The sequence below is a fragment of the Lipophrys pholis genome, assembly GCF_963383615.2.
Source record: "Lipophrys pholis genome assembly, chromosome: 15".
Taxonomy (NCBI): Eukaryota; Metazoa; Chordata; class Actinopteri; order Blenniiformes; family Blenniidae; genus Lipophrys; species Lipophrys pholis.
The window spans coordinates 21,064,103-21,541,991 of record NC_137642.1 but is presented as its reverse complement, the minus strand read 5'-3'; the positions used below and the strand labels follow the sequence as shown (position 1 = coordinate 21,541,991).

The 477,889-nt window shown below is 41.0% G+C and overlaps 3 protein-coding genes across 3 annotated transcripts; all 3 read right to left on the bottom strand.

Annotated features, from left to right (window-relative positions):
• Positions 1 to 6,991: 6,991 nt before the first annotated feature.
• Positions 6,992 to 66,950, bottom strand: kndc1 (kinase non-catalytic C-lobe domain containing 1). Its single transcript, XM_080482442.1, has 31 exons — positions 66,503 to 66,950; positions 58,960 to 59,158; positions 54,739 to 54,797; positions 50,490 to 50,636; positions 48,037 to 48,154; positions 47,807 to 47,943; positions 45,938 to 46,516; positions 43,443 to 43,557; positions 43,161 to 43,232; positions 43,018 to 43,079; positions 42,488 to 42,646; positions 41,114 to 41,191; positions 40,873 to 40,954; positions 40,404 to 40,596; positions 38,463 to 39,181; positions 37,136 to 37,274; positions 30,302 to 30,561; positions 27,827 to 28,170; positions 25,378 to 25,471; positions 24,007 to 24,107; positions 23,725 to 23,909; positions 22,047 to 22,157; positions 21,801 to 21,948; positions 20,720 to 20,839; positions 19,332 to 19,538; positions 19,130 to 19,212; positions 16,869 to 17,025; positions 14,571 to 14,693; positions 14,137 to 14,196; positions 13,435 to 13,592; positions 6,992 to 9,240 (listed from the first exon to the last, which is right to left on the bottom strand). The coding sequence occupies exons 1-31, from the start codon at positions 66,605 to 66,607 to the stop codon at positions 9,012 to 9,014; spliced, it is 5,343 nt and encodes a 1,780-aa protein (XP_080338568.1). The 5' UTR covers positions 66,608 to 66,950; the 3' UTR covers positions 6,992 to 9,011.
• Positions 66,951 to 91,463: 24,513 nt separating this feature from the next.
• adgra1b (adhesion G protein-coupled receptor A1b) lies at positions 91,464 to 320,704 on the bottom strand. The gene is made up of 19 exons (XM_080481140.1): positions 320,023 to 320,704; positions 294,701 to 294,772; positions 276,830 to 276,901; positions 274,472 to 274,543; positions 274,276 to 274,347; positions 272,341 to 272,504; positions 262,381 to 262,594; positions 248,353 to 248,517; positions 241,852 to 242,074; positions 241,256 to 241,405; positions 236,179 to 236,340; positions 234,507 to 234,725; positions 172,484 to 172,694; positions 171,669 to 171,877; positions 133,676 to 133,803; positions 121,850 to 121,973; positions 106,262 to 106,407; positions 94,742 to 94,837; positions 91,464 to 92,993 (listed from the first exon to the last, which is right to left on the bottom strand). The coding sequence occupies exons 1-19, from the start codon at positions 320,238 to 320,240 to the stop codon at positions 91,562 to 91,564; spliced, it is 4,149 nt and encodes a 1,382-aa protein (XP_080337266.1). The 5' UTR covers positions 320,241 to 320,704; the 3' UTR covers positions 91,464 to 91,561.
• Positions 320,705 to 371,642: 50,938 nt separating this feature from the next.
• LOC308121238 (gamma-aminobutyric acid receptor subunit pi) lies at positions 371,643 to 427,923 on the bottom strand (the record flags this gene model as incomplete). Its single annotated transcript, XM_080482381.1, has 9 exons — positions 371,643 to 377,526; positions 378,292 to 378,482; positions 380,422 to 380,574; positions 380,754 to 380,891; positions 386,460 to 386,542; positions 390,696 to 390,913; positions 391,675 to 391,742; positions 395,323 to 395,435; positions 427,871 to 427,923. The coding sequence occupies 9 exons, from the start codon at positions 427,921 to 427,923 to the stop codon at positions 377,164 to 377,166; spliced, it is 1,380 nt and encodes a 459-aa protein (XP_080338507.1). The 3' UTR covers positions 371,643 to 377,163.
• Between the last annotated feature and the right edge of the window lie 49,966 nt (positions 427,924 to 477,889).

Below are 477,889 nucleotides of genomic sequence, written 5' to 3'. Positions count from 1 at the left end.
CCTCTTACCTGAGTTTCTTTTAGACCGAGCTTCTTGGCAGTTTTAACTCTCCTCACGAGGTCCACGTATTTGTACTTGCAGAAGATCTTCTCCAGTTTGGCGACCTGCTCGTCGGTGAACTTTGTGCGTCCGCGGCGCACGTGGACCCCGACTTTCTCCCTGCATGAGTCACTCAGAGGGGACCCCGGTTTGTTCTCGTCTCCTGATGAATAATCGCTTGTCTTTGAATCTGTAAAAAAGAAGTTAGGATTAGAATAAATAAAATAAAAAATAATAAAAATAATAAAAAAAATCCCGCTCAGATTTGATCTGAACCGACCGGTGCGTGAGGAGATCTTACTTGGTGACGAGCAGTTTGAAGATGACGAACATGATCCCGGGTCCTTTCTGGCCTCCCGGTGTTGCTCGTTGGGTTTGGATAGTTTGCTCTGCAGGTGACTCTTCCCCAGTGTCGGCGGTGCTGGCTGCACCATGCAGGGGATGTGAGGCCTGCGTGAAGTCTCGGAGTCTGAGCCAGCTCCGTGCGTCTCGGTGGCACAAGCGCTGCTGCTGTAGCAGCTCTTAGCCAGCCAGTCCACTGACGAATAGTTCACCATGTTCGCTAATGTTGCTCGATGAACCGTAAATCCACCAAATGTCAGGAGGAGAAAGTGTCGGCAGTGCACCTCCGCCGGGAGCTTTTTATAGCGCGCTGCGGCCCGACGCTGATTTGCATATGTAGAGACCCTTGTTAACGCCCGATCGATCCGGATGATTAGGGGATAATGGCCCCTTTACTCAGGTTTTTTTTACGTGTGAGTGTTTGAAGACCCTGGCGCCGGCGAGTCTGTGAGAAAGAGCTCATACATTTGCCTGCCCCAGCTGAAACAGTTGTATCCCCTGCTGAAAAGGGGAGGGGGTACCTTTATATTGATGCATGCATGACTACAGAGACTCAACAGGACCGAACTTATAGCTCATCTTAAACTTCATATTTCAGAGAAAGACTTTATTCAAAACCTTAAAGATCCATATTTACTGTCAGTACCACAGTGGATTCCCTGTGAATACTGTCTGTCTGTATCTTCATCCATCTATATCTTCATCCAGTGGTTCGGCAACTTTAAACTGGACCAACAAGCTCCTGCAACTCACAGAGGAAACACCTTGAAAGAGTTTCTATTCTTTATGCATGTGCATATATGCAGAACTTTAGACTCAAGAGTTTCTGGTTAAAGAACAAGTCAATTCACTCAAATTTTTGATTGCATCTAACTGCAGACTCTGTGAGAGGACTCCAAAAAAATATTTGTGAGGCTTTATACTTAATAAGATGAAGATTTTCATCATTTCAAGAGTTGATTTTGATCACTAGCAGATGATCATGGTTTAAACTCATTACATTTCAAAGTTTAAAGAGTTTATGTTCATAGATTTTAAACAAATAGTATTGATGCAGTTGTCAATATCAGCATTCCTTTGTGTGATTAAATGTTCACTGCCAGTACAATTTATTTTATTTTATTTTTTTAAATATATTCAACAAAACATCTATTTCTCTACACTCAAAGACTTGCAGACAAATTCAATGACATCACAGTCAAATAATGTGTGCTGCTACTCTCGTTTTTAGCACTACATTGCTGCTGGAAATTCTATTTCTTTAAGGTTTTTGTTTCAGAGGGGATCGATGAAGTGTTATCTAATCCAATCTGATTTCATCTGAGCAGCGACCAAGCAGCCACATGCACACAGTGCTTGCAAAGTGAGAGTAAGACTGTTTACGTATAAAAGTCACTTTTTGAAAACTATTTTTCACGTGTCTGGTTGCATGTGATTCAGTGAATTAAAACATTTCTGGATTTTTTTTGTTGTTGTTAATTAGGTGTTAGCGTTTCACAGCACATGAGACATTTAAGGGACATCTGTAAATTACAGCTTCTACCAGGTCTGTAATCCTGTATAGACATAACTTGTAAAACCCATGGACATTATCATTATTAGAAATCATGAATGAAGTTATTTATTTTACTTTCATCAGCTCTCCACAAAATTTCTAACGTCCTCTTATAAAATACAACATGAGCTGAACTTGTTATAGTAAAGATTATGACTTGGGCCATTTCATCAAGAATGAGAATTAATTACAAAACAGGAAGATTTTTTTTAATAATATTCTATATTTGCATAGTTTTATTTGAACTTGAAAAACAGACTCGGGCCAATAGTTTAAGGCTTTGTTTACATGACAATGTTTCAAGTAAAAACGCATTGTTTTGGGGTTTTTGTTTGGGAAGTTTCACTTTTACATGGAAATGACAGAAACACGTGTTAATGCGCGTGGTTTCATTTTTTATTGTAATGAAACCACCAGCACAGAGAACAGCACCCTATGAACATTTACAATCACGAGTACTGAGACATTCGTATGGACAGACGACCAGGTTAGATTGTTACTCGGGGTTGACTCTCAACTATAAGTCCCAGGAGAACATGGAAAGGGAGTCATGGTACTCGAGAGGACGTCATTCTTGCGATTGTTCATCTACATGCGCATACGCATAAGAACTACGACGTGGTGCGTAAGCACAGAGCCTGAGTATTCTCACAAAAATGCATTTTCAGTGGCTCCAAGCACCGCTGTTGTTTAAATGGACACCCAAAAGGCAATCAAAGTTTATATTTTCACCTGTAAACAAGGCCTAAAAGGCTGAAGTTAACTAATAATAAACAATTACTTCCAAATATGACTACAATCTCAACATAAAGTCAATTTTCTGGTGTAAAACAAAGTGAAATATCCAGAAAACTTGTCCTATTGCTGTAACAGAATGCATGTTTTTACAAACTCACCCTGACAGCATGGTTTTGAAGCATTTGAAGCAATGAGGTCGCGAAGCATTCAGTATCACCGATATCTCAGCTCGGGTCTCAGTGTTGAGTTGTGTTCGCTACTCTGAAGAAATGTGTTAAAAAAATCAATGTTTTCTTTGAATATTTTACAATTTGCTTGGTGGTTTTGTGGGCCAGATTGGAGCCTGATTTGGCCCATGGGCCTTATATTTGACAACCCTGTGCTAAATAAGGAGTTTTTCATATTGAATTCAGCAAAACAGTTTCAGATCAGTTTCAGTCAATTCATGCTTAATGATACTCAAATGGCATGAAATATATAACCCGTCCAAGTCAACAACACTGAGCAAAATTTATAGTTTTTGTTCATTGTGCTTTTTGTTTTTAAGAGTTCACTTTACTGCTTAAAAAAAAAACAACACAAAAATGTGACTGTGTTTAGTTGAAAATCTGACAGCTTCTCTCACCCCTTAAGATCTGTTGCTGAAGCCCACAAGGAAAACAAATATTCTAGGAATAGACTGATGTCTAATAAACTAAGCCAGTGTCATTAGTACATTGATTGACGACAGTTTAGACTTTCTGTTTTGTGTGTTTTTTTCCTTTTCTTCCACATGAATATGATTGTGTGGAATTGTCTGTTTCACTGTGTTTGCCCTGTGATGGACTGGAGACCCATATATTGGGCCACATGTTGGTTCAAAAATGGCCCGGGGCTTTTCTTTGTGGAGTTTGCATGTTCTCCCCATGTGTGAGTTGGTTTCCTCCCACTTTAAAAGAAACATGGTCCATGAGCAAGACCGTTTGCCCCACGAGCGCTGCTCTGTGGCTGCTACCGACGGGTTCATTCGGGAAGGAGAATCCCCTCGACTTAACTGTTTATACGGTACTCAGTGTTTTCAGCTAAAGTGTTGAAGACATTTTTTTTAAGAAGTATTTTTATTTATTTATTTTTAAATAACTTTTTTTTTTTATAAAAATACGTCTCTAAATGGGACATTTTAATTTCAAGGACACATTTTTTTTTACCTAAAGTGCTGCTTTACACGACAAAGTTATATATATTTACACTAAAATAAAAGAGAATAGTGTAAAACCATTGCAAATTGTCCATATTTAATTATATATAGCATACAATGTGTATAAACGCACTCTCTATGAGAGATTATTAACACTCATTCAGTCGATTTCGGCACTGGGATTATTAATCAAGTGATCAGGAGACTTTTTAAGGCGAAGAGGAAGACTTCATGTCGAAATATGTGAAGTTAATATCACCATTTACAAAAAACTAAGCAACTCATATAAAAGCAGCTCCACTTTCATTATTCAATTCTGTCATCGTCATTCACTGATAAGAAAGGAAGAGACGGCCAGGCTTCACAAAACTACAAAGTACACCGTAGTCAACAATCCTTGAGTACATCCACAATTACAATGAATATGTCATTGATTTGCGGTTTTATAGCCAATATGTTGTTTTATCTGAGGGAAGAGCTGCAGGGGGTAGGCTATACGGTGTTGCATCGATAAATTGAGCCAAATACAACTCAACGCCTAAAGTAACTGAAAAGTAGCTTACTTTGCACTTTTATTTGTAATTGAGTACATTTGCAATGTAACGGCAGTTGTACTAAAATACAGCGTTTCATTGTTCTTTGACGGAGTTATGCACAATAAGACTGTAAATAGGCCTAATATAATGGAATCCGAAAAGACGACGCTCGAAACGCAACATCACAGCCTTTTAAAATGCAATCATTTTACTATTTGCGCTGTCACCCTGACTATCCGCAATCACCCCTTTACATTTGCGTAACTGGAAGGGGAACACAAACAATCCTGCGGTGGTTCCGTATTGACAGGATTGTGCGCCCCGGTGCGTCCTGGCGCCGGCTCACCCCGGAGCAGCGTTTGGCGAGGGCGCTTCAAACGTCACAGATCAAAGGTGGTACAGTAGCGACACAATCACCGCTGATTGTCGCTCTGTTCACATGCAAATGCACCAAAAACAAGCCGCGGTCGAGGTGGGAAAGGAAACAATCTGTGCGCGCAAACGGCGCTTATTAGCGCGCGTTCCGCACACATTAGAAGACCGCAGGTAGTCCGCATTTAGAACAAAACGAGGAAGCTCGTCTAGAAACGCCTATCCACTGCCTGGAAGACAGACTCACATCGCTCCACGGAGGTGCCAAAATAAACCCAAGAGACAGCGCGTCACGGGAGGCGCGGACGGTCTCCACAGGCAGCAGTTCACAGACAATAGCGCATAAGTGACCGTTTAGTTATGTTACAAATCAGATGAGAGGGCGCGGCTCCGTCTGCTTGGCAGGCTGGAGTCCATTCAACTCCTTTGGCAGCCCTTTATCTAGGAAACTTTGAAGATTTGCCCTGATCCAAGCTAGATAATGATGATTATAATAATTCAGGAGTAAGAGAGACAGTGGAGCTGCCTTCACGCTGAGCAAATTTCCTCAGCCCTGTCTCTGGATCGTGATTGTATTCAAATGAGGACTCATTGGTGGTTGTACCTACAGACAACGCCTTTCTATTGTTTATATAGCCCGATTCCATAACCATTGGCCAGAAAACCTATTCATCAACAATTCAACTAAAAGAAAAGACTCATTTATTTCCAAGTTGAGAAAAATAATCAGCATATAGAATTAAAACAAAATTCTTAGCATTAGGATGATCTTTGTACCATCCACCCATCCATTAATGCTTTTCAGGGTCTCAGATTCAAACCTACAGGCAATTAATGGTTAAGAAAATAAACACACTTCCATGTGTGGAAAGAGGAGAACATGCAAACTCCACACAGGCAGTAACTTCCAAAGGTATCAATATTCATGATTGGTTTTATTTGGATATCCAAGACTAATTGAAAGGAAGTATTTTGAAGTAAAAATAAAAACAAACAAATATCTCTTTGCTTTAAATTCATCTGTCCCATGAAGGGGACAAATGATCTCACTCAATTATAAGATTACAACAGTGAGATAGTTTCTGCTCATGCCCCTCAGACATGTCTGTTTAAATAGAAAACATTAAAAAAGAAATCTCAAAATGAAGCTAATACCTCATGCCCCCAACAAAGCTGTGATTTCAAAAAGAAAATGTCTGCACATTTTTATTCACACCTGTTAAAGTTGTGACTGCAGAAGCCCAGGATGTCCTGTTGACAGTCCAGTGGGATTCAAGTCTGATTTCTTGCTGAGATCTGATTCTCTGCATGTTCGCTTACACAACATTTTAAATGCAACCTCTATGAGGCTGCAGTGTGAACGTTATCCGACCCCAAAGTGACCTGCTTGCGCAGCAGAACATGTGACGTCTCGCAGAGTATACGCTGTTTACGAAGTAAATATGAGTGGAGAATTACTGACATAAAACCTTTTTTCAAAGATCAACCCCGTTGCCTGTGCCGACCTTGTCTGTTTCTTGCGCTTTTTTCTCACACATTTTGGCAGTGCTGCTTCCTCCAGTGCAGATTTGTGACTCAGTCTCACATCAATGACATAGAAGTGCGTACATGCGACTTGATCATTCAGACGGCAGTCGAATTGAAGGATATCAGATACATATTCAATTTGATACTACATCGAGGCCTGGGCCTGGTGTGCAAAAATCTGAATTGTAAAGTTCGCACCCTCGCAAAACAGATTGGATATTTGTCAATTGTGAGCAGAAAATCTGAATTTGTTCGCATTTGCCTGCAGTGTGAACGTAGCCTTAGAGAGCTCAGACTCAAGTCCTCCACAGTGGACACAAATGAATGGCCGCGTCTCAGGAGGACAAGTAATTCTGCGTTTTTCAGCAATTTACTCTCACGATTCAAAATCATGCAGTTGAGGCCAATTGGTGACAGTAAATTTCGTCAAAATGCATGAGAGAAATCTGAGGAACAAGCACATTTATCCACCACAATGCAAACAGCTCTTGGATTTCTTACTCTGTGCCAAGATAATGCAGATAAAGGTCAATGTGCTTCATTATAAGCCCCAGTAGTGCAGGTAGAGGTCAGGCCGAGCTTTCAGCTGCACCCTCCATCCCTCATCCTCCCCCAGCTGCTTAGTGAGGCAGGACTCTAACCCGCCATGCAGCCACGCTATCACGGACATTGTCGCACAATAATACGCTTTGGCACGAGGCAGCTAACAAAATCTCATTTATTTGGCGAAATTAAGCAGATTTTCATAGCAAGTCGCTTTACATCTCCACACTGAGTCTCAAGGCAGAGGAGCAGAGCGAGAGAGAGAGAGAGAAAGAGGGTAGTAAAATAGAAAAATAGACTGAACACTGCTCTCCACACCGACACCTCATTATGCCCTATCATTTGCTCTGTAATGGCAATGTTTCGTCTTGACAGTAAGCTTGTTTTTTGCCCTTCACCAAACACAATTGAAAATAAAACGCAATTATCCCACGCTGGATTGTTGTAATGGAATTATTATTGGATCTTAATTTGTCAGACTGGTCGCACGGTTCTCTGGATCGCTAAAACTGTGTGTTGTCGATTAGAGGGAAATATGCAATCGATGGAACACGGAATAGAAAACAATCTGGTGAGTCAGAGCCACATGGTGGTTAGTGGCGAGGACTCCCACAGTGACACCAGTTTGATTCTGGGCTTGAGGGTCTTTCTGTGTGGAGTGTGAATGTTCATTTGTAGGTTATCTGGCAACAACCCAAAATTAGATAAAGACGAAAGGATGCAGTCAAACTCATCTCAACAATATCAAATTGTTCTGAGTCTAAAAGAGTTGAGGTTTTAACCTGCTGCATAGGAGCACAACTGGTACAGAAAGGTCTGACGGTGAAATTAATTCTCAATAGAACTTTATTTCTAAATTCCTAACTTTAGCCACATTTTGATCACAGGAGCGAGTATAGGAACTTTGTGCTTTTGGACCATTCAAACCCAGGTGTTAATTATTCTAATCCCCTAAAAAGTCTCTACTCATGAGGGCATAATTAAAAGTCCAGAAACTTTTGTGTGTGGAGTTTGCAGGGATGAACATATCTGATTGGATGACTACTTGCCATATACACTTCACCCACCATATTTGAAAAACTTCCACAGCTGTGTGCTGACTGTTTTCTTTTTTCTGCTTCAATGACACGGAGGACTCAAGGAACGAACCAGTAAAATCATGCAATAATAACCTTTAAATCAAAAATTTTCTTTCTTGTGAAATGAAGTTTTGTGCAAACTCTACTATGAAATGTTCCTATGCTTAGTGCCAATAGTGGCATTTCAACAGTGACAGCGCAAAAAACAGTGAGGTGATCTCATTGAATTCATTGCAGAGTATTGTGTTTGCATCCTAAAACTGAACCGACAGCACCAACGAATAGTCAAAGATAGTGTTGTATATAAAATATATTGTTTGACCTCATGGTGGCACTATGGAGAAAAAAAACAAACAAAAAAAGATCATTAAGCGGGACTTTTTTGATTGTTTGGAAGTTGCATTGAAAGCAGAATTCAGAAAATGTAAAACATTCAGACATGTATTCATTTGTACATATTCAGTTAATAATTTTTTTAATTTTTGAGGTATTTTAGTAAAAATGAAATGAACCGCAGTAAGATTGCCCATTAAAGTCTTTAAAGTTGGCATTGCATTTTAGTGATGGTCATCCCAAACAAAAGCTATCATGACTTCATTCCTAGGTTGTATTTTCAACTCATGGTTCCTGGTCCCTAAAACGAATGCTGCCTTAATAATGATTACATATGACACTGCCCTGCCATGTTCAGTCCACATATATAGATTCATGTAGCCCTCAGCAGCTAAATATACAAGCCACTTTCATAAATCGTGTCAAGGAAAGTCAGTACAAGCTGAGAGACAATCATCCCAGTCTTAACATCCACTTGTCATTATGTAAGAAAAATTGGCATTATAAAAATTCAAAAGCTGTAGAATCAGCAGGAAAACCCTTTTATAATAACATAATAATACAAGGAAAAACAATATTACTGGTGTATTATTATTATAATTTTTTTTACAAATGGTGAACTTATAAACAGGTAGAGAGTTTTCCAGTCCAGCATGCCTCCTGCCAGCGGTGGTTAGTGCACAGAGCCGCAGCCTGAGCTGTGACACGGGGTGTTGACCTGGTGGTGGTGGTGGTGAACTCTGGGCTAAGAGGTGTGACCGAGGCAGGTCTCACTGGAAGGTGGCCTTGACCCTCCTCAGCGTGTCCTGGATCCTCTTTGCCTGGCGCTCGCTCGACTGCAGGAAGTTGGCGTCGTTGCCAGCGGCCAAGAGGTGGATGTCAGAGGCTGCAAGCCGAGCAATGCGGCAGCGGAGGTAGGCCTGCAGCCCCTGGTCAGTGATGTAGGGGTACGCGGCCTCTTGGAAGGCGTGGACTTGACTCACAACCTTTGCTATGCTCCTAGAGGCAATGCCCGATGAATGATGATGGACAGAAATGGAAAAAAAGAAAAAAAAAGAAAAGGACACAGAACATAGAGGTAATGAGTAGATAATCCATATTTTGGTGCATTTAATAGCTTTTTTTCTCTTCAGTTTTATCTGTGACCTAATTTGGAGAGAGCTGGGAGAACCCAGGGTCCACGATAACCAGCTGTGTCTCTGCCTTTCTCTGTTAGATCTCCCGAACCCAGCATCTGGCTACAGCCAGTCACCTCTCAGCATCTGGCCTGAAACCTCTCTTCCAATCAAGCCCCGTCCCACAGGCGCCATCTGGAGCAACGCTGGCACCCCTGTCGCCGACTCAAATTCAACAGCTGTGCCATTACCGTCCAACCGCCACTTGTTGTGACCTCAGCATCTGGTCAGCCATATTGGAGTGAAGGAGAAGGACACAGAAAAAGGTGTCCTCTCTGGGAGTTGGCCGACTTTGTCACAGACGAATGCACAAGATGAAGGCAGCGAGCTCATTTTCGCTTAATGACACTAACTGCTTGTATTTCATGCTATGCATCGGGATAATTTCACTGCCTGCACGCATGTTTAGCCACCGTTACTCCTTTAACAGTCTGAAATCCCAGCATGCAGCAAAATCATGGCTGTAATCATGAAGGAAATGAGATTCAACGCTTTTTACCCCCCCAAAGTTTTTTAAATCATGAAGCGTGGGGTAATGTATGCTTTCCGGCTCAGCAGAGACACCGCTATCAGAGGTGGGATCATAATAAGTGAAGCACGAGTAAAGACTTGCAGCTCGTCGACTCAAGTTACTTCTTGATATTTTACGCTAAGGCAATGCTTCAAGTAAAAACACCTAATCATTTTTGTGTTGTCATGAAACCACACACATGCAAGCATTACACATTAACAATGGGAGTACGCAGACATTTGTATGGACAGACGACAAAGTTGGATTGCTATTCTGGACGACTCAACTATAAAAGTACCAAGTCCCAGAAGAATGTGGCCTGGGAGTCATGACACTCAGGTGCTAATGTCCATCTACTCACGCACGAGCAAAATAACTATTTACTATGGCTGCAGTGTGCGCGTGCAGTAGCACCCTTTCGGAAAAGTTGTTTTCCCCGTTGACACGGAGACAGAGTCAGAGCATTTTCGAAAATTTCCACCTTGGAAGCAGTGAAAAGTTGCCCGTCAATGGCGCCGAGCATTGTTGTCGCAATGAAAGATGTGCATTTTCCCTTCAAATCGTGTAAACAGGCCTGAAGTTACACTGAAGCAGACTATTCTTACCGATTCCCATGTTGTCCTCCTATTAATCCAAACGTCCACGGAAAAGTGATTGCGGCCGAGTCCTGTTACTTTGCTGTAACGGACTTTAACATCACAGTTCATCCCATGTTAATCACTTTAACTGCAAACAGCTACAAAGCGTAAGCCAAATCGCTTAAAATCATTATCAGGGTGGCAACATTACAAGGCATTATAACTAGAAAACCCAGCAGCAGAGTTGCAATAAATTGTTTTTGATAAAAAACATTGAAGGTGCAGTATGTGAGAATGCTGTTACCCAACCTTTGTCCACTAGGTGTCAGCAGTGAGCCTGGCTTTCTATTGTAGCGTATTGTTCGCAGCAAACAAGAAAATTACATGGATTTAATTGTTTCTGCGATAAACAGACATCACTGTCAGAAGGTTGCCACTTTAAACACAACCATTTACTGAAATAAAAACACAAAAACGATGCGTTTTAGCTTGAAATGTTGTTGTGTAAACTGGGCCTAAATCACTACATCTTGAGGTAGAAGTGGGATCATGGACCTTGTTTGATAAACTTAGAAACAAATTTATGCATGAAATTATACATCTTTGAGATGAATCATTTATCGAATACTTCATGTGAATAACTGCACTCTTGATAACAGTTGTGAGTGATCAAAGTTCCGTCAATAACCAGCAAAACTTAACCCACCATTTTAAGTATACAATGATGTGATGATATCTATACCATGACTTTGTAAACTGCTGAACTCCGACAGCCTCCATCAATGTGATGGGTATGACCTTCTTGAACCAATTCACATACTTTCAGAGTGAAAATTCTGAAATGTTTGAGACAGACACTGTCCAGAACTTGAACCTAAATAAATAAAATAGTTTCTATTATTTATAGTTTTTGTTTTTACAAGGGCAAACAAGCCAAGCAGCTAAAGGTGTACTGCTCTTGGATGTATGGATGGATGGATGGATGGATGGATGGATGGATGGACGGACGGACGGACGGACGGACGGGTGGATGGATGGATGGATGGATGGATGGATGGATGGATGGATGGATGGATGGATGGATGGACGGATGGACGGATGGATGGATGGATGGATGGATGATACCAAGGAATGACTTTCATAGATCTTTACTTTTGAGAACTTCTGAGGTTATTTTATTGCTCGGTAGATTGACAGAGAAATAACAAGGAACGGTGAACTTACATTGCTCTCGTCAAAGCCATGAGACTGCACTCAAAAAGCCTCAGTGTACCTTGATAGAAACTATCAGCTGCTGGATTTCTTTTCATGTCAAAGGCATCTGGCGTTTTTAAAGAGAAAAGGAAGCTATGCAACTGCCTTAGTTCTCTTTTTAACCACCAACATATTCCAAATGCAGCACTTGCTTTTCACTTTAATAGCATGCTGAAATTATCTTAGGGTGGGGGAGGTGTCACTAGATTGGTTGGTAGAGTGGCTGTCCTTCTAACAGTAGGTCGTAGGCTTGATTCCCAGTCTTCACCGTTCAAGTGTCCTTGAGCAAAACACTGCACCTCAAACACATCCCAGTGGATGGATAGAGCACCGTAATATGGTTTGTGATCAGTGGTGTGTGTGTTGCTGGAAAGTTTTTGCGTTTACACAGCAACGTTTTGAAAACAATGTTAAAGTTCAGTGACTCCGAGTAGCGATGTAAACGGACACCAAAACACAGTAAAAGTTTGGCATTTCTATTTGAAAATATTGTGTAAATGGTCCTTCAGTATTATGATACGAGGTAGAACAGAAGAGACACATTGTTCCTGTGGCTTGGCTGACACTCTGGACTTCACATACATAGTGCTTTTTAAGTTGCCAGGCAAAGAATTTAACCTCTACAGGGAGCAATTTATGGTTGCTCAAAGACACTTTGACATATGGACAGCGGAGCTGGGGGATCAAATCTGAAACCGTGTAAATGAAAGACAACCTGACTTACACAGGACACGCTGGATATTCTTTGGTTTCCTTCCACTGTCCTAAAACGTATGGAGGAGTTGGTGTCTCTCAATTGAATGTTGGCGTCAATGTGAGTGAGGTGATATGTACTGTGTTTAAACTATGACGGGCCAACTACCTGTCCATGTGTGTGTATATGCTCCCTTTGTAAGCTGGGATGAAATTCAAAATACCAAAATGGACAAATCTGTTTAGAAGACGGATAGATTGATTTTTCTACTGTACCAACACTGATCATGGGTGTCACGCTTTTAGTACACGAGGACAATATGGAACCTTGTCAGTCCTCATAACTCTGCTGGTGTGACCTTTAAAGTTCCAACTCCAGGTTATTGCTTCACTCTACTTTCGGTCAGTGAGAAAAAAAATGAGCAAATGTGATGCTGTCAAGTTCAGAGATTTGGAGAAAAATGTGAAAGGAGTATTTGAAACGGCAATATTGTTGAAATAATTGACAGCCTCAATTTGCACGATTTATGTTCTTTCCATAAAACGTACAAATTCAGGCTTCGTTGACACTTTATGACAGAGATGTCCAAAGTTTTTAATCAAGTGCCTGAATTTATTAATTTAAGAAATATAAAGTTGTATTTCAATATCTGATGATCACTTCTGTGTAGCATATTGTTAGCCATTGGTAAAAAAAAGTCAGACTTTTCTCAAAACATGAACTTTTTTTTCCCCTCATAGTGTCTCTTTCCGTTATATTCCTTAATAAAGGCAACAGCTTAATGAGAACATCGGCACAAATGATTTGGCGCTTGAAAGAAACCAGATGAGTTATTAGTTTTAGTGGAGCATTTGTAACTCCCTTATATAGTCTGATGATAATACAAACATTACGTTATGTTGATTCTTTCTAATCACTTGAATAAAATCTATGGTAATGCAAAAAGAGATGAGGACGCTGGTACTGGTGACTGAGGCGTACCTGAGTTTGGTCCACTTGTACGCCCCGGTGGTGAGCGTGAACGCCCCGATCTCCAGCTGCTGGACATGCATGGCCAGTATGTGCGCCGCAGGCAGGGTGGGCCTTTTCTTAGCGTTTTCTGCCCCCACCAGACACAAGTCGTCGCTCTTCAGAAAAACCTGCCAAGGGAGCGTGCACAAACGGGATTTTTACAGGCATGAAAGATTAAAAACAACTTCCAATTAATCCGAAGACGCACGACACAGTTCTGAGCACGTCTGGTGTGAAGAAAAGCCGCCTCTTTACATTTCAAAGTGAGCGGAGCAAGCTACGTGTCTGACGGCTCTTCCAGCTCAAAGGGAAAGTTGGTTAAGCGATGCGTGCTGTTCGACGCGTCAGGTTCTTTTAAGGCTGACATTCAAGAGGAGAGCCAGCTGTAAGCTCGCAGCAACTCGCCCATGTTGCTCCGAGCTGTTTTTCTATTGATTTGTTTGCCCTGCAGCTGAGTTTCACAATATGTGGCCATCCATGCCTTCAGATACAAACACCATTCGTGTGCAGCTTTCCAAACACACACACACACACACACACACACACACACACACACACACACACACACACACACACACACACACACACACACACACACACACACACACACACACACACACACACACACACACACACACACACACACACACACACACACACACACACACACACCTGCACGGCTCGTAGCTCCTCGAGGATCTCACACACCTTGGAAGGCAGATGTTTCCAAGCCTGTTGGCAAAAGAGCGGGGTGGTTTTTACTCGGCGTCGCTGAAATGAAGGCAGATTATCTAGACACTAACCACTAGAAACCTGCCTTCGGATGAAAAAAATGGAAATCTCAATTTCTCGAAACACTGGTGTCTTTTAATTGTTTCGTTTTTTTTTTTTTAATTAGTCTTTTTGGTGGGCTACATCCTCCCTCGCCGTGTTCACACTCGCCACATCTCATTTGAATGCATTATTTTCTCATTTGAGAAACTAATTAAATGCCATCGGAGCTCCGTCACACTCCCAGGAAACATTCGGCTCGAAAGGGGGCAGGAGACTTATTACGCAAACTTCCAAATCTACATCAGGAGGAATTTATTAGACGTGGGCCTCACTGGTAATTGCCTGACAATCACGTTCTCCAGCCCTCCGAGGACCTGCATGGCTGTGGCGAAGTTCCTCAGCTCGTAGCAATGCTTTCCGATCCAGAGATACTTGGTCAGCAAAGCAACTTGTGTCTGCAAGAAAAGTCGAGGGGGGGGGGGGGGGGGGGGGCAAAAAATGCTTAACACAGCAAAATGCTAAAGTCAACCACAGTGCTACACTCTGGCTGACTGCATAATGAAGCTTGTACAGTAGAAAAACAAATACGACTTGAAGCCAAAGTCTACTGTGGACATTGTGTTTTACATTCTCGCTACTCATCCACTTTTTCACCCGAAATCATATGGAGCTAGTGGAGCGGGTATGACTTTAATGCAGCAGCAACATGACTTGTGGAGAGTTGTGTGTCCTTCTACATTTGAGAGAGATAACGTGTGTGTCTGCATGGACGTGTAAATGTCTCAGTATGCTGTTTTTACATATGGATTTTACGGCTCTTCTGCTATAGCATGGATCTACAACCCGTGGCTCCGGGGCCACGTGTGGCCCTTCTGTCGCGGCTCTCTGAAGCTTTCACTAAATTTCACGTCAATAAACATTTGATCTTATTTCCATTCAATTTAGACAACAAAGTCATTTTTAAAAGGATTCTTAACTCTTGGCTGAAAAGAGCTCTAACCAAAGGCGCAATAACTAAAAGAAAATAGCTGAAATCACAAGAAATGACAAAAACTGCTAAAACAGCTTACATTTTGTTTTAAAGTTTATGCAATTTCTAAAGGAAAAAAAACCTTAGGAACAACAAAAAACATGCAAAACTGCTTTAAAAGGGACAAAATGGTTAAAACAGCTAAAATGTATTGAAATGTTTACCATCCTCCATCGTGACTGAAAGTTCACAGATGCAACATAACAACCAGTTTCCCTAATTTTAAAGGTTCAACATGTTTTATGGCTCCAGTTAAATTCAATTTGGTGGAAAGTCACAAAAGCATCTCTTTTGGTCATAAAGGTGCAGACCTCTATGATGATGGCTTTGTTTGCCCTCAGTATCGACTTGCAGGCTCACTTTTCCTATTGATATGCGTATTAAGGCTCCGTTTTTTTTTGTACATAGTATTGAGGGACCTGTATGAAACTTGGCTTGACAAAAGTGAGCCTGTGAGTCCTAAATGAGGGCAGAAACATTAAAGTGGATGATAAATCTGTAGGTGCAAGTGAAGATGAAAATATTCATTAAATCTCAGCACACACACACACACACACACAGATGTACTTCTACATGCACACATTTTGTAATGCACACAGTTCAATATGCACATAGAAATCTAAGTACACAGTAACAAATCTCATTACTCATATCATTATGCATACATAAATATGAATCTGGAGAACCGAGAACAAATTTATCAATGGCTAATAAAACAACATGGTGAAACTTGCTATGACATTTTAATTTATAATGAGAACTTGCCAGCTCATGTACAGCTTTCCTGGAGGGATCTATGCTGTTCTATGACTTGCAAAGTTTTGATAAACTGGACACCCACAATAAGGATTTATCAAAAACCAAGGTAAATAGAAAGAAGCATGAGAGGCTGTCATGTGTCAACATTGGTGTCAAACATAATTTAGTTCAGCCCAATGTCAACTCGAGTGGGCCGGACTGATAAATAAATGTCTTAAATGGTCTAAACCACATAAAAACCTAATAAATACTCCTTTTTGCACATGACGCTATTTAGTAGATCACCTGTAAAAGTGTTATGTTTGCATGAGTGTTCATTTCAGCACACTTTTTGAAAACGCTGCATAGAGACCAACAAAACCAGACTTTCTAGTAATTCTGTGGCTTTATCTCCTTGTTGACGGGTGGAAACGCTGCTAATGTACAAGCGCACCACCAAAGTAGTAAACAGTCCTCTGCACATGTGCGAGTGGATGGACAATAACAACAGATTGCCGCTCGGGCAGCAAAACACCAGCGGGACTTCTTGGCCTGGAGTGACCACTAGAGGCCCAACATGAAAACTTTTCACTGCCATTACCATGTAAATGTGAACATTTTCTAAAATAAAAAGTAAAAAAAAAAGATGCGTTTTCCCTTGAAATGTGTAAACGGGACCTCAATGTTAAAAAGTTAAATCCAGAGTTAAAATCCAGTTTTTGCAGCTTTTAGTTGGACATGGTTCCATTCCACTTTAATACCGGAGAAGAAACGCAGCGCACATATGGACAGACCCTGTGACTGACTGCACTGACTGCTCACGCTGCGACTGCCGTCTTTCATGAGCGATGTCTCTTCTCACCTTGACCGAGTCACAGATGACGATTTCAGCAGAGATCCAGTGTGCCACGTTGTCAGCATAAGTGAGCAGCCTGTGAAGGGACCCCTCCTCCGATGATGTCCCCTCGGTCACCAGCACACTGCTGCCATCTGCTGGCGGGATCTGTTGTGACACGTTCCTGCAAGCACAGAGGGAAATCGGGAGATGTAGAACAGAAACTTCCTCTGAAATGATGGACTGATCGGGTGCTGGTGTCAAGGCTTAATATGTGAGTGAGTTTCATCATTAAGAGTTTAGAGAATTGTCAAACTAATAAAAAATACAGTCAGCAAAAATAAATGAATGCAGGTTTTTGTTCTATTCTGGCGTATTTTTCCTTATTAGCTTTATCACGGTCATATGTAAATATAATGTTTATCATTATTATTTTCTATAATCGTAACTAGTTATTCACCACGCAACAACAATAACAAACAATAATAACAATGCAGACTATCTTATCTTGAGTCTACTTTTGACATTTTGGATAGTGATTTTATTGGTAATTGTTTTTGTTTTATTAAATATTATCTTTTACTTTCCCAAACTTTGACATCTCTCCACATGTCTTCCGAAAGTGTCAGGAGAAGAATACTTACTTTTCCCGCCACTTCAAATAGAAATGACTCCAAACGTGAATAAAACAAAACCAAAAACAATAATTTTCAAGTTTCAAAGAGTTAACGTTAAGAGGAAATCTTAGGGTATCGAGTTTACGTCTGTGTGAATTAATTAATTCAAAAATATGAACCTTTTTTAAACTTACAAGTCATAGAAAATACAAATTTCTAGACTATAATTTACAAAAAAAATAAAAAATCCTCACTTTGAGCCATACTTATAGTTTGAACATTTTTGAAATGCTTGAAACATTTGAAATAAAAGTCAATGTATGATAAAGAAATTTATTTTTAAATGATATTGTGATTTTTTTTTTTAACTGCACCTGTACTTCTGTATATCTTCTCTTTTTCTGCTTTATGAGGCATCGTTACCTATACAAATGACGCCAAAACTCTGTGTTTCAGCAGAATCTGTTGCTATAGCTCTGATACTTTAGGAGAGAAAAACCACTCAGATGTATTGAACCTTTTGAAGAATTAATGAGGTTTTCCAGTTGTTTCTATTGTTACACTCTAATAAAAATCCATAGTTTTGACCTGTTTTCCTGTATTTTCCCAGAAACCACTGTTTCAAATAAGAGTGTGGGAGAAAAAGGAAAACCGTTTTGCAACAGGTGCTGCCCCCTCGAGGAAACTTTGCGCTGCACAGACGTTTAACTGTTCCTCCGGGGCGATGTCCAATCTGATTCTGGTTAAAAAGTACATTACAGTACAAGTCCCACATGTTTTAAGGGCCCAGCGGGAGGCTGTTTGGGCCTACCAGACTTACAATACACTGGGGGAAACCCTGAATATAAATGAGGTGTGAGCATGTTTTTATTTAATGAAACCATTGCAAATGAGGGCACCCCCCCCCCCCCCCCCCCATCCTTTTCTGTGTGGAGTTTGCATGTTCCCCCTGGGCTTACATAGAAGATGTATTTAAGAGTAACTGTTGACTCTAAATGTAAATGGCTCAAAACTTTATTAATTATTCAAAAGCATGATTAAACTTTAATTTCACTGGCCTGTCAGAAGAAACATGGACAGTGATTTTATTTATTTATTTTACATTTCAACGCGCTCATTTATATTGATCTCATTCTCTCACAGTTTAACCTACCTACAGAACCTGCTTATCATGTAACAGTAGTTTCTATGGGCACTTTTAATGTTTTCAGTTTGTGAGGATGTTTTCATGGAGATCCACATGTGACAAGGACATGTTCATAGATAAAGTTGTAGAACCCAGTGAACTGCTGAGGCAACTTTCAACGCTCGAGCCTGCTGCTGATGCTTTTCAATGTTCTCAACATGAATCAGAACATATCAAATCATAATCCATGTTGGTTTTTCTGTAAAAAATTATTCAAAAATGAATAAATTGGCATGGAAGCCTGAAAAAGGTGTTAGCTGTAGAAGAACTCCACAGGGGTCACTGAGGGTAATGATACACATTAATGCAGTAAATCCAGCATAAATAAAAAAAAATAATTCAGCATCTCCTGCTTAGACACAAGCAGAAAAAGATCAAGTGGAGGATTTTGAATTGGGATGATGGGGAATTTGAGTTTTCTCAGGTGTGTTTGCACCCATCCCCTGCACCCTGAGAAGAAATTAAGACTGTAACATTATACTCACCTGTTTGCCGTCAGGACTTTGTCTCGGACTCCCTGAATCCTGGAGTTCAGGAAATGAACCGGATGGCATCCTTGGAAAATCTCCTGAATGAAAAGAGTCTGAAGTTGATAAACCGGTGTGTTGCTCTGCATTTATAAAGACCTGTCGCCCTCTGGTGGTTGAAACCGACAACAACAATCAGTGGATGGCGAGACGGAGGTACCTGCTGCAGGAGGGTGAGCTGCTGGGCTATGCGCTGTGTGCTGTGCTCGTTCTGGCTGAAAGGGACTCGCTCTTCATTTTGCAGGCTGTTGCCGGACAAGTCATTCATGAGGGAGCCATAGCAGGGCTTAGGCAGCGCCGCAGCGATGGAGAAGGCTTTTTCTTTGGGCATGGACGCAGAGGACTCCACCACGTGAGAGATTCTCCACTGAAATAGACGACAACATTGAGTGTTTTTTAAATAGATTTCTTGAGCGTATTGGACACAATACAGCACTGAGACCCGAGCTGCGATATCGGTGATGAATGTCATGAAAGATAGCTACCTGAGTTTGTAAAAACATGCATAATGCCACAGCTATAAGAGGTTTTTTTACATTTCACTATATCAGTACCGTACCAAAGGGTTTCATTAAAATTGGCTTTATGTTGAGATTGTAGTAATTGTTTGGATGTAATTGCTTGTTTTTTGTGGAAATATAGCCCATTTCATAACCTACAGTCACAACAAAGAAACACTTAAAAGTATAATTTTAAAGGTTATTATGGCACTATTTTCCAATCCAGCCTACTCAAGATGGAATCAGGCTAAATGTGGTCTTTGAAGTGAGCAGTTTTTGACACTCCTTATTTTGGTGGTATAATATTTTTCCATGTCTCAAAAAAAGCAGTCTGTGTCGAATCCATTTATGTTACAAGTTTACTAGGTTTGAGAATTCACATTAACAGTGAAAGCAGTGGGAGGAAGAAATGGCAGCAAGCCAGGATAAAGAGAAAGACGAGTCTGTCAAAAAGAAAAAAAAAAAAAAAGAAGAGAGTATGGCTTCCTCGTAGTAACGCTCAAAATTACAGCTGAATGCATCTTTTGTGGCGAAAATCTGGCGAATGACAGTTTGAAACTCGAACTGAAGTGGCGCCAGTCCACCAAACAGCCCGAGACGGTGTGTAAACCAAAATAGTTTATCCTCAGAGAAAAGAAACTCATCACATAATATAACAAGGAAAATGTATTTCATATATAGTGTGATATGAGGTTCTTTTTTTTTATAACTTTTTGTTATAATTATACAGGGAGTGCTGGGGGTCTCCATAGTTTACAGGGATAAAAATGTGTGTCCCTCAAGGAAAAGGTTGGGAATCACTGATTCAAAAGCTACCTGGCTTTGATATGGAGGTTCAGGTCACACTATGTTTTTGTAAGCTCCGCTTTGTTTGGGACGCCGTGATTCAAACATAAATGTGGATTTCTTTTACAAGGACTTTGAAATGATAGGTTTGAACATTGGAATCTCCCCCCAGGAGCAAATTATGTGGTTATTCATAAAAAGCAAGTCATCAAAAAGAGAGGCCTCGTCTTAAAAGAGCCTCAGTAGATGAACGCAAACTCACTGTGTCGTCCTCTTCATCGAAGCTGAGAAGGCTTCCTCTGACCGGCCGTGCAGGAGTCCCACTGGGAGAGCTGTGGAGATCAGCCAGAAGAGCCTCGCCTTGGCTGTCCACAGGAATCACCTGAGAGGAGATGCAGTCATTGTTCATTCAGTGAAGACAAAAAAAAAACTTTTGGAACATAATCTTGAACATTTGAAGCTGTTAACCCCTTATTGGGCACTTGAACCTCAGACAGTGAGGATTTAAACTATTGGCTTATATGGAGCATACTTTAAATCTGTGGTGTCAAACACATTTTAGTTCAGGGGCCACAAACAGCCCAACTTCATCTTGAGTGATAAAATAGGGCCATAACAATCTTTCAATTTAAACTTTCAAGTTTGTCTTTGATTTTTTCGGAGAGTCAACATGATGAAAATTTCGATAATTTGACAAAAATCAAACAATTACTATAGAAATCTCAACATAAAGTCAGCGAAACAGCGTTCAAGAAACTCCTTATAGTTTATGTTGTCGTGTAAACGGGGCCTAAAATACACACTATTCTAACAAACTGCACATTCTTGCGTGCTGCAAACACTTTCATAAAATAATTACCTACAACTTATAGTCAAAGCAAGTGAATAAACAGGTCATTCTAGGAGGCTGAGGTAGATTGTTCAATAACAATTATCTCCTGATAAAAAGCCACGTTTTCTTTTAAATAATTTTTTATGAGGTATTGTTGCTCTGTGTCACTTTTTCCTTTCCAGTCTTTGTCTGTAAATCCTAATTACATTTTTTGAAACGTCAAGTTCAGTAAACAAGTAAACCAATAATGTAATAATGGCCAATAACGTGAAAATGTGACAGTTTTAGATGCAATAAAGCTGATAATGACAGTAATTTTCATTTGACTGAGAATTCCCCAGTGACTCCCTGAAGGCTGGTCAAGCGGAGCTAAAGGGCCACATATGGCACATGTCCAGGATTTGGAGAGACTAACATTTTCTCAGATGGTGACAAGTTTGAGAGGCAACGACATACTGTAGGTGTAATGTCTTATGTCTGCACATTGTCATGAACTTCATGAACTGCCTACCTCGGCGTTCAGAAAGTTTTCCAATGTATCCGCCAAACTGGACTTTGGTGTGAAATCCACGAGTTTACTATCTGTTATCCAGAAGTACAGCAGGTCCAAACTCCGATGGAATATCCTTTCACTGTCTCCAGACATGTCCGGACCTTCCCTGAAGTGGAGGACAATCAGAATCAGGACCAGGATTTTTGTTTTGGATGCAGTAAAATGCAGTAAATGTTGTGAGGCGAGCTCTGAAACTGACATTACCTCCCAGCAATGATGAATTTCTCCATTATGAACTGCAGTAACTGCTCGGGAGTGCAGAAGAAACGATATGTATAGAGAAACTGCTGGATGTAGCCCTCCAAAACAGCATTTCTGCCAGGGAAACAATCAGAACACTTGAGAGAAGTTTACAAACCAAACAGACCTTGAACCGAAGAGAAAGAACAAGAACAAGGGACGCATTGAAACCGATACCAGTATCGACTCGGAGTAGTCGTACTCGTTACATATCCCCAAAACAGCCCGCAGGTATGCAAGAGAGCACGTTCAACATCCGCAGTTTAGAGATACCGAGTCGTGCTTGTGCCCGTACTTTAAAAAAGTGGTACCAGCACATCCCTTGTTAGAACATTATAGGAAAACACATGATTGATCTTTTTTTTTTCTGAAAAGCTCTTTCTCCTGGTTAATAATAGTGAAACTGTGAACAGCAACCCTTCAAGCACCACAGTGAGAAGTGGTTTCTTTACAAGTCCTACATCCGGGTCTTTAGCCTACTTGGTTGAGAACAGAACTTCTTCAGAGGATTTCTTTTCTTGGGGCATTGTGTCAGTGTGCCCTGAATTTCTCTTACATAATGTTTAATGTCATATTGAAGTCCTAAAAAGAAAAGAAAAGATAAACCATATCTAAACAGATATGCACGTCAAAATAAACTTTAACAGGATGCTTTTTGAAAATGTCCATTTGTCTTTTGCATTGCCGCGTAAACACGTATCTTTCTTGAAATGAAAATGTAAAAACGATGCCTTGTCACTTGAAACGGGGCCTGACTTTGGTTTTTTATCCTGAGTCTGCATGTTGGGTCCTTTCGAAAGTCATTTGTTTACATTTGCATGTGTTTGTCCTAAACTGTTTGTTTAACTGTAATGTTGTTTCTTTCAAATTAGCGATAACCAGTGTTTTAAGTGATTCACAGCAGGAAAGACAAGCTCCCCTCGACACCTGGTACAGAGCAAACAAGTCCAGGTTAACGGTGTTTGCTTTCCACTAAGCTAAACCCTGATCCACTGTCCACACTGTTTAAATACCTAATGTGTTTTGCCATACTGACCACCTTGTAATTGGATATGAAACAAACCTAAGGTCACATAAAGCAGTTGTGTTTTAAGCATATGTTCTGTTCAGTAAAGGAGGCATCCATTGAGAAAAAGCTGCATTTGTGCCTTTTAAATTGAATGTGACACACTGTGGTCTGAATATATGAGACGCCTGTGGCATCAAACAGCAGGATTCTATACGTTAAGTCTCTTGTGCATTTATACACAAGGCACCGTAGTTGCAATTTCTTTATTTACTTGTAAATAGCCCCTTACAGGGAAACACATAATACACGTTGTGGAAATCACTGTTGTAATGCCAAGTGTAAAGAAAGTCCTCCTTTTGTGAAACAATAACATGAACTGTGCCCAGAAAGTAAAGAAATGTGTGTTTGGTAGAGTATTTCTTCACTGTAATGATGCTTCTTGACAATAAATATTAGTCCATTTGAGAGCCTGAATATTTCCCTTTAACTATGTTGGGAACATGCATTTGTGGGATGAGCAGCAGAGCTGAGTATGTGAACGATCTTCTCTGCCAATGCTAAACAGGTGAAAAAAACTCCTCTCGCACTAGAGCGAGCTCATACAGTATGGGATCAATCGTCATCAATAATTACCTGGCGTAAAGGTAAGCCATGAGACCCGAAGGAGACCCCGTCTGCAGAGTGGTCTTCCCTTTGCTCGTGCCAAAGCTTAACACTGCGGGGTCTTCAGAGGATGGAAGATCCAACGAGTCGGGTCCACAGACAGTCAAAGAGGGCAGCAATGAAACATCTAGGCCCCACTGGTCCACACTCAGAGTCTGCAGGGAAAGAAAAACTGTCTGCCAGGACTGGAAGAGGTTTGATATGCGAAAAAGCAAACAAACAAACAAAAAAAAAAAGAACATCTGTCAGTACCTCCAAGTATCTCTTTACACAGCCCAGGAAGGCAACCTTGGATCTGAGTTCTTCAAGCTGCGACTTGAGTTTCGACAGCATCGGTTTGTTGCTCTCACCACCTTCGGGTAACACAAAATGTGCAAGACTTTATAGATCAGGAGGATGAACCACCACCCAGGCCAGTAAGTCCTGCCAAGTAGGTTCATCACTACATCCTTTATCCCAGCGGTTACCAACCTTTGCTTGAGGGACACAATATTCTACCATTGTAAACCTAAGAAAGCCCGACGCTACACCCTGTACAAGTACCCAAAATAGGTTGAAGGAACCTCATAAACACACTATATGTGAAATAGTTTCCATTAGGGATGGCTGATACATCAGCATTCATATTGGAATCGGCCAATGTCATTTAAAAAAAAAGAAAATTGGTATTGGTCCGATGGAAAAAAGTGAACCGATAGGAATATCGGTGTGGCGCATGCACGTGTGCCTGTACACTTTCTAAGTGATGTTTGTTTAGACACGTGTTGTTACGTGCTAGAGAATGAATAAACTGAACGATTGTTCAATCAACGCTTATGTTGATTTTTCAGTATCTATAAAAGATGATTATGAGATATGCGTTACCTTTTTTGAAACTTAAAATATATCGATATCAGTAAATATTGGTCATTGGCCATACCAGCAATGTGAATATTGGTTATCAGTATTGGCAAAATTTCTCATATCGCTGCATTCCTAGTTTCTATTTTACATTCTGTAACAATGAGTTAATTTTCTCTGAGGATAAACTCTTTGCATTTACACTCCATCTCGGGGCTTAAAGTGCAATGGAGCAAAAAATTCTGTCTTGGTACACTCATTTTATTTTTTCTTTCTTTTTGACAAAGTCATCTTTCTACTTGACGCGCCACCATTTCATCTCCCGCTGCTTCCTTTGCAAGGTTACCATTGTGTATATTGCAGACACTCTTAAATGAAACACTTAAAAGACTGACATTTATTAGATTTGTGACAACAATAAACTTAATGCTGACTCATCTCTTTTTTAAACCTAAAAAAATGTTGGACCTCTTAAAATAAGGAGTGATTTGTGAATCCCTTATGTATTTTTGGCGCCCCCTTGAGGAGGGTTGGCCCCCCCAGTTGGAAATCAATGCTTTATCCCATGTGAAACAAGTGTTAAATGAGCACTAAAGGACACAATTTTGGGATTTTTCTGCTTTTGCACCCAACCCCGAACCTCTTTCAGCTGCCCCCCCCACACACACACACACACACACACACACAAACACACACACACTCTGACAACCACTGTTATAGATCACACAACAAACCAAACATCACTTTTTTTTATCCTTGCAGCGCTTTGAACAGGCGCCTCACCTTTGTTTTTCCTCTCCTGTTGAATCAGCTTCTGGTAGAAATTTCTTGTTTTCTTTAGATTCCTTGTTTCAATCATCAGCTGCTGCAGCAGTTCCTGTTCAAAGGAAATCACGCAGAATCAAACAAAAGGGCTGAAATTGCACGACATGGCTTTCAGTGAGAGGTTTCTAGTGGGTATTGGGGGGTGGGGGGGGGGGGGGATTTCTTCTCCTCCTTTCACAGCAGTAACAGGACGCAGCAGCTCTTTTGAAGTAAAAAGAGGGAGAAGTTGCAGCAGCACAGCTCTTAAGGTGTGTTATTAGCTCCTCTGAAGAAGCAGTGGTGCCATCAAAGTGTGCAAACACAAAGACGGATCATTATTATTCTTTTGCGAATGATAATAGCTTCCTCCAGCCGAAGGCCAAGTTCAACACATTCATATTCAGATCCAGTTTGGAGAGAATAATATGCCAATTATCTTAAAGTCCCTAACACGCTCTCTTCTTATTTACCCCAAAGCCTCACCGTGTCCCACTTCATTACAAAAAAGAAAAATAATTCCTGCACTTAATTAGAAAATACGAGCAGGTGAAGAGTTGAGTGAAACTACATCAAATAGCAACAAGGAATAAACACAGGCGGGTACATTCTCAGTTTAAGAAAAGAGGAAACATTATGTAATATCTAACAAGACACATTTTCATAATGGGCAAATTATTTGAACCCTATATTGAATGTAAAAGTACAAAGACAACAAAAGGCACATTGGTCTTTTTGGGAGTCTGTTGCCAGCAACGCATTTTAAAAAGTTGAGACAAAGATGGCAGAAGCTGGAGAAGTTGTGTGATAGTTCCAAAACAGTAAAACATCCATCCATTTACAGGTAATTGTGAGAATTATAATATATAATACGACATGCATAAGAAGGGCGTCTTGTAACTAATTCAGCTAACTAGCAACACAAGTTTTTTTTTAATATATATATATATATGGATATGCTTTGACATGTCTGGAGTTAATTAGTTAGAGTAATAAGAATCACACTTTTCTCCTACATTTAAGCTGTTGTCATTGTGAATTGGTAGAACATGAATCTACTGTACATGTAGACATCATTTATTGCAGCTCAGGCGGTTTGATGTTGTCCACCCACTTATTACTCATGGAGTTCTGGCTGCGATGTGGCTGGCGAAGAAACCCAACCATCTCCGTCAATCCCAAATTCCTCCAGGAGAAGAACACCAAGAAAGTCAACCAAAATACCAAAGAGCATCTTATTCAGATTGCCTGAACCACTTTACAAAGATGGAAACAGGCCATCCTGTGTGGCAAAGTCATTTTGGCCATTTGTATCCCTGCACAAACAATGGAATAATGCTAGAAGTTGTGCAACACATCATTTGCGGAGAGTACTGTCATAGAGAAAATATAACCTGAATCTAAAGAAGTATGCAAGGAAGTGAAAAGCAGCACTGGACGGTACCGGTTAAAAGACTGCTGCATATAATGTGTGAGCAAAAGTTCATACATGGATACACAAATGCAGGTCAAAAGTGAATCATACACAAGCTTATTTAAGGTGGACTGAAAGTGTTCTGGAGTCTATAGAGTTAAGGTTTTAAACTCCAACTTCAAAAATCATGGACGTAATGTCCTCCAGGATAAAGAAAGCCCAGAGGATCCAAGGTCATGCAGTGATGTGTCAAATATACAACATTTACACATTACTTATAACAGAAAGATGATGTCAAACCATGATTCTGAGACTGGGTGCTAAACTTCTATCTGATATTATATAAACTGTTATATTAAAGTAAGGGTGGGGAAAACTGTTCTTTGCTGCAGTTCCATCAAAATGCTATTAAAACTTAAAAAAAGGAGCACAATTCTTTGACTTCTGAATAATATAATCCAATTATTCTCATAATCTCAGGAGTCTCTGATTTTAGTTGTGTACGGTGTGTGTGGGTTGGGCAGTGTTTGGAGAATGTAAAAGTGCCCTATATTTATACATATATCGCTGGAGCTTATGTTCCTCCCCTTTTTTGGCGGTCCCTCATTTTTAAGAGTAAAAAGAGAACAGATGAATTTGTTCCAGTTTGTTTGAAATGTGTGACTGACATTACATTTTAAAGTTTTTTTCCAAAGTCAATCCAATTTCTCCCTTTTAACATTAATAATGCTGTCTTTTTTCTCTTTAAAATGTGTCACACAACGTCCTATATTACCTGGAATTATGGCTGCAGTAGAAACAAAAATGCATTATTTTGATAGAGATCTACCAAAAGTTTAAATTAAACTCTTTCTTTCAAAGAATATAGTGCTCGGAGATCAGCATGGTATACAATTGCACACACCTCTCAATAAATGACAACTTCTTTGCAGCCTGATGAATAAATAAAGCTGTTCAAACACATGAGCTTAAGGTCAGAGATGACTCATTGCCTGCGGCCTTCACAGGTTAACCTACTTGTGTTTTCGCTTCCAGACATGGAGATCCTGCGTGCTGACCCAGATTCGCGGCGTACTGGACCACCTCTTCACTGAAACAGTCCTCTCCGTACAGGGCCAGATCCCAGGCGGGGCCCAAGCTGAGGCCCGTGCCCTCCGCCCGGGATCCCGGGGAGAGGAGGCGCTCCGACGCCAGAGAGTCGCTGTCCTCCATGTCCTCCGAGCAGTCCGGGCTCGTCTGATCGGCCGCACCTTCCTCCCTCTCCGGCAGAAACTCGGCTTCAGAGGGGCTTTCATCGCTGCCCCCCGCTGAATGATCTCCTCCCTCCATGACCCCCGAGTCCAAACTGTCGCCACTCACGCCTCCGATGGCGAAGTGAAACAGCAGAGAGAGAGAGAGAGAATTGGCAGTGTTGGATGAGGTAGAAACAACTAAGAGGGAGAGGAAGTGAACTGGATAACAGCAGAGAGAGTGGGAGGTGTTACAGAAGACTATGAAAGAAGGATTGAATCACATGAAGAGCAAAGGACAAACTGGATTTGTGAAGAGAACACATCGAGAGACACCCGAGGGTGATGCCGGGGTGGGGGATTTGTTGCTAACCCTGCACACGGCTGCACAATGCGCATACTGTTTACCCGAGCAGCTTAAAGATCAAGATCTACTACTATCTGATTATCTGCATCGTGTTGGAACAGCAGACCATGTCTAAAACATGTTAATGCAACAACAAATGCTGATGCAAGTCTGTGGTGTGTGTGTTTGTGTGTGTGTGTGTGTGTGTGTGTGTGTGACTGGCTTGGAAAGAGTTTCAGAAAAGAAGAAAAACTCTTTCAGAGTTTGGCTAGCGTGCCTTGGACTCTTATGAAAGTGCTGCAAACTTAAGAACAGCGTCCAACAGCCAGTGGTGGCCCTCGTGACTTCCGCCAGCAGCAAAATGAGAAGAAATGTATGCAAACAACAAAACAGGCTGTAAATAGGACAGAATGCAAATGGCCTAAATTCAAATAGTGACTCCATCCAGGTAGGTCGCTCAAGAATAAATATTGCCTTGATCGTACTGCACAGTTGTGTATTTGTGAAGTACGACACAGTTAAAAATCTGTATTTGGCTTGAATTATTCAATTTCATATTTCGGAGTGGAAATATTGGACATGTCTAGGTCCAATGTACAATATGTTCAGATTGGCAAGAAATAACGTTGTGAGATGATCTCAGATCTTCTTATGATTTCTTTTTATTACCAGGGAATCATAATTTCCTTGCCAAACCTTCATAGTGACTAAAGCTAATTCCCCAGTGAAAACCCAAGTTGAAGAACTGTATTTTAAATTCCACATGAAGCTGAACAGGCCACAGTTTAGAACAGGTGTGTCAAACATATTTTATTTCAGGGGCCACATACAGTTCAATTTCATCTTGAGTGGGCTGGACCGGTAAAATACTGCCATAACAACCTTTAAATTAAATTTTTTTTGAGGCAAAATCAATATAAAAAAGAGGAAAAATCTGTTAAAAAAAAAAAAAAAGTAACAAAAGCTTAAAATATCATAAAGCACATCTAAATTGCAGCTCTGATACTTCAGGAAGTCTATCTCAGTTTTTGCAGATTGGATATTCTTTATTTTTGTTCTTTATTTGGTAGAAAATCCTGAAAACGTTCCTTTTGGTCATAAAGGTTGCAAACCCCTGCTCTCTCTCTCTCTCTCTCTCTCTCTCTCTCTCTCTCTCTCTCTCTCTCTCTCTCGAGAGAGAGAGAGAGAGAGAGAGAGAGGAGTCACATGCATGGAGATATATCAGAGCACTGCCATCTAGTGGTTAGAAGGTAAATAATACAGTATATCAATAATACGTTTTCAATGATTATTATCAAATCATCTAAAACATTATATTAAAATGGTATACAATATCAATATATTTTTTCTAACTAATACAACACAAACATGCCTGCTTGTGTACAATCAGTTCACTGACTTAGGTTTGACTTAGGTTTGATATTATAAAAATGATTATGTATTAATGGATATTAGGAAGAAGATTGGGAAATGAAATGTGTTATGCAAAAACAAAAATCATATTGTACTTTGCAAAATATAAAGAAAATAAAATGTATTCAAAGTGACCATATAATATGTAGCATCAGATAAATACTGTTCATAAATAAAAACACTTAACTTTAATAACAATTTTGACATTGTTAGATATGCTATGTGTTGCTTTTAAACCAATTCAACAGTTTTAACTATTTGAGTATTCTGTTGAAGAACTTTAAACCACATTTGGGCAAGTTTTTTCAACGTTTATTTAAGATAGGATACAAATGAAAGTGATATTTGAGTCTTGTTTTAAACTGTGTATTAGTGGCTCTCTCCAGCTGCCACAGTGTTGTTTTGCTTAGTTTCTGTATCTACAGTGTCTCTAAAACCCAACCCTTCACAGCTATTTCCTCATGACATTGCAACCAGAAGTGTCCACGCAAGTCAGCCTCCTACCTTGAGTGCTGCCGAGCTGAATTTGCTGCGATCTTAACTCCTCATCTTCAGCCGTAGTTTCTGGAACTCCACAGCGGGACGTGACTCTGGTCCTTTCCCAGGGATCCACAGTGACAGGACTGGGCGTGTGAACGTTTCCATTCAGATCGAGGCGGCTGTGCACGCAAACTTCCCTCTTCCCTCTGCAGACAGCGTCTGTGGAGGGTGGGGAATGGGCTGCCCTTTGCACAGCCTTTGATGGAGGCTGCTCATTAGAGCCGCTGGAGGAGACAGAGGACACACAGCGTGTTCAAAGGTGGGAACAATCAGCGTTTTCCAAAAGGTAAATTGTCACTGATATGCATTTACGCAAATCAGAGAACTCGCACATGGTAATGGAATATATTAAAAATGTCAAGTGACTAAATCCCAAACTTTCCACACATACCCCAGCTAATCATTCACATTATGCACTCCGTTTCAGCTGGAGAGTGGACAGTGCCAATGCCGGGAATAAATCTCCTTTCTGGAGAGGTTTGTCTATCACCGGGCAAAGCTGTGATATCTCCCTTCCACAGCAGATTAAAGGCTCCTTTTAATAACTCGCAGAGGGCGGGAGAGCGTGGCAACGCCTGCACAAAAAGATGTCTGAGAGAAGTCGCGTGCTGGCCTCTCCGCCCATCCACAGCTTTCATATAAATGTGTGCATGTGTTCATTCACAGAATTTGAAAAGCACCCCTTTGCCACCCCTCCCTGCTTCTCCCTTCTCAACACCCTCCAGTCCCCCCCGGGCTAATTGTCAGCATATCTGGAACAATGCAGAGGGGCCTGTACATGTGTCTCCAGTGTTGCCAGACATTCTCCTCTGCACGCACACACTTCAAAGCCGTTTCCATAGGGACTGTTTAAGCCGCCAGCTGATGTTTTCACGTATGAAGTGCATATTGTACCAATGCTCATTTGAATGCCGGGTAAAGGGCGTGCACACGCATATTTAAGTGCGCAGGGGAAGAAAGGTCACGCTCAGTGAGATCTAGGTCGCTCGTTCTTCAGAGCACTCGTAAGAATGAATTAAAAAGATCCGGATACGAGCAGTCGGATCAGATCCGATCACCTCACTGTTTTACACAGACACGCTTTAGCTCGTCAAATTATGCTAATGTGATTAATTGGAATGACAAAGAGGATAAAAAACTTAAGCAGAAAAAGAAATAAATGATTATACAATGTGAAAGGCGGATCTGATTATTCCGATGTTGAAGCTGAAAGTGTGCAACGTGCCAGATGTTGTAGTACAGCGAGCGATAACAGGAGTTGTAAGGCAGCCAATCTGGAATGTGTTACTCTACCACACTGCCAGCAGACGCTCTGAAATGAAGCATCGAAGTGTCATTTCTGATGCCCCATCTCGATGAAATATCTAACATAAGGAGGGACATGGCTCACTTGGGAGAGCAGGTCATTGCAGGTTGTAGGTTCAATCCCCCTTCTGTCCACACAAGCTTGAGCAAGAAACTGAACCCCAAAGTGCTCCCAGTGAATGGACTGAACGCTTTACAGAGCGGCCAAATACATTGGTGTGTGTGTGTGTGTGTGTGTGTGTGTGTGTGTGTGTGTGTGTGTGTGTGTGTGTGTGTGTGTGTGTGTGTGTGTGTGTGTGTGTGTGTGTGTGTGTGTGTGTGTGAATGGGCGACTTAGGCCAACAATGTCAAATGCTTTGGGTACTGTTGAATCAGGTACATGTTAATTTCTATTCTAAATTCTATTATATATAAGAAGAAAATTTCAAATCTGATAAAAAATACTCCACAACTATCAAAATGCGAAACAAGAAAAATCACAAGTACTGTATTTTGAAGCAAATGTAAAAAAAAAATACCCTAGACAGGACAAGACAAGACAAGAATATCAAATATTCATATATTACGAATACTGTATGTAAGATTTGCCTTTATTTGTGTTGCTGCATTTCCTATCATGTTTTGGCTTTAGCATATGTGTGATGTTCTGTGTTTCCTGTGTGGCGCACCTCTCCTCTCTCTCTCCCCTTCTCTTAGTGCTGCACACACACCTGAGGCTGATCATGATCAACGTGGTACTTAAGCCGGCAGTTGATAGAAGGGCGCTGCCGGATTATTGTCGATCGTCCTGAGTGGTCCTGGTGTCGCCTCTCGTCTCGTCTCCGACGCTTGCTGCTTGCTCTCCTGTTTTTGGTTTTTCAGCCGTTCTCTGGCTCGCTTTGTGTTTTGCGGAGAGAATAAAACTGTTCCCTTTTACCTCCGATTACCCGTCTCTGCTTTTGGGTGCTTCGCCATCACAGAATAATCCGGCCAAAGAAAGGAATGGATCCTGCGGAGGTTGAGCAGATGCGATCTGCGCTACAGATCCAGGACGCACGGGTTGGGCAACACGAGCAAGCGCTACAGATGTGGTTCGTGAGTGGGCGTCCTCAGTCGACCGGCTCACGACGCGGGTGGAACAAGTCTGTCCCCAGCGCCTGGACACCTACGCCATTGGCTCTGATGATGTCACCGCTGCACCTCTCGCTGCTGCCGACAGCGCCGCCACCTGCTGCGCAGTCCCGTCAGTCATTCATCCCTACTCCCGCCAGGTACTCAGGTGATCTAGGGGCATGCAGCCAGTTTATTCACCAGTGTTGCTTAGTTTTTCAGCAGCAGCCGCTCACTTATTTTTCTGATAGCCTTTTAGATGAGCTTATTGGAGGGGAAATCTTCGGCTTGGGCAGCAGCCCTGGTTAACTCCGGTTCCACTGTGTGTAATACACTGGACTCTTTTGTTTCTGAGATGAGGAGAGTTTTTGATCATCCCGTTCGTGGTAGAGAGGCTGGTAAGCGACTCCTCTCTCTGCAGCAGGGCGCCTCCTCAGTCGCTGAATTTGCTATAGAGTTTCGCATTCTTGCAGCAGAGTGCAGTTGGGGTTCTCAAGCCCTACAAACAGTTTTTATGCAGGGGCTAAATGAGGACCTTAAGGATGAGCTAGCAGCCCGTGATGAAACGGCTAGTCTGGAGGAGTTAATTTCCCTCACCATCAGGTTAGACAATAGGCTTAGGGAGAGACGCAGGGAGAGGTTAGCCAGGAGAGCTCCCCCTCACGCAGCACCTTGGTCCCGACCTTCTCCTCCGCCTCCAGTCCCGTCTCAGCAGACGTTTCCCTCGGTGGGTTCTACTGACCCTCCACGTGGACCCGTTTCTTCGCTTCCTCCTGAGGAACCCATGCAACTGGGAAGAGCACGGCTTGACCCAGCTGAACGTCGTCGCCAAATGGACCAACGTCTGTGTTTATTGTGGCCAGGCTGGCCACTTCATTGCCAAGTGTTCTGAGGTGCCAAAAGAGCGGGCTCATCAGCCCACAGGGGGGCGCTGATGAGCCAGACATCCGTATCGGACCCCCCCCTGTGAGCGTCTCACCCTAAAAGGTACTATGAACCACTCCGGAGCCTGTCACCCTGTCCTGGCGTTAGTAGACTCTGGTGCTGATGAAAGTTTTATTGACTCTGATTTTGTGAACCGTAACAAGATTCCCGTTGAGCCTCTCCCTGTTCCCAAGAGGATTTCTACTCTGGATGGCAGATTACTAGCCCAGGTAATCCATCGCACTACCCCCATGTCCTTAATACTTTCGGGCAACCATTGTAAACTCCTTTCTCTCTATGTTATCCCCTCCCCCTCGTTGCCGTTAGTTTTGGGCCTCCCTTGGTTAAAATTACATAATCCTCAAATTGACTGGTCCACCTTTTCCATCACGAACTGGAGTCTTTTCTGTCACACTCACTGTCTTCACTCTGCGAACCCCTGTGCCACTTCGAGTCCTCCTACCCCTGAACCTGTTCTCTCTGCCGTCCCTCCTGAGTATCATGGGTTGGCGGAGGTCTTTAGTAAGGACCGAGCCCTTTCCCTCCCGCCTCACAGACCTTATGACTGTGCCATTGATTTGCTTCCCGAGGCCAAGTTACCCACCAGCAAGCTGTACAAGTTATCCAAGCCTGAGAGGGAGGCCATGGAATCCTACCTCTCCGAGTCCCTGGCAGCAGGTGTTATACGCCCGTCATCCTCCCCGGTGGGGGCTGGGTTTTTCTTCGTGGACAAGGACAAGTCCCTGCGGCTGTGCATAGACTATCGGGGTCTGAATGAGATAACTGTTCGTAATAGTTACCCCCTGCCTCTCATTGACTCTGCTTTTGGCCCTCTCCACAAGGCAACTATCTTCTCCAAGCTGGACCTACGCAATGCATATCACCTGGTGCGTATCAAGGAGAATGATGAGTGGAAGACTGCGTTCAACACCCCCACAGGACACTTCGAGTATTTGGTGATGCCGTTCGGACTCATGAATGCCCCAGCGGTTTTTCAAGCGCTAATGAACGATGTACTCAGACATGTTAAATCAATTTGTTTTTGTTTATCTGGACGATATTCTAATTTTTTCTCAGACTCTCCAGGAACATGTGAAGCTTGTTCTCCAGAGGCTATTAGAGAACCGGTTATTCGTGAAAGCAGAGAAGTGCCAGTTCCATACCACCTCAGTGCCGTTTCTGGGCTTTGTGATTGAGAGGGGGCAACTGCGTGCTGACCCGGCCAAGATTCAGGCTGTGGCGGAGTGGCCTGTCCCCTCTACAAGAAGGCAGTTACAACAGTTTTGGGGGTTTGCGAACTTTTACAGGAGGTTTATTAGGGACTACAGCAAGGTAGCCAGCCCTTTACTAAGGCTGACATCTGTGAAAGTACCCTTTTCCTGGACTGTGGATGCACAAGGTGCCTTTGACCGGTTAAAGACTCTTTTGCACTGCCCCGGTACTGTCGGATCCTGACCCAGACCGTCCGTTCGTCCTGGAGGTGGACGCTTCAGACACTGGGGTGGGGGCGGTTCTCTCCCAACGCACTGCTCCAGATGAAAAACTCCACCCATGTGCCTTTTTCTCCCGGCGACTATCACCGGCAGAGAGGAACTATGATGTGGGCAACCGAGAGCTGTTGGCGGTGGTTTTGGCACTCCAGGAGTGGAGGCACTGGTCGGAGGGCTCCACACACCCATTTGTAGTATGGACAGACCATAAGAACCTTGCTTACCTTCACTCTGCCCGCAGACTCAACTCCTGTCAGGCCCGCTGGGCGCTCTTCCTGGGAAGATTTCGGTTCACCATCACCTATCGCACTGGCTCCAGGAATATTAAGGCGGATGCACTATCTCGACAGTTTGCCCCTTCGGAGGAGTTGTCCGTCCCCCAGGCCATTCTTCCCCCCCCCCCCCCCCCTCCTGTGTTGTGGCCGTTGCCCAGTTGGAGATTGAGAAGCAGGTCCAGGAGGCTCAACCCACCACAGGTACCCCTGAAGGTTGTCCTCTGGAATGCCTATTTGTTTCCCCGGCTCTTAGGACACAAGTTCTACAGTGGGGGCATGATTCCAAGCTGGCCTGCCACCCTGGGTTCCACCGGACCCTGGCCCTCCTGCGTCAGCGATTCTGGTAGCCCTCCATCTCCGCTGATACCAGAGCCTACGTCGCTGCCTCCTCCCCCCCGTGTTGTGGGTGGCCACCCCGCATTCACAGTCAGTCGCCTCTTGGATGTTCGCCGTCGTGGACGTGGTTTCCAGTTCTTGGTGGACTGGGAGGGATATGGACCTGAGGACCGGTCATGGATCTCACGATCCCTGATCTTGGACGACACATTGCTCACAGACTTTTACACAAAGTACCCGGACAAGCCTGGTAGAACGCCAGGTGGCGTTCATTGAGGGGGGGGGGGGGGGGGGGGGTACTGTGATGTTCTGTGTTTCCTGTGTGGTGCACCTCTCCTCTCTCTCTCCCCTTCTCTTAGTGCTGCACACACACCTGAGGCTGATCATGATCAACGTGGTACTTAAGCCGGCAGCTGATCAAAGGGCGCTGCCGGGTTATTGTCGATCGTCCTGAGTGGTCCTGGTGTCGCCTCTCGTCTCCGACGCTTGCTGCTTGCGCTCCTGTTTTTGGTTTTTCAGCCGTTCTCTGGCTCACTTTGTGTTTTGTGGAGAGAATAAAACTGTTCCCTTTTACCTCCGATTACCCGTCTCTGCTTTTGGGTGCTTCGCCATCACAATATGAGCTGTGACTTTTGAAATCATGTGACAGCTTCTGATCCATTCTAAGTTTGTGACCCACCGAACTCTCTTTGTCAAATGTACTGCTGGCATGCATCTGTTTGCACATGAGTGTGTGTGTGTTACAACATGTGGGACATCGCTATCTTCAGTCCACAGACTGGTTTAAAACTAGCAGGCCACATTATTAATGGTTGGGTGAACAAATATCACTTTCCTCTCAGCTGCTGCTCACTAGGGAATCGTTCATGTGTTGGTTTTCTCTGTAAATGAATTGCTTTGACCCCGAGTACTTCATTGTGCAAAGTGCGCCAAAATTTTGCATCACTGTATATAAATGTAATTAAGTTGCATGATTATCCAATAATTAAATTCCGCATTTACTTGTTTTGTGGTCTTGAAATTACAAAGTTTTAATATTAAGCAACACAGATTCATTACTCTAAGCGCAATAATGCATGCAGCAAATCACCAACTTATTAGTTTTGCAATCTTCCAGCATGTTCATCCTGATAGAAAAACGGTTGGTGATTTATGTCTGACTTCGTGAGGATGCATATCTGTTGGCACACTGAACACAAGCTGCTCTCTTTCCTCAGTAAACAGAAGCCGACAGAACGGCGAAACCAATGCTCTGCCACCAGCTACACTGACTGTTTTTTTCCACTCTGAATAATCCAAATTTCACAAAAATTTATTTTCCGGGGTTTTCTGACTTTGATTATATAAAGGATAAAAAAAAAAAGCAAAAAAATACTCACAGTTTGGATGGGCTGTAGTTTACCAGCCAATGCAATATTCCCAGCAAGTCGTCTTCCCAGTACAGGTCACTGAAGCGCTCCTTCACAACGCTGGCAAACGCCTGGTACTGGAGGTCCTTCAGAGAGAAGATGTACTCCCCTCGGAAGACAGAACCAGTTGATTTTGAAATGAGGCTGTCGGAGAAGCTCAGGACTACTTTACCAACTGTTTTGAAATGAGCAATCTGTCTCACATACACATTTTTTTGTTTCTGTGAGTGAGTTACATTTTGAACAGGGTGTTGGGAACACTGGCAAGGAGAAAAGTGATGCAGTTCAGTGGATTTCAGGGAAGTAAACTGTTTTTTGCTGAGTAAAAGTTGGGGCAACTGTGGCTCAGGTGGTCATCTCTCGATCAGAAGGCTGCAGGTTTGATTCCTAGGATAGGATAGGATAGGATTTACTTTATTAAGCCCCAGAGGGAAATTAAAATATCCTCATCTCCCCCTGTTGACGTGTCCTTGAGCAAGACAAATTGCACCCAAAGGATGGATTCAGTGCCTTGCATGGCAGCAGCCTCCATTGGTGTGTGAGAATATTGTTGTTTGGTGTGTGTGTGAGAGAGACGTCACATGTTTTCATCCTGAAGTACCATTAGTAATGGAAACGTTTTATTAAAGGAGCAGTTACTCTCCAGGTGTGAGTGTTGCCAGGTGGATTAGGTGCAGCTGAGAAAACAGCACTTTACAACCGCATTGTTGTTTTCATGTTACGTAGATGGACATCTTTTACAGAACGTTGCCATGTAAACACAAACCTTTACTGATAGAAAAAATGCAAAAACAGGTTGAAATGTTGTGTAAATGGGGCCCAAATCCCCCCCGCCTCACACTTTTTAATTGACTTTTACATTCACATAATAGATGCTATTTAAATGAAAATATATCAGATTTTTGAATAAGACAAATCTGAAATTTTACAAGTATTTATGCAATTGTTATGATTAGAGTGAAACATGTCAGCTTTAGCTTGGGTGCGACATTAAAAGTATAATTAATTGCTCAATATAATTAACTTGACTTGCAAAGAACCACTCATGTCATATTTAGGTTTGTGCTGACAGATATTTAAACACATTACATTACTTTCAAGTATATTTTCAAGCGGAGTTAATATTTGGACTTTTTTTAAATAAATAATCTACATTTTCAAATGAAGTCAAGCTTCAAAACCGCCAGTCTCGCTGCAATTAAAGGGGAAGTAATTAATAATTAAAACTTTTTTTTTTTTTTTATCTGTCCATTTGAGTGTGACATAAGACAATAAAATATGATGTAAAGATACATACCCATGGCAACATCCTCATGTCCATTAACCAAAAAGCCATGGAGTGAAAACTCTCCCTTGAGTAGGTTGATCACCTCCTGCAGGGTGGGGTGGACTTTGGGGGAGGTGGGCTCTGGAAAGGACCGCCCCTCATCTTCTCCCTTCCAGCTTGTATCTCCATTGTAAGCTTTGGGCACTACGTGCTCGTGGATGCTGCCAGAGATGATTGAGTTTCCTCCATAAAAAGATGTTGAGAGGTCATATTCTAATGGTGCGGGCCTTGCTGGTGCATTTTGACAGTCAATAAATGGCTCCTCAGCGCTCTCATTAGCCACCATCAGCTCCTGCAACGGCGGTGGGACGAGTGAGAGATTAATATCCAACCCGAGGAGAGACTCTGGAGCTCTGACCTGCACTGGCACTAAAGAAAGATGTCCTGTTGTGGGATCTTGTCGAAAGAGGTAATTGTTGAAAACTCCACAGCCGTTGAGGTTGGTGGATAACGGCAGAGGAAGACTAACTTCGAGATGAGAAATATCGGGGAGAGTGGAAGGAGAGTCCGCTGGCATGCTGTTGCAGGAAGACGTGGACGATAAAGCTTTGACCGCCTGGCTTGTAGTCAGCTGTGTATGTAAACTCTGCTCAGCATGGGAAGGACATGGATACTTTGAGGGCGTAGTAGGGACATCAAAATCATCTTCGATGTTCTGCTCATTTGTTTTGGAAAATCCATCCAACGTCCTGTCAAAGCAATAGAATCACTTCTGAGCGGGATGCAGATTCACGGATTTCTCCTCTATTTTCTATAATAAAATTCAAAATTGATATTAAGACTTTCAATGAAAGCGATCTAAAAATCCAATGTAAAGGTAGGAAGCTGTGGAAACACCAAAAATGTAAACTGGGGTAATCGTCTCATTGCTGTATGTCTCTATTAAGCTGCAGCACACACTTCTGTATGCCCAGGTAATAATATATATGAGCAACACTATTCAGAAATGTGCTAAAGTGCGTTCGGCGTGGGCTTTCATGGTATTTGGCTATCAAAACTGGTCATTCTTGAATGAGACTGAATGGGTGGACCAAATATTTACCAAACATTAGAAATAATTAGCAAACTGGTCTTCATTTCAAATAAAAGTAATAATTCGTCACACAGACAGTATATTTGTTTTACAGTGGCAGCCCTCAGTCATGAGCTCCAGCTGTCACTTTCACTACTGGTTGGCAGATCCTCAGTCAGAACGTGCAACAAGGTCTATTAAAAGCAATCTGATACACCTATTACCCTACCTGTTACCTACCTGTTTATGAACCATGGGCGTAAATTTGCACAGACTTTCACTCACTAAAACATTTAAAGGAAACTGTTTTCAGAGTATGAACTTTACTCAGCCAGGGGTGCCAAACCTACAGCCCAATTTCATCCGGAATGCAGATTCACGGATTGTAATCTGTAAAATGGTGTTGTAATATCCTTTAAATGTAAACTTTAAAGTTTGTATTTGTTGTGGTTCAGAGTGTATGTGATGAAAATGTCACAGATTTTGAGGGAAAAGCCAAACGGTTATTCTGGAAAATTACTACAATCTCAACATAATTGTAATGAAATCGTCTGGTGTAGAATAAAGTGAAATGTACAAAAAGGTGGTTTCATGGCTGCATCACCGATATCTCAGTTCGGGTCTCATTGTTGTGTTCGCTACTCTTAAGAAATGTGTTTTCAAAAAGTATTATCATTGAAATTTTATTTAGATTTTATTTTTTACAATTTCCTATGTGGTTGGGTGGGCTAGATTAGAACCTCTTGTGGGCCCATTTTGGCCCACGGGCCTTATGTTCACACTCCTGATCTAAGCACTAAAGCAAAGAAATGTGACCTACTGGAAAGTGTCATTTCTTTAAATGCTTTGAACGTTCTGTAACATTTGACACCACATATTTTAAAACCCTGTCAACGTACCTTTCATTGTCTGCTCCAAGACGGGATCCCTCCTCCTCGAACTCCCCCTCATTTGTCAGGATGATGGGGGTGAAGTGAGTGGCACTGGAAGTGAAGGCCTCTGGGAAATGGAGTTCCTTACTAACTGGATAGCTGTGGGGAACAGGGCCAGGCACAGGAGCCAGACGGCTCTCAGTGGCCATGGGCACAAAGCCTACACACAGTCACGACAATGCCAGATACAATATCAGTGATATTGTCTCATGCAATGAACATGGTTGAAAGACAGAAAACATGTATAAAGTCACTGTGGAGCAATCCATGTTAACAGCAAACACACGTGACAGTTAAATCCATCATTTACATGTAAATTGACTTACACTTTTACAACAAATCTTTATGAAAGTGTCCACATATTACTGACATTTGCACATTTCAAATGGAACTCTATTGCATGAGGGTCATCCATACTTAAGTAAAGTTGTCCTACCACTGTTGTTCTCTGCAGATTCCTCACAGGAGTGCTGACGAGTTGGACTCAGTTCCGGTGGCTCTCGGGAGTTCTGGGTTGGCTAAAAGAATGTACAACTGGTTCAGGACAATAGAGAAAACTCCCGTTTCTCAATAAGACAGAACAGAACAGAACAGGCAAAAAGTAGAAGATGTTGAAGCAAACTGCCTTTCATATAAATACGATAAATGCGTCTGGGATGGAAAAACAGAAAGTGTACCGGGTGAACCCTGCTGATGAGGCTGCTCCAGACGGCCTCAGCGCTCGTCCCCTGATGCAACAAGTAGTCACGACAGCTCTGCAACACACACATGAACACAAGTGTAATAACAGAGACACTCCATCCGCTGAGACTCTCAGATCATTACTGCCCTGAAATAACTGAAGTGTTTGATTAGCAATAAAACTGTGCTTTAAAAAAAAAGAAAGAAACAAAAACTCCCATTTCAGGAAATAACAGGATAATAATCATTGTGAAAGAGTTCTTTGTTGACAGGATGACAACGGGGTTTGACAAATTGGATTCTTTATATTTAAATGACAAGAGTGTCTCTTTAAAAGAATATGCATATTTTGAAAGGAGCTCTTCTCTGACGTAGTGATGTCTGCGCATTGAGATGTAAAATCAAAGAGAGGCTTAATTTATATAAAGCTTTTCATCCAAGTGTGAGCCAAAGTGCACTGGACAAAAGACTGTAGAACAAATAAATAGAAAAGCTGTATTGTAGAGTAAAATTGCTCTCTACGGTTAAAAAGAATATATATATATCTATTAAAAACTACAAATGAAAAGAATAGATATCAGGAGTGGCCGACGAAGATCATCTCAGGATAGTTTGGGTGCATTAAAATAAGGTCAACCAGACATTTAAACCTATAGCAGCTTAACTAAGAAAACGGTATAGGCAGGAGTGTGTAATCCTGGTGCTGAAGATTAAACTGTCCTGCATGTTTTAACTCTCTCAAACTGCTGCGACACTCCTGTGATGGTCTACTTATTGGGCTCTATTCGGTGGATGGCAATAAAATAATTGGTGGATTCAGGTGCAACTACAACATGTACGAAATCATGCCTGAAAACCTTATAGGCAGAAATATAAAAAGGTAGAAAGGCAAATGCATTCTCATTTTCATCAGTAGTTCCATCACTAGAGAAAAACAACTGGAACTTTTAGTTTGAGGTATCGTTCATTTGGTTTTCCTGAAAAAAAAAAATAAAAAAAAAAATCACCATCTGCTATGAAAAAACCCCACACAAACATTAATAACTGTCATCAAGCTGTCAAAATGTTTGCTTTGAGAATTCAAATCTTTCCAATGGCGCAAGTAAGGCAGAAAACTAGATTCAGAAAGGTGAGGTTGAAACCACTGTGACGGTGAAACTCAGAGAAATGTGGTGGAAAATTGCAGCGTCTGTGACAGGCAGTCAGCGGTGAAGCACGACTTTTCTTGTCTGTCAGCGTCAGGCAGAAAACTGAAGATTATTTGGATGACACGCAAATAAAGGTTGGTGTTCAAAAACCCTGAAACTGTTAAGATTAAAGTAACTGCCTTTGTTTTTCAAGATGTTAAAAAAACAAAACTATAATCATACTCTCTGAGCCATAACAATGGAAGGCCTCTCGATGGGCGTCCTTTTCGCCATCTCCAGCAGCAGTCTCTTCAGCTTGCGAGGCATCGCCAGCTTTTGATTGGGCGATAAACTGAACTTGGCTGTGGCCCAGAGAATAGCGGCAACTCCGTAGACACAGACCTGGATGAAGACAGAATGGAACAGATTGGAGTAGATCCTGCAGCAAAAACACAAGACAAAGGCCCATTTATGCTCTACGTACCACTTTAAATAGATACCAAGAAGAAAGGTGCTGTCATTTGTTAGAGGAACAAGCGACGTGTGATGTCACAGATTTTCTTTTCGATCCAATCTAATACTGATTCGTTTTCAAAACGTTGCCACGTAAATATGAGCATTTTCTCAAAAAAATGTAATAAAAAATAACCCCTGTGTTTTAGCTTTTGGGGTAAACGGAGTCTAGCTTGTGGCTATCTATATGATTACATAACACAAAGCATAAATGAGCCTTCAGGTGACGTTAAAGGTGAATGGAAGTGGCACAGACAAACCTTCTCTGTAACAATTCCATGTTCTTGATATTCGGGCGCGAGATAAAAATCGTCCAATGTTCCTACAAAGAAGACATAAAGAAGGCAATGAGGATTTCAAATGACTAAAACAAAACTGCAGAAGAGAAAAAAAATGCACCAACCAATGTTTTTTGGTTTCAAGAAAAGCACCTCTCCTTCACAACCCACGTACACTGTGTCCAGGCATAAATAAGCTGATGGAAAAAAAAAAAAAAAAAAAAAAAAACAACACAGAAAAAAACAAAACATAAACAAAGCAGAATTCGTATGTTTTCAATCCCTTTTTGTTTTCTTTTATGAGTCAGTCACTCCTGTGAGAGCTGGAGTTTGAACAAACACGAAGCTGCAGAAGCTTTGCGGGGACTGGACTTTTCTTATTTGCTGAATGAAATGTGGGAAATCACCTGGAAAGTCAATGTAGGTCTGCAGTGAGGACAGGCAAGCGAAGCACAGGGCCCACAACTCGTTGACCGTCAGCCTCTGCTCACAGCGCGTCAGCAACTCTCTGAGCGAGATCCACTGAACAGAAAACAAGAAGTTAGAAAAGAAACCCAGCAACCGATTACACAGATTAGTCATTTTCAAATGTTAGGGTTAGGGTTAACAAGATCTCCATTGATATTCGCAAACCAAATGAAATAATGACACAGATTATTTTGTAATCCAAGTGTAATTTTTTGGCTTGTTTGCCACTTTGGACCTGAACATATTTGATCGTTTGGTTGATTAACTTGGGAAATAAATAGCTTTCACAGTCAGTTGACATCATATTCCTTCCAGGAAGTTGGCTTAAAAAATTGGAAATGCACCCATTTTCTTCGATTTTTACGAAATGAACCATTTCCATCACTGTGCAGTCTTGACCAGAGCCTTGTAATCTCTAACTTCAAGGCCTTTAAACCCCCCCCCAAAAAAAAAAACACAATGCCACACTCTGTTTTCTTTACTGCATAACCAGCGTACAAGTAGGGGAACAAAATATGAAGCCTAAAAGTGTATAAACTCCACAAAAATCATCTCTCTAGCCATCATGAATCCAATGACTGAATGTTTTATAACTGAGGTTTTATGGATTTCCTGAAATCCTTTTCAAAGAATTCATACATAACCATTCATTTCGGTTTCCGAGCCATTTCTTCACAACACCGAGTGTGCTGAACAACATTGTAGGGCATTTCGGAGAATTCAAACTGAACCAAATTTGGTTTTATTTAAAACTGCAAGGCGGAAAAAAAGAAAAACTGTTCAAATATATCCAAAATGCCATCACTTTAATGGAATACGTTACTGAAGGGTATATCGTAAAATTCCTTTTATGAGATTATAGAATATGTTCCTGTTAGTTCAAAGTGTTAGCAGTCTTTTGCTTTTATTCTCATTCGGTCATGGGAATGACAATAAAAGCTGATCATTTGCTTGTAACAAATTAAAACCCTTAAGAATAAGATCTTAATATCTATAATGTTGTTAATGTCTATTTGTTCTTCCAGAAAACTGCTTTTCCCCTTTCTTCATATTCACAACAGCTACAGTTCTCACCAAGGCAGGCGTTTGCAGACTTTCTTGTTTTGAACTTTATCCACAGGCTATGAAATAATTAGGTTTATCAATCAAGTTTTGTTTTAATTGGTTAATTGTAAGATTTTTGTGAAATTGAGATTAATCACTTATAATCCATATTTACATTTCAATCATTTGGCAGAATGTGAATGTATAGTGCATGGAAACTTAATCTACCACAGTTTAATCTTTTGAAATATATGTTCTGCACGTGTTGTGCAGCCATCTTCATCATCATCTCATAGTGCAAAATTATTTTATTATTACAATATTAAACAAAGTGTAGTCAAGGTCCATCAACAAATATATTATCAGACGGATCGCAACCTAATAATTCTGATAATCCCAGATTACACAACGTTTCAAATGAAAATGCATTTACCCAGCAATGTTCTGAAAACAAAGCTGGATTGCTATTACAAGTCTAAAACTACCAAGTCCCAGGAGAAGGACGCCGATGTTGTTATTGTCAATCTACTCGTGCATGTGCAGAACCACTATTTATCATGGCTGGGGTGCGCAAGCGCAGCAGCAGCGCTTCCGCAGTCACGGCAACGGAGCCCGAACATTTTGCTCTTTTGAGAGCCATTTTCAAAAAGTTGCATTACACTGGCTCCGAGCACCGTTGTCATGTAAACAGACACCTAAAACGTAATGGAAGTTGTGCATTTTTCACTTGAAATTGTTGAGGTGCCCCAAGTTACAGTAGTGATTCAAATACCATGTGACAAATTGATAACGTGACATAATTAGTAGGCCACACACATCGTGATCAACTAATATGGTTCATCAAACATTGTGCAAGCTGCTTAAAAAGTTACATCATTGATCAATTGAAAACCGTCTGACTGACCCAATCAATGGTGTAATCACTGGCTGCAGGCCATGTGATTGATTGGCTGAAGGTTGCATGCCTCATTGTTCCCGAGTTGACTGAATGCTTGACTTTCTGTGTATTTACTGTATGAAATTAAAGCCTCTTGTTTCAAATGGGGAACTCCAACCTTTCTGCAAGTTGATGTGGTTTCATTTCCCAGAGCAGTTAAGTGGTCTCCTCACCATCCAACTGAGCAAACATCATTTCCTGCTGAAGAGTGCTGAATACATTTAAAAGCTCTGAAAGAGAAGCACCCCTTGAGATAAGACTTTCAAACTATTACGCCGCTCCACAATTCTTATTCCTCCTAACCTACATTATATAGCAGTTTTATAGGAGATCCATGCTTTCTGATTATTTCTGTTCTCTGAACAAGCCAGCACGCTTAGTCTTTTACCGGTTTATAAATTAAGATAACGATGCAGGAGTAAAGGCAAGGCAGTATTCTGCAGTTTTTCTAACCTCATCTTGAGATTCTTCGTTCAGGCACAGCATGCTTTTGGTCATGTGGTTATTAGGAGTGTAGAGGATGTGGTCCCCCTGGTCCATTTCCAGCTCCAGTGAGACCTTGTTGTGGTCCTCATGCTGACTTTCCAAACACTCTTGGGTCTCACTCTCTTCGATGCATAAAGCCTCTGCTGCATCCTCATTTCTCTGTAACACTTTCCCACAATCCTCTCTGGTGGAGAGGGGGTAAGACTCGCATGACTTTCCCCGGTTGAGTCTCTGAATTTTGTTAGTCCACGAGGTCTTGCAGCAGCTCGAATGCTCATCGGTGCCAATTTCAGTGAGATCTGAAACGGGTACGCTGATATCACCATGAGGAGGAGGAGGGGAAAGACTCGGGGGGTTGTTGGAGTCCGGGACAGAGCAGGAGCGATTCAGGGCCCCTCTCACCCTGTTCAACCTCTGCAGAGCTCTCCTCCGCACCGGGGAGCTGTTGTGGGAGCGGCAGTCCATCTCATCGGTCAAGATCATGCGATCCCCTTCACAGCTCTCCATGTCCTCAGCCCAAAGGGAGGAATCCCAGCCTCCACACAGCTGCAGAGAGAGCACATTATCATTTGTTTCAGATGTTCTCAAGGCAGAAATTATCTTAATTACCTCTTTGGAAAAACAGTAATCACAGTCTAGATAACTGAGCCAACTGAAGTGGAAAGAAAGGTATTCCAAGTAGCATAAGAAAGCACAAATTATCCCCTTATTCCCACTATAGATATAGTTTAGATCTCTCGCCAATGTCATTGAGGTATGCGGTAGGATTTTAGCTGAAGTAATGACTGCCTTTCTTCCAGCAATAGAGCGTCATTAGATATTGTTTGGTCTGGTCTAAAACTAGATTGTGTTTATTATGAGAATGCAGATTCCTTCACTCATTGCAAATATGCTTCCTGGATCATGAATGTAAATTTGCTCGTCTGACAGACATCATCTTTTGCACATCAGTTTTCACATGTATCACAAGTTTGCACACAATTTTACATCCGCAAACCTTCAGTGTCGTGGGCCCGACTTGTTTTGTAGCTCCAACGGTTTAAAACACTCGAGAAAATCTCATGATTAACAGAGTTTCGGGACAGTCAGTAACTGACTGTAATGACTGTTATGTAACAGCTCTATATGTGCTGGTCTGTAAGAAACTGAGTTCAGGGAACTTTTTTTTTCTATTGAACATCAAAGAATTTGCAGTAAAAGGCAAAAATACATTTAAAAATTAGTTTTGTTTATGCAGCAGCAAGCAAAATAGAAGTAACTAAACTACTTGAATCTCAGTTGCTTTTTGCATACACAGTCCTTAGACTCTAGTTTTTCAAGTTGGTACAGCAATGTCCGTTTCTTTGTGTCATAATTGCTTACAGTCCATTATTCAAATAAGAAAATTATGTCCCATGGACTACTGCTCCCATTCCAAAAATATGATCAACTAAGAAATAGGAACAGGTAATCGACTCATTACCCAATTCAAACCTTTCCAACAATCCTTATGTTGAGAGGCAGATCACATTTACTTTCAACAAATACCTAATTTCAAGGAATATGAACTACCGCTTCAGGATTCATGATGTATGTTTAGTGTGCGTGTACAGAGAGATAGCAGGTGTCTATTACACTGATATGACTAATTGCTTTAATGTTAAGTTTACCCTTAATTTCTTTTCTTACTTACAACACAAACAGCCTGTAAAAGCTTCTAATTTGAGAAATTTATGACATCTTTGCTATATTTTGAAGTTATCTTTGAGTCTTAAAGTCATTGTTGACTCTATGAGGGGAAACTTTCTGTCTGTAATATGTGCTTGTTAGGAGTGTTTGAATGAGTCGGTCCTGTACCTGCTGCCTTGACAGACCGTTTGTTTTGACAGAGCCATCAGGCAGGTCTTTGGTGTTATCATCAGAGCTCAGTCTTTTAAGAAGACATCTGGGTTTGGCGTGCTGCCACCTCGCCTCCCAGGAGCCTTCCTGTCCATCTGCGGATGCACAAAGAGAGCAATTAATGGCAGGAGAAAGGACGGCGGAGTGCAACAGTGGTCTGTTGAAACGGGCGCGATAAACTTGATAACCTTGAAAGTTTGAAACCGATTCGATGGAGAGCACCCGTCGGCCAACCGAGGACAGTTTCCGGCACACAGCTGCAGAGGAGGAGCAAGACAGCCGTGCTTCAGCCTTAGACAGGATGTCCTGTTGAAGCAGTGAACCTACAAGTTTGTATACATTTCCAGGCAAGAAATATACGACACGGGTTCCACTTTTTTTTTGTACAAACAAATCTGTCAACAAAAGAGGTGCCTTTCTGTGACACTGAATTTCAACTTGAAATGAGTGAATTTACTCTGTCTGATGTCATTAAACATTGTTATGTACGACTCTGCACTGTGGATGTTTACTGAACTCTTCACATATATAAACAGTAGTGTTTAATTGCTCATTTCTCAATTTCGCCTTCCAATCAACTGTGGGACCATTTAAGGTGAAGCGGGACAACTTTATTTATCCAGCAGCATTCAGATACAAGACAATTCACAGTCCTTTACTAGGAAATAAAGAAAACAATCTTAGGGCCTGTTTACATGGCAACGATTTCAAGTGAAAACAAAATGGTGCTTGGAGCCGCTGAAAACGCAACTTTTTGGAAACGGCTTCCAAAGTGGAGCTTTTCGAAAATGCTCGGGGCCTGTCTCCTTGTTGACACTGCTACCATGGCCTTGGTAAACAGTTTTTCAGCACATGTAAGAGTAGATGGACAAAAAACAATGTTTCCCTCCATCGTGTCATGACTCCCATTCCATATTCTCCTGGTACTAAGAAGTTTCATAGTTGACGGTCAACTGCAATAACAATCCAACTTGGTCTAATGTCCATATGAAAGTCTTGTGTACTTGCCATTGTTGTTGTTCATAGCGGAGTGTTCTCTGCTCACATACATGTGTGGTTTTAATACAAACAACAAACAACAGCACTCATTGTGGCCCAACATGCTAACTACATCTTTTTCAGCGTTTCTGCCGTTGACGTATAGACGGGCATCGCTTTCAGAACGTTGCCATGTAAATGTAAACCTTTTCTGAAATAAAAAGGCAAAAATTATGCGTTTTTACTTTTACGTAGCCTTAATCTTAAGTGATCCTGATTATGAAAAACATTCAAATAAAGCAATTAAGAAAGAAATAAAATTGACACGAAATAAAGTAAAAGCTTTATTAAGATAGAGTTAATAAAATAAGTCCAATATATTGTTAAATGATAAGCCAGGGCAAGTAATAGTGTTTTAAGTACTGACTTAAAAGAACCGTACGTCTTAGCAGTCCTCAAGTGTTCAAGGAGTTTGCTCCAAAGTTAAGGAGTGTAAAAACTAAAAGTTGCTTCACCTCATTTCTTCTGACTTTGGGAACACTTAATAAAGTTCTTCCTGAGGATCTCAGTAATCGGATATATGTTTAAAATGAAATTAACATGTTCTCCAACTGTATTATACAATACGGCTCCTCTTAGGAAACATTAAACACCCTATGTCATATAGCTTTTTTACTCACAAATGTCATTGCAAAAATAGAAAGGGATTTCACTTAAACTGCGCATTGTAATGCTTTAGCAATCTCAATGTATTTAACATGATTAGTCACATACATCTTCACACGCACAGGTATTCATATGCTCATGCCAATGGCAACAGCTGCTAAGCAAGTCGTTTGCGAACCCTTGGGAGCAGTTTACAGTTTTGTGTCTTGCAGAATGACACTTCAACACACAGGTCAAGATGAGGAATCGAACCACTAACCTGGGAACTAAACACATTGTTTGTGTTGCAAGCAGATTTTATTGTGTTTTATGTTGTTGCAGCAATTGTAAAAAGAGACTTTTGACTGTACATGAATTGACAGAATACTTTGTCCTCTTTGATTTGCAGTAACGTAACTATTCCACTTGAGGCTGCTCAAGAGCACCGAGTGACTTCACTGAAAGCTCTGCCAATTAATTCATCCAACAGAGAAGAAAATAGGCACCAGTCATGGCTGTATCCATAATTACTGTAAACACAATTACTGCACCTTAAGTATCTGGGATTCCACTCATTACTGTACAGTAATGATGATGTAGTGGAATATTAGGACTATTTTATCGTTTATTGTTTAAGGAGCTTATCAGTAATGAAGTCACGCTGTGGCTGTTGGCCAATCATCATCCATCTCCTCTGAGTCATAATGATTCTGAAATGATCTTTCTCCATGTGTTTGTCTAAATATGTGTTAACATCTATGTTGTCAATCTCCAAACAAGTCATCATTCTGCTAATTATCCAACTCTGGCTCATTTTTATTAATACATGCAAACACCGCAAACGCAAACACCCATTGTTATTAACTGTGCACTTGCACTGAAGTGAAGTGAATGAAATTACTTTTGAGGGATGGCATGGTATTCCACACCTGTCCTACAATGGGGGGGGGGGGGGCTCTATAAATCACTGCAGCAGCATTGACGAGTCAGCAGGGTGTGTGTGCGTGTGTGTGCGTACCTGCAGGAGCGGCCTGTCCTCAGGGTTCTCCTCCTGCATCTGCTCCAGCAGCCTCTGGATTTCCTCCCCAAGGGTTGCCTCCAGCTCCGGCTCGATGACAAAGTTCAGCGCAGCAGAAAGTGTAGAGCCCAGAGAGTAAACGTGGCCCTGCAGCCCAGGATGGAGAAAGAGAGAAAGCAACTGTGATGAAGAGTGCAGCTTCAGGAAAAAATATTAAAATGCAGGATTCCCTCAGTGTTTGGCCCAGTAAGTGCTGTGTGTTGTGCATATTTATGACAAAGATACTGTTTTTCTTTGCTCCACTCACAGTGGACATTATGGTCAGCTCTGAGGCGGGAGCAAAGTGAAACCAGGCGCTTGAGAGCTCGGATCTCATTCATAACGATCACTTCTGACCACTGGACCCATACTTATGTGGTAATCACATGTGCAGTGGCAGCTCCCAGCTTGGGTCACCGAAATAGAAGAGTAAACACTCCACTAAAGGCCATTTCTCCATGACAAAAACACAAGAGGAGTGAAAAAGAACAGCAGGATATTTACACAGACAGCAACATCAGAAATGTTGTTTAGTTTCATATTCAGCTACACAACTCTGTTGTAAAAGTATTCATGTATTTGGAGTGACAGTGGCAGCGTGCCATGGCAGCGTGTGGGTTTGATTTTCAGTTTTCCACAGTGGAGACAGTCACATAAAAGGCACTTTTTGTTTCAAAACTGTCCCCAAAGCACCGCAGACCCACATCCACAGAGTATATAAATATGAACAAAACGGCTAAAACTCTCCACTCAATATGCTAAACAACAGCATAAATAATGCATTTAGGTATTTGTTAAAACCCATAAACAGTAGGCAGCTCTTAAAAGCTTCACTCAGAGGAACGACTACACCAAGTCTGCACAGGATTCAAAGCAGTTTGAGAATCACCTGGTATGCCATCCTGAGCTGCTGCCATGGCTCCTTCTGGCTATGATGACACTGTTTACTGACCGTGTGAACTATGAAAGTGCTTCAAAGACGTCACTCGAGAAAAACAGGAGCTGTCATAATTACTATGGCCAACACTAGTCATAGTAATTATGACAGCAGTAAAGACGCTGAACTTCTTTTCCATCCTCTAAACACAACCCTGTGGAAGAAAATATGGATGGAAGGATGGATGTTGGGAGGTGGTATTTGAAGTAAAATGCATGATGGATTGGGGTGGAGGATGGACTGAAGCCTAGACCAAGTTTGTCAACCATAAGGCCCGTGGGCCAAAACCGGCCCACGAGAGGCTCCAATCTGGTTCGTCACATCAGGCAAATAGTAAAAATTTCAACAAAAACAATGGGGTTTTTTTTCTTAACAATTTTCACACGGAAACCCAAGCTGAAATATCGGTGATGCTGCCATTAAATCTAGCTACCTCGTTGCTGTCAAACTAGTCTTGAAGCCGTGCTGTCAGGGTGTAAAAACATGCATAATGCAACAGCTATAGGAAAGGTTTTTTGGACATCACACTGTGTTTTGCACCAAAACGTTTCATTAAAATTGGTTTTGTGTTGAATTGTTTGGTTATGCCAAAATACATTTACGTACGGTATACTCTGTGCCAGAACAAAGAAAACTGTAAAGTAGGGTTGTTGAAATTGACGGAATAAAGCTGATTAATCCATGATTATGATTAATCCGCTTGAAAATTTTAACACATTTAATCCATCTGCTGTGCAGAATGACTCAAAACCCATTAAACGTCTCTGGTAATGCATTTCAGGTAGCTTGTCCAAGTCAACTTACGATCGGTCTGTTGCTCTTGCAAAATGAAACTCGATTAACATACTGTTGATTAAAAATTAATGAGACTTAAATGTGATTAATCGATATTAATCCATTTTCCAATCCATGATTAATGTGATTAAAAAGTTTAATCATTTGACAGCCCCATTTTAACATTTAAATTCTAAGGTCATTATGCTGCATTTTGGCCAGTCCGGCCCTCTCAAGATGAATTTGGGATGCTTGTGGCCCCTGAACTAAAACGAGTGTGACACCCCTGATCTCGACCTTTATCTAGGAGTTTACTGGTCTGGTACTTTGGAAAATGCTAGTTTTATCAGTGTATCAGAAACGGTGAAATGTTTCTCAGGTATATTGACACTTTAATCCAAAACATACAGCAAATAGATGATGATAACATCAACATATTTAAGATTGTCACTATGGCAACAGGCAGGTAACAGACATATTTTAATGCAACTATTTATCTATAACTACCTGGAGAACCATCTTAATAAGATGACATGGGTCTAATATGTTGATATGCTGATCTTCCCCAACACGTACAACCTACGTGTAGGAGATGCGGATCAAATCAACTATATTTGAGAACCGTACCAGTTGTTACCCTTTTGGTACACATATTTTCAGGAGGGAATATAAACTTGTTCAGTTCTCAAAATGTTTTTCCCTGCCAAGAAGTACACACAGTACTTGTCTTTTTCTGGTTAAACAGAAAGGCAAACTGTGGAAGTGAAGCAAATAAGTACACAGTGTGACTTGCTAAAAAAACACAGTGAAGACTTTTTTTTTGACTAATTCAGTTTTTGCCTGTCAGCATGTATTCTATACATTCATACAGCAAAAAAAATTGCATATTTTCTTTCATATGGTTCTGTATTTCTACATAAAGCATATGAATATGCAACAGCCAGAACCAGACAATCTGAAAATCACATGACTACAACATAAACTGGCAACAGATAAACACTATGTGGGTATGTAAGTGGACAGCGTGACTTTTAAGTTAGTAAAAGAAACATAAAAGCAGAGGGTCGATGAGGCGATATACCCTGACTGTGATCTATTTGTCCCCAGAGGGGCATCAAATCAATTCCCAGCTCATAGTGATTAAAGCTAGATCACCAGCAGACCGAATAAATCCCATCAAATAAATGCATTTTAAAATCTAACTGAAGCAGGACTGCCAACTCTCACACAATGACAGTAAAACTCATACAATTAACTCACAATCTCACGCAGCACATGATCGGCCAAGTTTCCTTTTGCTCATATTAAGAGATATTCTTGTCAATAGCTTGCAAAATAAGCAAACATTGTTTTGATGAAATAACTATTTATTTAGATTTTATTGTGAGATCTTCTTAAATTACACAAGGCTAGGAAAGGCACCACCTCTCGCCACCATGATGTCCATTTACAAGGAAATGGCAGAAACGCAAAAAACGATGTAGTTAGCATGTTGGGCCACTGGTGGTGCTGTTGTTTGTTTTTGTAATGAAACCACACACATGCAGTAGAGAACACCACTCTATAAACATCAACAATGGTGAGCACATGGACATTTGTATGAACAGACGACAAAGTTCAATTGTTATTCCGGGTGACAGTCAACAACAAAACAACTACAAAAAGTCCCAGGAGAATATGGACTTTGGAGTCATGACTCCTTGGAGGCCGCCATCATTGTTATTGTTCATCTACTCACACATGAACAGAATAACTTCAGCTGCATTTCTGGTGTCTCCATGAAGACAGGGCCCAAGCATTTTCAGAAGCGTTTTTGAAAAGTTGCATTTTCAGTGACATGTATGATTGTAACTACGTATGTTTGTGTTTGGTGGTATGGTTTTACCCCATGGGACTACAGATAGAAATGACCTCTGAGCTAAATCTGGCATATACGTATACAGCACTGAATGTCTGTTCATTAATATACACTGTCCCATTCAAATAAATTCATAAATGAAAATTAAATGAAATGAGCCCCGTTGTCGTGTAAACATGTAAAAGTTTTGCATTGTCACGTTATGAAAAAAACGTTATCCGGTAAATGGGGCCTTAAAGAGAGTCTTTGGCTTCAGGATAAACCTTCAGGGCTTCTATTAGAAAGTTCTCAAAACTTGAATGCAATGAGAATAAAAATCACCAACGACAGTTATTTGAAGTTGACAGAGGTAAAAAGCAATTCGATCAAAAGTATGGTTGCATTGGTAGATTTGTCAATTACTGTACGAGAAACCAAACGGTGAAAATATAATCCACTTTCTAGTGAAGATCTGTCATCAGACCTCTGGGTGTATATGCTGGCTTCATTGTGCAAGAGAACAGAACAAGCAGAAACCCTCCTTTCCCTCAGCAAACATCAGCAAAGTGCCCCTGACAGTCATAGTGTTTGTGTGTGGTGAAAATCCCAAGGGGGTGTGTGTGTGTGGCCAGCTGCTTTAGAAAGGAAGCAGCGTCTCTCACCTCGAACGTGCTTCCCGTGCTGTCGAACTCTGGAGGCACGAAGGAGCCCTCTGGATCGTCTGCAGGTCAAAGACACGCCAATTAGCTGCGCCATTAAGCACGTTTGACAAGCATCATCATTCCATCAAAAGGGGAACAAATGGCCCGTTCATGACTTGATTTGAGCACTCTGATGTGCAGCCATGTCATTTCTGTACTGTAATGGCCTCGCTAAGCCTCCATCGCAATGAGATGCAAATCAGAAGCGGGGACGTACACGGCATGCCAACGTCGCAAACGGTCCGCGAGCGGCCGCAGCCGCTTCCCTTCATTTGCATAATTCATGTGTCAGAGATAATCCCTGACAAACAAGACGGGAGATATTACGAGATCAGAAGAGGAACAGCACTGAGTGCTTCTCTTTCTCCTCAAGTAGGCCAGCGATTGTTGGGCCGGGCCGCCCACAGGACACAGAGACATGAAAACATCACTACCAACGTTGTGAGCACTCCATCTGCTGCATGGACCCGGGACAGGAGCCGGCCAGACGTGAGCGAGGAGGCGACTTAAGTGGGTCATGATAGTTCTGGGTTTGTCTGCAACTGTTATGAAGTCACATTGCATGTGGAAACGCCCAGATCCTTTCTTCTACCCATTTCTTTCATTTTTCTTTATTTCCGTCACCTTTTTCTATTGTTTTCTTTTAATTTCCCCCATCCTTCCTTCATCTTACGACCTCTTTGCTCTCTGAATAGAATTGAGACAAAGCTGAAAAGAACAATTTCTCACATTGTTTTACAGTTCTTTTTTCCTTCCTTCCTTTTATCTACTTCCTTATTTTTCCCTCCCACCTCATCTTTTCTTTTTTGTCTCATCCACACAACTTTCATTTATTTGAATCTCCCCTCAAGTACTCTTTTATTACTCCTCTATTACTTTCCTCCCTGTTTCCCTTCCTTTTGTTTTGTACAATTTGCACCATCCTATTTTTCTTACTTCCCCCGTAAGGTCTTCTATTTTCTCATCCAATTTGACATCTCTTCATTTCTTCTCTTTTGAACACACTCTAATCCCAGCCTTAATCCGTTTTCCAATCTTTTTTCTATTCTTTCTTCCAGCTCAAACTAAACCATTTTCTTTCTTCTCAGCCTTGTGTTTTTTGTTATCATTTTGTCTCCACTGTTTTTACATGTCATCGCATCATTCACCCTTGTTTTAAAACTCTTCACCACATGAAGGAGGGATGGAGAGAGACGAATAAAGAGAGGGGTGCTGAGTGACGCAGTTCCCTGCGGGATGACGGCGAGAACTTGGTGAGTCATGTGTGCCTACAGCACTTTAGCACAACAGGTAGAATGAGATGAGCAATATCACAGATTCAGCTCCAAAACGGGCCACATCACATATCCCACGGAGAGCAGCCGGTGCCGCTTCATCTGCAACCCAACAGCTTGCAATGCCCAACCACATGGCAAATTTCTCTTTTTTTTTTTTCTCACTCATCGCTGTATAAATAAAAAAGAGAAAGAAACTATCAGGACATTTTGTCACTCTGACGACTGCCGGGGCGCCGACACGATGCCCACGGTCACACACAAACACACAACCTTCGTGCCTTCACTGCAGCGATTAATCAGCTGAAATGAACGGTATTGATGAGTCGCTGTGGCAACCGCTATCCACACTGAGATCCATCATTGTGGCCCTCAAGGTCACTCTGCCACGCAGCACCGTGAAGGAGGGGGAGAGTCGCTTCGTGAGCGAGCACGAGTGGGACTGACCATGAAAGAGTGTATCAACCGGGCTGTGGTAGTAACACAATGATTTGCACAAACGTATGTGAATCGCCATCTACATGTCTGTAATTGGACATAAGGGTAATACAATCTGCATATGTGACGTGTTTTACGTGCATACTAACATTTGTGTGCTGCTAAGGGTCATGTGCATGCCATCTGCATGTGTATGATCATATTTTTGTACCTGTGCCGAGGTTTATGCATAGAATTTAGGCTTCTTTTTTTTTTTGTATTGCATAATCAGTAGTGTCTTACAACAATTTTTAACAACAATTTTTATTGTAACCTGATTGATCATGATCAATAGTATTGTTTCATAATAAAAAGATTTAACTGGACAATAAGAACAATGTTTATAGCGTATTATTCTCTGTGTACGCGTGTGTGGTGTCATTGCAAAACAAACAACAGTGCCAACTTTTGGCCTAGCAGGCTAAGTACATCGTTTTCATTAGATTGCCACGTAAACGTGAACATTTTCTTAAACAGAAACGCAAAAACTCAGCATTTTTATTTGACATGTTGTGGTGTAAACGGGGCCAAAGAAATGCTGCTACTCTATTACTTGCACAAACTTCAGCTGCAGATTTCGCCCTCATCAGAGAAACGGGTAAATTAAAAGTAATCAATAGAAAACTGCTAAAGCCGAGTGTGGAGTGGCGTGATTAATCGTACGGACGCACTAATGTTCTGCAAGCGCAGCCAACAGAAGAGGGGCAATAAGGGCCACAGGATGAAACACGGCAGATCTCAAGCCGATAAAGCCTGACGGAGTAATCAAAACATCGCTTCAGATTGTCTCAATTACTGAGTGAAGATCTGACAGGGAGAAATACAAAGAAGAGGATGCAACAACTTAACGGAAGCCACGTCGGATGTGTGCGTACGAGTGCGTGTGTGCGTCTGTGTGTAGCTCAGGATTGACTGCTTATTGGCTCGCCAAGCCGTTACCACAACAACGATCCCCCTGGCAACTCCAGCTCTGTCCGTCTAATCAATGCTTATCAATTTCCAAGGTTCGGGAGTGGGGCACATCACAAGGCGTGCGCTCTAAGCATAGCCAACCACCAGTGACGAGACATAAAAAAGAAAAACGAGAAGAAAAGAATAAGAGCGGATGAGTTGAGGGATGGCGAGCGTGGACGGGATGTTTGTTGTTTGGGCTTCACCGAGCCGCAAGGGGGGGAAATGATGTAGCCTACGTAAATCAAGGCAGACCCGGAGACATCGGCACCAGCGACTGAGTGGAGGAGTGTATTTTCTAGGCAGGTTTTTAGCTAATCGAAACCGATACGGATCAGGGGAAAGACTGTTGTCATCTCTGAAAGTCGAAGAGGAAAAAAAGCTGCAGTTCAGAAACCTGCTCACCTTTGGACTCTGCACTGCAGTTCTGGTCTAATCTGAGTGCAACTGCTGTTTTATCTGTGACTGGGTAATACTCAGCCCCTGACCTGATCCTGTATCCTGGTACAAAATCAGTGCTGGAAACCAGTATGTTGTTGAATCAATTTAGAAATAGAAGTAAAACACACCATGGGAAGGTATTTTATGTGCAGGATGACAACATTTTGCTTGATCACCTAAATTGAACAATTTGAAGCACTATTTGAAGATTCATATGGTTTCTAAAATTTGAGACATATCACCACAATCTGACCTTCTCAACATTTTTCCATTTCGCCACTTTATGTATAAAATAATTGCATGTTTTCAGCTCAAAATCAAGTGTACAATCACCCTTAAAGGAGTACACTTATTGCACAAACCTGCAGAGATGTCACGAACATGTGAATATCCTCAACATCTGTCAGTTATTCTTATACTCAAAACATATGAACTAAAATAGTCCAAGCATGCTTTAAAATATCTTAACTGTGAAAGCTATGGTTAAAATAAAGGGGGGGGGGGTTTATATATTTGAAATACTTTTGATTTTCTTGATTTACTTTTCCATTGTATTCCGAATTTTGGAGAAAAGCTAGAAATCATAATGCTTCTTTAAAAAAGAAAAAAGGACTGAATTAGCTTATTCAATGTGTACCATTCATATTTACTTTGACTTTTGTCCGGGCCAATAACTTCTGAGTTGGTTTACCTCCTAAATAACGTGATAAGGGATGAATGAAATGCTGTTTTAAATGTGCTCCCTCAGAACCAATTCTGCCATATTGCTCCTTATTTACAATCATTCAAATGACACTCATTTGCTGTGACCAGATTCCCTTGTTTGGTTAGTTTGCGCTCGTTGATTCCTAATCATTGCTTTTGATTAAAACAGTACTGTCAGCTGAGTTACTGTAAAGTCCACTGAACTGAAATTCAGTCCAGATAACTGGAATACAGGCAATCTTTTCAAGCTCATCCTAAAACTAAAGAGTAAAATCTAAATGCACAAGGGAATTACAAACGTTGCAAAGCCCTGTAGCAACTAAGTAAGACTCACCACTCAGCTGCTCCATGAAGCAAACGTTCCCGTGGGCATTGAAGGCCAGAGTGTCTGGTGTGATGCACAGGGTGTGGAAAAGGTGGGAGGGTCTGATGCTCTGCAGGGCCAGGACGCACTCCGCGCACACCGCCCACACCTCCTCCTCGGACAGACAGCTGTCCCGCAGGGACAGGATGTCGGCCAGAGACACATTCTCCTGCAATAAAAAGCACTTTATAAGCATACTGATGCAAATATTCAACAGAAAAGGGTTGTTTTGTTGTGTTGTGCAAAGTAAACTCCTGTGTGTGTTAATGTTCTCTTAGTTCTGTGCTAATTACTCCCCCCAAAGCACAATGCTGACCACTCCATTTAAAAAAATTTTTTATAATTCAGCAAGTTTAGGCTTCCTTTCATTAGCAGACCAAACTCCCCAAAATATATGGAATTCAATATAGGGACTCAGATTTTCCAATTCTCCAACAAGTCCCTAAATGCACCGTCAAACAGCCGCATTTCAGTCAGCCTGCTCATGCAGAACGGATTTATTAAAATGTAAATATGGCGTGTGCCGGCACTCCAACCTCATTACTGCCTGCTGCTCAGAGGGAGAATGACGACAACGGCAGCCGGGACCCCCTAAGGGGCAGGATGGTCCAGGTGGATGGTGGAATGGAGGCGGGGCTGATGTGTGTGTCACTCCACAGTAGCAATGCAGCTGCAGCAGAGGCTCAATCTCTCAGTGTGACTTGGATTGCTGCAGTCAAAATCCTTGGCATTCACGTTTTTCAAATATTGTCATGTAACGACCAGGCTCTTTTTATGCTGAATATGTAGTTTTCCACCAAAACTGCTCAACATCCGCCTCATTAAACCCGAATCAGTTCCATATGACCGATGTTTCACCAGTCTTCTTTAGGGGCACCTCCTCCTCCCGTGGAAGCTCTGTGCTCGCAGCCACAACCATGCTTTCAACCATGCTTTCAACCAAAACAACTTTGATGACATCATCAACATGCGCTATCCCCGTAGGGTGATATAGTCAACATCTCTACTGTCGGCCAAATTCATATAGTTTTTACCTTATATCTTTTATACCACCCACACGTAACTGTACACACAAAACTTTTCTGAAAAAAAAAACACAAAAATGAAGCATTTTCACTTGAAAATTTTGTCATATAAATGGGACTAAGGTCAGGAATTGGTCATTTTTAAGTTTGTAAGAGAAACAACGGATTCCGTTTCGCTAGCTGAGGGCAAAAGTCTGACGCAGGACATAAACCACAGGGATTTAGAGGAATTATGGCTACCTATTAAAGCAAACAACTAAGCATTTGTCTCCAAGTTAACATAATTAAATCGAACTGCTACTTCTTCTGTTGAAATGACTCCATCCTTCTCCTGTGAAACCAAGACTTTATAGTTGTTTGGATTTAGTGCACGGTCCCCAAAGAAGGAGAGAGTGAGCTGCAAGTTGTACGTGTCTGCTTTAATCTGTTCATTTTAACAAATAGCCAAACAAAGAAGTCACGCCGTTTAGCTGTTTGCACTCAGCGACAAGTCTTTCTGAGATAAATGAATCGTTCTTGATGCAATTAGGAACAGCAGATGTTGCATTTGTCCCTGAAAGTCCTTGAAAAAAAAAAAGATTATTAACTACCCATCTGTACCAAAGGCATCCCTCATCTTCTGAATGAATGTGAGCTAGAAAGGAAAGATTTGGGCATTTTAAAAACATAAAACAACAAAAAAAAGTTTAAAAGATTTTTAGGGCTGAAACAACTAATCGAATAAAATGGATTGTTAAAATAGCTGTCAACTATTTTAGTCATTGATTAGTTGGTTAATATATATATTTAAAAAAAAATTTTTTTATGTAAGTGGCCTGTGAGAAAACCAGTCATACTGACCAATAAAGTAAAACTTGCACATTTCAGAGTGGCCTTTTATTGTGGCCACCCTAAGACACACCTGTGCAATATTCATGCTGTCTAATCAGCATCTTGGTATGCCACACCTGTGAGGTGGGATGGATTATCTCGGCAAAGGAGAAGTGCTCACTAACACAGATTTAGACAAATCTGTCAACAATATTTGAGAGAAATAGGCCTTTTGCTTACACAGAAAAAGTCTTCGATCTTTGAGTTCAGCTCATGAAAAATGGGAGCAAGTGTTGCGTTTATATTTTTGTTCAGTATATTAGGGCATGACATTTCTCACAACATATTTGCAAAAATGTGTTGCATGATCTCGTAGGTCTGCATGCTCTCAATTACCCTTGCAGAAGAAGTGTGTGGGTTGTTATTACATTCCCACAAAATTTGATCTCATCACAGTTTCTTGGTGTTGTTTGTGAGAACATGTTGTGTGTGCCAGATTAAAAAGTACATATGCATCTCATTTCTTTGTTTTCAAAAGGCAAGGTACATTTTACTTATAATCAGTGTTGGTATATAGCAGCGAGTCACGTGTGCATGGCTAAATGGAAGAGCGGCTGATTCCTTGCAGGTGTTTAAACATATTTAAAACGAGTGACAGAAAGTAGGCGTAGTTAAAATTCAAATATACAGTCCTGCTGCTTTTGGATCTTAATCTCTTCCATGTGTGGGGGTTGGGATTTGGCATACCAAACGAGATGATGGAATATGTTTGAGATCTCATCCATTTCTTTAGAGGTGTAAAAAGTATTTATATTTAAAGACATAGAGAGAAAAGTCACAGTTGAATGCTTTTAGACTCTTCTCTGCCTGTCGTACCTTTTTTACTGTAGTGCGAGGCGAGCTTTGTTGGTACTGCAATCCAGCTGCATGTGGTTTGTATTATACCGAGTATTGTTCTTCTTAAATAGATGTTTTATTTATGTGTTTGTCCGGGTTATCGTGCAATGTGTGGGTTTCTTTTGACAGAAAAAAGCCCAAACTAAAACCAGACCCTTAGTGTAATGGGAGGCTGGTGGAGTTATCTCAGAGTTTCAGTGTTTATCTACTGGTCAATATTCTTCACCAACTTGTGGTCAAAGAACATAAGATCCAATCAAAGCTGACTATGGGAGAAGTAAGTGCACACACAGGACTGGTCACCATCCCAGGGAAGAGTCAGCAAGACAGAATTTACAACAATTTAGGCCATATACACGACAATGTTTCAAGTGAAAACGCATCGTTTACAGAAAAGTTGCGTTTTCAGTGTAAACGGACACCCAAAACGGAACAAAGGGTTTGCATTTTCACTTGAAAATGGGGCCTGAGTCACTAATTAATCCCAAACACTAGTTTTAGGACTAGTAGGACTTTCTGCAGCTCCTCTGAGGGGATGTTGATCCGCATCCCAACCACTTCACACTTGGCAGCCAACTGTTCCAGTGAACGCTGGAGGCCCTCATGCAACGCTGCCAAGAAGACAACATCATCCACAAAAAGATGCCACCCCCCCCCCACATGATGTCCTCCTGGCCTCAGCTGCTTATCGACACACTATTCTTGAAAATCACCAACACGGCAGGTGGGAAGGTAAAATCTTGGCGGAGTCCAACGCCCACCTTCAACAAGTTTGTTTTGAGTTTTTCAGTATACGGACACAGCTCTCACACTGGAAGTACAAATCCACAAATAGCCCGCAGTAGCGGTTCCAGTAAGCTATTCTCCCTAAGCACCTCCCACAAGAAATGATTTATTCAAGATTTCCAGAAACATTACAGTGAAGCCAAACAAACATAGACATCCTTAATCTCACTTCCATAGAAAAGCAGGAGTATTAAAATAAACACAAAGGCAATTTCTCAGGTCTACTTCAGAGAATTAAGCCTGCAAAGGCCTATGGGGGACTGAGAGTTGTCCTAACCTAAACATATTAAAGTTAAAGATGGGCAGTCCATTACAAGAGAGATGATAAACAGCTTCACATTCATTCGATGAACTGTTAGTCACGGTGGAAAGAACAAGAACAAGAAGCCCACTCTCAAAATTAGTCTAATGCTGAAATTGAGCTGGAACTTATGGATCTCAAAGTCATGATGTTTTGTAAGTGACTGTGGAAATGGGTGGTGCACTTGACAGCTTCAGTATCACAAGTGCGATTTGTTGAGTCAATTTTGATTGTACAGGAAACGTCACTGCAGGATAGAAATGACTTTCGCCTTGTGGTTCCTTTGTTCTTGTGCCACATTTTAAATAAAGTTCCTGATGTCTAAAACACAAACCACAAGGAAAAGAATCTGCTTTCCTGTCCCATTTTATTTGAAGGTATAAAATCCAAGGGCATTTGTTCACTAATGTCTAAATGAAACTACTATTTGGAACATTCAATCATGAAGCAGAAAACAGGCCAGCCTACTTTTAGAACCTCACTGTTTTTATAGTTGTGCTGGTGTACATTATTCAAAGTGAGCCTTTCCAAAATATGGTTTTATTTTATTTTTTAAGTCAATCCAAGAGAAAAACTATGAAATATAAAATGTTTAGCACTTAGATATTTTCAAATTCTGTGATAATGGTGGAGTAGATAAAGTCTGTCTTTAGGTTTTCTATCAAGCCATTGTATTTAGACCTCATGATCAATAAATGCGGCACAACAATTGGAAAATCCAGATTGGAAAACCCCACTGGAGTTTTGTTGATTTAACCAGGGTTACACTAATGTCTGGTATGGCCTACAAAAGAAACCCCGCAATCTGTGTCCTCATATCAGAATATCTAAAGTACTTGTGATGTGTCAGAGAAAAGCATCAATAGTTTGCACATGTGCAACACAGTCAGTCCCATACGACACAAGTCAAGTACAGATTGGACAACACACTATAAGAGAGTTTCACAGACTAGTTTTCATGAAGGAACCTGTTGTGTAAATACATTTTTTTCTAAAAAGTCGTAAATTGGAAATTTACATCTCTTGTGTTTTGGACTCAACAGCCGTTACTGTCAAAAACAAAGTTTAAAATACACTGCACTAAAATAAAATGGCAAATGGATTTCACTCACATTTTTCCACAGTTTGAGCGGTCCCTAAAACGCTTTACATTCACCTGTTCACACACTAATGGAGGCGGCTGCCATGCAAGGAGCTAAAATCCATCCAATGGGAGCAGTTCGGGGTTCAGAGTCTTGTTCAAGGACACTTCGACGTGTGGACAGATAGGGAATTGAACCTGCACCCTTTCAATCAAAAGACGACTGGCTTCAAACTGGTTTTTATTACAAATTTAGAACTTTATGTCTGAAAAGTCACAAGTTTTGAAAAAACTATTCTTTAACAACACAAAAGTATTTAAATTCTACATTTCAAAATATTTAAATTAGTGCCTTAAAAAAAGATTTGAACACTTCGTATGACTATTGAAAAAGTGTCACATAGCAAAGATAATAAAAAAAAAAAAACAGCCTGCAATTCAAAACAATTATCCAAAGGCTTTCATCAAACATGGTGTCTTGACTAAAATTGTATAAAATCTAGATTTTTTTTCTTCCCCGCAGTTGCAAGGACATTTGGTTCAATGAGTGCAAGACATGGGCCAGACACATGCAGCATACATGCATGTCTTTATGCCACACTACATCATCTGTGAATCATTATTACCAAATGGCCCTTCTTCTTCCGTCAGGCACAGTGATCTCAGAGATTCCACGCAGCATCAGGCATAATGCTCCAGTCTGATTATTACAGGATCTCCTTTCTGCCTCGCAACTCAACACAAAAGCTGGCCTCAGCTCAGACAGAAGGATGGGAGTAGGGAGTGTGTAAGGGGTATCACAAAGCAGTGATTGTCGGGCACTATAACCAGTACTTTAACTACTACAGGCTTCACAGTGTTTTTGTTTTTTTTTCTTTCATGGCATTATTTATATCACACTAAAGTGTCTTGTCTTTTCTTTCTTTTTAATCAACAGTGGAAGTGTGAATGTCTGATACCCTCACTGACAATCACTGCATTGTGTCCAATTCTACCCCAAGTGTCTTTCCCTTTAGATTGAGGACTTTTTCCCCAAGAGATGCGGCAAATTCTGAACAAAGCATACCGATGTGATCAAGTGACGTAAAGCACAATTACAGGGCAGAAAGTGCCACTTCAAGCAGCAGCAACAGCAGTAGCCCCATAAATAGGCAGTTTCCCCTGAGAACAGTGCAGGAGAAAGCCAGTCCCCCCCCCCCCCCCACTCGAGTTGAATAGGCTGTCCTATATAAGTTTGCCTCTGAGCTCCAAGGGTCTGTTAAAAGTAGTGGGGTGTTGCACGCCTTTGCAGTGGTGCCTGAAGTTTTGAATTTATCCTGAGGAGGCTTACACGGGCAATAACGTTTGTGGATATTTTGGAATGTTTCTCTAAATGGTCACTGAGTGCCCACATAAACAATACAAACTGGTTTTACGTCCAGTGATCTTTAATCCTGTTTGATATTGGTGATTTAACATCGCAGCAGTGATCCCTGCAAACTGCTTTCACCTTATCTGACACAGAAGTCAGACTCTCATTTCTCTAAGCAAGGCAGTTATGGAAAAACAGTCTAAAGCGTATGAGGATGTTTCATCAATAAAGGTCCTAGATGACCTATATTATTCCCTTTATTGTAGAATTCTGAGAAAACTGCGCAACCTGCATTGTGGGTGCTTCTTTCTACCCACTTTATCCCAGGCAAAGTGCCAGGAAGATTCAGCTCATCTCAGGTGAAGGGTGAGCACAACCATCTTGGCAGTTCTTGGGAATTTAAAATGGAAAATGTTTTAATTTCAATGTATATTTTGGATCACTGTCCCTCAAACAATCACAAGCTTCAACTTTTTTTTTCTGACATTCAATAGATTCAACTGCACACCAACGAATACCTTATTAAACCACATGACCAAAACAGTAAAGCCCTCTATCTGTAATTCCTCTATTCCTGCACAACAACACACAGGCATAATCACAACAAATAACAATAAACAACAAACTTGGCTCCTGCAGTAAATATCTTCCAGGATTCCCAACTTTTTGGCAAAGCATTCTCCAATTGCATCAACTCCATAAACAAGATTATATTGATCTCTTTCTGAAAGAAAAAGGCACTGTAGTGGTCAGTACTGTTGCCTCACAGTGAGAAGGTTGTGGGTTAAATCCAGTCCCCGCTTTTTCTGTGTGGAGTTTGCAAGTTGTGTTTGAGTGTGTGTGAGCAGGCTTTCTACCACAGTACAAAAACATTAAAGGGGGAATCATTGGTGACTTCAGAATGTCCATAAGCATAGATGGGAGAGTGTGGTCTTCTGTCTCTTTGTGATAGCTCTGTGATGTCCAAAGTGTATCCTGCCCTGTGACATTGCTGGGATTTGCTCCTGCACTTGAGATGATGGATGAATGGATGGATTGCAAAAAAACAGTACATAGGAATGTATAACTGCAGTTTGAGAAATGATTTTAAAACATGACAATGGGGCTTGGCATACCTCACTTGTGTGGATACTACTGCCTTTCTTTGAAAAGTTCAACTTTTTTCATGTGTCAGCTCATGTCAATCAAAGCTAATTACCAACGCATCCTAAAACATCCTAATGTTCATTTTCAAGTTGTTCCAGTGAAACCGACTGACTCACCTCATCCTCCAGCAGAGGAGGTAGATGTTCCAGGTCGGAATATCCGTCTCTTTCCTCAGCTCTCCCCAAGTAAGTGAAACCAGCGTCTCTCACTGAAGTCTCCATTGCGCCAACTTTGGTTCCCTCAAGTAGTGAAGCGGCTTCGGGCCCTGACAACTGCGGATAAACTCGAGACAGATGGCATGCCTGGGCTCTGTGGGTCTTCTCTGCCTCACGGTTTTGGTGGTGGAGGTTTTTCGAGTGCTCGCTGCTGCAGTCAGTCAGTCAGTCAGTCAGTCGACGATGCGGGACGCGGCGGTCCGAAAGCGCACGACGCGCGCGTCCGCGGCGCACTGCCGTCCGCGGAGCTGCTGGCCGCTGTTTGGCGCTGTCATGGCTACAACAACACCTCCACAGAAACGAGCGAACTGAAGGCGATCGTGAGCTGCAGCTCCTCTTCCTCCTCCTCTTCTTCCCCCTCCTCCTGGCGCAGCTCTGCTGCCTGCATGCCACAGTTGGCTCCACGCCTCTGTTCACGGTGCAGTTTGAGTGACTCACTCTCATCGCTGAGTCCAGATTATCTCCGTTTATTCCTCAGGTCTGACTCTGCTTAAGCTCTCATGTCATTAACGCGTGGAGAGGGATTCATTATCCCATTGGTCATGAACTGTCATTCCCACAAGATCTTCGTTTTACCTTCCTCATGAGTCTTAAGTAATCCTGAGGCATTTGTCATTACTGCGCACTAGGAGTGTCAAATATAAGGCCCGTGGGCCAATATCGGCCCATAAGAGGATCCATACCGGTCAAACTACCAAGCAAATGGTAAAAATGTCAAAGAAAAAGGAATAAAAAAATGAAAAATTATCTTAAGAGTAGGAAACAACACAACACTGAGAGCCGAGCTGAGGTAGCGATAATGCTGTTCAGATGAGTTTGTAAAATCTTGCATAATGCAAGCTACAGGAGATTGTTTTGCGACATTCCATCATTGTATTTTGGTTCAGAAGGTATCATTACAACCAACTTTATGTTGAGAATGTAGTAACGTTTGGTAGTAATTGCTTCTTTTTGTGAAAATATAGACATTTTCGTCTTGTATAGTCTGCACCACAACAAAGACAAAGTTCAAAGATTAATGTAATGGTTATTTTGGCACTATTTTACCGGTCCAGCCCACTCAGGATAAAATGTGTTTGGGCCCATTTAGACCTGGCGTTAACATGCTTTTCGGGTGATACGATCACATGTGGCGAGCCCTGATGTAGACTGTTTACACTTGGCATTTCGGGGTAACCACTTTGAGATTGGATTCCGTTTCTATCTCTACGTCACTTTCACTAAGTGGCCTGGCGCGCAGTTATGACTCGTCCAGCCTTCGCTGGACGATATCCTCTGCCAGGGCTGCTATAAGGTCTCTGCAGACCCCATGGCACGGACGTCCATGTTCTTTTCCATATTTCCTTTGGAAAGTTAGAAAGGCTCTTTAACTCAGACCGGTGCATACTCTTACATTAAAACATGGTGTGCACTGATGACCTTTACGTATGACATATGTTCTTGTTCACACTTGTTTTTAGGGCTTGCCACTTGTGATCGGATCACCCAAAATGCATGTTAAAGTTAGTCTACAAAAAAACTATTGGCTGCTTTATCTATTTAGCTGTTTATTATGTGTTTCCTAAATGTTTGAGCAGTTTTAGCTATCCCAAAGATTTTTTCTTTTTTTTGCTCATTTAATTCTTCTTTACCCTTTTTCTTGTATTCTTTTTTCTTCTATTTCCTTTTTTCAAATTTTTTCTTTATTTTTGTTTTTCCCTCTTTTCAATTTTCCCTTTTTCCTATTTTCTTCTCCTGAAAAAAAGCTGAACGAGCAAGTTTAAACATTTCAGTTTAAAATTCTTTAGTAGGTTTTAGCTATTTTATCCTTTTTACCCCTGGGCTATGCACTTGATCTGAAGCATCTGCGGCAGTTTGTAGCAACAAAGACTGATTCAAAATGTGTAAAGAAACACATACAATAAAGTAATATGATTTGGTGTCACAGAAGCACAGCCGCCCGTGGCCAAATTCTGGCCTGAGGCAAACATTCTATGAGCATCTCCATCTCCACTGCCACTTACACACTGTGCAAAATCATCATCCACAGTTCACTTTTTCACGTCCTTAATCCAAAGACAACTTGCTTTTTAACCCGTTGTGAGCAACAACGACTGTAATAGAATTACAGATCACACAATATTTTTAAGATGAGCTTTTGAGGACATCCAGCACAATTTCTGGGTCATTTAGACATTTCTTTTTTTTATTACAAATAACAAACAAAAATATTATTGCAATGTGTTTTATACATTTTTTTTTGCCTGTCTGTAACATTTCTCAGATTATCAGATTTGTTGATTTTAATTTTATGTATTATTAATATTTTAGTTTTTGCTATGTAAAGTTTAATGCATTATTATTATTATTATTATTATTATTATTATTATTATTATTATTATTATTATTATTATTATTATTGTGTTCTTTTAAAACTGGGCTTTGAAGTTATGAAATATTCTTTAATAATACCTAAATGTTGAGTTTATCCATTTACATTTTTTTCAGCTATGCCCTATCAAGGGTTAACAATGAAACCGACTTATATTCTGTTCCCTCTGTTAATTTGTCAGTTATACAGTTTGATGTATGCATGACGTCCCGTAGTACTCACCGGTTGCATCACGGATATCCTTTCGGAGTACAGTATCGGACCAGATACCCGATACTGGTATTGGTATCGGTGCATCCCGAGAGTAATATATAGTTGTGCCACAGCTGCACAAAACCAAAGGTGAAATGTGACACCCTTCCTCTATGCAGGTCCTCATCAGATACATCTTGCCCTATTTTCAAACTCCTCAACTACAGTATGTTCCTTGTCCCGTGTTCACATTGCAAATGGTTTCATCCTCTTCCACACTTTGATCTGTCTTAATTGCTCACTCCGTTCGAATATCATCTCCTGCTGTGTCTTCCTCGTCATGATGGAAATCTTGTTCAGGTGCCAGCTGAGTTCCAGGGCGGTGGTGGATGAGATTGCTGTTATGCCGGCTGTGCCCCGTGGCTGCCGAGCTGTGATCGAGAGGCCCTTTCTGGCCCGGCGGAGAGGGAGCACTTATCAGATTTGTTGACTGTTTGGCGCTCTCGCATGTTGAGATAATAAAGGGAAATACTTTAACTTTAGCAGTCAGGCAATTACGGCAATCATACATATTCTGGCATACGCCACCAATGACTTATTACCGGGGAATCGTCTATTTGATCCTTGTTGGCACTGTGAGAGAAGGTATTTCATCTTTAGAAGGATCCGTTCCTGATGTGGAAATACTGCTGCATGCTTCAGGAAACAGCTGAATCATTTACACTGCGGCACAACTCAGCAGAGACAATCTTGACAGTGTAATCTGAAGTCATCAGAAAGTATTACTTTTCAGTTTTTTATACATTTTTCAGTTTTGCATTCTTCAGGATAGGAACATCGCTGCCTGTTTTGGAGATTTGTTTTGTAAGCATGTAACTGAACCTGGGCGGAATACAGAGACTATAAACATTAGTGTCTCACTCCATTTAAATATAAAAGACTTTTGCATGATTTGATCCTGATGATTGGAAGCATTTTTTTAATGAGCGTAGTCCCAGCTGACAATAAATGCGACATGATCGCCTCGGTGCTGGTGGTGGTGGTTAAGTACTAATGGCAAGCAGATGGTTGATGAAAACTTTGCTGACGTGGCAAAGTGGGAGCAGTGCAGGAGCCTGAAAGGCAGATTGAAAGAATCAATAGTTCAAACAAAGAAATCAAGCACTGATTACTTTGAACAGAAGGATCAGTGGGTAATGGGTAACATCAAACTTGTAAATGAAAGCCGTGTGACAGTGTGGGAAAGCGGCCCAGTTTCCAGCGAACAACTGCTGGAAATTTTGGTTTCAGGAAAATATGGACTATTAGTGTTAATGGATGCTGCCTAGTTATTTATGTCATTAATAGAGCTGTCAAAATGAATGCGTTAGCATGGATTAATCCATCATCATGACTAATCTGATGAAAAATCTTAACGCCATTAACCCATCTGCAGTGCAAAATGAAGGTACGTGTCCACAGGATCCGTTAATTTCTCGTTCCCATTCATTGTCTATGTGGAAAAACACGCCGCAGTGCATGCTGTTTTCGGACAGATTCAGCAGCTGCATATCTTATTTCTCACCTCAAATGTTTTCAGAAATACTTCTCGCTGAACTCTTTTTGTAAGAAAAGAGAACGTTTGTGACCGAGTCGCCATGTTGGTCCGGTTCTTAGCTCCAAGAGCAGACAGACGCTTCCGAGACGACGCGTAGCTGGCTGAATGAGGAGTAACAGGGCCACATTAATGCAGAAGAATGTTTTTTTGTAAACATGAGCTGTTTAATAAACACGTTACGTAGATGAATATTACCGTCTTTCTTGAGTCTGTTTGATCACGCTAAATGAAACCCAAGTATTATAAATTAAAAATGAATGATATTCAATCGTGATTCATCAAAACTAATCCAGAAGAAGTGAGTTATCTGATCAAATATTTTAATTGTCTGACCGCACGAATCATCAGGCCGAGCGGAAGTCTTTTGGAGTCCATTTTTGATTCGAATCACAAACGGTTCAGGATAATCGATTGAAATGTCAACGAGCTCAGCTGTCAGTTTAATGTAAGTGGAGAAAAGCTATTGAACATCCTCTGTAATATAACAGTATCAGCATGATAACTATTGCAACAACACATCATGAAAACTAACTGGTCTCACGCTGGTCTGACTTTGAGAGTTTGTTCATTTGGAGCTTCGTCAAGTCAGTCAAAGACTTAACGCCACGTCGGTCCATGTAATTGGCACCGATCTGTGCAACGTGAGGACAAACATTGTTGTGCATCAAAAGCAAGTCCACTGGCTTTCCCATGCCGGGTAATTCCCCGGTGTTTGGTCACGTGAGCCAACATTTTGAACAAACGAAGTGTTGACATTTCATAGTTCCAAGTAAACATGCTCAATGAGAAATGCTCAATAACAGAGATTTGTGGAGCCATTTTCCCCGAGAAGATTGGATTAGGGAGAAACAGAATTGATGGTGAAAGAGGAAGAGAGAAGAACAGCAGAAAAGTGTGGCACTTTCTAAGCCACCGAGCAATGAAGACAGAATTTGAGGGAACAAATCTGCTTTGCGGAACTTAACTTAAGCTTTATGACAAAAAAAATAAAGATATTTGCCCTTTAAAGGTACTTTGAGGAGCTTATCTACACAGAGAATGAATATATTATGTGATGAATGAATAGAAACCTCAATGAGGATTACGTCTCTCAAAAAGACGTCACGGCTAAAAACGGTTAGTAACAAAAGCTGTGTGCCAATTTGTACACTGTTAGACACCAAAGTGTGGCTGTGTGAAAGTTGGCATGTTTCTAATTATCATCCATCATCCATCTTCTTTATCCACTTTGTCCAAGTCATGACAGAACACCTTGGGTGTTTTGAAACCAATATTGAGGAGGAGGCACATTTCCATTTTTGATCACCGCTCCATCAGAAATATTGAGATAAACCCTGAGTAAACGCCTGCGTGGTTTCACTTATTGAGGGAAACAGCGATCTTCAATCAGAGTACATACCAGTAAGTAAGATATAATGAGAGGCGGCAGTCAAAGAGAGGTATGATTCCTCCAGCGGTGCTGCAGCCACATCTTCGATTTTCTTTTGATTTGATATCGGGCTCAAAGCCAGCACAGACGAACACACACACACACACACACACACACACACACACACACACACACACACACACACACACACACACACACACACACACACACACACACACACACACACACACACACACACACACACACACACACACACACACGCGCATGTCAACCCTGCCCGCCTCTGCAATCTCGAAGAACCTATTTCAAAGAAAAGATAACCACTATCTTGTTGTGCAAACACAAACGCACTTTTATACAAGATGATAATGATTTATTTTTCATACGATTGGGAACTCTGCACGACATAGATTCAAGTGGGCATGTTTACTGAAGCTATAAGCTTAGTATTCTATCTTTGAAATACTCATACATAAATAAATGACAGCGACTGATATATTCACAGACCCACAAAAAAAAAAAGAGGTAGCTCTGTCCTTTATCGGGGATCCAGGAGGTGTGCACCCTTGGCTGGCTGACCTGTGCAGTCTAGACAGTATTGTTGCAGAACGGGAGCTTGACGGGGCAGGAGGGTCAAGCCTACGGACAGTAGTCAGGCCTCTAGGGATTGTTGAACGCTGGCAGATGTGCCACAGAGGTGTCAAAGGTTCCTGGAGTCGTCAGTTCCACTGTGAAGCTTTGAGAGTGTAGCTTGGGGGGGACGTTGCATCTCAGTGGGAAAGCTCCTGCAAAAATATCTGACTTTGCAAAGCAGCTCCAGATACTTTGAGGTATTGAGTACATGTGGGGGGACAGCTGGAGCGATGTGTTTAAATGAGCGAGAGCAACATGTGGATTTAGACGAAACCCCACTTAGTGGGGGTGTAACATGGATTTTTAGCAATATGAAAAAGTTGAATCCCCAAAGTCTCTTATTTGTGTCACATCAGATACAAGGGGCCGATATTGGCCCACGGGCCTTATGCTTAACACCCCTGCTCCAAACTGCAGATCAGGTTTTGACAGTTATTTGACATATAAACCTTGTCACACAAATTAATCCCAGTACCACCATGTGAGATAAATAATCTTTTTTTTTTTTTTTTTTTTTTTAACTGTAATGAAGTACAACTCCGGTCATACATTTTTTTTCTTTTCGTACTTACTAGGCTTAAGCAGCTGCACACAGCGGGAGTAATCCTGTTTCATTATCCTGCTTCATGGATCATCAGCTGAGGAGAGCACATACTTTCTGGTGGAGCAAGTGCTTTGGCCTCAGCGTTTCAGCATGGCATAATTAATGCGGCCATCAGCGCACATTTAGGGCCCCATTTTGCAAGAGGGTCATTTTAAAATGAGTCGGACAGAAATGTTGGAAAGTCAGTGTTTTCTTGGAGTTAGCATTCGCTTAATTAGCTATTAAAGTCCACTGGCGAAAATTTCTTTTTTTTCTTAGTCGGCAAAGACAGAGCCATTTTGAGACCTGTTTCTAAATAGAGAAGACTTTGTCGTCAATTCCAAGACTCGGTGGTTGGTATATGTTCACAAGCCATTGAACAGACATGAGGTTCGTCACAGGATACATGACATTTGCATTGAGTACAATGGAAGCTGTGGCTCACTGAACCCCGAATTGTTACCAATGGATGAATTGGGTGCTTTGCATGGCAGCCGTCACCATTTGGGGGTCAGTGTGAGTATAAACAGGGAAATGAGATGAACAATGTAAAGCGGTGAAGCAGCGGGGAAGTGCTATAAGTGTAATCCATTTACAATCATTTCGTCTGGAATATTGTGATTCTCTAAGATGTTCCTAAAGACAAATATGCACATTACCGTGATAAGGCCAAAGAATCCATTCCAGAGAAGAAAATTACAAATACAGACATTATTTTTCAAATAACAATAACTGTTGTTTCTAATAGATTCATTCAGAACAATACTGTTTTAGAAACGTTGATGAAAAGAAGGAAATAAGAAGGGAAGATGTGCTGGTTTGGTGGACAATTCTGACAACAAGTACTTTGCTGTATTCAAAAAATAGACAAGCAACCGAATTGACCTATCAACTCATACTGGCTCACATGGGGCTATTTGTGCATTTTTCCAAATTGTATTCAAATGTTTAAATTATCATTATGAAATGACTAAATGGATCAAACAACAGAGAACATGACAAGTTGTTTGCTGCCAGGCCTCTGCAAGGTTCACAACGAGCCAGGCCTTGCAGGGAGCTCGTATTGACTGTCGATCAAGAGGATTAATTGGAGTAATCAAAGCAAGTGTTCCTATCTAGTTGATCGCCCCAAGTGGGAAATCTAAATGAGGATTGTAATTGTTGAAAGCCCCAAAACACTGAATGCATTAAGACCGATAGATCCAGGTATAATGCAAGTATACAGGACAACGCCATCGTAGATCTTTGGCTCAACTTTGTGTGATACAGCAGCCCATCATCCAAGTAAATCTCCTACAGAATGACTGCAAAGAGAAAAATCCACTTCTTGGAGCAGCTTAGTGAGAGCTCAGACCTAATCTAATAGATATACTGTGGAATGACCTCGAGAGAGCCAGCAACCTGAAAATACAGCTGAGCCGAAGCAGGTTTTTTTTGCCCCTTTTAAAGAAAGACATGTCCAAAGTTTGTTCCGAACATTGTGCAGATTTCATCAAGAACATTTGCTGTTAAAGGAGGTTCAGTCTGTGAATATTTCCTGTGCATTCAAAGTACACCCATACTACTTTTGATGTATTAGGAGATCATGTACATTGAATATATGATCTAATCTGTTTTTATCATTTGAATTGACAATAAGGCAATTAGTGACTTGCGCACCGCGTCAATGTTTCATACCCCTGTTCAATGTACTTTCATATAAAAGTAGTGGTTAATGAGAAAAGGCTTACATAAATATATTTGTTCTGTATATAGAAGATACAGCAGTAAATAGATGTGCTAATAAAATGTCCCTGAGCAGATCTGCAGCAGACACATACAGTATTTGAAACAGGCTGTACATCGGAGGATTTAGATGTAGCAAGCTGTGTCTTGAAGTGAGTTCCCTCAAGGTTTGCTCTGCTCTCACCACCTTTGCTTTTATCTCCTTTCCTTTAGAGTGTGTGTTCGGGGTTCATACAGAGACGAATCTGACAAGAACGAACAGCAACGTTGGTTTTCCCAGGACCTAGTTAAAGAGTTCGGGAGGCAAAAAAGCAAACTGTATGGTCCCTTCAGCCAGTCACCAGCACACATAAATACATGCTACAATACATTTCCACTCAACTCTTCCGAATTCAGTGAGCTCTTTGAACTATCTGGGGGGTTACATAATGAAGATATATAAATAGATGGGACCTGTCTTGGTAGCTATCATTACTACTAAGTAGAGATGCACGATAATGGATATGTGCCGATATTTTTTTCAAATGACACCTTGCCGATACCAATGTAATTCAGAGTCGACACACGTGTTGGCACATGAAAATAACTATAAATGAGAGATTTAAGATGACATAACAGGAAGATGCAGCCTCGCTGAGTCTCCCATTCAACTTGTGTTGAAAGTGCGTAAGTAAGTAAAACCAGTGTTGATACATAATACATGCCATGCTTTTTCCCGAGTTTTGTCGCATTAGGGGCACATTTGGTGTGAGATAAGAACAATTGATTCTGTAGAGAGAGTCAAAGTGCTTGCAAGACAAACTCACACTTGACACTCATTTCCTATTGGTCCAAAGTGTGCCACATCGGCCAATCAAGAAATTGTATGGTTTTTTTTGTGTTTATCGGCAGATGCCTATGTTATGCCGATATCTTCATTCATCCCTACTACTAACAATTACAGTCATTCCCTCACAAGGGTTTATTCGTGCTTAAAATGCTGGAGTTGTTAACCACAAAAATACAAAAACGTCTTTCAACATACAATGGCCTTTAAAAAAAAACAAACATATATACATATATATACACTAAATCCTCTCTGGCTGCTCAGAGACTTCCACTTTCTGAATGCAAATGAAGCCGGCGCTGCAGCAGCAAATCACAGCTGCTCTTGTCACTTTTATTCTGCTTCTCAACGATCTCACTGATCACTTGGCTTAAAACTGCGATCGACATAATCTGCCACTCGAAGGGGCATCTTAATTGTAACTGTGAATGGAATGTCCTGTTTTTCTTTTTGTTTTGTTTTTTAAAGAGCTTGTCGTGCTGTGTACGAGACAAAACAGGTGAAGCACAGCGAAGCGCTGTGAACTTTTAGGAGCTAAACATTAGATGAACAGATTAGAATAACTCTAAGCGAGAAGTGAGATAATGTTGGATATCGAGGTCTGAACCTGCAATTAGACTCATCTTTTGTCGTAATACAATAACCACAAGCAATTTAGAGTCATAAATTCACCTAATGTGAGCATGGAAACCCACAGAAAGGAGCCAAGCTGGCGCAGTGCTAACCGTTAAAATATTAAATCTTTCTCATCCCGTTTATGTTGCACCTAAATGCATCATGCAGATTTTCCATCTGTCCAAATCCGGCAACACTGAATTAGAACCAACAAAGACTTTTGGATGATAAAGGAAAAGTTGTTAAAACTTCATAAATGTCCATTTGCCTTTGTGATGCCAGTAGATATTTACCCTTTATAGGGGGCTCACTGAAATACTTTGAAATTTACATTTTCAATCCCAAAACTCTTTGAAATGTGCTTCAGAACATTTGCTGTACAAATATGGAAAACACTCCTTAGAAATGTCTTAAAAATAAAAAGTAAAAGTCTTAATTTTATGGTTTGCAGGTTTGTTAAAATGGGATCAAATTGTCAACAAATTTCTGAAAGTTGTTGTGCACTTTTGCATCATTCGCATCTTTGAATACTACCGTCATATAATATAATGGGGTGTAACAAAACAACATTACGGACTACATGAATGGGACCGAAGTTTCCTAACTCTATTGTCATGTTCATTTGGATTACAGATTACATTTACAGTGTTTACAGTGATCAGGCATGTTTATGTTGAATAACTTGTAGTAAGTAAACTAAGGGTTAAAACATCAATGTTTATTCATCACATTTTCAGAAGTGTAAAGTCAAACCATTGTGCTATAACATGGTTTTCTAAAATGTGAACTATCTTTCCTGTGACGGTCATCAATTTCCCAGAAAGAAATGGAAAAAGTTACCAAATATGGTAACTTGCTTATTAAAAGCTTGAATATATCACATTTTGAGATTTAGGAAGTGTTATGAGATTTGAACATTGAGTCAATTAAAAGCGGGAAAACCGCTACCATTAATGTTGTCAAAATTTCGACTTTCACAAATTTTCTCATGTCATATTAATAAAGTCTTATCTAATCTAATCTAATCTTAAAGAACAATTTAGTAAAAATTTGATTTGCGAGCTGCATGAGCTGAAACCACAAAACTAAAAGAGATATCTAATAACCTCAAATGCATGTTACTGTGGGACAAAACCCAGAGAAAACCCACACACACAGGGAGAACATGCAAAGATCACACAGAAATGACCCCAAAACCAAAGATTTGGAGGACCTTTTTTTTTTTTTCTCTCTATAAAAGTGATTTGATGGCTGTGTTGATTTCAGCGCTACACAGACAAAATTAAATTGAATGATGCGATGCTGCTCACTACCTCTCGTCCATCCAGCATTATTATTTTATTATTTCGGTCAAAGTAATGCTGACATCTTTTTAGGAGTTTTGTTGCAGATTATTCAGCTACAATGAACACAAATCGCTGCAAATAAAAACAGAGTTACGCATTTTCAATGCAGGCTAACTCGTGCACTCTGGCCATTTTTTTGGGGGGCATGTAAAAATTCACATTTCCATGTTTATTCACTGTTTTTGTAGTGTTGAGCATGCAAAAGATAAAAATGCTGCAGTGACTCCCTACTCAAAAACAGTGACCTCTACTGGATGTAGTAATGATGACTGAAGCAAGGTCGTCTGAAAAGGAGAGTTTCAACTGAATCCGACTGCAATTTACGTTCTTTTTTTTATAAATCATAAACTTAAAAGTAGACAAGAAATTTGTCCACTCGTTCATCCATCTCTTATAACCGCAGGGTATCTCATAGGGCTAACTAAAAGAGACTGACACTCACACTACCATACACGTTCAAATCAAGGGTTGACTTAAGAGTCAGTGACCAACCCAAAAAGTCTCTGAAGCATGAGAGGAAATAGGAACATTCTATATATGTAAAACACATGTAAAAGAATCAATTTCATGGCATTTAATAATACCATCATAGTATCCAGTGATATAATGTACTATCTCAAAACCGTCTTGATTCGAACATTTTGATTGTGTCTAAAGAAAGCAAGAATCTGTTTATCTACTGTGGTGGCATTTAAATTGATATTTAGTCCCTATAGCCCCGATCACCAAGGCCCAGTCATTGATTTGACACATTCAAAGCAAGGGTATAATAATTAATAGATCAGCCACAATATTTCTGTGATATATAGCAGTAGATGACGGAGGGAATTGAAATTGTATCTCAAGTAAAGTGGATTATTCTGTGCATTACAACAAGGAGCTACAATAACTACTCTGCACACTTATCTGTATGTAAGCAGCGTTGTGTGCATGTGGATTTGCATTTTGTTGAAGCGCTGTGTGTGTGTGTGTGTGTGTGTGTGTGTGTGTGTGTGTGTGTGTGTGTGTGTGAGGAAGCACTCAGGCATAAAAGTTGAGGAGGGAGGGGAAAAAAAGAATGCATATTCATTAGGCCTTGCAGACAAAACAGCGCGCTGGCACAATCTCGGCGACGAGCTCAGGTCAAACTGCGGCAGCAGCAGTGAGACTCGCCGCGGTGCGGGAGGACAAACATTTATGAACTTCGCCCGTGGACTCGCATGGCGACAGCATGCGTCACAAGTGGAGAGATATTCCTGCAACCATTTGCATTCAGTTTGGAGGCAGCTGCTCAGCCAGACCTTTCCATTTCTTACCCCCATCCGAACATTTAATTACTTCTGCCGGCTCATCTCTCACTTCATAAAAATCTGTTAAACAGCCTGCCTGAGTGGAAGCAGGGCAGGATTGAGAAAGCTTTGGATCAATGCCTCTCTGCCTCTGCTACAATACTGTGTGCCTTGCAGGAAGATGTTGCAATTAAGCTTTTTATACACGTGGAAGCCTCAAATTAACCCTGAATCTCTACATATCTCTCACAGTTAGTTTATAATAAGCATCTCTGCTTGCATATTACCAAACACAAAGAAGAATCCAGCTCATGCATTAACCCGGCTCTTGACCTTGGTCTTGAACCCTCTCAGTACTGTGAATATAAACTCATGGAAGTACATCCATTTGCGACTCATCAAGTTACCACTGTTCACCACTAGATGGCATTCCTGCATAGAGAGCAGACCGCAGCAGGGACGAGGAGGCAGTGTCAGCACTTGGCAGTCAGATGTCTGTTTGTGTTGTTGACACTTGAAGACTCTCGCAACTTACATCACACATTAACATCACTGCTTGTCTTCGTCCCGTAGGTTGAACGGAAGTGGCTGTTTTCGGCGCGCTCAACACTCATCTTCTCTGGGATTTTTGATTTCCGTCACACTCACAGCAACAAACCCCCTCGAGGAGCTTTTCCGAACACTTCCCCGTCTCTGAACAACTCATTTGCACATTTGAACATATGCATAAAGTCTTTCAAAGTCAAGTGTGCATTTGCAGGCTGACATTCCCAGAACTCAGAGACAATACAAAAGTGATGATAGATAGATTTGCCAGAGAATACAGTCTTCGTTCTGGGTTCTCAGTGTAATTAAAGGGACTTGAGCAACATTTTATACAAGCTGCATACATGGGGCTTCCTGCAGTGAACATTTACAACTTCAATCATTGAGAATGATTTATAATTAGATGTATTTGTCAGACTCTAAAGGGGAGATCAGGTCATGCAGTCAGAGGAGGGAGACAAGGGAATATAGCAGACAAGCAAAGTCCCTGAGTGGAGCCCTGAAACTAATAAATTGAATTAAAGACAATATACTTGAGCTGCTTTTTAGGCCACAGCAAAACATAAGGTCAATTGACCTCAGCTGATCTGTCTGGGGTACATCTACACAACAATGACAAAGGTGTCTGTGAGAAGAAGAATGGAGGCCAGATAGTGTTACAGTCAAGACCACATAGCCGGAGACCAAGGTGATAGATGATATGATAGAAGATAGGACCTGGCACAGCAGTCGTGGGTCATCTACGTAAACAGCAGCAGACTCAGGACGCAGCCGTGGAAGGAACCGGCGCTCAGGGAGAATACCAGAGCATCCAAGACCAAGACAAGACCAAGACTTTAAGAGGTCGAGACCAAGTCAAGGCGATCACCAGAGAATCCCAGGATCAGTGGGATCAAGTGGAAATGTTGAGAAAATATGACATGTTGAACTGAAAATGTCAAAATTGATAATAAAGTTGATATTAGTGTTGGAAAAAAAAACCTCAAATGTTTGGGGAAAAGGTTAAAAAAAAAAGTGAAAGCATTTGAAAGAAGCATCATGGGGTGACAACATTTTTTTAAATTGTGTGAGTAAAGTGAAAAGGTCAAAACGTGTTCAGAGTGGGAAAAAGTCAATTTGTCAAAAAGAAGAAGACACGGTGTGAAAGGAGATGAAACAATGAGAACAAATTTGAATAAATGTTAACTATCACTGAAATGAACCAAAATAATCAGGGGTTATGACACTTTTTTTTTTAAGGAAAGTCAGAATGTTAGAAATAAGATGAAATTACATTCCCCCTTGAACTTTATTCTTGATGTGCAACATAAATTCCATCTTCCATAGTGCAACTGATTATCATTGGTAGCCGCCACTCTCCCTCCTTTTCTTTTCCTTAAAATAGTCCTTAAATGCCATTGAACATTTTTAGATGTGTTGGCATGCTGAGTCTCATGCATCCACAATGTACTTTTCAATACACGCGAGCATGTATCTAAGCAGTGGGCTCCTTTGAGTAAACCTTTCCATTGTGGAGCTGCTATACATCACACAACTCCAGAAGCAATCCTGTCATCCTGCTGGGTGGGGTGTAGCGGAGTCAGCAGCTCCGGTTATGTATTACTGTTATGTTGGTGATGGTGTCGAGAGCCATACATAACTATTCTATTGCACTGACTTGTAGGCGACCCTGAGGGGAGCAGAAGCTGCAGGCGAGCGATGGAGGAGTGGGTGGAGACGGAAAATAATGAATCACCAAGTGACTGGAGGCAAGGTAAGAGGAACTCCAGCTTATTCACGAAAGACAGCATAAAAATCACACATAGTATTATTACTATGAATGACAAATAGATCATTGTTGGCCTGGTGCTAGTCAGTTTTTTTTTAATTATCTAAAAATAATGAAAATATTACTTTTGAAGATTTTAATTATTATATAAATTTGTCACATCAAGTTTATTGATCTTCCAAAATCCCAGTGATTACAAAAAGGAAAAATGAGTTCCACAATGCAATGTGTAACTTTTTTTTTGTATCATGTTATGTGTGTTTCAATATGATTTTTAAATCAACTGGTCAAGGTAAATAAAATCCTATTTCATTAGCGTGTATGGCCAATTTTTCAAACATAATGGGTCAAACCGGCCCCACAAGAGCCTCCAAACTTGGACAAACCAACAAGCAAATTGTAAAAATTTTCTTTTAAATTTTCTGTGTAAATCTGATTAACCCGACCAATTATTACATTGGCTGTATAGTAGTTTATTTATGACAGTGGGGAACTTGTCCTACCCTCTCTGGTTTAATACAATTCATTTGTAACTCATCTCATGAGTTTGCACACCAGCTGCCCCTACCGCGACGTTTCTTTCTCTCTCTCTGGGTACCAGATGAATATAATTGCATTTCCCCGCCACAAACTTTGTGAAATTATTTTGCTGCTGAGAGGATCAGCCGTCATTTCCAGGATATGGAGGAGGTGAACACCGGTTATTGGCAGCTGTGGACGGATTTAACCCGCCCATAACAAACTGCTACTGTAGCGTAATCTAGCAGCTTCTCTCCTCCCTCTCCATCCGCTCAGCTCTCTTCGCTGCTCCCTGGTCCTTTGCCCACCATGCCATCCCCAGCTGGCCTGTTTCCTCTCTCTGCTGAAGGAAAAGAGGAAGAGTTTGAGGAGGGACGAGTGAGGGAGGGAGGGTTGGGTGGGTGGGTGGGGCGGAGGTGGAGGGGAGAGTGGCAGGGGAGCTGGCTGCTTCCAGCCCCGCCTGGCTCGCTGGCTGGCTGGCTGGCTGGCTGTCGTGTTCCAGCTGTAATGTTACATACTGCAGTGGCAGCCTCTTAGGCCCTTATAATCCATTGGATTGTTGCATTAAAACCATCGCATGATTTCTTTGCTCCCTTGCAGTTGTGCCGTGTTGCGTCACCATTGGAGGAAGCTATAAATAACAGGGGAGAAGGGGAGGAGGACTGTCAAACAGACAGAACAATGCAGATTGGCAGCTAATGGCTGCCTCTGAACGGCAGCACGCGGCTTTGAGTTAGAGCGCACTGTAATATTCACATTTACCTGACTTAGTCAGAATCACAATCCGCACAAAGGATTTGATGCATAAAGAAATTCTGCAGCGCGGAAGGGACCAGTGGTTGTGACGAGAGGGAAAAAAAAAACAAGCAAAAGGGAATATTCAGACGTGTCACTCATCGAGATGTCAAAGTATTTTTTTTCTTCGTATTTGTGTTTTTTTCCCCCCAGAATGAGAAACAACTCTCGGATTGTCACATCTTAGAATGATGTTCAGGTGTGGATGTGTTGTCAGTAAGCCACTGTGAAATAGCAGAATGGGGTTGAGCTCGGTAAAATAGGTTGTTCAATTACTTTCATGCGCTTAGAGGGGCGGTGGGTGTGAGTCTTTGGAGGACTTCTTGGGGGAAGCTAAAAGACAGAGATTGGCTGGAAGGCACAGGGAGACATATGCTAAGGCGAAACGGAGGCCTGACACCACAAGACTAAACCAACAGAGCAGTTTTTGTTTTCCCATGTTTGGAGCCCCCGCGCTCTGCATTAGCATACATCCCATCTTTTACCCGCCGGGTAAACATCTACAGTACAAGTGTTTGAAAGGAGAAGCAGGCTGGTTCCTCTGACTGAATGATGTATGATGACTGAGCAGCATGCAACACAAGCAGACACGTCATCAAAGATTACCGCATCACTGCTTTACCAAGCTTTTCTATATTCAGCTGAGGATGTAGTCATACCTAATCAATGTCTCTTGTGTCAGTAATAACTTAAACAGCCACTGAAGACGCAACTTTTTGAAAATGCTCAGGCTCCATCTCCACGTAGATTGCAGGAATGCTGTCACTGCATACGAGCAGTATCAATCAGTTCAGGTAGGGAGATAAAATCAAACAATCTGTCATGAGAAAGAACTAACGGCTTCTGACTTCAAGGACGTATAGGTGAGAACAACCTGCTCTACAGGTGATGTGATGCATCATTAATAACAGGCTGAATAAAACACAGCGAGTGATAATCAGTCCATTAGTCTGTTTACAAATTCCCCTCTGTACTTTTGTGTGAGTCAGCAACAATTAATCTTGTTGCAGAAGCAAAAATCTTTGATTATTTGTGTGCTGTTGTTTATCCCACTGGCATATTACATATAGGTCCTAATCTAATAAGTGGATTTTTTTCAAGGCAGGCCCCAACCTGCAGTTCATATCTACTATAAAATGGTTCTGAAAAGAACTACTTCTGACTATTGTGAATCGATTCATGATGGACGCCCTCATCCCATCCTAAGCTATGACAGAAAGTTGCTGAGCCAGCATGTACAACACAGGAACCTTATAGTAAAGGAGTTCTATGGAAATCATCTATTTTCTGATTAACATGAGTTTTTTTCCTCTGGGAGAAAGGTTCTGTACAAAACGATACAGAATGATGTATTAAGGGAAAAGGTATCATTAGTTGAATGGCAGTTGAACTGTATATCCACGAATTGATGAGAACTCACAACAATGGCGGCTTCCAGAGTGTCTTGACTCCCAGTCCACATTGTCCTGGGATTTGGTAGTTTTAGATTTGAGAGTCACCGTAATAGCAATCCAACTTTGTCGTCCGTCCATACGAGTGTCTGTGTACTCGCCATTGTTAATGTTTATAGCATAGTGTTCCCTGCACGCATGCGTTTGTGGTTTCAGTACAAAAACTGATAACAGCACCCACTAGTGGCACAAAATGAAAAAAATAAAATTTTCAGCATATCCGCCATTTCCGTGTAACTGACATGTAATTTATATTTACATGTAAATGCAAATCTTTTTTGAAACAAAAATGTTAAGACCATGTGTTTTTACTTGGAACTTATAAACACAGCGTGAGAGCAAAGATTGGTTCTATGTCATATGAGAATTATTCAATCAGTTTCACTGTTCTGATTTATTCATTCAAGAAGCAGCAGCAATCTAATCATATTAAACTTATTCAGCAAAACATGCTAAAAAAAAAAACCGCTTTGAAAGCAGCTGTGACTGTGACATACGTACATAAACATAAAACTCGTTCAATCTAGTGTCATTTCACAGAGGCTGCCACTTACATTTCCCAAGAAGCACCATTTAACTTCATGATGCATTATTTTACAACTGCTGCCAACATTTCCTCGTCCTGTCGTGCACGATTGAGATTCACAATGACGTCACTGTGACATCAATGTGTCACTCAACTCTTTTCCACAGCCGAGTTGTACTCCCGATGATGAATGGACTGATCTTAATGTGTACAAGCAGTAGTCAGTGACTCAAGCACTCGGGTGAAATACTTACCTTCGATTGCAGCAGCCTGGTATGCCCCGTCACACCGTGTACACACACACACTCATTAGAAATGTAGCTTCCAAGAAATCAAATGATGATATCTAATAAGAAGTTTTGCCCACCTTTTTCTGTCTTCTCGTCCTCTTTGATCTCTCCACCTCCCTCTCACTGTGTCTCTGTTCCCGTAAGCTTCAAACTACCCCTCCACACCCCCCCCCCCCCCCCCGCCACTCTGTACTCCCCCTGCTGCTCTGCCTGGCTCTTCCGCCTTGCAAGTCTTGAGCATGTTATTTAAGTCAAGGACGGCATTAGCATGACGATCACAGCCTGCCATCTCAAGTCTTGTCTGCCAAGATTTGGAGCTCAAAGAGCAGGCTTTGTTATTAGGGTGATGTGGGGGGTGTTGGGGGTGGGGGTGGGGGTGTGTATTATTAAATATATGGGGAGTAAAAAGAGAGTGAGAAAGCTGATGGTGTATGGAGGCAGAATAACATGGTCGGCGAGAAATCAAAGATGATCTGTTTCTACCTAAGACAAAGCAATACATATGTCTTTATACAAAGAAAAACACAATATATTTGCGTGCCCAATGTTACTGGATTGATCTGCATGCTGTCAAGAGAAGATGACAGCAATTCTCGCAAGAGATCAGCCTACAAGCGGAATCAAAAATCATGTCTCTGATCGTAAGCGCAGCTCCTACATTGTTATATGAATCCTCCAAAGAGATCAGATCAGACTGTATGCACAAATTTCTTACTATACACGCAACACGATCTCTTGTCACGACCATTTTAGCAGGCATGCTCACTTCCCCTCCCTCCGCCCTCGGCTCATGCTCCTATTTACAAACCTATTTATTAGAACAGGAAATTAAAACACAGTTAATTGTACCATAAACACACATCTGTGCTACTAAGATCAAATCAATTTTTAATGAAACAGATGCCTTACTGGGCCAATTTCTATCTACGCCAAACTGCTGCGGTCTCATGTACCATGGCTTCAATGTTACTATTACATTTTAAAGTGTCTCACTTCTATGTATTTTGGCAATTACATGTTTATTGGTTCACTTACAAGTTCAAGGAAAAAAAAAACCAACCGAACAACCCTCTACCGTACCGGTAACAGCATGACTGAAAGAGTCGCCACCCACAACAAAATACATGAGCACCTTCTAATGGACCATAATGCCTTGAACACAAAAACAAATGGATAATTCGACAGTTGGAGAGTACCAGCAACCTTTATCACCATGGTAACAACTTGGCTTTACTACCCTGCTGTTGCACGTCTGCGCCAACAACGTGCAAAGTTACAGTTGACATTAATCTGTTAACACCATGAATAACATGAATGCAAATCTCCATCTGGAACCAGATTTGACATGAACACTTTTTTTCCAAGATGTCATGTGTTCTAAAGAGCTATGACTAATGAAATGTATTGTGACGTTTCTAAAGGTACGATAGGAAATGTGAAATGGAGAGGAAACTGAAAAGGAAAATCAAAAAGGAATGTGTGCAGATCTTACCCCAGGTTGTACTGGATTAATGTCTGTTCAGAATAAGACTGTACAGTGTGGAGTGTTGAGGAGTGAAGTATAAGGTATTCGTGTTATTTAATTGAAAACAAAAGGTAGATACTGGATCCTCCTTTCGCAATAAAAAAACATGTGCCATGTTTGAAAAAGAAACACGAAGATACGTCACGGCAACGTTGACATATGAAGCGTGTACATTGCATGCTCTGTGGTAAATATCAGGGAAATGTACTTTTAAGGACCTACTGCTTTGATGAAATTGGGTTGGGCATAAACACAGATACAACGTCTGGATGACCCATGAATGTAATGCAGTGCAAGATTAGATAAAACAACAAACATGGAGTTGTGAAAAATCGGTTTGGTTAGATTTGTTTCGTAAAATCACTAAATTGATCACATACTGGTTTTTGATGAATATTTGTACCTTCCTATGGTGTTAGTTGGACACTGCCTGTTCTGTGTGATACAGCTTAAGTCATTGTAAATACAATCTGTGAGAGTTTGTGTTACAATGTACATGTGTTGTACAATAAATGCATGACATAAGGGAGAATAATTGAGCGTTGCCCTTATTCACTTGTTCCTGTCAGAACCAGTGTGACCACTAGAGGTCATAATGAAAATACAGATTTTTTTTTTTTTTTAAATTGGCATCACAATGCTCAAAATGATTTGCTTTTCTTGCAAATTCACTGATCTCAGACATCAATGACTCACCTTTCATAAATGCAGTGTTTGTGTTCAGTCCAGGTTTTCACAGCAGAGGGACGAGATGGAGAGCACTGACGGTGGATATTTCACATGGCTTTCAGTCAGACGAATAATCTTATGGTTGTGGAGGGAGAGCACAGAGAGAGAGAGAGAGAGACAGAGAGAGAGAGAGAGCTGTGTGGCCTTGGAGAGAAGGAAAAAAAAAAATCCTGCCGCATATTAAATGTGCTCAGGCGCTTCATGGCCTGTCAAATCTGGGTGTGAATCGTGATGCACCGTCTAATTTCCTGGGTGATGCGTCAATGCCGCCTGTGCATGTATGTGGATAAGGCCTCAGGTGTTATCTACATACATGCAGGACACACACACACACACACACAGTTTTCAGACCTTGCAAGGACACTGAATTGACCTACGCTAATTTTCTGAAGATCCTACAATAAACTCAGCTCTAAGTACTATTTGCCTAACCTTGGCTATTACCATAAGCTAAACTTAACTCTTGCCATAAAGGCCGCTACACACTGTGTGATCTCCGGCTGTCCCAGATGAAAGATAACAATTGTGGCGATATCTTTGGTCTCGGCTGTAAACCGGTGGGCCTACGTCACACTGTGAGACAGGTTTAAAGACGGCCGTTGTCATGGTCTAGCAACCAAAGACAACCCGTGATAAAATTCTGACGGAGTCATATATTTGTAGTGATTGTTACTGCTGCTTTGATCTACATCAGCCAACTAACTAATAGAAACGCAGTGTGAAATGACTGATTGATCAGCGCGACACTGGCGCTAAACAAAAAGAGATGCTTTGTTGCGACAATGGCAAAATGATGTGGGATGTAAACAAAGTTGATAGTCTAGTAGAGTTTTGGCAGCAGTAGACTTTTTTTGTTGGCACAAGGGCCAGGGCTCTGTTCATGTTTCACTAATTTCTTTTTGTAAATGGATGGCGCACACTCATGCTTTGTTCTTGCGCATTCACGTAGACTAGCTGTGAACCTATACGATTGTTAAAATCGCACAAATTGAAGCCAGCCTATATTTTCATTTTGAGGACTTTTGTCCTAATATGTCATTATGTCAATCAGACATCCCCACCATCGTGGACAAACAAGACCAGACATGTACCAAGTCCGGTTTTTGTGACATTACTTTGACTTCCTGGAGACTATTTAAACAGTCCAACTCTTTTCCAACTCATAAAGCTTACCCTAACAATTATCTGTCATCTCAAATCACTTTTGTTTGTTGTGTCCTCATGGGGAAGAAACACGTATATGTCCTCACAATGTGAGTCAAACATGAACAACAGTCACACACGGCAGCAGCACCAGTGAAGCCTGCTATCATTTGAATTTCTCTCCTGTGGTGAGACCATAAGACATCTCAATTTCGTTCACGCTGTCAGAAAACAAACATAAGACAGAGAAAGCTGAGGAGGGGGGAGGGGGGAAGATTTTGCCATCACTTGCACCCAGTGTTGTGTACAATAAACGCACATTCATGCACACAGGTGGCAGGCAGACAGACACAAGCCAAAGATTCCCCGCATCCATTGCATGGTGAAAAAATACATTTATTGGAATCTGTGTCAATGTAGAAAAAAGTGAAAACTGGCTTTAGGTTTTGTCACAGTACCACAGTTGAGTTTTCCAGCAGCCGAAACTGAACCAACAAGCTGGTTTGGGGCAGTACATCTGATGACGACAGAACCGGTGGCCTGTGAAGCGAGACGCATTGTCTCACAGACACCGAAAAGCTCCGGGCTGCTCCTATCACACACCACCAGCAAATACGCGCATCATACAGCAATTAACCTTGTCTAATGTTTTCTTAAATTTATTATGTGTTTTGCCAGAGAGGCTCAATTTTGTTGTGATACTGTTACAAATCCCTTTCCAATAACTATAAAGCCAGGGCCACTGACTGCCTGCATCCAAGGTGGCTCACAGGAGCTTGTATTGTGTGATCAATTGTGGGCCAGTGTTTTATAACTCTTAAGCTGGGCCCATAATATCCCATCCCAGACCCTGGAAGTGACTCCAATGGCCCTGTGCAAAGCTATGAGGTGCATGCATCATTTTTGATGTCCACCAGGGCTTTTTTTTCATTATTCAGAGCCTGCCAGTCAAATAAAGGGAGTATCACATAAATAGTTCTCATTTCGTCTGAGTAGAAGTCACTTTTTTTTTTTTTTTTTTAAATGCCAGGTAATTTCTCTCTAAACAAACATTTTTTTTTTTTACTATAAACATAGTGGAAGTGACAAATTCTATCCTGGCAGGCCAAAAGTATTTTTAATGGGTAGTGCATTTCTATTTCTGATATGACAGGATAAGTCTCACAACACACGGCGAGTCTGCATACTTTATGAAGTCAACAGAAAATAAAAGCCATTTAAAAACAAAAAGGACATTTCTCTAAACTCAGATACTGAGTATTAACATTGAGAGGTCAGTGTTCTTTTTTTTCATACAACTTTCTTTACATATAGACTTATTTAATTCTTAAATATCTTAAATCTCATATAAAATAATTCATCAGAAACCAATTTTATCTACACGGACAAGAGTGCACAAGATGGATAAAGAGGTGGTGTGCATGCGATGGTGGTTTCGCTAGAGTGCGGTTTGCCATGAGATTATATGCGCAACTTGGGTGTATGTTTTTTTTTTGTTTTTTTTCCACTTTCTCATGAAATGTATGACTGGTTTTGTCTGGAGTGTCACACTCTTATATTAGCACTCACAAAACAACAGAGTCTCACTTTGCCTTCTCTTTTGAATGGCAATTTTTTTTTCCAAGTGAATGTGACCTTCATGGTAACAAAACAGCCATCCACACTTTAACATCACCAACTCCTGACAGCAAACAATGAATTGTTTTGGACTGGATCCCAATATAGTCAGCTTAAATTGAGCATTGAGTGTTCTGAAATAGAAACAGGAAAGAATGCAATCTTTGTTAAGAAGTTAAGGAGGAGCATAGTCGGGAGCAAATAATATGACTGTTACACTGGTAGCTACAGATAGCTACAGCTTTATACAGGCAACCATGCAGTCGGGTTTATTATAAGGCGAACTGAGGATGATAAACTGGTTTTGGGTTACGGGCAATACTTAGCGACGTGTCTTTAGTGGGTTTTGGCAAATGACGTTAAAGCAGTTTGCGGTATTTTTTTTGTTATATTGGAACATTTAGGGTTTTTTGTCTTTAAAATGTTTGACTTTACAAATTGATTCCAGATTTTGCTGAAGCGTGTTAAAAAATGTAAGCAACGCACTCGTGAGGACCTGACTCTATGCAGCGCAATGTTCGCGGTAATAATAAAAAACAAAACAAAACAACAACAAACCAAACTGCTGAATCAAATGAGTCACTGACACCAACTTTCTATTCACAATGACCCGGCTGCTGTTGTTGTTGTTGTGCCGTTAATTACTTCTGTCCAGGAACACAAAAGGTAACACAACAGTGAAGACATCATATAGACAGCACAATCAATAACCGACCTGGTTAAGAAGATGCGTAGCTTCACTTTTTCTTTTTCCTGCTTCTTTTTGCTTTGTGCAACTTAATCGACATCCTTGAATCACCTGGTAAACAACAGTATCTTTGTATATTATTTAGAAAATCTCGAGTTGATATTCACAGTTGCTTGACTGAATGGCAGAAAAGGTACCCATGAAGTCTAAAATTGCTGGTTTAGTCATTTAAAACGTGGATCCCAAGAGTTCTTTAAAGTATTGGAGGTTAACTGTGGTCTTGGACTATTTGATGGATTCAGAGTGTAAAAACATTTTGCAGCGGGTTGCCTTTGAGCACTAACACACATATTCATACATACAACCATTCATTTTCTTGTATATTTATATATGTATTTATATATATATAATTATATATATAGACACAGAGAGAGAGAGAGAGAGAGATAGATCTGCAGTAATATGAAACAGTGGAAATACCTTCAGTTACATCGGATGGTATGACGTGACACACGTTTTCACAAAATTCTTTGTGATGGAAGCGATTCGGTTCTGTCAGTGGACGTCCCCGCGGGGAGAATTTGCATGATATCAGATTTCTGTACAGTAAAACAGCACACATAAAAACATAAAGACTTTAAAATAAAAATATTCCACACTTGATTGTGATGCTTAAAATGTTTCTCGATTCTTTTTTTTTTTTTCTCTTCCTTTTTCTTACATTTCTAGAAAGGGATTTGTAAGTTTATTCTAGGCAGGACGAGGCAAGGGTGGTGCCGCCTTCTTGTTTTTTTTTTTCCCCTTTTACCTGCCCACACTACACAGTAGTTTCGTTCTTCCAGGGCCCAGTGCGTATATTCCCTGTGCTGTCCGAGGTGAACAGGAGACCTTCATGCAGCCCCCCCTTTAAAATCCCATTCTGATTGGGAGGGTTCTGGGGGTAGGATTGTCTGCGCTGTGCATGCATCTCCAGGTGGTGATGTGTGGCCATGGGGTCCTCCTCGGCCACTTTGCTGCAGCCGCACAAGAAGACGCCCGTGTCTCCAGCCTCTGCTGGGCACAGGGAAGGGAAAATGTCTGCCTTGGCACAGCAAATGTGCCGGTGGCAGGGGTTATGGCATGCCAGGGACTCGTGCGTGGTGGCATGACACGCGTGATGCCCCTCGTGGCAAGCATGATGTCCGTCATGTTGACAATCGTGGGCCAGGTGTGGGCAGATGTGGGCGTGGCGCTCGTGTGTACTGTGGGGGCTGTCAGTGTGTGAGCTATGCACGCTGCCTCCGTCCGCGCTGGAGGGGATGTGATAGGCATATTCTCTTTCGTTCCCCGTTCCGCAACTACCCGCCCCAGTCCTGCGGCTCAACTGACGACCTTTAGTCCTGGTGCTGCTCTTGAGGCAAGGATGCAGCTGAATCCCCGGTCGGTATCCCTCAGGGTCGGCATGTAGCAACACGTGTGTCGCTGTGGGCTCCTCCTCCATCAGCTGCTGGCTATGCAATGCGGCGCAGCACGGTGTCACCGGTGCCAGACAGGTAATGTGGTTTTGTGAGGATGGGAGGGCAGCATGTTTACAGTGCCCTAAACTGCCGTGACTGCAGCTGATTAGTGTCTTACCCTGACAGGGTGAGTCGTGATGACAGTGGCTGTGACCATGACCGTGTCCAGGTGTGTCTCCATTCACATTGACCTTGGGCCGAGCCTGTGCTTGCCCATGAGCACCGGAGCAAGCATTGGCGCTTCGTCCCGGGCAACAGGAACACCAGCAATGCCAGACATCATCCCGTTTGGCGCAGTGATGAATGAGGATGAAGAGGCCGAGCGTAACGGAGAAGGCACCATAAAGGCAGCTGAAAATCATGTCAAGAAAGTGGCCTTGTGACACAGCCAATGCCCCAAAAGTCCAGGTGGCCAGGAACAGGAAAAGGGTGAAGGCCGCTGTTCGCAACTGAGCTCTGAAGGAGTGCTCATTGGCCAACAGCGCTGGGTTGATGGGGACGCCTGGGCAGCCAGCAGGGCACTGGCTCCCACTTGGGGGGGCTCCGGGCTCGGCACCTTGGTGGCAATGGGTCGGCACATCCACAGCGGCCAGTCTCTGCTGCTCCTCTGTCAGCTGTTTGAGCTCGTACTTTTTTTCGGGGTGTCGTCGCAGCTGGATGAAAGTGCAGAGGAAGTAGATGCACGTCACAAGGAAGATAAAGGCCACAGGGCCAAAGAAGGCTCCCAGGCTGGGCTCCCATGCCATCCAGCAGCTGCAACACACAGAGATACAGGTGAGAATTCAATTGATTTGATTTGAAATAATCACCATATAAGTCGCATCGATCACAGAAGGTGTCATGAAGACGAAAAAACAATATAAAACTTTTTGTTTTTTCCTAGTCCAGATGGAACTGCACCTTTAATTAGCCTCATTCCAGAACCATCTGTCAATGTGTTGCTCAAACATTGGTAGTCATGCTTTCAGATCACAATTAACCACCTTAATTTCTTAATCACGGTAACAGTTTGCTTCTCTTACTGTAGCCATTGTGTTGTCATAAAGTTCCATCCAGTGGTCCCACTTGGTACGTAAGTTATATCATATTTGGATAAAGGAGTTACTCCTTAATATAAGCTGCAAGACCAACCAAGCAACTAAACAAAGTGCCACGTCTAGAAAATATGGTAGATTTAATATCAAGAAAAGCTCGGGTGATGGGCAAAGAAAGGGGGCTCCAAAGATGGACCACTCATTTACAAGCTATACTGAATTGAAAGCAATACAAAAAAAGGTACCAAAACTAAATTTGAAAAATGTAATCAAAAAGTGTAAAAAGGTGTAATGACTCAATAATCTAAAGCACATATTTGAATCTACTTGTACCTATATTTTTATTTTATTGAACACTGTGTATTGCATTGTGTTTGTATAAATATTGCTATACAAATACATTTTGAATGAGTGAATTATTATAGCACTAACAGTTTCAGGGTCAATTTACTTACTTGGGAATACGTTTAGTTCTATGTACACAGTCGGAACAACCATGGAATTATTTTAATAGTAAACCATGGAAGAAGTGAAACCACATATTGAGTAACTCTAAAAAGAAAAGTGGCCATTTTCTCTGGACCCAGGCTTATTTACGATGAATTTTGTGAAGTAGATATGCACCATGTAGTCATACAAATCAGAAATGGGCAAATCTTTTTTCCGAAAGAAACGCAGATGTGCAAATCCAATCAAAAAATGGACCATGCGACTTGTTTTCAGTGCATGTTAATGTGTGCACAGATAGTTTCCTTGGCAGCTTGTGAAAGCACAATAATTTAAAATACTATTTAGAGGCTTAGGGATACAGACATGCTGCAATTTAGACCATGTCTTTTTCATAGTAAGTTGATTTTGAATGCGGACGCAAAATGAAAATGGCACAGCTCCATTGTTAAAGAGAAGGGGTTCTGAACTGCCCAGCCCATTCTCTGGACCTGTCAACTGTCATTTCAATCAGGGGAAAGAAAAAATGTTTACTTTCTATACTGACCAATAACTGAAGAAATATTACATTTTCAAGACTGAACCCAACACTTTCAGAATGTAGAAAGAGAAACTTGGATGTTCCTGAGCTGTGAAAAACCATATAAATACAGTAAAATTGCTATTTTTCACCATTGCATGTGATGTTTTAGTATTTACTCAATGAAACTTCAGGGTTTCAATTAAATTCCCATCAATGTCTTCTGTTCAATCCAAATTTTACCACCCGTCTTTTCAGCCAAAAAGCAACCATGCTTTGACGATGCAAATTCATTATAATTCGCTGCTATAGAAATCTTTGTCTACAAATTCCACAAACAATGTAAACACACTCTGTTTATTCAGGACAGAGAATAATTTGAATATACAGTAAACAAGTTAAAATTAAAGTGAAATGTGTACATGTTGCTTTGGTTTGAATCTTTTTTTTTTTAAATGAGTACATAGAAATGTTTGAAACCTTGAGAGAAGAAGACTTACTATGGCGCTTGCTCCCCACTGCCATAGTTGTCTATATTGACGGCTGCCGTGACCCCGCAGATGATGAGGGGCACTCCGCCACTGACTAAATAAAATCTGAGGTCAAGAGAGGGGACAAAGCAGAAGCAGAGAAAAAAAAACGTGAGCATAACATGAATGGAACAAAAGGCATTCCACATCTGTTTTAGAAAAGCAACACTGGAGAATACTATAAGACACACACAGGGAGGATAAGGACCTAAAACACCCCAGACAAGCTAAGTGACAGATACAATTATGATGTCGTGCAGTGAGTGAAGCTTTTGGCTGACCCCAAATAACTCTGTATTTACTCAGCTTAACTGTGTTTTCACCACTTGAATAACAAACCGTGACGCCAAGGAACAGTCAAGAGCACATATTTATCAGCGATACGACCGTCTCGAAGCACATACCGGCTCGCTCCCGTGTGTTTGTGCCGGCAGCCTATGGGAGTGATCACACCTACAGTTTGTTTTCCTTCGCTGCCCACAAAACTGTAAATTTCACAACATAAACAAATCTGTTTCTTGTCGATGGAGGCATGATGAGCTTGTCAGCGGTTGCTCCTGCAATTGATGGCATCTGCTGTTTATAATGGCTCAGGAGGTGCAAAAAGAAACCTGGATTTGAAGAGAAGATGGCAGCGCGCAAGAGTATGACAAACCTCACAGTTTGGGGCCGCATCCTCAAGTCAGTTTACGAGACAATGGAGACTGCGGGTCACCTAAAAGACGAAAAACTAACAATTTCAAGTACAATGTTTTTGTGGTTATGACTCGCAATTCGCCCAACAATACACACTAATAAGCTGAAATGGCTGTGTTGGCAGCGAGCATCGATTCAATGGCCTGTGATATAATAAAACAGTCTCGGTTGAAAACAAGTTGTACATCAGTGGATCTGACTGAGGTGCCAAAACACTATCTGAATAGCTGTTCTAAACTTTAGAAGACACCATTTTTATATGTTGGAAAGTAATCATAGTAGCAATCAGTTTATATATCAAGAAGATATTTGCCTCACAGGAAAATACTGTCAAGGTCCAGTTTTTGGACTCATTTGTTAATATTACAATGCTGTTCTCACTGAACTACTTCATTGATTAGTGATGTAAGAGACAACCGATCTTCATTGACCAGAATAATCATGGCAGGGACATTAAGAAAACAGCTTATACAAAATTTGACTGAGAGTGAAATACATGGCAAATTACATAATCTTTACTGGTCTCATTAAGTGGTGCTTTATGGTAATAAATCAATGTTTTACCCAATGGTTTGGACCAAGCTCTAAATCGTATCCCAACTAAATTTAAAGTAGTTTTGTACATCAAAGTAACCAAGAAAATTCGCTTCTTCAACATAACTTAACTAAGGCCCCGTTTATATGACAATGCTTCAAGTGAAAATGCATAGTTTATGCATTATTTCGTTTCATATTTACCCAGCAACATTTTGAAAAGTATGTCAGTTACAGGGAAATTACAGAAATGCTGAAAAATATGTTATTTTTATATTGTGCCACTAGTGGGTGCTGTTGTCTGTTTTTGCAATGAAATGACACACATAGGTGCAGGGAACAATATGCTATAAACATTAACAATGGCGAGTACACAGACATTCGTATAGACAGACGATCAAGTTGGATGGTTATTACGGGTGCCACTCAACTATAAAGCTACCAAGTCCCAAGAGAGTATGGACTGGGAATCATGACACTCTAGAGAGGCTGCCATGTTTGTTATTGTCCATCTACTCGTGTATGTGCAGAAGAACTATTTACTGCGGCCATGGTGCGCATTCACAACAGCAGTGTCTCTACCCTCTGCATAGAAAAAGAGCCCAAGTCTTTTCAAAAGGTTGTGTTCCAACCACTGGTGTCTTGTAAATGGGCACCCAAAACAGATTGAAAGTTTTTTCTTTTCCACTTGACGACATTGTGTCATGTAAATGGGGCCTGAGAGTTAATCTGGTGCACAAACATGGCACAAACAAGTGCACAGTTAGTTAAAACTGTCACTCCCACCCTATCATCCAGTTATCACCCTCTTGGTTTCATACATCTATGAATCCACTGGATTTATTCAGATCTGTCATTATGCATCTTCTTCTGGCACAATGCATTATTGTGCTTCATCCTCTCAAAATGTTTAAGTAGACTGAGTTCTTCAGCGAACCCAGCTGGACTGTACCAACTACTGACAATATTTCATTTACACAGTCGTTTTAGTACCAAAATCTAAAGGAACAGCATTGGTGACACACCAGCCATTGGTAGCAAAACTGTAGCCATGACTTTTTGAGGACCAACTTTATCACTATTCAGCGAGGACAAGGCTTTTTCTCATTTTCTTTAGTGACTTACCAAGAAACACTGTGTAATGCTGGTTGCACTGACAAAAGGCATTTTATCGGCAGTCTATTTGTTGCCATGCATTTGTATGGCTTTCCCTAAATATGATGATTTGCTTTTGCTTTCTGTGAAAATTCAGACAGGAAGGTTCATAGCATGCAATCAGCTGATACACGGCAGTATATCTGCTTGTGAAACGACACTTCTCTTGAAAGAGAACTTGGCTACAATAGAATAACATGATTGAATGAAGATCACATTTGGCAAGCAGGAGAATAAATGATGACAATGGAAGAAAGTTGTGAGGAGGAACTCATAAACTGTAACCTTAACAACACTATACTACTCCCACCGGGATCATCATGTTTGGCTCTGTTTACATTGTGTCGGATTAAAACTCTCAAATATGCTTTACCCAAGTCATATGGGAGTTATTTTGTATTTTTTCAATGCTCGTTTTATCCCTTCAGATACAATTAAAGTATGCCGGCAGGTATGTGACCATTAAACTTGTGTCAGAGGAACTTTATTAGGAGCTGAAACAAAGATAACCCCCAGAAAGCAGCTCCCTCTCTACACTGTCCTGTCCTTGCCCTCTCTCTCCATGGCTGCACTGTCATCCACTTTCCTATATAATGCTATGCTTTCCTCCTATTTCCCCTTCCTTCCTTTTCAATCTTAGCCACTGTCACCGCTCTAACCTTTCCACTTCTCCATCTTCTTCCATCTTGATCCTCGGTTTCCTCCCTTTCATCCAATCTATGTGTGTAAGTGTGTGTCTCTTTCTCTCTCCCAATCTTGCTGCCGTCACACAGCGGCTGTCCTTAAAAATTCAATTACAATCAAGATGTTTGTCCTGTGTGGACTGTGAGGGGTGGCTCGGTGGTTGGAGGGGAGGCGAGGTATAGCGAGGGTAGGGTGGGGGTGGTAGCATTACTGGCCTGTCACCATCTTTGAGTGGAACGGTTCCCGGGGGAGGGACCTTCCCCCAACAAAAAGCCATTTACACACCTGTCAGGCAGATGAGCATAAACGAGAGGAACTAGTGGATGCTAAAGCTCATTGTACTTTACGGCCCACATTCCACTTTATCCCTTCCAGAAATGTTCACTTCTGCATCCCAGAGACAATTTTTTCCCCCCCTGGGAAACATGCATATACATGTACAATCAATTACAGTGGCCTTTTTAAACAAAGAACGGTTGCTTCAACACATCAGAATTCATGCCGTACTTACTCTGGCATGAACTTGCACACAAACTCTTGTACCCTTTGACACAAGCATACCCTTTTAGTTGGCCAATCTATTGAAGAAAGGCATCAAACTTGAACAAAATGGGTCTATATGCAGAGTTGGGCTTTTGAGTGAGTTTAGTAACAGCAATCACCGGATATAAATAGACCCTGAAGTGCCTTTCAGCCAGCAGCTACGCAGCAACCCCCCCTCCCATCCTTGTTCTTCTGCTTATGAACATCATCTGTTTTGTGACGAGGTTCTCTCTTTCTATCTCTCTCACTCTGGACATGGTCCAGTATATACAGTTCATAGCAGAACTGATGGTCACATCCAGTTTTAGCACATGGGTTCCAACAATAAAGCCTGTACTCACTTGAACCTCAAGTCCAATTTGATATGAAGGTGTAGAAATTCATAGGAGGGAAATCCTTTTGATGACATTCAAAACTGTATTTTCACTTGGTGTGTTCAGCTTGAATACAAGGAACTATATTGTGCTTGCTCTATTTGTACAATCCATTACTGAGAATGCTAAACCTTAGTTAACACCCAAAAAGGAGGCTCACAAACAAACTCTGCAAGACTTTAACAGAGGGTTCCATGTATGTTTGCTCTGTACATTTTGGCAAACCATTGAGCCACTGAATGTTAACATTTGGAGGCTTGTATTTTGTTGATCCTACAGGTGAGGCAGAAGGCCTGCTATACTACTGAAACTGCAGGAACAAAAGGAAGGTGGAGGAAAACCTGGTAAAGGTAGGTGGAAGTGATGCTATGAAGAAAACAAGATGGTGGAATATGGAAAGTTACAGAGGAATCATCATAAGGGCTGGTTGGATAAATATACCAATTGGCATAAGTGACTGGATCTAACTGAAATTGCATGTACGTATATTAATGATATTGAATCTTAACTTTCATTTAAACCATTGTCTTCTTTTGATTCATACTTTTTCTCACCCGATGATAGACCATATCTTCCAGCTCTTTCATTACAGTCCTTCACCAAGTGGCTTTTGGCCTCTTTTCCTCCTTCCAGTTGGAGTTCATTCAACTGGAAAGACCAATGACAGTCCATCTCATGGCATATCAAAGTTGCCATGAGATGGACTGTCATTGGTCATCTTTAGGACATGAGCGAGCCATCGCAGCCTGCAGTTCATAAGGTCCATCTTCTATTAGTTCACCATTTGTTGTGACAGTAGATACTGATCTTAATTAGGCAGCTGTTATAAAAGACAGCAAATGCTAAATGGATTTCACTTAAATAGCATTGCTTGAGCAGCCCAAAAAGCGCTATACACCGTTCACATGTACACCAACGAAGGCAGGTGCAATGCAAAGGGCTCAATCCATTCATTGAGACCATTTTGGGGGTTCAGCGTCTTGCTCAAGGACACTTTGACATGTGGGCGATGGAACCAGCAACTTTCCAATTGAGAAATGATCACTCTGCCAACCAAGCCACAGCCAAACTTCCTCAAATCTCGCATTGTTTGAAACAAAGGGAAAATATGAGTTGCAATTGGAGGAATTCGTTTTTGGAGATTCCACTGGATTTTACACACAATTGGAGTTGTTGAGTTAGACCTCATGTGGCCCCTTTAAATGAGTATGACTCCCTTGTTGTAGCCCTTACCCCCCCCCGAAATAGTGTCCATCATTTTTGATTTCACCGTAATGTAATGGGCGGTTGAGGGCTGGTGCTTTAGAGGAAGGCTCTGCCCCGATCCCTGCAGATGACTGTCAGTTGGTAGTATGAAGAGAGAGGTTTAGGCTGTGTGTTCCGACATAGTGCAGCAGATTTCTGACAAAGGTCGGTTGGATCTGCCAGGAGTGAAAAGGATGGATAAAGTAGGTATATGACGAGGAATGGGGCTGCCATTGGGAGAGGTGGAGAAGGGAAAGGAGGGGCAGAAATTGATTTGTCTCCTGCTGCTGATTCTCATTGCATGAGCCCGTCTGACGGGGAGCATTACAGTCAATCACCGTGGATCAACTCGAGTGCGCCCCTCGCTCCACCCCCCCACCCCAACCCCAGACGAATTATCTCATTCACAAGCGGTGCATGATGGGAGAGCCTCAAGATCATTCCATGGTAAACATGCAGGTGTCTGAGGATTTGCTCTGCGAGAAAAGTGCCTCCTTCTATTTTGAGGGGATCCTTATCTGGGAAGGTCCTTATCCACGGGGACTTTCAGCATCTCCTCAGCAATACGTTACGGAGCAGATTCCAGTTGTGATGAAGTTCGACACGTGACGCTGACCTTCTGAAGATTCTTACAGGCATTAAGTCAGGTGGGTGATAAACACTCATATTAAGAAATGTGTCACAATATTCCTCTAAACTAGAATTTTTTTAAAGTTTGAAATGTTGGGGTTCGCCAGGGAGCTTTAGGAGGAATGCAACTGCAGGAATAAAAAATCTAAGACTCTTCATTAAAGAGGTAAAACTATCATTTTCCCCCCTATTTTTAGACATCTACATTATAGTGAGTGTAATGGAGTAGAATCATAATTATAAACTCTAAAGTGTGACAGCTGTGGATATATTTAAATCAAACTGGCACAAGAAGAGTGATGCTCATAACACTGCAATATGTACAGATATAGCATTCTATATATAATAACTCAATATTTTCACTTCATAATACAATAAATAGCCTGATTGTAATCATTTTATCAATAGTGTAATGTTCATCAATGGTGTTGTTGATCATTACATGTTCCTGTCTGAACATACAATACAAAATTGAATGAAATAAAAAGCAATTTAAAAGAAATTACTGTTGTGTATTTGTCTTTTGTTATGTTATTGTATAGAATTTGTCCCTTTCGTGGGACGCAATATCCTAATTGTATCCTTTTAGATATTGACGCTAGAATGCACAGAGTCAATATTACTATAATGCACATTAAGGCTCTGTTTACGCAACAGTGTTGTCAAGTGAAAACGCATCACTTTCATTGCGCTTTGGGGGTCCGTTTATCTAACAATGGTGCTTGGAGCCACGGAAAACGCAACTTTTAGAGACTGGCTCCCAAAGTGGAACTTTTCAAAAACTCTCCCGCTCCATCTCCATGGAAATGGGAGAAAACACTGCTTTTCTGAACACTGCTACTGCAAACGTGTGCCACAGCTACTGAATAGTTCATTTGCACAGGTGAGTAGATGGACAATAATAACAATGTTTCCCTTCAGAGTGTCATGACTCCCAGTCCATATTCTCCTGGGACTTCTGTCCATACAAATGTCAGTGTGCTCCCATTGTTACTGTTTATAGTGTATTGATCTCTCTGCATATGTGCATGTGGCTTCATTTGAAAAACAAACAACAGCACCCACTTGTGGCCCGTCATGAAAACTACTCAGTTGCTGCTGTTGTCGTGTAAATGGACATCATTTTCAAAATATCACTGCATAATCACAAAACACAGAAAAACAGCATGTTGTTGTGTAAAAGGGACCTAACTTTTTGGTTGGTTACTTCATAAGCAGCATATCAAAGGAATTGTCACAATTTGTAACAACCACTGTAAATATGTATTTCAAACTGCATTCAAACTATTTAGTACAACTATTTTTAAGTTTGGTAAGCGTGTGGTTCAGCTTTGTGTGTTTCCTCACACACTTCCTGCTCTAAAAACACCCACAGAAAACAAGTCTAAAAGCACGGGAAGTGCTCCAGCAGGGTTCATCTCCAGGGCAGCTCCACATGTTTAAATCATTTTCTACTGTTGGGGTCATCCAACATATCTTCTTCAAAAAAATTGGCCCACAAAGTTCAAAAAATTCAGTCAAGTGAAAAAGCACTGAGGAAAATGGCACTTTCTAATATGAGATTAAATGACAAACACACATTTGTTCCGCCGTGGCCTGTTTGCCTCTCTGCTCCCAAACCTTTACCCTCCTAACAGGATTTCTCACTGAAGCTTCAGCAGCTCTGCAGCAAAGTCGTGATGTGATGCAGAAGGGCTCACACAGCACCTTCACACCGCAGAGGAACAGCACCCTATGTGTCCAAAAGCTGATCCTCTTAAACACGCCAAATGTTGGTCGTAAGCAGAAAAGAAACGTACCAGAAAAAAAAAATAGAAATCCAACCCGATGTGTGTGCCAAAGAGAAGAGGAATTTAATGAGTTAAAAGGCTAAATACATTTAGATTTGTGATAAAGCTTCTGGCATGGCAACCTCCCGAGTGATTGAGGTAATTAGTTAGCGCATCGGGGTGATGCCATGGTAACAGGTTGTTTAAGCCATTTGTTTCTTCGTCCTTCCTCCTCCTCCTGACATTCAGCCGCCCTCCTTCCTGCTTACAAAACCTCGCTGGGCAGTGGGAAGCCTCAAACAGGATACCTGAGCTAAAACATTTACTCCACACCCGGCTCTACCCAAACACACACTTGTTCCAATAAACACCAGCAATAATGTGTGTGTGTGTGTGTGTGTGTACTCCTACAGGAAAAAATTAGAATGTCAATATTTCACGACAACAAATTCTAGGAACTTTATAAAACAAGCTCAAGTTTTAGTTACAGTATATTTAAATTTTTTTTTACAAATGCAATTATTTGAGATACTCCAGAGAACATGTGTCGATTGTTGTCGAGTCCAGTGGCGGTGTGCTTTACACCACTGCATCTGACGCTTTGCATTGTGCTTGGAGATGCATGGTCGTTTTGCTGCTGCTCATCCACTTAAACTGTTCACAAATACATTTGAAGAACCTCTGATGTTGATGTAATAGAGCATCTTCCTTTAGTTAACTGAAGGTTTCTCAGATTTATTTGCCCGCCCTACCAAAACATCCCAGCTTTTAACAAGATTTTTGTGAGATACATAATTCTAGAGGCTTTTAATTTTGCAGTATACAGTTAGGCGATCAGGGTTGTTTGATCAATATGAATTCACTACTCTTCATACAAATTGAGACATGACATTGTGTGTGCTTTTAAACTAGTTGATACTTTTTCCCTTAAAGAAAGAATACCTTTATCACTGGCACTGGCCATCACCAAAAAGACTATATTGTTAAATTGGAACGATAAGAGGTGGGATATTCACAACCTAATGGTTCAATGCTTACCGATCATTCAAAACTTTTTCTCAAATAACAACTCAGAATCCTTCGAAAAAACCTGGTCATCATTTATACACTCTCTACAACACTGAACACTCTTGACATCTGCATAACTCTTGCAAGCCACCAAACCATACTGTTGGCCTCAGACTATTGTAGTTTATATCACCTCCCACTGTCCTGTTTGTAGTTCTTTTCGCTGTGCCACACAAAAAAAGACACCAATGATGATCACTGCTTCTCTGAGATCTTGGAAATATGAAACTGAGGTGTCAAAAGAAAAAAACACTGGTACTCTCAATCGTTATCATTAATTTGGAAAACACCACCAGGAGAAAAAGAATCATGCTGGGAAATGGTTTCTTAATGTACATTAGATTTGTCCTGCTGCTACGCCCCTTCTGAAATTCTCTTCAGGAGTAAAATAAATTTGAGATAATCCAGGAGCAACTTTCTAAAGTCAGAACCTTCTTCCTTTTGCCAAACCTTGAAACAACTAATACCTATAATAAATTACTATTTTTATATGTTGAGAAATAATAATAATAATAAGTGATAATAATGACTAATGACTAATGACTGTTGCTTCAATATCCCAAAAAGAAGCATGTCTATCTTACACAAATAAGCATTGATAAACCACAGTATTCTCCTTGAAAGTCACCCTGCATAAAACAGCTAAACAGCTCCCACATCAAGAATGTGACTGATTAAAATAGCTTCACTGGACTCCTCTAATCTCCCACATTAATCACTCAAATTTTCTAATCGAGCGCTTCATTACCATTCAAAACCTGAGCGCTGAGATGCAGGAGAAATCCACAAGGAGAGCCAAATGGCATAAATAGGATGAACTGACAGTTATGTCACCATAGAGTGAACAAAGCCAGAGGGTTTGGAAGAATGCAAACTAGCTGTGGATGTCTCTGCAGATAAACGATGCAATAACTCTTCCGTTTAAAGCTGCTGCTGCCCTCCATAGAACAATCGCGCCAGGGATCCAGAAAGACACAAACAAAAAAAGGTGAGTGGATAAAAAAACGAGGGAAGCTGATGGGTTTTTGACATATTTGGACAGAAATACCAACAACTGATATAAGGAACTGAGATTTTGATTTAAATGATTCCCAAAATAGTTCATTCACAAGAAAAATTTTAATATACAATAGCATTTGACATACCTTTAAAAACACCTGAGAATTAGGTATTGTTGTAATTCAAGCCTCGCTCGGCAATGACAGGTGCATCATGACTTTTGACATTTAGATGGTGCTTTACTATTTCCTATTGAAGTTTGTGCTGTTAGGATCTGAAACACTCCCAAGGACTTTGTGAATATCTGTAAGTCTGTCAAAAGTTTTCCAAATCAGTTCGAGTAAATTGTGCCAAAGTGAAACAAACACAAAAATCACAAGAAACCTTTCTGGTTTGCCATTTGTCAGTAAATACTTCTCAAATATCTGGTGTCAAAGTCACTTTATTCTACTAATTTCACTTGTATTGAAGCTGCAGGGAACAGTGGTACTGCTGCATTGGGGGAAAATGGTTAATGGTTTGAACCTAAAGGCCAATTGATCCTTCGATGTGGATGAAGTATGCATGTTTCCATTGGCACTCTGGTTTCTACCAAGATACACTTTCAAGATAATTGGTGAATCTAAATTAACAAAAGGTGCAAATGTCTAGGTGGGCAACTGCGTGGCTCTGTTTTGGGTTTTGAAGGACTGGTAGTCTGTTGTGGATCCTGCCTGGATGGATGGATGGATGGATGGATGAGTGAATGAAGCAAAAATACCCTTTTGCAAGAAGGTTAAAATAATGTGATGATCCCGAGCACATACTTAATTCTATCAGGAAACAATGTCAATATAAGGAACGATGGCAAAAGCAAAGTCACATGTGGACAAGTATGCAAAACCCCTATAGCAATGTGTTTTTAGCTGAAAGGGCCAACATCAGCCTAAATAATTCAATCTCTTGACATTATGTTACAAAAAGGCTATTCAACAAAGTGATGGTCTGCCAGAAAACTTCACCTTGACTTTATCAATGAGGACCAATGGTACTGCTTTTTAGAAGACATATTTAAAATTTATTATTAGATGGTGCTCATTTTGTAGTTTGGGACATCTTCCTGTTCGGAGGTTTCCTGTTTGATACGCTTGCTTGCCCTGTCTACAGGTTGATGTTTCCTTGGGTAAGACACTGAACCCCTTATTTGATCCCAATGGAGGTTTGACAGCTATCAATATTGATGTATAAAAAGCTTTCAGACTACTTAAATGGTGAACATGCGCTTTACGAGTCAAGTCTATTTACCATTTAGATACTAACAAACTACACGTCCACATTTAACATTGAACTGGCATGTTTTCTGAAGATGTGTACTACTGTAACTAGCTTATTTACACTCTATATATTTGTTCCCGGACCAATTTCTATTCAAACATGTGAATGCAAAACCATATCATATGAAAGTACATTTAGATTGGGGCATTGGTATTTGAACTGATCTGAAAGATTCTTTCACCCGTGGCTCCCAACTGGAAATGAAAACAGCCTGTGAATGTAAAAGACCGCTATACACATCTTGCAGCTCCAGTCAGGTCATGTACACACAAGAGAACGGAAATAAGCAAAATAACAGCGCAGTGAACCCAGCCTTGACCTCGAAGCAAACATGAGCTGGAGTGCAAAGGGAGAGTTAAAAAAAAAATAAAATAAAAAATACCACACACACAAAAACACACACCTGCAATATGTTTATGCCCTCTCACGTCGAGAGGCAGTCAGGGTTGAGGAGGGGCTGCGAAGAACTTTGTGCTTACCTCAACAGGGGCTGCTTCGGGGGTGGAGGTGGGTCACCGTCTTGACTCTGCGGAGGTTTCTTGGTCACCTGCTTGTAAATGTTCCTGGCCGTCACCCCGAGCCACAGCATGGTCGATAGCGACGAGTAGTGCAGCACAAGTCCGACCTGCGGATGGGGGTGGGGGGTGGGGGGGCGGGGGTGTAGAGGAGGGTGCGTCAAGTTATTGCTTTGACTTTCTTGAACTTTTGCTTATGCACATACTGAGTAGCCTGTCTCAGCGCGAAATGTCAGACATGATTATATTCCTGTAACTCAAAGAAGGAGATGATCAGGGTGAGCAGCCAGTTCTCTCTCTCTCTCTCTCTGTCTCTCCACGAAAATTTTTTTAAAATAAAACACACCATCAATGTCACTCCAAGGGTGTCTCCATAGACACTTTCCTTCAAGACCTGACTGCTTTGTGTTATCCTTCCCTGAGAAAGAAACAATAGAGCAGGAATGGAAAGATAGGTTCAAAAAGTGCTATTGAATCATCAAGGTTGTCTGGGATAAGAGCATTATAGTGAAGTTATACTGGTGGACGCTGAGCAGCTCCTTATCAGTTGAGTTAGAGGACATGAAGTGTGCACAGTGAATAACAAATCTGAATAGAAATGATCGTCACGTTGACAACTATCTGAGCGTGATTGTTTTCCGAAAATGCGCCCAACACATATCTCCGCTCAAGCCTTGTTTTAATATTCATGAATAATGTTTGAATGGGGGAACTGATCTAACTTTGTTTAAAGGCTCTGTCAGCTCGTAGGAAGAGAGCGCCGAGACAAGACTTGCAGGGGAGAGAGAACAGGGAGGAAAATTAAAATGCACCGAGCCTTTTCTCCAACCTAGTCAAACCTGTTCTTGGTGTACCGCAATCCAGTGAGATACCCAATCAACTGGCTCCGCTCCAGATAAGATAGGCCTGGGGACCAGAGCTAGTGTAGCATGGTCCAGACGCTAATTGGAAGTGTCCTTGAGCGGGTTACGGAGAGCAGAGAGCGGGTGGTAAGTCGATCACTGCTTCCGAGGCCGCACACTTCAGAGCTTCATTAGCGCCAAGAGCAGACAGAAAGGAAGTGCGTCTTAATGCGGTTATGAGCGAGGAGGAGGGGTTCGCAAATTAACAGCGTGTGCGTTGACTGTAATTGGCTGATTAATGTCCTGAACGCATTGTGTTGCAGTTTCAAATGCCTGATCAAACAAACTTCAGCTATCCTCCAATGCAGAATGCCAAATTACATCAGTCAGCATTGAAGAGGCAATACAGCCTCTGTGGCATGTACATCTGGCAAAGCACAAATCAACCAGTGGCTGTCTGCTCGTCACTCATTAAGCATCAGTGGTGATACAAGCATGTTCACTCAAGCACTCTTCTTTAGTGCAACTTCAGAGTGAATATTAGTTTCGACTTCACTACACACGTCTGACAATCTGAATTACTTGAAAGATGAAAACTATACGCAGCTGTTATTCTGACAGTCTTATGTCATTTATTTTTTCAAATGTCAATAAATCCTTCAGCGTCAAAAGAATGTAATGAGACAACAGACATGAAATCACACAATGTCTTGGGCTCCGTTTACAGATCGTTTTCAAGTGAAAATGCCTGACTTTTGTTATGTTTTGGGTGTCCGTTTACACGAAGATGGTGCTCGGAGCCTCTGAAAATGCAACTTTTTGAAAGGTGGAACTTTCTGAGAATGCTCCAACTTCGTCGGAAACAGAATATTATTATTAATTTTTTTCCTGCGTTCCTCCTCCATTAATCATATGACAGCCCCACAGATTTATCTTCTGTCCCCTGGATACCAAACTGTATTTAACACTCCAGCTCCACTATTATTCACCTGAGTGACTGATAACACAGTCGAAGAGACTAAAGTAGTACTTGAAATCTTTCACCTAATCTTGCTCAGAATACATGAATGCAATATTTTAAAGCAGGAATTGCATTTGTAATGGAGTACTTTTATATTGCTGTATATGTGCTGTCAGGTAAAAGATTTATTTTCCTCTTTGTAAGATTATCATATATTTTTACCTACATATAGTTTCTTTTTGCATTTTTTAAGCCGTGTTCCCATATATTAGATCAAGACTAAACATTTCTTCAATATATTTTTGGGAATTAATAACTTTACATGGTGGGTGCATAACTAGGACTTCTTCCAGATGATGTCGGTTTTGAACATTAAGCACTGAACCCAGCTCAAGACAGTTACATTCCAACATGTGACATTTTCAGTTTAAAGACTGATAGAAAAACAAAAGTCAACGCTCATGTCTTGCTCTACTAGGCCTACCTCTTCTCTTACTTTTTTTAAGCGATCTGAATATTTCTCTCGCCAAGTAGAGTTCTTGTTTGTGAAACTTGTGAAAGAGATTCATGTTCCAAGTAAGTTATTCCCCTGGTGCATTCTAAAATAATGTTATTGTTCAAAATCCACAACTGAAGGCAGATGGCACGCTACTGTTTGCCTGTAAGAAAGTATTTCAATAGATGCAAACCCTTCTAGAATTGATGTGTTGTTCTGAACTTTAAAACTGTAGCTCAAGTTGACATTTTTATCCAAATTTTGTTTGGCTGGCAAGGTTTTCGACACCTCCAATCAAGATGAGCCCTCAAAGGTGATACGCTATAATGGTATCATCATCGGAGTGGAAACCACATCATATGAACTCATTGCAACACGGATGGACCAGAAAACGATTCACAAATTACAGTTTCATTAACTCCAAGACCAAACCTTAGGGTACATGTGACAACAAAGTAACATGAAGCCTCTGACAGCCGGTGCATCGCTGACAGAATATACAAGAATGATGACAATAATTCACCTCGAAGAACATCCACACGTTGAATGTGAATGACTGGCTGCTCAAGACAGACACAGCTATCATTTGCTTATGGATGAAAGCAGTCTATGTTAGCATTTTTGCACAGAAAGCAATATATCTGATCCACGTGTAGAGATCTCATCAAAGAGGCTTGTATAACCTGAAACACACATAATGACTGATAACAATCAGCATTAATACCCGCTTCCAAAACACTGGAAATATCCTTTAACAGTCCTGCAAAAGAAGCACATCTGTAATATATGCTGGCACGTGGCAGGGTGACCTGACTGCCGAACACAATCCTGTTTTGACATTTGATATTTCATTATCCGGCATGGCTCTGTGTGCATTCACCTGGTGAGCCTTTGTTAGCCGAGTATCTGGGTAAATACGAAAATTCAGTCAATGACCGGATGAGCGGGCAGCACAGTGATCGCACGGCTAACAAAAGCAGGAGCTGGAAACGAGTCCAGAAAGTCTGATCAGTGTGTCCCCTTTTTTAAACAGTCACAACATCTGTCACCTCCGAGTCCCTCTTTCATCTCGTATGTAGATGTCAATGAGGCATGAATAAATGAAATGGTACGTCGTGAAAAAAAGTGACTCCATTTAGATGAAGCAGACAGCTGCACAATGATTTCATTCATTTTTTCTCACCAAAACAAGATGCCAACACTCCAGTATGTCGTACTGCAGTATAAGTAGACAGATTTGGCAGTTTAGATGGGCCTACATTATAATTTTTTGTTGAACTAACTCTGCAGTGCTTTTCAGCTAAGTGCCCTTCCGCTCTTGTGAAATCACGACAAATGTGACAAGACAAAGATGAATACAAGACAAAGATGTCATGTTTGATACTCGTCACAGGAGGATTCAGAAGGTATGAAGACACAATGGGGAGTTTTGTGTGAAATTGGTGAGGGAGCAGGACAAAAGGCTTCTTGTGAACTTAAAGGAACACAAACTCACAGTGCCTGCTGTGAAATGCTGCGAAGCTGTCACTGACATTTCCTAACAGATCCAAACAATGTGTCCGACAACATTTCATTCTTGTCCTCCTTAAATAGCATCCTCTTGCTGTCCAACTGTGATTCAAGCAGATATAAATGTAAATAGTCTCAGCCAGTCAGCTTCAATCACTGTTTCATGGATGAAGACTTTCCCGTCAGGCCATATACAAGTTGCTCTGCCATTTTCATGGATTTTGTTGGAGTTCATTTTGCAGGAATTTGCCATTTTTTGAGATTAAAGACAGGAACGTCAAATTTCCTATTACAGACATGTAATTTATTTAAAGCGCTTGTTATGCTTGAATCCATGGTAACCAATGGTGTCTCAATGATGTCTCTAAGCGAGCTTTGGCCGGTCTGGTTTCACAAAATCCCTTTGTACCAATAAATGGAAATGACCAGTGTTTTATCTGTACATGGTCCAATAAACAGGGTGAAAGAAGAACACATGCTAAAAAGTCTTGCTCCATGGCCAATAAAAGAGAAAACACATCATGAAGTGCTTTACAAACCACTATAACGACCAAGCAGTCAACTCTTGTTGACATTTCAGAACAAATCTAAACTATGTTGGACTATACAGTCCATCCATCCATCCATCCATCCATCCATCCATCCATCCATCCATCCATCCATGCCAGCTGTGGCTGAATTAGCAAAGATAATTTTCCAATTTGATTGGTAGTTCAATCCCTATCTTTGTCCAAGTCCACGTGTCCTTGGGCAAACACTGAAATCCAAAACACTCCCAATGGGTTTTTTTGCCATTCGTTTGAGTATGCATGTGTATGAGTGTGGATGACCTGGTGGAATAGGGGTAAACAATTGATGTTCACGTGACATTTTCTAAATACTTCTTTAATGTGGACGTTTTGGCTATTGAGACCAGTGTGACCCTGGCTATGTCTATCCACTAACAGCAATAGCAGCAAAAATGAAGAATACGCAGATTCGTTACTACCACCTGAAGTTTATTGTGGCATCACAAAAAGGGAAATCTATTTCAAGTGGTGTCATACAAAAGTAAATGCTGTCATTGAGTTCTCTCAATGTAGTTTCTTTCTGTAGTTTCTGTAATTTCTTTCAAAGCCAGTATACTGTAGGCCTGAATCTACTGTTTACATTGTAGTAACACATAATACAGCATAAGGCAAGGCATGTTCGCTTTCATCAGAACAATACACAGAGAGCTGGGAGACAGTGCCAAGCACCACAAAACAATGTTAACACTCTACAAAGAAAATGTAAAATGGTGCCCCACAGCATTGAACAATAAGACAATGTACACTTGTAGAAAACAATTAACTTCAGTGTCAAAAGTCACAAACACAGCAAAGCGGAAACAAGGCTGTTCAAAAATAGAACAAGGCGAGTTGCAAGGATAAGCTGTGGGTGAGAGCATGTGTGGAGCTTCAGTGCTGGGGCACTGACTTCTTGTAATCTGATTACCGACCCAACTGTCACCGCTTTTGTAGAAAGTAGAATTGAGACGTCAGTGGCAAACATCATTTTCATCACTTTCAGATGGGCTCCCATGTTTAACTCCTGCAACCGCCTTCGTCCACCTTAAAATTTTCTGGATCTGCCCAAACATAAGAGTTACAGTTGATTGTAAAGGGAAGGTATAGGAGACTACTTCCACATTCAAACAGCGCCCCAGACTAGCCTAGTATCACTAGCCTGCAACGTCCCAAAGTGCAGCGTCATTTCCACCCCAAGGCTCATGTGAATTCTGAACAGCACCTTTGCACTCGAGTGTTCTGCAACATTTTCTGCTAAAATAACATGGTTTGATGAATTGTGTTAGCAATTTTACCATATGCCAACAGTGCTATCTTCAAAAGTTCCTCTAAGCTGTCTTCTATGGCATATTCATTATATTGGTTTCCCACTGTGTTTGATGCATAAGTAACCAGTCTACCGGAAGCCTTTACATGTGGAGAAATGAGCTCAGGAGCTCTCAAATTGGACCCAATGGAAGTACAAAGCAAATCAGAGCACGGACTGTAAAGTCTTTCTCTTTTCTTTTTTTTTTTTTTTTCAAGCAGCTTTTGCCGTCACAACTAATTTCACAGCAGCACACTAATGAGGAAATCCTCTGTATGGCATCTTTAAGCTGACAGTCGAATGTAACCTCAGATCTAGGTCACATCCTCAGCGAAGTTTGTCAGTAAATTAATAGGTAATCTAACAACGGCTGTTCTCGACGAACGATGAACTGAGCTGTGTGATCCAGATTGTGATGGTCTGAGGTAAGATGAGGTGAGGCCAGTGAAAACGAAGATATGCACTCTGTGTATATATATATGTGTGTGTGTGTGTGTGTGTGTGTGTGCTGCATGCCGGGCTGCTTAACATGGGGCAAACACAAAATGTAGCGTGACAGCTGGGGTGTTGCTTGAATCAATGATAAAACAGGCCTTGTTTGAAGAAAAGATAGAAATGGAGATTAGAGATGACTTTGACTTTGAGGCCGTAAAAAATGTCGACTGCTGCATAGCAATAGTGCCACAGTGGGCGCGTGGGGGTGGGAGAGGCATGACTGATGGATGGCAGGGAAGGGAGGATGAGCGGAGGATGCAGGTGGCGAGGGAGTGGGGGAGAGTGGGGTGTGCACGCTTGAAGTGCAGCAATCGCAGCCAAAGTTAGTTTCTGAGCTCATTGAAGTTCCCTCTGTTGGAAGGAATAGCGTGTACTTATTATTTGTCCCCATGGAAGAAGAGGAGGAGGACGTGTACACATGTGTGCAACAACATTGCTTGCATCTGCCACAGCGTGTGCACATATGTCGTGCAGTCGTGCGTCTCCTCCACCGGTGCTGTAATCAGAGCTAAAACGGTGTCTGCTGGGACTCTGCCTGGCTCCCAGTGGAAGTGCAGACAATCTGGGCTCCTGCCCAAGTCTGCCGAGGGTTATCCTGTTAGCAGTGATTGTGTAAAGGAGGGGCATCAAAAACAATTCAAAGGCCCCCAGGCAAAAGTTGGAAAAATGAATAACTGAATGAATGTTAAAAAAGCTAAAGACCCACGGCGGGGCCCTCACTGAGGTGCACGGGCTTGTTAAAAACACCTGCACTGACACAGCTGGGCCGGAGGTGTGATACACGAGTAGATTTCAGATTTGAAGCACTCTTCATCATAATTCTGTTCTTATTTTAGATGGTGTCTGACCTCCTTGTAATTCATCACATATTTAGTATGCAATTTAGTGCATTTATTACAGAAAAAAAAAATCCTAATTAGAAGGCTTTTGGTAGAGCTAGAGTTGATAGATGACGGTTGTCGAGAATTATGTGTCACTGCAGGTACTTGATCGCTTGTAATAAAGTAGAAAAACTTGCGGTCCATGACTGAAGACCAGTTTACCGTTATACTGTAATTAAATTTGTCTTCATCGCTGTAATGTAATGTGTTACAGCGGTGCAATTGAATAATCACATTAAAGTCACTAATCAAACATGTCATTGCATAAGTTTCTTTATTAACTGAAAAATCGACAAATCAAACTTGCCCTTCGCCCATGTTCAGAGTGTAAGCATGCCACATCATTGATAGACTTCCAGCTGCATAACTTGTCTCAGTGCAAAAAGAGCTAAGGGTGAAATTTGTGCATTTCCTAAAATTTCAGCAAAATAACAAAAATCTGACGATAAAATCGAACTGTTCCCCCTTTATTCTGTTTCTTTCCACTTTGATTGGGTCTTGATTGAATCTGAAATCACACGGCTCACATATGTGGACACAAAAAAATCTTATCGCACTATCAACCATCATGTCTGTGCTTGACTTTAGAGATTTCCTTTATTCCCATGCTGCTCGCTGTACCTTAAAATAGCCTGATCCAGTTTATCACTGTGCTTTGCGCTTCATTACAGCAGATAAACATCGTTCTCCTCATTGTGTAGAATTTGAAAAAGCAGGTCGGTCCTCACGAGCATCAAGAAAGAAACCACATTCGATCATTTTTCTTTATAAATGTCTCCAGCAAATGCTGCACCGATATATCACGTCTCCACTCAAAGTTAAAACTTACTGTGCCGCCGAGCAGATCCCCAGACCGTTTAACTCTGTTATCGCCCTCAGGTTAACTCTGAACTTGGTCTACCTCACAAATTACACATGGAATGAAGTACAGAGCAACCACAAGAGTACCTTTCTCAAATTTTAATATTTGAATTTGGAGTCCATTTACACATGTCTAAAGGTGAGATCCTAAACTCGGTGAGATTAATTTAAGTTGTATTTATTATCCAAATTCTTTCTGATATTGCAATAATGTTTGTGGGAAGATGTTCTGTGCTGGAAGCTGCTTACATCCCTCCAATCTAACGCGATCTGACAACTAATTCTGCTCGTAACAGCCCTTAAAGGAGACATATCATGCTTTTAAATCCTTCCTTTTTACATATAAATCATACAGTTGTGGTCTATACAACGCGAAACTGCAATGCTTGGGTCTAAATTCCTCATTATTAGAGCTCCACAGGCCCCTTTTCTACCCCTTTTCTGATGTGCTTCTGAGAGCAACTCGTTTTGGGGCGGTCTCTTCAAATGCAAATGAAACACTTCATACCCCGCCTCCTCTCCAGGTTGCAGAGGTGACACTCGGTTCAACGTCACCCTGTTCGGCCATCTTTGTAGTTTGATAGAACAGATACAATTATCTAGCGGCGCAGAAACTTTATATTCACACATTATTTACAAAATGTCAACAACGGAAGATTTGTCCATCCAGCCATACATGTTGGAGCCAGAGTCGGACCCGGCGGAGCGAGATGAAAATGACGATGATGCACCTACAGAACAACGTCTTCATATGGATGTAACGCAATGGTGTGTTACTATATTTACACTAACTTCTCCATCCATGCCCACTACTACAATACTGCCTGTATTACAACGACTATTTAACACAGAAGTTACATTATAATCTAAAACGAGCACACAGCGCTAACATATGAAGACGGTGCAACTGCTAATGCTAACAAAACAATGACAGGGACGTCTTATCATCACACTTTTTAGCGTTATATACAGCTTACCGAAGTGCTCTGTTCGTCGTCTCCATAGATAGAAGGAACTGAAAGCTCAATCAGACCAAGTCTTTCGGCAAATCCTTCTTTATACTGGCGGAGGTTGTTGAAGCAGTCGTCCTTAAAGTGATTCGCGCACACAAAAATGACCTTACCCACAGATGTGGGTACATTTCTGTGAAAAATAAAACTCAACCAGGCACTTCGAAAAGGTTCTGATGCTGGGAGACGGTGTAACGAAGCTTGTGGGTTACTACATCCAACAACCGAACATTTCGACTTATCCTCTCGTAACTTCGGTTGGACTACAAAATCGCAGCGAGAAACAAAAATGGCGGATTGCTCGAAATGTCGATGTCCTAATTTGGCAGTTCCGCTGAGAATACTGTGACGTCATTGTTCAAAAAACGTAATAGAGAATAGAAAAATCGAAACCGATCGCAAAATATGACCAAAACAGAATATAAAGATATCAACGGAGCACCTGAAGAGACTACTTTGAACTTTTCTGTACTTCTAAACACTCTAAATATACAACAAAATGCATTTAAGGGCTAAAAAAGTGGATTTAGCATGATATGTCCCCTTTAAGCTGGCCGAGATGTAATTCATTCACCTCAACCTTGTCCTCCATCTACCAAGAGAAACAAAGACAAATAATAACATGTTGCTGGAAAGGCATGCAAAGGTGAAGAAATTTGACATTTGTATTGTGATTTTAAAACTTAGATAACAAGAAGTTATCACATTTGAAAATGTATTGTAAAAAGTGCAGTTTCATTGATTTTACTATCTCATCTTTCCCAGGCACACAGCCAGTGCTAGTCAAATTTGTGTAATTTCTTTTTAATTGAAGACACTCTTACAACTACCTGCAGGTCATATCATTACAATATGAGGTAATTGAAGAGCTATTTTTGCTCTAAATGGCTTTATTTTAAGGTTGCCACCGGATTGACGCTTCTGCCTCATAGCAAGAAGGGGTTGATATCTGGGCTTCAATATTTCTGTGTGGGGTTTGCATGTACTCCTTGTGCCTGCAGTGGATTACTCTAGGTACGCCGGCCTCTTTGCACATAAAGGCATTACTGAGAGGATAATTGGTGGCTCTAAATTGTCTGTGGGTGTGAGTGTGTGGGTGTGCTGCCGATCACTTGATGTTGCTCCAGCTCCAGAAATGGTGTTCTGGTGAGGTAAATGAATTGGCCCTCAACATACCGACAATACTTTAGATTCCACTGTGAGGATTCTGTGTTAGTTCTGGTCTTTTGGGTGGATTATGTATGGCGTTAGATATGGTTCCGTCCCTTTCCCTGCAGCTGTGCTTCAGAAATATAACAAAACCTTGTAGATTTAAACTTCTTATAAGGTTGAAAACATCTGGTCTTGTCTAGCGGTAGCATGTCAGTTTTAGTAAAGGTGACAGCTTGGGTTTTTCAACAATTTTAACTCCTCGGTATCTCTTCATCAACTTTTCACTACTGCATGTTATGGATGCTCATATGGTTACCAAGTCTGTTTCGTTTTTTTTTTTTTCCCCTCACATGTTCTGCAAACCAAAAATTTGGATAAAAGGGTATACATGGTATGGAGTGTGGTGTGTTAATCTCATTTCTCATAACTGTCATTATTTACACATCAGGTTATGCTGTGTACATGATTGCTTGAATAATTCAATAAGTGAAAAAAAATTGTGTTATCTTTCTTTGGCAATAAAACTCTTTTTTTAATGTACCACGAATGTCTGCTTGTGTTCTGGGGTGCAGCCATAAACCAAAAACATAAATTCTACAAGACTTGCAGGCAATTGTCCTTATGATGGGACAATTTAAAAAAAAAAAAAAAACATATTTGGTAATGTTTACCAATAAAGGGAACGGTGGAGAGTAACATTCAGAGGTTTAAATAAAGAATTCCTCACCAGTCGTCATACCACCGAGTCACCAATTAGCCTCAGATGTCTTTAGACCGGGAGAGAAAACCAAAGTCCACAGAAAAACTCACGTCCACACAGATAAAACATGCAAACGTTCATACTATGAGGTGAGGGTACGTCACCGTGTCGCATTAACCTGATCTTATGGTTTGTGATAAGTTGTGATGACTTTTATCACATGAGTTCTCATCCTTTCTATTGTAAATCCCCTATCTCGCTGGATTGCAAAATCCCACGACTAATTGCGATTATTTTTTTTTCTTTCTAAAATTGCAGAATATCAAAGAAACTCCTGGGTAAAATTAGCTCTAAACCAGGAGTTAAAACACATGTTGCATGGTTGATTTTACATTTGCTTGAGATTCACACAACATTCTTGAGACAGAAAAATAAGTCATTTTCAATTGCGACTGTCTCACAACAAACACTCTAGATGATTCAAATTTCTTGCCCCGACAGTATAAATACTCTCCCTATCAGACATAAAGCAAAATGGATATAAGTAATGCAGAAGCTGCTGGTGAGAATGAGGACCCCAACTTGAATAAAGACCCAAGGGACGGGCTCATTTCTCTCCCTTTCTCATTCATTCAAGGTTTCGAGATGAGTTTCAGATCCTCAGCAACGAGGATTATTCCGCATGAATAGACTTGTGCAAATTTTATGAACAAATCAAAATTCAGGCAGCACATTTTCAAGGTTTTGCGTCTCACGTGAGAAAATTCAGAAGCAAATATTTTGAGATATTTTGGAAACTCCTTCTGTTCTCAATCTGCCACAGTCTCGTGAGGCAGGGCCTTGAGTTATGTGAAGATAAAACACTGTGGAAATCACAGTGGTGCAATGGTTAGCATCCTCAACTCACTACAGAACTCGAGTTTTTTTCTCCACCTTATCGAGTTTGTGCATCCCGTACACTAAAGACATGCGAGTTAGTTTAATATATGGCACCAAATTGTCTCTTATATAGGTCTTGTGTTTCACTGCATCACTGTGGGATGAACCCGCTGAGAGTGTATCCAGCCTTGATCGTCTCCTGTCTCTGAGATCCTAACGTGGACAGAATAAGTAGAGAATGGAATGAAAAGTCAACCAATAAAAGACACCTGCATAAATGTTAATCAACTGTTTAATGGTGCAAGCACGTGAATGAAATTTGGTGATGTGGTACCTTTCTCTATGAAGACATGTGATTTTAATGGGAAGCCACTGCCAGTCAGCTTATGTCCGTAACCTACGTAAGCGAAAGACTTGATGGTTCTGACACAGGTGTTTTTCTTGTTAATTTCCGTGTCACTGACAGGACTGACTGTCTTTTCGAGTCTTTGCGCCATGGAAAAAGGGGCCACCTGAAGTGCTTGTGACAGCACAAGAAGCTGCAAAGTCCCAAATGCGCTTCCACCTCGCAACAAGGGAGAGTGACCGAAGGCGACAGAAACTCTGATTGAACACTAGAAAAGAAGTGCACATCAATCTCTTTCGTGACTACATACAGTAACTGCAATGCTCCCTTTCCATTCTGAGTTGAGCCAGCGGCGGAAGATGTTTCATGGACTCCCAACAGCCTGAACGGGTACAGCTATCAATCAAACAGAGAGGAAATCCGTCTGGACCATATGACCTTGTAATCACTTGAAAGGGTTAAAGACGAACCATATTGCTTTTATATCGTCACCTTCACTTTTTCAGACACCGGCTCCAAGACTGAAGTCAGCTACACTGAACAGATGCACCGTGTTGCTGTCTCTATGAAGCGGATTTAGCCAAATGCAACACAATCCAATTAAAAGTTATTTTAATATTACAACATTATCAGCTATTTTCTCTCACACTAATGACATTCACCTTGTATTTACTACAAAGACTACAATTCAAGTTACTCTTCTGCCTCCATTCTTTTTGTACAAGAAGCTAAAAACAGCAAAGTGCTGGGAGCATCTCTCTGACCCGTTTCCAAAGCAGACCTGACTGATCAAACCTCTACCTTCCGCCTCCAGTCTCACTAACTGATTTGTGTGACACAGAAGCAGAGACAGGGACAGCACACATGTGAATTCGTACTGACTGCAAAGTCCTCCATCAGAAATGGCAACACATCGGGAGTTGTCGTATTTTGCAAAGGTGGGCACATTTTTTTGCCCCACCTTGGAGAGTTTCGAAGGGATTTAAAATAATCTATTCATATCAAAATATGTAACATGTGATCACCATATCCAATTAAAAATCTTATAACCTGTCTTACATCGTGATATCTAACCCTATGTCACTATATGTATTTAGCGTATGCAGTGGAACATTATGTTTTCTATCTTCACATCACAGTATCCAGTCTCTTCTAATTTGAAATCACAATATTTACATTCGTATCGCAAAGTCTAGTTTCCTGTCATATCGAGCCTCATAACATCAGAATAAATCCACTATCGATGCAATATCTGGAGTCATTACATGACATTTAGTCTGAAAAATAACGTTGCGATATCTCGTCTGAAATAACAATATTTACATCACAATAGCCAGCCAAAGATAAAAGTTTAATATTTTCCCTGAACTACTTGATAACCACTCTTTCCTTTATCATCTGATATTTTGAGAACATTGAACAAATCTCACTCGGTGGGTGGAGAAAGTCAGACTGGGACTGATTTATGCGGATTGACTGAATTCTGTGCAATGACTACATAGAGGTTTTCCATGGAATGAGAAGCTTATGGAAGTGAAATGAAAACTAATCTGCACTGGAATAAAAGATGACAGAAAGACCCAATGATGCAACTGCATGGTGAGGCTGTACTTGAAATTCATGTTTACGATCTTATTCTATTATGCTAATACTGCAAAATTGTGCCAATCAGCAAATAATACAACTTTTAACTGAGCCTCCCAGCATTATATCTAGTGATGTGCACAATACAAGATATTCACATCAAGTTATATTCTTAAGACCTCTCAGGCTTTTATTCCCCTTGTCACTTAATATTTATATCAGTGTTATATATTCATATTTCTATGAAACATTTCGCACTATGTGAATGATTATAGTCAGAATGATGGTATTTTATAGACCATGACTGAAAGGAAATCTTTATACCCAGAGAGGCAGTGTATATGAAAGGACAACTTATCTCCACCAAACTGAAATACCACATAATGAACCTTTGCAAAACTGCATTTTCAGCCTGTAAGTAAAAAGGCAGTGCTCATAATATCAACCCTAATGGGCTTGTACATAAACACAACCTCAGTTAATCGTGCGATCACCATGAGATGTTGCTAAAATAACAATTGAACATCATTTATGTGACGCACAATGCAGCCGGCAATTTGGAAAGTAATCAGTTGGGAAAATCCCACTTTATACAGCAGGTGACAACAAGAACAATCTAACAAATCAGTGCCCCAAAAATGTAAAGCCAAATAAACAACACTGTTGTCATGATATAAGCTATATAACACTAATAAACTAATCATACTTCAATAATCCTCTTGGGGAAATTCCTTTTTTTTCCCCGGATCCAAGTTCGCTTCTCTAACCTCGAGGCCACCAAACCATTGGATGTGGCCGCCATGCAAGATGCTCTATCCGTCCAATGGGGGAAGTTTTGGGGTTCAAAGCTCAAGGAGGCTTTGACGTCTGGACAGGGAGAGATGAGGGCCATGAAAAGGAAGACTGGGTCTTTTCAGGCTGCATGACTCAGAAATACTATTTTCATGTAGATCCAAAAAAGTTGTCATCTTGAGCTACTTCAAATAAAATTCTTAAAGATTTTAGAAACTTTCTATCTTCCAAGTGGGAATTTCCTCAGGTTGACAATATTGAGATCCATTTTTCCTACTAGGACGTTGTATCATCACCAGCCATACTTACCATTATGTATCACATTTAATTCACTTGTGATGCTACCAGAAATCTTTTAGGTACATCATCTGACAATTCTGAATATTTGTATCAAACCCTTCCAACTCCATGTTTGCCAAAGAAACACGTTAAGGACATCATCTGTTTCATCATCTGAGGACCATGTACATCATGCCAGTTAAGTAGGATAAAGCAAGTAGAGCTTTAAATAAGTTGCACATTCACTGTTAGAGTATGATATCCAAGTATGATAAAACACTGCATCCACCATTTAAAGATTTTTTGCTGTATTTTTGACGTTAAAATTCATTTGTACAAACACACTATTCATCACCAGCACGTCAGAAATTGTTGAAAATGGAAAACACCATCTATTAGAGCTTGAGCACATACACTGTGAGGCCTGATATACAACATACAAGGTCAAAATACTCAGTATTAAAACATACTTGAATAAAGTTCTATTGACCACAAAACCTTTCACATGCTGCCGCGTTTGTAAAATGCAAACAAAATTTGGGCTGTAACACCCACCGCCAACCCTGGGCAACAAATGAGGACACAGGAGGACAATAGCGAGACGAGGACTGAGTGCCATTCGTGATGGGAAAGCCTGAATCATCAGCGCTCATTGTGCCGCCGCTTTAGAAAAACAGTGACAAGCCTGTACATGCAGCTGAAACACACACACACACACGCACACACGCACACACGCACATGCACACACACACACACATGCACACACACACACGTGGCCTGGCGCCGGTGCGACCACGGCCTGCACTCAGTGGTGCTGTTGCTGACACCTGAATAGACATTCACAATCAATTTTTTTTTATTTTTGCTGAAGAGCTTGGAGAGCGGGACGAATGAAAAGCGAATGCACTTACTGCTTGACAGATGATGGGGTATTTGATTCGATTGATGCCACCAGCAAACACAGCGAAGGTCAGCGCCGTGTGGAAGCAGAAGTTGAGGAGCATATGCCATCCCTTCCGACTGATGCGGATTGCGCTATCAAAAAAGAACACAGGACAAGATTCAATTAGCATGTACATGGCATATGACGGAGTGTTTTTTGCATTTCATTGTGAACTAAAATCTCATTGAGATTCCGTTTTCAAGGTGTATTGCCCACAGGACTTCAAGTGTGATTTAAAGCAGTCTCTCACAAGGTCTGCATAAATTACCTTGCTACTGCCATATAGATTAAGAACCACAGGAGAACTGAGCAACACTGCTCATGGAGACTGAGTAGTGCAAACACGCCGTTCTATATGCTGCTGCCAATATGTGTAGTGAGCACAGAATATTTTAACAAGCCTCTGCAAAGACGTGACTTAATGTCAAGTGAAGTCAAGTGAAGATTTCGTAAAAGCCATAAAATCTGGGAAATTTTCTGTTCTACTGAGATGAAACATGACAAATCTGTGTTTTTGCATGCTGGTATAATCCAAAATATGAGAGATTTTCTGGTTCGTAGATCATTCCTTTATTGTAACAATATATCTGAGTTATAAATTGTGTAACGTTAGAAAACCTGTCATTTCCACTTCAAGTGGTCCCAACTTGTCAAGGAATACGCGTTTGTGGATTGAGCAGCAATGCCATAAGGCCACACTATAAATAGTTACATCAAGATCAATTTCTCAAGATCAACATCTGGAAAAACAACTGCAAAATAAATATATCGCAATTGATCAATTGAACTGGAATGCATCATATGTTTCCAGGAGTTCTTGCTCGGGCAGGGGTCAGGAGAAATAAGCACAAAAATCAAGGACCTGTTGTTCAAAAATGGGAAAATTGGATGAAATTTGTTTAAAAAAGAACCCCAAACCAAACCCATAACAAACCACATCATATACTTGCATGTTTGTTTATTTATTGTGTCACATCACTATAAAATATTTAAAGACAGTATAGCAAATCTTATGGTGAAAGGATCTTGAGTAGCTCTAGATGCCACCATTTAAATAAAATTGCTAAACATTTTTGCCAGTGCCAAACAATGGACAAATATTAATACAATAACAGACATAGACAATTTCATTACCAAATATTCAAACAAGCAACCCTCTAGTCTAGACAGTGGCTGTTAAGCCCTTTCCATTGTCTTGAAGGCCAACTTGAAGAGAAGCCTGTTGATGAAGGTGCAGGGTTCACCAATGCACCTCACCTGGGCCAAAGTGAAACCTGTCTTCCTGAATCGCCTGGCATTGAGGCCCCGTTCACGCGACAACATCCCAAGTGAAACAGCATTGTTTTTTGCAGTTTGGTTTCAGAAAGGTTTTGTGTTTACACTGCAACTTTTTGGCAACAATGTTGGTTTACACGGAAATGGCAGAAATGCCATGAAAATGATGTAGTGAGCATGTTGGGCCACTAGTGGGTGCTGCTGGTGATTTTTGTATTGAAACCACACACATACATAGAACAATAACCTATAAACATTAACAATGGTGAGTTCACAGACATCTGTATGGGCAGACGAAGAAATTGGATTGCAATTACAGGTAACTCTCAACTATAAAACTACCAAATCCTCGAGAATATGGACTGCTTAGGCAGTGGAAAAGTGCTTTACAAGAGAAATTCCTTTACGGCCATGGAGTGCATGCATAGTAGCAGGGTTTCAGAAAGTTGCGTACTTCATCTGTTTCCACGGATACAAAGTTGGTGCAAAACGTTTCACCTTGGGAGCCTTTTTCATAAACTCAGAGCATCGTTATGTAAACGGACACCCAAAATACAACACATGTTTTTTGAATTTCCACTTTAAAACATTGTGTAAACAGGGCCTTAGGCTCTGCTGTCATCGTTGCTATTTAAATTCACTCTGTCTTGATACCAAGGTCTGAGAAGTTTTCCAAAACTTTGAGAATTAAAGTTCGGTCTGCCTTTGACCATGGTGGTTGATCTAGAAAATGCCAGAATATCACTGCAAAAGAAAATCATCTGCTGGTGGGGAAAGTTTCGAACAATTGACAACTTTACCAGACGTGCTATAACTGCCCAAACAGATTCAGCTCCAATAACAGTGTTGAAAGGTCTTCAAGGGCTTCTTATTACAAGATATGAAAGGAACTAATTGTTACTGCCTGCTCTGTGTTCAGTGCAGACACCTCACCTTTTTTTTTCTTTTTTCGCTTTGTGTAGTCACTGAGATAATCAAAAGTATGGAGAATAAAAGCTTAGTGAGGACATGGGAGTTGGTCATTATCCATGAGGAAACACTGGTTTGTGCATGCTTGGTTGGTTGGTAAGCAATTTCAATATTCATGATATAATGATAATACAACTATTCTGATTCTGATTGATTGGTTGGTTTATTAGTTGGTTGGTTTATTGGTTGGTTAGTTCATAAGTTTAATGGTTGATTGGTTGGTTCTTGTGTAACTTCTGCTTTGTCCATGTGAACTAAAGTTAATGGTTTAGTTAATCATGATTTTCTTTTTACAGTGATTATTCATTTAGACTTTTTGCCATTTATTTCCCCCTTTCAATATATAACCACTCACACCAAATCCTAAATCTGTTCAGAATGTTCTACAGTCTCAGAGACTGTACAACTTTGACCTGTATGGGAAGAGTGATGGGAAAAATCCACTGTCGTGCCCAAAATCCAGTTTGCACATAAACATACCCTCAACAGTCAAATTGTAGCTAGAAACTGACATGATTGAGTACAATTTTGCCCAAAAAATTCAGCTTTTACAAAAGTATTAACATTTATCTTTTCTTAAGACCATTAGTTTTTATTGACAAAAATATATTTATATTTGCCAGGAAATATCCTAAGCCTAAAACAACTGATCATAGCATTTGTCATACTGCAGCTTGACTCTAATATTCTTATTTACTTACAAGAAGTGTGTATTTTCAACTGGTACAGCTGGTATATTGTTAATATTCAATATTAATAAGGGTCTATCGAACTGAATTGTACCCTTTTCACCCTATATCTATTATTGAGAACCTGAAACTGCCATTTAAAACAGCTGAGCCATGATATTTGCCATCCAGAGGGAGCTCAAACCACAGAGAATCACTGCAATCAATCATCAGCTATGCATACCAAATGACCCTGGGAGGGAATGCGTTTACTTGGGATGAGTTACCGTTTTACAGCGACGTAAATGTGACACAGTGAAAATGCAGAAGAGAAACAGATGCGTCCGCATATACACAGCAGTTTCCAACTCGAAATAAGAAACTTTTAATTAAATGTCTTCCAAATTAAAAAAAAAGATGAAGTTTTCAGGCCATTTCATTTTACTTTTCACCTTTTTTAATTTATTTTTCAGTGAACTGGCTTATTTCAGAAATGACAAATAGATCCTGCAAAGATTACTTTAAATCATAAAACTGCATCGAGATTTTGTCACAATAACCAATGTTAACCCTTTGTGTGCACACACAAATTCATATGTTTCATGAATATGTTTCAACATATTCTCATTCCTACTGTCAAGCAGTGTGAGCTTGACAGTAGTTATTTACAAAAATCAGGCTACTGAACAGGCCCAAAACATTTTGATTGTCACTGTGATTTAATGCTGTGTCACATTTTTTGATATTATTCAAATCAAAGCATCAATCAGGTGCACTAAGGGAGAAACAGTTGAGTTTTCAAAGTAAATGGGTACAAAAACTTCACAGTTTCTTAGAATATATGAAAAATATAAAGCAGAAGTGACATGTTTTGCCATTATTTACACAAATTCTACAAATCCCCAATAAGAAACACTGATTTAAGCTTCAATGGACTTGTTATTCATGTCTTATCAGTGTTAGTTTGGAAGAATGGGAAAAAACGAAAACTAAAGGGATGAAAGGTTGAGTGATCTCCTTCAAGGGTTGCTTGTGTGGGCTGTGTTGGATTTTCTTCTTCACCTTTTGGCTGCTTCCTTCAGGGGTCGCCACAGTGGATCATCTGCCTCCATTTCACCGGATGTCATGCATTCTCTCGTGACTCATTACTTCCATGGATCTTCTTCAACATCCTTTGTGCAAAATATCTCTACTCAGTACATGAACAACTATCTGGACCTCCAAATGTATTTAAAAAGTACTGAAACTATCTCGTAATACAAAATAGTTGGAGTTTGAGACATGCCACTACAGACCTGGCCATAATGAGGTCTGATGGGCCTTATGTGGCCATTTAGCTCCATTTGACCAGTCCTCTGAGGGTCACTGGCAAATAGTGCATCAAAAGAAAATTACTGTAGCAGCGATGAGCTTCCTTGGGCTAGCCACCTAGCTTACCTGATGAAGACTAGCGTTACCCGCTGGTATCATCGTCGCTAATCAAGTAAGCTTGGCGGCTAAGTGCTAAGCTGTCTAGCGCCTGTTGTGGTGTGGTTTTTACACTGACAGCTGCCACGAACACATGCAGTCAGCTGCGACGGCTTGTCCGAGTTAGCAACAGTAACTAAGGGAGGCGGGGTTAGCCAAAGGTCAATTGTTCACTCATAAAACTGGTGTTCCACAGTGGGGGTAAAGAAAAACAGTTTAAGAAAAAAATATAGTTTTATTTGCCTATATACCGAACTTTAGTAAGAATTGTAGAAATATAGAAAAAATGTATAATGATTCCCAGACACAGACAATACAGTAACAGTAACTCCCAAACATTTTATTTATTAAAAAAAAATAAAAAATTATCAAGGGAAAATTCTTATTGAACAAAACTGAAGCCAGTTACTGCCTCGGATATTTTTACATGTTGCTGTTTGGGAGAATGAGTTGCCAACCCCTGTGATACTATGAAAACAATCCAAGTCATACACAGTGAACGCTACATTATAGAAAGAAACGATCACGTTAAGGATTAACATTAAAATTAGATGAATTCCATGCGAAGAACCACATAATGCATTTTTTTCCAAGTCCGCATCCCCCTTTTTTTCCCCTCACATATGTGCACACAAATAGGAGTCCCTCCTCTGGTTTGGTGATGAAATAAAAAGAGATTGCTTCCAGTTGGCTGGGTCAATTGAAGTTTTCACAATGTAAATCTGAGCACTCGTATTCACTTTGTGAAATATGTCATCAGCCTGAGGAGGGGGTCTGTGCAGCCCTGAGCGGAGGGCACTTAACCCACATTATTGCCTTTCAAACCAGCTGTTGGGGAACGGACTAAATAGGCCAGGCGACACCAACATATCTGTCGGACCACGTGAACCAGCAGACCATCTATTCTTTTAATTAAATCCCCTTGTCAGCACCTCCGCCTTCTCGTCCGTACAGTCGCTGTCACCATTTGAAATTATATAACCCTGCGCTGGAAATCTCAACTCCCCAAAATGGAGGAGCGAAGCCCCGGTTGCACGTGAGCCTACTGTAGATGAAGCAGCGGCTCAGCAGTGAGCCATGAGGCGTTTTCTGGGGCCGAGCTTCGCTGCTCTGCGCGAAGGAGGAGGAGGAAGAGGGAGGGAGAGCTGTTGTCGATGCCTCTGCTGCAGTCCAGGTACTGAACTCCACCCAGCAATGAGGCCGTAAATCAGGCCGGCTGCTGGCCTGCCTGGAAGGGAGGGGGGGGGTTTCATAGGCTCTGCTCCGGGCTTTCATTGGGTCAAGTACATTAACCTGGCAGCCCTCCACATCCCCCTGTACCAGAGGGTAGATGGGAGGGAATAAAACTGTCCTCACTCTGCATCTGCTCCCTCGCCCGGCGCGCGCCCCTCGCTCACTTGGCCGAACGTAAAGCTCGATAAAGCTATACGCAGTGTAATATGACACATTATACAATGAGCTGCTCCGGCCAAGCCGTTTCATTGGAGGCAGACATGGTCCAAAACAAGTCTCATAAACCACAAGCTACAGGGCTGTAATATGGTGAGATGGAAGTAGTTGCACCTCAATGCATGCTAATCATGTTGGTGGGGGAAAAAGGGGGAGGGATCTGCTTCATGATGAAATATATCATGAAATGTCTTGCATTCGCAAAGCTGAAGTTCATTCTTTGTTAAGGGATGTGGTTTAAGGTAACAGGTGTCGGCGTTCCATGAGACACTGGATTCACAAAAATAGGACACATGTAAAGTCTCAGTGACCGTGAAAATTGACCCGTTGGCATCATAACAGAATGAGGCCATCCTCGTGAATGTGTGCCAAATTGAAAGTGATTTCCTCTGGGCATTCCTGAGCTATGGTGTTAATGAGAATATAATGTACAGACTAACACAGTGGTCAAATCCCCAAACCAAGGCTCTAACCCCATCTCTAATCTCTGATTCCACTAAAACATCGCAGTGAAGCTAATCAGAGATGGACACATCCATCCAAGGACTTCCAATGGGCAGCTTCCAGCTGGCTTTTTGAAACACTATCCAAATTCCAAAAAGTTGGGATGATGAGTAAAAAATCAAAAAACAAGATGCCAATTTTCAAACTTAATGAATACATATTTTAGTCACAGAAACACAAAGACATTATCACAAAGACGTCTGCATGATGTCATCATCTCATAATAAAGTTGTTATATCTTTAAAACCTCAGAATATCTTCATTAATCCATGGGGAAATTATTTAGCAGCACAGCACAAACGATTTTGGGACCATTTTCCCAGAGTTTTACATGGAGTCTGGCACAGCTTCACGGAGGTGTGAATCGCATGCTACAGCGTGGAGGAGCTGCTTTTCATTGTTTTGATGCCGCTGTCAGTGCTGTTCTCCTCGGCAAGCTGGCGTTTTAAAACTGTGACGTCTGCCGGCAGAGTGGCTGCCTCGCTGTACAACGGCTTTGCAAACATTGCACGTTGCTTTGCTGTGTTTTCAGCGTAAAATACGTCCAAACAGCGGACATGCTGTCAGAAAGTTGGATAGCACAGTGCTGCTACGTTAGCTGGCTGCAAACTGTGGAATGGATTTCCTGACTCATTACTCCGCAACTCATTGAGATCCACTTCCCTTCAGGAAATCCATTCCACAGTTTGCAGCCAGCGAGCAGAGCAGCCGGCAGGGAAACACTTATGGAGTCATTTCAGCAACAGTAAAGCACCGACGAGGCTTCATAGATCGGAACTCTCCATAGGTTGGATCGGACATTTCCGATCCGTGAATTACGTTGGTATCAGAACCCGATACTGATACTGGATTGGATTGGCCCCATCCCTATTCACAAACATCGAATCCATGAACCAAATTTGGACCTGAACCACAAGCGAATGACGAATATGTGTCATGTAAGGCGACACTAACAATGCTAATTCAGTCAATTCAACAATAAGTTGGGTTCAAAGACATGCTCTCCACCGCTGTGTGCCTGTTTCTTTGCCTCATACATCATACATCATCCTTCTTAGCCCAACATCACCGTCTCTGTTTAGGATTAACTCGGTGGCAGTGAAAGAGCCAACAGCACATGCTGTATGCATATATTAATACATGTGCGCATGTGACAGAGTGCCAGAGTGTGAAAGCCACAAATTTCAACGTGTGACACTGCGACGTCTCCGGTCACCCTCGCTCTCATCTTGCCCATTCAACACGTGGTCCCTGTGCTTCACGGCTTAGATACTGTCAGTCCACTGGAGTGATACTACACCACTAAAGTGTTACTAAACAGAGATGTGTTTTAGTGCAAGGGAGAGCCTCGGGGGAGGTGTGGAGGAGGAGGGGGAGGTGTAAGAGTTTGTTAATTTGAGCGCAGTTGAAAGAAACAACCCTCTAACCCATCCCTGCATGTGACAGACACCACAAAAGCTCTGGCTTCATTTCTTAAATATGGGCTTGTTCCCACTCAACTTTGGACAGGATATAATGTCTTCTTGCTCCAAAAGGCACTGTGATGAATATGAATGAGTGTCTTCACTTGCTTCCAATCAGATCCCAGTCAGGCATTACCCATGTAAATCTCAGATTTTGCATATGCAAGCCGGACATACAAATGTCAGCATAACATAACATAACTCTACATTATTCAAGCTGCTCATCGCCACGCTCAAGGGTGAAGTATTGAGTCCCTTAAACAAAAGGTCAATGAGTAGGTAAAACAGTTCATAAATTGTACCGTTGCTCATAATTTTCATTACTGGATATGAAATGTAGAAGCTAAACTCAGCTTGGCAGCGAGTGTGGTAAGAAGGACGGCCAAAAACTATTATGCTACTCAGACGACATCGGTGAGGGACATCAGGAATCGAGATGCAGCTGCAGGTAATGATGTTAATGTACTATATACTGCTAAGATTGAAATGTATCCATTTTTTTAATCCATAAAACCTGACATACGATAAATCACTGTATCATATCAAAAACACAAAATGTTGTTGATTTCATCCAGCTTTTGACCCAACTCAGTTGGTAGAACAAGGGATGAACCGATACCACTTTTTTAAAGGACAAGGTCAGGTATGAGTACTAAGCTTTAGTTACTCGATACCGAGCACCGATACGAGTACTTATTAAATGCCATAAAGCCTATATTCATACTCCATACACAAATGATATGCGAAGGCTATGGGTCGCCACAAACAACTCGTAATCATCCTCGTACTCATGAAAGCTGCCTGATACAATCAAGAGTACTACGTGACATCATGCATCATCAGTGTCTCTCATAAGTACACAAGAGAGGCCATGGCAATAGCTGTTTTGTGAAAATAACCATTTTGTCTTTTGCAGTCAAAAGAGGTTATTTCTGTCAATGTGAACCAACTCAGAACAGCTTTACATCTTTTTGCTGACGCTTCTTAGTTAAAATACACAAATTAAACAGGCTTTTTGTGTCGCCACACAACGATGGCCTGAAGATTTCTTGCTATGCAGCTTAAAAAAAAAATAATCTGATTGTTCTCCATGATCATTTATGATATAAACTGTGCAGATATGTGACATTAATTTGTCATTGTGACCTCTCAAGGTTAAGAAAGTCTCAGCGGCTCATTTCCAAACACCATCTTTGAACACTATGTTGTGTGAATACGGCTGCGGAGTGCGGACTGTATACTAAAAGCTTCACAGGATTTATGAAGCATCTTTATATAATTACTATCAAAAATTAAGTATAAATATTGTTTTCTACAGTGAGGGCTCTTATTGACCTTACCCTACATCACTTGTTGCACAGTTGTGCAAAGAGCCTATCAAACTCTATTATCACAAACTATCAAGTGTAATAAGCAGGTATCGTGAGCAAAAAAGCAATTGCACCCCATCAACTTAAAAAAAAAAAAAAAGATCATAAGGAAAAGATTGCCCATTAGGTATGTTACACTTATCTCTGTTTAAGAGTTGGAACAACAGTGTTTTACCTCTTTGTTTATAGGTCTGTGTATTAATATTGTTGTTGTTTTTTTCATTCGATTACACAAAAGCATCTTGCGGTCTCCTGCAACTATTTTTCCTTCAGACGCCGATACTGCAGTGCTAAAGGACAGAAAGTGATTCTGCTGTTTGCAGCCCCAGATGCTGTCGTCGCTGTCTGACTGCAGAAGGACGCACCCTGTCTCCGTCCCAGGTGTCACAGATGGATGTAAAATGAAAACGCTGCTGTACGATTCCAGAAATTCTGCACTCTGATCCCAGAACAAGAAAATAGAAAGATTGCCATCTTAGACTACATTACGGAATTGTCTTTGTTTATAGCTAAAGCTATCAAAAAACAATTGGAATCCAAAACAATGACACTGCATTAATACCAACAACAGGACAAAACGACTGATGCGCCACCTGAAAAACAGGCGAGGGAAGTGGCGTACCGTAACAATATGCCAGTCAGACACCCCCCTGCTTTAATAACAGCATCCAGAGCAGATCAGCCTGAGAGGAGCAGACAGATGCCAGCGTGCAACGCCACATGAGCCACACAGCAATCCTCTGCCCTCATCTCTCTATGGGATAAAAGGAACAAAGGTGGCCTAAGTACCCCTCAGAAATCCTTTAGAATCATGTCTCTCTGCCGTGACTGCTTATGAACACACACATGCGCACATGAGTGCATGTCTCCGTCGTCAGACATGACGGTGGCGCTGAATTACGTCGGCCTGAAGCGTCTGACTCACACCGCAGTCGGCCTGGGATCTGTGACCAAAACAACCGTGAAGGTAAAAAGGCGAGAAATGAAGCATCTGCCTGCTCGTCTGCGAGCAGAGGTGAAGTTAATGGCTGGAGAAATCAAGGCGCGGCAGCCAGGAGAGGATTAAAAGCTAAACCATTGTTCTGCAAAATCCTGAAGACTGCTACTCAATTACAGTTGGTGGTAACAGTTAAACAACTCCCCGTTTCGTTTACTCAATTTTGCTAGAGGGAGAGTTGTGCAATGGCATGAAAGTAGTTCTGTAGAATTATGTCTGCAAAGAGGAGGAGTTACTAAGAAAAATATTCTTGGGTTGCTTTTGTGCAAATGCTTGTGCAGTCTTATTGTCAGTCTGATCAGTGATTCTTTCGCTAATATCAGCTGAAGTTACTTCAGTGACTTGGAGCAAGATGCCGTAAAAAACGTGAATATGTAAATACGCATGATGGGAAAATAAGATCTATTTATTACGGCCGTGGTGCGAATGTACAGTTGCAGCATTTCCTCCATCTACTTGTAGGCAGAATCAGAGGCTTTTCAGAAAGTTACGTTTTCACCCCCTTTCCACTAGTTAGATCAACAATGACTCCATTGTCGTGGAAACAGACATCCAAAATGTAATGAAGGTTTTGCGTTTTCATTTGAAAATGTGGTAAATGGGGCCTATGACAGCTCAAGTTCACAATGCCTCAGAATTAGATCTGAAATGGTGTCCTTTTTATGCATCCGTCCACACAGCTTGCAGGGTGCTGCAGGCTGTTCCCACCGAAGGATGGGTGAAGGTAAAGTACACCATGGACATCACAGCTCCATGACAAAGCATCACCAAGCTCAAACTCAATTCTACCACCTTCTCGCTATGATAACCACTACACCACTGTATTAAGCTGTAATATGTGTGGAAATACTGACTTATAGGCAGAATTACAGAGGACTTAGTGTGTGTTGCTTGAACAAGATCTACAGAAAACACTACAAAGGTTTGAGTGTGGTTACCAATAAAAGAAGGGGGACAGGACTGGAGGTGGTAAAAAGGATCAGCAGATATGTTGGGGTCCAACTCATAGAAGTTGTTCCTTTTGAGTAAGACAAGGCAAGGCAAAACAAGGCAATGCCCAAGGATGGCGCCTTGACAAACCTCACAAGTGAGTTTTATCCACTCAGTTTCAGAATTACCAACTGACACAGAACAGTCCATTCAAGTAATTCAATGCAGTGCATTTGTAAGAAAAGTGGCCGACTTACAAACAATGAGACAGACAAAAGGAGACAGCAGCTCTCTGAATGTTCTCATGCGTGTCAAAAACAACAACTGGACCTCAGCTAGACACCTCAGTTATTGCGACTGTTTTTAATCAGTTACTAATGCGTTACCGAGAAAAAAAAAAGAAAAGTGGTGACATTACATAAGATAAGATAAGATAAGATATCCCTTTATTTATCTCGCATGTGGAGAAATTTGCAGTGGTACAGCAGGATAGTACAGAGAAAGAAGCACACATAGCAGGAACTAAAAAAAAGCAGATAAAAATACAATATAATAGAAAAAATATGCACACGGTGCCTAGAAGTGTGGACATGTACAGAATATGGGGTGGATGTATTGCACAAAAAAGCAGGTAAAAACACACTACATTAATAGGCAACATCCAAACATCCATCTCCCCAACATGAGCAAATCCTGTCTTACCTGTGGTGCACGATGTAAGTGATGATGGAGGCGAAGAGGCAGAGCAACATGACCGCCGTGCAGGCATACACGACCGGGTGCAAGAACTCCCCAGGGTACGGGGGGAAAGACAGCACCTTCTTCAGATCCTGTTGCAGAAACAATAAGTGGAGGAAGAGAGGGGGGAAAAAACTGATCAGACTGAAACCATAACAAATACAGTATATTTTATCTATCTATCTATCTATCTATCTATCTATCTATATAAAACAAAAGAAAAACAATTGGTGACAGCTTTCTGAGAATACAACCAGAAAAGCAGGATGATGAGTGCTACATATGCACAGGCACTGCATACTGCAGCAGCAAGATATGTGAGCAACATACCAAACGGACGTGTAAGGAAACATTTGTCAGTTGGAACGCCGTTCAAATCAGCAGGAAAGAGTTAGAGCCCGGACGAGAGAATATTCTTCCCCTCATTGCATTTACATTTTTACATTTTGGGTGTTTAGCTGACACTCTCTGTCGGAGTGACTCAATGTAACAATAGTATAAGCTTCCTCGCCTGCCAACATTAAAAAAAAAAAAAAAAAAAAAGAAGCAAAACAAAGATGGCTCAGAGCCAGGCAGACGAGACAAAAATGAAAAGAAAGTTAAGTCGCTTTTTGTGTCTCTGAAAGACATATTGCTAACAGCCGCTCATTAAGCTCCTATCAACATCGCAGTCGATTTGCTCTCCACAGGACAGACGTCTGCACGTCTCCAGCACACAGCTTAAAACCCTAACACAACTTTTTTAACATCTCTGTTTATGTTTGTATGTGTGCACTTTGGATCGGCTGTATGAGGAAACGGAGAGAGAGCTGCCGGGGGAAAAAAGCACATTTGTTTCTCGCGCAGTTGACCGCACCTCGATGTACGCCATGGGCCAGGTGGTGGTGCCGAGGGTGACGTCACCCACCCGGGCTGCGCTGTAGCGCTGCTAAATAAAGCAAGCCTTATCTTCCTAACACCCGCCAGCTCAGCGCGAGTTTGCGTCTGCGAGAGTGATCCACGCACACGCTGTCTGACTTCATCAGCGTCTGGGCGAGTCGTGTGTGGAAGATATTCTCTCACCCTGTTTATCTAAAGGCTGATGAACATGTCGGGGGGGCCTGCGAGCGGGGTCGTGACCTGCAACTGATCACTTGAACACACAGTTGTTAAAAGAAAATGGTGGTGGGAGAAAAGGTTCAGGAGTTTATGTGAGATATGTTTGTAGAAATGGTCAGTCCAACCGTCATCAGTGGAGCTTGAAAATTCTTTCAAGTTCAAGTTGTCTCTTCAAGTTAAAAAACAAATTACACGCAATGTAACCTTCAAAAGTGCAAAGCAATGTCTGGCTTTTATGCAAGTTTTAGCAGCCATTGCTCTAAAGTTTCCCACACATCTTTTTTTTTTTTTTCATTTTAATTTGCTCACAGCCATACCACCCTATAACCGCCCGATCGAGTCTGATTAAAGACTCTTTTTAGAAGTGGTCTTAAATTTGCTCCACGTTTCTCTGCAAACTCCCCACATATTTTATTTATCCCCATCCCCAAACTTAAAAAAAATGAATCACTTTTGATGCATTAAACATGCATCCTATCCATCCATTATACATGGCTGATTACCAATCCTGATTGAGTCCCAGTTAAGTCCAGTCAGCCATACAGCGAGGAAGCAAAACATTACGACCGCCAACTGTGGGTTCTCTGAAGTGACTCGAAGAAACCACAAAAGTCACTTGCTTTCTTCAAATCAAGGGTTTGCAATGCACTGTGTACATTATTCTGTTCTTCAAATGTCACCGTGGGCACCATAAAAGTAAAGAAATTGGCTAGTTTACAGCCTTTTCTGTGCCTTTTCTGCTGCCACCACATTATTCATTGAATTTATTATGCAGATGTTTGAAATAACGTATGACTAAATCTGTGGATGCAGCCCCGGTTAGAAATATATAGTATTATAGTACTATTGTAAGTACAATGCAATACATATTCGCGCTGGGAATGCTCACAAAAACGCACCACTGTGATTTGGGTAGACCGATGAGCATTGGCGAAAGAGGCCTTGATCATGTTGGAGCCGTACAGCACCGCAGTCAGAGCCAATGAAACTCACAAGTGCAACGTTGGGAATATTCCCTGCAGCATCTGGCACAATGCATTCGCACAAAATTCTTGGAGACGTTCAAATCGCGCTGCTGTAACACATTGTGCAATGCTGTGTTTGCGGATTTAAGTTCTGTCACTCTTCACAAGTGCTGAGTAGAACAAATGTATTTTCTCTTTAGCATTTCATCATGCCAAAATCATTAAGATCTGATCTGCGTAAAGATGCCAAGAGTTCTACACAGTCCAGTTTATCAAGCACGCCACATTCAGACTGGGCTTGGGTATTGGTGGAGATTTCTATTGAGCAGGATACACTGCAGGAAAGCCTGTGGTGTAGACTACCCGCTCCTTTCCTGGGTGCCTCATCCAATTTTAATGAGCTACACACATACATCTGCACTGAGAAGGGCAAACCAGGACAGGCTTACAGAGGCCTTGGGTTTGGGGGCTTGCTTGAGTGCTTGGTTGGTGCCCGTTTCTTCCCCTTCTGGGCGGTTGGTGGCTGGATTATGGAACCTATTGTGCTGCTGCAGCCCAGGTGGAAGCTGGACTGCCTGCCGCTGCTATCCAGTTTAACATGCATATCAGGTGGGTGCTTATATGCATGCTTCACCTAGCTGAGCTGCTTCGACTGAGTCACTATACTGGAGCTGATAGATCCACCCGGGAAATATGCGCTACCCTTCTGCGGTTGGGCTTTACAATATATTGCAAATTAACCGTTATGGTGAAATCAGCACTGACAATTTGCATATTGTAAAATAGTGACTGAGATGCGATAAATAATTTTCAACCACAGTAAAGTGCAACGAGTCACAATTTATTCACAAAGGCTGAGCAAATAATTAAACAAAATTCAAAAGTCAGTGAGCTGCTCTGCTTCTGAAATGTTGCTGGTCGTGACTGAAGGTGCACATGTGAAGATTAAAACTAAAAAAAACAATCACAGTTCAGTCACAACTGGTGAAAATTAACAAGAGAAATGGGACTGCAATTCAGGAGAAAACATCTCAAATGACATTGGTTGCATAACTGTAGATCAAGCATCACATCATCATGTCAATGCTCAAGATTATTGCATGTTCACCTGAACATTCTGCACCTTTTGGGTTGCAAAAGCCTGTAGTTTCTCCAGACACCATTCTCCTTTTGGATCACTTTCTTTTGGTGGGACCACTCGCAAACTGTGTGACTATTCTCATTTAGCCATGTCCCGTCTCTCCACTGCCTCGCCTCTTCATGTTTGTCGGTGGATATTAGCAGATGTGTGTTTACAGGACTCCAGTCACACCTTGTCGTGTTTCATTGAATTTAATTGTCTCTGTTGTATGGAAACATGGTTCTCCCTACACACAAGGCCTCATTCCTCCATCCTTCTGTCCTTGCACTATTCAACATTTTTTTCAAATTTATGTATTAAAAAGGCTCTGATCATAATCACTGCTCTGAGATGTAATTTCAAGAAAATCTGAAACTGAGTTATCAAAAAAAGAAAAAAAAACGATATTGGTGAGATTGTGATCTGTGAGAAATAATGACTATAAAGAGGCTTGTTCTCATTACTTTACCATTGTGTTAAAGTCTGAAAAATGTGTTTAGTTCCAATTTAGTCTTGGGCCTCATTAACACAACAACGTTGGTAGTTTTATAGTTGACAGTCATCATTAATAGCATTTTAACTTCACAGTCTGTCCATTCGATTATCTGTGTATTCCACATTGTGAATGTTTATAGCATATTGTTCTCTGCGCATGCGTGTGTGGTTTCATTACAAAAACAACTAAAATGGCCCAACATGAAAATTACATAATCTTTCTGCCATTTCATTGTAAATGGACTTTGTTTTCAAAACGTTGTCATGCAAACACAAACCTAGAAAGCAAAACGCAGAAACGATGTGTTTTCTTGCATTTTCGATGCAGACTTATAATGAGCTTGCAGACTACAGCTGATAAAATCTGCAGGTTACAGCTGCCATTTCAATCATCAACATGGACAATATCCAGGTAGAAGTGAAGCCAGTATTCCTCGGCATCGGTCTGAAACCCATCCAGAAAGACAATTTATGCAAAAAAAAATTGAATAAAAAAACGAAACAAAATAATGACAAAGAATTAGAAGGACGGGGTGCCAGGATTGTGATTAAAAAACATGCATATGCTATGTGAGCTGGACAAATGATGAAATACTAACTGTGAGAGCACCTAAAGGCACAACTTAGAGTAGTCCTAAACAGGCTTTAAGTTTACAATGAGTAGTTAAAAGCTTTATTTTTAGATTGTTCTGAGAGGAAAATATCTTCAGGTGCTAAATGTTTCATTATGTTCTTTTGCTGGGAGCTAAACAGCTTTTCCAAATTGCCAGAGTGTTTATCAGACCTGTTTTACATGAGATATGTATGGTGGCAGCGTAACAAAAATGAATAAATCACAGCACAAAAAAAAAAAAAAAACACAGCGGCAATTTTAAGCAATAACAACATTGATACTAAAGCAACAGAAATACAAGCAGCACAACCAAAATGCTGAAACAAAACTAACACAAGAACCACATCACAATATTTTAAAAAAACTACAATACAAAGAAATCCCTACACAAACAAATAAACCACCAGACACCAGAAAACAACCGAAATAAAAGAAACACAACACAAATAATAAAGAAACCTTAACACAAGCACCACAGCACAATTACTTATTAGGGATGCACTGAAACCACTTTTTTAAAGGACAAAGCATGAGTACTAACAATTAGCTAATTGGCGATACTGAGTACTGGTACGAGTACTTTATTAAATGTCATATAGCCTAATTCATTCATATCGAGACATTTTAAGATGGACAGCGTCGCAACAAACTAAAAATCTGCTTATGATATTGTTTAAATGGGCGATCAGAGTGGCTTCAAAAATGGATTCCGTATGGATCTGGACAAGTTTAGTTAGTTGCCGCAGCAGCAGTCATGATCGCCTCCAATATCTGACACTGACTGAATTTTATTGCAGGTTGTCTTTGATTGCAAGACCATGCCAACGGCCGTCCTTGAATTGGTCTCACAGTAGGACGTAGGACCGCTGATTTAGAGGCAGGACCAATGATTTCACCACGATTCTTCTACGATTGTTATCTTTCATCTTATGCTTTTGAAAATTGGTAGAAAATAACACAAGAGCTGAACACACAAATAAACAGGTGGACTTTGACACAAGCCGCCGATCACGAGCAGAGGAATGAAGGAGGAGGAAAGAAAATGAGACCGAAGGAGAGAATAAAAGAAAAAGTGGCCCTTCTGGGGGAGGAAGAGGAAAGGCAAACACATTGCGACTGTAAACAGCTTCACATCATTTTAGTAGTTATAGATTTGCAGGGAATCATTAAGTTTGGATTTGTCCTCGGAGCGATGTCGCGGAAGGACAAAGAAAGCTGGTGTTAATTACAGCTCCATGAACTGATGTTACTAAAAAAAAAAAAACAAAAAAAAAAAAAACATGGCCTCCAGCATCAGCAAGAAATCCTGCTGAATTGAAGCTTTAAAGTCAGTAAGCTGATTTATAGACTCAAAGAGCAAATAGCACTTCATAGGAGTTTAGATCATGAAAAATTACTGTACAAGCATCAACTTAACTGAAGGTCAAAGGAAAATCGTTTCCTTTGGGATTCGGGCGCAGTAGCCGTAAAAACTATAACAGGTTCAAACATTCGGAGGGAGAGTTTAACGCCATTGCTCAGCATCACATGATGAGTGACGGCAGCTCTGAGTTAAACAGCTTTAGGTGTTAGGGAGGGAGTCAAACGGTCTCATTGGGCACATTATCATCATCTCTTGGCTTATAACGTTGGCTGTGAACTTCACTCTCTCGCCTCCTGAGTCTCTAACCAGTCCTGAACTCCACAAATAAAACACAGCTGCCCTCAGCTCTGTGCTGAGCGGCTTTTCCTGAAATCCACAACCCATCACGCCTCTGCCTTACGAGTACAAAAGTTGATATTTGATATTTAGTACATGAGGAATGAGTCGACTTTCTACTGGCAATGCAATGACCAACATTGGGGAACTCTGAGAACCTGGTTTGGATTTTAATGCTGTAGAATGATCAAAATACGTCTTCTGAGTGAGTGCTCCTGCCCCTTCATCAAAGATAGATTCAGCTTTCAACAATTGGCAATTTTCCAATATCAATAAGTCTTTTTGAAGATACAAAGACGCTCATGTCACAAATGTGCAACTTTCTGGTAAATGGTGCCTGTGACTGGATGATTGTACTTTGGGAGTCTTGAAAGCGACCATAATGACTCATATAGGACTATGAAGTTCAAATGATCTGCTATTTGAAACTCAATAGATATCATAAGTCAGAGGTGTCAAACACATTTCAGTTCAGGCGCTAGATACAGTCTAATTTCAACATGAGTGGGTCGGGCCGGTAAAACAGTGTTGCAATGAAACTTAAATTTGAGTACACGTGATGAAAATGTGCATATTTGTGCAAAAAACTGTGAAGTGTCCCAAAAACTTCACCTATAGCTGTTGCATTAAGGGTGTTTTTGCAAACTCTCGCTGATAACATGGCTTTGAGGCTTGTTTGATAGCAACGCGGTAGATAGACTTCATGGCAGCATCACCAATATCTCAGCTTGAGTCTCAGTGTTTCTGTTTTCTTTGACATTTTTACTATTTGCTCGGCAGTTTGAAGGGTCAGAATGGAGCCCTTTGGGGGCCAGTTTTGGCCCACAGGCCTACATGTTTGACACCCTGTCATAAATGATGGAGGCGTTATGGTTATAGGAAGTATGTAAGGCAAGTCCTGCCTGTAGCGAAAGGACAAGCAACTACTAAAATTACTAACATTTTTTAAACTATTCGTCCCTTTCATCTACGTATATGTTCATACTGCTTCAAGCATGTCAGTGGCCAGCTGGGCAGTGAGGCGGGTATCAAATGAAAGAACTACACTGAATGAAGAGCATACTGTTGAGGATGCCTTAAAGAGGCAGTAGCTGCAGATTGAGGTTTAAGTGAGGATCGTTATAAGATAAAACACGTTTTTCACAGGTTTTGACAGATATAACTGTGACTTGCAAAAAGTTACTGTGTTCGAGTTCCAGCACATGAAAAAAAATCTGGAAATCAACATAATTGGTTCACTTTAAATCACAGTATGTTAATATTCAAAGCACTATCTACCCTCTTTTCATCGATTTTTACGATTGTCTTTCTTTCTATGCCTGACAATGATGGCACTTTGTCAGAGCGCTGTCCATTAGCATTACGGCTGAAAATGAGGAGACGTCGCCAAACGGGGAGGCTTTTTTTCCCCCAGCACTTTTAATTTGTACAACTATTCCACAGTACGTACGCTCGATACTTGAAACACATTTTGAATTAGTGCTATGTAAATTGGATGCTGATTAAAAGCCTGAAAGCCCTGCTAACAGCCGAATGCACCGTTTCCCAGCATCCATCTGAACTACGACAGAATACCGTCATCCTTCCACCTGAGCTGTTGACAGAAAGGCTTGAAATCAAGCGGCAGCGAAGCTGCACGATGAGGCAAAGTGTTCATATCTGAGCTGTGAGGCAGATTTACAGCTGTAGGAATTATCTGATTCAAGTGATGAGCCAGGGGATTAGTTAGTTTTTAAATAAATGAATGAAACAAAGCAATCATTTTTGTTCGTAGTGTTACATCAGAAAGTTACTTCAACAAACGCTTGTATTTTTTTTTTTCCAATTATACTGATTAGATATACCATTTAAAAAGGATAGAGACCAAACAATTTGTTGATGGCTAAATCAAAATAAATTTGATACAACAAAGAGTTTCATTATTTCTCAGTCAAAACACATAATCTGATTGCATCAGCTTGGACATGGGAACATGGGGATATTTTAAAACATCATTATAAAAAGGTTACAAACAACGCTAATTGAAAATGTTTGGGTACAAGGACTGAACTAGAACAGCTTTTCATTATTTTGAGCTCCCCAAAATTAATATATTGTCCAAGCTCCTGCCAGAAATAATCCAGGAAATCTCACTTACAACAGAGCTATAGTCACTGCCACTGAACACTTGTAATTTAACACCTGTCTCAACTGCTGCTGAGCCAGAACTGCTCCACTCATGCACTTTATATTTTTTGACCAACACTTCAATTAATCCACAACAACACAACAAGCTGATAATTTACTTCATGTTGTGGAAGTTTGAGTCAGTTTTGACTCGCACAGGATTATTTAGACTTTGCAGAGAAAACAAACACGCCAATTTACTGAGAGAAGGACAACAGCTCTTAGGGGGAGGGAGGAGTGTATGGGTAATATTTGGAATGTGTGATACGGCATCTAACCATAGCACTTTAGAGATAGACGTAGTAATATTTTTAAAATGTTGTACTGTCTGTTTGGTAATGTGGCATGCTTCCTCGTGTGTTATGTTGTTTATGTATTGTAATGTGGTGTGTTTTCTAGCATGTGGTATGTTTTACATGTATTATAGTACTTATGTACGTATGTTTGTGTTTGGTGGTATGGTTTTACCCCATGGGACTGCAGATGGAAATTTAGCTCTGAGCTAAATCTGGCATATTTACAGAACTGGTTGTCTGTTCATTAATATGCATTGTCCCATTCAAATAAATTAATAAGTGAAATCAAATGAGCAGAACTGTATCTAAGTCTGCCATTTTCTGGTCTTCCTCGGGGCTCGTTCACACAGTAACGATTTCAAGAGGAGAAGTAAAACTTGCATTACGTTTTGGGTGTACAGTTACATGACAAAGGTGCTTGGATCCACTGGAAATGCAACTTGTTGAAAATGGCTCCCAAAGTGTAGTTTTTACAATTTGCTCGAGCTCCATTGCCATGTAAACAGGCAAAAGTGACACTTTCGGGAAATGCTTGGGCTCCGTCCGAGCGTTCCGAAAGCGGGAACCTTGCTACCGTGCATGCAAACCGCAGTGGTAAATAGTTTTTCTGCTTATGTGTGAGTAGAAGGACAATAACAACAATAGCGGCCTCCAGAGTGTCATGACTCCCAGTCCATATTCTCCTGGTAGTTTTAAGTTTCCTGTAATAGCGAATGGCCATGCGCTCCATGGTTAATGTTAATTGTCTTCTGCGTGCATGTGCGTGTGGTTTCATCACAGAGACAAACTAATGGCTCAATGTGAAAACTACAAATTTTCAGGGTTTCTGGCGCCGTTGCCGTGTAAGCGCGAAACCTTTCAGAAACAAATACACAAACATGATGCGTTTTTCACTTGAAACACAGTCTAAATAGAGTTTTGAAATGTGATTGTTCTATTTAAAGATTTTAGTGAATAATTATCTAGACTATTATATCAATTATTAATAATATTCTCAGCAAATGTGCTGATCAAAAGGATAACAAATAGCTTTCAGGTTTAAGACAAACAGGAACGTTGGCAGAGCAACAGAAAACAGCTGAAAGTGATTAAGTAACAACACTTCTCAGACACAGGTACCCTTGAGTGAAGCGGCCGAGCAGCTGCTAGGTCGGCCAGCAGTGGAGGAACTGCCATTTTATGGGGCAGCGTCCCGGTATACAGAAGCGTGGTGTGAAAAGCGGAGAAGGGCAAAGTGGAACATGCGTGCTCAGCATAACCCTCCGCTGGATAAATAAAGGTTAAAAAAGACCTTCCAGCAGGCAGTGCTCGGGGAGAGGGGAAACAGAGGGGGTAGAAAAGAAAGAAAGATGAAGGGAGACTGTCCCTTTCAGCAGAAGGATCGGGCCGGAGAAAAATGGCGAGGCGGACTGAAGGGTGCACTGAACAAATTGTTCATATGGCTCCTAGAAGCAGTGTTTATGCTCCTGGGGTGATGTGGGGCAAACTGTGGGAGCAATTCAGAAGCGAAGGGTTTGAGTGGGATGAATGCACATTATATATACTTAACACAGACTTGAGCGCTGTAGTTTTCTCCACTTCTGCAGTTATTTTCCACCTGTTAATACCTTCCCATAATGCGGACGTCTCTGTTTTGATGCCTCTTGGAATCTGCCTCTCCGGAGTTTCACATGAACTATATTTAAGTTATGTATAGATTTTTTTGTGCAGCACAACACATACAGACTCCGAAGTTGCAGTTCCCTTGTTGACCCGACTGTCACGGTGATTGATAGGCTATCGACGTAGCTCGCGGCGTGCTCCGAACAACTCCTCCCCTGTTGTACTTTTCCTCGCAAGAAGCCACAAGCAGAATGTCAGCTGGGGACAGCGGCAGCCGGCTTCAGATGCGATTCCTCCACTCCAGTTATTATCATTATTGCTATCATATTACATCACAGCGGCCACTCTATTACTGTGTCTGTGAGCCAGAGGCCAATGTGACCAGGCCTCTGACAGTTCAATTCATTACCGTCAGGCAACTTTATTACCATACAGGGCGGCTTAGTTTAGCCTATCTTGGATTAACGCTGGCATGCTACGTCTAAACATGCTGACCATTGTTCTCTAATATCAGCGGCTAAACGGGCCCGCCTGATCTCTCTGTTTGTGTTGTCGTAACAACTTGAATCCAGGATCTCCCTTCCGCCAAAATGAGATTATCAGAGTCAATTAAACTTGATACATAATCTCACACAAGCAGAGTGGTTGCAAGGTTATCAGGCCTGCAAAATAAAGTGGGTCACTGCCCATCAGTGAGGATTTACAACCCAGAGATGGGTTATGATGGTGAGCAGTGTGGATAGGAAGCCTGTCGGATTCCAGCATATCTGGATCATGTTGTTTTTTTAATTGACGCGGCGTCGAAAGTGCAGCCAATCTGTGATATATGTCTTTGCAAATGTTGTGCTTCCGTCTCCCTCCCTACTGTAATCACACTGGTGCACGCAAGAATGCACAAACAATGTGGGAGAAAGGGAAGAGGAAAGGAGTGAGAAAAAGAACTAAACAAAATTAAAATCCTCCAGTGAACAGCCCACGGGCTCCCGACTCCCAGCCCCCCATCCGTAACTGTATTTTATCATCCTTGAGTGCCCAGCGCCAGCGCTCGGCGCAGAACTGGACTGCGGGTGTAAATCAAAGCCACTCTGGATGGGACGTACATACCGGGACAGAGCGACTTGCAGATTTGACGACAGTCGTGGAAAAAAGACGTCACGTGTCACTCACAAAGTGTCGTCCATGCTCCCCTCGGAGCATGTGGTTGTCACTCTGCTCATATAGCTCGGCGATACGGCCGCACTCGTAATCAGTACAAACGTTGAGTGGCGGACACAAACAGCGCCCCCACTGCGTGTAATCAGATCACGTGGAATCAAGTACACATCTATCAAATCAACCGACATTATGAGTCAACAAGGACTCAGAGATGGAGCTCATCTCGACAAGAAGCACATACATATGGGTTGTGGTGTGTTTATCTCCTCGAACATCAAGGGGGCATTGTTTCAGTAGCATCCATTTCTCTAGAGCCTTGATTAGAAGATGTTGTATTCAGCTTTAGGCTATTCAAATTCCTATACAGAAGTTAGCGTAATCGCTGTTGTGTCGAGATATTTTAAGCGTGACTATCAAATAAATGAGCTTCATGCATGGCTCAACCTTGCAAACAGGGTACAAACTCATATATCACGACAAACAACCCTCCCCTTGACAACCGGAACAAAGTGATGTGAACACTCAAATCTGCTACAAACAGTCAATATGAACAAACATGAAAGCATAAGGAAGGACCGCTTTTTAATAAAGGAAAGAGACACAACAGTGAAGAAACATTTCTCAAAGGCTTCTATTACCTGGGTGGGTGGTTAAGTTTTCAACAGATGCCTCATAACACAGTATGACATCAGTTTAAGGCTGAGGTCACGTTTTCACGGCAATGTTTTAAAGTGAAAACACCAAATTTGACGACTGAAAACCCTACTTTTTGGAAAACACTTAAACGCCATCTCAAAAGGAGAAAACACATTGTGCACCACAACCTTAGTAAATTGTTCTTCTTCACATGCGCAAGTAGATAGACAATAACAAGAGTTCCTCCAGAGTGTAACGACTCCCAGTCCATATTCTCCTGGGACTTGGTGGTTTTATAGTTTGAGAGTCACCATGATAACAATCGACCTTTATCACTTGCCCATATGTGCACTCCCCATGGTTAGTGTTTATAGCTTATTGTTCTCTGTGCACATGTGTTTGGTTTCATTAGAAAAACAAACATGACTCACTAGGGGTCATTGCATGCAAACTTTTTTTTTAAGAGCGTTTCTGCCTTTTCTATGTAAATGAAAATCATTTTCAAAACGTGGACGTGCAAACGCAAAACTTTTCTTTTCTTCAAAAAAAGAAGCCAAAAGCGATACCTTTTCAGAAGATATATTGTCATGTAAACGGGGCCGTCAGCTGAAGGATCCATATTAGGTACACCTCCAATCAAGTTAAGAATTGCAATAATAACACGATTTGCAATTTATGTAAATGTTAACGTCCTTGAGATTTTTCTTTTAGATTTGGGGGTGGTTATTGTTAGGTTTGTACGTAAGCACTGTAAAAATCTAAATAAAATAAAATAAAATAGCCCCTTTTGAAATGAACACAGCAGATTTGTGTCAGGCATGCTAATTTCCATTTCACAAGGCCAAGAGTATCCAGAAGGACTTTAGTCGACCACAAATATAATGCCCAAGTCTCTTCTGTGTAATTTTGCAAGATCAGTGTACACTTTTAAAGGTTTTGTGCTCCAATATCTTTTTTTCTGTACAGTTGTCTTGGCAATCAGCAGACTAAGAGCTAATGTTGCGGGACAATGACATTAATGTCACCATCAACAAGCTTCATTCTTGTTCTGTTTTCAATCATGTTAAAGGTACAGAGTCAATGAGATCAATTAAAAACTGATATTAATGTGATGAACCCTCTACAATCTCAATAATCTAGTTGTTTGCAACCACATTTTTAATGGCACGGCGAAGTTTCGAAACTTCCAAGTGGGGTTGAAAAAAGGTAAATATCTAGTGAAAATGTGAAAACCTCATATTTTATATCAGGTATATGATCAAAAAGCCTTTGACTTCTATGCAAGTGAACAGGAAGCACAAACAGTTCATTCTACATGTCAAGTCCATGCAAACTGGTGACCAACCAAAAAAGCAAGAGGATATGCTAAACTACATCCAAGTTTTAGGTATAAACAGCAACTATGTGCAATGTAAAATGAACTTGAATATATCTACTTCATAAGAAAACGAGGACAGAAAAAGTACTTGGACTGAAGAGTTCCAGATGTCTCACTACACTTGCTCTCAAGTTCTTGGTCTTTGTCGGGAAGGTTGTTCCAAGCATTCTGGAGAAGTTGTCACAGTTCTTCTGAGGATTTATTTTGCCTCAGTGTCTTTTGTCTCCTCTTCTAATCCAAGACTGTATGATGTTAAGATCAGGGCTCTGTGGGGGCTGCACCATCTGTTGCGTGCTGAATGCAGCGCTTTATGGCTCCGACTGTATGCTCGAGATCGTTGATCATCGAGATCAAGCTGCGGCATGAATTTGGGACCAATCAGCCGCCTTTCTCAGTGGTGCCACATGATGGATACGAATCTAAACGTCTGAAGTGCCAAAAGCTGCCGAGTTCTGTGAGGCCGTCAAGCAAGGCGAAGGAGAAGACAAAGCAGCTGCTCACTTTACACAGCACACAGACCAGAAAAGAAACACACACACACACACACACACACACACACACACACACACACACACACACACACACACACACACACACACACACAGTGGCTGAGTTGCCATTCATGGCACTGACCCGAGTATCAGGAGCAAGTGTTCGACTCAAGGACACTTTGACAGACCGAAAGAAGAAAACAGGGATTAAACTGCCCACCCTGTGATTAATCAACGACCTGCTGTACCCCTCATGCCAGCGGCCACTGCAGACTCCCATGTTCCACATCCATCAAATCTACGTAAAAAAATTAAATAAAAGAGTGGCCTGCTGGTGCGAGCGTGGTGTGATCCGCAGAAAAACAACTCAGTGTGGCAATTACAGTATCTTGACTTTGACCATGAGACAGCAAGAGTGTATTTCATAATGAAGAGGAGTCAAACTAAACTTGAAAACAAATTAAAAAATAAGGAAAGTGACAAAATAATGTGAAATTTCACTGTATTTTCTTTCCATATGATGGAAACTATCTGCAAAGATGTTAGTACTTAATGATTTGACAGATTGTGAGGAAACATCTTCCGAAAACCATCATGTGCTTACTGACGCCAGCATGCAATCTGCCTTGTATTACCAGCTTGTACCACAAGATGGCGTATTGAGTCACTTTCGAAAGTGTCTTGGCAAGGTCTCGTCCCCATCAGCATTATTGACCACTGTTTAATGAAACCACTCCAGTGTTGTAGCCCTGAGCAAGATACAATTATTACCATCTTGTACAGCTTTTAAAGGCTGTTTTGTTGATCTGAAACCTTATTAAATGATGCTCAGAAGTATTATAGTAAAGCTTTATCATGACTGTTGGTCCTCTGTATGAGATAAATGCTACACTCACTTTAGCTGGTATTCAAAGCAGTTGAGCTTAGTTACGAAAGGTGCCTAGTTCAGTTAGCTTGTACCCGATCTTTCAACCAAACCTTGGGAAAGAATTTTATTTTATTTTTTGCCATTTTAGGAGGTCAAAGTGCAGCTAATGGAAACACAAAACCCACCGAAATATGACTGACATGTTCTGCAGCTTGCCACCATGATGATGCTAATATTCAAGCCAAGTAAGCTATAACAAAATGACAGTTGAAAATAAAGTGAGAAAATCTGCAAACTCTGAATACATAATACATAACTGCAAAGAAATGCATTGTTTGCTCTTCCTTTAATAAACTCACTGTTTGGTTAAAACAAAGTCACATCGCAACCAGCTATAAACACAGAAAACATGTTAATAACACTCAGCAGTGGTCAAGTTTTCCCTGGGGGGGCGCTACATAGCTTCACGATCATGTGGCAGGAATCTGGGAGTCATAAGGTTTCTATTTTGTAGTAGAATTTTCATTTTTGAATTAGATGGATAAACTAATTTTAGGGCGAAACCAGAGGTGGAACAGCAGTTGCAGTCTATATATAAAGACTGAGTAGGTATTACGTGCTTACAATAGCACAACATTGCCACATGTAAAAGTGTCTTTAGTTATTTTGCACACTGTATCTTTAGAGATTTATGTAATACTATACTATACTATACTATACTATACTATACTATACTATACCATCTGAGTATACATCCTGACATTTTGCTGGCATGGATCAGAATCCAGAAAAACCCAATCAATGGCTTTCTCACCCCCGACATCAGATTCAAGGAGCAGCTCCTGTTCCTCCACACTTGCCAGAAACACCCTTTCTCTCTGAGAACATGAATCAATAAAAATAAATCAGAGAGAAAATAGCTCTAAAATGTAGAGCAAAGTGGGCTGGAATGAGACCAACCTTCTTCTGTTTCAAAACCAACGTAGAAGCAAGCCAGAAACTCTGTGTCTCTCTGTATCTCTCTTTTTTGTTGGTGTGTGCTTCAAGGACAGAATACGACGGTTGGTAGGTGTTGTCTGAGAGTGGTGACTCAGCTTTTCCAATTGCTCCACACTCCTGAATGCTCAATCGATGAGGGTCTCGATGGCCTGCTTACATGTATGTACATATGCACACAGTCATAGAGGTGGGGGGGGCATGACGCTGTGCATGCTCCAAACACCTTCTTATACACACCGCTCACGCTCGGGCTCTGCCTGAGACGGCACGCTGTTCAGCACACAGAGTGGGAGAGCATACATTTCACCGGTCCACACATCGCTGTGCTCACAGGTCGGCACGTCCAACCGAAACACGCCTCGTTTCTCCTTTTTCATCTTTTTCTCAGCAACAACAGATGAGAACGGGGCAGGGCTCGGCAGGTTCTGCTCGGTTAGCGCTCAAAAGAGCGGGCGCACTGTAAACCCCGGCCTGTGCCGGCGACACAATGCAAACAAGGTGCCTCTAACAGAATGCACGGCTCTCCAGCAATGGAGATCTCAGTGGGTAAATAAGCTTAGGTTTGCCTGCGTGGTTCTTAGCAGAGAAGAGCACACACACACACACACACACACACACACACACACACACACACACACACACACACACACACACACACACACACACACACACACACACACACACACACACACACACACACACACACACACACACACACACACACACACACACACACACACACACACCCGCGCTCTCCTCTTTCAACGTCACACACATCTCTAACAGCCCTTTTCAGCCCTGTCCGACGACATAAAAAGCCGAGTAACGTTCGGGATTTGATGACTCCATTTCCATCTCCGTAAAAACCACAATGTCACCCGAGCTTTTAGATATGAAATGCATATTCGCAGGAGAAGGGTCTTGCCATGTTGGTCCCAACCGAAAAATAAACATGACTTTGTCAGGATGCCCCCCCCCCCCCCCCCCCCCACACACACACACACACACAGAGGTCAGGCCATGATGTTGAATGAAAGCAGTCAGCTGTGCAAAGATTGAGTGCATGAAGAATATGCGATGTGATGCATCTAACAGAACAGGGCTTGTAGCTGGGGCAGCACTGAAAGATAGTCATGGGGGAGATAAGAAGATGAGAAATGATTTTCTTATACGGACAAAAAAAAAATGAGACGGCTGGACAGACAAGGAGAGATAGGTAAATCATTGTTCCTTCAAGGGAAGGTACTGTATGTCTGCCTCCATCTCTGCCTTGGTCTATTTTTTCCTTTATTCCCCCAACTGCAAAGTAATTTCCCTCCATTTCTGATTACAGATCCATTGTAAGCCTCTGATAGTTGCACTGTCTGTACAGATTTGAGTGGACGCCCCATCTCCTCTGCTGGCAATTTACATGTCTGCATCTTTTTAAGGCTATTTGTAACGCAGAGCCAGGAGTGTCAGGGCTCTAAATGACGAGGGGAAATTCAGCACTTGGATTAGTTTTCACCTTTGATACCAGGGTGTATTGCTCACCCGCCCGAATGGGGATTTTGGAAAGAAAAAAAAAAAAAGGGAAGGGATTTTAGAGGAAGCTTTGAGGTTGGAGCCGAGCCACACAAAAGAAAAAGCCTGACTGTAGATTTACAATTTGCTCAGAATTGGATCCTCTCACACATATGTCTTCACCCACTCTCACATGGCAACAGAGAGCACTTGAGCTCATACTGGGATGGATGCAAAGCACTTGAGGATACAAATCCCACTCAACAACATGGATAAACCCACAGGAGAGGTTTGCCTTTTCTTTTTTTTTTCTTTTAAAAAACTCTCCATAGCCATACATCAAGCAAATGCCGGGCTTCTCGCAGCAGCATCTTCAAATTACTCGTAAATTTTCCGTGTAGGAGAAAAAATAAATAAAAAAAGAGCTCCAAATGCCCCAGATGTTCTTCATCAACCAACTCTGCTGTTAGCCTGCTGTGCTGGGTGATAAATCCCTCTTCATCGTAAACTGGAAGCATGGGTCATTAGCATATATAAACGTCTGAAATACTTTATAACGGCGGGAGTGGCGTCGTGCACAAACACCCAAGCAGCAAACCTCAGCAGCAGTGAAAGCTATGCTCATCTAACTCAATAAGAACAACATTTCATCAAAAGCGGACTGTGTTGTGGATGTACAACAGGATTTGCAGTAAACACAAGCAGGAGAAAGCAAAACATGTCACATCCAGCTCGAAGATACAATATTAGTTGCAAGTGCTTTCCTTGCTTTCGAGGATGTCACTCGATTCTGCACACTTCTGCCGCCAAACCTGCCTCAATCAGTCGGAGGAGACAACTCAAATCAATCAGGTTTTTATGGTTTTTGCTACCCCAAAATAGCTCATTAAAGCTCAGTTTCTCCAAACAATGAGGAAGAGATACCAGGTGTACTTCAAGATATTTCAACCATGAGAAGGAAATCAAGACATTTTTACTTTGCTTTTGAGGAGATGCCAAGACCATCCATTCACTGATCGATCTTCTATAGCAGACATGGGCAACTGGCTGCTTGCGGGACAATTACAGCCCCTGTATTACTTTTTTGTAACCCTCCATATAATTTACAAAGCTGATGATGGAGGGAAGAAGGCCAATTAATTACATTTAAACCCACCCTTTAAAAAAACAAATGGCTTTTTAGTGGGGAATTGTCAAATTGCTCAATTTAAAAAAAAAAAAAAAAAGCTTAACAAAAAGTCTTTCAGTTCACTCTCAACAACAAATCAGTGGATCAAACTCTCATAGATCAAATTACCAATCCAATATAATAGAAGATAGTATAAAAAGATATCCCTGTGATAAAAGTTGACCTCCTCTGTTACAACTTTTCCAAAGATGGTGCGGAACAGGAGTCGATACCGGTTTGCAATGAGGATTCATCCGTCACAGGGCAAACACAGAGAGACAAACACACACTCTCGTTCACACTTCCAGTCAATATGAAGATACCTATTTACATAACACAAATGCGTTTGGAACCGCCGTACGTAGAGAAAACCCACGCACACAGAAAGACATAAACTCAAGACATATAGACAGAAGTTATAGGATGATTACGCACAAGCATTTGCAAGACATTTGTGAGGTTCTGTTCGCAGATGGCCACACAGCGAAAAATGTGGTTCAATCTTAAGAAATATGACTGAAGACGCCGAACTCGCGCAAAACCACTCAAGAGTATTTACAGTAATCTGTAAAACAACAGTATTCCATTGGGCCACAAATGTAATAAATAAATGATTTTGATTGCTCAGAAACATCTACGAACTAACAACAACGAACTGTGATTATTTTTCTATTTTTGTTAAATGGATTATGATAGTTGTGTGATATGTTCATGTTTTCCTGGTGAAGGTGCTCTCAAAATCTACTTTTTTTTCCTTTTGAATAAATCAATTCAAACAGGAAAAAGAGAGAGGCTGGTCACAAATAAATGAATGGGCATCGTGTTAAATAAAAATAAATCATCAATAGGGACTTTTTTATATTTGCACATTGCCTCTTGTTTGAGTCTCATTGCTGGACCAAATGAACCAGTTGTAGAATTTGAGAGTTCCATTTGAGAACCAGCATTTTGACAATCTTATTTCATCAAAACTTGCGTGACTGGATCCTTCTGTGAAAAAACCTGACATGAGTTCACTGTTTTCGATAAGAAGGCAAAACAGACTATCTGAATAAGCTCTCTTGAGGTGTCTTTCTCTTCCTGATATGAACTCAGGGTGTTTGAGGAGTTTTACCTCACTGCTGTCTCGGGGCTATAGATCCCTGTGGGACTACCAACGCAAAAATCAGTGGAAACTTTGACATGGTGGTTTGTTAACTACAGTTCAGGAGCAGGGCCACCCCTTCAACCACTCTTATGAGCATAATGAGCAACTAACTGCAATATCCTTTCCCTCATTCCTCATTTAAACTTACTACTCCCTCTTCTACACTTTCCTAATTATATTCACTCATCCTCCCACATCCCTATTCTACTGTTTGTCATTTCATCTGTTCAGCGTCGTTCTCCTTTTCAAACCTAACATCGCTCCTTTCATTCACATCTTACATCCGTCCCCATCATCTTTCATTTCACTTCTCTATGCTCGTCCTAAATCCATCCACTACCGTCCCTCAGTTCATCCATTCATCCTGTGGCTCCTCATCCCTCATCACCCTCTTTCTGTTTCTCTCCACTGCTATTTCTTGTGTCCACTCATCCTGACCTGAATCCTTCCTCTCCCGCATTACATTAATTCACCCTTCGCCAAAGTCCTTCATTTCATACGTTCACCCTGATAAGCAAAATTATGAACTGCCTTTCATGCATTCATCCCACATCCTATCCGTATCTACCACTCATTCAATCACACCACATCCCATTTACTTACCACCTAATTCCATCCATTCATCCCCATTCTTCTACCATGCCACATTTTATCCATTCATCGATATCCCACACATCTCCCTCGCATCTTATTCTTTTCCACAACACTCCCAGTGATTACTCACTTCACCCATTTATCATCAACAGACGTCCATTATTTCAAACATTAACCTTCATTCTGTATTCCCCACACAACATCCTTTAGTTTCATCCATTCATCATCATGTCTTTGTGTATCATTTCCTTTTTTTTTTTTATCTTTATCACACACCTCCCACTAATATCTGTTTTTTAAACCCCATTTCAGATTCCTATGTCACTATCCCTCATCCACTCATCTTGAATTAATCTGCTACCATCCCAAATGCCATCCATTAATCCCACATCCCTCTTTGTTTATCAACCACTCATTCATCCATTCATCTCACATCTTACTCACCCCTTGCCTCCACCTCGCCTTTTTAATTCATACGTCCCATTTCTTCTTACTTTCCTCTCTTTTATGGTCTGCAGAGACGAAACCCCCAAACTGGGACTGCTGCTGCCCAGCAGCCAACAGAGTCGCCCCAAACCTGCTCGTTGGTCCTCAATCCTCGCTCGCATTCATCTCCTTCATCCAATATCCTTCTTTTTAAACTCATAAGCAGACTTCTTTGTGGCATAGAAAATTTGCTTTGCGCATCTGTGTGGCTCTTTGGTGCCAAGCACAGAGCGCATGGAATACAGGTGGGAGGTTTATTTAAATGAAGCGGTGCAAAGTGTGCTGCTGCTACTTTGGAGGAAACTACTGTGGGCTTGACACTGAGAATAGACTCCTCTAAACCAATCTGCTGCCACTTTCATTTTAATTTAGCTCTCCCCAGTCACTGGATATGTGTATATTGGCATAAAAGTGTGAAATTCATTGTGCTTGAAGCAGACGTCTAGGCAAAGTGGTGTACATTGATCTTTAAATTGCTATAAGTACTTCCAGAGGTACCTGTTCTCAGGTGTTTTACATTGTGTACCAACCTCATAGCTGTTACATAGGAAAGTATGTCGATAAATCATCTATGCATAAGAGTGAAATCATTACTATTCTTTTTGTTTAACTTGATTACACCATATGTTTCTACAAGACAACAGCACTCTCAACAGTGACAACAGTACTTACAGTATCGTATCTGCATAAGAAATGTTTACTGCAGCCGTGGTTTGCATGCACAGCAGCAGTATTTCAGAAAAGTTGCGTTTTCTGGGACCTTTTTGAAAAAGTCTACCTTGGAAGGCATTTTCAAAAAGTTGCGCTTTCAGTGGCTCTGAGCACCTTTGTCATGAATAACCAAAAGGCACTTGTTTTAAGGAGATGTGTAATCAGGATGTCTTTAAAAGCAGAATAAAGTAACAATTGGGGGATTTCTACAAGTCAGGCCTGTTTTTCTTTGATTTCGTGAAATAAAATCCAGCTTTGATCATCTTTTCTCAGTCTTTCATGCAGCTGATAGTTTTTTTTGGACACCCAGGTCCACAAGGAAGAAACAAGTAGCACCTTATTTAGAAGGGAATGTGACATTGATGTGATGATCCCATGAGTTGTATTATTTTAGTACAGGCAGGTTTAAAGTCACACTGTTTCAGGCTGCAGTTTCAAACTTCTGAGTCGTATCAGGCCAAACTGTTGTCGTCATGCTTCACTGACTGATCGGTACACTGAAGCAACTGGCCGATTTTAACTCCTGACTGCGTGATTGGACATTCTGCTGCTTCGAGATGAACTAAAGGCAAGCGTACTAAATGTTTCTGCAGAACATGAATCTATGTACTGAGTTTTTCAGTCCACAGAAAACTGTGTGGTTCCGCTCCCAGCCAAATCTGAATGATTGAAATAAAATCAATAAGTCTATAAAAGCAGGTCTCAAAGTAATGAAGCAATCAGCTCTTGTCTCTGCTTACTCTGGAATATAAACTTTAAATATCAACAATATTTTTGATATATTTACATATTCTCTCTCGCCATAACACTGTGATCACCTGTCCAATATGCTTTTCAGTTCTCTCACACGTACACTGTGATGCACTGCGCATTCTTTTCTATTAGAACGAGCATGAGCTTCTGCTGCAATCGGAGCTACAGATCCTCATCTGTTAGATCCATGAGCCTGCCTGTGACTCTGTCCCTGGTTCACTGCTTTTCCTTCCTTGGACCTCTGTTGATGGATACAGACCACTCCAGATGGGAAAAACCCCACAAGAAATGCAGTTTTGAAAAAGCACTGGCCCAGTCCTCTCCCCATCACAATGTGGTCTTTGTTACTCTCTAAAATCCATTTTCTTTCTGCTTCAAACACATGGATTTTGAGGAAGAATAGTTACAATTTCTACATAACGTACCTGATGATAAATATGTATTGTAGTTAATTGTGGAGTAAATAATTAGGTGTCGCAACGTTCTGACTGAGTAACTGTAATAGGTATCTATACCTCTGACAATGATGCCAGCAGATGCAGGATGAAAATGGCCTGAATTTGGCCCCTGATATAAAATGTGTTTGACACCCCTGGTCTAAGATTTAAACGTGCAGTAAAATGTTCATTGAACATCAGATCAGTACGTTTAATCACTCCATTAGACAACACGCGTCTTCATTTTTGTTGTTTGAAAACTCAGTATTTAGTATTTTCAAGTATTTCTAAGCACACTGGCGACAGACCTGGTGTTTATGGCCCGATGTTCAATGGTGACATTACTGCGATCGTTTGAGAAAAGATGTTCACCGCTGTTTACGGAGAGCAGGGTGTTTCGAAAATGTTCCACTCTGGGCAGCGACTTACAACGCTATTGTCATTAAAACAAACATCCAAAACAGAGAAACTCTGCCAAGTTCACTTTGAAAACATCATTGAAACAGGGCCGCCACTCTTTCTCTGTCCCAATTACCATCATATTAGTGGATCGCTCATTGGCTCAACCCTAATGTGAAAGTCAAGTTTCTTTAGACTATAATATAAAAACAACTGTAGCTGTACAAAGTGCATTACAAAACCAGGGTATAACAATAAAACCATAAAGACAAGGAAAGCAGATCTTAAATGTTTGGCTGTATTAGATGTTGCCTGTATGTTAACTTGCTAATTTACCAAGAGATACTTAATGCCAGGGGTGTCAAACACATTTTAGTTTAGGGGCCACATACAGCAAATATTTCATCGAAATATTTTCATTCTTATTTTATATTTTTGTTTGGACAGATTCTCAGTCATCCCGGTCACAGTATTCTTGATTCCTGTCTTGAAGGGCAACTGGACTTGCTTGAGGCTTTGAATATTTGAGATTGCAGGAGATGTCGTGGTACACCTGAAACCGGCTGCTTTGCACATACTGTATGGGGTCCATCATTCATGCCATTCTTTTTAAGCACCCTTATCCATCTACTAACCTTTGACACTGGCCAATTGGCAGTCCAGATCTCAATCTAGAGTTCCCCTCATGAATTGTGCAGTCTTCGTGTAAGTGAAGGTCTTAGTCGCAAGAAATGATTTAACTCTGCTTTGTTCCCTTTCTTTTCTCAACTACTCTCCCACAAAGAACCAGCTGGGGTCACTACTCAAACACAAGTAAAAGGTTTAGCTAAAAGGACTTTTATTTTACCTACCTGAAAGAGACTAATGAGTATTTTTGCAATCTGGACAGTGTATTGAATAAATATTGCAAAGCAACATAATAGTGTTTGGTTTTAAATTTCATTTATGTTACAAATACAAATTATTGAACATTACCAGTTTTTTTTCCATTTAAAAAGGAATTCATTATCTGTGTCACAGTAAAAAAAGAATCACATGTATACTTATACTGGCATTTTATGCATCTCAGTTCATTTTCCTGTTTGCCTCCTGCTTGAAATGTTCTCTAATTGAACAAAGCTCTCTTTCAACAGACCTCAGCCTGCCAACGTGTAACATCAAATGTTTGTAATCTGACACCAGCGTCATCACCTTGGTGTCAGTACTTTTGCCAGTACTATATTGGGTGAAAAAATTTTATTTGACATCAATTTCAGCTAACGGAGCACCCGGAATGGTCGGAAGTGTACTATTATCTGCAGATTTTTATATTTATATTAGTAGTTTTATATTTTTATATGTATGCATATTAAACACCCACACAGGGATCCTCCAAAGTCTATGTATTTCCACTTGTGCCTTGTGCTGTTTTTTAAAAACATTTTTTATAAGTTTCATCTTTCTCTCATACTGATCAATGAAACGCGACCTGTAGATTGATTTGGGGCATTTTCGTTTACACGACAATGGTGCTCAGGGCCAATGAAAACGCTACTTGTAGAAAAACAGCTCCCAAGGTGGAACTTTGACTGGAAAATGGGACATAAAAATAGAAAGCAACTTTCTGAAAATGCTTTGACTCTGTCTTGTGTCTCTATGTAGATTGAGGAAAATACAAATTTTGGGAAATGAAGCTCCTGCGCATGAGCACCATTACCTTCGTAAATCGTTCTTCTACACATGCACGAGCAGATGAACAATAACAACAATGGCGGCCTCCATAGTGTCATGGCTCCCGGTCCATATTTTCCTGGGACTTGTTAGTTTTATAGTTTAGAGTCACTCAGAATAGCAATTAAAATTTTTATCATCATTTCATATGAATGTCTGTGTACTCACCATTGTTAATGTTTATAGTGTATTGTTTGTCTGTGTGCAATGTCTGTGTGTAGTTTCATTACAAAAAAACCCAAAACAACTAACGGTACCCACTAGTGGCCCTTAATGAAAACCACATGTATTTCAGCATTTCTGCCATTGTGGTCTTGAGAAATGCAGTGAGACGGGGTCCCAGTTGACTGATATTATTGGAGTGTTACCACAAAGAGCCTCTGACATCAAAGTGTCAAAAATCACACAATGACCAACTCAACGCAGACACCACCTACAGCAACATAAACAAGTTGTTTATGTATCATCCAGCTCCTTTCATGACCACGATGCTGTGATCTGCAATATCATCGACTTCTGATTTAATGGAGGTCGACATTGTGAAGTGAAACATGTTCGAATACCAAAGTTTATGAGATCAACATCGTCCAGCACGTCAAATAGTGAAGACTACAGACTGTAGAAGCCTTTAATAAAGCCTGCACATAAACAGGACCTCCTGTTGTCGCCCATAGAGCGTGAAACTTCACCCTCACACTTTTATATCACACAATAAATGTCTCATGCCGAGTTAAACATTTCTATTCAAATGCCGGACCTTTTGTATTTTCAAAAGACATTATTGTTAATGGATCTTATAACTGGCTAGTTAGATGTTTCCACTTTGTAAACGCAAGGTAATGTCTCCCTACATGCACTGCATCTGTCATCATGGTCTTCCATTATGATTGATTATACAAATTGAATCTGTCTGTGTTGAATTATTACCAAAAAAAAAAGGTTTTGCTTCTTCTTTTCATTTATTCTCACTGCTCGGGTTAGGAAATGTTCTGTTCCAGATATGATCAGGTAGTCTTGAAATTCATAACTGAATTGAGAGAAGAAAAAAAAAAAAGTGTGGGCTGTTGGCAAGGTCAAGTCTAATCATGCAGTAGCCAGAGACAAACGAAATATATAAAAGACATGTGTATTGTCATGTCCCATTACAAAGTCTAAAGTATGCGACGTCTGACAGGAAAAAGAAAAAAAAGGTCTCTTAATAAACCTTGCCAGAAGATAAACGCATTTCAAAGTCACGTTATCAACCCCCCTTCTTCAAAACTACATAAGTCTCATTTTCTGCTGGCCTTATCTTCCTCCTGGGAGTGCACCGGGGGCCACACGGCATCAATAACTGCTCCTTAATTACAAGTCCGGACACCAGAAGCAGCAGCTCCACACCCTAACAGTGCATTTAAAAAGAGACTGCAGGACATAACTGCATTCTCCATGCATGCTTCAGGGAACAATGCACTTTAACACATCAATAAAGACAGCAGGTACGATATCAAAGGGTCATGGTGATCATGGCAGAAGAGGCCACGGTGAATAATCAGAACCCATGCTTGTAGAACTGTCTTTTTTTGTAATTGTTTTTTTTTTTTTATTTAAAAAAGAAAATATCGGACACCTTTAATCCTCCTGTCTTTTCCTGTTTTTGTGGTGATATACATTTGCTAATCAGAGGCTGGCAGCAGCAGCAGCAGCTGGGGTACACAAGGGGCAGAGAGACGGGCATTCTGGGAGCTGCCATCTTGGCTGACAATAGTGGACATGTAGACAGCCAGCCAGAAAACATCCATCCAGCCAGCCAGCCAACCAGCCATAGGGCTGCATGGGGCTGGATCACTTTCGGCTCTGTGCTAATAGAGAAAAAAAAGTGTTTGTCTAGACCGCACAGCATTGTACAAATATACTCCTGTCCGGTTTATGTTAAATGCAGCGCACAAATACAGCAAACCAATCAAAGTCCAATGACAGAAACTCAAACACAGGCAAAGAGGGAGATATGCTGTCTATACGCCATGCCCCCGTTTCTACCAGGCTGCTGTCTCGGAGGGTTCAGCGAGGGTCGCACTGTCTACTGGGGAACAGCTGGTGAAAGAGGGGACACAGAAGAGGAGGAGGGGGAGGCAGCTATCGGTCAGAAGCCATACTACAATACCAACCTTTGTAGGGTTTTTTTCTCCATCTTAGTTCAAGCACTGCCTGTATGCCGGAATCCAAGGCATATACTGTACCATATATATTGTGTATATCAGATGGCCGCCATCACATGCATGAAAAAAAAAAAAAAAAAAAAAAAAAAGGGTTGTTGATTTTAATCACCTGTGACTAATCAAAGTCTGCATGGCAGATGCATGCAAGTCCACGCAGTCCTGCCATTAAAATGAAAGAACTATTCTCATCTTGTCCAAGTCGTCATATCTTCCCTAATTGTTTTGGAAAATGTGTGCCAAACTCATCAACCTCAAAATAAAATAAAACTACATCATTATCTGTCATAGCGGCAAGGACGCTTTTACATTTCAAGCACAGAAAAGGAAAAAAAAACAAACAACTGAGCACAGTCTTGGCTGCCAACTAATCAGCGACTGCATAAACAACATCAAAAACCACGAGACCAACGAATAGCCCATTAACTTCCTTAACACGCACATGCACACACACATACACACAGGTGAGCACACTTCATCCCTTTGGCTGCCAGCAGCACTATTCTAATCTTTCATACACTTAGCTGAGGAGCATGCATAATTTGAATAACAGTTGGTTAAAGCAATGCAATTTGTGTCCAGGCTAAAAGAGGGTACACGTTGCATTAAAAATAGAGCAGAAGAAGTAGGAGAGTGTCGGGGCCATAGTGAGAAGCAGCGTCAGGGTAAAAACAAACTGTTGATGTCTGAGATAAATGGTGGTCGGTGAGCTCTGAACTCATTAGTCAGAGGGAAAACAATCTGCATCACATGTCATGCTATTGGCCGGTGGCAATCTGTTTTGCAGAATGCAGGAGGAGGACGAGGAGGAGGAGGAGGAAGATTAGAGGAATGGGTGGCACGGGCAGATCCCAGTCACCTCCTCCCTCCTCTGCTAGATTTTCACACCAAAGCAATTCTGCAGTCAACAAACATCAAGAGGTTAATTCAGAACAGTTGTGAAGGAACGAAAGTCTGCAGTGAAGCTGTGGTTGACACACACGCACGCACGCACGCACGCACGCACGCACGCACGCACGCACGCACGCACGCACGCACGCACGCACACACACACACACACGATCCCCACGTGTTAAAGTAACCATGCCTGACATCAAATATAAGTTAATGCTTTCAAATGGAACATGAGCGCTTTTATTAAATATTAACTGAAGTCAAGGTTTGACTCATGTGCGGTTAGTTCAGACAGCACAAAAAAAAAAAAAAGTATAAATAAAATAAAGAGAAGAAAGAAGGAAGCCTCCATGTAGACGTTAAATCAGCTGGTTAGGAGGCGGCGTGCCTGCTCCTGGATGGAAGATGGCTCAGCGCTCAACTGCCAGCTGCCAGGTTTGGAACTAGTGTGAGATGATCAATGTATGTCTCTCGTCTGCTTGTTTTGGGGTTTTTGAGGTTGAATCTGTCATGTTTGTGCATTTAAGTTAAACCTGTTTTGATCGTGATGATGTAGCACTATGAAACAGTATTATGAATAGGATAAGTCCAATTTTTAAAGGCAGGAAAGCTGCTAAAATTTAGAATCTTGAGAATCAGCTTATGCAACATAATTAAAACCAACACAAATGCGCAGAACACCCAAATTACTTTCTGTAAGACTGCAGGACTTAGAAAAGGGATTTAGAAAAATGTAAGAGGAAGGAGCCTCCATTCTATGACCTTGAACAACTTGCAAGTCCTCAACCCGCAAATTCTCAAGCAGCACATGCTTTCTGTTGTAATTTGTTTTGGTTGAATGCTGGACTTCTTCATGATTTTGACACATTTTGGACGCCGGCAGCTCGCATCATCAGCATTAATGAGCAGAACCCGACTTGTGCTAATTACATGCTGTTAATTTGTTGTTTTCATGACACTTTTAAAGGTTGTGCATTTAAAGAAAAAGAATTAACAGGGTTAAACCAGCATTCATTTCTTCACGTGATGATTTCTTCACACAAACTAAAAGGTCAAATAGAGTTAATACTCAAACTGAACTTTAATGCCAAGAGTTATGAAATAACTGATAGTTAAACAATTTTCTCAGATTTTCTTCATTAAACCAGGTAATTACCTGTTGTACAACTAACTATTCATCATACTTGTCCTATATTTGGTAACATCTCCATTTTATTCTGTAACCTTACACCTGATGAGTTTGTTAAAGTTGTGCTGCACATTGAGATAAGTATAGCTTGTACCGGATTTATAGATTCAGGGAGAATTATGCCATCACTTCTGCTCCATATTTTTCATATTCAAGATGAAAATACATGTGTTTTGCTCTTTTGATGCCATATTTGATGGTAAACTAGGTGCACATATAACTACTGTAAAATCTATCGTGCCTGTTTTTAATGTATATGCCAAGTGCATTCAAAAAATATCACATTATATTGTTGGACAGCAGCACTGAGTAGAGTATTACATGTGGAATAAATTTGACTTCAAAATAGCTCAGTGATCATCCTTGACAAGGTCAATCTTACGCCTCAAGTTGTTTTAGGCATTTTACTGTGAAAAGAATGCTACACTTTTCATACATTATATCCAATTTAATGTCTAATATCCTATTTGAATGGTAGTAAGTATTACTATCGTCATTGATTATTAGCTCAATATCTATGAAGCAAGAGACACTGTGACTATCCTTTATAATTGGCACAGTAGCTTCATCATAAATAGGAAAAACAAATACTTAGAATTCACCAGTCATGACCACATAATGTTGTCATATGAAAACTATTTTCCACTTTCTGCCTCAATTCCTCTTTTCATAATGAAGACAATAAATACAAGTCACATTAAATCCAGACTTTAAGTAGACATTGTTGGGCAACACTATCCTATATCTCAGAAACAATGCAAATTACTTGACCTGAATATAGTTTAATCTGTATAAACTGCAGTGTTAAAACCCTAAAACAGGATTCATCAGACATTGGAAAGCTATTGTTGTTTTTAGTTACCTCCAGCTTTCAGTTAGATTGCTTTTGCTGTCAGCCGTGATCCACAGCTAAATCTATAATTAGGAAAAGCATCTCGGAGCATCATACCAGCATGAACATCACATGTAGCACATGCAGCTTAATTCAAAGATATTTTTATAGTAACGGAAAGAGCTCGCCACAGGCTCATATATGTATATTCTACGGTTTCCCTGTTCCTCCGACACATACATCCTTTTTTTTTTTTTTTAATCCATCTAACATCCCCCACTCAGCCTGTGCTGTTGATATCACAGGCTGTCATCACCCCTTCCCTCTTCTCCTCCTACCACAATGCATATCAACAGAGCAATACCAACACAGTGTGGTAAGACTCTTGCATATCACAACAGGTCATCAAAATTATCAGTGTAAATCCCTTCATCTCCCAAAACACACACACACATATCCAAGCTCCTTAAGCAACAAAATTACTCTGAGATAAAAAGGTCCAGGGCGTGAAGATGAACTCGACCATGTTGGGGCTCGTGTGCGCTCGTGGGTGAACGATAAAAGCTGGCTCGACGCTCTATTCGTGGCTGCCCTGAGCACCGAAGTGGACAAAGGACTAATGAGGACGCGCAACTTTGAAAATGTTGCTGGAAAAATAAGGCAACTCAGAAAATGAAACACAAAATGGGAGGATGTAAAAGTTGCCCTAAGGTTCTTTTCAATTAGCAACCGACACAACTTACAGTGTGTGTGTGTGTGTGTGTGTGTGTGTGTGTGTGCGCGCGTGCACTGGCCATGAGTGTTGAAGAAGAAAACACCAAATGTGGACGGAATCTGAATAAACAAGTCCCTTTAGATGGTGCCGTTTTATTTAGAATGTAATCACAGTCAATTGGCGTCTCTTTGATGGAGCCAAAGCACAGAAGGCTTTCTAATTTTATCCTTTGTCTTCCTTCCTTTCCATCTATTCATCCATTATTTCCTACAAGTTACCACCTTTTAAGAGACAATGATAGTGATTCAAGTGGTAATGCACGCTCAACACAGTGAGCTGAAGCGGGTGTGCAATATTTGCAAAATGGAGCCGGATTATTTCTGTGTTGTCATATTTATCGGGATAAGCCGCTGGGAAAAAAAAGGATGGATAAATTCTCAGTCATTCATCTGTGAAGGGGTTTTGTTTCCTCTGTATGGAAGACACGATGCGAAGGTCAGCGACACAAAGTTGTCATGTCACACCAGTGGTGAGCTCATGGACGGCACGGCCAATAGGAGCACATGTATTTAGATGGGATCCGGTCTTGGTTGGTTTGGGTCAAGATGGAGGTGCAATATGCAGTATGAATGAACTGTGGCCCATTTGGCTGTTTTTTTAAAAATGAAGTGTGAGGAACAATATCCTTGGTGAGATGGATCGCAAGTAATCACATTAAATGCCAATCTCATTAAAAGTGTGTCGTGTAAACATGTGATAAGATTGGCCCGCTCTGATTGAAACGACAATCAGATTAGCTGAGAGAGATGTTTATAATCTGATCAGATTCTGTGCAAACGGCACGTTGGATTGTTTTAGAGCATTGTGCACATGCCGGTTGATGTTTGTGTAAAATTGTGTCAGCAAAACTATTCGTCCAAGAAACAATTCTGTCACCTCAAGTGAAAAAAAACCAAAAACTCCATACTCCTCTCCTCCTGATCGGGCTCTTAATGAAAACCTGTACATCAATCCAAGCAAAAGCGTGACCATGGAAACGCATCAATTGTCTTCTTACTACAATCTCTCCTTCCATCCATTTGCTCTCCCTACTTTTCACAAGTTAAGATCACACGAGCTGATCCCAACTGACATTAGGTCAAATGGAGGGTACGCCTGGATAAGCGGCCACTTCATCACATGGCCGACACAGAGAATCAAACTCACAGGAAATTCAGTGTCTATTATCAGTGTCTACTTTTACTCGAAACAGCATGTCTTTATAACGTAGAAGAAAGTGTAAGTACCTGGTCTAAACAGTCGCATTGCATGTACAACATTAACATTTGCACAGAAAGGCATGGAATCAAACCCGGTATTCTCTTGGTGTGATAACAGTACTAACCACTCAACCACCTTTAAAACTAGACAACGTCACATTAATGGTAATAGCCAGGCAAAGTTCTGGACCTCCACCTTGGTACAAGTTGGGGTTCAATGTCTTGCATAAGAACACATCAATAGGGCGAGAAACCACAAAATCAGCAACTGGTAACTGAGCTGCTCTGTGTCCAAAGGCATGGACCACATGTGAAAGCTCTTAGCATTTATTCTCACAACATCAAACTGATAAAGAATGAGCTCATAAATGTTCTATAATTAAACATATAGCAAAAGATTCAATCCGTAAAACTTGCTGTAGAATAATTGAGTTTATCTCTGGCGGACTCTCATGCATGGAGATCTGTACCTCAACTCACTGGTTACAAGCTTAAAATATTTCAACTGGTACTCAAAAGTCCTTCATAGGATTCTTTTCAATGGCAGTCAAGGTTTACCTACTTCGGCTGTCTAGTCCAATCTGCACATAGCAGCACCGACTCAGGAAACAGACCTTCAGGTTGTGGCTGACTCAATTTTATTCCAGAAAAACATCTGATGAGGAGCAACTCAAAGATTTCTCCACTTTCCAGAACTTGTTTATGTTAACCTACACCTGAATGAATATGTATCCCTACCAGCTAGTGTTTCTTGTAGTATTATTGCTGAACTTTTCTTGCATTACATTATTCTCAATAAAGCCAGTACAAGTTAACTCCGAGCAAATAGAACAGCCTGGAACTCTTCATGAATAAATTGTTGAAAGGTTGTACAAAACAGCAATAGAGAGCTACGGCTTCCTTACATGTTCAATACGTGACTATTTGTATTGTTGTCTTTATGAAATAAATCATACCACAACTATATTAAAAGGACTTTTTCAGTAAAGCTCATGTTTGCTGTTGAAATTACTCAACTTTGGTAAATTGCCTCCACCAACCGCCAAAGCTGCAGCTGACATTATCTGTGTCTCTATACCATGTCTCTTTTAGTAATTTCATACAAATTTTGAGGACTTTCCAGAAATATGATGAGAGAGATAAAGAGTAGGCTTTAGAAGCTATTGCATGTATAATTCTGCGCAAAGTGTAACTCGTGTGATCTATGATGTGTGGCCACTAAAGATTAGTCCATTCATCTTGGAGAAAGACCGCTCTCGAACAGAAAGCGGGTATATGTGCTTCTTCCCATGACTGTATGTAGGATTAAAACGGTTATTCTAAAGATTACTTTTAACTCGTGATGCTTTGTAAGAAAAGATGTGTGTGGTTTCACACAGTTCAGTGGTTTTGGAGGATTCCTAACAGAATGTCAAAAATGGAACGTCATTTAAGTAAAAGTGACTTTCAGATATTTGAAATAAACCCAGATAACAAAGTGGAGAGTAAAACTTTTAAACTTTATGAATATATATTAGCAATCCAACCTTCACCTCTTAACCTTCATGAGCCGTTGGATGAGAGTCATTGGGGTGAGATGTTACTATAGCAGTCAAATCTCAGAAACAAACAACAGCTTCATAAGAAAAAACTCGTAATAATGTGCATTATGTGTTTTATTTAGGTAGCATTATAAATACTGAGGTTTCTCTGATTACATTACAAGACTGGCGGGCTACAAATGCATCACCTGAACCCCTCCAACATGGGCACTGTGGATATTTTTGCTTTGCATTTGGATCTGCATGGATTTATTCCAACCGCATCAGTCAAACGCTGGCATTGCTCAAACGTTTCCTCGGTTGGCTCCACCTCTTGTCACAGAAACCTTCTTTTCTCTTCATCCAACTATTTTATATTCACTCCTACAATCCACGAAGGACATCTGCAAGACGCAGGGAGTCAAGTCAAACCTGGAATACGCCCATATTTGGTCATTAGTTGCATATTTTCATAGTTGAATGATGCAAAAAAAAAAAAATATAGAAAATTGGATTTCGCCACATGGTTTGGAGGAATCTTGTGTAAAACTGTTTAGCAGCAGCAGTGGCAGCAGGAGGCATTCGGGGAGTGCAAGTCGCCTGTGATTTATCAGCGTGCACAACGGAATAACTGTTTTTATGCAAATACATCCATCCATCCATCTTCCATGCCACTTTATCCAACCTAAATTTGTGGGGTGCTGAAGCTGATCTTGGCTAACAATGCACAAAGGCATGTACAGGTGCCCAGTCCATTATGGGATTAACACAAATACACACATATGAGACGTTTTACAGCCACCAATTCACCTCAAATGTCTTTGGATGATGAGAGAAAACCAAGACTTGAACAAAACCCACCAAGAACATGTAAACTCAGCACAGAAAAGGACCATGAGTCTGGGCTCAGAACCTGAGACATACTGTGAGGTGAAGGCGCTAACCACTACACCACGATATGGCTCTATCCAAGTGCAAATGGGGGTTAAAAAAAAAAAAAAAAAAAAGCTTGATTGCTAAGTCACACAAAAAAGTGTAAGTGACTGCAACATTTAGATCTAAAATTATAGCTGAGCCATGTCAGTCTATTCAACTATAGGTTTACATTTTGTTACTCACTCTATTATGAAACCTTAATTGGAATTGATTAAATATGTTGATAGAAAATGAGAACAACTTCTAGCAAATATACATTTTAATCTAAAAAAAAAACCCAACTTTAAATATGTTTAACGTCTCAATATCCAGAGGCTTCAAATAAATTCAGCAGCTACAATATGTAAAACACAAAAAGATTCAAGCAAAGATCACCATTGGCCACTGGGCTCCACAACTTATCTGGATGAAGGTTTGAGACATTTATAACTTTTGTTAAAAATCAGTTACATCCTCTTCCCCAGAATGATGAAAACACCCGTGTAAACCCTGGTGAACACACACCTCCATCGATAGGAGCACACCATGAGAATCCACCATGTTGTAGCCAACAGGTTGCCCGTCTCTGTAACAGTGACTGCTGCATCCTCCTGCATGCACACGTTCACTTGGCTTCATGTATTCATTATATTGTGCACAGTGTACGAGAGCACATCTCTGAACAGCTCTACCCTTATTGGACCGTAGCCTCGGGGCCTTTGTTATGATTGGATACTCATAAAAGCCAGCCACCCACACTATGTATGTGTCTTTTGCTCTAAAGGTCTGCTCCTGCATATTAAACAGCATTCAGCATTGCAGCAATCAAATGCAAGACCCCCCCCCCCCCCCCCCCTGTCGAGATTGCCGCCCTGGTAAATACATGACTAAATAAATAAATAGATAAATGAGCCTTGCTCTGATTCTGAGGGCAGCACAACACGACGTGGTTGGTTGGTTGGTGTGACTTTCGGATTTGTGGAGTGGAGGGGAGTAAAAATCGAGGGGGGGGCCGGTGGGTGCTGAGTCTTGTCACCATGATGAAGACAGATGATGAGGCTGCATTGCTGTAAACGAGCGAGTTAGCCCTTCCTTCAGACAGACAAGACACGGCCCGCAGGAGGCAGGGGGGGAGAGGCAGGGTGGAAGCAGGGAGACTAGGAGAGGGAGGGGGAGGAAAATGCACAGGAACTGTCTCTGGTGCTGAAATCTGGGTTCAGCACCAATCTTTCGGTGACTGAAACGCCACTTGTTTTTAGTGTCGCCTGCTTGCCAACACGAATAATAATTAAGATTGATTCATTCCAACATCCATCAGCTCTCTAAAGCCCACACAGCGGGAGGGAGAGAGGCCGGGTGTTCATATTCACCCGAGCAGAAGCTTCACGCTGCTGACTTTTTCCAAGCCGTTCCTGTGCCGTCACTTCTTTGTGCATTCCTATCACAAAGCCGAGGCGAGCCTGAGTCTCCATCATGAAATTCAACATCATAAAGATTCTCATTAAAGTCCTTTAAAAAATAAATAAATATATATATAGAAATATATATAGATATATATATATATAGCCTATATATATCCCAAACCTCTGTCGCCAGGGACAGTTGACTGGGCTGCCATGCTATTTGCAGTCTAATCATCTGAACACACATACGCCTCAGAGGAATTGGATGTAAAAGAGAGTCTGGATCAACAGGAATAGGATAATGCAATGCCAGTCACCCATAGATAAATGTGTGTGCGTGTTGCATTATTCATCTTTCAAAGCTGTCCAAACCCTCTTGTCCATTTACACCATGAGACACATCCTGGTGCTGCAAGCAGCTGATACAGAGAGAATTCAGAGGCATGTTTTAGGCGATGGGGAGGTGATCCAGCTGTGCATGATGCTCTCGCTGCGATGTCAGTTGACACCGCCACAGTATTCAACTTTGTCACAGCAGCAGCTCAAACATCAAAGTTTTCTTCATGCACACTTTGCTTCGCTTCTTTATTTTCACCAAAGCAGAGGCTGCAACCTGATCACACCGCACGACATCCACACTGATGGAGGATCCTCATCTATAAGTGCTGTTAATAGACAAAACATTGCTCAACTTGCAGGCAGTGGCTGATTGGCAACCCCCCCCCTCTCTCTCTCTCACTTTGACATGAAAAGATTATGCAACAGGTTTTAAGCACTTGCAGAACCGCCACATTGAGGCTTGTGTTGATCAACTATACAGTAAAATGTGGATGAAGTCAATGAGGGGAAAATGATGTCACAAGTCCGTAAATAAGGGTCCTTTATATCTCGGGCACTGCGGAGACCAGGGCGGGTGTGGTGACTGCATTAGACGAGCGCAAAGCGCTCGCGTAAGACCTGTATGATGTGGACATTCTCTCTTTTTTTTTTTTTTGCCTTCCAACCACCGGCATCACTATATGACTACCTTCTACTCGCTTGCTGGCAATACGTGTGTTTAAGTTCAAATCATTCATCAGCTGCCAGGAAAATCGAACCATCCGCTCTTTCCCTTCACCCCCCCTCAAAAAAAAAATTTACAAAAAAAAATCCGCTCTGGCTTCGTTCTGACATCCACAAGGTGCCTACTGACGGTGCGCCTTCCCCCCCGGATCATCCACGTCTGATCGAGCAAAAATAACACATGCAACAATGACAATGTGGCATCTGCTCTCCATCTGACAACCGCTAAGCATTCTCTCTCCCCATCGTGCACCCCCATGCCTTGATTTCTAGCTCTGTACCCCTACTCTTTCCCCATTCCTATGCGGCTTTCCCCCTTCACACACACACACACACACACACACACACACACACACACACACACACACACACACACACACACACACACACACACACACACACACACACACACACACACACACACACACACACACACACACACACACACACACACACCCTCCTCTCTCTCTTCTTATTCCCACAACAACGGGAATTGCTTTATAAAATATGCAGGTAAACTCGAAAAGCACAAACACTTGGAGAACTGACCTCCCAGTCTAACGAATCCCACTCTTCGGTAAACATCCGGAGGATTTCTTTTCATCCAGAGAAAAAAAGACAAAAAACAAAAAAAACCCGAGCGGACCAGGCGCAGCGGCTCTACGGAGCGACCGGGCGATGCGATGCCATTGCGCTTTTGGTCTTATTATCCTCATGAAATCAATTTGACCAGGGGGACGTCGTCGTCGGGAGAAGAAGAGGAAGAAGAAGAAGAAGAAGAAGAAGGCATCTCGTCGGCGTCGGGAACAACTTGAGCGACACAGACGAACGTTGCTACGCTTTGCAGTCCAACATTTTTCTTTTTTTTTTTTTTTCCGCTGCTCGGCTGATGGTTGCAACCAATTAGCACACCACTTGCGCTCGGAGGCGAATCGCTCCCGACAAGTCGCTCCTTCTCCTGAGCATCGCCTCTATTTCAGATGCTCTGCTGCTTGCTGCTGCTTTTTTTTTTTTTTTGGTAAGGGGGGGAAGCAGAAAAAAAAAAAAAAGGTGGCGGGCTATACAACACGCAACTTCTCATTTCCAGGATCTAGAAGAGGTGGAAGGATGGGTGGGTGGGTGAAGAGGGGGGGAATTTAGCGTGGCGCATACTCCAAAGCCAATGAATCCCCGTGGCGCATTTGACAAATCCTTTTCCCCTCTTGCCGATGAGCAACAATAAAGGAAGCTTTTAAATGTCCCTGCATGAAGTGCTTCTTAAAAAAAAGACAGAAAAAACCAAAAACAAAACAAAACACGTGACTCCATCTATTCCAGTGAGGAGGGAAAAAAATAGGCATTTGATCCATAATAGGCCCTAAGCAGTGCAAGACGCGTTGTATGTGGATAGAGGAGGAGGAGGAAGAGGAGGAAGAGGAGGGGGTGGGGTGGGGGGTGGGGGGTGATGGTAGGAATGAATGACACTGGTTAGCACACTTACTCACCATTAGCACAGCAAAGTTATTGTGGTGGGTGCAATGAATGGTGGTGGTGTTGCCCCCGGAGCCCGTTATGTGGCAGCCCTCTGCCCTCCAGCCGCCGTGTCCATCCAGCAGGTCAAAATCCCAATAGGCTGCGGTCGGGTCTACACCCAGCGCGAAGTGCCTGAGAGCGATGGTGACGGAGTGCACGGCGCTCCCGAGGCTGCACCCATCTGCAAGGAAAGCAAACACACCACAGTCAGCCCGGGAAATCAAGTGGAAAGTGTGTGAGTGCTATGGCACAAAAAAATAGAAAGAAGTAGAAGAAGAGGAGGCATTGGACGCGGGGAGCACAAACTCCTGCGTGCAGGGCGCACACATGCTCGCAGGCATTTCAGCCCCAGACAAAGTGTCAGACACAGCTGCTGCAGCTGGCACACTGGTGTGTGTGTGTGTGTGTGTGTGTGTGTGTGTGTGTGTGTGTGTGTGTGTGTGTGTGTGTGTGTGTGTGTGTGTGTGTGTGTGTGTGTGTGTGTGTGAGAACAAGTGTTGCAGATAACTTTCATTTCCAATGCAAACCTCAAAACATCTCACTCCCTTTCCCCCTCCTCCTCCCCGGACTGCAGCAGTGAAGTGAAATGCATCTATTCTCTAATGAACAATCAGTTGTGATTTATATATATATATATATATATAAGAAAAATAAACATTGCACCGAAGCCATGCGTGCCAACATGTTGCGCAGACTCTGGTAGACGCATGCAGTCTGTGTCGGCGACACGGTGCGAGCGCTTTGACATCACGCGGGCGCACGGCCATAAAAATGGATTTCCTCTTACCTAATTTGGTGAAAGCAACTGGTGTCGAGACGCTCCTGCGCTTCCCATCGTCCGCCAGCTTCGACGAATTCCCCGTGCAAGGAAAGAGTTTCCCATTGCGAAACACGACAAACTGCAGCCTGCAAGTGGAGTTATCAACAGATTGCAGCGCAGAGGAGGAGAGAGGCGGACCAGCCAGCGGTAAATGGATCGAGGCGACAGCCACTGAGTTCTGCGGATGGAACGACAAAAGAAACAAGAAAAGAAAAAAAGAGAAAGACAGAGAGGAAAATAAAAATAAATAATATCTCCGAAATCCGTTGGGGAGGGAAAAACATTAAGAAAAAAAAAGACCCAAAAACACAGTGTGAAAATTGTTTTCCTCTCCAGGAGTGGAGGCGACCATAGACCACAAGTGACCAAGGGAATGAGAATCACGTTTTGAAAGCGCTCCAGTGCGCCTATTTGGTCAGGCTCCCTGCCGCAGAGGTGGAAATGGTTCTTACCATTTCAGCTTGAGGGCACATCAACACTGCAGCTTGATTTAAAGAGACAACCGGTCTGACTTTATCTTCCTTTCTCCTGACTATGAACACAGAATAACCCCCCCCCAAAAAAAAAAATCCAAAACAACTCGATTATTTTTTTTAGTTTTTTGATAAACGGAATATAAAGGAGAGAAAAAAAAAGGTTCAGATTGCAAGTGGAGATCTCAAACTGATCCAGCTCTGCAAAAGTTGTATTTTTACTGCTTTAACTGCAATCCAAAAAGGAAGAAAAATCCAGTCCCTGGTGCTGTCACATACCCCTCAAATTCCCACCAGAGCTCCACAGTGTTTCTCATCTGTTATGACCTGAAGCTGAAGACTCTACATTCAAACAAATTACAAACCAAGAGTCGAAAAATAAATTAAAAAAAAACAAGATCCAGCCTTATTTGGAGCTATAACAACAGCTGAGATGACTTTGGAGAAGCTTTGGGTGATTTGATGCCCCTGGTGGACAAACATTTTGCTGAAGGGTGAGTGGACCCACAGGACAAGATTGGAAGGGCTGAGTGGGCTTTTAACCCTTGTAAAGATCAAGTTTAATCATAAAAAAAGCTTTCAGAGCAGCTCTGTCAGCAGCACACGTGTGTACACACTCAAATCCATCAGCTGATATACCTGCACCAGGTTTTATACATTAATTTTTTATTAACGCGGCGGAACTGCAGTGTGCTTGCAAAAGGCAAATAAAGACACACTTTTTTGAGAGTAAAAGCTTCTGCAGTTTGATCTATGCTGCTATTTATTCCGGACAGTGCTAATCTTCTGGCCAGTGACCTTTACTGATGGTCACAAGTGCAAGAAAAATCAAGCTGATATATCTATTTTTTGGTTTCATCCGAGGCAAATATAGTCTGGCCTTTCCAATAAACAGTTAGGTTATTAACACATTTTCTGCAACAGACTTAAAAAAGAAAGCCAAAACGCCGACCACGCACACTCATTCAGCTCGTGACCCTTCTGGACCACGATGCTAATGACAAGGCTGCAGATGATACACACTCGTAATAAAGATAACGATGGCATTACACCCGGGCTCGCACCAAGAATGAGGTCCGCTTCTGTTTAAGCGTTCAATCGCTTCGCCCATCCACGTGAGAGATATCAGCACTTTGGACCTTAAAGGGGAGGGGAGCTTCCTGGCCGAGATGAATGTGGATGCCCATAAAAGTGCCTTTACAGTCAATGGGGAGCTGCTTAGTCAGACGTTCAGCCCCAATCGATGCGAGGGAGGAGGGTGGCCGGATTTCTTTGAGTTAATCAAGAGCTTCTTTGGCTATTCCTCGGTTTCTCACAGTCAACTCAACAAAAAAAAAAGAAGAAAGGATTTAAATTCTATCATTTAGGAAACTTCAATGGCACTGTCTTTGGTCTGATGGTAAGGGAGGGGTGGAAAGCATCCTCCTTTAATTGAGTTAATCAGACACAATTACTGGAGCATAGGACTAGAGGAATGTGTTCATGCTTGCTTCAGTTAAAAGGAAAATAAACGGACCAAGACCAAGTTTAGATGGCAACGATTTCAAGCAAAAAATGCAAAAAGCTTCTGTTGCACTTTGGGTGTACGTTTAGACAACAGTTGCCCGGAGCCACTGAAATTACAACTTTTCTTTTTTTAAAGTTCTCAAGGTGGCACTTCATAAAAACGCCAACGCTCTGTTGCTGTAGAAGGGCGAAAACTCCACTTTCTGGAAACGGCCATTGTTAATGTTTATATCGTATTGTTCTCTGCGCGTGTGTGCGTGTGTGTGCGTGTGTGTGTGTGTGTGTGTGTGTGTGTGTGTGTGTGTGTGTGTGTGTGTGTGTGTGTGTGTGTGTGTGTGTGTGTGGTTTCATTACAAAAACAACCAACGGCACCAAGTCGTGGCCTGGCATGCTAACTACATTGTTTTCAGTGTTTCTGTCATTGCCGTGTAAACGGACATCCTTTTCAGAACGTTGCCGTGCATATGTGAAACTTTTCAGAAACCAAAATGCAAAAATGATGCGTTTTCGCACTAAACATTGTTGCGTAAACAGGGCCTAAGTAAGTTTGAGAAAAGATCGTCATTGGACCTTTTGCATTTTGTATTTCGATTGAAGGATAGGTTGTTTTTTTTTCGCTGCCGTGTAAAGTGGAGGAATCTCATTCAAAACTATGTTTGGTGGGATTTAAATGCTGTGCTTGTACTTGACAATATTAAAGCAGCCACACCTGATTCACAGTTTGAAAGTCAGACCAAAAGAACCGAACACTGCAAGACGGCTGTTGAACAATACTTGTTTAAGTGCACTTTTTTTTTTTTTTTTTTTTGGAAGGAGAAAGCCACAAAGCTTGTAAAAATCAAAAAGCAGCCTGTCACATCTTGTCTTGGGTTTGTTTGGACATGCTCGGTGTGTGTCACGTTCAGACTTTAACTGATCTGCACCGGGGATCGGTTTTTCAAAGGGGCCTGGGCCAGCATGGCTTGGACTGCGGTGATGCCGATCCCACATATTTTGTGACAGAAAAGTTATCGAACCCAGATTTGTTCAAAACTGGTCAAACACAGCATATGTGACCATCAAAACAAATTCTGGGCAGTTTTTAATGCTGCTGTTTAAGAAGCAGGTCTGATTTCAACTCGTGAATTCTGATTGCAGCCTGAAAGGGAGCAAAGGCAGGGTATTTGCCTGCAGCATAACATGCAGTAATTTAGTGAAACCTGCAGGGAGCCACTACAGAATGGCTCAAGAGCCACAGGTTGCCGATCCCTGTTACACGGTTTTCATACAAAGTGGTTTTTTTTTAAACAAACTAATACTTTCTAGTCAACACTAACCTGAACGTTTTTTCTTTTCCAGATGAGGTGCCTATTTTAAACATTATCACACAAGTTTTTAACTGAAATGCCTCACTTCATCCAAGCTATCACGCCTATACAACAACGCAGTCGCAACGTCAGAATGAAAAGATGACTCAACAACCTGGAGTTCAATACAACCATGCTTTGTGGAAAGGCACATTTTTCTTTCGAGGGAGTGGATCGTCTGGCTGCTGGCGATAGTCTTGTGGTTTGTTTAAGTGCAGGTGTCCTTGTGATGGCCCTTTCGAGCAAAACAAGAACACTGTTGGTTGTTTTGATCCTGCTTGGTTCTTCTATTATCCTGGAAGATAATTCTGCATAGCTGTCAGAGGCGGCGTGCTTAAGGACAGTTCCTTTACATTAGAGCCACCGTGTGTGAAAAGCCAGGGGTGATTTTACAGCATCAGCTTTGTTCGCTATTTGTTTCTGCATTGACTTACTGTTGAAAGGCTATTGATTTTCTTCCTGCGGTGTGTGTGTGTGTGCGTGTGTGTGTATGTGTGAGAGAGTGTGTGTCTGTGGGGAGAGGAGGAAAGACAGAGAATCCTTGCCTTGAAATTTATGTTGCATCATTTCCCTTCCCTTGAACAGCTTTAAGCTCGCCAGTCTGTTTCCAGGATGTGGCAGGATACAGACATCAGGGAGGATTTGAGCCAAAGGTGACAATTGAGAGGAATGTGGAAGGTGGGGTGGCCAGCCACTCTTTTGAAGGCGGTCTCTTCGAGTAACACGAGACACCGAGTGACCTCCATCACCCCGGGGGGGGGAATGTTTTCAAAGCGTACAACTCAGGAAAAATGGAATCTTATCTCGTATACTTGTCTCCTCATCTCCTTCTACATCTTTTATCCTCTTTTATGTGGTGTATCAGAGGGATTTACAGCCCAGGGGGTGTACTATAAGCCACGGTCCCATTCTAAGCAACAATCTATGTTCCTCCTGAGCAGCCTAAACAGCTACATTTCCTCAACCCCAATGCCACCAGGGGCCTCACACTTCAGAGTTGATTTAGCTCGGTTGTACCTCAGCTGCCTGACCTTCCTTGGTAGCCCCTCCCTTCCCTGGCAGAGCAGCATGCGGTATCCTTAGTAACCACAATCACCCACTCCCCTCCATCTCTGGCTCTCGCCTCAGGATCATTTTCCTTTGCTCCCCTCCCTCCCTCCCTCCCTCTCTCTCTCCCTCCTTGTTCCCTTACAGAGGGCATCCAGGTGAATGTCAGCAGTCACGTCCTGTTTCAAGCTGTTCCCTCCACCTCTGTCCCTCCATCCCTCCGTCCTCCTCCACCTGCTCCTTGATGTACGGCCCCGCTGCCTGATGGAACCACTAAAGCCGCAAAACAACCTGCAGGGCAAAACACAACCGCAGCGTTTGACCCCGGGGCGGCCACCGAGTCGCAGCGCAAACATCGGGCTCAAGCATGGCTCGCATGACTCAACGGGGGAATTACTTCTCAATGAGTTTTTAGGCAGAACGGTTGGGTAGTAGTTTGCCTCACAGCAAAATTATCCAGGTTCAGGAGATAAGGTCTCCGGTTCCTTCCCATATCCTGAGATGATCATTAGGTTAAGTGGTGACTTTAAAATGCCTGTAGGTGTTATTGTTATTGAATGGATAGATAATCTCCCCCAGGTGTGTCCTCCCTTTCTCCCACTGCCGGCTAAAAGCAAGTGTAGAAGATGAATAGATGAACGGATGGATTGGTTCAGATACAAAATTTGGAAATTAGAAGAGCCAAAACGTGCCTTTTTTATTTCTTTCTTTATTTTTTACTGCATAATCCTAATTAGAAAAAAAAAAGTCAGAGCTCTGTGCCTTTGTAGATATATCTGCGGCAGAGATACATTTATTTATTTGTGCAGGCAGCAACTTGAAAATTAACTATGAATGGAATGAATTTAGCTCAAAGGGCAGCTCGCTGAGTTCTGCAAGCCATAGCTGAGAAGAAGTGCTGACAAGCGCCAGAGGAGATTTGCATATTTTTTCTTTTTTGTAGCCATTGGCAGTCCTGGACAGTGAAGACGTGGTCAAAGACACAATGACCATGAGAAATAGGTAGACATCAGGAAACTTCCGGGGGGGGGGGTCGTTTATACCCATGATGTTGTCTTCGGAGCCTACATGAACGACGTTACGCAAACCCTTCGACAGCCAGATTTACCAACAGCTCTATGAAACATCTTGAAACGTGAAGGTCTTTTGTTCTGATTAACAATAGCATAACTTGTCGAGAGAAATTAAACACAGCCCTAAATGGTTGCCATGCCGACAGGGTACTGTTTCCTCTGGATGTTGGTTGAGGAGGGAGATGGGGGGGGGGGGGGGGGGGGGGTTGAGCAGATTTGAAGCAGGAACTCATTCTCTTTGGAGAGGCGGAGCTGCTGTGCTTTAGCTGTCAGCTGCACTCTCCTCAGTCAGCTCTGACTCAAACTGTCACATCACAGGGCCGCGGCTCAGCAAAAACACTCGAGCGCCCGCAACAGATGGACAACATTGTTTGTCTGAAAGGCCGTCATGGATTACGAATTAATGAATTTATTTGTGTGTTAAAGCATTGCCAACAAATTAGGTGCCCCACGGTGATTGATAATGAGCAAAAGCATTTATTAATTTTTTTTTTTTTTCATTGTTCTCAGGAGATTCTGATATTTCAAGAATTATTTTATGTAAATACAGGACAATCTTCGCAAAAGGTCACTGGACAGTAAAATATATTGTAATCTATTGGAGTCTATGTAGGAGTGTGCCTGTTATGAAAAAGATGAAAAGAGTCCTCTGACTCATGTTTGCAGATCTCCACACAGTGAAATTAAAGCAATACACAGCAAAAGGTGAAATACTTTTTTGATAACCCTTTATTTTTTTTTTTTAAATCCTCATGACTTTGGTTGTGTTCATACGAATCAACTTCAGGACACTCAAGACAAACCTTCAGACAACTTCCCTAGAGCAGGTTGTCTTCTATTTCCAATTTGTGCACTGACATCTGTCAAAGGGTCTTTGGGGAAAGACACCGAACACCAAGGGTCTGGGCCCATCAATTTTCTGCCTATAAGGACACACACAAACTAGATACCGTGTGCACACATATGGACGTTGCTTTACTAACAGCATGCAAGAAAATTGCACACATGAATCATATTGTGCATTTGACTCTATGACTATGGAATAACAAAGATGTGCACAAGACATAAAATACTGGAAGTAGTATCGATTAATTAACAATGTGATTTCAGGCTGAATATGTTTGTGACTGTTTCTAACACTTTTGGTAAGATCTGACAAATTGGCTCAGCGTTTAGCAGAAATAGTGTTGTTATTACGGCGAGAGACATTTTGTCAACTAGCTCCCTATGACTTTTGTTTGCAAACTTTATGACATGACATTGTTTTGTGTTACAACTGTTCTTTCTTGTAATCTCTAAACCTAACCCTCTGGATCTCCTCTGTTTTGTCTTTTTTTCCCCACTGCTTTGGCTCCGTGGAAAATCCTCTCAGATATTATTGCATTTTTGTCTCTCTTTGTTTGGGGATCACTTCCTCAACTAAGACATCCATCTTGAACTCAAGCAAGCGAACATGGAAATGAAACTGTTCCCAGCAGACCTTTTTCATGGAAACGAAGCCAAATGCATACAAGACTCTTATTTGAACACTCCAGTTTGAGCCATGGTGTTATTCTTTGTTGGTTATACAGAGAACACACATGACCTGATGCCACAATCCACCTGCATGAGCGAGTAATTTAGCAGACTTTATACAGGATTTGACTAAATGAGGAAGCAAAGTTGCAAAGAGTTTGTAAAACACTTCAAGACTGTTGTCGCAGTAAAATCGAACTATACTTGTGAAGCCTAATTCCCATTTGAAGAAGAGGGGACAGCCAAATCTTTTTGTGCACCAAACTCCCAACGCTACTCTTTTGGAGCTTTTGTATATATCATGAGCTTTTGTTGAGTTCTTCAGCTGATTAAACACATCAGCGTGATGATTTTCCAAGCACTTCATTCACCCCAATACACAGCCTTGCGCAGAAATAATGAATGCACTTTAATTATATAGCACTTTCTCATCACTTCAGCAGTCGAAAACGGAGTGCTAACACACTGTCACATTTGCACACTCCCACATCAGTGGTGACGGAGCTGCTTTGCAAGCTGCTTGCTCTCGGTTTTGAATAATTCGGTGACACACCGAGAACAATTTGGCCATTGGCCGAACGTCCAGCGTTGAGATTGTTGAACGAACCGCTCCGCTGTGTGAGCCTCTGCTGTGTAAAGAAAGGGATTCACCGTGGAAGCAAACACTTTTTCTTTTTTTTTTATGTTTCTATTAATTTTTTCATTTCTATACAAAATTAGTTAACACAGTGTGTTCAAATGGATGGGTTGAAATGTAAGAGCTTCATCCCACCGAGCGTATGTTGAAGAGGGGGAAAAAAACTGAGCAAAACACACACACAAAAAAACTAACAAATACAGGACAAGACAGAAAAAATAATTAGGTAAAGTGAAAGAAAATAACTAATAAAAAGGGAAAGACAAAGAAAACAAGAAAACTTACAGAAAGTAGAGGGGGGAGTATTCAATATTCCCTGGGTGTATAGTAATGCTGGATAGGTACTCTATGAAGGACTGCCATTTTAATTGAAAACAGAACTAGAACCTGTAAGTGAAAAATCAAATCTATTCAAGTTTAAATATGAGTTAGGACCTCCTTGAGCCAGCTGTTGTGTGAGGGAGGGAGAGCGTGTTTCCATTTAAACAAGATAAGGCGTCTGGCCAGCAGGGTTGAAAAGGCTAATACTCTGCGCTCGTCACAGAGAGATTAGGTGTTGTAATTGGGGGGGACCCAAACAGTGCAGTGCAAGGTTCAGGACTAAGATCCATCTCGAGCACCGTGGCAAGACAGTCAAAAAACTTGCCGCCAGAAGCCAGTGAGATTTGTGCGTGTGGTTTGCAAGAGGCTGGTTTTCGCCAGTCGAGTATTTATGTAGTGCAGTCTGAAGAGAACCTTGCATTGTAGTGAGCTGGGCCTTAGCACAAATGGAGGATGAGTGAACTAGTTTATGAATTTGGTCCCAGCTTTGCCACATCCTTTACATTACAAGCGCTTTCCAACTTTGTTATACATTCAAAGATAAACATACCAGTCTAAGCACACCATGCTTTTTCTGTTTCTCAAAATCTGTCTGGACTTTGTGCCAATATTGGTACCTTTTTTCCCCCCAAAATGTTTTGATTAAAACATGAGATAAATGATTTTTTTAAAGACCTGTAAAATAAAATGTGTGAATCAGCTGATATTAGTTATATCTCTAATTGGCATATAGGCTGTTGCTGAGTAAATATATGCAGTTTAAAAAAATAACACTATATCTGACTCTTGCCTTGGCCTGAGGTTTGGTAAAAAGTAAAACGCTATCAGAAATATGAATCGAGATGGGAAAACCCCAAAGAGTTCCAGGTCACTCTGTTGTGTTGTTTGAAATCAATACTCCAAACTTTGCCTCTGCGCTTGGATTCTTTGACGTGAGGAAGGCACTTATCAGGAGGTAGCATACCGTTCACAGTGGATGAGTCAAAATAACCCATTTTCGTTTTCTAAAAGAACACATGCATCGATTCAACTGTAGAATTTGTTTAGAATATTTTTACAACTTCAGCTTGTCCTCAAAGAGCAGTTTTGGAGAAGAATCGAGGCAGTCATGTCACTGTCTTCCCTCTTTGAAGTGATCAAACTCCATGAAAATGAAGGATGCACTGAAACCAAATTTTTAAAGGATGAGTACAAATATGAGTACTAACCTTTTTCTACTTGCTGATACCGAGTACTGATATGAGTACCTATTAATGCCAGTAAGCCTACCTTTGCTTAAACGTAATTAAACTTCCTACAGACGCTGGTTCAATGCTGTCTTGATTTGTTCATGTAACGTGATTTTAGTGACAAGACATCTTGACACATTAAGTGATGCAACATTGAAGCCCCGCAAGAGAAGTGCAAACAGATCAAATGATAGAGACTGTGGGAGACCAGCACCTCTATTGTTTTGGTGGGCTTTACAGAGCAATATTCCATCACAGTTCAAGTGCCTGACATCCTCCAAACCTGTAACCTTACACATTGTGAGTGTGAAACCATCTTGAAATTCAATTGAAAAACATACCTGCATGTAAGTCATGAGAGTATTTGAAATACATTTTGGTCTTTCGCTGCCAGTTTCGCTCCACTGAAAACCTGCAGGCCCCCACCTACTGTAAGCACTATTTATCAAGCAGTCACTTGACCAACGTTAATTCACATAATATAAATTATACTTTCGATCAGCGGAAAGACTTTAAAATGATGGACATTTGTTCATATGCAGGTTAAACGAAACCAAAACTCCTCAGCAAGAACCTACAGGATGAATCAATGACAAAACCACAGGCTTTTCTTTGTTCAGGCATTGAATCAGGTTCGGAACTGCTTTATTTTCCTCTTTGCTGGTGCTGCCGTCAGTTAAATAGAACTCAAGGAAAAGAGTCTAACGACTTCATCTGGTCCCATCTTCATCTTCACAGTCCACAGCTTTATTATCACCATTTTTTTTTTCTCTCAAGTCTGATTCAACTACAAAGAGTCAGGTTTAATGAGTGGTTAGTGCACAACCACTGTACTTTATTGGATCCTTTATGCAATGTATCATTAGAATCACTTATATTTTTGTCAGTTATTCCACATTACCCTCTTGGGTCATCACGGGGTAAAATAAAGGACAAGACAGCGATGCATGTTGAGACATTACTGGACCTTTCACTTCTGTTACACCTGTCAGTTGGTATTATCTAAAACACACTGCAATTCAAGCTGGAAACTGCTGTGCTGTTCTGATATCAAATGTCGGGAATGGTACGTCTCCGTCCTTCTGCAACGGACAAAAAGCTGCATCCCGTTCAAACAACGTGATTAAGGGAGATCTCCATTCCGAGAAGAACGGGGATGGATGGTGTACAACTGTGGTCTCATTGGGCTTTTTCCAGATTGCAATTTGAGATTCGGGCTCGGAGGTGAAATGAATGTGAACTGGCGTATGCGCACACCACGCAGATTGAATTATTCAATTACTTTTCAGCCTCCATTTGAGTTTCTGTGCATGCGGTGTTTAGGAGTGTCTAATTCTTTCTCTTTTTTAAGGTATATAGTGATCCCGAATTTGTGGAACAAATTTGTATCTTAAGTTATATAGGTGAAGTCTGCATGTTGATGTTCATGCTGTGATGACTCATATGCACACATACAGATTTGATACATACAACACGCTTTTTATCCATGATATACGGTGTGTACAAGCCGATAGTAATAACCACTGAGATCCTTTTTGGCCCATGGACCCTCCTGTTTATGATTCAGTGGCAAGCAGGTAAAAGCTGGTGTGGTCGAACTGTCTCCATGGAAACCTGCTTTATTAATCTCCATGACTTAACAATTTCCCTCCACAGTAGCTCCAAGAGAAGGGGGCTTGGGCTGCCGTTACAACAACACGGGCTTGAATGAATATGCATGACGACGGGGGGAACGGACGGTCATTCAGCGAAAACCAGAGTACAGCGTGCTATAGTGGGATATTGTGGCGGCAGACTTCCTCATGGGAACATGATTAACTACCTTCTAACCCACTCCCTCAGTATTTTTATTTTTTTTACCTTTTTAAAAGCAAATGTTTTTAAATTTGACTTAATTAACCCAAATAAAGTGTAAATATTCAATTTATTCGTGAGCAGAATAACAGAATATATAGAGTGGTCTGAGAGCTTACTGTTGGTAATTTAACCCAGGAAACTTTCAGACTCCATGTCCATGTAAACAGGGAGAATCACAACCTTTCTGAAACGCCATGAGATTGTATAGAAACAAATCTGCAAACAATGACGATTTCAAATAATCATTTCTTTGTGCAGGAATGAACATGTCTTCATTCATCCATTCCTCAAAACATATCCAACTCAGGGCTGGTGAGAGTGGGAGTTAATCCCAGCTGGCTCTGGGTCATCAATTGATATCAAATGCATGTTTTTTGGGGTTATTTTGCACAGTATCCACACAGATAAGAGTACAAGACAGGACTCAAACCCGGGTTATTCTCATTGTGAAGGAACTAACAACTACAGAAAATTGACCCCAAGAGTCCTGAGACATAAAATAAACTCTAAACACTTGTGTTAGTATCCCTGCATCACTCTCAAGACTGCTGAGGTCAAAGTGCACAAATCTGACCTGCTTGATAAGAGTGTCAGTTAAAAAATGATTGTTTATCACACTGCAACTAAGCTGTAGGTCGACTCTGATGTGTTGTTTGGATGGTAAAGACTTTATCTGTCCAGCCTCCCATGCAAGTTAAATTTCTACAAGCTCTATTTGACAGTCGACTCAAAGGCACCCAGAACCTTTCATCTGAAGGTCTGAAGCAGGTCTAAGTCAGATAGGACCCACAAAGCGTTTTTCAACTCTGTATAACATTCCACGCATCCTAAATTGTGAAAACACTTCTGTCCTTCAACTATGTTAATTTAGGTGTATCTGAAGAAACACAACAACATCATGCATACGATGAAAAGCTTTTGTTATTTGTTTGGCAGTGTTGGCTTTCTTAATATGCCTGATAATTTCATCAGCCCAATAATTTCTACATTAAATCTAAGGACACCTTCTAATATAACATACCTGGTGATGCTCAAGGGGATGCTGCTGTCTGCACAGCAAAAACAGACCGCTGTACAGGTGGAAACAAGTCAAGGTTGCTATGAGGAGGAGATGTGTTTACCCAAAACACATTTGGAGACAACAGAGGTGATTCATTTGTAAAGCTGCATATTGTGAGCTGAATGTGAATCAGAACATACCACTAATGCAAGGCAACATTTCAAAAGTTATTGTTTTGAACTAAACAAAAACAACAACAACAACAAATGGCATGAATTACTTCCTGTTCCTTCAACAAGTCAAAAGTGTTTGCACAAATGTGAAAACAAGCTCTACTGTCATCACAGGAGACAAACAGTAAACACAGGTCGCACGCATATGACGCTTCTGTTTCACACTGTGACATTAAACTCCATCTGCCTCTCAGTGCAAACGGAAAGAGAGTTTTTCCAAATCTCCACTTTGGCTGCACTTTTCAGATATAATCATTTGTGACTTGTAGCTTTGTTAACGTGTAAACAAAAGGCTCAAATAAATTGAAGGATCACCATTTCTACTATGTGTAAATGGGCCTTTAGTTTGTTCTTTTAGATTATCAGTTCCAGTTCTCATTGATTGTTAAACAACATCTTTGATTGAAAATCAACTTGACATCAGTCCTCATCTGTTCTCCTGTCTGGATCTATTAAAATTAATAATATGGTTTTTAAACTTTACCTCACACCTTGAAGCTCTACCTCCTCTCCTGTCTCTTCCCTGGATGGATTACAGTTAATCTCATCATAAAATAGTACTTCAGACACACTCATTAATAAAAGCTGGTCTTGTCAGTGTTCAGGTCAGTCAGTTGATCATCTATCACTTTTTGTTCCCCTGCAGGAAACCACCCGGGAACACACGGACCAGCTCCAGTGGTGGCTGGCCTATCGAGGGCAATAGGGCCCTCCATCACCTCCCCCCACCCCCACCCCCTACCCCCAACCTCAAGGTTTTTTTTTTATTAAGAAAGAAAGAAACAAACAAAAAAACACTTATTTTAAGTAATTTGTGTGTCTAAATTGGCAACATTGTGTGTGTGTGTGTGTGTGTGTGTGTGTGTGTGTGTGTGTGCGTGCGTGCGTGCGTGCGTGCGAGTGTGTGTGTGTACTATTCAGTTTGGCCCTCTGGTAGATACATTTTTCAGCCTTCACCTGATCAAAGTTGCCCTTCTCCGATGTGCAGTACAAGTCGAGTCAGCACAAACTCTTCCAAGCATTTACATTTTTGTAAAACTCCAAAAACCAAAACAGAAGAGACTCTCTCACTCTTGAGCCCTGAGCCAGAGGTGACCTCTGCCTGGGGACGGCAGACCCGGGCATCCAATGAAACGGGTGAGCTTCTTTATTACCATTGCACCATTATGCTACAAGTTTACTAATTCTAGCTGAATCTGGCAGCCTGGGATTAGCAAACCCACCAAGACCTTCACCTTCCATTTCTGCTGTCACCGAGAATGAACACAACAACATGAAATCCACCATGCGATATGTGGAAAATTGAAGGGCGCAGTGAGTACATTACATGGCAAATCATCATGAAAAGCACATGGTAATGACATCAGGAACATTTAGGTGTTACTGCATTCTAACAAACAAATTCATTCTTCAATTGTAGAGATGTTTTGTTCAACAACAAGGCAATTTGGGGGTATGAATATGAGAGAATGCAAAACCAGGAGATGCTGAAGCTGCTGTTGGAGGTGTGTAGCATTGTGACTTTCTTTGAAGGCCCCTTTCTCTCATTTTGTATTCAAACCTCGAAAAAAAAAAACCCTTGGGCATTGCCAGGGCAAATCTAACAGATCTGGGAGGGGAATCAAAGCAGAGGAAGAAGGAAGGAGAGAGAGTGCTGTATAGTTATATCCTCCTTTTACCATATTAATCCCTCCCCGCTAATCCTTCAGCTGCACCAAATATAACTGTAATGGCTTTGGTGGTCATCTTTATCTCACCAGGCCGCTGACGGACTCACAGGCTAAAATGACAAAAACTCATTCCAGGGCGAGTGGCATGTTTATTACGCGCAATATATTTTTGGTCTGCGTGAGCCAAATATTATTGCAAACAGTTTGTCAATGTACATTTATGAGCGCATCAACTTTGCAGTGCACACAGGATGAGACAGAATGTTCACTGAGACAGGTTTAGAAACAAACTTCCAATTGTCGTGCTCAACTCTGAAAACACTGGATTACTAAACATTTTTAAAATCCACACTGTAGGTGGGTGAAGGGTGTGCTTGTAGTTAGAATAAATGTTATCAATTAAAGTTAAAGCAAACTCAAAAGCTCAGGGTTTTTAAAGGCTGTTTGTTTGAGTTTGTTTGAGCCAAACCACCAAGCAAATAGTAAAAATTTCAAAGAAAACTGCAATTTTTTTTTTTTAAAAAGACAGTTCTTAAGATTAGTGGACACAACACTGTGACCCGAGCTGAGATATTGGTGATGCTGTCGTGAAAGCTCGCGACATCGCTGCTATCAAACTAGCCATGCCACCAGGGTGAGTTTGTAAAAACATGCATAATGAAACAGTTATGGGGGTAATGGGAGTTAATTTGAATGGTAACTGATACCACAACAGCTTTGATTAGTAGACATGCTAAAGCTAAGCAATGGCTTAGGAAGCAGGACAGAGTGATTGCTCGTATCATAATTACTTCACTGAAATATCAGGAATTGTCAAAGTGTGTCTAACGTGATAGTAATCAGTTATTAACCCTTACTGCACAGTGGTATCGTACGTCATTGGAGTCATACACTACTGCACTACTGTCTAATTTCCCCTTTTTAAATACCAACACTTTTTCCAGTTCATTATGGCCCAGTATCTTTCCAGTATTGATCCTGTCACCACATTCTTCACATATATATAAATAAAATGTACACATGAGAGAAACGCTGAACCTCCATTATGTTGCAGTGGCTATGCCAAGCAACACTGCACAATGCGTTGAGCCATAATAACTGTCCACTATGTCAGGAAGCGTGTTGTTAGTCCTGGAAGACCATACGATCGAAATATGTACATATTTTAGGGTTGTCTGTGTATGCTGGCTCCATATCTGAAAAGGCAGGAACACACATCGTTATCAGTGTGTTTGTTGATATAACTATTCTGGGTGCGTTTGCATTGCAGAACTTATTTGGTAGATTTGTGACCTGATGAATGATTAAAGGTTGAAGCATCTATTCAAAACGTACAATTAGCAGTTTGATATTAAAAGCAGTTTCACCATTTACTCCATCATACACAATTAATGATGGTTTTTTATATCAAATACAGTAGTGTGTAAGGATCCTCTGTGTAAGGATTATGAAATTAATAAAAAATGTCAAATAGCGATTGACCTGTCTCGATATCATATGTGCACCTTTGATGTATTTTGACATTTGTGCACAGCTGCTGTTTGGTATTCTGCACAACTCTCCCCATCCTGTTCATGCTGAAGAATCCAAGACACATCACCGTAAGCAAAGATAGGACGGAGGATTTATTGGAGCGCTCTTGTGCCTCAGACGCACATCAGTTTAATCGATCCACTGAAGCATTACCATAGTCAGCTCGCTCTGGCTCCTCACATTTTCCCCGCACTCCCCCATTCTTCCTCCAGGTTTTGATCAATGAAGGTCCCATCCATAGCCCACCCGTCACCCCTCCACCCCCCACCGCCTACAGTGAGACCAAAGCCAATTGACTCATATGTGGAGAAAAGCAGAAAGCGAAGCTTGTGTTTCTCAATCAAAGCTTTGACTTCAATGGCTGTGATCAGACCATTTCTCCAGCACCGTGATGGAGATTTTCATGATGGGAAGCACAATTCTCTTAATAAGATGGCGGAAAAAAAGATGACGATCTCAGCTTACTTGGAACAAATGAAAATCCCCACAGATCCAGTCATTGAACACTTCATCTGTTAAACAGGAGTAATATGCTGTCGTCAATGCACGGCCAGTTTTGCACAATTGAAGTAAATGCTCCCTCCAATCCATGTGGTATTAGAAGTAGCGTAAAGTGGTATCATATAACTGTGATGTAATGTTAACTTCAAAGATTAATTTGTTTATCAATGTTTAGTGTTATCTGTTCATTAAAAAAAAATAAAATTGTACCTTGGAAGGCATTTTCAAAAAGCTGCATTTCAGTGGCTTCAAGCACTGTTGTCATGCAAACAGACTAAATGCGACAAAAGGTTTTCATTTTCGCTTGTAAACAGCACCTGAATGTGCTCGAATGGCTATAATATCTAACACAGCTGTAACAGCTAACACAGGTCAAACAGCTAAAACAGCCAAACAGCGATAACAGCAAAAACAATTAAAATGGCAATAATGGCTTAAAAAAACAAAAACAAGTCAAAATAAAACTTATATATATATATATATATATATATAGATAGATAGATAAATGTGGAACGTGAAAATAACCGTTGACTACTTCCTGATTGTAGATTTTAATTTTCGTAAATGGCGATTCACCATATGTAGCGAAATTTCTACTATATAGGTTTATATAAAAAACAAGCCATTTCCAAGTCAAATGCATTTGACGTTCCAGACTACACAATATCTCTTCTGGTCCTAAATGTTGTAGAACTCTTGACTTCTCGAGAAAAAGTGTATAAATACATTACTCTTTCTGCTTTGGTAATTGGGATTACTCGATACACTTAAAGTGATTCTAAATGACTCGGAGGCAGCTACATCTGGCTTCAGATGTTCTGACTGATTTATGTTGCCTCTGTTTGATCCTTTGATATTCACACTGTGTTGTAATGTCAATGAATATTTCAGATATTTTTAGATGATGTAATTAATTTTTTGTTTGCCGCTGCTTATTATCTTCAGATCGCCCTTGGGAACTCAAAGTAGTGGCTTGCAGCTGAATGCTTAGAGCAACCAGTAGGGAGGCCATTGATATAAATGTCTGTTCAGAGTTTATCTGAAACAACAGACAAACTCAACCCTGACAGCGGTTCAAACTCTTAACTCAATGAGTTCTGGAGCTGTGGAAATCACAACAATGGGACAGACCAACAAAATGCATGGGAGTCTTGACACTGTGGAGGCCGCCATGTTTGTTATTGTCTATCTTCTTGTACATGTTTAGAAGAACTAGTTCCCACTGAGACAGAGCATTTTCGAAATGTTCCACCTTGGCGCAGTCCTTGCATTTTCGCTGGCTCCGAGCACCGTTGTCAAGTAAATGGACACCCACAATGGAATGAAAGTTTTCGGTTTTCACTTGACAACGTCATGTAAACAGGGCCTGAGTCAGCTCAGTAGTTCATACACTTATGAGATTCTCCATTTCCACAAATATTGGTCCGCAGGTTTTCAATCATTCAATTGTTGGCTGTTTATATAAATTAACCAGTATTCACCCAAAGTGCTTTACACTAATAAAAACACAGAAAGCCTCACCCTGTATCTAAAGAAACAGAAGAATAAAACTGGTACTTTAAGCGCATTAAAAATACCAACACATGGAATTCATCAAATAAATCCATGAAATAAAAAAGTACTACATATTGAAAGATGGTCTGAATAAATACATGTTGCAAGAGCAGAGCAAGGGCATCAGTGCTCTCATGACCATACCGCCTTCTTGTCTTCACATAGATTTAACACCTCAGAGAAGTAAGGTGAGCCAAAGCCAATAATGCTTTAGACACAAAAAGTTAGACCATAAAATATCTTATGGGTTTTGCCCTGGTTACTATTTTGCATCATAATAAATTGAGTATGTCTGGATTTCAGTTTGTACACAAGAAGAAATAACACTTTTTGGAGCACGTGGAGTTTTACAGTTTATGATAGATTTTATATATTTTTTTATGTTTTAAAGTTGCTGTAGTAAACCCTATTAATCTGTCTGATTAATAAATACCAAAGATCCATACCCTCATCCAACAAGTTTTAAACATTTTCCATGTCGACTCTGCTTCTATGCCAGTAAAAACCATTTAAATATTTTATTTGTCTTTGACCGAAGCTCCAAGGTGACTATTTATAATTAATGGCTGCACACAATAGTGTTGGTGTTAGAGGTCGGTTTATCAGGTTTTTACACTGTCACCCAGAACACATTGCAGAAATAAGCAGCTGATTTGGAAGGAGGAAAGCTAACTTCCGCCAATCTGACTGCTGCCCATGGTCATCCATCTACAGAGCCTCCACTTGGCCCAGATTAACATCAGGCAAGAGGGTGCACTTTGAAGATTTTGTCTGAAAAAGTGATTAGCTGGGAGCCGGACATGTGGACCGGCTGGGACTTATTAGCCCTGCCACTTAGTGTACAGAGTGACCAGAGAGACGGAGGGAGCGGCCACGAGAGAAAGATAAGTCATTAATCACAGATTCACTGTTTTCACCCTGATTAGGAAACGAGCCCAGTAAACAGTGTTAACAAGCGGCTGACCTTTGTCTCTTTCCTCTCTTGAACGTATGTTTCAGGATGCAGCGATCATTTGTGATGGGAGCTTTAGAGCCTTGAAACGGGCAAAACAAAAAGATTTGCAGAGGTTGTCTCTGATTGATGCTTACAGCTTTAACTCAGTATGTTTTATTGCCGAGGTGTCAATTCCTGTTACTGGAGGTTCACGATCTAAGATGTTTTCAATGTTTTCTCGTTTGAAAAAACACACTTTTAACAAATGTGCAATCACCAGGCAGCTGATCAACCTACGACGTTGTGACAAAGTTCTTGTTTAGTTTTAACAAAGAAGGCTCTGAAACCCAGAACTGTTATCCCCATGGTCATGAAAACTAAAAAAGTCAGTCTTTTACATAAATAACACCATAAAATCTGGACCTAAACCACATTGTTATGATAGAAATAAAGACATATCCAGAGATAAACAAACAACGTTCTTCTTGCTTAATCAATGAAAGTCTGCAACATAAAACCCTGCATGCTTTGGGTGTAAATGAATGTTGGTCCATTAGAGCATCTTTCTCCCACTGACGTAACTTCAGCCAACATCCAGTATATGAAGCATCTTCCTCCACTAATGTAACGTCAGATTACATCCTGGTGCGGCTCCCAGTGTGATGTGTTTAATGGGAAACGGGTTCAAATGGCTCTTTGAGTGTTAAAGGTTTCCGACCCCTGTTATAGACTAAAGCTTTGTTTTACCAACCTGGGGCCTGAGACCCTCTGAGGTGACATAGCTGTTGCAACATAGCAAGTTGAGGATACTTAAGTATTGGATTATCTCCTGCAACTCAATACACGTGACATGAAGAACTAAATATGTGATAAAAATATGAATTGTGAAAGGTAAAAATTTGTGTTTTTTTACAGTGATGCCCAAAAACTTCAATTCAAAAGGAATAATGTGTGCAGGGAGGCACAGCATTGTATTTCGGTAAGGAGGCACAACACACTCCACCATGAGTCTCCTCTCTAGCGTCCGACAGAAGTGGGATTTAGATGTGGTGACGGTGGGAGAGGGGTGGGGAATGTTGAAGGGTGGTGATTTATACCAACAAGCTCATTGCTGCTGTCCCCTCTGTCCTCTGAGGAACGCTATCCAGCCGTTTGTCTGCGATCCTTTGACCTCGGGGCTTCTGCTTCTGGCCATCCCCGGCTCTATCAGACTAAAGAGCCTGCCCCGTGCCCCCCGGCAACCTTCATGGTGTCACAGCGTCTGGGCCGTGTGATCCTCAGGGGTGGGAGCTAATTGGTCACTTTATGTCTGCAAGTGTGTCCAGGCCACACGCTGTAGAGGAGGTTAGCGTTATCATCGAGGTGCCATTAGGGAGAGAGAAATGATCAGCCAGGTAGTATCAGGGTGGATACAAAGAGCTCATATTTTTTTACTTTGACCTGAGAATCACTCAACAGTCCATTTGACCACTTACTGCCATCATTCAAAAAGGATATTTCAGACATATTTTCATGCCCTGAAGAGGGCATCCACAAAACCAAAAGCCTTAACCTGAGTTTTCCCAACATAATAAGTTCTGTATCGAGATACAATGCCCAAAATAATATCTTAACAATTTTTAAAAGGTGACCAATCATTTACTTTCTATGGTTTCTCTAGCAATGTTGGATATTCATAGTACAGATGTCAAAAGTTTGTAATTGCTACCAAAATTAGTGTAAAATAAAATTTATTTGAAGAACAGAATCATATATTTTCTGATATGGTCATCTGCTCTAAACACTTCACACCCCAAACTGAACAGCAGACTTCAGGACAAGATGCTGGTGTGAAATTACAAGCACTCATTGCTGCATGATGGCAAGCTTAGTGCAATTCAGGTGAAAGTTGATTTTCAGGGTGTTTGTAACTTTGGCCCCGTTTACACGACAACGTTCGAAGTGAAAACGCTTCTTTTTTGCGTTTTCGCTTCACGAAAGTTTCACGTTTCTGTGGCAATTGTCAGTTTACACAGCCATGGTCACTAGTGGGTGCTTTTGTTTGTTTTTGTCATGAAACCACACACACATCCCTGAAGAGAACACTACATGGACGTTCGTATGGACAGACGAAGAAGTTGGATTGCTATTCCAGGTGACTCTCAAGTGAGGGTTAGGGAGAATATCGACTGGGGAAATGGCCGCCATTGTTGTTATTGTCCGTCCACTCGGACATGTGCAGTAAAAAATGTTGTTGACAGCTTCTGTTGTGTGCATGCGCAGTAGCAGCCCAAGCATTTGCAAGAAGTCTCGTTTTTGCCTGTCTACATGGTGACAGCGCCCAAGCATTTTCGAAAAGTCCCACCTTGGGAGCGGTCTCCAAAAGGTTGCGTTTTCAGTGGCTCCGAGCATTGTTGTCGTGTAAACGGTCTCTCAAAATGCAATAAAAGTTTTCATTTGAAATCATTGCTGTTTAAATGGCCTTAAAATGCCAGAAGAGGAAAGGGCATTTTCAGAAGTGAACACTTTTTTAAAGTGTCATTCCCTGCAAAGCTACCCCAGTAACATTAATGCATATTAAAAATAAATGCTAAAAATAAGCAAAACAGGCTCCACCTAATCATATCTCGATGTTCTTTAGAGGAAAGAGTCATGTTTTCATGCAAATATTTTCTTTTTTCCAAGTTAAGAGAATCCTTCCTTAAGAAGTGCTGTTTTTAACTTTTTAGTCATGGCGGTTGTTCCGAAAAAACGCTAACTAGCTCCAAAGATCAGGCAAATCAAAAGTATGCAGATCTGGAGAGCTGTAGAGTGTAGAAAAAAAAAAAAGAATCAGTGAATTCAAAACTATGAGCAATCAGTTATATAACACAGACATTTGATTCATTGTTTATGTAACAGATTTTAGTCAGAGCAACTTTGGATATTAGACAATAGCTACAAGTCCAGATCAGGCCAAGCTTTGATGTGTTTGCTTTCCTTCTGTAATTTTTGATTGATCATACCACTGTGCCATTTCACTGACCTGTAGCTTCATTTTTACTAAAGCCTGGCACTTCTATATTCATGAAATTACAACCCAATGAATGCAAGTTTAGTGACTAATATATATATATATATATATATATATATATATGCAAATGCTGCACTTGTGCTGCATCAGGTTAGTCACATACACTTCCACGTAAACAGGTGACGTGTGGGAGGAGCTGGCGATGCGATGATGTGCGAACAGCTCAGTGAGACCATGTGGCCATTGTGACGCATCTCATTCAAACAAGCTCCCCAGAACTATCAACCCGCCTGGAAGATTTCTCTGAAAATGAATGCTTGACAGTGGCAGGCACCAGCCCTGCTTTAGTTCCACTCCAGGGATGGACCCACCTTTCCATGGCAGTGTAAATGTAATTTTCACTCAGCTAAAGCACCTCGGGTTCCTCCTCGCCTCAGATCCCGGATTAAGGTGCGAGAGCGAGAGTCGGGGAGCAGGCAGACAGCAGCACGTGATGTGGGAAATTAAATCAGCCCGAGACAATTTCTGGACCCGCGTGGAATGTGTGCAGAATGTGTGCAGGCATGCATGTGTGCATACTGTAGACGTGCCGTGGCACCTGTAGTTTGTCCCATTTCACTGCGTTATACTGTCATTCATCGACACAATACATAGAGCGCTGGGTGTTCAAATCTAATTTCACACAGCCAATATTTTGACCTTTAGATCTCAAAACCTATTAAACACAGCCCCAATATGAAAGTTTAGAGGAGACTTAAACCTGCAGTGCGATGTGCTTTGATGAATGCTCAATAACTCTGGTAGGAAAGTTTATCAGGTCATCTGGAGCCGAAGTTTAGATTGAAAAATGTTTCATCACTCATCCAAGCGACTGCGCCAGCCTCAGCTGACCACAAGTATCCCCCGTGTGTAAAACCACACGGCTGCTCTGATGGCCACACAGCGACAGGGAAGATATAGCTCATTCATCCACCTCACAACTTATGTTCACACACTAACAATTAATCTTCAAATCTAAATAAACTGCACTACAGTTCAGTTTCTTTATCATTTCTGTAATTACTTAATTTAGTCATTGACTGTAAACAAGACTCAGCTGTTTCCAAAGGTGGAGATTTTAAATCTGGCAGCCAGGTAATTAAACCACGTTATCTAATGCAATGGTAGAGATCATTTATGCCCCATTTACACAACGTTTCAAGTGAAAAGGCATCGCTTTTCCAGTTTTGTTTCAGAAAAGTTTCGTGTTTTCACGGAAGACAAAGTTCGATTGCTGTTACGGACGACTCAACTATAAACAAAGTAATAATATAGCAAGAATATGGACTGGGAGTCATGCACGCTGGAGGCTGCCATTGTTGTTATCATGCAGCTACTGTGCAAATCATGTTTTTCTTACTTCTTCACTGATTGGCCTTTGACAAAATGACGACAAAAACTGAAGTGCAAATTCCTATAAGTTCATTTATGATTTAAAGGGTGAAGGAATATTTGCTCCCTCATAAGATAAGATGCTATTGCAGGCTTTATCACAACTACCCCCTTTATCCCAACTACCACCAACAAGCCCTCCAGATACAGAATACAAAAGCTGTGCTGATCTGGCTGTGGTGGCTGCTTGGAGTTTTTATGACTTTTCTGTGTGCTTTCATGCTATGGGCAGCTGTTTATCAGACAGCAGAGCAGATAAGGCTAAAGGGCTATTATAAAGTGATATCCCCATTCTTTTAAATGGATCATATTGATCATAAATGTTCAACAGCAGGAAAATGTTACTGCACCATATTCATCACAGCGCAAGATACAGATAAAGGAAGAGGAATATGTGTAAATGCTTCAAAAAGATAAAAGATAAGCTTACACAAGAATCTGCTTTGTCAGCACACGTTAGGAATAATTTAGAGTGGATCTGAGTTCAAGAAGGCAAATTCAAAATACAGCACATATCAAAGGGCCACACTATAAAGAACCAAACATGTATCCAGGAAGCCTGGCTATATATAATATATTAACACAAAATGAAGAGTTTAAATACACACTATAAAAGAGTGTATGCCGAGGTTGGTAGGGCCGTGAGCAAAGCAGCGGCTCAATTTATGGCAGTCATGAATCCACAGTTATTTTGTATTTAGGGTTGTTAAGTGCCTGGAGAGCCAGGGGGAAGTAATTCTTCCTCTGTCTTGGCCTTGAGGAGACAGAACCTTTTTCCAGAGGGCAGCCACTGAAACCTTGGTGATTCAGTTAAGGTAGTCTTCCCATGATCGTTCCCCTGGATGGTGTGCCCAGGTTCACTAAGGTTGTCTGGGGTTGTGCCTCCAGCCAGAGACGTTGCTGTGAAGAAGGTGGTCCTGCATTGAACATCTAGAGTTTCCTCAGATGTTTGAGATGTTTCATACTGTTCAATGCCTTCTTCAGAACAGGGTGGAGATTTGTGTTCCATGACTGACACTCTGTGTACCATGTGGAATGCTGCACCACATGCTATAGCATTAATCCTGAGAGGTTTTCATTTTTCCATATTCCAGGTGGTTTAGTTCAAGCTCTGGGAATAGCGAGCTATTGTTGTGTCGGACTAAGATAAAGTTGGGGACAAGAAAATGTGTATTATCTATTGCAAGTTAATAATGTGTTTTCGTATGCTCAATAAACGGTTCTCTTGGTGGGAATGGTGAAAATGATTCTATGGCTCAACAATTTTTTCAAGTGAAAACAGAAATATTTCATTGCATTCTGGGTGTCCATTTACATGACAAAGGTGATGGGAGCAACTGACAACACAACTTTTTAAAAATGGCTCCCTGAGTAGAACTTTTTAAAAATGCTCTGACTCCGTCACCATGGAAATGCTGCAACAGTGCATGCGCACCACGCTGGTAGTAATTGGTAGTAAATTTTTCTTCTAAGTCCAAGTAGTTGGACAAAAACAACAATGTTTGCCTCTGGAGTGTCATGACTCCCAGTCCATATTCTACTGACTTGATAGTGTCATAGTTGGCAGTCAGCTGGAATAGCAATCCAACTTTGTTGTCTGTCCATACAAATTTCCATGTATTCAACATTGTTAACATTTATAGGATATTGTTCTCGCATGTACGGTTTCATCACAAATACAACAAACAGTGCCAACTCGTGGCAGGCCAGCTACATCCCTTAAAGTGTTTCTGGCATTTTCATAAATGGACATCATTTTCAAAACATCGCTCTGTAAAAACGAAATCTTTTTGAAATAAAAATGCCAAAATGATGGGATATTTATATAAACAGGACTTTTGTACAGATGTACGAGCTAATTTGCAGGAGTTTAGGTTAATTTAATCATGTGTTGTGTACTAAATCCCCCTATAATGTTGTATTTGGCCATCTGATGACACCTGAAGTTATGTAGTATATTTTAATACATAAAATGGTTCAGTTTGTCCAGTCATCATTTTTATTTGCATCATAATTGGGCCCTGATAATAATGATCCAAAAATCCCTCTTACGACAATTAACCATGATTCCTCAACAATTCTTTTCACTTACAAATGCTTTCACCACTTCAGCAGTCTAAATATGTTCCACATGATTTGCAATATTCACCCATCTGCTCACACGATCATTTCTAGTGCTATACCAGTTGCTCACTTACTGCTGGGAGAAACTTAGGGTTGCAGTTTCTTGCCTTCGGACACTTGGACATTGCAAGTTGGATTCCAACTGGCTTGTAAGACAACCCACTCTGCCAGCTGAGCCACAGCCACACCGATGTACATCTGATAGCTATGAAATTGCCCAGTAATTAATAAGGGAAACTTTATGAATTTTGCATGTCTTATTAACTCCACAAAGGCATGTTCTTGTGGCATAGATCCCATTAATAGCATCTGGTACCATGCATCTTATACATGGATCAGACAGAGTCTATTTGAAATCACACTTTTTGAAGTCATAAGCTCTTAGTTTTCAGCAATGTTTCATATCCTATTTTCTTTTTAATGTTCTGCGCCCGGCTATTTCTCCCCATTTTACACGATTGCTTCATCATTTGTCATTTTCCTTGATCTCATTGATATAGCCTGATAAAATAAAGGACACATTAAATAATATTACAATACTCTTTCATAAGAAAGACATCAGTAATATTTGAGAAGAAATAAAATGAAAAAATAAATACTTTAGAAAAAAAAAAGAAGAGAAAATTAAATAGGTTAGTGAGGTTGTATTTTATGGAACGCACCAAGGGAGCCATTGACGGGAGCTGTGCCAGACTCTTCAGCGGTAGATATTTAAAGGCCTTTTCAATGACGGGGTAGTAATTGTGGCGGTTCCATATTTGCCCAGCACAACTATACTGTATCTCCCTGATCTTCAATGCATAGCCCTTACTCACCTTTTCTCAGGGCAAAGAATGAGGGAAAAATAGAGAGGCGCATCCGATAACATACGTGATCCAAAACAATATTGACCTTTTCAGTCTCCCTGTGGGATCTCCAGCCTAGGTCTCGTTCGCCAAGCTGACCACCATCCATCTTGTTCCTCAAGCCCATGATCTATCACATCCACCATCTCATTTACAATTAAGCTCCTTCGAAAGCTGCCAAACCGGGCCAAAGTGTACTCCGGGGGCTGCAGGGGTCCAGACAAATGTCCCAAACAGTCCAGCACATGTAAACAGCGGCTGTCAGTCAGTGCCTCTCAGGGGGGTGAGATTGTTGTCGGTGCAAAGCCATGGAAGGATGATTTTATCCAGATACCTGTTCTTTGATGTGGCTCACTCACAAGAAGAGGCTTTTTTAATATCAACTGACAGCGGAGTGAATTCTTGCAGAAAAAAAAGGTCAGGATGTCAGTGTTGGCTACTTTAACAAGTATAATTGTATGCCTTCTGCACAGCGGTGTAGTGGTTACCGCTCTCGTCTCACAGCGAGGCGACCTGGGTCAGACATGGAATTTGTGTTATGGGAGTTTGCTAGTTCTATCTCCGCCTTAGTGGATTTTCACCAGGTCCAGCTCCCCCAAAAAACATGCATGTTAGGTTGATTCAGTGGTGCCCAAGACAAAGGGCAGGCCTCCCTAGACAGTGTTAAGTAAAGCACAGCAGCTGGAAATATTCAGAACTCAGAGGGATGCCTTTTCTCAATATGATTCATTGCCTTTTCTAATTTAAAAAAAAAAAAGAAAAAAAAGAAAAAGAAAAGATAAGCAATTAATTTCAGAGTAAACACTGTTAAATTATTCTAAGAAAAACATACTTTGCTATTTGCTGACGCTAACAGTTTTAGCTTAACTGGAATGAGTTTTACATATTGTTGATGATACTTTTGGCTCAAACAAATATCCTTCTAATTTAATTCGCCAAATACCAACTGATAAGACTTCGGTGTTTGAAGGTAAAAGTTCACAGGTCACAGTGACCTCATGAATTCTTGATAATATCATATCCTTTGAATGCCTCTGGCTAAGTTCTTTAATTCTGCACCCATCTTACCTTTCCTGCCTTGCTCTTTTTGAGGTCAAAGTTGAAGGTCATTGTAACCTGGAACAAATACACAATGCTCTTCTCTCATTTATTTGTAAAAAAAACGGTACATGATGGCCCTGTAGCTGGCATATGTAGTCATTAGCCTACTTGTATGCTGTTAATTGTTGCAGTGGATTACAGAGGACTAGCAGACTAGTCCAGTCCACATCGGCGTGAATTTGGCTGCAGCGATGGCCAAACCAAACATCTCTGATTCCAGAGCTGACGTGATTGGGAGAACTGGTGAGACGTGAGCATCCGGTCTGTTGTTTTCCAGATCCAACATCCGTAACCGGAGTGAAGATCTGGTATTAGAAGAAACTCTAAGGTAGCATCTTACTAACGGATCCTGGACCAAAAAATGGATTATTCGACACTATGGAGGACCACAGGTAGATCTTTTGTGAGGCTTCTTTTCCACTGCCCACTATGGGAAAGGTTAGAGCTTCTACACCAACAGATGTTATGTCAAATCCTGTTGAGAAAATGTCTTAAGAAATCTTTGGGCCCATTTATGCTGCAAAGTGAAAATGCAAAACGTCCATTGCATTTTAACTGTCTATTTACACAGCGTTCTGTCACTGAAAACACATCTTTTTGGAAAGGACTCCCAAGGTGGAACTTTTCGAAAATGTTCCAGGGGACCAATCTCCATCTAGACAGCAGAAAGCTGCGCCATGTAGACGGACATTATTTTCAAAACATTGCCATGTAAACGTAAAACTTTGCCACTTCAAACATTGTTGTGTAAACTGCGGCTGTGAACTCGCACGAATGAGAAGTGTTCACAAGGAATCCACCAATTGTTCACCCACTAATAGGGAACGTGAGCTGGTTAGTTTCATCCTACTGATGATGTGTTGTTGCAATAGCAATCCTCACGAGATAACTTCTCAACTCACATATGTTGCCTTTACGTTAAGCGGTACTTTTCTGGTCGACTGTAGTTTTTCAGTGGGAATACTTCACAATTCAAAGATGTAACTGCTTCAATCAGCTGAATCAGTAACGGATAAAAAGCAATGGAAGAAGCCTAACTAAGGATTTCACTGTGAAAAATCACATCAAAAATGTGGCTTCTTCCATTTCTCATTTTCTACAATAGCTTATTTCATAATTAATTTTTTATTACAAACGGTTCTAAGTACTCTTTTTTATTATCATTATACCTCCGTTTGATTTTGTCACAAATCCCACCCTGCCCACGCCATGATGTTTAAATGACTAATCCACTGATTCATGGACAATAATGATTTTGCTTTTATTGAAACAGTGATGCACAATGGAGAGTGACTCTTATCCAAAAATGACTTCAGCTGTATAAACTAACCAACGAAGCAATCGGAGCATTCTTTACGGGCAGCTATGTGTTTGCATTTGCCACAGATGCCAACAATGATCACGAATATGAAATGGAATCAGTTGATTGTGAGGTCTTTATTAAAATGTAATGATGCAAGATTCCATACACGGATTTTCTATAAAGAAGGGTGTTGTTTTGAAAGGAAACAGACAATAGATCATAGTTTAATTTCTGCTTCCTAACATCCTTTTCAAACACATTTGTTTGGCTGCACTGTGAACTCCTACACATATAGTTGTTATCTGGCAAAAGCAATTCTCAGAGTTTCCACTGTTATACGGGTTATTACAGTGCATTTGATCATTGTTACTCTCGGCTGCTGGAGCTTTACTGTAAAGAAATCAAGCACAGGTTTGCTCACGGAAATTATTGTGGAGGGTGTGTGAAGATTAAGTAAAAAAAGAAAAAAAAAGGTACAGGGAAAGTTTAAAACATGTATCTGAATGCCACGATGTGTGGGATTCCAGCTAAAACAGGAGTCAGCTGTGGTCATATAGGAAGTGTTTAGTCAAGATAAAAACTTTTGAAAAGAAAAAAAAATATATATATATATTTTCATATTCATAGACTCTAAAGGTTCAAGGAGAGTGGAGGCAGATATGTCATTTCAAGAGCTATTTGCGTTAAACTTGTTTATGGAAAATAAATATTGCACCAGAAATATTATTCAAAGCAGCCAACTTTTTCTTCCCTCACTCGTCTTTGAATACGCTTGGAGTAGAGATTTAAACACCAAACATATCTAAGTAGGTGAGGTGCTATAATCTCAATGTGATGCACGGAACTCTTACATAAAAAGGTTGGGAAGACATATTAAATGAAAACAACTGAATGCAATATTCTGAAATGTCATATACCTATGGGTATTTATTTTTCAGCTTATTTATAATTTGCTGGCACCAACACATCTCACATCTGACACGAAACAATGAGATCTGCAAGAGTATTTGGAAGTTAATGACGTTAACTGTCAACAAGTCAGTAGTATGATTAGATTAAGGACCCGTTTACACAACATTGAGTCAAGTGAAACCACATAATATTTTGCATTTTTGTTTCAGAAAACTTTACACTGTTGGTAGTTTTTGTAATGAAAACAAATGCGGGCAGAGAACAATATGCTATAAATATTAACGATGGTGAGTACACGGACATTCAAAGGGACAACTGATGAAGTTGGATCGTTATTACAGGTGACTCTCAACTTACAAACTTCCAAGTGCCAGGTGAAAAAGGATTCCATTAAAAACAGACAAGATCCTTTTAACTTGATATCAGTGTATCAAAAATCATTGTGGAGACAGAGCAGCACCATCCACAAATGGAGGTTAAAGCCATATCATGCAAAGATGAAGCAATATGTCAAGACCATCCAGGAACACTGACTTATTTAAAAAATAATCTATTTATGCCTTTGACTTCAATTAATTCTGGAAATCTAATTTCAATGCTGGAAAGGAGATTCAGGATTTATAGCAACATCTTTTTTAAACAAGGTCTTTCAGCAAGTCAGTGTTGAACCCCATATTGTCGGGTCCAGGTACTGTACTGGCTATTTCTTCACACTTGGCACACCGTAAAACAAAAAAAAAATCCAGCATCAAAGACCCAGAAATATTAAGCAGAAATCTTCCATCGCACAGAAATTACTTTAAGTTTACTGACTTTTTTTGAAAGTAGAGAAAGTGCAACACAAAAGCAGACATGGCCCTGTTTCAACCTTTTTGATATGTATTCATGCTACTAAACGACTGTGAATATCATGTTTATGTCCTCTCAAGAGTGTAATACAAACTAGCAAACCCAACATATTTGTTAACATTGAGGCTAAAACCAAGTTACATTTGGAGAAGATGCAGTACTTTCAACATGTAAACTCATATTCACAGACCCCCGACTGAAGTAAGGCATCCCTGCCCCAGACATGACCCCTGTTTAATGGACTAATGCCTTAATTGACCCAAATAAATGAGTAGAAAATCGGTGATGCCGCCCCGCCGCTTCAGTGACGATATCCAAAGCAACTCCTCGCACTTGCAGTGGGAGGAGAGCTGCCTTGAAAATCCCATTCAAATAAGTACTGAATAAGGAAATCCATGAGAAGGCCCGAACTGAATAAGAATGAGGGCATTAGGATAAATATAGAACAAAGATACTTTTTGGAGGACAGATTTTCAAAGCAGGGTAAACTCAAAGTCTGCAAGGAGGGGCCAACAAAGAGGGAAAATAAACTTGTTTTTTCATGCTGTATTTCAACAGAGGTTGGTTACACCTGCGTGGAAACCATTTCAAGGGCAAAGCACTGGCACAATTACCACTGCCACAAAACCTACATGTTCCACTGTATCGTCTGCATGGCTGCGTGTGTCTGCCGATATGTTAATTGTCTTTTTACCGCTGTGGTGCAACAGCAGAGTGTAGTGTTTTCCTCTGCTACATTATTCATGGGACCGCAGAGAAGCTTGGTTCCATGTTTTGGTGCTGGTTTACTTTGTTTAGTAACCCCCCCCCACACACACACACATCACACAAGCCCCATCCACCGTCAACCCCCCACACACACTTCTCATGTTATGAATTCTCAATTGACATACACGCTCGCTCTCTACACAAAACCTCGCCTGGCGCTGCTCGTGCATCCCCAGGCGTGAGAAGAAGGAAACAAGTTCAGGTGCAACTCTCCTTTGTCCTCCTACGCACAGCGCCGATTCATACAGATGATCAGATAACAGTGTTTAATGAATAAATTAGGATTGGCTGGATGAGGAAGTTCAGGATGTTTCCCCCTACAGGGGTGAGGAAGAGATCGGAACAAGAGCTTAAACACTTTGAAACTCCAGAATATGACTGATGTTAAGATAAGTATTTTGGAACAATGTGGTCAATTACATATGAGATACAATCTAGGTACATCATCATCCAAATGAATCTTTCAGTTTGGGCTTCAAACGCAATTTATATTCATGTCATTATTACACACACATTGTCATTGCAGCAAAATGTTTAACTTGATCAATAATATTAAGGTCACGCAGGTCAGTTAAAACAATTAGAAAGATTTTCACAGGCCTTAGGGCAGCGAGCTGTACAGTTTCATCAACTTTCCAACAAATAAAATTTGCCTCGAGCCACAAAACCTGTTTCATTTTTAAAATTAAGAAAACACAGCTTATAAGCTCAGCTCCCATTCACACGACAACATTTCAAATGAAAATGCAATGTTCTCTCGTTTTCTTTTCAGAAATGTTTTGCATGGCAACATTTTGAAAAAGACACAGAAATGGCAGAAACACTGAAAACGGTTTCATGTTGGGCCAGCAGTTAGTTCAGCTGTTTGTTTCTGTAACAAAACCACGCAGATTTACTCAAACAACAATATACAATTATACAATAACAATGGTGAGTACACAGACAGGCAAAAGTTGTGTTTTTAGTGATTTCGAGCACCACTGTCATGTAAACTGTTTTCGCTTGAAAACATTGACCTGTAAATGGGGCCTAATGATGTAAAGCATTACATTTACCAACACTGTATTCAAGAAATTGAAATACTGCAACAAGCAACTGTTTGTCAAACATATTTAATTTTTTGAGACATTTCAACAGTTTTAGCCAGTTTAGCTTTTTTCAGTTGTAGTTCAGCTGTTTTTAATAGTTTTCAGGACTTTCATTGCCACCTTTTTTTCGTTTGATGACCAACTATTGAACCATGCTTTTATTTAAGGGTCACATTTGTCAAATGAAAGAGCCCGATAAGAGATAATCAGATAAAAAATGTTTATCTACACTCAATTTTGTTTAAAGCTGCAGGGAGCCACTAAAAAGGGGCGAAAAAAGCAGCATGCAGCTCAAGGGCTACACAGTCACACATTACCGTGTTTGAAAAAAGTTGGTTGAAATATGAGACTTTGAAGTTGGTACATGTCAGTATAGTTGGAAAATATTCTATAGTTATTAGCAGTCGTGGGAAATTGTAGCAGTGATTAAACTGCCCACTGTATATTTTAACTGGGATTCATTGTGGTAAACAATAAATGATAGTGCATTAATATATTTGATTTAACACGTCAATGTCAAAGCTTTCTTCATGATCACTCACATTCCAGCATACACTCACATGCCAATACAAATGCAATCTGGGCTTCGGTCAAAAGCAAAAGCTGGAGGTTGAACTGCTAACTTAGTGATTAGAAAGTTTTTTAAACCTGAGCCATAGTCACCTCTGTGATGGATTTTGTCCAGCAATGCTGGTTTTCTGAGGAGACAAATGTAATGAATTGATTTATTGCAGTGATGCCTCAACATGGCCACCTAATATCAGTGTCACTTCCAGAAAGATTGACTTTGCAAAGCAGCACGAGTCTCAATATATTTGCGCAATCTATCTGCAGTCTCTCAGAGAATGGTTAAAATTCTCATTGAACCACATCTGCTATGAAAGACTTGGCCTCTCTGGAACTCTCTTTTGAAGCCAATCATCTTACTAACCTGATCTCAAACAACAAAATTGAATGTAAGGCTTTTTTATCCAAATAGTACAACTTTTCCGATCGATTTGTTGCTTCTGACTCAACGCTTTTAAATATTTCATTAAATTAAACAATGTCAACAATTTTCCAAATACAAAACACTTGTAAGCTTCAACATTGGATATGGTGTTGTTTTATCATTACAAAAAAAAATAAAAAATGGTTTCAAAGTCAAATTAAAAAATTAATAATTCATACAAAAATGTTGACTGGAACTTTAAAAGAGGTCCATCTCAGTAACCCACAGTGCGAGTTTAATTCTCACCTAGTTTTTGGGTAAGACAGTGAACTACAGCTTCTTCCAAAAGACAGGTAAGCACATTACATGGCCAACGCCACCGATGTGTGAGTGCGTCAATAGGGGAATGTCACATAAAGCACTTTGAGAGTGTTAAAGTGATCAAACCACACTTCAGTAGAGTCTATTCACCTTTTGTTTAAACTATCAAACAGAGTTTAATGTGAGCAAGTGCAGTGAGAATAGGTGGAAATCAACACTCCCACAAATTAAAGCCAAATCATGGCGACCCTGTTGTCTTAATTGAAAGCTTCAGCGTGAGTAGATAGCAAACAATCATTAAAAAACAGCGAGGGTCTGCATCGGGGGTGTTATTGTATTTTCACAGATGGCGAGGAGCCTAAAAGAGAGCCGCAGAGACGGTGGTGGCTGGTGGGACGTGTGGGCAGGTAGGTAAAACTGATTTTCATTGAGCCGTTAAATCCCCAGTGCCAAATGTAATTTGAGGTTTTTGTTGCTTTGCCACCATTAGCTGTTAACAACCCAGTCGCTCCGGGGCACGTCCTGATAAAAATAGAATGGAGCGACAAGGGCAAATCAGAACAACAGCGCATTCAATCTACGCAATTATGGTGTCATTAACATTAGCCCCATCTGATTCCTTAACGTCAACACATGCAAGCGCATCACTCAGGGAGCACGCAAATCACATCAGAGGAGAGACACAGGTGAAACACTGCGCTGGAATACTGAGATGAAGCCACAAGTGAGAAACTAAGTAATAGACGGTGAGGGATGGCTCGAGTCTGGATGAGTGGTGGTGGGCTGCGTGTTTTGTTTACGACTGTGTTTGTGCACGCAGCCACGCATGTGTAAAGCTTGGGGGATGAGTGTGCACCGAGCGACAAGGGACGAGCCCCATCACCATAAAATGTAATCTATTAAAGCTTATCCCGGACAAGCTCGCTACATCTAAATTCATCTCAGTCTGTCAGGCCCTCTTCCATTCTCAGTGCTGCTGCACCATAATGGGATGTGACAGTACATGTCCTAAGGAATGAGGAAATAGGAGATCTCCATGTCACATTGCTGTCGTTTCCATACACCCCCTTTGCCCCATAAAGACACAGAACAGCTGGGCAAACACACTAAGCAATGTGTACAGGCTCATCATCAAGCATTATGGATTTTATAATAGTTGGAATTAAATATTTGCTTTCAGTTTTGATGCTGCACTTGGGGATTACCTTAAAACAAATATCTGCAATACTGATGTGTGTATGTAGTTGTTGTTTTCTCGATATCACGACCACTTTTGGAATAGATCACTAAAGTTTTGTGAATTCACACCATCACAGATCTTCCTACCTCAGACCACTTTTGCTAGATACTGGACACTGTAGACCATGAGGACGAGAGGTGCAGCTCTGGAAACTACTACTGGCCCTTCAAAACACTCCTCAAATCCTTACGCCTTCCCATTTTTCCTTAGAAAAACAAATTTGTGGACAAAATGTTCACTTTCTTCCTTGATTAAAAGAAAATGAGTGTCATGAACGTCACCTATGAGTGGTTACAATAATATGGCACACAGTGTACATAATGTATACCCATGTCAACGGAACAGCAGGGACCATGAAGTTCAACAAATAAATATGTAAAGACGGCTGGGCAAAGCTGGATAACCTTAAAGTTTGATGAAGAGATGGAGACTATTGCATGTTCAGCACCTCTTTCATAAATAATTAAAGACTCCTTTTTCTTGTTCAATTAAGCTTAGCAGCAATTGTTTTTTAGCCAAACTATCATTATACCTAGTATACAGCAGAAAAGCACAATTTAAACCTTTAGTAACACGACAGCTATGTGTATCTCATTACAATAAATCAAACCATCAGCTCACACTTTGTCCAAGTCAATCCATCACAAAGGAATCCAAACTTCGTCTACGTAAGATGTCGACCTTCTCCTTTCCATTAGAAGAGGGTTTTTTTTTTAATTAATTGATTTTTTTTCATCCATAATATGTCTAAAACCTTCTGTGATTAGATAACTGACTCATGTTAGCTGCACATTTGTGCAAAAGAAATCACCAGTTCAACTCCATCCTAAAACTTAGTTGAACTGGTCAACTCTACCCTCTCGAGTGGTGAAAATCAGCCACCCGGTTATAACAATGACTGTCAGCATCAGTCTTTGCTGTTTAGCATTAATTATCATGACATAGCTTTGCAATGTAAGACTTTTAAATACAGTAAATGTATTGCAAATAACTCAAAGACTGCTCTGTTGGACTTAACAGAGAATTATCTGGTTGCTGGTACAATAATCTGAGCCAAGAAATTAAAAACTGTCTGTGGATGATAATGCAAATATTTGTATGATGATTCAGAGTACTTCCAACTCCTTCTTGGGCACCAAAGTCAGCATTAAATAAGCTCATCACCACAAATTATAAAGCCTGAATGGCCATTCTCCCAACTACGAACCAATGAGTTTGAGTCACTCTCCTTCTTTATATCAGTTGGTTATCCTTAATAAACCAAACGACATTATTCATGATGTTCATGGCGACCATTTATTTGATTGGAGGAGCTTTCTTCTTAAGTGTTAAAGAGAAAGTGTTGCTCAGAAATGTTATGTTTTGATTGTCCTGTGTATGGTATCCTCTGAATGGCAAACACCCAACAAAAAAAGTCTGACCTTTTACTGACATTAGATCCGGTGATACATGTCCATGTAAATAAACTTGTTTTTATGACTTTTTTCCTCTGTGAAGTGGTGGATTATGTTACTGAAAATAGGTACCAAGGTAGCTAAGTTATGACCATAGAGAAATGGTCATGGTCAGGGACTACACTCCCCCTCGCTGACATAAGAAAAAAGGCCCAATAGCATGCCCAGAGGTGGGTCCATAGAATCCTGCTGTTGATGCTGAACACTAATAACCACCCTCAGCTGTGTATGATCAGCCTTCACCTGTCTAGTTATGGTGATCTGATACTCACATCGACCCTAACCTCATGTACGTTCTACCGTCGGAGCCTGTCTGCCTACTGGCCCTAATGTGTTCTGCCACAGTTGTAAAGAGTGGGTCTTTGAGCTACTGTCAGATCTCCCCAGCATTTTCCCTCTTCCTTCTCTCATCAACAGGATGTTTCTGCGAGCACTACTGCTGCACCTCGGATGGTTTTTTTTTTTGGTTTTTTTGTTAGTTTTTTTTCTTCACAGCTTTCTGAGAAAACTCATGGGACTGTTGGAGTGGGAATCCCAACAGAAATAAAACAGCCTGTCTGGCTGTGATGCCACAGTGAAAGCCACTTTTTCTTACTCTGATGTTTGACATGGACATCAGCTGAAGCCTCTTTCCTATAGCTCCACGGTTTGGATCCCACAAAAGTGTGTGTGTGTGTGTGTGTGTGTGTGTGTGTGTGTGTGTGTGTGTGTGTGTGTGTGTGTGTGTGTGTGTGTGTGTGTGTGTGTGTGTGTGTGTGTGTGTGTGTGTGTTCCTACAACTGTGTTGAATGAGGCTTGGTGGCTGAGTTCATCCCAGTTTAACAGAGCAGTAATAACGGTCAAAACTACAAAAAAAAGAAGAAAAAAAAAAAACAGGGTGCAAGCTAACCTGAAATGTACCTCTGTTTACATAATCTGATCGCATCAAATGTCCTCCAAAACTCGCCTGAACAGAACCGTCTTATCTAAAAGAGCAGCAGGCAGCAGCATCAACTTGCAGGTTGTTTTTTTTCCCTGTTGGTTTCCGTTATCCTCCATCACTCACTGCTCACCTTCTCCCCTTTCTATCGCCCTCATTCGATGCCTCACACTCAGTCAATCTGCCAGGCACCTTGAAAAGAGTCCACCAATCCCGGAGCAAAGAGCGCTGCTCGCACCTCGTCCCCTACACCTCGTCTCTCACTTCCTGTAGTCTGGGTGAGATTGGCTGCCGCTGCATGCCCTGGGCTTTTTGCAGACATCGGCCAGCTTCTTGGACCACTGTGTGCGACTGCCAGAAGCAAAGAGCTCTAATGATCTGCCACTGAAGCAGAGCCAGGGACACAGAGGCACAGAAAGACATGCAACCACCAGAGAGCTCTGGGGGCACATGGTTGTTTCAGGATTTTTTATTTTTTTGAAGCGCATTAAAGGCTACACCTCTTTATGTCATCCACAGCAATCATTCTATTTAAATTCAACTGGTTTCCGCAGAGTGCAGACCTCCTTTCAAATCTGTCCTCTTGTAGGAAGTGTATTTTGTCTTGAGGAATTGCTGGTTGTGGTTTATGCAGGTTATTGTGCAGGATGACTCAGTGGTGAAGATTTTTTTTTTTTTCAACATACTCTCTTGTGACACAAGGAGCATCTTGGGAAATGCAATGGGAATGACAACCTGGGCTTTTTAGTGGGGCCAAAAAAATAACTTTAAATTCACTCTCTCTCCCTCTTTCATTCATGCTTTATTTATGTGTCTCCAGTCTCTACCTCTCACCCTATCTCATCCCCTCAGTCCTCCACATTTATAATTACCTTCACCCTTTCTCTGCCTCTCGGTGTCTTCGCTCCATACACCTTAATTTTTCCGCCTGATGGACTCTCTCTCCTCTCCGCCATCTGCTTCCTCCTCGCTCTCCCTCTCTGTCACCTGCTTTTTGTCTAAGTAAGGGGAGGCTTTTAGTTCCTTATCTAACCCTCATGAATTATGAACGGACACTGTCCAGTGGCCTGGACAGGAACACATCTCACTGTCTGCCTGCCTCTCTGCTGAAGAACGGAGAGGTGCCGCAAGCCAGCCAGAAACACCTTGTTCTGTAGGTCTTTCAGATGCATTATTTAAAACTGTTGTGACCGGCACCAGGGGCCCAAAAAACCTGAGCACATCCTCCTGCTAAAGTTACACCCAAAGAGACCAACAGGTCTTTCACACAAAACCCCCATCCACACTGAAATCAAGCTGACACAATGACTCCAGGTCACACTGAAGGCGATTCTGTTGGGATCAAAACTTTGTCCACTTTAACAAAACTCTGCCGTCTATTTATTGACTGCTCAGCTCCAGAGTTGGACTCGACTCATATTTGCACCTTAATTAATAATAATTGCATCTTAAACATTGAAATAATTCAAGTAACAATTTAGGGTATTGCTATTAATACAAAATATTCACTAAGAAAGTACCAATACCACTTTTTTAAAGGACATGTACAAGTATGAGTACTCACCTTTAGCTACTTGCTAATACCGAGTACGGATATGAGTACTTATTAAATGGAATAAAGCCTAATTATGCTCCATACGAAAAATATATATCAAAGACCTTGTCGCGAACCACCTCTGTACAGCCTCTGCGTCGACAATTCGCACACCTCTAATAGCCTTAGAGGCTCCAGAGTACTATTGCGTCTGACTCTACAGTATGCATAGGACAGTGTGTAGCATCTATCTACACACTGCGCTATGTGTGCTGTAGACTGAGGGACTGTGTAGTGCCACACGCTCCAGCTCGCGTTTGGTGAGTGTATCAGTCATACTTTAATAATGTTCAGTGTGTGGCATCTCTGGTGTGTGGGCCCTGAAACTCTTTCACTTGTAGCATGTAGCAGTGCTTCATGGATCGGCTGAGCAGTTAAACTAATGAACAACATCAAACTAACTTTGCTGGTCCAAATGTCTCTGGTGATTAAGTTGCTGGTGTATGAACCAGCTTTTGTGTCTCCTCTTGATATTTTGGCAGAATATCAATTACAGTCTTCCTTACTTCGGTCATTTATTAAAGAATCTGCAAACTTCCGATTTCGGTCGTCCTCTCTGGTATACCTGCCGCTGACGTTCGAGATGGACGAGGTCATGTAATACTTGCAGGGTTGTATCAGGGATCTTTTACAAGTATATGTATATACGTGCAGTATCGGACCCAATACCCGATATCGAGATCGGTACTGGTGCATTCCTAATTCTTAGTATCATGTATACTACATGTGTTATAAATGATATATATGAATATATTTCTAATTATAATATCTTTAATGTAACTGATTCAAAATCAATTTATTTGAGAAATTTGATTAACTTTATTATAAATGTTAGCAGATGTTCTAATATGTGAATCACTATGTGGATACTTTTCTTTCTGCTTCTATCAATTGTTAGTATGCCAATTAGAAGCTGAGAAAGAGACTAATTTTGGAATGGGAGCACACTGCTTCTGTTAATGTGATCGGGCTGATAATAGTATTTAGTTCAAAGCACAATTGCGCCTGCAGCCACACTGAGCTGTAGCATAACTGTTGACTTGTTGCTTCTACACAGAAATAGCACTGAGTGCAGCGTCTTTGCGACTGTGCGACCAACGCGATTGTCATTTTGCTGCCCGATGTTCCTCCTAATTCAAAGCAAAGTCACATGTGCATTTGCAGCTCCATGTGGGAGTCTTCCCCCCTACATTTATCATCAGAGAAAGCAGACTATACATTTCTAAATGCATGAAAATCCTCCGTTATACATGCCACATCACCACAGCAACCCTATAATGGTGTGTTGTTACAATTTACTTGTGACATTGGGGTATTTTTTAGTCCTGAGTAACCCAGCTTTCACTTACTTCATTTACTTCATTGCTGGTGTACAGGAGGTTTGAAGAGTAGAGCGAGAGGCAGAGCTCTCAGCTGGACGCAGCTCACTTTCCGTTAGTCAGTTAATTTCCTGCATCGCATGACCAGAAGGTGCGGCAAGTGAACTCCATATCAAGGTTTTATATTTATTCGTTTTCACTTTCCCTTTGACATTTAGACTTTCTTAAAGAAGCAGCCAGTGGACAGTGAAGTGAATCTTTTCTTCAGTTAATGTGTATGTGCCCAAGCTTTAAATCAACCTTCTATATTAGGTTACCTTTTCAATTTGCAGGAAGATTATTTTTGTTATCTTGAGGAGGGATTCATTTATGAAGCCGAACTGTAAAAGTCACCTGTAAAATGTCAATCGTCAATGATGGCACCACATCAAAGGTAGCACTAATAACATCCCTTTTACTCATTTGCATATTTTACAAATTTAATGTCATTAATAATCAACAATCTCTCCACTGTTTTCAATCTATTCCACAATGGTGCTAATAAAAGGATTAGCTTGAAACACTTCTATAAGCTGAAGGTGGAAAACAATAAAATAAGACATGCACTTAGTTGTTGTTGAGACTGATCAGATGATATTCACGACACAACCCTTGTACTAAATGATAAATAAGGGATTCAATACACCTCATCACCTGCAGAAACTGCGGCCTCTCCATCAGGCCGAATGACAACCTGAAAATAATCACCTAGATGAATGTAGGAATCGCAGCGCTGATGCATTAGTCTGTATTAATTTTAGCTGCAGCAGCAGCAGCAGCAGCAGCCGCAGCAGTACAGTAACCAATCAGCTCCCTGGCATGTATGTCATCAGACAGAGGCAGAACAATATGGCCGGAGGTAGTGTTGAATGCAAGTGAGGCAGCTAACGAGATGAGCCGAGCCGCTGGCAAATACATACAGATGATCCCTCGTCTTAGGGATTCGAGCCGGGTGCTGTGCATAGAAAGACTTGAGAGCTCCGGTATGGATTAGCGGGGCTGGGAGTTGCTTATGCTCTTCAGGAGAACACAGAGCAGCGCCACACTGGATTACACAGCTGGGGAAAAGGTTACACACTTGAATGCGCGTGAGAGAAGGATGAACAGAAAGAACAAGCTCACAGCAGCAGGGATAATTAGAGAAGTCTACCTTTCTTCTTCAACTCTCTGACAGTGCAGACAGGTGTTCATGTGTAGACTGGAGGGAGGTTTTATTTTTTTTTAACTTCTTCTTTATTTACATCAATGTAAGGATCATTCCATGGTCCCTCGTTCAAATGTTTCAAGGCTTGCTTCACCAAGATAAATATTAGAAGACACAATGCACTCACAGAAAATCAAGTATTCTCTTGACATCATACTTGAAGCTATAGATGCAGCCAAGAGTCGAAGACTGGAACGTTACTAAAGACAAAGAACATAAGAAGATCCACATCTTTCATCAAAGTTTAATTAGCTGCTTTTTTCTTATTTTTGATTCTTGTAAGACTGAGAACTAAATGTTAGCCTAACACCACCTAGTGGTAGATAGTGGTATTACAAACAGGAATGGATGGGGAATAGCCAGTTAGAAAACATCATCTGTGTGTGTTTTTTTTTTTTGGGTCAAAATTTTGTTGTATTGGGTTGAAAAATGTGTAGCTTCAAGCTTCTCTCCATAGCTCTTGTGAACACAGGGTTGTTCTTCATCAAGTGTACCGATTTCAATGACACTTTAAAAAAAAAAGAAGAAAGTTGGCTGACTGTTTTCTGACGCCCACCGACTCGAGGCAGCAACAAGCCACTTTTTTATACCTCTATAGCACTCATATGTTGACTGATGCTGTTTTCCTCCACAGTCAGACGGTGATAGATATGCAAATACATAAAGTATGTGTTGTCATGTCACATAAGTGCCAACAACGTGTTTAAAGGCAATGGTTGTGAAATAGACGGTGTTATTTCTCCGCCGATATACGAGTATTCATATAGAACTTACACAGGTTTAAAAACATTTTTTACAGAATGATATAATGGAGCCTTCACCATAAGAATAAACTTGGTGAGATTATAAACTAATCTCAGACACACAACAACAACAACAACAAAAACAAACATATTGTCTGTGTAGTGAAAGACTAACATTGTCACTCCTCTGTGTCATGGTCTCTTGTATTGTAGTCCAGAAAAACTATTAAAAGCCACATCAATGAGCCGCTCACCAGGCTGTTCCTCCGATATCATGAGCGCACGGGCTGTAGTTTATTAACGAGTCAGTTCTACGGGCACACCGAATCCATATCTGCAAACAGTTCCCGAGAAATTATTACCCACTCCTGCTTACATGCTGCTTGCTAAATTCTACACCACACAGCTGTTGCACAACAGGATTCAGCCATTTCAAACAAAACAAAAGTGTTTATTATTTGGATTACAGGTTTGGAATAAATGAGTTTGAGAGGACTGAAAAGGTAGCGAAAACTGTTAAGTGAGGTGTACTACTGGTTTTTCTTTTAGTGGCACTAAGTAAGAATAACAACAGCTTTAGATTTAGATACAGACTTCTATCACTTCGTATTGCCAATACATGTTGTGGATTTATTATTACAGTCCCGGTTCATGTAAATAGCATGCATAGCGGTCATGTCTCAGGATGATAACTGATTTTTCTCATGCGATTTAACAAAACTGACAGATCTCTATTTATATCAATTTAAAAAAAGAGATGATTTTCAGTTTGAGATTTGCTAAGTCAAGGGCAATTACCATATATCTGAAAGACAACGTGTGACATCTGATTCCATGCAGCTACCTGGGTGCTAAAATCGGCTTTGACAAGGATTTCTTTTTCCAGTCAGATTCTGACACAGTCACAAAAATGGCCTCAAACAGCTTCTTCTCCGGTTTTTCCTTCCTCGCCCTCCATCTCTGACTGCAGTCATATGTGCCAGGCCTGATAAGGCATTAACATTCTAGGCCTGCAGAAGAGAGATCAGGCCTCTCTGTTGTAATTAATGCAGCCCACTTCTTGCCCCACATCTACAGCAGGTAGCTATTAGACAGAGTGGAGTGGGCATGCTGGCTGTTTCAATGCAAGTATGGATCTGGATCAGGCTATATAATGGTGAGAACGGGGCCATTGCTGCTCGCACAGACATGGATAATAAACAGCAGACAAACACCAACAGCTGAACTGTTTGCTTGCTGTGTAATTGAAATTGTAGTGATTACCCCTGATGTGCCATAATACGAGTATGCAAATACCACGTTATTACTCCTATATACTGTACGGTGCCCTTCTTCCCAGCTGCAGTCAAACTATATTACCCTGATGCCGCCGTAAAGCGTACATTTGGTGGATCACCGCTGAAACTGGACAATAAAACTCCAGCAAATTGTTTTGTATCTATGCAGCTGAGAGGAACTAATGTGCATTCTGAGTCTGACTTTAGAGCGATAACAGGGTGTTTGTGAGGGAGTGTGTGGGAGAGGAAGACTTGCAGAAAGAGTGGGAGGGTAGACGCAGCGATGAACTCAAAAGGTGAGAATGAATGAGCGCGGAGGATTCCATATTTCCACCGCCATGGCACGGACTAGAATATGCATTGTGGGTAGTGGATGCAGCACTGCCCTCTGTATAATGCGTGGCACTGCAGCCCTGAAATGTGTCATGCCAAGATAACAAGGAGGAGATTTGTTACCAGGCATTAGCAGCACCACGCTGCAACACACTTGGGAGCAGCCTTTGCAAAGCCCAGTTCAAAAGTTTGTGTAAGTTACGACTTCATCACTGCTGCTTGTTAATCCTATAAAAAATAGTGATGTTCATTTATAAGTTGTTTACATCCAGGCTGTGCCATACATTCCTGTGCCTCTCCTGGAAAATTCTAGATATCGAACCAACATAACCATCCGACCAGTAAACGTGGAGGCAGTGCTGAGATTAACTGACGGAGTTTACTTATGTACTGCTTTTCCACTGATGGAACAGCCAGCAAATTGCTTTACAGTGTTCGTCACATTCACAAATTCACACACACATTCACACGCCAATGGAGGCAGCTGTTACGGAAGGTGGCCGTCCCCAAGGTGTTTAACGGGCCTCAAAGGCCACAGCCACCTCTGATTTAGAGCAACATAATGCTCCCGCCTGCGTTCACCATCATGATTAATGCCCAGATTTTTTTCTTCAGCTCTTAAAAAAAAAAAACGACCTCTAAACTTCTCCTTGGTTTTTGGCCAACGTGTTAATTTAGAGTGCTGCCGTCTGATTGATCAAATGCCAAATATTCACTCGGTCACACATCTGACACATGGAGGTCTAAAGCCTGTGACATTTAAGGTCTCGCGTTTGCATGTATGTTTCAGTAAAGTTTCACGTTTACACTGACAATGTCGTTTTCAAGTTTTAATGAAACCAAACTCATTTCAATAAGTTGCTTTTCAGTGGCTCCAAGCACCGTTGTTGTGTAAACAGACATCGGAATGCCACAAAGGTTTGATGTTTTCATGATCTTACTGTTGATTGTCTTTTTTTCACTTCAACAAGCAGCATGTGTGTTGAGTAGACTTCTGAACTGAATTTCCGTCATCGGGACCAGTAAAGTTGTTTTAGTCTGACAAGATAGTATGAACATAGCTGCATTATTGAAGGGCTGTTGTGTCGCAATAGCAGAGCTGTGAATCAGTCTGATGTCTGATACAGTCACATAGTTCAACAGAAGTGATATTGGAGAAAGTGCTCTTAATCAACGTGTTAAGGCTTCTTGAACAAAACATTATCGATGAATTGACGACAAAAAGATGCAGCAACAAAACAACTAACAAACAACAGCAGAAAGCTCTTGCCATGGTGACCTAATGGTTTTAATAAGACAGTTATTGTGTTAATGCTACTTGCAGTGGAACATCATTCATCTTTGTGTAAGGATTTTATTTAAGACCATCGGGTCTCACTGACACCTGATTTATTGAAATGCACAAAGAAACGGTCTTTTGAAGAACAGGAGATTTTTAATTGGCATGGTGCTCAGGCATGTCGTTTGCATGTTCTCCTTGTGCATGCACAGGGTTTTCTCCAGTTTTCTTCCCCAACTAACTTGCCATGGGTGTGATTTTGAGTGTGTGTGTTGTGCATTGTGGTGGACTGGGCGCTTGACTGGGGTCATGGTGTACCCCGCCTTTTTCTCCATAATTAGAATAGACTCTAGAAACTGGATACAGTGGAAAAGCTGGATGAATAGATGATGTTCAGGCATATTGGATATTTAGTAACAAGGGCTGCAGTTTGTTTTCGTTGCCCCAGAGCCAGGAGTTTTACATGTTTAGTTATAATTTGGAATCGCAAATGAACTTCGAGCTTCGGATGGAAATGAAAGGCCGCTGGCTCCGAAGCAGCTCATTAACCACACGGAGGTGAGAGGAACCGTCATCGCACCAAGCGAATCTCCATCCTCAATTTGAGTCAGCCGCTATGAGTTAATGCCGGCTATTCAGGTGACATTCTCAGTTGAAGTCTCACAAGAAGCGAGGACCCGTTCAGAGCTGCTCGCAGCTTTAACGTAAGGTTGAATTTTAACTTTGTTTTCATTTGGTTTATCTTTCTTAAAAGTGTTTACTTGCTTTTTAAACTCGCATTTGAATGTGCTTCAGCCATTTCATTGTAAATGGAAAGGTTTTCCAAAATATGCGAAAGCAAAACTCTTCAGACATGAAAATGTCATGTAACCAGGGTCGAAGCCTTAGTGTTCCCCTCACGCTCCTTTATTTCTATGACTTTCCTGTTTATTGTCATATGACTTCACTTTTAACTCCTTCCACTCATTGCTGGCTATTTACCTATTTATAGTTAACAAGGTAGTGGACTTTTGTTCAGGTTAATTTGAAAAGCTTTTCTTATTTTTTTGCCTTTTTAAAATTTCAGACGAAATTTTGTGTGCCTGCCTCTCCTTTGATCTGAGTCTCTCCATGGCAACAGATGCCGACCTGCTTTGCTCTGCTCCATGAGGTGCCTCTCCTATCTACTTTGTATAGGACATTTTCCACAGTTTTTTTGTGATTTATTTGGAAACGGTTAGCCGAATCGTTGACAGCAACAGTGATAGCAACCTATTCCCAAATGTTCTGCACGTTTTGATTTGCTTGCTGTGTTCGTGTTCCCAACGGTGCGGGACTCGTTACGAGCCCCAATAAAATGGCAGGAAAAATAATAATATGATTAAACGGTCACCTTGGATAGCAATCTTTGTGCCTTGCAACTAAGCCAGGTAAAAAAATTAACATACAAAGTAGGACAAAAGCAAAAAACTACATTGTTTACCCAAGTTTAACCTGTACATGTTGTATAAACTGTGAAAATAGCTGTGCTATACAGTTCTGTTAAAATCCAAACCTGCAAATTCAGTTTTAATTAACTGAACTGCTGAATTAAAGCTAAAATAATATGTAGTGTGTTAAAAATCTATAGTCAGTTTGGCCTGTTTTTCCTTCAACGCTGCAAATAAATCCTTCCAAAAAGCTGCAGAAGCTCAGTCATATCATTGTTTAGTCTGCATCTGAGCGCGATTGATAGCTTTCACACTGTTAACACTAAGCTGAGAGTAACCAGCGGTTTAGGTGACCGACGTCCCCTTAAAGTGAAAAGCTTCTAAACGCCCTGTGCCACATGGGTTATGCACTGTGTGTGTGTGTGTGTGTTTGTGTCAGCGAGTGTTTCTGCGTCTGCGAGCACGACATCAAAAAGTAAGCAGCTTATATTGTTTCAGTAAATCTGAAATTATGGACACTCTGTGGGAGTACTTGTAGCTGCTATGCCAAATTTACAGCTTTGCACGACGCAGTAACGGATACAGTAGGGGGTGAAAACTACTATTTCCACATGAGGAATAACAATAATTAGAGAGAAATATACAGAGAGGCAGCAGCAGAGCAAAGAGGGATCCGTGTTGAGAGAGGAGCGCAGTGTTACTGTAATTATAAGTCGTGAAAGCCGGTGCTTTTTTGCAGCCGATTCCATCTGAGCAAACACTGGCGCTGCAGTGAAACTCCAATCTCGTTGATCTAAGAATTCTAATTGAGAGAACAGCAGAAGCTCCACAGATGGTGCAACATACAAACACATTGCAGAGTAATTAGAAAAAAAGTGCTTCTTTCAGGCCCCACTCTCTTCATATTTCCTCGGGTGTTACAGGCTGTTTCCCTAAAATCTGAGGTGGATGAAGGGGATGAAAGAGAATGAGTGTGCGTGTGTTCATCAGAAAAATCACTTTGGTGAACTCGCCCGTGCCCTCTACTCATTTTCAGAATGTATCACATGTGTAACCCCATGTGTGTGCCCCCCATTTCACTCAAGAAAACAGTGTTTCCTAATCTCTTTTGTTCCATTTCGACTCTGTTTCCGTCATTTCATGCACCTCTGTGGTTGTTTCCGTCTCCGTCCCAATATTGTGAGTCTGTTTGTGTCTATTTGAATCTTGTCATCATTTTACGTCTTTACTATTTTATGTTTTGTCTCTTTACTTGCTTTGGTACGTTGTGGATATTTTAGCTCTTTGTGATTATTTTTTGCTTGTTTATAGTAATTTATAGCTGATTTAGTGTCTCATCGCTTCCATTTGTTGCAGTTTATTGATATTTGTGATCATTTTGTATAATTTTTTGTACTGTTTTTCCACTTTAAATTTTGTTACATCAGCTTTTGCCATCATTTAGCATTTATGTGTGGCTGTTTGATCCATCTTTAGAGACTTCTTTGTCCTTTCATGGTTGCAGCGTCGATTTTACCACATTTTATATCAAATGGCAAATGGCAAATATATCAATTTACCTGCGTGAGAGAGCTAAAAGTTATTGTGATGGAAAGTTCTGCAAGTTAAAAAGCAGAAATGTTTTTCTCAACTTCATTGTTTAGGCTGCTGGCAAAGACTGTCATCCCAACAGATGTTCAACATCACTTTGCAGACGGCTTTCATGCATAATGCAATGCAGCGTGGTATCAAATCATCACAAAAATCAATTGTATTGAATTGCCTTTTTTTTTCCTCATGTCTACCCCTCACTTCTAACCCTGACCTTGGGCAACCAACTTTTACTGCACCCTAATGCTCTATTAATTTAGCTGTAATTACCCCTCATGCAGCGGGGAGTATGAGCAGAGCAGCTTGGAACAGACAGAGAAACACTGGGAGGGTTGGAGGGTGGGAGGGTGGGAGGGTGGGAGCGCGGGGTGGGACGGTGGAGACGAATGGCAGAGGACTCCCTCTGGCTGCATTCCGCTTTTGGAAAGAGGCGCCAACTGTAGGTCTGACGAGGAAGGCAGAGGGAGCGGAGGGAGGACAGGAACAGGAGTCAATTGGGCTTTGATTTGTGGACCAGAAGCAAAGGTGGACGATAAAGCAGAACGAGACAGAATAACTACTGCGAGGGAGGCAAACTTAGCCAGCTAAATGAGTGTGTGGTGCTTTTCGTGACATCAAAAGAGCTGGAGAAGAGGGAAAGCAGTGAGAGTAATGCATGTCTATATGCATAAGCACCTGTTTGCTTTGGCCCATTATAATGTTAGTCTATAAAACATTATGTACTAAATAGACATTATGATACAATACGTAAGCAATATGTGGATATTATGTTAAAAACAAAAAAACAAAAAAAAAAACAAGACATGCACATTCGATATATAATGATGAAGCAACATTTACACAGCAATGATTTCAAGTGAAAACGCAAATCTTATGTTGCGTTACGGGTGTCCGTTTACACGACAACAGTGCTTGGTGCCAGTGAAAATGCAACTTTTTGAAAACAGCCCCCAAGCTGGAACTTTCCGGAAACGCTCGGGCTCGGTCCCGAGTAGACGGCGCGGCGCTACTACTGCACATGCGCATCATGGCCATACTAAATAGTTCTTGTGCACATGCACGAGTAGATAGATGTAATAAGAGACTCGAGTTGTGGTAAGTCCGGGCACAGAGATGTGGACAAAGCAAATGTTTGACCATGTGTTAGATCAATGCAATTCAAACCGCTGCCTTTTGATGACCGGACGTCATGTCAATCCTGCATACTTAACTTGCTTCAAAGCATTTAAGCTGATGCGATATTCTCCAGAATGTGTATCTCGATGAAGTTTGCTGAGTTTCTCTCTTGCCTCAGATTTGTAGTGACACACACAAACAACTGGCAGTTGCCCAGTTTAACAGGCTTCCAGTGCTGGCCAAATTTCTAAGGCTGGCTACATTTGTTATTTAGGGGGGAAAGCTGTTGCTCACTTCACTTTCAGAGTTTAGTTGGGATATGATTCATAGTGCCACTGTTGGCTGAAAATCTGCATGTCGACAGTGTTGACTTCTTAGCACCAGTATTTAACTTTCTGTCTGCAGAATACATTTTAAAGGAATAGTTTGAATTATAGGAAGGCAGGTTATATGAGGCACACAATAACAGTTCTGCATGTACGGTGCAGTGGATGGAGGTTTTATACAATGTGAGATTGCAGAAGTAGGTACCCCCATTAAAGTAAATATATTACTGCGAGACACAAGGACTGGTGGGCTATAGAGGGCAGGCAGGGCTTTATTTGTCTTAATATCTAAAACTTTAGTCCTGAAGGCCACCTATGCAGTTTCTGAAACTATAGAATTATTTCATCAGTTAAGAAGTTTTCTGTATTCTTTACAACTGGAGGCTGTAAACACAGTAATTTCGCTTGAAGAAAGTGCATCAAACTTTTCAGTTAATACAAATGAGAAATTAATATCAATCTTTTATATTATTCACCATCTCGATTACAGATCCCAGCACATTTGTGTTGTGTTAGTTGAAAACATACTGACGAATGTGTTCGATTCAACAGTACATTCAATACTGTACACAGACAATGGGGCTTTTCGTAAGATAAAGAGCAATTTTAAAAAAAGGGACAAATTCACTTATTACAAGTATATGAAAATGTCAGGACAAAACTCTGGAAAGAAGCCAGTTATTGTGCTTTGAGCTTTGGTTTCCATGGTGAAGCTCGCTAGCCTGTGGGTTAGGGTACAAGCGAACCCGCACAGACCAGCGCTCCTGAATCGGTTTCTTGCCACTGCAGATTCGCGTGAAAACAACAAACCATTGGGTGACCATCCTCACTGAGACCTGGCTGTTAAATGGCATCCCCGATGCCGTTATGGAGTTGGCCAACACCATATTAGTGCTGGGCATATTGATTCTGTGTTATCAATACAATGATACTAAAGTGCTATTAATTTGAGAACCAAATAGACATGCAGAAAACTGAACTAATCCATTCACATCATGTGACCAGAGGTGTTGCAACTCCAGATGACTTTTTTCAGGCTGCTGACACTTCTGTCCTAAACGAAGGCGAGGCTGACAGAAAGAGGAGTGTGGTGTGTACATATTTGACCGTAATCTCTTTACCAGGAGACACTATTCGAGGGAGAATACGATATATAGCTGAAACTGACCTATTTTTCAACAGATAATTCCCAAAGTGGTCGGTATTCCAAAACTGTCTTTTCTTCCATGTGGCTGTGGGGCTGCAGCTGGCTGCATGAGCTGTCACTCCACAGAGGAAATTAGATTGTGCTTTAATGTTAAAAAAAAAAAAAAGCAAACAACCACAACAAAAACACAGAAAAGGCAGAGTTGAGAAAATGATTCGAGTCATCTCTACTTTTGGTGCAGGGAGAGAAAAGGAATCATTGTTATGCAGGAAAGACTGCGTTGGACAACCCAGCCAACAGAGGGACTTGATAAGCGCTGCACAAGAGTCTCCGAAAAGCTAAATGTTTGATGGGGTACTGGTGCAAATTTGGTGGGGTAGATGTGGAGGAGCTCTGTCGGCTTTATATTTAAAAAAAAAAAAAAAGGAAATGCTACAAATGACCTGAAAGCTTCCAGCAGAGACTTTAAGAACAGATGGGACGGGCTGATTGATTCACTTGGGGATGACTTGCCCAACACATACCAAGTTGAGGATCAGCTCAGCAGCTCTCGTACAAAAAGAAAGAAATCTCTTCCTCTCGTTCAGTGGAAATGGACATGAGTCCCATGCGGCTGCTGATTTTCAGTCATTGCTGAGACAACTGTTCTCTCACTCTCTCCCTCCTCTTTGTATCATCCTCCTGTTCTACACATATTACATCTTGCCTTCTATTTCCTGGACACTTCCACCTGTCCATCATCAGGTCCTTCATTTGTCATTTTGATTGTACTGTAACACCCCTGTACTATTTTACTTTTCTTTCATTATGCCTCTTGTCCTCCCCTCCCCTCCTCCTCCTACCTCTCTGCCTTCCTCTCCTATGATGTATTTAGCATTCAAGGCCTCTCACTGCTGCATCACAGGCGTGTTTGTTTCACTGCGCTGCAAAGAGAGAAAAAAGATGCGATTCCTCCAGGGAGGGAGTAAAAAAAAAAAAAAAAAAAAATTCAATATGCCTTCAAGCTGCAAGGAGCGATGCAGCTACACGCCGGTGGGAGCCGCAAATGCTCAAAATTGCACCTTTGCTCACGAACACGGGATGCAAATGCGAACACTCGAGACGGCACGCACGCTTCTCATTATCAAACACAACATGGACTAATTAAACCATAATGCTCATCTACTGCTAATGCACGCTGCCATTTGACTTTGAATCTTAACTGCAGTTCAGCATCCCATACAATTAACCCCCCCCCCACACACACACACACACAAACCCCACAGTCATTTACATGTCACGGCACAGATTGAGAAAATCTGTGCCGTGTGCTCAAAAAGACACAGGTCAACGAGCTAATGAAGAGCCCTTGCTCCCTTCATGTCGGAGTTAAGCACTTTAAATCCTCCATTGCTTATTAGAGGGTCGTACAAAATGCATACTAACATATTCCAATTACAAGCAAATTATCAAGACATTAAGCTCATAAGGAAGCCATGTTTGCTGAATTGGGACAAACTGGGTCATATTTGGTTGTCTTTAGATGCCTGTGCTGACACAGAGGATGCGTTTATTGTGCTTGAAGCCCCCCGGTTCTGCCTTACTGGAACACTGTCCCCCGACGGAGCCTTAACCTGCAGGGCGACTGGCGAACACACATCCAAACACACCCTCGGCACAAACACAGCCACAAACACCCCCTCAAAAAACAAAACAAACAAAAAAAATCAACCAAAACAAACACTCAGACCAACACAGAGCCGAGCTGTTGTAATTAAAAAGAACTGGGCTCTGTGGAGCAGACGGAGGCTATCTGAAGAGAAAAGGGAGGTGGGAATACTCTGCCCGTTCAGCCTAAGGGCTCCCACTAATTACTTATCATTGACAAGGAAGAGCAGGGGATCTAAAGTGGGAAATATTGTCCGAAACTGTCATCGTCCATGAAGCGTACAGTCAGCGATTCAGTTCAAGGATAACGCCAACTGACTTAGGAAATAGATCAAGATGCCATATGGTTGTGTAACTTAGAGATAATTAGTTTAGAATCTGTTCTAAATAGTGAAACAGTCAAACTGGAAATTGTGACGCCAGCTAAAGGTCAAACAGCAACACGTGGTAGGATACAGAAGAAATTATGGAAAACATTCTTCAATTGTAACGTCCAGCACATAATGTTTGAAATTCTTTGTTAAACATTTTGAAAACCATTTTCAGATGAAAATAAATAAGTAGATGAATAAATAAATAATGTGAAATGATGTGAATTATATGAAATTGGAGTCATTTCGAGGACTTCAGTCATATAGTCTGTGCTACAACAAAGAAAACTCTTAAAGTTTAAATTTAAAGGTTATTATGGCGATATTCTACTGGTCCGGCCCACTGAGGGTGAAACTGAGCCGTTTGTGGTCCCTGTATTAGCATGTATTCCGTGATATCTGGCTGTGACCAATTCTAATGGTTTTCCTGGTAAAGGGTAAAGAAATGGTTGTATAGAGAGGTTTTGTCGAAGGAACCCATTAAAACATCAGAATGGAATAAAATAATCCCCAAAAATTAAGACAAAGTGTAAAATGTTCATAACAGGATGTAATGAATTCCAACCCTCATAAACACATTTTGCATTTTACATTCTGGTTTCTCCTAACAGAACATTGGCATATGGCATCAACCAAACCCTTCATTCCAACATTGAACACTGTCATCATCATCATTTTGACTGAACAACTGTCTCCATTGACAAAAGACTCCCCAAATTCACTGAGCATGTGACACGGCAAACCAGCGGGGGAAACTGCTGCATGCTAACGTGTACGATACATCAACATCTATCCTTCCACTAGGAAAATCGCATTAGCAATTGTCGCCCCACGCAATGTTCCCCTGGTGAAACGACTTCCTGCGACTATAAAATCAGTGAGGAGATGGACAAGGGCCAATATATTGTTCTGCAGGGCTGCTTTCCGGTGACTGAGTGCGGTGCACTCTGTGAGACACATGGAGAAGACATGCAGCGCGATCTATACCCTCTTCATGACATTCTCATGAAGCACAACACCGCCTCATCACTCCTAAATGCACCCCGGGAAGTCAATCCTGCCTGTGGCCGCCAGCCATTATAACGACTCAATCAGAATTTTATTGATTTACTTCTCTTTCAATTCTCCATGAAAAGATCACCTCGACAACAAATAATTTCCACGTGGGATCATTCAAGTGTCCTGATTGTAATTTTTGGTTTATTCATTTAAAGGCAAAACAACAGATTAGATGCTTGAAGGAGGACAAATTACTTCTCCATGAAAATAACGGCTCAGAAAAGCCATTCCCAAGAAGCCCAGAATCTTCCTGCTGCCTCTAAAGGGAGGCCGAACTCAAACTCCTGCATTGTATTTTTTTTTGTTTAGGTACTTAGGTTAGTAAAAACAAGAAGAACATTCTCACGTCATATTTACACGACAACATATCGAGTGAAAATGCTACATTTTTTGTGCTTTCATTTCAGAAAAGTTTCGCCTTGGGAAGCATTTGCAAAAAGTTGCATTATCAATGGCTCCGACCACCGTTTCACTTAAAGGGAAGGGCCTACATTGCAAGGTCACACAAATAAATAGCATTTTTGGTTTGCTCACATTCTCCAGGTGACCCATTAAGAATAAAACCATGAGTAATATATCAGTTTTACATGGATCTGTGTTTTGTGTGACGCGGCACACATGTCCAATATCCTATATTCATGAGGGAAAAGTGATTCTCGGCATGAATCCGTCTGTAGATCAGCTTCCACGTGTGTGCCTGGAAGACCCTAATATTTAGTGTATTCTTTGGTACAGAACATGCCAGAAAAACATTTTTTCTCCCTCAGTCGTTATTTCGGTATCCAGTTTCATCACAAACATCAACGAAGGAGCTTTCGCTTTGCTCGCCTGTTTATTCTACAAATAACACTTGGCTTTAATCTCTTTAACTGATCCCAATCTTTTCTGCAATCAACCGAGGGTCTTGTTTTACAAGGTCACAAGCTAAAACTGGGAGGAGAAGCTGCTTTCCCAATCATCAGGCTGATACAATCTTTGCTATGACTCCATAATCGCCCTGTGAAAACTGTCAATCACCCTAAAAATATCAAATCTGACACTGAAAACATCACCTCACCTGACCTCTTTTCAGCTCAAGCACGCTCGAAGCATCTAGAGTGCAAAAAAACTCTAATTTCAGAGAACTTCTTTGCAAGAGCAAACAAAGCTCATGTTCTACTGCATGGAAACGAAGCTGAGAAGATGACAGCGGGCGCGCGCTTTCTAAAGGTAACTGTTGAGAAGGTGTTCAGCAAACAAAGGATTCGCTTTTTAGCTTCATCCCTTGCAAAGGGGTTTAGAGTTGAACTTTGGATGTTTAAATAAGAAGTTAGTCTTTCAAACCCATGTGGGTAACCGGCTCTCGAATGATGCGTTCATATATCCCATACACAGTGGTGTCAAAGTCACATTTGATTAGAAGTAGAAGGGATAAAACATGATTCCCTTCTTTGTTTGGAGAAAATTAGAAATCACAAAAAATTGAAAAAAAGAAATAGAGTGGAATAATAAAGTGGAAAGAAGAAAACATTCAGACGTGATGTTGCCATTTGACTTTGATTCATCTGGTGGGCGAACTGAAAACGATCACTTTATTTTTCTATACTCAAAAAATGTGGTCACTTTGTTTTGCGTGATCCACAAAAGATCATTAGAGAATCAACAGGATAAAGAATGTACGCACTGATATGCAGGATACGATATATACAAGTAGAATTCCCCAAACATTCGAAATATCCCAATAATCATTTCGATCAATTGCCATGAAATTAAAACAGACATCCAAATTCCCTTCAGGATGACTGGCAATAATTAGGTTGATTATTTAACTTTTCATACTGTGCCATCATCAGGCATTTGGTTCAAGGCCTAATTCCTGCAATAAACTATACACAGTGTGTTAGATTTCATTTTAAAATAACCAATAATCTGCTTAAGTGCGGCTGAACACAGCCAATTTTGGATCCTCTTCTTTTGTGACATAAATCTGACTAAATTTGGCCGACGACAGAGGGAACACAACTGCGCTTCGGTAAATCTGAGCATGCTTTCAAAGAACGTTGAAGCTGCTCAAGAGGCCTCACAAGTAATATGAAATACTTGGATTGTCTCAGAAGGATTGTGACGTTTCCTTTTTTTTTTTTTTTTTTTTACAGACAGTCTCACCTCATTACTCAGTGAAGAATGGTAAAATGACTTACACAATTAATGTCAATATATTTGAATTTATTATGCAAATTTAATTTGTCAAGAGTGAGGACTGATCCTCCTTTCAAAATATAGGGAGGAATTGTGACTGAGAGACCCATCATCTATATTGAATAAATACAACCTATCAGATCTTGAAACTGAAGAGGGGAAAAAAAGGTAACCCTATTTTCACAAAATCAAACAATTACTAACAAAAATGACTACAAACACAACATAAAGCCAATTTTGATAAAACAAAATCCAGTGGAATGTCTCCTATAGCTGTTGCATTATGTGTGTTTTTACAAACTCACCCTGGCTTTGAGTTTAGCTTCTTGCAGCGATTTCAGGGTCTCAGTGTTGTGTCTGAAAATCTTCAAAATTTACAAAAAAAATAAAAATAATAATAATAATAATTTACTTTGAACTTTTTGCAGTTTGCATGGTGGTTTTTGGCGGGCCAGATCGGAGTCTGTCCTGGATCAGTTTTGACACACTGGCTTCATGTTTGACACCCCTGCTTTAGAGCCTGTCGGACCAAGCCTCAATCGATGAGATAAGAAGAGTGAATCATGTCAGAGAAAGCCTGAAGATAATCTGAAGCCTTGTGTTCCACCAAATTGAAACTAAACAACCAGGAATGGCCTTTTCAAGAAGATCATCCAATATTAATGAAAGATCTCCTGAGAAATTACTCCAAAAAGTAGTTGAGGGTTATGGAATGGGCTTAAAATCCTAGATTACGCCTCCAGATTACGCCACCTGCGAGAAACAGCTCAGTCAATCACAGCCCTCTGACAATCTGACAACAGAGACTGCGCCTGTTTTTCCTGGAGAAGGATATTGCATATATACATTTTTGGGGGGAAGAAATTATTGTAAAATTATTGAAAAATCAAAAAAGACCACCGCTTGAACAATAGATCTAAAAATGTGCAACCGACCAACAACTTGTGCAGGTCATCACCACACATCTAAAATGATGTTGTCCTTCATTTTCCTGTGTAAGTACAACCAAAATCAACCATGGGATGCATGTTTGCATTATATAAGGTGTGTATACTGTGAGCCTATGCTATATTATGCAACTCGTTGGCGAGGCGTTGGCACAGCAGGGCCATATGCTCCGTATCTTCGTCCAGTTGGACCCAGAATAGCTCTAAACGGCGCTGATCCTCTGCCAGAGTGAGACGGAGAGCAGATCACTCAGCCAGTCAGTCAGTTACATGAAGATGGAGCGAACAGCCCGTTTATGGGGAGGCGCAGGTTTTTAGGAGCCGGTCTATGAATCACTTTTAAAACCCCCACTTAAAAAGTTGTGTGTCACTGTTCTTGTTCGGAAGAAACTGGCAGCGGAGCTCAGTTAAAAAGCCCCCCAGGTCAGTGAAGACATTTATTTCAGACACTTAACCTATGAAGAAGCCTCTCTAATACAGCTAATTAAAGACATACAACTGAACATTGTAGCCTTTGACAGAGAGCTACTAGAACAACATCCTTCGCTCAGTGGAATCCAACATGTCAAACAAACATTTTTTTTTATTTTTTTTTTTACACTGTTTTAAGCATCATATTTATGAATGAATTAATAAACAGCTGCTCACATGAATTTTGGCACGGGCCTAATTCAATTCACATGGTTATTGAAGCCATGACTGTTTTATTGTCTGGTTGAGAAGGGCACACACTGGATTTATGCCTTTCCAGACGCACGCACGGAAGTCAGTGTAAACCTCCACAAAGACGGGGTGTTCTGGATTAACATGGGTTGCAGAGGCTTAAAGAGCAGCTGATGTATGCAAATTTCAAGAGCACATTGAGAGAGAGAGAGAGCCAAACTCTCTGGCAATGAGACACGAGACCAATGCTGACATGCTATTGCTCAGCTCAGTTTCATTCATCGTAGCTACATGATCTCTGTTTCCTCAACAGACTCATTGAGTTGCACAAAGAGAGACAACCAGATCAGATAAAGGCCCACGAGCCTGCGGATAAAGCTTTGTTCAACTCCTTGTTTTTTTCTGTTCTCAGGCTTTTAGTCACGACCACAAAGTCCAGGGCCGTAGGTGATGACAGGGATGAAGACCAACTAATAAAGGGAGATTTTTGAATTAAGGAGTGGATCTGCCTTCACTGCTACATTCCAGTATTGTAAGCACATTATTGCTCCGAGTTGATCTCACCATTCCTTTTCCCACCACTTGTCAGTACATGACCACAGCTATGATTTCAGATCACACGATATGGAAGTGTACAGAAATATCATACGCTAGGGATCCACTCATAGCGATACCAGTATCTGGGATTGGGTCCGATACTGCACATATAATTGTGAACGCTCCCTGATACAACCTGGCGAGTACACCGCCACATCATGCGTCGGCAACGTCGGCTGCAGGTACACAAGAGAGCATGAGTGATGTCCACAGTTTTGTCATTCTATATACTCTTAAAGAATCTCCAAAGTAAGACAGGTAGTTAATCATGGTCTGCCAAAATATCAAGAGGAGGTGAAAGATAGTTCATATGATGCCAGCAACTTGATCAGGGGTGACATGTGGACCAACAGAGTTAACCTGATGTCGCTCATTAGTTTAAATCTTTCATGGATCCAGGAGGATTTTTACTCCGAACCATGCTACAACCTGCTACAACATAGATGTGTAGAATTCCCACAGCACATCTGTGTGAGGCTGTTTTCACACAAAATAGAAGCCAGACAATTTCCACGAGTGCAAAAAGGATAATAATAGACAATTCAATGTTCAAAATGAGACATATTAAGTTTAAACTCACACAATTACCAAAATAATTACTACTTTAAACTAGATTGGGCGAATTAGCAAAACCATGATGACTGTGGATCCAATGGGAGTTGTTTTTTTTTGTTTTGGTTTTTTTCCCCAGCATGTGCTTGAGTTTGTTGTGTCTCCTTTACTCGATAACAAGCTGTGGAGCTGCACGTCGTTAGCAGCCCTCACAGCGTGCCGCTCAGCTGAGCAGCGTTAGACAGCCTGACTGATTAGTCATATGGAAGTGTGTATTTCTGAGTGCGTGTTTATAGCTGCTGCCACACCTAATGTATCTGTTTTGCGCAATGTTCACAAAGAAAGTTCTCACAAATGAGGCCCCTTTCTATCGGAAAAGAAAAAAACAGTCATGCTCATATTTTATGGTGTTTATTCCCGCTAACACGATACATCTGAAAATAGTTATTTCAGCGCAGATTTAGGGCCCGTTTAAAGGGGAAACATTTCAAGTGCACGAGTAGATGGACAATAACAACAATGGCGGCCTCCAGAATGTCATGGCTCCCGTGATAGCAATCCAACTGTACATACAACTGTCTGTGTACTCTCCATCGTTAATGTTTATATCGTATAGTTCTCTGCATGCATGTGTGTGTGGTTTTCTCTAGAATAACAACCAACAGAGCCAACTCGTGGCCTGGCATACAAACGCCATCATTTTCATTGCTCCTGCCATTACATTGTTTTCAGAACACTGCAGTGTAAATGAGAAATTTTTCTGAAATGAAAAATGCAAAAATTATGCGATTTCACTTGAAATGTTGTGTAAATGGGGCCTTAATCATGTTTCAAGCACTTGTTGCACTTACATTTGCAGCAAGAGCGACAGAGATGATATTTGGAAAATAAATGACATGGTGTTCACTTATTGAAATGGCAGCGCTTACACTTAAAGCCTGATTTGCTACATGCAATCCAGCAATAAAAAGGTCACACAACTTAATGTTATTCAACTTGTGTCAACAAACAAAAAATACATTTGTGCCATGTATAAAAAAATTCTGAAAAGAAAAATAAATGACATACAAATGAGTTCAATAAAATTCCCTAATGAAACAGCATGCATTTTAGGATTCAACATCAGGAAGAAAGCTGTTGGTTTTCGTAGGCGTGAAGCCCTTTGATGAGCTGCTACAGTTTTTGATGACAATGGCTGGGCATATAGAGTGATACATTTGTTGTCCGTTTCAGTCAATAAACTACTTTTTTTAAATTTTAATTTCACTTACATTCCCGACTTAAAAAAACAAACCAAAACCAACAACAACAAAAAACTGTGTTTTTTAGAAGTCAACCCTTTGTTGCTTTGTCCTCCCTGCATTGCTTTCGACATAATAAATACTCCATAGTTCTGTAGAAAGATAGTCTGAGTTTGGTTCTGCAGGTCTCTTCCTGTTGAAAGGTAGTTTTTGCTCTCCACTGTTACCTATACATGCTCAAGTATACGTGTGTATATATATATATATATATACAGTTCAACTGAATTGAATTCAAACAACTTTGCAATGTGGTTAATGACACCATTTCTTGTGGTGTGGCATGGATTTAATCCTGCAAACTATCAGGTTAAACATGGAAAGAGTTCATCTTTTCTTGAACCGACACAAGCTTGCTGAACATTGCGGCATTGCCCGCTGCTGTATTTATAGCTGACGCTGGTTTTGTGAGCATATGCTTAAGTATCAGGCCTCTGAGACGTTTTGAGATGATCAGTAAATCGATCAAGTTTTTCCCGCATGCCTCATAAAAATAAAAAAAAATAAAAAACAAAGCGGGATGAGAAAGAGAAACATGCTGCAGCAGCCGGGTAACACGGCACTGACAGATTGAACAGACTCATTTTATAGGCTGATGAATTCACTTTCATTTCCCTTCACAATTACTATTAAAGTGCCGTGGAGCAGGATGCTGCTGTACAACCCTCCCCCCATCCCGTTTCAGAGGAGCAGGAACTGTGGAAAAACCTGTCATCCAGCAGGTGTGAGAGTGCGAGTTACCCAGGGAGGAAGAGCTTTATTCATTCTGCACATTCAATGAGGTGGAAACAGGACTACACTCCTTCATCTCATGACCAATAACTGACCTTTAGAGAGCTTTTCCCCCGGAAATTACCTAAATACATAAAGTAAAGGTGAGACTGCCAACAATAACAAGCTGTACCTCTGGAATAAAAGACCAAAATGCAAAGTAACAGCATAACATCAGCCAAAATCTCAGCAGCACCAGCAGGTATAAAGATTTATTCAAAGCCTTTGCATTACCATCTCTTTAAAATATCTACTTTTTAGATTGAAACATTTGGGCGTTTTGAGTCATTCTGAGTCTCACCTAAAGCTGAATGTGTACAACTGCCTTTTCACATGCAAGCACATGCTATAAACCAGATACTGCATTTATGTGGCGCTCCCAGTCGGTGTGCCTTGTTAAATCAAGATTAACTTAATGGAGATACAGTGTGGCTTTAGCTTCTAATGTTCTGCTGCCCTGCAATTATTATGATTTCTAAATGCCAACCATCGAGTGATACAGTGCTGTAATAATCTCCAGCACAGTCTCCAGTCTGTAATGTACAGATAATGGCCTAGCCTTGGATATAAGTGAGTATCTGGAGGTCTAATTAAAATTGCATGACCCAAGGACTTGTCTTTCAGTAAAGTTTTCTCAGTCTTGGTGGAAGGTTTAGTGGGTGCAGCAAAGCAGAAGCAATTTGTAAAGTCAGATTATATGCAGATGATACGACCTATGTCATTATTCTAGAAATGTCACTTAAAAGACAATCACAAAGATATTAATTCTTTGTGCCCTTTTATTTCAAGTGAAACAGTGCCATTTTCAGCCCAAAAGAAACCCAATAACAAATGTGTTCACAACAAAACCCTTACCTTTATAAAAAACATTTTTACTTCTCCACAATGATTTATACATAAATATACATGCAAACAAGTTCACACACAGCCCCGAGCTAAAACTAAGTGCTGTAATTGCTAACAAAACCTGAGAGACCCGACACCATCTGACCAGAGAAGGTGATGATGAGAGAAATGAAAAGAAATGAGCGTGCGGACAGAAAGACAAACACATACCCGTTGCACACTCAGACTAACATGCAAAGACAGCATGTTTGCATGCTGATGAATAGCTCGAGGGTGCAAACTGCTCAAATGTCGAACAACTCTGCCACTTCGTTGCCGGGGGAGTAAAGTGTTTTGCTGGCTGTCGCCAAGTGCAGCGCACCTCACATCTATTTGTCATTTGGGACAACATCAACTGGAGCCATTGTGGGAGCTTAAGCTGATTTAACGCGACAGATACACAAGGCCAGCTTATCCATCACAGTGGGAGTGGTCGGCACTCACCGACTCCCAAATTACCACCCTATTTGCTTGCCCTGCCCGCCACACCAAACCCTGCTATCACCTGCTGATCTATCGCTTGCCGAGAAAGCCAAACAAGGTGTCATCTTGCCCGGACAAATAGGCAACAACAGGCTTGAGGGTAGGTAGTAATCCTTCTCACAAGCTTCAACCGTGTGGTGCGAGGGAATTCATTTTATTGTGCCCACAAGCTACTGTAAGAGCTGTACTCCTGCGCTCATATATTATATTTCTTTCTTTTTCCTCTGCAAAAAACATCTTCTCTTCTTGCCCTCTTTTCTCACAGGTGCCTTTGAACAGAGTCACAAGGTACAAAAGTGAACGAGTTGGCCCGCTGGGAGGGCAAAAAGAAACACTCAAATGATGTGGTTTCCTGACCTCAGGTTGGATTTGCTGGATTTTGCAAACACGGTGGAGCAAAGAAAGGGAACAGCATATTTTAGGAAGTTTCACGGCATTTACCAACTCCAACCTCACCTTGCTGAGCTGGCTGGCCGGCGAGCCGCTGTTGTTGACAGTGTGGCATTTGAAGTTGAGCAACGATTCCCCAGCGGCTTCCTTGTCGAGGCGAGAATGGCCGCCGGTGAGGGGCGAAGCGGCAAACGATGCCGAGGGGCGCTGGAGAGCTGTGCAGGACAAACCCAGGAAGTTTGATGGCCGAATCAGAAAGGCCTCCAGAGCGATGTTGGCAGAAACCTGAGGGGGGAACCACGAGACGAGGGAAAGTTTAGACCTCGAACAAAAAATGCACAATGAGTGAGTTGTTCATCCCTTTTCACCAAGACAAGCTTCAATGTTTACGATGGTGTTACTGGGAAGCTCGGGTTACAAATCTATGAATTTGGCCTGGCATACATGACAACGTTCTCGAGTGAAAAACACAAAACCTTTGTCGCGATTTGGGTGTCCATTTACATGACAACCGTGCTCGTTTAAAAATCTAACTTTTGTGAAAAAGGCTCCCAAGGAGGAATTTTTTGAAATTGCAACTCTCTGTTGAAACGGGAGAAAACGCAACTTTTAGGAAATGCATGCGCACTCTGGCTGTGGTAAACAGTTCGTCTGCACATCCACCAGTAGAAGGACAATAACGAGAATGGCGACTTCCAGAGTGGCATGACTCCTGGTGCATATTCTCCTGACACTTGGTAGTTTTATAGTTCAGAGTCACCCGGAATAGTTAAAATGACGTCGCCAACACTGGTTAGAGCTGCTTCAGTTCAGAAAACCTCCAGATATTAAGTGTAAATGTACCATATTTTACAGCTTTTTGCTTAGTCGTTCCCAAATGACCGTGGACTTTCTCTCCAATCTCTGAAACATCACAGTGATGCCACACACTGATGGACACACCAACATGCAGAGGAGGTGCATTTCCCCTGCAGTACATTCTAGAAAAAGTCTCATTATCATTATATTTGACATATGCAAATCTGGCTTTGGCCACCTCAGATCTCGATGTTTGTTGTCCTTTACAATGGTATATTTTTCTTGCTCAACCTGAAACCCTTTACATGTTGTTTTTTTCACACTTCTTAATATTCTTCAAAGACCTCTCTCACCAACTTTCTCCTCTGGTGTTTTTGGAAGCATTTGGGATAATAATTCAGAGGTCTGGGCATAGACACAGATGAGTTTGCTATTTTGTTTGAGAAACAAGTCAATTTGACATAAAGCGTGCGTGCATGTGTGCGTGCGTTAAGCCTGATTTCTTTTTTTTTCTATGTGAGACCTTTTTTTTTTTTCTTCTTTAATAGATTGGAGTATTTCTGAAATAAAAATGTCCAATTGTACAAAACGTACCTTTGCATTTAATATACGCCACCCTAAACTCAGTATTTAAAAATCAGGAGTAGAATCAGTTCTGGCCTGCTCTGTCTATCAGTCATTTAGCCAAGGCTTTCATTTCCAGTGGCAGCAGAATGGAGGAAAAAAAAAATAGACAAAAGTGAGAAGAAACAAAAAAAAAAAAAGGAAGCAATTTATCCTCCTCTTGCTTTATTCTACTTATCTGCACGAGCCAAATTAACTTCTCATTATTCTAAGCTGCGAGAAAAAAGGTGAAGCTCGGGGACATTCAGCGAGATAATCAACCTTTTGCCCTGATTGAGTGTGGCCTTGTGTGTGTCGCGTCACACTTCAGTAGTACCTTGGAAATGACCTGGTGTTCTCCGGTCAGTGCCAGGTCAGCAATGCGCTCCACGCACTGCACGATTCGAGTGCACGCCCTGGCCTCGTTCTGGGCCATCCACAGGATGTGCTCCTCCACCAGCATCATGTTACTGGCGATGTCTGATATGTAGTCGCCCAGCTAAGGAGAAAGCACAAGCAGAGGTTGTTGGCAAATGGAAATATGATCGCCACAAAAAAGCGTTATGTAGGAGGTAGACACACGTGCAGGGAGGCAGACTCATCATGCGCATCAATCATATCCACAACAACGGGCACATTTATAATCTCCAGTCAGAATTGTGAGGGAGGCAATGGTGGCTTCATTCATTATAGGGAGATTTAATTTAGATAAGCAGCTCCAATGGGGTATAATCGCTTCCTTGGGATGGCAGTTCGCTATTTACTTACTGTACTTTTCATTGTTGCTTCATTTGACTGTTCTTTAATGGATGAATGAGGGTGGTCTCGTCAGCATTGTCTGAGGAATGATAAAACTGTAAGTATCGCCTAATAATATCTCCTCCCGAGTGACCCATGATGAGTAATTGCACAAGCGAGAGCTAATATTGATTCTTTTCACTGACTGAGCTCGACACCCTTCGCCTTGCACAGCCTGACCTTCAGCGTGACGTAAAGTTAGGGGAGGGGAAGCACTCTCCTCGCCATCTCCTCACCACTGGAGTTCACTCAAGGTAAAGAGAAAAAAAAAAGAAAGAATACGACTTGTCCAAAAAGAGATGCATCTTCAGAGCCACAGTTTCCATTCAGGGTGACTGCGCCGCCATTCGCAAGAGGAAATCATATGAGGTGAGAAGCTGAGCTGTCTGGAATCGATTGAAGTCGGAGGGACAGCATGTTGTCATGTTTTTTGATTTAGCATCTTCCAGAAGTTCGGGGTTTTTGAAAAGCTGTTGTCAACTCTACATTAGTCAGTCAACCAAACCTCTTGGGTCCGATCAACTTACATTGTGTACATTTGGAAATGAGTGTAAACTTGATATCAATGTAGAAATGAGAGCAGTTCAATTGAAGAAGTAGTGCGAGTAAGATGATAATAATTCTTTGTGTGTCAGTTTTATCTTGGGGACTATTTTCTGTCAGTGGAGTAACACCTTGTATTGAAAAGAATTTGTTAGTGTTATGGTTAGGGAGTTGAGTAACAAAAATATATTGCTGTGTGAGTTTTCCCACAAAACCCAAAATGTAGTAAATTTATGGGATTAATTGATGCGACTCAGGCCAGTGTTATAATATTGAGTTGAAACTGATCTACAAATGAGAAGCACAGACGACTACATCTAACAGACAAGCAAATCAACACACAATTTAAATGAGACGTATGTTTGCCTCAAAGTCAGTATCAGAATCTGGCCTGATTGAGGTGAACTGAATAACCTGACTGGAAGGCCAAGTTACAATTCTTCTTAGTCGCTGATACTGATGCTGATTCAGTACGCTGTATTATCCCTCCCTTTTGGATTTTTACATTTTGTTTGCCATGTATGTTCATATACGTTTCATAATTCGCTGCAACAATAATTGCTCTATGATTACACAAATTAAAATCTTAACTGAAGAAGTGGCCTGGGTTCCAGAATGAACAAAATAATGGGAGGAGTTCATGGTAATAGATTAATGCAAAACATGCATTTGATATGCATTGCTTAATCAAGTATTCATATTGTATTGTATTGTATTGTAATATATTCATTATTTGTGTGAGCAGAAAATCTGGCAAGCTTAAAGCAGGATCTTCTTTTCTCAGGGTGAGAAGAAAGTGCTACTACTTTAAAGATGTAAAATACAGGATCATAAATTCACAACCGTACTCATAACAAAATTATCAAAGTAGTGGAGTATTTTTTATGATTAAATGAACACAGAAGGGAGATAATGGACGCCGACAAGCCAAAATGACGAGTCAATGGTAAAGTAAGGCCTCACTCTGTTCAGTGTATTAAAAGAGGAGCCTTTTCAACTGAAAGCGCTCCATCAAATCTGACTGACACATATATTTTTAGATTTGCTGTGGATCATGCTTTCTGAGGATATAATTAACTCTGAAGTCCACTGAGATTAAATGCCCAAATGTTGGCTGAGTAATCCTAGAATGAAAGCTCTTCTCATAACTCCAGAACACATCAAAGAGAGCATGCTGGTTTTGGCTTTCTAGTATCCAATTGATCCAGTGGAAGTTTTCTAACTAAAGATGTCCCACTGTGAGAAACACGAACATCAGTCTGTATCGACAGCATCTGTGATGAATTCCGAGCCGTATGTAATAGTTAGATTACATTTACCAAAGCGTTCTGCATGTCGATACTTCATCTGGGCTGTTTTGTTGTTCTCGTTGTCACAAATTCATTAAACTGTTTCTTTCCGGAACAGTTGAGATGCCAAAGTTCTGCGAGAGTGATTGTAGTTGAATACTTTAATAACAGATGATTAACTCAGATCAAAACAATACGTGTGCACTACCATTTGATATCCTGCTAACTGATGTAACTCCAGCTCAAGGTAAAGCGTAAATGGGTTATTAGACTGACCCGCAGAGTGCTGACACAGAAACACACCAATAATATAGATATGTGCATATTATTAAGACGTGCTAATTATCCATCCATCGATCAACTTTTCAAAGAAGTAACCAGTAACTGGATTTAAAGTAGTATTTGAGGTGGAAAGTAACAAATGTGTTGAGCTGTGTAAAGCTTTCAGTCAGACCCTGTTAACGCGACAACAATTCAGGTAAAAACAAATCGTTTTTATGATTTTGTTTCAGAAAGGTTTTGCATTTACATGACGTTTTGAAAACGATGTCCATTTACATGGATACGGCAGAAATGCTGAAAACAACGTTGGTTAACACGTCAGGCCACGAGTTAGCGCCGTTTGTTTTTTGTTTTGAAACTAAACACATGCGCACCGAGAACAATGCGCTATAAAAATTAACAATGGCGAGTACACAGGCATTCGTATGGACAGAAGGCCAATGTTGGGATTATTATTACGGTGACTGTCAACTATAAAACTACGCAGGAGTCCCAGGAGGATATGGACTGGGAGCCATGACACTCTGGTTATTGTTAATGTTCATTTGCTCGCACATGTGCAGAAGAACTGTTGACTACGGCCGCCGTGCGCATGCTCAGCCACAGCGTTTCTGAAAAGTTGTGTTTTACACTATTTCCATGGAGACACAGCCAGAGCGTTTTCAAAAAGTTAAATTTTCAGAGGCTCCAAGCACTGTTGTCATGTAAACGGAAACCCAAAGTGGATCAAACGTTTTTTTGTTTTCACTTTAAAATGTTGTTGTGTAAACGGGGCTTTAACGTAATCGGTTAGTCATTGTTCTCTTTACTTTCCACCACACATAACCATATTTCGCAGTTTGTGCCTTCAAAATGATGACTGACTTCCACCGAAATGGATGAGAATTTAACATTAAAGAAGAAACAAAGCAAATTAGAATGTGCATGTCAGATGTTGAAGGACAAACAGGATAAAAACGACTGGACAGTACAGATGGGTTTAATTTAAAAATGGTGAAGGATGTCTGTGACAAGCAGAATTGGTTTGGACAGAAATGAAACTACGTCACAGTGATGAGGAGGCAGATTCAGAGCATTCTAATTTATGCTTTATCTTTTGGACTCAGCCAATTGAAAAGGCTTTTTAATGGCTATTTTCCATTTTCATACTTTAAAGACAATCAGAGCCATTACTTTTTTTTTTTTTTATTAAACTTGAGTAAAAGTGCTGAAGTTCTTATTTTAAAAAAAGGATGCATGTGCTTTTGCCAACTCTGGTTGTTATGTGCGTGTGACTGATACTGAATGTTGCATTGTGTTGGCTCACTCGCAGGATAGCGACAAAATACATATAATGTCGTCGTCTCATCCCATTTTATACTCTGCCTTGCCTTCTTTTGTCCTCCTACTTTTTTGTGTTCAAACTTTGGTGAAAGCTGAATTTTTACCCTACTAGTTTACCATCACAGATCCTGATGCACTTTTCATGTGAAGGCTGGAAAGTAGACCAAGATGCCAGTAAACAAATTATAGCATCATCATTGTCATAGATAGTTTTAGAATAATTACAAATTACACTTTATGTATGTTTATTTATTTTGTATATGTTCTGTAATGCCTGGAAGGAATAATAAAATATATATATATATGGGCTTATATTATAAGTAAATAAACAGCATGTTGCTCTACAATGTATGATGTTTTTGTTTAGTTTGACACTAGTCAATTGAAATAATATAAATAAATCATAAGGTTCTGCCATCTGCCCAGCGCACTGTTAAAGCCTCCCACCACCTCCACCACCGCCAGCAGAACCAAAACAATTCAAAGTTAGTATTCATAACCAAGACATTAGCTTAGTGACAGAATTTAAATATCTTGGAGTGGCATTAGGTCCGGCTGAAACTGGCTGAAAACAAGACAAGAATGTACCCACTTATGAAATGCTTTTACGTCTACAGGGAGGGAGGGACTGTGTTTTACTGTAGTGAGGGAGGGAGGGAGGGAGGGAGGGAATGTGTTTTACTGTAGTGAGGGAGGGAGGGAGGGAGGGAATGTGTTTTACTGTAATGAATGAGGGAGGGAGGGAGAGAATGTGTTTTATGATAACAGGTAAATGTGAATCAGATAGTTGTGTATTTCTATTTGTCTGATGTGTCTTGGTGTTGTATGTACTGTTGTTTCCTCTTTTACCCTCTGAAAAGCCCTTCCAGGGACGAGAGTTGCAAATTATTGTCGAGCTATGTATTCTATGTGCAACACATCGGATTTTATCAATGTATATTGCACTGACCCTGATAAATAAAATAAAAAATAAATAAATAAATAAATATAAAAGCATACATCTGCATGCACAATGCGAGGAGATTCTACTAATTGCTTTGATGGTTTCGTTTTTTCGCAATATAGAGCAGGCCACAATGAAAATCCAGAAAAGGTAGCCTCTTTTCGTTTTATTGCGTTTCGGTTTCATGCATTGATTGCTTACTAGCAGGTTAACTTTTCTTTTATGTTCACACTTACATCTCTCTGCTTCCCCACCAGCCTCGTCAGCCTCTCCACCAGGTGGGTCACAAAGATCACATCCATGACGTCGGTGAAGTGCGCCGCCCTGCTTGTGAAGGCTACCAACTGCTGGCCCAAAGGCTGAGCGTTGGTGGCGTTGATGGGTATCTGAAATAATAAGCAACAAGCATTTTTCCAGTAATGTCCCTGAATGAAAATGATCACACAGCCCATTGTCGCAGTTCAGCAGCATCAAACAGTGAACGCGATGAATAATGAATCCCGGTAACGCAGCCTGATGTCATTCATGTCGCTTTGTGAAGTTCCGTACATTAATGTGGAGGGGTAATCCCATGAGAAGTGCAGAATAAAGCAGCTTGTTGTCAGTCGTATTGTATTATGTATACAAAGACCTACATGAACGGATCTGCAAATACCTGCAGGCTACAGATCAAACAATGGGGTGTGTTTCTTTTTTTCACGCTGAATAGAGTAATTATATTGTCTTTTCAAAATGAAGGAGGTTGTGGTGAAAGTCCAACATTGACTCAGATTAGATTTATTGATGTAGAAGAAACACTGTGGTAGTGAGGTGACTGAGGTAAAACAGGCACCTGGGTGAGCTCATGCAGCACACGGGTCAACTCGCTGGCATATGGACACTGGGTGTAGTCCTCCTCCGCCCACCGCCCGGACCGGTCGCAGCTCCGCCACGCCTTCTTCTCCCTCTGGCTCGGTGCGTGAGGAGCGCCGCCGCCCGATGGGCGGGGGGCGGAGCCAAAGGTGGCGGGGGCGCAGGGCTGGAAGGCCAGGATGCCAGCCAGAGTCTTTGGCCACCTGCCAACATAGAAATATCTCTGAATTATGGAGAAGGATGTGAGTTTAGAAATCTACGCTCACTGTGCCAGATGGCAATTTCAAACTCCCTTCACTTAGGAAAGTATTCATTTACATACAGTAAGAGACTTACAGCTAAGTGTCATTATTTTTGCAGAAGACTTGATTGTGTGGCAACTACTGACTTAATCATCATTATTTATAAACTTTATTAACAAACAATATTGTTCTTTTTTTGTGTCCAAATAAAACAAACCTCCAGTAGGTAAACGACACCAATGGTACTTTACATCAATTAACAAAATATCGACACCGGAGGTGTCAAACACATTTTAGTTCAGGGGCCACATAGAGACCAATTTCACCATGAATGGAACGGACTGGTAAAATAGTTCCATAATAAACTTTAATTTGAGAGTTTTTCTTTGTTTTGGTGCAGAGTACATGTGATGAAAACGTCTATAATTTTACAAAAACAAATATCTATTGAAGACAATTACTACAATCTCAACTTAAATGCAATTTTAATGAAACCTTCTGGTGTAAAACACAGAGAAATGTCCAAAAAATACTGCGCCTAAAGCTGTTGCATTATCTATGTTTTTACTAAGTCACCCTGACAGCATGGCTTTGAGACTAGTTTGATAGCAACAAGGTAGCTCGATTTCATCTCAGCATCACCGATATCCCTGTGTTGTGTCCGCTACTCTTAAGACATTTTCAAATTTAATATTTTACACTGGTTGTTCGGTTTGGCGCCTCTCGCAGGCTGATTTTGGCCCACCGGCCTTATGTTTGACTTCCCAAAGTTACACCATCTTCCGTCTGAATTGGTCCTACATGTGATATTGAAGTGGTTACATTTACCCTCTCTGGGTACATAAAAATTTGTTTTGGAATAAAATGACTTTATCCACCTTGCGTCACATCCCCCAAAAAAACCTAACAACAAAAACACACATTACAGAAGATTGCAGCCATCTGTGAACTATTCTTTCATTTCTGAAGTGAAGGTGAGAAGCCAAATTGCAACAGAGGAACGCTAATTTATAAATCTTTGAGGAAGCCTGGTGTGTCTGCTTTATCTGCAAATGGCGTAAGTTGTGTTTCAGTCCAAATCTGTCATTTTATCAGCAGATAGTCTTCTGCGCGGCTCAAAGGGGTTGCACTTCTGTTGTCCATTATTCCTCGGTGTGTTTTCGCCGTATAAGAAAATAACTCGTTATCAAGTGTGAGTTTACACATTTACACATTAAGTCTTTTTCCTCGTTCTCTTCACTTATGTCCAAAGGATTTCTGTTGAGGTTCTTGATCTAACGATGATGCTGTGTGCTGTACTTTTGCTGTTGTGCTGTGGCTTTTGCAGTTTCACTGACCATTCTGGCCCATCGTATGAAATTGAGACATTAATGAAATTAATAAACGTGTTCCGATTACATAACTGCTCAATCCTGTCTTTTTGTGTGCTTTAGCATTTCATAATGCTTCAATAATTCTGCCTCCAGTGCTTTAAACTGTTAGTGGCAATTTGTACAGCTTTATGAAAAGTGTAATAAATGGCCCGATAAAAGAAGGGCAGCTGGAGAGTTTTGACAATTTAAAGAAAGAAATGTTAGCAAAACAAGATTTCTACAGATATCTCCATCCAAGGGACTGCTATAAGAGAGGAAATCTAGTCATGATTTTTCCAGAGAGTTAAATTATGTGATTCGAATGATGGGTAAACCGTATAACAAAAGAAATATAAGAATAGTATGATCAGAATTATAGATTACAATTGGTCCAACATGTGGGAAACACACCGTTCGACCACCAACTCAAGAATTTGGATAAAATTTTTCTTGAGAGTATCTGGTTCTCTCCTTTATCACATCAAAAAATAAAAACAAATAAAAAGCAATTACATATACAAGTATGCTGGCAAAACTGTGAACATTGTGATGTGGATTATTATCATGGCTTTTGGAAAATAATTGACATTTTTTGGGGGGGGGAAGTGTAAATAAAGAATTAAGACAAATATTTGGATATGAACTCCCAAAGAGCTGTTTGGTCCTACGCCTTTGAAAAACCGTCGTTTCGTCTCTGATGAAAGGCTGTAATATTTGTGGGTGATTTAGGATGCCAAATATCAATATGAGGAAAACACCATTTAAAGCTGAGAGTGTGTGAGAGAGAATGTGAGAGGTATTAAAGTATTTCACACTCTAAATCACTTAAGATCAAGATTAATTGATTTCTTGAATGTACTTCTTTTATTTCTTTGTAAAGCTTTAATGTGTTTCTTTCACTCCTTTGTACAGCACTGTGATTTGCCTTGTGTCTGAATGGTGCTATATAAATAAATGTGCCTTGCCTAAAGATCATGGAAGAAATGTTATCAATGGGAAAAGCAACATACGTACTCGGACTCCCAGAGGCACAACTTTGGGAAAAAATTTAGGAAATGAGCTGTATACAAAACTGAAAAGAACAATATGGAATTATGAACAATGAGCAATGTATAACATGAGTAGCATTAGTTATTTGGTTTGTATTCATGTTTGTATGTGGAGACATTTGTTTTCTCATAAAGATATAAGTGGGAAAACTGCATTGCAGGAGATGGAAAATGCCAATGAAGCATGGTTACTTGAAGCAGAACCATGTTCCTCTAAAGCAGAGCCGGATTGTGTCTAACTGTTGTTCTCATGCTCTCTCTAAGTTCACTGGACTCTCCTCTGAAGCAAGAAATGAGACTTTTTCAATAATGTCATGAAGGGCCAAATCCAGAAGTGCCCTGCAGACCAGGATATGATAGGCGCCAGGGACATTTTTTCCTGGCAAATGGGTGATTTTTCATTTTCTGGCTGATGCCGGTGAGTGTGTTGGTAAAATAAAGCTCATTTAGGTGTTAAAAAGCCTGCCAAACATTCAGAGTCCACAACATTTCCCAGATAATGAATGAACTCCAGGTTAGTTGACGCTCTTACGGATTACAAACGTCTTTGGGATCTGCAGCCTGGGGAGAGCTGTGTTTGTAGACATGCTGATCAATATGAGAGGAGAAACATGTGTCTCGTGGATTGTGTTATTGCGCTTAAGGCAGCGTGAAAATACGACCACGGAATAGAAGGTAAATGCTTAATGTGGAAACACTTTGGACTTCTTCTAAATTAAAATGAAGGAGCACAGCACTCGGGAGGCAAGTAATCTGTTCTGAGGGTAGAAACCTGCCATCCCACAGCTCAACCCCCCCCCCCACCCCGCATCTCTTGCCATCCACGCCGCTGCTGCAGCAGCTACTTAGTAATAAATGGCATTAATTTCGCCCCCAACAAAAAGGGGGCCTCATTTTCCAGCCCATTACTCCAGTGCTCCAGCAGAAACAAAGCCTCGGAGCTTGCCGCACTGGAAGTGGGCTGTAAAGTACAGAGGCTACAAAGGAGGGTACATGACAACAGCACACCCACAGGGGAGGAGAGGTGGAGGACGCCAGTGTGTGTGTGTGTGTGTGTGTGTGTGTGTGTGTGTGTGTGTGTGTGTGTGTGTGTGTGTGTGTGTGTGGGGCACGAGGTTTCAAGGTGGTCACACAGCGGAGGACGGAGAAAAGGAGGATAAATGGAGGTCGAAGGGATGTATGGTGTTTGTGCCTCTTTTTTTATCTGAAACCTGAGTCATGGGAACAAACGCTCTCTTTTATTTCATTTTCAATAATCCTGATACAAAGCTGGACTGCACTCAGCCACAACGTGTGTAGGAGTTTCTACAGCACATATCCAATTATTATTAAAATATATGAAGTGTCCACACTCGACTGTACTGTACACACTCAATTGTGGTCCGTGACAGTTAATGAGCCAAAACCTGGTGCAGGGAGGACCAGGTGCGAGGTGCAACACAATGCAGCACGACACCGGCAAGAAGCACGCCCGGCCGCACCGTACGTGGACAGATAATCACAGAGAGCGCGTGCACTCCGATTATAGGAATAATTTCTACACCGTGTTCTCTGCAACTGGAAATATTTCTGGTTTATCAAAATATAGTGTGGTTAAATTAGTGCCTGACACCGGCTTCGAAAGCCAGTCATTACTGTCCATTACCATCAATTGCACACAACTAGTTGGTGAATGAAAGTTTACTTGAGATTCTCAGATATGGTTTAATCACAAGTCAAAAGAAAAAGTAAGGTGTTTTTTAAAAATCTGCTTATTTTCAGTTGGAGAGACAGTCAATAAAACCTGGGGGTGTCAAACACATTTTATATCAGGGGCCACAAACAGAGTGGGCCGGACTGGTAAAAAAGTATCATAATAATCCATAAGTTATAAAACTTTAGGTTTAGTTTAGTTGTGGAGAAGAGTATACGTGATGAAAATGTAAATTTCTTCCAACACACCAAAAAGTTACGACAGAAAATGACTGCAATCTCAACATAAAGCTGATTTTAATGAAACCGTCTGCTGCAAGATACAGTGAAATGTCCAAAAAAAAGTTGAACTCCAGCTTTTGCATTATACATGTTTTCACAAACTCAGCCTGAGAGGATGGCTTTGAGGCTCGCTTGATAGCAATTAGTAGCTAACTTTCCTGGCAGCATCATTGATATCTCAATGTTGTGTTGTGTCTATTACTCATTTGCTAAGAAAATCAAAGTTTTCTTGGAAATTTGTACCATTTCTTCTGTGGTTTGGCCGGATTGGAGCCTCTTGTGGATCTGTTTTGGTCCACGTGCCATATGTTTGACAACCTTGATATAAACCAAACTTTGATTCACGTGAAAGGACTGCATATGGATAATTTTAAAACATTTTTTAGCTCAATTTATTGAGTAGTAGTAGTTTCAAACAAGAGCTTACTTCTGTTAATGTAAAAATACTTCATTTTTTGCTCGTATAAAACAAGCTGATTGAGACAAAGACATCAATACCCATACTAAATCTGTAAATTCAGTGTTTTCTGATTGATTGTCAGTCAAATCCTATTTTTCTATATTGAATGCTGTCACTACCCACAGGTTTTACACTACGTATCGATGATACCAGGGATTGCTTTACTCGGCATTGGATCAGAAAGGAGATTACTGGTGTCAGACATCACAAGTTTCAGCCTGGAGGATTTGGAGTCCCTCTAATGGCACTGAGCCAATCTGATCTGAACGTAAGCTCTGATTTATTCCGTGATTATGCGAAAAAGCCAAGTCCCACCCTATTCAGACAATCGGCTTGCCCACACAGTGTCATCTCTTCTTGTGTGTTCACAAAGATAGAGCTGTGCTTGTAAATAAACTACTCACTTTTGAAAACTCTATGTCTATGTCATCCAAACTTTGATGGAAGTTTTCCGTTTTTACTTCAAAATGCTCTTCCAGAAATCGGACTTTCAAATCTCTGTTAACCTGTATTGAAAGAAACATACTTAATTGACTTAGATGAAATCAGCTTTAACATATTCACATTTTTTTAACTGTCTGAAGTAACAGGCTAAATCAGGGGTGTCCAACATACGGCCCGTGGGCCAGAACCGGCCTGCAAGATTAAATTTGCCAGCTGTGAGACCTTGTGACATTAACTCCAATATATTAATTTGACCACCAGAGGCGCACTTGAGTCGGTAATATGTGGTGAGTCAGTTTGTGTGATCAGGATTACGACACAGATGTAGAAATGTGTCGACATTAAAGTCACTCTGATCATAATATGAACAAGTCCAGAATATTTTTCAGTTCCAGCTACATGTGGACAAATGTTTTTTTGACTTGCAAGAGGAAAATAAAAAAAAAATCACTCTGATCTGTAAATTGTAAAGCATATGGTGAACTGAGACATGAAATTGCAGTTCTTTAATTCAAATCCCAGGTTTGTCATGTGTTGTAAAATGATAGTTCCTAATGGAATATTAATATTTTGTTTCATTAAAACAAAGACAGATTTAGAGTTCTTTTATTTTTTTTTACGGTCAACTGATTTTTGGAGACGCACTAAGTATGCAGTTTATAGAGTTTAACAAGAAAATTTAAATGACTTGATATTTACCACAGAGGTTTAGAAATAAACATTTTGTTCATCTAAAACCACTGTAATATTTGATTTGTCCGACTAGAACAGCAAAAAAAAATCCAGGTGAGCACTTTTGTTGTGCATCACGATATCACACAAATATGAAATCATGACAAACCTTCAACCCTCCGCATTTACCTCAGAAAAACAGCTTTATACCTCAAATGTCCAGACAATTGAGCCATCATGGCTGAACGCACAGCGCCCTGCGTTACGTGGCCGCTCAAGGTGACTCACCTGAAGTCACCCTTGTTGTTGGTGACTCTGTCAGCAGGGCAGTACGGTGCGGATGTCTCGAGCACCACTATTTCCATCTGCTGAGAGGTGTTGCCACGGGAACTGGTCACCAGGCACTCCCAGGTGCCGGCGACGGCCACATCGATGTTGGAGAGGACGACCTCGCTGGAGAAGGAGAAGAGAGGCGTAAAATTACAGGTGTCTGCTTTTGTAGCTGCACTGCCTGTGATGGTAAATTTGATCCCTGATGTCTCCTGTGTTCCGAAGTGAAACGTGGCCTCACATTTAAGGTCAAATGTAGTTTTAGGATTAGTTCCGTGTGTGGGCTGGATTTTTTAGGCCGCTTTGGATTATTTCTGGATGAAGCTAAGGATTAAAGTTTGTGAAACAGCAGGAAGGGTTAAGGTCAGCCGGAAGATCTCAAGAATTGTGAAGGCAGCCGAGTTCAATGATGCCGGCGCACTTGCACGCTTCATAAAATGTAATTCATTCGAGAGACTCTTGTGCGCGTATAAGGACGTGGCAGCTTAAAATGTTGGCTGTGACTTAAAATGATCATTACTCATGCTTATCTTTTTACCACTTTGTCACAGCGATTCCTATCTGAATGGAAAACGCCTGATTAAACAAAGGATGGTGAAGCAGTGACAAAGAGCCAATGCAGGCCATTTGCCAAAGCGACTAATCTTCAGGATTTTACTCCGTATAAGAAGGAAAAAAGAAAAAAGAAAAAAAGAAAAGCCGACAGAGATTGCTAAGCAACGGGCATAATCACCATGGAAATACTCACTCCTTGCGAAATGCCAACTGTTTCATTTCTAAACACAATCCTGCAGTAGTCACAAACACACTTTGCTTTGTGTCGACTTAAAAAGCATTTTGTGTTGTGTGTGCGTGTTAATTCAGCTGTGGCGCTCACAACGTACATCATGTGACTGTAAACCAGACACAGTGCAGTGTTTCTAAGAAATTGTGACAAATGGTCTGAGGGTACCTACTGATGAAAGTTCGTTAGAAGTGAATAGTTGGACAAAAAAATTGGAATATTTGAATAAACATCTTTATTCTTGTAGGTCGACACTAAATGTAGAAAGGAATCAGATGAGATGACTTGGTCAGATGGCTCAGTTGGAAGAAGTTGTCTTACAATCACATGGTTGCAGTCTGAATTCCCCCATCATACCATGTCCATGTGTCCTCAGTCTGGCATGGCAGCCATCAACACTGGTGTTTGTGTTCAAATGGAAGGATATGACTAAGGAGGTGTTACATAAGTAAAATCTGTCAATGACCATAGCTCCTTTAGGATTCGCTCACAGGAAACTAAGCTTTGTAAATAACAACTGTGGTAGGAGAACAGAACCAGGCTACTGAAATCCAAAGTTTATAGAATCATCTTCATACCTCCTCAGATCGCCAAAGCACAGAATACAGAGTGTATTTCATACTCAATTGATACTAAGGGTGCCAAAGCTTGCCGAGAAAATCAGCGTCAAATCATTACACCAGTAGCAGCAGCCTGAACCGTTGAGAAAAGGCAGGATGGATCAACGCTTTCAAACCGTTTACTCCAGATTCTGACCCCGGCAGTGTGGCAGCAGAAATCAAGTCATCAGATCAGACAATATTTTCCTAATCTTCAATTGTAAAAACTTGGTGAAACTGTGTGAACAGCACTACGGTTTTCTGCTGCTGTTCCCCACTGGCTTCAAAGTACCACATCCTGTGTAGTCATAGATGGTCTTTTGAATACTTTGGTTATTCATTAACAAGTGGTCATTTGACTTACTGTTGTCTTTTTATTGTTTAAGTTAAGCAATTCTCCGCTGACCTCTGACATCATGAAAGCATTTTGGGCAAAAGAACTGCCGCTCACTGGATATTTGATATTTTTTTCTCAGAGAACCCTGGAGATGGTTATGCATGAAAACTTTAGTAGCTTTTGAAATACTCAGACCAGTATTTCTGGCACCAACAACCATCATTCTCCACATTCTCATGCTTGGTTTGAACTTCAGCAGCCCAGCTTGATCATGTACATACCTAAATACAATGAGAGGTTTACCTGGGTACAATTTCAAGTGAAAACACAAAACCTTTGCAGCGTTTTGGGTGTCCATTTAAACTACAGTGGTATTCGGAGCTACTGAAAATACAACTTTATAAAAGAAAAAATCCCAAGGCGGCACTTTGCAAAAATGCTCGGGCGCCACGGCCGAGCAGATGGACAAAAATAAGACTTTCTGAAAACGCTCAAGGCCCGTCTCCATGTGCACCATGGTTGTGGTAAGTAGTTCTTCTGCACATGCAAGAGTAGATGGACAATAACAAACATGAAGGCCCTCAGTGTCATGACTCCCAGTCCATATTTTCCTGGGATTTGGTCGTTTTATAGTTGAGAGTCACCGTATTAGCAATCCAGCTTGGTCATATGTCCGTACGAATGTTTTCAAAGAGTTCCAATTTGTGAGCCGGATGCATGTGTGTGTGGTTTCAGTCAAAAAACAAACGGCACTCACCAGTTGCCCAACATGCAAAGTATATTGTTTTCAGCGCTGCTGTCGATGTCATGTAAATGGACAAATTATTCAGAACATTGCCATGTGGACAGTTCAAAAGACGAGTGCAAAAGTGAAGAAAAAGGTGTCGATGGAAACACAGATTAACACGTGGAATACCTTTTGAGGTCTTCCGATACCCGTCTGTTAAAACAGCGGCTTGCACAAATAGGTGGAAACAACAGCATTTATATGAAGGGAAAGACAACCAGAGAAAAAGTGCACACAATACGACCTGTCACTACTGCACCCTTATGTAATGAATCTCTGCCTCCTTTACAATGAACTGTTTTTGACTGCTATGAAAACACCATTTCAAACAGATGGCTCTGCTCTTCGATTGTGACACATAAACCATCTTCTTTACTCCTGATGTTTCAGATCCAGGAAACAAAAGTGTCACAGACATAATTGTTTTTTGCTGCTCTGGAGTACGAGTGCGTGTGATTAGGCGGATGTGACTGAAGCGTGTAGAGGCTGCTGGAGCTGTGAAGGAAAGAAACACATCACGTGACTGACGTTTATTCAACACTCAGACTATTTTGCATACCATATAGCAATCATGCCACACCTGCGGTTGTGCAACTGCTCAAATTAATGAAAAACACAATATTGTCATGTCACCGCCTTGAATACTAATGACTAAGATATTCATTTACTGACACATTCAACAATGTAGAATTTTAATTCATTCGTATCACTTTGGTGCCTTCATTCTTAGTGATACCAAATAAAAAGAGACTATTATGACATTTTTCTCACATAAAGAAGGCCACCTCTATCCATGTATCCACATTGTAGGGAGCTTTTCCAACTCAACTCAGCTTAAATGTATGTTTTCAGACTGTGGAACCAAAACGCATTCATGCACAGGAGAAATATGCAAACTTGATGCGGACTTGAACCAACGTCTGGCTGTGAGGCAAGAGTGCTAAACACTAAAACACTGTGATGTTTGAGCAATTTCATGAAGACTAGCTGAAAGATAGAGATACAAACATGGTTTAAATTCCTAGAAATCTGCAGGTATTGTGAGGAAACTCTTTATTCAGTCACCCAACGCCTCTTTTTTTTCTTCTTCTTACTAGTTTTCATTTTCAATGAACAGACTAGTGAAGAACAGAAAAAAAAATTACGCATCCACCTCACGCAGAAAACTGAGGGAAACTTAACTTTCAATAAAACCTGAACTGGTAATCTAATCATAAAAATAACCAGTAAGTAGAAATATTAACTACAAAAAGGTTGTTAATTCATTTACATTTAAAGTCATCTTCTGACACTATGGACCCTTTGAAATACAATGTGACTGTATTTTTAACTATTAAACACAATTAATTCCCAAATTGATAATTTAATAGAAAAATTAATATAATTGGCAGAATGATTAAAAAAGAAGAAAAAAAGCTGTTATTAGCTGCAGGTCTAATGACCTCAGTGGGTGTTCTGTTGTGGCACACTTCCTCCAAACCGTGAAAAGCACAAAGCACAACAAGAGGACTTGCGATTACTTCCTATTACTTTGATTGAGCAAGAAAAAACAACAACTCTGTAAACAGACTTCAAAATAATTTTGCAAATAACAGGACATGCTCTTGAATTTCCCTCATTAGACTGCATCCTTAACAGAGCACGAGTCGGGAATTGTACCCCACAAAGTTTTTGCTGTGATCCTGAGAAGAACAGGAGAAGAAGAATATAATTATAAATATTTTAATAATTAGAATATAATGATAAAATAATATGAGAGGCATACAATTTGCTGGAAGGGATCAGAGGGTACCAAGAACACACTTCCGCTTCCTCTGCTCAAGAATATTTTATCATGTGGGGACAAAGTCCATCAATAAAGCCATTTCACCAGCAGAATGGGCCAGACTGGTAAAATAGTGCCATGGTCATTTAAAAATTTAAGATGCTGTGATGAAAATGTCAACATTTTCACAAAAACCAAACAATTACTACCGATAATGAGTACAATCTCAACATAAAGCCAATTTCAATTAAACCTCCTGTTGCAAAATACAGTGAAATGTCCAATAACAAAATGCAACCCAAAGTCAACAAAAATCAACGTTTTCTTAGAATTTTTCTACAATATGCTTGGTGACTTGATCATATTGGAGAATCTTGCAATCCGGTTTTGGCACACGGGCCTTATGTTTGCCAACCTTGGTTTATGTAGTAACATTCCGAGTCTAAATGACTCCTCGTATGAGTTCATCTCCTGCTTGTTCAGTAAAAGGAAACAGAAATTAGAAGACGGCGCTGCGACACCAAACTGACACATGACTTTGCTCCAATGACTTTGAGTGGCGGGGTGGGGGGGGGGGGGGGGTGGGGGGGGGGGGGTGGGGGGGGGGGGTAGAAGAGGAGTGTGTGTGTGTGTGTGTGTGTGTGTGTGTGGGGGTTACGAAAATGAATAGTCCAGATTTCATCTTCTGTGTTCCACTAAAGCTCTCGTTTCTGATTGCTTTTCTAAAACGCCCTAAATCAGATTTGAACGCTTGACTTGGGATGATGACATTCGGGGGCTCCAGAACAAGCGAGGATGTGTGCCTGCAAGTTTGTGTGTGGGGATGGAAATACACGTGCTGGCTTCTGCATCACCACAGCTGTCATAAAATGGCTTTTTTTTTCTTCTTTTTTTATTGCTATTTTTATTTAATCTCGCACCAATTATTTAACAGTTTGGAGAGGAGCTTTCTGAAACATGTCTGAAATACTACAGGAAGCTTGCTACAGTAAATCCACTGTAAGATTTAAAGCTTGAATCCTAACACATCAGTTTATTGTGTCTCAAACGCATTCTTTCATTCATTCACACCCTCACTTCGTCTCATCCTCCACCATCTCTTTAAAACAATATCCATCCTAAATTAAAACCTTCTGGGCCCGGCGCTACAGCTGCAGGAGTTATATAACACACCACAACGAGAATGTGCGCCGTCTGAGGGCCTCATCGAAACAGATAATACAGATAAAATGTTGGGAGGCAGACTGGGAGGCCTGTCGGTCATGCTGATCACACTTATTTGCACAGGAGTAGTGTTACATGGAGGCAGCAGTGATTCACAAAAGACTTTCAAGTTGCAGGTCTGATAAAATATTTTAGCACTGAGGTAATGAAATCAGCAGGACATTATTTTTTTAAGCAAACAGTTCCAACATGCAAAGTGGAGTGGGCAGAAGATTGCTCACTGACTTGATAAAAACAGAAGCTGGGATATATAGTTCCTCTGTGGGAGTCGGTAGATCAAGAAAAGAAGGTTTTTCAGTCTAATTTAAATGAAGTCAGGTTTCATGACTTCCATAGAAATGGGGTGATAGTTCACTTGATTGTTTTATTCTTCAGGTTCATCATTTAACCCATGGCTGCATGGTTGTGCAGTGGTTAGCACTGTTTGCCTCATAGCGTGAAGGCCGATGGTTTGAGTGCAGGCTTTTCTCTATGGCGTTTGCATGTTTTCCCGCGTGTGCATGTTTGTTTGTTTTTTTTACTATTTTAGACTTCCAACAGACCTTGGTATGCTAATCATCTGCAAAACACAAAAGGCATGGACAACTCACATTCACATTAATCTGCTGTGTTACTTTCATTGGAGGCCATGTGGACTGACACGAACGCTGAGTTTACGTGAAGAAATTATGACTTGTACAAAAAACGTACAGACGTCAGGACATGGAAGCTGGTGTCAAATAAGAAGCACCTGATGATGAATATCAGAGTTCATCATTGGACAAAGAGAGGCTCAATGTGAATTCAAATCGATGGTTCACGATTCAAATGAATGAAAGAAAATAAATTACTTGTATATTTATTGAGATATGACTCAGTGCAAGGTTTTGGAATGTCAGGCGCTGTCCAGCAAACCAAATTCTACAAATTCTTGGCATTTTTTAACTATGTCTTTGTTTTCATTTTGTGTTTTTAGTCAATACTAAAAACACTGGAAAAACTGAAATATGCTTCTTTTTTTTTTTAACTGAGCACCCCTACTGAAGATTCCTCATATAATGGTGCAACTGTGTGATTACACGCATGCGAGTGTGTGACAGAGAGCTGCTACACTCCCCTCGAAGCATGAATAGTCTGCAGAGGGGACAGTTACATCATCGCTGAACATGTGCCAACTGTCTGAATGTTGGGAAATACCCCACACACACACACCTCCTCTCTCCCCTTGCTACTCCCAGTCAGTCTCATTGAAACCTTCAGCACAGCAGCCTGATCACACACGTCCGCGGGGAACTGCTACTTAACAGTGGATGTCACCCAGCAGCGTGCTCCAGTTTCGAAGGGGGGGAAAAAAAAAAAGAAGGTCATCTTCACATAACTAACATATGGAAAAATCACCCCACTTAGAGGAAATCAGTGGGGCAGGGGCACACAAACGCCACACACAAAGCACTGACCTCCATCCACAGTAACACTGCACCATTGTAGAGCAGCGCCCCGAGGACTCATTAGGAACATTTATGTCAGCGCGCTGATATTTAACAAATTGTTTACATAATGTTGCTTATGAGACAGTAAACTTTCAATCTGTCCCGGCTCGCCATCAAAAGCTGCAACGGAAAGGAAAGTTACTGGCTTGTATTTCTTTCACAGCGAGTGGTGGTGATGAAGTCATATTCACATTTCCTGTTCCCGACAACTATAGCCTAAAAAAAAGAAATAGAGCAATTTATCACTCCAACTCCATAAAAGTTGGATCATCTTGAGGATGGCGAATAAATACGCTGTGCCCGTCATTCAAATGGTGAGCTCACGATAGCATTGGATGCCGGTACATGTTAAATGTGACAAAAATTGAGGAATTTTGCCAAAGATGTTTATATTTCTGAAGAGCAATTGGCAATTGCAACAAAAACATAAAAAAAAAAGTGGAAGACGAAGAAAGTGCCATCTCAAAACTAATGAGGCCAATAAAGAAGTCACTGACATGAGTTTGTATTAAAAAAAAAGATGTCTGAGAAACATTTTCAGAGGTAACTGATAAATATTTGATCCATTTGGTGATAAACTATGTAGGTCAAATTCTGTAGCAATTGAAATTGTTGAAGATTCTCTGGTTACAAAAAACAAAGTTTGTTGTTATCGTTGAGGTTATTGCCACTATGAAACTTGAAATCACTGCATTGACTCAGGAACACTAAAAACCACTGTCAGTGAACACAGTACATCAATGCATCGACAAATACAATTTATTCATCGAATGCAAAGAAACCAGCTACTGATACAGATTTCAATCACAGTCACATTTGGACCCAGACTTATTTAAGGTATACAGAACTAAAGCAAACATGCAAGAAGGCTTTGATAATACAAATTTCCAAGCATACAAGGGCACTAAACTGGTAGTCGTATTACATGATACATCAAATCAATTTGAGCATTCCTCTCCGTCTCTCTCAAGTCTGCAATGAGGTGATTTGCTTGCTGTCGGATATGAACTTTGTTTGATGCCCTTTTGCCTCCGTCCTATTCTTTTCTTGCTTACTATCCTCCAACATCAGCGCCACCTTTGAGATCCTGTTTTCACAGCAATCCACTGAAAACTGGAAAAAGCCACAAACTCTGTGGTTTGCATGCCCCTCCACTAATTAGGGCTGTGATTTTGCAATACAAGCACCCACACAGATACAGCCCACTCAGTATCTGGTGTGAGTAAATAAATGTGTCTCCACATGTGATCCAGATGAGTGTAGTAAATATAACCAAGGCTGTTAACGTGCGGTGTTGTAGTACAGTATCTAAGTATTGGCCTCGACTCGGGATCGGCTCCTTAAAAGTCTTGGTCTTGACTCTGTCTCTGGTTTGGTGGTCTTGACCACAACACCATTGTTGTGTAAATAAAAAAATATATATAATGGATACTTACAGTTTTCATTTGAAAATGTTGCTTCAAAATGGCCCGAATCTAGTTTCATCCTGGTAAAAGGGATTTTTTTATTATTTTTTTTTTTGCCTCTCCATCTTTGCCTGTCCACGTAGCTTGATTTGTTTGGATCAGAGTGGAAATGGATATAATGGGGAAGCAAAGTAACTTCACCTTTTTTAATGGTGATTGTCATCAAATGCAAAATGTACCGTACTAATTATTTTACAATTTGATAAAAAAAAAAAAAAAAAGACAAACAATTTGAACTAATCCACAAGTCGCCTTTGTTCTATTCCCAAGAAATGACTTGTCACATTTGCATTCTCTTTGTAATTTCCATTTCACCCAATATCCCCACACATGTTTAGTATGCAGACACACACGGTCACATATGGTGGAATAATTCACTTTGATATAATCAACACGCCATTCCCAATGAAGAAGCATCAAATTACCTTAACCGACTCTACCCATTAGTCTGCACAGTGTGTATTGTGAAGCGTTCAGAAATTCCGCTTCAGCTAATTCTTCATTGAATGAAACTTGCCTGCAGTACAGCAGTGAGTCTCGAGGTAAAACACGAGTGGATTTAATCAAATTTGTTTTCTTCGGCGACTTGGTGCTGGAAAGCTAATAAACAGATGACTGTATTCAAGATGGAAATTGAAGGAAAGCAGCAATGATGGAAACGGAGTTTTAAGAAAATGTTCTATAATGTCACAATATAGAAAAGTAATGCAGATTTAATAATTTAAAAAAAATAATAATCAAAGATGGTTTAAAAGAAAGAACTGAGTGCTGATTTGAAGAAAAAAATTATAATTCTCACCTTCCTCTGCATTCAGTGATATTACCAAACCAGGTTCCTCATTTTGTACAAGATTAGTCTGATTAAAAATGGAGAGGATTAAGAACGATGCATCCCAGTGACTGTGGTAGCTAGCTACAGGGCTGCAAAATGTTTGATTAATGAAACATGAATCACAGCCCGGTCCCACTGCTGCCGCTAGCGTAGCTTGTGCTTGGAGTTTGGCCGGGCACCATTACTCAGCAGGAGTTTGGCCCACCTCACCGCAGTGCCGAGGCCTCGTGGGACCCGTCTCTCTGCTGCTGCTCACTGTGAGCAATGTAAAACGGAGATTATGAAACAGTCATATCAGCCCACCTGCACCACAAAATAAACAGGCTGTAATGACGCTGCCCGAGAATGAGAGGGTGGCGAGAGAAATGCGTTTTAAAAATCTGACATAAATTAATAACCACCTGCCTGATATTTTGTAGGTCCCCATTTTGCTGTCAAAACAAGCCATCATGAACTCCATCAGACCTCTTGAAGTGTGCCGAGGTATTTAGATACTTAAAATACTGGAAGTTGATAAACGCGGTCAAACTTCAGGTCAGGAGAGCCCAGTTCCTGTATGTTTAATCTAATGATTATGTAATCCCCAAGCTCCTAATACAGCCTAATATATTTCAGTCAGGTGTATTTCAGCAGTAGGAGAGCTAAAATGTGTAGTACATGGCCTTTCCAGGACCAGGATTGAGCATCCCAGCTGCATTCAGGTCATAAGGAAATACTCTTACAAGAAAGACTGTTGGAAAAAAGTAACACCCACATAAATGACGCTATGGCCAAAGTTTCTGAGTAGAGCACATGAATGCAAATACACCTAGCTGTCTACATTATGTTTAAAAAAAAAAAAAAGATTCATCTGACCAGACCACCTTCCTCCATTGGTTTCCAGTCCAGGTTTGATCCTCACTGCCCATTGCTTTTGCTTTCAGACCATCGTGGCTGTCTGTAGCTATGCAACCCCACATGAAACTAAATGCCGTGCGCAGTATCCTCCGACACCATCCCAAAGAACCAGCACTAACTTTGGACGCAATCAGAGGAACTGTGACGCGCCTGGACGACACAAATTGACCGACTCAGTTTACGTCTTTTCTGATCCTGGACTACTTTTGATAGCTACTGGCCACTACAGTACATTAGTACTTTATGGCAAAAGTGCCATAAGTGGCACTTTTGATAACGCTCTGACAAGTTCTTCCTCTCAAACTTGCTTAAATTGTTAAGTTTGGACATTTTTGTGATACTAACACATCTATCTCAACTATCACAACTATCACAACTTTCAGAATGAAATATTTACTTACCTCTAATTAAATCTCACCCACTAACAGGTGACTTGATGAACAGATAATCAGTGTTGTCAGACGAGATTGTGTTATAGCTAACTGGTGTATATTTCTATTTCTAAAAGCTATGTCTCTATTAATTAGGGAAAAAAAAAAACCCACACGGATACATCCTAAGGCAGAACAAATCAGAATTCAGCAGCAGAACATTTCAGGGTTCACCTTCAGAGAGGTCACTTCACCGAGGTTTTGGCATCTCTGCTCAGATTGCTGCAACACTGTGCGACAAATCCAAACGAGGGCTTTAAGCCGAGCGCTAAAGCCTGTGTACTCAGTCTTTCCCCTCTGATGGGGCATGCGGGGCGAGGCTCACTGACTCAGAGGACATTTATCCAAGGTGAACAACACCAACACGGCCTGCAATGACTAATATTCGGTCCGTCGTGGCTAAACAAGCATTGACAGCATCTGGCATGTCAGAGGCCAAACATTAGGGTTTTTTTCCCCCCTAAACATACCGTTAGCACTCACTTTGCCCACATGGCTCTCTTAACACATCTAATTTAAGATACAGCCGAGGGTGAAGGGTGAAGTTCAGCCCACGCACAGCAGATTGTTTTTCTTGGACCAGACTGGTGCACGCTCATCAGCTATGGAAATTATTTCTGCTCTTCACAGGTTGTTTTGTTTTTCTTCCTACAAGTGAGAGACATTCTCAGGTGCCAAGAGAAACATGATCCAGATAGGTTCCACTTGGGGAGAAAAACTGTTTTAGTTGTATGCACAAAGAGGAAACGGTGCGTAATTGCAAGCGGAGGCCTTGATCAGAATGGGAATCCAGTGAAATCTGCTGGGACGTTGAATTGGAACAAATCTGGTGGGCTCATGGTGGTACTGAGTGTGGATTGAGCTGACGGGGAAGCACAACACGGGAGGAAGAGCAAACAGTGGTCATCAGACTGTTCACACCAGAACAAAGTTGGATGCAGGAGGACTTCACTGAACAAGTGATGCACAGAGACGATCTAATCACCTCAGATGTGCTTCTAAGTACAAAAGAAGCTCGACCCCATGATGTCATTGAGTTCATTTGTGCTACTGCTGAGTGTTTTAAGATATATTCAGTCTCTTTGCTAAATATTACTGTGTTCAGTTTATCCGCTACGCATATCATCACGATGAGGTGGGAATACAGAAAAATCTAAACGAAAGTTTGATTTTGGTGTTAATTTCTTCATAATCTTTTATACTATTAAATGTAGTTTTTGATATGGCTTTTCAGCTAAAAGCTGCTGCCAAATAACAATTCAAGACATTTTCTCTGTCTATTTCTATTTTGATATTAGCTGTTCATACAATACAATTACAAGATATAAGAGAGTGATATGTAAATAACAACAAAACCACAATTGCAGCTGAATATATGCGTTGGCTAATTATTTAGCGTGCTAAACGTTTCCATTAAAGTCTTTTCCTTAACTTGAAATGACTATACACTGATAAAACTGCCTGTAGGGAGGCTCTGAGTAAATGAGTTTGTAAGAGAATAAATGTGAAGAAGCTGATAAGAAAGAACAGCCAGGGAGTTATGCGATGTACCTTTGCTAGTTGGTAGCAAGATTCTGCTTTAAATTAATTAAAAGCTTAGTCATCATGATGCACAGATATATTCAAAAAGTGAAATCTGATGGGCCAGTATTATCGAGAGATAATACTCATTCATCATACTGGATAATACTAATTTAAGCCATCTGTGTAAAAAGTCTTTTGATTTCAGACAAAATAACCTGAAATACAGTTTATTATATAGTCAATCACTGACATCCCACCTCGTCTGATAGATTTACCCATTTTTATCATGCACAATTGACTGTATGGTCATATGCACAGACTATGAGGCTGGTGTCAAATCACAGGCAAAGGAAATCCATGACAAACCCACACAAAAAAAAAAAATGAAAGTATGTGAGACGACAACATTAGAAGTTTTGAGCCTGGTTCTGCAAAGGTTTCTTCCTATAAAATAACAGGAGTTTTTCCTTTCCACAGTCGCTTATGCTTCCTCATGTGGAAATGTTGAGTTTTCTCTGTAAAAGTGCCCTCAAATGACTTTGTTGAATTTGGCACCACATAGGGTTGAATTGGATTGAATTGTTACACGCATCTCCCATGTTACAGCTGAGAGGTATTTCTTTATGTCGCATTGTGCATCATGTCTTTAAAGCTGATCGTATACTGCAATTAAAATCTCAAGAGTAAAGTAATCTGCATAACACAAAGAAAGTAAGACGGAGTGTTCAAATAATCCCAAAATCTTTTTTTAAATTTGTACCTTACCTTCATGCTGTGTAATTTCAGTCTCGACCACAGTTGTAACCGCAGGCTGTGATAATTGAGTGACAATGTCTTGCATTGATCTCCACTGATGAATATGTTGATTGAAATAAACATCACCACTGGGCCAGAAAGACATGGAGGCATCCCTAAGAGAGCCCACACTACCTTTAATCCAATTATTCAAAGCACTGCATTCACCACAGGGATCAGTGAGGATGATTATGGAGCAGGGAGCCGGTACATAATAAAAGAAAAAAATATATTGGCAATTTGTGGCATTGGCAGCCTGGGAAATGCTATACCTTCCCAGAGACGTAGCGGAATAGGAGCTGGCTCTGATGTGGCCAAATAAACCACACAACAAGAGGGCTTCTTGCACTGTTGACTAAAGGGAAGCATATTTCTGTCAGCACTCCATCAATATTTATGCTAGCGAGGCCGAGTTGCAGCAGACAGCAGTTAAACTAATCAGTAGCGATGAGCTTCTTCTGCATCGGAGCCGTTATGTCAAATACGTACCCTATAACACACAAGTGCAGTGAATGGGAATGGGGGGGGGTCATGTTATATCAGAAAAGGAGAGAAGAAACAGGGTGGAAACCCAGTGTGGCCGGTCTACTTTATCGTCGCAATTATGATTCAGCATCTGTTCCTCTTAGCGTGTGATCAGCTCGTGCGCCCGGGGAGTGGCTGGACGGCCAACCTCTGGAGACGAGCCGCAGATTGCTCTGAGGTGTTGGCGCGCTTCCAAGCCAATTCTGGCCTGTCCTTTCAGATCCTTATCAAGGGCGGCAATAACAAAAGGTAAATCACCGCTCCTGTGAGTGGGTGAGAGATAGAGAGGAAAGCTGACTCTCTCTCTCACACTCTGTGTACATATATTACATCTGTGTTTGTGAACATTCTGTGCAGCAAAAGCACGCGTTCGTTCCCCTGTGTGGCATGATGAAACGGTTCATGCAGATGCTTATCTCGAGGTAGAATTTTTTTCCGTCTTTATCTGCTTAGTTTCAGTGCGTGTATGCGAGTGCAACGGGCCAGTCAACAGCTAATCAGCTCTCAACTTTCCCACTCCCTCCCTCCCTCCTCTCTTCTCTCTACTCCACCTGGTGAGCAGGCAGCAGTCGTGGAGCAGCGTTTCCTCCAAGTAAACGCCCCGGTCCTCCTGCGTGGCCACCACGTGGCCGTTGTGACGCCACCGCAGCTCGACCGACGGGTCCAGGCGGGAGGCAGTGCACTGCAGCGGAAGCCGGTCTCCGCGAAAAACCAGCTGCCTCTGGGAGGGGATGAGCTGGAACAGGGGCATCTCCAGAGGTCCGTCTGGAAGATGAGGAGGAGGAAAAACAAGGAAGGTCAGCTTGTAAAACTCCCCTTCCGGAAGGCAGAAGATTGAGAAATGGTGGGAAGGTCAGTTGTCCAGGCTTTACGGGCTGGAAGTTCCATATGAGTGACTGCTCACACTCACAAACGCAGCATTACATGCTCGAGGTAAAGTCATGAGTTGAGTCAAATACAAACATGTGCACCCCTAACCACACACACACACACACACACACACACACACTCCTCCCCCATTGTTCCCACATGTTGTAGCCACTGGAGATTGAGATGAACAACAGCTGATAAAGGGGAACAGCCTTGAGCGCTCCCCTGGACTCTCCTTGACTCCTACCGTGTTCACAATGGAAGCTTGCCGTAACACCAGTGATAGGATTACCTACCCAGGAGTTGGCTAAGTCCTCGAGCCTTTTCACTTGAGAATGAAGCTACGATGGGGATGAGATTAGAGGAGGGGGAGAGCGCTTAGTCAAGTGCCAGAATATAGGCTTGTATTTTTTATTCCAGAGCAGATTTTAATGCAGGATATGTGGATACACGCGATGCGATGTGTGAAAACATGACAAAGCTTTATAGATATTTTTCCAATGGCTATTTGAGCTGATAGGCCAGGCCTGTTTACATTTTGGATGTGTGATTACAGCATCGAATACAATGTCTTCACAGCTCAGTGTACTACCTCGGAAATTCCTCTGGAGCACCAGCATCCTTGGAAACGCTCCAAAGAGCAGCATAAGCAACCGCTTTGCCTTCGCTTGTATTCCAATCAATTTGCGGATGTTGCAGCTGCCTGACAGGCAATTCGATACGTGGGTCATAAAGTCTTTTATTGCTCGATGCATCGGCTCGAAAAAAGAAAATACTGAAAGATCCATGTCAGGTGGAGGCTCAATGTCTACAGCTCAGACACTTGACTTTTTCCCCCCCGAGTGGGAGTGACTCGCTCAAAAGAATGTTTATCAGAGAGACGGAGCCCCTATCCACAATCACACGCATTCACACAAGCGGAGCTTTGACCTCTGTCATTTACATAAATGATTTCTAACCATGGGGGGCGCTGTTAAAAGCAAAAACTTATCTCAGCTTCATGGCTAAAAATTGCACTCTAAAATTGGATCTCACGTGGTAATGTTTTGGTGTAATTACTTGATGACCATGTTGTGGTAAGACTGAAAGCAGTGGCTGAGGCTTTGTTATCTCCTGCCTGCGACACAAAGCAGTAACAGCACGGGGGCCGCTGACTGTTGACTTGGCTGATGCTGATACTGTTGAAACAACGCTTTGAGCCAAGGATCAGAGTGTAGCTGCTTGCCTTTGCCCACTGGACACTGACAGAGCAAAATACAATTATTGCTAGTGTGTGTAGGAGAAGGAGAAAAGTGACATGGAGACAGCAGCACAAGCACAATGTTGTGCGTGCCTGTGAGTCTAAGAGTTGCAGTACAAACTGTTTACAGCCTAACATATTATGTGGAACAAATATGTATGTATGCACCAGGGATTTGTCGGGATACTTAGACATTTATATTGTTTGATCGGATTACAAAGACCGTAAAATGTGTAAAAACAATCACGAGTCATCGATTTTGAACGCCATAAACTGAAATGACAGTGGCCAATTACAGCCTTGGATTGAAATTTCCTTTATACTGTTGTAGAACCTAAATGGGGGGGGGGGGGGGGAGTAAATATTGCTGCAGTGATAATATTGAGCTGACCAATGGTGGGTGACTTGATTCAGTCAGTCATTGACTCAGATGACCTATGGGAATTTCGTCAAGCCAGAAACGTCCACTTAATTCAGCTGACCAATGCAAACTTCATTATTAAACCATATGGCATAAAATCTGTTGACAATTAGCAGTTTGATGAATTGGTCTCATGGTACTCATGTGGTGAGACAGGTTAGTTTTACCCTACTGATGATGTGTTGTAGCAATAGTAATTCTGTTGGGGACACTCATGTGGTATCGGCTGAGTGACCGATGACGATTTGATCAGTTGAGCCAGTGGACTTCATTAATTAACGATAAGGCGTTTATTCAAACGAGTAATGGTGACTTAATTTGTCAAATACTGTAAGTCGCACTCATTGCTCTGACTGCAGAGGGGACCCAATGGAGGAAACACATATCCTATTACTTAATGCCTTTGTAATGTCAATAGAGAGCCCCACTTGGCACAAAGGTCCACAATCTTAAACTGGTGTTTTACTGTTTAAAGATATTGGGACATATAAAAGCCATTGTGAAGAATTCTTGTACACTACAAACCAGTGACAGATGACGCTTATGAGTGGGGGCACAAGCTTAATAAAAAAGACCACTTCCCTCTGAACAGGAATATCACAACAATGGATAAAGGCGATCACTCAAAGTAAATTTATATTGATCTGCAGTGACCCTTTTACTCGCATGAGGAAAAACTAAACCAAGTCAGACCATCAAATGGATCCAAGAGGCAAGCGTTTTAGGATCTACCAATAATTTCTCACCAATGACTGAAATAGCAGGCATGTCAAGATTTTGAAGTTTTCTGTAAAACCAATATGGTATTACCGAGTACCTTCGGTGAGGTTTTATTTGCTTTATTGACCATGTTTTTTTGGATTCTGATCCATTCGAAAGCTTCACTGAAACAAAAAAAACTAAAAACAAGCAGATATACTCTCAGACTGATACTCCAATGCCGGTTTCTGTAGCAGCTTCATCATTTCTCTTGCTGAAAGCAACTGATTTTAAAAGAATGCGTGAATAAACTTCAAAGACACAAGTGACAGACTGCGTTGAGTTTTATTTCTTGATATTTTTAAATCATTAAATTATTGGAGGCACTCCACAGGCTGAGAGACACGGACCTGCACGAGGAATTTAATTTAATGACATGGTACCCGTAAAGCGTAGTTGCACTGTTGTGTCATCATGCAATCAAATCTGCCATTGAAAACAAGAAGCCTGTCCGGTATGTGTGCAGTGTTACCTTCTACACTTTATGTCTGGGGTGGTGCCCTCTTCCTCACCAAGCATTAGAGAACCAAATGAGTTAAACAGGTGACCCTGACCTCCATTCAGGAAGCACCTGATACTGGCAGGAAGCTGCATGTGCTTCTTCGTTCCACCTCATTTGAACCGGCACTCGACCTGTATCATCGGGAGGAACAAGGGGCTCAGTTGTGGAATGTCGGGTGCAAACATCTGCTCCCCATCACGCTGAAGCGACTGGAGAGGTGAAGACGTTTGATGGTGTAAACGTCAGAATGTGAGATGCTCAGATATCCACACAGTTCTAAATGACAAAGTTGGTTTATTTCTGCTATATGTCATATGAATTGCACTATATAGTCCACCATTGAGTATGCTAAATTTGACCTCCTCAAACAGCCTGCAAACATCCTGTAGCACTATTTACAGAAATTTGGTGGATTTGAAGCGCTCGCTATTCTGCTGCCGACTGCAAAAACTCTAGCAGCCCCAAGTAGGACATGTTGATGTCAGAATCAATTCCACTTGCAGAGGTGCAACTAATGACTGGAAAGTTTTCATAAACAACTGAGGATGGTGTCCGCTGGATTCATTGTATCAGTGAGTTCACAGGTCATGGTAAAATATATGTCAGACAGCTGCAGCTCATTGAGAGCACTCACTAAAACAAACAGGGTGGAGCACATTACACCTGAGCTTCAATCTTTGCACTGTCTGCCCGTGTGTCAAATCCACTTCAAAATCAGACTTCTGCTCTAGAAAGTTTTGAATGATCTCGGACCGAAATACATCTCAGCTTTACTTGTAGAATATGAAACAACCAGACCCCTGAGGTCCTCAGGAAGAGGTTTACTCAGTGTTCCCAGAGTCAGAAGAAACAAGGTGAAGCAGCTTTTAGTTCCCACGCTCCTCATCAGTGGAACAAACTTCCTGAACACCAGATGACTGCTGACACACCCACTTCTGTTAAAACAAGACTCAAAACACAATTATTTGCTCAGGCATTCCATTCTATAATCTTATCTTAATCGCTTATGATTAAGATTCTTGATGCATTTCCTTTATTTCTTTGTAAAGCACCGTGATTCGCCTTGAATCTGAATAGTGCTATAGAAATAACTTAGCCTTTCCTGTCACCAATCAGTGGACGCAACAGCTAGAGCTCCCAGCTCTGATTCTTAGGACCCGATTGATAGCCAAAAAGTGGAATAAAAGTCAGAATTACTGGTTAATACCTGGGGAAAAAAAATTCAAGACTAATGCATGAGACTTATATAAAACAATAATAGTGTTAGATACAATTTACCACACTTTGCAATTCGCTGTTGACTGGTTAAAAACATGGTTATAGTGATTTTTGCAGCCCTGATATGTTGCAAACTTAAGAGTGGAGAACAGCTCCACCGTTCTCTAGGTGTTAAAGATAGATTGTAGATCTAATGGTCATGCTAACGGTGAGCTTGAACTAAACTGAAATTAATAATCTTTTAACAGCGTGCTGGTTAGTGTCTATTGCTGGACAACAATTTCTTGTAAAGTGTGCACAAAAAAGGAGTCCAGAACGTTATCATTTTAATCCCATGATAGAAGCTCTGCGGTCTGAAAGCGGTTCTTCTTGTCCATCCAATAGATTCCACACGTGGCTCTTTGTACCGCTACTGTGCAGAATCACCCTGTAATTGCCTCGGATTGTCATGTGCAATTGAAAACCGCATACAGTTAGGATCACATGGCACACTTCCAGTGTGTGTGTGTGTGTGTGTGTGTGTGTGTGTGTGTGTGTGTGTGTGTGTGTGTGTGTGTGTGTGTCATGCAGGCATCACTGGATGGTACTGCGCATGCAAATCACACAAACAGTAAGGAAGGGCTGGGCTGGGAAGGACGTGTGCTGCTGCACCCGGGATGCACATTTCTCCTCATTAGTTTTCTGCAAACTGGTTCACATCAAGCAGACAGTGCATCTTCATGTAATATCTATACACACACACACACACACACACACACACACACACACACACACACACACACACACACACACACACACACACACACACACACACACCAATGATTTTCTCATTCCGGCGCAATATCCCCCGCGTGAGCCAAATGTAAGGAGAAGAGGAGGATGATTCTATCATATATGAGATACAATTCCCCTGTGGACCGCAGCACAGAGCGCGGAGATAGCGAAACGGACGGGAGACAGGCGGGGAGGCAGAGGAGATACCGCCTGCCTGCACGCAGAAAAAAGAAAGTAAAGAATCAGGGCTTTTCTTTTTCCTTCTTCCGAACAGCTTCCAGTCAGCGAAGAAGCCATTTTGCCGCGCGTAAAGAAAAAACTCGACTTCCTTCTACTGTCAATCGTCATCATTCTGGAAGCTTTATAGTCCCACACAGTGCTTCGCGAGTGTTAAAACTGCATTATGTATCCCTTGTAACTACATGCAACCTCCAGTTGCCTTCTAAAACAGACAAAGTTGAATGTCTTGGTTTTACAACTCTACCGTTTATCTGTAAGCTGGAGGTAAGAGGAAGCAAATCTTACATTCTGCAGTTTTGTTTTTTTTAATGGGACCCCAAATTTTCCAACATAATTACAGGTGGAAGGTTTTGCTGAGCACTGCATTTACAGATATTTCTCACACCTTGCAGCTTTAGCAGACTATACTACTGTCTTCAAGTGTGTTCTCACAGCAAATTCAGCAGAATGGAAAAGTTTCCATGGGGTCATGCCATACAATTAAACTGATTTTAGTTTTAACTAACAAACAAACAAACAAACAAACAAGTAAAGAAATAACACTGAGGTTATGCTGCATTCTGATGATCAAAAAGGCTAACAATTCACTTTATTAACTAGATTTCTTCACATTTTTGGTGAAGAGAAATAAGATAATTGGACAGACCTGAATGTTAAAATTCAAGGCACGTTTTTAAAGAAAAGTGTGAATAAATTGTGAAACTAACTAACATCTTTCAAGTAATTAGGACCTTCAATAATTACTTGAAATTAAAGATATTCTTATCACATCTCAGTGTCTGAGCCATAAAGCAATATTTCTTTCTGTCCAAATTAATCTGGGTAGATGAATGAATGATGAATGAATGAATAAACAGAATTAAATATGTTTACACAAGCAAATTATGTTGACTGTTCTAAACATACAAAACATTGATGATTTTGTGTTTTAATATAATACGAGGGATACCTCGGGTTTGCTTGGGCATTCATACTCGTGGAAGCTTTCCTTCACCGGACTAATCAACGCACGCTCATCTGTATTATGCGCCACAGCCATCAGCTTCCTACTGTTGTTTGCTCCTCTCTGTTATTTGATGCTTCTGGTGTATCCGTATAATTGGTGTACTTGAAACTGAAACCATTTTTTTTTCTTGTGGACTGTGAAATGATGCTTTCTGGAGTGTTAACATGAAGCATGATTGAGACCCCGTCCATAGGAACGTTTTCAAGTGAAAACTGAAAACCATTGTTGCATCTTGGGTGTACATTGACACGACAACGATGCTCAGAGCCACTGAAAACACAGCTTTTTGGAAATGACTCCCGAAGATGAAATTTGTTATAACACTGTGGCTGTGTCTCCATGGAAACGGGTGAAAATGCAACATTCTGAACAAACGTGCACACCACAGCGGTAGTAAATAGCTGCACATGCGTGAGTAGATTGACAATGACAACAATGGCAGCCTCCAGAGTGGCATGACCTCCAGTCCATGGTCTCCTGGGATTTGGTAGTTCTATAGTTGAGTCGCCCAGAGTAGCAATCTAACCACATCATCTGTCTGTGTGCTAGCCATTGTTAATGTCGATAGTGTTCTGTGCACGCATGTGTGTGGTTTCATTATAAAATCAACAAACAGCACCCACTAGTGGTCAAATAGAAAAACATTGTTTTTAGTGTTTTTGCCATTGCTGCATATACGGACATTGTTTTCAAAATGTTGTATAACAGTTTTTCCAGAAACAAAAACGATTAGTTCACTTGAAACGTTCACTGGTAAATGGGGCCCAATCTTGCTCTTCCTCTGCTAACTATTTCAACTAAAAAATTTTCATTATTTTTTAATATTAACTTTTTTCATTGCAGAAACACACAGACGCAGAAGAAACACGCAACTTTCCCAACACATCTCATTTCTCTATGAACTGTTCTAAATGTTTGTGAAAACGACAGAAGATAAAAAATGAAAATAAAATAAAGAATATGACAGAAGATCCACACATATATTAAGTCACCTGGAATTGAGAAAAGTAGCATGATAAGAGCAGTAGGACTAATCGCTTGCTATGGGTTCTTGGCATGCCTGTCTGAATTTCACTGTGGTTGTAGTGTAACAGCAGGCAAGCACTAATTGTAGTGGGTGGACTAATGGGCAGAGGTAATACTAACTAGAATGTTTCCAACATATATTTTGGGTGAAGAGAAAAAAGCTGTGAGTAGGTATCCAAATGAAGTAGCTTTTTTTTCCCCCAGAAATTTAAAATGATGTCTACTTACTGTAACTTCTGATTGATGAAACTCGACCTTTGGAACATTTCCCCTCAAGAAAAAGAAACTTTGCAGGCATTTTCTGTCTGACACATCCTGTTATGCAGTGAGTTTCACTCTGGCCTTCGACTGAAGGACTCATTTCCACCTGGGATGCCAGGTGGAGTCAATTAATTAACTAATCAACAAAAGTGCTAATTATGTGGAGCATTATTTGGGGGCCGTGGGATCTCATTTTTGATTACAAATCCAGTGCTACAGTCGATGTGGGGAAACTCTTGGCTTTCAACTTTATTACGACAGAAGTCAAGAGAATGGCTATTTACAATGGTGGAAAAAAAAAAAAAAGTTTCTGCACACCTTTTAAATTTAACACAATGTTAAATATTATCATGAAATATTCGCGGAACATTATTCTTCTGTGTTTCAGAAAGTGAGTCTGCATTAGACAGACACAAACAAATACAAATAATATTTTTGTTTATTGTTTATTGGAAAAACTAAATTCTGTTCAGTATGTCAGTTTTCACCACTATTAGTATGAAAGACAACATATGACAGGATGTGTTCAAAACTGAAGAAACAAAACATCACATCATCAAATTAATATGTCCTGCCATTAGTGTGCAGTAGAGCTCTAATCCTGGCTGACATGTTCCTCACGAGTCCATTCTTTTTCAACAAACAATTTTAATTCTTCTGTTTCCGCTTTGAAACAGACCTTTTGATAATCCAGCACAGAATATCAATGTTGCTGATTGACATTCTAGAAATGCACGGGGGTGCAGGACAAGTTGCCAGCCCATCACAGGGCAAAAACAGAAAGACAAACAGCCTCACTCACACCGGTGGGCAATTTAGCGTAAACACAGTTAAACACGCCAATGGTGACAAGTCTGCCATGCAAGGCACTCACCGTCCAGCAGCACAGGCAGACAGACCTTCAAATGGCACTGCCAACCTTGATACTGGAAGATAACCAACCCCTACCACCTGAGCCACAGAGATTCTCAGACCATGGTAGAAGCCTGTTCCTACACTCTGTTAGACTAACTGAAATGACTTGAGTTTCTGGGTGGGTGGAGCTGACCCCAGCTCCTTGTGGGTGATGGCAGGATGCAATCAGGAGAAGTCACCAGTCCATAAAATGGCAAACAGAAAGAAAATCACAGTCTCACATTTACATCTACAGGACATTCACCTCAAATCCATGTTTTCACGGGAGGATATCGAAGTATGTCTGCAACAAAGTTATGAAGTCCTATGGTATTATCAGAAGAGGATCTCATTTCGTAAATAAATCATTTCAAATGTCACTTTACCATAGTTTGATATAGCCATACCTCGCATATTGGAAAAAAAAAAGAAAAAAGTTAATATTTTCTTAAGCATGAAGTCATATTCCATGAGTTAAAAGTCAACTACACCTCGATTTAGAAAGTTTTACCGATTTAATCTAATGAATACTTTCCAAACATGCCCATTTGTGCATAAACTCATTAATAACAAACACGATTTTCCAGACACGTTTCACATCTTTTTCCTGTTATCTTCAGACTTTCACTCAACGAAGAAGCCAAAACACTTTCATTTACCACTTGGTTGTACTTCCAACCAACAAGTTTTCATCAAATTTCTGGAATTCTATGGCCAAATCATTTAAACGTCTTTCCTCTTTGGCCCTTTTAAAGAGTAAAGTATATAATTATCTCCTGTTTGAATAGTATAATAGTATAACACTGATTCTGAATTGATATGTTGTGTGGTTTCAGTGAATATTGTTTTTATTAACTCATTTGCTACTTTTCTATGCTTGTTGTTCCTTGATCCTTTTTTCTATTTTCATTATGGTAATGTTTATTGATGGGCAGAATTTCATATAACCCCATTGGGCCTCTTTCTTCTTCTGTGCTGTTGGGTTTTATTTCTTGAAATTCCGTATTACAATCTTGTAAATGTATATATACATTTAGATAACCAATAGAACATGAAAACTCATAACCACAGCACCATTGTGAGGGCCTTATGTTAACACTAGTCTTATTATATCAGCATAATGATGTGATGCGTAGTATCGTGAAGACACAATTTTAAGGTAGAATACTGATTCACATGTATCCTAAGTAAGTTCTACTTTGACTGGGTACATTCTGGGTATGTTCTGTTTGCTCTCATTCCTATGAAACCTAAACATGTCACCTGCCATGTTTGAAGACCAATCCAGTGAAGTCCTTACCACAGCTGAGCTGCTGTTCACGGAGGTTGCGGAACTCCAGGCCGTGTAGGTGGTTGGGGAAAACGCAGAGCGTGTCGTTGCCGATCCTCACGGAGCTGCGCCGAGCCCAGAGCAGCAGCCACTTGAGCTGGCAGTCACAGAACAGAGTGTCGGTGCTGAAGTGCCTGGTGAGAGAACCAGCGCACAGTCACAACCTGCGTGTTTGTGTTTGCGCTTTCAGTCGACCGACGGGCGTTAGTCACAACAGACATTTGGACACGTCACAACAGCAGCGGCGGCAGGTGTATCTGATGGAATTAATGACGGTTTCATTGCATTTATGTTGTGGCAGTTCCAGGGCGACAGGTACTGTGCAAGCTGACTCGCTGGCAGGGCCGTGTCGCCCACTCACATGGAACAAAGCCGTGGTTAAAGCCATTAGTGACACCTGTTCTGTTCGTACTGTATCCATGCCAAAATAACTGCTACTAAATCTGCCAAATAATATACTTGACTTTTTCCACCACTGTGGCACGCTAACAAGTAAAGAATAAAAAATAACTATTGACCTAAACCTAGAAAAGTTGTGACATTAAACATAAAATAAAAGTAGATCAAATGGAGTTAAAATTTTACGAAATAAGGTGCAAACTGGTTAATCCCTGTGCATCCTTATATAATCCCTATACTGTATATCAAATGTTGAAACAAACACATTTCTGTATTTGAAAAAATATCATGCCGTTGGAATCCGTTGGTTGTTCGGATGATATCCTGCGCAGGCGGAACCACACCAGAAGGTCGGCAATCTAAAATGCTTCAGCAAGTCTTTTAGACCTTCACCAGGCCTCATTACCCTTATACTCAAATCTGTGTTTATATTGCTAAACTAATCCTTGTGTTTGTCCTCTTTGGTGTAATGAGCTAAATGGGCTGTCGGTCCTGCACATTCAGCTCAAGACACACATGTTAAATCTAGAAAAGCTTTGCTGATTGACTACGTGAACTCCTTTAAACAGCAGCTGATAGATTTGCATATTCAGACCTGCCTCTGTGAGATCTACATGGAGCAGGCACATTGCTTATTGTGTCTTTTTCATTGTGTTTGACTTGAATTGTCAGACGACTTTCATTTGCGTGTGTGAGTTCAAGTCTCCTGTTTAAAAAATGGAGCAGTGTGTTTGTGCTCAATCAATTCACTATTGGAATTCTGGGTCATCTGCTTTTGAACTCTGCATTAAAATACACAACTCAATAGTGTGAGTCAGTTTCGAGGGCTCAGAGGCTCAGCATTGAACCATTCTTTGCGAGCATAGATAAAGTTGTTTTTAAAGAAGTAAAGTATTTTTGTGGATCTTTCAGCTCTGCATTAAAATACATGACTCATCTGTGCAAGAGCTCAGGGACATTTTAGAAAATCACTGGCTGTGTACACAGTATACAACCGCTATCTGAAAAATATGTATATTAACTAGGGATGCAAAAATGCCACTGTGGGATGCAAGATGGTAGCATTTAATATAAGACATATGACCTGTGGATACATGGATCAACATTTGAAAATCCCTCTGGAATTGAAAAGGTCCTACAAGTCTAAATCTTGTTTTTGAGTTTGAAAGTATGTACCCTCGATAGGGTGGGGTTGCATTAGTGCACATGTCAACGCCGAAATGCAAGTGGAGAAACGGTGTGCCTTGTTTAGTTTCTTTGTGTGTTTCTTTTTCTCTGCTATGCCAGCCATATCTTTTGTTTTTAGCAGATGATGCCAAACCCACATTCTGCACACATAAGAATCCAGTTGCCTACTGTGTAGAAATGTCACCCAATAAAAGAAAGAAAATAAGAAAAATGGCACATTAGAAACCTAAACACAAAATGAGATCTCAATCTGTTGAGCAGCTGAAGTTCGAGATCAAACTGGAATTGCAAGATGCATTTAATATGTGTTTGCCTTACAGCACTTTGAGAGCCACGAGGTGTGTGAAGAGTCCGGTGGTCAGAGTGGAGAAGATGTTACCAGATAAATTTCTGTTTGTGGAGAAAGAAATGACAGAAAGACATGTCACTTATCACCCCGGCATTAGTTAATACAACAACTTTCAGTCCTGAAGACAAAGAGCCAACTGATGGCTTAAATGCAGGGATAACTCACAATTTTGAGAGGTTTCCCAGATCAAAAAACATTTCAGGGGCGAGACAGCCAATCCTGTTGTTGGACAGATCCCTAGAAAGGAAAAAAAAAAAGAGAAGAATTCTCCAGTTCATGTGGCTACTTTCACTGATACTGGGACAGGACAAGTGAGAATAGGAATCAATTGCAAAAGAAACATGTGTCTGTACTGTCACGCATGCTTGCACTGAGAACTTACACAGCTGTGGTTATCTGTTATCTATTGACCTTCCTGGAACATATGCGCTGACCTTTTGCAACCTTTGATTCATCGCATAACAAACCATTTCTGGCACACTCTCACACACACACACACACACACACACACACACACACACACACACACACACACACACACACACACACACACACACACACACACACACACACACACACACACACACACACACACACACACACACACACACACACACACACACACACACACACACACACACACACACACACACAGGCCAACACAGGCAAACACATGCGAGTGCAGCGGGCTTCCACATGTGAGTGGCTGAGCACAGTCGCGTCCGTGGCTCTGTGCCCTCACACTCTGTAATTAAAGAGCTGCTTTGCTGGAGCAGCTGTGGGAAAATAAGCAGAGCCCTCGAATAATCACCAGTTGGGGAGCACTTAAATTAGCACTCTGCTGCTCCCTGAGCCTTGTGCACACGCGCCCTGAATCAGCACGACGGACTCCGGTGCTTGCATCCGTGCCAGCCCAGATCCCACTAACTATCAGGTTGCAGTCATGTCACTCACTCCCTAACCCTATATGTGGAAAAGCCACGGTGAGAGCCGTCGTTCGAAACGTTACTCAAGAGAAAAGACCAGAAAACAAGGGGAAGTTTACTTATAGCGTATTTCTCAAGCTGTTTATTATATATCAGCATAGCCCTCCCATTCTGTGAATTTGTTAAAAGCAGATTTATCTATTTTTAAGAAAGCCTTTCTAATATGTATTTAAAAAAAAAAGCTGTTTTATAGGTACCGGTAATAATGGAAACATCTCTGCTACATTATTTGAATCGGTTTTCCTAATAGGTAATTGTTGTCAGGAAACATTTAAGAACGTTTAAGAACTCGGTACAAAATGATGTTCATTTAACGTGAAATTATCAGGAATATCACTAACTAAATGATATATAGTTATTTGGAAGTTGTGGTGTTGGATGTGCAGCAGAGCCAGAATAGTGTAAACCACACCTGGTGGGATCCATGTAGATTGAGTGTTTGTTTTTTTAATAGATTGCTGAACCACAGATGCGGGACATCATCGTAATCTGTGATTTGCCAAACTATCACAGGGAAGCCAGGTAGGGGTGTCAAAGGTGCGTTTTCACTTGAAGTGTTGCCATATAATCAGGATTTTAATTTGATCAATCAGCATTAACCTGACCAAAGATGTAGTTTCATCAATTAGTAATTCTTATTTGGCCGACAGGTAGTACAATTCACCACTCAATCAAGCAGCATTGAGTTAATCATTGATGGAATCTCTTCATTTAATGACAGTACATCCAACTGGCCAAATGTGCAATGTTAGCTTCTTAGTAAAATAATCATGTTTTAGTAACCAAACACAAATCATACACTAATTCTCAATCACTGTGTGTAGATTCTTTGTTTGTCTCTAAAGCGACCCTGACCCATCCTGCACTCTGAAGGCCCCAGAAAGTGTATGTGGCATCTCCCAACGTGAAGATCTTTTAAGTCCAAGCACTTGCACTGTGGGGACCCAATGGGATAAAACGCATCAGTGAGCCTTGGCCACCGATAAAGTGTAGCCAATTCACCACTTTTCCGTCGTCTGACCACATCTGATATATTCTGACCACTGCAGACCAACCAGCAACACTTGTGAGAACTGCACTGCTGAAAGATGCGCTGTCCGATTCCTCTAGCTATCGCATTTATTCCTGATTATGTAATAAGTGTAATTCACTTCACCTGTCAGTTGTCATAAAGTTAAGGCTGATCGGCAATCTTTTTCTACGCCATGTCTGCACTTTAGCAAGCGGTGTCAGCAGAGGGTCATTAACTTTATAACCAATAATCACAGTGGAGTTTGAGTGTTTGAATGTTGTCAGCTTGTCAAGCTAATGTGAAGGGAGCTATTACCTCAAACGACACATTGTGCCAGAAGTTAGCTTTGCAAGGGTAAAGAGAGTTGAACAATGCCTTAAAAAGGTACCGCTAGTGCTTTTGCCTCATTTGAGTCTAGGCTTCAGTCTGTACTTGAAAACACTCCGTCTCGTTGTGTCTGAAGCCTGAGGACTTTTCCCACTTGTTCCCTGGAGAAGGCTTATAACAAGGCTTCATCATACTTACAGTCTCCTCAGAGCCAGCAGACCACGGAAGGCCCCGGGCTCCACTGTACTTATCAAATTATTCTTCAGGTCCCTAGGGAATAGAGAGAGAGAGAGAACAAGTCAGAGATCACATCTGTCCATCCATCTATCATTGTATTTAACTACCTATGCATAGGCCTGTTGGTTCTTCTCTACCACAATCATCAAGCATATCTACATATACATCTATCTACCTGACCATGCATGATGTGTTGATTCATTAATATACCTTTGCTATACAATTATAATCTATCTATCCACTCATGTGTCTACCTCTCCATCATTAGTATGCATGTCTTTTCATTCATACCATATCCACTCAACCATTCAACAATTAAGTTAGTACTTCACATATTTATCATTCATCCTTCCATGGATCGATGCATTCATTAATTTATCCATCCTTCGATTCATCTGTTTTCCATAAATTCATTCATTCATTAATAATCCACACGTCCAACCTTCTTCAATAAGTCTTTGCATTTAACTACTCATCCATCCGTCACTGATACCAATCTACCTATCATTTAATCCATCACATGTCCATCCTCTACTGTGCCAACCATCCATGCAACAATATTCTGTTTTCCCTCTATCCCTGTAATGTCTCATCCATCAATCCATCTACCTTGAGCATCCATCCATTCATCGGTCCCTCTGCTATGTTAATCATCCAAATTGGATTGCTGTTATGGCCACTCTACTACTTAACTACCAAGTCCCAGGAGATTATGGACTGGAAGTCATGACGCTCTGGAGGCCACCATTGTCGTTATTGTCCATCTACTCACGCATTTGAAAAAGTGCCATTTATTGCAGGCGTGGCATGCATACGCAAAAGCAGCATTTCAGAAAAGTTGCAATTCCCCTTGTTTCCATGGAGACAGTATTGGAGCATTTTCAAAATGTTGCATTTTTCTCCACATCTACATGGAGACAGGCCCTGAGCATTTGCAGGAAGTGTCGTTTTCGCACGTCAAAACGGCGACAGAGCCTGAGCGTATCCCAAAATTTGAAACTTAAAAGACGTTTTAAAAAAGTTGCGTTTCACTGGCTCCGAGCAACATAATGTAATGAAAGTTTTGCATTTTCACTTGAAATCGTTGCTGTGTAAACGGGCCCTAAATACATCAGTAGCTTCCTGTGAACCGTTTTTACTTCACACTGTGCATTAGGATGTTTACGGTGTTCACACAGAGTCCGATTCACAGTACAATGGTTTGCATGCAGGAATCAAAAGGACAGCTGTCTTCAAGCACCTCAAGTGGAATCAACAACCCAAGGGATTGAAATCATGCAAACTCTGACTTCCAACTGAAGTATTTGTGCGATCAAATAATTTCCTTATTCTCTAAATTTATCTCATCAGGAAATGCCTCTGTAAGTTCATTTGCACCTGTTAGCCGGACAGCACATTTCCTGCATGCTGGAGCCCCAGACCACATCCAGCCAACCGGCCAGAAACACACATGTTGTGGTTCCAGCCCAAGCACTCCTTGTCCACCCCCACCCGCCTAACCCCAAAACCTCTGACCATACTAAAAATGGATCTCAGAAAAATCTCTTCGCTGCTTTTCCCTTCAGGCCAAAGAAAACTTCCTGAAATTGTGTCCCTGGTTTCCTTTAACTCTGTCCAGTGTGATGAGAATAATAATAAGAAGTGGAGTGCCTTTTTTTTTTTTCTTTCCCCAAATATGAGAGACAATGTGCTCTGACTCAGGCAAAGACTTCTTTCCTTTATATTTTCCATTTAAATTAAAAGACACACAGGGCAGATTGGGGCCAGCCAAAGGCAACCACACACAGGCAACACGACTATCAAAGCCATAGCCGTTGTCCCAATGTGAAAATAAACATAACACTATTTTTATTCAACACTAAAGGACACTTCTGTGGCAAAAGCCCTTTTTTTTTTTTCACTTAATGACAACTAAAGAAAAATTAACAGTGTTTAAAATTTATTGGGAGCCATCCAGTAATGTTTGCTCTTGAGATTGAAAGCATGGGAATGTACTGCCTCTAGCCTCGGCTGTGGATGTGTTACAGTAACAAATGTTAATTCTGTCAATGTAAAGCATTAGTTACACACACAGAAAACGAGCCATCATTAGCAGTAGAAAAATGACTCTCATCAAAGGTTAATGATCTGTGCATTGTTGTTTAGTCCATGGTAAAAACACATACACACACGCATGCACGCGCGCACACACACAAACACACACCCTGGTATATGTATACATACACCAGCCTTTCAACCACGCTCAAGCAAGATCAAAAAATATGTGTACCATATGGATGCCTTTTGGGTTTAAGTCACACAACATTTCAAATATTGAATATTAAAGAATCGGACTTTGAAGTTAATGCTGTCAGTATTTCAAAAAAGTCTCATCTTTCAACAATGGGAAAGTAAGCAAGAAATGTAATTAATTAATTGAATAGTTGTAAATGTGATCCTTCCAATGTGAAGGAAGCTGTAAAACGCAAAGTTCCTAGCAGTTTTGTGCCCAATAGTCGTGAATGTGTCAATTATTTTCAGCTTTAGCCTGCATGCATACCAGTTTAACACATGAGCGATGTTGCTATTGAGCAATGCTGCTGTGGTTTAGAACTGTATTCCTACAATAATCTAAGACCTTGTTTCAAAGGCTACATGAGCTGTTAGCATTGTTCAGAATGAATGGAGCCTTTACATATGAGCATATCATATACTGGATGGTCCTTCCCACTGGAGAATACAAGCTGAAATCACATCAGTTCGGAGTATGAAAGAAACACATTCATGAAGGAATGGCGGCAAGCAACAAAAGAGCCGACGACCAACAGCAGCAGACAGTTATTATAAAGAAAAGCTGACTTTTATTTAAAGCTGCTCATGTGTCACAGATATTATAAGGCCAGCTGATCAACGATGCTACTTAAGAGTCACACATATTTGAAGTTGCTGGAGGAGGACCGTTCACGATTAATGAGACATGCCTCTCTCAGTAAAGGCAATAATGTCTAACAACATTTAATACTAAAACCAATTGTGGGCTTAAAGAGCAGGACAGACAGAGGCTGCATTTCCGCTTTTATCAAAGGACCCGTTTCCACAATGCCGTTTTTAAGCACAAACAGAAAATCTTCATTGGATTTTTGGGACTGTTTACATGACAACATGCTTATAGCCACGAAAAAAGCAACTTATTGAAAACTGCTCCAAAGTTGGAACTTTTTTAAAATGCTCCGGCTCTCTCCACACTGAAATGGGGGAAAAGGCAACTTTTTGAAAACACTCTGACACTCTGTGGATAATGAGGAAAGTGCAACTTTTCTGAAATGCTGCCACTGCGTGTGGCGAATAGTTTTTTTCTACACATGTGCGAGTAGTTCGACAATTAAAAAAATCATGGCAGCCTCCAGAGTGTCATGACTCCCAGGCCATATTATCCTGGGACTTGGCAGTTTTCTATTTAAGAGTCACCTGGAACAGCAATCAGACTTCGTTGTCTGTCCAATGAAATGTTTAGGTGCTCGACATTGTTAATGTTTAAAGCATATTGTTCTCTGTGCGCATGAGTGTGTGGTTTCATTTCAAACATAAACACCTGCAGCAACTTGTGGTCCTACATAGTAATGACATGATTTTCCATTCCTTTCCATGTAAACAGACATCGTTTTCAAAACTTTGTCACGTAAAGGCAGAACATTTCTGAAAGGAAAACACAAACGTTGTGCGATTTCACTTGAAAGATGCAAATGGAGCAAAAGTAATGTGTCACTTAAGTGACTAAAATTCCAGGAGGCGTAAGCGTTTCCTGAATTACTCAGTCTATAATGGAAAGCTAAGTATACTAACATGTTGCTACCAAAAGTAACGACATTGCACTTCATTCACAGTACTGACTTTGTCATAAAACACTATTTTATGTAGATGGTGAAATCTACTTTATTTAGTGGACAATGTGTTTTGTTTTTTTTTCTCTCAACATTTCCAACATACACTTTTGCAAGAATGGTGCTCATCAACTTCAAGATGATCTTTTTATACCTCATCATTCAACTGGCACATGCCAATTACTGAAATATGTCAATCCTTGTCCAATTTCTGTCACTCATGTCTCAACTGCCTCCTTATCAAGTAACATATCAGAATTTGGGGAATCTGATCCTGCATTTGGCAGAGTCATGATTTCAACGTATTTCCACTCTTTTTATACACATTTCACACTGCATTCCAACTTTTCTCGAATAGGTGCCACATGTTTGCGAACTCTTTACACTCAGAATCCCCAATGAGAGTTTCATCAATCACGCGGTGAGGTCCAACACGTTTTAGGAAGAGCACTGAAGTTGCTTTCCTGGCGGGCTAATCTCGCGGTTCCAGCCAGGTCGGCCAGCGGCGAGCTCTCATCTCTGCTCTCATCCGAACCGCCTTTGATCATGTACAATAACGCTACAAAAGAGCGGGAGGAGGCTGGAGGTCAAAGGGTCCGCCGCCGTGCCTTGCAGCACCTCCTTTCATCCCAGACGCTCTCGCAGCTCGCTGCTCTCCCGTCTCTGAATCTGCTGACGGTTCAAAACATCCCACCTCATCGACTGCCTGCCTTTCCAAGGGGCACAGGTCAATGCTCACAGAGTCTACACACAGCAAATCTGCTACTGTGCGACGGCTGCGAGGAGATGAGAAATCCTATTGAAGCAACCAACCTGTTGATCTGGATGTTTTGATGCTTTTATCCATCTGAATTCCCTCTGGTTGTTATCATATATCACCATCATAATAATCCCATAAAGAATAATGGTTCTGTCACTATGCCGTGGTCCTGGTTCTCCAGATTGTGCCAACTGTACTCATGTTTATTTCTGCGGCTTCCTGTATGAGTTCACTTTTAAAGCCACATAAAACAAACTACAGCTTCACAGGCAGCAACTTTTATAGCCATCATCACTGAGCCAACACGTCTTTGCAAATAAATGTCATAAATTATAGTTGTGTGGCATAAACTGTATCGAGATGGGTGGAGTCCCTCACATACTCAATCAAGAGTGTCAAAAGTTCCAACAATCAGAGGATGCTATTTGCAAGCGAGTGTTGCATTCTGTTCTGTGACTAATCATCAAACATGATCTCTCACAACAATTGCTAAAAAGTGGATAAACTAAAGATTGATTGGCCAAGTAAATATTATCACTATAAATCACTGCTGTGGACGAGGCTTCGTACGATCACAAGTTGAAGAAAGGAAACTTTTCGCTCTTGTTTGGAATGGACGCTGGACAAAACGTAATAATGCCCCCGGTTCTGTTTTTAACTTTTCCTGTGGTGCAGTAACCACACTGAATTTAGGAAGAGGCAGTCGCGAGTTCAAAAGGTCACTCCCTCTGTTTCCCTCTTTTCCCTTCCCATATGCACGCACATAAACAGAGGCGCAGCTCGAAAGCCCCGGCTGTCACTTAAATCAGTGCTTCCCAACTGGTCTGGCCTTGGGACCCACAATTCTTCTCAGTCATTACAGTGAGTCACACATCAGTTAGTTTAACTCCCATTCAATTATTTCCATCCATCCATTCTCCTGGGTGCTTATCCTGTTGACGGTGGCAAAGAGCTGGAGCCAATCTCCAAGCGAGAGTACACCTGGACTCCTGCCAGTCCAGCACACACGGGGACAGATAACCACCTCGGGGCAGTTGAGAAGTTCAGTTTACTTTGCTTGCAAAAATGTGGAATGTAGCAAGAAAACATACCATAAATGTACCAAAGAATAATCGGGTAAACGCAGTTTTGGACATTAAGGCAGAATTCTACTTTCATGAAATAACTATCAAACAGGGACTTTGATACTTGTTATAATCGGTGGTGTAGTGGTCTTTAGAGAAGTGGATATACACTAAATGGCCAGAAACACCAGTCTTTAGAAACAGTGGTAATTAAGAAGACTTTGTGAAAATCTGTCGGTCATCGTCACATCATTTCAGTCTAATTTATTGATTAGCAACGTTTGCCTGGTCATGACCCGCCCTGATTGGCTCGTTCGCCTTCAAGCTGTGCGGCAAACTAACCAATCAAATCAGTGAATGCAGTGAGTCCTCGCCAATTAGAGCCATACTAGGGCAGGTCTGGGCTTCCTCATCCTAGGGGAAAATAGGCAATGTGGCTCACAGATAATGCTGATTGCTGCATCAGGGGGGATTTGGAAGTAGGTGTTCGCAATGCTGACAGAAAAATAAGTAGGTACACGATGGATAACACCACTGATTACTATGAACCGTTTTGAGAATAGGCATTTCAAAGGACTTTACGACATCCACCAAACATCTTCTCAAAACTAAATGCTCGATGTCTGGGAATTTTCAAAAAGTTTGACCTTGGGAGCAGTTTTCAAACAGTTGCATTTGTCGTGGCTCGAAGCACTGTTGTTGCATAAACGGACACCCAAAACAATACAAAGGTTTTGTGTTTTTACTTGAAATCGTTGCCATGTAAACTTGATTACAAATGATTTCTTTTTTTAAAAGGACAAACACAATTACAATTTAAACCTTTTATAAATATTGCTGAATTAAAAATATAAGGACAGCTTGTCTGCAGTATACGAGGGAAGAAATGTCCGAGTGTCAGGCTGAAGAGAAAGGTGAATCTGTCAAAAAGAAAAAGGGGGCGTACTGAGAGAGATACATAGAATATGATTTCATAGAAGCAATGGACAAAATTTGAGCCGGATGCATCTTTTACAGTGAAAAACTGGTCAATGAAAGTTTGAAACTGCAAACTGAAGCAGCACCAGACCACCAAACACCCCAAGACAGAGTGTAAACCCAAAGAATTTGTCCTCAGAGAAAAGAAAGTCATTGTTGCAGATTATAACAAAGAAACTGTATTTCACAGAGTGTCTTGTGAGGTGCCTGCAACTTTTCTTTGTAATGGTACAGGGTGTGGTGGTGGTGGTGGTGGTGGTGGTGGGGGGGGGTCGCCTTGGTTCAAAATAGTAAAAATGTAGGTCTCTCAAGAAAAAGACTGGGAACCACTGATTTAGACCATAGGATATATGTAGAGTTTTACGTAGTTTCGGTTCAATTTGGCAGTTAATTTAACCACACTATTTTTTCCAACCCCATGTTAGGTTGACCATGTTTTCCTTCTTATTCCAAAACAAACTTCTGGTTTTCATTGTTTATCAACGGATGTGTATTTAAATTGACTAACATTTTGCACACAATACCACTGTAATTTGTTGTGTGCCACGTAATTCTCCAGAGGTGACTTCGTGCGGCTTTACTACTACAAGGGGGGGGGGGGGGGGGAGAAAGGAAAGAAAAACTGTTGCAGATAATAACATGTCCGAAATATAAGTCATGGCACTAAAGCCTGCTTTTCAGAGGAGCTGAAGATAAATGTACACATTTACTGGATTGAAGTGTAGATATTTTTATACTACTAACTTTGAGAGTCAAACACATTTTGTTAAAATCGGTGTGTTTTTTCTCCATTTGTCCAGAAAAACTAAAAAATGTAGCTGTTTATATTTTCTACACAGAGGAGCCATTGTTTCACTTTGTCATTATTCAATGTATAATTTATATTGATACCACCGATTGTTGAAGGAGATATTTTAGACATACAAAAGCAGGGTGTGTAACTTCCTAAATTTCTGGTTGTTGAAAAATGATATTAATTTGACAGAATTTTCTATTCATTCGGAGGAGGCATACTTTAAATTAAAATGATCAAGCATCTTAGAGTAACGAAATAAGTTCCTCTGATTGGTCACACGGTGTGAGGTGACAGAGCCTCGGGTGGAAGTGTCGCCACCAGATGAGGAGATTTTTTGAATATATTTTCATCAACAATAAAGGTATCAAAGAGCTTTAAGCCCAAAGTAATGTTTTTTTTTTTTCTTCAGAATTGTACTCAAATAAAAGGGTGTTGCATTAAATCAACTCCCACGAGGGCAACTGGCGGCCTGCTGAAACTACTTGAAATCGTTGGCTTTTTTGTTGGTCGCTCCTTGTGTGTCTGAGGTCCTGATGACGTTTGCTGAGCTCTATGTTACTATTCTTGACTTTGTGAGTCAATGTCAAATCTACCTGCAATAAATATATTGTGTTTCTGTCAGATAATGTGTCAAATATTCACCTGAATTTACAACAGTGGCTGGTAGAGTGTGTTATGACGAGCGTAGACAGACGCTGGAGTATGAATTAGGCTTTATTGCTTTAAGTACTTGCATCGGTACTCTGTATCGGCAAGTAGCTCAAGGTCAGTATTGGTACTTGTTCTTTAAAAAAGTGATATCAGTGCATATCCAATTAAAATAAGACATAATTTGTTTAAATCTATTTTTTTTTTTTCATGTATTAAGTATCTCAAAACGGGGTCTGGAGTCTTATTTTGTAGAATCAAAACCATGGTCCCCTTAGTTCACAAGGATCAAGTCATCACTGATTAAAAGATCTATCGCTCAAAATTGAAAATCGTATTCTTTATTCTCTTCTGACGACTGAATTCTAGTTTATGAAGCTCTATTTTTACATCCACACACTTCACAACGAAGAATTTCTGGGAAACAGAAGAAAATGCGCCATCAGAGAGTTTTTATGTAAAACTGAAAAAAAACCCACTGCAGCAGCAAATCTGAGAACGGGAGTCTCCAAACCAAAGTGCATTAAGTATAGTCAAATCATGGATGCATAAAGAAATAAAATTGAATGATCGCCTCTGGTACTAAAATCGCAAATAAAGTCTCACTTTTCCTTTCTGTTGAGGTAAACACTGGCCCCGTACACTATTTTGAGTATTTATGGTGCACACAAGCATGCAAACAAATGATAACTACCTCGGGGAGAGCTGCCCCACATATCCGCCGTAGATACAGCTGGAGTCGCTCAAATTAGATGAATGTTTAAACAATAACCGTTTTCTAACTCCCCTTTGTCTTGCACGTTTGAGGAGCAGTAGCAGTTGTCGGTATAAACTCCACCATTTGTGGTTAATGTTTGAAAAGCCGCTGAAGTGCTTCCCAATTAATTTAAACTGCACTGTATATCTTAGCCGACTCGTTTTTTTTTCTTCCCGGAGCCGCGTGACCCCGGAGAACAGCAGCGATGTGACACTAATGGGCAGATTCCTCCCGGACTCTAAATGATTACCACATCACACGGTCACACCAGTACGGAGGTGTGCACACACACACATATGCTCCTATTGAGTGGAAACAGACACACGCGCTGAACAGACCACACACACACACACACACACACACACACATATATACACCCATACGCTGCAGGCACTGAGTCTCCACTGAGCGTGCTCTGTCTTTGATAGCAAACAGTATTTAAATTATGTGCAGTCTCATTAAATAAATCTCAGCGCTGATGTAATTATCAGAATACCGTCAGAATCACTAGAGGTCACATTCTACATGAAGTACATAAGCAAATAAAACTGTGTGGCGAGCTCGCGGCTACTTGGGCACTCACCCAAATGGAAAGTGATGCCACATGATGTATTCGATTGTGTACGCACTTAATGGAATGAGACGATGACATACATTCATTAGTGTATCATATTTCTCGGCGATGTGTCCGGGCATGTTGTAAAGGCACCTTGTTTTCTGCAAAAGAGAAGGACCGGGCTCGTGTCAGAAGGTTAATCATCAGGTCGGAATCCAGTAAAAATGCTAAATATTTGCTTTACCACGAGGACACAAGGATATATTTAGATATGATGGCTGTGGAAATGTCAAAAAATGTTCAATCATTGACTGCTTCTGCCTCATTTTCCAAGAAAATTGTCAATATTCTGCAGATTTTCAACATTACTGTGTTTTTAATGATACTGAGAAGCTTTTAGTACAAAAGTGGGACATACCTTTGAATCTCATCAGTGATTGGATTGTCAGACTGCAGAAGTCTTTGGTGCCACCAGAATGACCCATATTTGTGTGCAAACAATTTCATCTCTTTTGAATCAGATTGTCTTCCTGCTTTTCCAAATATTTGACTTCACATGTTTAACTTTCAACCTCTGAAAGCCTTGAAGTGCATGATGACAAGGCACAATTTATAACTCACGGGTGAAAATCCAAACCAAGCAAACATCTGAACACCTAATATGTATGAACTAAAGGCTTTTAGTTTTTCTTTATATAATTAGTATCTACAACTATTGACACATCACACTCATGGTTTGACATTATTACCTTTTTATTCACATTTAATTTGTCTTTGTTACATTTAGTTTACGAAATACATCCTTCCAAAATAGTAAGTTTTAATATTTCAACAGTTTCTTGCCTCCAATCGTCTCTCTTCCAAAGGTCGCTAGTTTAGTTTGGATGTCATTTTCAGAGTTGTAAGTGGAACCACTGCCAATTCCCAGTTACTCAACAACACACAATACAACTTGTGACAACTTTAAGTTCACACGTTCAAATTCTTCTCAGAATGAACTGTAGTGACTCTGGTGACGTCCATCGCTGCCATCACATCAAACTTTAGACAATGAAGGACTTCAACTTCCTAAGCCACTGACCTTCTCATTTACCATCAGCTGTACCTCACAGCTGACAGCTAAACTCACAGAGTGAATGTTATCTCAGCTGAACATCAGCCTGTTGGCCCTACATTGTCACTGCAAAAACTACGCTGGCACAATTCCTGACGATAATGGGGGTTTTGTTTATTAAAACCATTTATTCGAATGTTAAATATTCATGGCTCCGTTTGCAGATGCTTTGGGGGAAGGCCCGGTCGCACACTCTAAATAACAACAGACACTCACCGAGACGGATAACCACCGACTGGATTGTAAATAAATACGTGTTGAAAGCTCACTCAGAGGGGAGGGAAAGAAGGCAGACGCTGGGAGAGTTCCGTCCAATTAAACGGAGCGAATGTCCACGCCTTGTGACAGGCTTGTATCTGCTGCTGCCAGAGCTTCAAATGGCAACGTACATGTACACGTGCATGTGTGTGTTCATTACAAAAACATTACATACAGTAAGCCCTGCAGGACCTGTGGCCACAAATTAAATATTCAACCTTGCTGGCAAGACATACCGCACAATCCAACTATCTGTATGAAACAATCACCACTCATAAATGTAAATGTTGTATTAATTTACATATTCCCAAAAGGCTTCTGCTTTTATTGTACATTTAAAATGCAATTTCCACTCCAGCACTTAGATTCAACTTATACACTGTCCAGGAAGGCGAGGAGCTTAAAAATGGTCCTAAAATATAGAATTAGATTAACTTTCTTCTACATTTGTATCTCCAGAAAACAGCTGGGTTCATTTAAGTTAGACTACATCAACACAGTAACAACAAACTACCAATCAAGTTTGCAAACTATCTTTTCCAAAAACTTTCCAACTTGTAGATTACACTGTTTGTGGTACTTTCAAGGTCACGGGTACAGCAAAAATGTAAAAAAGAAAAAAAAAAGAAATTACAAACTGAAACACGGACAATGAATAAGGCCCCGTTTACACAACAAAATTTTCAAGTAAAAACTTTAAAAAACAAGGGGAACAAAAACACTCTGTGTAAACAAGGGAAAAATTTAACTTTTTGAAAACACTGCTACTGCACTTACACACTACGGACGTGGTAAATAGTTCTTCACATACGCGAGTGGATGGACAATAACAACAATGGCGGCCTCCAGAGTGAAATTAAGCCCCGTCCATAGGCTCCTGGATTAATAATTTAAATTTATTGTCTGTCCATTCGATTTTCTCTGTACTCGCCATTTTTAATGTTTATAGTGTATTGTTTTTTGCGCATGGTTTCATTTAAAAATGGTTTTCAGTGTTTTTGCTGTTTCCATGTAAACTGACATCATTTTCAAACTGTTGCTGTGTACCATAAACCAGGTAAGTGAAGAATAGTACTTATGAGAAACATTCCCAAGTAACTTAATATTTTCTTTACAGCTTAAACGTTCTAACTCCTATATGTAGTGATTAGAGACAGTATTCCTTTTTGTATATTCTGGTGAACAAGGCTGGTGATGTGTGAAGTCACAGTGTAAATGGATACTACTATTCAAAGCTGAAAAACATGATTAAGCTTGAATGATTGGTCTCAATCCAAATATTTGTGACTTAAATATCCCTGCAGTGTGAATCCATTTGGTGCAATGATTAAACTTGCATACAATGTATTCCTCGTGGGTGGATGAGCAATGCTTATAGAACAGTCGCTGTGATTTTCTTAAATCTTACTTGAGTTTTAGAAGAACAGATGTAAAAGAAGAAAAAAATGCCTTTTCAGCCTGCATTCCTGATTAAAAAAATCACTTCAAACAAACAGATGGAGAAAAAAAAAAAAACAACTCCAAGAATCCCCGAACTATGAGGATGATTTCTTTGTTAACGGCTCAGTAACTGTATTCTATTTTGGTGTTACTGCTTTCATCAGTGCGAGACAGTTCTGTGAGAACAAAGCAAAAGGTCAAGGAGAGTGCGAGGCAAATTCTTCTCACAGAAGCTTTTGATGGGAGTCCTCTTGCACTTTTGCCATCTTTTTTTAAGCAGCATAACACAACAAAGCGAGAAACAACTCCCACTTCCCCCCGCGCTGAACACAAATATTATAACTGCTCCTAATATATTGTGCTGCTTCTTTTAACTGTTATAACTGGACGTGAACTGTGATTAACAACCCAGAGGAGTGAAATAGAGGGAAACATCGGGACAGAATTCTGATGCCTCCATTTCTCCAAACTTGGTCAGCGATCAGTCACACCCATGGCACTGACATGTTTCGGCTCAGCTGTGACCTAGAAATGGTCTCCTGTAAAATAACAATAAAATCCTTCATATTTCAGGACTGTGCTTTGATTCATTTAAGGCTTCATCTGACTTCATGTGTTAGTCAAACAACAGCAGGGGGAAAACAACCACACTTTTGTTCAGTGAAGGAAAATGTGAACGAGATGAAGTAGATTGACTATAACAGTTGCAGAGTAATCACTGGTTTAAAAAATAAACTGAGGAATTACAATGACAATGTTGAGCCGTGTTTGGAGTAGACGAGTCAAACCAAATTTCCTTCAGGGCTCACGTACAGTACAGCCTGAACTGATCTCAATTGGGCCCGCCAAGTGAAAGCCTACATAAATTAACAAATCTGAAGTTTTTCCCTCAGTTACAGAGAAAACAGACATATAAAAAGGGAATGCACTGACATTGTTTGAGGTCTGTGCTGTTCTGCACATAGTAGCAGAGCGCAAGATGCAAGGAGAATCAGCGTACATGGAGAGACACAACCAAGAGGATCTGATAGTGGACAGAAACATCTGTGCCAAGCAGGGTCTAGAAATCACGATAGGACAATCCCCCCGAAGTTATCTGAGAACTCGAGGTCAGGACTTCAGCCTCCACACTGACAATCAGCTGTCGGATTACCAACCGGGCAATGGGGTGGTTGACAAACAAATCAAAAGAGGGCAATAGTGATAGATGGGAAAGTACCAGCTGACAGCAACATCAGAAAGAAAAAACATGAAAATGGGGAAAAGTACCACGGTTTAAAGGAACAGATGTGAAAGGTTAAAGCTGATGTGGTTCCCGTCGTTGTTACAGGTTTACAGGCTTCATGCCGCTAGATTCTACTTCCACATTTAGATACATGCTGTTTTCTGGACTTGTGCTGCATTCCATGGTCCAGAACGTCAGTAGCCGATGGCCGTGAGTGATGCGTTCAGGTGCTGGACTCCGTGCCTGAGAAATCTTCCTCCTCAGAATCACAATCAGCAAATAAGTGATAAATCCAGGGTCTACACCATCTACACACAAAGGAGTGGCTCAGTCCCCTCAAACCTTCAGTTTGATCTATGTGTGAAGATAGTCCACAACCATACTGGGCCAAAGCTCATTTGCAAAGAACTTCTCAGATCTGATCTCAGGCTAGGTGAATTGGAGTCATTTTTCTGGCATGTGAAGATGAGTGGGAACATCCAGCTTGTCATCATCAGACCGTTCACAATCCAGCTCGTATTTTGCAGTTTCTGTCTTTAATTATTCAATTCTGAGAGCAAAACTTACTCCCCAAAATCCACATTAAACTGCAGGTAATAAATTTAAAGCTGGAGCGCCTGCTGGATCCTTAAGGCAATGTGTATTTGTCAATACCGGTCTTTTAAGATGTCTGTAGTATTGTTTTTTGATTTACTGGATGCATTTTTTAAATGTGGTTGCTCAATAAGGAGCAAATGAGTTTTTACACTGCCATCGTGGTTTGACATATTGATCTGTATTCTAATGTTCGGATTGAGCGGTTGTCAAAATTTATTGAACCATCAATGATCCCACCTGATGAATAATGAATTTCAGTTTGTAGTAATCTTTGACATGTGATGCTTTGAGGAGAACCCCCAGGGTCATTTTGGGTTATGATTACATAATTACAGGGCATTTTTCACCTACACCCTGCTTTGAGAGCCCTGGACTTCCCTTTCCTCCCTCCGACCCAAACATTCATATGCACAGCTGCGAGACGTGTCCTTCAGCGACGTGCCACTACCTCATCAATCACCACCCAAGGAGATGCGTCTCATCGAGAATGGCAGAATAAGCGTCACTTTGTCAGGAACTCACCAAACTTTCTGAAAGGACGGCGCTTCGTGCCTCTGACATCTACTTTTCAGAATGAGCAATTGCAGATGTTACTCTGAATTTTGATACTGTCTCTGCCCTGAATCCACTCCATCAAACAGACAAAAAACAGACCTTCTGCTCTCAGTGAAAGAAAATACATTTACTCTGCAGAGAATAAATCCACTGTCAAAACTGTAAAAAAAAAGAAAAGAAAAGATTACCGTGTATGTTTGACAATCTGAACCACTTATCAACATATTAGTCTGGGCGAGCATTTTATTCAGCTATTTTTTATTTCTTTTCTTTTTACTTACTGTTGGACTATGTGAAAGTAAAACTATTTTCTCGAAGAAAAAAAAAACAACTATTTGGCATAATAAAATGTTTTTGCAGTGTAATCTTTCTATAAAAATGTCAGCACACCATAGTTTCGAAATCCATGCTGCGTAATCGGTATGAGAAGCGAAAACGATGCCAGCTTCATCCGTTTCATGCAGTTCCCTCCGCACAGTGAGGCCTTCTGTGATGGGATGATGAAGCGGCAAAAGCCAGATTCAGCGCCCTGACCGGAGAACAGTGATGGGCTTTGTTTCTGCTGTGCTCCCGTGGGACCCAGCCTGGCTGATGGTAATAGGCTTGTGTCCATATGGGGGGATCCAGGCCATCATCCAACATGCAGAGACCCTCCATTAAGAGGACACTTTGTGGGTGATTGAGGCAAAATGCATCAGGGGAGATTTCCTATGAGGATTCATTAAGTTGCTGAAGTGAGATTTATGAAGGGCATCAATCTCCTGATGAGAATAGTCATGGTGATGTGATAACAGTGATGATGATTTTTCAAGTAAAGCACCTGTTGCTGCCACTAAGGCCTTGTTTACATGATGTTTCAAATGTTTTGTGTTTTTAAAACGTTGTCGGTTTACACAGAAACGGCAGAGATGCTGAAAACGATGTAGATGGCATGCCAGACCACAAGTTGGTGCTGTCGCTTGTTTTTGTAAGAGACACTATAAACATTAATAATGGGAGTACACAGACATTTTTATGGGCAGACAACAAAAGTGGATTGTTATTATGGTGACTGTCATTTATAAAACTACAAAATCCCAGGAGAATAGTGACATTTTCAAAAAGTTGCATTTTCAGTTGCTCTGAGCATCATTGTCACTAGAAAAGTTTTCCATTTTCACTTAGCCACAAGTCACAAGACTGAAATGCTGTTTTGGATTGATGTGAGACCATGGTGAACTGCTTGGATGAATACTAAATAAAGTTTACTTTAGTACCATCAGGAGGCAACAGTAATTGTTTAGTACATTTTGTGCGAAAACCAACAAATCACCACATACTTTATGATGCTCGAAGGTTTTCTCTTGCCAGTTCGGAAAGTATTTTATCACTCACTATCTAGACAGCTTCACGACACTAAGCAGCATATTCAAATGCTCATTCTCTCTGAAATGTCGGCCCAACACTAAAACTCATCCTTCTCCTCCAAAGACTTGCCTTTTTCAATAAATTGACCTAGAAAATATTTACAGTAATCACATTACAGCATTGAATTATCCTCAAGTCAGTGTATTTATATCTTTTCCAGTCTGTATTTGGTTTTTTTCCAGTGCAACTTATATTTTGTATTACTTCATGCGTTTTGTTTTGACAGATGCACCTTTACGCTCAGGTGAGACTAATAGACCAGAAAATGTAATCAAATAAACTATTATACCAAAACATGCATACTTCAAACGTGATGAGTTTGCAGACCTGTATATCTTAATCCATTACGAAGAAACCCAACCGTTTGTTTGTTTTGAGAAGAATTTCAGAAGGCTACTGAAAGTCTTTTCTGATTGAGTGCAGTGAAATTACAGTCATCGCTGTTGACTGAGTTATTAAGATTTAGAAGAACTTGTAGGTAAAATCAGTCCTGCGTCTTGAAACCATCCGTGGAAACTAAGAGAAGATGTTGTTTAATTAGAGTTCTGTTTCATTAAAAACAACCTTGTTCTTGGATCATCGTGTTTCACTTCCTGTCCCAAAAGGTCGGTATGTGGATGTATGTTGAGACCACAGCTGCAGCAGGAGTGGTGCAAACACACACACATGCCTTATTAAGCTTGTCAATCAACTGCCAATTCACTGCAACCTTCAGATGCAGCCAGCCAGCCAGCCATGCAGGCAGGCAGTCAGTCGGGTCAGACCAGATGAGGCAACAGCTGGCCGCTGCTTTCAACTCACTGAGGCTACCTGGCTTGGCATCAACTGCTCGCGACAGACTCTCTTTGCCAAATGCTGCATGGCGGCAGGACGAATGGGCCGACCGCACCTGGGGAGCGAGGTGAAGGAAGGGATAGGCCACGCAAAACGCCGTTCCAAAAGGTCAGGCACGACAAACCCTTGGCTGACTGTCCTCAAAAGCCTCGCAATCATCTCTCTGCTACTCCAGCGGAGCTGGAAGGATGAGAATAGAGAGAGGGGTTTGATGGCACTAATAAGGCCCGGAGAGACAGGTGACATCGTCCTGTAGGTCGATCAGCGACACGGTCACCCGAAGGGGAAGTGAAAAGGGGCAGAATTATTCCACTGACATTATTCCGCTCTGAATTTAACTGTCAAGTAGTCAGCGGCTAAAGTGACTAATAATTTCTCACAGCAGTCACTGATATAGTGTGAGTGTGTGTGTGTGTGTACACATGGAGATGACTGAAAGGAGAGAAAGCCATCAAGCCTGGCGCTCTGCTGGAATTCAGCTCCTCTCTCCGGCCTCCCTATCATCAGCCAATGTCAGTGTCAGCATCAGGTTGGGAAGCAGTGATCACGGAGCTGGACGGAGGGGAAAGCAATCAATAGGTGACTTCAGGGCCGGGTGGGACGAGCGGGGGCGGCCATCACAGAGCTCATCATCAGGTTGCATGAAAACAGCCCTTCAGGAACGTGCGTACGGGGCAAGATTCATTGACATGAGCTCAACACAGTCAAACCTGCCTGATCTCGCACTGTATTAGTCCTTTATATATTGCTATAAATTATCCTCTTTAAGACATTTACTGTGGCAATTGAGGTTAAATAAAGGGGTTAAGACCACTGGCATGCCTCCCACAACAGTAAATCCCCCCCACCAATTCTCAATAGGGATCTCCTCTCTACGACCATTTCCTCCGTTTGCCTTTTCACCAATACCGCTGCTGTGATGACGGCTAATAGAACTCAGTCGGAGGACGAAACAGTAAAGAGAGTTTGATTTAAGTACTCACAGCTTTTCCAGGGCAGCCAAGCCATAGAAGGAGCCATTCCTCAGCAGAGAGATCTTGTTGTTGCTCAGGTTTCTGTTTAGGGGCAAAAGATATGAGAGAGAGAGGAGAAGACGAGGTGAGCATGCAAAACCAAGTGAATGGAAGTACATTTGTAAATATTTGAAGGGGGGGGGGGGGGGCTGGAGGAAATTACTTATTCAAATGGCAGATAAATTGTCTATCCTCTGACTGTCAATATGTTGGCAGGAGATAAGGATTTATGTCTGATGAGATTGCAGCTGTAAATTACTCATCCTGGCACACGTTTCTGTCTTGTTTATGGCCGTTTGTGGTTAAGGTGGGTAATGATCCAAGTCCCCCCGACCCCGCCCTCTCTCGTCCTCCACTTCTCCATGTCAAAATATCGGCCTAATAGAAAAGCTTGAGGAAACGCCACTTCAGCACAATTCAATCATCCGTTGCTCCGATCAAAACACCAAACAAATCAATGAAATGCACCACAGGGATCTTTAAGTGATGAATTAATATTCACAAGAGATGCCGCACTTCCATTTTGATTATTTCCAGGAAGACCGCCACTGCATTTCCTTTTGCTCTTTGTCCTCTTGGATAAATTATGCCTGTGGTGAATGTAAAATGAGAAGCTATATGTTCTGTGAGCATCAGTCTCAGAGGGAGAAAAAAATCTAAAATAGGCACACAGTGTTTGGACAGAACTTCCTGCTGAGTGTTACTGGCAAGCTATAACATACACACAATCTTGTCACATTACCACAGTCAGCCTTGGGACTTTGGATTTTTCTCAAACCTTAAAAACGGCACAGTGAAAACACAGGAAACAGCAGTAAAGCTGCAGTCAAATGGAAAACAAGCAATAACGCATTGGTGAGAATGCTGTATATTACATTGTGCCTTGTATATCTGCATTATATATTATGCAGAATCATGTTGTACTTGTCCAGGCTCTCTGTTATTTTACCAACCGCTCATGTTGGGATAAACCACTCACTAGGAGTTCTTGATGGTCGTATGGTCGTATCGGGGTGAACAAACATTTGTAGATCCCGACAATGGACTGTTGGTTCTGAGGTCATGTGCACGTGGTTGGTTCTGAGTGTGGGAAGTAGGCCATCATTGGTGCAAATCACCACTGGGCTTGCACTGGTGTAAATTGTGCTGCAAAGGCAGATTTCAAGCTGAAACTACTGAGTTTTTGGTCATGAATTCAACTTGCAGTAGAGATGGTGAGGGTTTAGTTACACTGTAACAATCAGAGGACTATAGGGGCACAGACCACCGAGTGGATTTGTTGTAAAACAGATTTTAAAAGTGCCACAGTAGTTTAGTACATACAGGCTTTTCTAGATGTACCTCTAAAGGTATCTGTGGTTGTCCTGTAACATTGAGGGGAATCGAACTTGAACATGTCCCATCCCAGCTTACATAAAGTTGATGTAAAATTTAGAGACTGAGTAGACCATTAAAGGTCGCGGTTACCTGCAGCTCAGGCTTGAAACATTTCATCCAATAGATTGAGTTTTTTCAACCTGCCCTTTAACAACTTCAACTACTTTCTCTTGTATGAAGTCACCAAAACCTTATCAAACACCTCAGAGCAAGGCAGAAGTAGAGACACTGTGAGAGAACAGATCAGTGTGGTAAGTGGTTGACAAAATCTACTTCTTATCGATGAACTTAAAAAAGTATTTTGATGTATCAATCAGTATGTTGTTGATTTACATTAAAATATGACAACAGTTGTAAATAACTCATTGCCTGCCAACTCTCCATCATAACAGATCAAGTTATTCCGTCAGCATGTTAAGACAGGTGATGTGAGTTTATAAGTGTTGAATCTGTTTTGATTTTTACTTTTTACAGCTGCCCTAATCAATATTTTTGATTGACTGCAAGTCAGGACAAATTACTCTCTTCAAAACATCAGTTTCCTTGACTTTACAGGGTGTTTTAACAGCTATTAACACTCTGTTTTTCCTTTTTTTTTTTTTTTATCTGCCCTATACTTCTCATAAGCACAGCAGACTGGTCTTCAAAAAACATTTGCTCTACAAAGACTTGCACCAAAATGCAGACGTTAATGACACAATGAGCCAAATGTATGGGAACTCACACAAAGACAGACACACATTACCTAAAGTGATGCAGCTCTTTTCTCTATCTGATCAAAATGTAGACGATACTTTTTACAACCTGCATGGCTAAAAAGGCTCAATTGGAATAGTCATATTTACTTCAATATTAACACTTAAGTTATAAAAGTTATATTGAAAAAGATTTAATTAACTATTAGAACACGTCAGATCTATAGATATGCCAATAGTATTCATTTTATTAGTTTGACATTAGAATTTCCCAATGTAAGCATAATAATGGTCTCTAATCTTTTGACCACTTTGTCATATTTCAGACCCATTAATTAGCATTTCTGGAAGTTTCTATCTTTTTTTAGAGTGGGTGTTAAACGGTAAATGGATTCTACTTATATCACACTTTTCACCTCCTAAAGTGCTTTACACACGATCACATTCACCCATTCACACAAACATTTACACCGGCGGGGACATCCGCCATACAAAATCGCAATCCATCCATTGGGAGCAATGTCAAGTACACTTCCACAGGGGGAGATTCCAATCATGGGATAACCACTCTACCAACCGAGCAACATTAACATGCTGCTATCCTTTAATGTAGACGTTGACTTTTTTAGTTTACTTATGTTATTATTTTGTCAATTAAACCACATCAAGAACATATTTTTTGCAAAGCATTTTTAAAGCATATGCACTGTATCTTTAAGCCACCTGCGCAGACACATTGGACCCAGTATACTCATAATATTTTGTGCGCTTGTGTCCGCCATTAAAAGACTGGATGGTGCACATGGTGTGCAAAGAAATGTACAAAACAAAGAAAATGTTTTCAAATAAATTCTTCGCAAATTGAATTGAAGGTGGTGACGCAGCAGCCATGTCTGCCAAAAGGAGAGCTACTGCCAAAGGGAGATCTAAAGTAATATAAATCTCTTTTTTAAATGTATTAAATACAGACACGATCAAACAACAATAACATTTCAGGCATTATTAATTATGAATTACATTTGCCCATATATATATATATGCATACACCTTGAGTAGATAAATGGAGGGGACTGGAGGACTGGGTGCAGCTATATTGTAAAAATGACACAAAACAGATAAATAGATACTTAGTACTGTATCTCTGGGTATGTTTGGCTTATCCACCAAAAAATAAACATCACTGTTTGGGAGCATCCTGGTTTTGCCCATATTTAGCTAAGTTCCATAATATGCCATAACACTGGAATCTGCTCCACAGAAAAAACTCCTGTTTGTGTCGGCAACTGCTTACATGCCATTTCTTATTTTTTAACAGCACTGTAAGCTGCGTCAGACAGAGTGATATACATCGTGCTTATTCTACAGCCTAGATTCAGATCATTTTCAATACACCTTGGACGGCGATTCTGGATTTTATATCTGCTAAAATATTGATTACTTGAGCCGACTCTTAAATCATTTGCTGCAGCGCGGCTCTCTTCCCTGCTCTCTGTGAGCACACCCACTTCATGTGCCGCCTTCAGACCTCCACTACATGTGCGATGCTGCATGTCTTCAGAATATGATCACCCCCTGTCACTCACCTACACACACACAGAAACGCAGAGCTGCACAAGGTCAGACCCCCCCGTCTCTTTTTAACACGGTGGGCTGCGGGGATGATTGGCCAGCTTTAGAAAGGGAAGGCTAATTGGGATGTGTCGCCGGCCTCCCCTGCGACGACTGAGCACTCGTTACGGCTGCAGCCAACGTATACTCGATTTTAACCCCCGGATTAAGCAGCGGGATCCCACAATGCATTGTGCTGAACGGGCAAATTGCTTGCCAAAGTGCTGGGAGAGCAGAGTGGAAGTGTGTGCGCGTGTTAAAACAGTCGTCGTGAAAACGAGTGATCGTGATGTGACGAGTCACCAACTCACAAAAAGAACAAGATTGCAATTTTTCTTTTTTTGTTAAAACAACCAACAAAAAAAGTCTATTTTTTTTTCTTTTTTATGATTAAAAATAATCCTGCCTTACATTGGAGTGTCTTCTTGTTTACTCTGACAAGCTTGCCTGTGCATATTCTCTTGGGAAAGTACCTTTTTTTTTTTTTTTTTTCCTCCCCAGAGTGATAACAGTTGTCTTGGCAGGAAAAAGCAGGACTGAAGAAAGGAAGTCCCCTCTCAGCAAAAGAGGCCAGGATGGACACAAAATCGCCTGTCAGCACATTCTTGTTGACATTTTAGATTGTATTTACATTTGGGCCTCCCACAGAAGCAAACATCTGAGAGCATCACATCTCTGTCATTGTCTTAAAATCTACCTATTTACAGAGAAGTTGCCAGATCTGTCGCGAGCTGAGCCAGAATCCACTCAGTAGAGAGATCTATTGGTATTAGAAGCAGTAAGAAGTTAGACTTCATCAATCAGCAGCTCCATCCGGTTGCTACAGCAACACTGTATTATCCATCAATAAGAAGAGAAAGTTTATAACCACCACCACTGCACAAATGACTTCTAATTTCTTGCCAACAACAGATGATTGATACAAACTTTTAAAAAACATTACAATCTACATTATTTATGTTTGATCGCACCAAAAGCTACATACGCCATGAATCAACAATCACATTTTCTAGACAGTGGGGAGCGAAATGCAAGTTTTCAAGGGCAGACAATACGTCACCGGAAAGTTTTCGGGTGACATGAGGGGTTGTTTGCTTTACATTCTGAACATGAGTAAATGATCGTACCGATGTCTCGGAGACATGTATTACACTGAAAATATCACTAGAGGAGAACAACCGTTTGTCCATCAGGATGCATACAGAGGAAAAGATTCATAATTGAAGGTCATTTCCACTTTGGGCGGCTCAGTTCAGGTGTATGTTTGCGACGTGATCACGTATTGCACAATCACACTGATGGGTTGGAAGGCTTTAGACTCGACAAATTCACGTTGGAGCTGAATTTGGAGGAGAGAAATGCAACATATTATATTTAGTAATACAATATCATGCGAATCAAGACAACTTCTCTGTTCAATGTGATCCAAACAATTATATAAACAAAGGGGGGACCTCTCAAAAGAGAAAAAATATCTGAAAGAAAGAAAGCAAATTTCAGGAAAATATATTGGAAACATTTCATGAGAAGCCATGTCTCGATTCAATAATAAAAAAAAATGAATACATGTTGGCCAAATTGGAAAAATTTTGCATTATAGACCTGTTTTATCACCTGGTGATAAATAGATATATTCACAAAAATCATTCTAAAGGTTTCTTTCTTATTAATGTCATGGGGCATTTCCAAAGATGTGGGGGTTTTTTTTGCCACTTTTTAGATAGATTCCATTACTATTACCAGAGTATTATCCCCCCTGTTTTGGAGAGCAGACGATTCAAACACTTGACAGGCCTGCCGTGGCTTATTACAATTACTACAAGACAATCGCATTGGGTGAGGCAAAACTGTAAAATTCGATGAGCAAAATACCTTGAGTTTCCTTTCCCACAAATCAATCCGAATACTTACACCATGCGCAAGTGGACAGAGATTTACAAAAAGCCAAAAGAGAGTAAGCAACATTTCAGATGGAGTTTCATTGTTGTTTATCCAGACATCAATATCCTGCTGCGACTCTTGTCAGTTTGGATTCCTCATGACACAAAGCTTTCTGAGGACAGACAATCGCAGCAGATTTGAGCCAGAGTGGTGTCAGACGGACATGTGAGAAACTGCCTTGGAAACTAAGCAGGTCATTTCTCACCGCCTCTCACACACAGGACCACGAAGAGATAACTAAAAGCTTGTGTAACGCTTTCTGAGGGCATGCAGAGTTTAATCCACGGCTCCACCCCATCGCTCACCATTACGGTGAATCCCAAACACATAAAAGCAACATTGATCTTCAGTGCAAAAGATCAAACTTTCAGCTGTGGCCTGTGGTCCAACTGCGGCCCGCAGCAAGATATATAAATATAAATAAATATAACCTTCGCATAACGCTTGTGCTCGACTGTATTGTACTTTGGACTTTAACACTAGAGACCTGTTTACATGACAACGTCGAAGCGCATTGTTTTTGTGTGTTTGTTTAGGAATAGTTTTGCATTTACACCGCAATATCTTGGTTTAAGAAAAGTTGCGTTTTTCAAACCACCAAGCAAATGGTAAAAATGTCAGAGAAAATGTGGAATTTTTTTTTTAAACAATATCAAATTGGGGCTGAATGTGGCCCCTGAACTAAAATGTGTTATGAAACCCCCGATCTAGGTTTTGACCTATGTTGAATCCCCCCTGCTCTCGAAGTCCTGACTCCGAAACTGCAAAACTGAAATCGGCTAACTTGATGTTTAGAAATGTTTTGGATGTCTAGTTTCCCTGCAGCTGCCCCCGAACCACTACAACCACCACTCCTGAAGGTTGATACTTTGAAAGCCACTGGTATAAGTGTGGACACGTCGTCAGAAGCTGCAGTCATGTTTGTGTGTGTGTGTGTGTGTGTGTGTGTGTGTGTGTGTGTGTGTGTGTGTGTGTGATGAAGTGAAGGTAGTCGACACTGAGATCATAAGATACCATCACTGTCGCTGCGTTTTGTCCCACATCTACCTCGTGTTCCCCCCGGGCTGCTATGCCTCCCTCTGCGGACGTCCCACTCGGGGACAGGCAGCCTCTGTTTGTGCAAACTCAAGCGTGTCCTCCGCCGTGCTATTCTGCCTGCACGTGTGTGTGTGTGTGTGTGTGTGTGTGTGTGCGTGTGTGCGCGTGTGTCGACCTCTGCATGCCGATCTCAGACCTCTGCATAACGTCCAGGAAATCGCAGGGAAAACAGAATTTACCGTTGTGTAAACAGCCTCATGACAAACTTCTGGAGAAGTCTTCCAGCTCTCTATTTACACGATCAATTATGTTCGGCGAGGATAAGAAGCTTTTCAATGAGCAGGGAGGAGTGCACAGACGCATTGTGTCTGCGGGCTGCAGCAAATGGTCTATGTCATTGCTTACTGTGTTCCAGCGCTGGCCACAGCCAGACGCGCTCACTCTAGCTGACAATCTCACAACCCCCCCCCCCAAAAGCACAGAGCACTTGTGTGAATATGACATTTTGTGAAAATCTAAATTGCAAGGCTGAACTCTTTAAAAGCTTGACAATTTAACCTCTCAATTGACTAATCTTTAACACAAAATTATTTCATTAAATGAAATGGGAGAAAATGGAACAGAGGGCTGTTTTGAAAAGTGATTGTTATGCAAATTGTGCTGCATAAAATACTGAACACTTGTTCACCTTCAGCCCTTTGAATATGAGAAAATTCACCATCGAGGGGTCAGATAGAGCTAATTGTTCTGATATTTGGTTGTGCTATTAGACAAAACTTTACATCGGAACGATTCTAAACAAGCTGCAGGGTTAAACTTGGGTTTTATTATAAGTTAGACTCAGCATGTGTTCTCATCAAATGTTTATTAAAAAGAAGTCATTCAGCTTTAAACTAAACTAAACAAAACAACTTAAGCTGAGCACTTAATTAGATCTAGCTTGTCCAATCCAAAGGTAACTCATGGGAAAGAAATATCCAGCATGGGGCAGCACATGTGTACAATGTATAACTGAGATTTTTGTGACAAAAAAATACGTGCTAGTTTACATTTTTGGATGATTTCTGTGACCTTAACACACATAAAACCAACAGATATGCGCAGCAGTACTGAATACTATTTTTGTCTTTTACAGTATGCCTTTATCTTGAACCACTTTGAAGTTCAAAAGCTTGAACCACTTTCAAGCTTTTGAAATATTGACAGCAAAATAAATTAGTTAAAAATAATTTAAAAAAACTGAATGCCTGAAAAGTTAAAGGTTCTGCAAATGCATAGTTAATTCAGAGCATTCTTACAGCTTTGCGCAGCATCTAGCTCCTTTTAATGGATAAGAATAACAATTAATATTAGTTAGTTTGTAATTTTTTTTTTATACTTCTGGAGCACAAATTTTATTTAATTATTTAATCATATTATGATCACATCATAATAATAATTAGTTTTATTATTATTATTATTATTATTATTATTATTATTATTATTATTATTATTATTATTATTATTATATTTTAATTAAGGATAACTAGTCTTGAAACCTATTTTAAGAGATAACTCTGAAGCTATTTGATTTTTGGTCAATCTCATTACAATTTTATAAACCAAGCTCTTATGAATGCTCCGACTTTACCACTGACCAAGCCAAGATGGACCGGAGTGGTAAAAACCAGCATAGAGCAGCAGTGGTTGGAGAACGTATTGACCTGCAGACCAAGAGACTTTGGCTTTGCTTCTTTGCGCCCAGTTATTGTCCACCTCCACCTGTGTACATACGCAGTAGCAGCGTTTCAGAAAAGTTGTGTTTTTTTCCCCCCGTCTACAAGGAGACAGGGTTGGAGCATTTTCGAAAAGTTCCACCTTGGGAGCTGTTTTCAAAAAGGTTCATTTCTAGTGGCTCCAAACACCGTTGTCATGTAGACAGACACCTGAAATGCAATGAAAGTTTTCCGTTTTCTCTTAAAAACATAGTGTAAACGGGGCCAAAAAAGAAAATGTTGCCCTCAATGACACATCCTACCGATTCATGTACGTTTTATGAACAAAGAGAATTAGTTTGGAAGACTGCCTGGCATTTGCTGAGGGACTGATGTGCCTTCATGGTTTTTATTACTTCGTTCATCAACAGGATTGATCTCCTTAATCACTGTGCATCCAGATGGGTGCTATTAGTTGAGGTTTTCGTGAGCAATTCTACAATTCTTTGGTAGTACTCTTTGGAGTCTGCAAGAGGAATGCTCTGGAAGCTAATTTTGTGATCCATGCAACACTTGTCTTCCAATTTCCTTAGGAAGCACATCAATTTCCTTTAAAACACCACAATTGCATGTTGTCATCTTAGCATTCCATCTTGGAGGTTGAAGGTTGTCTCAGGTCATCGTTTGTAATGCGCGACTATTTTTAATTGTATGTTCGGTCGAAACCACCCAACCTAAGAGTACCAAACCCAGCATCTGGCTGATTAAAATAACTGTATTTTAATTATTATCTCACACTTCAGAAGCAAAGTAATCAACTCATTCGTCAGGGGTGAATATCACGAATGTCGATAAAGTCAAAGCTAATATCAAACACAGATTTAAATCACTTTTTTCCAAAAATAGAGCTTCTGGCTTTCGTGCTCCATCTTCACCACATCTGGGACATTTCTGTGAGGCTCGACCAAAAAGTCACCACTCTAAAGACCAGCGTCACTGCCATGCACCAGAGACATTCCGATATATTATTATAGGAGAAACGAAAATAGCCCCTACGGATATCGTCCTCGTCACCGGTCATAATGAGCAAGAGGAGTAAAGATCACAATGTTAACTGTAACAAACATTTAGATCCGCTGGCCTCAGGGTTTCTGGTCACTTTAAAAAAAAAAAAAAAAAAGAAGCCCAGTGTTTTTGCAGAGGATCGTGTTACTGGACACAGCTAACCAAAATAACATATTTCATATCGACTAACATTGACCTTGGACGGGAAGCGGACATGTCCTGGTAACAGATGTTCACATGGTGTCTGGAGAATGGTGGATCTGCATGAGACAAAAACCCTTCACGTTACAGTCTACACGGGAAAAATGCTTTTGTTTGACTACATTATAGTTTTGCTATCAATATATGTACATTAAGCAGGGTTTCAATGACCATTGGAACACTCAACACTTTTTTTTTTTTTGCACAACACCAGCAAACAAAGAAAGAAAAACTAAGATGCAAAAGTTGTGTGTGCAGCAAGTGTCCAAAAACAAATATTTCAGTGATTTCTTTTAAATGTCAATACAATTCCTAAGAGGTACCTCTTCTGAATGCTTAAGTTGAACTTTTCATTATTTCTCCAAAATGTTCAAATGTGAAGATTAAAAAAAAATTCAAAACTGGATTTAAATTGAGCCCATTGAATCAACAAGCAAGAACAAAATCTACCCGAGGAGAAAAAGACTTGGAAAATAGTTGATAGTCAAAGAGTTTCGGTGTTAAAACTGCTATGTGAGGCACATTCTGAGTGAAAACCAGAATGCAAAAACCCGACGTCTCCCTCCAATTACTCCGCTGGAGGCCTGAGCAGTCTGTTGGTATTGAGCTCATCATTAAACACATGTGATAGAACCACAGAGCAACAGTTACTTGCTCTGACTGAGCCCGGGAACATATGGCGGAGATGAGGCGGCATTTTGACTGACAAATTTATAACCTAACGCCACATCAAGGCGGTCGCCGCGCACACACACACACGCACACAAACGGATACGCAGTGCCGTCCCCATTCACACATAGGCATATGCATGTAGCGCTGCACAGAGCGCTGATATCGCCTGCCAAGGCTCCTGCGAGACAGGCAGGAGAGCTAATGTGCTTCCCACTGAGATCACACGCCGCAACAGAAGCAGCACACATCAGGGTTTTAATCACCTTGTTTTACAATGAGTCAAAAAGGAGGGAAAAGACAACACGCCTCTAAGCTGGCCTCTTCTGCACTCTCAAATTTACAACCCCCTGTAAGTAATTTCAGTATTTATTTTGAAGGTTAGGAAAGAGGCACTGGGTAATAAGTGCAGAGAAGTATCCTTGGCAGACGCCGTGTTTGTCTTTACCTAATATTTTTTAAATAGCAAGTCTGGGATTCGACACATTCTTGGGTTTTAAAGGCAACAGCACAATTTATAGACTCGACTCTCCCCCAGCGGTCATGAACTCTGGCTGAGTGAATCATTATTGTCTAAAGCAGAACTGATCAGCTGTTTCTTATAAGCACACCTCATGAATGGCGGTTAGAGGGATTTCAGGCAGTCAATCTGAAGGCCAGCAGACCTGCTCAGCCCCTAAATGATACATCAATACACATCCAGCCAGCCTGGAACGAATCTTGGTTAAATATCAACCACCAGCAGGTAAGCACAACATTCAGTTCTAAGTTACTTACATACTATTCCTAAGACTTCTAACTAACACACCATCCACCAAATGACAAATTAATTTCACAAAACTCACTTAGGAGCAATTGAGTCTGCACAAAGTGGACCCATGAGAGAGAGAGAGAGAGAGAGAGAGAGAGAGAGAGAGAGAGAGAGAGAGAGAGAGAGAGAGAGAGAGAGAGAGGTAGACTGAGGATACAAATGTTTTCCAGTGAAATATGTGGTACTTTAGCTGGCTGTCCCTGTGGGAAGCAAGACAACACAGTTGCCTCCATGAGCTAGTCTTTGAGAGAATACAACAAAAAAAAAAAGAAACCGTTGAATCACTTCATTTTCTCTATTGCACTGTATAGTGTCAAAAAATGCACGGTATTACTAGGGTAGCATAGCACCAAGGCTGTAGGCCAAGGGACCGAGCTGACTGTGCTGGGCTCCAGCTCGTTGTTAATGAGTGGATAAGTCATACTTTAATCATGTTTAGCATGTCGCATCACTGGAGTGTGAGCCCCGACAGTCTCTAGCATGTAGCATGTAGCAAAGCTCGCAGTTTCCTGCTGAGCACTTGAACTGAGAGACATCGAGCTAACTCTGCTGGTCCAAATGCCTCTGGTGATTAAGTTGCTGGTGTTGACGAACTAGCTTTCACCTCCTGTTGATATTTTGGCAGATCACGGTTTACATTCTGCTTTACGTTAGTCATCCTCATTATCATTAAAGAATGTCCAAATTGTTGATATCGCTCGGGTGCTCTTGCGTACCTGCGGGCGACGTTGCCGACACATGACGTCACATTGCGCTCGCTGGAGTTATAGTGTACTGTTCTCTGTGCACGTGTGTGTGGTTTCATTGAAGAAACAAGAGCGCCAACTTGTGGCCCAACATGCCAACTACATAGTTTTCAGTGTTTCTGCCGTTGTCGTGTACACAGACATCGTTTTCAGATCGGTGCCACGTAAACGTGAAACTTTTCTGAAAACTGAAACACAAAAACGATGCGTTTTCACTAGAAACGTCACGGAAATGGGTCTTAGCATGAATGTTTTTATTGCAGACGGGGAGCACGATCAGCTAACTTCATCAATCTTCCATTGTTCAATAAAATGTGCACGCAAATGCCCTCCTCCCAAGGAGCAACAAGATTATATTGTAATTTATTTTAAAAAATGAGACAAGGAACCTTCTACTGACCTGTATCGAGGAGGAAATATAATGGCAAGTTACAAGATCCATGACCAACTGAAAATATAACCAATATGGTGAACACCAGAGGGAGGAGGGAGAGACCGAGGCCATACCTTGTGATTTGACATTTGTCAAACGCCAATGAATCATAGATTTTTCAAAAATCAGCTTAATGAGTTTCAATATGGCAATATTAGGAGAGCCAGGCCATCCATCTCCTTCCTGAGCTTCATGATTGAATTATGAGGCTCGCTTGTCAGTTGTAGGCCATTCCAATGGGAACCAGTAGGCAAACACAACAAGCGGACCCAAGGCTGTCAACATTTAATTTGCACCTATCGAGGAAAAGTACAATTACAAACCTTCTGTAATCAAAAGTAGACCTTGAAAACTGGAAACCAAAGTTCCTGTTTTGTATGCGGGTGAGAACGAGTGTATGAAACAACAGTTGTCTTCATTGTATTGTTTCAGTTCAGATTCAGGGTTTTGTAGCCTTTTTAAGAGTCAACCGAGGAGGGAAACATGAAAAGGAATTTTGGGGACCACTTGTCTATTACATCCCAGCCACTGACAGGTGCCATAACAACATAATTATTGTTATTCACTTCAACAGTCGTTGGTCCAACTGTCAAAGCTTATTGGTACATATCCTCATATTTCATAAAATAATTTACAGTACTCCTACAAGTATATTTGTTTTTTGTTTGTTCTTAACCAAAAGAATTTTGTAAACACGTATCACCAAAAACTTTACAACCTCAGTTTGCACTACAGTAAATTAACTAATTGAGAAAATGTGCACATGTGACCTCTTGTGAAAAAGGTCATTGTGGAAGATCATCATCAGCATAAAGTTTAATTTCATCACATAAAGTTTGTGAAGATGTGTATGCAGTTAAAGAACATTTAGAAAAACTGTAAGAAGTAGCTTCAAACACAACATTGCATCTTGGTCTTGACCTTCAGACCTCCCAATCTCGCAGTTCTCATGAGCGCTGATGTTCTTGGCTGCGGATATTGTGGAGGGAAAAGGGCTTGGGATCTAAAAGTACTGCACCCTCTGGAGCTTAGACGAGTGATACTGGAAAGTGCACTCATCTACAGATGAACAATTTGCTTTTTTAAAGAAATCTTCCATATCACTGGAGATAAGCGCAGAGAGAGAATGAGAGATCGGCATGACTTCTCGCAGCGTGAGACAGAAGAGACAAGATGTTTTACCAGGGTCATTTTGGTCACGTCTCTTTAGATTACCAGCTGTGCGTATGTGTGGAACGCCATTTCAGGCATTTTACGTGCTGAATATCTTGATCCTCCCTACCCTTGTAAGGTTCCTGAATGAGGAAATGTGCACGAGTGAATGGACTGGGATGCGTATGCACTGAAATATTCATGCAGAAGTACTCAGAACTCGGAAGAGGGTAGAGCACAAACAGCACCTTGGAAGTGAGAGAGAGAGAGAGAGAGAGAGAGAGAGAGAGAGAGAGAGAGAGAGAGAAATGCCCCCAAGGAATATCAGCAAACGAGAATAAGAGAGTTGGAGTGAATGGAACTGAAGGAAAGAATATACAGATTTATATTTGGAGCACTACAAAAAAAACTAAGATGTTCTGACATGTCACATATCTTCAAAATGATACACGGAGATCAATGTGAACCTTTCTTTTCTTTGATCATGTGTTACATGGTCGCGCAAAACTGTCCGCCTACTGTGCATCTCAAATCTGCCAGCTATTCCAGTGCCACACTTCCTGCTGTGTCTCCTGGGTTTCCACTATGTCCATGTCTGACATAACTTTGTAGTAGTTTGGAGTTATCTTTACCCCAACCTGACTGCCTTCTTAATTCCACAAATGCTCTCAAGCCCCCCCCCACCCCCACCCCCACCCCCACCCCACCCCACCCCCCCCCCACCACCCCCCGTCCTTTCAATGGCCCACAAGTATAGAACAACCAAAATTGGATTCAGGCGGATAACTTTCATTTTCCCTCAATAAAATGTAAGATTGAAGAGGTTTTTAAAGAGCTTGGCAACAGAAAACATGCAACTCATACATAAGAACATTTATAGAAGCATTACAAAAATGAATTCTATCTACAAATCCGATATTGAGACATTTAGAAACTGACTCAATCTTCTTCCTGTTCATTCTCATAGAGCACGTCGTGGAGCATCTTTTTTTTCTCCAGCTTTCATCACCTGAGGATTCTCCTTCAAATCTTTATGATAAGCGAATCCATTGCTGCAGCACTGTGGGGAGACATGGTTAGGTCTTATTTCTTCGTTGAGTGTTCCTTCTGTATCTGTGTGTTTCTGCATGGTACAAATGCTTGAGGCTTAATTGTTGACTCTTATTTGTGTGTGGGTGTGAATGTGTGCATGAGTGATTGCATGTCCCACTATGTCAGCTCTGTCATGGACTGGACTTGTTGAGGGTGTACCCTGCCAGTTGCCCAGAGTCAATCAGAACAGGATCCAGCCCCTTGTGACCCTAATTTGTCCATTCATACAAGATGGATGAATGGTTGGATTGATTCAAATGCCAAACTGGCAACCTGTCCAGGGGCCAAGGTGGGAAAGGCTCCAGCCCCCTGCAAACCCCAGCTTGGATTAGGCTGGTATGAAAGGATTGATATATGGATCGGTAGAGATGGTTAGTGAAAAGGTTAGAGGGATTTTCTTTCTTTTTGTTTGTTGTTACTAAACTTATTATCTACTGCCAATAAAGTATAAGATGCTGAAAATACAAAAAAAATTCCTCCTTGTGGCTCTCATTAAGTTTCCTTTAAAGCTAAACTGAGCCCATGAGTGAGTTCAATATACGGTCTCCAGCTGACTTTACAGCTGTTGTTTTAGATCCAAGTCTATACTGTGATCCTGAATGTGCACATAAACGGCACTTCAGCAATTTTGAGCTAAAAAGTCTGAGGCTAAAGTGCTTGATGACACCTCACCTGGTAAGGTCATCTAGAAGGAATGCCAGAACAATAATGAAACATTGCAGAAAAGATTAGATCAGATGTGCATTGTATTATTGTATTAAAACCCTGTAAGACAGCAAATTTGGTAACTGCTCTGCAAGATTCATTTCCCTCCAAAACTAAAAGACAAGGCTTATTTTCACAGGAACGTTAGATAAGGTGCCTGAAAACAGGCAGTTTTTTATATAACGATAAATGTGACCCACAAAGATCAAACATGAGTGGCACATACATGACATGATGTTGGTTTTCTATATTGCTCTTGGTTGCTGCCGTCCTTCACATCAAGCCCATTAAATAGATAATAATACTTTATAACCAACCCTACCAATACGAAGTAATCCTTCACCTCATTGCCGTAACTGAGTAGGTTGCCAACAATAACAGCTATTAATATTGGCACCTTGAAATGTTTCAGAAAGGTTAGCACAACCTAACCCTAACAACTCTTGCGATAAATATCCGACAAGGCAATGTGTCAGAAAACAATCTTTGTTTTACTGACTTGTGTTGTTCATTTTATGAAGTGATGTTCCCATACTGGTGTTGTTTGGTTATTTTTAGGTTTAGCACTGATATTTTTAAATTTCCTAAGTCTTTTATGGAATTACCTTAATTATTTCCTGCATATATAATTTATTTATCTCTTGTGTGTTTTAATTTTCATTACTATTATTATTATTGTGTGCTTTAAATTGTTGTTATTATTATTATTCTACTCTTATCATTAAAATTGTCATTTTAGTGTGTTAAACTGTTTATTATTTGTTTTTCGTTTCACTTAGGATTGAAAAACTGCTCTTTATAACCAGGGACTTGGTCTTAGTACCAACTTCTACAACAAAAATGACACCCTGACACGACTTTCACTTTTTGATTCTTTGTCTCTACATTGTATCTGCCATAATAATTATGGCCACTAGAGGTCCACCTAAGTCCTACCTTCTGTTACAGTAACAATCTGTAATTAGGTCTGAAAAAAACTGGCAATGTGGTAAGATGCATAATAAAAACAAAACAAAAATGACAACATTGCATCAGCCACTGCTGTAGGTAGTGTTTAACTATTCACCCAAGGTTCGGTTTTATAAGCACAGCTGAAATGCAGTCATGAACAGCTGCACAGCTGTAAGGCAAAAATAAACAGTCTATTCCTCTGTGGACAAAAGTGTCAACTAACAGACGTTTGGAAGATTAAACATAAAATCTTGAAAACAATGAGTCAAATAATTGGATTTTTAAAAATCTGTTATGAAGTTCAACATCACAAACAGAAAAGACACACACAGCAGACAGTAAACAGTTTTTGTTTACAAGTCAATTGAAAAGAAAGGTGTGCTGATTAAAACTGCTGTTTGTTGACTCAACTGGACGCTTCATCAAATTTTAAGCAACACAAATGAAACGGAAGCAAAAGAAGCCTGGCCACATCTACAAATGTGTGGCGTGTCCTAACCCTTGGACATCAAGCTCAATTCTGAGGTTCCTGTTAAATAAAATATACGCAAAATTAAAAAATGTCTTCATGCCACAATATTTAAATAATCTTTATGTCAAAAGAAAAGGAATACTTTTGAGATTTCCTGGAATTGGGACAAGACTGTTGACAAAATGATGTTGGTCTTTGGTAAATCATTGGGTGTTGGAGTTGTGTTCTGATCTATCAGACGTGGATTATGTATTCTTATAGCGAAGGTTCTCTCGTTTATTTGGATGTGTAACATCAGTTTATTCTTATTTTCATGCAGTTTGTGTCAGAACTTGTCATCTGCATTTCAATTGGGGCTTTTCATGTACATAAACAGAGCTGTCCAGGGTTACATGGATTATACTTCATATATTAACACTTCATATAGTCACCTAATTAATTCAATGAGTTCCACACACTGTGATAAAAGTGTATAGTTCGCCCTGCCTGCCTCGTTTCAGTTATGGGGACGCGCATTCCAAGAAGGAAGAGGGTTCATGTCAAAGTCACTGAAAAATTTAAATGTGAGAGTCAATTTAAGCTCTCACATACTGAGCAACACTCAGCAGGTGACACACTAACAGTCGCACAATATGCAAATTCTGCGTGACCCAGGTCTGGTTACAAGACAGTGAGAGGGAAAAGAGCAGTAGCAGCAGTACTGACTTAAGTTTTCAGATATGCTGGTACGCAGTGTGGATCCCTATGCACGCAGGTTCCCGCGGTGCACACACTAAAGTCAGCTGTGTCACCGAGTCCCTCAGCCAGCTTCTCGACAATCAGGGGATATTTCCCCAAACAATTTGTTTAGTTTCACTTTCCTTCTACGTCGTATCTCTAATCTTCACTCCATCCACACGTCTCTTTTTCCAATCTGTCCCTCGGTTTCTCCACGGACAACTGGCGCGTCTCAGGACAGGTGTCCACTGCGAGCTCAGCTGCAGCCCTCTGCGATGAGAGACGGCACCCGTGCCGAAACCTTTACACCGGACAGGAACCAAGGTCAACAGAACTGTCAGGGTGAGCTGAGAACTCAACTCGGCACTCCCTCCCTTCATCCTCCCCTGCTGTCTCGGACTGTACGGACTACAGCCGGGGGTGTTAATCAAAGACATTTTGCCATGCCATGAGTTTCTCACACTCAGAGTTTATTTTCATCTCTCCTTATTTATGCTAATGTCGCTTCATTTGCTCGTTAGGTTGTTTTCCCACGGCGTTTGCAGGCTGCTGTATTATAGCTGGGGTTGTTCCTCGTAAACATTTTATAGATGCAATATAATCAAAAAAAAAAAAAAAGGCAGGAAAGCAAAGCAACAAAGCTCAATCTGTGCCTTTAATTAGAGGTGGCATTTGGATGTGGGTTTGTGCACCTGAATGTGACACAGTGTGCTTATAGTGCAGCGTGACGGTGACGATTTGACCTTTAATTGAAATTACGGTTCAGAAAGTTATTAGAAGGTTTGAAAGGACTTTAAGGCAGAAATAACGATGATAAATGAGCAGTTTGTTCAAACCAATGGTAATTCTTGAGTGAGCGTACAGCTTTGTGCCAGTGCACTGCCCAGTAATGGTTAAAGATTTATAGATTTGGTCTTTTTCAGGAGCTTCTTGTGCAAGTTTTGCAAACTCCACCCAATCGTAATGTTCAGTTCGGAAACAGGTGGAAATGCAGGACGTTACTGGTGTTGCAATAGAAAAGAATTACATTTTTAAAGGTCCCATATAATGTAAAATTCACCGCATAATGGTTTTCTGTCTGTGTATGAGGCCCCAGAAGTGACGAATTGTGAACTGAAGAATTATATTCCTGGAGACATCAGAGAGATTCAATACATGCAATGAGAGGATTGAACGAGAAGTTCATGTAAGTTTGATAAACCATCATAAACCAACCATTTGCGGGGAAACTACAAGAAATCCTTTATGTCAGGGTTGTCAAAACACATCTTAGTTTAAGGGCAACCAAGAGTCCAATATCATCTTGAGTGGTCCAGACCTGTAAACTAGTGCTATAATAACCTTTAGATTTAAACTTGAATGTTTTCTTTGTTGTGGTGCAGAGTATACATGATGTAAATGTCTCTATTTTCACAAATATCAAACAATTTTTGGCAAAAATCTCAACATATGGCATGGGATGGAATCTTTTGGTAGAAAACACAGCGAAATGTCAAAAACCTCTCACCCTGACCAGATGCTTTGATCAATGAAGTAGCTAAATTTCTTGCAACATCTCAGCTCTGGTCTCAGTGTCCACTATTTGTAGGAAATTTGTTCCGAAAAAAAAAAATCAAGCCAATTTTGGCCCATGGACCTTATGTTTGACACCCTTGATCTAAGTGAGTCATTCATGCTTTCAGTAGATTCAAGGCGACACTAATAACTCTCTCCTGGCTGGGTGCAGCAACACTGAGCGAAGATCAGTTGTTCGTAGTGTATTTACCACACATGTCCATTCATTTGCATACAAGAAGTCCATTGTCTCATTAGGAGGTGAGAGCAGGAAGATACAATGGAGCGTGCTGGGGGACGTTTGAGTTAAGCTTGTTTGGCGGTCTATGAGGACAGATTGGTATGTACATACTTCCCTTGATATATCTGTTTATTTGCCCAGCACATCTAAACAAAAGAGCGAGCAGGGAGGCCACTTCAACATGACAAAGGTCACATTTCCTAACGCAGGAAAACTGCTTCCTGTTCGGCCGGACCTCGGCTGTGGGGTTCCGCTCACTGAGGAATGGTGCTCCGAGGCAAGGTGCAGATTTATTTGCGGTGGTCTGAATGCTAAAAGGCACACACACACACAATTGAAATTTACCCAGTTAGATTGAGACTTAGTTTACAATCTTTTTTTAAAGGTAAAACGTTGAGTCTTGGGGTTATGTATCTGTGTAGACCACTTCAAAAAAATCTAACTTCGTTAGTACCTGCGGGCCACGACACAGCTCCTCTTTGACAAATGCTGAAAATCAAACAAAGCCTTTAACCATTCTCCACTTAAAAGAACAAAAGCACCCCTGCCTACACGGAAGCAAACACCACTCAAAATAAATTGCCGTAAGCAAAGTGCTACCATTAATCAACGGTGCCCATAGCTCAGAACAAGCGGTCGGCTGTAACTTGTCAAGGGCCTTTACATTTAGTATTTGCTTTTACACTCCAAAGGCCGACCGCAAGTTTCCAAGAATAAAGCAGACTATTAATGTGGCACTCAATCTGTGCACCTGCAGAGAGAGAGAGAGCGAGAGAGCGAGAGAGAGAGAGACGTGTGGGGAAAGTTATCAGCCCTTCAAGTGTTTGAAGTGCTATTTCATCTGGAGGAGAGGCACAGATGAATACTAAGGGAGATTTCTCAAAGTTCCTGTGGATGTGCTAAAATCTATGTTTGAATAAGTTTGAAAAGAATGCAAATAATATCCCTAAAGAGTGCATAGGGAGGTGAGGGGAAGACGAGGTAAGGTAAACGATTTATGGAGATGTGGGAAGTGTAACTCAAGACAGGTGAGGCTCAGCGGTGCTTTACACAAAGACAATGGCTTGAAAGTGATTTCATAGGCTGCGCAAGGTCCACGAGCACCATAACATGTACATTTTTTCCATTATTATCAACAACAATTTAGTCAAATGAGCTAAACTTCCTGCTGCAGATGGACTTGTGTGATGCACAAATCATCCAGAACATTATGGCCAGTAAAATGAAAAATTATCTTTTTTTAATGACACCTGTGAACTGTGGGATATAAAGTATTCAGCAGCAAATTAACATTTTTTTTCCGAGAAGTTGATGCTTTCAAAGCAGTAAAAAAATATCAAGTGTAAATATTTGAGCTACTTCAATAAGGACTAAATTCTGACACGGTCAGATCAACTCTGAAGCATTTGTTGAGTGTCACTGGTGAGCAATAGTCAGTATCTATCAAAAGGAAGGAAAAGCTGTGATCTGGTAACATGGATATGGTCATTGGTGGTGGAGAATGAAGGCCGATCTGTGTGGTCTAATCCAACAAACAAGCAAAGGGAAGGTGTCAGACACACAGTGCATCACAGTGGTTGTGAAAGAAGCAGACCTGCAGACCAACCAGGATAGCCCACATTGACCCTTGACCAACAGCAACAACGATGAGCTTGTAAACCTCATAACTGAACCATGAAGCAATGCAAGAAGGTTACTGAATCTGAATCGGGTTTTTTTTTTCTTTTTAACATGAATGGCTGGGTATCAGCAGGTTGCATTATAGAAAGAGGGCATCCATCCATGTGGATGTTATCTTGAGACCTTATATCTACTCAAGAGAGGATAATACACCCTACCACAAAGCAAAAACTACTCGGTAATGGTCTGAGGCTATCCCAATGGGATACCTCAATGCGGTGGGATAGTCTGTGTCTCTCTAGGACCCCTAGAGTTTTGTCGGCTGGAGCATTATACTCCTGGTGGAGCCACCCATGCAAACCCGGTTTAAAGGCAGAGACCAGATGAAGAATGAGCACTGGCCCTCCAAGTTGGGCTAATCACCAATTAAAAACTGTATTACAGAAATCAAAACTAATGTTGCAACCGCGCGCTACTGTGGAAGAGCAGAAGTACAAGATGCTAATGCCCATTTGGATCAATGTACGAGGCTGTCGCGGAGTTGGAGGAGAGAGGGCTTTGATGGCATGAGGCAAAACATACTGAGCAAAACTCCACCCGGCAATTTTCAGGACCTGAAAGATCTGCCGCTAACATCTCGGTGCAAGAGATCGCAAACGATTTGGTGTCATTTGAAGCCAGAAACTTGTTCAGCAAGTACACCGTCTAAGAGGCGTTCAAAGGCAATTCAAAGCATTGGGTATTTACCGTCCCCGTCAAGTAATGGGTGGAATATACATAGAATAGAAAGACTCACTGCCTTCAATTTGTAGTTTGAGATATGGTGGAGGAATTGCATAGCGTCATTCAAGATGTTATTCAAAAACAAAATAGAAAAGATACTACTCAAAATGTATAATCAAAAAGAAAATAGTTTCAGTCAGGAAAATCAGTACATTCCATGACCTTTACTCTTCATTTTCAAGACGGGGAATTTGAAATAATCTCTTCATGAAATTTGATGAATTCAGTACAAGGTTAGACACTCTTTTTTTTTTTTTTTTATCAAATCCGAACAATTCATTTGGATAAATCCACTGAATTCCTTCACTGTTGTTGCTCTACTCAAGCATCAGCACTGTTTACTTTGACAGTAGTGTGCATGTGCAATACTCAGCGGTCTTCCCTGTTTACAAACACACATCGAGTGGAGCATTTTGAAATTGGTGCAATGTGGAGGCAGTTTTCAAAAAGCTCCATTTTCCATGACTCTGACAGCTGCTGTCGTGTAAACGGGGCTTAGAGGCCTTATTGTGCTTCAGTATTCAGCACAAAGAACACACAGTAGGATAAAAAGCCTCCCTGAATGAGCGAGCTCCGACAGCTTTGAAATCAAAACATAGCAGAGTAAGACATAAAACCGTTGATCAAGCTGAATTAACTTCTGATTTTCGCAGGTGAGCCTTCAGGTTCGTTGAAGAGTAAAACAGCTGCTTCCTACTAAGTGTAGAAACAGCCTTAAGAACCATGAATACTTCCACATGCTGCTTCCATCAACTATTTTGGAATCAAACTAACACATTAACATTAAGCAATCAGTCAGGAGGACAATATTTTAACGTGATCATCTCAGGTCCTGTTTACGCAACAAAGTTCCAAATAAAAATGCATTGTTTTCGGTTTAGAGAATTGTCATGTTTACACAAAACAATGTCTGTTTACGTGGCGACAGAAAACTGTGAAAATGATGTCGTTTTCATGTAGCACTACTAGTGGGTGCTGTAGGTTGGTTTTGTAATGATACCACATACACGTGGTCACAGAGAACAATAGGCCAGAAACATAAACAATGGTGAGTAGACAAACCTTTGTATGGACAGACAAACCACTTTTATGATTAAAAGCTCCAAGTTTAAATTGTGACCCTTTCCCCTAAAAGATATCAAAGTTATATATAGACACCTCTGTCTTGATTTTTATCTGTATCAGTAAATGAAATAGACTCGGGCACATTTAATGAGAATCTTTTTTAAAGAGGCCACCATTGTTGAAAACGTGTTCACAGGATAAACTACATCAAATTGTCTGTAACTCACATATACTTTTTATAATTATTTTAAAAATTCCTTTCACAGAGTTCGTACACGTTACGAATCCTGAAGTAAAAATAGTGGTGTTCACTCATTTAATTTACTTTTTTTTTTCCCCACTCAACCCTCTACTACTTCTACATAAGATAAAGAAAGAGTGTATTGTTTTGATACCTCTGCTCATTACTGTACATAACAAAAGCCTCTCTACCAGCCGGGAGACGAGCACGCATCTCCAGGGAAGGCTGCCTCAGTGGCCTGTCACCCTGCTGATACAGTACCGTGCTGACACGCGGCTATTTGCACCACATCCACTCAATAAATTACAAAGCATCTGCAAATTTTGCTTCTGATGTGTTTGGTGACAGGCTGTGTTTTTGTCTGTATCCTGTGACTGTTATTGTTTTATCTGCTTCTCTAATTTAGATTGGCTAATTATAAATCTGCAGGGTGTTTTTTTTTTTTTTTTTTTTTCCCCAATTACTTGTTCATGATGCTGTGTTCAAATGTGAGAGAAAAATATTTCCTCTAAATGAACTTAGTGCATGTTTCATTGACCTAAATAAGTTTGCCCTATAATTACTGTGCTTGCTAAGTTAATATAAACCAAGCTTAAATGGAATGAAGCTTTTTGATCCTCACAGATCAAGGTTTACTGATGTGGAGTCACTTATTAAAAGCTTTTTGGTTTTATTCCTCTTCAAAATAAAAAAAATTTTTTTTAAAAAAGAATCTGTTCCAAAATGAAAAAAGCAGTTTATGTTTACGTTAGTACAAACATGCAGCAGGGTTTGCAAACATGCTGGTTTTCCATTAGTATGCTCATCACCACATCTAAGGCCTCGTGTTCCAAAAGTCATCAACATAAACTGTGAACATTATCTACTTAACCTGCAACTGCATAGGATGATGATTACGGAGCTAAATGGGAGCAAACAGCGATTTTATTGCAAGGTGATTGAGTAAATCTACAATTCAATTACAGTTCACAAATTGTGTGCAGATTTGGTGTAACTTTGAGGCAAATTTAAAAAATATTATATTTTATATTCCTCCGAAATATAGATCCTTTCAAATCATGAGAAAGTTACGAATGATAGAAAAAAAAAAAAGTGGCAATGGGTGAGTTGATTGCCACCCCAAAGGTATTTTCTAATATATCCATTTTATTTATATGCATTATTGTTGAACAGATTTAGATCATGTTTAGACAACAATGTATAAGTGAAAATGTAAAGCGCAACTTTTTAAAACGTCTCTTAACGTAGAACACCCTCAAACTCTTTCTTTGTGTCGATGTGGGAAAATGCAACTTTTCAAAAAAGCTCTGACTCCATCTACATGGAAACGGGTAGAAAAAGTAACTTTTTGAAAACACAAACTACATCTCTGACTCAACCGGGCACAGTGCAACATCTCTAGAATGCTGCTACTGTGCATGGGGACTGCAGCTGTAGTAAATAGATAAGCAATAACAACAATGGCCGCCTCCTGAGTGTCATGACTCCCAGTCCATGTTCTCCTGGTATTTAGTGGTTTCATAGTTGACGTGCACTCTTAATAGCAATCCAACTTGGTCGTCTGTCCATTCGAATGTCCGTGGACTTTTTGTATAATGTTAAGTATAATGGCCCATTATACTTGTTTAATTTTGTCTATTACTACTGCTTCTGTAGGAAACTAGGCCCTTTGGGGGGAAGAAAAAAGGTTGAAATTGCTTCCTTGAAGTGACTATTTCACACATATAGTGTATTTAATGTGATGGGTGTGTGTGTGTGGGGGGGGGGGGGGGGGGGGGGACAACAACAAGAAACAATAAAAGCACTCCATTATCTAGAATTTTGAGAGACATTCATTCAAGTACTTTCATTTGATCAGCTTTAATGATGAAAAATACCTGCAATACATGACTTTTGTTTCTTTTAACTCTGATTTCCATAGGGACTTCCTCAGTGGCTTTGCAGTTTCTTAATGAATGTGAAACTGAAGTCAATTCATTCGTGTTTTCCTCCTCTCTCTTCTTAGCTGAGGTAATATTTCAATTGGACTTCTAAAAGAGTCACACCAGGTGAGTTTGGTGACCTGGTTGTGGTATTATGAGGCTGAGCACACAAAAGAGCTTTTCTGTATTGATTCATTTCTCTTTAATGTGTGGTATCCCAACACTCATTTATCTTCGGTTAGGAAACCTGCTGGTAAATTGTGTCAAAGCTGCTTAAACCTCGTGAAATCAATTTAAAGCACTTAATGCTCATGCATGTGCACCCAGGGCCCCTTGACGGGGACTTGAGGATCTCCAGGGGCCCTTTAGCAGCACTTCAAGAACCCCGAGGGAAGAAAAAAATCAATCCTCAAGGAACTATGTGGAATAAACGAACCTTCTGAATCACATCAGGAGTGTTTTGACATGTGAGTCACACACACACCAGGTGGTACTTACAGAGAGACTGTTCTGTTGGGTAGGAAGCTCGGCTGCAGGGTGTCCATCAGGTCCACGTCGTCGCAGACCACCTTGACTCGGACGTGCTGCTGCCTGCTCAGCTCCTTGGACCTCTCCGCCGAGCAGTGACAGCTGTCAACGATCAGATCCGGGCAGTTCCTGTTGCTCAGGCTCGACTCGCACAGCAGGATTACGCACAGTAAGCGCAGCGCGCTCATCGTGGACGGCGGGATTTATTCGTGAACCTTTAATATTCCCTCAAGCGGTCATGCCCTCGCAGCCGGCGTGACAAGTCGGCACGGTCTCACGTTGCGATCCATGAAGCAAGACTTTGCGATCGAGCCGCGCGCTCCGCCGCTCACCTGCTGCGTCAACGAGAGCTCCAAACTTTCCGCGAGTTTCACGACGCGCGCCGCGTGAGCGCACGGAACCATCACAGGTGCGAAGTAGCGGACCACTGCTGGTCATTTTCCGTGGGTGGGACTCGTCCTCCCGCTGGTCCTACCGATGCGAGCTGACGGGGAAACTTGGAGCGGTGCGCGTTTAAACTTGCCACAAAGTTTTCTGCGACGCATCCTCCAGTGGTGAATCAAACCATTAAAAAGATCCTCCGGAAAGCAGAGAAACTCCTGTCTGATCCACGCTGCAGCGCACTCACTCACTGTCATCGTCCACTCATTGTGCACCAGGACTTCTTGTGTCCTCAAAGTCCCTCCCCGTCGAGACCGAACAGGCTCCGATGTTGGTGCAGAAAGTTTCCAGCAGCTGGTGTGGAAAGCTGGTGATCCTGGAGGGGTTTTGTGAGGGTCTTTCCTCCTCCAACACATCTGGGCTGTTGACCCTCTTCACTGTGCAAAATAATCTTGAACTTGGCTTTACTGCATATTGCCATATTATCAAGATTGACTGCTAAGTTATGTTTATATAAGTGCAATTCGCCCATTACTTTTAACTGAGAATGTGAGATTCATCAATGCAATTAGTACATTCCTTGTAATTCCGCGTGGCCAAAGAAGAGAAGTTAAAAATCTGAAATAATGACCAACAACATCATCCAGAACTCTGCTGGCTTCTCCATATCTGTCCCAACACTCTGGAACTCCCAATCTGAACACATCTGTGACTGGACTGAACTTAACACCGTCAAATCTCTCATCAAAACTCACCTGTTCAGAACTGCTTTTAATACTTAGCACAAATCTATTTCTTTTATTAAGTGTTTTTTAAATAAGTTTATAATGACGTTTCTCCATTTAAAAAAAATAATAAAATAGAAAAATTAACCAGGTGAGTCCCATTGAGTTTGCAGGATCTTGTTTTGAAGAAAGTCTTGGTTAAGACAGCAGCAGCACCAAGTTACAACTGCATTTAAGAAACTTTTTTTTTTTTTTTTTTTTTAAATACATTAAAACACATGGCGTGTTTACTGTAAAAGGTCATTCTTCAGGTCAGAATTTTCATCATGTATACTCTGTGCCACAACAGATGATTATGGCTCGGCTTTACTGTTCTGGCTCACTCGAGATGAAATCAGGTAAACTAAAATGTGTGTGACATCTCTGATCTACATCTTTTTCCTTGCACAGATCTTTTTTTTTTTATTTTTTATTATTAATTCATTGTAGGCATGTGGCATTTCAAACATTTTGTGCAATCACATGCATAACCAATATGCACACACACACACGCACACATCCTAAAATATATAATACACCTTTTGATAATAACAAATAAATTATAGCTTATGAAAATACATAGACCAAATAAGTATATATACATACACACACATACATAGATCATATTATATATATAAATATAGCAGTAAGAATGTTCTATCACATCACATATACATAAATAAACACATATATACATACCCAAACACATTTAAAGACTACATTTCAAGTTTGCATTCATATACATTCACTCCAACAGTGCTTCCCTTCCCAATATGCCTGTTCACACCCAAATCCTACATAAAAATATTCCAACAATTACCCATGTATAGTCTCATCTTCTGCCAGGCTCTGCTCTAACTATTGTTGCCATTATGCACGCAGCTATTCCCATAGCACAACATTTGAGATGCAAGATTTTAAAGGCTTTGAACATCTCTTTAATATAAACATCCATCTGGCTTTTCACCCCACCGCACGCAGAACACGACATAACATCATGAACTGAATGTTCAACCCTAAATATAAAACAACTCTACATATCCAAACCTTTTTCTAAGGTGGAGAAAAATATATCTTCATAGACTAATGGACAAATAATGACGGGACCAAAAAGATACCATGACATAATGCATCCAACACAATTTTAAAGATTGTTTGACCATGTTCGATATCATTGCATATGCATTTGTTTCACCATATGGGATCTGCCCTCTTCTTTCTTGTTGAAGAGAAAGGAAGCTGAACATGTTTCTACTGACAATCATTCCACAAGGAAAACTCAATATAAACGATTGGGTAGCAGGAGAAGCAGCAGTTCAGTGTTGGGGCTGTCATGCAGTGTGAGTAGTCACTGTTCCACGTTTCATAGTGCTGAAGCAATAATGATGAAGATAGACAATCTACAGACGGGCTGTAGAATGGTTTTGGTGGTATTCAAGGTAGCATTTAGCCTATCAAACTTGATTGTGAAAGTGATGATCGTACAGAACAGAGTGGAAGGCCTATATATAGAAAATAGATTTTAAGGTTATATGAAATACTGAAAAAGTTGAGGCTACGGACACAATTTTGGAGCTAAATTACAAACTTTCCGTCAAAGGGCTCAATTGGCATGGTTTCTCTAAGATGTTCAATTTATCCGTCACATAATTTAAAAACTGAATAACAAAAAATAGCTTTAATTATAAACTATGCAATAGAAAATGACCAAGCAGACTGTTTGCTCAAACTCCAAATTAACACTATGAATTAACCCAGAAATGAAGAATTCAACAGCTGATTCTCCTGCGTTAAGCAACAACTAAACAAACACTGATGCGCAATCCCTTTTTCTTCCTCTGTGATGATCTGGAATCATAATCCCACACAGCTTCACAATGTAAGTTTACATCTCTATTAGATTGTTCAGTGTAATATGAGAAGAAGAAAAGCTGTTGTGGTTCAGTTCCAGTGTTAAAGCATCAGGATCTCTCATGCCTTGATTGGCTGTGACAAGCACTGGCTGCACACAGAGGACACTTTATGAGTGAAGGACACACTTGTAAACCTGACATTCACTCCAACAACGGCAATAAATAAAAGAATAACGGTTGGAAAGTGACCAGGTTGAGGCAGTAACTCCTGTCGACATATGGAGGTGATGAATGATGTCTTCATTGGTGAGTTTAGAAGATCTTGGGAGATGTGATCAAGAAAGAAAATAGAGCTGTTTAGGTGCCGTCCTTGTCATATGTTGCATGCAAATAAGTGTGATTCTTGGAAATTAATGTATTTGTGTGTGAAATAAGCTGACTGATGACTAACAATGAAAATATCGCTTTGATCCTCACTAATGCCATTCTGTAGCTTTGGAAGCTTTCACAGAGGAAGCAGACAATGCAGCCTGATGTATTCCTCACAATTTGTTCATATTGTCACCAGGAGTTGGAGAGTTTGCATGGCCCACACAGTGTATCCGATGACATCTATCATGTCTCATGATGGGGGATCATCTACATGAAGGGCTTTGACCCCACGCAGAGACGGAAGCTGAAACAGCTGGTTCCCTGAGGCATGGGTGAGGATTCTACAACGGGTGTATGTGTGTGTGTGTGTGTTTATTCCGTGCCAAAATTCCTCCCTCATTATCTGCATTGTCCCTGACACAGGCCCGAGAGCACAAAAGGAGGGTTTCGAAGCCGCTCCCACTGACCCCGCAGAGCAGCCTGTGGTTCCTATTCTCCTCTCTGACAGGCAAAAACATGAGCTGCCTCCTCTCTATAGGAGCAGGCCGCACGGGGCAGGACACGTCTCTCCCTCCTGTGTTTATCCACATATGGAGTAATTTTCTTTCGTACCCTCTTGACACTCCCTCAGACTTGTCAGTCACAGTTGTTTACACAGATGTATATTTACCTCGTACCTCCTGGAAAGTGCAGAGGAGGATCTCGCCGCCGGCTGACCCGTGGGAGGCCAATGGGAAAGACACCCAGTGGAAGCTGACATCACCATTTGAAATGATCCGTATTTAATGGACCCTGACGAAACATTTTCTTGGACATGAGCCACGGCTGTTCTCAGAGCTACTTGTGTAGTCCCAATGCAAAGCAGTTCTATGCACACTGTTTTGTAAAAGTGTTTTATGTCTTCTGGCAACTGGCTCCATTTTAACCAATAGCCAGTTTCAATAGGGATCACTGTTCAAACATTATCCAAATGACAAAATCCTGTTGACAAATATTGCTGATTGGTGGTCGATGTAGAAGTCTTTCTTCAGCTAGAGCGCTCCCTCCAGGACACTGATGGAATCGCTGACTAACTCTTTTTAAGCCCAGTGAGAACTTTTTCTATCATTTCTTTCTCCAGACGCTCAGCACGATGGTCCTAATGGTCCGTGGTCGTGGCCGGAGGCAGCGTGAACAGGTCCAGGTCCACAAGTCCCTGGTGGCACTTTCCTCACACAGATTCATTATTTAAAATAATACTTTCTCAAGTTTCACCTTTTTGGATTCCATAAGTTGATTGGGTAAGCCCAGTGTCTATCAACCATCCCTTCAAATGATTCGTTGGTACAAACCTCTGAGATCCAAAGCCTTTATGCAATGAGTTCTGCAAATGTAAAGAAGTGGTTCTGTCTTTTATGGATGATGCAGCTCAGTTTTCCCACCCTCGCCCTGTTGAACACTTGTTGAACTCTTGATTTTACATAATGTCTTATCATCTACACCAGAAACGGGGTCAAGGGAAGTAGATTCTAGTCATCATCTCCAGTCAAGGTCACTGCTTCAGGAGAAAAGCGGGAAACATCGTACTAACAAGGCAAAACTGTTGGCCCTTGTTCGTTGGCCCAGGTGATCAGAAGTGCTACATTTAATGTTTAAGATTCATCAAACTGACCTCAAAATGTCAACGTCTACTCTGAAAAGACAGAATAAGATGTAGGCTAAGCACTGCTGTGGAATACGTTTGAGATGAATTTGCTTCTGTGTGAATTGAAACCATGATGAATTGATCTGCAAGCATTAAGGCTTCAGATAGCCAAGGCTCCAAAGAGCTCTATTTTGATGAATTCATGTGTTTTTATATTATCTATTTTCCTTATTATGAGCATCATTAAATTATTGTTCTCATAATACAACATGATAATTTAATGAAATAATTTCCCCATATTTTTCCCACATGATTGGCAACCAAGGATTTCCAACGTGGTGGCTGTCTTTGCTCCTCTCACATGTATTCATACTCTCCATACCACAACACAGTGAGGGACAGAGATGGGGGCTGAAAAGGTTCTTGGTTAAACTGACTAAAAGAACTACAATTTCCAAAACTGTTAAACTGTATTTAAAGCAATACAATATATACAACTTCATGAAATGTGTCCTATACATTTTGAAGTTAAACAGATCCAGACAACATTGAGGTGGAAACGGGCAAAAACAGCTCTTTTATTCTGCAGAACCCCCACCTTAGACAGGGACACAAGAGACATTTTAAATGAGAAATGTGCCGAGCACATTTTAATGCTTGAATAATCTCAAGGTATTTTGGGGGCCCGTTTACATGACAGTGCTCACAATTTTTGTACTTTCATGTAAGAAAAGTTTGATGTTTACACTGCAATGTTTCAAAAGCAATGTCTGTTTACACCGAAATGGCAGCTGAAATGCTGAAATTGGTGGAGTTGTCATGTTTGGCCACTAGTGGATTCTGTTGTTTGTTTTTATAGTGAAACCACACACACGTCCAAAGAACAATACACTATAACCGTCAACAATGGTGAGTACATGGACTTTCGTATGGACGAACGACTAAGTTGGATTGCTATTACGGGCGACTCACAACTATAAAACTGCCAAGTCCAAGAAGAATATAGAGTCGGAGTGTAGTAAATTCTTCATGTGCTGAAGAATTTACTACGGCCATGGTGCACATGCTCAGTCGCAGCGTTTCAGGAAAGTTACACTCTCACACCATTCCCACGGAGACAGAGTCATTGCATTTTCAAAAAGTTCCACCTTGGGATCCTTTTTTAACAGATTTTGTTTTCCGTGGCTCCAAGCACCATTGTCATGTAAACGGGCACCCAAAACCCAACAACAGATTTGCATTTTCACTTGAAAATGTGTAAATGGGGCCTTACTTGACCTGTCACATTTCCACACTCACACACCTATGCTGACAGCTGCCGTGTAAGGTGCTTGGACACCATCGGGAGCATGGTGGGGTTCAGTGTCATGTGCAAGCCCCCGCAGACAGACCAAGAAGGAGGAGTGAATGCCAACCTTGGGATTGGAAGACGACCTGCTCTACCAACTGACAGACGCTCACATTTGAAGAAATCCATTCATTTGAGAAGCGTCTCTCTATTGTGGAATAGAGTAAATGCATGCAGCATGCAACAAGTAATTATACTATATATATTAAATGAGTAAATATGGACAGATGGATTATTTGTGGCACTTCCAGTTCATTACCAGTGAACACAGTGGCATTGCCACAGATCCAGATAAAGAGCTTAGTTGTTGAATCCTGTAAGAAAATATCTTTCTTAATATTGTATTTTGAGGTGGTAGCATCTCCTCTATTTTCATATCAGCATGATTGCTGCTGTTTTCTGATTTGAGTCATGATTCATTGCACTTATGCAATGCATGCACACCTTTTAGATTTGAGATTTATAAGGTGTCCAGTTGATTCTGAAATCATTCATGAGAGTTATGATTAAAACATGTAGACGAACCACCGAATGGCATGTTTAAATCGTACAAACTATACTGTGACAAGGATGTCCTCTTGGTACAAAGTGGTGGCCTCTTCTACCCAAGTACCCCAGATATTTGGCTTGAGTTGGAATAAGTCTACACCAAACCTGAAATTATAATATGTTTAAACGTTTTCATCCACCCCTAACTGAAATGCCCAGAATAAACTGCTGGGTGTGCTCATCACTCTCTGTGCCAAGCCAAGTCGGCTGCTGACTTCAGTTCTGCATCTATTTTAAGTCGAAACCTTTCCACAACAGTTGCGGTCTCACCTAAACAGGAACAGAATTTACATCATAGTCCGGTCAGTCACAGCAGGCCTGCCTCTTCGTTCTTATTCAGAGGAGTGAATGAGTCAAAAATGAGTCAACCGCAAACTGAAGCACAGCAAACAGCATTTCTCTGCAGAGCATGTTCCCATGTTTTCCCTCTCTCGCATTTAGTGTTCCCAGCTCTCCATTATTACCTGCTGACAGAGATGAATAGGCCATGGCTGGGAGCGATCACAGTCCTCGCTAAATATTTACCTGCTCCACTTGAAGAGGCCAGGCTTCGTCAAGATGACAGACTCTTATTATTACTCCATGACTTTTGGGATAAAGGCTGGCGGCATTTGGACTTATTCTGCTTTTATGGACTTCCCACCTTGTTGCTGATAAACTGTAAAGGCAGATTGGAGCCGTTGTTTTGGCTTTCAGCAAATGTGGCAGCTGGTATCTGCTTTCATAGCACAATCATTACTAGTGGTGCTGTCTGCAGGCCGTAAAAAAAGTAAAGATGTTGTAATACACCCTCTGTGTTTTGGCCCGGAGGATAGACAGCTAAGGTTGAAATGCCTCTACAATAACCCATATGTTGATTTAAAGTACATGCAAAGTATTCATTTGTTACCATATGGGGTTTGAGAATAAAACTGTAAAGCATGTTTTCAGGTCCATAGCCAGGATACTGCTGGTCATAAATCCAGATTTCAATTAGTCTAAAGCAGCAAACAAAAGTGGCAGCCACAATCAGCAAACTTTTTCCATATTTCTCCCTTTTTTGTTGGAAATTTCTGATGGCACTGGAGGGAAAACACAATTTTATTCCAATTCTAAGATAATTGCAATTCAGTTCAATAAAACATTTATTGTCACATGCACATCAGAAAAATCAAATGTTTCTCCTGTAATATGAAATTATTTCTCTGTTGTCCACAGAGAACGGCAGCAGTGTATGATGAGAACAAGATGAACATAGGATGTAAAGTAAAACAGTGCAAGATGGGTAAAACTATAACACGTAAACAAAGGGAGTGCAAAACTAGGTACAAGGAATGTCTATATACAATATAGTTAAATATGGGTAACGAGAAGCAGTTGAGGTAGACTCTGACTCCTGTCAGCGGTTCCGGAGTCTGATAGTAGCGGGGAAGAAAGAGTTTTTAAATCCTTACTTCTGTACCAGCGGCCAGATGGCAGAAGCATGAACAGTCTGTGCTGGGGGTGGGTTGGGTGCAGCGCTCCTGTGGACTCTGTGGTGGTATGTGCTCTACAGAGAAGGGAGTGGAGTCCTTGTCATCTCTCAGCAGTCTCCACCACTCTTTACAGGTGTTTCCAGTCCGTTGCAGGAGTGCTGCTCTACCACACGGCGATGGAGCATTCTTGTGTCAGCATCAAAACAGCACAATCACTGTTCCAATGAGTTGTTGAACTGGGTGCTCGTGAACCGGTCAGAAGAAATGTGAATTGGGCATCAAATCTGGGTGTGGCTCTAGGTTTGGCTTTCCCTTCACCATGTTTGACCACATGTTATTTGCTCTCAGAACAAGCCACGATGCATAGCTCCAATTACAATCCCCATAAATGAGTTTTAAAAAAACCTGTAGCAGCTTGAATCTAACTAGATGTGTGGCTAATAGACAAATAAGAAAAACAAATGCTTCGCAGAAAGTACGAGAGAAAAAAACAAAATGTTTTGAAATATGTAACCTTAATGGACAAGGCCCGACTAAGAAATATATATACATTAATAAAAAAGTATACTTAAAAAACTCATTGTTAATGTCTCACTATGTTATTCTCGTGAGTTTTTCAGGGTATATCTATCGAGAAACATGAGCAGCTGCTTGTGGGCCAGATTCGGCTCCTTCTGAAACCATTTGACCCCAGCTCCTAATGCAATTATTCCATTGACATTGTGTAAAACTAAACACATTCAAGGTGGGAATGATCAATTGCATTCATTTTTGATTCAATCAGGTTGACAGGTTACAGTTATTCAGTTTGCGCTTTCTGTTATATTACTTCATTCGATATTAAATAGTATGCTACAATGTGGCCCTCTGGTAGCGCGCATGAAACTTTTGTGGCTCTCATCACGATCAAAGTTGCCCATCCTTGATGTATTAAAAGCCTCATTTATGGATAACTTACATGCAGATTAAAGGGGTAGCTGCATTATTAACCAGTCTGATACTTGTTACTCTCCCACATTAGCAGTCTGATAGCGGAAACGGTTTGGGATGGAGTTGAATTCCTGGCCTGAAGTACAGTGCACGTCCCAGGAGGTCAAGAACCACGAGTCTTTGAATGAGTCAGCTATGAGCTGTCTAGACATTTCATCAGCATATACACGCATTGCGTCTCTCGCTTTGAATTAGCGTGCGCCTGTGAAAGTGTGATGAGATTTGACCGAGCAGTGGGCACCTGTGACATGTATTTTTGTGACACTGTGGACACCAACATGAGCCCGTGGCTTTTAACCTGCTCCAAGCCAAAGGGATATTTTTTTGTGGTCAAGAAAAGTCAAGTCGAATCAAGTCTGATTGATCCATGAAGGTCTCTCCGTCTCAGCGTGAAGATGCGCCGTGTGCGTATTCATTCTGCTGATGCTGATTCCGAACAGAGAGCAACAAGTACAACAACATCACAGCATAACAATCTAATTACAGGTTATGCCATGAGCAGTCTGGCGTCCGTTTTCCTGCTCAAACAGAGTTCTGGGATGAGTTTACCATCAATAAACTGAGGCTCACTAATAAGGAGCCAAGAGGATTCGGGGAAACCAGCGCTACTTTTAAACTTGAGAATGGAGGATGATGTGGCGTGAGCTGGCGTGTTAGTGCTCGTGCAGCGACTGGGCGGGCCCTCTGACCACCGACCGCCACGGCACGGCGAAAGGACTGCAGCGAATGGCCGGAGCGCGCGTAATGACCTAAACAGGGACTCCTGGAATGAATCTTTTAAGGCCTCTTTATGAGAGTGTGGACTTGTTATTGCCTCTGCAGCCTTCTACCATTTTCTCTCACCGTAAGAATACCAAAAGTAAACTTTTTTTATTTTATTTTTTTAAAGTTAAAGCAGACGCTGACAATGAGTCTGAGCAGAAGTAGTTTTCTCCTCATTTACGAACCCGGCACGTGACAGGTCTTCTCACCAATACTGTTTTTCAGGGAGGCCTCGGACAATAAGTCCAGTTCCATTCATTTGTAATGCCTGGTTCCCCTCAAGTCCCATAAACGTGCCACACATAAACTCCTCTTGTTTTCACATCTCAATGCGATCATTAAGAAATCTCATCAGCTGGCTCGTTTGTCATCATTAGTGTTGATAGAAGCCGCTCTGCTCCCGTCTGCTGATCTCCAACAATAACTCTGACACAAATAGAAAATAAATTTTTTTTTAAAAAAGAAGATGTTTGGACCCGAAGAACTGCAGCTTTTCATTTTTCTTGTTTTGACTCGCAGTGTTAGAGGGAGAGACAGGAGAGACGTGTCCAGCTCAGTCTGTGGGCTGCAGCACCGGACTCAGCCCTTATAAGTATTCTGGTCTCCCTCCATAATCCGGAGTACGTGAGCGGGGATCCAATGAGGAGATGAGGTACCACGGGAGCATTTCCTGGCAGAAGAGAAGGAGGGGAAGGACACTGCCCCTCTCCTAAAAAAGCGAGAACATAATATTTCAACAAGTGATTTCATTACGTTTCCAGTCTTAATATTCTTATTCAAAACAGTGAACACAGCGTGCACAATGTGCCAGCAGGACACACACAATGAAATCACAACTTTAAGCTCATCTTTTAGGACAGTATTATGACACACACTGATCCTCGGAGGTAAAAATACATTTTAGTGTTTAAAAAACAGGCACTTCAGATCCCTTTGAATCTGAACTATTCTCAGGATGTGTGCAATTCTTTCTATTTCACACGGCCGAGGAAGGGCAGGATACATACATGCATGCACAACCGGTGTGATCCAGCCCTATTGAGGCCCTGTTTACACGATGCATTGCGAAACAAAAAATATTGTTCTTTTACATTAGAATTTCTAATACATACAATTTCATGCACTTTACAAAATATTTGGAGTTCTGGTTGTTTATAGATTGTGTCATTTTAGTGCTCTGACTAACTCGCCATCTCTGTGGAAACAGTGGAAAACACAACTTTTGGGAAACACTGTTTTTGAACCCTAACCTCAAGTATAATCATTACAACTAAAAAGGTAATAGTAAGCTTAAAATGAGCTTATTCGCCCAGTCCATACAAGTCAAAGTGTGACCTCTAAGTCTATTAAAAGTGTCATTTTGTGTGAATTCGATCTCAAAGATCAATATGTACATTGGCAGTACAAAGGTCATGCACACTTTTTGTTGAAATTCTGCAAACATATTGTAAAGTTTGCAACATTCAACTTGATAAAAGACCAATTATTCTGTTTTGTGTTTTTGTTTTTTTAACAGACACCTCCGTCTTGACCTGTCTCGACTTCAGTGGTTATATTTCCGATGTGTATTCTGTTTCTTGGAGGTTCTGTGTGTTACTGCGTCTGTCACCAACCCTCCATGGCTGCAGAAAGAGAAGGCAGTGCTACATCACCACTAATGGAAAAAAAATAAAAAATGGAAAAGGAAGAATGGAAGAACAGGTCATCACGCTAATGCAGAGTGTAGAGACGAACTCACACAATGAGAAGGGAGTGAAAGAACAAGTCGTGACAGTTTCTGTCACACACATTTTGCTTCTGGACGACAAAGCTCTGAATAGTTTGGGCCCGAAATACAGTTTCTGTCAAGTTAGGAGTTTTCCAGAACTCTGAGGTGGTCTGGATCAAACCTGCTTTCTGTTCCCAGAGTCACAACCAAACATGCAGAAGCTGCTATCAGCTTTGTTGCACCAAATATTATTAAACGACCTCCATAAAAGCTGCAGGATGGCTCCAACTCTGAATTTTAAACAAGGCTGAAAAGCTTGTGTTTGCTGCTGCCTTTCAGTAAAGTATTTATTTTATGCTGCACCTTTGCACTTTTTAGCTCTTATCATAGCCTGCTTTCTGGTTCAGTTCTTCTTTTTTTTAACTGTTATATTTCTTATTTGTCCTTCTTTTGAGTCGCGTTTCTCGCTGTATTTGTTCATATAAAGCACTGTGAAGTGCAATTTTGCTGAAATGGGTTATACATACTGCTGGCACAAGGTGTACAGGACATTACATTCATTTTCCCATTGTACCCACAGAAATATAGGAGCCCTGGTGATAGAAGACAGCAGGATAATTACCAAACTTCTATTTGTAACACACAACGGTGTCGTGAGTTAATTTAGAAACCTGTCAGGCCACAGTTCAGAAGAACAACAACACGCCGCGAATTCCATTTATCCAGTTGAGGACCACTGATATAAAACACGGCTAAGTTTATCTGTAAACATATTGACCGAGGCCTCAGAGCATTCTGGGAAGCTCAGCAGTGCAGCGAGCTGCAGCTTGTAAAATCTTAGCTTTGTATAATTCAATACAGTGTAATGAGACATTACGGTGTGATGACAAAACGTTGCCTTTCCCTCCATTTACATGGAGATGGAGCATTTTCAAAAAGACGGACACCCAAAACATTGTAATGAAAGTTACAACATTTTTTTGTTGCAATAGTTTGAATGGAGTTGTCGGTTTGAAATTGGTGTCACATGCCGTCCATTTCAAAATGGTAATCTCATTGTCAAATTTGTACTTCATTACTATTTTGAACCAGATGTCCAACGTGAATTTAGTGACTGATTCAATCTTCCTTCTTTCACTTTAACTGTTATCAGCTGTTAGTATGTGTAGGCACACAAAACAAACAACTATTGTCGTGCTCGACAATAAAGTTTTCAATTTACATCATGTTTTTTTTCCTGCCGTCCGTTATACTTCCATCCAATTTGGAAAGAAAATGTGTGATTTAACAAAGTAATTATTAAGTTTATGCTACATCTTTCTTTTTTTTTCATTTTAATTTCCCCCAAAATTTTAAGAGACACCTTCAGATTCCTCTCAATGTCTGTGACCCCACCCATAAATCTCTCTGGCGCCCTCTGGAGGAGAAACAAAACACTATTTGAGAACCACTGGCTTTGTGTTGATTGTTTTGGGAGAAAAAGGGAGCCAAAGTGTGCACACGAAATTATGCTAGATTTGTGACCATATAGTATGGCGGAGCGTGATAAGCATGGTCCAGTCCAGTTCAGTGTCATGTACAGTTACTCTTAAAACCCTGAGGTGAAGGACCTTGAACTACTAATGTCAGCTTATTCCTGGACTCTGTGGTGTTGAAAACACTGATTCTCTGGTCCTTATTTGTTTATCGGACAATGAATAGAAAACAGAAAAGCAACAACAATTAAGTATGCACTTGCAGGATCCATTTTGGATTTATTCTAAACAAAGATGCATTGTGCAATGGGATGAATCCAAAAACAGGCCTGAGGGGATCAGCTTGCATGTGAACTGTGACCTCGGTAGCTGTAGACTTAGAAGAGCAAAGGGTAACAAGCGGGGCTGCCATATCCTGCCCTATCATGGCCGATTCGGTCGCATAATTGCTACTTGTTCTCCGTGGTGAGATAGGTCATCACAGAGTCAGAGAGGAAGCTCTCCCACGGCAGATATTTCACGCCTGTCTGTGCATCTCTCTTTATCTCTTTGCCTCCCTCTCTATTAAAAAGACACGCTTTGGCTCGTTCCGGAGACATCTTCTTCTCTTTCCTCGTCTTCACGGCTGCCCGGGAGAGAGGCTTACAGCCGGACACTCAAGCGCAAATGCATGTAGACCTCGGACTTCATCCCCGCTGCAGGACATAGTGCAGGGCACACTCAGTGCTTCCCTTTTTTTTTTTTTTTTTACTTTCTTTAATTCATTGCAAATCCACCCATCCTTGACATGGCCTTCATACAGAGACATCTCCTTTCTACTTCCCGCTCGCATCAAAGAAGACGAATAGGGGAAACCGGGAAAGCATATGTTGTGAACCAGGGAAAACCTTCAGCTAAATACAGTAGAGGTGGGTGGGTTGGGGGGGGGGGGGTAACTCTTCAGTGACACATCCTCATGTAGAGGTTTTATGGGCAGGATGTGCTTGTGGAAACACGCCCCTTCCCCCGCCACTGTCTGCATCCTGCTGCCCCGCTACTTTCACACTTTCGTTGAAAAGCGTACCTGAGCCCAAAGTTTAAATGGTTTATAAACCACTTGTTTGGCTCATGACCTCTGAAACTTTTTGAAAACACCTCAGACGGTGGAACGTTTTGAAAATGCTCTGACACAATGCAACTTTCTAAAAACGTCCGAGGTCTTGATGCTTATAAATGTGGAAGACTTAATCTGGAACACTATTTTTGTTATAAAAACATGCAAGGAACAAGGAAAACAAATCTACCTTAGAGTCAACATATTCTAAGTTATTCACATTGGTCATTTTCACAGGGTTTTTTTGTATCGTTACGTGAAAATTCCCCTTAAAATATTGGCAAATGCAAAAGTATTTTTGATTAACTTAGTCAACACATGCTTCTTGCATGCAATATGGAATATAGGCTCAATACATTTCATTGTCATTCGTATTTGATTGATTACTTACTCTCGCTCAGAAGCTTGTTTCTCTTTATGGGCCTGACCTTGCTAAATCGGTGCAGCCAAAAAAAACAACAACATACCAAAGCATTCCCAGCAGAACTCAAACAGCACCAAGCCCGAGACGGCTCAGCTCATTAAATCCAAGGGTTTCTGTGAAGAATCCGAGAAGAAAACAAGTGTACCGACTCCCGAGCTAGAAAGCTATGGGCTTTTTGTAACCGTTTGTTTAGGTCGCACACTCCAGATATCTAAACCTGATGCATCAGTTGTGAGGACGTCGAGGAAAACTCAGACTTGCAGCTTTGGATAATTCCTTTTGACCCGTTCAAGCATCAGACGGGAAAACTCCAGGCACCGTGGAAGATAATCTGGAGAAAACTGAGGCAGTCTGAACCACATGATTTTAGAATCTTCAGCAGGGAATCTCCACCCATCTGTCTCCATATACTAATTTGCTGTTGCTATTGATCCCTGTCTGGGCTGCAGCGCTTCATTCCTCACTTACCGGACCACAGACAAGTTTTATTGACTGATATACGACAAGCATTCATGCCAAGTTCATTCACTGTTTATTGTTCATGTGAATTAATTCCCCTCATTATGAAAAATACGGGAAGTTTCTCTGTTGAACACATCTTCCGACAAGCTCTGGCTTTATGTATGAGGTTACCAGTAGAATACTCATGCAAGCGATGCATACGCAGTACATTCATAACCTATATTGCACAACTGTCACGAGGCAATAAAAATCTCAATGAGGTAACGGTGGGTCTCCGTGCAACTGCAGGATATTTAAGACGCTCTTTCTTTTTGCAGAAAATATCCACCCTTGCACGCTGCTGTGACTGAAACGTTGACCTCAGTGGTGGAGGTTTGACATGGACGTATTTCTCCCAGGCAGACTCATATAATTTTTTTTCTAAACTCGGCGCGGGATAATTAGTCATGTAACATGAAAACATTCGGCAGTAATGAAGGGTTAGGAACTGCTTTAGCAGATGGGCACTGAGGTCGTTGGGAAAAAAGCCTCTTCAGCTTCTCCGGGCAAGGAGGTGATTCACTAGATGGCTTCCTGCTCCGTCGTGTACGGCATCCGACAAAAGCAGCTATCGGGAGAGAATGTGCTCTATTTATGTTTCTTTTTCACAAAGGAAAGAGGTTAGACCACCATGTAACACATATTAAGGTTATAATGTTTGATTTCAAGCCCTTTCGTCTCCAAAATGAGACGTCTTTCTGGATGAATGTGAGGAGCACATGTACATCATGGCAAGGAAGCAATTCACTTAGGGGATTACTTTTGATTTCATCTATTTGACGTATGATTAAATTTTGTAGGTTTTAGATGCTGATTTGATAGCAATAACAAAGAATAATGGTTTATGAGACATCCACAGATAGGATATGAATAAATAGGTTAAAACAATGACGAAAGGGGTTTAGGTTCAGTATTTGTAGAATAGAACCAAGGCACCTATAGCAAGCCCTTCAGTTCACTCTTTTTTGACAACTAACCATTTTAGACTGTCCATCCATCCATCCATCCATCCATCCATCCATCCATCCATCCATCCATCCATCCATCCATCCATCCATCCATCCATCCATCCATCCATCCATCCAATATAACTATAAGCGAGGGCAGGGTACACCCTGAACCAGTCACCAGTCCATCACAGTTTGCTTCTTTCTTTGTTTTACACTGGTCTATTGCAAATCCTCAGGAGGTTCACCATTGCTGACACTTCCAATAAATAGAATCCATTGGTGCGTTTAGCCACCAGCCTCGTTGTCTTGCTACTTGCTTGGATCCCAGATGATTTTGTGACACCAGAGACCTGGAAGTAGTGCAATGACAATACAAATTTTGTGCTTTTGTGACACTCACTTTCAGCCATGTGTCACCAGGAATGACATGAAGTTTAATTAAAGAAAATATAATTCTTTTTTTGTCCCTAGTTCGAAGTGCAGCAACAAGACGAGCCAAGCAGCTTATTGGACGTGTCCAAAACATCAAAGGTCATGCCCTGCTTCAGCGGACCCACATACACCGTAAACCTTTTTGACCTCAAACAGCCCAAAAACAACAAATATCTGAATCAAACCTCAAGGTATGCAAACATTTAGAGAAGCTTTAGACTTCTTCTCAAAGGCCGTTTCATAACCACTAAGTTTACCTTCTTTTGCAACACATTGATTCCACTTACTGTGACGCTCCAGCGTTGTAACATTACATAAATAGGAGAAATTAGAGGAACGCATTGGAGAATTTCCTTGAAGTGAATCTTTTTTTCCTCCTTTAATGTGGAGCTACATGAGGCATCAGAGAAGAATTATGTAGGATACGAAAGGAGTTTTTCTTCATGTCTGCTCATCAAAGTGGAAAGCTTAACTCAAATATGACAGCAAAGAGGGACGCAATCAGTAAATCTAGTTGTGGTTCAAGTGAGCCAATGGGATTTCCCCACTTAAACGCCACTTTATATCTTTTTCTTTGGCAAGCTGCTGCCTGTGTTTTGGAAACAGAGTAAAGTTACAGCTGCCTGGCAGGCGTACCAAGCCAGATTGAGGTAAATGCACAGCCAGTGTGCAATAACTGTCATCTATCTTGAGTTTTAACCTTGTTTAATGACTAGTAACATCTTTCAATATGTCGTACTTTACTGATATCACTCTTCAGTGGCACAATAAGATATCACATGGTCAAACATGATGCCAGAACTGTTCACTTTCAAGTTGTTACTGTATTTCTTCCACATTCTCTTCTGTGTTTTGCCTCGGTGTGGCAGCATGTTCCTATGGAGAGCAGATTAACCCCGGTTAAAGCTCACCCCAAAGGGTTTCTCATGTTCACACATACAGTAATCCCCAGGGAGGTCCTGGAACAAGATGGATGTAAGCTGAAGCCTCAGCTCCGGAGCCCACAGACCCCCGAGGCCGGCTAACCTCTGCTGCGCTGCTCTCCGCTCTTTCTCGGCCCCGATGTGTGTGTTATTTCACTCTCTCCTGATTTCCTGGGCTTATTGAGTCATGATTGTGCAGCGGTGCCCAGTGACAGAGGATGTCAGTTGGCTGTCAAGCATTCAGGAGACTCCAGCTGAATCAACAGTCGCTACGCAGAGAACAACGACACACAGGCATGCACGCACGCAAACACACACACACACACACACACACACACACACACACACACACACACACACACACACACACACACACACACACACACACACACACACACACACACACACACACAAACTTGCAGCTCTATGGCCTATTAACATAATGAGTTACATTGCTTCTTACCTTCACTTTAACCATTTTAAACTCTAAATTAGTGTGAACTTCAGCCCTAAAACTACATCTTAACCCAGAGTTTATGCTTTCACTTTTCAGGCCCCACAAAGTGGAAAACGTCAGACATCACATTATGTTGTGTTTTCAAGTTTTTCTTGGACATAACATTGACTTCCATTCATTTCTTCAGTCTCCCATTAAATCCCTTTAAAATGAGGGAGAGGAGGATCATTCTCAGAGGGTATGCAGATGCAGAGGGGTCGCATTGTATATCTAGATTTGGTTAACTCATAATTATTGATTATTTAGGCACTGGGTGAGGATAAGGAGTATATGAGAGGGTGATGTTTTCTTTGTTAATGAATAAGTATATTGTGAGATGGGGGTATACATTTCTAAGTATACACTTCGTCCTCCTTTTCGAGTATTGTTTTATGTTGTTTGTTCAAGGCATCTTTTATTCACTTTTTTTTTTTTTTTTTAATGTTTGAAATAAATACTTTCAGTTAAATTCAATGTCCTCTATAAATCCTACATAGTTGGCCTCAACTTGAACTGTATCCTCAGTCTAACCTTAAAACACTATAAAGTGTTTCTCTCTGGTGACGTGATTGATGCGCAATCCACAAGGATGACAAACCCCCATTATGTCAGTGTGCAAAAGAGATTTCGGTCGGCCAAATACTCAAACACTTACACCCAAAGAAAAAATGAAAGAAGAAAAAACAAAACTACAACCAATATAGCTGCAAAAACAGACAATAGAATCCACTGCCTCTTATGGACATTGTGGAATCATAATCTGAGTGACATCAGAAGAAAACACAATCCTGGCTGAGTTCTCTGTCTGGATGCCTTTCTCCTCCACAGATGGGCCCCTACATCCTTGTGACGCACTGCAGGAGTTAAAAATATTAGCTCTCATTCTCCCCCCCCCCCCCCCCCCCCCCCACCCTCCTCATTCCATTCCTTTCCCCTGCAATCCCTCCAGTTCGTGATGCTGGAATCGTGCCAAGCAAAATGTTGATGCTGAATCCCCCACTGGCGTCCCTCACAAAGCCAGCTCTGAGGTCTGCGACAGGCCGTCGAGAGCCAACAGGTAGAGTATTCCTCGAAAATAGCAGTTGAACATTGGAAATACTTGTGTTTCTCAACTCAAGAAAAGCTTCTTTTTTATTATTTATTTTTTTGGGGGTATTTTTCACTTTTGAAATTACTTCCGTGCCGGCTGTCCCAGAGTCTCCGAAGAGACAGTCCAACAGGATTTGTCTTCAAAAGAGGCTCGACATGTCTAATGTGCCGGCTGCTCTGTCACCAAGGGGTCAAGCTATTCTCAGAACCTCCAGTGGAAAAAACAAATTCAGCAACAGAGACACTGAATGAGGAGGCTCTCTCAGTGTAATTTCCCTCAACAAAATTCACAGGGTGTTTAAAATTAAACGGACCGTTTTTTTTTTTTCTCTTCTATGTGCTCTTCCTCCATATGATTTCACATGAAACCGTTTATGTGCTCTTTACCTGTCGGTATCTGGCCACCAATGCATCCCAAAGACCAGCAGGCTGCGGCTCAGACTGCCTGTAGCCTTCAGGTTGGCATTGTGTGACATCACATCCTGTCATTGTGTTGAGCTGAGCGAGCGACGCAGCCGAGAGAGCGGAGCCAGTAACATCCCAATCAAGGCTCTCGCCGCTTTCAGTGAACCAAGAAAAACAGAGCTCACAATTAGAGGAAAACTAGAAGAAGAAAAACAGACTTTGCTCCAGCAGCATGAGTCATAGGAGATAAATAATCACCGCTTGCTTCTGTCACTGGTAGGTAAACAGTCAGAGAACATGCATCTGGTCTATAAGTGACTAATGTCAGCAACCGAATGTCCAGCCACACTTGACCTTGAGTGACCTGTGATTCTCGATTCTGTTTCTATGCATGACGATTGTTCAAATTGACAGCAGGAGAAAGAAAAAGGAATATTGATGCGTCATCCTCATGGTTATCTGTCTTCATATCTGCAGAGCAGTGAGGATTTCTTTTTGTCTTCTGTGGATTAGAATCTCATTTAAGAACGTTTTGGACGGTTGTCATCAAAGGCCAGAGATTGTAACCAGATTCCTTCAGATTAACACACGTCTGACTTTTTTTTTTTTTTTTTTTTAAATCAAAAAAGTCTTTCTTCGAACCTTTGAACTATGTAGGTCCCAGATAAGCTTGACTACCTATATGATTTGAAGTGCTTTGATTGAAAGTTGTATGGTTTAGTTTGGGTTAGCCCTCTCATTGCTAGCTGTGCTAACTAAAACTAACGCTCACTTTTGTTCCTTTGTGATTAATATCAGCCTGAAAAGATAACAGGGTGTGTGATGGGATGAGGGAAATCAAGGGTGATGTTACAGACTAACACAGAATGTTTAAACTTGAATATCACACACACAATCGTCATATTTCATGTCCTCATTGAACAACGTCATTAGAATATTGAAAGAGTTGGAACACTTTTGAAAATGGTTCAATCTCATTTGAAATTAGTGATTCATTTGAATTATTATAGAAAATATAATTTGCATAAAATCATGTAGCACAAGCATAAAACTCAGATTGAAAAGAATAATTTCAACACTGTGGCTACAAAGAGGTTCTTACATTGTTGAATTATTATTTGTCTTTTAATTAATTGTGTCAATAAACACATTTGTGGTTGCAAACCTGTTTAACTGTCATTAGAGCACACACTGCACAGTAATACATAGTGCGGAGTTGTTCATCATTAAAAATCCATATAACTGTGTACCAGTCAATGAGTCATATGAGCCCAGTGTGTCACTTTTTTTGAACAATGTCTTTTTATTTTCAAATACAACCAATAAACAATATAATCACAGAACTTTTACATCAATTTCTCAATAACCCCACCCCACCCACCCACCCACCCACCCACAGTTACTGGACCATCTGCAAGCTTACTAAGCACATTTGTAAACATATTGACAACAAAAAGGAAAATTAAAAATAACAGGTACATAGTCACTTGGGTTATGTTTCAATATTGGCAGCTGCCATGTTTTCCACAAAAGAGATAAATGGCTGCCAGGTAATATAGAATTTTCTGGTGGACCCCCTAATGGTATATCTAATTTTTTCTAAATGAATATGGCGCATGACTTCCCTTATCCATTGGCCATATGTAGGAGGCCGGGCATCCTTCCATTTAAATAGAATAAGTCTCCTGGCGAGCAGGGTGCAAAAGGCCATCATATTTCTGAAGTGCCCAGGGAGAGGAGTGGCCCCCGGGGCCACACCAAACAGTGAGATCATTGGAGAGGGATCTACTGTTGTTCCACATATTATAGAGAGTGTCTCAAAAATAGACCGCCAAAAACTGTACATCTTTGGGCATAGCCAGAACATGTGTAGTAATGTGGCTGAAGCTTGTTTGCAACGGTCACATGTAGGATCAATATCTTTATTAAACCTAGTTAGTCTTTCTTTGGTCCAGTGAAGACGGTGGACTATTTTAAATTGAACCACAGCATGTCTAAGGCATATTGAGGAGGAGTAAATTCTTTGTATTATTTGTTGCCACTTTGCTTCTGGAATTTTTTCATTTAAATCTTTTTCCCATCTGTGTTGGAGAGAGTCCAGATTATCCACATTAGATGTATTTGGTAATATGTACATTCTACTTATTATTTGTTTTGTGTTGACTTTACATTTGAGAATTGCTTCCAGTAGAGTTTCAGGTGGACGTAATGGAAATTGAGCAAAGTTAGAGGCCACAAAATCTCTGGTTTGTAGGTACCTGAAGAAATGGGACTTGGGGAGATTAAATTTCTGTGATAGTTGTTCAAATGAAGCAAACCTGTTCTCAACGTAGAGGTTAGATAATGCTCTTATTCCTCTTCTTGACCAAATATCAAATGCCTCATCCATCATTGATGGGGCAAACAAATGGTTTCTTAATATTGGTGCTGAACATGAACCAGTGTGTCACTTTAACTGGTTGCTCAAAGTGCATACAATCTGTGGCCAAATCTCATAAGTCATTGTTTGCCTGTTTTCATTCTGATGGATAAATAAGTGTGTGTTCATTTTAATGCTGTTTCAATGTATCTGAATAAATGAGACCGAAGGAAATGTGAACACTGTCTTTATATGAGTCTGACCGCGTTCCACATCCTCCTCTACAGCTGTCTTCACCACCACTCCCCCAATCTCATCAATAAGTCTGTTCTGCTCTGATGTTGCTCTCATATTCACACTAATGTTACTGGAGACTGAGAAATATACTAGAACTCTTCTTGTAATAGTGAGTACTTTACTTCAAGTGCTTAAACCCAACCCAGAAAATGTGCCGATACTCTGCTCTTGTCAGCCAAAAGTGGGTGAGTCTTTCTTATTGACGCATTTCTTTTTCTCACCCGTGATGCAACCGCTCCACAGCCTGTGAGACAGCAAATCCAGCTTGACCTTTATTCAGGGCTCTGCATCCCTCATTGAAACGTTATTACTGAGCATCAGTCATGCATGTATCTTCAGACGCCTGTCAGTTAAAGCCAAGGTTGGAGTCGACAGTTTTCCAGCTCAGTGGTCAGTGGTGTGTTTTACCCGCCACCAGGCTCTTATGTCTGCCGGCACAAAGGGGAGACATATATCTCAACTCAGTGACAGTGTCACTCTCTGGTGCCTTGACGTAGTGATTACAAACCAAGGGCCAGCTTTCTCCCTTCTGTTATGCTCTGATACTTCAAAATAAGACTTTGTTTTCTGTTGAAATGTGGCTGAAATGCAGTGTTGCGCAAGTAACTAAAAATCTATGAATGAGCTTCACTCAAATGGAACTGACTTTTATTTTTTTTAAGCGCTTCAGCAGTCACCTGGAAAATGCTCGCTGTATTCACATGAGCATGGAGTTGATATGCTGGTGGAGGAAATTGAATAAATCTAAAAGTGGAAAGAAGGAAAAAAAAAAATGCAACATGGAAGGTGACCTATCACAAACTCAAAGTGTGCCATTCTGTGAGACAAATGTTTTAGATAACAAAATCAGCAAATGAAAGTCGCGGGAAGCCAGCTGAGGAAATGCTTCTCACTATGAAAACACCAACATTAGCCCTTCATTTTTAAATGTGTTAAAATGGATTTAATTGTAAACCACATGTAAATCACATTGCCTATTCTACAATGATTCATCAACACAAACTCCTCCCACTATTTTACACGAAGCATGCCCGACAGTCTGCATTCATAAAGACAAACTCGTTAGTTATTTTGCGCATCTATTTGTCACGATCTTAAACACCCCATGAATAGATCTGCTACATGTGTCCACGCACATACGGCCTTGATGGTCCTAAGAACTTACCCACCACGGTAATTGACCTTTCGCTAAGTCACGCCCCCCAAACACAAACGAACCAATAGCATTCAACTTCCAACTGCGACTCGGACAAACACTCTTAGCTCTGTGGAGAAGCAATCGATTTTTGTTGTTTTCTGGGCAGTTTAAGTCATTTCAGAAACAAAAAATGGTCAAACGATGTGCCTGGGGCTCATGCAATAGAATATCAGAAAATCATAGCATGGAGTGAGACAGGGCCAGAGTCGTCTGCATTGAGGAGGGCTGCCAGAAGCGCTGGATCATGAAGACAATGGAGTAGAGGAAATGGGGCTCGAGGGTGACGAACCGGGACGGCAGAGCATACATACTGTCCCACATCGAGAGCAGCGTCCTGACGGAGCGGACCGACAGCAGGGGGCGTGCCAGTGATGTCAAAAGTGACAAGTTGGTAACGTCTCCGTAACATTAGCTGACATAAGAACGTGTCATCCAGCACCATCAGGATGACAAGTTCAGATGAAGACAAGAGAACGCAGACAAAACAAGTCAAAGAGGTTTGTTGAAAAAAGCCTACTTGCTTGAATTGAAGAAACGACGATACTTTTAAAAATAACATTTATATTAGGTTGTAACATTCGCCGCAAAGGAAAAGTGACTCATTGATCAGCCGTACCATAGTGTCACTGTGCTGACAGTATGGGACAACTCAATCACTGATGACATTCAGTGGAAGTTGTCAATAATTTGGACCATAATTCTACAGATTTAAAAAAAGAAAAAAAAACTGTTGTTACAATCAACAAATAAACATATGAGTGCTTTATATAGTAAAATCTGTTTTGTGTTTATTATTTGCAATCAGCTGTGATTCAAATGATTCAAAGATTTAAATGATTGCTCTGTCTTTAAGATTGGTGATTACCAAAAGTTTTTTTATTTTACCCTTGATTCATATATTTCCATCGGGTTTTAAAAACAGCACTCTGAGATGTGGAAAAAGAAAATTTGGGCTTGTGATATGCAACTATATTGTTAATGAAAAAATAATAGAGATTTCTTTTCTACGTGAATGCATCACGGTGTGAAGTTGCTGAATCACAAGGTGAAGTTAAAAATCGACATTCAGCTGGCCGGTTCTTAGTATCATCAGTTATACAAATAATCACACTGACACTTTCTATCATATTTGTCCAAAATAATTATCTGAATCCATTCAGCCTCTTCGACTAATTAGCATCAGCCTCAACTGCACTTTTATTCCGTTCACAGGAGGCCGACAAATTTATCAGAATTAGAATGTAATTTAACACAAATTAAAAGTGTCCATGAAATGCCACATTGTTGAGGCATCAGTCATCAGCAACAGTGCTTGTTCAGTAATTACTCAGAGTTTATTTAATAGGGCTGAAGGGGAACATCACATAAAATAGAGGCATTATGTTGCCTGGAATATTACAAAAAGATTACATCATAATTTCACATTATCATTTTGCCAAACACATAGTCTTTTTTTTTTGTTGTTGTTCCAAGATTGCTGCTTCGCAAAATCAAGGCTCCTTCTTTCTGCCTTCACAGGTTTTTTGTGATGGCGGCCATGTGTGCCCATCCACATTTAACTTCCCTCCTTTCAGAGTGGCAGATAAGAGCGTGCTAAATAACAAGGAGCGGCCGGCGGGCCAATCTGCCCCAGGGATACGACAACCCCCGAGGACTGTGGCCCTCTACTTCAGTTGACAAGTTAATCTAGAGTGGGCTGCTCTTCAGCTGGACATTTTCCTTTGAGTGTTGCCTGTGTGTGTGTGTGTGTGAGAGAGAGAGAGAGAGATCATGTCTGCACCAGGTGTCTGCAAACATTCCACTGCAAGCTTTGACAATAAAATCATAGCTCTCTCAACACCTTCCCCTCCTCACTTAGAAGTATTAGACTGACCCTGCTTTTAGAGTCCCCAGACGCCTGCATTCTCAAAGTAATGAAGTGAGGAGGCGGCCAGGTACCGTTATCGGCGTTGGGTTATATTACAAGATTTATATTGATCAGTCACTTCATATTGGAGTGTAAAGCGTACCGGGGGAGACATCTGTCTCATCTGAATATGTACTTGTTGATGCTTACAGATGGAAAACTTGATGTTCACTGAGTCTGGTATCTACCTATTTCTTTGCCTGCAGCGGTATGAATAATATGATACGTTACGTGAATGTGTGTCTCTGTGTGTTTTCTGGAACTGCACGTGAAGCATAGCACCTCCCCGTGTGTCTATGTGGGTGTGAAGTCATACACGTATAATGTATCTGCTTTCTTGTGTGTGTGTGTGTGTGTGTGTGTGTGTGTGTGTGTGTGTGTGTGTGTGTGTGTGTGTGTGTGTGTGTGTGTGTGTGTGTGTGTGTGTGTGTGTGTGTGTGTGTGTGTGTGTGTGTGTGTGTGTGTGTGTGTGTCTGCGCTGTATAAGGCTTCATCTATGTTTATGTCTGCTTGCTCTAATTAAGGGAAGCAGTGAGCATTTCGCTTCTGGAGGGGATTTTATGGCTACGTAAACATCATACATCATGATTCAGCGAAGAGGGGCGAGCGCGTCCCAGCGGCTGCCAAAAACTCACTCACATCGCTGCCTGGATGGTGACAGTCAAGGATGACACAGCCAGCGCACAAGTGATGGGTCAGAACGCACACGGGTGGACGGGATTTAAATGTAGACGTGAAATTTTCTTTTGAGTTATGGGAGTGATCCAAATAAAACCCAATGATGTCACTTATTCAGACGGCGTGTTCATTTTGGGGTTGAGAACAGTCCCAAGTAACCAGATATCACTTAATACTATCAACGAGGAAAAAACGGCATGAAGTCATCTGTATATCGTGCTGTAAGAGATCTAAATGAAAAACTGCCACATGATGCAATACTAGATTTTACCACAAGATGGGGTATTGAGTTAGTTTGACATGTTTGCGTGAAAGAAAGAAGGTGATAAAATGGTCTGGATATATGGATGGATGGATGGATGGATGGATGGATGGATGGATGGATGGATGGATGGATGGATGGATGGATGGATGGATGGATGGATGGATGGATGGATGGGCACATATGGTCTGGCACCTAATATTGTCTAACTTTTTCCATTTTCTTTTTGTTTTACTCAACATCTTCCCTCCGTACTCATCTTCAGCTGTCACTGACTTTACAGTTTGACAGATTGTATCTTTGTGCAAAGTAAAATTGCAGAAGAACTTATTTAGATTGCTTTGTTTGACTCTTTAAATATTTTTCTGCATATTAAAGTATTCTTTTTTCCTTTTTATTTGTTTTTCAAAAAAAACTAAGGAAGCAATACCCACCCCCCCCACCCCCCCTCAAAAAAATCAAAGGTGTAAACAAAGATGCTTACATCCATTAAATCCATTTAATATCAAATGACAGCACAACAAGGCAGAAGGCCAGAGATTTAACTCAAACAACCAAGATGATAGAGGGAGGCCTCAGTTACTACAGAGTCCAGAGTATTTAGTCCAACATATGTACGTCAAAGGGTGGGAGTATGACCCCCACGCACAAGCAAATCACAATTTCTATCACTGCTCACATCTTTTGAAATTTAGAATGAGTAAAAGTTCTTTGGAGCGATCACTGACGGCACGACTGGAGGCGGTTGAAAGAGTAATGCTGAAGCTGTATTGAAATAAGAAACACGTGAAGGACGTGAACACAACCAACCTTCAACTGTGAAGATTAGAACATTCAGAGAAGACCTTGAGCATCAAATGTAGCTTACTACAATGACTCAGCACCATCGCACAATGGTGTGACGCAGAAGTAATCCTAATACTTTATTTGATTTAAAGAAACAGCAGAGGATTTGTCAGTTACATCTCAAGCAACTGTTCGCTCGTGCTGGAGAAACTGTGCTCATGTATCATTGCCAGAATTAGGATGACACCTCGGATTGATAACAACATACAAAGGAGATGGTGCCGGGAAAAATGCAGTGTCTACTTTCCCTTGTCTTCTCTTTATTCCCATTGAATGGGATGTCTTCCCACCAACACGTCAGTCCTTTCACCACCTGCCATCCAAATGCTTTACTTCGGGATTTTCTATATTTTTTTTCTTTTTTACTTATGCAATCCATCATATTGAGGGCTGCAGCGCAAAAAGGTTCTATTGTTGCCGCTTTAACAAGTTTCAGTGGCGCGGCTTTTTGTGAAAGCTCGAATCAATTCAGTTTACAGTATACAGTAAAGCTACCATTTGTTTCCACCAATCCTACAATATTCAGCGGGCTATTCATTTCACCGCGAGCTGGGAGATATTTAACCTGCTGCGCTGCTGAAGCGGCACTGCAACACATGATGGATGTGTTGTGCATTATCAGGGAGTGCTGTTGCATTTGTTATGGATGTGAAGTTTTACATGCGCCTTTCAAGGTGTTACAGAAAGGAAGCGGGAATGGCTCCGCTGTATCTAACGATGCTAATTTTGTGACATTACAGAAAAAGGGGTGAGGATTGTGAAGTCATTTTCCCACATGCTCTTTCAAAGGGAATTGGCTTTTGTTTGCTGAAACTTGGGGGGAAAATGAAAGTGAAAGTATTTCTGTGGTTATTAGTCACTGTTATAAACATATGCTGACATATCAAGGGGAAAGTATGCCTTTAACACAGAAGACTTTATTGTCTTTCATGCCTCCGCAGTGTTATTGTGCTGTAGTTGAATCTTTAGGATAATAGCGTGTGTGTGTGCGTGTGTGTGTGTGTGTGTGTGTGTGTGTGCGTGTGCGTGTGCGTGTGCGTGTGCGTGTGCGTGTGCGTGTGCGTGTGCGTGTGTGTGTGTGTGTGTGTGTGTGTGTGTGTGTGTGTGTGTGTGTGTGTGTGTGTGTGTGTGTGTGTGTGTGTGTGTGTGTGCGTTTCACATTGATATTTCCCCTCGCTGCTCTGTTCCCTGGGATCTGATCTGATGTGTCTCGCACAAATGTGAGGTGAAGTACATGCTAATGCAATATTTAAAACAGCCAGTTTTCGGACAGAAAGTAACAACAGCTCCGCAGCTCTTCAACAGTACATATTGGAGTCTTGCTAGACAAAATATTGAAAAAATATAAAGAATATATTGGGGTCCATGTGAGCTCTGAGGTCTCTGGTCCCCTTTTTAAAAAAACAACCCAGCTTTGCATTAACATCTAATGAGGAAGGCTCGCCATGAAAGAAATCGCTGTGGTGCTCCGTGTAAAGCCTCATTTACATGACAGTGATTAAAGGGGTCATATTATACAGCTTTTCAACACTTTCACATGGGTCTAGTTTTAGTCTTACAAGTTGTATTCAAAGTTTATTGCCCCAAATCCAGCCTTTCTTAGATTTTCATCCATTTTGAATATTGGATCATAGGAGCTGCATTCAGAATCTGCTGTGTCTGTGTGACCTGGACTGACTCCACCTACACATGCCCATCTTGGGAAGAGGAGGAAGAACTTCCTCTTGTGGTGCCATGTGCCAGAGCAGCGCAGTTGGAGGGTCAATGGGAGGGTCTACCTTGATTGGGATTGTCTAAACCCCTAATGACACTATACTACTGATTTCCGATTCACTCATTGGCGCAATAAAAAAAATAAAAAAATAAAAACAAGCCAGGGAGAGAGAAGACAGGCTTTTTTCAATTCTGGGGCATCATTCCCCGGTATGGGGACACATATTACTGTGGGAAAACCATTAAAACGTTACTTTTGCATAATATGATCCTTTCAAATTATAATTCAAATCTTTCACTGTGCTGTGGGTGTCCACTCACACAACAATGGTGCTTGGAGCCCCTTGAAAAACAATGAAACATTGCATTTCATTTACTTCATCAAGGTTTCACACTGGAGATTAATCTGAATCATCAACAGTATGCTGATGAAGAATGCTCAGACACTTCTGGAAGCATGACAAACCCTTAAAACCCTTGTGTCTATGCCATGACAGGTTTATCCTCAACTGATAGCCAACAATATCATTCGTCTGATAAGTGTTAACCTTGCACCAGCTGCTGAAAGGTTAACACTTATCATTCCTCTGATAAGTGTTAACCTTTCAGCAGCTGGTGCAAAAGAAAAGGGCCCAGCGTAAAGGTGTAAACATAACAGTTTAGTTCTTCCAGGAGTTTGAACACAGAGTTCCTGGGATTTGAATGTGTAAGTGAATGTAAATTGTAGAGTTGTTGTTTTTTTTTATATCTCCTCTTCTCCCTGCAGCTGCTCTCCACACTTGACTCTGTGAAAACTGTTGGCATTATTCAGATATTAAACTACATAATGTCATATTGGTGAAGCAGAAAGACCAGTTACCCTGCAGAGCTTCACTCTCAATGACTCTGGCTCCCAGCTGCCGGGTCAAGTGCTGCTTTATTCAGTTTTATGCAGGTCGACTTCCAGACCTGTATTCTAGCGTAACTCAATTCTTTGTCTTTTCTGTGAGGTGAATTAGACTTTATGCCAACAAACAGGCATTAATATTCAAGAAAGTAATACAGTTTAGTTTAACCACGGGTACTTGAAAGCCTCCTTATGCGATTCTCACCGTGCTCAGGTTCTTTGATGATGTTTTACTGCTCGCTCGCCGATGTTTAACCACACAATACTTCCACAGAGATATTTAGTATTCAATTAAACAGTTTTAAGTCAAAGAAATATAACAAAATATAAAAAATTAAGAAAATGTGGGCTGAATTTTTGAAATGTTTATCGTTAATGCCCTATGAATGCTTAAATATATGATGTCAAAACTTTTTCCAACACGATCCATCGCTGTCAAGTCACCCATACAGATGGATTGTGCACACATGCCCCGGGCAACTGCAGACTTAAAGTCTGCAAATGATGTCACCATGGCCGTGTCTCTGATGTCTCATTGCGTGATTTCTTGCTTAAAATGCACATGTCACACCTCTGAAGTTTGACTGAATGCCACATGGCATTTGGCATTTGTACTATAAAGTCTGTCTCGTCTGCATCGAAACTGTGACAAGTCACACCGACTTTAAAGTACTTGTATAGGTTATGTGAGGTGAACATGTTGAGAGACTTTCATAATGCTCACTCTTTTGAGGTACTTACTCCTGTGAGTATAATACATGATTGAGTCTCTTTCTTTGTCTCCCTTGTTCTGTCCCAATGCGCCTATTACGCACTCTGCAAAGACGGTTTATTCTTCTTCTTTGGGAACTCAGCAGGCTCACTGAGGACATAACCTGATTTAATCAGAAAAACAGATAGTAAAATTAAAGGACAATAGGCACCGTGGGATAAGTGGTGTGGAAGATGAAGCATCTAAAGCCAGAGGTTGGACGTAATAAACTGCAAATACTTTTATAGTGTACTTGAGTAGAATTTGCAGGCTTATTGCATTTTATCTGAGTATTTCTTTTTCTTACCTTTATCTTACATTTGAACACAAATATCTGTACTTTAAAACGGCAAAAAAAAGACATTGGAGCTAGTGAGCATCATTGTTGTGTAAACGGACACACAAAACCTGATGGAGGTTTTGCGTTCTCACTTGAAAACATTGTGGACACAGGGCCCTACAGGAGACAAAGTTTGTACGCTCATACTCACCGTTTTGAGTTTTGGACAGTTAGATCTCATGGTTCCTTTTAAATTCAGAAATCCATGAGTATGGTTTTGCCTCCTCTGTCTGAAACACTTTCCATTGGCCCGGATCTGACTTTTTCAGATGCTCAAAATAAACTGATTGCTATACAATTTTTGCCCGTCGCAAGTGTCACAAAGTCCAAATATTAGCATTTCTATCTGCATTACATGAGTGTCCCGAGTTTATCATTATCCAAAATCTCAGAGTGGCATTAACATTTGATTGCAGAACACCGTTAATGAGCAACAAGGTCACACAGAGTCCAGAGCGAGTCCGGTCGTGATCTTCGCTTTGGTAAGAAGTCATCAGACACCTGCTAATTATCGTGGCCCCACAAAAAAAACAAAACACCGCAGCACCTCCCTTTCCGGACGAGTGGGCGGCTAATCAGCCCGAACGGCAGATGTGTTATCTTTGATAAATTCAGGAAAGAAACCTTTCGACTTTATCACCAGCCTCATCTTCGTCCCTACACCAACTGGCCTTGCCCACTGGCACCCACCCCCTCCTTTCCATCTCCACTCTTCACTCTCTCTCTGTATCAGCGGAGATCTGTGTGATGTTACTGACCCTAATCCTAAACCGTGGCAGTCAATTCTGCTTAGCCACTGCTTCGGATTACTCTACAGGGGAATGCCAAAAAAAAAAAAAAAAAAACTCCACCGTCTCCATCTCAACACAAGGGGCAGCGACTGCAAATGAAATAGCAGTGATTTCAAGAAGTTCTCCTCCTCCTGCTGCTGATATTGCCACTCTTTGTCCCGACCCCCCTTTGTGCTGCATTCGCTTGTAATTTCACCCGCAACAGTGGACGGCATATAAATTCCACAGGTGTGGAATTGCTTTCTGTCTGTGTTTCTCCCACCTACTTCTCAACCTTTTGACACTTCACACTTGACTGTGCCTCACAGGAGAAGACATTTCAAGAGGCTTTATGCACAGCAAAACTATACAGGCCTGTAAGATATTGATGTACGTCTTTGCAAAGCTTAAATATTTTAAGAATATGAGCATGAAAGTGACAAAAGATTTACTATCCCATGACAGTGCGCCACTATTAAACTGTCCCAATCACTTAGAGTTTAGTTTTGTGAAGAAGAATGGTGTGTAAAAACGAAGAGAAAAAGAAAAAATGTTACGTCTGGCATCGTGCTGTACTTTATCTGGTGTGTGAGAAGGCTGATCAAGATCCAACCAACTTATATGAGCATTCTGAGAAGAATAAACGTAATTAAAACATGAGTTTGATGAATTTGAGAGGCTCAAATAGATGAGGATCTGTCTGGTAAACACTCAAGTGGAAGTTGTCTCAGAGTGAAAGCTGGAGGAGATCAACACTGTGGACTGTTTTAAACTGAGTTTGGTCTATGAATAAAGAGAACACAGCCAATAGCCAGAAAACAGGTGCCAGTAACTGTTTTTATCAGTAAGTGCCAAAGAAGAGCCATCTGCTTTGATGCCATAAGTTAGTTTTGTGTCATAACTGAAAAAAATTACACCACCTACATACGGATTCCGAGGCTATTTTTCACATAATCTAAATTAATGCTCATTTAATAATGATGAATGATGATGCTTGTTTATAAGCTTCAAAATTCTGGACCCTACTTCCCTGCTCTTTTTGCCTGCAGTAGCCCCATAGCACAGCATATCAATGTTTTGCTTTCCTACCAGCCCGCAGAACCGCCGCTGCTGTTTTTCGAGCCTAAAAAGGACCCAGTCGAGGCGATTTGGGCGTTTGATCGGGATGCCTCCTGTGGCTGTGGATGCATCCCACTGAGGACAGATTATTACTGGCACATCCTACTTTGAGGAGGCCCTGGGGTAGACCCAAAACACAAAAACATTGGTCTAGAAATTATATAAGAGTGCTGTGCAAAGGCTTGAGTTTTTGTCAAGTTGACAGAAGTTGCTTAGAGAGGGATGTGGAGGCTGCTTCTCTGAGCCACCGTGACTCAGATGCTGATGAGCAACAGAAAACTGATGATGCGAAGGAAAATGCTAAATACTTCATTAAACTATAATTTGGATGAATTAAATCTGCAATTGTATATCACTCTGCTAGGAAGGCTTGATCTCTCTGTTAAATGATCTCTGTGCTTCACAACTAGACAGCATGTATTAGAGATAGATGGTCGTATATGGTGGTGCCCCCATGTGGTCATATAGATTATGTCACCAGCAATGTAGAGCGGTAAGTAACAAAATAGGAGCACAATGGGAGCAAAAGAAAGACTTTCCCCAGGAAAATATTAAATTGAAGACAAGTTGGAATGAGTTAGTCACCTCTTATTTTTAGCATTAGAGTGAGTTAGTGGTTGTCGAATTGAAATTACTTAATTTGCCATTACTTCGAGCATTTCCTTGACTTGGCATCATATTTTGGACATTTAAATGAGTTAGTTTCTATTTAATGTTGGTATCAGTTAGCATGATTTACTTTTGGCATTGAATTTAATTTCTTTTCATTGTTAGCATGATGGTGAGTTATCGTATTATTTTTGTTTGCCATTGCATATAACTTAATTTATTATTGCCAGCTTGGGAATGAGTAGGTAACACACCTGATTTCACGAATGTTTTCACATTTGGTCGTTTTGTTGAGGGACACTAATCAAAACTAAGCCTTGATTACGTTCGTCCAACCAGTTATGAGACAATTCAATACAAAATAAATTCAATGGCCTTGACGTGCCCCTACGAGTGGGATCAGTTAAATAAATCTGTGGTAACAGCGTTCCTAGGAATCCTTAACAAAGAAATTGTCAAAGAAACTTGAATGAATGTGAATCACTACCAATGTGTAAAACTGTTGCACGACAGTCACCATTCAACAAAGTATAGAAAAAGTATCTCATCTGCATTCAGCTACATCAAGCACATACCTTTAATAAAAACAAAAATCACAAATCTTAAATCCACTACAAAGCAACACAGCAGTAGAGGGAGGTTGCCTCCACAAGATCCCAGCCAGAGAGCAGTATGACAATTAGACCTTCAAAAAGCCTTTCTCTGCTTGCCACAGGAGGGTACACAGTGTGCTGCTACACAGGAGCATCAGGAACAACAGTAGCCAGCGGTTCAAGTATTGATTGACACTGAGCTTCCAATGACTGTGGGCTTTACTCAAACAGTCTTTGTTTGGATGTGTTCAAACATTTTGATGCAATGACTTATTTCATCTTCCTTTTTGGGGGGGGCTGGACTGGGCTGGGCTGGGGGAAGAGGGGGGGGGGGGTGGGGGGGGGGGGGGCTTCTTTGTGGGAAAAGCTTCCTCATGACAGTCATTTCTTTGGTGAGAAACGCTGTGCAGTCTTTAGGAAAAAGTGCTGGCATTGTGTTTTTTCAGCAAACCATGTGCACGCGTGGTGTTGATGTGGGGCTGTTATTTCACTGACTGCACTGGTGGGACAAAAAGGCGCCCTCTTGAGGCAAAAGTAATTATGATGGAGGCAATGAGGAAAATCATTTGATGGAGTTTAAAAGTTTACAAAGTGTACATTAGAGGGCAGGTTGGGGTGGGTCAGATGGGTAAAAACCATATACGTGCATCAGAGAGACCATTGTTCGTATCCCAATGAAAGAACAGGGATATTTATTGCTTCCACGATGAATGGCATGAGAGGCCTGATTTATTAAAGATCCTGCATTAAAGGCTGCTATACTGTAAATACGATACCATGTTGGTGGAGAAAGTTATGAAACATATCAAAGCACTACAGGAAATGAATCTGTAACAAGTCTTTCAAATCTTTCGCAAAGTCCAAGCTGAGAGAAAAACAGAAGCAACAGAAGAGATTTTATGAAGATTGCAAAGGAGAAAGAAGGATTCCAACACAGGGAATATCTGATAGTAAAGTCTGCAAATAAAAGCAATGTGGAGCCAGTGGAACAAAACACTCTCACTGCAATAACAGCAGGATCTCTGCTGCTTTGCACTTTAATAATAATAGTCATAATTATTATAATAATAATAATAATAATAATAACAATTAATGTTATCTAAATAGCACTTTATAAAATACTCAAAGACACCATACACATTACAAGTTATTACAGAAGATGTAATTTGCAACATAAATGTATCAGCATTTACTCATAATATTTTTCCCACTTCCACATGTGTGTGCGCAATATCAAATTTGTTGGTATACAAACTAATCTTAAGTAGAGCAGGCCAAGAGTCCAGTGTGTTGAAGGTTAGATGATAGCATTTTTGGTGTCTTTATTTTTGTCTCCTGCCGGTCTGTGAATCAAATGAAAGTGTATAACAAAACTCATGGAAGACCTTTTCCAACCTAAACTACCTATAACTGCATTTGTAAGTCAGTGTGGGAGTGTGTGTGTTCTAAAACAGGTATGCCCGATATCCCACAGTGGAATGTACGAAGAGCTTTAAGCTGATTGCTTTCCTGTCCAGTCATATTGCAGTGTCACAGTGAGTTCACAAGGCGGTGTCGGATTCCTGAATGTCCAAATACAAATGCTTTGATTTTGTAAATGAGCGCGGACGACCTAGCATTACTCAGGCGCTGCGTTGTGTCTCTGCAGGACAGGCGGCTTATTTCCTCGCGCCCGAATGTACCTCGACCATGACTCATCTCTGTAGCTTTGCCCACCGGAGGCCCAAGCACATTCAAACTCCTGGTGAGGCTCACCTTGCTAAATTGTAGATAGTTCTCCTCCGCTCACTCCTTTATTCACCTTTGATGTGTGCTCGCACGTAGACGAAACCCAAATCATTGATCGGTGGGGGAGCGGCGGAAACTAGTTTGAGATGTGAGAAAATAAAAAAGAGCCCCGCTGACGCAGAACATTTTCCAGGGTAGATGTCACGACTGCACAAGCACCACTGTGAATGCATGATGGGAGACAGAGGATAGAAAGAGTGGGGGAAGAAGAAAAAAAAAAGAGAGCAAGGGTTTTTAAGACAGGGTTTGCCAAAGGAAGTAGCTGAAATATACATCACAGAATGGTGTTCTTTTGAGAGCCTGCTGCAGTCTCGGGAGGTGCAGGGGTGGGAGAATGGAAAACACGCTCTTTAGTCACACAGAGATGAAACTCAAACAGAGAGATGGCGGGGATACGGCGGCGGAAGCCGTCTTAATGTGTGCGGTGCGTTAGGTGGTAGCGTGAATTTCAATCATGGCAGTGAGTGAAATTAATCAGGGACGCGGAGGGCTCTTGACGATTTCGGCAAAAGTGAATAAGATCACAGTGCTGCATATTACAGGATCAGGCCTAGACAATAAGATAATCTGCTGCCGGGGATGAGGCATTATTATGAATAACAATGTTTGGAGAGTGTGTGACCACGTGCATGAGTATGCATGTGTTGGTATATATTCTTGGTTAATTGGACGGTGCAGACTCTTCAGCATACACCTCACTCACCTTTGAAAACACTTGTTTTGCACGTATTTTTAAGCAGCCTGTGTTTTGCAGGCACGATCATATTACTTCATATGCATCACTGTTCCTGGTGAGTGGCCCCCCCTCCTTTGTCTTTGCGCACGCTGGAGCGTGCGAGGCGTCGTGCACATTTGTGTCTTAGCGAAAAACCAGAGCTGCTCTGTATTCCCGACTCCCCACTGTGATGCAGAGGCTCCAGACTGCGCTATGACTCATCATGGACTCTCAGTGAGATCTCTGAGGTCAGACACAAAAGAATACAGGCAGACAGAGCGGTGCAGAGACGCACCAAGAGGAATGGGCTTAACAAGGGAGGCAACGCTGGCTTGAAATCCACCGCCGGGTCACAGCCATTATACTGAAATACCCTCTCAGAAAACATGCCTCTGTATGACTGAATGCACAGAAGAAAGTGGATGAAAGAGCAGCTTGGATGAAGTCTTGAAAATCCTCCCGCTACAGCTTTAAATGTCAGAGCTACCCGACTGACTGAACAAGCCAGGGTGTCAAACTTATTTACACAACAACGTTTCATGTGACAACACATCGTTTTCACGTTTTTATCTCAGAAAAGTTTGGTGTTTACACACGATTGTTTTGAAAAACATATCCGTTTACATTGGAAATGCAGAAACGTTGAATACAATGTGGTTTTCATGTTGGGTTAGGGTTCGGGTTAGGCCACGTTTCCATGAAGACAGAATCAGGCCGTTTTTAAAATGTGGGAGCCGTTTTCAAAACCGTTTTCAGGGGCTCCAAGCACCGATGTTGCATAAAAAAAACAAAAAAAACCGCAATGAACATTTTCTGTCTTCACTCGAAAGCGTTGTGAAAATGGGGACATAGTTCAGGGGCGACATGCAGCCCAATTTGATTTGGAGTTTGTCAGACCAATATAATGACAGCATCATAATCTATAAACAATCAAACTCCAAATATTTTCTAAAGTACATGTAATTTTGTGGTTTTTTTAACCAGTCTGAAACATTTCTTATTTAAAAAAAAACTAATATTGCCTTTATTTTCCCCCAAAGTGCCTCACACTGCCAAATAAAATAATATGAAAAAAAAAGACAAAAATGCTGATTTATTTACTGGGGTTGGGATTTTTTTTTTTAAAGTCATCCCATGGACCATATTAGATGCAGCTGGTTTTAGACATGGGCCATATGTTTGGCAGCAGTTGATATAAAGCTAAACCAGTCAAACTTGCATTACATTTGGATGGATATTGCCAGCTCCTCAAGCTGGCCATGACTGAAATCTGTCGCTGACTCAGCAGAGAAAAGAGGCCAACAAGCTGGACGGACCGAAGGGGACCGCAGCAGCGTTATCACACCAAATGCTTGTTACATAAACAAGCTCAGACCCTGCTTCCAATTTCAGCCCAATTACATGGTGCTCACAGGCCATTGGGAGGAACGATGATCTCAGGGCAGATTAGGGATCACTCCTGCATGTCCAGCGCAGGGGGGGAGGGGTGGCTGTCAATTGAAGCTAAATGTTGCTATGCTGCAGTGCGATTTCACAGATAGACGTAGCGGGAGGTAGATGGAGATAAATGTGTGCGTACAGGTAACAGAAACGGTGAGTTATGATTGCACAGTTGATCGGATTTTTGTGCTAAAGAGCCCGATCTGATAAGACGAGTGTGGCTGATTGTGTAGAACTGAAAGCCGTGACAACAGCGGCGGCTTAGACACCGGCAATGCTCTCATTTACTCAGACTGCTATTGCATTTAACCAGCTCGTCCTCAAGTGAAATAAAACTGTATGGATTCATTATGCAAGGACAAGGAATGGCCCATATGTAAGCTCTTATATATTACGACCCTGGTGAATATGATGGAAGTAATGAAGCCGATCAGGTGATGTAGGAGACTATAAAAAGGGGAGAGGGTCGGCTCATATAAAGAAGAGAATAGGGTTACTAATTGAAGAGACTGATGGTTGACTGCCTTGTCAAGGATGATAATATGTCTTGTAGAATGAAATCTCATAGCAAGAAGAAATTCCTAATGTTTTGTCTTGTGTACACAGTAATACATTATGATATTTTCTCTGCATTCAATCTGTGCCTGTGAAGTATTCAGTGCTCAAGTACCCACAGTGGTACTGAATAGGGTCGCCACAAGCTTTCATTTTCACTCAGATCTTCTGTTGGTTTGGGCAAATGATATAGACTTCAACAAAATAATCAGTTTTATTTCCTACCAGATTAGTTAGTTGCTGTCCCACATATCTGTGTGTCTTCATGATACCGAGAACAGAGTCGTCTGGAGCCCGAAAAGACAAACCTAATTGCAAAGGTGCATCAAACTGGGTCGGACTGGCATAAGGCCGCTAGATTAGCTCCGTATCTTTTAAAGTGGCATTTTCTTGTGTAATTGAAAAGGCTAAATGTCCGTGCTCGACGCCACTGAAAATGCAAGTTTTTGAAAATGGCCGCCTAAAGGTGGAACTTTTCAAAAATGCTCCCACTCTGGGTAGAAATGCAACTTTTCTGAAACGCTGCTCTTGATAACGTCCACACTACTTTCTCAAGCTGTAAATACTGTCAAGTTCAATGCAAGTCAGTGCTTTTACTACCAACTTCTGCTGTGCAAACAGTGTCAGCTCATGTTAGTGACATTATAATGATCTGTGTCGGAATTTTTGGAATTGGCTGGTGGGCTGCTACATATGGGACCCTCGGGCCACTGGTCGCTCTTGTCTGATGTAAACATTGCCTCACACTGACACGTGGGGAAATGTGTGGAGCTTTATTGTTTTCTGTATAATTGTGCAGACAACCGTTGCCCAAAAAACAAACTCATGCTGTAATGGACCTAATGCCTGCTGAAAAATTCCAACTTCCACTGTATTATTCCTTAAAGAGCCTATCAGCTGCCACTAGAAATCCACTCACTTATGTGCAAAATACAATACTCCCCATTGTTCTGCAGTCACGCAGCAAATTTAAAATGCCACTAACAATTAAACTTCACAAAGCCCAAACCCAAAATATGAACTTGCGATTCAACACCAACTTACTTGCACGCTCGTTCTTGCCCTGCTGACGAGCCCCGCTGTTTCTTTTATGCATTTCGATGCAGGACAATTATAGACCCTTTTTCACAGCAGACTTTTTAATTGTCCTCACAGGAAAAGCACCCGGGTAATTAATAATGTCAACAATGGCTCAGTTCCATTAAGTGTCACAATAAGGTATTCCAATGCACCGGCACGCACAATACTAGACCCTCCCCTAAGTGGAATGTGGCCCTCGGTAATGTTTGGACCGACACGTGTGATACTAATGCCATGACGTTAAAGACCTCCTTTCTGTTGTGCACTCTCCGTGAGCATTGATGTTCCTATGCTTTTGCATTTAGTCAGGTTAGTTTAGTTATAGCTCAGTGTAATCACTGCAGGCACCTTTAACAGCACTCAGAATAGACCAGTTCTGAGGACCTCCTGATCATTTCTTCTAATGCTTTATTCCTGCTCGCCATCCTGGTAGAACTTCTGTTATTCAGTGTGTACACACACAATGGCCCACCAGTGTGCTGGCCTGTGATTTAAGAAAATCCTCCCAATCAGTTATAATGATTTTCTTTTACTTTCTTTCACATCAAACATACTTTTATCAACCACCGAGTCTCAACTTTCTGGCTTGTTTGAAGGAAGCTTATCTCAGGAAGGAATTTGATCCATTTTTCTTCAGTTTGAGCAGCAGAATTCACATGAATTTGAGACGCTTAATACAGGCTATTTTGTGGGTTCAAATACTCACTGTGTGTTTCCTGACTTGAAATTGGTGAAAAGGTGTGAAGGTGAGTGTGTGTGTGTGTGTGTCTGTGTGTCTGTCTGTGTGTTGGCCGTGTGACGGACAGTCCAGAGTACACGCTGCCTTCGCTCACGGAGAGCTGGAATTAGCTACAGCTTCCTCCGACCCTGAACAGGGTGGAACGGTATACAACAAGGTTTTCAAATACATTTTGGTTCAAGGGGCCACGTACAGTCCAGTTTCATCTTGAGTGGGACAGACAGGTAAAATTTCAACTTTGGGGTTTCTCTTTGTTGTGTCGAAGAGTATATGTGATGAAGATGGTGATATCTTCACAAAAACCAACCAGATCAGCTCGGGTGTCAGTGTTGTGTTGTGTCCGCGACCCTCAAGACATGTCTTTTTTAGGGAAACAATGTTTTTTTTTCTTCAAATTTTTAACAATTCACTTGGTAGTTTAGCTAGATTTAAACCTCATGCTGTCCCGGTTTTGTCCCACGGGCCTTATGTTTGACATCCCTGGTACAGCGGATGGATGGATGAAATGACTATCTTTTGCACATCATAAAACCTGAATCAGATATCACCCATAATGTAACTTTGACAGAATGCAATACCACAACTTATAGACAACATGTCACATATAAATCAGTTTTAGGATTCCTAAACCAAATTTGATGAGATCAACTTTAGTGTGAAAAAGCATCGGTCCTGCACATAATGTTTTAAATGTATGAGCCATGAGACTCATGGAGGATGAGGATGTTGTATCACTTCAGTTTGTGGATGTGCTAATCCGCCAAAGAAGTTTTTCTCATTGAGAAAAAAAAAATTAAGGAAAAAATACATAATATTGCTTTAATAACAAGTCAATTTGGGACAAGGAGGATTACAAAGTGAGGTGGAAATATTTTTAAATCAAGTGAGCTGATTTGAAACGAAGCATTTTCTTTTCTTTTTCCTTGCAGACGTTTTGACATTCTTAATAACTGCATCAGTCGTGCACGCCGGCTGTGTGACAGGGCTCACTGGGACACCTGAATGCAACAAAGCGATCCTTCATTGTACTAATTACTAACTAGTATACCCCCACCCCCACCCCTCCCCCAATGGCAAGTCTAATGTATTCTAGCCAGGGTCTTGGCTGCTGGCTGCAGTCATGATAAGAAATACAAAGCTTCAGGTGGTGTGTTCAGGTGCAGTGAAGGAGCACCTGTACTGTCTTTCCACGAACATTTCTGACAGCGCAGGGAAAAAAAGCTGATGTGAATAAGTTCATGAATGAAATTGAGTTATACAGTTTGTGGTCTTTGGGATTCCTTGTGCTGCCTATCTGTCATACTGTCACAGCTTTTCTGGATCGAATCATCACCCTTAATCTGATTGGCAACCCACCTCTTCTGATGACGAGCCGCAATGCCTGCTGTGGAAACTCACAGTTATACTGGCGACAACTGAGAGATTTTTCAAATATTAACCAAGTTTATGTGTGTGTCTTTACCTAATAGAATAGGTTATATGTGTTTGCTCTCTATATGTAGCCTTCAAAGGAGTTTTGCGCTGTGTGTGGAGCTCCTCAGATCTCCTTGTGGAAACCAGCGACTCAATCCCAAACCTTTGTGAATGTGTTTAACAAAGTGAGCTAAAAGAGTGGTGCTTTAAAGGTTTGAATAAAAATTTACTTGGTGGGGTATTGGCCCCCAGATCTTCAAATTACAAATCAGATTGATGCAGAATGGGCCATACAAAGAACAGGTTTTTTTTTTTTAGTTTACATAGATGGTCCCTTTAACCTCTGAAACCTGCATCTTAGAAGGAGATTTATACTTGGAATGGATACAAATGAAGATAATAAAATCAAATGTATATAGCTATGTATCTCCACAGTGATTGTCAATTACTGCCCCACATTCGTATTTAAACTTTAGATTACATATATTAATGGTAGTTTTTGAACCGAGATACATTTATTTTTGATGGCATAGTTTCAATATTGTCAAAGCAAGAGGATCTGAAGAGATATGTGATATTTAAAACTTAATGTTCTTCCAACTGCTGCACAGGTCTTCTCCAACGGTGTACAATTGTGGAGGGATTTACTTGGATATTCTTTAAAATATAATATGTTGGAGAGAAATCAATGCAGCACGGTGTTGTGATATTCTCCTCGAGAGAAATGAATCAATACATGGACACAGTATCAACATTATATCAATAAGTGAATATATTTATATGGCGCCGGCAACACTTATGACTGTGTTAATCCCCTTGTGTGTTGGGTAATCCCATGCTGCTGCGGTGAAAGTGACTTGAACACAGTCTTATTCAGCCTAACCGATATCACAGCTCGGGTCTCAGTGTGGCGTCGTGTCCGCTACTCTTAAGAAATTAGTTTATTTCCTTTGAGATTTTTACAATTTGCTTGGTGGTTTGGCGGGCCGGATTGGAGCTTTTTCCAGGACTGTTTTTCCCCACAGGTCTTAGGTTTGACACCCCTGATGTAGACTTTTGTATTATGATTATATCATATTAAGGGTCAAGTATCATGATATGATGTAGCAATGTTAATAATCTGTATCAAGATAATATATTATGTATGAAATATCAATATAATAACATCGTCATATCCATCCATATTTTATATTAGACACCACCCCTACCCATTTTCTCCAATGAACATGTAGAACCAGGAGTTTTCAATAGAAGCAACAACCGGCATCAAAAGCCTTATTATGGGTTGTTTGTTCGCAGACGTGTTTTTTTTTTTTGTTTTTTTTTGATGACGTGTGGACCCCTCTGAAGAGCACAGATTATTACCCGAGGTGATCCACACTATGCTAAATCATGCCTATAGCAAGAAGTTCGGGTTAAATTATTAAATGAGTGTTGAATATACATTGAACATAATGTGGTGATCATATTTAAAATGCATGGATGTATTTCATAGAATGGATGAGTCATCATGACTTGTTGAGCAAAGGTGTATATAACTGGTGAGTGTGATGAATGGACCGTCTGACAGATCAGTGCAGTAGTTTGATTCCAGACAGAGGCCTTCCACTGCTGGGTTTCCATGTCCTTCCCGTCCTGTGTGTCAGCTCGGATGGGCGCCTCATGTAATCTGGACTCACACACGTGTGAGGAATATATCATACAACTCACTAATATACAGATGCTGCTATTAACACATGGTAATTAGGGTATTAGCAGTTGATTACCGTGCAGCGTGGAGCATTGAAAGGTTGAATTGTAATTGTTTGTGAATACAACGGGCGTGAATGTGCCTTTTTACAGATATTAAGACACAGACAGTCGGCCAGTGTTAGAAATTGAAGATTTTTTTTTAAATATGCACGAGGCATACTGCGGCTCATAAATAAATATGCGGAGTGACGATAGGACTGTTTAAAAGTTAATCACAAAAAAAAGGCTTGTGCGCCTGTTGTATCTTTTATATGATAACATTACCTCCAATTCTACCCACGCAAGGAACGATGGAACGGGTGCAAGGATTCCGAGTAAAGCGGGCTGGAGTACTGTTATAGATTTGTCACCTTTGAATTCAAAAACTACACATATGGGAGCAAGTATGGTTGCACTTTCTTACGTCCATCCATCTTCTCGCCCTGCCTTCGCCCACAGTCAGCTGGGATCAGCTCCAACACCGCGCAACCTGATGTTGGTTGAGGTGGGGACTCCCTGGACTGGTCGTCAGTCCGTCACAGAGAAGACAGAGAGACGGACAGTCACACACTGTCACATTTATAGGTAGTTTAGGATCATCGAGTACTTTCAAAATCACTGTTGCACTTCTTACTTCTAGGAAAAGTTTATTTCATCATGCAATTCCAACATCAAAATATCTGATTGGTTCTATATTTACTCTGCAGTCGAGTACAATAATCCTCTTTGTACAGCCAATGTCATTAAATACTAACTTAGGAAATAATAGTCATGGCGGTAGTGGTACACCTCACAAAAACAGCTTTGATCTAATCGTCATGGAGTTTGTTTGGGATTACAACAAGAGACAGAAAAACTTGAACCAGCTTACATCCAAAGAAGCTTATTCTTGAAAAAGTGTTTTAGACAACCTCCCTGCAGGGTTCCTTCAAAAACAGAGCTGATCCTGTTTTGGCTGCAAAGAGTCGTCACACTCCGCAGTGGGATCTCTGTCCTGTTTATTCACTCCCCATTGCACTAAGGGATTCAAAAATGAATTATTGACACCTTTGTTTTACAAAGCATTCTGACTTTGCACCATTTTTTGACACGGGACTGTGCAGATGATCCTGCAGACCACCAGGCAATAGAGAAGGAATTTAGATATCCTGAAGTCCTGAGTGAAATTAAGTGAAACATCAGGATCTGATGGAAAAACAATTTCTATTCATTCATTTTCTGAATCAGTTTATCCAAATTGGGGACGCGTGGTGCTCACTTAACAATGAAGGTCAACAGAAAACTGTCAAAAAGTAACTATTTCTGGAGGGAAAACACATTTATCTGCTGGCGAGCATAAAGGAATGAGAGTGACATTTTGCTGCACACCTATGGAAATGCTCATAACGGCTCCTAATTGTAATCTTCTACATCCGTCTATTTAGCATTTCCCTCTGTTGCACGGAGCAGTCATTTCATTTTTTAGCGCACAATATCCGACGAGCGAAGCCAACCGATCGATAAACCTTATCAATTCATTAAGTTTCTTATTAACACCGCAGTCACATTTTTCAGCTTTGTAATTTGCTCCAACCCATTCCATCACCCAAGCTGAACCTGGTTTTAATGAGCATCATGTCTCTTCCTGCGACTGTAACCTGCTGCTCCCCGAGGACAGGAACGCTGGAATCAAACAACACGTCGAACAAGAAACGCACACAAGTTCCCCACAATGTAATCGGCTTAAGACGGTAAAGGTGGCGGCGTTGGGTGGGAGGGAGTAAATTCTGATAACAGATGTCTTCTCAGTGCATCAACATGTGAGAGAGTCTCATTATGCTTTGTTGCACAGGGCTGCTGCTTTTTGCACTGCGGTGGATTTGTTCAGCTGGATGGTGGAGGGGCGGGTTGGTGGGAAACGTGGTTCCACACTGCCATCTGGTGGCGGCCATAGGCAGGACACCCTCGTCCCCGTTGCTCTGCCGTGTCACAGGAGCACGCTGTGGCTTCACGAGGTTAAAAAGGTGTGACTTGTTTACTAAATTTGCCGGATATGGACACGTCACACCTTTTTATAGTCTATTTCTAAAAACGCAACCATGTGGATCTTTAAAACTGGCTCCGATCGGCAGGGATTAAACCGGGGGGGGCCATCCGGGCAGCCCTCGGGGTGAAGCAGGATTGCAACATAGAGGAGAAATTCCCTTTGATCAATCTGCACCAAGCTTTTGCAAAAAGGTCTCATCAATTGTTTATCAGGGATGGTGAAGACTTCAGACATTCATCTGCCTGGCAAGACTGTAATTACGTGCGGCCCGTACCTCCCCCTCGGGTCCATTTTGATTGGACCGCTATTGATATTCCGCGGATCCTGAAGAAAAACGATTGTACATGTTATTTCACATTCCCATGCGGTTTTGCTGCTGAGACAAATGGTGCATTTATCTCACTCGTGTTCGTACACCATTCATATCTACCGCCCTGAGTTTTGGAAAATTGATGCCGCAGTACCTCCCCCACCAGTCCGGCCGCGCTCTTTCAAACCAGTTTCAAGGCTTGATGTTCTGTGGAGAGAGGTGACACACTCTGCAGTGTGACTCATCTTATCAGTTTGTCGGCGACACAGATGTGACTGATATTTCGGAGCGACCACTCGGCCACAGCACAGACTGGCATAAGGCAGAGGTGTTTGAAGAACTCACACACACACACACACACACACACACACACACACACACACACACACACACACACACACACACACACACACACACACACACACACACACACACACACACACAACAGGGTCTTTTTAGAGTGTGTGTGGCCTTTGAAGATGCTGAGTTTTATAGTTTGGGAAATTATTTTACACAGAAGTAAAACTAAGAGCGACTAATCTGAAGTGTAAATCACACGTGTTATAGGAAACTGTCGAGTTAATGTTCCCCGAACAAAAACAGCCAGCTTAATCATTAGAATAACTCAAGCTGCGTGGAATCTTTCTACAGCCATTCCAGAGCAGTTTGGGACATAGTCACGCCCGGTTCACACGACAATATTTCAAGTAAAAATGCATTGCCGTGGTACACGGAAGCAGCATTTCAGAAAAGAGTGTTTTCCAAAAGTTTCATCTCGGGAGCCGTTTGCACAAAGTTGAATATTCAGTGGCTCCGAGCACCACTGTCATGTAAACAATGATCTTTATGGCTTGTGCAACTGCATCTGATACTGCGGCGTAGTTAAGAGTCTTGCTTTAATTAAGTCTACATATCGAAGAAGTATTCGCTTCAGCACATTTTGCCATTGTTGTCAGGGAACACGTTTAGAACTGCATATGATTTACAATAAGGAGGTTCTTTTTAATCAAGATACAGAGGTACTAAAAGCTAAATGTGTTCACTGAATGCACATCACGTAGGAGATTAAAAAGCGGAAAGCATTTTTAATATACTTTAAAGCAGCTTGCTTTTTTTTTTTTTTTTATTCGCCTTGATTCAGTTCCTCGCACTTTTTCTTTTTTAACGATCTCGAGGAACTGCTTTACCGAGAGTTTATCCATCTATATTTTATCCTGCTTGCCGTCTCGTGCGGCTGAAGAGCCTCCCAGATTAGTGTAAGTTAATGCAGGAAACACGTTTCACAGAGACAAAACGTCACACGCACCTAGAGGCAATTTATAGTGACAAAGTGAGCAAATGCACATGCTTTTGGACTGTTGGAGGAAACTGGAGTATCTGGAGGAAAGCTGCTCACACTCACAGGGAGGACTTTAGCCAGTCTTCAAACAGAACTCAGTTATTCCAACTCTGCATTCCGGTGCATCCCATTAGTGTCGTTAGTCTCTGAGGCTGATCATTTAACTGTGTGTGTCGTCTCTGCAGCAGGGGAAACTCTTGGCTTTCCTTTCTTGAGGAGGCTTTCAGGGGAAACACATTCATCACAAGGTGTTTCTCATGTTGTGCTCCAACAAACTCCTCCTACCAAGATCCTGACGTCTCCAGGACTGACTGACACTCAGATGCCTTTTATGTTTTCATGGGTGTGTGTGTGTGTGTGTGTGTGTGTGTGTGTGTCAGTGGGCGTGGCAGAGCAGATTACACACACCTACAGCTTGTTAGTGATTCGATTCAAACCAGTGATTCCCTTTGTTTTTCTTGAGGGACGGAAATTCTTAGTGTTTATACGACCCCCTAACCTTAACCCCGTCTCCCTTTACAATTATGAAACAATCCTGAAGGAACGTTATTACACACATTGTGAAATACGGTTTTTTATGTTCCGCTTCAAACATTCATTCACCAGTATTTTTTTACAGAGAAGATGCTTTCAACTTGAATTTTGTCCATTGTCCATGCAGCTATATTCTGGTATATTATTTTATTTTATTGTTTTTTTCACAATTCATCTTTCTTTTCAGCGAAGCGCGTCACCATTTTTTGTAAATTTTTGTGTAAATTGTAGACAGGGTGTTCACATTCAACACGCCCATATCCTCACAATACTTTAAATCTTTTCAATAATAATTAAAAATAAATAAATAAATGGTCCACTTTACACAAATGCAAAGGCTTTAATGTAGTAGTTTTGTAACTTGGATAAATTAAATGCTGACTCATCTATTTTTAAAACGTGAAAGAAATGGTATACACCTTAAATTATCTACAGAAACATGACAAGTTACCTGTGTTAAAAAAAACAAAACAGTTAAGACCAATAATAGTGGAATAAGACAGAAAACCATAAGTATTTAGCTTTTCTTCTTTTTAGGTAAGTTTTGACGGAGTTCTTCATCACAGACGTGACGTAGCTGATGCATGACGACTGAAAACACTCAATCAACACTTCGAGATGTAAATCGTCGAAAAAACAACTTGATGATATGCAATTTTAATTTCTGACGAGGAACACTGTTAAAACGTGTCAAAGTACTGCAGAATACTGAACAAACTAAAGGCATAATGAACATAAGTAAAATAAGTAAAAAAAAAGGGTCAAAATGAAAAAGCAAAACCTCTGGGAAACCTTCCATGCGATCTTTAAATGTCTTTCTGGTTGAGCACACCCACCTTCATCCTGCTGCCAGTAATGGATTGTTATTGGGTTTCTGCAGCGCTTGTTGTTGACCTCCGGGCCAAGGCTTCCCAACACTAGTAAATTAAAACGGGTTACAAAAGTCCTTTGTGTGTCTAAACTTAGAACTGGCCCTGGACATATTGGTGCAAACGCTGTATTTGTTGGTGTGCTTCGTTTCAGGTAATCAATGCCTCAGCCTGGTAATGCTGGTTTGGTTCAATGTCCACCTCGTGAGGATCGAAGTCAAGTACTGCGGTACTTTCACGGGTCTCGAAACTTTTCGAAATGGATGCTTTCTCGATGTTTGCGGTTAGAGAGAACCGAATCTACTCGGGCTGTTTTTTGATTTCATCAAGAGTCAGACGCTCGTGCCGCACGGCGGCCGTGAAATGAAACCAAAATGTCAGATGTGATTGTCAGGGACGCGCCTGCGTTAATGTACGCCGCGAGGCTGTTACGTGGGAACTCTTAAATAGCGCACACTGTGCGTAGGAGGGGACCTTCTTTTGTGGCGGCGGCTGTGGAGGTGGTTGGTTTCTGTCACCGTGTGAGTGGTAATCAGCCTCATCACGAGCGAGCGGGGCTATTTTTACACCGTGAATGTTACGTGTGGGCGGCTCGGAAAAAAAACTAATACTCGACACGGCGTGGGGACGATTGGCTGTTATGATACCGTCAGCTGTTTGTGGAAGCACAGCGGGGGGGGGGGGGTATAGGACTGAACGTACCGAAATGGTAGGATCAAATTCAAAACAAGTCTTCCTCGTCCGCGGACGGCCCACGAATGATCAAAGTAACTGAACGATGAAACGTTTTTACCCGAGAAGATGGAAACCTGCACCTTTGATACGTCCGGCTCGTGATCTCTTTTTGAAGGGATTTTAGGATTCGGGGAGATTGATTGAAGTGAGGATGAGGATTTACGGACTGAGGATTATGAACACTTCTACTATAGACGTTAGGGCGTCATTATTTTCAGTCCTGTCGGGGAGCACGAGGGTACTTAGCTGAGGTTACACTATCAAACGCGTTTTAATCCCCCAGAGTCGACTCGGGGCGGAAAATACAATCATGTATTGATTTTGACTTTGTTTGGTTTTTATTATAATTAGAATAGTGTATTCAATCTGAGGTTACAAATGCTAAATACATTTCACGCAGAAATGTGTGCTCATACATTCCTGCAGGGATATAAAGTAGTTAAAATATCACGCAATTAGAAGTGGTTATGCCAGAAGATTAACGGTGACAATATTAAGTAAATTACATGCAAGTAGCAAAACTCAAGCGCGGCGTTAAGTATCGCGCCTCCAAATCTGTAGAGTTCAAAATAAAGGTCCCTTTGAATTCTAATTCATGTGAATGTCTGACATTTAGTTTCTGCTATCCTTTGCTACAGCGCTGTCATCACCATGCAGAACCTTTGAGAGAAAGCTTGTGAATATCTATGAGTGTTAAAAAAATTTTTTTTTAAAAAGACATCAAGTGATTCTCAATAAATTAAAGGAAAGTCGGAAATGAAGTGAAGCAATTATAAAACAAACTGTTGGTTTAACCAGGACTGACTCAGGGAATTCTCCCCAAATGCTATGTTTGTGAAGTTATGATCATCTTATCGCCTATAAATGTGTTCTACACTTGCATGTGTCCACAAATAGGAACAAAAACAGAATTTTTTTGGGGGGGTGAATATCTCCTAAATGGACAAAGTGAAACCTGCACCTCTGTAGCTGTCTATTTCCATTTAAATAAATATTATGTTTTGCCTTTTTGATTTTATTTGCATGTCACACTATTTTTCAGAGACGGTCCAATCTCCTAAAGCTAAAGAGACGGCTAAATCTGGGAAATGTAAAAAAAAGAAGAAAAAAAAAGAGGAATAATGGCTACAAAAGCAAAAACTTGAATAAAATATATCTAAATTGCAGCAGCCTCAGTTATTTGTATGAATAGCAACTGTTTGTTAGATTTGTTATTATTTTTCCAACATGTTTTGTGGCACCAGACAAATTTGATCTGGTGGAAAATCCCCAAAATGGCTCCTGCAGAAGCTGGACCAACAGTCTGTCATTGTATTCATGCTCCAATTGCAGTTTGCTTAAACAGTTTCCAGTTTCTTGGAAGACTTTCCGCTGGATTTTGGAGGTTTTTCTATCTGGATTTATGCTCATTCATTGTGTTGAGCAGTGATGAAGCCAGGCACTCATGTTGGATGAGGAAGGATCACAATCTCCAATTCATTTCACTGCCAAGTTCCTCGATGGTTGAGATCAGGTTCTGTCCGTGGTCGGCCGAGTTCTTACACAGCAGACGTACCTGTCCAGGTCTCTGTGGAACTTTTTTAGATTCTGTGGTCATATTGGAATAAAAAATCGTGAAAATGTTCAATATAGTTCAGTACGTGCTTGATTTTATACCACTGAAACACCTCAACATTTCTCGAACAGTTCCACCTTGGAAGCTGTTTCCAAAAAGTTGCATTTGTCAGTGACTCCGGGCATCATTTTCATGTAATTGGACACAACAGAAGTTTTTAATTTTCACATGAAATTGTTGTTCGTCTTCACAGAAATAGACCAACTAATAACACAAGAAACTGCACAGAGCTGCTTCTTTCAGAGCTCAAAGCAGCTGAAGTTCTTCTTCATCATCTCCCAAGAAAAAAAAAAAAGAAAAAAAAAAAATTATATTTCTTAGTTTACCCCAAATTCTCTTCTTGCGGTAATGAAATCATTTTTCAAAAGTGTTATCTTTGCCTCCACTTGAAAACTGCCAGAAAGCAAAGTGCCCCCAAACTGAACGCCCTCTTCTAGGGAAGCGTCTCGCAGAGTCTACGCTCATTAAAAGTAATTGTAAATGTGCACAGGCGTGTCGAGATCTCCCCATCATCTTCTCACTCTGTGGATTCTGCTGACTCGGCGCAAACAGAGCTTCAGGGAATTGAAACTCACAACCTCCCGTATATACCACCACTGCTGGGACACCGCCGCCCAAACGTCTGCAGGCTGGCTCGTCGAACTCGCTGCACCCCTAACTAGACGTTTGGACATTTATCACATTTTCAGGCCGTTTTTTTCTTTTTAATCGATTACCAAAAGTGTCTCCACGTATCTTGCAAAATTCTCACAGCATAATGAATTCCAGCACGACACACATTAAACCTCTTTTTATTGCTATCATTCATATTCATACACCGAATAAACATGCATAGTGGTAATATTTATTTACAACAGGTTAAGCATACCTATATTAACATGATACTACAGTATATAAATACATTTCACATGTAGAAGTCCCAGGAACTGTGAGGGCCTCAGCCAGTGTTGCCTGGAAGCTTTAATAGACACGTCCCAGAAGAGAAAGGGCAGTCCACCTGTAGCCATATCCACCCCCTTTTTTTTTTTCCCCCCGTTGCTGTCGAGTTGCTCCAAATATGTCCTGGGATATATTGCCATTATCGTCTTATTCACGCCTTCATTGGGTATCTATAACCATCAAAAATGCTTGTCCTTTCCATGGGGCGCAAACCAGCACTGGTAATAGTTGCAATCGCGGAGCCATAAGTGTAAAATCAATCCTCTTGAAAGAGACAATCACACTGACAAGAAGCTGTAAGTGGTTTGCTCTTGTGGTTCTTTGGCTCCATATTGGCATTCATTTCTTGCACTATTCGCTGAGAAGGTCACTACCGCCGTGATGCAATATCGTATAAAACCCGATGGCCCGCGTTTCGCCTCTTCCTACGGGGTCAGTGTTCTCCGAGCGCCGCGGAGAAGACCGTCCCCGACCGCTCGTTCCTTCAAAAGTTCAAGAAACTGAAAAAATGAGAACAGAAGTTTGAGCATTCTGCACCCCTGGACCCGGACGAGACTCCAAATCAAAGGAGGTAAGGCCAATTCATGGTTTCCGAGCTCGTGTGTTCACTGTGGATGAAATGTAGAATAGAAGATATCACTCACTCTTAAATGTCAGACGTGTTTTTGTGTTCTTGTTTGCTTGTTTGTTTTTGGAGAGAAAGAAAGATTTAATATTTGGATTTCATTCCCCAAGCTATTTCTTTTTTTTTTTTATTAATAATAAAGCTTCTAAAAATCCTCTAATTCTGCCCTCATGAACTGTATCTTAAGGCATAATTTATTAAGCTCCTGCTAATTTTCACCATTTGCATCTGTTTAGTGGTTATTTAATAAGAATACCATCATGAATGTTGTCACAAACAGGACAATTCAGCCTGGTTTTAAGACACTGTGTCCTTGTTGTGTTTACCATGGAGAGATTTAATGGGTCATTGGAGTTTGAGTTAGAAGTCTGAAGTTTAAGGTAAGGAAATATCTAATAATAAAGTCAGCACACAAAAGTCGTGGCGAGCCAGCTGAGGAAAAGCCTCTCGTCACTATAACAGCAGCATTTCTGCTGAAGGCCGAGCCACTTCACGCTACTTATTTAAAAATGGTAAAAACACACGAGCAACAAGTGATAAATCACTTTGCAAATTGTACATTCATCTATGAGCATTAACTATTCCCAGCATTTGCACGATCTGGAAGAGTTGCCCGTTATTCCATGTGCGCAAAGGCTAACGTGCAAAATCGATAATGTGTATTTTCTTTTTTGTCTGTCGGACACGATCATTAGTGCGTCAGATCAGGTCAGATCACATTGTTAACAGACTTTTACGAGGTCATTTTAATCTCAGCTGCCTCCTTTTTGGGTCACCGCGGTGGCTCATGGGGTTCATTTGTTTCATTTTGCACGACCTGAAACATTTTCACACAACCTGAGCTGATGACCGGTTGAAAAGTGCCAAACAGAAGCTTACTTCCCTCACATCTACCCCACACTGAACCCGTATTCGGGATCCTTCATTTTAATTGTCATTAATATTTGCTTGCCTTTTGATTTCCTCAACCTGAAGATACTTAAATTCCCACAATGCTCCATCAATACTGATCCCGGCGACAATGATTTTCTAGCCTCTGAACAGCAAAGTTGTATCTGATTTTTCATTGTCTGAAAGCCAATTATCCAAAATCAATCAACTATTAGTTTTACGGGTCCTTCCTAGACTTCGAAAATTGATTTTTACAAGACACGGAAAGCATGAATTGGCCTTACAACCGCGATAAGTTTAGCATTTTCATATAGCTCTTCCCCATCATGCTAAACCAAAACCAAACAAAGTAAAAGTTACACTTGATCGTCATGCAGGAAGAACATAAACTGAAGAAGAAGAAGAAAAAAAAAAAACCTACTTCTCTATTATCAGGCAAAGAGAGCAATTGGAAAATTTTGTGATTGGTGGCATATTTAAAAAATGGAGTGAAAACATGGTAAGCAATAAAACTAAAACAAGTCAGTGGAGCATAAATATATATATAGATATGACACATCAGAGACGTGGTTGTTAAAATATGAAACCTCTGAGACTTGCCTCGGGGTTAAATGGACTGTTAAGCTTTCATTTAAATGAGTTGAGAGTATGTCAATATTGAATACAGCAATAAATAAACATGCATCTCTGTTGTTTCAACTGAATCCTGTCGTCTATCTGGAATATGAAGTGTTGTGTTCATCTGCTCACATGCTATTTCTGAATCCCCCACTGAATGAAAAAAAAACATGGTATTAACATTTGAAAATTAAAGTCTGAGCAAAAAGGGGAAACCGAGAAGACCGACTTAATGAAAATGGAAGTCTTTGGTTCTTTGGTTCACGAATAAACCGCTATCGCCTGAACTCAAAACACCGGATGCTTACAAAACGGGAGGTGACGACAACTTTTTTTTTTTTTTTTTTTTTTTTTTGAAGAAAAAACTGCGGACAAAAGTTACACCTCATATCCAGGCAGTTACTCCGTTTGGATAATGCACAGATGACGACATCCTCTTGAAATATTTTGACCGTTTCATTCATATTCATATCACTCCACAATGTCTAACACAGCAAGGTCCGACTACTGCTTTACAAAAGCACAGTGAGAAACACCAGCAGCGGCCCATAAAAAGAGAATATACTGCATATACAGGATATATGAATAAAATATGATACCTGTCGGTCCAAGTGTCTTTTCTACTGTATACCCAGACGTGTCATTCACATTATGGATGAACTCCGTATTAAACCAATACATCATTAACAAATGAAGAGGTCCGTAAATAACTTGTTAGCATGGTTTCCTCTCAATGCAACTCAGGAGTTTGCTCATTAAAAATCCTATTATGAAGTCAGGTTTTTTTTTTGGCACCTACGCTTCAGGTTGCTGTTTTATTTCACAACATAACTTAGTTAGTATACGATGCTCTTGGATTTGCAATCAAATGCCTGAGGGTTCGCCTTGCGAATGAAAAAATCATGACTTTGGGTTCGCGGTCTGTGTACGGGCAATTTGAGAACTGTGAATTGGGGTTTTTTAGCGAAAGACTTCATCAATTCCTAAATTATGTTTTTGGCTTAGATGTTCCCAACTTTCTCAGGGTAATGATGTATTTATTTGTGAATTTCATTCCAAAACAACTGTCAAGTTTGAAGCCAGCTAATCAAAAGGTGGCTACCATGAGCGTGCCGCGCTCTCTCGTTAGCTAACTTTTTCATTACAGCGACTTCGGGCCATAGCCATCCCGCTCATCGAATCAAAGCATTGCATTTTAAAGGGCCCATATTATGCAATGTTCACTTTATAATGGTTTTCTAACAGTGATCTGTGTCCCTATAGCCTGTGTTTGAGGCTGCAGAAGTGAAGAAAGTCTCATCTTCCTCGCTTGCTTGTTGCACTTTATAGTAAACGTGTGCTCATCCGGACAAATCAGAGATTTTCCCCTCATGATGTCATGCGGTGAAATAACCACTCCCTCTGGTAGTGGATATTCACTTCGACCCTCCCACACATATATGAGCTCTGTCCTAAAAGAAAGAGCAGGCGTAATTTTTTCGCCTTTCGAACACTACTGGAAAACAGACGTGGAGCGGGCATGGACAGACACAGCTCATTAGCATTTAAAGGTACAGACGCAGAAACAGCCTGTTCTCAGTCAAGCTCACTAGAAGGACTTTTAGACTGGCTGGAATACAGGAGCAAAGCTGGATTTTTAGAAATGCACTTTGAAATACAATGTTGTTAGATCTCTGACACCAATGTGAAATAGTTGTAAAACTGGATAATGTGGGACCTTTAAGTGTTGGGGCTGCATTTTGGATTAGAAAAACTCCCTCAGTGGATGGAAATTTGTTGCTAATCGTAGCTACACCCGCTGATCTTTGTTAGTCAAGGAAATAACATAGTTTGCTTGTATTCTCTGGGAAAATTGTTTCAATGAACACTACTTAGAAATTTGCAAATCAGCACATATGAGAAATTCAGCTGAGATTGATAGTAAATAATAGTCAAGACTCAAAGGGTTCTTCGGATTGAAAATCACCTCAAACCAGTTGAATGGGGACTAGTTTCAGGGCCTCGTAGTAGTGTTTACTTACACCAGCAGTTTCTTGGTTGGATTTGGGGGATCGGCAGTGAATGAGTGAACTCCAACAATATACAAAAAAAAATCAAACAGAGAGAAATTATGTGATTTTTAAATTGTTTTTTCCAGAACAATGAGCTTTAATTATTTATCTGTTTGCCCATAAAAACCTCAGGCAGCTGTTATGTATATCCCCTAACGACAGGGTGCAACGCCTGTGTTATTGTGTCTTTAGAGCATTCTAGTTTTGTTTTTGTTCTGTATCTGGTTGATCCAGGATTTATTTCTTCAGTAACTGGTGCATGGGGGGAAATAAACGTGAAATGTATCTATATTTCACAGACTATATGGACTGCCATATCTCAAAATGTTCAATGTTAAACAGCGGAACAGATTTGTATGGCAGGTAAGTATGTAGTGGCGACATTTTCAATAGCAAACTGAAGGGACCAAAGGCCACTATAATTATAATGCCAATAAAAAAAATAGCGGAAAATGCAAACAGAGACAGCACTGCTCGGTGAATTATAAATAAATCGCAGAAGGACACAGAAGAAAGAGAGATTTTAACAAATAGATGAGATGATCATCCTTCAGAGATGTAGTTGAGAGTTTTCTACCGTTTGGAGATATTTTTCCACCTCTCTCGACAGCCTTTTTTCACCCTTCCTCTGCCATCTACAATTTTCCCCGTTTCACTCTAAATGTTTTACCTGCAGGCGGAAATAGAAAATGAAGTAAAGTATCAATGCTCGACCCATCAAGACGGAGAATCAAAGTGGAATGGGAAGTTGCTCTCACTCAACAGTGCTGACAAATTCCGTCATGCAGACTTAAACTGCAGCTCTAACTAAAATTGAATATACTAAAAGGGAAAAACGATGCGCTGGCCATTTATGTCATCGAAAGCAATTTTCATTTCATGTAGGAAATCTTACCTTTTCAGGGTCAGCGTTTATCTATTGTTTTCAAAAACCTGCGCAGTGAAATACGAAGCCGCTTGAGGACAAACGACTATATAAAATGGAGCCGCGAGCATCGCCGTTTCCCCCCCAAAAACAAGACTATGTGGGAATGTTACTGCACTAAGGAATCCAAATGTAGAAATTGTACACACTCGCCTCAGAACAGACCTAAGTAACACTCACTGTACATACATACAGCAAAATACACTTCTCGTCACTCTGTGTCAGACTCTCAGAAGCGTCACTCTAGTGAATGCTAAAAGTACAGGTAATATGTCCAGTAGAGTAAATTGACCATGACGAACGACAGGGGGAAGGTGACTCTGGAGTAGTTGTCTATGTGGTGGGGGTTCTCCACATGACAGCAGTTTATGGAGCGCAGGATTTTGCGGACGGTGGCCAGAACGGTGAGGCACCAGTGGGTGGGCTCCGGAGGCGCCGCCTCAGGCTTCGGCTCGCTGCCTGAGGGGCTGGATGGGCTGACAGTGAGTTCTGTCGAGGCTGGAGCCGGCGGAGGAGCGGCAGCGGGCTCCTTGCGCCTCTTGGCCCTGGAGTGGGTGGAGATGGTGGTGACGATGCCGTTTATCTCGTCGTCAAAGTCGTGCAACTGGTGGCCGTACTGCAAAAAGAACGAGAGCCGAAAGGAGTCAACCAGTGGGAGTGACACGCAGTCGATCAGAGAGCTTTGGCTTCAACTTACCCCGGCGAGCTTGTGATGGCGACATGATGATGAAAATGATGACAGCAACCACCATGATGAACAAAATGAGTCTGACCGCAACAACAGGAATGAACACAACAGATACCAGGAACACATTTACTGTATTTTCCAGACAATAAGTCACACTGCAGTATAAGTCCAATCTGTCAGAAATGCGCCATGGAGAAGGAAAAAAAACACAAGTCGTACTTATATATATTTTTTTATCCCAAGATAAATCTGCATTCAGCCAAAAGTTTGCTGTTCCAGGACCATCTGTGAATCTGTTCCTCCATCTCTTACCATTGTGCTTTTAGCCCACGATTCTTTGTTTTCTTCATCACAGAAACAGTTTCTCTGGTTTTCCTCCAGACCCTCTAAAGTTTCTCACTTTAGAAGGTCTGTTTTCTGCAGCACATTCTATCATTTAATTTCAAACTCTGCTTTGCAGCCTTTTCTTTTTGGTGACATTTTGCTTGTGCTGTCAGTCAAAACATCACAGAAATGGAGGCTTTCTGTGGCGCTGCAGCAGCATCCTGCAGTGACATCCAATGGTGTCATGCAGTATGTAATGGTAACTTTTGATAAATAGATCACTTCTTAATATAAGCATGACCAGCCAAACAACTAAAAGTCAGTGTGACTTTCAATCCGGAAAATACTGTACCTACAGGAGGGTCTCACCATGAGCACGTGTGTTTCACCGTGAGTCAGGGAGCAAAAGTGGGCCACGGCGTATTCGATGAGCGCTCCAAAGATAAAGCTAAAGCAGATTCCCAGGTAGACGTCGATGGCCTTGATGAAGCAGTTGGCGTTGGGCAAGGATGTCCGAGCGCCCATCATCAGAGTTGTCATGGTCAATACTGTGGTCACTCCTGGCATGGGATAAAGGCAGATACTGGTCAAGTATAAAGTATTGAATCAACTATCTAAACTTTTTATCAACTGCCACTGTTTGTTTATGTTTATATTTTTTGGACCATTAAAGGCTTTGCCACGATCAATCTGTCTCTTTTTAAAAAATGATTTTAAAACATCAACATGAGAAAGAAGCAAGCAATAAGCAATGGCAGCCATGAACATCCACATTAACCTCATCAGAAATTCCTTTAATTGTACATCCCCCGTGTCATGAAGGGGAATCTTAATAGTTTGTTTTGAGGAGTTAGTCTTGACCTCCCCGGAGAATCAGAGCAGTAGAATGTCTCTATTTGAATGTTAAAACGAGAAAACATCTCTGGCAGCTGTCATCTTTTAAAATCCGACCTAATATCAATATATACTGTAAATTGACAAACTTTAAAGTTTTGATCAAGCTACCATAACTAATGAGCTGTTTTAGGCATGCCCTAAAATAGCTCATTAGTTATTGTTTCTGCTGTTTTTTTTGTGTAAACAGACATCATTCTCAAAACGTTGGTGCGTAAACATGTAACTTTTATGAAAAAAAATGCATTTGCATTTGAAACGTTGTCATGTAAAGGGAGCCTTAGTAAGCTATCATTTGTTCCACTTTAGGTGATGTCCATATAATAGCTGTTATTTTCTAACAACTGGCACAATAAATTACTGTAACATACGTATATAACCAAAAGTAGAAGACAATAAAATATCTAAATGCAGAAATCTTTGTTCATCCCTCAACTCCATTGTGGCCTTCCAGTTCATACGGCCCAAAAGAGTAGAAATAAATGTACTCCAATATTCTGTTGCACCCAAAAGAGTTTCTTAAATTAAAACCAGGCTTTGCAGATTCGGTTCAAATGATTAAAAGCCCATATCTGGGAGTGACAGGTGGAGCCCGTTTTAAACCTGACATTTAGACTCTTCTGTTCTCTTTGCTTTTGAAGTGTGTGGTGTCGTCATGCCAAGATCTGAAGAGCTCTCAAAGGCCTTCAGACAAAAAAAAAAAAAAGAAAAAAGTTTTGGAAGGCATTGAGTCTGGCAAGGGATTTAAGATGATCTTAACATGATTTCAAATGAGTTATTCCTCTGCAAGGAAATTTATCTATGAGTGGTGTAGATATCAAACAAGTGCCAATTTGTTCAGGTACAAGTGCCACGGCAAATTCAGCCCAGAGCAGAGTGTCTGATGCAAAAATTTTTTTAAAAAAGTCTCCAAAATTCCTCCAACATTGTAGGTAGTGTGAAGCATGGTAGTGGAAATGTTTTGGGAAAAGGTTTGAAAGATTTGTGGGTTGCTTCATCGCTTCAGAGACAGGGCAGCTTGCAGTCATTGATCCAACAATGAATTTTGCAACATATCAAAGAGAGCTTGAAGGCATGACGAGGAGATGTGAGGCTTCTGTCTTGAAGCAGAAGTTGAAACAGAACTGAATGTTTCCGTGGGATATAAGGAAAAAAAAATATATATCCCAAGTTCACCCACGCACAGCATACGTATCTACCAAGGCTCAAAAAGCAGAAAGAGAGTGTTATGGAAAGACCCAGTTGGGATAAAATCCAAATAAAACCCTGAGGAATTGTGCTAGGTAGGGCATTAATAAGTAAGCAATGTCAATAGTCTCATTTTAGACAAAGATAGACATCTCCTCCAACAAGTTATTCAAACTAAAAGGGACTGAACTGGTTTCTCACGTTGGTTACAATTCTTCAATTCTTCAAGTCTTCAATATCTTACTTCACATATTTATCTACAGGCAAAATACAGCAGAAGTAAACACAGCAATCTTCTGTGCCTATATTTGTTGTTGTTTTTTTGTAACAGTTAGTGCAGGATAAAAGTACGTGACACGACTTCAGGAAGAGACATTTTTACACGAGTGAGTAAAGCAATGCCCTTTCAACTCTTACCGATACAGATGCGTGCTGGAACGGAGGACAGAGAGATCCAGAAAGAAACCCAAGACAGAACCACCAACAAGCTCGAAGGGACGTAAGTCTCCAGGATGAAGTACAGAATGCTCCTCTTCAGCTCAAAGTGGAAAACCAGCCTGGGGTAGTGACCTTTGTGAAGAACAAAATATATACTGTAAAATTAGGGTGTTAATGAGAAATTAAGAAAGAGTTTTATTTGCTGTTTAAAGATACAAGGTGTGAGATTTATGTCTTGCTGCTTGTGTGCATTTGGGGGCAGTGTGGAGTCTCTAAGCGTTTATTTCAGGTTGAAGAGATTTTCTCGTTACCGGTTTCGTAAATGGCCTCTGAGACAGATGTGTAGTAGTCTTCCACTGTGTACTGAGCCAGCTGCAGAGAGTCTAAACCACTAACAGATTCATTTCCTCTGGTCCAGTAAAACATGACGTCATTGATGTTGTAGCCCCCTGGAAAAAGAAAAGAAAAGAGAAAGAAATGTTATTCTGAGGCATTTCACATCAGAGTTAAATCAATTCAGTCATTTTGATGTCTTTATTGTTTAAAGTCCCACACACTGTAACCATCTTTCCCCCCAGCTAGGTTAGACTTAGAAACCCAAAGTAAGTCATCAAGTCTGAGTCCATGATTCACTCATGGAAAAGCCTTTGATGCCTACTCCAGGTAGAAGAAAGAACGAGAAACTTCCCCAGGTGCAGGATTTCAGGTATCTTGTGGTCTTATAAATGATGGGCTGAGGAGCTGAACCGTCTGGGAGGGACTCAGAGTTGAGCCACCACTCTTCCACCCGATAAGGAGCCCAGATAAGATGGTTTGGCCAACAGTAAGAATGTCCAGAGACCAGTTCCTTTCCGTTGTGAGATGCAGTGTTGACACATTTTTGCCAACTTGGAACCATACACAATAAACAAAACTCTCATATCTGCAAAGATGTTCAATCAATGTTTCATTTTTCATATCACTGTTGTAACTAAGTTAGATTTGATAGCCTTTTTCAAACTCATCAAGAAACACTGTTGTGAAGGTGGTAAGTACAAATAAACAACAACTTCGATGTTAAATGCTTATCAATTGCAATGGTGTAGCAATGCTGCAGAGTGTAGCCGACAGCTAATATTAGATTCTTGTCATCATCAATCATAACAATGATAATGTGATTTATTCCAAGTTCTTATGTGCTACAGATTCTCTCTCGTACAATGAGTTTATAACAATGGAAAGCTGAGGGAACTATTGTAATGCTAACTTCTGGGCTGGCCTTGATAAATATACAATCTCTACACGGCTTCATCTGTGATGTCTTTTTTCTGATCATCATCAGCTGGCAACCAAAAAAACTGTGTCTTTTGAATGACACAAAGCTTTTGTATGCACACAAAGTTTACCTACAGCTTCATCATGAAACGTTATAGGTCATTAATATGTCATCACACAGCACAATACCTGCAGCCTGTCACATTTTCTTCCTCTTGAGCAGATTGTGGATTAAATATTTGTGCCATAACAACATGAATAGAACTATCACAAACACAAAAACAGTGTACATCACAAGTCCAAGCCGCAGTGTGACAAAATGATCAGAGATAACGTGATCTCCACCTTGATATTAACAGGAGAACACAGAAGTTGAACTACAAAGTTGAAATTGTAGGTCTACCCTGGGCTGTTAATTTTAAAGCTATGTTATGGTCTGATCCTGTTTCAGCTGACTTGTTTGGGATTGCACTCAGTAGTGGGGGGTAAACGCCCCCTCTAATGCTAAATATCAGCAAAAGACAGACACTGGGGCCAGAATCAAAGGGAATGTGAAAACACCTTTGGAAAGCTACTTTAAGAGCCCGTATCACCCCGGAGGAGCAAGGGCCTGCACTGCGCAACACTTGAAAAGAACGTATGCATTTGTAGAGCGTCCGACAACAAAAGCCTGACTTTCAATTACAATGCTAATGTCTCATGTACGGAGTTTCATATTCTCCCGTTATTCGCTTTAACGTGGCTTGACATAAAGAGCTCCAACAGGAATTGCTAATGGAAATGCATTTCTGGTGTTCATTCAATTCTTCAAAGAGGAGAGTTAAAGACCGGGGAGGGGGAGGGAGGAATGTCCTGGTGAAGAGCTTAACTCTTGCCTCATACCATAACAGACTAATCATGCATATTGCACTGGGCCCTAGAGAGGTGAGATAACCCAAATAAAACTTGGAATAAGACCGCCTGCAAAATTAATATGATCACTGCATGGTTAAGTGTGGTGGTAGTTTTGACAGAGCTCTGTAACAACGCATAATAAGGGAACCTAATCAGTGTGGGTCTCATGTCTGAAAAGACGGGTGTGATTAACAAGGTGCATTTACCTAATTTATCTGCAGAGGGAGCAAGAGAACAAGGAAAGGGAGCGGATGTGCTGTCGGCTGATGCAGGAGTGTGTATCTGTAGTGTGCTGTGCATCAAATGCACATTAATTTGCTAATGCCCACCCTCTTAAACCTGTGTGAAGTCGTGTATCTGCTGACCAGAGGTGTAACATCGGGGACATAGTTCCCTGACTCGAATGCTTTAAGGTCCTACAAATGCAATCTTTTCTCCCTCATTATAATTCTCCCAGCACAATAACTCGTTATTTCCTTGACACACAGCCCCAGCATTACTGTTCAAATTAGACACAGATCTGCAGTGACACTATGTGCAATAGCATGGAAAGAGTTACACGGAGGTACATTGAACCTTCCGGCACCCTGCGGCCCCCCCTCTTGAAAGCAAGCAGCCATATCCTCACCGAGGAGTATTTGAAAGGGCCGACGCCAAAATTTCAAAGAAAGCGAAGATCACAAAAGAATGCCAGCTTTCTTCCGAGTCTTTTTTTTTTTTGCTGTCAAGAACGCACTAAATATTTTACCGCAATCCCAATCGAAACGCCCCGCACCCTCCCACAGTGATCGCTCTCTTTAAAACCTCCCCCTGTGCAGAGGATCCACTTTTTGGCACAGCATTAAAAGAAATAAATCCTTGCATATACGTTTTCATAAAGAGACGCAGAGACCGAGCAAGAGGGAGATGGGCGATTGAAGTGAGAGAGGGACAGCAGAGGAGAGAGAGAGAGAAAACAGCAGAGACAGAGTGAGAGAGATTGCAAGCGAGGGTGGGAAAAGAGTCAGACGGAGAGGGGGGGAAAAAAAGTAGCAGAAATTTAGCAGAGAATTATCGAGGTGGTGGAGGCTGGATCCATCATCCTCTCAGTTACCTAACTTTAACCGCCAGATGTCTTTTTGTCTGCTAAGTGGCACTGGAGCTCAAGCTAAATGTTTTATTTGGCACCGAGGTCCTGGTGGGCTTCTGGCAGGGATCAGACTTAGCTTAGCCTGGCTGGCTGTCATTTAAGCGCACAGAGCACAGGAAAGCAGCGCAGGAATGCAAAGGCGAGAGAGGAGGCGTCTGAGGGCAGCTTCTACTTCCTGCCGTCTCTCACACACTTACAATGAAATGAAAAATATCTGTCATTTGATGTAATTTTAACCTAATGAAAGGTTATTCCGGTTATACGCGCACTGCCACCACATTTTATCTGGAAAGCAATTTCAATGAAATCTCAGGGAACCGTTCTACAAGCAATCAATTTCCAGAGGGTGAACCCAGATCACGTCAGACAAAGGACAATAAATGATCACTTGTAGTGAATTGAGCTCTGTAAGAGGAAGTCAAGGATGTTGTTTGCCAAAAACATCAGACCGAGCAGATGTGGCTCAGTTTGGAAAAGCAAGTTGACTTCTTTTATCCCTGATATCCAGCTGTCGCGGTGTCATAGTGTCCTTGAACAAGACGCTGAACTTCAAGTTGGGTTTTTTTCCCGATTGTGTGCAGACACATTGCAGCTGTCGTCATGGTGCGTTTGTGTGTTAATGAGTAAAAATGATTGGTCCTGTGAAGCATATTGAGGGCTGAAGAGGTAAACTGCATGCTTTCCATTTAAATCTCCGGAGAAAACTACAACAAAACAAATATTCTAGATGCTTCTTTTGACATCACAGCAAAAATGAAAAATGACCGAGACTCAGAAAAGGAATAAAGTCTCTCCCTGTTATGTTTATTTTTTTCTGCAGTTGTGGCACTAGGTAATTCCTGTTTGCTATGATATTGCTGTTCAAATTGACTGTCCGCAGCCTAAAAGGCCTGAGGCGGCTGTGAAATCTCCCCGTGCTGCTGTCTGCTGCTGAATTTCCTCCTCATTGTTTTACATGCCCGGCCTTGGGTTGTTGACCTGAGTGTGTTAGCACTTTTGATGCAGTTGAAAGTGTATTCAACAATAACTTCAAAGTGCTATTGATAAAACAGCAAAAGTTTCGGTTGTTTCATATTTGGAAATCCATTCTCATAACTAAGCATTTATGGACTATTCCGAGGAAATAAGAGTTTTGCAGACTTGGCTGCCCTTTATTACTCTGTGAGGGTCCTACAAATGAATGTCAAAGAAAAACCAAGACTTGAAATCGGAGAAACTGCGGGGACGTGCAACATCAGTACAATAGGAACTATCTAAATGTCTGAAGGACTCAATTCTTCTGGTCAAACAGGACTTTAGAAACATCAGGACGACAGTTCTGGAGCACAACACTCTAAAACAGCCATCTGAGGAGCGCTCTATTAATCAGGCTATTTTGGCACAACAATTAGATCGAAGACCCTCTTGACTGAGAGAAAGATAGCAGCATGGTTGAACTTTGCAAATCTGCATCTGCATGAAAATGAAAATACGAGGGAAAAGTAGGGATGCACCGATGCCACTTTTTTAAAGGACGAGTACAAGCACTAACTTACAGCTACTTGCCAAACACCAAGTAACAATAGGAGGTACTTAATAAAAGCCATTAGGTATAATTTATACTCCATAAGCAAACGTTACGCGAAGGCCAAGCGTTGCCACTTCGGCACAGCCCAGAAACTTTTTAATATGTACCTTGTGGCATGTAGCGCGGCTCGGAGTAAATTCTTCGTGGATCGACTGAGGAGTTCAAAACTAATGAACAACATCGGACTAACTCTGCTCGTTCAAACATCACTGTGATTAAGTTGCTGGTGTTGTACGAAGTAACTTTTGCCACTTCTTGACATTTTGGCTGTTTCACTTTTCTTATTCTCATTAATATCAAAGAATCACCAAACGGCTCACATCTCCCATGCTGTCTTTTCTACCTGCTGCTGACGGATGACGTCATGTAGTACTTGCCACACTCTATCGGGGACCTTTTACAAGTAGTATTGAACCCGATACTCGATAGAGGTATCACTGCATCGCTAGAGAAAAGATTTAATCTGATTAAACTAATAAAGGAGCTTAGGCAGAACCTCAGTTTTCCAATAGCATGGAAAGTGAGCCTGCAGAGAGTCGTCAGGATACAGACGGGAGAATTGAAGAAAACCTACTTTAGAAAATAGAGTGATGTAACCTTAGGTTGGATCTATGCTTCCCCTTCAAACGTCACAATGGCCTGAAGCGTAAAGCCAAGACAACAGTGGAGCGGCTTCAGAAGAAGTGTCGGGCGAGCCATCAGAAGCAAAGATTTAAACCTCAAAGAACATCTGTAGAGGCATTTTCCCAACAATCTGACACAATCTGAGTGGATCTGTGAGGAAGAATGGAACAAACTGTCCAGATCCAGGTGATCAAAGCATGGAAAGACAAAATAAGACTGCCAGAGAGGCCTCTACAAAATACTCAATTTAGGGAATGAATACTTTTATAAACAGGAGATTTGAACTATTGATCTTTCATAACCTGACAACAGTTTTAACGCAAATGTCTGGGTCTGAATACTTCACTGTGTTGCGTCTCTTTCTGACCTCAGTTGACCCTGTCAAAGTGTGCATAGTGGCGTCAGGGTGCAGTCATACTCACAGACACATGAGCAGTGTGGGAGATATGAAAAAGTGATTCGTTTGATCGGGTTCATTCAAATCGCTCCCTCCCACCGCTTCAAGCAGCATGGGTTAGATTCACTTTAATAAGAAGAAAGTGTCCTTACAGCTCTCCAGTTGCAGTGTGCAGGTCTGCTTGTCCATGGGGTACTTGGTCAGATCCATGTTGCAAGCCACAGTGGTAGTAATCCTAAAAGAAAGAAATGTAATGATTATGAAACAAAAGACACAGCACTCTATTAAAATATTTATAGCTTGAACTGAGTCAGCTGTGTCATGTGATTAGAAGTTGTAATTGAACAATAAAGTTTTGGCATTTCTGTCATACTGTAAAGCTGGGGCAGCACGTGTAAAGACTCACAGTAACTGTTGGTCTTCTGTACAAAAATCTAAGGGTGATGCAATTCTGCTCTTTTTCTTAGAAGTTATTCTCAAAAGTAGCTCAAAACAGGCTACTTCTTCAATGCTCAGTTGGTGTCGGCAGTGAACCTGATTTTATCTTTTTCAGAGGATTGCTGCGGGTCCCAGTGTGTCCAAACGGTAAATGTTTTAAAGGCACTTTATGGTGCAGATTGTTAGTTCCAGTCAGGCTTTCTTTCCCTTCATTGTGAAATTTTTATTATCAGACCAACAGATTTAAAGGAAATGCTGCAGTGATGTTCCATCTGCAAAAAAAATAATAGCACATTACATGAATTTGCACATATTGCACAATATGTTGCAAATGGCTATTATAAAAAATCTGGTTTTGTTAGATGTTTATTGTTTTAATTATTGATGCTCTGATTTGATGACTCTTGGTTACATTTCTATTGTAATCATGTATCTGTGTCACTATGAGGAAGCGGGGACAGCAGATGGAAGAAACCCACAATTCATGTTCACAGGTGGCATCAGTTTATCAAGGAATGCTGGTCCACTTCTCACAGGCATTGTGCAGGCGTCAATACATTGAATCACAGTCATTCACATACAGGGAATAACGGAAGAAACCATTCCACCTGCTGATGGAAAAGATGTGCAGATAATTGTCTCCTTTTTGTGCACCAGAGAAGCCATGTTTTGGCTATGATTGTAGTTCTTCTCTACTCAGAGAATCTATAGCACACTCATCTGTTCAGATTACACCAACTGTGCAAACGGGTTATGATGAGCTCCTTTATGACAAAACTGAAAGGACAGGGTCATTTCCTCCCACAGCAAAAGAGATGGTAATTTTGAGTATGAATTACATCCTGCTGATTTTGCCAGACACTAATGAGCTGTTGCACGTTAACTTCCAAGACTGAAACTGAAAGCAAACCAACAGAAAATCTATGTAGACAGTGTACCGGGCCATTTGGCCTTGACAACAATTTACCACAAACCTTTGTCTAATTGGCATCTGTAGTCTTTATTGTATGGAAACTTGAAGCTCTGATCTTTTTGGCTTTTTGATATTTTAATGCAACAAATTAAATATTGACATGCCAAAACAGTTTAAGCGGCATCGGCTATTTTTTTTCCCCCTTTACATCATCTTCCCGATTTAATTGCTTAACCTTCGGCAATAGTAACCTCAGTGCTTTCTCTTGTACTCCCCTTTGGGAGGGCACTAAAGTATTTACCACAGCTGTCCTTTCCTTCTAACACTTGCATATCGCACTTCACTATGTCCCTTTTTCCACCGCTCACAATTCCCCGAGGTGGGCAGTCCTCTCCCGACAGTCTGTTTTGGCTTGTTTTACTCACACTTGCCCTGGTTCCCTAAATGCGACGGCCTTCCGCCACATGTCCTCCGTCACAGTAAAGAGGTAAAGAGTCTGCAAAGACGAGCATGCATATCCATTCCAATTCAACCTCACAATGTCATGAAATGACAGGAAATAAAAACTGAATTAAATCTGAGTTAGAAATCGATTACATTTGAAGGCAACATATCAGATGTTAGATGTGGTAAACCCACTGTGAATTGTGTCAAATCAAAGTAAAAAAAAACCAACAGACAAAAACAAAAAGAACAGTTCCCAAGTCTAGAGTAATATGTAAACAGCCTCAGGATTTCATCATATGTAACAACTTATATATCATGATAACTGTATCAAGCCTTGGTATGAAGGACAAGACTATAAATGGCCTGAAATGGTTTTGATCAGCAGGATGTGATCTTGTTCTGCAATGAAGACACACATCATTATAGAGTTGAAACCACTGCACTGGTTCGGGAACAGGTTCATAAACACTGATACAGTTTAACACAGCCTCCACAGATGAGAGGACCTAGGCCCCTGTTTACACAATGACGCTTCAAGTAAAAATGCATTGTTTTTGCAATTTCGTGTCAGAAAAGTTCTGCGTTTACAGGGCAACGTTTTGGAAACAATGCCTGTCTATACAGCAACGGCAAAAACACTGAAAACGACGTAGATAGCATGCCGGGCCATGAGCTGGCTCTGTTGGTTGTTTTGTAATAAAACCACACACATGCTAACAGGGGAAGATACAGGACAGACAATGAAGTTGGAATGCTACGACAGTGACTCTCAGGAGAATATGAACTGGGTGTCATGTCACCCTGGAGGCTGCCATGTTTGTCATTGTCCATCTACTCGCAGATGTACAGACAAGCTATTTACCACGGCCATGGTGCACATGTGCAGTCGCAGCGTTTCCACTGTCAACAAGAAGACAGAGTCAGAGCGTTTTCATTAAGTTCCATTTCGGAGGGCCATTTCCAGGATGTAATCAAAGGGATTGAGAGAAGTTGGATCCCATCATTGGAATTCATTCAAGTCACCAGCAGTTGGCGGCTGGCCGATAGAGGGCCAACTACCAGCCGCCACTGGTCGCCGTCACAGGTGAAATCACTACCTCAAACATGTATTTGGAGCGAAGGAGGAAACCATAATACACAAACCCATCCTCCTCACATTAGAATGACAAAACATATGCAACCATATTTCTTACGTCTATCTTAATATTACAGTGGAAAATCACATTGTGACACTCTTGGCACACAGTGGGAAAGTAGTCCTTGTTCTAAACCAGGGTTGTCAAACTCATTTTAGTCTAGGGAGCCACATGCAGCTCAAATTAAACGTGAGTGTGCTGGACTAGTAAAACAGTGTCATAATAATCTTTAAATTTAAACTTTTTCCTTGTTGCGATGAAGAGAATATGTGATGGAAATGTCGATATTTTCACAAAAACCAAACATTTGCCACAGAAAAGTACTACAATCTCAATATAAAGCCAATTTTAAAGAAAGCTTCCGGAGCTGTCAAAATACAGTGAAATGTTCAAAAAAGGTGTTGCATTATGCATGTATTAACAAACTCACACTGACAGCAAGGTTTGAGGCGAATGCTAATTTGCTTGCAATGATCTGAGAGTCTCAGTGTTGTATTGTGTCTGCTCCTCTTAAAGTTTGTCAAAAAACTATTTGTTTGGTGGTTTGGCGGGCCGGACTGGAACCTCATGCAGGCCGGTTCTGGCCCGAGGGCCTCATGTTTGACACCCCTGTTCTAAACTGTCATCTAGTGTCACTGAACTATTCACATTCAAATATTGGATTTGCAAAAGCATTGCATTTTCTTTTCTTTTCTTTTGCGGAGTTGGAATTATCGAGTATCTATCAGAGCAATGCAGGGCACTTTTCTGATGCTTGTAGTGTACACAAGCCTAATTTACGATAGCATCCCACCCACATATACAGTACCTCTCCGGTGCGACATTCCTCTCCTTTTATTGTGCAACTGCCACCTATGTAAACTTCACTACACTATATTAAAAAGAGGTCAATACACTGGAAGCAGTGAATGGGAGCACGGGCAGCTCTTACACAACCTATAAATCAGCTGATGTCAAAGCATGTGACATAAAAAGAGTAGGATGTTTAAATCCCATCATTGAAGGCTTAAAAGAGCTGAACACAAGCAATAGTACATCTATAGGCTTTCTGTCTATAACCTGTCTGCCTGGCCCAACATCTAATCAAAATGCCATGGTAGCCCGCGTTTCAAAGGATTGCCAAGAGCTTGTCAGTTGTTAAGCCGTGCGCGCAGTGCAATATGTGTTTCACAGGTCCTAACAGGACTTAGACGCTTTTATAGCCCACAGCTCTCTGTATCGACACATCACATGCGCCTGTACTCATGCAATCCAATACCCAAGTATTAGAATTGACACAACTCCCCGCTTCGCAATCACATTATCTCAAATTCAACCCACGCGTCCTCCCTCAGCCAATTTCTTCTTCAATCCCTGGCCTACTTTTCATTGTCTGTCGGAGCCCAAGAAAAAAACAAACAAACAAAAAAAAAAACAACACAACAAAGCAATCAACCAATAATCTGTTTACGCACCTCAGCGCGTAAAGGACGGTTCCGTTGGGGAAGATGCGGATCAGCCTGTTCTCCACCGTGATGTCGTGCAGAAAGGACTTCTTGGAGTCGACGATGAAGGTGTCGGGGACCCAAAGGAGCTCCACTAACCGCCCGTCGAGGCTCAGGCTCTTGTTGCCCTCGAACACCAAGCGCTCATCCGTCCAACGCTGGCGGAGGAATATGGTGGCTGTGTAGTCCTGTGGGATTCGGTCAAGTTCAGCAAATCAGCAAAGAAACACTTTTAATGACCGTGTCAATAATGTGCTGACAGATGAGTAAATTTTGTGCAAACCAAGCTTTGTACACTTGGATTTCATTAGTCAGCTTGGGATATGTTTCCCCCTTTCTCTTTCTGCGTTGTTGGGTATGGATGATGTCAGTTCCCAAAGCTTCTCTACGTGCCTGAAGCAACAGCAATTCACAGCATTGCTTGGAGTCGGCTTGTCTTTTCTGGTTTTCGGGACACTGCGTATCATTTTCTTGCAGGACAGTCAAACTGAAAGTCCTGGTCTTACATCATGTGTGACTGTGTAATTGATTTAATTTGTGGTGCCAGGCTGTAGGTATTACATGTTTCGAAGCAAAGGAATTAACCTGCCGTTTGCAGAAGAAACCCACTAATCCAAAGCTGTATTTTAATGAGACTGTTACATATCTCACTGTCAATAAACACGCTCCTATCACTTGTGAGAAAAGAACATGGTGCATCATGCTAAAGAGGAAATTGGTATTTTTTGTATTTTTTTTTATTATTACATAAGTCATATTTTGATGCGAGCATCCCTTGGTCCTGCGGTTGTCAACCCATCGTTCCCTGGAGAAGACCCAGAAAGCCTCCAGGCATGTTGGATGAGATGAAATTCATCATGTGAGATTAAAAAAAAAAATCCACCATAAACTTCCACACTAAACTCCCCATGCAGTTCACTGAAGTGACCAGGATGCTATGATTTCTTACCATGTTGATCTCTGAAATGGTGTCAATACTGGCAATGTCCAGGCTCATGCCCACTGTCACAGGGCCATCTAGACGCAAAGAAGAAAGCACTGATCAACTTGTCCATTCACATGCGGCATAATCCCAGCAGCTTAATGTGTGCTTTGTTCATGTCTGATGAGTGTCAATGCATGCATGACATAAGAGGTATGAGGATGAAGCTGCATAGAGAATTGAATAGTGTTGTATAATATTCATTGTATGATGGGAGGGGGTTATCAAGGGGCAGCATATTTCAAAATGCTAAAGACCTCACATCTCTGCAACAGCTGCAGTCTGTCGAGTGTGAACCTCCTTGAGGGAATTAGTTCTCCCTGATTCACCATCAAAGAGAGGGTAACTTTGCTGCTTCCCTATGTTTCATCTCCTCGTTCTCCTTTCCCTCTTACTTATCAGTCTTTATTTCTGGAGGAGAGATTAATGAGCGTGTTGTCATACTGCAGATATGCGCCAATGTGCGCGCCTGCAAGAAATTAAAAATAAAGTGTGTATTTCCTTCACTCATGAGCATCCACAACACACAAGTGTTTGTGTTTTTCCTTCAACTTGTTTTAAAAGGAGAAAATAGAACACAGTATCTTCTCATCTAACCCCTGGCAATAAAGTGAATGAGTGTATAACCTAATAATTGCAGTTTTTCTTTAAGTTTCCTTGTGCTTCTGACTCAAGTATTTGTGAGGGATTTCAAGGACTGTGAGGCCAACTAGTGTTGAGCAAACCTGTTAGCTGTGCCCGAGGCTGTCTGGCTTTGGGATAACAAGAGCAAGCAGAGGATGAAAAAAAAAAAAAAAAAAAAAGTTAATTAGAAATGTGGAGCAAATCTGAATGCATTAGTGTGTTTTACTTTTTGATAAAGTTACGGGGAGGAACTTCACTTTGTTCGAAATTCAGCCGAAGTGAATAATTTTGTTCACTGCATCATTACTAAGAACAGAAAATATATGACCAGTGATTCTTGCCGGGATTAATCGGACAATTGTGCTTCGCGCTTACATATTTAGCAAATCCCAACAAGAATACAAAAAAGGCTGAACCACCCTCAACTGTACCTTTCTTGCTTTCTCATCTGCTTTCTGCCGGGCTTACACAAGTTGCATCATGTTTGGGAACCTGTGACAAATTGCCACAGCCTGCTTTGGTTGTCATGTCATAAACAGAAAAACAAACAAAAAAAGCCAAAAGAAGAACCCCTTCGAGATGGTCTATTACATATTATAAGAGCTTCAAGGTTTTACAGGGCGAATGACAGATGCTGAATTATTCTACATTACCAGGATGTGTTTTAGCCCGTCTGATTACATTGCAGCACAAAAATTATGTATTCAGCCACCCAATTTAATAATAAGCAAGAGAACTTGAAGCAAACAGAAGCAGATAAACTTTGGCATATGAAAATGGCAGCTGCTGTTGTGCCTCATTTAGGTTCAGTTTCGGGCTCCGTTTCCACAAAGCTTCAACTGAAAATGCGTCTGTTTTGTTGTCGTCTTTGTTTCAGAAAAGCTTCACGTTTCTACGGCAGCTTTCTGAAAACAATGTCCATCTACACGGCACAAGCAGAAATATCGAAAGATAAGTAGTTAGCAAGTTAGATTTCTAATACACGACTTTCAACTCTAAAACTACCAAGTCCCAGGAGAACATGGATAGAGGAGTCTTGACACTCTGGATGCCGCCATTGTTGTTACTGTTGATATCGCGCAGGTCAGAACTATTTACCACGGCCGTCGTCCACATGCACAGTAGCTGCGTTTCTGACATCAACAAGGAGACGTGTCGGAGCATTTTCAGAAACTTGTGTTTTTAGCGGCTCGGAGCACCGATGTCGTGTAAATAGACAGGAAGTTTGGCATTTTCACTTGAAATTTTGAGATCTTGCAATAAGTCCACGTAGTTTACCAGGATATCGGTGCCAATTAATTTCTATTGGTTTTTATCATTGGAAATACAATGTTTGTGATAAACTCAATTTGACTGAGAAACGTAAGTGCAAGATCAAGTCATAACACTTAACCTTGTATGTTTTGGATCCATTATCCCACCAGACTGTGGTGAGAAAATCATTTTGATCTCAGAAGTCTACAAATGTTAGTCACAGCACTTCTTGTTTTCTCACTCCTGATTAGGTGTTTGCCTCTGGTGGCACAGCCTCTATTTATGCTCTTCCTGGAACCGAGTATTTCGATGCTTTCACCCCGGTCCCTTGGAGGTTGTTACTGATATCACTGGCTGTTGTTTTTTTTTGTTCTTTCTTCACGACTCTCACAATGTTCCTGTCGCCAGCTGTTGTTGTTTTCCTTGGCTGACCTATTCGATGTCTGCTGCTTGGTACACCAGTGATTTCTTTGTATCCAAAGACAGTCCAAATTGTTCCACTGGCTTTGCCCAGTGTTTGTGCACGGTCTCTGATAGATTTATTGTGTTTTCCTATTTTCTCAGCTTTGAATTGGCTTCATTGTTTGCACACGAATAGCTCCATGTTCTTCATGTTGACTCACTCTTTTCAACAGACATGATTCGGACTGTGAAACCCAAAGCAGACCTACAGAGAAGACATTCAGCCTTTTATATGGAGGATGCTGTTTTCAGTATTTCTTGCGATATTTAATGCTCGCTTCTGTGGCTTTATGAAAAATGGGCTGCGTTACAGTCTGATTAGTTCATTAATGCTTCCAATAGTCAGTGATGAGACGATAATCGTAAATCATTAGAGGTATGTGGTTTAAAACACCACGATAACCCTAAATCCTCAACTGACTTGCCATTTTATCTCATGATCTTGGAACACTGGAATCATATCATCAGCGATTTACCTCAATACTAGGTGAAATGTGTATATTGTTTAGTTGGGGAAGCCCACTGGTGTAAATCAAGGTAGCAGAGATAAACATGCCTAGTTCAATATGCCTACTGCTGTTTTAAGTTTAATGGGATAAACAAAATCAAAGGGAGTTCTCCCAACGCTCGCAGTGCAGAAGCATTTGCGTGGGTGCGTGAATCCGTGTGTTATGTGTTTACCAGTGCTTCTACCGTCACTGTGTGCCAAACACACACTCCTAGGCGGGAGGGCTAGCGATTTGCGCTGAATAGCATTCGCCGCGGTCGAGTCCAAGGTGTTATTACGGATCGAACAGTGAGAAAACAAACCGTAATCACATTGTGACGCATTCCCAGATCCAGGCACAATAATATCAGTGAGGGATTTGCAGGGAATGACATAGCATTGTGCTTTAGAAAGCATGCGCCAAGACACGCTTTCTTTATTGTGAGAAAAATTAGATGCCTGGTGAAAATTCAAAACACAACTTTAGTTGAAAGGCAAAGGGCATTGCATTTTTAGAAATATACTCTTCCTCTTAACTCATTTATTTGCTGTCGATGTCAATTCAGAAGCTCTTTTTTCATGATCCCCACAGTAATGGAGAACACCAATTTTGAAGACAAATTCAATTTCGAGTGCATTAAAAATGTATGTATGTCAGCATATATTACTCCGACGGGACATGCCAGCACCAAATTACAACATGAGCCCCTCTCGTTCTTTGTCAAACACACATTTCCCCTGAGTGCTCCGTCACTTCCATGGCTGCAATGTGTCTGCAGTTTCCTTACTGTCAAAGAAAGGCCTGAGGTACTTGTTGTATCCTTTCATCAGCCTCTGAATGGTAGGAGGAAGAATTTCTCCCTCCTTCACTTCCGCGTTGAGCAACGAGCTCTCTAACAACCTGAGAACAAAGACAGGAGAAAGAGAAAAGCAAAAGAGTTATTTCTTTCCATCTCTCTCCTTGCCGGGTGGATTCCTCCTCGCCGGGTGTCGGCAGGATCCGCAGGATGTTGATTGACTTCAGCGAGTAACGTTGCGAGGCGTGCCGAGTGGAGGGAATGGAAGGCGATTTTTAAATGGCGAACGAGAAGTGAAAACGGGACGAACAACACAGAAAAACTGCTTTTTAAAAATGACGTGATTTTTTTTATTGACCTAGTGTGGAAAACTTTTCAAAAATCCACCACATTATTTATTTATTTATTTTTTGCCATGACTTTTCCCCCTTTGCTTCATGAATGATATCCTTAAAGCGATACTGAAGTGTGGGAAGATGATTATAATGCTGGCAATTGAAGCGGGTGGGGGGGGGGGGGGGGGGGGGGGAGGAGGGGGGGGTAGAACATTGCGCTTTCCCTTGTGGTATGTGTGTTTGTGTATAAATCAAGCTCTAAATACAGAACGCCTGCTCTGGAGAGAGGGAGAGAGAAAGCCCCGGAGCACGTGCTGTGATGTAAGAGGGGCTGAAGCAAGACAGATCGGGCCATGTGCAGAGGCAGAAATCATTCATCTCCATACGCCGGCGGCATGTCAGAGTCCCCTCTGTCACTCGCACCACGCTGTAGTCAAATGTGTGACAAGGAGATAAAGAATGGCGGGAGAGATGTCCAATCGCAAACCATCATCGACACATTGGAGAGCCATCCATCACCACCGCCGATACGCTGCATGCTCGGAAAAACCACTAACTCACTGCGCGTTAAATGTAATGCCTTTGGTGTGGCTATCGTAAACATGCGAATTGCTCCGGGTCAAGATAATAAAAGTTTCAATCTCATGCCACCCCAACTGGAAACTAACTGTTGTTGCTGCTGTTTTCCATGGACCATTACCGCCTGTTGTAATACTACGCGGTGCATCAGTGCTGGACAAACAATCTCCCCTCTCTCTTTGGCAGTTGCCTCATTTGTATAGTGAATGGTAATTATAGAAAACATCTCCAGATGAATTAAATGATTTATTGACGATACAGCGCTACATGATCCCCATTATGGCATTGTTTACTGTATGTAAAAAAAAAACAAAGTCTTTGCACTCCATCGACTCATTTGATCACATATCAAGATGGCGTAAAAAGAGTAACACTGAGCAGTTGGGGCGTGGCAAGTATAATATTTACCATTTATTGACAGACACAGTAAGTAATTCATTGTATTCTGTAATAATGAATTCTGTTTTTAAATTAATTGTATCCACTGGACCAGTTATATACATTGGCATTCGAGCAATGCATAGTTTTGAAATTCACATTATTGTATTATATATAAATCTAAATCAAACAAATCAGTGATATCTGAACTCGGTTCATTTGTTGTATTAGCGTGGGATTAGATAAGTTTTACTTGCTCCTACCCCTTTTCAGACATGTTAAGCTGGATATATGTGTTATATGTGTATACATACTACTAAGTATGTATGTCTAGATAGGGGTCAGTACATTGGGTACATTGATTTATAAATTTTTTGTATATATGTTCATGAAATATATATACACATTATATATAACTGTAAATATAGTATATTACATTTAATGTTTTTTCTTTTTTGAATGTATCTGTAATTTGTGTTTATTTTACCACGTCTAGAACAAATTCATTAAAAAAAAAAAAATTCTTGTTTTATCTCATTGACATCTTGTCAGTCACCTGATAAGCACTTTGCACTGACCTGCTAATTACTGATTCAAGAGTGAGTTTTTTTGTAGTTGTTGTTTTTTAAAGTGGACATTGTACTGAAGTGTTTGTCACGAATGAACGTTTGCAGTTCAACCGGAGTCAACACCACCACATGCACCATCAAGCTAAAGAATTGCTGGAGACAAGGCTGTAGAACCAAATGGAGTTTAGGTTTGTTAGAACTTTTTTTGTTGAACTGAATTGGACTGAATGAATACTGTGCTCTTACTATTTCCCAAAGCTTCACCACACAGGCAACTGCTGTTCCTGACATCGTCTTGGTATTTTGTTTTTAGGCTTTAGATTTTTTTGGTGTTTTGTATTATTTGTGGTTCTGGATCTCTTTGTCGTTCAAGTTGTTCTGGTTTTGGTTTGTCATTCTCTGCCAGTTCAGTGTGTTGTTGTTTCACTCCTCCACTGATTGCACTTGATTGTTACAGTACCTGCACCTTGTTGCTGTAGCTGCAGTTCCATGGACCTTAATCAACCTGATTAAACACAGTTCCAATTAAAATCATGCAATGTAAACACTTCTTTCAATTGAAATTCTGATCAGATCAGAGGGTATGTTGTCTTAGTTTATGATCCATTCAGTCCATTCACAACAGGTCGCTGCCCACTATTGAAGCGTTTGCATGTCTGATATGTAAATCAGCATGTGACATTCAACGTGTGATGTTTTGGGAGAAAAAATGGTGGTAGCAAAGTCAAGCAAAAAAAACCCAAAAAACAATCATCTCACTCAGTGGGCTTCCAGGTAAAGCTGAATTTGGGATCATAAGTAGATGTTACAAATGATCAACGTCACAGTGCAAAGCAAACTGGTTCAGTGACAGCATGGGGAAATGTTCTTGGTGCATATAAACCTGCACCTGAGCTCTCAATCAATAAGAAATTCAACCAGACATAAAAGTGAGCATGGAAACGTAGGTACTTTATATGTGTATCAGTTGTCACTTCCTCTGTTGTTGCCGGTGTTCCTTGTCCATTTCTCGCGGTTTGTTCTTCAGAATTTCTTGTTCCCCTGGATTTTTGATTCTTCCTTATGGAATTCTTTAGACTTTTTGGAGTCTTTCTCTTATTGAATTGGGTCCTTTTTCCACAATCCATAACACTTTCTCCTGCTCCCGTATAAGATTTTCTTCAAAGAACATGATATAATTCCTTTAGTTGCTCCCACAAATGGCTGTTTGACAGTAAAGTAAAGTTTTATAAATAATCTAATGGAGCATACACTTCAACAAAGCGATGTTTGGGGAAATGTGCCTTCTCTTTGGTAGTTAAAATCTGAACCGATGCGGTACCACCTCACTGCAGTAGATTGTGTATTTTATCTACCAGAGTCACAGACCATCTGAAAGTTTGTGGCAATAAGCAAGACCATGCAAGCTCCTGAAAGCATACATTACGACTAAAACAGTCTGACCAAAACAAAGCACAAGGTAACAAGAGAAGAACATAATGTACATTTTTAGACTTAAATGGCCCAGGTGAGTCACATAAGGTAAAAGCTCACTTGCAGCAGAAGGTTTCTCACAGGTTGGAGACCGAAGGTTGTAATGTGGTGACCAACATAATATAACACGTTTGTCAATATCTCATAATTCTATCGGTGCAGCAGATGCTAATGTCACTATCATGTATTATTCAGTGAGTAACTGTCTTGAGAAAAGTTGTCAGTTGCTGGTAGGAACATTAAAGTCTTTAGAATCTGTCCAACACTCAACTTCTTCAAACAAATTCATCTGAAAACAAGATCATTAAAGTGATTCATGCAGGCTTCAATACAAATCCTGCATGGTTCTTGATAACAGGACTTGTAGTTCACTAAAATTTAACCAGTAATGATTGAGGGGAAGAAGAAGACGTGCAAATGGCGCGTTCAAAGGGACAAAAGAGTAAACGTCTAGGGATTGACAAAGTAAGACTGATACATCTTCTTGAGATCATTGAAGGCCACACAAAAAAACCCTTTCCACGTTTCATGTACACAGAGAAGTTCAGACCAAAGGAAGAACTGACAAATAATTGAAAAAAGGAATATTAAAGCAAAAGAGGACTTTTACTTTCTGACAACTGGAAAAATACTCAAGAATAAACTAAACACACCGAGAGTCCTATTCCTCGTTAATTTAAGACCAGTCAAGGGACAATGTGTGCATGGATGCATAACGGTAGACTTAACAAAACTCAATTTATGAGCCTTGTTTAAATAACTGCATGAAATCACAAATTTGTTGAAATGGGTGCTGCATTGTGTGCCTCCCCATTCACTTTTTGATGCAAGCAGACTGCTCAAGACACAGTCCGAGGAATAATTATACTTAATCTACGTAATCTATTTTGTAAGCATGATATAAATGGTAAAACGAAAGAAATGTTGGACTCCGACACTAAAGTTTGACTTCAGGCAAATTAGTGACATATATGTCGGTCTCTAAATGTCTTTCCTCAAAATGCAGCTGAATGACAGCTTATAGCTGACTCACAAATCAGAGATGGCAAAAGCTGCATACTTTTGCTTTTCTGCATTAAATCACTCCTCGATGGGTGTCAAAGTCCATTTCATTCAACAAAGAAACATGTTGTTTGACTGGTGAATTTTGCACATGGCCTGAGAGCCACATGTCTGAACCAGACAGGCTGCAACAACAGAAGGAGAGGCAAAGGAAAAAGTCTTCCCCAGAAATATCAGAACTTGTTTCACCTGACTGTGTCAAATCAGCTTAGACAGTAGGGTAACTCGCTCCCAGCGCACTGTTGCTATGCTGCATAAAGTCTCACTCGCATGGCTTGCAGGCTGTTGTTTCAGCAGGCAACAGCCTTGGATGGGAAAGCCACGTTAGTGACGGTAGTGACAGCACTCTGCCCCCAGCCTGCTGCATTATCAATCTGGGTCACCCTGCGCGACCCTCCTTACCTTCACAAATGGTTTTGCATCCATATGAGTGGGTTTCTGTTTCAATACATCAGTGGTTTTACTGCCATAAATGAGAATGAAGGCAAAATATCAAAGCTTTCAGTGAGGGGACAGGAATATCAGTGGAAGAAATAATTAAACGACATATATTTGTTTGGCTGGATTACAGCAGGGGGACCTGACTGTTAAAGTCACACCATTGGCCAGTGTGTTGCCATGTGACGCTGCAATGAAGTGTCTTGTGATTCAGAGAGAAAATTTGAACATTGGTCAGCTGAATACTGCATGAGTGACAAGCGGAGTTACTGTACCTGGTTGGATCAACATGCAAAGAATGGCGCTTATACCATCGATGAAATTGCCAACACTAATGGCCAGACGATTGTCTCATGACTTATTGGTAATTTACACCACAGGATGCCTGATTGTTTTTGAACGTAAAGGTGAAGTTATGTCATTATCTAAACATTATGTAACTGAGGCCATGCTTACGTTGGGTTTGGGTTGTTAATTAACTGACAGTGGAGTTGGGAGTCTCTGGAAATTTGCACAAATTACATTTCAGGGTGCAATTTTTGAAATGCTCTGGACTCTATCCCATATTAAAGAACAGTACTGCACATGCACAGCACCACCTAGTTGTCTGACAAGCATTTTTCAGCCAATTGTTGTCTTTCAAACAGTTATGACATTGGGTGAACGTATACCTTTGGTTTGCCAAATTCTGGAACCCTCATGCCAAAAGCCAGGTAGAATTCCTTCAAGGTAAAGCAGTCACGAAAAGTGACCATTTTTAAGTTGTATAAAATCCTTCTGAAGTAAAAAAAAAATGATATACACAAAAACAGGTGCTATAATTCATGTAATTTATTTTCCAAATCAAAACTCCCAAGAGTGATAAAGCTTGAATAGCTTCGTCACTCCAATGTTTGTTTGGCTTTTACAAGGGATGTACCGATACCGATACCAGGATTGGGTATCGAGCCTAATACTGCGCAAAGTACTTGTACTCTTACTCAGCATTTAATGGTACCCATATCGGTATCAGGAAGTAGCTTAAGTTTAGTACTTGTACTCCTTCAAAAATGTGGTATCGGTGCATCCCTAGTTTTTACTGCCTGACACAGGTTTTGTGTGCTAAGAGCACTCAGCTCCTCTCACTCTATCCATCCCTGTAAATCCCTCGACTCAAACTTCTGCCTGTCTAAACCTTCACCTGCAGGCGAGGATGAAACCTCGGCTCCAACCTGCCAAACAGTCACTATCCACTGAGCCCTGACAATACGAAAGAAAGGCAATAGATCTTCAGCACACTCTGAGGGTCACCAATCCTTCGCATGTTCACAACTAATTGTTGTTTTTTTCCCCGACGAGCAAGGTAGCACGATCACTGAGTCAAGAGACTGCGGTGGCACGGCGCCAGCAAAACATGTACAGTCCCACACGCTCCTGCATACGTGAAGCTCACACAAACAAACATCACTCATATTTATGTAGTGTAGGGTCCCCTCTTCCCTGAGATGAAAGCACAGTGTGGAGAGTGCACATTTTCCCCAGAATGCACGCTGACAGACCTGACACACCTGCCCACCAGGCTGCCTATCAAGAATACCGAGATGACACGTTGAATGCCCACAACTGAGCAGAGGGGGGCCTCTGGCATATTAAATCACCGGCTTTACTTTCCTCTCAATTGCACATACATAAATAAGCATTTAAAATAACGTGTGTTGGTTAAACATGTCATGTATGTCTTTGCTCTTTTTTTTTTTTTTTTAGGCTCAAGAGTAATGTTGGCTTTACTTGTGAACATTTCCCCATGTCAGAAACAGCTACAGACGATCATAAAAATCAATGACAGTATGGTTTGATGTAGCAGTGCAGAGGTGGTGCGACGCTCAGCACTAATGTCACCTCACTGCTCATCATGCAAACCCACCTGCTGGGTTTACTTCCCACCTACCAAACACGTGCCGATTATAATTGAATTGCCTGGAGGTGCTTTTCTGTCGCTGGGAGTAGGACCCATGTTGGACTGACAGCCTGTCCAGGGTGGAACCAGTGCATGCTGGTCCAGGCTTCAATTAGTTAATGATGTTCTGCGAGACAAATCGAAATCCCAAAATAAATAAATTCATGCAAACTCAAAAAGATACTTTTTGATGTTTTGTGTACTGGTCATTGGTGATGTGTATAGCGCCCTGTTCTCTGGGCATGCGTGTGCGTGGTTTCCTTACAAAAACAAACAACAACCGCACTCGTCGACCCTACATGCTAAATGCTGTAAAGCTAAGAACTCCCCCTCGACTAAAGTGTGAGCAGTCGGCTGTGGACAGACGCAGCAGTGCGAAGCGACACCGGTTGACTTCTGAGGGCTTCATCTGTTGTGACACGAGCAGCAGCGGCGTTATGAGAGCAGACACGCGACAAAGTGCATCTGAGCAACACCTTCTAACGTCTTTAATTGGCCAGTCACAAATTATTCTATTGAACTGGGAGGAAAGAAAAGTGAGAGCAGGACGCTACAATCAGTCTGCCCTTGTTTGTCATGATCAAATCTCTCACTGTTCTCTATAATGAGGCCTTTGTTTGTTCATACTGCTCTAATTTCTATTCTCACTCTGTGTTTTGCTTTAGTTTTTGTCCCATTCCTCATCTTTCATCCTGGCTCTCTTTCACATAACAGTTGATGACTGGGTCGCTTCACTGCTCCATAATGAAGGTAATTAACCAAAATAACACAATCCTGATATGGCTTTAAACACATTACATCAACGGTGACAGATGATTATAACAACAACTCAGAAATAAACTGAATACGCTCTTGTTCAAAAGTCAGATTTAAATTAATTTTCATGTTTTTGTCTTTTGTTTAAAAATCTTGTTGTTCAATTCTCTCTTGATTTACTTCAAATAATCGCCCAAAAGAATGCTATTTAAATATCCATTGCATCAAATTCCCTAATTTTCTCTCATTTTAAACTGTCATCAAATACCGGGATGACTCATCCCACACGCAGGGCATTCAGTCTGCTTCCAACAGAAAACATATGCAGCTTAATGTATGCCTCCTCTGCACCAGGCTTCATATAATCACTCAAACTGACAGGTGTGTGTAACACACTCAAAATGTCAATCTGCTGTGCAGATGCTCTATGGGTACATTTAATACAATATTGTAAATAGCGTTACTGAGAAAACACACAAAATGTAGACTGCTCAAATAACAGGTTGTCAAAGAGCAGAGAGTTGGATTATGGGTATTACTCAGCATGTGATTTATGAAGAAATCACAGCATGGCTCATTTTTTTTAGAGCCATGCTGTGATTAAATAGAGTTTAAAACAAATAATGATGTGTTTTTTGTAACTGAATGTAAAGTGCAGTGTACCAACCCACCTGACTCCCACTTTCTCTTATTAACTTGACATAAAATGCTTGATACAGTTTATGCAAAAAGCCATAAAATCCCGTTGAAAGCCCAACAGACCAAAAATGTACTGATTGTCATCTTAGATTTAACTTTTACTCTCTTGTAGGAGATTTGGCCGCCCTGTTTTTTTTTTTTTTCAGATTTGAAAATACATGTACTTTATGGGTTTCTACAGTCTGCTGATGAAGGAGCTTGAACTGTTGGAGAAAAATCGAGTCGAACCCCTGGAATCTAAATACAAGTCATCAACAGAGGGAGCTCCCTTCAATCTACCCAGCAAATCTTACATGATTTTTCTAATGATTTTGTAATCATTGTTATGTCATATTTTGGTTTATTCTTTTTCTTCCTAAAATTGCATGAAATTGCCTGCATTGTTGAGATAAACCAATTAAAAATTGTAATACCTGTCGGTGCTCCATTTTAGTGCAAGGTTTTTGGTGTTATTTTGGAATATTATATTTCTTAATTTCCTACTCTACAGCAAGAATCGTGCAAGCAGAGTCAGACAATTAAAAACAAAAGAAACTGTTCATTTATCAATATCTGTTCTCCACTTTGTATGTCATTTCCTTATTATAATGCTTTATTTTCTCATTTGCAACTACTATTTGGGATGTTTTCCCATCAAATACATAGTAAAGAGCTATCCAGCTGTCGTACAGCCATGAGCAAACTTTGTGCATATATACTGTACATTTGATGGCCAGAAGGTTGTATTAATGTCCCTTGTGTTTTGACGTGGCAGCGTGGGTGGACGAATGAGTTCACACAGAGCGATCCAGGGGTGACAGGGTGGCTTGGAGTGAAGGACCCAAACCCCCTGGGACAAGTCGCCTTTTCAGATTGTGTTTCATGACATCGCCTCCCCACGGATCCTCCCATCCATCCGCCTCTTTTCCTTCCCAATCTCCAATCCACATAAGGCATCAGTCCAGGCAGCACTTGCAAAATTCATAACAGATTAAGTCAGCTGAACATAACCCCTGCAGAGAGCTGAGTAACACTCTCCATAGACCCCCCCCCCCCCCCCCCCCCCCCCCCCCTCTCTCCTCCCTCCCGCTCTACAGTAGACGCTCAGCGCCAACCAGCATCTCGATCTGATTCCATTGATTCATGTCATCCCTTGTTCCCGCGACTGCCGAGAATTCCCAGGGGCCGCGGGGCGCGCCAGCGCTGGAGCCTCACGGAGAAGAAGAACATGTGTGTTCTGTATTCGCACTGGGAGCAATTTGATTGAATATTCCTCATTCAGGAGGATGTTCAAGTCAGCTGAGTGGAGAAGGATTAGAGAAGGCGGGGGCGCAGCGGCACCCCATTTTTTGGTTACGCACATATGCATCGTGTTTATCGTGATTCCCCCGGTACATTTCTATGGGACGAGTTTGTTGATTCGCATTTTCAGTTACATCGACTCTATGTCATGAGCAGAAATAAGAAATGTACTACATATTGCATAAATATGTATATTCCATACACTGTTTGTGATGATTTTTGACAAAATCTGGGTGACAATGAAAGAAAATCTGATAACTTAGCAATAGATAAAATGAGATTAAGCTTTAATAAGCTTTGTATCTTCATATTTTAGAAAGAGTTAATGCAATGAATGTAATGATATGAAAACAATTTGCAGAACAATAAATGTTTAAGGTTTTGTCGGTTGTCAGCACTAATCATAGCTTTTCCTTTCAAAGAATCAGTGAGGTGCTACACGTGTCAGCGAATGTTATTAGTTGCTTATGAATTTGCTAAAGAGCTTTGAGTTTCACTCACTGTGTGTGAGTTACTCTTATTTCAGATTGGATTCATTTAATATGTTTTGCCCGATTTACTGGTGTAACTTTAATCTGTAAGCAGAAAGGGTTACAGTTTTATTCCCACTTCAGTGAAAATACCTGAGCAGAAAGGAGTGTGTTCTCCTCATAGCCCACAGGAAACTGACCCGTGAATGTATATGTAGACACACAAGCATGCACACACACTACAGCACGATCACCTGAATTATATATATATATATATATATATATATATATATATATATATGGAAATTGTGTAAACAAATCTAATTTAGCCAAGCAGCCAATATCTAGTTATTTAGGGTCCGGAGTCAGTCTCAGCTGACTGTGGGTAAAGGCAGGATCCACTCTGGACAGATCACAGGTCTCTCCAGGGGCAAACACAGATTCACACATTCGGGCAATTCAGAGTCACCGCTTAACCTCAAATGTTTTGGGACTGGGAGGACCTGCAGAAAGCCCGTACCTGAACAGGGGAAACAAACTCCCGGCTGCTAAGCAAACCAGGGCTGTTTTTTACTGTGAGGTGTGAGATCTAACCACTGCTATGGCACGAATCCTTCTGTGATTGCACCTCACCTCATACGGACTCAACAATAACCTTCAAGGTTTGACAATCGAGCTGATTAATTTTCAAATGATGAGTAATGGCATTTACGTTTCTTCCCCTTCACATCAGATCCAATGGTGAAATCGGTTCATTTCCTGTCAGCACAGGGCTGAAATTAAATCTTTAAGAGCAGGGTACCCCTCATGAGGAGGCCTGCAAATGAGAGGAAGCATCCATTGTATCGGATGGAGACAGGTAAAACACACAGCATCAGCTCGATCCTCAAAGGTGCGCTAATATTCAAACTGGCTGCTTCGCCTGTCAGGTTACATTAAACGTCTTCCTTTTCTTCTTTTTTGCACCGAGAAAATTCAGGGTGTTTTGTTTTTTTTCTCGCTGCTCTGAAATAGGATTTGAGCAGAGTCGCTGCTGCTCCTATATACAGAGATTATTCTCTCGCTCATCAGGGACTTTCGAGGCTTCCTCAGACCCCGTCAGGCCCGGCTTGGAGACGCACAGGCGGGCAGGCACAGGCGGGCAAAGCGTGCACATTGGAAAAGAAACCAGGGGGAAAAAAAAAAAAAAAAGTCCCCCTAAGTTCATGTCGCAGTCTTGTGTGGATAAAAGCAGCTGTTTCTCCCTTTCATGCTGTCCCAGGCAGCTCCCTAAGCCCCTGCACATGGGAGAGCAGAAGAACTCCCTCCTGCTAAGTGCAGAACGTTTACTGTCTTCATAAGCCTGCAGAAATCAGCAGAGACCCAGGACAAATGCAACATGAGAAACATGTGACTGGGTTTAATAATTTTCCTCAGACCTTGACGACTGTCGACCTGCCCAATGATTGTGGGTGTAATTAAGTCGTGGAAGCAGGGTGGGGAAACTAAATTAACATCTCTATGATACATTTTGCTGGGATTACAAGACATTGGATTTCTTGGGAGTCTCTGATAGGTCCACTTTGATATTAAAGAACCATATCTTAACCATTACAGATACAGTTAGGCGGCGCCTTGTTACATTATTCCGACCGCGTTTTCATTACTAACACACGCCGGCTCCGAGGCTTGCTCCGCTGATTATTGAAGGGGGCTGAATGAGATTAGTCAATGAAGCACTCCATCCATCGCACCCCCCAGCTAATTAAACTGAAGTATTGCTCACTTTGCACTATCAACTTGTCATGCCCTCTCAGTACATCCACACAGAGTTCAATCAATGGCAGCAGCAGCACAATCAGACATGACACCGCGTCTCGAATCATACAGAGAAAGAAGCAGAACTTCACAACACATGAGTGAGTCTTCAACTGAAACTTTTCTCTCTAAACAAAACGTTACTACTTGGAACTGCTGAAGAATTATGGCAAAGGTGTGAGATTTTCACGCCATCATCATGTTAAAAACAACAAGTTTGGATGAGCAAGCCGCAAAATGCACTCATATGTATCAACACACTGTTCGAACTGGCCGAAGTAGATTTTAACTCTTTGATATGCATGCAAGTATGTACATATTTAACTTCTTTCATTCTCCAAACTTGTTTTTACTTGTCTATCACATCCATACATTTCTGCAATTTCACTTAGAGGAAGTAGTATGATCATATCACAGCAGTATTGCCCCCCATCGTACCACATCCAAGTCAATTTTAGAATTCAGATTCAGATTTGGACGCTTCGCAGCCCCATCCAAAGCACTGAGGTCAGGCAGTGAACTGCTCTCACACATGCCGAGATCCAGGTTGAAATATTATGTGGCAATTGAGTATTTTCTGTTGCTATTCCTATCAATAAAAGTTGCCCTGACCATTAGTCTTTTTAAAACAATATTAATCAGCCATTTCTTTGAACCAGCCTTTTGGTGGAATTAGCTACAGCCCAATTTGATCTTGAAGGGGCCATAGTTAACCTTTACATTTCAACTTTAAACATTTTCCTTGTTATGGCACAGAGTTTAATTGACGTAAATGTCTGTATTTTCACACAAAACAAACAACTATAATACAAAATATTACTACAATCTGAACAACAACTTTTCAATGCCCGGTCATTGACGGCTTTCAGATGTAAACTATTTCTGTAACACTTTTGGTGCTTAAATCTGATGACAAAGAGACTAACAAACATTGGTAGTCTTGTTACCATGGTGACAAAAGTCCCATGCAGCTGCTGCTGCTGCTGCTGCTGTTGATGATGATGATGATTCTCTCCATGGGTGAATTTCCCTCTGATGTTGCTAAAGTGTAATAACATGCTGCTCCTACAGAGGGCACCTGGAGCAGCACAATATGTTGCTGTGAGACGTTTCAAAATGAGAACATGTGGGAAAGTCTGCATGTGAAAAGACTGTATTTTCCTAGTGTAAACCATCGGGAAGTATCCTTGCTTTATTAAACTGGAAAATACAGACACATATGGTCTGTCTAAACAATAAACGGTGCATGGTTTGATGAAGTGGGTTTCAGCCCAAATTGATTTTTCTTCCGCTGACTTTTTCGGAGTGATTAAACGCAGCTTTTGTGAGCCTGCTGTGAGACAAATCCGGCAGGCTGTGCGGGGAGCACTGATGGCCTGTTTTTCAGTGGCATGTTTGCAGACCCGACTCTCGCTCACCTCTTCTTGAAGTGAGGGAATCAGCCAAGAGCATTGCAGTGAACACGTGTAGTTAATGGGACTCATCCCTGGTTGGTTTTCTGTCCGGAAGTCTTACTCCTTTCCTCGTGGCGAAAGAAAAAATTATGTCCAGTGCAGCGAGATAATGCAATTTCTACTGTCCATGAAACAATGATGCAAATCTGCATGCCTCCGAGCAAGACAGATTCATGTGGCATGAGGAAACTGACTTCTAAGAGCTGTGCACTGAGAGAATCTAGCACGATGCATGGCAACTGACTGATCTGAGACTGTTTTGGCTTGTATTAATTTGAGTGTGACATTTACAAAAATGCAGTATTGCATTTCCCTTTAGTGCGAATACAGAGAAAATCTCTAGTATAAACTTGTAAAGTGGAGTGACAGTATCGGAAAGAAGATATAATAGAATATTTATGTCACTTTTAATGACCAATACATATAAACATCCTGGATGTCACCTAACCACAACCCGTCTTCTTTTATGACTCGCTTGGCGTATATGAGGGAAAGGTGCGAGAGTCGATTTCATTGTTCTGCCTGACAGCGCAACAAATGGTATGCGTGTAAACATTTTTTTTATGACTGAAGGTGAACCTGGATCAACCCATCTGTCTTTTCCCTTCTCAGTCAGTAGAAAGGAAGCCACTGGGGAGCATAAACCTGCATGTAAAGGCCAATTCATTTTTTTATTTTTTAGCTTTCTTGTTCTAGTTTATCTATATATCCTTCTGACTGTTATCAACTTTTGCTTGATGGACTGTGTTTTTGTGTGTGTACTGAACCCTTGCTTCCCCCAAAGTAGGACCAGGTTGGTGCCTTTGAGCCATGTTTGTTTACTCTGTTCCCTGTGATTATGTCAGTGAACTTGTTGAAGGTCCCCTTCAGAAGATGGTCATAGTGCTTATGGAGGGATGCACATGGTCAGCAGCAATGCGCAGGTATCGACTGTGGGGTTTAAATAGGGCCAAAGCGTGACCAAGACAATCTCCTCTACACCATTTTAACAACATTAGCCCAAAACTGCTGTTCTGGTTGTCGCAGCAGAAATCAAGACTCATAAGAACCTCTAATGTTTCTCTTCTTTTCAGCTGCATTTCAACCACATGGATTTTACCTAGGTACTAACAACCCTCCCAGGAATTATTTGTGGTTTGACTTAAAAAACTGGGGTCCAAATTCACAAACTTTGGCATTGGGGCATGCAGTGTACAACATATCTAATAGGAGGATGGAGGCATCTCTGCAATTTTGTTTTGCCTTCTTGCTATGAGGGCTCAGTTCCTTTGCAGTGTTGTCTCAATGAATCATTTTCCAATGCAATAAAAGCTTGATAAACTCCTCCCCATTTACCTTCACAAGAAAACAATCACAAACCCCAGTTTCAGAACCACTGAATTCCAACATCATTGATACACATCGAACTAGAATGTGTTGTGAGGCACCAAAAGGCTTTCCTGGTTCAATGTGCTACAGCCACTGGATATTGCCATAATTCACTTTCAATGGCTCCAATCGGGTCTTATTATCCTGCATAAATGGGTCCGACAAAAAGCCGAGGATGGTCATTAAATTGGTCTGAGTACACTCTAATTTTGCTGATTTGCTCTGATTTGTCGGGCAATGGCAAGAAAGCGGCATTCTTTCAAACAAAACTAACCTCCACTGGCCGTCTTAAAAGTAATCATTTCAGAACTTTGCTGAATATCAAAACTAAACTGCAACATAAATCCGCAAAGCCAGCAATCAACAAGTTGGATTTACATTAAGGGGAATCATCAAAGATAGATTTGTTGCCTGTGTGGGTAATCTGTAATTACTTTTGGAAATTTTTGTCGTCCATTTCAGGGTTGGGCCATTACCGAGAGGAAATAACATTGATTAGTTCTGGAGAAAATGTAGCCATCCTGAAAAATCCCATCAGTGGGATAATTAACTCTATTTTCTTTTTAACGGCAGATGAAACAGCGTAACAAGCATGGGAACGCAGGCCTCGCCACCAGAATAAGGCTGTGTGAGACACAAGCGAGGGGAGGTTCAGGCTAATATATGCAGGATTCTGGGCCACAATGCTGTACATCGCAATTATGCCGCAATTTGCAGATTGTTTATCTGGAACAGATGGCTGTGCCAGAATCCTCACAGTTGTCTGGGTTAAGAAAAAAAATAAATAAGAAAATGAAAACCTTGTCAACTACGCCCAAATGAAATTATTAGCCGACAGAAGGCAGTCGCGCGAAATGAGAATGGTTTTGTCACATTTATCAGATGGAACGTTAAGTCAGCTCTCCAGGGTACATGGAGTTGTCAAGCAGCACTTTCAAGAGTTTTTTTGAACATTTTACTTTTGAGAAACATGAAGAAAGTGCGTTGACTATGTTGACTCTTTGTTTATTGTTCTTTTTATTTTCTTCCTACTGTCACGACCTCGGTAAATTAGTGTCTTTAAAATTTACTGTTGTACTGATTGTGTGTGCAGTTGTCTCACTCTGTGTTTGCCCTATGATGGATTGACAACCTGTTCTGGAGAAACCCTGCATTTACTTCATTTTAAACTGATGGATATGAAAGAGCTGCAGAGAAAGTACAAAAAGTCAAAAAAAAAAAATGTACTCCATCATGCAGACTCATGCAAACGTATTTCGAAAGAAAGACATTTAAACATTGCCAAGCTTTGATAGATCATTGCAGTGGAAATGCTATCAGTTATATGCATTCGATCTCCATATTGCACAAATACTTATTGTTTGTATTCCAAGAAAAGCACTATGAGGGCAGGACTGAAAGCTTGGGCCTGTTGGCTGACAAAATGTCACAAGTCTGCAGCATAACTCAAAAGGCACCTGTGACATTCTATTTTGGGGAATGAGCCGAAAAAAAGAAGAGCCAGTTTTATGACATCTGCACTTTTTGGGGGGGGGGGGGGGGGGGTGCTTTAACTGTGCTTTCATGAAAAACCTTTACCAATATAGCAAGTGGTTATTACTAATGTACGATAGAAACTCATTTTCATCTCGGAGCCTCTTCCTGGCTTCCCAGCTTATTTCACAGAACATTACAAACGTAACCACAGAAAGCAGAGCTCATTTGGGTGAGAAACCTGCAGCCTGCAGATGTGAGAAACTCGAGGGAAGACTCAAAGTCCTGATGTCATCAGGTATAAAGTTCACGTCGATTCCCTGAGGTGAATACAGACACGAGTGAGTGAGGGGGCTTGTATGCCGACAATGAAAAAGTGTGCTATTAAAAGTTCAGAATACCTGCATGAAAAAGAGTGTAGGGAATCGTGAGGGAGGCGAACTCATTTATTGTTTTCGTTGCAGAAAAGCTGGAGTCATTTTGGGCCGGATGTGTTTTTTTTTCAGGGCCGATTAACTTTTTCCTGTTGTTTTGATTTGCAAACATATTTGTTCATGTTCACAAAATAATAAAACACATTGGCTGGGAAAATAGTCAGGCGGGCATAATAAGAATAATTTCTTTTTTTGGGTCCCCTTTGTGCAATGTGCTTGAAATCCTCCTGCATCCATTAGGCTCCATTAGCCTAATAAGTTGGAGGTTGACTTGTTACAGGTGGTAATTAAATGGGAACAATTATGCAAGTTATTTTCATATGCTGGAAGTTCCTTGAGGTATAACTTTCTACGATTCCCATTTAAAGACAATTCTTTATTCATTTGATTGTAATCAGTTCCTCAGTTAAACCCATTTGACATCTCTCTTAAGTGGGCAAACATCGTGAGCGAAGTCAACCTTCCTCAAACTTCATAGACTTGCTTACCAAACACCTACCTCACACCAATGCAGCAGCTTCCAATTTCCAACGTCAACTGCCTGTAATTTGACGCTATCCTGGGTGAGTCTAAACATGATACATCTTAATTTCACGCATGATTAGTTAAATCAAAGAGGAAAAAAAAAACCTCTTTGTTGAACTAAATTGTGGAATTAGATCGTTTAATTGGCCACATACTTGTGAGCTCTCTTCAACCGAGACAATCACATTTCCATAGGAGAGCTCTTTAATTAAATAAGTGAAAGAGGTTGATGGAGGTTTGAGGATTAGCCTGCCTTTGCGGTGATCACTTTACACTTATTTTAGAAAGCGACTTCTGTACGTCAAATATTCAGCATGTACCACTGGGACCACTAGATGTCACTCTGACAGGGGGGTGACGTCACAAAATGACTGCCTTATTTGACTGGCAGCACGAGCATATCCTGCTTATGCAGCAGAAAACAGAAATAGAGCAGCAAAAAAGAGGGTCCGCAGAGTCTGAGAAACTTGTGAGGGATTAACAAAAATCAGGCAAAGTGTGACGGCCATGAAGAAGACAAAGAGCGCTGACTGGGGCTCAGCACCGTGACCATAGCTGTAGGAACACGTTCACAGATGGGCTCTCGAACAGCAGCTACTGGCAGCGGATGATCAATGATGCTGTTAATTTGACCATATTTACAACCACGACAACTTCTGGCATAGTATCTGTAGTAGGTTCCCATCAAATACTCCAAATGACTGTGTGGTTGTGTGTGTGCCACAGGTATAGCTGCTAATTGACATGACAAATCTATTTAAAGCTCGCAGCTGAGGACATTTTAGACGTTGTGTTTTTACTTGATTTAACATCTTTCACATGGTTCAAGGAGAAAAGATTTTGTACACTGTCAACGTGTGAAATGATGATTCCTGTGACAATATTAGTCTGTATGCACAGTACCTGTGATGTACCCAGGCCACTGAGCTCACTCCCAAAAAATGTATTTTCATAGAGTGTAAACTGGAGCACTTCCAGTACTTTTAAAACCACAGATTAAGGTTTCTGTTGATTTTCAAGTGAAAGTGGGCATTTTGGGTGCCCGTTTAGACGGCAACAGTGCTCAGAGTCACTGAAAACTTTTCTGAATCACTGCTACTGTACTGTCAGGTCTTTGTCTGCGTCCGCCCCCGTGTGTCTACCTCACTTTTCCAGGTATCCAATTGTCTTCTTCCTCTGTGTGCACCTATTTGTGTCGTTATGTATCTCACCTGTGTGTCCACCCTTTCCCTGTGTATTTATCCTAACTTAAATGTATTTGAAAATAGCACACTAGAAACTTCTAATAGTATAGTAATTCCACTCCTTGTTGAAAAATTAACGGACGACTCATACCAGGTACTACAATTCTTGCACATGACTGCATGTTACCTTAATTTATGGTGAACACTTCTTTCACTTCATAAGTATTCCTTTTTGTTTTTGATGTGGTCTGGCATCAGCTGAGGCCAAATGCCTGGGGCCTGGAGCTTGAATATGTACATCATATTCTTCATGTTTGTTTAAGTAGTGGTATTGCAAAAACACGACATCAACTAGTGGCCTGTCATGCCAACTACAACCTCTCAAGCATGTCTTCAGCATGTGTGCGCTGATTAACCAAAACACTCAGTATTGAGGCTGTTTCCAGTCGGTTACTGTGTAAAAAGGGTGATAGCTGCAGTGTGTGCCGGCCAGAAAAACCTTGAACTGCAAAAGCCCACAAAACCCTGCAAGCTTATCCGCTTTGTTTTCATGTAATTTCTACTGTTACTTTCATGGTTGTGAAAAACGAAACAGAAAAAAAAAAAAAAAAAAACTTTTGAAGTTTCGCAGCTTGATTTTTAAGCCCCCTCAGATGATGTTTCAATTACTCTGTGCACTTTTAATGTTATCCTGGGACCATCGGGAGGCAAGGCCTGGAAAGCTGGAGTGTGTGAGTCAACCAAACCAATCAGCTTTCGAGAGGCTTTTTTAACCTTGAGGAGCCTCTCTGTTGGTGAGGGAGATACAAAGTAATCCTCTCTGATATTGAGTTTACAGTCACTTTCCGATGGGATAAGCTATCAGCTACAGTAACATCCCTCTTAAGGCCATCGCAGGCTTCTTTATTAAATCTCCTTTTATGATTTAGTGATTTTAAGAGCTCAAAGGAAAATAAGACGCCTGGTGAGTATTAATTAGAGTGACACTACAAAGCGTGATCATGGAAATAAGAGTGTTATCTGTAGTGTCTACTTTGTGGTCCAGTAATGTGAGATGGTCTTTGGAGCTTTTTTTGAGGGCCTTATAGGGAAGATAACTCTACATCGTCTTTCTCTCATTAAATATCCAGAAACACATTAAAAATGTCTGGCTGGCTGTGAGTGCCGCCTTTTTTAAATTGAGACATTAAGCAAAAACCATTCCATTCTTGGCTTTTCAGCCCCTCTGCCATGGCTCCCTGCAGCTCCCACAAAAAGATGTGTGAATAAACATTTTTATCGTATCATGATGTTGTTGCATAAGAGACCATCTTTGAAAAGAAACTCCTACTTTGCATCCAAATTAGATGGTTTAATCATTTGTCAACAAAACTGTGCATCACCTCCCTGTCTATCACTCTAGGTGATAAATATTTCCTCTTGGAAAGCGAAGAATGGATAAACTCTTACCAGCTCTGAGGCTCGGTTTACACATGTCACTGAAAGCTGAACTTTCTGAAATCCAGTGTAAACTGGATCTGGATCACATTTACTTTCTTATGAACAACCGATACTGAATGGACCAAAACAACGAAGAAAGACACTTTAAAAGAGCCTCAAAGTTTCCAGCGTACTGTTCTCTCCGTGCATACATAAGATTTATGACATAAACGCAGTACACATTAGTGGCCAAACGTGAAAACTATACCAACTTCAGTGTTTCGCCATTTCTGTGTTTCAAAACGCGAAACGCCAAAATTCCACTTCCTCAAAACCTACGACCAATCAGATGATCCTTCCTCAGATCAGTCGTGAATAAGACAGAATTACTTTACGCCTTCAGCTGGGTAAAGGTGCTCCACCCCGACCTGGGCTTTTCTCAGATTATTTAGGTGGAGACTGACGTCCTCTCTGGCCTTTAAAATCGGAACCATCGAAAAATCGCTGAATAAGCCGAACTTATGACGCATATTTGTAAAAAAAAAAATCCCTTGTTTCAAATAATTTTTCTGCAGAACGGATGTTTCTGAGTGTAGTGGTTAGTATTCTTGCCTCTCATCGTGAGGAAGTTGTGGAGTTTAATCTGGACCTTTACGTGCATGCTAAGGTTCTGATGTTTGTCAGGGTAAATGTCCATAGGTGTGAATGTGGGTGTGTGTGTGTGGTTGTCTGTCTCTCGGTCTCGGTACAGAGAGGTGTAGAACAGCAATGGATTGATGTTTCTGAGTAGGAGGAGAAATGTGAGCTGCTCTAATAAAGCCAGACTGTAAAACTGTGCCAAAAAAACCACTGGCCAAACCACCCACTAAAATCCACATTAGGAGTTTATCATCGGGCATATGGATTAAGGAAACCAATGATAATGCTATCAAATGTCCCTCTGAAGGTAATATAAAGTTATATAATGTTCTGAAGTGATGTAATCTCGCTACATTTTTCCCCCCCAGCAAAACAGTTATGAAAAGTGCAGTGATGTAATATTATGGGTCCAATATGGGTACCGGTGTTACTCTAAGTTCTGCATAAGAGCAAAGTGGCCACAGAAACACAGTTGTTGGTTGCAATCTGTAAACAAATGACTTGACCGGTCAAACGTCGGGTACTTGCAATGAACTGTGATCGTTCTGGGGTGAAGACGGCTCAGCTATAATGTCTCTGTTCACAAGCATTTTAAAGAATGGCAGCGAGGGTGACGTGCACACAATGGGAGGGGCGATCAGACGAAAACATCGAGGGCAACGACAGCTGGAGTAAAACCAGGAGATCTGTCAGGGAACTCAAGACCGCACACCGGATATAAAACCATATGTAACAAGAAAAGTTGTTAGGCGTTTACTCCATGTGCTGTTTGATCCAATCATGTTGTTTTAAAGTAATCATAAGAACAACCAATTATTGAGCTTCACATTGAGGTGGATCATTGCAAATTCCATCAAAGGACCAAATGGATGACAACAGCAACCCCAGGTGGAGGAGCTCAAGTATCTTGGGTTCTTTTTAACGGGTGAAGGGAGAGGAGAATGTGAGATCAGCCACCAAATTAGGGCATCCGTGGTAATGCGGTTGCTGTATGAGGTGAAAGAAACTGACCTGTAAAGCTCTTTGATTACATGTTGTTTTACATCGCCATACTGACCTTTGGTAATGAACTCTGCGATAGGGTGGCAGGCCTCGCTCTAAGGCTTCATTTACATGGAAATGTTTTGAGTGAAAACATCAACTTTGCAATTACTCTGGAGGCAAACATTGGTGTTACTGTGCAGAAGAACTATTTACTACAGCCATGGTGCTAATTAGCAGTAGCCGCAAGTCCCTACTCCACCACATTGACAGCAGCCAGTTACGGTGGTTCAGAAGTTTGAATTGTGATGACTGGTCACCTCCCACCAGAGGCATAAAAGACAAGTGGGCATCTTTGTGTCCCATACTGCCATCATGACCCCAAATAATCTGAGGTTAGAAGATGCATGGGAGGATGGATAAAAACAAGATTTGTTCCACCCTTTTCCAAACACGAGCTCTGTAATAAGAGGAGTCACATTATAATCAGGGGCAGATTTAATTTGCACCCTTACAGAGTCTACTTGTTGTAGAGTTCAGTATATTTTCAGCCCAGATTAACCATACCATTCCATATGAGATTGATGTGTGATTTGCATCTATTTTTATTTATTCTTAAATGCCAAACCTTCTCACATTTGTGTCTGTTGAAAGGGTATTTTTGGGACATTAGGGACAGTCATGTAGTCCACAGACTGGAAAACCCCAGCAGGCACAATTGTGATTTGTGAAAATGAACCATACAAATCAAAGTGACTGGGTTTAATTTGGCTGTATTTTTTTTCCATCTCGCAACATTGAGGTACTTTCTGCGAATCAATTATACAGTTGTTAATAATGACTACTTCTTCAATAGACTTTGCAATTAAATTTGTGAGCCGGGGAAGAAAAACTGTCAAATTGTAGTTGACAGGATGTGCAGGGTTTGGGAAGGGAAGCAGCAGATAGCTCTGCAGAGAATTTGTTAAGTGAGTTCAGATTATATTTAAATTCAGCATTGAACAAAACTCAGTTTTGAGAATATATTTCTTGAGGAAATGCAACATTTCCGTGGACAGTTTTTCCCTTAAGTATATACATGGGTATATGCATGATGCTGAGTCTGATTGGATTTGACATTAGGAACTGCATGATGTGAAGCAGGCACTATAAAATGGATAATTGCAGTGAACGTCAAGATTCTATTTGATAAATATTATTTTTCACACCACAACTTCCACATTTCACACAGAAACAGCATTCTTATGTGCATGCAGCCACCCACTGCCATCCTCTCCTGGGCTCAACAATATAACATCACCTACTGGAGGCTATTACAGTCTTTCGGCGGGTATCTCCATGGCTGTCACGTCTCCTTGACCACCTTCAAAGATGTGTTTTTTTTTAGCATCCAACTCCATGTCAAACCAGTCCCTTCCTATTTCTGTCGAGGTGAAGCCTGAAGCAGATCACATATCTTCAGCAGCTTTACCACTGAAGCTACACAGAAAATAAAGTGTAATTTTTACTGTGTAGGGTCACAGAGCTTTTGTTTTTTTTCTCATATTAATGAGCTGGAATGAGGAAAGCTTCTCATTAAACATCTGATTTTTTTTTAATGGGAGGAAGCCTAAAAGCATGATTTGCAACATCAATAACGTTTTAGAAGTAGCTCATCTAATATTAAACTTATAAAATAGTAAAACCTTCAGTAAACATACTCTGAATGGGCATTTCAGGAGCAAGCAGTTTAACTCATGAGATGAAACATATTTGATAATTAATTCAACCCAGGGGGTCATACATTGGTATAGTGGTTAGTGTTTTTATGTCACTGCGAGAATACTCAAGCTGGCTGTAGACTTTCCTGTGTGGAGTTTGTATGTTCTTCGTGGCCTTGTGTTACTTCTCCCTCAGTCCAAAGACATGCATTTGAGTGTAATTGGTGACTCCATAAAGTGCCCGTAGGTGTCAATGTGACACCACAAGTCACAGACACCAGTTCCAAAAAAGAACACACATCCAACTTTTTCCATCAGAGAACAGCGTCGAACCCCGTCCTTGTGTGCAGCGGAATATTTTTACATCATAACACCTGCCTTGATGAAGCTTGAAAAAAAAAATTGTGATGCAAATTCCAACCTCTGATAAGAAAGCTGGGTCATTAAAAAAAAATTAAAAATACATTAAAATGTATGTGTCTTACACTGAGAATACATTGTCGTGACACCTGGATGCTGTGAGAAGAGAACAGTCACAGCAACAGCAAGACTGGTTGGTAAGGTTTGTAAAAAAAAAAAATCTCTCAACTAGTCTGGGTTTGGTGTCTGTTGAAAAGGTTCATGTTTGGTTTTGAGGAAGAATTTGTCTTAATATTCCACTTGTGTCATCCCTCTACCTAAAACTTAAACTCTCTACCGACATTTTATTATAAAAGCCTTTAGAGGTCACACGTGCTATTCCCGCTATCATATTGCTTGTATCTGTTGTTTCTTGCAACACAAATATTGAAATACTTAATCTGTAATTGACAACGTTAGAATATTGTGGGTAAATGAGGGAAAAAAACGTGCTCTTCCTCTGCCGGGTCGCTGTAACTGATTTGCAGACTTTATTATTATTCTCTGTGTTGTATCCTCTAAGGCAGGGGTGTCAAACATGTCAAGCAAAGGGCCATGCACCAAGAGGCTCCAACGTGGCCTGCCGAACCACCAAGCAAATTGTAAATATGTCAAAGAAAACTGATTTTTTTTTTTCAACAAATTTATTAAAAGTAGCAGACACAACACAACACTGAGATCATCGCCATGCCGTCAGGGGCATTTTGTAAAAACATGCATAATGCAAAAGGTTTCACTGGATTTTGCACCAGAAGGTTTCAAATTGGCTTTATGTCGAGAATGTAGTCATTTTCGCAAGTAATTCGGGGGTTTTGCAAAAATGTATACTCTGCACCACAACAACAACAACAAAACTGAAACAAAAATGAAAAGTTAAAGTTTATTATGGCAATGCATTTTCCCACATCTTTGACTCTGTGACAGATCTTCTTCCAGATTGTAAAACTCCTTCACCAACACCTGCAGCTCCATGGCATCACAGAGAGCGTATTGCATGCAAAACCCTCATTTGACATAATATAACGCATTGCATTATTGTCAGTTGATCACTCACAAATCGCACGTGAGCTGACAACAAAATCTATTTACATGAGCGTACAATTCATCACTTCTTATACAGGATCTTACTAAATCCCGTAACAACTATTCTTAAACTGCTTTCATACTTTTATCCTGGTAGGGGTCCCAGAGGCTGAAGTGTATCGATGCCAACATCCGACAAGAGGCAAGATGTACCCAGGTCGGAAAACACAGGAAGACAATCTCTTCCTCACAGATTCCTTCCATCCTCACTGACTTGACGTAATGTCCTTTCCGGAAATATTGCATTAAATTCACATGTAACTTGTCACCGTTTACTTCTAATCCTCTACAAGAGCACTGACCAAACACATGTTGTATTGATTTCCTTATAGAAACCTCAATGATTGTGATATTAGTTCCAATGGGTCAGTGTGGAATCAGGATGATGTCCCCACTCATATACCACTAAATTCAACCAGTGATATAACTAACCTTCAAAATGAAATGTAAAGCATGCATGCCATGCAGTAATGAGAACCCAACCCGACCCGCCCAACCCCGAGGAATCCTTCAACAATGTCAAGTTTTTTTTTTTTGCTCAAAGAGAGACAATCAGACAGCTGTTCAGCCAGTTTTTACGGCTTGTTATTTCGTAAAGACCAACATAATGAGACGTCTTGTTGTTTAACTGAAAACAAGACGCCTGGAGGTTGATGTGGAGTAGCATTGTAAATCCATCTCACTCAAGCCCTCAGTACACCAGCACAGGTTAATGCATAAGCCTCACTAATCCTCAACCCAGTAACTAACCCATACTTTCTAAATAAGGGGCGCCACATTTCCTCCACTGGCAGCAGATGCTAATTGTGAGGTGCTGAACTGTCCAGCGTGAACATAAATCCTGAAGTTAGTTGGAAAGGACCAGGCACAGGCAGCCTGAAAGGGAACTTTAGTAACAGGATTAACAGAAGAAATTCCACCATGTTCATTTTATTTTACTTCTTATGAAATTCAGCTAATTCGAACCACTTTTACGATTCAAAGCTCCACACTTAAATGCAATGGCTATCACATGAAGGCAGGCGACATGTTAAAATACGATGTGTGTTATTGCAAATAAACATTTGAACACCTCTTTCAATGTGCCATTCGTCAATTAAAACTAATGCATAAGAGTCCCTCTGTTATGCAACAAAGTTGAAAATGGGATTAAATGTTGATTTGCATATAAATGCAACACTGCGGACAGCCACTGCAGTTAGCCCCTCGTCTTACAAGAATATGTTCAAGCCTCACGTGTGGAGGAAGTACGGTTCAGCCTCTGGCTCGTCAAAAGTTTCTTGTTCCTCTCTTGGAAACAAGTAAAGCTTCTCGCAAATGACAGCGGCGCTGCTTTTGCGGATCACGGTATTGCTCCCCAGTGCCAGCTATGTGTTGACAACAAGCTGCGCTCATGGAAAACAACCCCCCAAATAATTATTTGCAGCTCTGTGGTTTAGAAACGTTAGCGCCGTAGTATAATCAGGTCCATGGTGATGATAGATATAAGCGACAATGTTACCACGGCTAAAAAACACTGTGACAATGGAAGAAGTCGGTGAAACCCAGCGGAGATCAAATACAGTTCTAGATAGGGAACCAACAATTAAAGTTAATGAACATGAAAAATTGCTTTTTGGTTCACTTTTTCAGCAGACAGTGATAAATGATGGATTTCAAATAGGCAAGGCAATTACCAACAGCTGTGGCAGTGAGGAGAAATGAGTGGATATTGTTGAATTCGAGAGAATCTCAAGCGGCTCATTATTTCGTTCTGAGAAAAAAAAAAAGGTATTCTGTTAAAGGCCTATTATTAAAGACTTTGTTTATCCATCTCCCTCACGAGCTTGATAGTTAACAATGGCATCTTTATGTGACAAATATCAGAAAGTCCAGTATTTAAGTGAAAATTACTACTTGATGTGAGATAATACATGCAGTGCGGAAGATGAGGTGTGAGAGGAAAAGACCCCATCACACAGCCCGAACCACAGACTTTAATCTTTAGTCCTTAACGATAGTCTCTAGTCTTTGAGTACAGTCTTTAAGTCTTTAATCACAGTGTTTAGTCTTTCACTAGTCTTCACGTCTTTAGTCTTTATCCACAGTCTCACTGCAGTCTTTAGTCTTTAACCACAGTCTCTAGTCTTTAACCAGAGATTAGTCTTTAACCAGACTTCAGTCTTTAGCCACAGTATTTAGTCTCTATTGACCTTCTTTAGTCTTTAACCACAGTTTTTAAGTCGTTAATCGTATTGCTTAGTGTTTAACCAGTCTTCAGTCTTTAGCCGCAGTCTTTAGTCTTTATTGAATGTCTTTAGTCGTTAACCACAGTCTTTAACCACAGTGTTTAGTCTTTAACCACAATCTTTAGTCTTTAACTACAGTTTTTGGTCTATAACCACATCATTTTAACAATCACTGTTAGGGTTATTTATTTACTCTATGGATGCCATGTAAATAAGTTTGTATCAATTTGAAGCTGTGAATATAAAAATTTGGCTTTTTTCTACTTTCATTAAAAAAAAAAAAAAGGTCTTAGTTATTTTTTTCAACCAGTCCCTCATCATAAAGTGAAGCCAACCACAAACTACTGGTATCAGAAACATAGATTGTTTTTTTCACACTTTTTCAATAGCTAAAGAAAGTCAAAAGGTCTGTTTTCACTTTTTGACATAACTTATATAAAATTCGAGGTCTGACTGTGTTTTTTGTCTTTCAGTAAAACTTTAAATGTGCTTTGGCATCAATTCAGAAACATCGGCGGTGTTGTATTTTAGTAGCTTTTGACATGAGTGAAGTGACATCAGTGAGCAGCCTCCAGCATGAACCTGTCAGAAGCAGTAAAACTGGCGATCAGTCTCCCAAATCAGTGTGTCAAAGCTCTCGTTGAAGTCCGGATTCTGATCTGACCAGTCATCTGATATGAGCTCGGGAGGGATCATGCGCCAACAACCCTCCGCAATCCAATTTTCACCAATTCTTCATGCTGTGGCTATGACATCCTTATCCGAACAAGTGAACAAGTGAATCTGAAAACACAATTTTTTCCCTCATATCAGCAAAGTGGTACAATATTCTCTGGAGCCAATTTCCCCTCCTCGTGTGGCTCCGAGATGTTTCCTGTAGTGATGTCACCTTTGAGACAATCTTGTAATTATGTTAGCATAGGGGTACAATAATCTCTCCACTGACAATCAATGAGGAAAAAAAAAGTTGACACAAAATGAATCCCTATACTGAATGAAGTCAAGTCTCTCCCGTTAAATCAAGAAAAGCATAGTGTAAGCCTTTAATCTGCCAGTAATAGGCTTCGGTAAAATGTTATCCAAGCTTTCTGTAACCGGTAAAACCAATGGTGCCTATATACAGTATTATGGTGCTGCTTTATATTATTAAGCCCGTATTGAGAGGGATTAAATGAGAAATCAAGGCCTGACTGCTTTGAAGCTACAGTCTGGTGTTTGTAAATGTGCGCTGCTAAATGACTTGCAGATGAAAGCAGTTACTTCTGATTATAAAATGTGCCCTTTTTATATCCTTTTAGCCCAAGGCTGCTTCAACAAAGAAAGTGATGTGACTTCTTCAAGGACTCCTCCCCTGAAGATGGATTGCTCAGTCATGGCTGACCTAACTAATCATGGCAGTCACTGAGATAGTCAGATGGGGTCCGTGTCTTGGCGCGGTGTGAATTATGTGCACTTAAGAGGAATTGTGAAAGGTCGGACAGTGATGTGGCATTTCAAAGGCTGAGAAAGTGAGGCAAAGAATCATTTTTGGGGTTAGAAGTCAAATTGAGAAAAACTGTTGGGAGTTTCCCAGTGAGAGTAGGCTGCTGTTAGAAAAGATAATCAAGCGTTCAGCTCTTCATTAGAGCTGGAAAGCTGTCCATTTGAGACAATTCAGTTTCCTGAGATGTGTCTTCCAAAAGCTTGTATGAGACAATCTTGATAAAAAAAAAAAAAAAAAGATGTGAGTAAGACAGTGTCCGTAGGATTTTTTAGAACTCTGAGTTTTAGCCTTGACTTTGGGCAAATGATTCAAAATGATGTCAGCTTCCACAACGCTAGATTGGAAAGTACCGCAATGAGCCAAGACTGGTGTTTCTTGGCTTAAAGTCTGCAGATTAAGGCGCTGTATAGAATAAAGTTAAAATGTTTGGACAAGGTAGAAAAATGTTTTATTTATATCATTAGAGAAAAGTTTGAAAAAGAGTGTTAGGTGGCCACGATCATTGATGGGAAAAGTCTTAGAACTGACAGAAACACATTGGAAAACTACCGTAATTTATAATCTGCAACAAGTACAGATTATCAGATGATTTATGTTATATGGGTCTGGTGAACAGGAAGTTGACAGTCTCTATGCAGAGGTTGTGCGGAGGTGTTTCACATCAACACGCAGCCTTCGCAATTGTTTGCATATGGAGTATGCTTGATGGCATTTAATAAGTACTCTGTATCAGCAAGTAGCTGAAGGTTAGTACTCATACTTCTACTTGCCCTATAAAAAAGTGGTATCAGTACATCCCTAAAAAAATTCCAAGCCATGAATTGCTCATCCAAGATTATCCTTGATGCAAACTGAAATTAATGCTGCAAAAAAAACTTACCATGCTTCATCAATGACGTACATGGATGTCTTTCACATGCTTATGGTATTTTGGTTACATAAAGCATTACATTTTTTTTTCTGAGGACATAAAGTGTATGTGGCTGAGGTCCTGCTGGCTTACGTAACATAAGAGGTATCAAAACAGTAATCATAGAGCTTCTCTTGGCTTTCCAAATGTGACTGGACCAAAAGACAGAAAGAAAAAGAAAAATAATAATAACAGAAGGCTGTTTGCCACAAACCTATATATAATTTCAGTGTGGAAATAGATGTTTTGTGTCAAAAGGCGTCGAATGCAAGAGTTGGTAAAACTGAATTTCCAGCCAACAAAACAAAATAGCCCAAAGGCAAACACTACTTTCTGATATCAGATATCCACAGAAACCATGTTTCTTTTGTTTCATCAGAAAGTAAAACCACCCCCCTGAAATAATACAATCCTATTTTTTGAGTCTCTGCTTCTTCTCTAAAATGTTTTTGTTCATTTGCCTTGATATTTTGCAATAGACACCAGCCTCAATGTGTCTCACTAAAACTGGAGCAGATGAATTGAAAGCGCATGTTTGGGCCGCATCATTGCTTCGTCAACAATGAGTAAATGCTTCATAAGCCAGCCGCAGCCACAGCTCACAGCCTCAGCTTGATTTTTTCTTTTTTTTTTTCCTTCTTCTCCTTATAATGCCAAAATCAGCTGTGATCCTCAGCCTCTCCTCTCCAGTCGTGAGAGCCACGGGAGCACAAGTGCAGGAAGCTATCTGACGACCGGGCATTCAGAGAAACGCAGCTCCGTTGGTACCATACTCTACCTGAAGCAGAACATCAGTCTGTCAAAAAAAGGCCATTCATGTCATTGTGAGCATTTTCTTCTGAATGGATGCATGAGATGATATTTCTTTAACCCGTGACCCACAATGAGGTTCTTGCCTGCTCGTAGGTGAGAGCCGCGGCGGTATTGGCAGAGTCAAGGTCACACGACACCTGCATGTGGCTGTCAAGTCAATAACGTGGTCCAGCACTCAGGGAGGGGGGGGGATTGCTGGAGAGCATTTGTATTCAGCTGGCAGACAGTAGGGGGGCCTGTCCTAATCACACTAAAGCTATCAAAGCTCAAGGAGCGAGTATCAAAAGGGTTTGCCGATGGGCCGCAGAGCGTGGCAAATCACCTTTCCAGGGTCTCCATACACTCAATGTCACGGAGGTCGTAGCAATTACACGCAGAGCTGTTTACTCTATGTTTGATTTACCAAGCACTAAGCATAACAGATTAAAAAGCATGTTTGCTTACTCGAGTATGTACATACAGTATATGGCAATGTGAAAACTTTAGTCTCGTCAAAGCGTGTCTCCAGACGCACACAGATACTCGACGTTACCTAACTGCACACTGCAGGTCAAAGCAACTGAATTTTAAATTTAATTCCCCCGAAATGCTTCAATTTGGGCTGTGCATCGCTCCACTGAAGCGCAGAAAAAACACTTACATTGTTCTATTTTCAAGTTGCAAATTGGAGTACAAGCCAAAGTAGAAGCGCCTGTGCGTCACAGCATTGTAAGCCTTTCCTATTTGTTTCACATTGGAGTCATCCATGCTGACTCATACAACTGCTTTGGTTTGCTTGAGATTCAAGACTTTGAAGACGAGACTATGTTTTTTTCTCTGTATTTACTGCTCTCACTTTTTTATATACAAATGGGAAACAAATGAAAAAGGAAATCCAACATAACAATAAACATTGACTTGCATGAAACCCTTGAGGACATTTGACCTCAGTTGTTAATGCAGGAGACCCTGCCTCCAGCTGTGTTACAGATTCTCTTATACAGCCAATAACCGTGACATTTATGTCCCAAACAATGCAGCCTGCTATAAAGACATTTATAGCGTTTCTGATTGCTGCAGTTGATTAAAAGCACAAGCAAGTTCTTTTGAATTTCTACTGTAACTTTACAACTTCTATACTTCTTGTACTAATTGCATCATACAGGACATGGTGCGGTTGGAAGCATTTATTGGGCTGATTGTTGAGTCTAAGGGCCAATTTACACGTAGTAAAAACTGTGATATTTCAATGCATTTGGGCCCTTTGGTTTACATGTAAATGAAGAGACAAGTCACCTAAAAGGATCAGATCTGAAAACTCTTTTTGCATGTAGAGAAGGGGCGTTTGACATCACAGTATGCGACAGAAGCGTCATCAACATCGTATGTGTTCGACCTGTGTTTATAGTTTGGCTGCTGTGCTGACAATAGTCGCTCTTTTGGCTTGTTTGCATTTAAATGTCGAGGAGCAGAGGCTTTACGCTTCTCGTTACACTGCTGCCTATAGGTTTGGCATGCTCACTGAAGCTCTGAGCAAGGTTTTCACGAGGATTTGTGTAAATTAAATTTAGTTTGGAAAAGATATGGTTTGAGCAAATATTATTTCAGAAAATGTAGTAGAGGAACTATCAGTGTTCGTAAACGTAGGCTCAATAAACCTGCCTTTTCCCCAGTGTCAGCTCGGCTTAACTCCAGCCCGCTGTTCATATTTGTTTTCCCCCCCGCTGTCTTGTCACCTGTGTGTCTTGTATTCACTTAATCCAACATGGGAACTACAGTTAAAAGGCAGAAAATAGAACAAAAGTACCAAAAACCCGATACCTTTCCAGCCGAAACCTGGCTGTCGAATGAAAAAAGTAGACATAATACGTGTAATTCGCATTTCACACGTATTTTTTGTGATTACAGTTAGATCACTGGGCATGTAAGTGAACTGTATATAATGGTGGCCTCGCTGGCCCTCATCCCAGGTAAGCTTTCATTAACTATATAGAGCAAGTGAGGCCACGGCGCTCTTGACTTTTCAGTTATCGCTCGTTTATCTACTTTGCAGGCATTAAAATGAAACGGATTGAATTCATGCCATCGCTGACATATGGATTTTACACCATTTTGCAATACACTGGTGCAACAGCAAAACTTGCTACAACACAAAAAAGAAAACCCCAGAAATAAATGTGAAAAAAAGTGCTACACTATACAGAGAATATTTTATTGGTGGGATACATTGAGGCCCAGAAGGGTCTGCCTGGTCTAGAATGTGCAAAAAAAAAAAAAAGAAAAAAAGCTGCAGTGTCTTCTCTACATGATAACAGACAAATGTGCAATGAAACATCCCATCATTCTCTCCACACGACCTCTGCGGGGATTATAACACCAATTGTATGCAATGACTGACACATGCAGTGCCAGATCCTGCCTCATCGGTTCTGCACCGAGGCGCCATCAACATGGCGCCGGAGCTTCAGCGCTTCGTGTCGGATGCATGGGGAGCCGTTATTGAGTATTGATGGTTTCACAAGAAGTCGGTAAGACTGAGCACTTCTCCGTCTTCTCCTGAGCTCGCCTCGAAAGCTCTGGCGTCGTTACAAATTAGAATCTTGACACGACTTGATTACTCTCCCTCCCCTGTTATGACGGCTTTGTGGTTGAGGATCCCAACGGCTATATCTCTTCCTCTGCGCACAGTCTCACCTGCTAATGAGGAGGATGGCGAACACAGTCCCTCCAGATCCAGCGAGAGCCATGGCTGCTGAAGGAGCGAAGATGGAGTTTATCTGAAATAAGAGCACACAAAGGACAACGACATGCAATTTGAGAAGAGCTGATAGCAATAGCAGAACGTATGGATTTAATTTCCTTTGATGAAGAAATGGCATCGCAACAGTGATGCAAGCTTATACTGTAGAGCTGAAACGGTGACTTCTACTGTAAATCTCTGGTCCGTGTTACAGTTCCTCAAATATTTTCCTTTTACAAAGAGGACTTCTATCTCCCAGGTAATGGTGGTCTCTCACTTGTTATCTTTCTCCGAAATATAGGACAGACATTCCTGATGGATTTCTAAATGAGAAACGGTGCTGGCACGCCCCGGGGACATTCCCTCAACAGAATTACGACCCCTCATTAACGATTTCACCCCAACTCTAAGCCCCGCGCTGAGCTCGGGACTTGGGCGAAAAGTAATAAAGCAGCTTCCTTCTGAGCGAGTCCTCTCTTGTTTCTTATATCCCCCTGCGTTCCCACACTCGCTGCCTCTCTTAAGATGAAAGCTGACAGAAAAAAAACCTTCGGAGACCAGGGCGACTTAACCGCTCGAGACCCGGCAGCCACAGACGGAAAGCTGGGGGCTAAGGAAATATTTAATGTAAAGTTGAAAGAAAACTTCTGTGGCAGCGCTGCTAAAATTGCCTTTTAGAGTGGTGCAGGTTTTAAATATAGCGGGACCTATTGGTTACATATTTGGATTTGGTTACAAAACTGACAAGTTATAGTTTGTGAAGAAACATACCAAGGGCTTACATTTCATAATACCCCCCCCCCCCCCCCCCCCCCCCAAAAAAAAAACCCAACAATTAGTAGACAATTAGTAGAAGCTATTGGTCATTTCCATAATTCCAATGGCTCTTTTACGAACAGCTCATGAGTTTTTAAAATATACAGTGCTGACTTAAAGAGTCAAGCAGAAGATTTTACTTCTGAGGAAAATAATCTGTGGAAATAAATGAACAATCGCACACAAAATCTTTATTGATCAGCTTCGTCACAGCCTATTGGACTGCAGGGCCTGACATGAGGGATGCTGGTTTTGAGTTTTCACTCATTACTGACAGATATCATGTTTTATAACGCATATGCCTCCATAATTTATGTTTTAATTGTACCTCGCCTGTTTGCCAGATGTCCCAAAGTATTCAACTATTACTAAAGAACAGTTAGATGGATTATCATTGGTTAAATGGGCAGTGATACAAATGCATACGTTTTATGTAGCGCTTTTCTGGACACTCAAAGACGCTTTACATTCACGTGTGGATGGCCCCTAAAAAGTGTGACTTATCATCAAGAAATTATAGTATTTTTCTTTAGTGAGGATTTGGCCGGCAGGCCTTATGTTTGACATCTCTTGTTTTACAATGTCTCCAATTCTCAATATCTAAAAGTACTGAATATTACTGTGTTGATCATGGTACTGCAGAGCTCACGTTACCGATGTGTGATGCACCGGGAAATCCTGTCCATGAATGGGCTACAGTAACGACAAGTACCGTATACCTTTATTCTGAACACCGTCTAAGACTGTCCCAGCAAATCTGTCCTCCTTGTTGTTTTCTTCATTTCTAGTTCTTCACCCGATAACAGGCTTCCAAAAAGTGCATGTGCACGGTTTGCAGAAATACCGTAATACGGTACTGTAATTACCGTATTTTATGAAGTGTTTCAACATACATTTTCCCAATAGATGCATCTATTGGGAACAATACGGTAGATAGGCACTCTGCTTTATTTACAAATCTGATTTCCTTGGAGTTATCAATTCTTCTCAGCAGCAACAAGATAAGATTAATCTGCTCAGATCATTCAAACATTGTAAAACTGATGGATTAAGGCTTAAAAAGTTTTGATTCAGCCAATAATGTCAAGTGCTGAAACTCATCTAAATTAACGGTTGAAAATAATTTATCCTGGCCGAAAACACAGGAGCCTTTCACTTTTAGAGCAGCGTTCCCACTTCATGCTCCACCCAATCAGTTTGAACCGGAGTGCATATCAAATGCAATTAGTGAACACTACAGTTAAGAGGGGATTTGCATCATTTCATAAGTGAAATAAACACATTTTATTAGAAAAACATTTGCCTGGGGATTCTGCTGGTGTACGTCTGCCAGCTCACCCGGCTTAAGTTGACCCCCTGCCAGGCCGAAGCATCTGGGAAACTTTTGATATTTTTAATGAGAATCCAACTCCAATTCCGATAAACTTGAAAAAAATCCCAGCAGGGAAAAATGTTTCACAAGAATTGCTCAAGATAGAATGGAGCCTATGAATATAACATTTCAGCTAAAAAAAAAAAAAATTAGGAAGAAGCCGGCATGGCAGGCATGGGTTGGAGAGGTAAACAGAGATGGTGTGTGAAAACTATGAGGATACAAAGCCCATCAGAAAGTTTTAAGGTGCAGAAACTCTCTCATGGGAATATTTGGATTTTCTCTTAGATACTTTTGCTTGGTTTGTTTGGAACCTCTTTTTCTAAATGAAACTTTTCATGAACTTTTACCTTCGTGTGCGAGTCTGCATTGTGACGACGACAAGGCTAATATTACGGATAAATCATACTGAAATTATGTGACAATGAGCAAATACTACAGATGGATTTTTACTAAACAGATTTGTCTTATTTGCTGGTAAACCCAGAAAATTTCAAGTACCCAATTCTATGGGAAAAAGGCGTTCTCTAAGAAAAATGAGCGTAGCAAACATGACTGACTACTCATCTCTTGTGTGCGGCTCGGTGATGCATTAAAAAGGACTGAATCACGCCCACTCACTGGAAGCAATTCAGTCAGTACATTACAGCACTTTACAGTAACCTGGGGAGCTATTCACAGGATCAGGGATACCCCTTTAAAACCTGTTTGACTAAATCTGGCACAGAACGCAGGACTACCAATGGCAGACTAGTGGGAATTCTAGTATGTGGACAATGAGACTATAATGAACTGCTTTCTGGCGTGGAATAGACTCCTTAAACAGACCCGGCATGTGGATGTCACAAAGGCATGCCATTTATGCACTAACCAACATTATAAAGCAACTAATCACTCACATTTTATCCTTTATCTTATTAAAGATGGATTTCTGCTCATCCTCAGCCGCCGTAGAGTGAACGTGATGTCAAACACTCCGTTCCAAAGTCACAAAATGTATTTGACATTTGGTTTGTGTCGCTGTCTTTATGTGCCCCAGTTAACTTATGATTGGCTCTGATGGGTCAGACAGCAAATGAGAAAACTATAAAATAATTTATTTCTTTGTTTGTTTTCACACTAGGTGTAATTGGATTCATCTGTCACCGTCTGGGGATAACTTTTTGATCTTTTGGCAGATGTATATGAATTACACAAAGCTTACAGACAAGCTTTTTTCACCCGAAGAAAACAAACACACATCCAGATGTAAAACTGTGCACACGCAGCTCTCTTGCTGCCCCCCCCCCCCCCCCCCCCCCGCTGTGTTACCCCTAATCTTCAAAGTACCAAATGTTTTTCTTGTTAGTATTTGAGGACATGAGACCATGGGTTTCCAGTGCCCCGGGTTGGGGAAGTCCTAACTTTAAAGCTCACTTATCTCCACAGTTCAGTTCATGTTTGCTCGACACAAACCGTCCTGGCATGTGCCAAAGCTGAGTGACCATCCTGATAAAGGACACGCTAACATGGGAGGATGGGGAACAGTGAGCCAAAGTGATGCTTGTCTTTCAGCTGCAAACTCCAACCGCTGGCAATTTGATTTTAAGCCGACTTGAAAAGGGCAGCAGCAAATATAAAAAAGATATGTCAGGCAGAACTGAGTCACTTCATCTAATTCTCCGGCTTTTCTCTCCTTTGTAGCTCTTCAAGGTACTTATTCCAGGCACACTGGATGAGTCACGTCAATGGCATGTCGACCTTTACAGGCTCAGAGCAGCTCGTCCATATCCACCCCCCGCCCTCGTTCCCTCGCTATTCTCATTTGTGCTGGTTACCGTGACAGTTTTGTGAGCTTGTATTTTATTTTTGAAGCTCGTCCAAACCTTGAAATACACAGTAAATTTTTTTCAATTTGGGCGACACACCTGATAATCCATATTCACGACAGTACAGTAAATGTGCATCTTCGATTTTGCATGTATTTGTCAAATACAAATCTCAGTGATCCTTTTCTTCTCTGCATTCAACTCATCATATTTATAGATAAACTTAACAATACATACTGGGCTGCCATGGTGCAGGGCCAAGGGAGCTGTTGCTTGCTCAGTGGTGACCTGTCCAACGTGGGATTCAAACCAACAAACTTCCAATGCCAAGTCATCAAAGTTACTGCATCCCCAATATTTCGTGTAATATTAAGCTAGTACCCATGTTAACGCGCAGTAATCTTCAGTAGATCAGGCCAGAGTTACATCTCGATGTCTGAGGCTAACTAACTAACTAACTACTACTACTAAGACACACAGCCAAATACAGCGGCCCTGTTTACATGAGGTTTCATGTATGAACGCATTGTTTTGGCATTCTTTAGTCAGAAAAGTTTTGTTTACAAATCAACGTTTTGAAAACGATGTAGTTAGCATGTTGGGCCACTACTAATGAATGCTGTTGGTTTTTCTATTGAAACCACACACACACACACACACACACTATAAACAGTAACAATGGCGAGAACACGGGCATTCGTATGGACAGATGACTAAGTTGAACTGCGACACCAGGTGACTCTCAACTACAAAACTAACAAGTCCCAGGAGAATATGAACGAGGAGTCACGCCTCTCTGGAGGCCACAATTCTTGTTGTGGTGCATCTATTCGCACATGCGCACAAGAATTATTCACTGCGGCAGAAAAGTTCCGTTTTCCTCCAGCTCCGTGATGATGAAGTCAGAGCATTTTAAAAATGTTTCCCATTTTCTCTTGAAAGCATTGCCTTGTGAACGGGGCCTATGAGTGAGGAACTAAATGTTCAGGTTTACACTGATATAAATACAGATAAAACAAGACTTTCAAAGCTGAAGTGTCCTTCAGACAAAGTTACTGCACTTCTACAAGCTTTCTCAGTTCTTTATGCCGGGTTATGAACCCAGAGGGGATAAAGCTGGAGAGAAGATGAAAGGAAGGATTTTATCTATACGATTAACATGTTGGATGAATCTGGACGAGCACTAAGTTCTGACTTGTGGTCATGAAGAAACTGGCTTCAGAGACGTTGACATCTGAGAATGGATGAAGGGGTCAGGGTTGTGCGGGGTGGACCCAAACGCAGACTCAGCCAGTTCCGTGAAAACCAGGTTTATTAAAAACAAAGTCCAGGGAACAGGAGGAAAACGCAGGGAACACGATGACAAGAGGCCTGATGACGAGAAGACAAGACATGTTGACGAGACGATCCGACAAGGACAACAGAGGGAGAGGAGTTTAAATACACAAGGAAGGGGTGGACACATGTGGAACATTGGTTAATTGGAAACACGAGGTGAGACACACGGAGACTTGACAGTAGGGGTGTAAAGATGTGTGAAGATATGCGATAAGACTCTACACACGGAAGTTGAATCAGCAGTGTTACGTAAGAGTGGGAACAGCAATGTCACTGAGTTTTTGGATGTGTTCACATCATCGCAGAAGGAGGACCATCGGGGAAAAAGCTAAATATACTCACTTCCTTTAAACACGTTATGGTGAAGCACTACCACAAATCGAGTTCATTTTTAAAATGTCGACTGAAGGTTCGGCTTTTAGTTGTTTGTGCTGATCAAGGGAAGCCTGTATGTATGATTCAGATTTGAATACCTGACTCAATTTAAAACATCTATAACATAAAAGAGGAGAAAGTAAACTCCAGAATTCTTCAATGGACACTGAGGCTCAATGTCAATACAAATATACTGAAAGTGATTTTTTTTGTTTGTTTTTTTGTGGCGCCTGAGGAGGCATCACTGTTTGATCACTCCTTTTATTTGTGGCAAAAACCTCTTGATGATTGTAACATCAGCTATTAGATGTTTATTTTAGTGAAAATGAAGCAATAGCTATCTTGTTTTGATGTCTTCAGAGAGCAACTGCTCATACAAAACCTTGTGATCTTTCTTAATGACTGTTGCTCCAGAGGAGTACAAAAACTGAGTGTTGTGAAAGAAGAAAACATTTAAGAACAGGGGGTGGGGGGGGGTGGGGGGTGGGGGGCAGTCAATGCCTCAGTTTATATTATATATACAATTTTCAGGACAATCTTGAATTTATAAGATGGGATTGACCTACTGGACACCTCCTAATCTGAATGTGTGATCAATATCTAGCCATCTCCGCGTTTCAAAGTGTCTTGTGGTGAATACTTGGAAAATTCGCCACATTGGTCCAATTACGTTGCATTTCATAACCTGCCCACAGGAAGAAGAAAAAAAAAAAGTCTGCATCTGGTCTTTTTGAATGCAAGTGTATCATTTTTATGCGCCCTATCTCCAGAATAAATTTGGCGTGAGCCGAGCAGTGAATAGAAAACAGGCAGTGATTTCCGATGCAGAGATTAACATGTCAAAAGCTGGAGTGGCTGAAGTGTTGCTGCTCGTATTAATAATAGCTATATTCCATAACTGCAGTGCTTCCGAAGACCTGAAGCTTTGCATGTTTGCAAGCTCCAGCACACCTCAATCAAATGAGCGGCTCGTCGTAAAGCGCTGGATGAGCCTCGGAGCATGCGGCTCATTTGAATCAGGTGTGCGGGAGCAGGAGAGGCATCTGAAAACATGCCGTCCCCCAGGAAGCAGGGTTGGGAAACATTGCAACAGGGTAGAAATGCTGTGTGTGCTGGCTCACTGGCATGGAAAACCGGGACACCATTCATGTTCGAAGACACACCTGTGCTTCTCTGCCGTGACGATCCCAATGTTCTGCCTTTGAAAAGGACCTACTTCCACATTAATGAAAGCAACATCACAGCAGGTGATCAGATACTCCTGTGCCAGTGTTTTCCGGTTGTCTGTCACTTCTTGCATGACATATTTATGGCCAATTATTCGGAGGACCTAAAACAGGAGAACACGGCAGATTCAGTTCATTTTCATGTGGCGTCACTGATCTGTCTCTGGCACCTTGAGAACACTCTTGTTGGGAGGGATCAACAAGGATCCCACACAGGGTTGTCAAGTGAAAACTTTCGCTGTGATTTTAGTATTCATTTACACGGCAATGACGCTTTGAGCCACTGAAAACGCAACTTTTTGAATCGGCTCTGAAGGTAAACAGCTCTTGTACACATGCGCGAGTAGATGAGTGTCACGACTCCCAGTCCATATTGTCCTGGGACTTGGCACTTTTACAGTTGAGAGTTTGTGTAGTTTCATAAGAAAAAAACAACAACAGCCTTAACTAGTGGCCCAACATGAAAACTACATTGTTTTCAGCATATATACCGTTTCCTTCGAAACGTTGCTGTGTAAACGTTAAACTTGTCTGAAGTAAAGACGAGGCATTTTCATTTGAAACATTTTCATTTGAAACGTTTTCATGTAAACGGGGTCTTAGGGTTCTCAAAAACCCTCTTCAAAATTGGAAAAAAAACAACATTTAAAGATCATTCATTTGGATCAGGCGTATTACAGCAGAGAGTTCAGAAACTACAGGTCAGGATTTGCATAAATGTGTTGAGATGCAAGTAAAATCCTTTTCACATACTGGTAATGACATTAATATCTAAAATCTGCATGGATTCTTGTAATCGGGATCCTTTTCTATGAGGATCCGGTCCATGGAACTTGATTATAAAAGTCCCGTTTTTGACCTTTGATGGTCAAAAACGTTGAATTTCCCAGATGACAAAACAGGTGATCAATATTGAGGCTGATTTAAACTGTCTGGGCGTGCCCTGTCTACTTTGTTTAGATCTGGGAGCGACTCCACAAACAGCAGGTCGATAACCGTTTTCATGAATGTCACGGCATGTGCTTGATCAGTGGAGATATCGTTAAACCAGAGAGCATTTTTTTTGGAAGCGGCCCAAGACTCACTGTGCGAACCGCCATGAAGCTACATTCACGTGGGCTTTCCAAAGTGCTTTTGCTCGTAGCTGTTTGGCCAAAGGGCCACCTTTAGGCTGGATAGAAACCGCGAGCTGGATACCTCAGTTAGGTTTCTGATAGAAGAGAACGTCTCCATTTTATTTCAATCAGACCAGGATTTTTATTCAAGATCCCCAGGGACCGAAAAGAGCTGAGCTTCAGGCTAAAACCACGTTCCTATTGGGTAGCTGTTTGCAGCTTACCCCCTTTCCTAGATCATGGTTGGATATACTGAATATATAAATATATATCAAAAACATTGAGTTGAAGTCATAACTGCCAAGCTCGTCGTGTTCATCAGCTCGGCTCATGAAACACTTTTCTCCTCAGGGGTGATTTTTATTTTTTTTTCTAGTTTGTCAGACAGTCATCAGAATTCCTGATATGCTGTCAGACAGATAATTTCTCACGCGGTACCAGCCGATCCACGGAGAAAAACCGTGACGCAAAGGTGAATAGAGTAACAAAAAAAACCCCTGCAAAGGTGCTAATGAGAAATTGACTATTCAGCCTTTGCTTTCCAACAAAATCGCTCACTTTTCATCAATGTGTGAGACAAACAATCACACAATAGTTACATTTCAAGAAATAGACCAGTCAAGTGCATGTTAAGGTTCTTCTAAAAATGAATCCAGTATGTATAAGCGGCTGGATTTTTCATGATGATTTCTGAAGCATAAGTCTTGTTACATTTCAGCCACAGCGCCTCACATATACACACCGACTTCAGTGCAGCGAGCCATCTTTCATTTTTTGAAGAAGAAGAAAAAAAAAAATTCTTTAGAGATTCCACAAGTTCACTGATTCAAAAATAGCACTGAAAGAATTGCTAATGTGAGACTGATGGAACAGAGTAATGCAGCATTTTACTGTGCGGAAGAATGGTTTCATCTCTGCTATCAAAGTGTCTCTGTGATGTTGTCATTGTAGGGTCTTTAGGGTTCCTGCCACAGTCCAACCAGCATCTTTCATTATATAACAGACACGCCTAGGCTCAGACCACCTCCTGACAGACGCTCTATCGGTCTCGTCTTTCTGTCTCCAGCGCTCTCAAACGCAACAAGGCGGTTTCTCAGGGCAGCATTCGGGGCTCTGTGGACTTCATCCAGGCAGAGGCCTCCCCTTCCCCGTTTCATCTGTGGGTTTTAGAGGCTTCGATTCACGCTCTGATTGACTTCCACTCCTCAGCACGTCAGACGGGTCTCCAGCGTCCGTCACTCTGCGTTATTATTAGGCTGAGCGAGCAACACTGTTGGCTTTAACATACACTGTGGGGGAGGAAATGTGCAGGCTTGCAAACACAGCAGCGATGATGACAGGGGAGTGGATGGTGATGAAGAGGGACCAGGGATGGGAGGATAATTAAAAAAGAAAGTTTGAGATTAATGTGAACATGTGGAGTTCAGGGAACTTTACTGTGAAAACATGAAAGAATGAATGACGAAGCAAAGTGAAAAGCTTGTATCTCAAAACGGTTTGATAATGTCGGTGTTCTCACCATTATTAATGTCTGTAGCGTATTTTGCTCTGTGCTCATGTTTGTCCGGTTTCATTACAAAAAAACAACCAACAGTGCCAAACCTGTGGCCTTGTTATCCACACTGATTTCAGTGTTTTTTCCATTTCCATGTAAATAGACATCATTTTCGAATCATTGACATGTAAACAAGAAACTTTTGTGAAATGAAAAACACCAAAAATATGCTTTTTGACTTGAAATGTTGTTGCATAAACAGGACCCAAAGTTAATATTTAAAGAGTAAATGTTTGTGGGGCTTTAGGGGTCAAAAGTTGGCAAAAATATGTTTTTGGTGTTTTTTTCTGAAATGAAATAGCTAAAATGATGAAATTTCACTTTCACATTTTCACCAATTATTTAAATTGATTTGCAGTCCTGGTGACCTCACAGTTCAAAAGAATATAATTAGATTTCCTTTGAGATCTTTATTTGGAAAACTACTCAAAGCTAAAGCGCAACAATGAAGCCAAAGCAAAATAGGCTTGCAGCTGCTTTTGTGTGTGTAGTGGTGTGTTCAAACATAACATTTTATAAAACATTTCTGCAGTCTCCTTTATGTTTACACCTTTTTTTTTTTTTTCTCAAATTCCCTAATCTTCACGACTTTAACCATTTGGCACTTTGCTCAACTGAGGAAAAGAGCAGTGATCAACCAATCAGTAAAGGATCTGGGGAGTCAGTTTGTGAGTTGTAGAGTTGGTTCCTCCACTTTACTGAGTCTCATTCGTATTGTTAGAGAATTCCACCGTTGGGTGTTGAAAATGTTTGTTTGCATGAGTCAGGACTAGTTAAATAACAATCAATCTTGCTAATTTGATCGGCCCTTGATAGACTGTCCATGGTTAACCATAAACAGGATGCCTGTTCATCCAAAATCAACGAGAGGTCCGATCCATGCAACTCCAGTGTGGACAAAGTCGGCACAGAAGATCAATAGATGCATCGATGGATAAGGCCGTGATTGGTTGTGTTGATGAGAAACTGATTTTTGATATTCATTGTCACTAATAAACGTGGCATTGCATCTGTGACTCCTCTGAATGTGTTGTTGTGTTCCGGCATCAAAACAACTTGAAGTCGTTCTGTTTTGTCGCTTTTCTTGTTTACAAGTGGGACTCTAACCTAAACCGTGTTATTCTTTATATTCTGTTTCTTGCCTTCCTGCTCTGTTTCCTTCATCGTGACTACTGCTGCCACAGCCTCCTTTCTGTGTTCGATTGAGCTCTGCGACCCCGTACCTACAGAACAAAACAGTAAGAGCCATTTAGGTGGCTTAACAACTATTTAAAGCAGTCGACTGGACCTGGTCTTTGCCCATAATATCATCGTATCCCCTGCTGCGGCACACACAAAAGACTATCCATTTTAAGTGTCGTGAAAAAAAAACCTGAAGCTCCAATAAACACAAAAACAGAGACAATGGTGCATCACAAAAGCATATAAAGATGTGGGACGACTGAAGGACTTAAAAAACGTAAGTATAAAACCTCATTAAATTTAACTCATCCATGCCTCCCAGAAATAAAGTTTTCAAATAAAGTAAAATCCTAAATGGGTTTCCTTTTGTCTGGCAGAACTGGCAATGCTCTCTCTCTCTCTCTCTGTCTGCTGAGATTCACTTCTCTGCCAGCAACAAAATGGAATATGATGTATTATTTTGTGAGGCAGTGCACTCCCTTTGATGGAGCTGTTCGGTTCTTTGACGCCTGCAGTCCAGTACGTAGAATGAACTGCATGGATGCTGTATGACATTGTACAGATGCACCTGCAGGAAATCCTTAATGCTGGTGCTTTTGTGTGGATGGAAGATGTGTACTGGACATTTTACACAGTTAAAACTGCTGCCCTGTTGTGAATGAAGACCTCTTTATGCACACAAGCTTTAACAACCCTGCCTTCTGATACCGATTACCGATATTCCTATTGCTGGTATAGCCGATAACTGATATTTACCGTATCAAACGTACCTTAATATGAAACAAAGCTCATAATCAGCTTGCGGTCCTCAATTGTCATTTCTGTTATCTTGTCTGTGATCGAGTTAGTCTTGGCGCGGTTTTCGGCAAATTTCTCTTATTTTTTTTGTCGGGGGTTTTGCTGAATCAAGCTACAACCTGGTTTGTTCGCTGAGTTAACGTGTTCCGGGCTTTGCTTATAAATGTCTGAGTGGCGACTTTTGAAATGAGCGGTTAAACGATGAGTTGTGTTGAATGGCTCGACGCAGGGCGATCCACACATTACACTGATCGTGTGTATCGCAATTTGAATGTCTTCTGAAAAAAACTTCACACGGCTGACATCGCACATTCTCCGGATGGCAGCGCACAATCCTTTGCACAACTTGACAAGTGTCTCAGAAAACTTCACTTTGAAAGTGCTCAATTTTAATATTGCTCACTTTTATTGGAACGATACAGATTTTTTTTTTTTTAAGATGACGTTTATCGGTCAATTCTGATATGGCAGCAAATATGCAGTGCATCCATACACCAGAGACATGGTTTTAGAAATTACACTTATATATCACTTTTATTATCGGAACACAATGTCATCAGGATAACTGAGCAGACGAAGTGAACCTATAGGTTGTTCTGGCCCAACTGCACCTTCTGGGCAGTAGAGATGATTACATACCACATAGAGGTGCAATAAATAAGAAAGTCCAGTACCAAGAACTCTTACTACATCTGTCACCCAGGAGACTAATCCAGTAATTTTACTGAACTCACGGAGAGGGGAGAAAGTGTACTCTCGTGGGTGGTGTAATTATTAAAGACTTAATCAAGAGACAGTATATCAAACATGACGAGGTCTGCACTAAAGAAGGGGTTGGAGTGGTAGCGTGGACGAAATGCAGACACTTCAACCACTCTTCAACTTTGCAAATAATTATATCAAAAGGACATGTCAAACAATTAATGGGATTTTTCAAGAATGCAACCTACTCAATTTTAACCCTATACTTTCTAAAATCCAGTCATGTAGTTTTACTGCCTAAAAACTCAAATCTAACCACGCCACACAACATTAGCAGTAGTTAAGAGTCACAGTTATAATGAAAGTGTGAGTTAGCTTCTTGAAATGTACATATGAAGCCTAATCTGGGTTTAAACATGTACAGTAGTTACATAACCAGGTTTAGGAGACTAGTTTATCCATTGTGAAACCCAAAGAACAAATGAGGGCAATTACGGTTGGTTGCTTGGTAGGATCATAGTGATCATTGTGTAAAGTTCTTAGGATGACAAAGTAGATCGAACACATCTATCTACACGAGTCTCTGTGAAGATAATCGATTGATCAGCCATGACATTATAACCCAATAGTATCCCAATAGTTAACATGTGTAATGGAAAGTAGTAATTCCACTTGATCCATAAGCAGTCATAATTATAGGCTGATTAGTGTGTACTATATATATATATATATATATATATATATATATATATATATATATATATATATATATATATATATATATATATATATATATATATATATATGTATATCAATAGAGGGAATAAATATGTCAACTCAATAGCATTTCTGATAGGTAAAGCCAGTTCAACCCGGTGAAGAAATTCAATAAATCCTGACAAATTAAAATGGATCAAACCTTTTACAATCTGCTGAAACGTGCTTTGTGTCACGGTCCTGCAGCTTCTGGTCCCTCCAGACCACACCTCTGGCCTGTGGTCATGTTTCTATCAGATGTGATCCTTGAAAAGAAAAGCCTGAGGGAAACCAGTCGATTGGACGACACATCAAGGCACCATGACAGTACATGGACGGGTAATACCAGGAGGATTTCTGCCATCAGATTTCATTAGCGTTGACATATGACACACTGTCAAGCAAAACCCCAGGAGACAAGAACCATAAAGTGCCCCAGCAGTTGCCATGATGCACCTGTGCAGCAAACCAACATGGGAAGTCTCGATCGTGGCTACCCTCCCCCAAAAAAGTGAGAACCAGGAGTGTTCACCTGAAATTGCAGATGTTCTCAAAATGACTGCGATGAATTACCACAAGCCCATAGCAGTGAAACTGGGAGACGCTCCCACTGAGCCTGCCAGACCACAGACAAAAAGTCAATAAGCAGGTAGGAGAAGAACACCGAGCCAACAGGAAAAAATAATCAATACGGAGAGAGAAAACTGAAAACAAACACAATGGCTTCACATGTCCAATATAGCACATACACTCCAACTATTCTATCTGATGTTTGCGGCTGCAGGTTTTTCTTTTTAATCCTCATGATCTCAGAGGGAAACAAAGCACCACTCCCAGTTCTGGAGTTCTGATGATAACAGATCCATTCCATTATCGCCACACAACTCTATTTATGTAAATCTCATTCCCTCCTGGTGACGACTGGCCTGCACTGAGAGAGCTGGATCTGAAAGGCAGCTGGCAGTTTATACCCAAGGAGTGAGCAAAAAAAAGAACAACTTCACCAATTAAGCATGCCTTACAATCTGTGCTTGTTCCGCTGATTACAGACATTATCATTGTGGTAAATATAGTTAGAGAAATTAGAAGGGGACTCATGAAAGCTCACCATAAGGCTTCATGGAGCATTAGCGTAATTTTAATTACTGATTTTATCGCTGGTGGAATCATAGCATTGCTGTGAGCATTTGTCAGTCTGCTTGACAGCTTAACTGTTTTTTTTTTATTTATTTATTTTATTATCTGATGTGGGGCTGCTGGGGAGAGACAGGCTAAAATAGACATCACTGATTGATAAGAGCTTAGGAAATGCTGGCTTGTGATTGCCCAGAGGGTGATGAATCCTACGCCTGTGTATCTCAGAATGAACTAATTTCTATAAAAGACACAAAAAAATAAAAAAAATAGGGGTCAGTATTACCCCCATCCCTGACCTTCACCTACCTTAATCTTTGACATTTTTCAATTGAAGTTGCTAGGTTGCCTCATAAACTTAACCACAACTGAAGTACCTGAGTGTACATCCTATGAAAGAAAGCACAATCTGTATTTTTCTTTTTTAAATGCCCCTGGAGAAAACAATCAATTAGCGATTAAGAAGCCCAGTTAAGTAAAAACTTGTTAACCTCCTAACCCTCAGTCACACCAATGAAGGGCGTCATCCATACACTGGTGCGCCAGTGCTAAGCAGAATTAATTGAAAGCAGCAAAAGGAAGACGCGCCGCGCGCGCACCAAGACGCGCGCACGGTGATGTTAAGTAACACCGACCGAGATAAGCTTAGAAATGACCTGTGCATCGCAATATGATATTAAAACATTAGTGCGTATTCTTATGCAGGGGACGAAAAGAAACCAAAAAGCTTCCAAGACATCAAAGTTTTGGCATCCAGTGCGTGTGCGCTGCGCTCCGTCCAAAGGTGCGCTGCTCAGAAAAAAGCGAAAAAAAAAATAAAAAAATGAAGAAACGTCTCACACGCACAGGGACACACAAAACCCCAAATAGGTGCCGATGTTATTTTAAGCTAAACACAGAAACAGAGAGACGGACAGAGTTAAACCCCCCAACTTTTACCTGTTTTTGCCGATCGTCGCGAACATGTCACATATGACAGCGCATCCTGAACATAAAGACTCCGTGATCTAGTTTTTTTTTTTTCTTCCTTCCCTCAGATCGGCGTTGCTTCCATGCGGTGGGTTTTTTTTTTTTTTCCTCCTTTTTTTAAAGACAGCACCTGCTGCGCCGCTCATACGTATGCCCGCACAAACAACTGGTAGTGCTCTCTCAGCGGATTCCCATTAACCGCTATGGGTTGGACGCGCCGCTGCGCAATGACGCACGCCATGGACTCGCAGCTGATTTGGAGTCTCCAAAGCTGCCCGAGATGAATTCCAGCAAGCCTGCCATCATGCTGTCTGCTCTGCGTTACCCTTGCATTTCAGTACGGAGAGGGGGGTGGAGGATATTGCATGCCCCAACTAAAACGATCTTAAAAATAAATAAATAAATAAATAAATAAAAAGATCTCGCTCTCTCACATGAGACCAAAACTTGCCCCAAGAGACATTGCGAGAATATCTGTGTGTGAACTCCCTTCGATTCAGATCTTTGGAATCAAAGACATCAGAGGGATGATGAGATCTACTCTGACATACGACACATGTGCGACTGTATGTTCTCTATTTCGGTGCTTTGATTAAATGAAGTGACAATAATTGCGTCAGTGCACGTTTAACGCTTCGCAGCAACACTTGGGGCTGTTTTTACTTTCTGATCAGTCATAGGTAAAAATCCAGGGTTGAGCGGGTGAGCCTTTTTTCAATTATTATGTATTTGAAATATGTCCTATTGAAAAGTGTGACCTTGTGATTAGCCTCACTCCAAGGAAAAATCAAGCAGTGGGGGGGTGGGGGGTGTTGGGTGGGGGGGTGGACCTTGTGCCAAGGTGTTTGGTCTCTGATGGATGGAACTTGACAACTCACCCCAAGGGCCACACCTCAACCCCTGGTGTGTGGGTGTAACCAGGAACACTTCCATCCCTAACACCCTGAGGGGAGTGAGGGCCAGTCAGTCAGGCAGCAGCTGATCTGATCTTTGCTCACATGTGTGCTGCAACTGTGGAAGCCCTGACTGTGTGCAGCAAGACGGGAGACTGCCGCCTCATTTTGAGAGAGGTCCACCATCCATGCAGGAGAGGGTGAAGCCCCACGGTCGGCACGCAGGCACTCAGCTGAAGCAGCACAGCAAGTCCTGTCTCTCCATGATGTTGGATTCCGCCTCCAGGGAGACAGCCTTGCTTTAGAACCCAACCTTTGACCTAAGAGGTCTTTTATGATGGGGCCATCAGAGCTTGAAGACTGGAGCCTCATACTGTCCCTTAGATGTTTCAAAGAAAGCGAATTGGATTTTTTTTCTTTTCAACAAAGGAAAAAAAATCTGATATTTCCAGAAATTGTGACACGTTGCAATGATTGCAATTTAGTCAACGCATTTAATCTAATGCCAGCAAAATGTTTCCAAGAATCTCAGACATGGTTAAAGAAAAGGGAAAAGGCTGTGAAATGCAAAAAAAAAAAAAAATCTTAACATGGTGTTATGTAACTTTCTCAAAATAGGGATTGCAATTCTACTCTGATTGTGCTAACAGTTCAGAAATTCCAGGATAATATTTCGAAGCTTAATAGCAAACTATGTACTCTACAGTGCGTAATACCTTTGAAAGAGCCTGAGAATGAACTATTCTCTGAAAGCAAAGAAAACGCCTGGAGCCAAACTGTGGACAGCTGTGATCGTCAGGCCCTCCGGCCTGGCAATGCAATAAATATGAGGGGATGAAATGATTGCATTTTAGAAATTACTGCATGTGCTTATGAGCACCTCCAACAACAAACAAAAAATTCTGTGAGCATAATTTATTATTGCATCAATAATTACAAAGCAAGAGAATGTCTTTATTTTCACGTCATTTACAAAATTATCTTCACTAACTGACACTTAAAGTTTAAAAGCGCAAAAGGAACTGCACTATATATATATATATATGTAAAAATCCTAACTGGCTACCAAATAAAACCATAACCAAAAGAAATATTGGACATGCATGGCAGGAAGCAGCTGGAGTAATTATTGACCGTTTCAAAAGCTAATCCACTGTAATATATGAGTGACCTTCCTCTATGAAGGAACTATTAATGCTCACACCAAACAATCGAATGCTGCATTTACACACAGGCAAGATATTTTCAAAATATGATTTTTCCGTCGTTCGTGGTACAATCCTATGATTCTTAATGTGATGTTCAGATGCGTATTGTCACACTAAGAATGTTAGGAATGTGCCATAAATGATTAGAAAAGGATATTTGTAACGCATCGTGCCTATGTGTAAACATTTTCAAATGCGTTGACATTATATTGAACGTCAGTAACATTCTGCCCTCTCCTCTCTGTCCCTTCCCGCAGCATCTCTGGATTTGATCATCACAGCCTCCTGCCCCCATCAGGTTTGAATTTTCTTGCCACCTGATGTCATCTTTTATGTTTGCTCCTCTCTGCGCCATCCTTTTCTCTTCCACTGTTTCCGAGCAGAAAGCCTCCACGTCTCCGAGTCTCACATGCAGAGATTTCTTCCTGAGGTTTGGTTCTCGCCACTGTTTCCATGGTGTGCACCAAAGTAACCAAATTCATTTCAATTGGAATGAATTTATTTGAGGGTTGCGACTGTGTGTGCGGTAAACTGTCCTCAATGTAACCTTCGCCGGCTCCAGTGACCCCTTGACCCTAATTTGCATAAAGCCTTCTAGAATATGGACGCGTAGAGAAGTTGAATTGAGGTGAAGTGATAAACACAAGAGGAGCCCGTCTGTTTCCCACCATGATGACTTGTTATCAGTTACTGTCTGAGCCTCTTCATTTCCACATAAATGGTTACTGTCATTAGGAATAAAACATTCCACTCTAGTTATTCAGTAAGTTAAGCGTCCTTGAAGAAGTTCTCTAACATCTGATTCAACATTTCAATTGTAAATTCGGTAAAATCTCTGTTAAAACATTAATTTGTCATATGTTGCTTTTCGTCGAGACATTTGTGCTCAATGCTTTTGAAAGTGGGTGAGATCTATAACACAAGAAATGTAAAGAAAATGTGTCAGGGGATGTGACATTTTAGAAACTGTATCCACAGTTTGCTCTTCTTTGTCCATTTACACCCACAGTTGTCAAGAGGCTTAGAAAAAAGTATTTAAAGGTCAAATTGATGCAACTTGAAGGCTGACACAGTTTAAATCTGACCTTTAGTTTTCGTGACCCGGCACCTTTGCGATGTGTTCTCCTGTCTGTTGTCACTATTTTCTCTAATCTGAGTTACAAGAGGGTCAAGAAACTGGGACAAAGTGGACGTGGTGCACTTTATCACAGGCAAGGAAGAACCCGTGGTATATCTAGGGGCTTGTTTACGCCACAACGATTTGAAGTTTGGAACTTCATTGATAGAAAGACAGAAGCGATGGGACTCTTCTACCTTTTCTCTTTGGCCTTCGACACCATGTGAGCCGCTGACTTTTTATTCTTCACAGTTTTACTTATCTTTTTAATGATTTTACATTACCATGTTTTTATACTTTATAATTAGTTTTTATTGTGTTGTATTTGTATTGCATGTACAATTGATCTATTTTATGTAAACGTTGTAAACTCTTTGTGCAGCACTTTGGTCCACTGTGGTGTTTTTAAAGTACTAAACAATAAAGTTACTTGCTTGCAAAGTCAAAGCGCACAACTTTTGTTGCGTTTTGGTTGTCTGTTTACACAGCAACAGGGCTCAGACCGACTGAACACGTAACTTTTGAAAACGCTCAGGCTCCATTGTCAAACAGGCAAAAACGAGCCTTTCTGGAAACGCTTGGACTCCGTCCCCAGTTAACAGGGGAAGAGCTGTTATTACTAGTAAAGTCCAAGGAGAATATGGACTGTGAGTCATGCCATTGTTGTTATTGTCCATCTACTCAAACTACTTTGAGACATGTACAATAGCAGCGTCTCTGCTGTCTCCAAGGAACTGAGACAAGTGAAATGAACAGTATTTTGGCTGCTAAAGTAGCGGCAGCTCCATGTCAGTGCACTGGTTCAGGCAGCGAGCTTTCATTTGGACAGTACATTTTCGAAATAGGCAGCCGAACAAATAGTGCACAGGTTGCTCAAAGCTGTTAAAAAATTCTTAAATGGCTTTGAGTAAGCTGTGTGCTCGTCACTGGCCGCCCGCGCCTGGCAATGAAGCGTCGTAAACCACAGTTTGCGGTAAAGTGGTATCGGTGTCGTGGTATCTGTGGCAATTTTCTGAGTACTCATGCCTTGTATCGAACCGATACTCGATCCTGGTATCGGTATCACTGCATCCCTAACCGAGCGTCTTTGAAAAGTTTCACCTTGGGTGCCGTTCTCAAAAAGTTGTCGAGTACAACACCCAATAAGCAACAAATGTTTTGCATTTTCACTTGAAATCGTTGTTGTGTAAACAGTCCCTTAGACTGCATCCAGAAATGTGACTCCTGCTTTGGTAAAGAAATGATTTAGAAAAGTTTAAACTGAACTAATAGGTTGTGTAAATCAATTGTTGTGTATTTTACCCACTTTAATGCTGTAATTTCTCATTAAAAAGTTAATCTGGAGCTGTTCACAAGTAGGATGCTGCTGACAAACCGCAAATATGTAAACACATTTCAGAAACAAGCCCAAAAAAACCCTTAACCACCAATATTTACAGAAAAATAAGTCTAAAGTCTCTCTGAGTATTTTTTCGTTCATCGACACATCCAACATCGAGGAGAAGAAGCGCTGCATGTGTCTTATTAACAAGATAAATCTTCCAGGTCTCCATAAAGTGATTTTGGCGCTGTGCAGAGATGATCACCACCTGCCCCCGCCCCGCTGTCCTTGCAGTATGTTACACCTTTAATATCTTATGAATAGCATTGATGCTCTATCAGGGACCCACCCTGGGGTAATCCTTTATGTCTGTGAGGAACAGGGAACGGGTGAGATCCTGAAGGCCATCTGGCTTACAACCTTTCCCTCGCTTCAGTGATGAATCTCCCTCCTTGTATATCACCCTGTCACATTTGAATCCTGTCGGGGTGTTTGGACGAGTCCACCTGAGCCCTCATTCATCTGCTGCTGCTATTGCTTTCAGCAAAACCATTTGGCTCAGGGTTACGAAGCCAAGTGCATGTTTTATACATGATTTCTATGTGCGGAGTCCCAACACTGAGTCCCCGGTCATCAGAAAAAAGGCCAGATTAAAGATCCACACTCACACTCAAGGAATCCATGCGTTTGTTCACTGATTTTGAGCTCTCAATGGGTCAAGTATGTGCTGCATTATTCATTGCGGCTAAAGTTACAAGCTACAGTATATGTAGATCCGAGGAAGATATTCATGCTTTTTTCCCCTTTGTGGCAGCAGGGTAAGGCTTGGACTGCCAGAAAGGCTGAGCTGCCACTCAAACATGGCAGACACTTTGGTTCATCTCGTCCGTGCGCTTTAAGATTTAAGCACAGTGCCAGCAGGTATTGTCAGGCTTCTGTTGCCAGGAAATTAGCATGGTCATGCATTATGCAAGACTCCAACAACTACAAGTTTTATCCTTTAACAATTCATTTTGTTTAAAAAAGAAAAAGAAAAGCAAGGTTTCAATCAGTGGCAAGGTGACCTTGCTGTATTCAGCTGGGAGACAGACTTCAGTGGGAAAAACCGAAGAAATCAGTCATTCACAATTTATTTCACAAGCATAGGATTGCAATTTATTGAGCGACTTATATGTGATCAGCCGTGTAATCTGCTTTTCAATTGCACAGGCTTTATCAGGAATTGGTTACCTGAAGGTCATAAAATGTTACCGTAAAACTGACAAATTGTGAGAGAACATCCACCACAAGGATTAATTGGGGAAAAAATAATAACAATACAGTGTAAATAACTGTGTTCGATTTGCTCCGCAGGCATGTGTTCTACATCTTTCACCTTAACATCTATTCAAGAATCCAAATGCGGTAAAACAACATCTTTTCATCCCCTCAACCTGTAAAAACCAATAATCTGTTATTTTTAAATAAGGAGGTTGGATAAGGCCCACAAGCCAGTCACCATGTCGTATCTGCACCAACACGATTTAGTCATGAGGAAACCATTCATTTGAATAAATAACTGAAAAATATGTCTCGACCTGCTAGAATTAGCCATGAGGAACAAACATGTTTGGATATATTTGTCAGCAGCAGGGATGCAGTACTGCGTTTTTTCAAGTACCGGTAGACTTTACCACGTTACTATTGACATTAATGATGTGCCATCAGGCTTGCAAAATTTGGTGAATTTTCAAAGTTGCAAACTTTGCATGGGAATAAACAGGAATCTCTGCGAATTAATGAGAATGAAGTACTTAAAAAAAATAAAAAATAAATAATAATAATAATGATAATAATAATGATAATAATGTTTAACTTACAATATCACATATAAATGTATTAATACAGCAGATGGATAGCTGATAAGTTAGACAAGCAATGTTTGTAAAAGAAGTGTGTGTGTGTGTGTATATATATATATATATATATATATATATATATATATATTCCTTGTACACAGCTCAACCTGCAGCACAGTGCAGCGGGGCAGGTTGGGGTGTAATATGCATTTCTATGACATGCAGAAGAAGTAGTCCCATCATCGGTTCTAAATGGCAAATCCCATTAATTTCGGGTGTATTAAATCCCAAGATTTGTGTATTTGAATAAAAACATAAACTGAAAATTGGTATTCAAGGGCCCGGTTAATTTGACAACATTTCAAATGTTGTCGATTGTGCTTTTTCATTTCAGAAAAGTTTCACGTTTAGAGAAGAACATTTTGAAAAGATCCTGGAAACAATTTAGTTTTCATGTTGGGTCACTAGTGGGTGCTGTTGTCTGTTTTTGTAATGACACTGTGTGCAGACAAAAATGTGCTATAAATATTAATGGCCAGTACACAGAAATTCCTATGGACAGACAACCAAGTTGGATTATTATTCGAGATGACTCTCAACTATAGAACTACCAAGTCCTAAGAGAATGTGGACTGCAACTCATGACACTCTGGAGGCCGCCATTTTTGTTACTGTCCACCAACTCGTGCATGTGCCGAAGAACTACTTACTACAGCTGTGGCGCGCAGTAGAAACGTTTAGAAAAAGTTACATTTCCCGGTGTTTCCATGGAGATGGAGTCGGAGCGTTTCCACCTTGGGAGCCGTTTTTCAAAAAGTTGCGTTGTTACTGGCTCCGAGCACCAAGGTCACGTAAACGGATACCCATAACACAATGAAAGTTTTGCCGGTTTTTACGCGAAAAAAACATTGTCCTGCAAATGGGACCAAAGAGGCACATCCGGGATCAGGAGTTTAAATACTCTCGTATCAATTCGCACATCACAACATCACATCTCGCTTCCATCGACACTGATGAGTAAATAACCAATACTCGTCATAAAGGCAAACATATTCAACTTTAGAAACCTTTAGCCACCTCAAACATCCCATCTATCGGTCGTTTGCAACGACATTCATCTTTTTTGCTCACCAACTACGGCGTCACATCAGAGAGCGAATGCAGAAGCTAAACGGTTTTGATGCTCTGCCGGCGTATTGTGGTTATTTACAGCAGCAGCTAGACGGGTGATTCAGAAATGCTGTGGCTAATTTTGTTACTAAATTTGTTGGGTCGGCTGAGGGGGTCTGACGTAGTGGAAGGTGACAGGGAGGCGATAACATCACCAAGAGTCAAATTAGGGACCTAAAAAAAAAAAAAGCATGAAATACAAGTGTCGGGGGGGAAAATGCATCAGTGAAATGAAGTGTTCTGAAAAGAGGCGATTCAAAAAACACACACGAACACACACAAGCTGTCTCATTCAATAAAAATAAAAAAAACAAGTATAAAACTTAACAATTGTGAAAATACAGAGAATAATCATATATTCACTCCAAATTGTGTTGTTTTTTTTTCTCTCTCTTGTCTTTACAGAATGATTTTCTACAGTATTTGATGATAGAAAATTGTTTTCATTCATCCGCTGGCAGAGAATTGCTCTGGTTCTGGAGAGCTGTGCGTCTGTTATTTTGCTTTTTTTCATGAGATTTGTACGTGTGTAATGCTGTTTGTATGACACATCAAAATGATTGTGAGGTGAAACAAAATGACCGTGTGTACTTTGATTGACGTGTGCATGCCAACAAGGGCCTGTAAATTGCAACTGTCAGAGATTCATCTGAAACTTTGGATTGCCTTCACTTGAACTTCCACTACTTCCTTTGCTCCACAACCCAACTCTGTCTTTCAAAACCCAACGTCATAGGAAGTGGATGCACCTGCTTTCACCCTCAATTTAGACCGAGGGTGAGAAAACCCTGGAGTTTTGGAAGATTGTTGTCTGAAAAGCAAAATCAACTTTATCTTGATTTTCAACCTTTACTTTAATGGTGACTTAACTGTCTTTACTGGCAGGGGCGGTAAACGATGCTCATATCTGGCTGATACAAACAAGAGAGCAATGTGATAATGTCACGACAGCAAAACTAAATAGTTATCGTCAATGAGGGGAAAAGAAAAAGCCTGAACAACAGAAACTAACTGCAGTAGCACAGGACTTCAATAATGCTGACCAGGTGTTTGTTTATCGGAATGTTTTGCATCCTTATGGCCTCCTTTCTGGAGCCTAGATCTTTTAGTTTTAGTTGGCGTTATTAAAACTGGACATCTCAGACAGGCACTCAGACTGTGGTCCATTTTTCTATAGTAGGAAACTCTACAGCTTCTTATATCTATTGCTTTGAAATCTTCGTCTAAATGTACTGTATACAGCACTCTGGCCTCACAGCAAGAAGGTCCGGGTTCAAATACTGGATGGATGGATGGATGGATGGATGGATGGATGGATGGATGGATGGATGGATGGATGGATGGATGGATGGATGGATGGATGGATGGATGGATGGATGGATGGATGGATGGATGGATGGATGGATGGATGGATGGACTGACCACATTGTGCTTGATCAAATCCATGTCTATTCCTCAACAAGAAATCATTTCTAGAGTTGTCCAAGTTAGAAACAAGTGCTGTGTTACTCTTTTCAAAAAAGTGATCAAAATCGAAACAAACAGAAATAAAATTTTAAAAATAAAAAAAAGATTGGAGCTACCTCTCTTTCTCCTGATCTCTGTCAGCTGCTCGCTCCAATGTTAGTTTAGTCTTAACATTTCAAACCTTTCATTTAGAAGTGCGTCATTACTCCTGATCAAAGTTAGTTCCCCTGAGAGCAACTTTAAGACGTCTGACTGTAAATAGCACCTGTCATACGTTCCTCCACAGTAGCTGTAATGTTTCAGCCCTCGATAAACCATTAGCTTACCTTATAAGAGCTTCCCGCTGCCGTCTGCTCGTTGGACGTTTATATCGACTTTTAAGTTGTTGCCTCTTCTCCTTGCCAACAGTTTATAGAACATTGTAAGAACACGAGATGCTGCACCATCACAAAGCATGGGCACCGACACTGCAAGGCCTTTATAATGAAGTTGAGGAGTGAATCAGTCATTACACTGACCAACAAAGTGCTGAGCTCAGCTAAGGTGTTGCAGCAACACGACAACAATTTGTAAAAACAGTCAAAAGTAACACAGAACCATTTTCAACAACTCGTTCATCTGTCCCCCAGTTTGTTCAAAGATGTAACTAGAAACCTCAATTAAATACAAATTTTCAGTTCCATTTCCTACACTGGTGGTGAGTGACCAAGATCCTTCACAATTCAAAAGTATTCACTGTATCGTAAACACTCATGTCTGTGTGGAGCCAGCTTCGGCTGTAGGTCAAGCACTAATATAGCAGTGTTGTTGTCTCCTTCATCGAGATTCATTCATTCACCTTTACACTGCCTGCACATGGAGGCAAAGTTGAGGTGTATGAGACGACTCCAGAGGTACTTGATGTGAAAGTTCATTCCTCCAGTAGACAGAAAAGCAACGGAATGTTAAAAAAAAGAAAAAAAGAAAAATGCATTTTCAATGGCTGACACCCAAAACACAACAAAAAATTTGCATTTTCACTTGGAAACATTTTGGTGTAAACGGGGCCTGAGTGATCCAAATGTCCCATTGTGTACTGGCAATGTGCTGTCAGTTAAAAAGTAACTTGAGGTGCTGTCCTTCAAGCACAAACTGCTCCAAATCTACGTACAGTGACAAGTTAACAGTGAGTTTCCTGAAAACCTGGCTGGCAGTTTGCTCAATACTCCTGTTGACAAACTCGAACACTAACTCTGTCATTAACTTAAACTGACCATCAAGATGTTATGTGTGGAAATGTTTGGACGGTTTTATGGAAACACGACATGTCACGACGCAACTTGACACATATTGGTAAAATGGGATTTCGGACTTCTCAATAAAGCCTCTTACATTTTCTCTCTTCATCCTGGTTATGAAGCGACTTCTTGAAGAAACCTCGCGCTATCAAAGCACCGTTATGTCTGGCTTCACAAGAGCTCCTGTGCACCCTCATTAGACAGATGCTGTTGCCAGAGGGGACTGTGGTATCTGGGGTAAACTGTTAGTGGCATCCTTGCGTTCCTTTCACAGGAACAGATGTCAGAGGGAGTGAGACTGCCTTGTCATTCCACCTGAGGTTTCTATCCTTTAATTATTATTTTTTTTGCTTCCCTTGTGTTCGTATTAAATTGTTTTTTGTTTAGAGTGTTTCCTGACACCATTGCGTAGGACCGGAATAACACAAGTGAATAATGTGTCACAAAACCCCTCTCAAGGTTAATGAATAAATCAAAACATGCATGTTGCAATGCTGTGTCATTAGCAGAGAAGTTAATTGCAGAGGGGAAAACATTTTTTTTCTCAAAGTAAACAATTCTGGAAGAAAGGTCATTACAAGTGCATGCATAAAAAAAATGTGTATGAAGATATCTGTTTGTCAGAGTAAGGGATAGCTCCGGTTAAAGTTACCATTCATATTCTCGATTCCTGAGAAAAAGGACTCATCTGTTTCTCTCCCTTTAGGTCTCAATTAGATGTCAGTGAAGATAACATCCCACAGAAAGAAGGACATGCCACTGGGGTCAAAGGAACACTAAGGTGATTTACATCATATCTGTCAGTAAGAGTCCACTTTTTTTATTTTTTCGTGAATCACATTAACATGAATCATGGAGTTCCACAGGGTCCTGTGGTCTGTGATGCCCTCCAGAGTGTCATGACTCCCAGTCCATATTCTTATGGGACTTGGTTGTTTTGTAGTTTGAGAGTCACCCAGAATAATAATCCAACGTCATTGTCTGTTCATTTGAATGTCCGCGTACTCCCATTGTTAATGTTTAAAGCTTGCTGTTTTATCCTGTGTGTAGTGTTACAAACACAAACGGCGCCAATCTTGGCTGGTTGGCTAACTGCATCGTTTTCATCATTTCTGCCATTTCTGTGCAAATGGACATCATTTTAGAAGGTTGCCATGGAAGTACATAACTTTTCTGAAATGAAAATGCCAAAAATGACACATTTTCACTGCAGAGGTCTGCAATGTCAGGCACAGGGGCCAATATTGGCGCCCACCAACACCGTCACTGACTCACTTGTAAAGGCTCTCTCAGTCTATACTGTACATTCTTTCAAATCAGTGACAAACAAGACAAATCCCTGCAGCATACCCAAAGCAGTAAGTCACATGTGGAACTCCTTTACATCTGTGTGAGTGGGTCTCCTCACTGGCATTGATTTGTCGAAAGGGCTGTTTCCCTACTAAACTAAAATAGGATGGTAATGGGTGGAAAGTTAAATGTGTTTACTATTTTATTCATGTTAAGATCTCCCTTCTTAATAGAAGCGAATGAGGTGTCTGATGCATCTGGTGCATCGGTATGATTGGTGGGTCGTGAACTGAAAGGAACTTTCTTCAGTGTCAGATTGAATTCGTTCATCTCATTAAGATGCATTATTTCCCATTAATTAAATAGTAAATCAATTATATAATGAACTGAAGTCCCAGCTCATGTATTTTTTTTTTTTCTTCTTTTTTACCTGCTGGCCTCTGGCAGGAGGTACCACAGCCTGAGGTGCAGAACAGCTTCATACCTCTGGCCAGAAGACTCCTGAACTGCAAATAGTCTTCAATCGTCAGGTTTGAGGATGATGCGATATCGAATGCAATAATTCCACTACAATAATCCAATGTAATAATCCAGTGCAGTATTCTTATGCACCTTATCACTTTATTACTTTTTCGAAGTATTTGTGCCTTGAGTGTTGCTATCTGAGCCATTTGCAATGAAATTCAGTTCATGTGTGGACCTGCGGTGTGTACTTTGAATTACAATAAAGATCCATCCATCCATCCATCCATCCATCCATCCATCCATCCTATTAGGGTGTTTTTCTCACTAAGATGATGACAATATATAGTGAGTTTGAGCAACTTTTAGAAAATCCAGTACTTTCCTTACTCAGGGGTTTATTATCAGGAGAAAGCAAGACAGAGAAGAAAATGTACATGATAATGTAAAAAACAATAAAGTTCTTTTTTTCCCCCCATATTAATATTATTCTTTTGCTTATCTGCAAGCAATGAGGCAGTAAAAATCTGCTTGCTGCAGCCTGTATATTTTTTGCGCAGATTCTGGTATTCCTTGCAGAAGTATTTTTTTCTCTGTCAACAAGCCAAAGGTGATTCCGAGTCCTCGCGGGTAAGACTTGAAAGGAGGCAACAATGTGAAGTGCTATGAGACACTAATAATGTACACTATTGTCAGAGGGAAGCAGACTGGAATGCAGCTTCTTCAAATATCAGTGTCTGTGGTGCTCATTATCGCCGAAAAATGGCTTCAGCGTTCGATTATGCGTGTGAGTGTGTGTGTGTGTGTGTGTGTGTGTGTGTGTGTGTGTCCTGAGACATGCACAACTACAAGCTCCTTTGACCAGGAATTATCCTTTGACTTCCTCATTAAAACAGTCTAATGGGCTCTCTTTTTATCTACTTATGTAATTCCGTTGAAAAGAGGAACTCGTCGGCGCAGAGTGAAAGTTTAATTCATGCCTTTCTCACGTCTTGACTGCACTATTGTAATCAACATTTATCAGGGTTATTATCAGGTTGTCCAAATAACTCTGCAATGGATTCAAAGCTCGCGGTCGAGATCGTATTTCTTTCTTTTGATGCCAACAGGTGAGCCTGTGTCTGCAACGGCGCCAATAATTCCTCCGGTGGTTGTTGGATTGTATCAGGCAACGTATGCAAAAAAGCTCTGGCGTAACACTTGTTATGTAAATGAATTGAACTTGATAGAATTCTGTAAAAAAGGACTGATTTAATGGCTGGTGACGCAGGTAGAAGCGTGTCATGAGTAATTGGTTCCCACAACACGTTGTCCCCCTTTGTCCCCCTTCCAGTGACGCACCTTCATCTCTCACATATATTTACTCCGTTTGATCCCTTCGCTCTGCCTTTGTTTTAATCGCAGGCGCCTTCATACCCAGGAAAAGTCTGCTATTGCTTGTCACGTAGAACGAAAATCCACGTATCCTCAGCCTGTGTAAGCATCAAATGCCAGGATTTGCTTCTAATAGACACGCCTCTGTAGGAAGGGGTGAAAACAAACAAACAAAAATCCCTCTGTTATCTTTCAGAAGCGACACTTTTTTTTTATTTATCTAATTTCCCGTCAGAATCGCCTCGAGGGTACATCATCTGTCAGTCTGTCAATTTGATAGACTTTATTTTATCTTCAAGCCGCAGCTGACACAAACATGAAATCCATCACGGTGCGGCGCTGTAGTTTGACAATGTGAACGATATTTAACCCCGCTCACACTCAGGTGAGCAGAAAACTGTAAGGAAAGAAAAGACGAGAAGGCGTTTCACACCTACAGTGCAATGGTGCTCAAATTATGGCGCTAAAATGTGGTCGGGTGAGTCATCCCAGTCCACTGGTGACCTTCCCACTTCCAGTACTCACCACCATCAGCTTGTTTTCGGCTTCCAGCAACAGTTATAGAGGAGAACTGCCACAGAAAAAGAACAAAATAAGTGGCCTCACAAGCAGCGTGAGCGTTAGTGGCTCGCTCCCCGTGGATAAGAGATTTTGTCACTGCAGACGTGCCACAGCAGATTCCTGCTGGTGCAATTCAACTGGAGGATTATGGGTTTTACTGATGGAGAACGTATTGAAAACGGAAAGATGTAAGCTCACGTCACGTTCGGTGCGCGTTTTAGTCTTTCAAGTTCAGCTTCCCATGCTTAACTGGATGTTTACTACACTGATAAAACGCTTCAAAGCAAGAGGGTCTGGCTTTAAAAACTGATGGATGGATGGATTGTAATTGTAAAAAATATTTTCTGGAATCTGTGTTTGTTTTTGTTGATGAGTTAAGAGTCTATATGTCTATGTTTGGCTTTGCAGTCATGAGACCAGAGATGGGTTCTTCAGCGTTTCTTAGAGGTAAACTGGAGAGATTCAGTGATGAAAGATGACTTCGATTCTACAACATTTATTGGACAAATCAGGTCAAACATAAGGCCCGTGGACCAAAACCGGCCCACAAGAGGCTACAATCCGGCCCACTAAAACACCAATTTCTTTTTAAAAATACCTTAAGAGTAGCGGACACAACAAAATACTATAAAAAGTATAAAACTATATGAACAATGAAAAGAGCTACATAAGTGAAATCCGTTTCACTGAGACCCGAGCTCAAATATCAATTATGCTGCCACAAAAGCTACCTCATTGCAATCAAATTTGCCTCAAAGTCATGCTGACAGAGTGAGTTTGTAAAAACACCCATAAAGCAACAGTTATTTGGATATTTCACTGTATTTTGCACTAGAGGGTTTCATTAAAATTGGCTTTATGTTGAGATTGTAGTCATTTTCCCAAGTAATTGTTTAGTTTTTTTTTTTGTTTAACTCTAATAGTTATTATGGCACAATTTTAATGGTTCATCATTTAAGTAAGTCAGCAAAGTTCCTAACAAGCATATTTTGGGATTGTGGGAGGAACCAGAAGTATCTGGGAATCCTGCATTTGTATAAGCAAAACATGCCAACTCCACTCAGATAAGCCCTGATCCTGGAATCATTTGAAAGATTAAAAGCACCTACAATGTTTGGATTAGAAATCAATTGAATGCATTCCCAGAGGGAGCCAAGACCCCTTAATCGTGCCTCCATGTTCAGCTTACTGTAAAGTCGTCATTCAAACTAAAGGGCCTAAGTCAACACTGGACTGTCAGTTTTCTTATCATTATTATTTTGTCACTATATCTCTGTATAAAATGTGTGACTCAGGCCCCTGTTCACTTCCTAATACCTGTCATGCACTGGTCAGACTGCAGGATATCAGGCTCAGAGTTGGAGAGGCTGAACAAATCTGTCCAAATGTTTCTATCTTGCTGCAACAGCTAGAATCCAGAGTTTTTTTCTCCTCTAAAAGGTTAATGGACACCAAAAATGTAACCAAAGTTTTCCGTTTTGACTTGAAAACATTGTCACGTGGCCTGATACTTGATACTCAGATAGAAGAACATGGTTTAGCATTAAGACCAAGATTCTTAGATGAATATTTAGTATATAACCGTTTCTACCAAAATAAAGCAGGATTAAGACTGTCATATCTCACAATCCTAATAAAACACAGATATCCTTTTCAGAATAATAGACACCGTCAAACATTATTCCAGGAATGTACCTGAGATTCCAATGGCAAGACATCTAAAGGTGGTTTTGACCTAAATACCAAAACAAAACAAAAAAAACAGAAACCTCTACATAGTCTGAAAACAAATTCATGAAATCTGCAGTTTCAACTGCAACTACTCAACATTCATTTACTTTCTCAGCTCTGGTTCAAGAGGAGGATCAGATTTTCTATGTTTACTCTGGATACACAGTTCAGAGCCAAGAGTTAGGCTTCAATTAACATAAAGACTGAAGGCAGGAAAACAACCTGCTGTAACCACTTCTTGGCAAATCACATCCAACAAGTTCCCACAAACCTGCCGTCGCACTGTGAGAGCCAAACAAGATGCTGCATGAGAAGTTCTGGGCAGAATGATAAGGAGTTGGGAGGGTTTTTTTGTGGTGGATTGGAGAGATAGGAGGATTTGTTAGTTTTGCAGGTATGAGGAAGTGTTTTTTTTTTTTGTTTTTTTTAACCTTGGAGAAAGACAAACTGTAAGTTTACAGGGAGGTTTCTCACATATTTACATACTTTAAATCCCTGAAACTATTGTTTCTAGACCAGGTATTGTGGGTAATCAAGAATATTTTGTTATTTTGTGTAACCAGACGATGACGCTAAGCCTTCCCGGCTTAGCGTCATCGTACGATGGCGGGATCCTGTGCTGGCACGGAAAAGGCCGCCGAACTTCCTGAAGAAACATAAAATGTCTCTTTATCGTCTTCATATTTGTTTTGTATTTTTCTTTTTCATTGTTTTTTATTCCCATGTTTGATTTATTTAATTTTTTTTATTCCTCATTTTGGGCTGCTTTGTGAGCGTTCTCGGTCTCTCTGTGGTCATTCTGGGTCTCCTTATGGTCGTTTGGAGTCTTTTTGGATGGTGCTGACTTGTTTGTGGTGATTTGAAATATCTGTGCAGTTCTTCGGAGACTTATTATGGTTGAGCCTTTTTACTGTTGTCTCTGTCTGATATTCTAAATCTCAGTTGTTACCTGTTTGCGGTTGTGTCACGCGACCTTGCAGCTGTTTTGTGCCTCTATAAGGTCATCTTGCATTTTGTTTTTTGTCTTTTTGGAATCTTTTTATTGTTTTTTGTTTTTATTCTGGCCACTTAGTAAAACCTTTATTGGTGTGTTTTTGTAGCACATAAAAAAAAAGATTGTTTTATGCCTCTTTGCAGATGATTTCTCTATCTTGGTGGTTTATTTTCTGTTTATGGTCATTCTATCTCAGTTTACGACTGGTTTGTAAATTTAGTCATTTTCACTGTGGTCAGCATGTGTTTATTGTTCCTTCTTGTTAATTCTAATTAATGAGGTTTTTTTTTTCCATACGTTTCAGTCTTTGTGGTAGTTTCTGGTCTGCTGGAGGCCGTTTTTTTTTCTTCTCTTTTTCAGAATTCATAGATTTTGTCCCCTATATTGTCCATACTGTCTTTAAATATGTTTGTAGTCTGTTCTTACTCTTTCTTGTTCTTGATGAATTTTTGTTTGAGGTGTTTTTGTGTCACGTACAGCTTATCCAATCACTGTATTGCTTGAGTTCATCCTGAAAACCTAGAAGTTTCAGATTACGTGAAATCCTCCTTTTACAAACTTTAAATTTAAAAACTCCTTGTTGGGTAGAGACACATTAGGTGTAATGGCTAATTATTCTACAGCTTTATAGTCCAGAACTGGCATACAGAGTACTCGCACTTAATAAGCTGGTGAAGGTGAACTCGGTCATGGAACTAGAAAATCTCCATTCCCTGTCTGTTGGTTTTGTCACTTGCACATTAAGGGTGTGAACATGCACATTAACATGCCTTCGTAGTAGTTTCTACACCATATGCATCACCCTCAGTGAGCCTGCTCACAGGAAAAATCAAACTGTTTACTGGCACAATATTAGCTCGTGTGCTGCCAGAGCGCTTGTTTTGTTTGACAAATAGACCGGCTCGATATGATAACCTAAGGAGGCAATTTGCCGCCGGTTTGTGTGAAATATATTCACTTTCTGCTGCACCGTTCTCAATATTCTGAGCATTTGTTTCTCCGTGGGACGTCAATGAAGAGGATGCTTTAAAACAGCATACCCCAGCTGTGTTCTTAAACAGGCTGGAGTCTCGATCGCGAACAATCCAAAGAAAGTGTGAGCCGGGGAACAAATCGCTGCCGGATGGAGGCAGCGGCTCGGCTCAGCTTCATCTGTTTGCCGTACCTGGACAATTGTTTGAGTAAATGCTTTGCATCCAGGCAGATTTCTGGCATCTTTTCAGCGTTTTTGTGTGGATCTGTCTGGCAACCCGTTGTGTCGCCCTCATTGTTCTTCTCCCTGACGTAGCTTACTTGTTCTTTCTTTCGCTCTGTTTCCTGGTGAAGATTTGTTCGGGCTGCAGGCCAGAACCTTTGGTAAAAACACAGGAAACAAAGATTGCAGTACCAGATCCTCACAGCCGCATTTATTATTTAGACAGGCTGCAAATCAAGCACACTTGTCCCTTGGCTTACTCAAATGACGTGGCAACAACAATAAAAAATATAAGAACCCAAGTCACCTCATGCTGCAGCACTTTTCTTTCACAGGGCTGGCCTATTGGAGTTTTCTGGAGGTCGAGGTTTTATTCTGCTAGACCAACTTGCTGTGTTTTCTGCTCTTCTCTTTACTCTAACAATCAGCAAAGCGTTTAAAAAGCATTGCATGTGTCTCCTGTAGCCTGTACTGTTGGGCCCTGTTTACACGACGAAGTTCAATTTAAATTTCAAGAGAAGTTTTCTTCCGCTGCTTGCTCATGTGGCATTTGTTGGAGTTCTTCCTCTAAGTATTAGCTGAATACGAAGTACTGAGGTGTTGGATGAATTCATCTAACCGAGAAACTGAATTTAACAATTCAGAAAGCGAGAATATCTCTGTATTGACTGTTGAAAATTACAGCGAAAGTGAATGTACATATTCAAAGAGCCTCTGTAAATACTGCATTAACATCACTACTCGTTGGCACCGAGGAGTTTGGTGCAGTTATAATCTCCTGGGAGTTTAAAAAAAAACAAAAAACTTTTTGATGAGTTTATGGCACATTCAGCAGTTTGTTACTGGAGCTTCAGTTTGACTTTTTCACTGCAAGATCGTAGCTGCTGCAGTAAACATGAGGATGGTAGCAGGAGACTTGTTCAGCCAGTACTCGACGTCAGGTGATGCTTCACACACACTCGACCAAACACAGCTGCTGAAGATAACGGTGCAAAGTCTGAACGGGGTCAGGAGTCCAAGAAGTGGATTTTCAATTATTTGTTCTCGCAGATAAATAAAGTGTCATGTGTTTTGCGTGGGTGTCTTGTGGCAAGCCACAATAAAAAATGCAACGCCAACAATGTACACAGCTCAGGAAACCCAAGAATTGATCATGACAAAAAAAATATATAAAAAACTTGTGCAATAAACAGAAACTTCTGCTCCGAGCACATCTTATTGTTTTGGATTGCATTATGTAGTAATGTGTGCTTGTCTGTTGCATTATTCAGCCTGAAGCAATGCAGACGCCGGCCTCCAGGTATCACACCTGTGCACAGGACTCCAGATTTCCCACTTTCCTCCTCCATTCCCTGTGATAAGATTTTAATTTGCTTCATGAATTAGGAATTATCCACTTCCTGCACCAAACTGTCACCTGCAATTTACCTATGTCTGCCAGTGTGTCCTGCAGTGGAGGGTGAAACTCTGTCACAGTCCAGTCTGTGTGAATCTGTGACCAGGCAGTCTCAGCTATGCCTACAAGTACATCATATTGATTTCCAACATTATGATTGTTAAAACAAACTTCAAAGAAAAAATTAAAGTAAATGTATAATATACATATTGTAAAAAATAAAATAAAATAAAAAAAGCAGAAGAAGGAATGAAATACAGTAACTTATTTGTTTCGGGGCTGTTTGTGTGCATGCCCTGCATGTTAACATAACTGGCTAATTGGATTGAAAAGTTGAAGCAAAACTTGAGGGAAATGAACAAAGTTGCTCCACTACTGCAGAAATAAATAAAGAAACAAAGATAGAAACAATGTCAGAAACAAAGAAAGAACTTTTTACGACGGCTGTGGTGGGCATTCAGAAATGTTGCGTTTTCCGTCGTTTACACAGAGATATTTCCAAATCACGTATTTTCAGTGGCTCTGAGCACCTTTGTCGTGTAAACGGGGTTTTATATTTTTAAATACGTTAATTTGTTGGGGTTCTGTACAGTCTGCTCATCAAGCAAAATCCACTCACAGGGAAGGAATCTTCCCCCCCCCCCCAAAGCAAAATAAATAATTCCACTCAAAACGGGATGTGAAGATCACCATGCCCCCTCCAGCAAATCGCACCCTGCCTTCAGCTACTGTTGATGTGAGAATTACTTCCCAGTTACAAAGCAACATGAAGGCTGAATTATCATAAATGCCAATAGGAGCGCTTGCCTGAATGACATCCGCGATGGAGAGGTGAGTGATCCACAATGAAGCAGATGACTCAGACAGCTTAGTGCGATCATTGCAAAAATAAATGAAAGTATCTGGTTGTACTTGACTTGGCAGTTTGCTGTTGACTGACAGATGATTGATGATGGATGATACTACAGCTGGAATTATTTACATGACTCTCTCCCAAAGCTTTCCGACATTTTTCTTACTCCATTTGTTTCGGGGTTTTTTTTTGGTCTGTAATTAGGACACGGTTTTGCATAAAGTGTCAACATGAGGGGAAAATCCATCACAGCGTCCCTGTCACTATACTGTCAACACAAATGCACAATTAAACCTCGGTAAAGCCAGAAAATACACACATGTAGTAAACAAGTCAAGTAGAAATATTTACTATGTAATTTGGGTCATACTCATGTGTCTGTACGCACATGTGCATTGATGAATGAGAAAAAAACACTCATGTGAAGAATGACTGGTTGTACTAAGGCACGACAATGACAAAGAAAATAAATAAAATAAAATGTGCATAACCTCAAGACTCACAGCGTGAAATCCTCCCCTGAAGTGCTCCTGAAGAAGTCTAAGCATTGAAGCCGCTTTTTCAAAGTGGCTAAAAATGTTCAAAGTTGCCGAAAATAGCTGGCGAGAGATATAAATATGCACAAAGACAACGGGAACAATTAAAGTCTCGCAGTGGAGCCTCTTGACTTCAGCAACTTTTGTGGTATTGTTGCGTGTTTGCACGTGGACGCTCAAAGCCAGAAGAGATTGGGGAAACTTGCAGGGACGAGGAATCTACTATAGCAGCTGTATGAAGTATGATGAATGACCCATGTGTTGCGGAGCGGGGAATAGGAACGTCTTTGTTGTGGGTATCTTTGTTGCTTTGGAGGTAATTACACAGCTTACGCACAAAGCATCGATATACTTCCACCAGCTCCTCAACCCATGAAAGAAGTTACAGTATTTTTATCTGCACAGCTTCTCCCCACACGTATTCCCAATTATAGGCCAATTACATTGATTCGCCAACAACTGGAATTATTCGGCGTCAGCTTACTTCAAAACCAAGCCAGTTGGTGTAAGAAAAGTTTTGCCGTCAGCTGAGCTGTGTGCATGTTGAATGAAAAATAATAGATGTCGCCCTTCCGAACAGAACAAGCAGAAATCTGTGAAAGTGCTCGAGGAAGATAAATGAATGGAAACCTCCACTTCGACTCTTCTCTTATGTGACGGAGCCAATTAAAACGATGATCAATTTAAGTCAGTAGTAGTTTGGGTGACTGTGCTAAATGAGGCTTTTAATTAAGGCTCCGTTTGTATGTTTGATCAATGGATTTGCTGGAATGCAAACACAACTGCTCCAAATATTGGAATTTGCTTGGAAGGAAGGCAGGAATTGCAGAAAGAAAGTAAAGCCAAATGCCGGGCAAAAAAAAAAAGAAAAATCTAATTAAAAAAACGCTTTATTTGAAGGTTATGCAAATATGAGTTCCTGAATTGCACTTACTGACTTCAAATCTGCCAAAAGGCAGTGTCGAGTGCCAAGTATGGGTTTCCAAGGACAGCCTTACAAACCTCAAAGTTTGCCTCCCTGCCAGCAATCAACAACGGGCATAAATGTCAACAATAACACTACTATTCAATGGTTATCACATACAGCTCTTTCCACACAGAGTGAGACGTAAATCTAAGGTGTTGTTTACACAACGTTTTGACGTGAAACCTTTCAGTGCGTTTTGGGTATTTGTCGAAACAACAATGTCAATGTTTATTGCGTACTGTTCTTTGCGCCTGTGTGTGTGTGCTTTAATTACAAACTTTAACAACAGCGCCCACTAGTGACATGCTAACTACATCATATACAGCATTTTTGCTGTTTCCATGGACAGACCACAATAATATCAAAATATTATTGGCATTGTATCAAGTTCAAAGTATGAAAAATGACTTGAAACAAACATTTCTGCTCATAAAACAGAACAATAAACTTACAACTTAATGTCGTGCAACATGTATCAATACTGAAAAACATTGTCTTTTACATCTGCATCTGTCAGTGTGTCAATTTAATGAGGAAAAAAAAGTTATTGATTTATGAGTTATTGAGAATTATTGATGAAATCCACCACGGGAGGCACTTGCATTTCTTTGCAACTCGGCAGGATGTTCAAATATAGACATTGGCATCAGCAACCAGATAGGAGTGAGAAAACATATGTAAATTAGATGTCGGTTTAATATTGTCCATTCACATTCTATAGTACAGTTTGTCACAGAATGGAAATACATGAGACTTTTAACCTCTAATGTTTTGGTCAAAACAAGGTAATGGATTTCACTGAGCTGCTGCGTATGAGCTGTAAAGCGTATGATACATCTGTCTGGATACATTTCCATACACAGCAGATCACCGAGTGTCAGTTGTAGAGGCTTTCTGACATATAGAAATCTTCTATATTCCAAATATATCTTCAGGGACAGTACAAATGAGCCAAAGAGCATGCAACAGGCAAAAAAGATATGTACGCATATGAATTGAATGAATGCATGAACTCTCTCTGTCCTATGATATACTGAATGTATAATGGACTTCAAACCCATTCTAGCCCGTCTTCCACACTTTACATTTTAATCAGGAAAAGCAATGCAATGTGGGAAAAAGCATAACGATAAAACAGCTTACTGTAGCAGTACATTGTGAATGCACCACACAGTGATTTGTGCTTCAAAAGACATGGTGTGCATTTTAAACCTCCTGCTCGGTGCTTCAGCGAAAGTGGCTGTGAACATGTTTAAAGGCGTCGTCACAACATCAGAACTCCGCAGTGTGAGGTCATTGGGGTAAATACCTTGCTAAATGACAATACTTACTGTATTCTCTTTGATCCGCCTCTCCAGAGGGAGCTCCAGCTGCTGAGGGCATGCTCCGTGGCCCTGTATGCTATGAAACTCAACGCTAAGATGACTTGCAACCAACTTCTCTGCTTAGTGTCACAACCGACTGCTGTCGTGGGTGTGATTATGACAGTAGTGGCTTTGGCTGCATAGTCATGGCTGTGGCTGTGCAGCTGTGATTACTGGGCACTGCTGTTGCAGTAATTATGGCTATGGTAATTGCAGCTATGATTATGGCTGCAGCTGTTGAGATCACTGAGGCAGTGACACCTACGACTTTTAATGGGTGGAAATGACATGCACGGGTTGTGCAGGTGTCTTCTGTTGGCAATGCATTATGGTCAAAGTATTGCTCTGTTATCCTGGGAGATACATGGAGACCAAAGCCAAATCCCGACACAATGTGGGATGCAGATTTGGAAAATTTGTAGAAATGTACAAAGCCAAGATTTTGAGGAACAACCAGTAATTTTACATCGTTTCAATCGGGACTTTTAATTGGGTTTGGTGTCTCAATAAAGCATTTTGGAAAAAGACTATAGTTTGGCTTAAGTATATATGAGCCGACTCTGTGAAGGCGAATCAATAGAAGATTTCTTTGAAAATCAAATTAGAATTTTTTTTTCAAAAAAGGATTTATGTAAAATAAAAATATAGGAAGTCATATTGGTATATGTTTTAATTTTCAATCCTTGTTAATATCACTTTACCATTCATTTACACTCACCTTGAGTCCATTGTTGAAACAACAATAAAAATATAATAACAACAACAATAATAATAATAATAATAATAATAGCTGATCGGTATATAAGCTGATATATATAATCTCAATTACATTCATGTCATATCCCATTCCATCTCGATGTGCTGGAACACTTTAGCAAAGTTCCATTATGTTAAACAAAAAAGTATTTGGTCTTCCAACAAGCAGGCATTATGCACAGCCACCAGTCTTTATGGAACCATGCGTCATTAATTTAGCAAGATAAGAGCAAGTCACCACTGCGACAAAAACCTTGGCTTTAGTTGATCAATAGTGTTATTGATTTTCATTTAATTAAGGCAACAATGTATCGCTAATGCATCTGATCACAGCCATTAATCATCATCACATACCATGAACTTATCAACAGATTTGGTCAGTGCTGTTTTTAGTTCGACAGAGTATGTAATGGCACCAAAGTTATTCCTGCAAACATGTCTGTGTTGTGACCAGCCACCTCGGTTATAGTGAAGTCTTTAAAGTGAAAGAGATACTCCACTGTCCTTTGGTAGTGCTGAGTGATCTGTACCGTCGTACACCAGTGAACTGGTCATTCCCACTGGAAACAACTTAAAACAAAAGGGAGTTGACCACTTGGTCTTTATAAATAGGTAGCCTCGAGTCAGCTGTGGTCGTTGTAGGACATTTGGTGGCTGTATGGAGTTCAGTGGAGGTTGTAGTGAAGCCTGCGATATAACGTCTACTGAAACATCTCTCGTTATTGAAAATAGTCTCGTTAAATATTCAGTTACAACACAAACAAGGCAGCTTTGGGGAGCTGTTGTTCGGCCCCAAACAATGATTCCAAACATTCATCGTTTTTGAGTTTTCGTCTCAGGAAAGTTTAGCGTTTACACAACTACATTATGAAAACTATGTCTATTTACACAGCAACAACGGAAACAATGAAATAGATTGAGTGAGCATGTTGGGCCACTAGTGGGTGCTGTTGGTTGTTTTTTGTAAGGAGACCACACACACATACGCACAGAAGACACTACGCTATAAACATTAACAATGGCCGACATTCGTGTGGACAGACAACAAAGTCATTGCTATTCCAGGGGACTCAACTGTAAAACTTCCAAGTCCCAGGAGAATATGGACTGGGAGTCATGTCACCCTGGAGGCTGCCATTGTTATTGTACATCTACTCACACACATGCAGAAGAACTATTTACCCGCAGTTGTGGTGCACATCCTCAGTAGCAGCGCTTCAATTGTCTACTCCGAACAGGAGCCCAAATGATTCCAGGAAAGTTCTACCGTGGGAGCTATTTTCAAAAAGTTACATTTTCACTGGGTCTGAGCACCGTTGTCGTGTAAACCAGACTCCCAAACCGCAATGAAAGTTTTGGTGCTTTCATTTGAAATCGTTGCCATGTTAACAGGCCCTAAGTTTTTCATTTCACATTTCATGAGAAGCACCTGTTATTCCTCGTGAGATAACAAGATGCTGCACCTGAAAGCATTTTACTGCCTGTTATGATGCTGCTGCTTTGTGTGTGGCTGGCAAAACCTCTCAATGAATCCTCATTAGGAGTAAACGTGTCTCCTTTGTGAACCGCCTATAGCTAATCAGGTAAACCTCCTGCTCTGTGTTGAGGCTGGTCATCGTGGTGGAACCGCTGCCTTAGAGCAATCTTTATAGAAAATGGTTATATGGAATGTAACCACAGACAAAGAAAATACTGAGAAGCTGTCTCAGTGTGCTTTATTTCCAAGCTGAACATGTATCCTATATACAATGTTTGCACAATGTTTACAGGTTAAACGTGCATTTTAATTTAAAACATGATCTTTTCCAAACCCTCACCAAACAGTTGTTGGTGACTTAACGCCACCAAATCATGACCATAATAAAGATGAAACAATAAGCATATTAGACTAGCAATAACAATTTCAGTGAGATGATTCACCTCACTTTTCTTTCAAATTTAAAATTCTTTCATACAGTTGATTGGGATTTATCACAGTTCAGTCTTTTACTTTTGCTTATTGTGCATGTGATTATAGTTTGTTCTATATTGGTTTTTTTAGGGTGAGAATGCTGAGGAAGATGTGGTGAGTGGGCAAAATAAAGAATAATATGCACTGCTCCGTTTCACAATCTCCTCAAGCTTTGAATTTAAAATCTGCAGTCGTGCTGTTGAGTCGATCACATCGTAAACATTAGATGGATTGTTTATGCAGCCGTTTAACTGGAGGTAAACATATTGTTTATTGCTTTAATGCAATTGGCGAGTTAAAGTGTGTCTAAACTAGCACAAGTGCAAAATTTATTGCCTTGCATTGCTCATCTATCATGCATGCACCATCTGTCTGGGGATTCATTCCACACACAGCACCCCCCCCCCCCCCCCCCCCACCCCCCCGCCCTCCTCAAATGTATTGTCTCACTCTTTCACCGTCTGTCTCCCTCACATTGGGATGCTGTCTTTTTCATATCAGAATTCTGCCAGTGATCAGGTGACAGGGGTGTACACCATGTCAGATTAGCAAGTCTGCCATATTATCCAGAAGTGTGTGGGAGACTACAAAGCCTTGTCAAGTGCCAGAGAGGCACACTGTATAATCTCTCAGTACAAACTCTGCCGCAGGACACGGCAGCTGCCTTTATTTTCTTTTTTTTCCCCTTTTTCTTCCCTCAAATGCCACAAAAATGAAAAGAAGACAGATTTGGTTAAATGAAGGACCATATATACCTGCGCACCAGAATGATCGCTTAAAGGGCTGGACGACAAGTGGTTCAGAGTCCAATGTCTTTTCAGCCTCATCTATTCCATGTAGCTGTAATTAGACAAATCCTTCCTGTGGGAGGGGAGGACAGATTTAGTTTTAGACTACTGCAGCATTGCATAATTTTTTATTTTTTTCTCTCTCTCCCCAAGCCAGACATGTCAGCAAATTATTGACGCTAATGGGTTATCCCACACCGAAGGCAGTGACACCATTTCAACACAACGTTTTTTCAAGCGACGTGGATGGTTCTCACAGGGAGTCCACTTCCAGAGAGATTTCTGCTCTGGTTTGTTCCTTCGACGGCGTGAACAACTTTCGCTTTGCAAACGCAGCCTAATCAAAGCAAAAGCAGGAGCGAGCAAACGTCTGAAAGTTCACGTGGAAGAGATGCAACTAGTCGCGTCCCGAACCCCCCAAAAGACGCCACAAATTGACTCTTCAAAGCTCAATGGGTGACCTACTTTTGTGGCGCCAATTATGTTATGTATCCTTCTTGCGTCTGCTTTTTTTTCTTCTTCTTTTTTTTAAGTGGGTCAAAAAAATAGAAACTCAAAACCGTCTCAGTTAGGTTTTTACACATAAGGCGCAGAATTTGCTCCTCTGTTCTGATTGCTGTATATTTAGCATCTTTATTTGTCAATTGGAAACACGTTGATATGAACAGTTCAAAGTGAGGGCACGGTGAAAGACCCAGTGTATAAGCTGCGTGACAATGATTTATCTTTGTTTCCTTGTAAACATCTCTTCAGCTTGTGCAACATTATTCTACTTTAGATTTCTGTCCCGTCTTTGTCTTGTAGCCAAATATGTGACGTCCAGCTCACTTTAAGGGTGCCAGCATTAGTATCGAGAGCACGTCAGACTGAAGGACTGTGACTGATGACTTCTCGGAACATGAGCGTTTATGATCGCAGAAAAATTGGCAAACCCACCGAACAGTCTGCTGCTAAACAGTTGTCTGGACGTGATTAATCTGGGTAGACCAGCTGACGCCAAGCAGGTTTTTATATACCTGTACTCACGGGAGCAGATGTAGCATTTTGTGTTTTGTAAAAGAACTGGTGTGAGTCAAAGAAAGCAAAAAAGATGTGATTATCTCTGCCATCAGTGTTTTCCTGGATGTTTCTTAGGCCATGTTTACACAACAGTGTTTAAAATGAACATGCATAATTTTGGGGTTTTCGCTTCACAAACGTTTTAAAACGATACATGGAAATGGCAGAAATTTATCTGTCTTGGTTTCTTTAGGTACTCTTGGTAAATGCTGCTCAATATTGTCTGGTTGTGGAACTGTTGCTGTATGGGAGGTGTTTGGATGCATGTTGGTAAGTGTAAATGTGATTTATCAGCAACAAGGTTCAAAAAATAAATAACGCTCACAACAATGTAGTTTTCAAGTTGGGCCATAAGTAGGTGCTGTGTGTTTTTGTAATGAAAGGACACACAGTCGCACAGAGAACAATACGCTATGAACCTGATGACTGATGGACTCTCAAAAACAGACTCTTAAGATATAGCATGTAGTACTATAAATAGATTTTTTTTTTTTATTCTGTTGCCTTTTATGATGCTGAATGACAAGGGGAAGAGGCTATTTATTCATGTCAATTTGAATTTCCCATTGGGACTATGACATTCAATTTCTATCCACAAGTCATTGAGCTATAAATCCTCTTTATCTGCCATCTTTGGCATTTCTGACGGTTAAAACCATTTGTCTTTTGGAGTCATGTTTCATTTATATAATTCATTCCAATTATGGAAAGTGTGGTAATTACCAACACAACGAACTATTGGACAGAGCGACTGTGTGGACCATAATCAGTATTTTCAGCAATGGGCCAGGTGCACCCTGTGTTGCTTGTCAACAACATTCATTCTGATACAACATTATACAAAATTGGTCATCTACTTTCCATCCACAGTTCAAAAACATGCTTTTGCAGTTAATTGGTGACTTTAAATGTCCAATCAATGTGAATGTGATTGTTGGTCTCTCTGTGTGTTTGCCCTGTGATGGACCATAAATCTATCCAGGGTTTATGCTGCCTTTGTTCAATCAAAGTAGTATAAAAGACTGCAAAGCTGCAAAGAATAATTAAAACAAATGTAGGACCCATTGCCATTTTTTTTAACCCTCCCAGTAAAAAAAGAATTGATTATGTGTTAATCTAATGAATTCAAGACCTATTATCCCAAAACTAAAACGACAAGTACTTTTCAGGGGAAGCAACATTACCTAGTAAAAACATTGTGTAGTCCTCCAGCGGATGGACCCATCTGACCTGCTCTGACCTCTTTAAAATAAATGCCTGCCCAGTCTCACATACAAACCAAAAATCTCCCAACCAACCTCACGTCACTTAAACCCAAAGTTAACCACCATATTGAGTTAAAATTGGCTTTAATTTCAAGTAATGCTTATTGTTGCTTGAGAAATACCCGACGGTTTAACTGCCTGAAGCATTACTCGAGTGTGGTTCCTAGCTTGCTGTTAACTATGTAGCTGGCAGTGTTGTGCATGGAGGTAGTGTACGGTTTGGTATATAAGAACAACTTGTTCCTGCAGGGAATGAGGATGGAGGAAGCAACAATAATGAAGCAAAGTAGTGATGCTGTGGGGACCCACAAATTCAGAAAGAATATTATATTTGTGGTAATACTACTCATTATGCATAGTGACTTGAAGCCTCCATCCATAAAACCATATTCTGAAATATTTAAGCTATTTATTTACCCAATCTAGCTTGTCGAAGGCTGAAAGTGATCCTGGGTTATTACGTAATCTCCATGGACTGGACAATTTGTCAGTACCTTATATCACAGGGCAACTGACAAAAAAACACATGGCCCAACATCAAAGCGCTCACTCATCAGGTCCATCAGGTTTATTTACACCTCAAGGAACAGTGGCACTTGTTTGACGACCGCTTTTAGGACAGAGACGATTGTTCGAGAGAGGGCTAAAAAAGGTCCTCCACACTAAAGTGGAAATAACTCCCCTTAACACAAAAGGAAGTTCACGGCACCATTCAGTTCTTTATCTCCGCTGAATCAATTCAAAAATCCAACTTCAAAGGTTTTGATTCCAACAACATTGAAGGACCTTAAAACGTAACACATATTCAATGAGCCTGAGAAACAATAGTTCATTGACATATGACACCTTGGGTGACACACCGAAAGAGTTTAAGTACTGAGAGCCCCCCGCCATTTAGGCCCGGTTTACACATTCTCAATTGAAAACGGAAAACTTTTGTTGTGTTGTGGGTGTCCATTTACACAAATGAAAATGCTCTGACTTTGTCTCGAGGTAAACAAGGAAAACATAACTTTTCTGAAACATTGCTCGAGTAAAGTAGTTCTGGAGGTGCGCAGGATGGATTCATTCAAGACAAGGATTGCGGTGTGGTCTTCATTCTTGAATTTAACAGTGCTCCTCCAATAAAGTGTACATTTCTACAATGTTGTTGCACTGTACCGATTGTATGTCATGTTCTACTATTCTGTTGACATCGGGGATAGAGTGGCCATCAACAACTAAAACAGTGCCACGTTATTAGAGTCAGACTGTTGTTTAGAATTGCCACATGTGGATGGAGATATGTGTGCCGATTGCATAAGCTTGATAAGAGTCTCTTTTGCACGAGCACAACAAAACACAAACAGCTCCTCCTCTCGTCTGTAGGAGAGCATTAGAACAACACAAAACAAGCAGGGAGCCATTCCACTGAAAAGGAAAAAATGTAAGTGACTCGGCAGCGAGAACAGTCAAGTTCCTTTAAAACTGCATTAGTGTCGGCGGCCGACGAATAGACAAGCAGGACGTCTGAGCGGGATCTCGAAGGCTGACGTGAGGTGTGAAACAAGGATTAAAGCTTCTTAACGACACAGATGAGTTTCATTTCTGAGTAGAAGAAAAACAAGAAAACAACAGGCTTATACATCCACTACAGAACACAAACTCTCTGAATTAACAAGACTTAATGCTGCTGGGGCCGATATTCTGCTGTCAGCCAAATTCAAGAAAAGGTACAAAGAAAATAAAAATAAAACTGACCAAATGTGAGAAGAAAAAAAAATAAAACTCTTTCAAAACCCAATTAATCACACTTCCGCCTGAGATTTTGATTGTTGTTGGTGAGAAACAGCCAGCGGGGAAACTTTTAAATGAAATGCTAATGAATTGAAACTGTGCAACAGACTCATTTAAAGCTTGTAGCAGTAACCTGGCTTAACATTCGCCATTCGATCAACTTAAGAGACGAATGAATCATAGCCATCAGATTGTGCTACGAATTTTTAACGAGGTGGCATTATTTGCAACTCTTTTTAAAAAGGTGATGTCTTAGCATGTTTCGGGGTCATTTTAGATAACTATGTATGCTTGCGTGACAAAAAAAGCAAGCCCATGAGTGAACGTTGCCTCCAGCAATGCACAGGCAGTCTTGGCCATTTGGCAGGCAACAGCTGTAGTGTCTGTCACCAAGAGGAATACACAGTGCGGCCCGAGGAGGAGAGGAGAAGAAGAAGAAAAAAAAGGAAGTAAAGGAAGGCAAAATGCCAGCGGACACTCAGAAATAATCACTCTCTCTCCCCCCTCCACATCACCCACATACTGAGTTCTGTCAGCGCAAATACAGCCTCCCACTCGCTTTGTGTCGAGGTCCCGCAAACACCACAGAGCCAAACAGACCCAGTTCAGCAGGTTTTTGTGGGGGAAAAAATTAATAAATAAATAAAAAGAGCAGATACTGGGTAATCACACTCACATTCAGACAATGCCAAGAGTTGTGTGTTGAGCCCGAACATCTTCGGCGACAAATTAAACAGCACCTGCTCTCAAACGTTTAATGAAAGTGCCAAAGTTACAGCCGGGGGGAAATGAAATGAAATGAAATGAGCAAATATTAACATTCATGTTGGAAAGGAAAAACATGTTTATGAATTAATGAGGGCCTAACTGTCAAATTTATTTAGCAATGAGGTTTGATTTCTGGGCTGGCAAACTACGGCTGGTAGTGGGAAATATGAGGAACCAGAGAAGCAGAAAGGTCTGGCTAAATGTGAATAAAGACAATATGCAGAGATTTGGGAATCATATGCATATTTGGTCCACAGGGAAGTCCTGTTTGTAGGTGTTTAGCCAAACTAAGTAAATTAGACAGACTGCAGCTTGATAAAGTGGATAAGATTCAAGTTCATTTCTTTTCAAATGCTGTAAGTCAGAGATTCATAATTTTCCTGCTAAAGTGAGGCACGGATGCATGTCCACATGGACTGATTGACTAAGTGTTGACGTGAAGTTCAACATTTTGCCTATATCAACAGTCTCATTCAATTTAGAATTTAATCAAATCTGGAAAACCTGTAAATTGGTGAGCTGTGCTATTTTCTGTGCCATTTGGTGGCGGATAGCCAGATTTGGATCCTTTGTGATTATCAAAATATTCAGGCGGTATGAATAGTTCATTCAAATTTTCTCTTTAAATTAAAGACTAAAAGGATGATTACAAAGGCTACTAGCTCTCAACCAGTCGCCTTTGTGTTCAGCCATGTTTATCAAATCAGACATTGATTGCAGCTTACGTAGGGAAGTCAAAAGCAACCGTCTTTCTATTTCCTAATATTCTCTTTCACCAATCTAATCTAATAATATTCAGTTCATTCATTTCTTTTCCTCGATCCATCCACTTGGCCCGATATTCAGCCGAGACTACAGCTGTCAGTCTGACGTTCCACGTTGCTAATACAAGCTGTCACATTCAGCTGAGTGTAAATCCAGCTTAAGCTGATGCTTCAGCAGCCTGTTTTTGACTCCGGAGCTATCAGAGATGATATTTGGGTGGCTGACGTGGCCTTTTAGCAAGGAAGTAATGTACTCTCCCTCATTAGCATGGAGCTGCGCTGTTAAAAGCTTCTGGTTCAAGTGTGCGACAATGGTGAGTCGGTGTTTTTAAAAGGTTTGTTGCTCAATATTCATTCATACACCTTCACCATACAGATATGAGAGCGAGTAAAACGTGTTTTTGAGCTCTGCACAGAGGAAAAAAATCGGAATGTTTCCAATCCTGAAGTAACAGTCCATCCATCACTTGTTACACCCAGTGAAGGACATATTGTTTCTTCCCCCATGCAAATCACGAGGGGCTGTAATATTGACGTAGGTGTGCTGAGGTGGGCGAGCAGAGAACAACACATCAATACAGAAAGTTCTGACAACATCTTGGGAAACAAAAGAACTCAAAGAGGCCCTTCAAAAGCCAAAAAGCTACTTATTTCAAAAGTGGTACCAAGCAGTGATTGATACCTTTCAAGGTATTGTCACACAGTCCAGTTGGTCCAAAACAAATAAAATCATGAGCAGGAACAGAAAAGGATGGAAAAATCAAGCCTATCTCAAAATTACATCCCATTCCATTCCATTTTGGAGAGATGTTTCAATTAAAACAGTGACAAGTTTTATTATTGCCATGTGTGTTTTTGACCGACCAGCTCTTTCCCTCCTCATTTGCTCTTGTGTGCTATGTGTGATTGACAGAAAACACAGGGCAGAGAATTGTCGTGCTGATGTGAACACATTCGCACAGAAGCATGTTGAAATAGGATTGAAAATAGAAGTAGTGACCGAATCAAATGAAGAGTACATTGCTACTGTCGAAAAAATGAAACTCTTTCGCCTGGGGACAGATTGGCTCACCATTGGAAGAGAAATATGTTAAGATATCCGACTGATGTTATTTTAAACATAGCAATGCATGGGGTGGCGGGTGGGGGATTCATGATCAAATTCAGCCATTTAGTTATGTATTTTGGTGCTGGAAGCAGCGTTTAACAGCTAACTTTCAAGTGTGAAAATGTGCCGCTTTTCGCAAGAAGAAAAAGGTCAGAGAAGAATCTCGGGGCCTGTAAGCTGCACAATAGCAGCATACATTAACACAACCCAGCCTGCAGCTTTCTCACTTCTCAAGGAGAATACAGCTACACTACATTACTGAGTAGCATTGTGTGTGTGTGTGTGTGTGTGTGTGTGTGTGTGTGTGTGTGTGTGTGTGTGTGTGTGTGTGTGTGTGTGTGTGTGTGTGTGTGTGTGTGTGTGTGTGTGTGTGTGTGTGTGTGTGTGTGTGTGTGTGTGTGTGTGTGAGTTACAGAGCAGTGGGGAGTCAGAGAAAATGCGAATGTGAGTGTAACGGGCTGGAGCCGAGATTCACCGATCATTTTGGGATGCATGTGGTAGGAGGACAGAGAGGGTGGGCGGAGAAAGTGGAGAGGAAGGGAGCGAGAAATTTCAATTTGCTCAGGGTTGCGTGGCAAATATTTGGTGTGCAAGTATGTTCACAGGGACATGTGCTGGGGGAAGGCGTGCTCCTGTTTTTAGCAGCACTTACTAATTTGTGGAATGAGTCACAATACAATCAACCACATTAGTTCACTCAGCTTGGGGCTTTATACATCAACAATAAGTCTAAAAGAACTGCGGCCATTCCACAGTTCAATACCCGCAAGAAAACATGTGATTGGCTCCTGATTTACTCTGGAAAGAACAATAATTCCAATCATATAGCCAACATTACTCTCAGGGTGTAAAAATGAAATAGAGTCCAAGTAATAATATGACTAAATAAATAAGAGTCTTGATGTGAACACCGTGGGTTAACTAAAAGATGTGTTCAGCAAGTGAGGGATTTGTTTTGGGGCAGCATCAACAAAAAGTGTATGTACAGATATACACACTTGCAGGCATACATTTCCATATACATATATAAGCATATAAACATGTTGCTACGAGTGGTGATGTTGGTGGCTTTGGAGGTGATCAATTCCAGTTATTTGCTGAGATTATTTTTATTGTGTAGTTGTTCACATTTGCTTTAGATAGGATGCGTCATGTGACCTGATTCCAATTTTTTGGTGGATCTTTGATCGATTTTTGTGTGGCACGTGCCTGACATTGATGGCAAGTGTAATCACGAGAATTAAATATGGGTCACCTAAAATATGTGTAACCGCACTGTCCAAAAAAAATCTGATTTAGCCGGCAAATCCGATCTGGGCAGCAAAACTTGGAGTGTGAATACAGCCTAAGATGTCATCAGATTCAGTTGTGAATAGTCTTTATTCCCCAACTGACCCGCATGTGCAGAAGATGTGTGCATCACACTGCATGCATGTTTTCACATCATTTGTGGCCTAAATGACAATCAGTATTGTTATTATCTACATAAAGAACTTCAGTATGAAAAGCAACATGTTCAAAATCATCCTGCATCATAACTAAAATTCTGTGATTTTCTTTTTTTCACCTTATTCCTCA

Coding starts and splice junctions, on each gene's coding strand:
- kndc1 (XM_080482442.1), bottom strand. CDS start 66,607: ATGGAGACTTCAGTGAGAGACGCTGGTTTCACTTACTTGGGGAGAGCT. Junction 40,597..40,872: donor ATCTGCAGAGAACAACAGTG/GTAGGACAACTT, acceptor GACTGTGTGTAG/GCTTTGTGCCCATGGCCACT. Junction 17,026..19,129: donor AAAGTCCTGACGGCAAACAG/GTGAGTATAATG, acceptor CTGTGCTTGCAG/GAACGTGTCACAACAGATCC.
- adgra1b (XM_080481140.1), bottom strand. CDS start 320,240: ATGAGCGCGCTGCGCTTACTGTGCGTAATCCTGCTGTGCGAGTCGAGC. Junction 234,726..236,178: donor AACACCAGGTCATTTCCAAG/GTACTACTGAAG, acceptor TTCCCCCCTCAG/GTTTCTGCCAACATCGCTCT. Junction 133,804..171,668: donor ATAACTTTGCTGTGCTAATG/GTGAGTAAGTGT, acceptor TTTCTGCAACAG/GATCTGAAGAAGGTGCTGTC.